The sequence below is a fragment of the Bos mutus genome, chromosome 17 (genome assembly GCF_027580195.1).
Source record: "Bos mutus isolate GX-2022 chromosome 17, NWIPB_WYAK_1.1, whole genome shotgun sequence".
Classification (NCBI taxonomy): Eukaryota; Metazoa; Chordata; class Mammalia; order Artiodactyla; family Bovidae; genus Bos; species Bos mutus.
In genome coordinates, this window is record NC_091633.1 from 54,575,760 (window position 1) to 55,152,475 (window position 576,716).

Sequence of the window (576,716 nt, forward strand, 5' to 3'; positions counted from 1 at the left end):
GATTTTAATTCATATAAATTTGGCTACAGGGAGTAAATGTGCTGGCCAGAGAGATTAAGTTTCTGAGATGTTTGACATACGTATTTTTTGTGTATTAGTAAGTTGACTGGTTTTATTTCCCTTTGTTTTGGCCATGTGGTGTATGTGGGATCTTAGTTCCCTAACCAGGGATCGAACCTGTGCCCTCTGCGTTGGAAGTGCAGAACCTTAACCACTGGACCGCCACGGAAGTCCCTGTTTTGTTTTGTTTTTTTGATTTTATTTTTAGCAATCAGATTCCTTGTCTCAAAAAGTCAATGTTATAAACAAAGGGAGAAGAAATTTTCTCTATTAATAGAGCCTTCAAAAGCATAAAACCCAACTGGTAATGTGGGGTCCTTGATCAAAGCCTAGTTAGGAAAAAAAAAAAGCTATGGGAGACATTTGGCACAATTTGAATAAGGAATAAGAATGCAGTATTAGGGAATTGTGTGTTCAGGGCAATAATGTTGTTGTGGCTAGGGAAGAAAATGCCCTAATTCTTTGGCGTTGTATGCTGGGAGGTTGTGGGGTGAAGTAACCAGCTGTGTATAGCTTTGAAATAGTTCCACAGAATATATATGTGAAGCATATATGGTGAGGCGTTAATAAGCTTCAAATTGAGTTGGTAAGTGTATAGCTCTTTATTGCATTATTCTATTTTTCTGACTGTTGGAAAAGGTTAATAACAGAAAAGTTAAAAAATCTGAAGCAAGGTTAAAAGCTAAAGGAAGGTTCTTTGTAGCTCTGTAGATTTTTTTTTTTATGTTGAGAGCTGTATGCTTGACTTGGGATCAGTGTTAGGAACAGAGCCATAGCATAAGTTGTAGCTCGGCAGCTGTCCTGGACATGGCTCAAGTGTGTGAGTGCTGTGGGCTAAGTCACTTCATTCATGTCTGATTCTGTGGGACCCTGTGGACTGTAGCCTGCCAGGCTCCTCTGTCCATGGGATTCTCCAGGGAATAATACCAGAGTGGGTTGCCATGCTCTCCTCCAGGGGATCTTCCCAACCCAGGGATCAAACCCGTGTCTGTTTCCTGCATTGGCAGGTGGGTTCTTGACCACGAGCACCACCTGGGAAGCCCCAAGAGTGTGAATGATGCCCTAATTACCTCTGCTTGTTATGCAATGAGACACGTGTCTGTGGTACCTTGTCCAGAGGACAGCAGCATGAAATCTAATGTCCTCACAACTTAAAAAGAAGTTAGATAAAGGACTAGTTCCACGAACAAGTAGCCCTGCTCTCTTCCAAGGTATTTTTCCTCCCCTTCTTTTCTTTGCAGGCTTGGTGGAAGATGAGGTGTGGCTAAAATGTCATTATAAGGAAAAACATCAAGTCTTTTGTTTTCTTTAACCCCATTTCTCTAGATATTAATAGAACCTTCCTTGAAAAGATGGATTAAAGGCAGAAATAGCTCCTTTAATGCTTCTGAATGTTCCTTAACTTTCAGCAATAAAATACCTCCTCACGGGGCCAGATGCCCAGTGACTTCTTGGAAAAATGTTTATTCTCTCCCTCCTTCTTTCCCTGTTACCCACTTGCTGTACTGAGATTTTACAAAGGTCAACATGAGTACAAATAAGGAATCATTTTAAAGGAGAAAGGTATTCCATCCATCCAGGGCAGTAAGTAAAAACATGTGGTTTTAACTAATCCAGACCAGGAGAAGTACTCAAGCCTTCTCAGGCTTCATGATTTATTTGGTTGTCAGCCTTCCCATCCCCACCCCCAAATCAGTTGAATTTTGACCTCATGTCACTAAGCCTGTATCACTGGGACGAGGCCCAGTGTCACACTGCTTTTTTCTCCATGCTCTTATTTGTCAGCTGGTCTGGAACCACAGCCCACCACGGGTAGGGTTCAGTCCCTACCCATGGAAGGGACTCTTCTTCCATAGTCAAGTTCATTCTTTCTCTTGGTTTGTATGTATTAAAATGCACCTTTGGTTTGGATCTATTTTTGATGATGATCTTACTCTGTTCTTGTGGCCTCTTCTGCTTCATCCAGACAGTTTTGACACACGATCCTTTACTATGCCTTTTAAAGTCTGATGGAAAACCTTAGGTCAGGTCTTCTAGAAGTGGAGTGGATTCACATGTGAGTGATTTGTTAACGAAGGGCTCCCAGGAGGGGGAAGCTGAGGGAGTTGGGGAGGGGGGGAACAGGGCAGAAAAAGGCAGGAAGCCTAGCAAGGGAGTACCTTCTGGCGAAGTCCCAACCTCTGCCAGCTCCTGCAGGGGAGCTCGGGATAGAAATGCTGTCTCAGGGTTTGTCCAGGCAAGTTAACTGGGTTTTCACGCTCCTGCACCAGCAGGCCATTGGCTCAGTGAGTCTGGAGGGATGTAAATGTCTAAGCACGTTCAACTCTGTGGGTGCTGTTGGCTGAGCCGGGCTCTGGCGGGAGACCGCCCTCCAAAGAGACGCAGCTGGAGGTAAGGCACCCATGGTGTGTGTGTGTGTGTGTGTGCCTGAGTCTGGAGGGATGTAAACATCCAAGCATGTTCAACTCTGTGGGTGCTGTTGGCTGAGCTGGGCTCTGGCGAGAGACCGCCCTCCAAAGAGACACAGCTCTTTGGTAAGGCACCCATGGTGTGTGTGTGTGCATGCGCGTAACTACAGTGTCCATTAAAGTGGGGCGAGGCCTACTGTTACTCTCCCACCTAATATATTCCTTGAGTTTTCTTCCTTCTCAAATGAAACGTGTACTATCAGTTTTCCAAGTTCCCTGAGTGAACCAGGTAGAAGCTGAGCTGTCTTGGTTCTGAATCCCGGATGGATCCAGTATACTCCTTTCATAGATGACTCTCTTACTTTTGCCACATTCCCCCGGAGAGCAAATTTGGAATGTTTTAACAGTGTGGTGGAATTAAAAAGGCTGGGAATGATTGATTGATCTCCACTGTTACTTAAATGTTTAAATAGTGATATCAAAATTTCGAGACAAGAACTACAGTTAATCAATTAAAACCCAGGCATAAAACGTTTATCTGCTTAATTAGGGCTGGAGTGCCTGTGACAGTCCTAAAAGAGACTTTTTTTTTAAAAAGTAATGTTTCTTTTTGTTTTCCTTTGGCCATGCTGTGAGGCTTGTGGGATCTTAGTTCCCCGACCAGGGACCGAACCCTGTGCCTCTTGGCAGTCAAAGTGTGGAGTCCTAACCACTGGACTGCCAGGGAATTCCCTAAAATAAACTAAACTTTGGATTGGTTCAGATAACGATCTTTTATTATTATTTTTTCTTTAAAAGTGGTATGCCAACATCACTTCATTTCTACATTTCTGAGTTCTGTACATTTCTCAAAAGGAAAGAAGCAATGCTCAATGTACAAAGGAAAACCAGAAAACTAGAAAAATCTGAATCAAATGGAGGAAGTTGCCATAGATCATACAGTACAAATTAGTAATTCGATATCGTCTGAAGTGCAATACCACTGCTGGGATGATGAGTTAAGGAATGAAATAAAAATACTCTATTTTAAACAAACAGTATATATATATTTATATGTATATTTTTTTACAGATAGTAGACCCAGTGATATCTGTAGTATTGTAAAAACTTATTTACAAATAACTTTTTTTTTAGACATTACATATACATCAGCACCGTAGTAAAAACAAAAAACAAAACGAAGCCACCTTATTAAAATCTACCTCTCTATGTAGTTGGTCCCAGTATTGAGCATTTGGAGGAAGCGTTTAAGAGAGAACAGAGGCCCCCTCTCCCCCTCCATCAGCCACCTCCAGTTCCTCATCATTGCTTATATATTTATTTCCTGTACCTTTCAGAAAAAGGTAATTATATATTTCTGTGTCTTCTCGTTTCTTCACTTTCCCTTGTTTTTGGTTTTCATCTGCTTCCATTCGAGAGCTCCCCTGGCGGTGGCCCTCCCCATGCAGGGAGTTCATGGTCAGCCTGCCACCACCTCTTCCCCCAGGGACCACAGCCCCGACCTGGGTCCTCACCCACGTGGCCCCCTCTGGTCTCCAGCCTGCACCTTGCCAAGGAGAGCTATGACCTTGGTACTTGGCGAGCAGGCCCCGGGCAGTGCTTGCCTGCCTGCTGCCTCTCTACATCCTCTGTCCCAGCTCTTCATTTTTACCCGCTTCAGTCCCAGGACCTGCCCCCAGTGTGACTCCCCAGGCTGGGCCGGGGCTCTGGTGTGGCAAGTGACATGTGAGTGCACAGAAGCAAGCCTGCCTTTTGGACATGGAGGGAAGGGATGGCAGGAGAAAAGCTTATGCCACGCTCACTCACTCAGGACAAGAGCTATGTCCCGTGGCCTCCGAAACAGGCCAGTGGGAGGGGAGGGGAGGGCAGATGAGACCAGCCCTCCAGCAGCAGAGAGTGTGGATCCCTTCCAACAGACTTCACTTAGGACAGATCTGCGTGAATTACACAAAGAACAACTGTACAGAACTTCAAGAGGATATCGCTTTGCCCAAGGAAAGGAACCATACCTTCCCTCTTTTCATTAGCAAAACGGCTGAAGTGGAGCAATGGGTTTTTCAGTTCCTCAGCTTTCAGGGCTTGAGAGTTGTCTTTCCGGGGAGCAGGGATGAAGGGTCAGGCTGCTTTAAGAGCATCACTCCTGGGATTTTCCCAAAGGGAACCAGAGCCAGTGATGTCCAGGCTGCTCCTCCCTAGTGTCCCAGAAACATCAGATGCAGCTCATGGAAACCCACCACCAAGCAGCAGAACAACCCGCTCGGTTCCAGGAAGAGAAAGAAAAACTCCACTGTGGCCTTTGCATTTCAGGCACTGTCTAAGTTCTTCTTGCTCTTATTTTCCCTCTGCGCAGGCTCCCTAAAGACAAAAGCTTCATTTCTTCTTGGATAGTCTGCAAGGACCAGCACAGGCAGGCTGGGGCGGAGGTGAGGAGGAACGGGGTCAGGGACCAGTTGAGGGGAAGGTGGCCGCACTGACAGACACACAGCGTCCACCCCGGGCCTCCCCATCCTTGGCCTCCTGGAGTAGATGGGACCGGCTGAGATGTATCAGGTCGTACCGGGCCCCCAGGAAGCGCCAGGCCAACTCCCCGGAGTAAAAGCCACCACGGTCATCAGCAGAGGGCTGCCCGCCCAGGACTGCCAGGACCCTTCTCCAAGCTCTGAAATTCCTTCAGGTCATCGTGAGCAGGATACAGGCCTGTAGGGTCTCCTGTCTTCCTGTGACATCTCTCTGCAGCCAGAGTTCAGCACATATCTGACCTGTGCTCTTGGCCTGCACCACCACCCAGCAGCCTCCGTGGGACTCTCAGCCCCAGGCTCTCTCCCCTCTGGGTCTCCAAAGCTGTAGATCCGGGCCAAGGCCAGGAAGCACTGACGGCCACCTCACGTTGGGCAGCAGTCTGTCTTGGCCAGAGTGGCTCTTGTTGGGCCGGGTGATCACAGGGAGGGCCAAGCTGAGGGCTCCGGAATCATCTTCTCTGCCCACCTCTGGTGTGTCCCCCTCTCTTGCAGCAGGATCCGCAGGGCGTCTGTCTCCATTGCTGTGTGAAAATCAGGTGAAACAGGGCCCGGCGGGGCTGTGGATTGGTGCCTGGATCTTCCACAGTCAGCTGGCTGCAGCTTTGCTCAGATCACGTGGGTCAAAAAAACAACACAAAAAAACAAGGATGCAGTGACATCCTGTTTCTTTTTCATGGTTGGAGCTTTAAACCACTGGAGTTGTGGTGGCCTGGGCTGCTCCTGACTAGGGGTTTCCAAACAATTCATCGAGCTCCTGCATCCACTCGTCCCCAGGTCCACCTTTGATGATGGAGTCCACAAGGTCGGCACCGTCCGAGAGGCCGGGGAAGGACGCCCCAGCCGTCTCACCACTGTAATTGTACGACATGTCCTGAGGGGGGTTCCGCTCGTAGCCTTGGCTCTGGCTGCTGGAGGCAAAGCTGGCACTGGGCATTGGCTGCTGTGCTGGGGGCTGGCTGAAGGCTGGCATGCCGGGAACGCCCTGGTTCAGGCCCGACATGACCATGGGCCTGGCCTGGCTGGTGCCTTGCTGCCCCGGGAGCGGTGGCATCATCTGCCGACCCATGGCGGCCGGGTTGAGTGTTCTCACCCCGCCAGTGTTTGCATCCACCACCTGGCTCAGTCCCTGGGGGAAGTGCTGCTTGGTCAGCCTTGGTTGGCCGGCTTGCAGCGGGTAGCTGGCGCCATTGTTGAATGATGCTAACTCTCCACTAGTCCTCCCAGGCATCCCCTGTAAGCCCCTCTGCTGCCAGCTCTGGCTTCCCTGCGGGACCGTTCCCATGATGCTTTGCAGCCTCGGTGGGCCCTGGGGCCTGGGCAAGGACTGGCCTACCTTCATCTGCTGGCGCTGCTGGGTCATGGGCGAGTTCACCAGCATGCTCTGACCAAACCCACTCACTATCCCAACCCCTTGCCCCGAGGTGGGCTGCCTCGGCCCCTGGGCTTGGTTGTGTGTGATACTCATACCGCTTTGGTTTGGGTGCTGCAACACTTGGGTCATTCCTGTGCTCATGTTGTACATTCCCGGTTGGCTGGTAGGTGTGTTGCTGTAAGGGGCCAGTCCCATCTCTGACTGGGTGGCTGCTGTGGCCATTGTCCCTGGGTTCTGGGAGGGTCCCATTCCCATCATGCCTGCGTTCTGTGCCATCAGCCGTGAAGTTCGCATGCTCTGGAGGGCGGCCTGGCTCCTCACAGCTGCTATATCCTGGGGAGACCCTGCAGAGAAAAAAGGACACACCTCTTCACTCATCTCCATAAGCGGTGCACAGTGACACGTAGCTGGACTTTTCTTTGGGAATGACAAAAATGCTTTGATTAATAGATGAAAGGATCTACTCTGATAATAAATCCTTTAAAGAAAGAGAGATGATTATTTTTCTGACTATAACATACACTGATTGTGAAAAATTTGGAAAATAGGGAAAGCACAAAAATGAAAATGAAAGTCACCCAAGTTCCCACCATCCAGAGATGACCACTGCTAACTTACCTTAATATATAAAAATACACATGAAAATTGGGATCACACAGTAGTTGACTTTTCTATTTGATATACCATGATATTATTTTTGCTCCTATTACAGAAGCAATTGTTTCTTTCCCTCCCTCATGGCTCAATCGGTAGAGAACCTGCCTGCAATGTAGGAGACCTGGGTTCCATTCCTGGGTCAGGAAGATCTCCTGGAGAAGGAAATGGCAACCCACTCCAGTATTTTTGCCTGGAGAATCCCATAGACAGAGGAGCCTGGTGAGCTACAGTACATGAGGTTGAAAGAGTCGGACACGACTTAGCGACCAAACCACCACTTCTTCATATGATCTTCAACCAATAAGATAGCATCTTTTTGGAGGTGAGAGGAAATTCACCTCCTGAGCTAAATTAAGAAATGGTGGCTCACTTTGCACATCCTGTTTGTGACATGGAATATGGCTCAGTAGAGAATACTATCAATAAAGACCATTAGACTAATTTCCCTGAAGATTTGAGCTGGATTTGAGAGGTTAAAGGCCTCTGCTTCTGCTAAGAACCCATTTTGGCAGATGGGACATTGTTTGGATCCCCTCTGTAGATTTCCACATGCTCCGGATTCTCTGAATCATAACATGTCAGTGCCAACCTGCCAGCTTCCTGAATTAGAGAAAGAAGACATCCTCCTACTTGCTACCTGGCAATGAACTTGATGCACTGATGCAAAGGCCACACCTTCAAATCAGCAATGACCACTAAGGCAGTTTCAATGGTGCTACTTAAAAGCTGACCAGAGTACCAACGCCCAGTCATTCAACTCTATTTGACGTTTGAGTGAGTACTTCTTTACATGTTTCCAGGAAATTTCTAAACCAGCCAAGAGAGTAAAAATGTCACCCCTAGAATCCCAGTCAACAGTCAAGGGCTAGGAGGTGCACAAAAATGGATTTTTCTGTCTCTCTGCTGCTGATGAAGTTTATGAAAAAAAGAAAAATAGTTTTTTCCTGGACATTTAAAATAGGTGCAGCATGGGAGCCAATCAATATTATAAGCAAATTTGATCATTCCTGGGAGTGGGATGAGAAATCAGATGAGAATAGTACATAACCTTGTTAATCCTGGCACCTTGGCAGATAAGAGAAGTGTGTGTTTGTCTTTCTGATAGGGTTATTGATTTCTGGGCAGCAACCATGTCTCTATACTTTCTTTCAAGAAATAAAAGTATGGGAATTTTGGTTATGACTTAAGTTTTTGTGGCTTGAGGTCAGTATCAGGCTGCATTGAAAAATGAAACGGTTACCGTGAGGAAACCAGAAAGATCCGGGGGAGATCCCTAGAAGCATTTCAATCTTTTGTTTTGAGCTTAATGATAGCTAAGTGGATTTAGATATAATAAAGATATTAAAAAGTTCCTAATTAAACACTGGTCGGTAGTATATCTTGCAGCTGGCGATCTTGTTATGAAGTTTTGTGACCTTAATGACTAAATTTGCATTGACTGCACAGCCAGCCTGATAAACTGGGGTGAAATGGGTGTTTGGGTTGCTTATAAAAAATTCAAGGGAAAAATACTGCTGACTCAGATTGATTGAACAGACCCAAATTACATAAACAGGCTGCTGGAAATGGATGAAAGGACTTTCATATTCTGAATATTTTTGTTGTCTCTTTAGAATTAATATGTTGAAGGATTAGGTTTTGTCTGCAATAATTTTGTGAGTCAGATTACTGCATGTGTTAAACAACAGGCTTTCTTCAAATTTTTGTCTAAAATAGGTGTTACTGTGAGACATTATAGTCAAATTAATTTTCTTGTCTATCGGTTAACATCACAATGTCAAAGAAAAATTTCCATATTCAAAAAGAGACAGTAACATGCAATTTTTCCCCTAAAAGGATCTATGTTCTGTTTTTCACTCATAGGAAGTCTCTAGTTACGAAAAATAAGCACTTCCCCATAGGCATGTAACACTGTCCAGAGGCACAGAACTCAATAAGCGAAAGATCATCTTTAAAACCTTTGAAAAGTAAAGTGGCGGGCGGACCTGTAACTCTCAGACAAGTTAATCCAAACAGAACCTCTGTCCAGGGACAAACTTTCTTATCTATCAATTTGCTATTTTCTCAGGTACATAACATTATGATATCTAGGATGTTAGTCAAATATGTGAAAATACTGAAGAGAGTTAAAAAAAAATTGTATCAATCAGCTCAGGAACCCTCAAATATAACTGGTTGTTCAGCTTAAGTGTATAAAATTTTTAGGTTGACTGCCTGTAATTTGGGGCTTTAGAAAAGTTCAGAGGAGAACTTTTAAATAGGAGCCAAACCATCTAGAATAACTCAGAGAGGAGTTATTAAATTTTGGTGGGTCTTTTTAGTCTAAAAAATAATGAGTTATGAATCTAGAAAACTCAAAGGGCATGGTGCCGGGTTTATCAGATTTAATGGTTTAAATTAGTTCATAATATAAAGCACCAGTTCCCAAAGTGTGGCCCCTGGGTCAGCAGCAGCAGCAGCAGCATCTCTGGGGAACTTGTTACAGATGTAAATACAGATGCAAATACAGATCCAGCTCCAGATCTCCTGAATCAGAGACTGTGGGAATGAGAGCGGGCTGTCTATTTTTTGAACCAGTTCAGCTGGTGACCCGATGCAGGCTCAAGTCTGAGAACCCAGAGGGAGGGTATGGGGAGGGAGGAGGGAGGAGGGTTCAGGATGGGGAGCACGGATATACCTGTGGCGGATTCATTTTGATGTTTGGCAAAACTAATACAATATTGTAAAGTTTAAAAATAAAATAAAATTAAAAAAAAAAAAAAAAGGAGGGCTCGGTGTTTGCAACAAAAACCACACCTGTAACAGTAACTATTTCCCACTCTTCTACACCTATGGCCAAGTGAGAAAGAGAATTCCTCAAAGAATACTGGCACAAATTTACTACACAGCACTTCCACGGACAGCCCAATTCCCTTTGTCCTTCCCTGTATGGGGCCCCAAAGGATCTGAAGTGATATAACTGTCCCACAGATTTAAGGGTGGTAGCTGCTCAAGCTCCAGGGGTCCATAGGCTATCCTCAGGAAGATCTGGCCATGAACACCAACCACTTTCAGACTCTGAACCACAACTCACAGTACACACACACGTGGGCTCAGGACAGAAACAAAAGCTGCTCTAATTATGATACACTCCGATCATTTTTTTCCTATTATTTCATTTTAAAAATGCTGGTTGTGGCCCACTAAATTATCTTCGATGGGCTTTCCTGTTGGCTCAGACAGTAAAGAATCCACCTGCAGTGTGGGAGACCTGGGTTTGATCCCTGGCTTGGGAAGATTCCCTAGAGGAGCACATGACAACCCACTCCAGGATTCTTGCCTGGAGAATCCCCATGGACAGAGAAGCCTGGGTGGGCTACAGTCCACGGGGTCACAATGAGCTGGACACAAACTACTTGGGTGTTGCAACCCGAAGAATGAAAAATGCTACCCCAGATCATAAATTTTTCACCCGCAGTCTATGGAAAAGGGTAACTCTTGTGAAATGATCCATAAAGTTTATATTTATTTATTATATATGCATACTTCTGTGCAAGGGACTTCCTGGATTCTGGCAGATTGTCAAAGTGAGAGGTAACATTTGAGAAGTGAGGATGCATTGATCTAGGTCCTCCAAGAGGATAGAGGACAGGAACTAGGATTTCTGCTGCTTCATGACTCCTGTGGCCCCCCAAAAACTCCTGTGGATGAGATTGAGGAGGGTCCTCAGACTCATCTTCCACCATCATATAAGACCCATAGGGGTTCCCTCTATTGGAGATTGAAGGGATTGATATTTGAGGGGATCAATCTGTGGTGCTGGAGAAGATGCTTAAGAGTCCCTTGGACTGCAAGGAGATCAAATTAGTCCATTCTAAAGGAAATCAACCCTAGATATTCATTGGAAAGACTCATGCTGAAGCTGAAGCTCCGATACTTTCGCCACCTGTTGCGAAGAACTAACAACTCATTAGAAAAGATTCTGATGCTGGGAAAGATTGAAGGCAGGAGGAGAAGGAGGTAACAGAGGATGAGAAGATTACATATTGTCACTGACTCTATGGATATGAGTTTGATCAAACTTCAGTAGAGAGTGAAGGACGGGGAAGCCTGGCATGCTGCAGTCCATGGGGTCGCAAAGAGTCAGACATGACTGAGCGACTGAACAACAACCATCTACAGAGGAATGGCAACCCTGGACAGTGCAGCCGTTCCTCCTGGGGCCATGATTCAGGATTTGTGCAAAGGGCAACAGGATCAAGACAGTCCAATCAAGCTCAAGTCCCTATTTGTCTTCTATGTTCAGCAGAGATTAGTGGTTGCTAAGAGCTAGATTCTTCCACTGCAGTTGCTGAAAGTTAAGGCTTTGGTCAGCAGACCTGCTAGGATTAGTAAGAAAAATGTGACACAGGATTTTCCCCACTGTCATCACTAGGATGTGATCTAGATACCAACAAGGCTGATATTGGGTCAACAGGAACCTGTACGTCTTTGGAAAGTGGGAATGTTTGTCTCTCAGTTGTGTCCAACACTTTGCAACCCCATGGTCTGTAGCCCACCAGGCTCCTCTGTCCATGGGATTCTCCCTGGAGTGGGCTGCCATTTCATACTCCAAGGGATCTTCCCAATCCAGGAATTGAACCTGAGTCTCTTGCATTGCAGGCAGATTCTTTACCATCTGAGCCACCAGGGAAGCCCTGGTTGTTAAAATATTGAAATACTTCTGTACTTTTGGTAAAGAATAGCTGCTCCGGTCCCACCCCCAAAGTCACCATGACCCCACCCTGGGCCCACCAGGACCTCTCTGGGGCCCAGTGGCTGAAAGGTTAATGCCTGGTATTCTGACTGGTTGGTATCATCAGGTCTTAAATATTTTCCCTATTACTTGGACACCAAACACAGCACCCACGGCACTGTCACCGGGTGACATTCACTTTAACTCCCCCCTGGAAGGAATACAATGGCGGAGGTGTGCACCCGCCTCACCTTGAAACTGGGAGACCTGCTGCACTGGGTATGGATTCCGCTGCTGCTGCTGCAGGTGCTGCCGGGGCAAGTGTGGCTGCTGCAGCTGCTGAAACGACAGAGGACAAGGAGGGCCAGGAGGTGAGATGGGAGAGAACGTGCAATTAAATATCCCAGCTGTTCTGAGGAAGGCGGGTTTTACAAACTAAACTTTGTATTGAAGAATAGCACACACATAGGTAAGCACCCAGGCGTGCAGCACCTGTACAGTGTGAGGGATACCCCCAAATGGACACACTTTTGGGAACCAGCCTCTCGATCAAGATGCAGAATGTTGCCAGGAGCCCCTCCTGTCCCTTCCCCATCACTACCCTTTCCCTGACCCCTGGGGAGCACCCCCAACCCAACTACATATTAGTTACGTCAGCTTCTGTACTTCATAGACGTGGGTTTTAGGCATCGTATTTGAGTCTGGCTTTTGTGTCTGTCTTCTTGCACTTGTTGCATTTTTGAGCTTCATCCAGGTCGATGCCTGCAGTGTGGACTGTTCATCCTCACTGCTGAGTAGTATTCCCCCCAAAGAACATACCTCCGTGTCTTTATCTGTGCTGCAAGGGATGGTTATTTAGGGTGTTTCCGGTTTTTGGCCATCAGAGCCACTTCTACCACCCACATCCTTGGTGAACCTCTGTGGCATGTCTGCTGTGTGGTCTTGCTGGCTTAAAAGGGATGTGTAGTCACCCAGGCAGTTTTTTTAAAAAATAATTTTACTTATTTTTGGTGGTGCTTGGTTGTTGTTGCTGCATTGGCTTCTCTCTAGTTTTGGTGAGCGGGCTCCTCATGGCAGCGGTTTCTCTTGTTGCAGAGCACAGGCTCTTGGGCAAGAGGGCTTCAGTAGCTGCAGCACCTGGGCACAGTAGTTGCGGTTCCTGGGCTCTAGGGCACAGGTTCAATAGTTGCAACGCACGGGCTTAGTTGCTCCATGATCAAACCCATGTCTCCTGCATCGGCAGGCAGATTCTTTACCACTGAGCCACCAAGGGAGCCCAGGGAGGCAGTTCTGACCTTGCTTTTTCGGTATCAGCTGCATGACTTTCTCAGCATCGTGGGGACTGAGCTCAAACAGACAAGCAACTAATTTTTAATGACCTAAAATAGATGCTTCGGGTATAGGAAGATGGGATTCTCAGGGACTATTTTAAAAAAAGCCTCATTTTAGTCCCAGGGTGTCACACTGCCTGCAAAATACATCTCCATGAGTCAAAAATACAGCATCTAATGCCTTGAGGGAACTGTGTGGGATTCCGCATACACCAGGAACCATGAGGCCTGTTTTAGTTTTTCTTCTTGCAGTCAGGGGGCTTCTGTACTGCCAGTGCTGTTACCAATATACTGGGGAGGCTACTGTGTATCATTATCATGCTGAATGTGAAAAGGGAGAGAAAATAAGAATGAGGTGGAAAGAGCAAAGAAAGGGGTTTTCGTTCTGGGTCTAATGTCAAGTAGCTGGGTGACCTTCGGGGTGTCATTTAACCTTCTCTGCAGCCGTGGAATATTCATTAAGCACCTTTCATCTGCAAGGGCTAGAAAAACAAACAGCCAGGGCTCTGCTCTTTAGAGTGTTCATTATAAAAATAACACACGTTGACCACTTCTTAACACATGTGTTTATTTCTATTTTTTTTCTCTTGTTTTTGTTCCTGGGCAGCTCTATAATTTTCTTTTTCTTTCTTTTCTTTTTTTCTTTTTGTTGACAAGGCCAGCCAGCACTCTGGCAACTGAAGAAAAGAACGGCCTCTGTTCACCCTGTCCTGTAGTGCCTACCGTGGTGTTGTGCTGTTGAAATGAATTAATTGTGTAGACACAGCATAGACAAGAAACCATGCTAATCTTTTAGGCAGCAATCTAAGAACATTATTGAAAGTCAGCTGAGCATTTAAAAGCTTCTCTGAAGCCAAACTTCCCATATTATGTAAGAATTTTAGTGTCCCATCTACAAATGGGTATAAGCCCTGAAGTAGCCTGGGGTGGTGGGTTGTGGGTCAGGAATCAGGGGACCCAAGGTGCCAGTCCAGTCTCTGACTCTCTCTAGCTCTGCGATCTCTAAAAAAAAAATCATGTAAGCTTCCCCTGCCTCAGTTTTCCTCATGTGTAAAATAAAGAGACTTCATGATTAACATTTCTTTCAGATCTACAATTCCAGGTTCCACTGAACCTTAGTGAACGGATGGCAGCTGACACGCTCTGTGCTCTGAGAAAAATGCATTAAATGTTAACTCACGCCTGGTTTCTACTTGTTCTGTTCTGATTTCTAAGTCCACTGAGAACCATCTGAATGTTCCCAAAGATATGCAAGATCCCCAATCTTTCTGTTTTCCCTCCCATGTCCTTTCGGGGAAACCCATGTGTTCCCAGTATGCTGCTGGCAAAGTTGAAAATGTTAGGATACTTTCTCAGAGAAGGCGATGGCACCCTACTCCAGTACTCCTGCCTGGAAAATCCCATGGACGGAGGAGCCTGGTAGGCTGCAGTCCATGGGGTCGCTAAGAGTCGGACACGACTGAGCGACTTCACTTTCACTTTTCACTTTCATGCATTGGAGAAGGAAATGGCAACCCACTCCAGTGTTCCTGCCTGGAGAATCCCAGGGATGGGGAAGCCTGGTGGGCTGCCATCTATGGGGTCCCACAGAGTCGGACACGACTGAAGTGACTTAGCAGCAGCAGCAGGATACTTTCTCTGCTGCTGTAGGGACCAAGAAAATCAGCTTGGCGTTGATATGGCCTCATCCATCCTCGAGAGTGTAGACCCCCAGGAAGGTGCCTCAATAAGCACTGTCCCCAGGCGCAGGCGGCATGCTCCATCCCTCTGCCTCAGTTCTGGCCAGTCCCACAGGACGGCTGGCTCCTGTGGCTGCAGCTCTTACGTCACATTCCGTGACACCAGAGTCATGTGACAGAGCCCCACCTTGTGCTGTTTCCTAAGGATTTTATACACGTGACTCATGAGAACATCGGGAAGAAGGCTGGGAAATAGGGAAATCTATTTGGCAGATGAGAGAGTGAAGTGGTTTGTTTTGCCAGAATCATACCACAAGCAAAAGATGTGGCCCAGCGTAAATTGTTCTTTTGGTCGCTCTTCAGCTCTTGGTACACACAGTCATTAAGGAATTACACACACACTCTCTCTCTTTTTCTTGCAATTTCTCATTTCCCAGCTTTTCTGAGGAGCCCTGTGTCTGTTTTCTGTATCCTGGGTTCTGAAGGGTCCCGCACTCTCTCGCCCAGTGGTCTGTGGGCACCATCCTCGGTGGCTCTTCTTCCTTCCACCTCCTTCCTCATCCTGGGCTTGGCTGGTCTCACAGAGCAGGGACACCCCTGGCCTGGCACAGCCAAGTTTGGCCTGGTTACCCCGACTCCCCTTTGTGCCATGGTCACAGCACACCCATCAAAGACAGTCACTTAAAGGATCAGGCACATCTGAAATTGCCTAGGCTTGGCTGAGGGGAGGATTTGCAAAGCCCAGCTTCCCCTCGTTCCCCTCGGTAGCCCCATTTATCACTGTCTGAGAGACATGAGTGTGGTTCCTTGTCACACACTTTCCGCAGGGTGAGAGGGACAGAGGTTTGTTTGTACAAGAGCTGCCAGGTGGCTGACTGACCTTGGTAAAAAGGGAGATAATTACACAGCTGTTCAAGAACAAAAGTGAAAAAGGGAAGCTAAGTGAACTGTGCTCAACAGGACAATTTTTCGTTTGGGGGGATGACTGGTTACTTTGAATGCTGCTCTTGGTCACTAAGGACCTCAACGTGCCTCTGGTCCTACACAGCATCTTGTATAGATATGGCGTGGTGGAGATGCTTGATAAATGTCCAAAATTCTGATCCTATTAGGAACATTCTAGAAGGGTAATTGGACCTTGAGCCGTAGACGATAACCTCATGGCTCCTATAATAGAAGGGCAAGATGCATGGGTCAGACCCCCCATTGGAGCCATCCAGGGACGGCCTAGATGGAAGACCTTCGGCCTCTCTCAGGATAACACGAAATAAGGCAAGGGCCTCTTGAAAAACAAAACATACTGAAACTCAGAGGAGCAGCCCACAGCAAGGCTTCCTTTCAAAGCTGGAGGAATTATGTGTCAACGGTGGTCAAAGACGCCTCAGGTAAAGCTTTCTCTGTGTTAGGCCTTTAACTCAAAGATTTCCTGAGCTGTTTTCAAAGCTGCTGGGAATTTTTCTCAAGTTTGCACCCTTTCTGTGACCCGGAGTTCAGGTTTCCAAGTAGTTCTGTGGGCCCTATTATTCTGCAATTGTTCCCGTTCCATTGTTCATGACCAACGCTGTGAGAATTCTTCTCAATCCCCCCTTCTGACTCTTTCCTCCAAGAAACAAAGTTCTCTGAATTAATTTCTTTTTTCTTCCCGCTGGGAATATCAGAATTTACGAAGAATGTAAGCCAGCTCCCTTCTACCCTCTCCACCCCCATGCTGATTCCACAGACCCCGGTACCAGAAGCAAGAAGCAAAAAGCCAGACTTGAAGACAGGTCTCTGGCAAGGGGGTCTTCAAATGCATGGCTGAAGCCTGTCTTTTCAGAACAAACCAATTCATTCTAAGAAAAAAACCTAACTAATGGAAAGGTCTACATTCTGCAGGCTCTTCTGTAGTCTCAGGAAGTGCTGGCCAGTGACTTTCTTGCTGGAGGACGAGACCTGAGACTCGTTCACAGACACCAGGCCCTGAAGAACTGTTTTCGAATCACACGAAGCCCACCATAGGCGTGAGTTACCTGCTCTGTGAGAATCTGCTGCTGCTGTTGCTGTTGCTGCTGCTGCTGCCTCTGCTCCCGCAGGAACTGCTGTTTCTGCTGCTCCATCAGCTGGGCCCGCTGGTCAATGAGCATCTGCTTCATGAGGACTGTCTGGGGCTGGCTGCCCAGGAAGCCTGGCCCCGCGGGCCCCGGTCCAGAGACCATGCCCCCTGAGCCCGGGGGCACAGAGGACTGCATGGGGCCCGTGCTCCGGGGAAGCCCCACTGGGTGCTGCTCCTGGGAGGACAGGGAGAGAAGGGAAGAGAAGAGAGAAGAGAAGTGAATGTGGTGACTTCACATCTGAACGAAAGCACAGGGGATGGGGCATGGGGTATTCCCTCCCTACGGGATCCCTAGTGGCACATATTACATTTCCATAAAGAGAACATAGCAGTCCTCCAATCTTTTAACACAGTGGGGCTGGAGAGGCTAAAGGGGGCCAGTAATGGCTCTGCGGAATCTGAGGCCAGGCCCAGTCTGTTTCTGATGTTGCTGCTTAGTCACTAAGTCGAGTTAACTGTTTACGACCCCAGGGACTGTAGCCACCCAGGCTCTTCTGTCCATGGGATTTTTTTCAGGCAAGAATACTGGAGTGGGTTGCCATTTCCTGCTCCAGGGGGATCTTCCCAACTGGGGAATGGCACCCATGTTTCTTAAATCTCTTCCATTGCAGGCAGATTCTTTACCACTGAGCCACCTGGGAAGCCCCTGTTTCTGATAGGATTGGCTAAAGAATAAGAATTGCATTTTCAGCTAACCATCGGTGTTCCTCCAAAGGAAAGGGAATAAGCCCTCAGGTGGGGCTCATTTTCAGTCTAATAGGAGGCAGCCTGACCACCTCTTCATCCTTACTGCCTGCCTGGCCAAAATGGGCTACTTAGTTAGTAGGAGAGACATTTATAGAATGCTGCTGGAATTGATTAATCAGCAGAACTGCTATTTGATGAAATTCTAATTAATCGTGACATTTGAAAGCTCTGACATATAAAAAAAAAAAAAATCCTGCTAGTGAGAATTGTTGATGGGGAGAATTAGGAATGTGTCACACTGATCAAAGATATGGAATCTCCTAATATCTTTAAAGCAATGGCACCCCACTCCAGTACTCTTGCCTGGAAAATCCCACGGACGGAGGAGCCTGGTAGGCTGCAGTCCATGGGGTCGCTAAGAGTCGGACACGACTGAGCGACTTCACTTTCACTTTTCACTTTCATGCATTGGAGAAGGAAATGGCAACCCACTCCAGTGTTCTTGCCTGGAGAATCCCAGGGACGGGGGAGTCTGGTGGGCTGCCATCTATGGGGTCGCACAGAGTCAGACACGACTGAAGTGACTTAGCCACAGCAGCAACATCTGTAAAAACAGAATTGAGTCTCAGGTGTCTGAGATAATTTAAATGTTGGGGGTTGAACTGGGTCTCTAGATTCAATAATTATGTCAGTCAAAGGATGTCAACTTTTAAGGACCAGTCTTTAAGGAACAGGAGATAGGGAACCCCTCATACACAGCCCAGGTGACTCCTCCGAGACTGTGCTCAAGAGGAAGTAACAACCCAATGGTGTAGACCACGGGGAAAAGACAGCTGATGGGAAAAGTAGGCGTGTGGCCATAAGATGTAGTTTATTGATGCTTCCTTTCCTGTTCATTCTACCAAGCACACCTCGTAATGGCAAAGTATTATCTGATCATTCTGCAGAAAAGTGTGAAGTGAAGTGAAGTCGCTGAATCGTGTCCAAGTATTTGTGACCCCATGGACTGTAGCCTATCAGGCTCCTCCATCCAAGGGATTCTCCAGGCAACAATACTGGAGTGGGTTGCCATTTCAGGGAATCTTCCCAACCCAGGGATCGAACCCCAGTCTCTCGAATTGCAGGCAGACGCTTTACCCTCTGAGCCACCAGGGAAGCCCATTCTGCAGAAAGATTCCCTTTAATTCATTCAAGTTTCAAGTAATTAATCTGAACAAACAGAAGCTGCTGTCTGAGAAGTATACAAATTAAATGGATACACGTATAAGGACAAACACAGTCATTTTGTGAGGGACAGTTATGAGACTTAGATCAGGAGAGACAAATGTGAATAAATCTACATCAAACATTTTTTAGGCAGTTAGACTGGATTTTTAAGAAAGACTTCCTCATTGTAAAATCTAGATACTCAGTTTTTCACGCTGGTTATTAGTCCCAGTTATACGTGGTGAAGGAAATTAAGGTTATAAAGATGTATACACAAAAGTGACTACCTTAAATGGATGCTTAGTAGTTATCAAATTTTATATATTACTTCTATTTGCCATGGTATTTCCATCACTATTAATGCATTCCTTTATTAATGCATTCAACAAGCCTGCTTTGTGAACAACATGAATTTTATCTGCCTCCTATGAGCCATCCTAAATGGAAAACTGCAAACTGGATTTTAATGTTTGTTCTCTTTTCACTTTTCTTCCTCTTCAGTGTCAATAGAGTCAACCCTGAGGGGAGTTTCCTCTCAAAATATAGAATTGTGTTGGATCTTCTTCCCTCCCTCCAGTATCCAAACAAAACAAAACAAGCACCAAGAAGCCAAACAAAAACCTATTCCTCCTCTCACCCAGGTAACAACAGCTCAAGAAGGTTGAGTTAGAAGCGCTAAACTAACAATAGAGTTGCCATAAGATCAAATAGGAAAGGGAGTACGTTAAGGCTGTATATTGTCACCCTGCTTATTTAACTTCTATGCAGAGTACATCATGAGAAACGCTGGACTGGAAGAAGCACAAGCTGGAATCAAGATTGCCGGGAGAAATATCAATAACCTCAGATATGCAGATGACACCACCCTTATGGCAGAAAGTGAAGAGGAACTCAAAAGCCTCTTGATGAAAGTGAAAGTGGAGAGTGAAAAAGTTGGCCTAAAGCTCAACATTCAGAAAACAAAGATCATGGCATCCGGTCCCATCACTTCATGGGAAATAGATGGGGAAACAGTGGAAACAGTGTCAGACTTTATTTTTCTGGGCTCCAAAATCACTAAAGATGGTGACTACAGCCATGAAATTCAAAGATGCTTACTCCTTGGAAGGAAAGTTATGACCAACCTAGATAGCATATTCAAAAGCAGAGACATTACTTTGCCAACTAAGGTCCGTCTAGTCAAGGCTATGGTTTTTCCTGTGGTCATGTATGGATGTGAGAGTGGGACTGTGAAGAAGGCTGAGTGCCGAAGAATTGATGCTTTTGAAGTGTGGTGTTGGAGAAGACTCCTGAGAGTCCCTTGGACTGCAAGGAGATCCAACCAGTCCATTCTGAAGGAGATCAGCCCTGGGATTTCTTTGGAAGAAATGATGCTAAAGCTGAAACTCCAGTACTTTGGCCACCTCATGCGAAGAGTTGACTCATTGGAAAAGACTCTGATGCTGGGAGGGATTGGGGGCAGGAGGAGAAGGGGACGACAGAGGATGAGATGGCTGGATGGCATCACTGAGTCGATGGACGTGAGTCTGAGTGAACTCCGGGGAGTTGGTGATGGACAGGGAGGCCTGGCGTGCTGTGATTCATGGGGTCGAAAAGAGTCGGACACGACTGAGGGACTGAACTGAACTGATGATCAAGCAATCCCACTCCTGGACATATACCCAGATAAAACTGTAATTCGAAAAGATACATGCAACCCTGTGATCATAGCAGCACTATTCACAACCGCCCGGACGTGGAAGCAACCCAAATCTAAACAACCTAAATCTACAGATGAATGGATAAAGATGCGGCACATATATACAATAGAATGCTGCTGCTGCTGCTAAGTCACTTCAGTCATGTCCGACTCTGTGTGACCCCAGAGATGGCAGCCCACCAGGCTCCCCCACCCCTGGGATTCTCCAGACAAGAACACTGGAGTGGGCTGCCATTTCCTTCAGTGACAAAAAGGACTGAAATATTGCCCCTGCAGCAACATGGATGGACCAAGAGATTATCATACTAAGTCAGTCAGGCAGAGAAAGACAAATAACATCACATCACTTATATGTGGGATCTAAAATGTGGCATAAATAAATATATTTATGAAACAAAAACAGATTTACAGATACAGAGAGCAGACTTGTGGTTGCCAAGGGGAGACTGGTTGAGGAGGGAGAGACTGGGAGTTTGGGATTAGCAGATGCAATCTATTATATATAGGATGGATAAGCATATATATACATAAAGTCCTACTGTATAGCACAGGGAACTATGGAAAAAGAATGGAAAAGAATATGAAAAGAATGTGTGTGTGAATATATATATATATATATATATATGAGTCACTTTGCTATATACAGCAGAAATGAAATACAACAATGTAAATCAATTATACTTCTATAAAATTAAAAAAATTTTTTTTTAAAAGCTCTGGTTAGTGTGGTGGCCCAGGCCACACAGTTAGTAAAGGGAAGAATCAGCACTCATAGAACTGAAATATTGATTGAGACTAAATTCAGTATTCTTTTCATAAGTACAGGTTTTTCCTGGATGATGGGTCCATGGTGCCAAGACTGCACCTAAGAATTGCTTGTAAACTAAATATACAGTATCTGTCCCACAAATACACTGTGTTCTAGTTTTCAAACATAAGTGTGATATTGCTGAAGTTAAAACTTATTGTCCTTGTGTATTTTCTCTGTATATAGATAATGAAAAGGTAGAGAGTTATGAAATATTTATGTTAATAAAAATACGGCATATTCAAAATGCCTGAAACTTTAAGCTCCCCAAAAGTTTACTTTAAGACTAATCCCTGCAGAGATCGAGATATTTTACTCTTTTCTTTTCCCCCTAAACTTGCTGCCTGTTTCCCAAACCCTTTCTTCCAGTGGGATAAAGCTGTTTCTTGCCACCTTTGGAGACAAATGGCCAACTGACTTAACACTTTAACAAAGGAATTCACACAACAGACAGTTAAGCAATCAGCGAAAATACAGATATACAGGTGTTTTTTTTTTCTGAGTATTTAAGCATATTTGAAATCTCCAGTTTTGATAAGGAGGAGACAGTGGGAAAAGAAAATGAGACCCAGGGGGAGATCCAGTTTTCTTCAGCTTGATTTTATGAGCGGTCTGGTGTGGGCTGGCCCCATTGTCTTCGTGCACTTTGAGATACTCTTGTCCTATAAGATCAGCCCACAAGTACCTGGTGAGCTTGCCCAGAAGTGGTAAGTAGTGATGAGTTGCTTTCCCAGCCTTCTCTCCACCCAGAAAGAAAGGGAGAGGCGAATGAGGTGGGGACCTAGATTCATCTCAGCACTTCTAGTCCCTGTCTTCCTGGACCAAAAATAAATATAGGTATCACCCACTTTTCAAAAGTTCACTTTATGCCACTTAGCTTTTACAGAAGACCTACACTAGTATCTGGTTTTGCTAACCAGGAGACATCTGAAGAGGATTTTAGAGTTTATAGAAAAAGGTGAAAATCTAAAATATCATCAGAGTTCGTTTTGCGGAGAGTCATTATAGAGACAGCAGGCACCCCCATCTGTGAGAGTGGCGCCACCAAGCTCCTCCCCCAGGAACTACACTCAGCATCTCAGCATCAAGTCGCCACAGCTTTGAACTCTGTGAGCATCTGTGTTTTATCTCTATTTATTCTGCACACTCTTGGCAAGAGGTGTCCTAAGGTGTTTGCTTACTCACTGCAGGCCATTTCGGCTTAGGAAAGATTTCATAGGAATGCTGTACTTTCAGATGGGGCTGGGGGTGGTGCTGTACTTCAAAAGCACAGTGGGAAAAACCCTTCCCAAAGGGAAAGTTTGGTTATTACCTCCCAGGATTATGTATTTCCCCAAATGATTCCCTCTCAAAGATTCTGCCTTCAGGTTTCTCACTGAAGACCTGAAGACCGATTTCCCTGCAGCGACTTGAATGGAACCCCGAGAGGCAGGACGGCTGTGTGCATTTTTAAAGGACTCCCTTCCATTGGAAACATCTGTGAGCCTAGGTGGATACACCTCTCCCAACCAGTTCTGCTGCATTCAACAGTGGGTAAGTGACGCTAGGGCCCCAGCCTTAGGTGTGTAAGCCAAGTGTGAAGCTGTGCCAAGTGACTCACCTTACAAATTGAGCTGGCTGAGGCCATTAGCTGTTTCACATGACATGGTGGCTTTTAACCTCCAGCCTAAGAGTTCTTAATGAGCAATAGTCTGTCGAATTTCAGGATTTCAAGCCACAGCTCTTGTTTCTAAGGAGGACACACACTGTGTGTGCAATTAGAGAAAACCAGGCTGAGCTTTCGTCACCAGAAATGTAATGCCTTGAAGCCAAATGATGCAGTATTTTTAGTTTTAATTACTAGCTTGTTCTCCACTCCATCCCCTGCCCAACGACCTCCCTTGCCTTCCATCCAGAATCTTAATTCCATCTCTTCCTCTCAGAAATCCAATTGACTACATAGATCTTCATTATTTCCCAAAGCTCTCACTCTTCAGTAAAATACAGGAAGGGGGGGTATCAAAACCAATGAATCTATTTTACGTATCTTCTCCTCCAGGAAAAAAAATCTTAGCAATTTTCTATGGGCTGGAGAGAAAGGTAGAAGTTATAAAAAACACCCTACCTCCCCCCCTAAGAGGCCGTTTTCTACTTCAAAAAACAGCTGTGGTAAAAATATCTCTTAAGAGCAGCCAGCTGTTTATTTATAAATCTATGCACAGGGAAGCTTTATGTCTCTGATGTGTTTTCAAGAAATGCATACTGTTCGGGTGAGAAGGGCTGTGGTTGCTGGCAGTGAACGAAAGACTGCCGGCTCCTTGGAAGGGAGGCTGCGGGTGGTGATGGAGACTGGGGTGGGGGGTGCTCAGTGGAGAACTGGCTGGAGGGTGCTCAGGGCTTCAGCCTTTTTTCAGGTGTTCAGGTGGGGCGGGGAGGGGAACAAGGAACAGCTGCTGTTCTGCCTCTGCCCCAGCAGATGGTGGTGTCAGCCCGGTCCTCGCTGCCTGCCAGCCCGCCCGCTCCGCCCGCGCGGCGTGTCCCCCCGCCCCCAGCCTGCAGATGGCTTAATCATGACTCGCCTTTCTCCCCCACCGGTCCCCCCGCCCGGCGCGTCTGGGCTAACGCTGCGAGCGTGGAGCCAGGCAGTCAAGTGTTACTGCGTACAGCAGGTAGCCTGGCAACTGAGAGCATAATACCGAGCAGATGGTGTTCGCACGGCGTGATGGACATCACACACGACAGCCCGAGACAATCCAGGAATTCCCTGGTGACTCGAGGCCCTCTTTACACAAAACGAGTTCTCTCTCCATTGCCGTGTATCTCTGGGGTTATCTCCCCCCTCTATCCGACTGACACTGAATTGGTTTCTTATTACCGACTTTGCTTCCAGCCCGAGGGGAGGGAGATTTCAAGTGGGGGGTGGGGGAGGCTATGCAAGGAAACGGAAGGACCGGGAGCTGGGGGAGGTGATGGGGGCGGTGGCGACCCGAGAGGGTAAGGACAGTGGCGTACCCCAGACCCAGGGGCGGACCATCTGAGAGGGACAGGGTTCCCCCGTAACCCAGTCTGCAAGAAGCCGGCGTGGGGAGGGAAGCGCTGGGGGCGGGCGAGCCTGGGCTTAGTGGCTTCGCCATCGAAAGGCTTACGAAGAACCTAAATGAAATTTAGGATTTTACTTAAGAAGCCCCCTGGGCGTAATTTAGCCTCTCGACTCGAGCCTCTGTGCTTACAAGCCCTTAGGGGACTGAGAAGTCAGGAGTGGAACCCGTGCGCCCCTGAAGGGCCGAAGATGCCTCTCTGCGCAGGCGTTCTTAACAAAGAAACCGACCGGGAGGTCCGGGCGCGGGCAGGGGTAGCGCGGAGGGCAGAGGGGACCGGGAGAGCCGCCCAGGGGCCCCCAGGTCCTCCGCCTGAGAGCCGCTACGCAGCGGTGAGATCGCTACGCGCTCCGGGGCGCATTTCGCCACCCTCTCCTAGCCGAGCGTCATTGGGAAGGAAGTGGGTGCCGGAGGAAATGGGGGGAGACAGGAGGATTGTTCACGGTAGGGAAAAGTAAAATTAATATAGAAACAAAAAGCATGTCTCAGAAAACAAATCTGTGCTTTTCACACACACACTTAAGCGGATCAAGTAATTAAAAAAAAATACAGCCCAAATGGAATTTTGTCTAGATTTTATATGTCACGCCGCTTCTATGTCCAACCTATCACCACTCTCGGGGTGCTTTCTCCTGCAAAGGTACTGGTCAAGTTTTAAGTTTCAGAAAGAGGGAGTCTTTTCAAAGGTCGAAGCTGACGTTTCACGCAGAACACCACACTTGCTGGGAAGGAGTTCAGCAGTTTCGTGTCAGAATCCGACACCCACTGCGGAGCTGGGTGGACTCCCTGGGGCTCAGGGTGGTGAGTTGGCATTCTCAGGCTCAGGAGGCCACCTGACTGCTTGGTCTCTACCCCCACCTCCTCAAATGGAAATCATATCCAGTAGGACTCCTCCCTTGACAAAGGAAACTCTGGGGATGAATGAGCTATAGAGAGAAAATGGCTAAGAAGGTGCTAAAACCTCCTCCACTTTCAGTGTGGGGTGGGCTTTTGGGGAACCATGATGGGCTAAACCAGGGGTTCTCAAAGTGTGGTTCTAGGACCAGCATTATTAGCATAACCTGGGAGCTTGTTAGAAATGCAAATTTTCAGACTCTACTCCAGGTCTCCAGAACAAGAGTCTCTGGGTGCAATTTAACATGCCCCAGGATAACCACAGGGCTTCCCTGGTGGCCCAGATGTTAAAGAATCCACCTGCAATGCAGGAGACCTGAGTTTGATCCCTGGGTCAGGAAGATCCCCTAGAGAAGGGGATGACTACCCACTCCTACATTCTTGCCTAGAGAATCCCATGGACAGAGGAGCCTGGCCAGCTACAGTCCACGGGGTCGCAAAGAGTCAGACACAACTGAGCGACTGACTACACACACCAATCACCACAGTGCCCCATATTTTGAGACTCACTGGGCAAATAATCCTGGTGTAGGAGCACTGACTGCAACCTGGGGTATCAGCACTGTCTATGCCCTGATTAGATGACAAACCCTGCACTTTCCAAAGCAAGTCAGAGTGCCCAGCTACTTAGCTTTCTATTGCAAATTCTTCCGCAGTTGGAACAGATCTAATTTTCAGAGGGCTGTGCAGGCAGTATAGGCTTAAGAATTCTGGAAAAAGCCTATGCTGTGATTCTTCCACAAAGGTCAGTGTTCCTGCAGCTCTGCTGTGAAGGCTGAGGAGCAGCCAAGATCCAGGAATGGGTGAGGCCAGTTCAACTCCTTTGCTCAGGGAGAAAGCATCAAACGCCACTTGGCTTCCTGTCTCCTGGTCTGATATACAGTAGGAAAGCTAAGATTTGAGGAAAGTTCCCTCTTCAGACATGAAAAAGGCCCAAAGCAACAACAGAAGTCAACTAGCATGTATGGGGTACCTTACTGTAGGAGTGTTTTCATCTGTGTAATCAAACTCATTTTGTTGATTAAAACAAAAAATCTGAGTCTCTGAGAGGTTAAGTAACTTGCCTGATGTCCCACAGTCTTTGGGATTCTGACTTTTCCACTGACCAGAATGTGCATCTGGTCTAAATTGAGCAGACCACCCAAGAGGGCTCTGGAGTAAAGAGAAATGGGAAGGAGGTGGGGTGGGGGAAAGGGATGGGAATAGAAGAAAAAGGTAGACACTCTATTGGGATCAAAGGATGAAGCTGAAAGAGCACAAAAATATACATCATGTTTTATATGTTGCCTGATACCCAAAATTAGGATGCCTTTGTGGTATCAACTTTGACATTTAAAGAAAGGGCATAAGATTAGCCCATTCAACCAGAAATGGAAGGAAGAAACAAAATAAAATAAAACCTTAGAATTCTCTTTGAAGTTGATCAAGTGTCAGGGCAGAAACTTGGTTTCAGGATGGTGGCTTCTTTTAAAGACTTTCTTTGTCCTTGTCCAGAATAATTTTTCACTGTGGGTTTGGAGAGTTGCTTGTAATAAATTCATAGCGGTGCCCCAATAGACCCACCCCATATAAACATCTCTGTTTCAGCAGATTACTGAGGAAGTTTGGATAAAAAAGTTTGTTTTGTGATGCGGCTGTGTCACCAAGATGACTGAGTTTTGAGGTAGTTTACCAATTTAGCAAGCTTATCACGCGCAGGACAGTAACTTGGGGGTGCAATGCTAAGTCTGTTTAAGTGGGTGCAGGAAAGTTCTTTGTTCCGCTTTGAAGAAGGAGCAGTGGAGGAACCCAATAGGCTTGGGTAGAAACTCGAGGGTCCAGTGACGGGCATGTCCTGACCACACAACACATAGCTTGTTATCACTATTATTGCTATGACTTCTTGATCATGCAGCTTTAGAAAGTCAGGGTGAAGGAAGTGCTGTGTCTCTGGCTCTAGCTTAATTCCTAGGATAATGAGGTCTAAGACTTTAAACTTGATTTTCTTTCTAGGTTCTCAGTGAGCAGGATGGCATTCCTACTCAGACTTTTGACTCTTTAACAAATATATGTTTTGCAGATTTTCATCCTCCCCACAATCATTGGGAAAATTTAAAAATAATGTCTGCAAGGGGACTTCCCTGGTGGTCCAGTGGCTCAAACTCCATTGTCTCGATGCAGGGGGCCTGGGTTCCATCCCTGGACAGGGAACTAGATCCCACGTGCCACGACTAACAGTTCACGTGCTGCAGCTAAGATCCTGCCTGCTGCAACAAAGAGCTGGTGCAGCCAGAAAAATAAGTATTAAAAAATGTATTGTCTAAAAGTATTTTTAAAAGGCAACTTTCATTTTTAACACTCACAGGCAACCATGTTTTGATGTGTTTCTATGTTTCTTCCCAGCTTCCAGCCCAGTACAATAATATATTTTCCATGCTCACGATCATGGTATATATACATGATTGTACCACTATTTTTTACTAAGTAACTGGTGGAGAGGTAGGAAGTTCCAACTTTCCACATGCTTTGTTGTTGTTGCTAAGTTGTGTCTGACTCTTTGTGACTTCCATGAACAATAGCCTGCCGGGCTCTTCTGTCCACAGGATTTCCCCAGGCAAGAATATTGGAGTGGGTTGCCATTTCCTTCTGCAGGGGATCTTCTCTACCCAGAGATGCAACTCACATATCCTGGGTCTCCTGCACCGGTAGGCAGATTCTGTACTTCGGAATCACTGCTGCTGCTGCTGCTGCTAAGTCGCTTCAGTCGTGTCCGACTCTGTGCGACCCCATAGACGGCAGCCCACCAGGCTCCTCCATCCATGGGATTCTCCAGGCAAGAGTACTGGAGTGAGGTGCCATTGCCTTCTCCGGCTGAACCACTAGGGAAGCCCTTTTAAATGCTTATAAGCGGGAATTTTCTGGTAGGATATTACCTTATGGCAACACTCCTTCAAGGTCTACAGATTTCATTATGGGTCTCCCAGCATTGGGGCTTCCCCGGTGGCTTAGCAGTAAAGAATCTGCTTGCAATGCAGGAGACCAGGATTCAATCTCTGGGTCAGGAAGATCCCCTGAAGGAGGGCATGGCAACCCACTCCAGTATACTTACCTGGAGAATCCCATGGATTAAGGTGCCTGGTGGGCTAAAGTCCATAGGATCACAAAGAGTTGGACATGACTGAAGTGTCTGAGCACGCACGCACACACGTTTCCAGCATCAGCACAGAGCTAGGTCCACAGCTGCAACAGAGTATTTGCTAAACTGATTGTGGTGAGTTGTATGTGATCAAGGTCACATATGACTAGAGAGGAGGGAAAAAGATAACCCTGTCACACACTGCTTCTCCAGGCTACCAGACCTTCCGCTGAAGATGAAAGAAAGGGTTAGAGTTGGCGATCCAGAGCAAAATGGGAGAGTGCCATCAGCCATAAGAAGGTCAGACTTTCAAGGACTTACTTGGAGGTAAAAACAACAAAAATACCGTTTGTCCTTATCGGTACTTTGAACATAGTTACCATAGATTCCTCCAGTGGAAACACAACTTTGAGAGTTATGCTTTTCCTCTGCCTTTGATGTAAATTATAGAGTCCTTTTGATCCCTGTGTTGTAATTAATTCCACCACCAAAGCAACTCTAAATTGGTTAAATGTTCATTAGTGTGCAACAATAGGAGCTTGATTAAATAAATTATGGTACATCCATACCATGAATACTAGGCAGCCAATAAAAATCATGCGTTCTCAGGCTATCTAATCACATAATACAAACTCTTACAATATATACTGAAAAGGGGAAGAAAAAGCAGTTACTAAAACTAGCCACAGAACGATCATGTTATATGGGGATTATAAGTGATTTTTGTTTTTAAACTCTTTCAAATTTTCTATTATGAACATATTGCTTCAAATAAATATTATAAAGCCTCATGCTGTAAAGAAATAAAGTATTTAAATTGACCTAAAAGAGCAAAGAAAAAAAGGGTCTCTTTGCTTGTTTTCAAGCAGTCCACAATTCTGGTGGGGAGGGAGGAGCCCTTAGTTTCTGAGCCACTCATGACATCTTTGAAGAGGAGGTGGCATAAGCCACAATTCTGGGCCTTTCACCAGGGAACACCCGACTGCCTGGGAGGGGACTGAAGACTTCCTGGACGAAGTGATGTCTCGGCAGGCCTCAGCTAGCCAACAGGGGAATGGGTTACAGAGTGGAGGGACAGGGTGATCAAAGACTTGAGTATATCAGATTCATAAATTCCATTTCAAAGGACTCATTTCCTGGAAATATTCATAGCTTTGTGCAAAGATTTATCTTAAATAGCACACATGGTTTTGAGTAGCAAAAAAGAAAAAGGAACAACATAAATGGCCAATATTTAGAGGATTCATTAAACTATACTATACCTTCCTTGCCTCCCCAAAAATAACTAAACCTCATTAAGACTATTTAGGCTATGTTATACTGGAGAAGGCAATGGCAACCCACTCCAGTGTTCTTGCCTGGAGAATCCCAGGGACGGCAGAGTCTGGTGGGCTGCCGTTTATGGGTCGCACAGAGTCGGACATGACTGAAGTGACTTAGCAGCAGGCTATGTTATACAGGGTGAAGGGGCTTCTTCGGTGGCTCAGTGGTAAAAAATCTGTCTGCAATGCAGGAGAGGCAGGAGACACAGGTTCAATCCCTGGGTCGGGAGGATCCCCTGGAGGAGGGCACAGCAACCCACTCCAGTATTCTTGCCTGGAGAATCCCATGGACAGAGGAGCCTGGAGGACTATAGTCCACACTGTTACAAAGAGCTGGATACGACTGAAGCGGCTGAGCATGCATGCACGCATGCACATACAGAGTGAAGTAAGTCAGAAAAAAGCAAATATTGTATATTAACACATACATATGGAATCTAGAAAAATATACTGATGAACCTGTTTACAGGGCAGGAATAGAGACAGATTTATGGACACAACAGAGGAAAGAGAGGGTGGGACGAGTTGAGAGAGTAGCATTGAAATATATACATTACCTACCATGTGTAAAACAGATACTAATGGGAAGTTGCTGAATAGTGCAGGGAGCTCAGCCTGGTGCTCTGTGATGACCCAGAGCGGTGGGACCGGATGGGAGGTGGGAGGGAGGCTTACGAGGGAGGGGACACGTATAGCTGATTCATGTTGATGTATGGCAGAAACCAGTGCAACACTGTAAAGGAGTTATCCTCCAATTAAAAAAAAAAAAAAGATTATTTAGGCTAAACAGACCAGGAGTATAGTGAGTTTGAGAGGGGCTCTAGTGTCTATTTCCACCAGAGCCCACCTCACACTCTGGGGTGTGCAACAGACACTGTTAACGGGCAGGTCTCCTGTCTAGGCCTGGACGCGGCATGAACATGGGCAGACTGGCTTTGGCTACAGGTTCAGCACGTAAGCCAGGTTTTCGTTGCTTCAACAAAGAGCCTTCAAGTCCCAGAGAAGGCTCCAAGGGGACTGACATCTTGCAAGAATTCTCTGATGCACCTGGATAAACTTTCCTTTGGGGCACCACCCTGCTTTCGGGATTTTTTTTTTCCCATTCTAGGCTCAAGACCACAGAGCATGGCCAGAACCAGCCTAGCCTTTAGAATTTAAGAACTCAGAGAGATGAGTGAACGTCACTGTCGACCTCTACAGGCTATCTCCTCCTCGGGGCTGTCAGAAAACCCAGCCCAGGGGCTTGAGACCTGCTCCACAGCAGGGGACACCGCCTGTATCCAAGGGGCTGCATGGACTGCAAGTGGTTTGTCAGTGGCTCCAGGAAGAAGGTTTTTTACCCATTTGTCTGCTGCCTTTGTTTCCTTGATTTAAAAATCGAGAGGGGAGGAAAAAGAAGTCTCCATTGTCTTCAGATGAGCTCCTGGGAAAATTTTCCTCCCAAGCTACTGTTCCCCCATCCTGTACCTTTCTCTTTCATTGCCCCCACCCTCTTCTGATGAAGTCATCAGAGCTCAGATTGCATAACTGCTGCAGAGACCTATCTTGTGTTATACTGGGAGTCAGGCCAGTGTTTCCATTTATAGACAGCAGTACCACCACGCTGCCAAATGGCGCTCTCTGCGGCAGCCACTACAAGACAGGAAGAAGGGAAGGAAGGCTTGGAGCTGGAGGGCTCACCATGCAGAGGAGGCTTGGTCACGTCTCTGTCTTCCCTGTCCTCCCCGCAGTCATGGGAGGGGGCACTTGGGGCTGCTAGATGAGGATGCCTGGGAAGAGCCACTTCTATGAAGCTGTCCCCTGGTCTCTCCCCTCCCCAGGACGGGAGGAAAGGTCTGTGTCAGCCCGCTCTGCTGGGTTTCTCACGGTCCAACCTGTCTCTGGGCAAACCAGGTGTGATCACAGCGAGGCTCTGGGGAGGATGGCCCTTGCCACACTCCTGAGAGCAGAGCCAGGCCAGCTGCCACGGTGGGGTTATGGGAGGCCATGGGAAAGGAGAAGAAAGAGGAGGCACATTAGAAATCTGGGGTTGTTACTTTACACACTTAGAGATTCAGGCTGAGAACCAGGTTCTTAGAAGAAGCAAGTCTAGGAGGGGGCTCATGCAGGGTCAGGGAGGGCAATGGGCAGGTGGGCATGGGGGCCATTGGGCCCTGGGTCTTACATCCACCGTGATCCTTGAGTTTAGAGCCTTAGATATAGTTTTTCTTTTTTTTTTTTCTGGCTACTCTGTGAGGCATGTGGAATGTTGGTTCCCTTACCAGGGATTGAACCTGTGCCCCTGTAGTGGAAGTGTGGAGTCTAAACCACTGAACCACCAGGGGAGTGCCCAAGAGCCTGAGATACAGTCTTCATACAAGGTTTTACAGGGGGGCGCTGAGAAACCCTGATATGATTGAAAGATGCCTCTATTTTATGGCTGAAGTTGTATCCTGTAACTAGATCACACTGCACTAAGTCCATTATGAATTAATAGTCTTCATCAGTCCTGTGTTTATCTTGTGAATGGTATAATTACACTGTCCAGAATTTTAAAACAAACAAACATTAGTTTCTTTTTTAAAAGAAAAAACCTTATTGGTGTTTCTTCAGTTTGTAAATGTAACTGATGACTCCAAAAATTAAAAGTGGTCCAGGTCTTCTGTTCACTTTGAGAAGAGTTGGGGACAGACTGGGATAAAAATAGTCTTGGAAGAAATATGGGCCTCAAAGGGAGTTTCGTCCATCACAGTGAATGCAGCCCCTGACTCGACACACACACACAGACACACACACACAGTAACCTGGATAAAGGAATCTGGAAGCAATTAGAATTCATCCTTTCCACAGTTCTTAAACTTTTACCCATTTCACCAAAACTTCTCCAGGCAGCATGATTCAACAGTTCTCAGCAAAGCAAGTGCTGATAAATTTCTGCCATCATTATCATCAATATGAGTAACAGTGAGGCGCCTATATGTTCAGCTCATATTTTGTTCTTTCTTAATGGTCAGATCAGTTCCCCAGCCTTACAGAGGGAAGAAATCCCTGTTCACAAATGGCTACCTTTCGCTTAGGATAAAAATTAAGTTGACAACTAAATATGGAAGCAGAAACTAGCATGAGGTTGAAGTTTATGTGAAACTTTCATTTTAGTGAGGAGTAAATCCATTTGAATTGGCAACAGCTACAGAAGCCTTCTAAGATGGGGGTCATGGGCTGCACATCCCCTGTAAAAGCCTAAGTAGTTTTGCTTCAACATCTGGTATGTATCACCAGTTTCCTACTCTTTCTCGCGTGTGTGTCTGTTAAGTCGCTTCAGTTATATCCAACTCTTTGCGATCCTATGGACTGTAGCCCACCAGGCTCATCTCATGGCATTGTTCAGGCAAGAATACTGGAGTGGGTTGCCATGCCCTCCTCCAGGGGATCTTTCTGACTCAGGATCAAACCCACGTTTCTTATGTCTCCTGCATTGGCAAGCAGGTTCTTTATCACTAGGGCCACCTGGGAAGCCCTTACTCTTTCCTACCAGAAGCTAAAGTCTGGTCTGAGCCCCTTACCTTACTATCATCCCAATTGCCCATCCCCTTCCCACTTTCCCCCAAAGTGTCTTGTGCTAATTCTTCCTCTAGCTTAGCTGACTCAATATCCCCTTCACCTACCCTTCCCAGATCCGGGTCAGTTCCTTTAAAACATACATGGGATTCTTGCACACACGTCACCTAAACTCGCATGGCTCTTTTAAGAGCTTTCACAACTGCGTCTTCTCTGCAAGTTGTCTGCTTGTAGGAGGTTAAAATCAGAGCAGGAGGATCGGGCTGATGGATGCTCAAGTAGGAGAGGGTGATCTAACCTGCTGCTCAGGGTATTTATCAGCCTGGAAACTAAGAAGCCTATTTCTGGACTTACCTTACCTTTTGATCATTTCTGTAATATACAAGTTTCTTTTACATTGGTCCAACTAATTATTTTACTTTTTCCTCTTTATCCCCTGTCTTCATAAAGAACTTCTCAGACTTCCCTGGTGGTCCAGCGGTTGAGAATCTGCCTTCCAATACAGGGAACATGCGTTCAATCCCTGGTGGGGCAACTAAACCTGAGTGTTCCATCTCCCGAGGCCTGCGTGCCCTAAAGCCAGTGGTCTGCAACAAGAGAAGCTACTGCAATGGGGAGGAGCCTGTGTACCGCCACTAGAGAGGAGCCCCTGCTCGCCGCAACTAGAGAAAGCCCACGTGCAGTAATGGAGGCCCAGCACAGCCAAAAAGAAATACATAATAAAATAAAACCCCACATCTTGGTTCAACATTAAAAAAAAAAAAAAAACCTAACAGTATTTCTCAATCAGAAATGATGAAATCCTTCCCAAGCCAACCAAATGTTTCCTGGAAGCTGAGATGAAGTATGAATGGTTGGAAACCTTTATATATAGTGGGGAGGTAGGGGTGGCAAACCTCTGAATTCAACTTTCCGTCTGTCTGATGTCCCCATTATGTGACACACAGGAAAAGCCAGTAAGACGGAGATTCCCTTATTTGTCTTAGGTTCTTAGGGCTTAATTTTTTTTTTTAACTGAAGATTACTTTTTATGTAAGGCCCAGGGAACACTACCTCTTAATTCATATTTAGAAGCTTGTAAAAAAGGCTGAGGCCAATCTTTCAATCCTTTTTGGATGCAGTTGCAGAAAATTTCCAAGCACAGAAGAAGCCCCTGAGTCCCCATTAGTCAGTCAACATAAGCCCTCAAGAGTAGAAGTCCATGCACCCAGTCATCCCTGGGTATTCGGGGGGTGCCAGGATCCCCTGCGGATACCCAAATCCATGAATGCTCAAGTCCTTACATAAAATGGTGCAGTAGCTGCATATAACCTGTATTTTAAATCCTCCCCTATACTTTAAATCATCTCTAGATGACTTACAATACCGAACACAATGTAAATGCTATGTAAACAGTTGCAAAGACAACGTAAGCACTGTGTCAAAAATTTCCAGGCACAGTAAATTCAGGTTTTGCTTTCTGGAATTTCCTGGATTTTTTTCTCCAAAGATTTCTGATCTGTGGTTGGTTGAGTCTCTGGATTCCGAACCTGTGGATTCAGAGGCCTGACTATAAGGGATGGTGAGAGATACTCACAACATGGGGGTGGGGGATGCCATCCCCTGCCTTTGGGCCCAGCCACATCACCGTGGAAGCATCAGGGGCAGTTGCCAGGTGCCCCTCCCTCTCAGCACATCCCAGAGGCTCGCTGGGGACAGAGTCCGAATATATCCTACAGTTAGACACACACACACACCCTGGGTAGGAAGCAAGAGAGCTCTGGACCGCTCTGATTCACTTTCTGCTAACGGACTCGGATAAGGAAGGGTGATGAGGTCAGTAAGACATATGGCCAAGGCTGCTAACCTAAGGGAAGTTCAAGGATCTGGTTCAAGAACGTGGAGCCTTACGCCTGTCACTAGACAATACCGCACAACCCTGAAGGGCATGTTCAGGTCAATTCCCAGTCTCAGATTTCAGTATTCCTAGAGTATCCAGGTAAAACCAACCAACCAACCAACAGAACAAAAGAGCCAACAACTGACTTCTTAATCAAATACCCCCAATACATGGTATAGGTTGTGTTTACAACTGCGCTTTGATGGTATGCACACTAAGACACTACTGCTCCATGACCAAAATGGAAACCCACTCAGAAAGCAAGCATGTGCCACAGACCCTCCACCCGCAGCCCAAGTGCTAGAACATCATGTGCGGAATGCATAGTTTGCCATTAAAGTTTTCTTTCAATTCAGATATGACATCTCACTTTTAAAATAGCTTTGAATGCTCCAGGAGTCCCCATGGGCCCCAGCTAATGGCAGGTGTTGTGGGTGGAATCTCAGAGAAAGGCAGCCATGGCCTCGCTCCTGGAGTGCTACTAAAGTCCCAGTGGATGGACAAAGCTCCCTTCACTGAAAACCTCCAGGACGATCCCAGCCTGTCGAGGGTGAAACTGTGGCGGGTGCCCTGGTTCTGCAGGATTTCCATAAAGCCCATCTGGCCACACCTGGGATGGTCAGTTACAAGGTAGAAAGGGGCAGGGACAGTGGGCAGGGGATGCATGGGTTTCTCGGGATCGTCTGACTCAGGACAAGTCACTGAACATCTCTGAGCTTCATGTTTTCCTTTATAAAATGAGGGCACCTGCCCAGGTGATCTCCCAGGACCCACCTGCCCTAAAATTCTCGGAGAAGAACTTCATGGATAAAGTGGGGACTTGACTGGGAGCTTCGATGCTGGTGTAGACTTGGATTTGAGGGGCAGAGAAGGAGAAGAAAGGAGCAGTCAGGCACGAGGAGGGAGGTGTGTGTTGGGGCATAAGGGAGAAGAGCCACGTGGGGCAGGGTGGGTCTGACCACCAATGGGTATGACAGCGGCACAGACAGCTGACTCAGTCAACAGCCAGGGAGACACAGGAGGCTCTCAGAAGGACTAAAACGATAGAAGGATTACTCTAATATGATTAAGCTGGTGTCAGGTAGAGTGGAGATCAGAATGGCGATGGATCAGAAGGAGAGAAGTGGGGAGGCAGGGTTGGGGGGAATCCATCCAGGACCTGAAGGGGAGGTGGTGGCCAAGACTCCATTACGGACAGTGGGAATGAGAGTAAAGAGCCAAAGGACTTCCCTGGAGGTCCAGTGGTTAAGGATCTGCCTTGCAATGCAGGGGATGCCGGTCTGATCCCTGAGTGGGGAACTAAGATCCCAAATGTCACGGGGCAACTAAGCCCGGGTGCCGTAGCTACTAAGCCTGCACGCAGCAGGGAGATCCTGTGAGCTGCAACAAAGACCTCACACAGCCAAATGAACACATACATACTTTTAAAAAGAGTAGAGAGTCCAATTTAACAGCAAGGTTCATGTTGCCAAGAATAAGAATGCACACGTTCTTTGCTGTGGGCAGAAGTGTGGGTTACTCCCTGGTCCACTGGTTCCCAGCCCCTCCCGTTCACTCCCAGACCTCTTTCTCCCTTTGCCCTCACATGGCTCTGGAAGTCTGGCAGAGACGTTGATCCCTGCTTAAAATTTGAGTGTAAATCATTCCAGTTTCCTTTGTCCTCCCTACTTTTTAAAAACTGAATTTATTTACATCTGAATTTAGTAGAGGGTATTTTAAACATGCCACCTGTTTAAGCGGGAGGAGGATGGTAGGTGTATAGCTTGAATATTTTTGAAGCTCTGACAATATATCCTGGGGATGAAGATGCCAAACAATAACAGGAAATACGCCCCAAACTACTCTGAGAAGAAGAAACCTTTTCATTTTTGTATTTCCTTCTCTGGTTCCCCCAACTTTATACTTCCTGCTACGTGTTTCATTTAACTTTTTTCAAGCAGATCTGACAAAGAATAAGGAAAGTTAGCGTGCTAAGTCACTTCAGTCGTGTCTGACTCTTGGCAACCCTATGGACTGGTAAGCCGGCAGGGCTCCTCTGTCCATGGGATTCTCCAGGCAGGAATACTGGAGTGGGTTGCCATGTCCTCCTCCAGGGGATCTTCCCAACCCAGGGATGGAACCTGTGTCTCTTATGTCTCCTGCTCTGGCAGGCAGGTTCTTTACCTGGGAAGCCCAAGGAAAGTTAGATGGTAACACAATTAAAGGATTTTAATGACAAGTAGAATTCATAACAAACATGATTAAGCATTTCCACCAAGGCTGTTCGTGGGCTTATGCTCTCTAATGGACTTTTTAAAAAGTCAGAAAAATCATTCTCAGCTTTCGTGCCAAACCTTGTCTACAACAGAAGTGGTGCCACATCGTTTCACAAGATAGTTAATATTACACTTATTCCACCAATCTTTTAAATCTCCACTAGAGACGGCAGTTAAAAAAAATTTTTTTAACCTTTTGTATAAAAAATTAATTTTTTTGGAGTATAGTTGCTTTGCAATGTTGTGTTAGTTTCTCCTGTAAAGCAACGTGAACCAGCTATACATATATCCCCCCTTTTTTGGATATCCTTCCCATTTGGGTCACCAGAGAGCATTTAGTGGGCTTCCCTGGTAGCTCAGCTGGTGAAGAATCTGCCTGCAAGGCAGGAGGCCCCGGATTGATTCCTGGGTTGGGAAGATCCCCTGGAGAAGGGATAGGCTACCCACTCCAGTATTCTTGGGCTTCCTTGCTGGCTCAGAAGGTAAAGAATCCGCCTACAGTGTGGGAGACCTGGGTTTGATCCCTGGGTTGGGAAGATCCCCTGGACGAAGGCATGGCAACCATTTCAGTATTCTTGCCTGGAGAATCCCAGGGACAGAGGAGCCTGGTGGGCTACAGTCCACGGGGCTGCAAAGAGTCGGACACGACTGAGCGATCAAGCACAGCACAGCCCAGAGCATTGAGTAGATTTCCTGCGCTATACAGTGGAATTTCTAAGAAAATAGTTAGTCTCTAAAAAACCAGTCAGGCCTTTGCAAATTCATGATTGAAGAATACGTTGGTGGTCCCAGGTAAAAAACATGCTTTATTTACCAGCAGCTGGGAAATTAGGTGACTCCTTTGAACAAATGAAAAAATCTCCTCTTTGGGAAAAAAATCTTCCTATCCCTTATAGAGACAACGCTGAGGCCCTCTGTCTGGTCTACAGCACTCAGAACTCTCCATGGGGCTTTGGAAAATGACGGCTTCTACCTATTTGTTCTGTCTTCTCATCTGAGGTGGGGGCGCCCATCTCCCCATCTGTCTCCTTTGCTCGCTCGCCCACTGGGCCCCTCGTTGCCATGGTCCTTCCCACAGGGTCTGAAGGAACAAGATTCCTCTGACGTCTGACACTGGATCTCCACAAGCAGCCAATTTGTTTTCCTTTCGAGGGCCCCTGCCCCTCCGCTCTCCCTTTCGAATGCAGGAGATTCTTCCTGTGCACCCACCAAGAGTAATGCGTCAGACTACGATTAGGTTCTCTTTTATTTAAACAAATAGACGAGAGACAGATTGCTTTCCTTCATTTGACCAAATAAAGGTAATCCAAGGCCCAGGGAAAGCAGAGTGGGAGAGGGAGCAGCTGGGGGTCTGCTGTCCTGGGCTAGTCCAGCTCTTGTTGGGGGTTCATCTGAAGGAATTCTGGGTGACTCCCGATTTTACTAAGGGGCCAGAGGTCGGCCACAGCAGTCTCTCATGGTATCTGCATCCTGACAGCTGAGTCTCTGCAGCATGCAGCCCTTTTGGCCTGTGTTCTGGGGGAAGGGAAGGGGATGAAAAGAGAGGGAGGCCCTGCCCTCCAGATGGGCAGGGAAGTCAGCACTTAAATATCATGTCTGTAGAATGGGCTGCTTTTGATGGAAGTTAGGGGACTTCCCCGGTGGTCCAGTGGCTAAGACTCCATGCTCCTAATGCAGGGGCCAGGGTTTCACCACTGGTTGGGCAACTAGATCCCACAACTAAGACCCAGTGTGGACAAATAAATAAATTAATTAATTAAAAAATAATAAAGGAAGTTGGTAGGTGGGGAGAAAAATCCATCGAAACCCTTAAAAAAATCCACTGAAACCCTTAAAAAAATTCATTGAAACCCTTAAAACTTCCTACCAAATCCATACTATCTGCACTGCTAAGAAACAAAATATAAAACCTGGGGACTTTGTATATTGAGGGGAGGGATGCAGAGCATGGGGAAGTTTTGAAACTGAGGGAACAGGATGCAGCTGGAGAAGAATCAGGGTGAGACCCTGGCTGGCAGACACCTCCATCCCTGTTCCCAAAAGCAGGATGAGGTTTGTCTTGGAGGACTTCTTATCCAAAGATGTGCTTTCTGTTGCCTATACCTTTTGGGGGTAAAGCGCTATTGGGGTAATAGTGCTTATTTTTCTTTTACTCCCAGTGGAAGTATCTTTGGAGAGCTGAGCAATTTCAAGTGAGTGCTTCTGAGGCTCTGGATGGTGGAAGGGCAGGAAGAGGAGCAGGAAGGTCCCAGTCTGACCAGACACTCTGCGGGCAGCCATCTGCCAGGCCTGTGTGCCCACCCTTGCTTTGTGTGCCGGCCTCAGACGACAGCCTGTCTTGGGGGCCTCCCTTTGTGCGAGCGACACTCAGAAGATCGTGTGGCACTGGTCAACAGAATGGCCACGGTTTGTGACTGCTGAAGCCCTTGAACCCCAGAGGGCACCTTCTTCTTCCCATCTAGGCCCTCCAGACTGTGAACAAACACAACCCAACAGTTCTAAACAGAGCTCAAAGGGAATAAATAATCTCTTCTTCAGGAAACATTAGGAATTTCTTCATATTGGGGAAAAATAAAGAATGTCTCATAAATGTATAGTTATTGTATTTATAATGATACGCTATGCCCTGATTACATCAAATAAAAGCAAAGTTTATGGTTGACCTGACCCTTTTGCTTTTCTGGTATCTTTGCCTTCATGCCAATTTTTAAGATATGAAACATATATTTGTGCTAAAATACTAAAAATGTTTCCACTAAGAAAAATGGCTACTCAGGAACCATGGGGCCAGGGTATATAACTTTGGTGGCCTTCACATAGATACTTGCATGTATTCCATTCCTAATCTGTTTTTCTCATAGATCTGAGTGAAAATTTGATTTTTGTTTAGGTTTTTTTTTTTTTTTTTTTGAGGCAGAAGCCCAGCTGCAGGAGCAACTCGTAAACCTCACCACAGACATAGTCCTCATGGCAACAGGAGCTGTTTTCTTTGGCTTCTGAGCTCTGGTAACTGTCAAGGGGCGGGGGGACCAATCAGAGAAATCTGGAAAGACACAAGTCTGTCAGAACACGTGAAAGGACTTGACACAGAGGCCACGTTCATGTTGCACAATTTGCATGAACACTTCTGGACAAATTCTGTTTTCACATGCAGTTCACAGGCCCGCAGCGGCAGTGCTAATTGGTGAGGTTGCCACTCAAGTGTGGTACTGAACAGGGGCTCTCGCTACATGGATGAATAATACAGAGTTTTGAGCAACGTGGTAATTATTTTACAGTTATTTTGCATCACCGGCATTCCATTATCTCTTTGTCCCATCACCCCCACCACAGTGGTGGAACTGAATCAGAAAATCCTCACCCATCCCCCACCCCCATCCCCCACCAAAAGTGAGATTCATGTTATTTGAAATACGTTTAAGAATAGGAAAAGACATGGCAAGGAACAGCCATCATTTCATTAATATGGATGGATTATTCATGTCACTAGAGTGACAGTGAATCTGATTTTGCCCTTAAGTGTCAATAGGATGCCAAATGCAGCCGTGAAAAAAACACAAGAAACTCTGGATGGTAGCATGCTTTGGAATTCATCTGCAAGAATCCCAGGTCTCCTAGTTAAGGCACCTCAGGGCCCACGTGGTATGCGTTATTGCTAAGTGGGAACGAAGAGAGAGTTAAGATTCCTTGGGTGCCCCCCATTTCAGAAAGAGAAGGGAAAGTGACAATTCTCTAGCCCCTTCCTAGGTGGCATTAGAAGCTTGAGAAACTTAACCTGAGCCGGGTGCTCTCCTGTGGGCTACTCTCCATCTCCAATGAAATCGATGGATTCAGAGGGAAGGAGAGGCCGTCTGGGTGGAGGGCCACTGGGTTCTGCTTCTGCAGACCATCCAGCATTTGCTGCATCTGCACTAAATACAAGTCAGGCTGCCTCTAGAAATAGCCTTTGGTGCGGCTGTGGGTTTTCTCCCCCTTTGTTCCTTGGAGATACTAAGCCTTAAATCCTCTTTGACTGTGAGTTACCAATGGGGCTGTGTCTGAACCATATCACGTCACGTGGTGAAATCTGACACCCTGGGTCCTCTCCTCCATTGTTCACTCTGTCTGACCTCAGTGCAGACCTACACTGGTGAGGCTGCGAAAAACAGACATTTAAAGAAGGAGTTAGGTTCTCTTTAGGCTCCATTCACTTCTTTTTCTGCTTCACCTAACAATGGTCTGAGACTACTGTGTTTTCAATTTCAAAAGTCAGAGATACATTTTCATCCCAGCATTTCTCATAGAAAAATCTCATTACCCCAGTCATTTTTTTTTTTTAATGGAAGTGAGAGGAGAAGAAGCGTTTTTGTTTTGTTTTGTTTTCACATTTCTGACTTCAGCCTTCAACTTTCACTTGAAAGTGATTATCCATTTATGAGCAGTAGGGGCGGAAGTGTCTTCTGGTTGGGACACCCAGCAGTTGTCTCCTGTGATCCAGTCACTCCTTTTGCCATATTAAAGACTTGTAGACCTGAAAATCAGCCTGAGTCTTCAGGCTTTCACTCTGGATCTGGCAAGCAGTGTAGGCAAAGGATGAGTCTTAAGTGGGGTGGGGTGACCTCAGAGGGGGCAACCCAGAGATCGGGGCTTCCCTGGTAGCTCAGATGGTAAAGAAACTGCCCGCAATACAGGAGACCCAGATTTGATCCCTGGGTTGGGAAGATTCCCTGGAGAAGAGAATGGCAACCCACTCCAGTATCCTTGGCCTGGAGAATCCCATGGACAGAGGAGCCTGGTGGGCTACAGTCCACGGGGTGGCAAAGAGTTGGACACGACTGAAATGTCAGCACCCACGCAGGACCGAGTAGGCCCAGAGTGGTGGCTACTCTTCTGCCCACAAGGGGCGTCCACCCTGGACCCAGCTATGCTCTCTCTGTGCTCATGGCCCCACCTCTGAAAACGGGGTGAGTGAGGACCTCCCACCCCCATCCTCTTCTGGGGAACAATGAGGTGATGGCTGGGGAAAGTGACCACAGGGCACCGGAGCTTTGGAAGCCAGTGTTTCCCTCTCAAGGCTTCATTCAGAGCAAGACCTGGCACAAACACCTTCTGTGTTTTTCTAAATGATAGTTAAAAACAAATCTTTACCACACAGCACTGCAAATATTTCTTCTAAGATAGCATGTGTACAGATAAGACATAGCAGGACCACTCAAATAAACCTGGGGCCAGCACTGAAATAACTTTAGTTTGATTCTAGAAGAGAAAAGGCTAGGAGCAGGCAATAATTTTAAAGGAAAAAAATGAGCCCCTACATTTATAACCATAGTTCTTCCGGCTGCTAATGCTTATGGTCATCAGTGGCTTCCTTGTGGTGACACTGGGAAGAGCTAAGAGGAAGAAAGAAAATGGGGCAGAAAAGGTTTTGCAGGCTGGGGTGATTTTTTTTGGACCTATCTGCCAGGTCAAGATAATAGGATACAATACAAACCTGAGGAATTTATTCTTCCTGTCTTCGAAAAGACTTACTGCAGTCTTGAATCTTATTCGGGAAAGGGCTCAACTAATAAAAAACAGATTTATAGAAGGAGTGGGTGCCACACGACTCAATTTCTATTTTCCTTCCTTCCTTCCCTCTTTTCTTCATCTTTTATTTCCTTCTTTATTAATCATCTTCCTTTCCTTCTTTTATTAATTGTGGTAAAATGTATACAGCATTTATAATCTTAAAATGTGGGCTTGCCTGGTGGCTCAGACAGTAAAGAATTCTCCTGCAATGCAGGTGAGCCAGGTTCGATCCCTGGGTTGGGAAGATCCCCTGGAGAAGGGAATGGTAACCCATTTCAGTAATCTTGCCTGGAGAATCCCATGGACAGAGAAACCTGATGGGCTATGGTCCATCAGTCCATGGGGTTGCAAAGAGTTGGACTCCACAGAGTGACTAACCGTTTCACTCTCACTTTTAAAAATGTACAACTTGGACCACCTTGGTGGTCCAGGGGTGAAGATTCTGCCCTTCCAATGGGGGCGGGGTAGGGGGTGGAGGTGAGTTCGATCCCTGGTCAGGGAACTAAGATCCCCGATGCCTCATGGCCAAACAAACAAACAGGACAATGCAGTGGCCTTAATTACAGTCACAACACTGTGTACTCATCACACTATTGCCAGAATTTGCGCATCACCCCAGGAAGAATCGCTCTACTCATTAAACAGCCTTCTTTGTTCTTTTCTGGTTATTCTGTCTTTTTTGCTACGAGCATTTTAACTGCTGTTATGGGTATCGATACAAATTTGGAAAGGAATGTGACAAAGGCAACACGGGAAAAGTCCTGAACAACAAGTTGAAGATGAGTTTTCGAAGCTGGTAAGAGAACTTTTATAAACAGGCCTGTATAACCCAGGGTCTAAAACTTATTGTGAAAATAAATTACGATTTTATAAAATGACTAAAGGGAAAAATCTGTATTAGGGCAGTTGCAGGCCCTTTAGGCTACTGACCTACACAATTCCCTGAGCCCAGGTCAGAATGAGTAGGTTTGCATGGCTCCTTGAGCCAAACAGATATGACATCATCAAATCCTAAACCTGTTCACTTCTGTCTCTCTGCTGGTCCATCTCTCCCTCATTTCACCTGTCCACCTTTAGTGAGCAGCTTGATGCACACAGGTAGGCTGTGCTAGGCTCCTTGGCTCTGAAGATGCATAGATAATAGCCTGCCCCCAAGTAACTCCTGCATCACGAGGGAGACAAATACAGAAACAAAGAATTATGCAATGAGTAAAACACAGATAAGGGAATGAATAATTCAGTCCTAGGACTGGGGTGGCAATGGCACTCCAGTACTCTTGCCTGGAAATCCCATGGATGGAGGAGCCTGGTAGGCTGCAGTCCATGGGGTCGCTAAGAGTCAGGCACGACTAAGCGACTTCACTTTCACTTTTCACTTTCATGCATTGGAGAAGGAAATGGCAACCCACTCCAGTGTTCTTGCCTGGAGAATCCCAGGGACAGGGGAGCCTAGTGGGCTGCCGTCTATGGGGTTGCACAGAGTCGGACACGACTGAAGTGACTTAGCAGCAGCAGGACTGGGTTGGGGGCAGGAGGTGGGGATGAAAACCCTTTCCACTCACGGGAGACTTAATCTACTTCCTGTGTGATTAGACATTAATATTTTATAATGTCATAAAGTTATGGATTTATATACTATGTATAATATGGAACTATAATGTTAGTTGAAAAGCAGACTATAAAATGACTGCTACTGTGTTAAAACTTTGTGTACATGTGAAAAATAAAAATATGTTGTGCTAGGTTGATGAATTTGCTGTTTTTTAAATTTAGAAATGTAAACATGTGCTTATATTATAATGTTATAGTATATATATTATTAATAATATATATTATTATAGTATATATATATATATGAGTATATACTATTATATAGTATTAATAATGGGCTTCCCTGGTGTCTCAGGGGTAAACAATCTGCCTGCAAGGCAGGAGACCCGGGTTCAATCACTGGGTTGGGAAGATCCCCTGAAGAAGGGAATGGCAACCCACTCCAGTATTCTTGCCTGAAGAATCCCATGGACAGAGGAGCCTGGTGGGCTATGGTCCATCAGATCACAAAAGAGTTGGAAGTGATTTAGCAACTAAACAACAACAACAAATTATAAATAATATATCAATATTATTAATAATATTCTATTATAATAAAACATGTTATTAATAATATATTATACAACAATATGCTATATTATATTAATATATGATATTATAATATTAATTTCTTTAAATTGCTTTTCTTTTTGATTATAAATTTACTTACCACCAAAAAATTAGAAAACACAGAAAAGTATAAAACAAGAAAGCAAAAGCACTGGAAATCATTATAAAAAAATGGTAATTACTTGGTAAATTTCCTTCCAAATTCAAATAAAACAAGGATTATATTATTCCATTGTGTTATCATTTATTTAACCAACTGTCTCTTGTTGGTCATGTGAACCATTTTCAGTTTTTCACCATTTTAATTCATGTTGAAATTAACACTTTTGTCCATAAACGATTATGCATATTTCTGATTATTTTCTTAGGATGACTTCCTAGAAGTACAAGTTCTGTGACAAAGAGCATGAACATTTTTAAGGCTCCTGTTTTGGCACATATTGCCAAATAGCCTTCCAGAAAGATTTAACATACTTGCACACACATCAGGAACACACAAGGGTCTCTCTATATTACACATTATGCTCAGTTTTTAAAAACGACTAACTGGCCCAGTGCAAATATGATTCTGCATGTTTCCTTCCTAAGGAATACAACGGAAGACACTCCAAATAAGACGAATTGATAAGGTAGTCATGTCAGCTTTTCCCTCAGTTCCTCTTCCTCTACCCAAGCCTGGGGAGTAGGCCTGGTGAGGCTGTGCTTTCCTTCACCAGCATGCTGGCAGCTGGTGTCTCCTGCCTCTTCAAGGTGGTAAATACCTGGGTGCCACAAACACTATTCCCTTGGGCCTGTCACCTGAGATTCCTCAGCTCTCTGATCAGAGGCAAGGTCCCCGGGTATTAGTGTGAAAAGGCACGTCTTTATTCCTGGAGTTGGCGTGACCAGCTGGCCAGTACCAATTCTTATGAATGACAGCTGGTTCACTGTTCCATATTTCAACAGCCCTGAGCCAGGATAACACCTGTAGGCTCTGGGAATGGAAAGTGCCTGGAATGACACTGGAGACAGGATGCTTTTGTTATCTGGCTTGGACCTCACGCCACTTTAGCATCTTGGATCCAAGATAACTAAGCCAGGAATGAGGGCAACCAATCAAGTTAGAGTCTACTGCTCGGTTACAACCGCAGTTGACTTGATTCAGGGTTTCAAATGACTTTTTTGGTTCCCCATACGAAGTTTACAACAATCGTGAAAAAAAAAAAAAAAGGAGAGTAAGCTTTTGCATGTTATTATTAGATAAACATCAATGCACATAACAAAGAGACTCTGGGTACCTCTGCTGATGAAACTATTAATACTAGAGGATAGGAGGTTCTACCGAAATTTCTGTTTGTCTGAAGTTTACGCAGTGCATCAGGATATGACAATAATTATAGTAGGAAAAAAAAACCCCTAAAAACTCTAACTCTGTAATTTATCACTCAATATGTCTAATGGGCACTGTGGGGTCCAAAGCTGGTTAAGAACAGTTTTTGCAAATTTGAAATTAAATTTCTACTCTTTAGAACTCATTCTGGGATAACTTCAGTGGTCTGAGAATAAAACTAAGTGTGAGAGAGGGAAATGGAAAGTTGCCTAAAAGTTATTTGAGGGACTTCGCTGGACGTCCAGTGGCTAAGGATCTGTACTTCCACTGCAGGGAGCATGGGTTTGATCCCTGGTTGGGGAACTAAGACCCTGCATGTCACTCAAGGTGTGGCCAAAAAAAAATATCCCCACCAAAAAAAAGTTATTCAGTCATCTACATAATTCATTAGAAAAGCTGCATGTAATAGAAGGGAAGAAAAGCAGCGTTTTGCAGACAGTTGAAGCAAGTGGGTTCTCTGCAGAAGAATGTTCTTTGAATTTCTAATCCCAATGTATTAGCTATTTTAGTATGTTTTAAAAGTAATACTCCTCCGTCATAAAAAAGTTGATGATTTTGAAAACTATGTGTGTTGATAAAGGGTTATTCACCTTAAAGTCTACCATGGTGTTGAATGAAATGATTCTCTAATTTTGATAAGTTTTTTTTTTTTTTAATATCCCTCAATACAAACTTCCCTGGTGGCTCAGATGGTAAAGCATCTGCTTACAATGCGGGAGACCCGGGTTCAATCCCTGGGTCGGGAAGATCTCCTGGAGAAGAAAATGGCAACCCACTCCAGTTTTCTTGCCTGGAAAATCCCATGGACGGAGGAGCCTGGTGGGCTACAAGTCCAAGGGGTCGCAAAGAGTCAGTCACGACTTCACTTTCACTTTCAATACAAACTTAAAGACCCGCCTGCCAATGTAGGAGACATAAGAGATGTGGGTTTGATCCCTGGGTTGGGAAGATCCCTTGGAGAAGGAAATGGCAAACCATTCCAGTATTCTTGCCTGGAGAATCCCATGGACAGAGGAGCCTGATGGGCTATGGTCCATGGGGTTGCAAAGAGTTGGACACGACTGAAGCATCTTAGCACAATACAAACTAAAGCCAGAAGTATGTGAGTTTATGTAACAGAGTCACATTTGGCTGAAGAGAGAAAAATGGCCTTAAAACATCATCCCTCAACATTCTCGTAGAAGAGCCCAAAACCATACCTGGGAGAAAAACACTAGAAGCTGCAAGACCTTAAATGAACCCAGAGGCATCAGGTAACTTTGACCTCATAAGGAAGCTGCCATGAACCCAGAGGCATCAGGTAACTTTGACCTCATAAGGAAGCTGCGTCTGAGAAGGCAGTGTGCAAATTCAGGCTGCTGGTAATAAAATATTCTTGGAAATGGCTTGGATGCATCTTAGCAGTTCGGCTGTGGTAAGGTGGTTTAGGTTCCACCAGCATGGTCCAGCTCTTTGCTCACTGCACACGCCTCCCCTACCTGCCCCCACCCCACCTACAGTTTTCCTCTGGACTCAGTCAGTATCTGACAGCTTGGCACCCGTGAAACAGTTGTGACTAGGAATATCAGCACACAGTATTCTTGAGAATCAAAGTAATTTTGAGAACCAGGTAATTTAGAACTAAATTGTTCCCTAAGGAAACATCTGTTGTTGTTTTTTTTTTCTTTTTTTTGCAAAGCCCAAACCCCCTGCCCTTTTCCCTAAGATATATATTTTTTTTCCCAGGGGTAGGCTCTCCAGGTTTGCAGGACATAATATGAATGTGTGACTAACTCTCCTGCCTATACAGCTCTCCCATCGACAGCTTGGAAGCAAATTCTCACAGTAAACAGATACAGTGGGACCAGAATGAAATCCACCTGATGTTCCCCTGCCCCCTCCACTCCAACCTTAGACTCTGAATATGGTGCTGCCATCTTGCTAGCATGATGTCTAGAATGCCTGAGTCATTCTAGACTCTTCCCTACCCCTCTTGTTCTCTGGGTCTAGTCCATTCTAGAATCTAGCAGCTTCTATCTCCTATTATTTCATTGGTCCAGGTTGTCAGCACTTCCCTTGGGTCAATCTGCTAGTCCTCACTGGTTTCCATTTTCCTCTCTTGTTGCCCTCCAACATCCTCCAGCCACCTAGACATGAGGCTGAGGTCTCTGATGATGTTTCTACTCTTCATCCCAGCCAGGCTCTTAACCACACACAGGGTAGAAATCATATTCCTTAGCCAGCATGCTTCATGTCCAAGCTCTCCAGCCCCATTGGAGTTCCACCCCCGTGATAACTCTGGCCCTACCAAATTACTTCCATTTCATTAAATGTGTCTTGTGCTCCCTATCTATTTTCTCTCCCTCCAACCCCTCTACTTTCATTCTTCACCTGGCAAACTCCATCTACTTATCCTTGAACGCTGAACTCCTATATCACACACAGGAAGCATTCCTTTGTCATCAGCTTGGCTGGTTGCTGAAAAAGCACCCTTTGCTTTTTCTCCACTGGCCTCCTCATTGTCTGGATCCCAGCGATGTGCTTACCCGTCCGTCTCCGCTGTTAGCCTGTGAGTCCCTCACCAGCCAGCCTTCTATCTTTGTACTCATCTGCTTCTTGCAGTACCCGTCACACGGTAGGGACTCAATGAATGAATGAACGACAGAAAATAGGTCCGTGATTAGCTGCTTCATATAACCTTCTAAATTCCTTCATGCCTCCTCCTCAGGTCAACTCATCTTGAGTTTTTCGTCTTGGGAGAGAGCCATCTGCTCTTCCTGAGCTCCTATCTGAACTACAGTTCTTAGTGTGTATGGAAGAGATGGTGTGTTTTCCTACTTGGCAGATGTAGTCTGTGTACATATCACTATATAAAAGAAAAGAAGTGAGGTGGCACTGTAGGGCCTGAATACATCTTCTAATTTTTTTTTCTTTGACAATATTTTAAGATGTGGCTACTACAACTGATGGTTATCCATCTGTGTGTTCAGAAGTGGCCAGAAAGACTGACGTTTGCCCAATTGTTCATTTGATACCAGACACATAATTTGACCTGTGTTTGAAACCTCTATTTGTATGACCTACTGCTGCCTTTTGGGGTGAAGTTCTTGACATAAGGGTTATAGTAATTTTCCTTTATCCTCTCCTGCCACGCAGGGTTGGGTTGGGGTGTTTGCAAACACTTGTTTCGGTCCTCTCTTGTTTTCCCCCTTTATTTCCATCAGCATCTTTCCCAGAACAGGCTTTTCCACATTCTTACCTAGGCCATCTGATGACTAGCTTGTCTCTTCCCCAAACTCCTCCATACGACTCATATTTCCTCGAGGTTTTCCCTAGACTGTACTGAATTTTCATGAAGATCACCAGCCACTGACAAATATACCAAGTGATATCCCTGTTTCCAAAATATCAATCACACATTCAAAGAATCACTGAGCTGGAAGGGACCTCTGGGCAACGCTGCACCTGAACTTCTCATGATGAGAATCTACAAGACATTTTGTTAGATGTTTGTCCATCCATCCATCTGTGAAAAATCACAGTGATTGACTGCGAGATTGGTTCTAAACTGAACCTAATGTATTTGGAGACAGATGTCCAACATGGAACAGTCACCAGAGGGAACCTTCTCGCCTGTACGATTCCTCTTCTAATCTTCTAATCTCAAATGTTCACACTGACATTTGAGGGGAAGAGAGAAACGTGTCCAGATGAAACTCTCAAGCTGTGTCATAGGGAGCACTATAGTTATGACAGAATGAGAAGATCCACAGCCGGAGAGCAGTCAAGTAATTCCTCCGGGAAACAACATCAAGAGGTTTGGGGACGTCCATGTGCTGCCTTGAACATCAGCAGCAACAGAACATGCTTGGCTGCACAGGGAGATGCCCTGGGGCTCACACGATGGGGAGACCCCTGCCTCCCATCACTCCATCATCCGTCTCATTCCACGTGGGGGTCTAGCCTTCCTCCTCACTTTGAACCAGCAGCATGTCTCTCTCACTCATTTTCTTGCAGCTCTGAGGCTATAGTTCCTTCTCTAGACATGGGAAATCAGGCCTAGGTCTTGCCACAAATTATGTTAGCACGTAGGCAAATGGCCTTCTAGATTTTAGAAAGAAGGAGTAGATGTCAGAGTTTATCTCTAAGATTGCTGGACCATATTATTTTGAGTTTTCTTTACCTATATTTATACTGCCCATATTTTCACAAGAAGTATGCATTATTTTATATTTGGGGAAAAGGAAAATGATGAAAGATAAAATGCTTTTTTGCTCTGTGGTGGTAGAAACACTGCTAACGTTGAAATGAATGGATGAATAATGTAAGATGAGAGTGGATAATGAAGCCTACAGTCAAGGCAACAGCTCACTTTCTCACAGGAGGTAAAGGTGAACATGATATTGATTTCTGGCAAAATTTTTATAGTGAAAATATATACAACAAAGGAGACACCTTCTGCATTATTCCTTAGCATGTTAGTTGTTAACTTGCTACAGTGAAGACATGCTTCGTACATAACACGTCTCAAACCAATGTAATCTCTAACAGTCTGTCTCATGATGACTTTTGGACACATGGGGAAAGGGGCAGAGAATTCAAAGGTAGGTTGCTTGAAAGCTGATGGAAATCCTGGGACCTACTGGCCCCAGGTGATGTCAACCCAGAAAGGGTTTTCTGACAGGGAGCCGTGGGCACTGTTGTTGATCTGGAATACTGTAGCAGAGATGACGACAGAAATCTGAAAAGATGATCTCAAAACTCTGTGTGTGTAGTTTCTGAGATGCTGGAAACTTGAGTAGAAACTCAGATCCAACTTAGAGCTAAATCTGGCATTTAGAGGGAGAACAATCAGCTGCACAAGTTTACGATGGGAGGCAGGGCAGTGGGCTTTGGAGTCAGACAGTCTGCTGAGTTCAAATCCCAATATTTTGGGTAAATTACTGAACCTCAGCCTCAGGGCAGATGGGAGAATGCTGGGAGGTAGTAATCGTACAACAGTCGGAATGGTGCCTGGCCCATGGGCACAGGACATGCTCGATAACTGCAGCTGCTATTAACATAATTATTAAATGTGGTCTGAGGAGTTTGTCCCACATAGAACATGAGGTGTTTCACTGCCTACAAGAGCAGTAAGAACTAACAAAGTGACGAGGCTGTAAAACAAAGGCATTTGAAATCGTATCCCTGTAGCCCACATGGACCAGAAGCCCCCTGGAATACACTGTTCAGCTCAGGACACCATGTCTGAAGAGGGACAAGAGGCTGGAGGGTGTCCTGCTGTGTGACACAACAGTGAAAAATAGCGGAAGGCCCTAGGGTTATTTCACAAGGAAAAACCAAATCTAACGTGCCACGCTAACGCTCTTCTGATACCTGAAGTGTTCTTCCACAGAAGAGAGAATTGAGTTACTCTGCTGTTCCAGAGGACAAGGTTCTGAAAGTCTTCAGCAGAATTTGCTCAACGAAAGGGAGAGCTTTTCGACAGATGTGACAGGGGAACGGATTGCTTGATGAAGCAGCAAGTTCTCGGTCACTGCAACTGTTCAGAGAGGGTCTGGGTGGGCATCCCTTAAGGGAGATGGGGAGGGTTTCATCACTGCTCCCCTTCCTTCCCTGCTGACTCCTGCAGTAACCAACTTGACCGCTCCCCTCACCAGGCTCCCTTCTGTCCCATCAATCACCACCAGGTAAATGAAGAGTCTAGGGCTTCCCAGGTAGCTGAGTGGTAAAGAATCCACCTGCAACGCAGGAGATGCGAGTTTGATCCCTGGGTCAGAAAGAGCCCCTGGAGAAGCTAATGGCAACCCACTCCAGTATTTTGCCTGGGAAATCTCAGGGACAGAGGAACCTGGTGGGCTACAGTCCATGGGGTCCCAAAGATTCAGGCAAGACTTAGCAACTAAACAACAACAAAATTAAGAGCCTCCTGACCCCCATCCTTTTCCACTAGGGCAGAGAAGGGACATTCTCATGGACAGGTGCATATGCATCCCACAAGTGTTCATCGGTAGCCATCTACAGGTCAGGACCTGTGCTACTTGACAGAGGCAACAAAGATGGAGCCAGTGTGTGCCCAGGGAGAACCCAGGCTCATTAGAAAACAGACCAGATGTTGGGGAAGATGTTGGGGAAGTGGTGAGGCTAAAGGAAGGGATAATCAGCGCAATGGGCCCAGGAGGCACAAAGGGAGTTCCACTAACCCAGATGGACTGGGGGAGGAGGGTCAAGGAGAATCTTTCGGGGGAGTAGACTCTGGAAGCTGTGTAGAGACTGGCCAAGGAAAGAGACAGAGGCAGCAGGAACATGAGGAGCAAAAACATGGAGATAAGGCACTTTGCAGGTGGTCCAGTGGCTAAGAGTCTGCACTCCCAATGCAGGGAGCCCAGAATTGATTCCTATCCCACATGCTGCAACTAGGAGTTTACATGCCACAGCTAAAGATCCTGCATGCCACATCCTGGCATGGCCAAATAAATAAATATTTAAAAAAGAGAGAGAGAGAGAGATGGAGGTAAGATGCAACATTTCATGTATTGCTGGACTGGGAAGTGCAGAGCATGGTTCAGGAGGAAACTGGGCTGGCGAGCTGAGCCCAGACAGCCCCCTTGTGGGTTTCCAAGGGTTCACAGGCCACATGCACACACTTGCACCATGCAGGACTCTTCCTTAAGCTGCAGGGTCCCAATTGGTCCCTACCCTCTAGAAATTATAGTACAATTATTTGTTTCATTACCATATGTCTGCTCAGCTCCCTGATGGCAGAAACCTTGTTTATCTCCTTCACTGTTACATTCCCAGTGTTTAGCCCAGCACCCCACACACAGTAGGTGCCCAATAAATACTGTACATTTTCACTGAAATATTGGGGAAAGAAAGGATGCAACCTCAGAAGACTGTTGAGTTTCTCTATATTACTATATATATCTTGCTTTGAGCAGCACCTGGCCCTAGTAAGCACTAATAAAGGAGAGTTATTATTATTAATTAGTGTTTCTTGTTCTCCTGTCTGGTTGGTTTTGCAAGCCCACTGCTTTTGTGGCCACCCTTGCTTAATACATTTCGATGAGTAATGGTGTTTGTCAAACAATAACAGCCTGAAAAGAAATCTTCAAAGCACAGAGAGTTATGGAAGTATTCAGCATCATAACCAGAAGATGACATTCGAAGGAGATGGCTGAGAGACTGTTTCCTCTGTGGGAACCTCAAGTCTGTCTCTGCATCTCTTGAAGAGAAGTTGCATGGGTCAGAGACGGCTCCGTTGTCAGACTAATGGCCAAAATGTGTGCCCCCAGTGACCACTGGATAAGAGGCAGATGGGACATTGTGGGAACAGATGGGCACCTGGAGACCCCATGTAACTCTAGCAACCTTTTGAAGGGAGTCTGATCTGGTGGGGTGAGGGCAGGCATCACCCCATAGCCTCCATAAGGAGGGTAGGGGTTGGGGGCGTGTGTGCTTGGTGGTCCAAAGCCCAAATCCAGCCTTCCTCACATTCCTCTGGCTTCTCAGGGTGTAGTGTCTTCCCGGCCTGGGATTGGCTGATCTTGATTACAGGGAAGCTGACCAGGGCTGTTTGACGTATGAAACTGCTTCTGAAGATTCAGAAGAAACGTCACTTTCCCTGAGAATCCAGTCTTAGCCAGGAACAACACTTTAACTTTTTAGGGTCTGATAAAAACGTCAGTGCTGGAGAAGGAAACAGCAATTCTCTCCAGTATTCCTGCCTGGGAAATCCCATGGACAGAGGAGCCTGGCGGGCTACAGTCCACAGAGTCGCAAAGAGTCGGACGCCACTGGGCATACACACAAAAGGTCAGTGCATCCCTTGTGGACAAGAAGTTAACTCCAGAGAGGGGATTTTTCCTACCACAGGGCTCCTGTGAGACCCGGGAGGAATTTAACATCCTTTCTCAAGTCTCAAAGGATACATTCCTTAAAGCAAATCCTGGCATCTCTTTATTCCCCCTGATGACTTAGGCCCCAGGCAAGGTTGTAGAAGAGTCTGGATTCTGTGAGAACCTATATGATGCTGCTGAGTTGGCTGCTGCAGGGCCATCTGTTTAACCAAGTTCTGGGCTAAGAGGTGCACAGAAGTGAAACACAGCTGGGGTAGGTCCCTGTTCGTGGACTTCTGGTCGGATCTTGAATCAGGAGGGAAAATGGGGACTTCCTTGGTGGCCCAGTGGCTAAGACTCCGTGCTCCCAATGCGGGGGGCGCCAGTTCGATCCTGGCTCAGAGAACTAGATTCCACATGCCACAACTAAGAGTTCACATGCCACAGAGAAGATCGAAGAACCAGAGTGCTGCGACTAAGCCCTGGCACAGCCAAATGAATAAATATTTCAAAAAGTCCCTGCCCTAAAAAAAACAGTCCTCGCCCTCTAAAAAAAAGAGAGAGAAAATGAATCTTAGATGTTCAAAGTTCAGGGGTAGGTGAAATGACTTCACTTGCCCAAATCAACGAAATTGCTTAATTGATCTGACTGAAAGAACCTGTTCAGCACTGGATTAAGAAAAGTCCTGTTAATTCAGCCCCTGTTTATCTGGCTGAGTGCTGGGCGGAGAGGTATATTTAGGCTCAGTGTGTTCACAGGACCGCATCTCGCAGCTCAACGGGAAAGTCCAGTCACCGCTCAAGATACCTCTGCATGTTCAGAAATTGACGAGCAGTCGTAACAGAGGGGCTATGGTGGTCAGGGGGCTGGAATAGCCTTCTTTTAAATGAGACAGGCCGCGGAATTAAACACTCTAATATACCAAGTTCATGGTAGGCAGAGTGCACACAACAGGCAAAAAAAAGCCAAAGTGGCAGTGCTTCTGTTGCTAAAATAATACTGAACGGATATTCTTTTCTCCTTTTCTAAGCCTACAGAGAAACAGGTGAAGACACAGACATAAAGAACAGTCTTATGGACACTGTGGGGGTGGGGAGAGGAAGGAGAGGGTGGAATGTATGGAGAGAGTGACATGGAAACATACATTATCATATGTAAAATAGATGGCTAATGGGAATTTGTTGTATGGCTCAGGGAACTCAAACTGGGGCTCTGTGACAACCTAGAGGGGTGAGATGGGGACAGAGAAGGGAGGGAGGTTCAAGAGGGAGGGGACACATGTATACCTATGTCTGATCCATGTTGATGTTTGACAGAAACCAACACAATATTGTAAAGCAGTAAGAAATAAAAAAGAAATGGGTGAGGGGGGAGAGGGTAGGCTCTGAGATTTCCCCCAAAGAGGATGAGAAACCATGCCAAAGTGAACGAGATAATTTCCTACCTTTGCCCCTTTTCAAGAATAAATGGCTTCCCTAAGTAATCGACATGTTATTTTTTGGTAACTGAAGACAGAAATGGTAGCACCAAAAAGACCTGGATCTGTGGTCCTGCTGACAAGCCATCTGGCTGACAAGCAAACCTTTTCCATCTTGGTCAGAAACTGTTTATTTTTAAACATCATTTTGCTGGACTCCCTTTTCAGCAACCCCGTGCCTTTGCTCACTGATGCCCAACTGGAAAGGTCCCTACTTACTTGTGTCACATGCCTGGCAAAGCCACTTGCTTGAGAACAGACAAGGGTGAGTGTATGTGATGGGATGTGGGCAGACAGAGCAGGCTCCCACTCCTTCCAGAATGGTCAGTGGACCCAAGCTCAAGTTCACTTTCATTCTTTGAAGACCTTCATTCCTAGGACACGGCCTCCATCTTCCCAGACCTCAATTTCTTTTCTTTTGCTTTTTCAAAACTGATCTTTATGAGTACGGTTGTTTTACAATGCGTTAGCTTCTGCTGTACAGCAAGGTGAATCAGCTATATGTATACATATCTTCCCTCTCTTTTTGGATTTCCTTCCCTAAAGCACTGAGTAGGGTTCCCTGTGCTACTCCAGTAGGTTCTGGAGTCTCAATTTCCCTTTCCTGGAATGTGGAGCTAATAAAGCGCATCCTGAAGACCTTCTAAGGGTGTCGTGGGGAAAGAACAGGCTAACGTGGGCAAGAGCGTTTTGTGACTCTGGACAGCGGGAGCCTGTGGAGGCTGTTGTGGTCGCTGTTGTGAAAAGGGCGGGGAAGGAATGGCATCTCAGGGGATTAGAAAGCGCTGGGCACATACACCATAGTCTGTGTTCTCTTGTGGGATCAGCAGTATCTCAGGCAGCTAAAAGCCATGTCCACATCCCAGCTCAGAGCAGCAGAGGGTACAGGCCTGTTCTCACTCTCAGCTTGTTTCCTTGTCATAACAGCTGTCTCTACTCTGTTGCAGTAGCCGCTCCTCTTCGGGGAAGCTGGCAAAGCGGGGCTGGGCCTCAAGTCGTTGGGAAGCAGGGACCGAGGCAGAGGTGGGCCTGGCCTTGTGAGTGGAGTCAGGATATCCCCAGGGCCTCCCTTGGGACTGGTCCCCAGGCTGGTGAGCTCCAGCTGGGAGGTGTAGAGACGCCCATCTTCTCTTAGGCAGCCCCTCTAACAGTTGCTGTTTGGCCATCACTTAACTGAGGTGATTATAAACATGCACTTGTGTTGTCTAAATCCAGAAGGGAATATTAAAAAGTGGAATTATCTGTTGTGTGAGGATGGTGGGCTTATGAATGCTTCCCTTGCCTCTTTTCCACACTGGTTTTTTTTTTTTTTTTTGATTGCACCACACAGCACATGGGGTCTTAGATCCTCAACCAGGTATCAAACCCATGCTCTCTGCAGTGGAAGCTGGGAGTCTTAACCACTGAAGCACCGGGGAAGCTCCTTTCCTACAGTATCTTAATGTTGTTAAAAAGTCTTTAAAATAAAGAAGGAAAGGAACTATAATTGGAGTGTAATAATTTATAAAATGGCAGCTGGTTGTCCTGGTTTTGCCTTTACGGGACCTGAAAGTGCAAAGTTGAAGAAATGCCACGGAGATGAAAAAGTATTTCAATGTAATAATTATATTTTCAGCCTCCAAAATATTTTAACAGTGGCCTCCTTCATTTCATGGTATTTTTTGGAGTATGCGTAAATGGCAAAGAGAGTGAGGGGTTTACAAACTGGAAATCATATCATAGCTTTTTAACTAGGAAAATGCTTCAACATCTACAATCTTTCAATTAATGAAGGAGAAAGTATTTCTCGAGCACCTCCTACGGGCTGAACACTGGGCCAAGTGTTGTGTATTTCCTCTTTGTTCCTCTTTTCCCCTATTCTACCATGAAGGGATCATTACTGGTTGTTTTGCAAGGCACTCAGTGGTCATCTTGCTTCATGTGTGATTTTTTTTTTTAACTTGTAGGTGCCAAGATAATGGCAGTGAGGGAGCGTCTTAATAACTTGGGGTTCATTTAATCAACAACCATAAACCATGATAAAATAAGTTCTGGCACCTAGGCAGACCTTAGCTGTTTTTTCAGGGGACAATAGAAAGGGCAACTGCTCAGCCTCTCTGATTTTTCTCCGGATGACTTCAAGCTCACCGTTTCCTCAACCTTGAGTTTGGAAATCATTCACTCTGTTTGACAAGGAGGTGCATGGAGATAAGACGAGGTGAAGGTTCTGGCTTCAGGGCCCCCTGCAGATGAGGAGCAGAATGGAGCAAAGAACCAAGGTTTGCTGTTAGAGACAACCAAGGTTGTCTCCCTGAACCCTGGCTCTGTAACCAATGGAGCTGGTGAGCTTCACAAGATTTTATGTGTGACGTTGAGCTAGTTACTTACGCTCCATATTTCAGTACAGTAAGCCCCCTACATAGAAAACTTCAAGTTGTGAACTTTCAAAGATGTGAATGTGCATTCAGGCACGAGTGAAATTACAGCTTGCCCTCCATCTCCTATTGCGGACAGTCCTTCAGCTCCATCATTTCCCACCTCCTCTCCCTCCTCCAGTCTTGTCTGTTCACTTGATGCCAGCCCCTGTATGCCAGCTGTTGTACTTTACCACTGTACTTTTCAAGACACTGTACTGTAAGTTTTAAGATTGTTTATCGTTTGTGTTTGTCATGTATTATTTGTGTGCAAAATATTATAAACCTATTATGTACAGTACTATGTAGCCTATGGTGAAGAAGGGAGGAACGTGTCCATTACTTCCAGTGTTTCCTGTATGTAAGTCCCCTTCATATGAACAAGTTCTGTTCTGAGACTGTGTTCATAAGTCCAGTTTGTTCGTAAGTCCAACATAGTTAGCCTAGGTATGCAACTAACACAATTGGCTATAGAGTACTGTAATAGGTACAAGAGGCTGCAAGACTTAATAGTATAAGCCCCAGGAAAATTCACATGTGGATACGATGCTTATCAACTAGTGAGAAGATCTGAATGATGAGAAGGCCTTCCATGCCAACGCTCCTTTTTTCAGAATCAGAGACATCCTGCGAAATATTTTCATTCTCTCTGAATATGAATAATGTAAATAATAGCACTGGGAAAAAAAAACCTTTGGACCCTTCTGGCTTAAACAGGCTTAGAGTGGAAGCTCTTAGAGTCTAGCAGTTATTCCCAAGGGTGAGGAAGGGAAAGAGAGCCCTCATTTTAGTGTAGTACAGAACTTCCTAGGGATAATCTGTTTGTGTCCCTGGTAACAAGCCTCTCCCGGGCTCCTAAGGGAGCTGGTAGAGAGGGTGGAGGAGGAGAGGTTGGTCGTGGTTGGGTTGAAGCAGGACAGGATAGGGTCCTGATGTCAGAGGGCCAGGCAGGCACTCAGTTGGAAAATCACTCTTTGTTCCTAAAAATAAAATGTCTGAGCCTCCCTTTTTGGATTCTTCCCTGGGATGAAGACAGCCAACTGCTGGCCCCTTTTTAGGCTTAGCTCAATAGCCCTCAGCCCAAAGGTGAACTCCAAAGACCCTTAAGATATTCTGGCTCCTCCTAAAATGCTCCACAATAAAGTACATGATGTCAGTTTCTCTTGAAAGGATATGGCTGCAGTGTATAGTTGCAAAGCAAAATAGGCTCAGCCAAAAAAAAAAAAGGCTCAGCAGAAAGGGTGAGTGGGCAGGACTAGGAAGAGAAAACTGGGTCGGAAAGGCTGCCCAGAGAGGGTGAAAGAGACTAATGACTGGATGAGCAATGTGCTTTAGAAAATTCTCTATGGGGACTTTCCTGGTGGTGCAGTGGTTAAGACTCTGAACTGTCATTGCAGGGGGCCTTTGATCCCTGGTCGGGGAACTGAGATCCTGCATGAGACATGGGAAAGACAGATTATCCCCCAATAGCACCAAGATTCCGAATGCCACATGGCACGGTCGGAAAAAGAGAGAGATGTCGGGGAAATAGATTACACCAAGTAGAAAATTCTCAAGGAGTGCTGGTGGCAAGGATGCCCCATAAAAAGGCCTCCAATGAAGAATCCATACCACACTTTCCTTCTAGAGAGTTCTCCATTCATGAAGTCTTCACCCAAAGTTAGAGCTTTGATGAATGAAGGACAGTGGTGTATGATGCTGCATATCTAGCAAATAGAAGGACCACAACCCCTCTCCTCTGAAGAAGCTCTATTTGGGGAAGGTTTGGGGCATCCATTGTCTAGACCGACTACACACGGTGATGGGTCCAAGAATTGAAGCCATTTCTCTGAGCTCTTCCAAGATTGAATCTCATGTGATGGGCTGATAGTCCTGTGTACAAAGAGCTTTCCCAGCCCAAAGAGATGGACTTGCCTGGTGGTCCAGTGGTTAAGACCCTGCACTTTCACAGCAGGGGGCACAGCTTTGAGCCCTAGTTTTGTCCCACATATGGCAAGATATGACTGAAAACAAACAAAAAAACAAACCAAAACCCAAAGGGGCCCTTTTTGCAGTGTCTGCCCTAACCATCCCATTGTCAGCCACTTTAAGACTAAATGCATAAATAGAATGTCAGATAGTGAAGAAGACCTTCCCTATCTTCCTCTTTTCTTCTTCCCTGGAAGAGGAAAAAGATTCTGTGAGCATGGGCACTCATGCTCCAGAACATTTTGCCCTTCAGGAAGCACCGGGAAGAAGGGTCACTCAAACCTCAATCATTACTTCCTATATAAGTGGCTGGGGCTATAGGGTGTAAAATAATGAGCAAACCCACTAGTTAATTTACATACTATGCCTCCAGAGTGCAGCTGTTGGAAATAATTTTCTGGTTGAGGAAATAGAAGATGTAAAAGATTTCTCAGGGACTCTTTAGTTCATCAGAGTCCAAATTTTCTAACCTAGGTTAGAGTTTCTTCATTAGGTGGTCCAGAGTGACCACTCATACCTGCATCAGCTATAGGTGCTTCAGAGGTTCCAGGGGCCCATCCCAGACTTGGATCTCAGAAATGGGGCCTGAGAATCTTCGTTTTGAGCAAGCTCACCTGGTGATTCTTTGGCACACTGAAGTTTAGGAGTCACTGCTATGTCTTTAGCCTCCGCCTACTCTTTAAAACAAGCAAACAAAAAAGGACATAACCATTCTTCAGGTATAGTTCTGGCTCACTCAATTCACAGACATTTTAAAGAAGTTATAATAACATTATTGCTGCTGCTGCTGCTAAGTCGCTTCAGTTGTGTCCAACTCTGTGCGACCCCATAGATGGGAACCCCCCAGGACTCCCCCATCCCTGGGATTCTCCAGGCAAGAACACTGGAATGGGTGGCCATTGCCTTCTCCAATGCATGAAAGTGAAAAACTGAAAGTGAAGTTGCTCAGTCATGTCCGACTCTTCACAACCCCATGGACTGCAGCCCACCAGGCTCCTCCGTCCATGGGATTTTCCAGGCAAGAATACTGGAGTGAGTTGCCATTGTCTTCTCCAATAACATTATTGGCCCTCCATTAACTTTTACATGTATTATGGCAAGACTTAAAGAATGAGCTGTCCGATAATGGAATGATTAGTGAATTTTCCATCACTGGAGGTATTCAAATGGAGACTGAAAACCACTTAGCAAGGATACCATAGAAAGGATTCAAGTGTCAGGAGAGGGTCCCAACCCTCTACTAAGGTAGGACATTTCTCCAGTTCTATGATCCTATGATAATATTACAACAAAATCAGCTTTAATATATCAAGTACTACATTTTCAGAAATCTGAGCGTACACTCAGAAATTTTATTATTATTAAAAGCTTGTAAAAGCAGCGAGAAAACCAGTCTATAAATCTGAAGTCCAGAAGCTGAGGACAGACCCAACAATGAACTTGGGGATTCTTAGCTTTAATTCCAGCTCTGAAACTTATTGGCTGGCCGTACGCTCATGGCGACAAGCAGATAAAGGGCAAAGAGTGTGTCGTCTTCACAGTGGCTCCACACCTCAAGCATCCTGCTATCGGATGGCACGGAAATGACTGTTGAGACTTTTTGCCCTTCAGTTTGGTGTTCATCAGATCATAGACCTTAAAATCCCTTCCAGGGCTTTAGGTTCTTCAACCCTGAAGGAGGCTATCACTAAAGGACCAGGGAATCATAGTCCTCAAAAGGATAAATGCCTGCCAGTGCCGGTTGGTGTGGCTGTTTTCTACCACCCTAGAGTTTAGTCTTCACTGGTCAAGAATGTGTGTGTGTGCATGGATCATTACCACTGAAGAAAAGGAATTCCAGCAGAGATGGGAGTAAGGGTAGAATTGCACTTAGCATATTATTAAAAGGCTCAGTGCTAAAAGGAACAGAAGATGGGTTTGTGCCAAACAACAGAAAATGGGGATCCTGTAGTTCCTCAATTATTAAATATCATCAATTCAGATTGAGTGCAGAGTGCATTTGGGGAGCCTGAATTATCTGGTAAAACCGTTTACAAGTATCATATTGATAAAATGATTGCCAAATCACCCACCCTTGGGTTTGTGTTGTATGGATTTGCAAACACCTTGACAGATCTGGACCTCAGACTTGAAAAGAGCACTTTGAGGTGATGGTTGAGAAAAGAAATGTTCAATTTGATGAGAAATGACAATGACTGTTAAGTCACATACGTGGATTCTTTCCAATGGTGTGCTTTACTTCTGAAACAGTTTTCAAGTTTTGGAACCTAAAGCTACACCTAAACCAAGCACATTATGTGATTGGTGCATAATAAGAGTTCAATCCACAGCTGTCAAAAGGATGAAAGAACAAGTGAGTGAATAAATAAGTGAATGAGTGAATGGAGAGATAAGAATAGATTCCCGAAGTATTAGGGCTCAATCCTTTAGTCCACTTTTGCGAATGACAGAATGTTCGAAGAGCCTGGCAGCTTAGATTCACAGATCACTGTAAATTTGTGAGGTATGAATAGGGTTTCAATTCTGCTTTGCTCCATGAATGATCAAGGCAGAGAGACTCCTAAGAAGTGAAAAGAGGTGAGGGAGGGGAGGACAGCAGGAGGAAAATTATGCTTAAGAGCTAATTGATGATTTATACTCATAATTTTTAAATCTCAGACATAAATCATCTAAACCATGATAACTGAATTTAGTGTAAATGGTGGCTGTAGGATGGCTTGAGCGGTTACATGATATTTTATTGAATCTTCACACTGCAAAATTGGTGGAAATTAAGCTGTTTGTAAATGACTTTGGAGGAAAGAGAAATAAATGTGCATGTAGATGTTAATCAGGTCGATGACCTGTCTTTTGGTGCAATTTGATAGCTCCACCTGGGATATGAGCCACCATCTCTTTGGGGGGAAGACTTAATTTTAGAATACTGGCAATCTCTAAATCCATAGTGGTGAATTACACGGGTCTGAAAATAAAATGAAAAGTCACCATGACTAGAATGAAAGGATAATGCAGGGGGACTTAGGCTTCTCCTAGCAGCACGGTAGATGATTCTCTGGCTTTATACTGGTCCTTCCTCAGCCCTGAGAACTCTTAATCCTATTTTCATTGCCCTAGGTAAACTGGGAAATATTTTCTCCTCCTAGACTGCAGTTACTCACACAATAAACAGGTAATAAACATTTTACTGCCCTAAGCAGCCCTCTGCTAGGCAGGCAGCGGGAAGAGAAAAGCCTGTGCAGAGAGTAAGCCCGCACAGGATAAACTGCAGGGGACAAAGGATGTGAGTAACCCTTTTAATGGCCTGCACCCTCTCTGGGCTCGGCCAGCGTGCATTAACTGGCTTTCGTGGTCTGGTTTTCTCTCTGCTTGATGCTAGTAGGGAAGATTTGATTTCACCAAAAGGTAATTTACTTGCCATTTCGAAGCTCTGTCTAGCTAAATTAAGGATGAGGAATGAACTGGAGTTAGCAATCTCCCAGGTGAAACCGTGGGCTGTGAGTCTGGAAAACCAAAGAAGGGACAGTCCATAGCCAACCAAAGTGCTTCCGAGGATACAATGATTCCTATTCAATTTCTGTTTGATTTCCAGTTTGCATGCTATTTTCCAACACATCCTGGTTTCACTGTGACAGTTTACATCCTCCCCTGATATCAAATCAAACAGTTGTTATCATCTGTTGACTCTGTGAAAGGTACAGTGAACATTCTGTTTTCCACTGTACTCAGGGTTCCCTCAAAAGTCCGTTACCTTCAGCTTAGTAGAAAACATTGTTTTATGGTTCCAACTGCTCAGGAAATATTTTGGTTTTCTTTCATGCTGAAGGTACAACTTGCAGCTGTTGGAAGACCTTCCCTCATCTCAGGGAAAGAAGGGCAGAGCCAAAGAGAATATGAGAAGCTCTGTTTCTACCTCTGCCATTTAACTTATTTATGGGAGATGAAAATCTTATATAAATATTTCCCACCAAATAGCATGCCAAATATGAAAGTATTAACCCTGGGCAAAATGATAAATGTATCTGCATAAACAATTTTCCAATTCATCTAGGTTGAAAAAATGATTATTTTATAAATCAACAGTTCTTTGATATCAATTGCAGTTAATTTATGGTATTTTGCTCTCGTTTTTTTATTATTTTGGAATACTAATTTGTGCTGTATTTTGTGGCAGAAGTGTTGCAATTTGTCTTGCAAGAACTAAAACATTCTGACATGTTTAAAGAGATCTACTTGAGGTCTGATCACATCCAAGGCCATATCTGATCACAGATCAAGCCCACTGTCTTGACACAGGACCCTAAAACCCCACACGCTCTTCTGTGTTTTGAACCTTTCTTGAGAGGGCCGAGGAAGTGACAATGCAGATAACACATTAGAAAGCAGTTTGAAGATGGACACTGATAAATGAAAGAAAAATAATGAAGGTATTGGCCGCTATTGGAAAAACACACAAGGTGGAGCCGGGCTACAAGACATTCGGTAGAGATTCTCAAGTAGAGTCTTTCCCTTAACTGTGTTTGGATGACTCCTACAAAAGCAGCATAGAAATATGCCTGAAGCAGCTATCTGCAAAGTGGGCCCTTAAATCCCCAAACAAAAGATACAAACAGTGGATAACAAAGCACAGGCAAAGACTGAAGCGAAGGGGCAGAGTTCACAGGTGGACCAAGGAGCCAAGTCAAGGGATTTGGGAAAACAGGCGTGGGGTGGCTAAAAAAAGTGACTTACAAAGGGCAGGAAAGAATCCTTGTGCTTTACCAGTATTAGACTGATATTCTGTATCCTATACTTTGGCTGTGGTATTTACAAAATGACCACGGAGAAAAGCGGTGGTGACCCAGAGCCCAGCAATGGCCATGATTAAAAGGGTAGAAGAAGGCTCTCAAAGTGAGATGAAAGGAACTGGAGTACAAAAGGTTAAGGGGTGACAGCGACTGTATTCAAATACAGGAAGGGTTTTGGAGGGGCACTGACCAGTTCCTTCATGTGCAGGGAGACCGATGAGAAGAAACAAGAGCCTTAAATAGAAAACTGGAGCAAGTTCAGGTGGCTGAAGGAAGAACTCAGGAGAAGGAAGGACAATAAAAACTATATTCAGGTCAATACGAATCTTGGACTTAATATGTTTAGAACAGAATTTCTGGTTCCTTTTTCCCCTTGACCCTGACATTCATGAAGTCTTCTCTATTTCAGTAAACAATGCCAATATCCACTCTGCTGGCCAAGGAAAAAGTCCCAGGAATCATTCACGTGTCCTTCCTTTCCCTACCCACCCCAATCCTGTCCTTCAGCAGATCTTGTCAGCTCGACCTTCAGAGCGAAGTCTGAACTGGATCACTTTTTAATCTGCACTACCACCTTCCCCATCCAAGCCCATAGCTTCATTGCTTGGATCCGAGCCAGGAGGATACAATCCATTCTCCACAGGGCTGCTTTTTAGAGCGTAAATCAGACCATGTTGCTCCCCTGCTCAACTTCCAAAGACTTTCCATCACAATTAGAATACAATTCACGCTCTTTACCACAGTCTTCAGGGCCCGGCATCATTAGCCTCCTGCCCACTGCTGGGTCCTCCTCACCTTCTCCCTCACTCCCTCTGCTCACTTTAGCCACACTGACTTCCTGGATGTGCCCGAACAGGTCAGCCTTGTTCCATCTTTGGACCTTCTGCCTCCTTGGCCTGGTACGCTCTTGTCTGACCTCTTCATTCGGCTGGCGCCTTCTCCTCAATCGGGCTCTCAGCTCAAGGGTCATCTCTGCAGGCCTCCTCCAGCCACAGGAGGGGACCGTACGTGAACAATCTGAGAGTGGTGACTTTATCTTTTTCCCAATGGTATCCTCAAGCCTCAAACAGGTACCTGATGCACTACAGGTAATGCAATAAATACTGGTTGAATAAAGAATAGGATGACTGTAAAAGAAGGTTGTTATATCCCAAGAGAGCTGGAGATGAGAAAGAGAAACTGCTGTGAATGGACTAGGTGATCCTTTGGGCAGAGATTCACAGGGCTGTGTACTTTTGATGTGGGGAGGGGGTCAAGCTTACTCCATTGAAGTTCTAGAGCACAGTAAAACCCACTGGCGCATCATCCTGGCTAGAGTCAGGGAATTTGGGGAGTGTTTCCTTGAGCAAGCATCTGCCTGCAATGCAGGAGACCTGGGTTCGATCCCTGGGTTGGGAAGATGCCCTGGAGAAGGAAATGGCAACCCACTCCAGTATTCTTGCCTGGAGAATCCCATGGACAGAGGAGCCTGGTGGGCTACAGTCCAGGGGGTCGCAAAGAGTCGGACATGACTGAGTGACTTCACTCTACTTGAGCAAAGGAAAAAGCACTGAGGGCTGTCCTTGGGTTTAGAGGATAGTCACAGTGGAAGAGAGAAGGAAGGAGATATAAGATCCACTACGCTACTCAAAAACCATTGAGCTGAATCATCTGTTAGGATGAACTGAGGTTTCTATTGTCTATTTTATAAAGAGACATGAGAGGCTGGGCTGCTCTCTTACTCTTCCTGAAAGTTGCTCCATAGCTCTGCTTCCAGAACATTTATAAGGCCCTCGTGGTTTTACAGTCCCCTAGGAAAGGTTGAGTCACCCTAAACTTGGGTCACAGTGCCTACTTAAAAAAAATTTTTTATTGGAGTATAGTTGATTTACAGTGTTGTGTTAGTTTCAGGTGTACAGCAAAGTGAGTACATATGCATATCCATACATATACACACATATCCACTTATTGCCATTGCTAAGTCGCTTCAGTCGTGTCCGACTCTGTGTGACCCGATAGACGGCAGCCCACCAGGCTTCCCCGTCCCGGATTCTCCAGGCAAGAACACTGGAGTGGGTTGCCATTTCCTTCTCCAATGCATGAAAGTGAAAAATGAAAGTGAAGTCGCTCAGTCGTGTCCGACCCTCAGCGACCCCATGGGCTGCAGCCTTCCAGGCTCCTCCATCCATGGGATTTTCCAGGCAAGAGTACTGGAGTGGGGTGCCATTGCCTTCTCCGATATCCACTTATATATAGATCCATATATAACTGATATATGTATATGTATCTATCAGTCATATATATACACATACCCACTCTTTTTTAGATTCTTTTTCCATATAGGTCATTACAGAGTATTGAGTACAGTTCCCTGTGCTCTATGGTAGACCCTTCTTATCTGTTGTATATATAGTAGTGGGTGTATGTCAGCCCCAATCTCCCAGTTTATCTTTTCACAGAGTCTACTTTTTAAAACCTTCTATTGGAGTATAGTTGATTTACAATGTCAGTTTCAGGTGTACAGCAAAGCTCATCAGTTATACACATACTTACATCCACTTTTTTTTAGACTCTTTGCCCATATAGGGTAGTACAAAGTATTGAGTAGGGTCTTCTGTGCTATGCGGCAGGTTCTTATCACTTATCTATTTTATATATAGAGGTGTGTATATGTCAATTCCAATTCCTCAATTTATCCCTCTACATCACCTACTTTGATTCAGAATTGGACTAAGGAGGGATGAGAAGGACCATTGGAAGACAAGGCTGCAAGATCCCTATAGGCCTTGTATGCAATGACTTTTCATCACCCCAACCAGTTAGCCAAGGCTTTGAGATCAGGGTCACTAGCTTCTATTTTATTTTTGCCCTTAATTTCCCCAAAGAGCCAAGGGCAGCCTTTGACAGGGTGGGGGGCAAGGGAGTGGAGGCTCCATAAATGTTAATGATTGATTGACTCATAGATTTCACAGAATGCAGACTCTAGCGGGTTTCTTGTAGGCTTTGCTGCCCTTCAGTTCAAAATCTCAAAGTGTTATCGGGTGGCTGATAATAAGTGAAGATAATTGAAATAAATCTAGAAACTTAATTTAAAAAATATTTTATGATTCTCCCCTGCCCCCCGCCAGAAAAAACCCAAGTGGTCACAATTTGAATTTTGTTTTTTAAGGTTTATGGCCCCGATTGGTTATATTAAACATTGTTTCTAAAATGTTTAAGAAAGGCCAGGAAATCTCCTTAAACTTAGAAATACAAGTTAATATCTGCTGTCTATTTCAAGAAGTATTTCTTGGGCTCTGTTTGTATCCCAGGATTTGCCATGATACATATAAGCCCAGGATATGATGACAGACGGGAACATGAGCTGGATCCTTTATAAATCAATAACTAGAGGAGGGACGAGGGACTGTCCGCTTTGGTGATTTCATTTTCAGCCACAGCTGGCCAGATTGCTTATTGGAAAATAAAAGTCATGGCAAATTGAGCTTGACAATAACCAGGCCTGACTACACAGGCCCCTTCTCCACTCTCTGCAATTAGAATGAGTGGAGGAGGGGAGGCTGACAAGGAAAGACATTCCCCCTCCTCTGTCACAGATCAGTCTTAGTTTATTTTGGAGGGCACGAACCATATGTCGCCCGTGTAGAGTGCGTTTTCTGTCACCTGGACTCTGCTGTTCTTGTGCCTCCAGAAGCAGGTGCTGCTGCTTCTGACTTCCAGGCTCCTTAAGATCGGGAGCCTGGCTGTCCAGCGCAGTACCACTATTCACATTTAAATTAAATTAAAAAAAATTCAGTTTCTCAGTGGCACTGGCCACTTTGCAAGTGTTCATAGCCACATGTGGCTAGTGGTGACTGCATGGGTCAGTGCAGATAAATGACATCTTTGACAATCCCAGAAAGATGGATGGGAAGGCCCTCATCCTGAAAACTCACTCGGTGCCAAGAGGCCCTTCCTTCTCTGTTCACAGCTTCTGAGATCATCACACCTTTGTGGGGATGAAGGGAATTGGGTCTCTTAGTATTGGAGAGTCTTCTGGGTGCCGAGCATCCACGTAAAATGTGGGTATCACAAATCTGTGACACAGCTCAAGGAACCTCAAACCTGAGAGAACCTCAGATTTCTCAGTGGAAGCTCACCCTGGGCTTTTATCCTACCAAGCTGCGAAAGGCACGTGGAACGTGCCCCCCTGTACTTGCTGCCTTTACACTGCACCTTACCTGTGTTGCCTGGCAGAGCTGCAGCTCTTCCTTTATGGGACACTGCGTGTGTCTCTCATTTCTGACGACAAAGAATTACAGAGACTCTGAAAATTTATCTTTGCTTCTAGGGCAGTCACTGAAATCATAATTTCAATGCTCGACAATCACTACGACTGATTCAACTAACTTCTTACCCACAGTGCCGTAGTCTCTGGATGCTGCTTGCATTACATACATATTATCAATTCCAAGTTCTTCTTCTTTTCACCCTTATTTTTTCACCATGTCGCTTGGCGTGTGGGATCTCAGTTTCCTGACCCGGGATTGAACTTGTACTCCCTGCAGTCGAAGTGTGGCACCTCAACCACTGAACTGCCAGGGAAGTCTCATGAATCTTAAGTTCTTAATTCATGTACTGCCCTCAAGATAAGTTGTATATCATTAGTGAAGAATAAAATTTCAGGAGGAAACCTAGAAACACACCAAAACATGAAGCAGTATAACCTACCCTTTCCAATGTGGATCAGAACTTATGCTGTACAACTCAGTTGCTGAACTTTTGGGGTGTGAACAAGAAATGGGAAAGCCCTTTATACTTACAAGTGGAAATAAAACTGGAGAGTGCTACGGTTTGAAAGGTTGGGGTGTGGTGATTAAATTTGGTAAACTTTAGGGTCTTGACGTTTGATAAACTTCAAAGTCCCAATTCTACTATTAGGTTGGATTTATGGAAAGAGCTTGATTCTAATGATTTTGAAGCACTCATCCATATAAGCGGTACTGCACATCCATTATGGCTATTTTCTCTGCACTAACCTCATTTGTTTTCCTGCATTAAGCAGGATTAGCTATTATTATTCTAATGTCACAGGTGGGCAAAACAGAGGTAAAGACTAACTATAAACAAGATGAAAAGACAACTTTCAGAATGGGAGAAAATAGTTACAAATGAAGCAATAGACCAATGATTAATCTCTAAAACAAACCAACAGCTCATGGAGCTCAATATATATTAAAAAAAACAACAGTAAGCAATCCAATCAAAAAACGGACAGAAGACCCAAATAGATATCTCTCCAATGAAAACATACAGATGGCCAAGAGGCACATGAAAAGATGCTCAACATCACTAATTATTAGAGAAATGCAAATCAAAGCTACAATGAGATATCACTTCATACTGGCAGAATGGTCATCATCAAAAAATCTACAAATAATAAATGCTGGAGAGAGTGTGGAGAAAAGGGAGCTCTCTTACACTGTTGGTGGGAATGGAAATTGACAAAATGGCACCCCACTCCAGTACTCTTGCCTGGAAAATCCCATGGATGGAGGAACCTGGTAGGCTACAGTCCATGGGGTCACAAAGAGTTGGACACAACTGAGCGACTTCACTTCACTTCACTACTGAGAACAGTATGGAGGTTCCTTAAAAAACTAAACAGAACTACCACATGACCCAGAAATCCCACTACTGGGCCATATGGCTTTGAGAAAGCCATAACTCAAAAAGACACATGTACCCCAATGATCATTGCAGCATTATTTACAAGAGCTAGGACATGGAAGCAACCTAGATGCCCATCAACAGATGAATGGATAAAAAGGATATAGTACATATATACAATGGGATATTACTTAGTCATAAAAAGGAACTAAATTGAGTCAGTTGTAATGATGTGGTGAGCCTAGAGCCTGTCACACAGCTGAAATAAGTCAGAAAGAGGAAACAAACATTGTATATTCATGCATATATATAGAATCTAGAAAAATGGTACCGATAAACCTATTTTCAGGGCAGGAAAATAGGCGGAGATGTAGAGAACAGACTTGTCGACACAGAAGGCGGAGGGATAGGGTGGGATGAATTGAGAGAGCAGCCCTGACATATATAAAACTGACATGTGTAAAATAAATAGCCAGTGGGAAGCTGCTGTATGGCACAGCGAGCTTAGCTTGGTGCTCTGTAATGACCTAGAGAGGTGGGATGGAGAGGGTGGGAGGCAGGCTCAAGAGGGAGGGGATGTAAGTGCACATATATGGCTGATTCATGTTGTTGTACAGCACACACTAACACAACCTTGTCAAGCGATTATATTTCAATTAAAAAAAAGACTAACGCCTCCCATAGGCAGTGAAGTGTGGTTTTACCTCCAGGACCACAGCCAAGCTTATTTCACATCTAGACCACGGGGGCACTGGTTTCGTCACTTAATACTCCATGCATGGTGATACTACTTCTTTTCTACAAAACTTGGGAAAACATCTGGTATCCTAAAGTCAAGCCAACTGAGTAAAATGAATAGCGTAAAATGGTAAGGATGTCAAAAATCCCTTTACAACATTTCCCCCCATGGGCAAGCACCCTGATTATGTCATTTGATTAGATCATACATTTGATTGTCTGTTTGGTCCCTGGGTTTGGAAGATCCCCTGGAGAAGGGAAAGGCTCTCCACTCCAGTATTCTGGCCTAGAGAATTCCATGGACTGTATAGTCCCTGGGGTTGCAAAGAGTTGGACATGACTGAGCAACTTTCACTTCACTTCACTTCACTTGGTCCAACAAAAGATGAATCTGATGGGATGGAGAGGGATACTGGGTACCGGGGAGAACTGCATGAGCATCGAGACAACATGTGGGATGTGGAAGGGAGAGGAAAGGATGATGTTCCAAATTAAGGGAGAGGAAAGGATGATGTTCCAAATTAAGGGAGAGGAAAGGATAATGTTTCAAATTAAGGGAGAGGAAAGGATGATGTTCCAAATTAAGGCTAAATCTATATGCCCAACTCATAAATCATATTTAGTCAAATCGGCTTTAAAAAATCAGCCAAAATATTTTTTAAAGAATTTAAATGACTTGTGGGCCCACCAAGGACAGTGAAACTTAAGAGGACTGTGCCTCATGTGTTCATGTGGACACAGAGACAAATGTTGGCTCGCACACCTCTGTAGAAAGGACTTGGACAGCCCTCCCCGTGTTAACATCTCAGGAAGGACACACACTCAGTGCAGGAGAGCTTCCTTTGCATCTCCTTCTGTCGGTCTATACAGAATGGAAAAGCCCAGCCCTGGAGCATCCGTGGGCTGAAATGGCCGGGAGCCTGGGGTGTGTGTGCTTGGAACCCACAGCATCTGGGGGTGAGGCTTCACTTTAAACAGAGTCTCTGCTGTCAACCCCCAGCTCTGGGTGTCTGGAACATGTATGTGGCTCAATTTTGATTCACTCCTCCCCTAAAAGCAGCCTTCTCCTCCATCTTTCAGATAAGGATTTGCATCATCTCAAGGAGGGCCTTCCAGTTTTATTTGCTGCTCTTTCCTAGGCTCCAAATTTAGCTGTAGGCTGCCTATTTTCAGTGTCTGGGAACCCCCAGAAGGGAGCAACGCATAAAAACCTTCAGCTAATATGAATCTTTTCCCAGGGCTTGGCATTTAGCTGCAGTTCCATCACGCATTTAGAATTGAACAATAAAAAGGCACACGCAGCCTCCCACAGTCCAGGGGCCTTAAAGACAATGTGGTCCTTGCAAGCCCTTTTGTGCTCCATCTAGCTGTGGTACAGGACGATGGATATGGACACGTGTAGCCTGTTGTCCCTATACCAATGCTGCCTTGAGGATGCAGTCTTTACCGGGCAGATGGCTAATTTCTCCGCTCTAACCTCATTTCTCCAGTGTTTCTGTGTTTGTGTGATGTCCTGCCCCTGGAGTCAGATCCTAATGGCTGTCAAATGTTCTGAGAGGGAAGTGGCATCCATGCATCATTCCTGTGAGGGCTGCTACTGGCTGGGAGCTGTGGGGGCGGCTGCAGCGGCTGAGACCCAGGCTGCGTGCGTGGTGGGCAGTACCTGCCAGGGCCCAGCTGCTCAGAGCCTGCTTTTCTGCTTCTAAGTGTCAAGTGGAACACTGCCCTTTGTTAGCGCCTGCAGCCCCTGGGCCCCGGCATGCTCAAAGCCCCGTGTCTTTCTGTTGGGATCAATAGCCACCTCCTAACTGCTCCTTGCTTGCTCATAGTCTCTTGGCATCCTTTTGACCATGCAGATTTGGGCAGGGCCGGGAGAGGGCTCGGCACAGGCTGGGGGGTGGCGGTGTGAAAGCGTGGCCCCTCGGAAGCCGGCTGCTGCAAGCAGACAGGTAAACCTCTGAGCCTGGGACCCTGGCCGTCAGCGACTGGCCGTCTCATTGGATGCACATTCGTCTTCAAATTATGTTGTGTGACAGCCTGGGCTGCTGAACACCGTTTTAACATGCAGATTGACTCCTCTGAGGCTCTTCATTATGCATTTAGCGGTCTGTTTTCAGACTAACCAGCATGTCAGAGAGCCCCGCCATCCTTTTTCCACCTGGGTGGAGGAACTAGCTCACTGACGGTGAGGGAGCTGCCGATATTAAAATGCATATGTTTACTTTCCTGAGCATCCGCTCACAACCGCTTTCCCTGATGCAAGAGCGAGCAGCGAGGGAAGAAGAGACAAGACCTTGGTCCTGCCATTCCTACGAAACGGTCACGCAAAACAAGAAGCCTTTGTTGCAGAAAGCAGCCAGCTAGGCCAGGCCAGTCTGATGCCAGCCTGGCTGCCCACTAGCCCTCCTGGGTGCCTCCACACAAGCCCTTCTCTTATCGACACACAGACCCCCCTCTTTCTCTGTCACACACGCAGTCTGAAGCATTTTAAGCAGCACACTTCTATTTCCTGTTTCTAAAACTGTCCTGCATCTCCAACGGCATTCGACGACCCTGGTGGGTGTCAGGACAAGTTGACCCAGGGTGTGGGAGCACTGGGTCTGGTTAGGTGGCTCTGGGGTTACCCAGGAGGCTCAGGGCCCCCTTGTCACCCCTCCCCTCTACTCTTCCTAGTGCGATTTACTTTCACTTGTTAAGAATGTTTCTCTGTGGCCCTAGGCTGCTACGGCATGAACACTGCTGCTTTCCTGCGTGCACGAGTACGTGCATCTGTGCATTTGTATATATGCAGGTGTGTGTACGCCCTTTTTCAAGGCTCTCTCTCCCTTCCTTAAAAGGAATGTTTGCACTGCTTCTTAAAATCCCACCTGTTCCTATTTAGTCTCTCAGTGTGGTATTTCCTCCATTTTTCTAGGGCCTTCTACCTTCACCCCGGGTATGCCTTGGCCAAGGCAGCAGCGCCCGTCTTTCACCTCCGATCAGTAGGGGCTGCCAAAATCAGGGCTTGAGGGGCTCTCCTGCTTCATTTCTTTGTTGCCACCAGAGAGAGAGATCCTGGACAGGGTAGAAGGCTAGATTGGACACAAATCTCACACACCCAAGACTGACAGCTGCCTTCCTAAACCACAGTCACCCTGCCACACGCCTTCCCGGGGGCCCATTGTCCGAGCACCAGTCTGCCCCCTCAGCTTCTGAGTCTTGCCAGGCATTGCCGCATCCTGATCTCAAGAGCGTGTTTGAAGGTTTGCTGTTTACATGTTTAAAGTATGAACCAGCAGAGTTCATTTTAGTAGGGCTCCGGCCAGAAAATAAAACTGACAGCAGAACTGTATTCCTAATTCCCCTGGAAAGGCTGTGAGTGGGAATAAAATGGTTACTGATGCCTGCGCTGGACCAGAAAGCTCCTGATGAGTGCATTGGGCAGTAAACGCGGCTTTTTATTTTTGTACGGACTATGGTGATTCCCCACTGACAAGAACAGGTTGCATGTGGTTGCTGGGCTGTTGCTCAGCTGGTGTCACTCTGTAGAGCATTGTTTGGAAAGATATCACCCAGCAAGAACAATATGGCTACCCAGCGCCTGAGGCGGTGTGTGGAGAGCTCTGCTGCCTCATTCACATGCTGCCTCACTTTTTTTTTTTTTTTTCCGGGGATAAAACAAATGGATTTCCATATTTTAAAACACTACTGAGGGTTTTGGTCCTGGAACTACTCTGGGTTTTAAGGAAGCTCCTTGAGGGACTTCCTGGTGGTCCAGCGGTTAAGACTTCGTCTTCCAGAGTAGGAGGTGTGGGTTCAATCCCTGGTGGGGAACTAAGATCCCACATGCCTTAGTGACCAAAACAAAAAGCAGAAGCAAAATTGTAACAAACTCAAACATTTGTTACAAAAGAAAAGAAAGCAAGCTCCTTGATTGACAAATGAGCAGGGGCCAACTTGGGGTTTGCAAGCTTCTCAGACCTGTGAAAAGAGGGCTGTGGGTTTCGGTTCCCATAGTTAACTTGCCATATGGGGCAGGGAGTCACTAAATCTTGAATTTTAAGTTGGTGGTGGTAAAATGGGCTGCACTGTGTCCCCCACCACAGTCAGACCACAGAAGTCCTAACCCCTAGGACCTCAGAATGCGACTGTATTTGACATAGGATTTTTTAAAAGAGGTAATTAAGGTTATAGGAGACCATTAGTGTGGGTCCTAATCCAATATGACTGGTATCCTTGTAAGCAAACGAGTTAGGACACACACACAGGGAAGACCTTACGAAGACAGCGGAAGAAGACGGCCGGCTGCGATCCAGGAGAATGCCTCTCAGAAGAAAGGAACTCTGCCAACACCTTGAGCTTGGACTCCCAGCCTCCAGAACCACGAGGAAATAAATCCTGGACCACTCAGTCTGTGGTCCATTGTCACAGCATCCCATACAAATGAACACTTGGAGCCACGAGTACTAAGGTACCTCCAGGAGATGAGAAACAATGCAAGGAGGAAAGGAGAGTTTCAGAGTATTTTGGGGATCTCAAGCATCATTTTAGCTGATCTATTTTAAGAAGACCCTGAGTCTCGACCTAGATGCTAATTTCACAGAGATCAGGTGGAAATCGGGCTGTTTTCCGTCAGCAGGATACCTGCAAGAGAGTGGCTGCATTTTGGCTTCCTGTTCTTAAGGCAGAACTGACATCTTGAACTGAGAAAATGCTGTGAAGGACCTCACCGGCCCTTCAAATAAATCTCGAGATTTCTGTGTGAACCAATCAATCGGTTCTCCAACATGTCAGCTGGTAACAGACATATCTGTCAATACGACAGTCCTGCAGTCCCCGGGCAGGTTGTGTTCCCGGCAGGAAGCACGGCTCAGCAGTTACTTATATTTGGAAAATGGATAACCCAGGATTATGTGTTTCAGGAGGTGAGGTTAAAGTGGGGTCAAGGGCCAGGTTAATGCTAGCACAGTTTCCACTGGAGAAAGAGAACACCATATATTGATTTCAGGGAAATGATATGTGTTCCCAGCCTTGCTTTCAGTCCTGCTTCTCATCCGTCCAGGGCCGTCCTTCAGCAGAGTCTGAACACCCTCTGCCTTCCGGAAGCGTCCCTGCCAATTGTTGCTGCAGGAAGTGCTGAATCATGAGAGCACAGTCAGAGGAAAAATATGTCTTCTATGTCTAAGAGGAACAGGGACATGATTTAATTGGGTTTGGCTGCCAAGTCTCTTAGCTGAGTTTTGTCTCTCAGGCTGAGCCCTCACCATTCTGCAGCCCCACTCTGGCCGGTACCCTGCAGGGAATTTCCTTACACTTCACTTACTCATTCTCAGTCGAACAGACACAAATGTTAATGTAATTCTGTGCCCCTTAATCAAATATAAGTCCCCTCCTGGAACAGGAAGACCTACAGCTTAAAGGAACACTGGTTAAAGAACATCGGATATCTTTGTTTAATATTCTTTTTCGTTGAATTCACTGAGTGTTGCCTTTTCATAAGGTAAGACACCACAACCAAGGAAGAAGCATCATTTCTAAACTGTTCTTCCTCTTCTCTGTATTACACCTCCTCTTCTTTCTTCCAAAATGCCATTCTCCAAGTCAGTAAGCTAATACATACCCCAAGTCACACTACTTTTCTAAACTATTTTCAGGTCCCTTTTCTGGGAGTTAATATCTCCTATGATAACCAAAACTGGGCACAGAATAGCACTAATGTTTTCTATGCTATTTTAAATTCTCTATATTATTTATTTTTCCTTTTACCATCCCCCAAAGCATCCTATTGGCTTTTTAAATTGCTGTTGGATACCAGACAGATATTTTCCCCAAGTTATCAGTCATGACTCTTCAATTATTTTACTATGAGTTCAGAGCCTATCTGAGATTATGAGAAGTTTAGATTATTTTTCCCAAAGTGCATTATGTTACACTTAACCAAATTAAATTTCATCTGCTTTCATGCTACCCAATCCCCTAGTTTGCTTAGCTTTGCCTGAAGTGTCTCCTAGCAATCCTTAATTTTTTAACTGTGCCAATTCAAAGCTTTCTACTTAACTTCCTGCTTTAGAGCTTTTGCCCTCCACTCCCTTCACACTTTGGGAAATCGGTGAATTTTAAGAGGTGAGGCGTGAAGCAGTATTTCAGAAGATGCTATGCTAGGGGATCCAGAAAAGAGCCCAACAAATGAATGACAACACACTTGAAGGCGAGGCTCCAGAGCCAAGTTCAACTCTAAGAAGCACTTTCATTCCTGTGCTGAGAAGAAATGATCCTAAAATGCTCCCCCTTCTCTGGGATATTACATTAGAACTCAGATGGGAATCCAAGCAGGTGGCTGATTTTCCTGTAGAGTTAGCCCCTATATTCTGGCTTTCTTTGTGGGGCAGCAGGGAGCCTGCCAAACTCTTGTCTTCCTGGCCCTCTTCTTCATGGTGGTATTTCTTTCAATTGAATGGAAACAAGGACCAGTGAGTTCACTAGGTGCTCGTCCATGGTTCTTTCTTTTATTAGATATTAAGAGAAAGATGAACATGTTGCATCTTAGCACCAACTTTCTGCTCCAAGTTGTCTCCAATTATTTTCCCCTACACAGGCGGAAGAGGAAATGACAAAGGGAAATTCTCCACCTCTAAAATTACTGTTCAGAATGCTGCTCATACAGTAAAAACCAGAGCGTCCTTCAATGGATAAATGGGTAAAGATGTTGTGGTATATGGAATATGGTTCAACCAAGAGAAGGAAGGAAATTTGGCTATTTGCAGCAATGCAGACGTGCCTGGAGGGCATTATGCTAAGTGAAATAAGTCAGACAGAGAAAGACAAATACTGTATTATCTCACTTATAAGTGAAATCTAAAAAAGCTCAACTTGAACAGAGTAGAAGGGTGGGCAGTGAGGGAATAAGGAATTACTGACCAAAGGATACACACTTCTAGTTATTTAACATAAGATTAATAAGTTCTGTGGATTTAATGGCCAGCTTGGTGATTATAGGTAATAATGTTATATTATATACTTGAAAGTTGCTAAGAGAGTAATCTTCAATGTCCTTACCACAAAAGAGAAATGGTAATTACCTGAGGTGATAGAGGTGTTACCTAATGCTATGGTGATGACTGTTGGGCAGTATATAAATTGATCAAACCAACATGTTGTACATCTTCATCTTACACATGTTCTCTGTCAACATTATCTCAATAAAGCTGGAAAAAGAAGAAAGCAGCTGAGACTATTAATTGCCTATCAAGTTCCCATTTCTCCCATTTTTAACTGGGCCCACTGCTATCCAGCTGAAAGGTTATAACCCCCAACATTTCTTACTGATAAAGGTGGTCAAGAAACTAAGTGATGTAAGTAAGTAGGATATAGGTGGAAGTTTGGGTGTATCTTCTTGGAGATTTCCTTCAAAGAAGGCATGCTTTCTCCTGTTCCTGGAAAGAGTTTCTGCCTGGAACTCTCATGAGATGACTGGGGCTCTGGAAGCAATCATGGACCATGAGGCCCACCACTTAGGAAAGGCAGAGGAGAGAGCTGGAAGAAGGCTGAGTTTTTGAGGACTTTGTGGAGCTGCCACAATAGCCCTGATCTGCATACTCCTGTACTTCCTGTATAAGAAAGAAAAATAAACTATGCTCTTTTTAAAGTCACTATCTTGGGAGTGGGACGGTGAGGGTGGGAGTGGGGAACCTCTGTTTTTGCAACTGTGTCTAATTTTTACCAATTCAGAAAGAGCTGGTTTAGGTTCATTTAACCAAGACCTTTTAACACTAGAGAGTGGCCTTAGAGATCATCAAGTACAATCCTTTTAAATACAGTCCAATTTACTTCATCTGTTGAGTCCACTTAATGTGAAAGTACACTAAACGCCATAGAGGAGGCAAAATGCAGTGAAATACGGCTTTTCCCTTAAGGGAGGGTTGAACACAACTGAAAATAACATAAGGCAGAATATGTCAGACCTCGTAGGGGAGGAACGCCGAGCGTGCCGCCAAAACACCGGGAGGGTTACAAGTGATGAGGGGGCAGCGTGAGGGGCTCTGAACCAGGGATGGCTTCATGAAAGGTGTTTGCACTGTGCCTTCAAGAGGGGTAGGATGTCATAGCGAGGGCAGAGAGAGAAACACAGTCTAGACAGAGGGAGCCTTGTGAGCAAAGAAAGGTGAAGAGCAGGTGAACCCAGTTAGGGTGAGGATCGGTAATCCGGAGTGAGCAGATGCAGTGGAGTGTAAGGATGTAGCCAGGGTAAGGCCTGGATGGGAGCCTGGAATCTGAGTCTTGAATGTCATGTAAGAAGTTTGCTTTCAATATTTATTTAAAAAAATTTTTACTTGTTAATTTGGCTGAACAAGGTCTTAATTAAGGCATTCAGGATTTTTGATATCATGTCTGGGATCTTTTTCAGTTGTAGCATGCGGGATCTAGTTCCCTGATCAGGGATTGAACCCAGAGCCCTGCAATGAGAGTGTGGAGTCTTAATCACTGGACCACCAGGGAATTCCTAAGAAGTTTTTATTTTAATCTGTAAGTACTGGGAAGCCATCAAAGTTTTCTGACCAGAGAAGTGATATATAATCAGTTTTTTAAGGTAGTCTTGGAAACAGGAAAGTACTGGCGATCAGAGACGAGGTTACTCTAGAGATATTTCACAACCTCGGTGAGGGCAATGTTGTTCAAAAAGGAAGAGGGTGATGGAAAGGGCATGGCAGGATCTGGACCTGGGGGTTGAGGCTGACTGAATGTGGGTGACTGAAAGGCTTTGATGCTATTAACTAGACTTTGGAATATTATGAGATTGAGGTGCTGGAATGATATTCTCAGAAGTCCAGCTGACTGTGGGAATAAGGTTAGGCACATGGGACATTCAGACCTTGTTTGGAAGGTCAAGTAATTATTCAGACTCTCTCAGCTAACATCCCTGAGGATGCTGGAGGCTGGCAGGGAGCAGTGAGGGATAAAGGGGCCACCCACCTCATCTGAACGATTAGTTGACTCAACTCTAGTGACCAATAAAGAAGAGAACGTCCAGATCTGGAATGAAGCGGAGAGCTCAGGGGACAGAAGAAACCTGGATGGCACGGTCCCCGAGTGACGACTGAACACATATGTCAGCAGGTGATGGAGCAGCTGAATGGTGGGAAGGAAAGGAAACAGCAGGCAGGCCTTTGGCAAACTCACCATTTCACATATGCTTTAATAAGTAGGTCCAGCAAGAAGAGATCAATGAGGAAGACCAAGAACAAGTGGCTGGAGTGGCAGGAAGAGAATGAGGAACGCGGTGGAAGATGACTTCCCCACGGAAACTGTGCTGGCTGTTAGACAGGGTCCGGACCACGGACTCAGGAGTTTCACCGTTTTGTGCCTGGGTGACCTCAGGAAATTTAAGTGAACTCTGCAGATGTCAGTTTTGCTTTTTTCTTTTAAATCTTTAAAAGTTATTTTATTTTTTATTTATGGCTGTGCTGGGTCTTCGTTGCTATGTGAGGGCTTTCTATGGTTGCGGTGAGCAGGGGACTACTCTGGGTTGCAGTGCATGGGCTTCTCACTGGTGTGGCCTCTCTTGTGGAGCACAGGCTCTGTACACAGGCTTCAGTAGTTGGCCTCTTGGGCTCAGTAGCTGTGGCTCGCTGGCTCAGTGGTTGTGAAGCATGGGCTTAATTGTCCCTCTGCGTGTGGTATCCTCCTGGATCAGGGATCAAACCCGTGTTCCCTGCACTGGCAGGCGGACTCTTAACCACTAACCATCAGGGAAGCCCAAACGAACATTTTTCAAAGGGGGTAATCAATAGTATTTAATATTCTCCTGTATTGTCCTAACTCCATGGATGTAACATCGTCTCAAATTAAGGCTCCTTTACTATCAAAAAAATAACAGTATTTGATTTAATTTCACTTGAATTTAATAGAAGAAAATAACTTTGATTTCATAGAAAACAAAATTGAAGTGGAAAGAACTGCTAAAACTCCAATAACTTTTTTCTTCTCTCAAGAAATATTAGTTCCTAAACAATCTCTTGAAGATTGAGAAGAAAGGGTGGGATGAATTGGGACTGACATATATACACTACTATGTATAAACTAGGTAACCAGTGAGAACCTACTGTGCAGCACAGGGAACTCTCCTCAGTGCTCTGTGGGGACCTAAATGGGGAGGAGATCTAAAAAAGAGGGGATATATGTGTACATATGACAGATTAACTTTGCTGGACAGCAAGAAACGAACATTACATTGTAAAGCCACTATACTCCAATAAAGATTAAAGAAAAAAAAAAGATCGAGAAGAGATTTTGGAAGTCACTAAGCGTATTTAGGTGTTTCAATTTCATTGTGTATAAAATTGTGACTCTATAAATACTAATTTCAGGGTGTGGTGAGAACTGTAAAAAGCTTAGTAGAAGAATTATGGTAACAAGGAATGCAAGTATGGTAACAAAGAAAACAAACTAATCAAATAATGATAACTTCAACAATATATTATTCTCCACTTTTAAAAAAAATTACAATAATAATTTTTCGCTTGATGTGGAGATAAAACCACTTTTCTAAATTGTGAAAAATATACATAACAAAATTCATGATTTGAACCACTTCTAAGTGTACAGATCAGTAGCAATGACATGCATCCATCACCAGTATACATTTCTAGAACCTTTTCATCATCCCAAATAGAAATTTGGTACTCATTAAACTTCTGCTCATTCTCTGTAGTCACTGGGAACCACTATTTGACTTTCTGGCTCATAAATTTGCCTATTCTGGTACCTCATATGCATGGAATTGTACAATACTTGTTCCTTTGTCTCTGACTTATTTCATATAGTACCATGTTTTCAAAGTTTTCATCCATGTGGTAGCATGTACAATAAGGGGAATCATTCCTTCTTAAGGCTGAATAATAACTCCATCATATACCATTTGAATTATCCACGCATCTGCTGATGGACATTTGGGTTGTTACCATCTTTTGGCTGTTTTAAGAGTAATGCTGTACCTGAGTAATCTTACATTAAAATCTCAACCAACCAGCTTTTGACTAAGTCCCCACAGCAACAGGGTGAAACCTGAAAATTTTATAGTGTCCCCTCTTTTTTGTTCTGGAAGTTTACCAGAGGAGATTATGTCATTTTAAATGACCATATTGAAAAACATTAAACAGAATTTTTGAATAGAAAACTAAGCTGATTTCATGATATTAAGTCAGGCTTAAAGACAATCCTGCTAGAAATTTCACTTAAGTTTCTTTTAACTCTTAACATGTACTGAATTTCAAAAGCTTTATAATGGAACCTTATTGTTACAAAAATCTTTAAAGTTTATAAAGCATATTATTCTCCATTATCCTTGAAGATAAAGGTATCTTTTATCCAAACAGACCATGTCATTGACTTACAAAGTTATAGATGAATTTTCTCTGAAGTTTCATAATAAAAGTATTCCCGTCAGTGCATTTACTTATGTTTTAACACTCTTAATTTCAAGATGAGAGCCAAGGCAGCTTGCTCATAGTACTGGGAAACGCACCTCCTGAAGGTTACATGGAGCTGTTTGGCCACAAGGCATATTATTCCAAACTAATAATATTCCCAAACCTTGAGCACATTTTACAGTGTTTCCAGTGCCCTGTACTCTAGCCACATGTTCTGTATTGCTTCCTCACCAACCTAAGGTACTGTTAACAGCCATCTTGCTGGATTGTTATGAAGGTGTTCCTTCCCAAAGCAGCCACTGATGACGGATGGACACAGCGATTCCACAGGCTCTGTCTGCTGGGAAGTGCTGAATACACTGGCATCTCTGAACTCAGAGTTTTGCAGTATTGGGGCCAATGCATTCTGTAGGCTAGAGAAGCCTTAATACAAACAGTGTCACTTTAAACAAATGAATTCAGTTCAGTCATTTATTGAGCACTTGCTAAGTTTCAGGCATGGTGACCAAGGCAATTCTGCTCCTGGAACTAAGTTTTCCAAAGTACTTCCTATTGGAAAAATGCTACCCTTCTCTGCTCCCAGTTCAGTGGCAGAAATATGACTTGGGGGAGCACCTCTGGATTCTATGCTGGAGGAACACATCTCTATTCCACACTAACTGCTGGTACTGCCAACAGCCTTTGCTCCTCTGTGGAGCCGGCCAAGATTATTCCTGTCTTCATGCCGCTTAATAGACCGGGGGTCAGGTGCCAAGAGGTTGCCTGCCCTGAAGGCTTCTTTCCTGCAGGAAGCTAAGACTTGGTGGCAGTGACGTCTGGAAACTCCCAAATAGCTGAGGTTTTAGAGGGAAACAATCATTGCCTCGCCAATAAAGTTATCTCTCTTAAAAAGTGACTGAGACTGAAGGTATTTGGCTTCTTCCCCAGGGCTCAGAAAGGGCTACTCCACAAAGTTAGGCGAGACGGCACCGGGGAAGTGATGGAAGACTGGCATCACACCTGTCACATATGTCAAGAATCCATCCTGAAATTCAGGAAAGCCAGGAAACTGTCTAACTTGAAATTTCGTTAATGGTAGTAATAATAATAAAAAAAAGACTAGCCCCAAACAACCCTAACATTGTGTTGAATTTCATAGACATTTTATTGAGGAGGAAAACAAGCAAGTAAATGGGTATGCCCCTTAAAATGTGGACTTCTGGCTCTCATTTTTTAAAAACAAACAAGGATGTCAATTGCATCTGAATTCAGTGAAACGGGTCATGCTTTGTGTGTCATGCATCTTATACATGAAATGTCTTTGAATGCATTTTAGTAAGTGTTAAGGGTGAAATTAGAAAGGCTTAAAAATCGGAGGCAATTTCCTGTTAAATTGTCAAAGCTAATTTGTCCTAGGAGCTTCTGGGGAGTGTTTAAGTCACCGAAGTTCTTGTGTTCTTTTCTATAAGAAAGTGAAAAAAAGTTGAAGAGAAATTCAGAGTTTCCAGGAAGGAACGGACTCTGTTCTTTTTCTCCATAACACAGACTTCTAGTCATCAGGTTGACAAATCTCCCTACCACAGAGATGCACTGTCTTGAAAGCTGCAGGTCGGGGAAGGAGCTTCTGTCTTTTCAGAGGACCCTCTTGAATGAAGTTTCAAGCTGATTCCACTTATGACTTGTGGTGGTATTTCTGTTGGGATGTAAATACTTTAGGAGGTTCCTGAGTTACTTTAGGAGAGACTGGTCCACTGCATTCCCACGCTTGTATGTGTGCAGAAGTGGCCCCACAAATCCATCTCCCCTTCTGCCTTTCACAGGTAGACACGCCCCCTCTATGCACTTACCTACCTGCTCCTATCAGTATGAGTATTTCCTGGGCATAGGTGTATACAACACTGGCATTTGGTAGGGTAAGTTTTAGGTACCACATGGAAATTTCTTCTCTGAGGTTGGAAACTAGTTTCTGTTGGGCAGGCAGTTTGAGGTAAGAGTTCATCAGACGTTGAAATGTAGGGGCTTTATTTTTTTTTAATTCTAGAAAGCATTTTCTATCATTTTTTTATCAACAAAGGATAAGATCTGTCTCTGACATTCAATCAGATTCGTTACGCATTATAATCCTTGGCTTACAGACATGACGGGCTATTATAAGGCTTTAGGAAGTGCTGATATCTGCTAGGGCTTTAGAGAGAGGAAAAACTTTGAAAAAAGAAGATATTTTACGCTTCATGTGTCTGACAAGGGTGTGTGGGGCCAATTTACAGCAGGGGCTTAATATATTTTTGATGAAAATTGCTGCAATGTGGCACACAGATTAAAGAAAAAACAGCTATTTTGTAATGACAGCAGTAGATTCTGAAATGAAGCCCAGCTGGTACAAAGATCCTACATGGACTTTTAAGGAACACTACCTTCCTCCCAGGGTTTCCCAGTGGCTCAGTGGTAAAGAATCTGCCTGCAATGTAGGAAATGTGGGTTTGAACCCTGGGTTGGGAAGATCTCCTGGAGAAGGAATGGCAACCCTGCCTGGAGAATCCCATGGACAAAGAATCCCATGGCAAAGAATCCCATCTTTGTCATCCACGGGGTGGCAAAGAGTCGAACATGACTCAGTGACTAAACAACAAAACCTTCTTCCCAGGCTTTTCAGAGGCAGTTAAAAGTCCTCCAGGCTAGAGGACTCTATCAGAGTTCTGTGGGTGTGAACTCTGTGGCTCAACGCTCGGCCTCTAGAGGAATTAGTCCATTATGCTGGGAAATCTGGTTATATGACTGTGTTAAAAAACAGACCATCATGGATTTACAAGTCATGGTTTAGCTCACCCTTCCAGAAACTATAGCAAATACTTAATAGAATAATGAGACTTAAGGCAGAGGCTAGTTCTGTAATTCTCTATAGCAATTATAAAAAGGTTACAATGTATATGCTTTAAAGCGATACAAATCAAAAGAGGGGGATAAATTAGGAGCCTGGGATTAACATATACTCACTACTATATATAAAACAGATAAGCAACAAGGACCTACTATATAACACAGGGAACTATATTCAATACCTTATAATAACCTATAATGAAAAATAATCTAAAAAACGTAATCACTTATCTATATACCTGAAACTAACACACTACTATAAATCAACTATATCTCAATAAAAAAGAGATTAAAAGATTAAAAAGAATCAAAAGAGGAAGGATATTAACCAAAGTCAAGCTTAATGCCTGGGGCAGAGTAAGGATGAATGTATAAATCTAAATGAATGACTGAATGAATGGTGATTAGCACAAAGACTCAGGAGTTAGGTTTCCCAGATCTTACTTTACACCTGAGCACTGGACTTGGATTGAAAAAAAACCTTAGGTAGATTATCTAATTTCTCTTACACTCAATTTCCTCATCCGTAATGAGAGGCTGACAATTCACGGGGTTGTTGTGATGCCTCAAAGTGTAAGGTCCAAGGGCCTGGCTCAGTGCAGGCGCTCTAGGCGAGACTGCTTCTGAAACTGCAGCTTTCAATCTGTTCTTGCAAGTGAAGAAAATAATATCTATATCTTGTGAATCTCTACCGTTTTATAGTTTACTCCAACTAAGTTAACATTAAAGTCATAAAAACCACAACAGATACGTGCGCGCACACACACATGCTGATGTTTCTAATTAGAGACCAGTGAAGAGGTGGTCCTGGTCCTCTGACAGACTATCCCTAATCCTAGACACAGTGAAATTCTACATGTACCTCAGTACCCAAAGGTGTTGGACATTCCAGGGATGGGCCAAAAAGTTAGATATTTGTTAACCACCTTCAAGAACTGCTTCTATTATAACTGTATTGCAGTGGTTGGTACTGAAACACATGGGCCCAACCAGACAAATTCTGGAACAAAGCTTCAGAATTTTCCTTAGTTCTGTTATGTGGAAAGTGTGTATCTGCCTCTGTGCACAGAGGCTAAGTTGCTTCAGATGTGTCAGACTCTTTGTGACCGCATGGACTGTAGCCCACCAGGCTCCTCTGTCCATGGGATTCTCCAGGCAAGAATACTGGAGTGGGTTGCCATTCCCTTCTCCAAGGTATCTTCCCCGGCCAGGGATCGAACCAGTGTCTCTTAAGTCTCCTGCATTGGCAGGTGAGTTCTTTACCACCAAGAACCTCCATATCTACCTTAAAATGGGGATAGCAATGCTACTTTGTTCATAAAGTAGTTTAAACCATCAGTTCAGTTCAGTTCAGTCTCTCAGTCGTGTCCGACTCTTTGCGACCCCATGAAGCACAGCACGCCAGGCCTCCCTGTCCATCACCAACTCCCAGAGTTCACCCAGACTCATGTCCATCGAGTCAGTGATGCCATCCAGCCATCTCATCCTCTGTCGTCCCCTTCTCCTCCTGCCCCCAATCCCTCCCAGCATCAGAGTCTTTTCCAATGAGTCAGCTCTTTGCATGAGGTGGCCAAAGTACTAGAGTTTCAGCTTTAGCATCATTCCTTCCAAAGAAATCCCAGGGCTAATCTCCTTCAGAATGGACTGGTTGGATCTCCTTGCAGTCCAAGGGACTCTCAAGAGTCTTCTCCAACACCACAGTTCAAAAGCATCAATTCTTTGGCACTCAGCCTTCTTCACAGTCCAACTCTCATATCCATACATTACCACAGGAAAAACCATAGCCTTGACTAGACGGACCTTAGTTGGCAAAGTAATGTCTCTGCTTTTGAATATACTATCTAGGTTGGTCATAACTTTCCTTCCAAGGAGTAAGCGTCTTTTAATTTCACAGCTGCAGTCACCATCTGCAGTGATTTTGGAGCCCAAAAAAATAAAGTCTGACACTGTTTCCACTGTTTCCCCATCTATTTCCCATGAAGTGATGGGACCGGATGTCATGATCTTCGTTTTCTGAATGTTGAGCTTTAAGCCAACTTTTCACTCTCCTCTTTCACTTTCATCAAGAGGCTCTTTAGTTCCTCTTCACTTTCTGCCATAAGGGTGGTGTCATCTGCATATCTGAGATTATTGATATTTCTCCTGGCAATCTTGATTCCAGCTTGTGTTTCTTCCAGACCAGCGTTTCTCATGATGTACTCTGCATAGAAGTTAAATAAGCAGGGTGACAATATACAGCCTTGACGTACTCCTTTTCCTATCTGGAACCAGTCTGTTGTTCCGTGTCCAAAAGCAATTTTTAACCGACCCTTTTAAAAAATTCACTATGGTTTAAACATGGAACAACAGTTTAAACCATAGTAAATTTTTTAAAAGGGTCGGTTCAAAATCGCTTTTTAAAACCTCTCAGAAATACTAAACACAGGGTATGAAAGATAAATAAAAAGCAAAAATCTCCTAGCCTTTTGTAGCCCACATCTTCCTTATCATAAAGTGTAAGGGAAAGACAAAATCAGCCCAAAACCCATAGCTTTGACCTGCCTTGGCTTTTTATGGTCAAGCCCACTACCCACTGGTCATGAAGAACGTTCCTGATGTTATTTATCCCGGGTATTGCCCTAGTAGCAGTAGCGCATTGCTCATCGTCTATGAGGTAAGACAGATGAGGGCCAGTCCCACCAAAATACTGCTTCGTCCAAGCACAGAAAGTAGAAGCTTCCAGAGACTGACATTCTGCCAATTTCCAAATTCAGTCTAGGTCTCACCTCCAAAATTAAAGAAAATAAACTACTTTGGGTAATGTACTTTAAAATAGGGAAAGCTACCCAGTTTAACTAGGATGTAGAACCATTTACTTTTAAATTCCGATCCTCCAGCTGGCAGGCCCATTTGTAACTTTCATTTATTACATTTTGTGATTTTTAATACCTAATATGTTTATCTCTTTATCAAAACGGGGCATATTAAAAGCAGCTGAATCTCTTGGCCTGTGTGTTAGTGAGTTAGTCGCTCAGTTGTGTTTGACTATGCGATCCCATGGACTGTAGCCCACCAGGCTCCTCTGTCCACGGAATTCTCCAGGCAATAATAGTGGAGGGGTTACCATTCCCTTCTCTAGGGGATCTTCCCGACCCAGGGGTCAAACCCCAGTCTCCTGAATTGCAGGCAGATTCTTTACCGTCTGAACCACCAGGGAAGCCTATAAGTATTGATAATTAGCTTAGGCAGTTAACGTAGCCTAAACTATGGGTAAGGTTTTGAGTTTGTTTTCAGAGCTTTCTTCTCTTTACTATGGCTAATAAGAGCATTCCAACTCCAGCCAGCCTTCTATAATCCCTGCTCCCTTAGGTTTAAAGATCAGGAGAGAACATTCAAAAGCCTGACCTTTACTGTCTGTAGGTGAGTAGGGCCATTTTTGTGTGTGAAGTAACAATTAAATGTCCATCTTCTTCTAAAGTGAATCACCTTCATGAGTGATAACCATTTCTGTGTGTTTGGGATCAACAATTCTTCAAGTGAGTCTTGCAAGGAAACCCCCACAGATGCTACTACATCAAGCTAATGTTACAAATTGTCTAATGATAAAGGTGGCCATTCTACTTTCAAGGTGAAAGCAACCAAACTCAGAGAGTGACTAGACAAATGTTCACAGATAAATGTGTGTGTTTGTGTGTGTGTGTTAAGGAAACAGATGGTTGATTTAAACCCTGGACAGTGGGAGGGAAACTCAAAACTCCAGGAAAGGCACAGAACTAAACTCTTTTTGTCCTCATACGACACGGTACCATTAGGTTCATGTAAAGAAATGAAATGAAGCTTATAAACTAGAAGCAGGATGAGACTGGGGTGGGGGAAGGGAAGGACGACAGGAAGGAGCCTGGGTCTCCTCTTTTTTCCAGGCTGAAGTCATTCATGTCTTCCGTTCTCTAAAGACTGGACTTCTGAATCAGGCCGTCCCCTGCTACATCAAGGGAGGACTGAGCATGCCTACAGCTGATTTCAACTGTGGTACTTTACAATTATTTTTCCAGAGGGAGGGCTCCTGGTAAGTCCCATGACTCATATATAAACAGAAGCAAATGCACTTTAATATTTACCATCTCAAGTTTCAGGAGAAGTAAGGGAAATAGGAGAAAAGGGGGAATATGAGACCAAATATTTATACTATCAAGGAAAAAGTGTAAATCTTTGTACAAAACCTAATTGCACTGTAAAAGGTTGTATTCCTGCTTCCACCATACTAAAGAAACTATATTATTACAGTATGAAATCGATGCCAAACATTATTTTCATTTTGAAAAAGAATAGCCAGGCTATTTCTTTTAGATTCTAACAGCTTGTACTTTTTAAAATGTTACTTGCACCACCCTTGGGCTTCCCTGCTGGCTCAGATGGTAAAGAATCCACCTGCAATGCAGGAGACCTGGGTTTGATCTCTGGGTGGGGAAGATCCCCTGGAGAAGGGAAGGGCAACCCACTCCAGTATTCTTGCCTGGAGAATTCTGTGGACAGAGGAGCCTGGTGGGCTACAGTCCGTGGAGTTGCAGAGTTGGACACAACTGAACGACCAACACTAACTGTACCACCCACATATTCTTCAATGTTTCCCGTGCAAGTTGATGAGCGCAAGGTTTTAGGAGTCATTAGAAATGGAGGATGGAGAAGGCAATGGCACCCCACTCTAGTACTCTTGCCTGGAAAATCCCACGGACAGAGGAGCCTGGTAGGCTGTAGTCCATGGGGTCGCTGGGAGTCAGACACGACTGAGCGACTTCACTTTCACTTTTCACTTTCATGCATTGGAGAAGGAAATGGCAACCCACTCCAGTGTTCTTGCCTGGAGAATCCCGGGGACGGCAGAGCCTGGTGGGCTGCAGTCTATGGGGTCGCACAGAGTCGGACACGACTGAAGCGACTTAGCAGCAGCAGCAGCAGAAATGGAGGAAGGTCTTTCCTCATAGCTCAGTTGGTAAAGAATCCGCCTACAATGCAGGAGACCCTGGTTCAATTCCTGGGTTGGGAAGATCTACTGGAGAAGGGATAGGCTACCCACACCAGTATTCTTGGGCTTTTCTTGTGGCTCAGCTGGTAAAGAATCCTCCTGCGATGCAGGAGACCTGGGTTTGATCCCTGGGTTGGGAAGATCCCCTGGAGAAGAGAAATGGAGGAAGGCCCCTTCTATGCCTTGATTTACTTGATGATAACCTGTGCCATCTTCCTTGGAAAGGCAGAGTCCCAGAGCTCCCAGAAGGAGTCGCACAGAAGCCTGTGTGTGTGTGATCCGGGCAAAAGCAGATTTATAAAGATGGGAACACGTAGGTATTTAGTATTTGATTTGACGATGTAAGAATAAATAAAGATGAAAAAGAATGGGAAATACATAGCTCACTGAAAATTATAAAGCTTCTGTTTGAAACTTTTATGGGTCAGAGCGGGATTTAAAGAAGAGAAAAAAAGAAAGTGCCACACCTCTTTAGCTGGACCTTAGTAACCAAGCAGGCTTCCTTCTCTGATGACTCTGCACACATAAGACAAAACAGAAAGAATCCCACAGGCCTCTAATTTGTTTTCATTTGAAAACTCAAAGTCAGCTTTACTTTTTGAAAGGGATGGGAGATAATGACTCAAAATGTGGCAGACTAGTTTTACAAACAGCCATTTGCCCAAAATGAATAATAATTTTGGATGATGAATTGTAAATAGCACTGATTTCATTTATTTTGCAACCAGTGATGCAGTTGAGGAGAGACAGGGCTGGCAAATTGTGTGAAGTATCTGCAGTGTTTTTGGCCTTTATTTGGAAAGTTAGAGGAAATCCTGGCTCTGAGAAAAATAAAATGACATTTCGATGCTTGTAAAGAGCTGCATCCAGGTGGGAAGGTTTTTTTTTTCAGGGATCTGGTTTGGTGCTTATGGGGCTTCAGATGTGCCTAGGTCTGACCAACAGATCAAGTGGAATCTGCTTAGTTCTTAGAAATAAGCAGGCTTCCAAGGAACCTAGGAGCCCACTATGCCATAGGAGCCCACTGTGTCACAGGCCAGTTTCCATGGCAAAGGCCACCTTTAGTGCAAGGTTCTGTCCATCACCAGGCCTCTCCCTGGGGTGGCACTGAGCACCCTCCTGAGGAGAGTTGCCAGGTCAAATACTGTTGTTTTTCAGTTGCTCAGTCATGTCCGACTCTTTGCACCCCCATGGACTGTAGCCCCCCGGGGTTCCTCTGTCCATGAGATTTCCCAGGTAAGAATACTGGAGTGGGTTGTCATTTCCTTCTCCAGGGGATCTTCTCGACCCAGGGACTGAACCCATGTCTCCTGCTTGGCAGGCGGATTCACTACCGCTGAGCCATCTGTGATGCCCCAACAGTAAGATGTTATTACCTAAATGACAAAAATGTCTTATGCCTCATTGTACTCTATAGCAAGTACTGTTAAATGAATTTATATTACAAAGTTTACAACTACTCCTCTGTGGCTTTTCCAAGATGCCTCACACTATGAACTAGTGAACACTCCATGGAGTTTGAATTTAAAGTGCTACCAGGCAGTTTCCCAAAAAACAGTTTCAAAAACTTTTTTTTAAAGCTGTAATTTACTACCATCCTTTATATATTATACAGCTTACCATCTTTTTTTGGCGGGGGGGTTGGAAATAAAGATTTCATAAAGCAAAACAAAATAAAAACAGGACCCCTATTATGAAGTTCTAAGAGTTATATGTTCTTTTTCCTAGGCATATCATCATAAAGAGAATTTCTGTCAGCAGGTGCTTGGGAGATGTGTTAAGTTAATGATCATGTTTCACTATCAAAGCAGTAGAGAGGGCTAATTAGCACTGAAAGGTCGGCTCTGGTGGAGTCTGAGAGGTTTGGTGCATACAAGGTGGCAGCTGAATATTACCAAAGCTGCCATGAGCCTCCACTGTTCCCACTCCCCCTCACTACAGTTCCCCCAGAACCATGATGAAAATAATAACGAACACTCCCAAGTCCTTTATAGGTTATAGAGTACCTGGATATAGATGTGCACACACACAGCATCCCATTATATCCTCTCTAAGCTCGGTGAGCAGGTCTTATTCCTCACAATTTCATAGAAGAGGAAACAGGCCAGCACAGAACACCTTACTGAACATCCAAGGTCCATCAACTACTTCTGTCTCCTTGGTGCACAATTAGATATGCATTATAGAAAACACGCAAACCTAGGATTCAGATACTGGCTTCCTTTTCTATTTGAAAGTTAATTTTTAAAAAGAGGACACATTATAAGTGAGCAGCTTGAAGAATTCTCAAGGTGAAAGCATAAATGGATACATGAGAAATAGAAGAGAAGCCTCCTATAAGCCCCTTCTGGTGTGTCCAGATCCAAATCTCCATTTGAGGCCTGGACTCCAACTTCCACACTGGTTCCACTGCACGCAGGTCACGTGACATGCGTACAAGCGGTGTGGGGGGATCTGATAGAATCTCCATACGGTGTGAGGAAAGGTGTCGCAGAGAAAGCTGGGGGTCAGGAGGCCTGACTTCCTGCCTTTTTTCACTTATTTTATTGGAAATTTATTCTTCAATATTAAATATTATTTATAAAACATGATTTTTAATTCCTGCATAATTTCCCCTGGAATGACTATACCAAAAATTATTTGAAATTTAATCTCTCTCCAATTGTTGAACATTTTATTTGTTTACCTTTTCTTGTTTACGAATCTTCTTGTAAATAAACCTTCAGTGGCCCAGAAGAGCTGTGTGCCCACGGGTGTGTCGTCTCAAACGTGTGGGTCTTTGCTTTCTCACCTGATGAATGAGAGGCTTAGACTAGAATGAGAGGCTCAGGATCATTGTCAACGGTTTCTGGAGTCTTGGAGAGTTGGTAAGCACATGAGACCCAGCTATAGACTCTTCTTTCAGAAAAATGCACACGCACACACACATCTCATTAACAATTTCAGGAAATTCATGGATCCTAGGAAGAGTAGCTGGCCTTTGGCTAGTTGATTTTTAGGGTCTGTTTGTGCTCTAGAATTCTGTAGCACATCCTCTTTCTACAAACAGTAGTTTAATATATGCACATAGTCTCATCTGTGTGTGAGAACTGAAGTATTACTATACTTACAAGTTTACTTCCATCCTGGAAAAATGCATCCTCTTGGAAATCAAAAGTTTTACTAAGGGAATGCCTGAGATTTGACTTAGGAAGAAGTGTTATTTTAGAAGCAGGGAATAATGGGTCTAGAACATTGCCATTTAGTAAGGACAAACAGCAGACTTCCCAAGTGGCCCTAGTGGTAAAGAACCTGCTTGCCAATGCAACAGACATAAGAGATGGAGATGCGGGTACTATCCCTGGGTTGGGAAGATCCCCTGGAGGAGGGTATGGCAAGCCATTCCAGTATTCTTGCCTGGAGAATCCCATAGACAGAGGAGCCTGGAGGGCTACAGTCCAGGGGGTCAAAAAGAGTTGGACATGACCGAAGGAATTTAGCAGCTGGTGGTTCAGATGGTAAAGAACCCACCTGCAATGCAGGGGACCCAGGTTCAATCCCTGGGTTGGGAAGATCCTCTGGAGAAGGAAATGGCTACCCACTTCAGTATTCTTGCCTGGAAAATTCCCTGACAGAGGAGCCTGGTGGGCTACACCAGTGTCACAAAGAGTCGGACATGATTGAGCAACTAACACACACAATGACAAATAGCAATGTGTTTAAAAATGAATTTATTATAGGTGTGAAGTTCAGTTATTTCTCAATTACCCATTGACTAAGAGTGGTGTGCTATTAGGGATAGTCACTGATGATAATATAAGAATAGTAGTCCGACACTTCTTATCTGAGAAACGATACCTTAAAATGGGTTAATTTAATCCAATTAGTTTTCAGATGAAAATTATTTAATTACTAATGACTTTTAGCTTGTCAAGTTCTGTTGGGTGTTCTTATAGTGTAACCCCAATTTAGCTAATCAGGACCCTCTTTTTAAAAATGTCACTTTGCAGTGATTTCAGAAACAGAAATAATTAAACACTTGAGTTACCTAGGAATAACCTGAATAAGAAATGAATAAAAACTCTATGAAGAAAATTAGAGACTTGTTAAGACTTGAATGAATGGAGATAAATTTCATATTCCTGAATGGAAAGACTGTATATTGTGAAGATGTCAATTCTTCCCAAATTATTCTACAGAATGAATGTAATTCAAATCAACATTCCAGAGGAATTAATTTATGAATCTAATGAAATTTTTTTAATAGTTATTCTGGAAAAACAAACTAGGAGGGAGAGCTAAGGCAGCTAAAGATAAGCAATGTGAGATATTAAAACCTGGTATAAAGCCAGAGTAATTGAGAATTGTGCTATTGAGGTAGGAATGATGGATCAATGGAAGAGAAATGATAGTCCAAAAGCAGATCTTAAGAACTTACATGTTGAAATTTGGGGAAAGAAAGTTTATTAAATAAATAGGTAAGAGTTAACAAAAATTTGAAGCTAGGTCTGGACCTTACAATTACACCAAAATACATTTTCTGGGAAGCATATAATTGACTGTAAAAACTAAACTCCAAAAAATGTCTTAAAAGTCAATATTTAATGATTTTGGCATTAAGTCTAAGTATAAAAATAACTAGAAGTTACAAAAGAAGAGGTTAACAGTTTTCCTCACATAAAAATTTTAAAACTGCACATAGAAAAACCTTAAAAATTAAGACGAAGTAAAAACTGGGATAAAATATTTGCAAAAAATGCAAACTGCAGTATGTACGTTTTTAAAAAGAAATATCTCATTCTAAAAATGAGGAACAGACATGAATAGAAGAGAGTTTATGAATGAAAACTACAATTTAGTCAGTAATTCTTAATAGAGATGTTTAATCTCTGATGCTGGGAAAGACTGAGGGCAAGAGGAGAAGGGAGTGGCCGAGGATAAGATGGTTAGATAGCATCACTGATTTGATGGACAGGAGTTTGAGCAAACTCCGGGAGACAAAAACAGGGAAGCCTAGTGTGCTGCAGTTCACGTGGTGGCAAAGAGCTGGGCGTGACTTAGTGACTGAACAACAAAAACAATGATCATATAAATGCAAACTGAAATATCGAAATATATTTTCACTATTATATTGCCAAAATATTTTTAAATCCCTAATTTGTAAAACAGGAAAGAGTATGAAGAGAGAGCTCACTCAAATGGCTGGTATAAATTGATAATATCTTTCTGAAAACCGATTATGCAGCACATGACAAGATCCTAAAAAGTTGTTAATAACTTCCAACCCAGCAAATCTTCTAGGAATCTATACTATAAATATAATCACAAATCCACTGAAGGTTTATTTACAAGAAGGTTCGTAAACAAGAAAAGGTAAACAAATAAAATGTTCAACAATTGGAGAGAGATTAAATTTTAAATAATTTTTGGTATAGTCATTCCAGGGGAAATTATGCAGGAATTAAAAATCATGTTTTATAAATAATATTTAATATTGAAGAATAAATTTCCAATAAAATAAGTGAAAAAAGTAAGATATAGAACCAAATGCTGCTTGACATAAGGCTGAATATATCAAAGCCTTATATTAGTCTTACATGCATAGAAATGACTAGTATGAATTGCTTCAAATGATGCTGGAGCGACCATCTTGGCTGGTACAATTATGCATGATTTGTAAAACATACCATGTATATTAAAAAAATTCTAAAATAAACATCTTTTTTAGTATTAAAATATGATGTAAAAATAATTTGCTAAAATTTGCCACAATAATTTAGAGAGACAATATATGCTTAATGGCAATGAAAATGTTTTTCATCAGCTGCCTTCCAAACCTGTTTCCGCCATTTATTTGCTCCATGACCCTAAATAAGTTCCTTATCTCTCTTTAAGCTTTGGTTTCTTCAGCTTACAAATAGCTACCAACAAGATCTGCCATAGGGAAAGCTGCCTTGCAAACTATAAACCATTGCACACATAGAGGCTATTATTATTAGTTGGTTGTGTGTGTGTGACTGAATTTAAAGCTCCAATCTAAATGGACCTTGCAGATTAAAACAAAAATGTGCTAGCCTATATCTGAGAAGCCTCCGTTGTGAAAAATCTCAAAGTGAAATGTACATACTTGTTGCCTCATAAACAGGAGTGATCTTTTGTTCCATGTACAAGCTGATTTGTATCTACTGGCTTTGCAGCTGGCAAAGAAATGACTGATCACTTCAAGGGTTATGGGTGGAGAAGATAAGAGAAAGATCCCACCTAGGAAAGGCTGAGCTCAGACTCCACAGGATACATCACCCTAAAACACCCCTCGCCTTCATGACTGAAGTGACTTGGGGTGGAGCACACCTGGTGCTTAGTGTGGAGTCCAGCAGGTGGAATGCAGTTCTCGGCCCACATTTAGTTCTCCTTTCAAAGTGAGAAAGTTAGTATCCAATAAACTGAGAAATAAATACAGAAGGTTGATGATTAGCCTGATGAAGGTGAAATGGACTCTGGGCATAAAGGATGCATTCCAAGTTTGATACTTTTTCTTACCAAATTAAACAATGACGGTGAGTTCTAGCTTAGCAGGTTCCAACATTCATGGTGAGGTTAGACTGCTCTGATTTACAACTTGGGCTAGGGGGCGGACAGGATTGAAGGGCGGCTGGGGGCAAGGTACCCTTCTCCACTCACGTCCAGCAATTCCTTTCCCTCACTTTCTCCTCTGTCCACGGGTGTACGGCTGAGGATCGCTTCAATGTATAGTACATGGCAAGGGACAAGGCCTCCATCTGTCACAGAGGCCCTGCAGTTTTCCTGGCTTTTTAGCTTTTCAAGCTGTTCCTAACAGGACACTGAACTCCACTCATCCATCACTCATTCATCCATCTATCCATTCATTTATTTATTCATTCCATCCATTCATTCTTCAAACAGCTGTGTGTGCCTGCAGCCCCTCCTGCAATCTCTGGTGGCTTCAATAGTTTCAATGAACGTACATCAGGGTACAAAGGAAGGGTGTATATCACCCGCCTGTGGCCAACCGCTGCAGGCACCACACCACTTCTGAGCCCTGTTATTTGATTATCACCATCTTTATTGGCCACAGAGGGGAAGGGATATTATAGCTTTGTGGCTTTTGAGAGTAAGGTCCTTAGTGAACTGCCAAGCCTCAGCAGCAGCTCCCAGATCACACTGTGGGGGATTTTTATGACCACATCTCAGTTCTCACCAGAAAAGGCAGAAAGGAGGAAGCAGATGACACATCACAGAATACACAGCAACGGAGAAGCCCAACAAAGCCAAATCCTAACCATCCCCCTCTTACCTTTGTGTCTGGTCCCTCCCACTTTCCCTGTCAACCCTCCTGAAACCCCCTCCTGAAACCCCCTCCCAAACCATACTCCAGAAGAATTTAAATTGGCTCAAGCTCAAAGAGGAGGAAACATAAAACTGACTATTCATTATATTCTGTGCCATGCTTTTTTTTTTTTTAAATATGGATCGCTGAGCCCACCCTGGTGTGAGCAACTCCTGGACAGAGGGGGCGTCCATCTGGGTGCAAGTGCTTGCGTGGTGGATGAGCCAGAGGCAATGGCACAGTGTGCGTGTGTGCACGTGTGTGTGCGTGCATGTCTGTGCGTGTGTGTGTGTGAGAGAGACAGAGGGAGAGAAATAGAATGTCAGTGTGTGATTTCCCCCCTCTTTCTAACTGCGGAGCCTGAGAGGCACTCCCTTCTCAGAGCAATTACTACAAATGATTTATGTGGCCAGTCAAGAGGGCCTGCCAGGGTTCTTATTTCATCTCCAGAAAAAGGAACTCTGCTGGAATGTTATCAGGGAGCTTGGGATTAAACTGACAGCTGCCTTTTGTTTTCCCCGTGAAAGAGCTTCTCCTTTGGACTGTGATGCTTGGTTTCTACACAGACAGCCGGAGCTCAATGAGGGGGAAGACCAGCTAGGAAAGGGCCTCGAGGGAAGGGAAACGTTTTTCAACAGGAGAGGCTTTGCCCTCCCTTCTGTATTTATCTTGAGAGGATGTGTTTGTCGCTGCTGATTTTAGGAGGCAGTCTGGCTCGTGTGGCTTGGAATATTCTTTCTTTTTTTTCGCTGTATAGAAACACCCACAGCACCAAGCCGCTCTCCGTTTCCGGTGCTCATTTAGCTGGAGCGAGGAAAATAAAGGTCCCTTCCAACGGAGGTTATTAAACGTCACCCCGGTCACTGTCCTCTGCTGGGGCAGAGCATGGTGACAGGGCCTGGGGTGTGACAGGTGATAGATCTGCGGTGTAAAGCAAGCCAGAACGCAAAGCACTCAACGGACAAGGGGGCAGGAAAAATTCCCTGAACGAAAAACGACAGAAGCCGTGTATGTTCTCCCCCTCTGGCTCCCGAACTAACAGACCACTGCAGTTTTCATAAATCCTCAGTTGTGGCTTGGCTGGCCACAGCCCTCCCCTCACATTAACTTCCCCACCTCCTCGACCCAACCTGGTTTATAAGGGCTTCCCACCGCTTTGCTGGGTGAAGGGAGCAAAGGTGTAGTCGGTCATGGGGACGGATAAAGAAACACACAGAGAATGGTGGTCCAATGACTGCGTAATAAAGCTTTGTAGATAAATAAGAGTAAATACAAATTAAGGAACCTCCCAAGAGACCAGCGGAAGAGTATGGTGAAAAGATGGTGATGGGCGGTGGGGAGAGCTGTAAAAGGAAGGGACATAAAGGAAGATTAAGGATTATAACAAAAGACATGGGCTGTAAAATCATCTTTATAGTCTTGTGTTCTCTGTATCTTCTATGCAGACAACCTGTGCTAAAAATATACTTTTTTTTTGACTTGTGACCCCCAAATCTCATTCTTACTAAATGCCCTGCCAACAGGTACTATGTAAGGATCAAAGCAAACAATTTTTATCAAGTAGCATACATCCGTATAGGTCTTGGCAGCATATGCTAACAGTGTGCTGTGTTCAGAGATCAGACTGATACTAGGGATCACAGGGAAGGAACTAACATTTATGAAGGGCAGATTATGTGTCTGGCACGGTGCTCTCTGTGTTCTAAATATTTTCTCCTTTATTTATCCCTGGAACTCTGTGAGGTAAGTATTTTCATTCTCACTTCACAAATAAAGCTATCGATGCCAAGGGAGGTGAAATAACTTGCTCAAGAAGGTACACCCAGTGTGGCAGACACTGTTGGCTGCTCTGCTAATATTCTTTTTACTTTCTTCATTAAAATCCTGATTGTGTTTGAGGGGGACTTCCCAGCTTCCCTTGCAGTTGGGCGTGGTTATGTAATATACTGCTGGCCAATGAGATGCACAGAAAGCATGCTGGGAATTTGTGTTTGGCCCCGCCCCTCTCCTTGTCCCTTTCTTTTTTTCCTCAGCCCTAGAGTACAGGTATTGGAGAAGGAAATGGCGACCTACTCCAGTGGTCTTGCCTGGAGAACCCCAGGGACGGGGGAGCCTGGTGGGCTGCCGTCTATGGGGTCGCACAGAGTCGGACACGATTGAAGCGACTTAGCAGCAGCAGTAGCAGAGTGCAGGTGTCCGGCTGGTGGTGAAGATACCATCCTGTGATGTGAAATACCAACTATGAGGATGAAAGCCACAGACCGGGGTAGAAAAGAGCAACATGCGTGCTTAGTCCTCTTGTGTCCGACTCTTTTCTACCCTTTGGACTATAACCCACCAGGCTCTTCGGTCCATGGGATTTTTTCAGGCAAGAATACTGTAGCAGGTTGCCATTTCCTCCTCCAGAGGATCTTCCCAACCCAGGGATGGAACTTCTGTCTCCTGCAATGCAGGCAGATTCTTTACCCACTGAGCCATCAGGGAACCTCAAAAAGAGTGAAGGAAGTGGGAAGTATCTGACATCTGACATCCTGAATCAGGATTGCATTTCATCTCACCTAGCTTATTACATAAGGAAAATGAAACATCTAGTGCTTCTTGAATACAGACAAATGTGATCCACACCAACACCCTACTAAGGGGCAGGGCTAGAGCTGGAACCCAAATAGAGCCTCCCTAAGGACACTGGTTGTACAACACTAGGACTATGATACACTGCTTCCAGAGTGCTTACTCCCAGGTGGCGCTAGTGGTCAGCAGTCTGCCTGCCAATGCAGGAGATAGACACGGTTTGATCCCTGGATTGGGAAGATACATCGGGGGAAGGCATGGCAACCCATTCCAGTATTCTGGCCTGGAGAATCCCATGGACAGAGGAGCCTGGCAGGCTACAGCCCATGGGGTAGCAAAGAGTCAGACATGACTGAAGCGATTTAGCACACTCGCACAGTTTAGAAAAGCCTGGACAAGGGGATGGCTGAATTTTGTCAGTTCATAAGGGGACTTATAGCTTAGGGGCTTCCAGTTCTTCAGGCTACTCTGCTCTGGAGTATGCTCTAATCTTCTGTGGGAAATCACACTTCTACTACCCTGGAAAGTTCTAGATCTCAGTGCATTTCTTAGGATATTCTGATGCACACTCACATCACTACTGTAGCCTGAAGTGGAAAGAGTCCAGGATGTGGGACTTGCTAAGTGACTCAGACAGTTTTATTTTGATGCATAGGGAAACAGCGTATCCCTTAGAAACAAAGGGTCGACTCATGAATTGCCCTTAAGCATGGCAGACTGAATACACGTTTATCTCCACTCCTTTTCTACCTTGCCTTCTTACACTCCACAAAAATGACAAAAGAGATTGTTTTAAAAGAACAAGACTCTACATAGAGCAGATAGGAAAGGAGCCAAAAGCAGATATGAGATGTCGACATGATTTCAGATACTGGAAAGCAGATGAATGAGTGGTAACCAATTTAGCAGAGCAGAAAAAGCTGAAATCTAAACTTTCACTGGGGGAAAGCTAAAGAGAAGAAAGCCAGTACATGTTAAGCACCTTAAAAAGCTCAGGAATTGGAGGAACCAGATACTTCTGATGATGGGGTGCACACGGGGCTAAACACAGGAGGGATGGTCAAAAATCTGTATAAAGAAGCATTAGGTTCTGAGACCCTTTTCCCACTGTACACGGCCATGCAACTACTTCTTCTCCAGCCTGAAAGGGTTGGTGGTTTCCTCTCTGAAGAAGCAGAAGCAGATGGATCTAGCATGTGGACACAAAGTTTAAGTTGAAAGTGGGGTTGCTGTACTGGAAACAAGGGAAATGAATGGAAATCTCCAAGTCACTGGTGAGACAACCTTACCCAACTCCAAACCTTTCCTCCATTTGCCTTCAAGAACCCTGGCAGCATCATTGAAAAGTCTATAGATAACAAATGCTGGAGAGGGTGGGGGAGAAAAGGGAACCTTCCTACACTGTCGGTGGGAATGTAAAGTGGTACAGCCCATAGTGGAGAACACTATGGAGGTCCCTCAGAAAACTGAAAATAGAATAACCATATGATCCAGCAATCCCACTCCTGGGCATATACCCAGACAAAGCTATCATTCACAAAGACACATGCATCCCTACCTTTGTGGCACCACTATTCACAATAGGCAAAGCATGGAAACCACTTACATGTGCACCAACAGACGCATGGGTAAAGGAGATACAGAAAATGGAATACTCATGCTCATGCTCAACTGCGTCCGACTCTTTGTGACGCCATGGACAGCAGCCTGCCAAGATCCTCTGTCCATGAGATTTCCCAGGCAAGAATACTGGAGTTGGGTGCCATTTCCTTCTCCAAAATGGAATACTATTCAGTCATAAAAAAGAACAAAATAGGGCCATTTGCAGCAACATGGATGCAACTAGAAATTATCATACTAAGTAAGTCAGAAAGAGAAAGTCAAATAGCATGTGATATCACTTACATGCAGAATATAAAACATGACACAAACGAACCTATCTACGTGGCTCACAAAGAACAGACCGGTGGTTGCCAAGGGGGAGGAAGCAGAGGGACGGACTGTGAGTTTGGGCTTGGTCGATAAAAACTATTACATTTGGAATGGATAAACGACAAGGTCCTAATGTCTAGTACAGGGAACTATATTCAATATCCTCTGATAAACCATAATGGAAATGAAGATAAAAAAGAATGTATATATGTATATGAGTCACTTTGCTGTACAGCAGAGATTGGCACAACATTTTAAATCAACTACATGTCAATTAAAAAAATAAATATGATTAAAGAAAAGAACCATGGCAGCCAGTCTTAACATCTTCTAGACAGAAGGTCAGCAGACTCCTCTAGGGAAATTAACCAGACCAAGAGAAATGACTAGCTCCTGGATGCCCCATGGCTGGGTTCCAGGCCCATCACCACCACTTGAAAGTTTTCACATATAAACATTGGACTCCCAGTTAGACTGTTAACTCTTTCTGACAATGAATATACAGACAAGAAAACACACACATTTGAGGAAAGCCCCTAACACAAAATCCAGAGTCCAAATAAACAACTGAAAAAGAGAAAACAGAGGCAAAAAGGAGAATACTTTAAAATTGTTTATATATTCTTGGGAAAAAAATGCACCGAACCCATGAATTAAGAACAGAATAGTGTAAGAATAGACATTTAGAAAATTAAAACAGAATTTTATAAGTTGAAAAATATAGTAGCAGAGATAATATTAAAGTAAAGAGTGGAGAGGTAAAGTTAAGGAATCTTTTGAAAAGTAAAACAAAAGTCAGATGGAAAACAGGAGAAAAAAGATAAGAAAATCGGGGATCCATCTAGAGGGTACAACATCTAAATAAGTCCAGAAGAAAAGAAGAAAACAGAGTGAAGGAAATTATCAATGAAATCATACAAGAAAATTTCTCAGAACTGGACACGTGTTCCATATTAAAAGAGCCTAGAAAATTCCCTGAACAATGAATACAAAGATAGCCATAGTAGGGCACATCACTATGAAATTTAAGAAAGTCAAGAATTTTTAAGAACGCTATAAGTGTCCTAAGATTGGGAAATTAGAATGGTTATGGACATTTTGACAGTGATCTTCGAAGCTAGAAAAAAAATGCATTCAGTGCTTCAGAATTCTTTCTGAGAGTTATTTATAGTCTAGGACCTTATATCCAATCAGATATGAGAGAAGAACAAAGCTGTCTTCATACATACAAGACCTCAAAAATGTATCTCTCATGTAAATTCATGAATCCTTAGGCAGTAATTACAGGATTGTTGTTTTTCAGTCACTAAGTGGTGTCTGACTTTTTGCAGCCCCACGGACTGCAGCACGCCAGGCCTCCCTGTTCCCATCTCCTGGAGTTTGCCCAAGTTCATGTCCATGTCGAGCTGTCTCACTGGAAGAGACCCTGATGCTGGAAAGACTGAAGGCAAAAGAAGAAGAGGGTGGCTGAGAATGAGATGGTTGGATGGCATCCCCAGCTCAGTGGACAAGCAGGGGCCACACTCCAGTAAAATGAAGACAAATCAAGCGAGAGAAGACTTGGGATCCTTGAACCGAGGATCCAACATGGGAGTGAGGTGAAACGCAGGTGAAGGCGAGAGAAGCCAGCTCTGCAGCAGTCTCAGCACCAACTCAGGTGGCGGCAGAAGGGTGCAGAACTCCAGGAGGAGTGACTCCACGAAGTGGACGGACTCCCTGGTGTCTGTAAATGCATCAAAAGGAGATCTACACTGCTGATGAAGATTCTGTGAATGACTTAACGGACAGGAACAGAAAACACTGAGCAAGCAAATAAAGCAACAGAGCCAGTAACTGCAGGAAGAGCAAGAGTGCGTGAGATAAAAATGTGATCAGAGTCCACCATTTGGCCTGGTTGTGAACATTTTTTGAGCCATAATACACACACACACACACACACACACACACAATACTGATTTTACCAAAAGTTGTGACAGAAGGGTAACTGGGAAGAGGGAGAAAAACCAAGCATGTTTAAGAAGTGGAAGGAGAAAGTGCTCTACATTCACATTTTCCATTGGAATGTGTCAACGGGTAAATATCTAAAAAGCGATAGTTAAGAGGTAACTGTAGAGGGACTCCCCTGCTGGTCCAGGGGTTGACCCCACCTTCCAATGCAGGGGATGCTGGTTTGACCCCTGGTCAGGAACTAAGATCCCACATGCCTTGGGACAACTAAGCTCATGCCCGAAACTACAGAAACAAAGACTGAGCACAGCAAAAAAAATTAAAAAAAAAAAGAGAGAGAGAGAGAGAGATAACTGTAGAAATGTGTTATTTAGAAGCAGAGATTCAAACCGGCAAAAACAGCCAGAATATGTTAAAACTTTGGGGAACAGCCATAAGGAAGGGAAGAAGGGTAGGGCATGGGGGGTTATTTGCCATCATATCAGTGGTAGAGAGCTATGTGGCCCCTCAAATTATGAACCCAAATACTGTGATAAAGGTACTATTGAAACACAAAGAACTGACTAGTTATTACTGAGCACTTACACAGATTGAAGATGACTGCTGCTGCTGCTGCTGCTAAGTCGCTTCAGTCATGTCCGACTCTGTGCGACCCTACAGACGCCAGGCTCCCCTGTCCCTGGGATTCTCCAGGCAAGAACACTGGAGTGGGTTGCCATTTCCTTCTCCAATGCATGAAAGTGAAAAGTGAAAGTGAAGTTGCTCAGTCGTGCCCGACTCTTAGCGACCCCATGGACTGCAGCCTACCAGGCTCCTCCATCCATGGGATTTTCCAGGCAAGAGTACTGGAGTGGGCTGCCATTGCCTTCTCGGGGTCATAATCTGTGGCTACTGTGTAGATATGACCTCATTGCAATGAACTCTGCTTCAGATAATTTTTGTTATAGCTCTGAAAGCTGAAAGGTATGTGAGGTAGCCCCCTTAGTGAAAGTGAAAGTTGCTCAGTCATGTTTGACTTTTTGTGACCCCATGGACTATATAGTCCATGGAATTCTCTAGGCCAGAATACTGGAGAGGGTAGCCTTGCCTTTCTCCAGGGGATCTTCCCAACCCAGGGATCAAACCCAGGTCTCCCACATTGCAGGTGGGTTCTTTACCAACTGAGCTATCAGGGAAGCAGTCCCCTTAGATTTGGCAGATTTATATACTGTGCTTGCTGAAAGAGAACTCTTTTAAGAACTCAACCATTTCTCTTAAAAAAGGTAAATATAGCCTGTAGAGTAATAATAGGCAACATTTATTGAGACTTTTTGGGCTTTCCTGGTGGCTCAGTTGGTAAAGAATATGCCTGCAATGTGAGAGACCTTGGTTCAATCCCTGGGTCGGGAAGATCACCTGGAGAAGAAAACGGCTACCCACTCCAGTATTCTGGCCTGAAGAATTCCATGAACTGTACAGTCCATGGGGTCGCAAAGAGTCAGACATGACTGAGCACCTTTCACTTCACATTGAGACTTTATAATGTGCTAGACTCTGTTTTAGGGCTTCCCAGGCGGCAGTAGTGGTAAAGAACCTGCCTGCCAATGCAGGAGACGTAAGAGACGTGGGCTCCATCCCTGGGTTGGGAAGATCCCTTGGAGGAGGGCATGGCAACCCACTCTGGTATTCTTGCCTGGAGAATCCCATGGACAGAGGAGCCTGGCAGGCTATGTACAGTCCATAGGGTCATAAAGTGTTGGACATGACTGAAGCGACTTGGCATGCATGCATGCAAACTCTGTTTTAAATATAGGCGTACTTAATTCTCAAGACTCTTCTGTGAGATGTGTACACGATGTATGTTTGAGAGGTAAAAAGTCCCCATTTTATATGAATAGAAAGGAAAATTAAGATACAAAGGAATTAAATAACTACCACAAGACTACAGGTAGTGAGTGGCAGAGTGGAATTCAAATGGAGATTCCAAAAACCCAGGCTCTTAATTTGTATCAAGTCTATAAATGATAACATTGAATGATAAGTGCATGATAAAACAAATAATAAAATGACAATTAGATGACTAGGTAGGAAAAGAGATTTTGCATTAAGAGTAAATTCTTTACAGGTAATCTTTTTTACAGGTCATATTCTCTTTATGTGTATGGATTCCAGCTCAGGTTTCCAGAATTCAACTGGGATAAAGTAAAAAGTTTCAGTTCAAAACTGAACTTTTCTCTTAAGATGAGTTTCAGAAATCAGATCTGGGCTCTCTCCCTTGTCTACAATTCATCTTAGACCTTCAGAGATAAACAGTAGCTGGAGCAGCAAGATGGCAGCAATAAGTAGGACATAATAAATACTTATAACGTTTGAACCCTTGTGTCACCAGAAGGAAAAAAAAAATCTTATCACGTGGTAGAAATATCACATCTGTGCATATATTCGCCTCAGCCCCAATATAATTCTTCTAAGACTGCCAAGCTCTAAGACCTAGAAATGGTGAGTCAATTCAGAGGGGAGAAAGGGTGAGGGGAGCAAAGATGAAAATAGAGATGTTGACTGCATTGTTACTAATTCCATTTAGCTCCAACAGCCCAGCCTGGTGAGTCAAAGGCAGCGACAAGAAGACTCGAGAAAGAAAGAAGCATGATGCTCTGTGGGGCCGAGCGGACGGGATGCAGGCGGATGCAAGCGGCCACATCAGTTAACTTCACGCCAGGAGGAGACCAACAGCATTGAGGCTGTGGTGTGACTTCAAAAACAAACAAGTGGGAAGTGCCAGGGGATAAAGTGGGCTCAAATCGATGATCAGCAGTGCAGCTGACCCTCTGGTAAAATGCTGCCTTTTGTAAGAAGCCCCTGGTTGTGGGGGATGGGGCCTGCAGACTGGGAGCCTCAGAGGCCAACTGACAGTGCTCAAACAGAGTATTGTTTCCTCTGCGGTGTAAGGCTTACTGTGATTCCAGACATGTCGCCATGGCAGCGGTGGGGAAGGGACAGACGGATGGAGGAACAGATGGGGGTCACCAAGGTCCTAATTCTCATGCAAGGGCCCCATGCTCTCCCCTTTGCCCTTGAGGGGTCCAGTGGGGAGCTGCGTCTTCTCTCACTGCTCCCTGCGGGCCAGTCCAGTTCCATTTAAGAGCTCTTTTTAAGTGCCTACTACCTGTAGGTCTTTCACTTCTGATTAACATTAACTTCCATGAAAAACATCTTACCTCTGCTTGGTTATGGAAAATGGAACCAAGAAAAAGACCTAGTATCCACACTCTCAAAGTTTCTCTTTTCCTATTCCCAAACCTATAATGGAGAGGTAGGTTAAAGATACCTAGTCACATCCATGGAACATAATGAATGAATGTATAAGAATTTGACTGTGGTCCCCAAATGCTAGTTTTATATGTCAATCCAGAAGAGTGAGGCAGTGCTGCAGCACCCTTAGAATTATGTGATGGCTTTCCTCTAGTTTCTTGCCTGTATATAACACTGCTAGGTTCAGCTTCCCCAGACATACCTACCTATGTGATGTAACCCTGCCTACCCTCCATGGTGGCCCAGAACTATTGGCTCAGAATTCAAGATCTGTCCTAGATGGTCCCCATCCTACCTACTAATCTTCCTCTACCTCAAAGGTTTCCATGCTCCTGAAAGGGCATAAGAGGTAGAATGAATAAATAAGTGGATAAATACATATGGGCTGGTATTTCAGTTAGTCTTGGCAATCTGGGTCTTTTAGGACTAGTCTAATTTCCAATATTCTGTCCCAAGGTCACACTGCTTGATATTTTTGGTCCAGAAAACATGGTTGCACATATCTTGATATTCATATACTATTTTGTGTTTGCCTGATTTCAGCAAATATGTATTAAGTGACTACTGTATGAGGTCATCTGGCTTGGCATCCATCAGAGGCATTTACCGATGAGTAACAATCTGATGGAGAAGAGAATCATAAATCACTGGCTAAAATGTAAGGCAGAAGGAAATAAACATGAGATGAAGGCACCTATAAAAGTACACATGTATAGAAAGGAAGGTCAGATCATTTCTGACTGAAGTAGTATCTGATTGGACCTGGAAAGTAGAGAATGATCCTGGTGAGCAATGAAGGAGGGCATTTCAGGCCATTTGGGGCCAAGGGAACATCACTGGCTGAGGGTCCGACTCCTTGAAGTGTGTGGCTCACTCATGGGAAAGAGAAAAGAATACTGTGCCTGCAGAGATGAGAGACATGGTGAGGGGAGAGAAAGCTGGAAAGATATTTGAGGTCAGATTATATATGACATAGTGAAAGTTGCTCAGCCATGTCCGACTCTTTGTGACCCCATGGACTACACAGTCCATGGAGTTCTCCAGGCCAGAATACTGGAGTGGGTAGCCTTTCCCTTCTCCAAGGGATCTTCCCAACCCAGGGATCAAATCCAGGTCTCCCACACTGCAGGCAGATTCCTTACCAACTGAGCTATCAGGAAAGTCCAGATTATATATAATCTTTTTAAAATTTTTATTGAAATATAGCTGATTTACTGTGTTGGATTAATTTCTGCTGTACAGCAAAGTGATTCATATATATATATATATATATACACACACAAACACACACACATACACACACATACTATGCTTAGTCCCTCAGTCATGTCCAACTCTTTGCAACCTCATGGACTGTAGCCCATCAGGCTCCTCTGTCCATGGGGATTCTCCAGGCAAGAATATTGGAGTGGGTTGCCATGCCCTCCTCCAGAGGATCTTCCTAACCCAGGGGTCGAACCCAGGTCTCCCCCATGTTGTAGGCAGACTATTTACCATGTGAGCCACCAGGGAAGCCCAAGAATACTAGAGTGGGTAGCCTATCCCCTCTCCACGGGAACTTCCCAACCCATGAATCGAACTGGGGTCTCCTGCATTACAGGCGGATTCTTTACCAGCTGAATTACCAGGGAAGCCTATATATATATATATACACACACACATATATACATACATACGTACATACATACATATATATACATACATACACATATATACGCATATATATATGTATACACACATATATATGTATACGCACACATATATATGTATACACACATATATATATATTATTTTCATATTCTTTTCCATTATGGCTCATCACAGGATATTGAATATAGTCCCCTGTCACATTATATATAATCTTGCAATCTTGAAAGCAAGGCTAAGGAGCTAGTATTTTGTTCCATGGGTAATATGGTTCCAACTGCCTCCTCTATGCTGCTTTCATGAGATACATTTTTTCTCTGGTTTGGCTTAGGGTAAACAGGTGTGTTGTCTATAGTCCTTTGGATAGATATGCAAGGCTAATCCTCCATTTGCCTTTTGGAGTATTTAGGGTATTTTTTTTTCAGAGAAGGCGATGGCACCCCACTCCAGTACTCTTGCCTGGAAAATCTCATGGATGGAGGAGCCTGGTGGGCTGCAGTCCATGGGGTCACTAAGAGTCGGACACAACTGAGTGACTTCACTTTCACTTTTCACTTTCATGCATTGGAGAAGGAAATGGCAACCCACTCCAGTGTTCTTGCCTGGAGAATCCCAGGGACAGGGGAGCCTGGTGGGCTGCCGTCTATGGGGTCGCACAGAGTCGGACACGACTGAAGCGACTTAGCAGCAGCAGCAGCAGGGTATTTTTTTCCCAATTGGGCTACATTGCCAACAGGTTAGGGATCACAGGTAGTAATCATAACTTTATTTTCTCAACACCTAAGGGTTCTCAGAGATATGATTAATTGTGAAAGCCAGATGAGCCCAAGTATCTAGATATAACTGGGTAGTTTTTTTTACAAATTTTGACTCGGATTTTTCTCCATGCTAACCCTACCAAGATGCAAAGACTTTCTTCACTTAGTTCTGAATGGTTGGTTTACATTTGGTCAAAACTGGGAGATACACAGAGTCCTCCTCTATAGCTGTTTTCTCACGTGTTGAAGAACCTGTTCATTTTCTTCCGCTCTGACACGTCTACTGAGATAGGATTTTGATAACTTGGGCTTTCTCATTTGGTAAGTGGTGCTGTGCTCAGCACTCCAATACTCAAACTTTCTCTCTCTCTTTCACCTCTAGGATAATGGAGAAACTGCCCTCTTTCCACCCAAACGACTGCCACATGAGAAGGCGGCGGGCACGACTCATGCCTCTATGCGTTCGCTGTAGATCTCCACCTGCCATTTTTCAGATCAGGAAACAGTTTGTCAGCCACTTCACCGACTTATCTGAAGAACCTGGCGATGAAGCAACTGTTATACCCATGGCACAGAGATCTCCACTTCTTTGAAAGAGGCTGCTTTTGAAGGAATGCAAAATTGCAAAAAGCATTAGCTTTGATCAAATGTAACTTCATAACATGCTGTCTAGGTTTCTCATAGCTTTTCTTCCAAGGAGCAAGTGTCTTTTAATTTCATGGCTGCAGTCACCATCTGCAGTGATTTTGGAGCCCAATAAAATAGACTCTGTCATTGTTTTCATTGTTTCCCCATCTATTTGCCATGAAGTGATGGGACCGGATGCCATGATCTTAGTTTTCTGAATGTTGAGTGTTAAGCCAGCTTTTAAGCCAGTTTTATATTCTACCTTATTTCATTTATTATATTATGGCCACTTCTTCATGTTATTAAACATTCTTCTAAAACAACAGCTTTGAAATACTCTTTCAGTTGAATGTATCATATTTTTTTAAACTAGTCCTCTACTTTTGGTCATACCATGATTTTCCTCCAATTTTCATCACTATAAATAATGCTGCAGTGAACCTCATTATATATAGAAGTAGAATTGCTGGTTCAGGGGACAGGAGTGCCACTCACTCCAGTATTCTTGCCTGGAGAATTCCATGGATGGAGAAGACTGGTGGGCCACAGTCCATGGGGTCACGACCGAGCGACTAACACTTCACGACATACTGCTAATGGGCTTCCCAGGTGGCACTAGTGGTAAGGAATCCACTTGCCAGTGCAGAAGACCCAAGAGACTCAGGTTCCATCTCTGGGCTGGGATGATCTCCTGGAGTAGAAATGGCACCCCATTCCAGTATTCTTGCCTGGAAAATTCCATGAGCAGAGGAGCCTGGTGGGCTAAGTCCATGGGGTCGCAAAGTCAGACATGACTGAGAGACTGAGCACATACGCACTGCACACTGTGAGAGTGTTCCATGCCCATTTCCCACGTGTCAGATATTTGGTGACACTGCTTGAAGAGTCCAATGAGAAAACCCATGGTCAAACTGCCTGGAAGCAGCACCCTCTGATCTGAGTACATCTACTGTTATCATTATAGGAATGCGTTATTTTGTTTGCTTGCCTGTAGCTGATCACTGAGTTTCAGATTCATTAATTAGATGAACTGTCTGTTGCAAAGGTTTTCAGACACATGTATTAGGCAATAAGATAATCTAAGTAAGCAGGGCCCAGCTGCAGGGCATGTCTTTCTACCACACACCAATCAGGAGAACAGAAGGGTCAGAGAACTTGGCCTTGGCTGTTAGAACCCTTTCTAAGTTAGAACCCACCTTTCTGAGTTCAGAGCCTGACTCTGTACTCGGTAGCTGGATACCTGAGTCAGGCTCATTTTCCTCATCTCTGTAAGGTGGATAACAGTGCCTAAATTCAAAAGCTTCATGACGATTAAACTTAGCCCAGTACCAGCTGAATTGCAAGCATCTAGGAAATACTTATTTTTCAAAATTATTACTTCTGTGTTCACAACTACCTATGCAACTATCTATTTGGAAATAGAACCAGAAATAAACTATCTATCTGGGACCCAAAGTTTCTAAAGTTCACACGGCTTCCTTTCTTTTTTAAAAGTTGTATTTGTCTATTTTTTGGCTGTGTTGGGTCTTTACTGCTGCGCAGGCCTTTCACTAGTTGTGGCAAGCGGGGGCTACTCTGTAGTTGCGGTGCTCCGGCTTCTCATTGTGGGGCTTCTCTTGTTGTGGAGCAGAGCCTCTGGGGCACACAGGCTTCAGTAGTTGCGGTTCCTGGGTTCTAGGGCACAGGCTCAGTAGTTGTGGCATATGGGCTTAGTTGCTCCGCAGCATGTGGGATCTTTCTGGTTCAGGGATCAAATCGTGTCTCCTTCATTGGCAGGTGGATTCTCCACCACTGAGCCACCAGGGAAGGCCCCCACAGCTCTCTTTGTCCTTTGTAAGGCAGTTGAAAGTCAGACCGTCATCATCAGCATCATCATTGAGGAGCCAAAGGGAGTGGGGGCCCTACAGACAGCTGAAAGGGCTGCAGCTGGGCTGTGTCTCCCACTAGGTGCCCACTACTGAGTTTCTAGTGTGAGTTCTGGTCCTCGGGCCTCCTGCCAGCCCCACTCTGCTTCTCTGGGCAACAGGTTTGCTGCAGGAGGAATCAGGCCTCATGCTTTTCAGTCTCAGGAGTCCCATTATGGGCCCTAGACATATGGGCAGGGCATTTCTGCCAGGGTGAGTGTTTTCCCACCCTTAAGCACAGCATCTGCTCCATCAGAGGTGGGGCTTCCTGTGAAACCATTCCTTCCTTGTGTTGGCCCCAAACACAAAAAAGCCAGCCGCGGACAGACATCAGGATGATGGCCAGTGCTGGGGAATGTGGACCCACTTCAGTGACCTGCTCCAATTCTCAGCTAAAGTCAGCCTTCCATCCCAAAGAGAGGGTCTGAACCATTTTGCTTATCTTCTAACTGTACATCGCAAGCCTTAATCAGGCAGGAGGCCAGGAGTCCTAATTTCAGTCCCAGAGAAGGAATGGTAAAGAATAGATCAGAATTCTATCTGCTTTGCTTTTCAACTATCGATGCCATCACGTCATCTTCACAGTGATGCAGGAAGCACAGCACTGACTCTGAAGAACAGAAGAAATGATCATCTATACCTCTCCCTGAAATCAGGCAGGGTGAGGTTTGTGGGCCTATTTGCCTTGACCTTTCCTATTTAGTTGCGAGTAGAGAACACATGCTGAAGCTGAAGCTCCAATACTTTGGCCACCTGATGTGAAGAACTGACTCATTGGAAAAGACCCTGATGCTGGGACAGACTGAAGGCAGGAGGAGAAGGGGACGATAGGGGGTGAGATGGTTGGATGGCCTCACTGACTTGATGGACAGGAGTTTGAGCAAGCTTTGGGAGTTGGTGATAGACAGGGAAGCCTGGCCTGCTGCAGTCCATGGGGTCACAGAGTTGCACACGACTGAGCAACTAGGTTTTCCCAGTGGTCATGTATGGATGTAAGAGTTGGACTGTGAAGAAAGCTGAGCACCAAAGAATTGATGCTTTTGAACTGTGGTGTTGGAGAAGACTTTTGAGAGTCCCTTGGACTGCAAGGTGATCCAACCAGTCCATTCTAAAGGAGATCAGCCCTGGGTGTTCTTTGGAAGGAATGATGCTAAAGCTGAAACTCTAGTACTTTGGCCACCTCATGCGAAGAATTAACTGATTGGAAAAGACTCTGCTGCTGGGAGGGATTGGGGACAGGAGGAGAAGGGGACGGCAGAGGATGAGATGGCTGGATCGCATCACTGACTCGATGGATGTGAGTTTGAGTGAACTCCAGGAGATGGTGATGGACAGGGAGGCCTGGCGTGCTGAGATTCATGGGGTCACAAAGAGTCGGACACAACTGAGCGACTGAACTGAACTGAGCGACTAAACTGACAGAGAACACAAGCAGGGAATGGAAAAAAACCATAGTTTTTAAATGAATAAAATGGACCAAACATAGGGACACTTGGATGTTTTGTAGTTTTGTCTTTGGGTGTTGAGGAACTCAAAATGCTGACTTAGTCCTTCTTAGAACATCAATAAATAACTTCTCATCAGCCAGGTCAGCCACATTTTAGTATTTTTAACCATACACTTGTGATTCTATGAATATGCCCATTGTCAGGAAAAGATAAGTTTTATGCTGCAGGTTATGTGATGAAACACTGACGAAAAGGAACCCAAAACTCTATCTGGGAATCCTGAGCCGAGCCAGGACTGCTACAGCCAGCCTTCCACCCCAACGGGAAAGTCTGGATCACTTCCCTCATCTTCTAACCCTGAACTCTTTCATAGACACCCATGCACAGGGTACCACTGTCAATGGTAGCCCCAGCTCGTGCAACTAAGGTACCCAACTACAGCCGCTGTTGCCTATGTCACGTGGGTCTGAAGATTCATGTGTGTGAGTGTTGGCCTCCCCTGTCCTTGGTGTTTGGTGTGGGCCTGCTCTGGTAGGCTGCCGTCATACAGGGGTGGGATTTATGGCTTCACCAGCTGATATACCCATTGTCCAGGCAGAACCTTCACTCTACCTGTGGTTGAATTAATTATACAAAGAGACCATTAAATTGAGGTGTTCTGATGCTTTAGTAGCCTTTGCAAAGCAACCTGAAACCTAAGCTTGTGATGCCTCAAGGTTAAGAATTCAAAACCTAAGCACAACCAATCACAGCCAACTAGGATTTCCCAAATAAACAAACACGCAGGCTCTAGCCAGTCAAATAATATCCTTGTTTTGCCTCTGCCTTTTCTGTATAAAGGCCTTCCCTGGTGGTTTAGACGGTAAAGAATCCTCCTGCAGTGCAGGAGACCTGGGTTCTGTCCCTGGGTTGGGAAGATGCTCTGGAGATGGGAATGGCTATCTACTACAGTATTCTTGCCTGGAATTCCACGGACAGAAGAGCCTGGTGTGCTACAGTCCATAGGGTCACAAAGAGCCGGACACTGACTGAGCTACGAACACACACACAGAATCGAATTAGAATTCAGATTCTAGTTCAACATTTACTAACTCCACAGTCTAAGACCTGTTTGTTTATATGAAATATTTACCTCTACCCCCCACCCCTCAGGCTCAAAACTACTTCTGGTATCCACAGAGCGGTGAGCTCTGACACCACCAAACAATCTCTGTCACTTGGCAAAACTGAGGAGGAAGTAAAATATTTACTGAAGCATAAAACTTGGTGGGGTGAGGGGGTGGTCAGCAGTCTGGGTTTTCACTTACCTAATGATGCCTATTGACTTCCCACTCCCCAACTTGGTATTTATTTTAGAAGTAAACAAGCCAGTGTAGGATTTTGGTCTGTGATTCAAGAATATTCTAGATTTCTGTTAAATCTGCAAACTGCTTACTTTGCTACTAACTCAAATGAGAAAAGATCCTTGCTAAATGGCTTTCCATCCTCGGAAGGTCTCACGCCTTTGTTTTCAGTAAATGTTTGAGCATGATCTTAAAAGTATGCAACAGAACAGAGAATAAAAAATAAAGATCATACTGAAGCTGGGTATCTTTCAAGTTTTCCCAGTTGCTGAGAGGTATAATTAGGGTAAATAAATAATTTTTTTGCTCAAACCAGGATTGAGTGGCATGACCTGGATTTCTTGGGCAGATTCTACTTATGATTATTTTAGGTATAATTGGCTTCTGTCACTTTAGAAGATGGGAAAGGGTCAGCAAAGATGAGTGCATCTGAAACGTCAAAAGCATAGTGGTTTGCGTCCCAGTCCATTTGAATTCAAGGGTCACAGATGTTGATACAAATATTCATATTGCCAATTCACACTAATTTCACTAGTTTGTAAGTATCAGGCAAGACTGTTCAATAAATGACCTAGCGAATTAATCTCTTTCCCCCCATTAGTTTCTGACTCTTGAGCATGACAATATCAGACACTCTGCTAAAGCACAGGCTGTGTAACAGCGTTTTGATTTCCTCCTCCCAGGCCTGTCTGTCTTACCACCCCTCCAGCATGAAGCCCCCTCCTCTGCTCCACCCAGGCTCCTAGTTCTCAGTTCTTCCAGCACAATCAGAATAAGTGAAAGAGGACCCTGATTTTCCAGAGGGACCAGGCAGTCTGAAAATGTATGTCTTCAACATCATTAGCAGTTCATCTTCTAAAACCTCGGGGCAGCCCCTAGGCAGCCCCTCTACAATCCCCCTCCCCCAGCTCTCTGCCACCCCTTGCTTTTGGTGTCGGCTTATCAAATTAATGAAGCCTATCTAGACGGGAGGAAGTTGGGGTAGAAGACAGTGGCTTCAGAACAATTCAATGCAAGCCCCTCCCTCCCTTAAAAAAAATAATGGGGGGAAAAAATCAGAACATCGTTCTCTTAGGATGGGAAGAGGAAGTGGGAATGGTGTTGGGGGTGGGGCAGGGGGCTGGCCATGACTGTCTCTGAGTTCCCTGAAGCAGGAGATGTCTATTTACTTTCCACGACTGAACATTTGCATGTTAAAAAGGCGCAGTTCCTTTGTGGATTTATCTGGGATGCATTTCCTACTTGACACAGAGCAGGCTGTAGGGTGAGGATGCCCCGTGAAGGATAAAGCGACTTCCCTGGCCCTTTCCTCTCACCTTTTTATAAGACACTCCCCTCTGTCCGGGGAGACCAGGGCAAGACTTCTGCGACCCTGGGCAGAAGGAGGGCAGAGAGCTCAGGCTGCTTGCCGGCGGCTCAGGCGGGCTGGGCCGCCTATGCCTCCGCTGTGCTCAGGCCTGGGGAGGCCTTTTTCAGCTCGAGGTACCAAACACATCAACATCCCTCATCACGTCACTGACCTAAATATAGACAATGACTTCAAGAGGGAAAAAAAAGTTGCACATTCTTTTATACCTGCAAACGCTGCAGAGCTCTTCAAACAAGCACTGGCAATGAAGAACAATAGATAACCAGTCAGATGTGAAGAGAGAAGGGGAGAGAAGGGTGTTCTAGAATGATTGCTGTGATAAGTCCATTACAGTTGCTCAGCTTAACATCAATCCTCATTTGTAACCTGGGGTCTCAGTATCGCTCTGGGACTGGTTTTGTGTCCCTGGTAGCTTTCCCTTCTCCCCCGACCCCCAGCAGCCCTGCCACGGGAAGGGGGCATGTACCATGGGTCTGCCTGGCTAAGCAAGGCTGTTCTTTTCATGTGTAGGGCAGGGCTCTGATTCAAAGAACAGGGCCGTTGGACTGAGAAGCATTTCCTCGCCATCTGAGAAGGGCATGTGGTGTCAGTTTCTTTGTTGTTCTTAAGCACCTTTCCCAGGAAGCCACTTTAAGACCCTCCGATCCCAGCTCTTCACTTGAGTATCCCAAGTCAGTGCCCTCTTTCTTTCTTTCAAAGCCTTTATTGAATCTGTTACAACATTGCTTTCATTTTATGTTTCGTTTCTTCGGCTGCTAGGCATGTGGGATCTTAATTCCACGACTAGGGATTGAACCTGCACCCTCTGCTTTGGAAGGTAGATTTTTAACCACTGGACCACCAAGGAAGTTCCAATGCCCTCTTTCACGTCATTTTTTTTTTTTTAAGTTTATTTATTTATTCTTGGCCACACTTCCCAGCATGTGGAACTTACCCCACCTGGGATGGAACCTCTGCCCTCTCTGCATTGGAAACGCAGAATTCCAACCACTGGACAACTAGGGAAGTCCTTCCACATGATTTTAGGCAAGATTTGTGGGCTAGCTCGCTTGTTTACATCACAAGGGATGTCAGGAAAGGTTACCTTTTCCCTCACAGCAGGAACATCCATTGGGCAGAGTCTTTAAATGCTGTCTTCATAGGAGTGCTTACCTTTTTATTAACTTGGGGATTATTTGACTGCTGGGTGAACAGAAGGGCCATATTAGAAGCTTTTATGAACATGAATCCCATAACTAGGGACCTTGGGAAAGATATCTGAACAAAACATTAAGTATGAATAAAGCAGTGTCCTCAGCAATTAGGACACAGTTGTGGGCAATCAATCGCTAAGCAGAAATCACGTGTTTCTCACATATTTCCACCGCTCTTCCTGTTCCCTCAGACAACTATCTGCATAAGAACAGCCTGCGTGAGGCTCCCCAAGTATAATATAATTGCCTGCTGTTAGGGAACCAGCAAGCTACTTCAGGCTTAAGCCATCCACAACTTCCGTATTTGGGCTGAAACATAAACTCCTGCCCTTGTGTGTTAGCAAAGCATCCATATGTGCAGCCATCAGATTGTTTTTTCAGCGAATGCATCCATGTCTTTGTAGGAATATATTACACCATCACAAAAAGACTCCTATCCCTTGGAAAAATAATAATGGGAAATAAGAAAACACATCTCCTATGAGATAATAAAAGGATGCTAAAGATGCCATCTACAAAATAAAAAGGAAATAAAAACAGTAGAAGAATCCCAATAAGAGCTGAGGACAAAAAAGAAAGCAAAACAGAAGCTCTAACGAAAAACAACAACAGTGAAGAAAAGGTTTTGGCAACAGCAGACCTGTATTTGTCCAAGATTAGTACAGTCGTGGGCTTCCCTGGTGGCTCAGTGGTAAAGAACCTGCCTGCAATGCAGGAGTCTCAAGAGACGCAGGTTTGATCCCTGGGTCGGGAAGATTCCTTGCAGGAGGACATGGCAACCCACTCTACTATTTGTGCCAAGAAAATCCCATGGACAGAGGAGCCTGGTGGGCTACAGTGCATGGGGTCCCAAAGCGTTAGACACAACTGAAGCGACTGAGCGCGCGTGCACAGTACAATTTCTGTGCCTGACAGTGTGGTATCAACATCTCCATGGTTTCCCTAACATGGTGAATCTGCTGATGCTCGCAGCTCTTCTAAAAACTGAGGCTGAATGAGAGCACGGAAAAGAGGGAGTTTCATGTTCTCAGAATAAGAGACACCCGGAGGGTGATGGAAAAAAATGGCTCTGGGTTTCAAAAACCAGTTTAAGGTTACCACAATCAGAACAGAAATCGAGCTGCTCTATGATTTGTAAAAGATTCCCATCAATGCCCTTCAGGAACAAACACTGACTGATGATGGTTTCTAAAAAGGAACTGGGAGTGGAGTTCAGGTGAAGGGACTGAGAGATGCTGACACAGGAACTTCGAAGTCTTCAGAAAATCTGCTTCTGCTGGGTTTTGGCTTCTCTACACAGACCCTTGGAGATATTCTCTCTGGGATAGGTGCATGCAATTAAAAATGACCAAGGACTAGAGGGGAAAAAAAAATAGACAATAATTTGGTCAAGAAGAAATATGCCCAGAGTCATTTTTTTCCAATCCAGTATCTTTCTTAATTAAGCATTTCCCAACCTCTGCTGAGAATACTAATAGTCATCTCATACCATACTACTCATTACTAATAAAACATATTTATGAAATGGAAATATAATGTGCCTATTTCCAAAATGTGGTTATAAATGACTTACTCTAAGCCACAATTTAAAATGGTTTGAGAAATGAGTCTTTAATAAAGAATTGATGAGGATGATGACTGCTGCTAATAATTCTATTTGGTGAGATAACGTGGTTTGCTATGGCAATTTGAGCTGAGGTGATTGCCTCAAAAATTACTGCAAGTAACTAATATAGGGAAATTTAATTGATGATAAATATAGTGGTGGTATGTCAACTCCTGAAAAAGTGAGCATGTAATTGAAGAATCCAGCATCATCTTGTCTGCTGATTACACTGTCATTACAAGTGCTGTCAGAATGTTAGTCGTCTGACATACCTGCACATAGTAGGGATAGAAAAGGTGACAGTGAGTAAGTACCTATAATTATTCCTCAATGTGGGATCCTATATGCAATTATAGTTAATCATAAACCCATTAACATTTAGAAAAAAAACAATTATAGTATGGTTCAGGATAGAGCCATAATGGTGTTTGTAATCATCAGTTAAGTGGATGTTCAGCATGGTGAGAAAGTCTTCACACTGGGGGCAGAGGATCTAGCCTGAGCCTTTTATAAGGAGGGAAGAAAACAAACCACTGAAGCTCACTTCATTAATGATATTACTCCACCAACAGGTCAGAGTGTCTTGATTTGAACAAAGCATTGGATGTAACTTCTTTCACTGTCCTCTGAACAAAGACAGCTAAGTACACCAGCAGACCTGCAGAATATCATATTCACATACAGTCTTATCAAACACCGGGCAGTGCCCGAGGCGGTGGAAAGCCACAGAAAAAACAGAACCCTGTCCATCAAGGGGTAGAAAGTGTAGAGGGGTGAAAACATGAACAGGCAGTTAAATGAAAGATAATCAGTGATACGTGTTGCAGTGATTATGCGAAGCGGGTGCTTCAAGAAGATGAAAGCTGAAAGTGGGCCAGAGAAGGCTTTGCAGAAAAGGCAATTCTCTTTTTTTTTAAAGTTTATTTTAATTGCCGATAAACTGTGGTCTTTATTTATAATGTTGAAGTAAAACAAAACAGAAATAGACACGGGATGCTGGCTTCAAGGTTAGCTTTGGTGTGCCTCCCCTTCAGGATTCTGACTGAGCTTAAGAGGTGATTCTTCTTTCCACCAGAAATACTTTTATTTTTGTTTTTATTCTTAAGTCTGTTTATTTGTGCACACATTTTTTCTTTTCTTTTTTCCTCCAGTTTCATTGAGATATAACTTGTGTACCCACTGTATGGGATTATTACAATATATAGCATAATGATTTAACTTTCATATATTGTGGAAACTACTATTATAAAAAATTTAGTTAATATCTGTCATCTCATATGGACACAAAAAAGAAAACAGTTTTTTTCCTTGTAATGAGAACTCTTGGGATCTATGCTCTTACCTTTCACATTATCATACAGCTATGTTGATTATAGTCTTCATAATAATGCCACATGGATGGACCTAAAGCTTGTGATACCAAGTGAAGTCAGTCAGACCAAGAAAGACAGCTATCACATGATATCGCTTAGAGGTAGAACTTAAAAAAACTGTACAAATCAATCTATTTACAAAACAGAAATAGAGTCGCAGATGTAGAAAAGAAACATGGTTACCGAGGGAGAAAGGAAGGAGGAGGGATAAATTGAGAGACTGGGATTGACATATACACACTGCTATGTATATAAAATAGATAACTAATAAGAACCGACCGTATAGCACAGGAAGCGCTATTCAACAGTCTTTAATGATCTATATGGGAATAGAATCCAAAAGACAGTAGGTATGTGTATAACTGATTCACTTTGCTGTACAGAAGAAATTAACGCAACATTATAAATCAACTCTAATAAAATCAATTTAAGAAATGCAAAGTAAATTAAAAAGTCCTTCTTAAATAAGAAGCATAGCCATCATGTTCTCCATCACATTCCTAGTACTTACATATCTATAATTGGAAGTTTGTACCTTTGACCACCTTCGTGCAATCCCCAGCCCACCCCTGAGATCTCATATCCACCTCTGGTAACCACAAGTCTGGTCTAAGAGGTGATTCTTGAGTTAAGTTTCAAAAGGATGAGTAGAATTTTGTGAGTCAGGGAAAATGCGGCCAAAGCCTTCTAGGCAGAGAAATAGCCTGTGTGAAGACAGGAAGGACAAGTGTGTTTGAGAAACTGCGGCAGTGGGTCCCAGGGAATGTATGATGATGGAGTGGGGAGGAGATGAGGCTGCCAAGGTTGACAGAGGGCAGGTGATGGAGTTGGATGATGTGAGGGGTCTGGATTCTTCTGTGTGGTGATGGACAACCCCTGAAGGAATTTTACTCTCTGTTTACATTAGTGATTTGTATACTGGCCTAGTAGTAAGCAGGAAGAATGATAACGACAAGGAAAAAAGAATACATCTTACCGGACCACAAAAGGTTAGGTATTAATACTTGAAAATACAGATTCACAAACACTAATTTCTCTTGTCCTGCACTAGGATAATCTTGTCTAAATGTGGTTTAAGTGACAAGATTTAAAAGTTAGAATTGATGCAAGCACCTTTAGGCTGCAAACAAGATGTGATGATTTTTATTGATCCCTGTGTTGGTCAAATGACATCTGGGTTTTGTGCACAGATCTGGGAATTTCATTTTTAAAAAGAAAGCATGTCAGAAAGAGGACAGTCTTGGTGACAAAGGGTCAGATCATCATGCTATATAAGGAAGAGTGAAAGGGACTGGGAATATCCAAGTTGGGAAAGAGAATATAGAAAAATATGAAAACTTTTTGTTAGTTTTTTAAAGTTAGTTGTATATGAAAAGAAGCGTAGGTTTAATGGCAGTTTTATGGAGACAGATTTCAGCTGAATGCAAGGAAGGACTTCCAAATCATTCCATATCCAAAAAATGAAAATGATGACAAGCTGGGACTCGACGGTTATCCTGACAAAGAAGGGTTTCAGAGGAGATTCCTGCTCTTGGCCAGAGTCTGAGCTGGATCAATTTGACAGTCCTTTCTCTCCACAGATTCTATAAAACCTGGCAATATATCCTGGCTCTATGATATCTGTAATTTCAAAATAACCAAAGATCCCACACAGTTTACATCTCTGAAAATTAAGTTCGTGTTAAAATAATTACCAACTGTTTCTGTACCAGGAGAATAAAACAATAAGGCATGATCCTATCACCTCTCCTGTCCTCGGGGCACACAGCATGATTCTATGTACAAACAATGACCTTTTATGAAACTGTGGCCTGATCCCAGCTTACCATTAGTCTGGAAGTAGAAATCATTTAGAAATAGTCTTATTAACAATGGCGCTTAATGCACTGTGAGGATATGAAGGGTTCCTTTGAGTCATAAAGTGAAAGTTAGTTGTTTAGTCGTGTCTGACTCTCTGTGGGCCCATGCACTAAAGCCCATCAGGCTCCTCTGTCCATGGGATTTCCCAGCCAAGAATATTGGAGTGTGTAGCCATTTCCTTCTCCGGGGGATCTTGTCCACCCAGGGACTGAACTCGGATCTCCTGCATTGCAGGCAGATTTTTACCACTGAGTTACAAAACTGGAACAATAAAAGTGATATTGAAAGAGTGGATCAGGACTCCACATTCTGGCTGCTATGCTATTAATATAAGGAGATGATCAAACAGTTGAGAAGCTTTCTTTTCCAAATTTGTACCAATGACACAATCGTGATCATCAAAATCCCTCAGAGGATGGGAAGGTTTCAACTTCCATAAGCAAGGGACCATCAGTGAGGTCATGATGAGGAGGTTTCCAATTACTTGTTGCTAAACCAGTAGAAGTATCAATTTCATACACCAGAGATCCATTTCCACCTATTATTTATTATAAACTCCTCAGGGTAAAAATTAACTTTAGATTCTTGTTTTCAATTTTTTAATGATTTTTTTTAAAAGCCCAAATGAAGGTCTTTGATTCTGCTGGGGGAAAAATAATCAACATTTAAAATCTTAAAACGAAAAATCTGAGTTTGCCAAACATTTTAAGATTAATGACACCAAGTTCCAAACCTAAACCTAAGGTCCTGACTAGAGCCTTTAGAATTATTCACTCCCATTTCACTGTGGTCAATTTTCCCATATGATAAATACACCATTCCCTGCTTATTAATTACATAGCATGTTACAGATGGGCTTCCCCAGTGGCTCAGGTGGTAAAGAATGGATGCCTGCAATGCGGGAGACCTGGGTTCGATCCCTGGGTTGGGACGATCCCCTGGAGAAGGGAATGGCAACCCACTCCAGGATTCTTGCCTGGAGAATCCCATGTCCAGAGGAGCCTGGCAGGCTACAGTCCATGGGTTGCAAAGAGCTGGACACGACTGAGTGACTAAGCACATGCTACAGGTATGTTATATAGTAACTTCTATCACCGACCAAGAGGCTGTGGCCTTTCTGATCCCAGGGACCAAGGTGACAGTCAGAAGAGCATTTCTCACCCGACAAAGGTACCAAATACATGTACACACTGGAAAATAGCCTCAGACTCAAGTCCAGGATCACCTTTTCCTGAGGATGGCCAAAGCCAAGATTCTGAGCATGTGTGTGGCCAGGAGACAAAAAAAATCAATCAAACCGAATATGATATTCTGAGGAACAAAGGCCAGCACCATCCCAGGGAGTTGATGTCCCCACATACTTTAATCAGAATTGTTTTTCTCCAAATGTGCAGGAGGTTTGAGGGAGGAGTTGGTGTAGTTACTCTCTGTACCTTTAACCTCCCCATGGAAAGAGAAGAGACAGTAAATACAGCAGGAATTTTGCCTGGCACATTTTTATGAAACTTACAGCCTCAAAAGGAAGGATGTGCAAAAGTTATTACTAAAAAATATGTATTTTTTTTAAAGGAGAAGACCTTCAGATTAAAGTGAAACCCATAGAAAAGCAGAGGCCCATGTGATCAAAGTCTGTGTAAATAAATGGTCTTCGAGGTTACGAGGCAGTAAGCTTAAGTGTCTGATATTTGGATGTATCATCCTTGTGTGACCAGCATGGGTTCTTCCTCTTAAATTTTAAATAATAACCTCAGAAGAGAGGAGACGCATCTCCTTTATTTTTAGTTAAGAAAAAACAACAGGCCAGAGAGTGTAACAGTCATTTATGATTTTGCTGGTGTATTATCATCCAGTAATAAGTGCAACTTGAAACTGCCAATTATCTCATAAGAGGGGTATCACCTTTTCCCTTCTCAATGACTCCATCAATAAATGTAGGTTCAGCGCACTCACTCTTCTTCATGTCACCAGCAGCTTTTCAGCCACAGAAATACGCCAGGACCGCATAGAGGAGAAAACCACCACCAACAACAACAGTTAAGACACAAACAGTCAAGTCTGCCCAGCCTCTGGCTCAGGAAGCCACAGAGGGGCTGGAGGAAGGCAGAGAAGGCCAGGGGGAGGGGAGCCGCGAGGAATCGCCTGGAGCAGTCGGTAGGTCACACACACACACGCGGCGCTCGGCAGCAAACTCAGTTTACAAAGAGACATCTGTTCCATTACTCCAATGCATTGTGGCTAATTACATCCTGGCCCGTCTGTGAAATGACAGCCACTTATTCTCCAGTGAACCGTAAAATCTGTACATGTTCGATTTGGGGAATGGAGAGCAGGGCGTGGAGGCTGGAGTGGGAGGCAAGGGGAGCAGGCAAGGGGAAAGAGAAAAGATGGGAGAAAGCCCAAGGAATAAGGTTTTCTGGCAAGACGATCATGGTGGAAAGACGACGAGGAGAAATAGAGTGTTTTGATGCCACAAGTTTGAGGGAAGAATCTGTTTATGCAGCTGATGCTATTCCTTCCTGTTCAAGAACCACAGTGCCCGGGGCTGGTGGGGACGGTCCTCTGTCACCATCACCTTGGGATGCGGCATGGGGACAAACCGACTTGCCCATTTGCTTGAGTCCCCAGGGGCTTGTAAAGAGGCGCAGCTGGTTGGAAGCAGGGTAAAGCTGTTGATGGAGTGGGGGCTGGGAGTTCTCCTGGAAGCTTTTTAGAAAAGTGAATAGCTGTATCCTTGCTCACTCAGGGACGCCGCCTGAGAGTGCAGCCTCTTTGACAGACTGAGTGTGGGGCGGGTTTCCTGAAGAGTGGGAAGAAAGCTACAGCGAGGATTTTTAAGAGGAAAAAAATCAGTTTAAGAAGCTGGGGGGAAAAAAATAAAAGATGGTCCCTCATGCTTTCGGTTGACATAAAAACTATCCTAGCAAAGATCCAAAATCACTTGGGTAACTTGGTGACAGGCACAGGGAAACAGAAATGGAAAATATAGCACACTACCATTTTGGAATTAGACTTCAACCCACTGTGGGTTTTCATGGGAAACTTACCTTCATTCCCACACAAAAGTTTTCTGTAGAGGATTTACACACTTCTGGGGGAATCTATATTTAGGGCTATCTAGTGTGGTTAAACATCTTCCCTTTGGAAGAAAGATCACCAGCTTGAAAGAGCTGGTAGTTCTCTGCAGGGAGGGTTACCCCATAGCCTCTGCTTGCCGCTACCACTAGAAGTAGCAGCCTTGAAAATCCTAACTGCAACCCCTCTACAAGGCCTGGGGTTTCCTGCGTGCCATCTGTAATTAAAACAGTGCTTTTCAAGCTTGGACGTGCACAGCAGTCACCGAAACTGTGGTAAACTGCAGTTCATTCAGTAGGTCCTGAACTCCTGCATTTCTAACACGGTCCAAAGTGAAGTGGATGTTGCTAGCTTTCTGGAGAGCAGCAGAGCTCTAAAATTACCGACCCCCCCACACCACACCCCCACCCCTACGTCTGTGCAGTAATAGTTGGGCTAGTGTCAGGGAGAAGGCAATGGCACCCCACTCCAGTACTCTTGCCTGGAAAATCCCATGGACGGAGGAGCCTGGTGGGCTGCAGTCCATGGGGTTGCTAGGAATCGGACACGACTGAGCAACTTCACTTTCACTTTTCACTTTCATGCATTGGAGAAGGAAATGGCAACCCACTCCAGTGTTCTTGCCTGGAGAATCCCAGGGACAGGGAAGCCTGGTGGGCTGCTGTCTCTGGGGTCGCACAGAGTCGGACATGACTGAAGTGACTTAGCAGCAGCAGCAGCAGTGTCAGGGAAAGGTAGAATAAAGGAGAATTTCTTGAACATGAAGCACTACATAGAACTGCTCTGGGAATTTTACTAATTTTGAGTCAAAGTAATCTCAACTCTGATTGACTACAGAGATCCTGAAAGGGTGACCACCCCTTCCTGAGGCTAAGGGGAGGGGAGTTAAGACTAGGTAGAGAGTGGGTGCAAAACATGAAACACGCCCTGATTTTATGCGAACCCCAAGAAGTGAATAATGTTCAGTTCTCAAGGGAAAAGTCATCTTAAAGGAGTCCTGGCCTCTTACTCACTTTCCACCAATACGTTTCCCATATGAAGAAGCAATGAAGAAGAAGAAGCAGTGAAGAAGATGAAGAAGCAATCAGCTCTAGCAAAAACCCCAGTTATAGGGACCGGGGATAAGACAAGGGTATCTCCCTTCTGCTACGTGTTCTCACGTAGTGATTTGGATTTACCCAAGTTAAACTAAAGTAAATGTTTTCATAATGAGCGGACGCTAAGGGAGAGGGGTCACCCCTCTGTCCCAGATGACAGATGGCCTGTGTGTCCAGTGTGCACAGCACCCTTGGCTGTGGCCACGGGCGTAGCTCTGTCCTGTGTTGACAGTGAATGAGTTTTGGCTCGTGCCCCAGGACACCTGATACTACGCTGCAAATTCAAAGTGTTTGGTAAACATTGCTGACCACTTAAGATGTGTGAGTTGAACTTTCATTTATCATTTGAGGTGTCCTAACACTGATTTCATTTTAGTTCTTGCCATATTCTTTGCAGGCTCTGAGCCCATAGGTTTTCATGAACCAGAAACCCCGTGGTTGGGTTTATAAGTCCATCCAGCACTGGCTATTAACATATAGATACCCAGAATAATATTATTTAATAAATGTTCACAGACTGGAAAATAGTTTAAAGGCTGAACTGAGGCTAGAAGTGATCTAATTCGACCTCCCCATTTTAGCAGTGGGAACTCTCCCCATTTTCACTCAATGACCTGCAGTCGCTAAGGGAAAATGAGTGACTGAGTCATGTCAGCTCCTGGACTTGAATCCAACCCTCTTAATTCTCAGTGGAAGCTTTGTCTATCACATCTTGATGCCTTTCACCCAAATTTTAAGATATCTTTTCCAAAGAAGTCCTTCATTCCCTTTATACAATAACAGAAGAGTCCAATATTATTTCCACGAAGAGGGATGGAACTTATTGTGATTCAAAAGAAGCAAATCTAGATGCAAAATCAGAAGTGAAATTCCACTTACGTAATAGAAGAGAATAACTTTATAATTCAGGGAACTGATATTCAGGAGTATGTTTTTATGCTCATCCTTAAAGGTAAGGGAGCCACAAGTAAGGGTGTCTGGGGCTGCACCAGAGGGAGCAGATGAACCTTATCAGGGAAGACCGTGAAGGTGCTGACCCATGCGACCCTGGGCTCCCTAGGCCCGAAATGTGTAAGAAGGTGTAAGACTCATCCTTCTGGCTCTGTACTTCCATAGTCATTTCTACACAGAGATTGCGTTATAAAATGCACCAAAATAGTACACATATAAACAGATAAATACAAATAGGAGGAGGAAAGTGTTACAGAGACCAAACATCTACATTTTAGCCACTCAATCAACCTGTCTGCTTTACATACCTACCGTCTGCCAACTCATCAGTACAAGAGAAGAATCTAGAAAGGGCAGTTGAGAAAAATCAAGCAATACAATAAAAATCACAGACCTCTACAGGAGAAGATTCCATGAGCAGGAGTTTGGTTGGTGATAGGAAGTACCCTCAGAGGGCTGTTAGGAGAACTACTTCCAATGCAAAACAACAAGGATGATCAACTTCGTTCAGTTATCAGCTTCTGCTGTCTTACTGCCAGGTTTAGAGGTGGTCAGATTATAAATCAGAAATGGAATACCACAGTTCCTCAGGGGGTTAGCAAAGTGATGGAGCACTCCTTTGATAGCATGGCAAAAGGCCCTTCTCAGCTGTAAAGACTAAGGAATGCCGAAGAACATTGGCGACTGTATTCTTGGCTGAATACGTCATTATTCCCACTTATAAAACAATACCATTTTATTATGATTCAACTATTTTTCCAAGAAGGTATGGCATGCTTACAGACCACCTTTAAGTTGCTAGAGTTACCCACCCCAATACCAACCTCAATACCATCTCTTTTCCCACAAGATCCAGTTCAGGTCTCTCAAATAGGGTAAGAGAAGCTACTTTTCCCACCATTTTTTTATAATAATTATTTTATAGAATAGTTACATATATTATGCTATTGCTGATGCTAAGTCACTTGAGTCGTGTCTGACTCTTTGCAACCCTATGTACCATAGCCCGCCAGGTTCCTCTGTCCAGGGGATTCTCCAGGCAAGAATACTGGAGCGGGTTGCCATGCCCTCCTCCAGGGGATCTTCCCGACCCAGGGACTGAACCTGTCTTTTACGTCTCCTGCATTGGCAGGCAGGTTCTTTACCACTACTGCCACTTGGGAAGCCCCAATATGTATTACATTAATTACATATACTCCAACAATTATTTCATTTCATTGTAAGGATAGTAAAAACTATTCTGACTGAATGAATAAAATCATGCTGTACCGTGTGCATGAGATGAAAAGGATGGAAGATAAGCTGGTGGAGAGATCTGCCATGCTAGATTATACTCCCAGTAAGGGAATGTCTGGATCAGCAGAGACTAGTTGGAATGCATTTTCCTAGGCTGTAATTACTGGGCTCATGCAAGGTGTTGGATGGAGGCTGCCCTATACATGCCATCCTACCCAACTCCCTCTGTTAATAAAGGATATCTTCTTTTGGTTCCAAGGCTACTCTTAACAGTAATATTAGCATGTATATGACTCTTCTATTAATTTTCAACCAGGCACTAGATTTTAAACTTTCTTTTTGGGAATTATTCCTGAAAAAAAAAAAAACAACAACTGCATTTCAGCAATATTTCCTTACCTTACAGATATTTACCTACCCTATAGATACTTCCTCCTGTCTAGTATCATCTGAAGTCTAATTTGGGGGAGGATAGAGTATCATTTAAATATTGTCTAATTTCATCTTTTTCTTCACCCCTGAGCACTCCTGCTTTGTCCACTGAACTAGATTGGGGAAGTCAAGATGTCATTCTTAAAAAAAGGAACTGTAAGCTTAGTAAAATGCATTTTTAAGAAAAGGAAGCTCTGAAAGTATTGCTGTTGAGGTCCCTGAATCAAAATTTTTTACTCTTGGTTCTTTACTCATTTGCTTTTTCCATTCCTTCTCTTGTAAAATGGGTGAATTGTGGAAATTTACTGTAGGAAAATGGTATTACGTTATGCTTAGGATAAGACAAGGTTTTGCACATTCCAGGCTTTTTCACCCTGGAACAGAAAACCCATTATTATTATTATCCACTAACTGCCACTTTTAAAGCATCTTTGTAGAATCAAGACATGGTATGCACTTCTCTTCCTTGGCTGTAATGGTGAGGTTAATGATGGTGCGGGCGCCTGTCTGGCACTCAGCACAGTGTCAGTGACGAAGCTCTCAACAGATTTCTGACGTCTTCGTTCCTGACCCGCGGCTGAGGTCACGTGAAAACACTCACCCGAAAACATTCAGGTGGGATAAGTGCAAGCCTGAGCCACTTTCTCAATAGATTGGAAAAAAGTTTGCAGGGCGCGGATTTCTGGAAGCCAGGTGGCTTGCACATCTGCAAGTCTGGCTTGAGATACCATTTGCCATGAAGAACCTGCTGGCATCGCTCCTCATCAGAGCAACCTGCAATCCCCACACACACCCCTCCCCGCTCCTTCCCGGGGACCTAGGCATCTGATGCTCAGTCGGCATCCAAAGTTCATCGCTGTCCACTGTCACAGAAATCAAGGGGTCAAGGGCTTCAGCACTCCCGGGACACTGGCTTTACTAGGATGGAAACCAAGAATCAATTGCTTTTGACACATTGCCCACATTTTTTCAAATATAAACCAGGATGAACTAGCTCATCTTCTGCTACCTGGTATCCCATCCTGGCCAACAGCTCTTATCCTTTTTTTAAAAAGGAGGGTACTTCTGTTGACATGCCTTTTACACCTCCCTCAAGAGGAACAGCGTTGGGGAGCAGAGATGCAGTGGGTGTGTACACCCAGCATGCGTTTCCTCATTCCCACCCTACATTGTTTGTTGAAATAAATATGGAAATAAGGCTGAGCAAGACAGCCAAGCCAGCCAAACTGAAATAAATTCATCACTCATGGCCTCTCAAGGGAAGGAAACCGTGCATTTTTTTCTAAATGATTATTTCTGAAGCACTGAAGGAATGGCTATATCGCTAATGAGGCCTGTACACCATGACTGCTGATTATAAATGACCCGCAAAGAGACAGGAGACGGTGGAGAGGAAGGGGAGGGGCCGGGGAGCTGCGGGTGGGGGCTGCTGCCCTTGGGGGCAGGGGGTGGACATGGCACCCGAAGTCAACTCCCCCTGCTTTTGTGACCCAACACCAAGTCCCCCAGCAGAGCGCAGGACTTACTCTGAGTCGATACAGGTGAACAGGAAGGTATCAAAAGGCATCTTGTGTAAAAGTTCTTATGCCACCATGAACACCTCTCTCCTCCTGTGCATGCAAGTCCTTGGCAGTATCCCAGGACCTGAGATGCAAATGGTAATGATGTGCAAACCATGCTAAGCCACTAAATGGCGCCCAGACCCCTGGGATCCTGCCTCAGTGACTGTGTACTAGGCATATGGGAAAAGAAGGTGCAGAAATAAATACAGTTCATGGGACGGGATCACTCCCCAGGGCAGCTGGTGAATTCTGAACGGATTGACAATGGACTTGCAGACTGGATATCAGGATGCTTAAACAGAGAAAGCCATGACACATCCTGATACCACCCCTCAGAACCTCAGGACTCAGGGGCATTAGCACATCATATGACACACTTTAGGAAAATGCCCAAATATCTCCTGGCAAGACCTAAGAATCATTCAGACAGAAGAATTCACTGTGCAGTGTTAGCAGCAGCAGCTAGAAGAAAAGACCTGGCAAGGAATATTCTTGACAAATGTGGTGATCCAGCCTCTGAGGGCCAGGGCAGAATGGTAAGGGCAGTTGCTTTTTTAAATGGGTGTATTATTTAACCCCAGGAAATGCATTAATTATCCTTACATCCTTCCGGAAAGGTGGAGGTAGAAAGGCACTTCTGCTGCCTGTCAAACAAAGAAGCTGTGACAGGGCATTAGATCTGTTCGCTCCGTGCAGTAATGCCAGAGGTCCCTGAACTCACAGAGGGCAGTTGCTCTGGTCTGCCTGCCCTTTGCAGGCAGCACGGTTTCACGCAACACTCTGACGGCGCTGCGAAGTGGCGTCTCGTCGGTCACGCGCATCCTCCTGCGCGTGACCTGGATGAGAGTTATGTGGGGCGAGAGCGAAGGCCTGCTCTTCAGCTCGTGATGCAACGGGCACTCTAGCTATTTCAGGTCATCAGCAACTTGTCTGCTCACAGGGATTGCAAAATAAACCAAGGATTCCAGAATACACCTCCCCATTTCCTATATGTTCAAAGGAATAACAAGACTAGGCGCAAAAAAAATTGGTGGCTTCAGGCATTACAAAGGCAGTCTGGTCCCCAAATTTGTCCAGGGGATATTCATAAAACTGAGAGGAAAAAGGAGGGGACAGAGGATGAAGGATAAAGTTCCACTCCATTTACCACCGCTTTTCAGCCTTGTTTGTTGTGGCAAGAAAAACACGTGCATCTTACTCCCTCTCTGCAGTTCTCCTGGGCAACAAAAAGCCACGCGGTTAGCAAAGAGAAAAGCAACACCGGGCAGGTCCCAGCGTCCCTTTCCTTCATCACTGGGGGGTGGATGCCAGTCCCAGACCTTTCTTTCTCTCTCCTCTTCTCCGTGGCTGCTTGGAGAATAAACAGGGGTTCTCGAACAGTCAGAACAAAGAAGGAAAAGCCACCCATTCCAAGACATAGTCTCCAGGCTCTGCTGCTCCCTACGGAGGAGCAAAGATAGTCCTTACTGCACGCTGCCTCCCTGTGGGCGCTGACGCTCGCTAATGAATCTGACCCCCGGCTGCAGCTCTAAAAGGGTGCGGCAGTGTGTCAATGTAAACAGCTAAACCTAGTGTCATGTCAAGTGGTAACAAGGCCACCGCGGGTTTTTTACAAGTGCTGTGCACTTAGCAGATAAAAATGAGCATGCTATCGCCGGCCTCCACAAGTCACACTTATCAACGGTGAGAAGAAACAATGCTTTGTTTGATAGCGGTTGCTTGGTGCCAGGAATAGGAAGTCAAATTTCTTGCGGGGACCCATTAGCATGATGAAAGAGCAAGTAACAGCTGCATTCACAGACTCTTTTTGCATGTGTCCACAGTAAGCAGTCCGGGGCTCCTGATGTTCCCTTCAATAAAGAGAACTAATTACCCTCCACAATGCCACCTGGGCTTGAGACAACCAATGTCAGGAAAGGGCTCTGACAAACACATTTATTTGTCCAGGACTAAGTCCAGGGCCAGCAACCTCCATTCTTCCTGGTATCACAGTGGAGCCAGAGGAACACAAGATCAATAAAAGGTCCTGGGTTCACTGCAGGCTGGGGGCAGTACCTGCAGACAAGGAGTCCCCAGGGAGGCTGGGGGAATTCCAACCTCGGCGGCCAGGATGCACGCATGCTCAGCAGGTGTAGCCCGGCCCGTGTGCTGGGTCCGGATTCGGGGCAAAGTTCTCCTTTAAGAACACATGTACAACCGTGGCGGATGCATGTTGATGTATGGCAAAACCAATACAATATTGTACAGTAAAATAAATAAATAAATAAAAAGAAAGTGCAAAAGCTGAAATGTTAGAAGCTAATCCAAACTTAGTAAAGAGTATGATATTCGCCAAGGCATAGAAAGGATACTCACTCTGTATCTTAAGTTATAATAATAAAGCAAAGACTATTTAAACTCCTTTTGATAAGTTTTGCATTAAAAAAAAAAGAAAGCTGAGAGGTTTGAAAGATGTCAAATACGGAAAGGGAGCTGAAAAGAAGAGAGGGCTCATTTCCCGATGGTAGTGGCTTTACAATAGAAGAGCTGTAAACAGATAAACATATGTTGACATGATCATCCCTCACTTCATATACAAGGAAACTAAAGGACAGATGAGGTCCGAAAAAAGGAAGAGAACTGGCGTTTACTGAGCACCCACTATGTGTCAGTTATTTTCAGATATATTTTCTAGTTGAGTCACTTCCACCATCCTAGGCGGCGGGACTTCGAGACACACTCACACAGGGACATGCAGACACTCCCCCCGCCCGGAGGAAACTGAGGCTGAAGGAGATGAATCAACTTGCTCAAAGTCACTCGCCTAGTCTTGAGAGTCCCTTGGACAGCAAGGAGATCAAAACCAGTCCGTCCTAAAGGAAATCAACCCTGATATTCATTGGAAGGACTGATGCTGAAGTTGAAGCTCCAATATTTTGGCCACCTAATGTGAAGAACCAACTCACTGGAAAAGAACCGGCTACTAGGAAAAGCTGAAGGCAGGAGGAGAAGGGGACGACGGAGGATGAGATGGTTGGATGGCATCACTGACTCAATGGACAAGAGTTTGAGCAGGCTCCAGGAGATGCTGAAGGACAGGGAAGCCTGGTGTGCTGCAGTCCATGGGGTCACCAACAGTCAGACATGACTGAGCGACTGAACAACCAAAAGGGCTGATTCACAATTTGATCCATCCGACTTTGCAGTGAGACGAGTCTCATCTCACTCCAAGCTCCTCAAGGTCATTTTGGCCCCTGAACCCGTGTGCAAGAGGCCAGGTGATCTGATTTGGGGAGTTATTCAAATACTTTTGAAAGCCACAGAGGCCTTTAGGAAGCTTCCTGTGTGTCTGTGGCCCTGTTCCACCAACAAAGCTTTAAGACAGTAACAAGGAAAACAAGCATGGCTCCTTTTGTTAGCTGAAGATGTGTTTTTCAACTCCTTCCCCGTCTAAAGAAAAGGGAAGAGTAAAATTATAACTTATGACATCTGATCTTCCCTGAAACTCTATGTGTATCCATCTGATAATGGGGCTCTGGGAGTTACCTAGTTCCCCCAACCCAACTCCTCAGTCTACTGTAGAACTTAGCATTCAACAGAAAGAACAGGCCTGTCTTTTGCCCAAAGGTGGGTATGTTACTAAGACACATCACCTTTCCAGATCACATGGGTCACATTTAAAACCACACCAGACAATAACTTGATACATTGCAATTTTAGATTTACTACCAGGTTCCCGGTACAGGGAGGTAGGATGTTTCAAACACTAAGAACTAAAATGCCAACTTACTGTCAAGTCTTAATTACCCATGTTTAAAGACAACGCAAAAATAAAAACCTGTTAGTTAACATTCATGATAATTTAATCTAACCCATATTTTTTACCTTCTCAGCTCATCAAGTCTTTTGTTGGAAAGAAATTTATGGACTCCCTATTCATAGACATGAGGAGGGCATGGCAATCTGCTGCAGTATTCTTGCTTGGAGAATCCCCATGGACAGAGGAGCCTCACAGGCTGCAGTCCATGGGGTCACAAAGAGTTGGAAATGACTGAGTGACCAAGTACACATTCATAGATATAAGTAATTATATACAGGCTTCCCAGGTGGCACTAGTGGTAAAGAACCTGCCTGCCAATGCAGGAGACATAAGAGAGGCGGGTTTGATCCCTAGGTCAGGAAGAAGGAGGGCATGGCAACCCATTCCAGTATTCTTGTCTGGAGAATCCCATGGACAGAGGAGGCTGGCAGGCTACAGTCCATGGGGTTGCAAAGAGCTGGACATGCCTGAAGTGACTTAGCATGCATGCACACAATTATATACAGCTTGGGTTTTTCTAGAAGTTACTTCTGAAGTACCTTGATTTATTTGTATTTTCTAATGAAATGGCTACTATACCCAGTTTAAGAGACAGAACTATCCTGCTTGGTCTGGTCCTGTCCTAGTCCTAATCTCAACTGTTCATGGTAGGAATTTCCCCCATTTCTGGAGACCTCATTCAAAGGCCTGATGATGCCTACCCACAGTGGGCAGCATCATGGCAAGGGTGAAAACCCCACCCATCCAGGGAAAAGCTGTACCCACAGGGCCCCTGGGAGGAGCCATTTTCGTCTTCTATTGCACGGCACTGACATTTTTAAATTATAATGTCTCCATATCCCAAATGAGTCCTAAGAACATTCTGAATCAGCTAATTAATAAATCAATTGCTCTTCAGAATGGCATTTATCAAATTCGCAAGTAATATGTGAGGTGGGTTAAGAGTGGGAGTCTGCAGCTGCTATACTGCTGGCTCTAGGAGGAACCACTTACGTAGGACCCAGCTTGTTCCAAAACCTTCTGCTGCTCCCTGACTGTAAGCTAACAACCATCTTCAAGCATCTGTGCGTACCATTTGAATCCATTGGGGCACAATTTCATCAACCGAGACAACAATGTACGGAATAATGAGTGGTTGCTTGAAAGAATGAAGAACAGGCCATCCTTACTCATCAGACATTTAGTGTCCCATATGTGATAGTAATTGAAACATCCTTCCAGTCACACTGTTGAACTAAGATTAAAATCAATTAGTTGCCACCGTTTAGATGTTAGGGGCATTCTGGTGTCTTTATCTTGTTCATTAGGCACAGATATGATGTGGGACACACAATATCAGGCTGGGCACAGCCCTTGGCAAAGAGAGTAGATCATTAGTAAACTCTTCAATCTCTTAAGACTAGCTACTTTTTCTAGCAGGTTTCAGAATCACTGCCAACACATTTGAAATTGGTCGTGACAATTAGGCTATCAGAGCAGCTTCTTGTTGTTTAGTTGCTAAGTCGTGTCCAACTCTTTGCAACCCCAAAGACTGTGGCCTGCCAGGAGCGGGTTGCCATTTCCTTCTTCAGGGGATGTTCCTGACCCAGGTATTGAACCCGCATCTCTTGCAATGGTAGGCAGATTCTTTATCGCTGAGCCACACCCCAGAGCCCAGAGCCTTTGTACTGCTCTTAAGCATCTCCTTGGTGCCTTGTGGAATTGCCATTTCTCCATTATAGACAGTACTCCCCTACCCATCATCCAGCCACTGCTTTGCTTCACATGTTGTTGAGGGGCTGGCATTGGCAGTGTGCGTGTGAAAGAGGAACTATGAGAAAACAGCCCAAGTGTGCAGGACACCAGTAGTGGAATGACATAGAGTCAGGCTAGAAAGCAAGGCGGCACAGACTGGGGACCTGGTGAGCGGAGACGTGGAGAACTGTTCAGAGGTCAAAGCCTATCAGTGGTTTAGGGGGAATTTGGCTCACGCTATTTACCCTCCTTTCCTTTTTTTATAGAGTCAGTGTGGTTTTTGCAAGCTTTTTCTCCTGGAGGGGTCTCTTTTTCTTTTTAAGAAGAGATAATGGGTGTCGATTTTTCAGTCAAATAGTCACTAAATGCCTAATGGCTCTCAGAATTGAATCCTGAGGTCAGATATCAAGGAGAGAGAATGTCGGGAGGAATCAGAAGTGGTACAATGCCCAACGGAGAGGACACACCAAAGAAGAAGATGGAAGGAATATCTTTTTTGACCCACCTCCTAGAATAATGAAAATAAAAACAAAAATAATCAAATGGGACCTAGTTAAACTTAAAAGCTTCTGCACAGCAAAGGAAACCATCACGAAAATGAAAAGACAAGCCACGGGAACGGGAGACAATATTTGCAAATGAAGAAACAGACAAGGGATTAATCTCCAAAATATACAAACAGCTTGTGTAGCTTTAAAAAAAGTTTGTGTTTGTTAAAAAAAAAAACAAACAACCCAATCAAAAAAGTGGGCAGAAAATCTAAGTAGACATTTTCCCAAAGAGGACATATAGATGACCAAAAAGCACACGAAAAGATGTTCAGCACTGATTAGCAGAGGAATGCAAATCAAAACTAAAATGAGGTATCATGTCACACGGATCAGAATGGCCGTCACTAAAAAAATCTACATACAGTAAATGCTGGAGAGGGTGTGGAAAGAAGGGAACTCTTCTCCACTGCTGGTAGAATGTAAACTGGTATAACCACTATAGAGAACAGTATGGAGGTTCCTTTAAAAACTTAAAATAGAACTACAATATGATCCAGCAATCTCAGTCCTGGGCCTACATCTGGAGAAAACCATAATCCAAAAGGATACACGCACCCCAGTGTTCACTGCAGCACTATTTACAATAGCTAAAACATGGAAGCAACCTAAATGTCCACTGACAAAGGCATGGGAAAAGAAGATATGGTGTGTATATATATATGATGGGATACTACTCAGCCATAAAGAAGAATGAAATACTGCCATTTATAGCAGCATAGATGGATCCAGAGATGATCATACTAAGTGAAGTAAGTCAGACAAAGACAAATATCATATGATATCACTTATACGTGGAATATAATTTTTAAAAGATACAAACTTTTACAAAACAGAGACAGACTTACAGATATTGAAAACCAACTTACGGTTACCAAAAGGGAAAGACGGCAGTGGGGGAGAGGGATACATCGGAAGCTTGGGATGAACTTACACACACCACAATATATAAGACATAAAACCAACAAGGACCTGCTGTATAGCACAGGGAATTCTACTCAATATTCTGTGATGACCTATATGAGAAAAGAATTTTAAAAAGTGAATAGACTTATATGTGTAATTGAATCACTTTGCTGTACACTTGAAACTAACACAACACTGTAAATCAGCTATATTCCAATAAAATGAAAAGTAAAAAAGAGAAGATGCGAAGAGAGAAGCAGGGAGGGTGAGAGAAAGTTAGTAGGAATTGTACATATGTCTGTATGAGACAGAGAATGTGGAGAGGGTGTGCCAAAACAGAAATGGGAAAAGACATAAATTAAGAATGAGTGTCTTTTTTTTTGACGTATACTTGATTTACAGTGTTGTGTTAGCTTCACATGTATAGCAGAGTGATTCAGATATATCAGGTTTTTTCCCTTATAGGTTATTATAAAATATTGAGTATAGTTCCCTGTGCTATAGAGTAGGTCTGCACTGTTAATCTATTTTATATGTAGCAGTGTGTCTATGTTAATCTCAAACTCCTAATTTTATCCCTCTCCCCAAGGTTGAATGTCTTTATCCAAGGTCAAGGTGTCTGAATGAGATCAAATTGGCAGAAATACAGAGGTAGGAACTGAAGTTAGAAAAACGAAGTAAGAACAAATAAATCACATTTTTGTTGCATGGCAAGTCCATTTCTGAACACAGAGATGTCAGAAAATTTCAGTTCATGTCCATACCCTCTTCATGACTATGCCAAGAGCTCACACAGTAAGTGATACCAGGAATTAGACTGGCTTGAGACCAAAACAAAGCAGGAAGCTACTTTGAATGTAATTTTACTTAACTCAGTGTGTTTGGATTTGAAACAGATGCTTATCTGAATGAAGGCCTTTGTGATTTCTTATGTTCTCCTTTGTAGGCCCATTTATAAATCTACAGCCAGCAGTATATAATGGTTTCATTGGCACCACCATCTCCTATGCCCACCATTATAATTCTAAAATACAAACTGGATAAATACATAGGTAGGTCATTTTCAAAGTGATTTTTATTTGCTCAACAGATTGAATCTGGGCAGTAGTAAAATTACAGTTGGTTAAGTAAATCTTGAGTCAGAGTAAGGTGTATCAGGGTAATGTTGATCTTTAGTCCTTAGGTCCTAGAATATATTTTTAGGAGTGGGAGGAAATCCTAACATCCATATAAACAGAGAATTCAGAGTGTGAAATGACCCAAGCAGACTTTCTTAAAGTTATTGGTGACAGCTTGACAGGGACAAAAAACATCAGGTGCTAGAATGCTTTCTCCCCAGCTTTGTGGCTCAATTTTTATGCAGTCTTCCTCAGATTATTTTGTGCCTTAATTTCCCTTCTTGCAGACTGCCAGGAGCCTTGTTGACTAAGCTACAGATTATAACCAGCTAGCACTGCACCTTATTTTTATTTGACTCGTCAGATTCCCTCACCAAACTAAGCATTTCTGTCTATGAGGGGAAGAGTTTAAGAAGTAAATGATCTTTGAATAATAGCTTAAGTATTATTTTATATTCCAAGATGTATTTTAAAAGTTACTAGTTGATGACTGTTGGTGGCAGACAGAGCCTTTCTCTATAGAGTCACAGTCCTTAAAGCAGCTCCATTTTTAAACATTTTTGCTTCTCCCCTGTACTTAAAAATACCTTTCGTGTAGCTTTCTCAGGATATCCTATAATTTAGAAAGTCAAGGTGATTCATTTTGATATTTTGCTGAAAAATTGTGTGGTTTCCCTGAGAAGCTACCGATCCATGTCACAGCTCTGGAAAGGCAGTGGGGCAGGAGGACCCAAAACAACATCATGAGACTGGATGGATCTGCTTTTTCTCACATCATTCAATGAGATTTCACAGTTCACACTTAGGATTTTCTGAATCTAGGCAGGCCAGCTAAAGGGTAATGGAACTTCCCTCTCCCTTCCCTTTCTGAGTCTTTCTCCATTATTCAGGTTGTGTAAAATTACAACATTAAAACACACACACACACACACACACACACACACACACACATACTGTCCTTTCCTGCTGGGTTAGTACAGATCACGGTTGGTCTAGGTGAGTGTGTTAAATTGGGGGCTGAGGCCAGCGTGGAAAGAACAAGATCACTCACTGATTCAGTCTATGGAGCAAATCATAAAAACCTTTTTAAGTGGTTGTTGCCAGCGCGCATGCATGCGTGCTCAGTCGTGTCCGACTCTGCGACCTGATGAACTGTAGCCCGCGAGGCTCCTCTGTCCATGGAATTCTCCAGGCAAGAATTCTGGAGTGTGTTGCCATTTCCTTCTCCAGGGTATTTTCCCAACCCAGGGATCTAACCCATGTCTCCTGCACTGGCAAGTGGATTTTTTTTTTTTTTTACCACTGGGCCACCTGGAAGCCCGGTTGGCGCCAGAGTCATCAGGAATTACAGAATGCTTGTTTTAAACGTGTTTCCACGCATCCCTGATCCTGTCATTCTCTCTCAAGGACTTCTGACAGCTCAGGTTATCAGGAAGTGATAGGGAAGCGGGAACATCTTTTCTGTGCCTCTCTACAAAGCCTCCTAAATCTGATTTACAGAGTTGAGAATGATTAAGAAACAAGCAAAAAAAGTGCTGTAGCTAGCGCTAGCAAGTGGAGGATAGTGGCAAACTGTTCAAATTAAGCATAAAACATAGAAGCTTCAAAAATACTTTCCAACCATGCCTCGCTGCTGATCGCCAAGCTCCCAATAATGACAGAGAACAGACTTCACCTGATGACTGCGACGACAGAATACACGGCTGCTTCCGTTGTTGTGAAAGGCTCGCTTGAAAAGGAAAGTTAATCTGGGGCAAATGAATGAGCGGGGTGCCAAACGTAGGTCACCAAACCCAGGGCCCCCGTAAGCAGCAAACTCTGTCTGCTTGGGACCCAGGAAGAAACAGAATTGGGAATATTTGTTTGTTTATTTGGTAGTACGTTTGATTTGGGCAGGACACTGTTTTAGGAATCTCCAATTTCATCCGTTTGATCTAGTTTGCTCCTGAGCATGTGTGCTTAGTGAATTGTACATTGTTAGCGACCCTGGGGTGTGCAATCCCATCTCTTTTAATACACTTTTCCATTCTGACAAGAAGCTTCAGTGGCTTGGAATAATCCCCTTCAGTTGACAAAAGCAGCCCCCAATTTCTAAGTTTTTAAACCATTAGTGGCTGATCAGTTGCAACAAATATGCCGCCACTGCCGCCACTGCTGCACCTAATGATTGAATTTTAAATATTCATGATGGATGGATGTCTGTGTGTGCGCACAGAAATGACACATCGACGGCTGCTTCTCACCAGGGCACTGTTAAAGCTGAGCAGAAGCTGCATATGTCACATATTTTCTGGTTAAATATTCCTGTCATTAAAAAAATTATTCTATAGATTCAGCAGCATTAATGTAGGAGACACACATGTCTGAAAATATACACTGTGGAAACAGGTAGAATGCTTCCCTCAAAAACAGCCCTTTAATCATTTAAAAAAAAAATCCCCATTAAACACACCAGCAATTTTGATAGTGGTGATTTGGGGTCATTTTGATTTTTCAGTGATTTTATTTTTCTTATTTTTGCTTATCTTATTTTTCAAAAACATTTTCTATAATAAATGCAAATTATTTTTGCAATTAGATAAAAGATAACTCAAAAATCCCATGCTAAGAAAAATGACAGTGTTACAATAAAATTTTGATTAATTAAAAAAGTTCCTCATGGAGAACTAAAAGCAGTTATAGGTTATAAAAATACAGACAGAAGAAGAGATGAGAATAAGTTTTGTCTAAGTTTTAACTATGAACTGAGTGGGAAATAGGACCTAATTCTCCTCTATGAATACGGAAAATGCAAGTCAATTTTCAAAGGAAATTCAATAGAAGGGATATAGTGATCTGAAAAGGGATACATTTTTTTTGAGATGAAATTACACCAAATGTATTCTTTGACTACTTTTGTGGCTGAGACTAAGAACAACTAAGAATAATTAGCTGAACTGAAAAATGCCGGTGCTTTCAATCTGCTAGGATGAATCCCTGTTTTTTCCTTAATATCTGTGATCCCTTCTTACTGTTCCTTTCTGGAAATCTTCCTCATACATATAAACACCATTAAATCTCATTGTTCCTTGCACTGTTACATTCAGACCATCTTCTTCCAAATGGACACCTATTTAATAGCATATATGACTACCTGGATCACAGGAAAAGGGAAAAATAATGAACAAACACAGGTATCAGACAGAGAAAGCCAGACACACTTGACCGCTCCATGTGGGCGAGCAAACACTCAGGCTTGTCATTCTGTAATAGGATTCCATTAGTTCTCCAGACCAGTGACTAAGTGGTTAAAAGGAAAACTGTATCAACCGCTTGGCTCTGATTGGTCCCTAGAAACTTCCTGTAGAAAAGAATTAGAGCAAATGCCTTGAAAGCAGGGTCTAGATTCTGTGTCTACAAGAAACACAGGGGGAAAAAAAGAAGAAGAGGTCTGACCTTGTGGCTGATATGCAGGTTAAACTGTACAACTGTGTCTGGCTCCCCGTTAAGAGGTTACACCAGGAGTCTAAGCAGAAGGAGTCTAAGCAGGGATGAAAACCCGTGAAGGCAAAAGCAGCCTCATTGGAAAGAACAGCTTAAAATCTTGAGTCTGAAAATCACTTGCGTCCTGAAAATACTGAGCTTGGTGGCCATAACATCATCACGTACAGATTAGTTACCAATCCAAATGAGACCCACTGTAAGTTAACCATTCGGCTTTTAATGTGTCACGCGTGCTCCATCCTATCAAAATATCCCTTTACAGTTCATTTGCGGTGCAGTTCATTTCTTTGAAATTTTACATAAAATTCTGAAAAGTTCTTTTTCTGTAATTGTTTGCATTTTAAATAGTATTTGTTATTTAGAGAAGTTATAGAGAGAACCATCTTAAAGGAAAACATGGTTAGGATACTGACTAGAAACAAAATGACACAGACATTTTCACTATATTAAAAAACCTCGTGTTCCATGACTTCTATGAGGTTTACAGATGAACAGAACTCCTGGTTTTCTGGACCTTATCTTTTCAGTTCACTTAAAATTCTCGATTGCCTAAAATCCAATTTATTTAGATTCAGTGTTTTTTGTTTGTTTGTTTGTGTTTTTCTTCTAGACCCTGTAGTATATGTAGCTAGTTGATCTTTAGCTTGTATCAGAACAAAAGAAACAAGAAAAGAGCAAGTAGTATTTTATGAAATTTGAGCTTCAAGGTGATTCTGCATAAAAGAAATTAAACATTTAAACAACGGCAAGACAAAATCCTAAAAGATCAAGTCATTATTACTGCCTTAGCCCTCTCTGCTCATTCAATTAACCTCACTAGGCAAAATTATGATGATGATATTTCCTGATCTGCTCAGAACATCTCTGGCTTACAGCATTGTCCTGGTGACCCGTTTGGCTAGTGTCCCATTTCACTTTCAAAAGTGTCCTGGTTTGGATGAAAAATTCGATGGAATTGTCCAAGGTTTTCTACAAGTCCACAGGATAAGCTAAGTTGTGTTGTCAACATCTAGCACTGTGCAAACCTCAAAGTCAAACATTTTCTTTGCTTCCAAAAGGATGTTTGAGAATAAAGCTTTTGCTGTACACAGACACTTATGATTAGAGAGACAGGATTATTTGCAAGATGAAAGGAAGTAAAGAGAACATTTTACCAAATATGTTTAGAATATAGTCAGCCCTAGAAGATTACTCATATTTTAAGAGCCTTTTTCCAGAAAAGTGGGAAATTATAGCAGTTTTAGATGAAATTTCTTTGTTTTTTTAAACATTCACTCTTTGGGTGTCTTACATTCCAGAACTTTGTCTAATTCCATTTCAGATACTGTCCCATAGGTGACTTTTTTATGAAGGTATTAATGGCTCTATAATCTTGCAGACTCCCCTTTGGGGCTCTGACAGCTAACCAGAACCAGAAAGTCAACCTCTTCTCAGATACAGAGAGTCACAGTTATGGCAATCCAGCTTCTTGGGGTGCTGTTTATCTATGGCCTAGGTCTGCTATTGGCTGGCATGTGTATCACAGACTTAATATGCCACTTGGATGCCTTCATTCTTCTCCAGGGTATTCTGAGACTCCTCAAAGGAAGGACAGCTTCCCTTCACACTGAAAATCTGATTTATATTGCCAGTGCCCAAGGCTGTAAATGCTTGAGGAGAAATATGGAAGAAAAAGAGCAAGAAAGGGCAACCAAATTGTTTTTAGAATATATAATGTCTTCAGGATTTTTCTCTTCTCAAATGCTGACAGCCAACATATAAATAGTTCATTATTCCCTTTTTCCATACAGAGGAACCATGTTGATTCTGGGCAATGTGAAGCTGATAGAAACAAGGAGCGAACTAAGCTGAGTGGGCAGACTGGCCTAGGCCCTTATGCAGAAAGCGGATTTGGGGTACATGACTTCAGGACTCCTCTTAAGATTGCAAAAGAAATAGGAAAGTATGGTCAGGTTTGCAGATTGTAATCATGTTGGCTTGTACACAGATGTTCTCATATTAAAACAATGGCTACTTGTGAACGGCTGATCATCCAAGGAGGGTGAAGTGTTGTCTCTGTATGAAACTGACCTTTCGTTCAATGCACGATGCTGGATGCTTGGGGCTGGTGCACTGGGACGACCCAGAGGGATGGTATGGGGAGGGAGGAGGGAGGAGGGTTCAGGATGGGGAACACATGTATACCTGTGGTGGATTCATTTAAAATTAATTAAAAAAAAAAAATAAGAAAAAAAAAAGAAAAAAAGAAACTGACCTTTCAACTCCTTGAGTGGAATGGCTAGGGGTCACTAATAGGGAAGTAGAGAAGCGAAAGCCGCCTTTCTAATTCTGTACCTGGTCTCTAACAAATAAAAGGGTTCTTAAGAGCCTGACGACCTCGGGACTTGAATTTTGAGTTGGGGTTGGCAACATAGCAATCTCCACCCTGGTTCTACCAGCTACGTCACAGGCTATATAACCACTCTAAGAGATTCATAGATTCACCACCTATAGGAATCAGGTTCAAAGGAGGTACAAATTTTGGAATTATTACTTTTTAAATTTTATTTTATTAATTTGTCTGTGCTGGGTCACAGTTGTGGTGTGTGGGCTCTTCGATCTTCCCTGTGGCATGTGGGATCTTTAGCTGGGCGTGCAAACTCTTAGTTGCAGCATCTGGGATCTAGCTCCCTGACCAGGGATCGAATCTGAGCCCCCTGCATTGGGAACAAGGACCCTTAGCCACTGGACCACCAGGGAAGTCCTCAGATTTTGGAATTATTGAAAACACATTTTGGGACACTTGTTCTATACTGCTAAAGATAATTTAATCAAGTGTATCATCCCTATGTCATTGAACAAAGCCTGAAGGAAACTTTGCAAAGCATAATAGTTTTAGGGAGAAGCTTCATATTTTTTAAACTTCTCTGTAAATCAACTTATGTCCATGTCACAGTCACAGGGTAAATCGTAAAAGATCTAGAAATCACCCCAGGTCTATAGATGTGTAAAACCATCATCAATAGCTTAATTTTGTTCCTAGTATTCACAAAGATTCAGACAAGCTGTATATCTTTAGTTAGGGCTTCCTTAGAGAAGGGAATGGCTACCCAGTCCAGTATTCTTGCCTGGAGAATTCCATGGACAGAGGAGCCTGGTGGGCTACAGAAGTCACAAGAGTCAGACACAACTGAGTGACTAACACACACACACACACACACACACATCTTTTGTTGTATGGCACTTTTCCCAATTCTGGACTGGTAGTGATCCATTTCTAGAACTTTACCTTTCTCAAAGTGCATGAGAAGCATTCTGGATCACTGTCTCTGCCTTTCTTATAGACTCAGCATCCGGTCCCATCACTTCATAGCAAATAGATGGGGAAACAATAGAAACAGTGAGAGATTTTTATCTTTTGGGGCTCCAAAATCACTGCAGATGGTGATTGTAGCCATGAAATTAAAAGACACTTAAAAAGCAGAGACATTACTTTGCCGACAAAGTCAAAGCTATGGTTTTTCCAGTAGTCCTGTATGGATGTGACAGTTGGACCATCAAGAAAGCTGAGCTCTGAAGAATTGATGCTTTTGAACTGTGGTGTTGGAGAGGACTCTTCAGAGTCCCATGGACTGCAAGGAGATCCAACCAGTCCATCCTAAAGGAAATCAGTCCTGAATATTGGAAGGACTAGAAGGACTGATGCTGAAGCTGAAACTCCAATACTTTGGCCACCTGATGCAAAGAATGGACTCATTGGAAAAGACCCTGATGCTGGGAAAGATTGAAGGCAGGAGAAGAAGGGGACGACAGAGGATGAGATGATTGGATGGCATCACCAACTTGATGGACATGAGTTTGAGCAAGCCCTGGGAGTTGGTGATGGACAGGGAAGCCTGGCATGCTGCAGTCCATGGGGTCGCAAAGAGTCGGACATGACTGAGTGACTGAACTGAACTGACTGTGAAATAGAGCACGTGACGCTTGCCTCCTGGCTCTGCCCTTTATGAGTTGATGATCTTGGCCAAGTCTCGAACACTCTAAGGGCCTCAGTTTCCTTACTTATGAAATACTTGCCCTTGCAGGTGCTGAGTAAGAGATGTACACATGAACATTTTACAGGCAAAAATAACCTGTAAACGGGGATGCACAGCACACATGCTATCCTGCCCTCTCATGTTACAGATGAAGAATTGACACCAAAAAACTAGGACAACGAACTGACCAGAAGCATGTGGCGAGTCCATCATGAGCCCCACACTCAGCCAGCACCCACACACCCAGGGCACTGCTTCCACCCACACACACAGACGAAGGATGGGCTGCTAATCCACTGAAGTGAAGTGCAAGGCACTCAGTTGTGTCCAACTCTTTGCAACCTCTAGGCCAGAATACTGGAGTGGGTAGCCTTTCCCTTCTCAGGGGATCTCCCCAACCCAGGGATCGAACCCGGGTCTCCTGCATTACAGGCAGATTCTTTACCAGCTGAGCCACAAGGAAAGCCCAAGAGTACTGGACTGGGTAGCCTATCCCTTCTCCAGCAGATCTTCCCGACCCAGGAATCAAACCGGGGTCTCCCGCATTGCAGGCGGATTCTTTATCAACTGAGGAAGCTATCAGGGAAGCCCGCTAATCCACTAATCAGTTTCAAATGGTACCATCGACATAGTTGCTTCTTTCTTTATAATAACAGTGCACTTTGAAAATGATAAAGAACAAGCCCGCTAATCTTGCTGAGGGTACCCATATATTCTAGATCCAGAATATATAGTCTTTGTATTATCAAATACACAGAGTCAAAGAGGAGCAAGCTGGGGGCCTACAGGTATGTTTGCTGAGTGTGATGAGGGAGTGAGGCTGGAAGGATGCTTTGAGGATTATGGATATGTTCTGGGGGTCTCCAGGGGGCAGAGTTTTAAAAGCTGGGTGACAGGAACACAAAAGGCTCTTCAGGAGGTAAATGATGTCTGGAGAGCAGCAGCTAAGCTGGTAATAACCCCTGTTTATTCCCTCACCAATAAAGTCTTTAGACACCCCAGTCAGAAAATCGGAGGATGGAAGAGACCTCAGTATCCCCAAGCTTAAAGGAGCAGGATGCAGTTCAAATACCATCTCTGCCTGTTAGCAGCTGAGACTCTGGGTAAGTTTCTTATCCCTTCTGTGTCCTCACCTGAAAACAAGAGAAAAATAACCTCATAGGTTCTTTGAGAATTAAATCTGATGTCTATGAAACATTCACCTCAGTGCCGGGTATATAGTAGTTCTAGAAACGTCAGCTGTTTTTGCTATGAATTTAGCTTCTTAAGTTCCTTGTGAGAAAACTGAGGGCCAGAGGGTATTGGTGGCTCGCCCAAATCCACAAGGTTCAGATTGATGGCAAAATATGGACTACACACCAAATCTTTCTGCCAACATTCCAGTACATTCTCCTCCACATTCCATGTTGATGCCCATTGTGCCCCAGGGTTGGTCATCTGCTGATGGGCTCTGAGGTCCCTTCTAGGTCTACAGAATCAGTGACGTTAAATGACAGACTAGCGCACACAACCATTTCTCAACGTTCGGTGTGAATGGTAAGGAATACATTCATGAAGGACCCCAGGCTGCAGATGATCCACTCGGGGCTGACGTGGGTTTGGTGGTGACAGCAGAGAGCAAAGCCATGGTTTGCAGTGCAGGGCATCTGTGTCCTGAGGGTGACTAGCTCTCAGAGCTGAGTGCAGTTTAAGGATTAAGGCGGCCCTTTCCCGCAGGGCATGGTGTCAGGCACTCTGGTCATCCAGAGCTGTCTTTAGTAGCATGACAGCCGTTAGGCCACTTTCACTGGAGCCCATGACCTCCTCTGTGACAGTCCCAGCCTGGTTGTAGAATCTGAGCCTTAGATTCCCCTCTTAAGGCTCACTCTGATCCTTCTTAATGCCCCATTCAGCTTCTCTCTACTTTCTTTTTAAAATTTAATTTTATCATTGGACTATAATTGCTTTACAATGTTGCATTAGCTTCTGCTATACAATGAAGTGAACCAGCTATATGTATACCTATGTCTCTTCCCTCTTGAGCCTCCCCCCAATTCTCTTCTAGGTCACCACAAAGCACCGAGCTGAGTTCTCTGGGCTATATGGCAGCTCCCCACTAGCTACCTATTTTACACGTGGTAGCGTACATATGTGGAGAAGGCAATGGCACCCCACTCCAGTACTCTTGCCTGGAAAATCCCATGGATGGAGGAGCCTGGTAGGCTGCAGTCCACGGGGTCGTGAAGAGTCGGACAGGACTGAGCGTCTTCACTTTCACTTTTCACTTTCATGCATTGGAGAAGGAAATGGTACCCTACTCCAGTGTTCTTGCCTGGAGAACCCCAGGGACGGCGGAGCCTGGTGGGCTGCGGTCTATGGGGCTGCACAGAGTCAGACACGACTGAAGCGGCTTGCAGCAGCAGCAGCAGCAGTGTACATGTGTCAGTGTTGCTTTCCCAATTCATCCCGCCCTCCCCTTTTCTCTCGGCATCCACACATCTGTTGTGTATGTCTGTGTCTCTATTCCTGTCCTGCAAATAGGGCCATCAATACCATTTTTCTAGACTTCCATAATTATTGTGTAATTATATGATATGTGTTTTTCTCTTTCTGACTTACTTCAGTCTGTATGACAGACTCTAGGTCCATCCACATCCCTACAAATGACTCAATACCATCCCTCTGTTTTCTAAATCATCTATGTGCTCTCATCCTGGAGAAAGGGAAACCAAGCTTGTTTAATCATCAACCTCTGTCTACTTTCAACTCCTAGTCAACAGACTTGTTCCTAGGGTTGCTCTGTGTCTTAAAATCTGTCTTTTATCCCCAGAGCTGGATCTGTTTGGATGTCTGAGGTTTCTAGAAGACTCACCAGAGGATGAATGGGGTGTCGTAGGAGCAGGTGTCAGATGGTAAGCAATCCTGTTCTCGCCTTATTTGAATGTGAACTTCATCCTCTGCTACATGCTGGTGAATCATAAATCTCGGGGTCTGACACCTTTGGAGGTCTGAGGGAATGAAGCTGCTGCCAGATAAAAAGTGTTTCATGCAAAGAGATGAACCAATGTCAGAATAAAAAGTTTATCAAGGTGTATGTTAGAGGAAAAAAAAAAAACTGTCCAAATCAAACGGCTTTGGGGATGTGCACAGTTAAAGCAATTTTAAAAAGCACCAAGCCTCTCTCGATTCCTGGTTTTCAACACATGTACAAGATTTATCACCCTAGTGGCATATCTATATGCATTGCAGAGTGTTCTTTGCTTCCTAGTTCCAAAGGATTTCCATTCTTCAGATTTAAAATCACCAGGGAACTTAGAAGGAGTGAAAAATATTCCCAAAAGGTGATTTGATAAACCTAAACAGAAAGCCTTACATTGTACAGCTCCCTTTACTTCATGAAATGCTTTTCTGTACGTTTTCTCATCTTTCTCTCGGGCACTGAAGGTTTGATACCATGCAGAGAGCAGGAGACTGGTTCAGGTCTGTATGGGGCTGCTTTACAAACCCCTTCTTTCTAAGTTTTAATTTTCACATGACAACCAAGAGTTTCATGAGTCTACAGGAGAACAAAATAGACGCATGATGAGGAAACCACTAAAGGTTTCCTCATCACAATTCTTCAGGAAAATTGTCCTGTTCCAAATGTTGACTCTGCAAAACGCCCCCTCACCTCGGGAACCGAGGAGGTCTCCCTCCTTTCAGGGCAGCCACTGACCCCCTGGTCTTCCCCTGGATGCGCACTTTTCCTTCAACTCCACATGCTCCCGCCTCTGCTAGTATCCTGGCCCATTCACGCTACACTCCCCTTCTGTGGACCACAGGCTCCCTGACAGCAATGCCAATGTCTTGGTTTTTTAGGTTTTTTTTCAGACATGGATCATTTTTAAAGCCTTTATTGAGTTCGCTACAATATTGTTTTGGTTTTATGTTTTGGCTTTTTGACCACGAGGCATGTGGGATCTTAGCTGCCCAACCAGGGATTGAACCCACACCCCCTGCATGGGAAGGCGAAGTCTTAACCACTGGACCACCAGTCCCCAATATCTTGGTTTTTATCTTTCCTGTTCATACAGGGCGAGGCGCTGCGAGGGATTCAGTATATATGGAATGAAGGGTCAGAAAAGTCCATGGCCAACAGGTACCTTAAAGAGAGTGTGAGCATGAGCTGGTGGAGTCAAAGAATCTTCTGAAGCACTAAGCTGAATACAGCTTTTATCACTTATGAAGTCAAATTCAAATACGACACAGGAGAAGGCTCACAAAAAAGATTCCCCTGTTAGAGAAACGACAATTACAAGGACTTACAGCATAGGGAACCTGGAAGGACACAGCAGTGACTGACGTTAACGCTCCTCTTCTAGCTTCCAGAAGTTGTCAGGATAGAAAGACAATGGGGCAAAGAGAATGAGCCAGCAGTGCTCAGAGTCAAATGCTAAGTCAGCCAGTGTCAGTTGCTCAGTTGTGTCTGACTCTTTGCGACCCCATGGACTGTAGCCCTGCCACACTCCTCTGTCCGTGGGGATTCTCCAGGTAGGAATACTGGAGTGGACTGCCATTCCCTTCTCCCAGTATAGAGAAGCCTTTAAATTTAAACTACCATAGCCCGAGGTTAACTACAGGTATCAGAAAGCAAATGAACGGCTTCCTCCTGATGCCTTATACCCAGGCAGTTAAGGCTAGAGTAAAGCCTCTTGTCTAAATTCCATGAAGTGCTGGAGTCTGAACTAAGGTTACACAGAAGCTGGGAGGAGTTTGTGCTTTTAAGAAAGATGGCCATCTTTCACCTCTCAACTTTGTGATTCCCAGAAGAGTACAGGGGAGCTCTGCTGGCCCAACCCTCTCACCAAAAGAGAGTAAATAAACGATTATAATCTTTGCTATCATTGAAGAGCATTACTTGTAACTCTCAGGAGACAGCAATAAATAAATTGTACCTACACGCTATTTTGTAACATTAACAGATTTTCAAGACAATAATATATATACACCAAGGGGAGGCAAAACTGTGTATGAGTATCCTTATGTGCCTGCTAAGTTGCCTCTGTTGTATTTGACTCTTTGCAACGCTATGAACTATACAGCCCATGAGGTTCCTCTGTCCATGGAATCCTCCAGGCAAGAAAACTAGAGTGGGTTGCCATTCCCTCCTCCTGGGAATCTTCTCGACCCAGGGATTGAACCCAGGTCTCCTGCATTGCAGGCATATTCTTTACCCCTGAGCCACTGGGGAAGCCCATATGAGCATCCATGAGGTTTCAAATTTCAAAATTTAGTAGTGGAAAAATGAAGGAATATCCAAATAAGAAAGAAATGAAAACACAACATAAAAGAAGATAATTAATTAGCATAGGCGTAAGGAAGTTTTGTAATTTTAAACCACAAAGAGAACCCAAAGCAAACAGGAAACACAAATATCAGTGACATTAAACACCAAAAAGCAAGAGGAGTGGGAGTCAGCTTAACCTCTGCAAGGGGTTTACTGCTGGCTGCGGCAGGAAGAGGTTTAAAGGAGATTAAGAAAGATAAACAATAAGCAGTCTGTCGAGCTACTCTTTATTTGGCTGCATGCATCCAGCCAAGTGGAAGGTCTGTGTTTGAGCTAGTGAGCTCACATACAGCCAAGGAAACCAGGAGGACAGAGGATGGGGGAGCACTTGCCTTAGAATGGAAGTTCCAGACCCCACCGCTCCCACCTCACCCCTACCCAGTGAGCATGAAGGAAAACTGCTAACCTCAGACTCCTATCTGATCATTCCTGGATCTTCTTTAGTGCATTAAAAAAAAAAAAAAAAACCCCAACATATCAATAATAATTTTTCTGGCCTATTGTCTTAATTAAAATATCCCTGTTTATTCTCAAAATGACCGAACTTCGGAGGTTGGACGTTAAAGGTCACTGAGTCCACCCATCAAGTGGCCATCTGGTCTATCATCACGTCTAGTGACATGGAACTCATTTCTTCCTGAAGCAGTTGTTACCATCCTTGAGAAGTTCTGATTATCAGCAAATTCTTCCTTAGATGGAGCTAAAATTTGTCTTCCTGAAATATCCACTTTGGTCCCTGGGGAGAGAATAAATCTACGCCGTCTACAATATGAGAACCTTTCAAACATTAGAAAACATTATTATGTACTAGTCCAGTCTTTTCTACTACAGGCTAAATATACTTTGTTCTTTTAACCTTTCATCGTATGATTTTAAGCTTTCTCACTATTGTGGCTACTTTTCTCTGAACTCAGTCCAGTTTGTTTTCTATCTCTCAACATACTCACTGGACATATGTCACATGCTGTGGTTTGGCAAGCACCAGTCACCTTGAACCATCCCCATGTTTTTCGCGATTGTTGTTGTTCATTGTTCAGTGGCTTAGTCGTGTCTGACTCTCTGCGACCCCACGAACTGCAGCACGCCAGGCTTCCCCTGTCCTTCACTGTCTCCCAGAGCTTGCTCAGACTCATGTCCATTGAGTCAGTGATGCCATCCAACCATCTCATCCTCTGTTGCCCTCTTCTCCTTCTGCCTTCAATCTTTCCCAGCATCAGGGTCTTTTCCAAAGAGTCAGCTCTTCACATCAGGTGGCCAAAGTATCGAAGTATCTTGGGATTACTATACGGTTTGATTAGGCAGCTGCAGGCTGGAAGGAGTACTGGTCACATGTACTGAGTGAACATCTATGATGGGGTGGTCACAGGAGCACTTTACATACACTGAGTTAAGGTCTGAGAACTAGCCTGTGTGTCAGGGCTGCCACACTTCCTGTTTCACACCGAAGGGCCCACAGACACAGAGAGGTTAATTAACTTGTTTAAAGTCACAGAGTAACTGGCAAGCCATCCACTGAGTCCTGATACACTATATTTTGATTGACGCTGTCCAACATTCCGAAGTGTGGCGCTCTCTTTAGACCTCCATTCCTTCTTTCAATGTACTGTATTCGTCATTCCTCCCAGCCCCATGCAATGTCCAACTCAATAAATGTGCCCTTTATAACTTCATCCAAGTCATTCATAAAATTTTGACCGGGACAGAACAATGGCTTGGTTGCCTAATGACTCTTGGCTTCTTTTTTTTTTTTTGCAATGACAGTGGAAATTATTCCATTCGACCAAATTATGAGACTTTATTTTAAAAATGAATTCATTGTAAGTTCCTTGAATGCTTGTCACATACTTCTTTGCATCCCACACAGCTAGTTAATACTCGGTAAAAATCGTTGAAAGAAGTACAGTGTTCTGAAATATGAAGCCCGAGGGAGGGCTCAAGGGGGGTGGCTCACACACTGCCTGCAGCTCCAGAGTTAACAGGCCAACAGTTTCTCCACTACTGGCTGTTTGGTCATCCTCCCAGCCTCGCCCTGTGGCTCTTTCGTGCTTTCCACAAGCCATAAGAGCAGTGAAGAGATCTGGGATGCAATGCCTTACGACAGGAGACCTAAAAGGACAGTGAGAATTTTAGAATATGAACCATGTTTACGACTGAATTTATTAAAACTGGCTCGGAAGTCAGGTCATCTGTAATAAAGTCATGATGAGAAGTTATCTGTCCACCACGACAAAACAAAAAATCTAGAAGCTAGAGTAGAAGTAAAGAGACGTTGGAGGCATACCTGTCACCTCTGAGGATGCCATGATGCATTATTCCTACTCCAGTTCTCAGAACATAATAACCCCACAATACCAGAGGGCAGCCCTGGTCTGAGAACCACCATCCATCTCCACATGCTAATGTGGAAGGTCAAAGCCTGTCCCCAGATCTGCAGTCATAGGAGGAACAGCTCTGATTTTATCTTGAAAAATCTTGTCTTTTGACACCAATGTTATCAAAGTCTCTCTTCTAGTTTACATGAAATACCTTGAAGTACACTGGATTAAAGAATTGTGAATATAATGTTAGCTTCAAAAATGATAACAAGCAATGGGTACTTCATAAGGGTGAAGAACAATGTTAACTGACTAACACACATTGTCTCCTTTAATGGTCACAACAACTTTATGAAAAATATACTAAAATTATTCCCAATTTACAGATAAGTAAACGGAGGCAGGGAGAGGTTAATTACCTTCCTTGTAATTAGCAGAACGCTGAAGCTTGACTCCAGCACTGTTGAACACTTACCCTTTTAAATACAGTAGGTGTTAGTCCAGTTCTTCCAAGAAATAGACACCAAGATGGTATTAAAGGTGTCAAGAATTTTTTTAAAGGGAAAACACTTGCCTGGGAGAGGATGGGGAGAGAGGGGTCAGATAGCAATGCCAGGTGCCCCCAGGTGAAGATTAGAGGTCAGTGGGAGGGTCTTAACCTCACCATCTGGGGAGCCCCCGAGTCCTGTCAGCCGTCAGAGGAGTCCTGCGATGGGGGGAGCTGGGGGCGCCGGGGAAGGTCAGTCCATGTTTGGGTGGAAGTGGCCTCTGCAGTAAAGCAATGGTGGAGCCCAAACAGCGGGACCTTGAACTCCAGTTCAAGGTCAGCCAGACACAGGCTCTCATGCTGCCTCCAGGAGGCCTCAGGAGAGAGGCCCTCAGTCTGCTCTTAAGTGTAAAATGGAAGTCTCATCAGAAGGGTTGTCGTTTGTCAGTGAAGACGTCTCAACACCCACAGCCTGAGCGGCTGGAATCATGAACTCTCAGGCCGCGGAAGCAGAGGGACGTGACCCGTGGGAGTCTTCGTGGGACCCTGGGTCCTGGGAAAAGAGGATGGACTTTGTTTCCTCCCAGCATCTGGAACAGACTCCCTACAGGCTAATCTCTCTGCTTCCAAAGTATGTTCTTCTGCAGATGATTTCCCGGATTCTCTGTAAAGCATTTCGGAGAGGGGGTTTCTCATGGCCATATTCTAGAAAGTTCCCAGAGAGGATTTGCTACGCGTGGATATCATGGAAATAAGTGGGAGAGTCCCAGGGATGGCTTCTGGCTGAGCAGACGCTGCTAACACACAGCCCTTTAATTTTCCCTTTCTCATATTTTTCTCTTGTTCCATCAAGCCAACCATTGCTCTCCCACAAAATAGTGTGAAGATCCACTGTCGGCGTTTTGTTGGAACCCGAGGAGAGTCGGGCTCACCTGCTCACTCTGGCCGCTGCCCTGCACCTACCCTGTCAGGCCTGGGTCAGGCACCACTTCCTCCTGCATCTCCTGAGCTCTGGCTCCAGCCCAGCCCGTGTGCACAGGTCACACACACCCAGGGACGCTTCGTTGTCTACCTGCATGTATATATCCCTGAACACACAGAAATGTACACAATATACACATACGCATACAAACCAGCCGGAACTAAAGCTGAAGACTTCCCTTTTCCCTGGCAGACCCGAGGCCATCATGCAAGTCATCTCTCATTTTCCAGCCCTTGATCTCCTGACCTCTCTGTGGTGTTGCTGGCCACCCTTGGACCTCAGGATGTCATTCCTAGCTGTCTTCAGACCCCCTGGAATCCCAGCTTCTTCATTCTCTTTTCCTCTTTACGTGCCTAATCCTTAAATATTGGTGCTCCCAAAGGCTTAACCTTGGCTGGTTCTCCTCTCCGCATGTACTTTCTCACCATGGGATTTCATCCACTCTCCCCACCAGAAACTGCAGGCAGCCTTGGCTCCTCCTTATAGTTTTTCCTCTTGTCCCCTGCGACATTGTCCTACCATCAAAACTCCAACCAACCTATCATAAAGTCGCCTCCCCATCACTATTTCACTGGGTTAAGCTTACTAATACGTGTGAATGTCTGTCCAATGCCACACAATCGGTCAGGTGTTTTATGTATATTATTTCACAAGCCTTACAGCAATCAAGTAAAAAAGATCCTATAAATTCCTATTCAGATAGGGAAACTGAACTCACAGAGATTTAGCTCAGAGCCTAGAATTTAAATTTGGTCAAGAAGGGTCTTTACTTTGAATCGAGGTCTCAAGCTCCAAAGAGAAGGCTCCCCAGCAGCTCACCATTAGCCCCCCCAACCCTGAACCCCACCCCCGAAACACTTGGTTCTTCTGCCCAGCGAGGGCCTCCAGACACTCCCTGCTTGGGGCACCATGGGCATGGACAGAATTACCTTTTCCAGAAATGAGTATGACCATGTCTCTTCTTTTCTAGAAGCCTCTGTTGATTATACTTCACAATTAAGTCCTTACTAGCTGGTTTGGCCAGTGGTTACCAGGCTTGTTTGAACATTGGAATCACCTGGGGAGTTTTGAAAACCACTGATGCCCACTTCCCACCCCCAGAGGATGTGGATTCATTGGTCTGGAAAGTGGCCGGGTTTTGACGTTTGTTTCATAAAATCCCAGGTCATTCTAATGGACAAGCAAGTTCTGAAACCACTGAGTTAGGAACCAATGGCCCTTCTGTTTTGACTCTTTCCTAACTCTTCAGCGACTATGGATGTCCTCAGCTTCAAACCCTGCTGTGGATTTAACCATCCAGCTATCTGTCCTGAGGTCCTTTCTCTCTTTGACCAACTTCTACATCCTTTGACATTCAGCTCAAACGTGCCTTTGAGCGTCTCTGCCCTGACCACCATTCTGCACTTTGCTTCTGTCACCAGCCACGCACACTCCCCTGTAATCTAGTTGTTTACCCAGCAGTTTCCCCAGACGTGTGCAGGCAAGGGTGGATACTCCTTCTCACCTCTTCGTATCTCCTTCCAGAACACAGTGCCCAGGAGGTGCTCTGTGCATGAGCGGATGGATGAGTGAGTCAGTAAATACCTATACAGGATGCGGAAAGGGTCATTTGTAGAGATGTGGACAGACCTAGAGGCTGTCATACAGAGTAAGCCAGAAAGAGAAAAACAAATGTCGTATATTAATGCATATCTGTGGAATCTAGAAAAATGGTACAGATGAACCTATTTGCAAAGTAGAGACAGAGACATAGTCACAGGGAGCACACGTAAGAACACCAAGGGGGATGGGAGGGCGGGATGAATTGGGAGATTGGGATTGACATATATACACTATTGATACTATATGTGAAATAAATAACTAATGAGAGCCTCCTGTAGCACTCAGGGAACCCTACTCAGGAGTCTGTGGTCACCTAAGTGGGAAGAACACCCAAGGAGGAGGGGATATATGCTAAGTACCCAGGTGGCACTAGTGATAAAGAACCCACCTGCCAGTGCAGGAGACGTAAGAGATGCAGGCTCAATCCCAGGGTCGGGAAGATCCCCTGGAGGACAATGTGGCAGCCCACTCCAGTACTCTCGTCTGGAGAATCCCATGGACAGAGGAGTCTGACGGGCTACAGTCCATAGGATCACAAAAAATTGGACACGACTGAGGCGACTTAGCATGCATGCACATAGCTGATTCACTTTGCTGTACAGGGGAAGCTAATACAACATTGTAAGGCAACTATACCCCAATAAAGTTAATTAAAAAAAAAAAAGAAATCATACCTCTGGACTGCATTACTCTGGAGACCAAAATCTAGGTTGCAACATGGAATGAAAAAGCTTGGAGTGTGGAGCAGTATAGACATGAATTTGAACACAGGCTCTAGATACGAACTATGTGATTCTTAGGCTGTTGAAATACATGGAATTTCAGTTTCCTCTAAGGCAAAATGAAAATAATAATAGTTTTACCTTCATTATTGGGAAGGGGAAGGTAGACACTGGTATTTGTGAAATGCTCAGCATAATGTCTCCCCCTCAAGTATTAAAAAATGTTAGCTTTATCATTACCTCACTAACCTTGGTTTGTTCATTTGTGTGCTGTGAGATTTTTGGAATATTACATACTTTTTCTGTGTCTCTTTCTCATCTATGAAATGTGCATGGTAATATTTCTCTCTCAAAAGGAAGGTGAAAGTCTTCACTGAAAGAGTTACAATTGTTTCACAAGTGTACCATGTTCGTATTTACTTCCTAATTTCTGTTCTTTCTTCTACCTTCTGTGATAATACCAGAGAAAGCATTTTTCTTGTACCACAAACTCTTGACATGCAAGGGGAATATATCCAGAAACATCCGTACACCCAAATTTGCAAATACTACCAGAACAGACACGTTTCCCCAGAAAATTCAACCAACTATGACCAAATATTTCATAAGGGTCACACCTTCAGATCCATAATGATTTGACCAAAACAGGGCCAAAGAACTTTTTTACAACTCTTAAAATAATACCTGCCACAAAAATAATTTCCTAACACAGATATCAGTGACATCACTATTATAGTAACATCAGACATGAACTCAACCAGATTTGTAAAAGCTAAACAGTCGTGATGGATCATAACATTCTCATCTCATGAGCATTACTTTGAGGTAGATTACAAACAGGAACACAGAGGTGGAAAGAAGATTCAGACTTGGGCCATTCTGGGCTCATTCACTAACTCTCCTTTGCTTGTTCCTCATAGTGGCTTCAAATTCATACTCCAGGGACTTCCCTGGAGGTCCAGAATGAAGGTGGGTCCTTCATTCTGCATGCCCAATGAAGGGGCCTGGGTTTGATCCTTGGTCAGGGAACTAGATCCTGTATGCTGCAATAAGAGATGGCACAGACAAATAAATTTTCAAAAGACGGTCTAAAAAAATTCATACACCAGCATAATTATTATTAATACTGATACTATAGTTCTTTGGCTTTATTGTGATGAGTAAAAATCCTGAATAATATTCCTAATACTGGAAGTCAACTATGTTCATTCACTCTTGCCCTACAGTGGTCATCAACATGTTTCCAGGCCAAGGGACAATGCTAGGTGGGGCTAAAGGACTCAAGGTCCCTCCAATTCCCTGCTTACTAACTTGATCAGGAATAGAGCTAAGTATGGATAAAAATACTTTAGTATTTTGGACAATAGTAATACAAAGTTGCATCTTAATTTTGTTGGTTTTTTTTTGCTGTAAAGATAACTTATTATTCATTTTCTTCCCTCTTAAATCACTCAAATATTTTATTCAGAAACAGAAAAAGGATTTGTGAAATAGAGACAAATGATAAATATTATTAGCATTTTCTTCAATTCTACAAACTATATTTCTGTGAAATTCAAAATATGTTTTCATCTTTAATTCTGAAAATACAGCAACTGTCCTCTCTTGGTCTAGCTAAATCTTCAATATTTATACTGAATCATCTATGTAAGTTATTTCTCAATATTCAATATTCTAAAAAGTAATTTTTTTCCTTCTTGGGGAATCAGAATTAACCTCTAATTTTATTCTCTTCTGAGGAGCACAATGGACTGCTTCATTCTGCAAGGGTTCAGATGCCAGTATACAGCAGGCAGTTGCCACAAGGTACAGAATTGAGATGCGGCCAGGTGACCTTGAGGAGAAATCATTTCTAGTCCTTGCTTTTAGCTCCAAAACCATCATTCTTTTGCCTTTCATATCTCTTGTCACTGAATTATAGAGCCCTTTGGCTTCTGGAAAAGCAGTTTTTTCCTCAATTCTCTAACTAAACACAATAATAAATTGAGTCCCTATCTTTGTTAGAGGTCTGGCCTTTTCTCATCTTTTCATCAACCCCTCTTGCATCTTTTTGGCTTCTCCCAACACCCCCTTCTGCCAAGTGAAATGAGCAAGATTAATAACAGTGACTTAAACTCACTCCTCCCTGAGTCCACCTCCTCTTCACTTATGCCCTTAGACACACGCATTAGGGGCTCCAGCCATGATTCCCAGCTTTACAGGCCCGCTGGGGTCTTCCTTTGGTCACCCTTACCTACCAGGGCAGGTATTTGGCAGGGCCAAGGTGAGAAGAGCCCATGTCTTCCCTTCCAGACTGTGTTCAGGATAACTGGAACCCTCATCTTCCCTCCCCAGAGAGTCTCAGTCTGCTTTCCCAGGTCTTTGGAAGGTGGACACACACCTGTGTGCACCTTCAGGCCCAAAGAGTGGACAAGCGTGCATGAAGGTGGGGCCGGAAAGTTCCCTAAGTGTGGCAGGCCACTCTGATATAGCACAGAGCCAAGGATGGGGAGAGAAGAGGGTAGTCCAGGGAACCCACATTGCAGAACCAACTGCATTTAAACCTGACTGTCCCAGTCGCTAGGAAATTACAGTTGTCAAAGCCAGAGGATGGACCGTATTTTACTTAACAGCTAGTTAGAACAAATAAATATGAAACATACATTGGAAAATACCCCAATGCTGGGAAAGATTGAGGGCAGAAGGAGAAGGGGGTGACAGAGGATGAGATGGTTGGATGGCATCACCAACTCAATCAATGGACATGAGTTTGAGTAAACTCTGGGAGCTAGTGAAGGACAGGGAGCCTGGCATGCTGCAGTCCATGGGGTCACAAAGAGTCTGATACGACTCAGCAACTGAACAATAATAAACAACAATAATATGGTATGTAGGTCCACCGCTATGCTCTTGTCCTGGGCCCATAAATGTTAGGGGCAGGCCTCTTTCTCCTCACCTAACAGTCCTCCTGCAGATCTCCTGCCAACGCCCGTGCCATCTCTGCTATGATGACTACACAGAGTCTGGAACTTTCATGTTTTTATTTCCTGTCCTGCCAACCAGGCCTCCTTCTTCACACTATGAAAGTGAAAGTGAAGTCGCTCAGTTGTATCTGACTCTTTGCGACCCCATGGACTGTAGCCTACCAGGCTCCTCCATCCATGGAATTTTCCAGGCAAGAGTACTGGACTAGGTTGCCACTTCTTTCTCCAGGGGATCTTCCTGACCCACGGATCGAACCTGGGTCTCTCCCGCTTTGCAGGCAGACACTTTACCGTCTGAAGCCCCTTCACACCATTCCTCTCCCTATTCAGATTCAGTTCCTGACAGAAGGCCCTGGAGTTAATTCATAAACAGGGAAGAGAAGCTGCAGTATGTCCCACTGGGAGGTTTTTGTGACGCCTGGGTCCTCCTGGGTCAGCCCCTTTCCAACCTGGAACCTGTGTGCAGTGATAATCACAGACAGACAGGTGACCCCTTTTTTCTTTATGGATTTTCCTCCCTCCTCACTGTGTTATTTCATTCCCCTCATTTCTAAAATGTGTTTCAGACGCAGAGGGAGCGGCTGTGATGGAAGTCGGCCAAGCAAAGATAGAGGGTGGGGGAGCAGTGGGCAACTCCAGTTTGACGCTAATGATTTGTGTACAATTCAAGGTCAGAGAATGATATGTGAGGCTTGTGCGCCCACCCACACAAGCACACACAATTTAGTGCTTGATTATATCAGCATATAACACTAATACATCTCAGGCTGCCGTGTTCACTTGCCTCTCCAATTAGAAAAGAACTCGGAGGGCAGGGACCACATGTTAAGCTGCCTTTGTTCCCCAGAACACCCACCACCTTATTAGGCACATAACAGGCATTTGATAAATATGTTTTGTTAAAAGAGGCTTGTCTCCATTAATGAAATAAATGTGTTCTTCAAGTGTTCTGAATCAAGTGAGTTTTTGGTAAAGAGAATTCCATTTTAATGCTGCTACATTTGCAATGGGAATACAATGATAAATTCTTTTACAAAGCAGATCATCATTCCATTTGGGTTGTCATATATTTGTAAATTCTTGAGCCTAAACCAGGGAATCTTATACTGGGGGTGGGGGAGGTGAGTGCCTATGAATTCCCTGTAATTGTATCCACATTTGTTTTGGGAATGTGTATTTTTCTGGTGATATTGTTGGAGCTTTCACTGTATTCTCAGAGGGATGTGCTACTTAAAAAGAAAAAAAAAAACGTTAAAATCTGAGCTTGGAAGGTATTAAGGAAGTTGGTCTAAGCTTCTGGGAAAATAATTCAGCAGCTTTGGTATGCAGAAAATACTAACTAGAGCTAACATCTGTTGAGCCTCTGTTCCATACCAAACATTTGATATTCACCATAGTTCATCTTCCTTGCAAGGTAGGCATTATCAGCTCATTTTATAGATGAAGAAACTGAAGAGACCTGTCCAGGCACACAGTTGTTAAACATCCAAAGTGAGATTTGAAACAGGATCTGTTGAATTCCAAAATAGGAAAATTTTCATAAACTGTTTCTGTCTCACTCTGCTGCCCTACCTAAAATATTAATCATGATGATAATAAATACATTAACTTTGGATAGATTACTGTTGTCCCCACTTCACAGATGGGAAATCTGAAGTTAAGAAATACATATGAGAACCGACATGTGGACAAAGAGCGGGAAGGGGAGGGTGGGATGAATTGGGAGAGTAGCACTGACATATAGGGGAAGGCAATGGCATCCAACTCCAGTACTCTTGCCTGGAAAATCCCATGGACGGAGGAGCCTGGTGGGCTGCCGTCTATGGAGTCTCACAGAGTCGGACACGACTGAAGCGACTTAGCAGCAGCAGCAGGAGGCTGCTATATAGCACAGGGAGCTCAGCTTGATAACCTAGAGGGCTGGGATGGGGTCAGAGGGAGGGAGGCCTGAAAGTGAAGAAGTGAAAGTGAAGTCGCTCAGTCGTGTCCGACTCTTTGCCACCCCATGGACTGTAGCCCACCAGGCTCCTCCGTCCATGGGATTTTCCAGGTAAGAATACGGGAGTGGGGTGCCATTTCCTTCTCCAGGGGATCTTCCTGACCCAGGGATCGAACCTGGGTCTCCTGCATTGTAGGCAGATGCTTTACCATCTGCGCCACCAGGGAAGTCTAAAGTGAAGGGTATATGTATATATATAACCGATTCACTTCACTGCACAGTAGAAACTAACGCGATTATACTGCAATAAAAAATCAAATTCAAATTAAAAAATACATATGAAATTCAAATACAGATGATAACTTGCTGATAAGGAAAAGGGGCTAGTGTTCACACTAAGGTCCATCCACGTCCTGGGCCCACTGCTCCTCACTGCCTTTCATAGCCCCCTGTTGGAACAGCCTGGCCTCCTCATGCCTCTTAACACAGAAATCATGTATGAGAGTCCCTGTGACTATCTCATGAAAAAATGGTGCCCAGTTTCAGTATACTGTAATACTTTTTAACTGGAATTCTAGATGCTATTTCTGATATATGACTGTACTTAGGACTGTTTAGGAAAATAGCAACTGGGCCCTCAGATGTAACAGTCCCTCTTCAAATCTCAAGGAATACTACTATACATTTAGCAGGAACTCAGAGACAGTACGAGCAACTTCACTTTCACTTTTCACTTTCATGCACTGGAGAAGGAAATGGCAACCCACTCCAGTGTTCTTGCCTGGAGAATCCTAGGGACGGGGGAGCCTGGTGGGCTGCCGTCTATGGGATCGTGCAGAGTCCGACACGACTGAAGGGACTCACCAGCAGCAGCAGCAGCAGCAACAGAGACAGTACTGTTGATACCGGGTACATATGGAAGGTTGGCCACAGGACCATCCACGATTCATTTGATATTATGAATTCATTCCACTTAGCTACTCAGCTTGATACAATGAAAGCAGATTAATACATGAAAGCACTGTTAGCTCTTTGAGAGAAAATAATATTGAAATTCAGGTTTAATGTGTAACCTGGAAGGCAGTTTTGCACAGTAATCAAAGCCTGGGCCCTGAATTCAGAGAGATCTGAGTTCAAATCTCTACCCTCCCACTGACCAGCTATGTGCCCTCAGGAAAAAAAAAATCTCTTGACCTTTCCAAGCCTCAGCCTTCTCACATATAAAGGGAAATAATTATACAGTATGACAAGCTTTGTGAAGATTAAATGAAGACGTGTAGCTAGGTTACGGAGAACAATGTTTGAAATATTGTATTCACTTTTAAAAGAGGTAGCATTTTGGTTTTTTGACTTCATGTCTAAAGAAATAGGATAAGGAATTTGTAGAATTTCTCCCTCAAAACCAAAACAGGATAAAGGATACAAATAAATTCTTCTCTTCCAGCGATAGCACTGGTATTAAAAAGAAACTCAATCCTGACCAAAAAAAAGTTCACAGGAAAAGATTCTAAAATAAGTCTTTTCCTGTGCATAGGTTTAACCAAATTTCCTTCCTAATTATGTTTATTACTGTTGACATTTTATTACTTAAAATAATCTTGTGTGATCCAGAAAGACCCACAGACGGGTGGGGCACGCTGAAATGTGTTATGGTCTTTCAGTAAAAGTCAACGTTGGAACTAATTACAGTGTATCTGAGGGTTGGTTCCACATTTGCGGATTCAACCAACTGAGGATCAAAAATATTTGAAAAAAAAAAATTCCATAAAGTTCCCCAAAGCAAAAGCATTTGCCTTGCAGCAACTGTTTCCATAGCATATACATTGCAGAGGTATTATAAGGAGTTCCCTGGTGGTGGCTCAGGCAGAAAACAATCTGCCTACAGTGCAGGAGACTCAAGTTTGATCCCTGGGTCAGGAAGATCCCCTGGAGAAGGAAATGGCTACCCCCTCCAGTATTCTTGCCTGGAAAATTCCATGGACAGGGGAGCCTGGCAAGCTACAGCCCATGGGGTTGCAAAGAGTCTGACATGACTTCACAACAGGTATCATAAGTAACGTAGAGTTGATTTAAAATATCAGGGAGGATGTACACAGGTCACAGACAAATACGATGCTATTTTATAGAAGGAACTTGAGTATCCTCGGATTTTGGCATCCATAGGGAACACTGGAAACAGTCCCCTTGGATTCCAAGGGATGACTCTATTTCTATCCCATGCTGGTATGGGAAACAAGGCAAAAGGAATAGAGATTGAAGAGCCTTATTGGGTCTTCCTAATTCTTGTTTGTATAGTAATTCAGTATATGTAAGACAAAAGTTCCTAAAAAACCTAATTTTCAGTCAGAAAAGAAGTGGTGATTACTGGCAGCAGAGTGGAGCTATATGAGTGCACAGAACAGTGGGAACTCTTCTCTTCTGTCCCAGCCGACAGGCAAGCCAATTAGATCCACCGAGTTGGTGATCTATGTTTTCAAGGACCCAAAGAAGGCAGCTTTTTACAAGTGATGCAATTTTTGTTTTTCATATGCCGTGTCCTTCGGTGAAAGTGACAAGGGGTTTGAGGTATCTGTAGACTTCTGGAGATCAGAATTCTTTATCCAGAGATAAAGACGAAGAGACCCAGGGAGCTGGGTGAGAATAATACAAAAAGGTCTGCTTGCACACTGCTGCAGTGTGCTTAAATGATGCTACAAAGTAGGAATTCTCAAGTTATTTTCAGATTCTTGCTCCATGACCCAAAGGCCGGCAGACCAGAAATACAGCAGTTTCACAACCAACCGAACCGAAACCACAACCAACCAAAACCACCTCCCACTCTCAGCTCCAACAAAAGGCACACAGCACTCACACAAAAGAAACACCTCTCTGGAAAACGGGGTGGGGGAGGGGTGGAGGGAAAGAGACACAGGAAAGAGTTTCAATCTGTTTTACCAGTTAGTGCATTCCAGGGGAATAAAAGTGGTTCTAAGCCACTGCTTTGGCAATGGCAGGACAAAATGAGACCAGGCTGTCAGACACGCTCTTCAGATGGCTTTTTTGTTCCCATTTCACTCTGTGAATGTTAATGTGGAGGCCAGACTCCATAACACTTAAGAGCTCAGGTTTGGGTTCATACAGCCTTAATTTTAGTTCCTGGTTCCAATGCCTACTGTGTGAGCTTGAATAGGCTACTTAACTTTACATGTCTGAGTTTTCAGGTCATTTGAAGATGACATGAAATGATTCGTGTGAAGGGCTTAGCACTGTACAGATCTCGGCACACAAGGCATTCCATGGATGGTAGATATATCAACCCTTAGATCAGAGCTTCTCAACCGCAGCATTATTGACATCTTGAACGGGAGAATTCTTCATCGTGGGAGGCTGTTCTGTGCATTATAGGATATTTAACAGCATCCTTGCTCTCCACCTACCAGATGCCAGGAGTAGCCCTCCCCTGCCCTAGTTGTGACAACCAAAAATGTCTCCTGTTATTGCCAACTGTCCACTGGGGGACACGGAAACAAAATTATTCCTAGTTGAGAACCACCGCTTTGGATCAATTCAGGTTCTAGAAGATGAGGATAACTCAGTTCTCCTCCTAAACATGCACATATTTAAGTCCCAGCTTTAAAAAATTCATACTCTTATTTTGAAAGCCAGTCATGAATCACTCAATGATTGCGGGGGGGGGCGGTCTTACTTTTCTCATCCTAAGACCATCATTTCAAGATTCCCTTTTATTCTGACCTTGAAAATTGTATTCCTGTCTTTTTCATTTCACCAAGGACTTAAAAATGAGGAAACTTATGTAAAGAAACTTATATAAGTGCTACATCTTCAACTGGAAAAACCAGGAAATACAGATAAGGGAAAAAGAAAGAAGGGAGGAAAAAAAACAAATACCATTTATAATTCCAGCAGTTAGAACTAACTAGGGTTAACATTAGGATGAATGGGTTTTTACATATTTTTCAACTAAATATATATGTGTGTGTATATACACAAACACACCTGTACATGTACATTCATACAACACACACACATACACACACAGGTATTTCTTACATGCTTGTCATACTTTTCAGTTTCTATTTCTAGCTGTCCATTTCTATAATGTCCAGACCTAGCACCAGACGTTATATATTTCTTCTCCTGTACAACTTCCCTCAAGAAGTGGTTAGTCACTTCATACTTTCAAGTAGCACCTGGATGTAAAGAAATCTAAAACTCACAGCTTTAGTCCTGTACACTTCCACTGAAAGACATCTTTAACTGAATGTCCAACTGACATCTATACTAAATAGTATCAAACTATCCCCGTTGGACGACTCTCTCTCTCAGTAACAGATGGCTCTCCTCTATTTTTTAAGTTAGAGACTTGGATGTGAAATTTGATTTCCGCATTCCTTATTTGTTCCAAGTCATGCCCGTGGTCATTTCCACTCATCTCATACCTTTTCTTTGACTCTGTTCCTTGGGTCTTATCAGTCAGGTCCTAATTATTTTGTTCCAGGTATGCTGTTTCATAGCATCAGTCCTGCCAATCACTTGGATCAAGATAGCACTCTCCTCTTTTCAGAAACCTACAATGACTACCCGTTGCTTCTTGTATCACAGGTTAGATCTTAATAACGGACTCCAAGGGGCTTCATCATTGCCTCGGTCCTTCCCAAGGCCTCATCTTTTCCTGCTTCTCAGCTTACACATTTTACTCCTTATCAAGTCTTCACAGCCCACAGTTCCCTGACTCCCTTTCCTGAGCAACAGTCCATTAAAAGTAAAGTGTATCAAAGCACAGGGCTGATGTCTTTCAAAACAGAAGAAAAACGAGAATGTTAATAAGTCATCCTATGCTTCTATTTCAGTTACCAGTTGTAGGTAATTATTTATTACATTAATAGGTGTATCTTTTTTACAGGTTGTTCATATATGCTTGCTTGCTTTCTTTTAGTTTCAAAAACACATTTCACCAGTTTCGGTGGAATGTATTTATAATCCTAGGAAGTCAACCCATTAAATGATTTTCTTGTAGCGGTATTTCTCATCAAGGCACATGCATTTATTTAATCCAAAAGACAGCTAGTTTTCTCTATTAAAAGGTATGCAAAAGAATAACCTTTGAATTTCATCATTGTAACCTGGACAACATGTCACTCTGTTAAATATAAATAGGAATATGTATGCTGTTATTGAGAGGGCAATGGCACCCCACTCCAGTACTCTTGCCTGGAGGGTCCCATGGACAGAGGAGCCTGGTAGGCTGCAGTCCATGGGGTCGCTAAGAGTCGGACACGACTGAGCGACTTCACTTTCACTTTTCACTTCCATGCATTGGAGAAGGAAATGGCAACCCACTCCAGTGTTCTTGCCTGGAGAATTCCAGGGATGGGGGAGCCTGGTGGGCTGCCGTCTATGGGGTCTCACAGAGTCGGACACAACTGATGCGACTTAGCAGCAGCATGCTGTTATTACTTAAACGTTTTTTAAAAAAATCTAGCTTTTACTAGAGGATGAACTTCTTAAGGGCAGGGACCATGCCTTTTACATCCTTTGTGATGCTCACAGTAATGGAACTACAGCTTCATTCTTTTGCAATTGGTCCTCAGTAAATTTTGTTAGGTGATTCATACTTAAAGGGGAGATGGAAAGAAAAGCCTGAAGGACTTAAAGGATTTGCGTGCATGCATCTTGCTGTGAATAATCAAATGTGGAGACAGATGACTAAGTGGACAGCATGGGGCATAGAGGGTTTCCACCCCTGAAATATGCAATAATAGGAAGTTACAGTGTGACTGATGGCAGCACCCAGATCGTGATAGGGAAGACGAAGGAACCAAAGGATGTGCTGGAGGAAATCTAAGATGCCCTGGAATTGCAGCATCAGTAGGCACTGCCTTTCAGGTGCAAATACTTCAAGGAGGAAACCCAGCACAGGGCACTAAGGGAAGGACAGAAGCCATGGAATAAAAACAATAAACGCTTTCAAGTGAAAAGATGAGGGAAAGAATTTTTAAAGCAGAAGTGACCAAATCACTTAACTAACAAGGTTGGGTTTAGTGTCAATGAGATAACAGCTCAGACTCTAGGTCTTCTAAAATTGTATTTCCTGCTTTAAATAGAAGCAGAGGCTTCTTCGCATGAGACTACAGAATTCTACATTCATTCTCTGTCACTAGGGATATTTGACATTAGATCTGGGACTGCAAAGTAAAAAAGAACAAATTCCTGGTGCGTTGGAGTCTATGATTTCCTGCCTCCTCACTCCCCTCCCCTCCTGACTCTGGCACACCATGCCAATCCACATATCCCCTAGATGAGTCTGCCAGCTCTGTTTCCCCAACCTAAGCATCTCTGTGCCAACGCCACTGAAGCACTTTATGAAATGTCAAAAGCCTTTCATGGTAATTATGGTGCCCACAAATATGCCCAAAATTTGTGACGCTCCACTCAGAGGGTAGAATTCCCTTCCCCTAGGGTGTGACTGGACTTAATGATTTGCCTCAAAGGCACAGCATAATGAAGAGGTGTAGGCGTATGACTTCCATACTGTGTCATAAAAGGTACTGTGACTTCCTCCTTGCTTCTTCCTGAATCACTCACTCTGGGGAAGCCCAGCTGTGAGAACACTCAAGCAGCCCTTTGGAGAGATCTATGTGGTGAGGGGCTGAGGCCTCTAGCCAGCTGCCATGTGAGGGAGTCCTGGGGAGCAGATTCTCTGGCCCTGGTCCAGCCTTCAGATGACCGCAGTCCAGGGCCACAACACGGCTGCAACCTTATGAGAGATCCTGAGTCAGACCCACCTAGCTAAGCGGCTCCTGGATTTCCTCAGAACTGCTTGCTGTTTTAAGCTGCAAAATTTCGGGTGTAATATGTTACACACTGATAGATAAACTCATATTGTAAAATGTCCAATAGTGCTTTTATTTATTTTGGAGTGAAGTTTTAAAAGTTTTACTAAAATGCCTGTTTTAATAACTCCCCAGAGAGAGAGAGAGAGAGAGAGAGAGGCTTTAAAGTAATCATAGCTTTCATTATTTTGGGAATACTTGTTTACTTGCTCCTAAGACACGAGAAGGTTAGCTGTTCTGTGTTTCATTTGAATTAAATCTCAGCTCCTTTTAAGCTTCTGAATTTTACAAAGACAAATGATTTTTCTTATATCCTAAGATTTCAGAAATAATCAGGCCTCAAATAGTCTAAGAGATCTTTTTAAGTTAAGGGATGGGGAAATAGATTTTCTCTTGAGGTGTTTTTGCTCATTTTATAGAAATGAACAAAAAGTATACATATTCATGTGTTAAAATATGACAAGTAATTCTAGTTTTAAACAGGGGTAATTGCAGGAGGAACAATCTTGTCATGGCCAGGATGAAGGAAAATCCTTTTTATCAGCACTTAAAACTTGCTAACAGTGGGCTTTTAAAAGAGAATATTAATCCACTTTTGCCATTTTGTTTGCAGTCTCTGTCCACATAATTTTCATATATATGATAATGTTTCTCCCAGACTCTTTCCATCTTTGTATGCCCAGAACCTAAGTATTTCAGGTATATAATAAATGTCTATTGAATGAAGGAATGAATGAAGTTAGCTTAGAAGAAAACTGAAAGACAGTTATACTCTCCTAGAGGATTAAAAAGGTGTGAATAGCTTATGATATGATTAATATTTTAAATTAAAAAATGCAGATAGTACATACTGTGGATCTGATACTATTCTAATGCTTCACATAAATTAAGACACGGAATCATCATAACAATCCTATTATTACAGTCCCCATTTTCTAGGTGAAAAAACTAGAGCTCAGAGAGAGCTTACGCAACCTGTCCAAGGAGCTCAGAGTTTATGTAACCTGCCCAAGATCCACAGATAACGAAACGATGAAGGCAGGGTCTGAGTATCTGTCCTAGCTCCACAGTCTGCTCTTGACTTCACACCAGTTCACACCAGCCAGTTCTCAAGTCTGGAGAAGGTGGAGGTGGTGGGCCAGGCAACGGTGCCTGCTCTGTGGCGTTTGGGGGAATTGTGTTTATTCACGAGTTTCTCTCCCTAGACCGCTGATTTAACACTCTGCCAACTGTCCAATTATTCACATTCACGTGGCGCTAAGTGGGTTCTTCTCCAGCTGCACACCTTTTTCTCTCAACATAATTAATGAAGCTCATCAAAACCCTAGAAAACAAGCCCAGAGCACCAGCCACTCTCATTGACATGTTAATAAGGGGTCAGGGGCTCCTGACCCGCTGCAGGATGTTTATATGGCCCCAAGGCTGCTGCTCACAAATGTTATACATTGATGATGGGGTTTGGATGAATAAGCGGAAGTCCCCATGTTACACACACACACACACACACACACACACACACACACACACAGCAGGTGAATTCTAATGACGAGGACATAGAGCCTGCTGCGTGTGGATGGCTGGATGGCTGGAGGGCAACAGGGGGCACTAGTCTCTTCTGTCCAGTTTAGGGTCACAGAGCTGTTAAGAGGTGACAAAAAGAATCGGCGTCTCTGAAACAGCCAAAACATATTCCTCCTGCTTCACAGCTTTCATACTGCCAGTCACCTTTCTGATCACTGAGCAGACTTTTGCTGTTGTTATTTTAGACCTGTCCATCCCACACCGTGGCCACTAGGCACGTGTGGCTATAAAGACGTGGCCTGCGCAAATTGAGCTGTGCTGTAAATATAATAGACACATCTGATTTCAAAGACTTGGTCTAAAAAAACAATGTCAAATGTCTCACTAATAATTTTTATATTGATTACACATCAATATAACCTCATATTTTCATATATTGAAAAAATAAGAATGTATTAAATAACATATACTAGTAAATAAAGTTATATTAAAATTATATAATAATATATATGATATGTATTATTTAACTTTATATTTTATGTTGAGTATAGCCAATTAACAATGTTGTGATCGTTTCAGATGCAATATATTTTATATTACATCATAATGTTATATTATAAAACATTAAAATATAAATATATTAAAATTAAAATATTTTATAAAACTATTTTATTAAAAATAAAAAATATATATTTAACTTAATTTTGTTTCTTTGGGCCTTTCATGATGTGATGAATAGGAATTTTAAAATTCCATGGCTTGTATTTGTGATTTGGACACTATTTCAATGGGTGGTGCTGCTCTAGAGTTTGGTACATCCAAACCTGTCACAGCTCTAAGAGACTGATTTTCTCTGGCCTTTTCTGCCACAGCAATCTCAGAAGTGATATTGAAATTAGCTATGAAAATCCAACTATTGAAACGAACTATGAATATCTTAGAGGTGATATTTGAAACTAGCATTATCTGCCATGAAGGCTTCTCTACAGTTGGACATGACCCACCCTGCATCCCAAGGCCTTTGGTCACCCTTCAGCCTGATAGTGTCACACTCCAGGCCCCGCCAGGCCACAGCACAGTCTGGCACTGGGCGACACACAGAACTCTTGATTCTTATTGCACGGGCCTGAGAAGCTGACTCTCTGCTCTGTGCCTCATGGCTTTTCAGGAATGAGAAGGTGTGTCAGAGCCCTCATCTGTGGTTACAGAATTCATTAATAGTGCAACGGCGTCCAGTGGAGTGTGCAAGGGGGCTGCCATCACACCTGGGGTGCCTGGGAGGCTGCAGCTTCAGTCCATCTGCTCAGAGGGACTGACCACTTCCTGACCACTTCCCAGGCACCCCAGAGATGACCTTTTCCTTTGAAACACTGTCTAACTTCAGTTTGGTACTGCAAGCATTGGTGGCCTGACAAGCTCGTTAATGTCCTTTGTATGAACTGGCTGAAGCTCAGTGCAGAAAAAAAGCCCAGATAAACTTTCAAACATCTCAGATGCAAAAGCAATTAGGGAATACAGGTATGTTGGTAAAACCTCTTCTAGAAAATCATAATATTAATAAATGAGAGTTATCAGTTTGGATACTACATGGGGTCGATACTTACTCTTTAGTAAATGAAAATGTGTACGTACGCTGCATAATCTCATGAATCATATTAACTAATCATGACAATGTATTAGCAACGTAATTAACTCATGAAAGGTATTTTGATTCTTTATGCACTGGGTCAGATGCAAACCATTTGGTGTGTAAAAAAGATTAATTCCACAGAAACTTGCTCAGGAACCAAGATATTATAGAATATCTTTGTACAGGAAAAAAGTTTTTTTTTTTTTTTTCCCAAATAAAAGTCCAGAGTTGCCATAACTAGTTAATGAATGATGATGTATTATGTGTGAAAGCTTGGAACTCTGTTCATCTGGTATTCTTGCATAATGACTATTTTATAGAGTACTTTCTTCAAGTCACAGATGTGACCAAGTAAATCCTTATGATAAAAATATTAAGCAAAAGGAACATATGATAGTCTGTTGCTGCTGCTGCTAAGTTGCTTCAGTCATGTCCGACTCTGTGCGACCCCATAGACGGCAGCCCACCAGGCTCCGCCACTCCTGGGATTCTCCAGGCAAGAACACTGGAGTGGGTTGCCATTTCCTTCTCCAATATGATAGTCTAACACTATTCTAAATAATGAAAACAACCATTTTCACAATAATATGAATTTATTGACAATTAAATGCTTGTTAAAACAAAAAAACCCAACTCTAAAACACAGGAGGAGCTATTTGTGGCTCAGTTTAACACAAACTTTTTAAAAGGTGCTATGAGCTTCCTTTACATCTTTTACTGAGTGTGGAACCTGTACCTTAGCAAACAAGAAATACAAGCCAGCAGAATAAGATAAATATTAACAACTGTTTGAGTTGCTTTGTATACAAATAAGTTTTGATGTTTAGATGTATATATAAGAAGTCTGTCATCTTTCAGAAACTATTATACCACCTAATATTTAACTTTATGGTCATAAATATATGATTCATTTCCCTTTCCTCTTATCATATATTCACTCACCAAGTTCTATTATTCCTTTCCTCTAAATGCACTGTTTTTCCTTAAAATTTAAATGCCACATCCTGATGGATATTCTTACTGTCTCCTACTTCAAAGAGTAGAAAGTACCCTAGCTGTTATCCCATACATTTCACCTCACTATTCTCCAACAGCCTGGCCATCATCTGTATCATCTCTTAAGGAAAAATTCCTTACCTGCCCCAGAATGTCTTTCCACCCACCCTCTACCCATCTGACTCCTAACTCAAGCTTACCTCCCCCTTGAAGGCTTCTCCTTTCTACTCCTTGCACTCCTGACCCTTGCCCTCTCTCTGCCTGTAAGCCTTAATGAAGAACCTAGTAAGATGGCACTTAACCAATGAATACATATGCAAAAAATAGAAACAAACTCAGATTTAGGGGTTTCACTGGTGGCTCACTGATAAAGAACCTGCCTGCCAATGCAGGAGATGTGTGTTCGATCCCTGGGTAAGGATGATCGCCTGGAGGAGGAAATGGCAACCCACTTCAGTATTCTTGCCTGGAGAATCCCACGGACAGGAGAGCCTGGCAGGCTAGAGTCCATGGGGTCTCAAAGAAAGAGTCCGACACGACTTAGCAACTACACAGATTGACTTGCATCATAAGCCTTCTCATCTCCCCAACCAGACTACATACTGCCAGACACTGTAGGTGACTTTATTTTGGTATCTCTTCTTCGTCTAAATTTGGAATTCTAAGAATTTCAGAAGTGAATACACTCGGGGAGAGTATGCCTGGTCAGGTTTCACAATTTTATATACTTGTGATAGACCTTCAGGCTAGTAGGCTCCTGTCAGCGTAAAAATAAAGCCAGCTCTACTCTCTTACATGTGAATGCAGTGAACATCACTGGGCTGGGGCTTGCTGCTGCTGTTGCTGTTAAGTCCCTTCAGTCGTGTCCGACTCTGTGCGACCCCATAGACGGCAGCCCACCAGGCTCCACCATCCCTGGGATTCTCCAGGCAAGAACACTGGAGTGGGTTGCCATTTCCTTCTCAATGCACGAAAAGTGAAAAGTGAAAGTGAAGTCACTCAGTCGTGTCCGACTCTTAGCGACTCCATGGACTGCAGCCTACCAGGCTCCTCCGTCCAAGGGATTTTCCAGGCAAGAGTACTGGAGTGGGGTGCCACTGCCTTCTCCAGGGCTGGGGCTTAGGATTCAGTGAATGGTCTTGCAAGGAAGGAAATCTATGACTCTAGTGCTATGCCATGGTTCAGTCATATCTGACTCTTTGCGACACTGTGGACAACAGCTTGCTAGGCTCCTCTGTCCATGGGGTTCTCCATGCAAGAATACTGGAGTGGGTTGCCATTTCCTTCTCCAGAGGATCTTCCCAACCCAGGGATCGAACCTGTGTCTCTTACATCTCCTGCATTAGCAGGCAGGTTCTTTACCACCAGCGCCACCTGGGAAGCTGTGACTCTGGAAGTAGAATGAAATTGAGCATCTGGCTAAGTCAACACCTCTCTCAGAGCCCTGGAACATCTGGGAAAGGTGCTTGGATGCTGTTCTTGATGTAACGATGTCAAAACACAGAACCCCAAATTGCGGTCCTACTGACATGTCTGCCAGCAGTCTTGTCCTGAGGAGGATGTCCCCAAAGAGGTCCTCAGTAAGCCTTGTGTTTCCGCTAATCTGCACACTTTCCATGTCATGGTAGTCTCTCTTCCCACAGATCTTGAAAAATGCTACTTGACACACAAGGCAGGGGCCTCGGTATGCCTATTAATAAAACAGAGGACTGGATAACCAGCCCTCTCTCTGGGAAACAAGGGGAAATTCCACTCTTCACCTTGGTTGGGGGCAGCATGGAGAATGAACTGTTTTGTCTTATTAAGAGAATCAATAGGAGCAGTTCCATAATTTAAAAAAAACATAGCCAGGATCCACAAGATTTCATCTCTTAAAAAAACTCTCTTATCCTATAACTAACGAGAACCTGTTGCATAGCGCAAGGCACTCTGTTCAGTGCTCTGTGGTGACCTAAATGGGAAAGAAATCCAAAACGGAGGGGATATAAGTATACGAATGGCTGATTCACTTTGCTATCCTGCAGAAAATAATACAACATTGTAAAGCAACTGTACTCCAAAAAAAAAGAAATGTTTTAAAAACTTGCTATATCCTAAAAAATAAATCTGGTAAGCAGAGTAGCGTAATTTTTCCATCTTACTTTAAATGATACAAGTCTGAGACCTTGCAGAACTTATAGTTCCACAGACAATAATTTAAGCATATGCAAATATCGGGCAATGAAATAAACACAGTTTGCTTTACTTGCAGTTCAGAGTTATCTTATGCACCACTTCTCCATTAGAAAATGGTGGTGGATGGCTTTAAAATGCACCTTTCCAAGCCTCATCCCAGACCTACTGATTCCGAGTCCTTAGCAGTGGAATCTGATTCCCTATATCTTGAACAATTTCCCTAGGTGATCCTCAGGAGCCCCCCTACCCCACCCCAAATTTCATAACGACTGTTTGACGGGGTATAAGCTCTCTCAGTAAACAAGAATATTCTCATTCCACAAAACCTTTACAGAGTATTCTCATAGGGGGCTAATTAAAACCTTTTTCTTCCACAATACTCTTAGAAAATGAATTCCTTTCCTAAAAGTTCTCTTTTTCGGCTGTTTACTCTTAGCCTCATATTTCTAAGACTCTGACAGAATATCAGTCAGGATTTTCAAAGTATGCCAGTATGTGGATGGAAATGGCCTATCACACCCATCAGTTGGAACGTTTTATTTACTGTACGGAGTTTGGTAGCGCTTCTGCCCGTAGGTTTCCCCTGCGTGGGAGGCCCTGCATTCAATCTGTGACGAGGGTTCTGTCAATATTGTGCCTTGCATCTGACTTGCCAGACTCTGTTGGCTTAGTCAGGGTCATGGAACTTAAATTGTTTTTCTAGTCCTTGAAGCCAGTCGATATTTTTGAGATCCTAAAAGCTACCCAACGGTTATAATCACCAGCTCTTATTCTAAAATAGCATGATGATCATGTGACTCTTCCCTGTCCTTCTGAACGTATGTATTTGACATGTAAATTTCATGTCAAGAGAGTACTTTAGCATTCCTGAAACCAGCACTGTTAAAAGTCCAATATGTTAGAAGTAATAATGTGAAATACGTTGTAACACATACATTTCAATACTGGACAATATTCAATATTTAGAAAGTCACCGAGCAAGCCTCTGGTAAATGGACCATCCTCATTCATCTTGGATTTCTCCAACTCCCTGGCATAGTGACAATAAAGGAATAAAAATGATATAAGCATCCAAAAACAAAAGAGCACGGGAGATGGAAATAGCCATCAAGGGTGTCAACGAAATTTTGGAAGCTGAAAATCAGATGGCTGAGTGGTGATAACTGAGTTCTTTAGAGAAAGCTAACCCTTACTCTTGGTAGCTGCTGCTGCTGCTGCTGGTAGAGGAAGCCAAAAATCAACAAGATGGGTCAGGGTAAGGGATGTTGTAAAGTCTCAGGTGGCAGAAGCACTTCTGAATGCCAGAGCGCACACAAAAGGAACATGGGCTACATTTGTGTTTTGTGAAGCGGTGGACCAGCTACACAACTCCAGAAGAAGGAGTCTGGAGAGGTGAAGCCACAAGACTCCGGAATCCTACGTCCCAGTTCTGGCTGAGAGTGAACTGAGAAGCCGTACAAAACTGGGAGATAAATTGAAAGCCTACAGAAAAGTTAGTGAAATACGCTTTGCCACCACCACCACCTGCCAATTCCCTTCCTCTGCTTAGTTCCAGAAAGCCAGCCTCGAGATTCACAACTCTCTGTGATGAGGTTGAGAGAGTCTTTTCTGACTGGCCACTGCGGTAAAAATCTGCAGACACTGACCCAGTGACATGGCTGGGTTTCTAGCTCAATCCCTCTACAGTGAAGCCCCACATTTGACAAGCCTTGTTGAAGTGCACAGAGCAATGAATTAGCTTTATTGTGCCTCACTCTTTAAATAAACAAAGAGAAAAGCTTCTAACATGAAAGAAAGAAAAATAAAATGAGCATATGGAAAAAGGGTGCTTAGGAGAAACAAAGGCAAAGCAGGGAGTACAAGGAAAATTAATTTTAAATGAGAATTAATATGCTTAGGTTGAAAGGGATAAGTCAGAGAACAAAGAAGAGCTTATGAAAATTTAAAACGGATTCTTTACCAGCTGAGCCACCAGGGAAGCCCAAGAATATTGGAGTGGGTAGCCTATCCCCTTCTCCAGGGGATATTCCCGACCCAGGAATTGAACTGGTGTCTCCTGCATTGCAGGCGGATTCTTTACCAACTGAGCTATCAGGGAAGCACAAAATGTGATAAATAAAATGGTTAATTTTAGAGTTGGAATGTAAAGTTAAGAAAATCTCACAGAACACATTTTGTGAAAAGGCAAAGATATGGAAAACTGAAAACATACAAAAACTAGAGAACAATCAGGAGGTCTGCTACATGATGAATAAACTTCCAGAAAGAAAGAAAGAGAGAAAAGACAAGGAAGAAACAATCAAAGAAATCATATAAGAACATATCTTAAAGACACATTTCCAAAAAAAGAAAAAGGTCACAGTACCAGACATAGTGGATGAAAAATAGCTACATTAAGGCATATTGTCATGAAATTTCAGGGATAAAGTAAGATTTTAAAAGTTCTCAGAGTGAAAAAACAGATTATACACATAGAGTGGGAAATCCAAATGTCACTGGACTTCTCACCAGTATGAAAGCCACAGGACGATGAAAAAATGCCTTTTCAGTTCTGATGGAATATGTTTTCTTCACTATAATTCTACATCTGGCAAACTCTGAATCAAATGTGAGGATAAAGACATTCTCAAAAATCATTTTCATAAAAACAATCTCCCTGAATTGGGAGATGGGATTTGACGTATATACATTACTATGCGTAAAATAGATAACTAATGAGAACCTACTCTATAGCACTCTAGTCAGTGCTCTGTGGTGGCCTAAATGGGAAGGAAATCTTAAAAAGAGGGGATCTATGCATACGTATAACTGAGTCACTTTGCTGTACAGCAGAAACTAATACAACATTGTAAAGCAACTGTACTCCAATAAAAATTAATAAAAATTATCATCAGAGCTACATGGAACAATGAAATAAATCATTGCTTCTCACCTGTAATGAGCTTTAAGAGAACAGTAAGACTAAAAATGAATAAAGAATTTTTGAAATAAAAGCCGATGTCCTGTACACCCTTTCTTAAGCACTGAGAATGTGCTCTACCAATTTGCAGGGCTAAGCCAAGAAAGAAGAGGAGGGATCAAGAAAACAGCGCAGCACAGGAGGGGAGGAAATAGTTCAAGAATGATAGCGAAGGGTGAAGGCCAGCTGCATGACTTCACTTAAGCAGCCGGCCAAGAAACGTGTAGGACAGAAAACTGGAATGAAAGTCTGTAAGTCTTCAGGAGAGACACTGAAGAAGAGAAAGAAACAGAGGGAGACAGAAGGAGAAAGAGATTGAGAGAGAGTGGGAAGTAGGAGGTGGGAGGAGGAGGAGGGAAGGAGAGAAAGAGGGAGAGAGAGAAAAAAATGAAAGAAAATAATAATCAAGATCATTTGAAGTGCTTGATCCTATTAAAACTTTTACAGGGTCAGAAAGGTTGAGGACACATTGAAAGTAGGAGCGGAGACAAAAAAAAAAAAGTGTTGGTCGCTCAGTCGTGTTTGACTCTTTGTGACCACATGGGCTACAGCCCACCAGGCTCCTCCGTCCCTGGAATTCTCCAGACAAGAATACTGGAGTGAGCTGCCATTCCCTTCTCCAGCTGATGTTTCAGACTCAGGGATCAAACCTCTGTCTCCTGCATTGCAGGCAGATTCTTTATCATCTGAGCCACCAGAGAAGCCCAGGGAGCAGAAATAACACCAATTAAAAACAGAGACAGTTATAAATTCCAGGGAAAACAAAAAGTTACATAAGAACGGAAATATAACCATAGCACACTGCATAGCTAAACTCTGAGGCACTATGCAGAAATCAGTCATGTAAATATAGAATAGTTTCAAAGTCATAGTTTGTGATCTATTTAGTTCTACTGAGAGTATGGGAAGAGAAAAAGAGATAGTGTGAGGCGGGGGTTGTTTGTGAGGAGGTCTTGCAACTGAATTAAATCCTTGTATTGAGAGTCGAATAACTGAAATGCTAAGGAACAGCAGTTTATGGAGATAAATAAGAGAAAATAACTGAATGAGTTGAAGCAACCACCTTTGGGAAGCAGAAATTAGAATGGAGGGGTAATACAAGGGACTGTTCTTTCTTATCCTAAGCCTTACAGTATGCTTGACTTTCTGAACTAGGTCATGTATCATTTGGAAAAAATCAATAATATATATATTTACAGAAACTAAACAAAGGGGCACCAAGTTTTTGAAGTTAAGAAAAAATGTGTCTTCAAAGAGACTTCCATGATGTCTGTGAATATCAGAGCTCTGTTCCTTGTCTGCAGATTCGATGGCTACAAAGCTTATAATATTAATGATATACCTCACAAGGGGCCCAATAGATTTCAGTAAAATCACATTGAAAAGGGAAAACATTCTGTAAAATATACTCATATACGGACTCATTAGGATAGACACAAACACACATATGAAGAATACAGTAGCCAAGTGCTCATGATTCATCTAGACCTATAATTGCAACGAGTAAAAATTAACATCCATTTTGGAAATTATTCACTTTCTGCTCTTCCCTGTAAGAATTATTCTGGGGCTCTGGCTATCGCTGTCCCCTCCTTGACCAGCCAAGTAGCCACTGGCTTTTGCTTTTACTTCGGCCATAGCTGCTCTGTTGTTTTTCTGCTTGTCACACACAGAGACAGAGTTTGCTGTCTTAGCAATCTCGTTGTTCCATAGGTTCAAGATAACCACCCTAGCCAAGGATTCTTTTTTGACTTGCCTTTCCAGGTCTTCTGTTGGATCTCAATAGCCGCTCTGTGTTATTTGTGCTAACCCTCTCCCTGTTGGAGCCGATCATCAACTGCAAATATATTTTTGGCCCAAACATTGATCATTGCCATCAAATGACTTATGAAACATCCCTATGTTTAAGACATAGTGTTAGGTGCTATGCAAAAACTAGCAAAAAAAAAAAAAAAAAAAAAAGAGCATGATGAGAGATCCTGTCCTTGAAAAACAAGATCAGGAAAAGATAATTAGACATGACCAAAGTAAGTTCTGGTTATTCCATCACAGAAACGCATATTTTAAAAATTAGAAAGCAAAATAGAAGTTTTGATGAAGAGAAGTTTGGAAAAGGAGAAAAAGGAAGGGAGAGATGATCAAAGAAATAAGTTGTGCAAGAGCACAACTTGGAGAAGAGTTGAAGGATTATACTAGTGGAAATTTTATTAATACTCTCATTGTCACTGTTTTAGCTGATGAATTAAGATTGTAAGGAGTGAAAGGGGATGTGAGGAGAGAAAGGAAAAGAGAGTGAAGGGTGGGGAGAAGGGTTCTGAACTACCTCTATAAGCAGGGATTCACAACTCATATACATAAACGAATAGAAAGTAATAATATCACCTCAGTTCTATTGGCAAATTGGATAAGGAGTCTTTGAATAAGTAAAGTGTAAACTTCTAAAATACAGAATATTTTCTTCCCTTAAAAAAGTTTTTTTTTCCTAATGATAGAATATATACATACATATATACATGTATGATTTTTTAAAACATTTTAAAAAACATTTTAAAAAACCGAGTCAAGTATAAAGAGGAAAACAATAAGTGCTCAAATTTTACCATCAGAAATATCATTCTTTATGTTTTAGTTATTCAGTGTTTTTCTATACATATTAAAAAACACAATTTGGATTGTGACATACAAACTGTAATCTCATCTGCTTATTTCGCTTGTACTATGAGCATTCCCATGTGATCAATCATTCATTAATAGCACGATTTCCAGGTATATTATTTATTTTTCCAAAATGCTTATTATGGTCCTAATTTTCACAATCCCAAGTAATACCAAGAGCATAACCTTTGTATACAAATCGTTGCTCAATTTTTGCATTGCAAGGAATAATATGAAATTCTGAGAACTGGAGCTGTCAGGTAAAACATATTCAAAATTTTGGAATAAATTATTTTTTGTTTTTCTCAATTTTTGGTTCCCTCCTTCTTGAAACCTTCAGGAACAAAGTGGATTTCTATTTGTTCCTAGGAGAAATGGCATTTGCTGCTAATGTCTCAAATAAGTAAACATCTGTACAAGAAAATTATCTCAAAATATATGTTCTAGTGTTCTAGTGTTATTGGCTTTGGTGCTCAAGTTACTCATTAAAACTAAGTGTTCATCGCGGTCCTTGTGGCCAACAAAGAATAAAATGAATTTTCACTAGCAACAGCAGAAAACAAATTTGAACTACACCTATGTATAACTATACTTTATATCTTACCTGTAATTCATGCTCATATTTGTGCAGAGTACTCGCATAGAGTGTAATTAACTACTCTGAGAGCTGTGTCAATACTTCTCCACAATCAGATAAAAGCACGAAATAAATGGTATGTTTGCGGAAAGATATTCCCATGTTTACATATGTATGTTGAAGCTTGTTTCAGTGGTGAGTTGACATTTCATTAAAAAGCATGATTTTGCTTGATGGTTCTTTATGAGGTTAAGAAACGATTATTTTAATGAGGAAGATTCTGTCCATCCTAAAAGTACCTCATGAGATGGAAGGAGGAGAGGAAAGCCCATAGATTTAATCCAGAAAACCATCACTTTTGTTTCTTCATCACTTGACAGAGTCCTTTCTAAACATGACCTCTGTGGTCCAAGGCTTCAGTTACTCACAGCTAGGCAAGCATAAGGACCTGAAATAGCACCTTTAAGATTCACGTTCCAGCAAAGACAGGTGCTTCATCCCAAGCTAGCAAATTTCAAAAGACGTTCAGTGAGGGTGGGGAGGGAGGTTGGCTCATATTGTACCCACACGTGTGCAGAGCTGGAATTAATCACCTTTGGTCTGGCTTGGAGGAAGGAGGAAAAAAAAAAAAAAACAGTGGAGGGGGAAGCACAATTTGTATTTGTCATCAGCAGCGGATGACCATGCTGACAGCCTGCCATCTCAGAAACCTCTGAACTACAGCAAACACCTCTGTGTATCACCTGTATTTCTGCACGCTTCAGAACTTAACACTGAAATGTATCAAATGCTGCATTTTCCAATAGTATAGTTTTAATGAAACCAGGATAAAACAAAAAGTTCCCATTTCAATGATGTTTTTCTACCAGACACTGATGGCAGTTTATGTCAACCAAGCTATATTTTTATTTCTCCAGACAGAATTTCTTTAGAGCTGGTTGGCATGTGCAGACAAGAAACCACTGTGGGGCTTTGGGTTGGAAGTGCTGTGAAGGACAAGCATCAAGCCACAGAGCTCAGGCCTGTCTCTGCAGGCCAGCACCACCCTCAGCCCTGCAGTCTCCATCAAGCTTGGGGAGGTGGGGTGGGGGTGGGGGTGGGATGGGCATACCAGGAGAGGCAGACACAAACAGCACCCAGTGATGCAAGATCTGCCCACCTTAATTCCCGGTGTTTCTAAAGCATCCCACTGTGGATGCGTATCCAAGTGCTAGTTAAGACCTGTTTGCACACGAGGGCCCCTAAAGCAAAGACTTTTCTGCAAAATCTCCAACTGCCATCAAGTGTGGGCATCCAGAGAGGACCACAGAACAGAACTGTGCCTCCACAATTCACATCAACTGGCAATAAAATGATGGCTTATGAAGTCACCCGTGTAGGGGTAAGGTCAGTAGGATGGTGCTTTTCCCCACTTCTTCTCCCCTTTGAGGCAGATAAAGTGTTAAATTAAAGGAGTGTTGGCTGCTGGCCACATTGATCAGGGTGAGGAGACAGTTGATGCTTGTCAGTGAGTATTCATTCACTCCCCAGTGGTTGGCACTCACTCTTACCATGGATCCCTACACCTGATAACCATGATACCATGAAGAAAGACAGCAGGAAAGAGGAGACTTGGACACAGCACTAAGAGACAGTCATCATCAAATTCTCCTGAATTATAGCTGATGAATCAGAGATGGTTTTAGTACACTCTCAAGTCACAAGGTGGAAACAGCTGCTCAGTGCATTTGTATAGCAACAAGTATTGACACGCTGCACGGTCCTACAAAAATCTATCCTCTACTTCACTTTGAAAACACAGAAAATGCTCCCACCTTTGACTATCCGGAATCCAAATTTCCATAACTCATAATACAGGGAAGACAGGCTGAGCATGTTCAGGACCTCATAAGATGGCTGTAGAGATCCCGAAAGGCTCCGACCTTCCCGCCTCCCCAGTCTTGGACCACACACGACCTGGGAGAGAAGCTACAGGAGAAGCAACACGCTGTGTCACATGACCTCTACAGCCTCCCATCGAGTGAGCATCTTACGCCATTTTTGGTTTCTTATCTGCTGTCCAGAATAAAAGAAGTTCGATCCCCAAGCATTCAAACACAGGAAAGTTATACTCTGCCACCTTGTCCCATGTCTTAGAAAGAAGAGAAAAAAACTCTCAACAAACCTAGTAACAACACAAGGATGTGTAGGAAGGATGTCTGAAAGTAATTAACCCCCTTATGGCACAAGCAAGCAGAGCATCGCATGTCGACAGTCTGAAACGCACCCCGAGAGCCTCTCCAAGTGCCTCACTTTCACACTTACCTGACCGTGGGATGGCAGCGCCGGGTAAGCCATGGGCTGACTCATCACTCCTTTCTGCTTGATGAGGAGCACGCGTTTCTGGTCCTCACTCAGGTGTGCCCTGGGGGCCTGGAGCTGAGGTGGGGGCTGCTGCGGGGGCTGCGGCTGTGGGGGCTGCTGCTGGATGTAGGGCGTGAGGGGGGTTTTGTTGGGATTGGCCATCGGGGGCGTCATCCTCTGACTCAAGTCGGCATTAAAGTGGGTCAGAGGCTTAGTGTTGCCATAAGTCAGAATATTGTGCTGTTTGTTTAAGGAGTTTGTACCCATGTTATTTGGCTGCTGATTGATCATATTCAGGTGATTCTGAGGGAGGTAGTTATTCATTGTCGTCTTCTGCAGGTTGTTGGCCATGGGAGGCACTATAGGATTTTGGTTGTTAAAGGCTTGGGGGTACATCATGGGGCTATTTGGTTTTTCCGCCGTGAAAGCTGCTCCGTAGGGACTGGATGGGGGCCCTAAGGGAGACCAACTGGAAGTCTGATTTGAGTGCTGCTGCTGCTGCTGCTTCTGCTGCATGAGTTTGGCCCTTTGCTGCTGCTGCGCGGCCATCTGCTTGAGCTGCTCGGCGGGGGACAGGTCAGAGCCGGGCATGGCCCCAGGGCCCGAGCCCGCAGCAGCCACCGGCACGGATGCAGGATTAAGGAGATAACCATTTCCGGGCCGAGACGGAGCCTGGCCCGGTGTGTGAGAAGGGTTCGGAGTTTGAGGGGATTGGACCGCACAGTTCGCTGGGGAGCTGGCAGGGTTGGGCGCCACGGGAGTGGTGGCCACAGAAGGTAAGTTGGTGGCCGCGGAGACGGTGGAGAAGGGAGGACCCGAAGAAGAAGGCCTGGCCTGGGGGGAGCCCAGAGAGACATGAGCGAAAGGAGAGTGAGACGGGTCGCTCTTCACGCTGGCGCTCTCCTGGGATAGCGGGGTCTCTGTGGCCGGTTGCGAGAATTCCGGCTCCTTCTTCTCTTCAAAGTCTTCATTGAACAGGTCCTGTATGTCGTCTTCAGGAACGGTGTTGGCCAGTTCGTCTATTAACTCCTGCCACTCCTGATCGTTCAGGTTAATGTCTGAGAACAGCTTGTTCTGATTGGAAAGAGAGGTTTCTGATGTGTCTATGCAAGTAGGGTCGTCGAGAGGTTCTTGTTTGAGATCTTTGCTCTGCAAGATGGTGAAGCTGTCCTCCAGGTCACTGCAACCATTCACAGGAAGTTTAAGTTCTGGGAGTCTCCCATTCTTACTCAGGTCTTCCAGAAGCCCAGGAGTGTGAGTCCCGCTATTCTGCAAGGGCAAAGAAGGCTTCAGGTCAAGTTGGTGAAGTGGAGAAGCTGAAGGCAGTGGCATGTTGTTGGGTAAATTGTTGATGGCTTCCATCCCCGTGGGAATGTCCTTTCGTATCCGCTTGCTAGTTGGAGAAAAGCTTCCATCGCAAGCCCCATTCTGCTGGTCTCCATTAAGTGGTGATCGGGCTCCTTCCAACTTCCTTTTCACAGTCTCTTGGAGCTGCAAAAGAAACAGGAAAGAGAATGACTAAATCTCCAAGTCACAGTTGACTCTTCAAGCATGGCAGTATGCATTGCTATGAATGAATTGTTAAATTATTTAGAACATATCAGAAAGATGTTATATATCTAATTTCAAAACTGCCCAGCCTTCGATTCAAATTCTTTGCGAAGAGCTTTTATCCAAAAGCAGAGTCCACAAGACTAAGAGATTGTAAGCAAACCAAAGACTGAAGGGTGGAACAAAAGAAAAGAAACAGTTAAGGCAATCAACGCTTGTCTTACTGGGAAGAATCATCTAGGAGTATTTTTCAAATGAATGCTACATGTGAGACTGGGGCCAAAACGTGCCATACTCAAGAAAGGTGTTGATACCTATCGTAAATTCTTGTCACAGCTTAACTGAGAACATCAAGGAATTAGCAATACTACAAAGCACACTGAAAATCCTTGAAGAATATGGCATTTAACGCCTTTACTGAATAGCACAGAAATGAAGATTAATGGTTAATATAACCCAAAACTTCTTTTTGGTTCTTATTGTACTTGACCTCCCAGCATCTCATAACATAGTAGCCTGCTCTGTTCTAAAAGCAGGCATGCAAGGGTCCCCTGATATCACACTTTCCTGGATTTCCTTCTTTCTTTCCCTTGTTCTCTTTTGTACTCTTTGGTTCTCCTAAATGATGGCATTCTTCGTTGTTTGGGCTTAAGCTTCCTTTTGCCTCCAGGGCGCTGTACCGGTTGTTTTCTTCTCTTGGAAAACACTCCTCCCCTCTCTCGCCCCTTCCCTGGTAATAGCTACCCATCTTCCTGGTTGGATCTTAGATTTCACTTCCTCCAGGAAATCTCTCACATCCCCTCCCCACCCCAACTACAACAGGCACCTCTTTACCCCCACCTGTACTGGGATGGAAATTCTGGAATAAGTTTTTCCAAGCCACCTCTCCTTCCCCATCATAGGTTTTCCTGTACACTGGGACGGTTGCTTAAGTGTCTGTTTAGCAAGCTCCAAGAAGGTCAGGGCTACGGCTGACTTGCTTACTATGCATTTGTGGGGCTGCACATAGTGTTCAGTTCAGGTTCACAGCAGTGGTGAACAGGTGACAGCAAAGATGAGTGATTCTATTTCTAATTCACAGGTGCTGAAGGAGGTGAGTTTGGATCAGAGCAGGAGGCAACCCCACTGACATGAAGGAATGCTTGACTTTGAACTTCTACATTCCTGGTAATGGGATATCTAACCCTGGAGAGTGCTGTGTCTGTTTAACTGGACTTATCTGCAAAGTCCAGTTAAGAAAAGTCTTGCTAACTGTGGATTTAGAAAGTATAAACCTAATTCACCTGTCTGTCCCTTTCCTTTCTGCAAGGGCCAGTTCATAGGGCTCTAGTGAAGGAGGCTGACACAGAGGAGGTTGTGGGGAAACATGTGCTGGATGATGACAAAAGGAAGACTAGGTTGGGTTAGAAGGAGGCTCTAGTAACTTTGCAGAGTTGAAGGCACAAGGCAGAGAGACCTGGGGAGGGAGTGGGAAGCAGAGCAGCCCCGATCTGGGCCCTCTCCAACTCTTGGCAGAGCATCCCAGGATCGAGGCAAGAGAGGGACAGTCTTCCCTCTGGCCCCACATACACACAGGGAGGCACACGTGTAATAAAACCAACCTGGAGGTGACATGAGGGGTTCTAAGAAGTGCCACTTTATTGCTATCATCTCATAAGTAGAGAATTCCATTTTAAAAGGAAACAGAAGAGGTCTTTAAGTAAAAATCCAGTCTAACCTTTGCTCCTACACTTTCCTTTTTGAATCACAACACCAAACATTCTGTAGTTGCTTGGTAGACACTCCTGAATTGCTTGAAATCAGGCCGTAACTAAGACACACTGGAATTTGACTTCAAAGAAGATACTGGCTTCATCTATCGTACAAGGCAGAAACTTTGAGAAAACGAAGCTATTTATTGAACAAACCGGGAAACTGTGGTTCTGATCTTAGGTATGGCAGACACTTAAATGTAGCTCCACAACACAGCGGCAAGGTCAGAAATGACGGGTGCAGAATCTAAAGTAAAACTTGGGGCCTCGGGACGTCTTGAAGGGATGTCAACCTTAAAAAAGGAAGCACTTGTCTTAAGATGAGGGCTTCCCAGGGGGCTCAGTGGTAAAGGAGCTGTCTGCCAATGGAGGAGAGCAGGTTCAATCCCTGGGTTGGGAAGATAACTTGGAGAAAGAAATGGTAACCCACTCCAGTATTCTTGCTTGGAAAATCCCATGGACAGAGGAGCCGGTGGGATAACAGTTCATGGGGTCACAAGGACTTGGACACAACTTAGTGACTGAACAACAACAGCAACTTAAAAATGAACCTGACCTTATTTTTAAAGGTAAAGATCCAGGATTCTGTTCTAGGCCATGAAACGGACAGGGCAGGATGGAGAAATGAAGACAAATGCTTTATTTACTCCTCTGGGAACAGTGGCAACTGAGACCATGGAGACAGACAAGTCTGGCTGGGAACCCCAAGGCTCACCTCTTACCAGCAGAGCAGGCCTGGCGGGGGGTGCGAAGGCGGGGGCGGTGGGTGAGGCAGAACATGGCAAAAACATAGAAATAGCCTTGTTGGCCTTGGAATCAGAATGCCTGGCTTCAACTCTAGAACCCCCTCTAGGAGTTAATACGTATAAATGTTATCTGGTACTCAATAAATACTAGCTATGATTGCCCTCTGAGCATCCCTGGTGGCTCAGATGGTAAAGAATCCACCTGCAATGCAGGAGACTGGGTTCTATCCCTGAGTTGGGAAGATCCCCTGGAAGAGGGCGTGGCCACCCACTCCAGGAGTCTTGCCTGGAAAATCCCCGTGGACAGAGAAGCCTGGCAAGCTACAGTCCGTGGGGTCACAAATATTAGGACACAACCGAGCGACTAAGCACACACAAGATACCCTCCATTGGAAAATGAGTCAGAGGGACTTCCTGGTGGTCCAGTGGTTAAGAATCCACCCACCAATGCAGGGGGCACAGCTGTGATCCCTGGCGGGAAGATCCCACATGCCGAGAGGCAACCAAGTCCATCCACCAAGCTACTGAGCCCGTGCTCTGGAGCTTGCAAGTCACGAGAGAAGCCACTGCGATGAGAAGCCTGTGCGCTGCAAGGAAGAGCAGACCCCACGCACCGCAACTAGAGAAAGCCTGTGCGCGGCAGTGAAGACCCAGTGCAGCCATAAATAAATAATTTAAAAAAAACCCCAAAACAGAGAGTTACATGAAGGCAGGGATTTTTCTGCTTTTTTCCACTACTGGACCCCAGGGGCTCACAGTACATACTCAGTAAATATGTGTCAAATGAATGAATCCTGGAAAACTTAAACTCTCCTAAACTTTGGTTTCTTCATCTGCAAAATGGGTCAATAATATCTAGATCATACAGTTACTGTGAGGATGAACTTAAATGAAATAAAATGGAAAGCACTTAGTTTCATGCCTCGTATCCTGTAAGCACCCACTAAGCCTTAGCTATTATTTATTATCTTAAAAATGTGATTAAAAAGTTTTTTAAAAAATGCAGTGATACCCACTGAAACAATTGCAACTTAGTTTCTGAATCTCTAAATACATATAGGTACGATGATATATTTTTGTTCTCTAGCTTGCAATAACCTAATGTTTTCCAAGCATCCTGTATAACTTTTTAAATATAAACAACAAAAATCAAATTTGCAATTCAAGCCTGAGTCCAAGTGCTAATGCATTCGTGTCCTAGATTGTAGAACAGCGCTGCATGGTTGGGGCTCAAATCAAATACATTTCCAGGATGTGACCCGAATGAAGCTGCTGAGTATTTCCTTTTCCTTGAGGGCCTAGAGTTCCCCACCGCTGGCCCCTTTAAGCCAAATCTTGACATATATTTCCTGTACCAGAATTGGGAATGGAAGAAAGATATTATAGAAGAAACATGTTACATTTTTTCTTTTGTTGTTGTTCAGTCACTCAGTTGTGTCTGACTCTTTGTGACCCCATGGACTACAGATGCCAGGCTTCCCTGTCCTTCACTATCTCCTGGAACTTGCTCAAATGCATGTCCATTGACTTGATGATGCTGTCTAACCACTGGTCCTCTGCTGCCCCCTTCTCCTTTCATCTTCAGTCTTTCCCAGTATCAGGGTTTTAGTTGTGTCCAGAACAGCAGAGCCATCTCAGCATCCCTCCTGTGTCCCATCTTTGCTAGACAGCAGGATGGTCTGAGAGTCTGACTCCCTCCTTATGTCCCTCTTAGGGGATGGAAGGAGAGTGGGCAGGAGGAGACAGGACCTGCAGGCTAAGGAACTCACAAGCAGTAACTCTCACGCTCACAACTGCCTACACATGAAAATGTCCTGGGGACTCCCCACGCCCCAAGGACTCAGGTCAGGGTCTCCTCCCTAATAACTTTATTTCAGGAAATCCCTGGGGAAACCATGGAACAGTGAGAGCCTTTATTTTCTTGGGTTCCAAAATCACTGCAGATGGTGACTGCAGCCATGAAATTAAAAGATGCTTGCTCCTTGGAAGAAAAGCTACGATCAACCTAGACAGCATATTACAAAGCAGAGACATTACTTTGCCGACAAAGATCCGTCTAGTCAAAGCTATGGTTTTTCCAGTAGTCATGTATGGATGTGAGAGTTGGACCATGCGAAAGCTGAGCACTGAAGAATTGATGCTTTTGAACTGCGGTGTTGGAGAAGGCTCTTGAGAGTCCCCTGGACTGCAAGGAGATCAAACCAGTCCATCCTAAAGGAAATATTCATTGAAAGGACTGATGCCTAAGCTGAAGTTCCACTACTTTGGCCACCTGATGTAAAGAACCGACTCATTGGAAAAGACCCCGATACTGGGAAAGACTGAAGGTAGGAGGAGAAGGGGACGACAGAGGATGAGATGGTTGGATGGCATCACTGACTCAATGGACATGAGTGTGAGCAAGTTCCAGGAGTTGGTGATGGACAGGGAAGCCTGGCGTGCTTCAGTCCATGGGGTCGCAAAGAGTTGGACATGACTGAGTGACTGAACTAAACTGAACAGGAAGTCCCTGGCCCTTCTGCTTCCCAAAGATGGAAGCCTCTTAGTATGATTTGTGCCCTTCTGGAAGAATCACAGGAACTCTTCGCCGAGTGTCGGCTTCCTTGTTCCGCTGTTCTCGCTTTATTACATGTGCGCGTTTTCTCCCATTTAGGGACGCTGCGGGGCCCGGAGCTGAAGTCATCCACTGCCTGTGACAGTGGGGGTCTGTCTTGTGTGTCAGTTACTCTGAAGGAAACAAATCCTCCTCCACAGTGGGTTCAGCATAGGTCTCTCGCCTACAGTGTGGCCTGATGGCTGTGTTTCTGTGAAACTCTGTGTGTGTGTGTGTGTGTGTGTGTGTGTGTGTGATAGAGAGAGTTGAAACAGGGAGAGACAGAATGGTTTGGGATCAGTGGTATGACATCCAAACCAGTAGTAATAAGAACAGCGAAGCCTTTGGGGTTATAAAGCACTTTTATGCAGGATCATATATTATCCACATAGCAAACCTCTGGGGAAGGTTACGTGTGTGCTGGTCTGATGGCTCTACAGGAGGTGAAATGGAAAGGGTGGATAATACCCAGAACAAGGAGGAACATGGCTGAGATGACTGGACCTCTATTGACATTTCCAGCAGGTTCTAAACGGTCCATGAGAAAGATATTCTTTCTTCCTGTAGACTTTTAGCAGTGCCAGTATGCTTAAACAAAGCAAAACAAAACAAAACTCAACTCTTATGGACTGTCTCTGACTTTGCATGAAATTGGGGAGGGTCTGGGAGCCTGGAATAAAAATGATGATCCTGCTATTAAGATGATGAAGATTTTAAGATGGAAGACATTGGGGGGTAACCATCAGATTCCTGTCTCCTCCTCCTACAGAGTCTAAAAGGTGGGAAGGATTCACTTGAACCACCTTACAGAGGAGGAGATTAGGCATAGTGAGGTTAGCACTGTGTCCCAGAGCCTGGGGTGGGGGGCAAGGTGGGGCACTCAACCTGGATTCAAATTCAGACTTAGGTGACTGCATAAGCACTTCCCCTCATGCAGGTGGTGAAGCACAGCCATGCCTTCATCAGTGACCCTGGGATCCAATGCTAAGCATGATGAAGTGTTTTCAGACATTTTCAGGACTCATCCTTATTCCACCTTCTCCCCACCACCTAAAGCCAACTGCACCTCAAGGACATCTGTTCTTATCACTGGCGATTTTTATCTTAATAAAAGATTTTCATCTCATCTTCCACTCCCAACGCCACTCCCTTAGTTCAGATCATCAACACTGCTCTCATGATTTCGGCAGCAGCTCCTGACTAGCCTCTCTGCTCCAGTCTTGCCTCTTCTCCACCGATTCTCTCTGTTGTCTCTCTGTTGGGGCTGTGGTTTTTCCTTATAAAATGTGAACCCATTCTCCACTTGCAGCTCCTCTGGAGCTGTCTGCTGTCATCAGCATCATCTAAGCCTCCCACAACAGCCCTCCACAAGTTGATCTTTATCACTGCTCACCTCTCCAGTCTCAGCTATCACCTTGACCCTTCTTCCCCTCCACTGGCCCTCCAACTCCAAGCAAATCTAAACCTTCAGCTCTACTTAATTATTTGCCATTCTCAGGACGCATGGTGTTTGTTCTCTGTCTCTCTGAGTCTCTGCATATGTTATACTCTCACCCAGCTTCTTCACCTGACTAATTCTGTTTGTCCATCACCATACAGTTCAGATTCTATACAGTCTCTCATGACAGCTCCTCTGCACAGGTCCTGATCTTGGAGACCCTTGATGTGCTTCCATAGCACCTAATACACATCATACCTTAACAGCTCGCCTTTTCCTTCATAAGATTGTAGGAATGAATGAAAACTAGAAAGATTTCTCAAATAACCATACTCAGTTTGTGTAACTGATCCCTAAAGCAGGCACTTGAAAATGTTGGTCTGTATGGTGTTTTAATGACAAGTAAGTAAATGTATTTTTGGGGGGCTCCAAAATCACTGCATATGGTGATTGCAGCCATGAAATTAAAAGATACTTGCTCCTTGGAAGGAAAGTTATGACCAACCTAGATAGCATATTCAAAAGCAGAGACATTACTTTGCCAACAAAGGTTCGTCTAGTCAAGGCTATGGTTTTTCCTGTGGTCATGTATGGATGTGAGAGTTGGACTGTGAAGAAAGCTGAGCGCCAAAGAATTGATGCTTTTGAACTGTGGTGTTGGAGAAGACTCTTGAGAGTCCCTTGGACTGCAAGGAAATCCAACCAGTCCATTCTGAAGGAGATCAGCCCTGGGTGTTCTTTGGAAGGAATGATGCTAAAGCTGAAACTCCAGTACTTCGGCCATCTCATGCAAAGAGTTGACACATTGGAAAAGACGGATGCTGGGAGGGATTGGGGGCAGGAGGAAAAGGGGACGACAGAGGATGAGATGGCTGGATGGCATCACTGACTCAATGGACATGAGTTTGGGTGAACTCCAGGAGTTGGCAATTGACAGGGAGACCTGGCGTGCTGCGATTCATGAGGTCGCAAAGAGTCAGACATGACTGAGCAACTGAACTGAAGTAAATGTATGATTTATTTTGGTTATTTTAAAAGTCTGGAAATGGCCCACAGACTGTCCCTTCCTTAAGATGTTGGAGAACTCTATGGGTCCAGGAAACCTATGTTGAGAACAACTTGAGAGCATATGAACAGCATCATGGTGAGGAAGAGTGAATTTGAAACCCAGATACTTTACATAACATTACCAGGTTCATAGGTTTTGACATGTTTGTGAACTCAAAATGCTGGATATTTTCATAGTTGAAAATTTTAAATTTCCTTACACAGGTTTTGAGTGGTTTTCACCCACCAACGTGCCCTTTCCAACCAAAAGTGTGGGTGAACTTCCTTCACCAAATAGTAGAGATATAAGTATACAAGAATTAAAGGTGAATTGCAGGTGCTATAAGTAATTTAGAGGCTCCAAGAGAATATTCTGGTTATTCTAATCTGCTCTGGTCAAACCAGAAGATGATTCACAGAATCAGTTTTCATATGGTTATTTTCTTCTCATTCTATCAGTAGATAATAAGCTATGAACATATGGATAAATCTGACTTGCTTATTTAATATATTTGATGAATGACCCAGAATATTCATGTGTTAGATATATTAATTAGTAGAATACAGATAGAGTAGACAACATTTCCAGAACTGTCTTCTAGATTCAAGTATCCTTAGAAAGGATCTTTTGAGGTTTATTTAGAGGATCAGTTTTCTAGATCAGTGACTTTACAGTGACTTGGGAAGCTATTAAAAATGCAGGTTTCTTGGTCCCACGTCCTCAGTTTGATTTTATCCCCCAAGGTGGGGCCCAGATTGGGACACAGACTGGTGCCACAGGCATCTAAAGAAATGTAATAAAAACCTCCCATTTCTCTGAGTTCGTCCAACATTCCCAGTTTTTAGAAATTCCTATCTATACTAACAATTCTGTCAGAGTCCTGAAATTCTGAAGTTGTCCGTTTGAGTAAAAATGTATACGCACACAAAGCTAATGAATGTCAGTATCAGATGTTCCTGGGAATCCCCTGGTATCCTGTGGTTAGGACTCAGTGCTCTCACTGCTGTGGGCCTGGGTTTGGTCCCTGGTCAGGGAACAAAGATCCCACAAGACACAGAGTGGCAAACAAAACAAAACAAAACAAAACAATAAACAAAAAAACCCCAGTAAAATATCATATGTTCCCGAGTTGACTGGAGATGCTCTGGGACAGCTCATACACAAGATCAAGAAACAAAGCTCTAGATGGAGATATTTCCAAGCGCAGGGGAGCTTGAGTCCTGTAGGAGCTTGCTGAATTTCTAAAAGACTTTACATGAAAATGTTTCTTTTTTACATTTGAGGTTTCTCTGAGTAGGATAATATCCTAGATCATTTTCTCCCTCCATATGATACATACTTACCTTCATTTTCATTCCTCATGAACTGAGGGTGTGTTGTATGCCTGATGGGTGGGTTCATCCCCAGAACAAAGACCACGTCAGAAAGTGAATGTATGTCAGATGTATGTTGAGAAAAGTCAAATATGTTTGTTTTAAGGGAATCTACGTGAAGAGTCGACATGTCCAGATAGCATCACCAATTCAGTGGACATGAACTTGAGCAAACTCCAGGAGACAGTGTAGGATGGGGAAGCAGGGCGTGCTGCAGTCCATGTGGCTGCAAAGAGTCGGACGTGACTTAGCGACTGAACAGCAACAACTTGAAGGGTAGAGCAACCCAGATGAAAAAGATAAATCTTATCATAACATCTGAAATCTGCTTTGTCAGCCTTTACACTCCTAACATTATGTTAGAGAGAAAACAACTTTATTACCTAACAAAATTCATATGAGTTTAAATACAGACACACAGAAAATTTGCCTGAGAGCCAAGAGTTTAAAACCTCTACCTGTGACCATTCCAGGATACAGCTTCTTTGGACCTAATCAAGAGGAAATTTGGGTCTTTGGAGAGGATGTCAGTTAAAAACCTGACATATCCTCTGGTCCCAGTCCAGTTGTTGGGAGTCAGTGCTTTCAATGTTGTGGCCCAGGGTTCAATCCCTGGTCTAGGAACTAAGATCCCACAAGGGCAGCACAGCCAAAAAAGAAAAGAAAAGAAAATCTGTGTTCTGAAATGCTCTGTGAAGAAATGGATCATCTTAAAAGTGGCCTCGCCCTCCCAGAAAGCATCTGAAACCTCAACTACATAGGCCCAAGGGGACGCTGGGGCATTGCTGAGCCCCCAGCCCAAAGGAAGAGGACCAGGTAGAACATTCTGGGAGACTTTGAGTTTAGCTTTAGAAATGACCATGATCTTTTACCTTTTTGCTATTATATATTGTATTGCTCAGTCACCCAGTCATATCCGATTCTTTTTAACCCCATGGACTGTAGCCCACCAGGCTCCTCTGTCCCTGGAATTCTCCAGGCAGGAATACTGGGTGGGCAGCCATTGCCTTCTCCAGGGGATCTAGGTGACCCAGGGATCGAACTCGCATCTCCTGCGTCGGCAGGTGGATTCTTTATCACTAGTGCATTCTGGGAAGCAAACTCTATTCCCAAGGCATCTTAGATATGTACACACAAAAGCGGTGGTGCCTCTTTTCAGTGTCCGGAATGTGGATGTCCGCCCAATTCCAGCTGCAAGCTGCTAAGTTAAGACATTCTTTAAAAGCATTTAAAATCTTTTGTGTGTGGCTGAATTTTTAGGTACCCTTTTATCCTTCAGGTATGCCTAACCTGCACCACCTGAGTCGACAGCAACACATTGAGAATGGATCATAAAACACCAGGAGCAGTGGTGGTCAAGGCCCTTAACCCTGAGAAATGCCATCTCATGATGTCCTCAAATCTCCATATTGCCAAATACATGAATGTTGGTAGAGGCTCTTGGCTTTCTCTCGATTAAACAAATAACATATTTTCATTGCAAGTCAGGTGAATTATGTGTATTCTTTATATCTGAAGTAGTGAAGTTTTTCACAAGCTCCATATATGTAGTTCAAATTGGTATTTCAGTGAATTTATTAACTATGTGTTGAAACGGAGACTATCTCTGCAAATGCCAACTTTCAAATCTCCTCACAGACCTAACTAGTAAGTTTTTATTAGAAAATCTGGTTCACTGAAGATTTTATTGTCATTTAATCTTCTAATTGGCTGAGACCTTGCAATGTACCAGGCATCATGCCACATGCTTTATGTATATTGCTGGTGATGGTGGTTTAGTCGCTAAGTTGTATCTGACTTTTTGTGATCCCATGGACTGTGTAGCCCACCAGGCTCCTCTCTCCATGGAATTCTCCAGGCAAGAATACTGGAGTGGGTTGCCATTTCCTTCTCCAGGGGTCTTCCCCAGCCAGGGATTGAACCTGGGTCTCCTGCATTGCAGACAGATTCTTTTATCAATGGAGCCACCAGGGAAGCCCGATCGTTAATCCTCACAATACCCCTATGAGGATGAGGAGTGGGCTCAGAGACTGTGGTCATTTGTCCCAGGACACACGGCAGAGCCTTACTGAGTTGCATCTGCCTCTCAAATCTACATTTTCACTTACTGCACTGTTCTGCATATGATGACTCCTGTCCTGATCAAACACGAGCAAACCTGGCTCAGAAATTCTGGGAAAATGTTTTCGACACTGGTGTCGTGACGAGCTAAGGAGGATGTGTTCACGTGTTTTGAGTCAGAGCTCCCTGATTCACAGAAAAGCATTGTGCTCCTCTACGAGGAAAGATGTTACTCTGCAAATTTAGCATGTGTTTGAGAAGTGATGATAGCTGTAGCCTTGAAAACTTCAGGAGGGAGCAGATGTGTGCATCCCTTGGCAGCTTCCTTTGCTCAGTAGCTTTCTGTAGGAAAAGCTCCGCTGAGATCTGCAGTTGCCATCAGAATTCTACAGTCTGAACGCCGCACAGCTCTGTCTTTTCAGATACACACACACACGTACACACACACATACACGACACTACATCTAAGGACAAGAAACAATTTCCTTAGGAATATCTCCTCCTAGAACGTCTTGCATACATTAGCTACTCAAACACGCCGGTGTGCATGACCTTGTATTACAATCTGAAATTCCTAACGGGATTTTATTTAGAGCTGTAAAGAAATGACAGCAAAGGAGGTCGGGGAAGAAGAAGGGAAAACCATAGGGAGGAAGAGGGCAAATGGAAAGATCAGATCTTATCTTCGTCCTTCACAGCTGGAGACTTACACCAACAGCACAGACCAAAGAACAGGCATGTTGGAACGAAGCATGAGGTTTCAATCTGTTTATTTTCTGGGAGGAGGGAGGCAGCAGGAGAAATACTTCAGGGAGGCTGAGTACTTTTCTCTCCCTTGGGTAGGAATCAAGAATATTTTTATTTCACTGTTTACTCAACATGTCCCTTCTTTTTAATGAGAAATTCTCCTTTTTGTTTATAGCCCCTTCCAGGAGTGCCTCCATCATACTGACGTCCTGTCCCACAGCTCATGGGATGCAAACAGCCCCCAGCGCCTGGTCCTGACACCGCTTTTGAATAAAAATCCAAGCACGTGTTTATCTCCCTTTGGAAAACAAAAGTATTGAAATAAGATCTCTGAGTCTATTAAAAGCCTCTTGTTTCCCTCAACGAGGTCAGACATTGCTCTTCCTTGTAAGTTGGGAGTTTACAGATAGCAAAGGAAGAGAATTCTTCATTTCTCTTTCTCTTTCTCTCTCTCTCTCTCACACACACACACTGTACACAACACACACACATACACCCCATCTCAGTGAGCACACAGGACGTTATTCTTATTCCTGGATGGCGTCTGACTCTCACACCTCCCTTTCTTAGCAGGTTTTTGCCCCAAAGCTGAAAGCTAAGGGCTCTCCTTCAGTTGCCAGCAAAGAGATCACCATTATTTATATCTTCAGAGTAACTTTGTCCACAAATAGGAGACAAGGCAGAAAGAGGGAAAGGGTTTTTCTCTCCAGGATGAATCTCCCGGGGGTGGCGAGGTCCATGTGTAGACAGGTGCTTTCTCACTTTCAGGCAAACATGGGTATGATTTAACCAGCTCTGAGGATGTTCCAGTGGGCAGAGGCAGGCAGGGCACCACGCACTCAACCCATAAACAGCAGAGCTCCGGAAGCTGTCATCTGTGGGGAGAAGCTGCTCAGCTTCATCCCACCGGCTGAAATTCATTTTTCAAAAGAAATTAGACCAAGGTACTGTTGTTATAGCAACAGTCAGAGTCACTTACACAGCCTCTTTCCCACAACCTCACTCTGACTTCCTGGGCAGCGATTTTAGTTATGCACAGGGAGTGACCACGGCTGAGCCGGGGTGGACCCTTTCTTTGCCCTTTAAGGAGTGCAAGCCTAAATCCTCTATTCCAATCCTCTAAAGCTAAAAGACCAGACCCTCATGTTTCACAGAGCTCTCCCAGTCCTGAGAGTCAACAAACAGGGAAGATCAGAGAAAAGCCTTCGCATCTGATGTTTTCATCTCTTGGGTAGGAACTGGGCACGCGACCACTGAATTTTCTGGGGTTCCCCAAGTACTAGCTGTTTCACAATGAGAATTTCCAGTGAGTCTGGTAACGTTGGCCATCACCACCACATTCTGAACTGCTTTATTACTTTCATCCTCTGGGATTTTATTCTTGGGGGTGTGGAACTCCCAATATGATAGCCTAGTCCTAGCCCCTGGAAACAACCATCAGCTCCAAAATGCCACTTTCTTAATGAAAATGTACATCTCTTACCAAACCTTTATAGCAAGTAGCCTATTCAGGAAGACAGCAACATAAGAGTGGTAAAAATCTATGAAGCCAGTGCTCATGATGACCGTGAACTGTGTCCCTCCCCAAATTCATATGTTGAGGTTCTAACCCACAACAGCTTAGGATGTGAGGGTATCCGGACAGGGCGTCTTTAATGAGGTCCTATGGGCATGCCCTCATCCAGTCTGACTGGTGTCCGACAAGAAGAAAAAATTAGGACACAGATAACTCACAGAAGGAAGACCACATAAAGACACAGGGAGAAGATGGCCAGGGACGAGCCAAGGAGAACGACCTCAGGAAAAAGCAATCCTGCTGACACCTTGAGTTTACACTTCCAGTACCTGTAAGGAATGCATTCCCGAAGTTGGAGTCACCCAGGGTGTGTGCTTTGTTATGGCAGCCCAAGTAGACTAATGTAACCAACAATCTGATTTAGATGTATCTCTGTTCTCTCAGTTAGGCACTCAATAACTATTTTAGAGGAAAATCCTGCAAGACGTGTTCACACGTTGATTCAATGAATGGAAACCCTACAGCGTGCCGAGTTCTAGAGCGGGCACCAGGGACTCCACAGTGAATAAGACTCAGTCTCTGATCTCCAGAGTCTTCAGAGTGGAGGGGAAAGAAGCAATGAACAAGGACAAGATAACTTGATGTAGATGCCTGTGCCGTGGAAGCACAGCGTGCTCCATGCTCGGTTGCTCAGTTGTGTCTGACTCTTTGTGACCCCCTGGACTACAGCCCGCCAGTCCAGCTGAGGTAAAGCTTCCCTGGGGGACTGTAATGTAAGCAGAGATGTGAAGGAATCATAGTGAGGAGAAGACACCAGAGGAGAAGAAAGCATGGCTTCTAAGGGAAACTCAAGTGGGGGCGCCTGGCTTGAGCCAGAGTGTGAGGGGGGTAGCACTGAGAAACGAGGCTGGAGCATGGAGAGCTGTACAGATTGTGGAGGGTTTGTCTGCCATGTTAAGAAGTTTGGACTTTGGAGAAGGCAATGGCACCCCACTCCAGTACTCTTGCCTGGAAAATCCCATGGATGGAGGAGCCTGGTAGGCTGCAGTCATGGGATCACCAAGAGTCTGACATGACTGAGCGACTTCACTTTCACTTTTCACTTTCACGAACTGGAGAAGGAAATGGCAACCCACTCCAGTGTTCTTGCCTGGAGAATCCCAGGAACAGCCGAGCCTGGTGGGCGGCCGTCTATGGGGTCGCACAGAGTCGGACACGACTGAAGTGACTTAGCAGCAACCTAGAAACATATTAGAAACCCTTCCTGGAAAAGGCATGGAATTAGTGTATATCATGCTTGCTAAGTGCTTCCTAGGCTTTGTTTGGTAAGCCGTAAAAGTCACAAATCTCTCATCATTATATCAAAAAATGAATATCTTTCTCTGTACTTTTGATGTGTATTTAATCATGGATCATACCGTGGGTTGTAAAAGGTTTTATTTCAACTATGTGTGAAATCAATACATGGTTATTAATTAAAAAAAAAAAAAGTTTGGACTTTATCCAGAGGCTTTGAGAGGCACTGGAGGAGAAGGGGTCCTTTGGAATGCTAACTTCTGATTCTACAGTGATAAAAATTGGTTGCAAACGTCAGATATTTGAAGTGATTGGTATTGTGAAGTGAAGATGCTATGGCTGCCATAACACAACACCACAGACTGGGAGGCTTAAACAACAGAAATGTATTGTCTCACAGTTCTGGAAGTCCAATGAAGGAACTGGCAGGCTGGGTTTCTCCCAAGGCCTCTCTCCTTGGCTTGCAGGTGGCTACCTTCTACGTCCTCACATGGCCTTTCCTCCTGTTTGTGTGCATCCCTGGTGTCTTTCTGTGTGTCCAGATTTTCTCTTCTTAGAAGGACACCTTCATTAGATTGGATGAAGGTCTATCCTAACAGCCTCATTTGAACTTCAATGGCAGCCCACTCCAGTACTCTCACCTGGAAAATCCCATGGATGGAGGAGCCTGGTAGGCTGCGGTCCATGGGATCACTAAGAGTCAGACACGACTGGGTGACTTGACTTTCACTTTTCACTTTCATGCATTGGAGAAGGAAATGGCGACCCACTCCAGTGTTCTTGCCTGGAGAATCCCAGGGACGGGGGAGCCTGGTGGGCTGCCGTCTATGGGGTCGCACAGAGTCGGACACGACTGAAGTGATTTAGCAGCATAAGGCCCTATCTCCAAATACAGTCCCATCCCAAGGCTTCAACATATGAAGTTTGAGAGAAGACACCATTGCAGCCCATAACAGGATCCAATATTATTCCCTGCATGTCTGACTATGCCAATGGCTAAAGTCACCCTTAACTTACACACCTATAGAGCACACACTTGGTCTTGAAGCAAGAACCTCAACAATTCTATTTGGTACAGAGCTGAACACTCTGTTTTTTCAAAAAGTGTTTGTCTCCCAATTTTAATCTCAAATTCAAAAGAGACTTCATATTAGTCCCTGAACCATTAGCAAAGGAGCATAGTCAGAGATGACTGTGCTGTGCTTAGTCATTCAGTCGTCTCCGACTCTTTGCAACCCCATGGGCTGTAGCCCACCAGGTTCCTCTGTCCATGGGATTCTCCAGGCAAGAATACTGGAGTAGGTTGTCATGCCCCCCTCCAGGGGATCTTCCCAACCCAGGGATTGAACCCAGATCTCCAGTACTGCAGGCATATTCTTTACCATCTGAGCCACCACGGAAGCCCAAGAAAACTGGAGTGGGTAGCCTATTCCTTCTCCAGGGGATCTTCTCGATCCAGGAATCGAACCAGGGTCTTCCTGCATTGCAGGCTGATTTTTTACCAGCTGAGCTACCAAGGAAGCCCTCAGAAATGACTGACTCCAAGCAAAGCCTCGGAAGTAGTCTGTCATGATTTAGAAGCCTCTGAATAATGACCAGCTGTTCCCTGAAGCTTAGTAAATGTTACATTACATTGATAATTTATCTCACTTCATAGAGACATCCGGAGGGAAAATGGAGGCACCAAGAGACAAGGGCCACAACCTATTCAAAGAAAGCACAAGGAATGATAGTCAGAATTCCCGATCCAGCCCTGTGCTATAAATTACTTTGCCTGTAACAAATTCAGAGTTTGTCAACTTTCTGTTCAAATTGTGGTGCGTTGTAAATGTACTGTAACAGTGCACAGTCAAAAGTATGTATTTCAATGGTTTTATCTTTCTTACCTAGCCATCCAGATATTATTGATGCAGTTTTCATTATTGATGCAGTTTCCATGATAATGCCACAGTGAAGTTTGCATAATATTTTCTGTTACCATGTACTTGTGCATGGTTATGGCTCTCTAAAACTCCCCTGGGACAGCATTTTTTTCACCTCAGTTTCAGTTCCAAAGTACATTTTTTTGGTAACGACAGATGATGACTTTGGGGCTATTTTGAAGTTATGTGGATGTAAAAGAAAGGAGAATTTTTTTTTTCCTGCAATGAATATTTTGTTACCTTTTGTCTAATCAAACACCACAAATCAAAAAGAGCTGAACATAAACGGATCAAGCAAGGTGGAGTAATAGATTTCACTGAAGACTGTCCACATTGCCAGATTTCACTAAATGAGATTTGCATTCACATGATTATCAGTATTTTAGAAATACCCTGAGTGCACACAACTGAAAATGTCAGGAAGTTGAAAAGCCAAACTATGCACATGGCGTTTTCCAGATTGCCCTAAAGCACAGCAAATAAACAAACTTAATTATGTGATGAGGCCACAGTGACTTAACCTCTCCGGACCTCCGTTTCCTCAATTATAAAAGGAGAGGGCTGGACTACCTGATCACCAAGGCTTGTCCCAGCTCTGTTTGGACTCTGGATTCAAATCAATGACTCACTTTCAAAATCACCCTGGAGGCTCTGTTAGCTCAGAAGGGTAGCTGTATTTGGCAGGTAGTTACTGAGTAACTAAGAGCTTCATTTTAAGTCAGAGAGCAGGAAGGCACTACACCCTTCCCCAGCTTTAGTAAATCGGAAAGAAAAATTAAACTAAATCCTAATCACCAAGATCTTTTTAAAAAAAAAAAAACTAGAAACCCAAGGGTGTAAATCACATGGGTCATTTAAAAGAATTTCTCACTTTCTGATGGTCTGCTTGGTGTCAGGTGCTGAGCTCTGGGTAGAAGACGGGAAAGGTGCAGAAATTCAGAGCTTGTGCACATTTTCCTTTCGCTCTTAGTATCTAATGGATACTTTGGGAGAGTGTTCCTGTTATGCTTGGTTAGCATCTGTCTGGTGCTAACAACAGTGATGTTTCCATCTGGTGACCATATCCTGGCTAACTTCGCTAATTTATAGAGTGGTGCATAGTTGTCTCTTTATCTCCACCATGAGTGGTTTTGAGTAATGACCTTAAATTACATGAAGCGTCTAAATGTGCCTGCTGGTTAACTGGATACCCCACCAGGTTACAGGTAGGAGCTGTCCAGCTTTGCTGTGTGTGGATCATTGCGTGTGTCACCTAGAAGATGCAGATGGGTGTGAGTCTAATAATCCCAAGGTTAGAGTCACAGGCACTGGGTGCTAGAATTACTTCTCTCATGACCAGGCTGTGTGTTCTATGGAGGTCAGGTATCTATTCTCATCCTCCCTTTTCTCCTGGACAAAATAATCTCCAAATCCGTTGCAGATCCAACAGCCTAGAATTTTAAAATCTCTAGGTCAGGTTGGATATAGTTGAATGATGAACCAACTGGCATTTTAGGTTTCCTCTCAACCTTGTGGTTCTTTTCTAAAATATGCAACTAATTCCTAAATTTGAAAGAATGAAAAAGTCTGCATCAATCACAGTTTCTACACTGTGTAGTAAAACTTGATGAATTTAATTCCTGCTAACTTTGCCTTTACCTGTAAATTGGCTAAGGGCCAACCTGATGTTTATCCTGATGTAAAAAAAAAGCCCACTATGTAAAAAAGTAGGTATAATAATGATTTTAAGGGGAAATGCTTAACTTACTTAAGACAGAAATGGGTTTCACGGAACAGGTGCTATGATTCCTTCCCATATACTAATTAAGGTAGTTCCTGAAGATGTTTATTTATTAACCCGTTGATGGTCTAGTTTGGATTGCAGTTGTTACTTTCAAATATCTCAGGTAGTATATATTTACTGCTATACTTCAATTCAGATTTTTCTCAATTTGGGCAGCAGTTTGCCCAAATTAGTTTAAATTAGGGAGAGTCTATTGTGCCCATCAACGGCTCATCTATAAGGCAGAAATGATGACTATAAAATCTGTCTTAGCTTTGTTGGAACTCTGCAGCTTACCATTTAGTCTGAGCCTCGTAAAGAATGAACATGGAATGATTAATGGCCATTACTGATTTCTTACAGCTGTAACTTATCAGAATATGTATACTCTAATACTGTACCCATGGTAATTATCTCATTACTATGAAGTGTCACAGAAATGCATTATGTGAAGTACACGTTGAATCAAACTTAGCAATTTCTTTTTATGTTCAAAACCCTGAGGCTTAGTGTTCTCTAATAGTTGGAGCTTTGCATGGAAGTTGGGCTTTGCAAAAAGAGTTGGGGGCTTTGCGGGAGAATAGGGGGCTTGGCATGGGAGTCATGCACATGAGCTGCAGTTCCTGGGCAGAGGCATCACCAGCTTTGTGCCTCTGGACTCTCTTTGAAACTCTTCTGCACCTTAATTTCTAATTTGAAAATGGGCATATTCGTGCATGACCCCTGCTATACCTCATAGAAAGGATTAAGCAGATTAGGTCTATAAAACAGTTGGTCACCAGGAGGAAAGGCATTAAGGAAATTACTCAGCACACAACAGTGGTGACTTCTCCAACTTCATGAATATTTAATGACCAGGTACACATAATACTTGACATTTCTATGGAGCTTTTCATGCAAGCATTTTTACATCACTTAAAGAAATGCATGGCAACAATTATCAGAGACCGCAGAAGATTAGCTCACGGGCCAGAGAGGGTAGAGATACAGAAGCTTTGTTTCTAATATCAGGGTGTTCCAGAGGAATTAAACATCCAGATCCAGGTATCCTACAAACCTGAAGATATGGCCTTAGAAATAAGGGGATGTTTATGCGTGAGTCAGCCACCCATACATCTGAGATGGCCTACACGTGAGAGCAAAAATTCCCAAAGGAGGTGAGCACATGATTGGAGACGGGTTCTCTTAATTAGATGACAGAAGCCAGCAAAGAGACAAACAGTATCAGTGAGAGACTAAAATAAAACATCATCATGAAAGTAGGACAACGCAAAGAAGAACAATTTGTGGTCAGATTTGGCATGCCCGTTGCGGCTCTGAAATGAGAAGTAAGAGTCCACTAAAGTAGTTCAGTGGGAATCTAGTTCACTAAAGTAGTTCAGTGGGAATCTAAGAGAGGGTTCCTCTAGGACACCCAACAGCATCAATATCACCAGGGAACTCGGACATGCAAACTCTCAGTCAGGTCTCCAGACTTCTGAACCAGAAACTAGAAAGGTGGGTCCCAGATCTGTGTTATAACCAGTCTGTCCCTCTCCCCGAAACAAGTGATTCTCCTGATTTGAGAATCCGTATTCAAGAACAGTGCTGTCTGGGACCTCCCTGGTGGTCCAGTGGTTAAGACTTAGCCTTCCACTACAGGGGGTGCAGGTTCAATCCCTGGTCGGGGAACTAAGATCCCACATGCCTGGTGATCAAAAAATGAAAACATAAAACAGAACCAATACTGTAACACATTCAATAATGACTTTTAAAAAACTGGTCCACATCAAGAACAGTGCTGTCTGTTCAACAGAACTTACTGAGGTGATGAAGATCTTCTGTATCTACATTTTCCAATACATTAGCCTCGGGCTGTATGTGGCTATTCAGTACTGGAAATGTGGCTAGCCCTACTAAGGAACCAATTTTTACATTTCATTCATTTTAGTTAAATTTAAAATTGCTGCATGCAACTAGAGCAATTCTGTTAGATAGCAAAGTTCTAGAATTCTGCTGTGAATGGATATGAGGTTTTGGGTCAGTAAGAGAAGCAAATGGTGAAGAATGGAGATGCTGGCATGGACTCTTCTATAGATAAAATATCATTTGGAAAAGCAGGAGAGAAAAGACATCATGGCTTCTAGGCCAGGAGGTGAAGTCAAGGTTTTTCAGGAAAAGGAAGGCCTGGATGGTTTCAGAGGTGAAGGAAGTCAGAGAGCAGGAGAGGTGGACATTAAGAGGGAGGGACAACCTGTGGCTGATTCATGTCAACGTACGGCAAAAGCCACCACAACATCACAAAGTAACTAGCCTCCAATTAAAATAAATAGATTAATTTTTTAAAAAAAGATAGGAGGGACACGTGAAAAATTGTGTAGGAAATGTCTAACTGTGGTAAAATATCCATAATAGAAAGTTTACCATTTTAACCATTTTTAAGTGTACAGCTCAGTGGTATTAAGTACGTTCATGTTGTTGTACAATCATCTTCACCATCCATCTCCAGAACTCTTTTCATTCTGCAAAACTGAAACTCGATACCCATTAAACTATAACCTCTTATTATCCCACCTCCTCAGACCCTGGCAAGCACCATTCTTCTTTCTGTCTCCACTAATTTATTCTAAATACCTCACATAAGCAGAATCATAGTGTATTCGGTTTTTTGTGTGTGACTGGACTATTTCATTTAGTATAATACTTTCAAAGTTCATCCACACTATAGCATGTGTCAGAATTTCCTTCCTTTTCAAGCTGAATAATATATATATATATATATATATATATCTCACTCATCTGTCCAAGGGCGTTTGGGTTGCTTCCATCTTTTGGCTACTGTGAATAGTACTGCTATGAAGACGGGTTCATAAATGTATCAAGACCTTACTTTCAGTTCCTTTGGGTAAATACCCAGAAATGGAATTGCTGGATCATACCGTAGTCCTATTTTTAATTTTTTGAGGAACTACCATACTGTTTCACATAGAGCTATACTATTTCACATTCCCATTGAGATATGTGCTTTTGAACCAATGAAGAATGGCACATGAGAGCCACTGAAAGATGATTCTAAAGGCAAATATGGGGAAGAGGTATGTTGAGATGGGTGTGTGTGTGTGTGTGTGTGTGTGTGTATGGGGTGGGGGCAGGTGGACAAGGCTGCTTGAAGAAAAGCCTATATATATATATATACACACACACACACACACACACACACACACTTCTCTGGTGACTCAGTGATAAAGAATCCACCTGCAATGCAGGAGCTGCAGGAGACATGGGTTTGATCCCTGGGTTAGGAAGATCTCCTGGAGGAGGGCATGGCAACCCACTCCAGTATTCTTGCTTGGAGAATCCCATGGACAGAGGAGCCTGGTGGGCCACAGTCCATAGGGTTGCAAAGAATCAGACATGACTGAAGCGACTCAACACACACACACACACACACACACACACACACACATGCAATGGAACACTACTCAGTCATAAAAGAGAATAAAATAACATCATTTGCAGCAACATATGTGGACCTAGAGATTATCATACTAAGTGAAGTAAACCAGACATAAAAAGAAATATCATACAGTATTGTTTATATGTGGAATCTAAGAATCGGTACAAATTACCTGACTTACAAAACAGCAGTAGACTCATAGATGTAGAAAATAAAGTGATGATTATCAAAGGTGAAGGGAGGAAGTAGGGATAAATTAGGATAATTTGGGAGATATACATTATTATATATAAAACAAGGAAGCAACAAAGATGTACTACATTGCAAAGGGAAATATATTCAATATCTTGTGATAACCTATAATGGAAAAGAATCTAAAAAAGAATATATACATAACTCAATAATTTTGCTGTACACCTGAAACTCTGTAAACCAACTATCAGTTGGTTCAGTTCAGTCGCTCAGTCGTGTCCAACTCTTTGCGACCCCATGAATCACAGCATGCCAGGCCTCCCTGTCCATCACCAACTCCCGGAGTTCACTCAGACTCATGTCCATTGAGTCAGTGATGCCATCCAGCCATCTCATCCTCTGGCGTCCCCTTATCCTCCTGCCCTCAATCCCTCCCAGCATCAGAGTCTTTTCCAGTGAGTCAACTCTTTGCATGAGGTGGCCAAAGTACTGGAGTTTCAGCTTCAGCATCATTCCTTCCAAAGAAATCCCAGGGCTGATCTCCTTTAGAATGGACTGGTTGGATCTCCTTGCAGTCCAAGGGACTCTCAAGAGTCTTCTCCAACACCACAGTTCAAAAGCATCAATTCTTCGGCACTCAGCCTTCTTCACAGTCCAACTCTCACATCCATACATGACCAGTGGAAAAACCATAGCCTTGACTAGACGGATCTTTGTTGGCAAAGTAATGTCTCTGCTTTTGAATATGCTATCTAGGTTGGTCATAACTTTCCTTCCAAGGAGTAAGTGTCTTTTAATTTCATGGCTGCAGTCACTATCTGCAGTGATTTTGGAGCCCAAAAAAATAAAGTCTGACACTGTTTCCACTGTTTCCCCATCTATTTCCCATGAAGTGAATGCCAAAGAATGCTCAAACTACCACACAATTGCACTCATCTCACATGCTAGTAAAGTAATGCTCAAAATTCTCCAAGCCAGGCTTCAGCAATACGTGAACCGTGAACTTCCTGATGTTCAAGCTGGTTTTAGAAAAGGCAGAGGAACCAGAGATCAAATTGCCAACATCTGCTGGATCATGGAAAAAGCAAGAGAGTTCCAGAAAAACATCTATTTCTGCTTTATTGACTATGCCAAAGCCTTTGACTGTGTGGATTACAATAAACTGTGGAAAATTCTGAAAGAGACGGGAATACCAGACCACCTGATCTGCCTCTTGAGAACTCTGTATGTAGGTCAGGAAGCAACAGTTAGAACTGGACATGGAACAACAGACTGGTTCCAAATAGGAAAAGGAGTACGTCAAGGCTGTATATTGTCACCCTGGCTATTTAACTTATATGCAGAGTACATCATGAGAAATGCTAGACTGGAAGAAACACAAGCTGGAATCAAGATTGCCGGGAGAAATATCAATCACCTCAGATATGCAGATGACACCACCCTTATGGCAGAAAGTGAAGAGGAACTAAAAAGCCTCTTGATGAAAGTGAAAGTGGAGAGTGAAAAAGTTGGCTTAAAGCTCAACATTCAGAAAACTAAGATCATGGCATCCGGTACCATCACTTCATGGGAAACCAACTATACTTTACTAAAAAATTTAAATAAATAAGAGAAAAACAGGGAACATTCCCAGATCTCTGGGGCAGAAGTACAGCCAGGACTGTTACAGGACATAATTGTGCTTCCCCATAAAAGTGTGCTGAAGTCCTACCCACAGGACCTTAGAATGTGACTCTATTTGGAAAGCGAGTTATAGATATAATTCATTACAATGAAGTCACGCTGGAATAGACTGGGCTCCTAATCCAACATGCGTGGTGTCATTCTTACAAGAAGATGCAGATGTGATGGCATGGAGATGCACAGAGAGAGTGCCAGGTGATGGCAGAGGCAGAGAATGGAGCTATGTAGCTGCAAGTCAGGGAGTGCCGAAGAATGCTAGCAAACCATGACAGGCTAGGACATGGCAAGGCAAGATTCCAAGCAGAGTCTCAGAGGGAGCAGGGCTCTGCTGACACCTGGATTTTGGACTTCCAGCCTCTGGGGGCTGTGAGACAATAAATCTCTGGTGTTTTAAGCCACCTGGTCTGTGGTGCTTCATTATGGCAGCCCTAGGACCTAATAGAGCTGCAGAGTATGAATCTGCAATAGGCCAAGGTCATCCCATGCCAAGGCCAAAATAAGTATTTACAAATTACTGTGCATCCAACATACCAGCAGTATGCTTCCTGATACACTGTGATAAGACAAGTTATCAGTCAATGTAACCTATATTTTGAATCATCGTACTTGCTAAAAGATTTTCTTCCTGTCTGTCTTTCACAAGAACAAATAGCACACACGCATAAACTGCAGGCTTCTAAGAACCAAGGGAGGAAAGAAATCTCAGAGCAGAAGCATGTGGACTAGTGTACAGACAATACTTGTGACTGTCATTACCTGGACATTGTTCTGAGTTTAATTCACTTACATCTGACTCCTGAATTCTTTTCTGGGTTATTAGTCTGAGTCTGGAGCTTGCTTCACCTGTAAAAATCCACTTTCTCAAATTCTTAAGTTTGTCTGCTCTTGCTGACTTTGGACTTCAAGTGTCCATGATTTCAGGGAATGATTTCAGTGATTTTGGGGAACTAGTAATACAGTTATATTCCTACTTTTACACTTGAGTTTTATGGAAAAAGTCAGCATTAAGGTGATGAAAGTCTAGAAATTAAGTCATTTAAGAAAAAGCTGCCTGATATGTATAGGTGGATAAATTCAGACTTTATTTTCTTCGGCTCCAAAATTACTGCAGATGGTGTCTGAAGCCATGAAGTTAAAAGATGCTTGATCCTTGGAAGAAAAGCTATGACCAACTTAGACAGTAGATTAAAAAGCAGATACATTACTTTGCCACCAAAGTTCCATCTAGTCAAAGTTATGATTTTTCCAGTAGTCATGTATGGTTGTGAGAGTTGGACCACAGAGAAAGCTGAACACCAAAGGACTGATGCTTTTGAACAGTGGTGTTGGAGAAGACTCTTGAGAGTCCCTTGGACTGCAAGGAGATCAAACCAGTCGATCCTAAAGGAAATCAGTCTTGAATATTCATTAGAAGGACAGATGCTGAAGCTGAAGCTCCAATTCTTTGGCTACCTAATGCAAAGAACTGACTCACTGGAAAATACCCTGATGCTGGGAAAGACTGAAGGCAGGAGAAGGGGATGACAGAGGACGAGATGGTTGAATGGCATCACTGACTCGATGGACATAAGTTTGAGCAAGCTCTGGGCATTGGTGATGGATGGACAGGGAAGGCTGGCATGCTGCAGTCCATGGGGTTGCAAAGAGTCAGACACGACTGAGTGACTGAACCGACATCCAGGTGGTAAGCAGTAAAGAATCTGCCTGCCAGTGCAAGAGACACAAGAGACATAGTTTGATCCCTGGATTGGGAAGATCCCCTGGAGTAGGAAATGGCAACCCACTCCAGTTTCCTTGCCTGGAAAATTCCATGGACAGAGGAGCCTGTGGGCTACAGTCCATGGGATCAGAAAGAGTCAGACACAACTGAGCACACACATATCCAGACAAAACTATAATTCAAAAAGATACACACACTCCTATGTTCAAAATAGCTAAGACATGGAAACAACCCAAATATCCATGGACAGATCAATGGATAAAGAAGATGTGGTACATATATACACAATGGAATACTACTTGGCCATAAAAAAGAGTGAAATAATGTCATTTGCAGCAACATGGTTGCAACTAGAGATGATCATACTTAGTGAAGTAAGTCAGGAAAAGAAAGACAAATACTATATGATATCACTTATATGTGGAATCTAAAATAAGACACAAATGAATGTACCTACAAAACAGAAACAGACTCATGGACATAAGAGAGCAGACTTTTGGTTGCCAAGGGGGAGGGATGGTGTGGGAGGTTGGGGTTAGCAGATACAGTTCAGTGCAGTCACTCAGTTGTGTCCTCCCCATGGACTGCAGCATGCAAGGCTTCCCTGTCCATCACCAGCCCCAGAGCTTGCTCAAACTCACGTCCATTGAGTCAGTGATGCCATCCAACCATCTCACCCTCTGTCATCTCCTTCTCCTCCTGCCTTCGATCTTTCCCAGCATCAGGGTCTTTTTAAATGAGTCAGTTCTTCACCTCAGGTAGCCAAAATATTGGAGTTTCAGCTTCAGCATCAGCCCTTCCAATGAATTTTCAGGACTGATCTCCTTTAGGACTGACTGGTTTGATTTCATTGCTGTCCAAGGGACTCTCAAGAGTATTCTCCAACACCACAGTTCAAATGCATCAATTCTTTGGTGCTCAGCTTTCCTTATGGTCTAACTCTTACATCCATACATGACTCCTGGAAAAACCACAGCTTTAACTAGATGGACCTTTGTCAGCATAGTAATGTCTCTGCTTTTTAATATGCTGTCTAGGTTGGTCATAACTTTTTTTTCCAAGAAGCAAGTGTTTTTTAATTTCATGGCTGCAGATAACATCTACAGTGATTTCAGAGCCCAAGAAAATACAGCCTGTCACTGTTTCCATTGTTTCCCCATCTTTTTGCCATGACGTGATGGAACCAGATGCCATGACCTTAGTTTTCTGAATGTTGAGTTTTAAGCCAGCTTTTTCACTCTCCTCTTTCACTGTCATCAAGAGGCTCTTTAGATCCTCTTCACTTTCTGCCATAAGGGTGGTGTCATCTGGGTATCTGAGGTTATTGATATTTCTCCCAGCAATCTTGATTCCACCATCAGATACACATACAAACTATTTTATATATGGAAGAGTGAACAACAAGCTCCTACTGTATAGCATAGGGAACTATATTCAGTATCTTATGATAAACCATAATGAAAAAAATATATAAAAAGGGAATATATATGTATATGTATAACTGAATATGAATAACTATAGCAGAAATTAACACAACATCGTAAATCAAGTATATTTCATTTTAAGAAAAAGAAAGGCTGCTTGGTTATGAATCTTGGGTGAGTCTCTGCCGGAGTCGGATGTATAGTGGTTGTGAGAGTTGAGGTGATCACCTCTGCCATTTTCTGCAGAGGTTGTGAGAGTTGAGGCAGATCACCACTGCCATTTTCTGCAGTACAAGACAAGAGTCGAGATCCCTCAAATGTCCTAAGAGAAGAGTTGTGCTGTTGCACCCTGGAAGGGGAGCTCAGCGATGGCTGATGTGGAAGCAATGTGGATTACTTGGTTGAGCTGGATAATCTTGAGTGTTTGCCAAGTCAAGACATAGGTCATAAAAATAAAGTCTTTCCCCTGCTGCCTGCTTGTCCTTTTCCCTTGAAAACATACCTCTCGCTTTTGTTAAAAATTCACTACATCCCAGTAAAAAAGGAAGAAAAGAGCTGCAAACTGTAGTTACAAAGAAAAAAATCCAGAGAGAACTCAGTATTTAAATTTCTTGACAAGCAACGTATCCAGTTAACAAACTCTTTCCCTCCTCTCTCCCTCCCTTCTATGGCCCTTTGCATTAAAAAAAAAAAAAAAAAGGCAATTATATGCTTTGGCTTTTCATGAAAAGCCCACAGTAAAAGTATCACTGTTCCAAAATTCCAAAGCAATTTCACAATCCTAATGAAATGAGGGACGAAATGGTTCTTGTTGAAGTCTTGAAAACAATCACCCCATGTTGCTATACGAAATATCTTTATAAATTGAAAAGGCATTTGCAAAAATTAGTTTGTTCCTTCAACACACACTCACTGAGCATCATTTATGCACTGGGCCCTACATGAGAAGCTGGGGATACAGAGATGAATAGGCCATGATTGGTCTGGAAGAGCTCACAGCACAGAGAGACGGTCATTATTATTCATCACAATGTGGCCAGGCTTCCCATGCCCTGTTCCTACCTCCAGCTCCAGCTTCATGAACCTTGATTTTAATTCACAAAGAACCATATTGTGGGGAGAGGGGAAAAAAAAGAAAATGACCACAGTAAATCCTGTGAAGGTGGCAGGTCTCTCTAGAAATATAGCTACTCTGTGAGCTTAGACCTCCTTTGAACAAAGGGGAGGGAGAGGAAAGAACACAGTTGAAGACCTAGGCAAACTGTACCAGACCCAACCACGACAAGCGCCTGGAACTAAATGAGAGAAATTCAAAAGTAATGGGGAAAGAAAATCATACACAGTGTAAAAATGAGCTAAAAAGGAAAACAAAACAAACTGGCAGAGACTCAAAAGCATCTTTCTCTCCTTGTCCTTTGCAGAATTGCCCCCAGAATTACATCCGAAGAAAGACATTACCTTCAGCTCCACTGGAAGCGTGAGGTTTCACAGACAAATTCACCCAAGTCTGGAATTGATAACCCAGCTTCTACATATTTTGGTTTTAACTCAGATGAGCCCACGTGAACATCCAAACTCAGATTTTTCTCATGTGGCTTTATGCCTGCTTAGATTCAGAGGCTGCAGAGAAAAGTATATACACAATAAATCTAAAATCATTCAATTACCTTAAATCAATTGGGAGGCTTATATTTACTGAGAATAGGCATTTGACTTCCATATTACATAGACAAGCAAATGACTCCCATGTAGCAAAATCATTCTGGATGGTTTATTACTCTGTGCTCAGTTGTTCAAGGAACAAGGAGAAAGGCTTGAGAGCTTGATCAGGAAAATACTACATTTGTCAATTGGAAGCAACAGCATGCCAACACAGCCTCTTGAATTGACTGCTGTATGTGCATCAGCTCTCAGCAAAGGGAAGAATTCAGCCCCCTCTCTGGAAACAGAGTCATGCTGCAAAATTAAGTTAATCTCCTTCAGTTAATTAAATCGGTTTCCTTATTAGCAAAGGGAGATGACCAGTCTAGTCCACATCTAATGACTCACAGAATGATGAGGTTAGCTAGCCCCATCTCTATATGTAAACTTGACTTTTAGACTGAGTCTCCTAGCACTCGTATAGGCAGGATTAGCCCTACCCAGTATTTAGTTCTGCTTTTGTGACTGTGGAACCAAGGATTCTCTCAGAAATGTCCATGTGAACTACCTCTGAGGTCTGCTAACTGCTAAATTCACGTACTGTTTTATCTCTCTGATGTGCGTGTATCTGCACCCAAAGCACCATGACATATACCCTTGTGAGTTTGGGGACTAAGTAGTACTGGGGAATCCTCTGAATCCCCATCACATGTCACCTCTCATGCAGGATAAGCTTATGGTGGATACACTCTGACTTCCTCTTTATCTTAAGCAAAATTTTGGTGATGATGAGGGGTGTGGACAGGGACAGGAATTCTGCTAGAATGGCCCAGGGATCCAGGTCCAAACCAGGATAAACCTGATGGTATTGCTGAGCCAACTGTTACTCAGACAGTCCCAACAACTGAAACTCTCCTTGAAGTTACCAGCAAATAGCCACCGTTCACCATGTATGCCCTCCTATGCCAAGCAAATCCAAAATCTCTTCATTCCCACACCAACTCTGCAAGATGATTCATATCATTTCTACAAATGAGGAAACTAGGGCTCAGGGAGATTAAATAGATTGCCCAAGGTCACACAGCTAATGGGAGGGAGTCGAGGTTTGAATTCTAAAGTCTGTGCTTTTTCATTCCATGTTTCTCCACTTGTGAATGGAATGTGTTTCTCATTTCCAAATTATTCTGCAATGAGAGTGGCTCTGAAAGAGACAGGAAGAGAGGGGAGGCATCTTCGGAACCACTCTCTCTCTGCAGTGGTTGCCTGGCACATAAGGACATACTATCTGAACCAGGATTTCCAAAAAGGGCTGTTTCAGATGTTCTCAGAACAGCTCTTCAGCTGTCTGAGCTGCACAGGTATAAATACATACCAGCCACTAACCCAAAGCTGTCTGATCCTAGAAAAGAATAGTGTCAGCAACGGCTGGCACACCACCCACATGGGTCACAGGAATGGCCAACCACATTGATGACCACTCTCCAGGAACATCACTGCAAAGGCACCAACACAAGAACACGTTTCCCAGGAAACCAAACCCGCTCATCAACCATGGTTCATCACTGGAGCAGTAAAAACTCACACGACACTGGCACTGCCTTCACTTGGATCTCTGTAATTTTCTTTATTTTTCTTTATGACTGTCCTTCCCTTCAGTTTAACTGTCCTCATAAGACAGGGTTAATGTTCTCTAGTTCAGAAGATGACTATATATGCCAAATGAGGCAATGTATTCAACAAGGCCACTTGAAGACTTCTTGTAACTTTCCTCTTCCATTAACGACTTCATAGTAACCTGGTGGGGATTTCCAAGTGGATGTCCCTTAACACCCTGTTAATGCTGTTATTAAGTGTAAGGATAACACAAATATACAGTTTTAGATGACAGAAGCAAGGTTCCACGATATGAATACTGCCAATTTTTAAAACTTGAGGTTTACATCTATGAACAGTATGAAAAGGCAAAAAGATATGACACTAAAAGATGAACTCCCCAGGTCAGTATGTTCCCAATATGCTACTGGAGATCAGGGGAGAAATAATTCCAGAAAGATTGAAGAGACAGAACCAAAGCAAAAATAGCACCCAGTTGTGGATGTGACTGGTGATGGAAGTAAAGTCCGATGCAGTAAAGAACAATATTGCATAGGAACCTGGAATGCTAGGTCCATGAATCAAGGCAAATTGGAAGTGATCAAACAGATGTCAAGAGTGAACATTGACATTCTAGGAATCAGAGAACTAAGATGGACCGGAATGGGTGAATTTAACTCAGATGACCATTATATTTACTACTGTGGGCAGGAATCACTTAGAAGAAATGGAGAAGCCATCATAGTCAATAAGAGAGTCCAAAATGCAGTACTTGGATGCAATCTCAAAAACAACAGAATGATCTCTGTTTGTTTCCAAGGCAAACCATTCAATATCACGGTAATCCAAGCCTACGCCACGACCAGTAACTCTGAAGAAGCTGAAGTTGAACAGTTCTATGAGGACCTACAAGACCTTCTAGAACTAACACCCAAAAAAGATGTCCTTATTATAGGGGACTGGAATGCAAAAGTAGGAAGTCAAGAGATACCTGGAGTAACAGGCATATTTGGCCTTGGAGTAAAAACGAAGCAGAGCAAAGGCTAATAGAATCTTCCCAAGAGAATGCACTGGTCCTAGCAAACACACTCTTCCAACAACAAAAGAGAAGTCTATACATGGACATCATGAGATGGTCAATATCGAAATCAGATTGATTATATTCTTTGCAGCCAAAGATGGAGACGCTCTATACAGTCAGCAAAAACAAGACTGGGAGCTGACTGTGGCTCAGATCATGAACTCCTTATTGCCAAATTCAGACTTAAATTGAAGAAAGTAGGGAAAACCACTAGACCATTTAGGTATGACCTAAATCAAATCCCTTACTTATACAGTGGAAGTGATCAATAGATTCAAGGGATTAGATCTGATAGACAGAGTGCTTGAAGAACTATGGATGGAGGTTCGTGACACTGTACAGGAGGCAGGGATCAAGACCATCCCCAAGAAAAAGAAATGCAAAAAGGCAAAATGGTTGTCTGAGGAGGCCTTACAAATAGCTATGATGAGAAGCAAAAGGCAAAGGACAAAAGGAAAGATACATGCATTTGAATGCAGAGTTCCAAAGAATAGTGAGGAGAAATAAGAAAGCCTTCCTCAGGGATCAATGCAAGAAAATAGAGGAAAACAATAGAATGGGAAAGATTAGAGATCTCTTCAAGAAAATGAGAGATACCAAGGGAACATTTCATGCAAAGATGGGCACAATAAAGGACAGAAATGGTATGCACCTAACAGAAGCAGAAGATATTAAGAAGAGGTGGCAAGAATACACAGAAGACCTGTACAAAAAAGATCTTCACAACCCAGATAATCATATGGTGTGATCACTCACCTAGAGCCAGACATCCTGGAATGCAAAGTCAAGTGGGCCTCAGGAAGCATCACTATGAACAAAGCTAGTGGAGGTGGTAGAATTCCAGTTGAACTATTTCAAACCCTAAAAGATGATGCTGTGAAAGTGCTGCACTCAATATGCCAGCAAATTTGGAAAACTCAGCAGTGGCTGCAGGACTGGGAAAGGTCAGTTTTCATTCCAATCCCAAAGAAAGGCAATGCCAAAGGATGCTCAAACTACTGCACAACTGCACTCATCTCACACGCTAGCAAATAGCAAAGTAATGGTCAAAATTTCCCAAGCCAGGATTTAACAGTACTGAACCGTGGAGCTGGATATAAAAAAGGCAGAGGAACCAGAGATCAAATTGCCAACATCCACTGGATCATCAAAAAAGCAAGAGAGTTCCGGAAAAACATCTGCTTTATTGACTATACCAAAGCCTTTGACTGTGTGGATCACAGCAAACTGTGGAAAATTCTGAAAGAGATGGGAATACCAGACCAGGTAACCTGCCTCCTGAGAAATGAGTTTGCAGGTCAGGAAGCAACAGTTAGAACTGGACATGGAACACTGGATTGGTTCCAAATCGGGAAAGGGGTATGTCAAGGCTACTAATTGTCACTCTGCTTATTTAACTTATATGCAGAGTATATCATGAGAAATGCTGGACTGGATAAAGCACAAGCTGGAATCAATACTGCCAGGAGAAATATCAATAACTTCAGATATGCAGATGACACCACCCTTATGGCAGAAAGTGAAGACGAACTAAAGAGGCTCTTGATGAAAGTGAAAGAGAAGAGTGAAAAAATTGACTTAAAACTCAACATTCAGAAAAATATGATCATGGCATCTGGTCCCATCACTTCATGGCAAGTAGATGGAGAAACAGTGGAAACAGTGTCAGACTTAATTTTTCTGGGCTCCAAAATCACTGCAGATGGTGACTGCAGCCATGAAATTAAATGACACTTGCTCCTTGGAAGAAAAGTTATGACCAACCTAGTCAGCATATTAAAAAGCAGAGACATTACTTTGCCAACAAAGGCCCATCTAGTCAAGGCTACGGTTTTTCCAGTAGTCAGGTATGGATGTGAGAGTTGGACTATAAAGAAAGCTGAGCGCTGAAGAATTGATGCTTTTGAACTGTGGTGTTGGAGAAGACTCTTGAGAGTCCCTTGGACAGCAAGGAGATCCAAGCAGTCAGTCCTAAAGGAAATCAGTCCTGAATATTCATTGGAAGGACTGATGCTGAATCTGAAGCTCCAAAACTTTGGCCACCTGAGGGGAAGAACTGACTCACTGGAAAAGACTCTGATGCTGGGAAGGATTGAAGGCGGGAGGAGAAGGGGATGACAGAAGATGAGACGGTTGGATGGCATCATCAACTCAATGGACATAAGTCTGAGTAAACTCTGGGAGTTAGTGATGGACAGGGAGGCCTGGTGTGTTGCAGTCCATGAGGTTGCAAAGAGTTGGACCTGACTGAGAGACTGAACTGAACTGAACTTACATAAAAGTGCATTTTAGGATTTCTGACAACCCCCCAAAATTATATGCAGAATCCTGTGGTTATATGCCTTTATTTCAGGAGAGAGGATTTAAAACTTTCATTACATTCTCAGTGTGGTTTAAGATCCTCCAAAAGTGTACAGTAACAGATAAGGTCAAGGAGAGCCTGTCTTGTAAGCAACTTCGATTTCTTCAAAGTTCAAACCACGTGCTTTTGCATTTCCAGGTTGCATTAATGAATGCATGTTCTCCAGATCCAGGGAGGCTGTGCTTATTCTACACTCATGGCAGCTGGAAGACTGGGCTTGGTTCTAGAGTCTTCATTCTCATTGGGCAGCAAGAGGACATGACCAGGGCAGAGAAGGTCCCAGAAACCATACCATGTGAGAAACAGATGAAGGAACCAAGTAATTTTTGCCAGAGGAGAACTGGGGAGTAGGAATGCCAGAGCTCCTCTTTAAATAAGTGACCATTGCTATGTAGGAAATGGATTAGTTTAATCTATGTAACTCCAGAATATGGCACTAAGGTCAAGCACTGGAAATTACTGGGAAAAAGAAATCGGCTTCTCTGTAAGGAAGAACTTTTAAAAATGATTAGAGAAATTGAAAATAGAAAGGGCTTCCCTGTGAGGCTACGGAGAAGGCAATGGCACCCCACTCCAGTACTCTTGCTTGGAAAATCCCATGGATGGAGGAGCCTGGTAGGCTGTAGTCCATGGGGTCGCTAAGAGTCGGACACGATTGAGCGACTTTCTTTTCACTTTTCAGTTTCATGCATTGGAGAAGGAAATGGCAACCCACTCCAGTGTTCTTGCCTGGAGAATCCCAGGGGTGGGGGAGCCCGGTGGGCTTCTGTCTATGTGGTCGCACAGAGTTGGACACGACTGAAGCGACTTAGCAGAAGCAGCAGCAGTGAGGCTAAGATCCTCCTGTCCCTTCAGTTTTCATACCACGTTGCATGTTCATCTGCCAGGGATTTGTAAAAGGGATTCTTTATTGGGTGGAAGGTAGGAGAAAATGACCTCTACGAGTCCTTCTAATTCCATGATCTATTAAGATTTTATATCTCTTATTAAAATTTATAGTCAAAGATGCATACACATGTTCCCTTCCTTCATATAACAGATCTTTATGGTGAATCATTTTATAAGGAGGATAATCAGTCTTTTTTAAAACTTTAAATTTCTATGTATTTTGTTGCCTTAAAATGGGGTAAACCTGTGCCCAGAATGCTGTGTCTGTTTTTTCAGCAAAACCTCGCCCATCTACCTCCTTGTCTGAGTCTGCCCTACCCCCCACCAGCCTTCTCCCTGGGACTCTTGGGCTCTCTGCCTAACTGTAACCTTGCTTCCCACCTATGGTCTTTCCAGTGTATTCGCCACGAGTAACTAGAGGAATAGTTTAAAACTACTCATCAGAGGATGTCTTGCTGTCTCAGTTCAGTTCAGTTACTCAGTCGTGTCAGACTCTTTACAACCCCATGAACCGCAGCACACCAGGCCTCCCTGTCCATCACCAACTCCCCAAGTTTACCCAAACTCGTGTCCATCGAGTCAGTGATGCCATCCAACCATCTCATCTCTGTCATCCCCTTCTCCTCCTGCTCCCAATCTGTCCCAGCATCAGGGTCTTTTCCAATGAGTCAGCTCTTCGCATCAGGTGGCCAAAGTACTGGAGTTTCAGCTTCAGTCCTTCCAATGAACACCCAGGACTGATTTCCTTAGGATGGACTGGTTGGATCTCCTTGCAGTCCAAGGGACTCAAGAGTCTTCTCCAACACCACAGTTCAAAAGCATCAATTCTTCGGCACTCAGCTTTCTTTACAGTCCAACTCTCACATCCATACATGACTACTGGAAAAACCATAGTGTTGACTAGACAGATCTTTGTTGACAAAGTAATGTCTCTGCTTTTTAATATGCTGTCTAGGTTGGTCTTGCTGTCTAAAGTCCTTCTATAGATTCCCATTCTCTTAAAGTCACGCTGAGTCATGACCCGGAAGGTGTTAGATGACCTGGTGCCTCCACGCTCATGTTAGGCCAGCCTCCCTTCTCTACCTGAGCTCTGGCCACATGGGCCTCTCTTCCTGCTCTTCTCCTCTGCATCTGTACCTGCTTCCTCTCCACCTTGAAGCTGCTCCTCTCAGATCTTGGTCGTCCTTCAGAGCCCAGCGCAAGTATCAACTCAGAAAGGCTGTCCCTGGCCACGGTGTCTCAGTTAGCCGCAGCCCGCCTACACTTGAGCATACCACTGTTTTACTTCCTTTGTACTTCTTATCACAACTTATCACCATCCTTCTTCTTACTTTTGGCTTGGTATTCTTCCCCCATCTTCGTGTAGCTCACTGAGCATACCCAGTCTCTGTTGTTGACTGATGTGTTTGTGCCCAGTGTCTAGCACAGGGACTGGGCCATGGTTGAGGTCAGTAAGTGCTTTCAGAATCAAAGAATGAATGCACGGGTGAGTGACTGTAGGAACAAGTCTGATCAGTACAGATGGTCGGCTCTGAGGCTGTGTGTGACCTTGTTGTATTAGACTAAAACAAATATGCTTCCTTGTTGTTCATCCTCTTACCTAGGACAGGGTTGTGTAAACAGCAGGTCCTTAAAGAATTTTCCATGCCCCACCCAAGAAGCTCACAAATATAAAGTCAAAGATTAGAAAAAATCACCTTTTTTTTTTTTACTGAAGACAGACATTATCCATGCCATGGAGTGTCCACTGAGGGGTACAATCCTAGAGAGAAACAACCCAAGTCCCTAAACCTAGGATAGCATGTTTTTTCTTCCTCCTTGGGCTCTCAGGAAAAACTATTCTGGCTGAGAGGAGCAAGAAATGCTGGAATGGGTTACTGAGGAGGTGGTAGAATCTCCTTTTCTGGAGATCTTTAAAAATAGAACAGCCATCTGGGATGATTTAGATATGGTCTCTATTGAAGAAGGGGGATGGAAAGGAAAGATCTCTCTAAGTTCCATCTCATCCTTGATTTTCTGATATTTCACTTTAAGCTTTTATTCATGGCAAAAGCCTGAAAGGAGCTAGGAATTCACTTTTTCTTGTTAACAGAAAGTGAAATCCCATTTTCCTTTGAGCTGCAATTCTGCTGTATCATTCTCCTTTTCTCCTCAAATGGGCAATTTGGGTGTCATAATTTTTTGGTTAGGTAGAAAGTTTAGATGACACTTAACTTCCATTCTCTTTCTTCCTGAAAGGGAAGCAAAGGAATCTGAAATAGAGGAGTTCAGATGTTGAGAAATGAGAGTGTGAAGAGCACAGATCCACGTGGGTCTTGCTATCACCAGTGAAAACAATACAGGGGGAGAAGTAGCCCAGATGAAAACAGGCAAGACTGTGGAATGCTTCGCATCCCACAACAGGGACCCGCCATGCTTACCCACAGACGTTAAGTCGAGAAGCCTCATCTGCTGTTCATAACAATTCATTTTTTGTCCTGTTTTATTTTTTTTAATGGAATCAAGTTTGGGGAAGTCAACATGTAAACAGCATAAAACATATTTTTTTCTTACATTTGGCTATGAAATTTATAGCAGTTGAACTGTTTCTGAGCTCTATTCTTATGACTCTTTCTTGGTTTGTCAAAGCTGTGTAGTCGAAAGAATAATAGATTTTAATACACAAGAGTCTGAATTTGACTATTTTTACTACAGAGGCCACACCATAAAAAGCCTTGCTTAATGTTCCTCAGCAACATTTGTAGCCATAACTGTATTTCTAACCTAAATAAACCTGGTTGTGATGATCAAATACATTTATTTTTAAATATTCATTACAGGCACCATAGTACATAACAAACTAATGGCCAACAGGACTGTGGTTTTGTTTTTTCTTTCTTCCAAAAGGAACACAAACAGCTTTCAGTGATGAAATTAACTCTTTCACCTTTAAGTTAGTGGATAATCCATACTTTTATGGAATATTGTGTTAAGCCAGAATGAAGTGCGACCATAAAGGTCTTCCTAAACCATACTTGAAAGCCGGCCCTGTCACTTCACAGGACATCCATCAAGGTCATGTGCTTCTTCATCTGCTCACTGTTTCCAGAATGTCCACGTGGGAGACATCCCTGTGGACCTCTGGGTGTGCCTGTGCCCACTTATACTAGAAACAGAACCTGAATGGCAGATGTTTGCAGAAAGAAACTTCTAAGGTAGAAATAAGAGGAAAGCAAAACAAAAAGGCAGAAATGGGATATTCTCAAAGGACAGGAACATGAATTACTTTGGGCGGCCCCAGTGATACAAAACCCACACATGGTTATTTTGGCCCATTCTGTTGTGTAAGTCTTTGCTAGAGGGGCGGTCACCACCTTTCACTTCTGGACAGAGGACACATATGGGTTCAGGGCTGAGAGAAACACCTGATCCTTTAACAGAATAAGGATTAAATAGATTTAACAGAATAGGAAAGTTGTAGTTTCTGCAGAATGTGGCTCCAACTTGTCCTCCCATGAGGCAGCTGTCTGGCTGCTGGAGCCCCTGGGGTTACTGCAGAGGGGCAGGGTCCAGTTTGGGCCAGGGTTACAGAGCCTAGCATACCAGGATTTAATCCCTGGGTTGAAGCCTGGATGGGTTTAGGCCCAGCGAGGTCAGATCCGAACAAAGAAAGCCTCCCCCCTCCAATCTTCTATCTGCTTTGTCACCTTCTCTTTGCTCCACCCATACCAAAAGGAGCAGATGGCTGCCACTGAGAATGATGGTGGTACTTTAGAGGCTAGGTCTTGTGACCCCATGGACTGCAGCCCACCAGAATCCTCTATCCATGGGATTTCCCAGACAAGAATACTGGAGTGGGTTGTCATTTCTTCCTTCAGCAGCTGAGAATGCAGCCTCCCAAATCCCACAGGCTGAATACCCTGCCCCATTTTCTTCTCTTTATTCCTCCTCTGTCTCCTCTCTCCTGTCTTATGCTGTCCTAGTTGATCCCAGGGAGCACTGGGCACGGGGGGCAAGTGCCACCTTCTCTGGGAGGGTCTCAATCTGGAGCTCGTCTATCTACCATTTCTCACACCTAGGCTCTGGGACAGCTCCTACTGAAGACCCAGGGCTTCCTTTCCAGGCTTCCGGTCAACGCCCCTCCCTTTCCATCACCGGCCCCGCAGCGCCTTGGAAGGCGGGTCACTTTGTTATTTACAAACTATCCAGTTCTCCCTCTCACTTCACTCTACTGCATCATCGTTCTCTATCACCCCTTTGGGGTTTGCTCACAGCCTTCCCTCACAAATTCAACACCACCACTCCCTCAGTGCAAAACAAGCGTGGGAGAGCTTGCTGGGGCTTGCAAAAAAGGCGGAGGTGGGGGGCGGTTAGCTGCTTTCCCAAAGCCCTTCCTCTGGCACTGCACATGTTAACGCCTATCTGCGGGGAGATTGCAATTCTAACATAATGAGATATTAATGAGTTTTGCACATGTCCCCAGCTACAACATTTCTCTCCCCCTCCCCCCACCCCGCACCCCCTCTTCCGCGCAGAATCTGCTGTTTTTCTGACATTGCGATTTGTCCCCCTTCTCCTCTCCCACCCGGACACCCCCGCCACACCGCGCACCTCAAGCTGCCAGCGCTACAGAGCACCAAATGGGTTGGCACCGCCTTGTTTCCTGGCCTAATGGATGCTTGTTTAAACACTGGGGCTGTTTGCATTGCTGCGGCTCACTGCATGTTAAACACAGTCCTCTGAAACCCTATGCCAATCCAATAAAGGTATCAGCAGTTCAGTGCGGGGAGGCAATTAGGAGATGTTCCCAAGTGTGCCTTCGAAGCTCTAGGAAGGAAAATTTGATCGAACAACTAAAAGGAAAATCTGATTCGGCTCAGCATCACGTGGAGGACACAAGGCTTAACGGCAGCCAGGTCTGTGGAGGGCAGAGGGAAATCAATGAGGGGCCGAAGGGAGCACGTGCGCCACGTTAAGGCGCCCTGAGCCAGCTTGTTAGGAACCCCGGCTCCTGCCTCTGCGGAGACACCCGCCTGTCCTGCCACTTTGGCTCCCTTTATCTTCCTTCTTTTCTTTTTTTTTTTATTCCAAGGGGTATACTTATTTATTTTTTAATGACAAACTGCCATCCTTCTTAACACCCTGCACCTCTCGTTCACCTTTAATTCCGTAAGCACTCATATTTTTAAAAAAAGGCTTTTCTTGTGCTAGATCATTACCATATCAAAGGCGATAGAGAGAGAGCACACGCAAAAATCTTAGAGGGATAATATACCAGCAGAGAGAAGGCTGGGCTTCAGAGAGGTTGGTGGGTCCCTAACCTCTGGCTAATGATATCAGTCGATAAGGCAATGGATTGGTTTTCTGCCTTGGCTAAGTCGGAGAGAGTAAGGGAAGGGAACACAAGATGTAAAGCAAAAGTTTTGGAAAGCCCTCTATTAAGTTCTGGACTTCGGTTTCTTTTTACTTTTCTCTGCTTTTCATTTAAAATCTGCCCCGCAATGGCCCTTGTTTCCGGGAGAAGGCAGTAGCGGATGTGCCCTGCAATGCTAAGAAACGCTACACACAGAGCTCACTGGGGTGCCGTCCATTTGCCAGGAGTTTTGCCAAATCCCTGTCTGTTCCCCGAGGTTCCTGGCACAAGGGATACAGCCAAGATGGAGCTGAGCTGCTGTCAGCCTCAGGCAGCAGCAGCCCAATGCAATGCGCGGAAGGATAACGCTGTCCTTTCAAGGCTGATGGGGCCAGAGTGCTAAAGGGAGTCTGTGGTCTAAGTGAGCTCTAATCACCACAGGGTTCCAGACAGGTAATTATGGATAACACAGTGAAAAGTAGTTCATCCACAAGAGTCTTTACGCAGCCTCCAGACCAGCACACACTTAGTTTCCGGAACAACAGAGGCCCCGGCCTTGCACCCCTGACTTGCCTCTTTGTTACCCACTGCACTTGCTATAGAAAAAACTCTAACTGCTACACCCCCGGGCTCCAGGTGGCAGGGAACCAGGTACTAAAGGTCCAGAAGGCCAGCAGCGTGGCTGCCCGGCCCGACTGCAGGGCAGGACGCAGCCCTGAACTCCTCTCTGCCATTGACCGGGAACAGTCATGGCAACTCAGGAAGACAGTAGCCTTCAATGTCCGTAACTGTTGACGCCAGGTCAACTGCTACTGATTTTACATCAGCCACAGCTGGTGTATTTGGTGCTTGCCTTCTCTTTGGCTTTCTGACTTAACATTCACGGAACTGCCGCCTTATCTCAGGCCTGAAAATATGGGTGAGAGCACTATGGTAAAACCCTTCCAAAAATTACAGAAAATGCCTTGCTTATCTTGCACTTCGGGGAATGAAGTGTTCCACTTAAGACACACACACACACACACACACACACACACACATAGACGCTACATCCTTTAATTGCCAAAGTAATTTTTAAAGATTTTAAAACTTTGTGATGAAAAACTTTCTAGAAATATTTAGGTGCTTCCCTAGTTTATTAAAAGGTAGATATTAATAACTTTTAATGGAAAACTGTAATATGTTCTTTTCTATTTTATATTGGTGTATAGTTGATTAACAATGTTGTGTTAGTTTTAAATGTTACAGCAAAGTGATTTAGTTATACATACACACATTCTTTTTCATCTTTTCCATTATGGTTTATCACAGGATACTGAATATAGTTACTTCCCTGTGCTATAAGATAGGTCCTTGTTGGTTATCCATGTTATGCAATACTGTGAACTTCCAGATGTTCAAGCTGGTTTTAGAAAAGGCAGAGGAACCAGAGATCAAACTGCCAACATCTTTTGGATCATCGAAAAAGCAAGAGAGATCCAGAAAAACATTTATTTTTGCTTTATTGACTATGCCAAAGCTTTTGACTGTGTGGATCACAATAAACTGTGGGAAATTCTGAAAGAGATGGGAATATCAGACCAGCTGACCTGCCTCTTGAGAAATCTATATGCAGGTCAGGAAGCAACAGTTAGAAGTGGACATGAACAACAGACTGGTTCCAAATAGGAAAAGGAGTACGTCAAGGCTGTATATTGTCACCCTGCTTATTTAACTTATATGCAAAGTATATCATGAGAAATGCTGAGTTGGATGAAGCACAAGCTGGGATCAAGACTGCCGGTTAGAATATCAATAACCTCAGATATGCAGATGACACCACCCTTATGGCAGAAAGTGAAGAAGAACTAAAGAGCCTCTTGATGAAAGTGAAAGAGAAGAGTGAAAAAGTTGGCTTAAAGCTCAACATTCAGAAAACTAAGATCATGGCATCTGGTCCCATCACTTCATGGCAAACAGATGGAGAAACAGTGGCTGAGTTTATTTTTTGGGGCTCCAAAATCACTGCAGATGGTGATTGCAGCCATGAAATTAAAAGACACTTACTCCTTGGAAGGAAAGTTATGACCAACCTAGTCAGCATATTAAAAAGCAGAGACATTACTTTGCCAACAAAAGTCCATCTAGTTTTTCCAGTAGTCATGTATGGATCTGAGAGTTGGACTGTAAAGAAAGCTGAGTGCTGAAGAATTGATGCTTTTGAACTGTGGTGTTGGAGAAGACTCTTCAGAGTCCCTTGGACTGCAAGGAGATCCAACCAGTCCATCCTAAAGAAGATCAGTCCTGAGTGTTCACTGGAAGGACTGATGTTGAAGCTGAAACTTCAATCCTTTGGCCACCTGATGTGAAGAACTGACTCATTGGAAAAGACCCTGATGCTGGGAATGACTGAAGGTGGAGGAGAAGGGGACAACAGAGGATGAGATGGTTGGATGGCATCACTGACTCAGTGGATTTGGGTAAACTCCGGGAGTTGGTGATGGACAGGGAGGCCTGGTGTGCTGCAGTCCATGGGTTTGCAAAGAGTTGGACATGACTGAGTGACTGAACCGAACAGTGCATATGTCAATCATGAACTCCCTAACTATCTCTCTACCCCTCCTTATCCCCTCCCCAACCATGAGTTTGTTCTCTAGGTCTGTGATTTTGTTTCTTCTTAGTAAATAAATTCATTGAATAGATAATTTTTTTGATAACTCATAGTGTCCTACGTTACCAACCTTGTTATTGGTTATCAGTTGGCTGCTTAATTTCTTTGGTTAGGGAAAAAAAAAGGTAGTTAGTTGATTATCACCGTTTATTAGGAAAGAAGAGAACCTTGCAAAAGATAATAGGCCAATACATTTAGGAGGCTCACTTATGATCTGTCTTGAGATATCACCTTGCTGAATTTCCAGAGTCTAAGGTCTGTAGGAATGCTAGACTTGTTCCTCAACAAGACATGAACTATCCCCATTCAGCAGAAACATTACGTTTTCTTTTTTCTTCTTAGTGTTTGAATATCATCATGAAATTTTTAAAAAGTGATACTGACCCCAAACATTTTCAACCTGCTCTTTTATTCTCTCCCCAGACACAGAAACTCACAAAATCTCTGGGCTCCCGTAGTGTCACTCTCATCCAGAGACAGCAGCTGAAGTGTACTAAAATCACAGAAAGAAAGTCTGCTGCAAAGAAGGAGAAGTATGGTAAAAGAGAACATCCTGTTGGTAGCAACTCTGAGATAATCAAAGTAGAGACAATAGTTATAGGTAGACAGAAGGATTTTCCTCTTCTTTTGATTGCTTCTTTGTGTGTACATCGAGGCTGTTTTAACTTAAATATATAAAGAATAATCTCTGAAATCTCTACCTTTCCTACTATTTACATAACAACATTTTCTCTTTTTTCCTAATTTGTAACACATGAAATTTTCTCTCCATGCAAACATCTTGAATTTTGTTACCCGACCCAAGACATGGTATTCCTTCTCACCACCATGAAATAAAGCTCATATCCTACTGTAAAACTGTTAGACGATTATGAAAACCATTGAAGTCAGTTATCCCAAAGTGTACTTTCATCATCTGGCAGGCTTCACTCCCAAATACTACTTTTCTCAAAGAGGTGTAGCTTTCACCCTTTGATATCATACTTGGATACAGATGTAAAAATCTCTTCTACTCAGGAAAGGAGCATCTTATTTATCTCATTTCAGTATCCATTTATATCATCACTTTCTGATTACCAAAAATTGCCGGAATGCTTTGTTCAGAATAAAACCCAAGATTCTTTTTTTTTTTTAATTTTACAATATTGTATTGGTTTTGCCATATATCAACATGAATCCGCCACAGGTATACACGTGTTCCCCATCCTGAACCCTCCTCCCTCCTCCCTCCCCGTACCATCCCTCTGGGTCGTCCCGAAACCCAAGATTCTTAAACCCGAGTTATTGATGATGGAAAAACTCAGATTAACAACTGGAAGAGCCCTGGTCGCATGACCTTTCATTACCCTTTTTCCTTCAGTGTTTAATAACACAATCAGCAAAACACGATTTTAGTTTCTGTTAGAAGAATTAAACCTTTAGACCAAAAAGTGACTTTGAGATTAGAGTAAAAGCATAAATTAAATTTGGGCCCCTAAGCAAATATCTGGGCTTCCCAGGTGGTGCCAGTGGTAAAGAACCTGCTTGCCAATAGAAGAGACATGAGACGGGGGTTGATACCTCAGTGGGGAAGATACCATGGAGAAGGGCATGGCAACCCACTCTAGTATTTTAGCCTGGAAAATCCCGTGAACAGAGGGGTCTGGTGGGCTATAGTCCATGGGGTCACAAAGAATTGGACATGACTGAAGTGGATGTGAAGAGTTGGACTGTGAAGAAAGCTTAGCGCTGAAGAATTGATGCTTTTGAACTGTGGTGTTGGAGAAGACTCTTGAGAGTCCCTTGGACTGCAAGGAGATCCAACCAGTCCATTCTAAAGATCAGTCCTGGGTGTTCATCGGAAGGACTGATGCTGAAGCTGAAACTCCAATACTTTGGCCACCTCATGCAAAGAGCTGACGCATTGGAAAAGACCCTGATGCTGGGAGGGACTGGGGGCAGGAGGAGAAGGGGATGACAGAGGATGATATGGCTGGATGGCATCACCGACTCAATGGACATGAGTTTGAGTTGGTGATGGACAGGGAGGCCTGGCGTGCTGTGATTCATGGGGTCGCAAAGAGTCGGACACGACTGAGCGACTGAACTGAACTGAACCGAACCGAAGCGACTTAGCACACATGCACGCAAGCAGATAGTTAGAGATCCCTCTTTTATTAGCCTCCACAGAAATGACCTCAATCTTCACTGTGTAAAAAGGTGAGAGAGAGAATTTTTGTGAGTCCCTGCACTGGAGCAGTTGCTCCTACTGTTAAGATAAAGTGGCCAAGATACAAGGCACAGTCTCAAAACCAAGAGTGTAAAAATAAGTATGAACAAAGTGTAAGAACTGGAGCCCGTGCGGTCACCTTCATGCAGAAGAGAGACCATTGATGACACCCTTGGAAACAGTACCTGTCTGGTGAAGAACAAGTTGACAAAGCTTTTATTATATTCTATTTCTTCCCTATGTTTGAATGTATCCAAAATAAAATGTTTTGAAAAAAGTATGTCGATTGGTTCACTGGAAAAGAAGAATGCACAGACGGCAAAGGAAGTGAGTACTGTATCAGTTCCGTCATCTTCGGATGGAGATCTTGAGCTCTCTGCCAAGCCATAATGCAAGAAGAAACAGGAGGATGCAGAAAGTACAGGAGCACAGAGGGCAGCCTCTTTCTTGCTCAGAGAACTCCCCAGGGTGATGGGAAGGTCCAGGCAGTGGAGAAAAGGCTGCTGTTGACATCATGTTGTCAGAAGAGATTTCAGACAGAGCCTCAGTCAACTCAAAAACCCAAGCATCCACATACAGAGATGGCATATGTTCTACAGTGTCTGACCGGAAGCAAATAGCTTTTTGCACAGGCTGCTAGACCTACATATCAAAAAAAAAAAAAAAAGTGGAAACGAGATGTAAGACAAAGCAAAGAATGACAATTAGAAAGGCTACAAAGGATGTTTGACTGCTTAACTTTGATTAAAGGCAGTTTGGATCATCTTTGATTAAAAATTGTTTACAATATTAATTACTAATAGCCACCCTTTAAAAAGTTTCTTTAATTTTAAACTATTTTTGACCTACAGAAATGTGGCAAAAATAGTACAAAGCCCTTCTTATCCTTTACATTGCTTTCCTTAATGTTCATGTCTTACTTAACCATAGTACAATTATCAGGAACAGGAAATTAATATCCATGCTATATTATTAATTAAACTATAGACTTCATTTGAATTTCACCATTTTTTACACTAATATCCTTTTCCTCTTGCAGGATCCCATCCAGAATGATCCCACAATGCAATGACTTGTTATCTTTCCTTAGTCTTCTCCTTCTTCCCATGTCTTTCTTGGCCTTGACACTTTTGAAGAGTACTGAACAGTCATTCTGTTGAAGGTCCCTCATTTTGGGCTTGTCTGACCAACCTAGATAGCATATTCAAAAGCAGAGACATTACTTTGCCAACAAAGGTCCATCTAGTCAAGGCTATGGTTTTTCCTGTGGTCATATATGGATGTTAGAGTTGGACTGTGAAGAAAGCTGAGCACCAAAGAATTGATGCTTTTGAACTGTGGTGTTGGAGAAGACTCTTGAGAGTCCCTTGGACTGCAAGGAGATCCAACCAGTCTATTCTAAAGGAGATCAGTCCTGGGTGTTCTTTGAAAGGAATGATACTGAGGCTGAAACTCCAGTACTTTGGCCACCTCATGAGAAGAGCTGACTCATTGGAAAAGACCCTGATGCTGGGAGGGATTGGGGGCAGAAGGAGAAGGGGACGACAAAGGATGAGATGGCTGGATGGCATCACTGACTTGATGGACATGAGTTTGAGTGAACTCTAGGAGTTGGTGATGGACAGGGAGGCCTGGCGTGCTGAGATTCATGGGGTCGCAAAGAGTCAGACAGGACTGAGCGACTGAACTGAACATTTTTTTCATGACTGGAATGAACTTATGCCTCTTTAGCAAGAATACTACAAAAATGACGTTGTGTAATTCTTGGCGTATCATATCAAGGGGTTCATGATGTCAATATGGCTTATCACTGGTGCTGTTTCCCATGATCACTTGGTTAAAATGGTGTCTTTTTTTTCCAGTGTAAAGTTTCACTGTCTTTCCCTTTATGGTGAAAAAGTGTCTTGAAGGAGATATGCTGCCACTATACAAATCCCATTTCTCCTTAGATGTTACCCACTAATTGTAGCATACATCTGTGGATCTTGGCTTAAACAATCATTACTGTGGTGTTTGCCTAATGGTGATTCTCTTTTCCAGTTTCCTTCCACATTTATTATCTGGAATTCTACTTAAAGAAGAGTTGTCACTTCTCCATGTTTTTTATAGTCAGTATGGAATCCTTGATATTTATTTCATTCTACAGGTTAAAATTCAGTACTATCTTTATCTTTCTGCCCAACTTGTACCAGCTTTGGTCACTAGGAACACGTTTACATCGACTCCTGTGTTCTTTTGACAAGCTCTTTTCTTTTGGAAGGAATGTTTCCTTATTTCTTGGCACTAGAAGATGTTCCAGGTTTGTTTTATGTTTTCCCTGCCTGAGCCCTGAAACACAAGTGCTTCTCCAAGGAGGCCTGGTTCCCTTTATTGGAGAATAGAGTTTAGAAACAAGATATGGATGCTGAGTGAGCTTCTTGCTTCTAGCCTTCTCAGCAGATGGAGCTAGGTATTAGTAATATATGCATGCATACTAACCCATTTATATACAGATATGTATATTTTTGTATCTCTCTGTGTGTGTGGATAGTAGTTTATATTACTACTCTGATCCTAATCCAATAGGGTTCTTTTTAGCCTTCCTGTCTCTGTCTCTTTATTGAGGGGCTTCCCTGGTGGTTCAGTCAGTAAAGAATCTGCCTGCAATGAGGGAGACCAGGGTTTGATCCCTGGGTCAGGAAGATCCCCTGGAGAAGGAAATGGCAACCCTCTCCAGTATTCTTGTCTGGAGAATTCCAGGGACAGAGGAGCCTGGTGGGCTACATACAGTCCATGAGGTCGCAAACAGTCAGACAGAACTGAGTGAATACCACTTTCACTTTTCTCTTTATTGATACCTTTTTCTCCGTCACTGTGATGCCCATAATAGCTTTCTTTTAACTTAAAACCATTAAATTTAATCAACTCCAAAGCCATTCATAGACTGGAAATGGAATTATTAATTTAGCAAATATGAATTGGCAAGTATTGTGTTTGTTTAAGGCCCAAAATAAAGAACTCTGGGTGGAATGGAGATAATCATAGACCCTACCTTCAGGTCATTTATGGGCTACCAGGAAATATATAAAAATAATACAGAAAGTAAGGAGTGTCCAGAGAAACAAATAAATGGTGATGGGCGTGCAGAGGAAGGAGAAATGCATTCCTATTGGAGAAGCAGGGAAGGCTCCTGAAGAAGCTATGGATCTTAAGAGCAGGCAGGATGGGATCTGTGATGATTACGGGAAAGCACTCCAGAGATGACTGGATGGTATCACCGAGTCAATGTACATGAATTTGGGCAAACTCCGGGAGATAGTGAGGGACAGGGAAGCCTGGCCTGCTGCAGTTCATGGGGTCTCGAAGAGTCGGATACGACTTGGTGACTGAACGACAACAGTGGCTTCAGAAAAAGGAAACAGCTCAAACAAAAGCACTGGAAGAAGATTGTGGAGGCAAGGCATGGAAAAAGAGTACCTGTATCTGGCTGGAGTCCAGGGCTATGAAGGGAGCATGGTGGCTGGAGCTGGATCACAGAGCACCATGGACCGGTGGCTATGGTGGAATCTGTGCTCTGTTCATGGGCCATGGAGAGCTCCTGAGGTTTTGTGAGCAAGACAGGACCAGACAGGATGTAGTGGGATTCAGAGTGGAGGGGGAATCTGTGAACCAGGGAAGATTTATGCAGGAGAGAAATCAGTCTAGAAGCTACTGACACAGGTTATGGAAGCAGAGATGGTCTGAACTCCGGCAAGAACAACAGGTATGGCGAGGAGACATTATTTATGAGGAGCAAAGTTGAGCATAGTCAATAACAATTGACAATAGCTTAGATGAGAAAAGTCAGGAAGGAGTCAAAGGTAACTTCTGGATTTTAAGGAGATATATTAAAAAGCTATTAGAGTTAGAAACTAGGATATAAGCAACATAGTGGGAAACTGTCCAACAGCCGTCAAAATGCAGAGCTGAGGTAGATCACTTCCCATGTGATCATCCTGGTGCTTGGTTATGAGTGGACAGGAAAGGAGAGAAAAATCACACATTGTATCAAGCAGTGATGTTACTTCCTAGCAGCAATGCTAAATGTCATATAGTAAAAAAGAAAAAAAAAACCCACACTGAAAAGGAAAATGAAATTTCAAGATGATAATGAAATTTCATTTGCCCATGATGCTGCTTAACTACTAGCATTGATAATCACTACAAAGGAGTATTTTCTTTGAAGTTAGATAGTTAGCACTCTCTAAACTAGAAATTGCCAACATTTTATCCATAATGACTTGGAGACTAGTAAAACAGAGCCATATAACTCCAGTCACCAGGGAGTTTTAGAACACTGAAGTTAGAATGAAACTATAATAGCTCCTCTATTAATGATGTATCACTATTCAAATGTGATGGTTTACCTCAGGGAACAGCTGAAACTCAAATATACTAGCATCTATACAACCATGGCGCTTCCCAGGTGGTGTTAGTAGTAAAGAACCTGTCTTTCAATGAAGGTTTGCTCCCTGAGTTGGGAAGATCCCTTGGAGGAGGGCATGGAAACCCATTTGAGTATTCTTGCCTGGAGAATCCTATGAATAGGAGCCTGGCGGGCTACAGACCATAGGGTCACAAAGAGTTGGACAGGACTGACACGACCTAGCACGGCACAGCACAGACAACCACGAGAGCACTCATTAATCAGTACATAATGAATAGAAATAGGCTGTGTTTGCTGGAGAATATTTGACTTTCAGGTTCGAGAAGCAACTACAAGTCAATTATTGTTATGTCACAGTCTTTGTTGACTGTGTTCTTTTAGAGGAATAAAGGAATGAACTAAGTTTGCTCATTTGTTTTGCAAGATGCTAGACACTTAGTCATGCTATAGGGCAACAGAGAAGACAAGTGGAGGAAAAGAGCACACACTTTCCTTCTGCTAGACTGTGATGAAGAAGGGACTGCAGACCTATTGGCTGTAAGGAAGTCTGGCATGGATGCTCAGCCTAGCCCCAGCCAGGTGACCACGTCTGGATGGGCCAGCACCCACTATCCACAATGGCTTGCTCATCCTCCCCCAGGTCATGGAGATGAAAGGCCTTCAGGTCGAAGGCTTTCACCTTCTTAGACAAGGTGTCTCTGTTACCCTAATGGCTCTCACAGGATGAAGCTGCTAGAATGATTTAGAAAACAGACATTCTTCCAGTAGAAATGGAGAGCCTTCTAATCAAGTGGAACAGAGGCTATTATTCAGTGGAATCAAAGCAGTCACACCAGAGAGAGTCTATGTTATCACCTGTTAAGAAAGCTCTGTGACCACAAGAGTTGTCCATCACCAACCAGCACACACTTCCAGGCAGGGTCTTTGCACCCAGATTCATACCCTGAGTTGACAGGGGGCGTGAGGACAGCCTTGCACTGGACCTTCACTAGTACAAAGATAGGTTGAGGCTTCCCCGGTGGCTCAGATGGTAAAGAATCTGCTTGCAATGCTCGAGACCCCGGTTCAAGCCCTGGGCCAGAAAGATCCCCTGGAGAAAGGAATGCCAACCCACTCCAGTATTCTTGTCTGGAGAATTCCACAGACAGAGGAGCCTAGTGGGCTACATACAGTCCATGAGGTCGCAAGGAGTTGGACAAGGCTGAGAGACTAATACACAGACACACAGGAGGTCAAAGAGGGCATTCCCACCATTAGGGAGACAGCAGCTTTGAAGATATGAAACAACCACTGTAATGGAGATCGAGCTCCCCGCCTTATGAAACTGCCATGTTAAAAGACTTCTTTATCAGGTAAGGCAAGCAAGGTTGGCAGAACTGAATACCTCAGCGAGAAAGAATTAAAGGCAAAAACTGTGAAGTGATGAAGACACCTATCATCGTGCACTGTCCCCCTCCCCGCAATATCCTCTCTCCCCTTCATGCCACTTTCCCTCTTCTCTGTCCTTCCAAGTCCCTTTCTCTGTGTTTAAATATGGAGTAATGGCACACTAGACCTTTAAACTATTTATTGATTAATGACACTTTACTATGTTGGTTGCTTAGGTTATATGTTACTAATTGAATCCATGACTTTTAAAATTTTGGTTTATAATTATGAAATTGAAGGCTTTGTCACTGCTATATGAATTTCAGGCCTTGGCCAGTTGTGGGCTGTATGAATTGAGCACTTGGAAGGGCCATATGATCCCATTTTTAGTTCTCTAAAGAAGTGAGGTGGCAGCATTGGAAGAAATATGGAGTCCGTGTTTCCTTTGTTATCCTGGAACCACTTAGGTTATGGTCCTTGTGTTCCAAGATGCTGTAAAGGGAACACTGCCAGCGAGACTGACTCTACAACTTGTAGGACCCAGTGTGAAATGAAAATGCAGGACTCCTTAATCCAAAATAAACATTCTCAGATGGCGACAGCAGAGCACTAACCCATGCTCAAGTTCCAGAAGCCACAAAATCCTGCTGTTCTGCCTTCAAGCTCCTCTTTTCTGAGCAAGTCTGTCATTCTTGACACTAAAACTCACCAAAATGCTAAGACACTATTTGATCATAACCAGGTTTCATCTGCCATTTCTTCTTTGGACCTTGTACCACCTAGAACTGCAGAAACATATTAAAATGATTTCCCGTTTCCCGGTGGCTCAGTGGTAAAGACTCTGCCTGGCCAATGCAGGAGACATGTGTTCAATCCCTGGTCTGGGAAGATCCCACATACCGCGGAGCAGCTAAGGCCATGAGCCACAACTACTGAGGCTGTGCTCTAGAGCCTGAGAGTCACAGCTACTGAAGCCACGTGCCCTAGAGCCCATCCTCCTCAACGAGAAGCCACTGCAATGAGAAGTCTGCTCACCGCAACTGGAGAAAGACCACGCAGCAGTGAAGACCCAGCACAGCCAAAATTGAATAAATAAATAAAATTATTAAAAAAACATTTTCCACTTTCTATTTTGTTATTTTATTCAATAGTTCATTTTGTATTCACTTTTGAATAACAAGAAAGTTAAAGTCACTCAGTCGTGTCTGACTCTTTGCGACCCCGTGGACAGTGTAGTCCATGGAATTCTCTAGGCCAGAATACCGGAGTGGGTAGCGTTTCCCTTCTCTAGGGGATCTTCCCAACCTAGAGAGCAAACCCAGGTGTCCTGCATTGCAGGCAGATTCTTTACAGTCTGAGCCGCAAGGGAAGCCTAAGAATACTGGAGTGGTAGCCTATCCCTTCTCCAGGGGATCTTCCTGACCCAGGAATTGAACCGGGGCCTCCTGCATTGCAGGCAGATTCTTTACCAACTGAGCTATGAGGGAAGCCCGTTTGAATAACATATTCTGGAGCCTGCCTGCCATGCCTGCTCTAATTTCTTCCTACCAAACTGCAGTTCTGGATGTTTGTATAGGTCAGTGGAAGGCATTCTTCCTGCCATCTAAACATCTTCACAATGTCAGCAACCCTCCTGTATGGTCTTCTTTAGTAATCTCTGTTTTTTGGATCACTTTCTGAAGAGTGAAAAGAACTTAAAAAGTACTTGAGAAATAATATCCTGATTTGCTTTGTTCATTGAATAGTGCTGTTTTGACTGCCTTCCTTTGACCAAACTTTAGAAAAATATGATGTAAATAAAAGGTATTCTCTTATTGTTTCTCATATCAGGGCATTAATTTTCTATTATGCTTGCATTTTTTTGTTTGATCTTCTTTAACAAAGTGTTACAATTTTATTATTATTATTTTTTTTTTTTGGAGCGGTTTAAGGTTCAGAGCAAAATTGAAGGGGAAGGTGCAGAGATTTCCCACAAACTCTCTGTCCCCGTGATGAGATTTTTATTGCTTAATTTATACAGTCATCCTTGATATTCACAGAGGATTGGTTCAGAACACCTGTAGATACCAAAATGCTCAAGTCCCTTAAATAAAATGGTGTAGTATTTGCATAAAACCTATGCACATCCTCCTATATGCATTGTCATCTCTAGATTACTTATAATACTTAATAAGTAAGTGCTACGTAAATACAGTTGACCCTTGAACAATGGATTTGAGCTGCTGAACTACAGGGGTCTGCTTCTGTGTGGATTTTTTTCAGTAAGTGTCACAGGACCCCATGATCCATTGTTGATAAATCTACAGATGCTGAACCACAGAAAATGGAGAAATGTCATTGTGGGGGAAGAATAAATTATAAAATGTTTTAAAGGAGTTTCATTGATCTCAGGATTGTGCAACACCTCAAGCTAACTAAGGGTAACAAAGTGTTGCTTAGTTAACAGTGACGGGTGTCAGTTAAGGGCTTTAATTAGTAGTTAAGGCTTTATTTGTAATTAGCATATTGATTATTTACACATAAACCAGTTGCTTCTAAAGTGCTTGAGGGGATCAACAGAACAGCTTGTGAAGCATTCCAAATCCCCCCTCCCCCCACACATCATTTATTTCAGTACTAATAGACACTATTTTCCAAGCAGGTCTCCGCTAGGCCAAGGAAATATTGGCTAAACCACAAATTCCAAATAAGTACTGTCAACTAATAATCTTCATTTCTAGAAAAATGTTATCTGAAGTCCTTTTAAAGTAGGTTTGCATAGGTGAAAAACCACTGGAAAAGAAATAGTGATGTAGACCTAATCGAGGCTCACACTCGTCCACCAGCAGTGTCGATCTCCTGTGTCTGCATTTTAAGGGAACTGACCAAACTCTACAAGATTTGTTCACGAGGCCATCTGCCTTCGGTCTCAGCTGATGGAGCCAGGGAGGAGCCCCTGATCCAGGGAAAACCGGCTCTCTGTAGACACAGGCTGGCTTGAAAGATGAGATTCCTCCATCAGCTTCTGACTCTGGGAAACGTGTTGGGGAACACAAGAGAAAGAGATGCAGCTAGCGGTGGCCCCAGAACTATGGCAGTCAAGAGAGGAGGCCAGGAGCAGGGGTGAGCCCCGTGCAAAGGCTGAGTTGCCAAAGTTGAGTGGTTTGAGGAAAGAGATGTTGAGGGAGGTAGGGAGGGACGAAGGGAGGGAGGGGGAAGGAAGGAGGAGGGAGAGATGGAGGGAAGGAGGGAGGAAGAGAGGGAGAGACGGAACAGGGAGAGAGGGAACAGGGAGAAAGGAAGGGAAGGAATAAAATGAAAGCCATACACACACAGACAAGACAGGTGACAGATGGACCACGTGACCCTTGAGAGGGCGTGGTTTGCGCCCGGAGATTTCCTCATTGACTTTTCCACTCAGGCCCGGCCCATAAGCATCCTTAGAGTGAACCTCTTTATCTTCTGAAATAAATCGAATGTGTTGCTGTTCCTTATTCTGTAGCTTACTGCCAGAGATGAACTAAAATGCCCCCAAACATGGGAGAAGGCAATGGCACCCCACTCCAGCACTCTTGCCTGGAAAATCCCATGGAGGGAGGAGCCTGGTGGGCTGTGGTCCATGGGGTCGCTAAGAGTCGGGCACGACTGAGCAACTTCACTTTCACTTTTCACTTTCATGCATTGGAGAAGGAAATGGCAACCCACTCCAGTGTTCTTGCCTGGAGAATCCCGGGGACGGCGGAGACTGGTGGGCTGCCGTCTATGGGGTCGCACAGAGTCGGACACGACTGAAGCGACTTAGCAGCAGCAGCAGCAGCCCCCAAACATCTTCGTAATAGGAGCAAAGTCAGGGGCCTGAGGAGGGGTGGTGTATGTGGCTATGGGACAAAACAGACAGACATCCAACACAGAATACATTTTACACTGGAAGCGCCTTCCTTCCTATAGATGTGAATTTTTTAAAATCTTATTTTATATTGGAGCATAGTTAATTAACAGTGTTGGTCTCTTTCAGGTGTATAGCAAAGAGATTCAGCTATAATGTACATGTACCTATCCTCTTTCAAATTCTCTTCCCAGTTAGGTTATTACCCGTACGTATGTCTTCGCAGGTACACAATCACAAAAAGGTCTTTTGCGAGGATGGTTAAGGCCTGGGTCCTGCTTGTAAAAGCCATCAGTGGCCGCTGCTCTGTCAGGCCTGATACCAGGGCGGGTCATGGGGTCTGTCACACTGCTTTGATGTTCCCAGGCAGGACAGCTTCTGCCTGCTAAATATTCATTTAATCCAATTTGGCCAATCAAACTTCAGGTCTAATAAATGATTACAGTAACAGGCAGCTCTTAACCCACAGTCCCTTCTGTCTCCTGGTCAGCCTGGGGTTTTGTTTGAAAAGCAGTATCTAGCAAAGCAGCAAGGGGGAACCCAGAGAGAGAAGGTAAGAGAGAGACTGTGTTGTGAACATGTTGGTGTGTGAGTGCGAGTGTGTATGTGTGTGTGAGTGTTTGTAGAGGGGGCAGGGAGAAGGAAGGGAAGAAATGGAGAGAAAAACAAGCCAAAAAAAAAAAAAAGAAATGGAAGGCTATGTGAAAAGGCACATGGAAATCCTCCTCTCTCAACTGGAAATACAGATTCAAATGTGAATCTGCCTTCCAGGCAGCCCTGATGTCACTCTCCCTTCATCAGAAGGCAGATGCCCCTTGCCTTCATGCTTGCCCATCATTCTCTTGGAAAGGGGTGGGGGAGTTGGCAGGGACTCTTCAGTGCTCCTATTTCTTCTCAAAGACAAATACGAACCACGTGGTTCTCCGCACGCCTCACTTCAGAGCATGCAGAGAGAACGACCTCATCTTCCAAAGGGCTTGGGGCAAACACCCAACTCAACTCGACATGTTCTCTCTGTGTCCGGGAAAACTGGTGAGTTGCCGCTCTTGTTTCTCTAAACATCCTTGGCCTAACACCATGTTGGAACACAGAGACAAGATTCTTTATCTACCGAGAGAAAACAGACCCTGAAGCCTATAGCAATTTTCTGCTTGTTGAATCTTGTGCCTGGTTTGTTTCAACAAAACCCCGTTTCCTTAGCATCACCTGGCTTATTCTATAAAACAGGCACTTAAATGTGGGTGTAACCAGGTTTAGCCAAAGCTCTCCGCTTTGCCAGACATTGTCCTGGGCAATGAACTGCTGCCAATATCCACTCAATTAGCAGGTATTCATCATCCATTTTACCATTCTCCCTACTGCTCACCACCCCCCACCCCCAGCTCAGCAAGACATGGGCCCAGCAGTCTTCAGTTTTCCTGGCAGACGCAGTTACACGGCAACCATGAAGACACTCCTTTTTTTTTTTCCAGACAGATATTCTAAGAATCCTTGCAAGTTTATTGGTTCTGACTCATAACAATCCATCAGCCATAAGTGCAATAAATGATGCTTGTAAATTAATACCCACATTTCTGCAGAGGAGGTTTTACATATTAAATTATCTTTAAAGTTATAAATAAATAATCTACATGAAATAGATTTAAGCAATAAACATATACTCCACAAACAATACTCAGGAAGCTTTCTGTTCATCAAGCACAGGCGATTTTGGCAGTATCTTGTTAATAGACCCCTCCACCCCACCCCAACATTCCCCGTCCTTCCTTTCTGGTAAGACCATAAATCCACTGCACGCAATATTGGGGTCATTCCTTTCTTAGCAAAAACCATGTGCTTCCTTTTTCTAACACTCATTCAATGCTTCAGCTGCCTTGTTGTTTTAAAAGAGTAATTTAGAGATCTTCCAAGATATATTTGCTCCCACTGCCTCCTCTTTACCTGGTCCCCCAACTCCTCCAACAATGCCATTTGAATAGCCTTTCCAAATATTATTTTATTTTTATATAACAGTTTTATTACACATGTATGTTGTTGTTCAGTCGCTAAGTCATGTCTGACTCTTTGCAACCCCACGAACAGCAGTGTGCCAAGCTTCCCTGTCCTTCGCTATCTCCCAGAGTCTGCTCAAACACATTCAGATATATACAAAACACAGTGTTCAGTTTTTTTCTATCCTTTACAAGCAATGTGTTGCAGGTAAGTAATAGCACATCAAATTTTACCCTTACTAAGTAATGAAGATATAGCATTTGTGGTAATGAAGTATTGAGTTATGGAACACAGTTTTATTCAATGAATTGTTTTGTATAAACATTTAGGTTCTTATATTGAACCTTACGTTTTAGATATGATCTGATAAGACTATACCAGAAGGGTCCTTAGGACCTCATTCCCTATCGAAAAGTCTCCTTCAAGAAACTGTTTCAGGATTTAGATTGGGCTTTACCACTGACCTAATGAAGAACACTGACTTGTTCTTCTATCCAAAGAACAGACATACCCTGAACTTGAAAGTATCTTGTCTCTTTATTTATCTATGAAGTTTTGCTTATTTTTTTATAATTTATCAAAGAAGGATAAATGGTCTTTAGGGAGTTTTATTTCCCACTCTATGCTGCTGCTGCTGCTGCTAAGTCGCTTCAGTCATGTCCGACTCTGTGCGACCCCATAGACAGCAGCCCACCAGGCTCCGCCGTCCCTGGGATTCTCCAGGCAAGAACACTGGAGTGGGTTGCCATTTCCTTCTCCAATGCATGAAAGTGAAAAGTGAAAGGGAAGTCGCTCAGTTGTATCTGACTCTAGCGACCCCATGGACTGCAGCCTACCAGGCTCCTCCGTCCATGGGATTTTCTAGGCAAAAGTATTGGAGTGGGGTGCCATTGCCACTCTATACTGTATGCCTAAGATTGAATAACCTAAAAAGTGACCCCTCTAAAGGAAGTTCTGTTGAAATCATGGTTTCAGTTGAGTTTTTCAAGAACCCAAAACATTAGAAACTCATCTTGTTCGTAAAAGCAAAGAGGCTAGTCAGGAGCCAGCAGTCTGTTCTAATATTTGATGAAAATAAGTTGGGGCTTACACGAAAGTGGGGCTTCTCAAGTGGCGCTAGTGATAAAGAGCCATCTGCCAAAGCATGAGACGTAGGGATCTAGGCTAGACTAGACTTTAGGGATCAATCATGGGTTCAATCCCTGGGTTGGGGAGATCGCCTGGAGCAGCACATGGCAACCCACTCCAGTACTGTTGCCTGGAGAATCCCATGGACAGAGGAGCCTGGCGGGCTACATAGTCCATGGGGTTGCAAAGACTTGGATGTGACTGAAGCAACTCAGCACGCACACACACACACAAGGGAAAGTCAAGTTCCTACCAGCTGTCAAACAACTGTATCACAGCGTCTTCTAAAAATAAGTCAGAAACCATTTGTGTATTTTTATTTTTGTTTTTAAACAAGGGGAATGAGAGGGAAAGAGAGGCTAAAATGCTACCCTCCAACTTTTATTTCTAATTAGCTATAATTTCTAAAAATACAATATTGTAAATTAAAAAAAAAAAGAAACACTCAGTAAAATGCTTTGTAGAGATACTTTTCTTTAAGTACTGAATTAAAATCTGCATAATTTCATCAAGTATCGCCCTTCCTGGAAATGTAATGATTACTGCACTCTTGTTTCTTAGAACTAAATACTTTACTCTTAATCTCAGTCATAGATTGAACCTGCTATCACAAACCCTGACAGCATTCATGTCAGTGACAACTTACAGCGAATTAAGGGTTAACAGCAAAAGTCTAGTCTAGACAATGCTATGTCAAGGGACATTTTTATTACTTAACCTCAAAGGCAACAATAACAGAACTCAACTTTATGTCGGCCACTCCTATAGCTTCGTTGGCCCCTTTTTTTCTTTGCTTTTCTGCACACAGATGTGCATTTGGCTGATGAATTTAGGAGAAGTGCCTCCATCAATTATATTACACCTTTCCTGCCTTCACGCAATTTTGCCAGACTTCAAAATTTCAGGAGCCAGACAGATTAAGACACAAAGACTTCAACTTGATATCCCTGCTGGATTCTGAGGCTAGACAGACAAATGCTGATCTTGTGGTTGTCTGCTAGGTAAAAGCACCTCTTTGATGCCACACGCACAGCACTGCCCGTTTTTCCTGTCTCCTGTGCCAGTGTGGACACTCTCATATCCCTCAGAGTCTGACCCCAAGGGCTTTGTGTGGTTTCCAAGGCCAAGAGATTCTTTCTCCAACTTTATTGAGGTATAATTGACAAGTAAAATTGTATATATTTACAGTGTACAATGTAATATTTTGACATATGTATACACTGTGAAATGATTATCACAATAAAGGTAAGTTAGACTCAAAAAGAATGTATATATACCTATATGTATATATATGTGTGTGTTCTAAGTCGCTTCAGTGGTGTCTGACTCTATGTGACCCCATGGACTGTAGCCCGCTAGGCTTCTCTGTTCATGGGTTTCTCCAGGCAAGAACACTGGAGTAGGTTGCCATGCCCTTCTCTAGGGGATCTTCCCAACCCAGGGATCAAACCCATGTCTCTTACACCCCCACGTCTCTTACGTCTGCTGCATTGGCAGGCAGGTTCTTTGCACTAGCACCACCTGGGCCGCCTCTCTCTCTCTCATTCTCACATATATATGTGTGTGTGTAAACTGAATCCCTTTGCTGTACAGCAGAAATTAACACAACATTGTAGATCAATTACACTTTAATAAATGTTTTCAAAAAAGACAAAACTCTAAATCAAAACAAAAATATTTCATTCAAGTCAACAAAGGCTATTTTTTCCTTGATAAAGGTGGCTTAATATATATATATATATATTTTTTTTTTTTTCTGAGTTCCTTCACTTGGAAGCCATTACTTATGTCTCCTCCCATGTATAACACAATGCCAGGCATGTGTCGCCTTTCAGTTTAAGAGCACAGTAGAGCTCAGTCTCCATTTCCGCTGTGTCCCAGTGCACAGACATATAGTACCAGGGAACTGCTGCTCATTAAGATTTACTTACATAGCTTAGGAGTTGGCTCAATTCTCAGACTTCGTTATTAATGATATTGTCCTATAATCTATGTTAAATATAGATCATGAGGGATGCTGATGAATGAGTTGAATGTCACATTTGTGTTAGTTCAATTACAATCATATATTAAAATGTTCTCTACCCCTACTATGTAGATTTGGTGTAGGGTTCCATTATGATGACATAATATTCCTTTCATTTTCATAAAGACATGCTGGCTTTTTTATTTTGCTTTCTATTTCTAGACTGAGCTGTACATTATTGGCAACACATGCTGCCCACATTACAGAATTTGGTAATAACTTACACTATCTTTGAAAATTCTTTTCAGGGTGTAAGATTTTCTAGTCTAAGTTGCTATATGTGTCGAAACTTTGGTTTTCCTACGTATTGTAGATTCTGCAAAATAATCCATGGAGTCATGAATTTATCACTGTAAGTCTGAAACAAAGCCATCAATATACAGAGGTGGGTTGATGAATTAGGTATAAAACTTTCAACTTGTATTCTGTCTGTTAAGAAGTTTTCTCCTCAAGTATCAGGTTGTAGCCTCCTTCTAGTGCATGAAACTAGAGTAATCCTAATTTGCCATTGTTTCTGGTGGTGGTATTGCAGTCTTTTTTTTGTTTGTTTTTTGAGGGTTGCAAAGAATTCTGGAGGCAGAAGGAACAGTAATAATGACCAGACATTAACAAGGCATGTGCATTTATGCGTGATCTGTGTACATATGAGTGTCAGCATGTTGTGTGCATGTGTGCATGTATAAAGAGTTGCTGCTACTGCTAAGTCGCTTCAGTCGTGTCTGACTCTGTGCGACCCCATAGACGGCAGCCCACCAGGCTCCCCTGTCCCCGGGATTCTCCAGGCAAGAACACTGGAGTGGGTTGCCATTTCCTTCTCCAATGCATGAAAGTGAAAAGTGAAAGGGAAGTCGCTCAGTCGTGTCCGACTCTTAGCGACCCCATGGACTGCAGCCCACCAGGCTCCTCCGTCCATGGGATTTTCCAGGCAAGAGGACTGGAGTGGGGTGAGATACATGCTAAACCTCACTAGCGGCAAGACATAGACACATGGTCTGCCCCTGGGCCCTTTGATCTAATATGCCTTCATAGTTCAGTATGAACATACAACTGAGTGAATTACTCAGTCCTCTCTTACTTCCCATTAGAAACTTTTAATACCAAACAAAGAGGCTTAACATCAAGGAGGACACAACCCAGAGGATTTCATTACCTTCTTTAATGGCCAAGCTAAGAGACTCAGGAGTCCATGCCCGCTTAACGGTGGGCTGCTGAGCACAAACAAAGCATTGCAGTTTGCTCTTTCCTTTCCTCTGCCCCACTACAAACATGTTGGAACCGCTGTGCGATTACTGAAGCCAGTTCTCTGCGATCAATCTGGACTCGACACTGACCACAAGAATGCAGTCAGGTATCTCATCTGAGAGACACCACTTTATAATTATGACATGAGGCCCCTGGGTCCCCTCTGTCTTACGTTGTATCTTACTTAAATCACTCAGAAAGATGACTTAAATCAAACTTTAAGAAAGTACGGTTTCATGACTCTTTTTTTTTTCTTACCAAGGTATGCCCCCTGTTGTACATATTGCCACTGTTAATGAGAAAAAAAACCTCAGACTTCTGGTTCTCCTATGTAAAAACAGTATACATTATATATGTAAACTACATAGAAACCATGTTGGAGCAGTTACATTAGAAAACTGAATTGTGATTTGGTTAGTTTATTCCTCAAAGCTAAATAAAGCAGGTTTCTGTGAAGTTACAGTGAGACAAAGCATTTTCTACTTGACAGGTTAATTTGGGCAACATTCTTTTGCTCTGCTGTATTAGAATAACAACCATCATAGCTCAGAAAACTGATATTAAGTTTGTGCCAATGTAAAATGTTTATATAAATGTGTTTGTATTCTAATCTTTTTCCTTAATAAAACATAGTTTTTTTAACAAAAGTGTAAAATCAGAACTTATCTTACTGATACCTGTGAAATGGGGTGCTGGTAAAAATAAAAAAGAATGTTTCACTTTTATTTAAAAGGATTCTTCCAAAATAGAACACTTAAAATAGAGGATTGTTTTGAATAGCATTGTGCCCCTCCAATCATATAACATCAAAAGAAGGGAAAGCTTCTTCTATTAGAGAAAAAAATGTTTATAATCTTTACAGCCTATGGAGGTAAAAGAAGATATTGGAGAAGCCAGGTATGATTGACAGGAAAAGAATAAAGAGGACCCACAATTGAAGGGGCCTGGAGAGGGCTCTAGAGAGGTCAGAAACTGCCAGGGGCTGGGAAAGGAAAGTGTCCCTGCTTTGAAAATAGAGAAAAGAAGTAGGGAAGAAACAAACTGAACCTTAGGGAAGAAGAAAAGGAAGTCAGCGGAACTAGAGCCCTGGGGTGGCAGGTGGGGGTGGAGGAGGGACACAGGAGGATGTCTGGGGGTTATTTAAGGAGATAAGCTCACTGCAGCAAACCTGGAATTCCAGGAAATGACCAGCTCTGGGTCCAAGTACTTATGCAGCATATGAGCTCTGTCGCTCAGTCGTGTCTGACTCTTTGTGACCCCATGGACTGTAGCCCACCAGGCTCCTCTGTCCATGGAGGTTTCCAGGCAAGAATACTGGGAGGGGTTGCCATTTCCTACTCTAGGGGATCTTCCCAACCCAGCAATCGACACGAGTCTCTTGCACCTCCTGCATTGGCAGGTGGATTCTTTACCACTGGTGCTACCTGGGAAGCCCATGCAGCATATTATTTGGGCTAAAATGCAAATAGAAAGAACCAGAACTAAACATGGATGTGGATCAAGGTGTATTTAATACCTACACTGAATGTATGTAATTTACTTGTTTAGAAAATGTTCAGTGGAGGTGTTCTTGCAATAGAATGCAATAGGTTTTATATGCTAAATAGCTCCCTTCTGTTGATTATCTACAATCTGTTGATTATTCACTACAAAAATTTGAAACACAACAGGGTACTAAAGGATAGGTTGCAACCTAAAAGCAAAAGTTTAAAAGACGGAAGATTCCCTCTCCTCAAGCCCTTCTGCTGCTGCTGCTGCGTCGCGTCAGTCGTGTCCGACTCTGTGCAACCCCATAGATGGCAGCCCACCAGGCTCCGCTGTCCGTGAGATTCTCCAGGCAAGAACACTGGAGTGGGTTGCCATTTCCTTCTCCAATGCACGAAAGTGAAAAGTGAAAGTGAAGTCGCTCAGTCGTGTCCGACTCTTAGCGACCCCATGGACTGTAGCCTAGCAGGCTCCTCCATCCGTGGGATTTTCCAGGCAAGAGTACTGGAGTGGGGTGCCATTGCCTTCTCCGCCTCAAGCCCTAGGCAAGGATAAAGGCGATTTCCAAGAAGTTCTGATTTGAGGTCAGCTCTGAGCAGTTCCATTCACTCTCACAGGCTTCCCCTTTTCCTCCTTATTTTCTTGGGCAATTAAGGGGAGCTTTGCTTCTCTGCTAGTTAAATTTTAGTTTCTCAATTAAAACTGAATTATTCCAAGGCAAGTAACTCTTCCTGTAGGGCACAGCATGGCGACTAAAGTTAATAATATTTAACTGCATATCTGAAAGTTGCTATGAGAGTAAATCTTAAAATACTCTCATCCCCAGAAAAAGAAATTCTGTAAGGCATGGTGATGGATGTTAACTAGACTTAACATGGAGATCATTTCACAGCATATACAAATATCGAATATTATGTTGCACATCTGAAATTAATATAATGTATATCAATGATACCTCAATGAAAGCATCTTTAATACTTACATATCAAATCCTGAATTTATCAAAATAATTTTTAAAGTAAAAAATTATTTAATATTAAATTTGAATTTAAAATATCAGTCTAAATCCATGACAGTTTTTCTTTAAACACACACACACATTTCCTAGCTCTGTCAACTGAAAGGCCTAACAAGACAGTCCTGTAACAATGAGTGTCCTTATGGCCCAGTCTGTGGCCTCCAAAAACTACTTTCTGCTAAAATGAAGAAAGGCTCCTGGGAAGAATGGCTGATTCCAGATTTTTTTTTTTTTTAAAAGACTAAACTATTCCAAAACAAAGAACTCTTTCTATTCCTGCAAATTATCTATTTTATTTACTTCTAATTAATTCAGAGGTTTAAACAACTTCCAGCAATACACTGAAGTGACTATTGTCTAAAACCTTGTAAAGAAACATTTTTAAAAAGATGTATCCTTAAGCCCCAAAGTTTCATACCCAGTAGTATGGATTGATTGCTGGATGTTAATTCCTTTTTTTATTCTCAAATATTTATACTTAATATGAAAACTAAACATACGCAAGACAGCATTGTCTACAATACTCTTTTAGACACAATTTAAAGTCAAAGTTTTAACTGCATAGAGCTATTTAAAAGTTAACAAATTATCATTTAACTTTAGCTTCACCAACTTGATTTCATTTAGACAGCCTGATACTAGATAGATATTTCATAAATGTTTGTCCTAGGCAGATTTTTCCCCTACATTTAACAAAACTAAATCAAAGTTTTATTTCAATCGTTAAAATGTTTTAATTTCTCTAGGTCATCAGCACAGGTTCCTCTACCTACCCAGGTACTGCATACCAAAAGTGTTTAATCAGGCAGTGGTTTTTAATAAGCCATTGTATGAAACAAACGAAGAAAGGGGGAAGGTGTTGCCTGGGAACTAACAGCCGTAATAAGGAGCCAGCGGATTGCTTCCTATTAAGTGTATGCACCGCACATCTCCTCTGTCCTGATTAACTACATTCTATTTTAGCACCAGACATCTTCTAATGAGAAAATGCTAAGTTTCCCCAAATGATATGATGGTAGAAACAGAATGGAAAATACCAATAAAATCTTGTGAACACTATACCCCCCAAAATGTGGGCTAGTTTCATCTTGATGTCTTTTGAATTCATCATTCAATATACACAATAGGGAAAACTTACAGTGTGCTAAGTGAGGCAAAATCTTACGTTCAGAAGCTAAAGATAATATATGCATCAGATTCATACTAAAGTCTTTAAAGGCAAAGTGGAATTTATTATTTTTCTAGGTAAACCATCAAGGCTGATTCTTTCAGACTCAGGGAATGTGCATTGGAGCAAATTTTCATGGTTGATATGAAGGACTGGTGGCCAGAATCAAGTACTTTTTAGTCTGGGTAATGAGCCTGTTAATGTGAATAATAATCTCAATGCAGTAAAAAAAATTTTGATGCTAAACACACAGGGGGGAAAGTAATTCTTAGTCAAAAGATAACTAAACCAAACACATAACTGCTAATGTGGGGGATAATATGATAAATAATTAGAGATTTTTTTAATGTAAGTTTTTCATGCTGGAAAAAATTTATTTCCAGTAGAAAAATTAGTACTTAAGTAAAAATCAAATTGAAAGCCTTCCAAACACCCTAAGTTGACACTCTTGGTTTTATTCAAGTAAACAAATATTATTAAGTAGTATAGTAAGAGCCACAACAGAGGAAAAACCATGCTTCCTGCCCTCAGGGAGCTTATCAATTCACTGAGGGTCAAGAAATAGCATATTTCTTAAACTATCATACTTGACTCCTACTGATGCTTCAAAAGGAAAACAAAAATAGCACCTGAACTTCTCGAGACATACATGTGTGCGCGTGTGTGAGCACAGACACACATAGGTGCTTTACAAAGGGAAAGTTGGCAACATGCTATAATTAAGCTCACATCCTGACAATAAAAGGCACAAAGTTTTATTCTAAATTTAGAGGAAGAACTCTTCACATGGCACAACCTCTCTAATGGTTGCTGTAAAACTTGTCATGGATATGTCAGCATCTCTGTTGCAAAAAAGAATCATTCTTTCTGAAAATACACACACAGTAGATGTAAGAGCTGTACCACATTTATTTTTTATTTGCACTGGAGATTTTGTTAACATCTCTGGTAAATTTCTTTCCTTCTTTGCCCCTCTTCTAGCTCTAAACCGCTATTTAAATGGCATTTTCCTTCTCGCTCTCAGAAGGCAGTGAAGGGCTGTTTGCTAACTGGACACGAACACTGGCCAGACTTGGAGAAGGCAAAGGCACCCCACTCCAGTACTCTTGCCTGGAAAATCCATGGACAGAAGAGACAGGTAGGCTGCAGTTCATAGGGTCACTAAGAGTCAAACATGACTGAGCGACTTCACTTTCACTTTTCACTTTCATGCATTGGAGAAGGAAGTGGCAACCCACTCCAGTGTTCTTGCCTGGAGAATCCCAGGGACGGGGGAGCCTGGTGGGCTGCCATCTATGGGGTCGCACAGAGTTGGACACGACTGAAGCGACTTAGCAGCAGCAGCAGCAGCAGCTGGCCAGACTCAAGTCCTAGGTCTCAGTGTTTCATGAACACTGTTTCCAGGTCTCCTCCATAAATGAAACTTGTCCTCAGCGGAGAACCTACACACACAGAGCAGCTGTCAAGCACCCAGGCTAAGCCCTGCTCAGTGAAACACACCGACAATACTGGCATGAAAACACCAACTTCCCAACATACCAGACCGGACTCAGTACTGTCTCATAAAAAGAATTCCAGACACAAGAGCAGTTCAAAGCACACTTTGTAAAATACCTCCAAGCCCCTAGCAGGGGGTAGGGCTGATTTAAGTTGATGAAACTTAAAGAACATTAGAGGGTTGTGGTTAAGTGTTTGGGCTTTCCTATTCTTGCCACTTGGAATTCAGCTACCTCTGATGAACCTGGAGCAAGCTCACCCCCTAAGCCTCGTGTGTGCAAAGTTGCTTCAGTCATGTCCGACTCTTTGGAACCTTATGGACAGTAGCCCACCAGGCTTCTCTGTCTGTGAGATTCTCCAGGCAAGAATACTGGAGTGAGTTGCCATGCCCTTCTCCAGGGGATCTTCCCAAACCAGGAATCAAACCTGCCTCTCCTGCACCTCCTGCATTGGCAGGCAGATTCTTTACCACTGCACGATCTGGGAAGTCCTCAGTTTTTTTCAAATGGAAAACAGTGATAATCATAGTAACTTCATTATATTATTGTGAAGACGATGTATGCTGATACATATAAGACCTTCATGACGGTGCTTGACAACAAAAGGTAACTAGTATTATTTTTCATTAGAATTTGTAGGACAATGAAAGCTACCACTCTACACCAAAAAGTCAAACATGGAAGTATATAAACCAAAAACCTATGTAGAAAACTCTACAATTTACAGAGATACATTAGATGTATAGAAAGGAAACACACTCTGAAGCCCCCCTACTCTGCACTACACTTCATCTCGCTAAGAACAACTGAAAGGCCTTTGGTGGCAAATACTTCAACTTTCAAATATCTTCTTAGAAAAGCACTAAAAGCTATATTTTATTGCCTCTCAGGCAATTATACCATGGTTATTGCCACATCTGCTATTTGCTCATCAGGAAACTGCTTCCAACACATTTAACATTCATAGGTGTATTAGCTCATTATTAATACCCTGGAAGTTCTCCATGACAATATTAACTACAGCACAGAATTGGATACAAGGAGTCTCCATCTTGGTGTCAATTCATCTAACGGGATTACGAACAGAATTCCCTAAAGGACAACACTGGAAAGTAGTCTCAAACATGCACAGAATCAGAGCAAAGTTCTCATGTATAATCTATTTCTAAAACCTTTTCTTCAACCACCTCCATCCTCTACTCATACTTTCTCTCTTCATATTCCCAGGGAGTAATCATAACAGCAAACATTTATGTGGCATTACCTATGTGCAGATGCTTACATATGTTAATACATTTAATTGTCCTAAAACCCTATGGAGACTTCCCTGGTGGCTCAGACGGTAAAGCGTCTGTCTACAATGCGGGAGACCTGGGTTCGATCCCTGGGTCGGGAAGATTCCCTGGAGAAGGAATTGGCAACCCACTCCAGTACTCTTGCCTAGAAAAATCCCATGGACGGAGGAGCCTGGTAGGCTACAGTCCATGGGGTTGCAAAGAGTCGGACAGGACTGAGCGATTTCACTTCGCTTCAAAACCCTATGAGGTAGAAACTAGTGGTATTGTCCTCCTTGTATCTATGAGGAAACTGAGGCTCAGGTGGGTTAAACAACATGGCAGAGCTGGGAGCTGAACCTGGGCAGTTTCATCTCACTGTTCAAACTCTCCCCTCTGGCGATGGAGCCTCTGCACCTTATTGACACACTTCTAAAAATACAGAAGTGGTGTAGAAATTAATTACTCTCAGGTTCTTATTATAGGGGCTTCCCAGGTGGTGCTAGTGGTAAAGAACGAGCCTGCCAATGCAGGAGACCTAAGAGACACGAGTTCGATCCCTGAGTCGGGAAGATCCCCTGAAAGAAGGCACAGAAACCCACTCCAGTATTCTTGCCTGGAGAATCCCATGGACAGAGGAGCCTGGCAGGATAGTCGATGGGGTCGCACAGAGTCAGACACGACTGAAGGAACCAAGCAGGCTCTTATAAGACAGAGGCAGGATCAGGAAATGAACACTGCTCTTTTCAGAGATCTGCACTAGCCCGTGTGCTACTCCTCTGACATGAAGGTAAAAGGAACTATCTCCAATGAATGCCCATTAGATCAGAGATTATACCAAGCACAATCTGTCACAAGAAAACCAGAAAGCATATCACCGAGACAGCCTGGCTCATACCATGTTTTACTCTAAAGAAATTTCTATCATTTGATGTATGGGCATCTGAATAAAATGCTCCACTTTCAGTGTAGAAATTCCCCATGTGATGTTGAATTTTATGTGTCAACTTGACTAGGCCACGGTGCCCAGTTCTTTGGTTAAACTCCAGTCTATACGTGGCTGTGAAGGTTATTTCTTTAGATGTGATTAACATTTAAATCAGTAGACTTTGAGTAAAGCAGATTACCCTTCTTAATGTGAGTGGGTCTCATCCAAACACCGGAAGGCCTTGAAAGCAAAGACGGAGGTTTCTGAATAAGCAATTCTGCCTTTAGACTGCAACACAGAAACCCTGCCTGGGTTTCCAGCCTGCAGATTGAGGACTCAAGACTGTAGCATCAACTCTTACCTGAATCTCCAGGCTGCCAGCCTGCTCTACAGATTGTGGGCTTGCCAGTACCCACAATCACATGAGCCAACTTCTTAAAATAAATCTCTCTCGACATATATACACACACTCATATATACATATTATATATATCACATATATCCTATATATCTCCATATATATTCTGTCTACAATATGTGTATACATATACATTTTACATATATGTTATATAAAATACACATCCCCATATATGTATATATATACACACACACTCACACACACATATTGTAGACATATAGAATATATAAGAGATAATACAGGATATATATGATATATATAATACGCATATATATGTCTGTCTCATATATAAGAGAAATATATATATCCTATTAACATATATATACACACCACACATATATACACATTCACATCTTCTGGCATATATATCCTGTTGGATATATAGATAAATATATCTATATATCATCATATACATACCATGGACTTCCCAGGTGGCTCAGTGGTAGAGAATCCACCTGCCAACGAAGGAGACACAGGAGACGCCGGGTTCAGTCCCTGGGTGGGGAAGATGCCCTGGAGGAGGAAATAGCCCACTCCAGTACTGGTGCCTGGGAAATCCCACAGACAGACGAGCCTGGCGGGCTACAGTGCATGGGGGCAGCAAAGGAGTCAGAGATGACTTAGCCACGAAACAAATAACATACACAGCATAGACATATATATATATATATATATATATATATATATATATATATCCTCCTGGTTCTTTTTCTCTGAAGCATTGACTCGTCCACCCCAGAACCCAGCCTCAATCACTTTTACATAGAAGGCTCTCAACAGAGAGTCATGAATGGTTCTAGGTAAAGCCTCCTTCCTGGTTCCCCATTCTAGTTCTAAGAAGAGAAGATGGAGCTGGCTGTTTTAAGCACAAGAACTCAGACTAACACACTTTCTGGAGCTGGGTCACACACTCTTCCTGGTTGGACCACGAAAGCGTCTGATCCACAAGCCTCTGAGAATGGTTGTGGTTTGACAGGCTACAGGGACACACACCCGGGTCTGTGGAAGTCCCCACACAGGGCCCCAGAGACCCGCTGCCTGCCAGGCTCAGAGTCCAGCCAAGTCCCGCCCTGTGGGAAGGACACCGCCCACTATCGCGGCGCTGGGTGCCCCTCTGGGCCAGCCCCAGAGACCTGAGGAGGCTACTTGGTTTACAACTGTGTTTTGTAACCATTTCCTCCCAAGATCACCGCGAACTCCCTCATGATCCTCATGGCTCCCAGTTTCCATCTGCACGTGGGGTCGGCCGTTATCCTCTCCTGTTGCTACCTGGCAACCCTCCCATTCCAGAGGTCCGAATTCCTCTCCTATGGCAGCTCCCAAAGAAAGGACCAGAAGAAAACCAGTATCTATTTCCTTAAGAAGAGACCTCCAAAGGCCGATGTCCTTCTTTCCCCCGCTTCTTCTTTCTCCCCCATCCCACCCACACCACAGAGCCCTGGACTCGATAAAGGACCACAGCTGGGAGCTGGTCCCACTGAGAACATCCAGAGTTGCCCAGAGCTGTTTTCCTTGTGGCTTCTTCGGGAGCAGGCACGCTGCCTTCAGTGTTTACAGTCAGCAATTTCAAATGTGCTGACATGGAGAACAGTGACCACAGAGTCCGCACAAACCAGCAAGGAAGAGAAACCCCAGGCGGAAGGGCTCAGCAGGACGTGAGGCGTCGCTCCTCCCCAGGATGGCCGAGGTCCGCCCGTGAGGCCCCCGGCTCACAGATGCCGGATGCGTGGTGGGGAGAAAAGGCGCTCACCTCATTCTGCTTTTTCCTTCCATCACAGCTTCATCCCAAGGTTTCTATTCTGGGGGCTGACGCAGGCAGAGCCCTGCAGGAGGGCGCCATCTCATCCCATGAACAGGACAGGGGACGGGGGTCAGGCTGTGAGGTTCCCAGCAGCTTCAGGACTTCTCCCTTTCCAGCACCTAACTTAGAAAAGTTCTTTATATTGCTGATGTGTTTTTGTTCATTTTTTCCCCTCTAGGGGCAAAGAAAATTTTGTAAGCAAAAAGGGTGTCGGAAAATCGCTGTGTAACAAGTCTAGCGTGAGAGGAGGGGGTGGGGAAGGACCGCTAAATTAAAGCTTGGAAAGGACAATTAGAATATTGCTAGAATGTTTTATAGCCACATTGGGAATTCCAGAATCCCTCTATTCTTGGCTCTGTCTGGGTTAGATAAGACAAAAACCATTTACTTTGAGGAGGTCCAACAGAGTGTTCAGGTAGGCAATGGATTTCCCTGTTCACAGACAGATGCCATGGGGGCATTTCTGGAACCCGGGCTCATCTACTAGCAGGGGCAAAAGCTGAACTTGACCTTTGGCCTCCTGGATAAAGCAGTGGTTCCCAAACTCTCACAGGTCACATCTGCGGTATGAAAATCTCTTACCAACTTCCCTACTGTACTCCCACACGCTGAGGGTCAAAAACCCCACTCCCTGTAATTACAAGAAAACCATGTACATTTGGGGATAAAAGCATAGCCAGAAAGAATGACCAGCTGTCCACCAAAGATGTGTGCAGCCCTTGGCCTGTCTGAATCGGATACCGATGATTGGTTGCCCAGTAAAGAACTACATTTCCCAGGTCTCCTCGCAGCTAGATGGGGATATTTGACTTACTTCTTGCCAAAAGATTGTGGGTAGAAATGATGTCGCCATTTCTAGGGATAACCCATAAAAACCTCCAGCAAGATTCTCCATCTTCTAGGCTCTCTTTTTTCCCCACCAGCTGGAAGCAGTAGGTTCTAAATCCCATGGACAAACTTCAAGATGGAAGGAGCTGGTTGCCTGTCCACTGAATTCCCACACTGGACTATTGCACAAGAGAGAAATGAACTTTTTGTTATTGGTAAGCCACTGGGGATTTTAGTGTTCTCTACCACAAAAGCCCTGGTGGCTCAGATGGTAAAGCGTCTACCCGCAATGCAGGAGACTTGGGTTCAATCCCTGGGTCAGGGAGATCCCCTGGAAAAGGCAATAGCAACCCACTCCAGTACTCTTGCCTGGAAAATCCCATGGATGGAGGAGCCTGGTAGGCTACAGTCCATGGGGTCGCAAAGAGTCAGACACGACTGAGCGACTTCACATCACAAAAGCAATGACACAATATCAGTGTGATACCAGAAAAAAAGTATCAATTTAATTAGACACAAGGACATAGATGTTAAACATGGATACCATTTGGGTTAAAAAATAAATATTCGCTCACATACACTTCTATATGCTTGGGTTGTCTGTCACTAGAAGGAAACATAAGAAAATGGTAATGATGGTTGCTTTTAAGAAAAGGAACTGGGCAATGGGAAAAGGGGGGTGGAAAAGAGATTTATCGTCTACCATATACTGTTTTTAACCTTTTGAATTCTGTACTTTGTGCATTTATTACCCAGTCAAATGTTACATTTAAAAATCACAAATTCTGAAAGCATCCTATTTTCCAAGCACCCAGAGAATGCTTATAGACACGGCTATTCGTCCGTAGGGCCTTTTCTGAAAAGCAGTGGTACGAAGTGTTGACATTTAAAAATCCATAAAACTGTACTTTTCTTGGAAACTCCAGGGATGGGCAGACGTAGCTGCTATTCCCACAGTGTACCTGAATTCTGGGGGTTAACTTTCTCATCCTCTCAAAGACTTTCCTTTCCTTGCGGTGGTGACAGGAGGCTGAAATGAGAGAGGAGTTGTCCGTTCTGCTGGATCGGGTTACTGCTAACTGCCCACACAAGTCATTCGTAGTGCTTGGTAAAAAGAAGGATTCCTGGGCCTCTTTCCTGAAAATTCTGAGTCAGTAGTTCTAAGGAGCAACCTGGGATCCACGTTGTTAACAAATGTCAGTGGACTCCCATGCCTGGGAGTCCTGGGAGACCCCACCCTCATCTGTCCAGATGTCCTACTTGCTATCCTGGATAAGCTGCTTCACTTTCACAGTTTATCTCCCTGGAATACAAAGGATAAAATTTATGATCTCTGAAACAAATGTCTGCTGAGATGAAGGTGATGCCCATGAAAACAGCTCAACTCCTCACATCATGAGATTTATATACAAGCCCCAGTGATGACAATTAATGACTGTTAGCATGTGTGCTCTGGATTGCTATTTTATGTTTTAAAATTGACTTTATAAAAACAAAAACAAACCCACTTCATTTTAAAAGGGGAGGGTTGGGGTGAAAAGCAAGTTCTATGTTTCCGTGGAAAGCTTTTCTAAGAATTTCTGCTGTGCTGATGGGTGTTTAGCAGGGAGCTCACACTGAGCTGACCCTCCACCCATGACAAGTATTGCTGCTTCCAGAAAGCAGAGAGCAGGGCAGGAGCCATAGGGAAGCTCCACAGGTGAGTCCACTAGCTAGAGGTGAGGGCAACTTAAACACAAGGATATTCAGGCAGCAACTGGGTCTGTGGCAGATTACCATATGGAACGGGGATGGATGCAAGAGATTCACTTTGCATGAGAACTATCTTATGCAGTCCAGCTGGCTCTGCACCATTTTGTTTTCTGTTCAGCTCACAGGTCCCATCCTGCTCTCTAAATATTCTAAAATCTTTCACACCAAAATGCCAACTACAGCCAAGCCCTCTATGTAACTCAAGAGTCAAACTGCTGCTTGTCCCTGATTGCAATTTTCCTCTATATCCATTATCCAAACACATAGAGTATTTCCCTCTATATCCATAATCAAACAAAGACAGGGCAAACCATGGAGAGGCTTATTTCCTGGGAAATAATCTGAGTAGTTAAGAAAACTTGTTTGAATGATATCACGAGTTTTCTAAAATATCTTAGAAGTAAATCTTGATATTTTCTAAGGAATAATTTGAAGAATTCTTTTAATCTGAAAGTTTCTCTATAAAATAGAGGGGAGTGGAGGGAGACCAATACATTTAGATCACAAGTTTTCTGCTTACTTTCTGGAGAACATTCTAATTTTTAAAATATCAGGCCCCAAAAGGGAAAGCATATTCACCAAAAAGAGAGATGAAAATGTAAAGGGATGGATGTTAATTAACTAGATGAGTGTAATCCTTTCACTATCTATGTCCTGCACTTAGCTCAGTTGTGTCTGACTCTTTTCGACCCCATGGACTATAGCCCACCAGGTTCCTCTGTCCACGGGGATTCTCCAGGCAAGAATATTGGTGTGGGTTGCTATGCCCTCCTCCAGGGCATCTTCCCAACCCAGGGATCGAACCCAGGCCTCCCACATTGCAGGTGGATTCTTAACCGTCTGAGCCATCAGGGAAGCCCAAGAATACTGGAGTGGGTAGACTATCCTTTCTCCAGGGGATCTTCCCAACCCAGGAATCGAACCAGGGTTTCCCACATTGCAGGCAGATTCTTTACCAGCTGAGCTACCAGGAAAGCCCTTCACAATGTATATATATATGTATATCATATCACCACGATATACACTTTAAATACCTTATAATTTTATTTGTTAATTGTACCTCAATAAAGCTAAAATTTAAAACAAAGAGAAATGTTAGCATAACCCTTTGTGACTACAAATTATTTCATTTTTCTTTTTGGCAACTGCCTCATACATCAGATGCTGTCTAAATTTGCCTTATCTCTTTCCATCCTTCTCAAAGAAATGAAATGCCCAGGTTACAGTATTTAGCTTGCCAGGCTCCTTTGGAGAATTCCATTAATTCTCCAGACAAGAATACTGGAGTGGGTTGCCATTTCCTTCTCCAGAGGATCTTCCTGACCCAGGGATCAAACTGGGGTCTTCTGCATTGCAGGCATATTCTTTACCATCTGAGCCACCAGGGAAGATGCATTTATTAGAAAGCATCATTAATTCAAAATGGGGCCCTTGCACTGCACAGTCTTTAAATGGACCGACCACCTAAAAGCCTGTAGTGGAGATTTCTGGGGCTCTGCTGTCTTTCTAAGTGTATGGGAGGATTTCCCGGGCTCCCATGTAGTTAATTTGAGACCATGCAGCTAATCCGACCAATGAGCTACAAGCAGAGAAAAGCTGCTATGAATTCTGCACCTTTTCTTCCCTTGCTGCAGCAAACCTTGAGGTCACATGTGGAGATGGCAGTGTCGGAAGCTGGTGGAGTCTCTGTCAGCCTGGATCCGTGAGTGACCAGGGGAAGCAGAGCCTCTACATGCACACCCGCTCCCACAAACCTCAAGCTGGAAGTGTGGCAGGAGCAACATTTGTTGTGTTAGGCCAGTGGGGCCAACGGGTGATAGGGGGCAGTTACAACCAGATACTGTAAGTTAATCTTGCCTTTTCTGATTCATCAAAGCTACTGGCTGAAAATCTCTGGGTTCTAATCAGGACACTGGACTTCATATTGATGTCATTAGTAGACAAGTCACCTAATCTTTTGAATCTTCTGGCTTTTTGTTTGTTTGGTTTGTTTTGTTTTTTAACTGTAAAATGGGGATAACATATTCTGCCGGCATGTTTACCGGTCAGGGATATTTGAGGATCAGATGAGTTTTTCTGAAAGTCTTCTGAAATCTGTAAATCACAAGCCCAGATGTAAAGTGCCAGCCTTGCTGCTGTGGGTCTGTCTGGACAGCTTAAGAGGCTAAATCTGACTGCTTATTTGGGGGGTCAGCTATTTGTATTCGCAGCTTCGTCATCCTTAAAGAGCCAAGCAATACATTCCACCGATAGATCTGGATCATGAAAAGTCAGATTCTGATACCACTTGGAGAATAATTCATTATCTTAAGAATGTCAGGGTTCGCTGAATGGTTTCAGAAGCCTTCCTTCCAGCGAGCAAACTCAACTAGTTGCCTCTGGCATAAAAAGAAAGGAAAAATAGAGGCCCCAAGTGAAAGGCTTGGCACAAAGCCCTTGATTCCTCGCACAGCCTGTCAGGGGAGGAGCGGGGGAGCACAGGGGAGGAACGCAGAGCTTGGGCATTCCACACTCCACCCCTGCACAGAGACAGGGAGCGCCGTGCACACTCAGGAGGGTAGCACAAACCTGTTCTTGTGTTCCTCTCACAAAGAAGACAGATTTCTCCCCAGAGGAGAGGGGAAACGGAGGAGATGGCCTCCACACAGAGAAGATCTAGAAGCAGGGCCCGTGTCTGTGCGCCCCGCCGTCCCTGACAAAGGGCTGAGGCACCCTGCTTTTAACGCAGGAGAAGGGCTTCCTGACCCTGACAGTGGATGACACCGATCCAAAGACGGATTCGCAGAGGGCTGTTTTCACCCAGCTGCTCAGACTGTCAGATAGTAACAGCTGCCTTTTTGTGAGCACTCACTAAATGCCAAGCGCTGACATTTGAGATACCCAGAAACTCAGGCACAGCAAGGCTAAGTCACTGGTCTGAGGTCACAGAACAGGGATACAGCAGAACTAGGGAGTTCAACCCCGACAGTCTACCTCCAGATGCCGTAGTCTTAACCACTGCATTGCTCAGGGTGGGAGGGCAAACAGGAAGGAAAACAGGGGCAATCCTGTTGCCTCCTACATGCCTCGCAATGGGCTCCAGACACTTTGACTCACTTCATTGTCCTATTTCTTCATTTTTTATATATTGCAGAAAGGGTTCAGAGTTAGGTGTCCTTAACTTCTAAAAATACATATTTATTTTTAATTGAAGGATAATTGCTTTACAATATTATGCTGCTTGGGCTTTCCTGGTGACTCAGATGGTAAAGAATCTGCTTGCAATGGCAAAGACCTAGGTTCTATCCCTGGGGCAGGAAGATCCCCGGGAGAAGGGCATGGCAACCCACTCCAGTATTCTTGCCTAGAGAATCCCATGGACAGAAGAGCCTGGAGGGCTATAGTCCATGGGGTCCCAAAGAGTTGGACATGACTGAGCAACTAACCCTTTCACTTTTCATTGTGCTGGTTTCTGCCGTACATCATCTTATCTTTTCTAACAATTAGTATTCTTACCTCATTTCCAAGTGATGAAACAGAGGCTCAGAGAGGTCAATTAACTCACCTAAAGTTGGAGAAGACTCTTGGGAGTCCTTTGGACTGCAAGGAGATCCAACCAGTCCATACTAAAGGAGATCAGTCCTGGGTGTTCACTGGAAGGACTGATGCTGAAGCTGAAACTCCAATACTTTGGCCACCTCATGCGAAGAGTTGACTCATTGGAAAAGACCCTGATGCTGGGAGGGATTGGGGGCAGGAGGAGAAGGGGACGACAGAGGATGAGATGGCTGGATGGCATCACCGACTCGATGGACGTGAGTCTCAGTGAACTCCAGGGATTGGTGATGGACAGGGAGGCCTGCTGTGATTCGTGGGGTCGCAAAGAGTCGGACACGACTGAGCGACTGAACTGAACTGAACTGAAAGTCACAGAGCCAAAAAGTGAAGTTAGGCACCAAGTCCAACCTGATTCTGTTGGATTAAAGTAGGAAGGTTTGTGGCTGAAAAATATGCCAGAGTTTGGGGGAGAAACCAAATACAATAATAAGGCAGACAAAAGAAACACTACAGAAGGGATGCAGAAGCTGGCACTTCTGGGTCCTGAGAAATAGAGCAGAGCTAAATGTAGGATAACACCTATGGACGGAGTTCCCTTTATCACAGAGGCTTTTTGTCCTCAGAGTAAGAAAGATGGTCAGTTGACCGGACCAAAGAAAGACAGTCCCGCACATCAAGCAAACCTTTTCTTAATTCAGCAAATGGAGAGTTACTATGAAAATAGCCAATATCTTTTTTTGGCTGTCTTTACATCGTCTCATACTAAATTGTTATGATCATATACTTCCACATTCCCTAAACTTACGAATCACTGAGTAATTGTTAGTTGTTTTGTTGCTGTTATTTTGCATCATCTGCTAACCCACAGAGAAAATGTTCTTCCAACCTCAAGCTAGAGAGGAGCAATGTAATTATGACACAGGAGCAAAAGAAGTTCATTAACATACCCATGACTGACATGGAAGATCATTAATTAGGCATTCTGAGCATAAGTATATATGTATAAATTAGCATCTATTCACCATTTAAACTGTAAGAGGTTTTTTTTCATATCTGAATATTAACTATGTTGGAAAATTACTAAGTTTTCCTGAGCAAATTCCACAAACAATACCCAACCCTGATCACAAAAATAACATGAAGAGAAAAGCTTCTGTGAGAAGAACTGGACACAGTGGAAGGAGTCAAATGATGTTACAACCCTTCATCTGTCAGGATCTTCATCTGTGTCTCTCCCCTCGTGTGTGACGAATCCACCTGTTGGGAGCTGTGTGTGTGGACCCTTTTCTGTCAGCAAAGCTTTAGATACGTCGCTACCACAGCTGATTCTAGAGATGCTTTACCTACATGTGTATTCTGTCATTGTTCATCCCTTTATTCTTTCACTACAGGTTTATTGGGTGTGATTTCTGTACTGAAGACAACATGGAGAATATGTACATGCACACGGCAGCATTTCTACTCTCAGGGACTTTACAGTCGAGCATGAAAGATGAGACATAAAATAGACACATAGGGACTTCCCCGGTGGGCCAGTGGTTGGGAGTCTGCCTTCCAGCGCAGGGGACGTGGGTTCAATCCCTGGTTGAGGAACGAGGATCCCACATGCCACAGGGAAGCCAAGACTGTGCACTCTAGAGCCTGCACACCACAAGTAGAGAAGTCCGTGTGTCGCAACTAAGACCTGACCCAGCTTAATAAATAAATACAAAAAAAACTAAGTGTACACATAAAAGTAACATGTTAAGGTAGAGAATTACACTGTCAGAGAGTATCAATCTGACTCAAAAGAAGAGCAGACTCCTTCAGGCAGGGGGAGGATCGGTGAACGCTTCATGGAGACAGTGGCATGTAAGCAGGACGAACGGAAGATGTAGAAGAAGCGGATCTGACAAAGTTTGGTCAAGAGAGTCACTTGATGGCGAAACTAGAGGTGAATCGATGTCTGTCGTCACACTCAGGTCTTGCATCTTGCTAGTTCTGTAGCCGATAGGGCCACTCCTCCGTTTTCCCAATGTGACTAAAGTACTATTGCTTTGGGGCCCTGGAAAACCTCCAGTATCAGGAGCACGATAACAGTAACACTCTGTTGTCCTTCACACAGATGACAATGATCCTAATTACTTCATAGGGCTGGGCTTGCATTGTTTTTCTTGCAGCAGTGCTGGATCCATGCCAGCATATCCATCGTCCTCTATTGACTTCTCTTGGGACCAGTGGCACACTTTTGTAAGATGGCTATCCTGCTCGAGAGCTGGAATTCACAGTTCTTAGACCATTTTCTTCCCCAGGATGGAGCTAACAAGTCTCTGTGAGGACTGAAAGGAAGAGCTTGGCCTTTTGGGGATCAGACTATTACCATCTGAGTACAGCAACCACACATGTATTTCACTGGTGGTCTTTTTCAGCAGAATGAGAGAATTTTAACAACATCACCTATATAAAGAAAGGCGGTCAACTGCGTAACTTGCGAATAAGGTGAAATCTCAGAGTCTCCAGTTTTTGACATCTACCTGTAGAAACCAGGTAGCCCATAGATCGATGCCCAAAGCATGGGCCTTTCATAGCTTTCTTGAGGCTGCGTCCATGGGGATTCAGTTTGTGGGGCTGCCTTCAGGCTGAAATCCTTATTCTGAGGCCTCCATAGCAAAATAGGATTCAAGATATCTCCCTGGGAGGGAGTTTCAAGAGGGAGGGGACATATGTGTACCTATATCTGATTCATGTTGACGTGTGGCAGAAACCAACACAACATTGTAAAACAACCATCCTCCAATTAAATTACGAATCTTTTTTTTAAAAAAACATGAAAAAAAGACATCTCCTTCATATTGGGTACCATTCCATGGCAGAAAGGAAGGCAACCCTCAAGATCAGAGCTCAGGTGTGCTCATAGAATTAGAAAACGAAGTGGCCAGCTGTAGTTTTCATGACTGTCGGAGTCTCTTGGGCCTCAGCCATTGGCAGGTATTGAAGTTTCTGAGGCAGTCTGGGTCCTGAAGGAAATGAACAAGTTACTTGTATTGGACTAATCTGGAAAAACATTGACTGTTATTGGAGAAAAAGTAGGATAATGACTGCTGATTTCTTCCATGTTCCTTGGTAAACAGAAATCTATCTTCTATTTGTAAGGCAGATTTATGTAGAGGAAGTATAAATATTCCATCTTTGTAATGGGAGAACTTTTTAAGGCCATTAGTACCCATGATTAAACTGCTAAGAAAATTCCTGACTCTTATATCATTACAGTGGATAATAATTACTTAATTGAAGCATCATTCACTAAGATTGTGTTATAAATCTCAACCCACTCCTGGTTGGCAGGTATGTGCTCAGTTGGGTCTGACTCTTTGCGGCCCCATGGACTATAGCCCGCCTGGCTCCTTTGTCCATGGGATTTCCCAGGCAAGAGTACTGGAGTGGGTTGCCATTTCCTCCTCCAGGGGGATGAAGCCACATCTCTTATGTCTCCTGCATTGTTAGTGCCACCTGGGAAGCCCCTGGCAGGTAATGGACACATACAAAATGGAAAGAGAGCATCATTTATTTGGAGATAGCTGCAGAGATCCAAGTTATGCTTGTTCTGGAAATTCAGAGGAAAGGAGAGCTCACAGTGGTCCGAGGTCACTCCAAGAGGCCCACATAGGGAAAGGAAGATAAGGAGTTGAGTTCCACAGAAAATGAGAGCTACATAATCTTCATGGGCAAAGTCACAGCTCAAACCTTGGAAGTACTTGTGCAAAGAATCTGGGTCAGATAATCTCAGTAAAAATTTTCTCAAATTTCCTCCTGCCAAAGAAGGAATACAATCATGTTGTTCTGTGGGCATCTGCTGAAATGTGTCTATTTTAAGAGATGACCGGCAGTAGCCAATGGGTGTATTAACCCCTCTTCCCCCACAACCTCCTAGAACTGGACAAAGCTCTTCCCAAGGTGGTCTTCTGACAAAGACTGAATCCTGGCTTTTGATGCTGAAATTCCTCTGCTGTATCAAAGGTAATTTGTTAAACCTTCACTGAAAGAGATGCTCTGAGCCCAACCTACGGAGACATGTTCCAATTTAGGCTGTGGAATGAAAATTACAGGGCAGTCACAGAGGCAAGTTTAAAATTAGGACAGACTTCACTTTGGGCCTCTTCGGCCTCAAAGAGTTAGTAGATGAGGCAAAGGAAAATGGAAAAAAAAAAGTAACAGTAGGAACTTGAAAAGCCAAACCCTCAGACTTTGCCCCTTCCTACGGCCCTCCCTCCCAACACGCCAGGCTCTTTGCACATGTGAGCATGAACCACAAGAAGCTTTCTTAGTCCCTTAGCAGCTTCACACAGGAGCCACAGCCTCTCAGGGCCTGTGAGGAAATGCCAGAGGCAGAGAGATCAGAAGAGCCTAGCTGAGAAAGAAGGAAGAGGAGAAGAAACGGGGGGGATTCCTCCCCAGCCCAAGTCTTTTTACTCAAGTCCTATGGCTCAGTCTACTAGTTACCCAGGAGTCACCCAGCAGACAGGTCTGTTGTAGGCATGCAACCTTCTTAGAGGGCAGTTGTCACTAACGCAAGCCCAGAACCGAGGTTGCAGGGTGACAGAGACTGTCACCGCTCCACTGACCCATCCCCTAACAACAACCACCCTCCTGAAAAAGAATGTCTCTGGGAAAGTGACTGGGTTTGCTTGTTGCCTCTGCAATTTCATCTCTGTTTCTAGAGGTTAAGAAAACACTACCTAGGGACTTCCCTGGTGGTCCAGTGGCTAAGACTCTGCACGTCCAGTGTGTGTGTGTGTGTGTGTGTGTGTGTGTGTGTGCATGCACGTGCACGCGTGCGTGTGTCCTGAGGCGGGGGTTGGGTGGGGTCTGAGTTCCATCCCTGTTTGAGAGCTAGATCCCGCATGCCACAACGAAAGATCCCACACGTGGCAATGAAGATCGAAGACCCTGCATGCTGCAATGAAGACCCCGTACAGCCAAATAAATAAAATAGATTAAAAAAATAAAATAAAATAGATTAAAAAAAAAAAGAAAACACCACCCACCTTTACCTTTTTCTGAGACCATTTTTGGCTGGGTGCTTTTTGGTAAAAAGTTTCAATTCCTCCGAGGAATTCAATTACTAAATAGGAGAGGAATTATTCTTACTATTACACAAAAGGGGTTCTTTTCACTTGAACATCTTATTTTCAGAAAGCTCAAGGGTGCACATATTTAGCCACTAACAGATAACCCTCCACTGGATTATCCTGAAGCAGGTACTAAGTATCTGAACAGGGTAGGGAGGAACCCATCAGATGCGATTGACTCTGCAAGTTCTCCAGATGGACCCAGTCTGGGACTCCCTTTTTCAAAATCATGTGTTAGATTCACTTCCTGGTCTGGCTTCCTGGAAGTAGACTACCTTACAGGAGTCTTAATTTCTGGTTCTACATTTCTAAGAACCAGAAAGTAGAAGTCAATAAAATGTGGAAGAACGGTTACTTTCATGTATGACTCTTACTGATGGTCTGAAGTGTAGTAACCAAGTCTGTTAAAAGAGTTGCCCACTTTTGCTATGTCTTGTTAGAAAATAGTTCTCAATAAATGGGAAATTTCATGAACCTCCAAAGTAAAAATGTTAGTCCCTCAGTCATGTCTGACTCTTTGGAACCTCACAGACTGTAGCTCCTCTGTCCATGGGGTTTCCCTGGCAAGAATACAGAAGTGGGTAGCCATTCCCTTCTCCAAGAGATCTTCCCAACCCAGGGATGGAACCTGGCTCTCCTGCATTGCAGGCAGACTCTTTACCGACTGATCCACCAGGGAAGCCCTCATGAAGTGTAAATACACTCCTGATCGAGTTCATCCTGCAAACTAAGAAGTCAAACGTGCTGGAGAGTTATTGCTCATTTCAGGCAGCCCTCTGAAACCTACAACTTTCTTAATCCAGAGAGTGTTAATAACAGATCATCAGAACGTAGGGCCTCTCCCAACAGCTGTTGCCTTTTAGGCTACAAAGCTCACTTTGTCAGAGCAATTTCTGCTTGAGTTAGAGCACAACTAGTTATACAACTTGATCTCATGGAAATATTTGGTGCCTGCTGATATGTTCAAACAAATTCACCAGATCTTGATTATGTTCTGGCAATTAAAGCTATTAAGTCAGTAGATAGACAGCAGGTTATTTCATTGCTGGTTGAAAAAGCCAGCTTTCTTTTCTCCCCTTTGTATGTGACAGCACTGTAATTAGCCTTAATCAAATACTATTTGTGTTAGGTGCTGTAACTTTGCTTCCTTAGCCAGGAAACTCTGCCAATCAGGGAGAAGCAGAAATACAACTCTGGTCAAAGATCCAGAGAGATGGATGGGCATGAGGTAACTGGGAACTCTGTGCTATCTTTGTAACTTTTCTGTAAATCTGAAACTGTTCCAAAATAAAGACTTTAATTTTAAAAATCAAGAAACAGGGAAGAAGAAGAAATGAGAACGAGAAGTGCTACTTAATGTAAATCTGCCATCTTAGCAGGATAGCAGGTAAAATCAAGCTTTAGAAATTGTCAAATAGTCCAAAAAATATGGTTCCCTCTGGAAATTCCGGGTTATTCTCTCTCTATGCTGGGGTACTGCTGTGCTCTTTTCTTTTTAATCTCTGTGAGTAAGTTTGTGATGCGAGACTAGAACCAGGTGAAGGGAATAAAATTGATCCTTCCACCATTTATCCAAACTTCTAGTTTGTTTCTCTGTGTGTCTTAAATCCACCATGAGTTTCAAAAAGTCTTCAAAGAGCTCTTCAGATAGTGAACAGTGTTCCCTAAATAGGGAGGCAGTGTTCCCTAAACTTTAATGGTCACACAAATCACCTGGGGATCTTGTGAATCACACTCTGACTCGGTAGATCTAGAATGGTCCCCAAGATTCTGTATTTGTAGCAAGCTACTGGTTGGTGCCAAAACTGCTGGTCTACAGATCGTACTCTGAGTAGCAAGGGTATACGGACTAGTGATTGGGAGAGTGATTGCACTTGGCCGAAAGCAAGAACCACAATACCTTGGCTACATGACTGACAACGAGAAGTCTGCAGGAAGCAATTGTCAACAAAACAGATATACATTTTCTATTTTCCTTAGCCAATAATCCCTTGTGTAAAGATTCTGAAATATATTAGTAGAATGGCATTATGCCAGGAATCAGATTGTCCATTAGCTCAAAGAATCCCAATAATAGAAGTAACTATTCTCCTTCAAAGTGCCTCAGCCATGATAGGGGGGCATCAGGGAAAATAGGTAAGTGGTGGTCGGGGTGCATGTGTGTGTGTGTGTGTGTGTGCGTGCGCAGTGATCTAATTTTTATTATTTTGACTCTATATGTCTCCTCATACTTCAAATTCTATATTTATAAAATATTAGCTATTATAACTAGTAATATTTTGAGGTTAGGGAAAAAATGTCATGTAACTGTTAGAGCCTCTTCAGAGGCACCATCTAATATGGAGCTAGATCTTAGCTCCTGTTATAGAATGGAGGTCTCCTGCCCTGTGGCTGATAGTCACTTGATGAAGATATAGTTCATGTAACTCCATCCCAAATGGTAAAACCCACATTTGGGGAGATGTGGCAAGACCTAGAGACTGCAATACAGAGCGAAGTAAATCAGAAAGAGAAATACATAAAATATCATATATTAATGAATATATGTAGCATCTAGAAAATGGCAGTGATGAACCTCTTTCCAAAGTAGAAATAAGAGACACAGATGCAGACAACAAATGTATAGACACCAAGGCAGGGATGCGGGTGGGATGGACTGGGAGATTGGGATTGACATCTATATACTACTGCGTGGGGCTTCCCAGGTGGGGCAGTTGTAAAGAATCCACCTGCCAATGCAGGAGACACAGGTTCAATCCTGGGTTGGGAAGATCCCCTGAAGATCCACTGGAATGGCAACCCATTCCAGGATTCTTGCCTGGGAAATCCCATGGACAGAGGAGCCTCGCAGGCTACAGTCCATGGGGTCACAGAGTCAGACACAACTGAGCGACTGAACACACACTCACACGCACACACACACATAAAAGAAATAATTAAAGAGAACCCGCTGTATAACACGGAATTCTACTCGATGTGCCGTGGTGGCCGAAATAGGAAGGATACCCAGGAAGGAGGGGATATATATACACAAAGAGCCAATTCACTTTGCTGTACAGCAGAAACTAATGTAACATTGTAAAGCAAATATACTCTAATTTTTTTTTTTTAAAAAGAGAAGACCAGGCCATCAGCTACTTTGAATAGCAAAAAAACATATTTCTTACAACTGGTGGAAAGTATTGTGGTAACTGCTCCAAACGCCACATTTCTGGTTCTATTCCACTAAGTTTGTTACCCCTTTAAGACATTTTTTGAATTTCAAACTTTGATTCTGTGATTCTACTGATTTTGGATTTCTTCCATATCTTGACTAATGCAACTCAATTAGGCTTTATATCCAGTGATATGCTGGTAAATATTTAATAACCAGCTCTCCAGGAAAAAAAAAAAGCCCGGGTATGTAGCTTTTGCCAACGTTTATGGTGTAAATACAACCACTATGGCCGATTTCAAGAACCAACCTGACTTTACTGAAGAAAAATACTAGAAAGAAATGTGCGTAATCACAAACCTATGAGTCAGCTTTGGTACACAATAACAAGTGACCCTGAAGACAGAAATCACTGTTGTTTTCATAATTAAATTATAAAAATCTAGGAGGGCTGAAAGTATTCTATCATTCCAAAAAAGCTTGTTTCTTAAAATGTTTTTACAGTTTTACAGAAGAAGGCCATAAGCCCTTGTGTCTTTATACACCAAAAATAACTCCCTGCTAGTTTTTTTTTTTTTTTAATGACAGTCTCGCAATCTGTATAATCACCACAAAATCTTATAAAGCAAGCCATTTGGATTTTAATGACACAAACATGCTGAAAGTTCAGAATTCTTCTATATGACCTTGAGAGTTGAACTCTCCCGTTTTTGGCTCATTCCACGCGCTTCCTTTCATGGACTATAAGACACACAGCTCAGTCGGCCTCTGTGGCCAATGCATCTGCAGAAAAGGCTGAACTCACCATCCTCATGGTTTTGATTGTCCCCTACCACTATTTACTTCTGATTGGCTTCCCCGGTGGCGCTAGAGGCAAAGACGCTGCCTGCCAATGAAGGAGAGATAAGAGATGCAGGTTTGATCCCTGGGGCGGGAAGACCCACTGGAGAAGGAAATGGCAGCCCACTCCAGTATTCTTTCCTGGAGAATCCCATGGACAGAGGAGCCTGATGGGCTACAGTTCTTGGGGTTGCAGAGTTGGACTCAACTGACGCGACTTAGCACAGCACCACTACTTCTGAGACTGACAACAACTTCATGTTTTATTTCCTCCCCTATATCCAAAATTATTTTCTTCAAATTTAAAGACTATTTTAGGGACTTCCCTGGTGGTCCAGTGGTTAAGACTTTGCCTTCCAATGCAGGGCGTGCAGGTTCAATCCCTGGTCAGGGAGCTAAGATTCAACATGTCTTGTAGCCAAAAACTCAAAACATAAAACAGAAGCAATATTATATCAAATTCAATAAAGAGTTAAAAAAAACTATTCTATATTAAAAAGGACACTAGAATGAGAAAACTGCATTTTTAAACAAAAATTTGTAACATAGATGTGTTTTTTGCACATTTAATGTACACAACTCTTTCTAATATATCATTCCTTCCTTCTGCTTTTAGTCCACCTGAGATTCTTTACATAACTGCTTCGTATTTTTACCCACATTCACCTGCTTATTGCCAATGAGCTTCTTATAAGAAAACAAAAGCAGAGAAGGCTACAGCTCACAGGATGAGGGGAGGGAGGAATTGGTGAAAAATATCTAACCAAGTAATGTAATTAACTTGAAGAAAAACATTTGCATCAGGACTACACTCATGTCTTTTTCCATCAGCGGAAGCCAAAACCAAGCAAACAAAAAGCCACCACCACTTGCCCACCACCCTGAGCGCAAATGACTTTGGCAGAGCAGCCAACATGAAAAAATACTGCTTGAAACAAATCAGGGGAAAGACACTGCTTCTAATCGAGTGTTCCTGCTTGCCTCCATCCTGCTCACTTTGTGTCTTTTGAATTGTGTACCCTGGGCACCTATTAAGTCTTCAAAAATATAGGTTGCCAAGCCATCCTAGGTTTGGAACTTTTAAAATTATCTTTTTAGGGAGAACCCCGTTTAGGAGGAACACATTAGGTTATAGCACATGCAGAACGCAGTACAGTATGCCCCCTGCCATTTGCCAGATGTTAGCAACTAGAAACATGCAAGGATTTTTCATGTTAGAAAAATGGTGGAAGTCAGCTCATCAAAGGTAAAACAGCAGAATCTGTCCATGTCTTTCCTTTTCCTAAAATGCATTTAAATGCACCAGGCTCATCTCTAGTTTGACAGGATTATTAATGGGATGGGCTTACCACTCCTGTGGATGAATCTGTTAGCCAGCGAAAGCCTTTTACTATCTTGGATGTTTCTTACCAGTGTCTGATGACTGCCAGCTAAGCTTCGCATTAACTAGAGATTTCTGGCCGATGATCACTGTGTAACAGAGTCAGACGGGCAAACTTAATACCACTAAATTAGACCTAGGTGTTTTGTTTTTTTTTTAACAGAAATTTTTACATTAATCAGAAGACTGGCTAACACACTTTCACAGTGACAAAAATGTTCATCATGAAAGAAAAAGTATTCCCTATATCTGGTATTCTTGAATGATTAGGACAGAGACTTCTCAACTCGCCACTCATCAAGTACAGTAGCCATGCTTCATGAAGACACGAAACAAGAGACGTGAAGAATACAAGTTCTATGGGATGACTATATGCGGAGTGACCATGGACACGGAAATAGATGGGACAGAGATCTATCCGGTAAACGAATGACTGTCCATGCCATTTTAAACAATTGGGAATAAATTCAATTCTGTTTCATTTAAGAGCAAAATCCTTAGATTCTCTGTCGGAGAAAAAAAACCCAAATAGACAAAAATATAGCAGCAATGGCAAAGAACTCCATGAGGGAAGCTTCACTGATATTTGGGGATTCTTCGCTGCTGAGTAAGAGGAGAAGGAGAGGAGATGGAAGGGAGACACTTAGAGACATTCAGTGAAAGGATCACCCCTGTTCAATGTCCAGTTCTTTCCCTGAGGTCACCTATCTGCCTCTGCATTTGTGCCCTTCTGTTGGTAGCATCTGGGAAACACTAGAAGGAAGAGGGATCAAGACGTAAGCTGGCATTAGAATACAGTACAATCTTACTCTACACTCCTGCACAGCCCGGAGCCCATGCCTCTTTAAATGTAATGGACACACACACAATTCTTTATCCCCAGCAGTTTCTCAAATGAAACCTGATGTTCTGAGGCTGCATGCGGAAGGCGATGAGAGAGAGGTTCTCTCTGCCAGGTCTGAAAGGTTCTGGAGGGCATCTAAAAGTGAAAGCTTTTAGCAAAACACCAATGCAAGCAAACTGCAAAATCACAGTGTGTGCGGGACTGGATTCCGGTTGGCAAAGGTGTGGCGATGATTTTTTCAAACACCTGGGCAAAGGGGAATGGAGCCTCCCTGCCTCGTGGCCGGCCTTGAACTGCACTCAGGGTTCATTGCTCTATTTGCTTCCTTGCTATGCTCTCATCTAAATTCAACTGCTCTTTCCCAACAGACACCCCAGCAGACACACCGCTCCCTGAGCTCCCTCTGATTTTAGGTTCACATTAATGTGTCTGTGTTTCCTTAAGAATACACAGAGGCTGGGCAGAGGCCCAAGCTGAGTTTATATGCATTTTAAGTCAGGCGATACAAACTTAATCTGACTTCCATAACCTGGCTACTTTTTCTCAGTGCCTCAGTTTCTCCTCTAGTCAAGAAGGCTGCTGATCCCTCTTAACAAGTTCATTCTAACTAGCATAAACTGAATTCTTGAGCAGCAGGCAAAGCCATTCTTACAGCAACCATAGCTTGATACTTTTATAGAGCTTATCAGACACTCTTATTAGACATTCTTCTAAGTGCTATACCTACATTGACTTGCTTAATCCTCAAAAATTCCCTATGAAGTGGGTTTTATTACCCCCCATTTCACAGATGGAGACATTAAGACTCAAAAAGACCTGCTGAGGTTGGCCTTAACTACTCCCTCATTTTCAAATATTTAGTGGTTGTGGGGATTACAGAAAGCAAACCCCTCCTGCTGAAGAGTGGAGAACAAGGAAGCTGCCCATGCTTTCATCTACTAGCATTTTCCTATTCTGGGAAAGCAAGCCGACCAGTGTGTGGCCCAAGACTTGTCCAGAAGTGTTCAGACATGTGACTCTAAACCAGACCAGACAGCCAACTCGGGCAAGAGAAACAGGTAAAGGATGTTGGGTGGCCCGAGCCCAGGTGAGAAGGAGGTGGAGGGAGAAGGGCCAGCTGGTCAGTAAAAGGGAATCCTCAGGTGAAAGCTCCGTGAACCCACAGCACAGATCATGATAACATGCTAATGACTGGGATCCTTCCCTGACCTGCAGAGTGTAAGGGGGGATGGCTGCAACCCCCTTCCTGCTTCCAGACCCCCCAGTACGATGATGATAATGGACTGACTTGTGCACAGTTCTCATAACACAGTTCAGATAGATAGATGAGAGGTGGATGCAGTCACTCCTGACTTCACCTCTGCTTCCTTTTGCTGCCCTACATTCTTGCATCAGAAAATTATACTTGGAAAAATGAACCACACACACACACACAGTATCTCCTTTCAGCACATTCTTTAGTCAAGGACCTTTATAAGGATGAAGAATTTCCACATTTCATAATTTATAACAAACTTTTCATTTGGGTATGAAAATGTAGACATCTGAAAAGCTCCCTGACACCACTTCTCCCTACAATGGTAACATATTTATGTAAAAGAATTCACAATACAGATTTTATGTTAATATTCCTTAATCTTTACTTCTTGCATTTCAACTTAACTGCCCTCACAGGAAACAGCTTCCAGACTCTCCTTCAAATATTCATAGGGTGTACTGTAGACAGGGAAATTACACTCAACAGAAACACATCCATCCTGACTACCCCGCAACCTGACTGCCCCTGGAAATGTCGGGAGCCATGACAACACAGGCAATTTTGCACCTCGGAGTCACAAAGAAGTTTCTGCAGGATGAAGCCACTGATGGACTGGATATATGCTAGGTAAATGTCTTGGAGTTCCTAAAATCTTGATATAGATCAGAAGAACCAGGTTTTTAGAATGGATCTTCTGCTAACATCTGACTATGGGCAATAGTTAGCAGTGATGGGTGAAGGTTTATTTAACTCTGGGCTCTGAGGTAAATGGATAATGAGGGATGCAATCCCAGCCTAAGTCTTTCAGGGATTTCGAATTTAGGGAAAGAGCTAGAACTATAAACACTAAGCATAATCAAAGCAGAATGCAACTATTGTCACAGGAGCGGTCTGCAAATGGGCACTGTGGAGATGCAAGGAATCAATAACTGAACTGGGAGAATCAGAGCAGGCTTGGGGGACCAGGTAGCATTTGAGCTGAGTTTTGAAGGCATTCATTGATTTTGACAGGTGGAAAGAAACTGGGCAAGAAGGAACATGAGGAAAAGCTGGAAGCAGGAAATGCTGGCCACACGAAGCGAAGGCTGGAGAGAGGGCAGGGTACTGAACCCTAGTTTGTGGAGGAATGCGGCAGGAGGAAAGGAGACAGTGGCTCTGAGATACGGGAGGGACTCTGGACTCACTCTATAGGCAATAAGGTTCCCCTCAGAGTTCAAAGAGGAAAACAGAGCAATGGTTTTAAGAATGGATGAGACAATCAAGAGATTAGGAAGCAGAGGGAGGTTAGGAAGATGCCCAAGGAGTTTAGATGACAGATGACTAGGAAAGTCATTTAATTGCTCAGGGTCTTAGTATCATTTTTTTCTCCAAATGCAGGGAAAAAGGTCTATCATGGTATAGGTAATGTTAAGTATCCTGAGACAGTCTTTTTTTCCCTTTTACTTTAAGTCAGGCTTATTGAGGTATAATTCACACAGAGTAAGTCCTGAATATTCATTGGAAGGACTGATGCCGGAGCTGAAAACTCCAACAATTTGGCTACCTAATGTGAAGAACTGACTCATTGGAAAAGACCCTGATGCTGGGAAAGATCGAAGGCGGGAGGAGAAGGGGATGACAGAGGATGAGATAGTTGGATGGCATCACTGACACAATGGACATGAGTTTGGGTAAGCTCTGGGAGTTGGTGATGGACAGGGAAGTCTGGCGTGCTGCGGTCCATGGGGTTGCAAAGAGTCAGACATGACTGAGTGACTGAACTGAACACTCTCCTTATCTGGAGTTTGATATAGTCATATCCAGCCTTGTTATTCCACCAATAGCAAGATACAGAACATTTCTATCACACCAGAAGGATGTCACAGCTCCAGACAACCACTGATATGGTTTCTATCCCAATAGTTCTGCCTTTTCCAGAACTTCATGGAAAAGGTATCCTTTTGGTTTTAGAGTAACTTGTTCTGTTTATGGAGTAATTTTTTAAAAGTCTGCATACTCTTCACAGAACAGAATAAAAACTGAGACAGTCTTATGGACTGGTTCTCCTGGGTTCTAATTGTGCCTGGTACCTGTCTTCTTTACAGCAACTTGCATGGAATTCTTGCGGTTCAGTTTCATGGCTGTCTTCTCACCATCACAACTGCCTTATGAGCAGAACCTGTGCCTTTTCATTCTCTTTCTAGAGGCCTAGAAGGGGACTACGCGTACAGTAGGCAGTTGAACATCTAAATTACTCTGCAATTTCCAGTTTCCAGATAAAGACATGGAATGTCCCATGATCACTGAGAAAATAAGAATCTCTATCTTGGGTTTATATTAGTCATTAGAAACTGTCATACTGATGCTAAGGCAGCCTTAGAATCTACATCTATGTTTTAAGGACCTTGGGGTTAGTTTGCATCTCTTCAAATCTGTTTTCCTCTCTAGTCCTCAGAAGGACTGCCACTAGCCTCCACTCCCTTTGAATGAACGTTCCCAGTTATGAACACTCCCCACCACACCCTCTGGGTGAATTAAATGGCACTGTAGATCCGACTCGACACCAGCCTACTGGGTCTCTGTTGATCAACTGCCAATCCAATGACTGTATTGATACATTAATCCACCAAAAGTACCCAAAGGACTCTCTTCATCCCTAGGGCAACAGATTATATTTCAAATGTCAACTCACCCCCTATTCTTGGACACACGAGATACAACCATGATAAATGATGCTGATGGGTTGCCCTGGTGGCTCAGTAGTAAAGAACATGCCTGCCAATGTAGAAAGGCTCGGATTCAACCCCTGGACCCAGAAAATCCCCTAGGGAAGGAAACAACAACCCACTTCAGTATTTTTCCCTGGGAAATCCCATGGATGAGAAGCCTGGTAGGCTATAGTCCACGGGGCCACAAAAGAGTCAGACGTGAGTTAGTGACTAAACAACAATGACAATGATGCTGGTATCTAAACTACACAACAGAGCCTACAGAAGTAACACTCAATCTTCACAAATCCCAAAACTCAGAAATACAATAGCATATCATTTGCCTTGTGCTTCACGGTAATATAAACATGACCAAAAACGTAAGGGATCTCTTCAATCCCTATTGAATTGTTTCTCGTTTAAGGAGTTATTTTTTGCATTAGCCCAATTGTTCTCTGAGACTATTAAAATTTTTTTACTTCCATATAATAAATTCATTAATGGCCATCCACGCTTCCATTTTACTGGTCAAGAAAAATTACTTTCTTAGCCCTCTCCATTTCCATGTCCAGTATTCCATTTAACTTTCTTTGGGGAGTCATTTCTCATAAAGACACCCTGTTTCTATCACTCTAGGAAAATTACCTCCTTCAAACTCAGAAGACATCCTTACAATGGTCAGTTTTGCGCAACAGGGGTGATTTGCAGTGGGCTCACTCACGAGGGAACCCACTTACTCTTGTACCCATCCAGCTCAGAGAGTTGAGACTCAAACCTGTGCCTTGCAGAGTTACAAATTTCTTCCTCTCTCAGATCTTTTAGGTTCTTTAAAATACACAATATGTTCAGTCTGTAAATACCAGGGGTCTATTAAGGAACCAAACAAGCGTTATCCTTTATAGCAGCAGCTACACTGGGAGACATCAGCGTTTATGACAAGATAGATGTAATCCATTGCTCAAAATGGTTTTGGAATTCATCTCTGAAGTGACTGTCAGAACCAGTTTACAAGCCTCGTCAGAAAGCAGATGCCATGACGCTATAGTCACATCTTGTTTCTGACTCAAAGTCAAATCACTCCATGTGATCTCCTACCTCTCAGCCACTGGATATAGCTCCTTACACTTTTCAGTTCCTACAAAAGTCTAATCCACTAAAGTAGTGCCACCAAAAAAAAAAAATAATAATAATAATAGTCACAAAGGTACTAAAATGAGAGAACTTCGGGGAAAGATGGAAATGTTCTATATCATCATTGTGGAGGTCGTTACACAAACACATGCATTATCTAAATTCATAGAAATGTACCCTAAAAAGTCATGAATTTTATTTTATGTAAATGATATCTCAATTTAAAAAAGGGAAACAAATATAAACTCTGAAGAAAATTTCCGAAGAGGAATTGTCTATATCCTAAGGATAAAGATAAATGTATGAAGCTTTTGACAATCCTAAAGGAACAACATTCAATTACAGTATTTTTGAGTATAGTTGAGTATAGTATCTCAATAGGGAGAAGGAAATGGCAACCCACTCCAGTTTTCTTGCCTGGAGAATCCCGAGGACAGAGGAGCCTGGTGGGCTGCTGTCCATGGGGTCGCACAGAATCGGACATGACTGAAGCGACCTAGCATGCTTGCATGCGTTGAAGAAGGAAATGGCAACCCACTCCAGTGTTCTTGCCTGGAGAATCCCGTGGACAGAGGAGCCTGGTGGGCTGCTGTCCATGGGGTCGCACAGAATCGGACATGACTGAAGTGACCTAGCATGCTTGCATGCATTAGAGAAGGAAATAGCAACCCACTCCAGTGTTCTTGCCTGGAGAATCCCAGGGACAGGGGAGCCTGGTGGGCTGCCGTCTATGGGGTTGCACAGAGTCAGACACGACTGAAGTGACTTAGCAGCAGCAGCAGAGAACAATAGATACAGATATATAAACATACAGGGCAAGACCACAAAGAATATTTTCCCTAGAATATGCACAAAATGTCAGGAATTTCATTTCATCTCTTATATGAATATATTGAGTTGGCCAAAATGTTTGGATTTTCCATAAGATGTTATGGAAACCCCAAACAAACTTTTTGGCCAACCCAATATATCTGGATTCTCCTCCAGCAAGACTGTGAGACACTTTCCATACTTCTGTCATTTGTTTTTATCATGCCATTTATATTTTATCTTGGATTTTTGACCACTGATATTCATTATTAGATGACTAGTTAAGAGTCTAGCCATAAATCAAGCTACTTGGTTCAATCAAGAATTTCCTCCTTCTTAGCATTACTGTCATCATGATATGGTCAGCTAAGTTAACTGACCGAGTCATAACGTTGGACCATGGGTCACTAATACTAGAATACTAGGCTTTAAAAGAGTTCTCCAAAACCAGAAGGATTTCTCCACAAGTTATTTCAAACCTCAGGAGCTTTGCTTTGGCTGCTGCACATGAATAGCAACTGAATTCACCTTCCATACTTCTGTCTTTTGTTTTGATCATACGTACGTCAAACTCAAAACAGTGCTAAACATATTGGCAAAGGCTGTAACACTGGAAAATCATTATTGATTTGTTTGGGCGGGTGTGTAAGGTTAAGTGTAACCAGTCTATGTTTTGGACAACAGACTCCTGGAAACCACTTCATTTGGTTGTGCACTTATTACTGAAACAGGGTTTAAGCATTGCCCTCACATGGAGGCATATTTTCAAGAAAACTCTGTGCTTCACAAAGACACCTCTGGGTGACAGGATGAACTAGGTCTCCTGAAATTGCCCTAACAGATCAACATCTATACACATTGAAAGTTCATGTCTGCTATCAAAACCAATAATTATCCAAAGAAATAGCTCAGTGGATGGGACTCAGCCATGATTAGTCTTTCCCTTTTGAATAAAGAATGATTTTTTAAAAATTATTTTTAATCTCAATTGCTTTGATAAATCTTATTCAAATATTGAAAATAGCTGTATCATGTAGGGATGATACCATTTCATCAGAATAAATACCTACAAGAAAGGCAACATTTTTCATTCTTTCATCTAACTACATTCACAAGCAAATCCTTAAAATCCACAGCTGAAAATACACAAGTATTTTACATGGCTTTCTGCATCAGAACGTCTGTGAGTTCAAGATGTGGTTGAGGAATTAGGGGGCTATATTGGTCCTTTAAAAACAAAGAAACAAAAAATCAATTTACTTTTATACTGACTTGAACTTAATAAGCATCTGTTATATAAGTACTATATTAGCTACTATTATAGGGAACTTTGGAGAAGTGCATGGCATGGTGTCATTCACTAATGAGTGTATAATGCCATTACAAAAGGCTGTTTCCTACACATTAACCATCAGTTAAGTGAATCTGAGAAATGTCCTAAACTCTGCTGAGCCTCAGTTTCCTCATTTGCAAGATGAAGGGGTCAGAACAGAGGATTCCTAAGGCCCTTCTAGGTCTTCAGTTCCTTAGATCTTTTGGTATAATACCTATGAGACCTGCTTTGAAAATAAGGCAAGACAGTAAACGATCAAGTTCAGACACACACAAATGATCAAGTACCACAGGAAGACAGAGCAGAGAGAGATCAATTTTGGGGTGCAAAGGTTTTCTGGGAAAGCAGAAACTTCAGCTTGGACTTGAAGGATGAGTAGAATTTGAAGAAGGTGGGGATCATTCTTTTTACTGAGAGTGCAGAGGGCTTTTGCAGGATGAGTGGGACAATTTGTGAGTAGGGGCCAAGAGATTGAGGAGTTTGTGGATAATGGGATTATATGCTGTCAAGTGCTGGGTTTAAGCAGGGCAAGTACTGACTTGATGACATGATGCTACTAACCTGTAAGTCAGAGCACACTGTCTCCTGGTCCAGGGGGCACTAGTGGTAAAGAAACTGCCTGCAAATGCAGGAGACGCAAGAGACAGAGTTTGATCCCTGGGTCTGGAGGATCCCCTGGAGGAAGAAATAGCAACAAATGGCAACCCACTCCAGTATTCTTGCCTGGAGAATTCCATGGACAGAAGAGCCTGGCAGGCTACAGTTCACGGGATCGCAAGAGTCGGACACAGCTTGGCACTATCTTTCTTTCTTTCCAGTGTTCTTTCCTGGGAAATCCCATGGACAGAGGGGCCTGGTGGGCTACAGTCCATGGGGTCGCAAAGAGTCAGAGACAACCGAGCGACTAACACACACACACACACAGAGAACACACTATACTTCTCAGATTATCCAGCAACCCGTCTCGCTAGATAAAGGCTGAAGTCCCTGCAGTCCTTGCATCATCTGTTTTTCCCAACACCGTGAACTCTCTCACCATACCTCCTACTTTTCCCCCACACCAGCCTTCTCAGACCTTTCCTCAAACACCTAACATGCTTTGAGCTCTTACACATGCCTTCCTTCTGCCTGGAAAGCTCTTTCCCTGGGTATCTACATGTTGGGCTACCTGTTTGTGTATTTGCCTAAAAGTCATTTTTCTCAGTGAAGCCTTTCCTATCACCTTTTTTTTTAATTTTAATTTTTGAAAGATTTTTTTAATGTGGATCACTTTTAAAGTCTTTACTGAACTTGTGACAACATTGTTTCTGTTTTATGTTTTGGGTTTTTCACCATGAGGCATGTGGGATCTTAGCTCTCCAACCAGGGACTGGACTGCCACCCCCTTCATTGGAAGGCAAAGTCTTAACCACTGGACCACCAGAGAAGTCCCTCACATTTTAAACCAGGCCCATCTTTCCATGCACAGAAACACACACACACTCACTTTCACACATGCACACAGACACACACTCCCTAGTACCCTTCCCACTTTGTTTTCCCATAGCATCTATCATATTCTATCACACGCTATCATTTATTCATTTTATAAATGTCTGTCTCCATATGCAACCCTCCCTGCTTGCCCTGAGTGGAATGTAAACTCCATGAGGGCAGGGATTTTTGTCTGCTTTATTCATGGCTGCATTTCCAGAGTCTAGAACAATGTCTGGCCCCAAATGGGACCTGCATGGATAAATGCACAAATACAAGGGAAAAGTGTGAGGCCAATGAATCTCACAGGTTGAACTGCAAGGTCGGGGCGGGGGGAGTAGGTTTTATGAGGTTATTATCATTGTGGGAGGGTGAAGTTATGAAAATGGGAACTAAAGAAGAGCCATGGGGGACTTTCCTGGTGGTGGAGTAGATAAGAATTCATCTGCTAATGCAAGGGACGCTAGTTCGATCCCTGGTCCGGGAAGATTCCACATGCCATGGAGCAACTAAATCTGAGAGCCACAGCTACTGAAGCCCGCACGCCTGGAGCCTGTGCTTTACAACAGGAGATGCCACCGAAATGAGAAGCCTGTGCCCTGCAACTAGAGAGTAGCCCGTGCAAAGCAACAAACAAGACCCAGTGCAGCCAAAACTAACTAATAAAATAATTACTTCCTTTAAAAAAAAAAGAAGGGCCATGGGAAGAGTGAAAGGGCTGACTTTGAGGGATCAGATCATAACCAAAAGGGACTGTTCATGAATTCAACATCCAGGCATGGATTAAAGGAAAGATATTCACCATGGGAGTTTGGAGAAGGTTCAAGGGCAAAAGAGGAACTGGAAACGCACTGAAAATAAAATGGTGCATAGTTGTACAAACAAATATCAGCTGGATTTGACTTCAGTTGTTTCTCAACATAATTGATGGCAATTTTCTTCCTGCTTACATTCTCTCTTAATTCTGAGAATGACTGAAAGGAAAGTAAAAGAGAAGGAAGGAAGAAATATATACAGCATGCCACGTTTTCCTTTTAAGGTAACTTCAGCCTGAATGACAAGGCAAACCTCACCCCGCATTTCACAATTTCTTCCTCATCAGCTCTCAGGAACACAAAATATAATGCAGGAAAGACGGAGCCGGTTCTTCTGGGGTTTTCCTTTTCTTTTTATTGTGTTTTCTCCTCCCATAAAATAGTAATCGATGCGGATGATAATAAATCTTTCAAACATCGGCTTTGGTGTAATTAAACATACTGGAACTGGCAAAAGCAAGAGGGTTTGTGACATAGCCATTACCAGTTTGTGCAGGTGGGAGGATCTGACTAGACTCACAGCAAGAAAACACTATATATTTGAAGCTGATGTCTTATTCATATCTTCTTTAAGAAATTATTAAACCATGGTATAGTAACATTCAGTCATCTAATATTATTTGGAATCACATGCGATATCTTCAGAAGAGAAAAAAGTTGGATGGTTCTCTTTCTTGAAATGATTTCTCAAGTGCAGTTGAGAAGGTATATCCAGACGGTATATATATGTAGGAAAGGAGCTGTACACGAAAGCCCTACACTTCTGCTAACTCAGATTTTACTAGTACCTCTTTAGAAATTCAGTATTTTTTCCCAGAGGTATTTGCATAATTAAGTTTGTTTCTATATTTATTTTTCTGCCTTTTAAACACACACCACAAATCAGCTCTCAATCAGTGGTTCTCATCTGGGGGTGATTTTGTCTCCCCACGTCCCCCCCTCGCCTGGCCGCATTTGGCAACGTTTAAAGACATGTTAGTTGTTGCAACTGTGGGATGCTGGGGGGAGCTACTTGCATCCAGAAGACAAGAGTCCAAAGACGCTACAAATACACAGGAAAGCCCCCACAGCTAAGAGTTATCTGACCCCCAAATGTCAACAGTGTTGAAGGTGAAAAACTCTGTCCTAAATCTAGGGGCTTCCCGTGTGGCTCAGTGGTAAAGAATCTGCCTGCCAGTGCAGGAAATGCAGGAGATACATCTCTTTGATCCCTGGATTGGGAAGATCCCTTGGAGAAGGAAATGGCAACCCACCTAGTACTCTTGCCTGGAGAATCCCATAGACAGAGGAGCCTGGTGGGCTACAGTCCTTGGGGTCTCAAAGAGTTGGACACAATTTAGCAACTAAACAACAAGAACAACAACAAATCATCTCTGACAGAGATCACCAAATTATGAAAGAGTAATAGCTTTTTTAGTCTAAGTGTATCTTTCACATAAGATTAAGCAGAAAAGCCAAAACCCTCGACTTGCATTATTTAAAAATGCAGTCCAGCTCTGCTTTGGAACATTCAGTTCCTATTGGTAATGCTAATTAGGAACATTTAGATTAAATCTCCAGATAAGCATTAAAAGGATATTCTGTGCTCTCTTCTGTTCTTAAACAGAAATTCAGAGAAATGTATCATCACGGAATCGGGAAACAGACAAAGTGAAGAGCCCTTAGAGTTTATCAAGCGAACTCTCTCATCCTACCCATGCGGGTAGGAGATGGTGACGGGGGCGATGCCCAGTGAAGCTCGGGGCACTTGCTTCCAGGCTCATGGTTTACTGTGGGGACTGGAATTCACCTCATCCCGCAGGTCTGTGCTCCTCCTACTTACCTGAGAAGCAGATGGGAACAGTGTAGCCCCAGGAGGTTACAAGAAAATCCTAGGGCCAAAGTCCACCTCTGACGCCAGCCTCAAAGGCAATGAGCTCCCGCGTGCATGCTAAGTCGCTTCAGTTGTGTCTGACTCTTTGTGACCCTATAGACCATAGCCCACCAGGCTCCTCTGTCCATGGGATTCTCCAGGCAAGAATACCAGAGTGGATTGCCATGTCTTTCTCCAGGGGATCTTCCCAACTCAGGAATCGAACCCACATCTCTTACGTTTCCTGCAGTGGCAGGCGGGTTCTTTACCACTAGTGCCAGCTGGGAAGCCCAAGCCTCAAGGCATGCCAGGCTCTCCACCCCCAGGAGCGGCGAGCCATCCAAGCAGAGGAGGATTGGCATCGCTCTGACTGCGGACCTCTCCCCAGGCCTGGCCAGCATCAGCTAGGACGTCTCGAGGGGGCTTGTTAACTTGAACACAGAAAAAACCCAACAGATGTAAAGGGCAGCCTCTCAAGCACCACTTGTCTCTGAAGGGAAAGTTCTACCAAAACATGAAGGTTTGGGAACACTTTGAAACCCAGCAGCCTAGGATGGTGGGCTCTCTGCTCTGATTCTTCCTGGATCAGGGGCAACTGGCCCTCGCCACCCCCTCTAGATGCTTGCCATGACTGCCCGGACCAGCCACATCCTAAGACAGGAGAGACCACACAAGCACCCTGAGCGCCTGCAACACTCTCGCCCTCCCAGGTCTCCCATCTCGGCCCTGGGGGGGCTGTCTAAGAACCAGGGTCCTCCCTGCCTCTCCACGCCCCCCTCTCCCTGGTGGCTCCGGTGCCTCCACACACGACCTCCCCCCAAGCCCTGGCGGGTCCGCCTGCCCCTCTCCAGCCGCCACCACCTGGCCTTCACCCACAGAGTGGTAGAATAGGAAGCAGGCCAGTGACTTCTCCATCTCCAGATGACACTGAAACAAAGACACATTCCCCTTTCACTTTCCAAGGGCTTCATGACTAGTTACTTTTAGACAAACTGACAGGAACAAAAGCCACGACCCTTCCTGTGTGGTATCAGTCAAACATCACATCGGCCCCTGTTTATCAGGCATCTTGTATGTGTCTGGCCCCATGCTAGAGTTACTCCTATAGCTGCCCCAAACCTTTCAACAACCCTGGAACATGGGTATTTTTACTTTCATTTTAAAGGTGGAGGAATTAAGGATCAGGATGATGGTGAGATCACAGAGCCAGTAAATAAAATCTTAAAACATTTTAGCCTAAGTTGGCTTTCACTTCAATGTGCTATAAATGAGTGTAGCCTTGTCTGGCTCATTAAAGCGTTTTCCTTGTGTTCACTTCCGAGGTGGCGCTAGTGGTAAAGAACCCATCTGCCAATGCAAGAGACATGAAAGTTGCAAGTTCCATCCCTGGGTTGGGAAGATCCCCTGGAGGAGGGCACAGCAACCTACTCCAGTAGTCTTGCTTGGAGAATCCCAAGGACAGAGGAGCCTGGTGGGCTACAGTCCATGGGGTCGCAAAGAGTGTGACACAACTGAGCGACTTAGCACGCACACACGCACTGAGACTCGGCTTCTGACATTTTGTGCCTGAAGGCCGAGCTCAACCATCCTCTGCTCTGTGCAGACCAGCTTCTCCACCATCCCGTCTGCCCCATCTGCTGGGTCCCTTCCACATAACACGCAACGGTCTTCTCCATCTGTTGTCTCAGCTTTGGCCAGGTCCAGCTGCCAACAGCTGGACTAGGCATCATTAACACATGGGGTCTGGAGTACCACCCTTTATACACGGGACCTGAGACTATCCATTCGCACACAGGAGTCTAGGTGGGTGTGGACAGAGTCCCAGGGCCTGACTGAGCCTTGAGCTTGGTTTCCCTGGACCATCCTGCTACCTGCTTGGCTGGCCTGACACAGAGCTTCTGACAGATGGTTCCCCACCCATTCAGTTTCCCTCAGGACCTAGCTTTGGGCTGAGGGCCCTAGTTCCTGCCAGTCTTTTTATGTCAGAAGCCCTCATCTTGAAGGGCTTCTCTGCCTTTCAACACATCTGCACATCGCTGATAAAGAGCAGGCCTGACCTTAGCATTAGATGTCCCCTCCATTCTGCTCCCTTTGAGACTCCCTCTTCCCTGCCCACATACGCACCTCCCTTGGCTGTTACCAGTGCCTTATTTTGACTTGATTTTGTCCCAGTCTCTGAGGGCTGATGAGGGGACTCCGGTCCAGTCAGCATCCCTTGCCCTCCATTCCTTGTTCAGATTCAGGCTGCTTCTCAGACAGGAGAATATATCAAAAGTCAAACACCTTGGGTTTATACTCTGCTCACCTTCTAGACCCCAGAAACTTAGAAAGATGTTTAGAGGTGCTTTTAGTCTAGTTGAAGTGAATCAGTAGTTCTCATCAAGAGTGCCCCCACTCCAGGGGGATTCATTATCCCCTCAACAAATAGTTACTGAGTGTCTACTATGTAGCCAGCACTGGTCCTGGGGTTTCTGTGCAGAGGATTCAACTATGCAAGACACAGCAGAGGTTCCTCTTCTCAAGGCCCTAGTATTCTATTGCAGGAAGACTGGCAATAAATGAATAAACAAATGAGAAAAATAGCCGTTGGTGGTAAGCCCCATGCAAGGAAGTAAAATAGGGTAATGCAATGGTGTGGTCAGAGTAGGCTCCTCTGTGGGTGACCTTGAGCTGAGATCTGAATGAATATGAAAATAATCCAGGCAAAGGGCCTGGGTTGGGAACAGAAAGAATGCCAGTGTCATCTTAAAAGCAGCCTTTTACTTTAGAATAGTGTATTATTAATAGTTTGCTAGGGCTGCTCTTACAGAATACCACAGCCTGGTGGCTTGAACAACAGAAATGTACCTCTTCTCAATTCTAGAGGCTGAAGGTTCAAGATTAAGGTGCCAGCAGTTGGGTTCTTCCAAAGCTCTCTCCTCTGGCAGGCAGGAGGCCACTGTCTTACAGTGATCTTTTCATACAGCCATCATTTTGGGCATGTGTACTGCCGGTGGTTCTTCCTTTTCTTAGAACAGTGGTCCCCAAACTTTTTTGGCACCAGGAACTGGTTTTGTGGAAGATACTTTTTCCATGGACCAGGTCAGGGGTATGGTTTGGGGATGATTTGTGAAATTAAAAGACACCTGCTCCTTGGAAGAAAAGTTATGACAAACCTAGAGAGCGTATTAAAAAAAAGAGACATCATTTTGCCAACAAAGGTCCATCTAGTCAAAGCTTTGGTTTTCCTAGTAGTCATGTACGGATGTGAGAGATGGACCATAAGGAAGGCTAAGTGCCAAAGAACTGTGGTGCTGCAGAAGACTCTTCAGAGTCCCTTGGAGACCAAGGAGATCAAACCAGTCCATCCTAAAGGAAATCAACTCTGAATATTCATTGGAAAGACTGATGCTGAAGGTGAAGCTCCAATACTTCGGTCACCTGATGCGAAGAACTGACTCATTGGAAAAGATCTTGATGCTGGGAAAGATTGAGGGCAGGAGGATAAGGGGGCGACAGAGGATGAGATGGTGGGATGGCATCACAGACTCAATGGACATGAGTTTGAGCAAACTCAGGGAGATAGTGAAGAACAGGGGAGTCTGGTGTGCTGTAGTCTCTGAGGTCACAAGGAGTCGGACACAACTTATTGACTAAACAACAACAAGCAAATTATATTTGTTATGCCACTGCTGATCTGAGTGGAGGTGGAGCTCAGGGGGTAATACTAGTGATGAAGAACGGCTACAAACACAGAAGCAGCTTTGCTTGCTCCCCTCCATTCACCTCCTCCTGTGCAGCCCAGTTCATAACAGGGCATGGACCAGTACCAGTCTATACCCCAGGGCTTGGGGATTCCTACCTTAGAAGGACACCAGTCATACTGGATTAAGGGCCCACTCTAATGGCCTGATTTTCATTCAATCCCTTCTTTAAAGACCTTTGGTCTCCAAATGCGGTTCTACTCTGATGTGCTCAGGGTTTGGGGAGGGACACAATTCATCTCATAAGAAAGAGTTTTAAATCTATAGGAAAGTTGCAAAGATAGTACAGAGAATTCCCATCTGCTTTGTCCTCTATTATTAACATATTAGTATGGTACATTGTCACAACTAGTGAAGCCATATTAATTCATTAGCATTAACTAAACTTCATACTTTTTACAGATTTCCTCAATTTTCATCTAATTTTTGATTCCAGGATGCCATCCAGGATACCACATTCCATTCATCCGTGATGTCGCCTCAGGTTCCTCTCGGCTCTGATTGTTTCTCAGACTTCTTTCGTTTTTTACGACTGGCTTGGAGAGGACTGATCCACTATTTGGGGTTTGCGTGATGCTTTGCTCATGGCTACCCTGGCATAATAGGTCTTCAGGAGGAAGTCCACAGAGGTGAGGTGCCATCTTCATCACATCTCACCGAGAGTGCGTGGTACCAGCCTGACGCATCTCTGCTGACGTGAGTCGGCATCGTCTGGCTGAGGCAGTGTTTGCCAGACTTCCTCACTGTACAGTCGCTCTTTCTTCCCTCTTTCTCCTCAGGGAGAGCTCACTGTGTGACTCGGTGAACACAGCTACAGAGTCAGAGGTTATGTTCCACTTCCTTGTCAGTGGAGTGTTTCCATAAATGATTTGGAATTCCTCTGTGCAGGAGATCTGTCTTTCTCCCCATTTATTTATTTATTCAATCTTTATTTATATCAGTATGAACTCGTGAATGTTTATTTTATACTTTGGGTTACAATCCAATGCTATTTTATTTATTTTGTTGCTCAGATTGTTCCAGCATTGGCCATTTGGAGCTCATTTGGTTGGCTCCTGTGTCCCTCTGGCATATCCCCACTATTGTGGTTATTTTTATTTTTATTTTTTTTAACACTTTCTTACTTCTTGACATTACAACAATTTCCAGGCTCATCTTCTATACTTTCTGCTCCAGCCCTAGAATCAGCCATTTCTTCAAGAAGCCCTGGTTCCTCTGACTGGAGACTGGTATTAGAAACCAAGATCGGAGCACCAGATGTGCTCATTGTTAACTAGGGTGTCATTTCTAGGCCCTGTCAATGGATAGAGCAAAGGACTTTAAGTTAGTATAGTAAGGTGTATATATAGATATATATTTTTTTAAGTCGCTGAGTCATGTCCGACTCTTTGTGACCCCCTGGACTGTCCATGGAATTTTCCAGGCCAGAATACTGGAATGGGTAGCCCTTCCCTTCTCCAGGGGATCTTCCCAACTCAGGGATTGAACCCAGGTCTCCAGCATTGCAGGCGGATTCTTTACCAGCTGAGCCACAAGGGAAGCCCAAGGTGTATATACACACATCTATAAATGTTTCTATTTGTATGCAAATGTATCTATGGTAAGCCCAACATGAATTCATACAAATGTCGATCTCTATTATCATATGGATCATTCTAGCCTTCTCTCACTTCACTATAACCCTCCACTTTAACAGTGAGAACTCTGCCTCCCACAATCCACCATTCACTTACTTAACTGTTCAACGATAGTTGTTTCAGATCGTTAATCTAGGGGAAAACTATCAGAGTACAGTGCTTACATGTAGCGCCTTGAGTGTTGCATTCTTCACTCATTTATAAAGCTACTTGCTCAGCACCTTATCCTCCACTCCCTTCAGTGAAGTTATTTCATATATTTGACACATTCTTTTGCCACAATCTGCATTCTATCCTTGGATCCTGTGACTCCCTAAATACATATATGTGTATATAATTTGTATACATTAAGCTTCACTCTTTGTGCTGAAAAGTTCAATAGGTTGTCACAAATTCAGTGTCAAGTACCCATCATTCCCGCGTCAGAGAAAGAATAGCTCACCACCCTAAAAAATCTCCTATGTCACACCTATTCAATCTCTCTTCCCCTCAAATACTTGGCAACCACTATTCTGTTTTATAGTTTCACTTTTTACAGGCTGTCATAGAATCATGCAGTATGTAACCTTTTCAAACCAGTTCAAACACCAATGCTTTTATAGAGAAGGGCTAGTTAACAGTGTTCATTGCTGCAGAGTGGTAAATAAGTACAGAAGAGTGACAGGTATTAGCAGAGCACAGGCTTGATCTAGAAGTTTCCAGCAATAGAGCTGAAGTTACTGATTGCTATTTTGGTTCTCAATGTCAAATGACTCAAGAGTGAGAAGAAGGACTGTATCACTAGACTCCAGGAAAGGGAAATCTTGTCATGGAACACAGCTCTGGAGAAAGAAAGATCAAGTCTCAAAGATCCTCAAATCATCGACAACCTCACACGTTGGATAATAAGGAGAAGGATGAGCCCATACTTTGCAATGATTCAAGTCTTGCAGCACACACTAAAATGTCAGTGCATTTACATGTGTTTCATCTATTTATTTGAGCTAAAATGAATTGTGATCAACAGTGAAACATGCCTGTCTAACTTGGGAATCACTTAAACCAGCTGGCCATGTCATTCAGCTAAGAGGACCCAAATGAGGAATGAATATGTACCAGGACCAGGATTCCATGCTCTCTGGAAATGACCATGTGTTGGGAGGTGGGTCCTAAAAAACCTCATTCGGGAGCACAGCACACATGCACATATTTGCCCTAGCTTGTGGGGAATCAGCATGACTTCCCCAAGAAGTGTTGAAACAAACAAACAAACAAAAAACACTCCAAAAGGCAACAAATATCTACACGGAGATCCTTACAACACTGTCTGTGAATCTCAGAATGCAAGCTCTTGCAGGGTTGCTATAGAAATAGACTGGATCTCTGTGCTGTCTCGAAGGTGACACTTCATGCTCTTTGCAGTCTCACCTCTGTCGGCTTCCCAAGCTCACTCTTGGACCTAGTAGCACCTGTCATGTCGTTCCTTCCAGCTTGACTGAAAGCAGCATCAGGATGAGCCAGAAGAGCAAACCAACATGCGCTTTCTACCCTCCCTGGCTCTCATTTATTTGCCTAGAGACTGCTGAGTAGAAACTGTGCTTTCTCTGATTTTGGTCACAGGCAGCATTATCACTTGTCATCAGAGTCCTGTCACACATGACAGTCATTTCTTTATTCTTCTCCTCCCAGCTGAACTCCTCCCTCCTATCATTGTCCCCTTGGCTTGAGTATCAAAGTTCCCTAGTATATATCACGAACAGGCATATTTGCCAAGATCCAAGGATAAAGCATCTTGGAAAGAAGCCGAGAAAATGGTGCAGCCACTGAATTCCTACCTCTTTCTATAACTACTTTTCGTCATTATCACTGGATTAAACACAAGCGCACGCACACACGCACAAAACTGATTAGTTCTGGTTGTTATTCATTATTCTCCACTTCTTGTTTCTAAAAAATCTGCATTACAAACAACCCTCCGGGATCTTTCTCTAATCAACCTATCTCCAGTTTTACAATTAATATTCCTAATACAACCACTACGCCATTCGACTCTTTCTTTTTTTTTTTAAAGCAACAAAACCAAGGCCAATGAATCACAAAGCTCCATGGAAAGGAGGCCAAAGAGGTTAACCAGACAGTGAACTTGACACTGCCAAGCGAGAACCACCCCCTGTATTTCCCTGTTCACTAAAGCTCGTGGTTTTGGTTAACACAGGAAACACAGTGAATACAGTCAATTGCACACACAAAGCAGTCTTCGGCAATTTGCCTGGTGGGGTCGAATAGCACGGGGCTGGTAGGTCTCAGGAGATGAGGAACAAACAGCCATGATGGATTAAGTGATTGCTATTGGCTGTGTGCTTGCCCAGCATATTTCACCATGGACAGTAATCAATTACTAGGGACCAGTAATGATACCAATCAAACGCACTTAGCACTTCTGCACTATCAACCCGAGGGCTGCCGACCTGCCAGTTTGAAAAGGCTGAGAAGTGATATGTGAGGCAGACACTGTGGAGTCTTCGGGCGGCGGCGGGGACGGGGGGATAGGCTTCTTTCCCTTCATGTTAAAAGATAAATGGATAAATTAGCCACTTGTCTGCTCTACATTAAGGTTTCTTTTAAAACAAGCACTATTTTCCCTTTCTCTCTCGCTCCCAAGGGGATGGCCGTTCATAAACACGTGGGCATAATTTGAGGTATCCTGGTCAGCAGTTTCATATGAGCCAACGACCTCAAAGAACATGACTGGACGGGAGCTGTGGTCAAGCAGGAAAAACAGTCAGCCTGTTGCCTCTGGATCCCGTCAGTCACCACGGAGCTCTGCTGCTATGATGTCACTCCTGTTTGTTCTGTGATGGAAATGCCACGCATCACCTCTGTATGCCCAGAAGGCTCTTTCTGTTCTTTATGTTGTCCACAAGAAGCTGAAAAAGAAATCAGCCTGTGTTCCCAGCATGTCAAAATTATGAGTCAGTTCCTCTCCTCTCCAGCTTGGGAATCATTTTGCCTCCCTTCATGGTCATCTTCATTTGCAACATGGAAGTTCTCAGGAAGAAACACAGAGTCATAAGTTGATGGAGTCTTCTCCAATCCTCACCGGGCTTCTGGCGCCTTCTCTTCTGTGGGCTCTTGGCTCAAAGGCAGTCTTCCGTGAAATGGTGGGCTGTCCCACAGTTACTACATTGATAAACCTTTTGGCTTGACAAAAATGGCAGCTAATTAAAAGGCCAGTGTGGAGGGTGGGGAGCAGGGAGCCTTCGAAGAGTTGTCCCACACTTAATTCTTAAGGTTTATTTTTGCTGTGTTTTAACAGTTTTTGCCAGACAAGTATAAATTCCCTTTTCATGAGCTGGAGTGAATAGCAAAGTCTGAGTCCATTAAAGGCTTCTATTAAACTGCTGTTTACAAATCACTTCAATTCTTTAGCTGTCCTGGCTTAAACTTACACAAAACAAGGACAGGAAGAGGCAAGAAAGAGCATTTTGAGATAGTGGAAATAGTATATATTGTGGGTAGTGTAAGTGGCTACATGAGTGTATGCATTTGTCAAAGCTCAAACTGGACACTTAAAATTGGTAGATTGCTTGTATGTAATTTTTATCTCAAGAAAACTGAGTTAAGAACTCTTGACTGGCAAGCCATTCCCAACTAAGGAGCCAGATTTTTGGATGGGGAAGTGAGATAAACATGTCCTTGTCTTACCCTCTATTAAACCGAGGGTGATCATTTTCAAAGCCTGTGCCTTCCTTGGAGAACCACCCAGCTCTGCTCTGCTCTCAGCAGTGGTGCTCACTGAGCCTGCTGCTGTGCTGACTGCCTCCTGGATGTGGCTGCTGGGTACAGACTTACTAAGCTGCAAGTCGCCTCCGTCGGCAGAACTGCCTCCTCCCTGGGATTTATGAACTCTGTCCATCCAAGAGCACAGCCCAGAGGAGGGCTCTGGAGGGGAAAGAAACAAGAATCTTGGCCAAGGACACAAATCTCCCAGGACCACCAAAGATGCTGCCCTCCAACAAAAGAACGTTGGGGATGGATTCATTAACGTCCTATTACCAAGATTGTTCCTAATAGTATACACCACCTTCCTATGCACAAGGGTGTTGTGAGAATTAATGAAATAATGAGCCCTCTAGAGTACTTTCCCAGAGAGAATGCGAGGCAAATCGGAACCATCAGCTTCCCTTGAGCCGGCATTTAAGGACAAAATACTTCGATGGCTTTAATTGCAATGACTTTAACTGCCTTTTCCCTGTTCTCCATCCCTATTATGGTAATTCTATTATGCAAACCTGCACGAAGATTCTGTTGAACTTGTCACTGAATGTATATAACTTTTCAGCTGAACTTTCTACAGTTTGGGATGTTATTATATGTCCATGAGTCACGGAGCCCACTGCTGCTAAGTTACTTCAGTCGTGTCAGACTCTGTGCGACCCCATAGATGGCAGCCCACCAGGCTCCCCCATCCCTGGGATTCTCCAGGCAAGAACACTGGAGTGGGTTGCCATTTCCTTCTCCCATGCATAAAAGTGAAAGTGAAGTCGCTCAGTCGTGTCCAACTCTTCACGACCCCATGGACTGCAGCCTACCAGGCTCCTCCATCCATGGGATTTTCCAGGCAAGAGTACTGGAGTGGGGTGCCATTGCCTTTTCCAACAGAGCCCACAGGACCCATTAAGAAACTGAGAGACTCTACCTACTTCCTATCCCACCAGTCTCACTAAGTGATTTGTGCCAAGCTTCCTCCTGCTATTATACAAAGGACATATAATCTGACTGGCTTTCCATCCAGATGCTACAGGCATGCGCAGGTACTCATTTTCTCTGAAAATTAACTGTCCAAGGCCTTTAGGGAGCTAAATCACAGCAGACAACACATGAACATGTTAATGCTATAACTCTGAGTCTGGTATTTTAATAATTTTATCTCACTCCTGCACTCAGCATCACTACTTCCTGCCTACACACACACACAAAGTATTTACTTCAAGGATAATTTAACTGCCCAAAGCAATCTATAAATTCAAAACAAACTATCAAAATTCCAATGGCATCTCTTAGGGATATAGAATCCTAAAACTCCTATGGAACCACAACAGACCCTGAATAGCCATATCAATCTTGAGAAAGAAGAACAAAGCTGGAGGCATCTTACTTCCTCATTTCAAAATATCTTACAAAGCTACAATAATAAAACCAGTATGGTACTGGCATAAGACATACATACAGACCAATGGAATAAAGAGCCTAGAAATAAATTCATACATATACAGTCAACAACTGGTATTCAAGAAGGGTGCCAAGAATACCCAATGGGGGAAGAGATAGTCTATTCCAACAAATGGCATTGAGAAAACTGGACATCCATATGAAAAGAATGATATTGGACCTTTCTCTTATATGCAAAAAAAACAACTCAAAATGGATTAAAGACTTAAATACTTGAAACTATAAACCTTCTAGAAGAAAATATAGGGGAAAATCTTCATGACATTAGTCTTGGTAGTGATTTCATGGATCTGACACTAAACGAACAGGTGACAAAATCAAACATAGACAAGTGGGATGACATGAAATTAAAAAGCTTCCGCACAGCATAAAAAACAATCAAAAGAGTGAAAAGGCAACCTGTGGGATATGAGAATATATCTGCAAACCACATATCAGATAAGGGGTTAATTTGTAAAATATATAGGGAACTCCTACAACTCGACAGAAAAAATACTAATAACTCAGTTTTAAAATGAGCTAAACACATGAATAGACATTTCTCCTTAGAAAACCTGCAAATAGCCAACAGACACCTAAAAAAGACACTCAATATACTCATCTGAACAACACAAATTCAAACCACAGTGAGATATCACCTGACACCTGTGAGGATGCCTCTTATCAAAAAAATAAAAGACAAGTGTTGACAATGATATGGGGAAACTGGAACGTTTTCGCACTGTTGGCGGGATTAAAAATTGTGCAGATGCTATGGAAAACAGTATGGAAGTTCCCCCAGATATAAAAATACACACTTTCATACGATCAGCAATCCCACCTCTGGACATTTATCCAAAAGAACTGAAATTAGGCTTTGGAGATCTATTAGCATTTTCACGTTCATTGCAGTATTTTCACAATAGCCAAGATGTGGAGGCAACCTAAAGGTCCATCAGTGGATAAATGTATAAAGGAAATGTGGTGTATTTCCTTCCATGGAGTATTATTCGGCCTCTAAAAAGAAGGACATTCTGCAACATGTGACATTATGAATAAGCCTGGAGACCCTTAAGCCAAGTGGAATAAGCCAGGCATAAAAGGAAAAATACTTCATAATTTCACTTATATGAGGTATCTAAAAGAGACAGATTTTTAGAATAATGAATGGAATGGTGGTGGTTAGGAACTGGGAGTGGGGAGGAATATAGGGAGTTGCTATTCAAAGAGGGCAAAGCTTCAATTAAACAAGATGAATAAATTCTATAGATCTGGTATACAACAATGTGCTTATGGTTAACAATACTGCATGATACATTAAAAATTTTGTTAAGAGGTGGATGTCATATTAAGCATTCTATTCACAGTAAAATAAAAAAATGTTTTAAAGTTTTGATGGTGGTTATTTTTGGGGGGATGTAGTAAGTACTGGAAAAGGGGCATAAGTAGAACTTCTGGGTTTCCGGTAATACTCTATTTCTGAATCTTGGTGTGGGTGACAATGCTGTGTTCATTACGTGAAAATTCATTAAGTTACAAATTAAGATCATGCACTTTTCTGAATGTATACTTCAATGAAATGTTAAAAAAGAATAATTTAAATATTTTAAATGCTAATATTTTAAGAAAATTGGCAGGTAAAAGAAAAGAAAATCAGGACTGTTAGAAAATAAACAGGACAGAATTAGAAGGTATTAATTATTTTGCTCTCTGTTCAGTTCAGTTCAGTCACTCAGTCATGTCCGACTCTTTGCGACTCCATGAATTGCAGCACGCCAGGCCTCCCTGTCCATCGCCAACTCCTGGAGTTCACTCAAACTCATGTCCATCGAGTCGGTGATGCCATCCAGCCATCTCATCCTCTGTCGTCCCCTTCTCCTCCTGCCCCCAATCCCTCCCAGCATCAGGGTCTTTTCCAATGAGTCAACTCTTTGCGTGAGGTGGCCAAAGTACTGGAGTTTCAGCTTTAGCATCATTCCTTCCAAAGAACACCCAGGACTGATTTTGCTCTAACATGAAGTAATTAAATATTTTTTTCCATTTTGTCTCATACTTTTCACAGTCTGAAGTTCTATTAACTACAACTTTTATAGTTATATAACTAACTAACCCCACAGCCCAGAAATCTTACTATTTACTTACCTGGACAGACCTAAAAATCACATATAATAAATAATAAAATCTGGTCATTTTTAATGATTATGACTCACATGTGCTAAAAGATGTATGTATAGTACGAATGACATTCACTAGCTTTAAATGGTAATATTAATATCAATTACTATATTGACAACATAAATCTTGTCCTTGAAAATAGTATTACTGGAAGTTTGGAATGTAAGAATTTATTTCTGGATTCTCAGTTCTGTTCCATATACCTATTATTACACCAATAACACATCTTCTTGAATATTCTGACTTTATAGTACATTTTGAAATACTGTATGGAATAGAGGAAGTCGTCCAGCTTTGTTCATCTTTTTCAAAACAGTTTTAGCTATCATAGGTCCATTACATTTCCCTATAAATTTGAGAGTCAGCTTGTCAATTTCTACAAAAAAAATCTAGCTGGGATTTTCATATAGGGATTGCACTGAATTTATGGATCAATTTGGGAGAACTGCCATCTTGACAATATTTAGTCTCCTAGTGTATGAACTGGAATGCTCTCCGTTTATGAAGGTCTTTAATTTCTTTCAGTCATATTTTATAGTTTTCAGTGCACAAGTCTTAAACTTCTATTAGCTGTATTTCTAAGACTTTTCATTTTTTATACTATTGGGAATAGTATCAATTTAATTTTAAAACTGTTTGCTGCTTATAAGAGAAATTGAAAGTTTTTTATATATTAATGCTGTACTCTGCAACCTCGTTGAACTCTTTTATAAATTCTAATTTTTTTGTGTGGATTCCATGGATTTTTGTAGATTTTCTACTTACAGGATCAAGTAATCTGCAAATAAATTCTCCATTTTTATGCTTTTATTTTTGCCTTGCTGCATCGCATACAAATACTGAATAATTGTTGATTAGAATATTCAATAATATTGATATTCAATATTCAATACCGAATAGAAGTGGCAAGAGCAAACATCTTTGCCTTGTCTCTATGTTAGTGGGAAAGCATCTCATCTTTCACTCTTCTGTATGAGGTTATTAGCTGCAGGTTTTTTGTGGGTGCTTTTTATCGGGTGAAGAAGTTCTCTTTCATTCCTAGTTTGTTGACAGTCCTTATCATGGCTGGGTCCTGGGTTTTGTCAAATGCGTTTTCTACATGTTCTTGTTGTTCAGTCACTCAGTCGTGTCTGACTCTTTGTGATTCCATGGACTGCAGCACGCCAGGCTTCCTTGTCCTTCACTATCTCCTGGAATTTGCTCAAACTCATGTTCATCGAGTCAGTGATGCCATCCAACCATCTCATCTTCTGTTGCCCCCTTCTCCTTTTGCCCTCAATCTTTCCCAGCATCAGAGTCTTTTCTAATGAGTTGGCTTTTTGCATCAAGTGGCCAAAGTTTTTTGTCTACATTTATTGAGATGAAAATGTTTTATTTTTTTCTATTAATGTAGTATATTACATCAATTAATTTCAACTTTACTATAATTGGGACGCTTTTGATGAACTGCTTTTACTCTTGAGTATAGGTCACACTTTCTTCTTTCTTTGCATTTCCCACAATATTTTGTTGAAAATGAACATCAAAGATGGATTTATTGTAGCAATTCTGGATTGTTATATTTTCCCCCTGAACATTTTTTTGTTTGTTTCTGTTTATTTCTTGTTTAATAATTTTCCTGGATTAATTCTGTGAAATCTACCACCTCTGTAGGGTGAAGTCAATGATGTCTCCTTTCTGTTTTGTTTTCTTTTTTAATTCTTGCTTTTATTTTTAATCTTGACTTCCTAGTTGTTCACCCTTGTGTCTGCACAGCTTAATGACTGGCCAATGATTTGACCGATACTGTGATCAAACAGCCCAACCCAGTAAGACTTCCATTCTCTGATGATGGATCTGTCTGTGGATAGAGGTAGATTGTGGCCTGTCTGTGGACTAGAGTACCCTCAAAGTCCAGGCCATCTTCAAGAGGATCTCAGCTTTGGCTCTCCACCTGCCCCTCACTTCCTCTATGCATGTGCTCAGCCTCAGGATTGGCCAGGAGTGCAGAGTTAGCTTGGCTCTCGGTTGTCTGCTGCATATGTGGGCAGTCTCATCTAGAAATATGCCTATCCCAACCATGACTGCAACCTCAAGAAAACAGAGTCACTGGCCCTCCCCAGTCGCCAGCCACCAGAATCATTATGCCCACCACTGGTCATGAGTGTTGCCCACCATTCCAAATCAAGTGAGTTCTCTTTGACCACAGCAGCATTCTGCCAGTCTTTTATGGATGACAGTCTTCCCACCCCCAGAAGCTCCACGACAACTGGGGCAAGGAATGGGTGCAGAGCCCCAGGCAAGCATTCCACAAACGCCTACTATTCTTAATAGAAGTTCAGCAGTTGTTCTAGTATAAACATTTCTCAGATTGTTTTACGCATTTATTCAATTTCTAGTGCACTGGACATGAAATGATTGTTTTTGTTCATTCTGTTCAATTTTATGCTTGCTTTTTTAAAGACAGGGTTTGCTGACCTCCTTACTTGGCCATAGCCAGAAGTCCTGCCCCAGGATTTATTTTTGAATGCTGTGGATACTACACAAAACTTGGTACTCCAAATTATTTATAACCCATCCATTGTGATTTTTACAATGTCATATGTTACATAGTTCTCCGTAGGTCTGATAAAACATTTATCTTTTCAAGTGAAAAAGGTCTAACTGGAAATTGTGGAATAAAAACACCCACCCTTGATAAATTAAAGATTTAAGTCAAACCATTTCAGGTTCCAATTTTGGATATATAGTAGAAACTCAGTAAATGACCCCTTGGTTCATAGATGTGGATTACCACGTATATTTTGAGGAGAAATGTGCTTATTTCCCCCTATTTTTACAATATTTCTGCCTACAGTGTTTCATCAAGCATTTATAACAAATGCTATACGAAGTATATAATTAAGGATTAAAAATACCTTCCCTAAAAACATCCAAGAATAGCTACATTTTACTTTTTCACATGATCTTCCTGTTGAAAGTCATAGTGGGTTTTTCCATTTAATCTCAAGGAAGCATCTGATTGAGATGTGGTTAAAACAGCAATATCATTTGATTAATACATTGAAACTGTCGGGGTCATCTTCATTTACCTCAATAAAGACTGTTCATTACTTTCAGCGGTGCTTTACTGTTCTGTGTCTGAAATTATGAGACAGAGCCAGAAAAGCAGGAGGAGATTCAGAACCTCTAGTTCCTGTCTCTGAAATAAAACAACAACACAGCACTTCCTATAGTGTGTGTCAACCTGGGAACACAGAGTGTTTTGCCAACATCAACTAAAACTCACCACAGCTAGTGAAGTTCAAATCAATACCAGCCCCTTAAAGGAACATAAATGCATCTGCCTAAGATCATGTAACAAACTGGTACAACAGCCAGAAAAGTAGACCAGAATGCTTGTCCTTTAATCACCACAACCTGGTCTCCCTCTATTTACATCAAAACCAAACTAAAGGCCAGCTACCCAAATCTTTATCCCAGCACCCCTTCTGCTTGAGAGTTTTCCTAAAAATGAAGGATGTGGCCATCAGTCCCTTCAAATGAACTGCAAGTATGATCTCAGAGGCATGCTCAAAGGCATGTTAGTCACTCAGTCGTGTCTGACTCTTTGCAACCCCATGGACTGTAGCCCACCAGGCTCCTCTGTCCTTGAATCTTCCAGGCAAGTACACTGGAGTGGGTAGCCATTCCCTTCTCCAGGGGATCTTCCTGACCCAGGGTTCAAATCCAGGTCTCCCACATTGCAGGCAGATTCTTTATCATCTGAGCCACCAGGGAAGTATGATCACAAAACCGGATCTCAAATAAACTAACAAAGCACAGATTGATTTTGCTGTTTCAGTACAGAATGGAATAGATGTCTGTAACATTTGCAACATCCTTCTCCAATTTTCCCCATGAGCAGTTGCAGTTTTAGCCGCCATCAGTTCTTACCATGTTAAAACACATTTTCAGTGCTTCTTCTCTATAATGAAACCACTTCGAAGGTTCCAAATTGCTTTCTCATGGGGGATGTTACCCTATATATCCTGATAACTGTTCTAATACTCATTTAAGAAAGGTAGGGAGCAGGTATTATAATACCAGCGAAAGGAAAGCCAAGTGCTCAAAGAATGCCCCCAAGAGGTCTCAGAGTTCATAAACAGCAAAGTGACAAGCCAAAGTCACTGAAGCTGGTACAGAGCTGTGTCTAAAAAAGTAAGCTGACCCCTATCCTGAGTCCTCATAGGAAATGAGTCAAAATTACAGGCGAATACAAGAGCTAGATGAATACTCTCACCTGTTTGCACATCCATTCATATGAACACCTTCATTCATGCATCAAAGGTATTATTTTGTGTATTAATTAACCCAACAATGTTTCCCAGTTTATCCAGATGATGTACAAAAAACAGAATGAGCCTTTCCCCATATACTCAAACTTATTTGGATAATGAAATCTATATTTGCCTCATTATTTATTCACAGCCTTGGCTTAACAGATACTATCCATCTACACTGGGAGACATTTTCCTTCTCAAAATACCCCCAACAAAACTAGATTCACACCTGGACTACCATGCCTTTTTGACAGCAACATAGAAAGATGAAAACCAAACCATTCATATGAACACTATTGCTTTTTCTCTACTTGATATCTGTTCTGTTGAACTTCTGATTACATTTAGAATAAATATAAAAATCTGAAAAGATATTCAAGTTGAGGTCTGAAGTGGGAAAACTTACACAGAAGTAGAAGCAGAAAATTCATGATTTTTATGTCACAATACGAAAGAGTAAGATTAGTCAACTCTCTATCAAATTCATTTTCATGATACATTCACAAATATTCAGAAGACAATAATGACTTCAGATTCCATCAGACTGAGGTTCGAAGTACTAGACTTAAAATCAGAATACCCAGGACTTACTGTTACTATCACTAATTACTTAGAGACTTCCCAGGTGGCTCAGTGGTAAAGAATCTGCCTGCCAAACAGGAGATGTGAATTCGATCCCTGGGTCGGGAAGATCCCTGGAGAAGGAAATGGCAACCCGCTCCAGCATTCTTGCCTGGGAAATCCCAGGGTAAGAGGAGCCTGGCGGACTACGGTCCATGAGATTGCAAAGAGTCAGACACGACTTAGCAACTAAACAAGAACAAGCCACAGACCCCTAACACTGTGTCATTACATGGCTTGCCTGTAAGGAGCTTACATTCTGGAACAGAATCAGAACGTTCACACAACACAGAAAAAAAAATTACGTGAACACAGTTACCCCCATTCCTTGATTTGTTTACTGCTGCTGCTGCTGCTGCTAAGTCGCTTCAGTCGTGTCCGACTCTGTGCGACCCCATAGATGGCAGCCCACCAGGCTCCCCCGTCCCTGGGATTCTCCAGGCAAGAACACTGGAGTGGGTTGGAGTGGGTTGTCATTTCCTTCTCCAACGCATGAAAGTGAAAAGTGAAAGTGAAGTCGCTCAGTCGTGTCCGACTCCTAGCGACCCCATGGACTGCAGCCCACCAGGCCCCTCCATCCATGGGATTTTCTAGGCAAGAGTACTGGAGCGGGGTGCCATCGCCTTCTCCGTGATTTGTTTACTAGATATACCCAAACCATCTTGGCAGAAAAGGAGCTTTTTTGCATGAGAATTCTTTTCCAATTACACAGCATCCCTTGTCCTTGTCCTTCACCAGCAGCACCGGTCCCTCTAGTGAGAGCTGGCAGAGCCAAGTGGAGACGTGCCCACGGAGGCAGCAGGAGAACAGTGCTGGGACAAGGCACTCAGCTCCAACCTGGGACTAAAGATCTGGGCTCCAGAAGCCTGAGCTTTTAATAACACAGTTTGACTGGGGTGATGCTTCAGTTGACCAATTCTTTCTCAAAATCCCTCTCTGTAAATGTATTGGGTTGGCCAAACAGTTCGTTTGGGTTTTTTGTAATATGTTAGTGAAAAGCCCAAACGAATTTTTGGCCAACCCAGTATAAGAGGATTTAGAATTCTAGAGCTGGAGGGACCTTTGCAGGGGAGTCCACAGGGAGTTAACACACGTTCCTGAACTGCTGCCAGCCAGGACTTGATCTCCAGCCCCTGAGACTGTCCTGTGTTGACCCTGCTGTGCTAAGCTGGGGCCCATTTGGAAATGATACTAGCATTGCTTCTTGGGGCAGGCCTGGGTTACCTAAGAGGAAATTTCAGGAGGAGCTCTTGGACAGAATTCCAAATATACTGAGAGGGAAACACCAAGTGTAAGAAAAATACAGGACACACGTTGGGTATAAAGAGAAAAGACGCTAACTGGTGTTGAGCGGTAAAGAATACGTCAGGGGGCAGTGCAGGGAAGAGAGGCAGAAACAATAGCTCTGAGATGGCCGGAGTCAAGGGCCTGATGCTTGTTAAGGACAATATGGTTAATTTCAGACAGCTCAGGAAGGTAGAGAGAAACACAGGGTCCGATCGCACTGGCTTTGGCATGGAGGGTTACCACCAGGAAATGCTCTTTCTGTGTCTGGGGATAATGACATTTTCCCAGTGACATCCTTCAAAGAGGACCAAAACATGAGCCTGTGCCCCTGAAAATCTTGAAAGTGCACCAGATTCAAGCCCTGGTGTGGTCCCATACAGGCTCTGTGTCCTAGGAACCGACCTGCAGCATCCTCTAAGCTCAGTTTCTGTGTCTCTAACCATCAGGATCTGACTCTTTGAATTAAGTGTGTCCCAGGTATAAGATTTCTATATGTGGAGTGCTTGAAGTTCCTGCAAGGCAAGTTTTTTTGTCAATTACAAATGGCTTTAAGAGCCTTGTCAACTCCGTCTTTCTCCCATCCCTGTTCTCCTCAGCACAAGCAAAAGCATCACTTAAAAAGCATTGTTAGCTACAGGTAACAGGCAGAAGGGAAGAGAGAGACTGTAAATGAGCTCTTTAGAGTCAAGCCCCACCAAGCCATTATTAATGCCTTACACTAGCCAGAATGGGGAGGCATGTGTTTCCTTCAGAAGCCATTCTGAACATGTACCTGGCCATTTAAATTCAAAAGGCATTTGTTGTCACATTTCGTTCCTTATTAACAATGGCCCAGAAGCCAGGGCATACTGACAGGTCTCTCCATACCCCTAGAATATTGGGTGAGGTGTATTAGCAGCAATGCCCTTTACTTATTATTGTTATGCTACTTAAGGACAAGCCCTACCCTCTCATTCAGCTCCCTCCCTCCTCCTCCCGCCCCCTGTATTTTTCACTAGAAACTATTACATCCAAGAACATGTAACTCTCAACTCCACACAGGCACACTGTCCATTTTAAAGGCATCATATCTTATGTCTTCACTTCTTGGAAGCTCATTAGAAGCTGGATCTTTAGAGCATCTACTTCACTAAAATCTTCTCCAATCACTTGAAGCATAAAACCAGTAGAGGACAGGGCGGGTGGGAGGGTAGGGAGTAGTGGGAAAAGAAAGAAAGAAAATGGGATGAACAGAGGCTGAGAGAGGCTGGCTACGGAGTGGAGTGTGTGACACCGCAGACAAAGAACCCCAGGCGCCGGAAGGGAGACAATGACGGCTCAGAGCAAACGCAGAGTGGGCTGGGGCTGCCAGGGAAGGGGCTCCCCAGATCCGAAATCCAAGCTAGCTTGGTGCCAGCTGACCGGCTCCTAGCAGCTGCTCCACTGCAGAGAGCCTCATACAGTCATTTCCTGGCTGAAAGGATTTTTACTGTTTTAATTACGTCTGCTTTTTTTTTTTTAAGATAAGAAATAACACCTCTTCATCCCCATATTCCCCAGACACAGCTGTATTTTCAACTATCCAAAGAACAAACAACAATTTGGGTTTCTGGAAGGGTTGAGAATTGCTTGTGAAATAAATAATTAAGGGGGGAAAAAGAAGTTCAACAAAGTAGTTCACATCTGTGCTGGTTTGAAAACCACGGGTAGAAAAATTGGGGTCCTAAGTGGAATGGGGTTTGGGAGACCGGGGCTGTTAATGCCAGGAAATGAATCTGATGCTATCAGCGCCCTTTGTCCTGTTCAGCTGTAGACAATGCAGAGGAGTCCAGTTTTTCAAATTTCAACTCTCCTCTTTCCCCAGAAAGATCTAGAACAGGTTAATTCACTCCAGAGCCCTAGTCATCCTTGACAGAAAAAGAATTGGGGATTTCACAAGTAATATGTGTAAAATCTTCCATAACCTAGAAAACATTAGGAAAAAAAAATCAATGCAGAACTGAGATCTAAAACGAAAACCTGGAGGAGAGGAAATCCAACAACTGCAGCTCCTATAGTCTAGGATGCTTAAAAGATGATCACTGCACAGCTCGATCTTTTAAAAACCACTATCTGTTTACAAACAAAGCACTTACTAAATAATACCCCAGGTAGTACATGATGACAGGAATAGGGTTTGCTCTTTTAAATAACAACAGATTGGGAAAAAATATTTCAATACCATCAAACAACAAATTAAGAGGAAACATCTCTTCTAACTGGAAGAATGCAGATCTAGCTGGGAAAATAGACTTACACCCACCCTCCACTCTCCTGAAAGGAGATTAGAAGGAGAAAACAGAAAAACATACGTCCTGGAGATGAATTTTGGTAATGAGCGCTATAAACATTCATAGGAAGACAGGTTCGTATTTCACAGATCTTGGAAAAAAATGTTTTAATATGCACATGTGAGTCAAACACTTCTGTAAAATGCATTTAATGTTTAATTGTTTTTATACACTGCCAGAGGGAGTTAGTCTTGTCACTCACCTGATGAAGCCTGATCTCTCTAAAATCATCTCACCTTACGGTGCTAAAGATGTTACTGCTGTGACATAATTCAACCTCAAGATATCTTGTGGGAAACACAGGTCAGTCTTAAAGCACCAGGTGGGCGAACAGTCCTTATTTAATCGCCTGACCTTGAATTTCAGGGGTTGTATACTCATCTGTTGCTTAGAGGCTGCCACTTGAGATCATGTGCTAGGTACGGGTTTTCCAAATTTAAGTGGGCTTGATAAAATAAGCTGACTCTTCTTTGTCAGAACAAATGAGGCATCAACAGAACAAAGATTCTCCTCTCCTGTCCTTAATTCTAATAAGGGAGAGAGGGAGAAAGAGAATGGAAGCAGAGAGAGACCTTTAGCCCTCCCCTCCTCAACTGGTTTTAGAGTGAACACGTTAGGAAACATTTCAAAACCCCTGATCAAAATGGAGAAAAAGGTGGCTGGCATGTTTTCTCATTCAGCCGAAGTTGTTCTGTTGACCTCTCACGAGTGAACAATTTCTGGGCCAACTTTGCATCCAACCACAGGTGGCGATGGATTGAAATTGATATTCTATATTCTTCTATCAAATTAAAACAGTAAAACAGGTAGTTATACTAATAGCAAATATTGAATATATCTTACCCTATGTCAGACACTGTTCTAAGTACTTGCATGTATTATTAACTCCTTTGAGACTCCCAACAACCCCCGAGCTAGGTACTGTATACACAGGAACATAAACTTGGTTACACATGAGAAACAAAAGAGCTTCACAGTGGTGGTGGTGTAATGAGATAGAGGTGGGTAATAGTTTTCAAAAGGAATCTCTGAATTCCACGCATCCTATAACATAGGACGTTGCCCTGTATACTGCTGGGGCCAAATGTTACACAAAGAAAACACAAAGCAATCTTTCAGCTACATTTCGTTTAAATAGCCTAGCTCAGAAGCTTCCACGGAAGAGAAAACTAATCTCTACTAGAAAAGTAAGATTTTAAAAAGATTAGAAAAAAAAGATATGTAATGAAGGGTGAAAAGACTTCACAGAAGCTACAAATCTGCCATCAACTTGAGGAAAATTGTCTACACTCACTTAAAGGGCCAAAGAAAATCTCCAGAGAAAACTGGGTGGGTCTTCTTAGAAATCATAATCAGCTTCCACTTCCTCAGATGCGTCCTAATGCCAATTCCTAGTAGCTAAAATAAAGATACAGAAAAGGAAGCAAAAGGAGGATAGGAAATGTTTATGAATTCTATTACATTTGGGGGCAGGGCAAGGAAGCCTGGGCGATCTAGAAAGAAAGAAGAAAAATAAATAACAATTGAAAAGGTGTTCCTGTATCAATTACTATTGCCTTCTCAACCGTTTTCAATCCATTTAAAATCTTTGGAACAAAAGATTATGTATAGGTTGTATTCCAAAGTCACTGGCCCAGAAAAGCCTTGGAAGACCAGGCTGATCACTCTCTTCCATCAATAGCTAACTGAGAAAGTTGGGGGGAAATACTAGTCTTGCTGCTGTGTCACTTTAGTCGTGTCCGACTCTGTGCAACCCCATAGATGGCAGCCCACCAGGCTTCCCGTCCCTGGGATTCTCCAGGCAAGAACACTGGAGTGGGTTGCCATTTCCTTCTCCATTGCATTAAAGTGAAAAGTGAAAGTGAAGTTGCTCAGTCGTGTCCACTCTATTGACCCCATGGACTGCAGCCTACCAGGCTCCTCCTTCCATGGGATTTTCTAGGCAAAAGTACTGGAGTGGGTGCCATTGCCTTCTCTGAATACTAGTCTTACCAGATTCCAATTCTTGACCCTCCGCCTTTCCCATCCCACCCTAGAGAAGCCACTGGCTTCCACCCACCAACCAACACTGCTTCTCTGCTCTTTGACTAACATCTCCGCAAAGCCTGCCTCTTTAGGGACATGGTCCTTTCGGCCACATTAATTCAAAAACTCACAGTCATTCATTTGGCCCTACTATCAAAGAGAATTTTTCATCAGTAAGAAATGGCATTGTTGGGTGTTGTTAAGTCAATTTGGACTGCTGAGAAAAGAGATTCCAATGTCTAGGATTAATATTTGTGATATTTACTCTAGAGTTAGAATATTTTTTTAAATGTTTTCACATGGTGTTTACAGGTTCCTGACCTTTTAAAATCATATCACATGGTGAGGACTAAACATTTTCTGACCAAATATTTTCTCAAATAAAGGAGGTTTATTAGAAATAGTTTACCACCTATTATTCCCTTATGGCCATGGAGCCTAAAGGAACTCCAAAGAGAAACTTTGGGCAGACAAGAGATGAAAAGGCAAATGACAAATCTTATTTTTTTTTTCTCACAAGTTAAAAGCCTGCCTTTATATTGATTTTCAGATACTGAATATACGTAGTTCATCTTCCAGATAATCTCAACGTGTCTTACTCTAATAAGCAAATAAAATTTATGAGAATGGAAAAAAGAGATGGATCCATATCTGTAAACAACCTTTACACACACACACACACACACACACACACATGCACACATATGCACACACACACATTCATTAACCTGATTTACAACTGATCTGGCTACAGAACAGATTTTCCTGTCTGCCCCAAACTGTGCCCCCTCTTCACAGGGATATAGACCCACTGTATGCTTCTCCATGCCACAGGCTCCTTACCAGTGGATTTGACAGAAGGGGACACTGAAACTGCTCATAAATTATAATTTGTATATTTATTTGGCTTAAGCTGGAGTTCTCTGAACATCTAAAACATTCAGTTTTCCTTAAAATTGTAATGCCTTCCAAACCTTGACTCGATGGTAGTTCCTCCTGTGAATTTGAGTTCTTAGTATAACATCCTGACTGATACCCAAAACACAGTCTGTGTAACACCACCGTACATCTGTAGGCATCTATCTGCTCAAGTCCAACAACAGCGAATATTGGGCTAGAACATGAGCCTGTGCTTGTTGTTAACATGTGATGAGCGTCTCAGTCCCTAGAATTTGGGTTTACCGACTGGGAATTGCCAGAAGACACAGAGGGGGGTCAAAGTCAGGAATCAACAAGCCCACAGTTGCCAGACTGTCTCACTTTTTTAGAGTAAGATTTCCCACAGCCGTCTCATCACAAATGTTGCCAATCCCGACCAACTTTCCTAGTCTGTGCCACAGTTCAGCTTAGATAATGTGTGTGTGTGTGTGTGTGTGTGTGTGTGTGTGTGTGCATTAGTCGCTCAGTGGTGTCCAACTCTTTGTGATCCCATAAACTGTAACCTGCCAGACTCCTCTTCCCATGGACTTCTTCAGCCAAGAATACTGGAGTGGGTTGACATTCTCTTCTCTAGAGCATCTCCCCACCTCCCAGGGATTGAACCTGGTTCTCCTGCATTGCAGGAGAATTCTTTACCGTCTGAGCCACCAGTGAAGCCAAAATAGAATGTGTTCCCCCAGCAAATTCCTAGGTCTCTTATTCTGGTTAGCAAGACATCTTTTCCTATAAGGTGTTCTGTCCTCAATCAACTATGCTGATCAATGTTTAATGTCTTTACATGAGTGAATTCTCTCACTCAACAGTAACATATTATGCGTGCTGTGTGTGTGCGCATGCTCAGTCACTCAGTCGTGTCCGACTCTTTGGGACCCCATGGACTGTAGCCCACCAGGCTCCTTGCATGGGATTTCCCAGGCAAGATTACTGCAGTAGATTGCCATTTCCTCCTCCAACATGTATAATAATAATATATCTGAAATATCACTTTACTAAAAAGTTCTTAAATCAAAGAAACCAATCTCAGTAATCCAGGCCCAAGAGTTGGTTATTTATTTCACTCAACAAAAATGTCCTGAGTAACAAAGGAAGGTCTAAAATCAAGGAATTTTATCACTTGAAGCTAAACTCATTTGAGACAAAATGTACGTCTCTTTGAGACCCCAGGGACTATACGGTCCATGGAATTCTCCAGGCCAGAATACTGGAGTGGGTAGCCTTTCCCTTCTCAAGGGGATCTTCCTAACCCAGGGACTGAAATCAGGTCTCCCGCATTGCAGGCAGATTCTTTACCAGCTGAGCCATAAGGGAAGCCTTATTAGCATAATACTATTATTTAAACATCCTAAGGCTGGGCTTACCATTTGTTGAGCGGATGGCTGGATGCTATAGACAATGAATGAACTTCTGGCTATTTAGACAAATTGCTTTCAACTAAGATGGTGTGGAAATAGGCCCTGCTTTCATTGGCTTCCTCCACATTCTAAAAATTTTGTTTCCCAGCGAAAAAGGTAGCTTTACCCTCCCATGCATGAAAATGGCACAGAATATGCTAACTAAAGTGAAGAAGCATCAGAAAAACTTCATCCTTTATTTTTCACCATGCCCCACTTAAAAAAAAAAAAAAAGCATTCATGTTAGCTACAAATACTAGGGCCCTGTTTAGAAGTTAGTTCTGCTGCTGCTGCTGCTGCTTCTGCTGCTAAGTCGCTTCAGTCGTGTCCGACTCTGTGCGACCCCATAGACGGCAGCCCACCAGGCCTCGCCGTCCCTGGGATTCTCCAGGCAAGAACACTGGAGTGGGTTGCCATTTCCTCCTTCAATGCATGAAAGTGAAAAGTGAAAGTGAAGTCGCTCAGTCGTGTCTGACTCTTAGCGACCCCATGGATTGCAGCCTACCAGGCTCCTCCATCCATGGGATTTTCCAGGCAAGAGTACTGGAGTGGGTTGCCATTGCCTTCTCCTAGACCTTTCTTAAAAAGGCTCATTTCACTTGATTCCAAACTGCATATATGGCATTCAGCATGAGGAACAAATTTAAATCAGATGTTTTGACTGGGGTGATTGGAAATTTGTACCACTGATAAGTACACCTATATATATACACACACACATCTATGTTTGTGCCATATGGCAGAAGTGTTTTCTAAATGTTAGCATTCATTCAAACTGAATATGTAAATATATACTTATTTGCTAGTAAAGTCATATTTGCTCTTTAATTTATTCTCTTTGTAGGGGGAAGATAAGTCTGCACCATTCAAAAATTAGAATTAGGAATTTTTCATTCAAAGAAATGCTATTTGTTTTCAAGCCCATAACTAACTAGAACTAAATCAATAAAACATAACTATTGCCAAGGGTAGTAAGTCCTTAAGGTACCTCCTTGAATGCATTTTGTTGAGTATATTCACATATCCACAGCAGTTTCTTTAAGATCGACTCATGTTAGAAAAAATCCTTTAGGATCAATCAAAAGGAAGTAAATGTCAAAATATTTTGAACAGGGCCTGTGTGCGTGCTAAGTCGCTTCAGTTCTCTCTGTTTTCGACTCTATGGACCATAGCCTACTAGGCTCCTCTGTCCCTGGGATTCTCAGGCAAGAATACTGGAGTGGGCTGCCATTTCCTTCTCCAGAGGATCTTCCCATCCCAGGGATAGAACCCTCATATCTTACGTCTCCTGCATTGGCAGGCAGGTTCTTTACCACTAGAACCACACAATAAAAAACATGAAGCTATTTCTAATTTGAAATAAGGGAAACTAATGAAGTAATGAGCCAAACAACAATATATGAGGCATACAGGCCCTACATATTATACTTTGATGATTTTGAAAAGTAGAGAAAGGCCATTCATTTAGTTATAATCCGAAGAGGGGTGTTTTTTTTTCCTCTTTTTGGGTCATGTACACTGAGAGTCCTAATGATTTTTCTTAGTGCTTAATGTTTGGCTATATACTTCTAACTTCTCTGTCCATCTGCAGCTTGGCAAGTTTCTATATGTAGAGAAGAGATGCTTTTATTAGCTCTTAATCATTTTCCCAAAGTGCTAGAAACAATTTATTCTCTTATTCAACCCATCTTAAACATTCTATCTCTGAAAAATAAGGGGAAAGGGAAGAAAACCTTTTTCATGGAGAATCACAAGGAAAATTTCTACTTGTCTGAATTATAAAAGTTTCTGAATTAGTAAGTCTAAATTAATTTTACATATATTAGAGAAGTAATATAAACCGCAAAAAAAGGTCTATAGGGGTTTTCACTTACTTATTATGTAATACCTCTTCCATCAGACAAATTTTCTCGTGAGAAAGGAACCTTAAAATGGAAAGTTTTGAGAAACAGAATTTTTGCAAGTTTGGCAACCAAAAAACTTTTACTTTGGAGCTAATTCAATGAGGAAAAGGAGATAAAAGGGATGCTGTTTAGATTCAAAGACGAGTTTTGCTTCTGAAATCTAAGCTTCAGTCCCCCTGATGTACGACAATCTATCACTCTGTATTTGCCAGAGGACATAAATTGTGAGTGTTATAGGCTGTGGTGACAGACATGCCTGGAAGGTCGATGTGACTTAAGGTCTCCACTGTCCCCGCTCACTCCCTCCCCCAGCCTCCTCTCTGTCATCAGCCATCCAGCCCATCCGCTCTTCTTCCATCCTGCCCCAGCTCTCAGTTTCCTTCCAGATGCTGTCCTGCCGTCCAAAGGCAGCATTTATGACCTCAGACCTACATTTCTGAAGTTACCACCAAGGGAGCTTTCCACCTTCAGTCACCGACACCGTTCACCACCAAAAAAAAAATGTTCCTATATTCCATGTGGGCACTTGTTTAGCAGTCTTCCAAGAGACCTCTTGGATTAACAAATAAAATCCCTACCTTTTAAACCAGTGAGTCAAGTTTCCTGAGAATCTGGCTCTAGTCTATCTTTCCAGCTCTGGGTTCTATTTCCATCCTTCATCTTCATTCTCCAATGATGTGGACACCTAATGAGATCCCATAGGGGGCACCGAAACATTACTAATAAATGAGAAATACAGAGCCAGTTAACTCAGGTTTCTACCCTCAAATTCCTTACTCACTAGTGAAATGTAAACCAGACCAACTAACATCAAAGGAAAAAATGTCCCGTGCAAAGAAACCACGTGACTGTATCCTCCAAGATTACCTTTGTCTGTGGTGAGGACAACCAACCGTATCCAGTTGTGAGTGATTAAAGTAGACTGTAGTATGCAATGCAAGTCCAAGTAAGTTACAATATCATGTTGCATTCAGAGCATGTAATAGACATCTTCTTTTGAACATAAAGAAACAAGGAGAAAGGTATGCATGTGTGCTACGTCACTTCAGTTGTGTCTGACTTTTTGTGACCCTATGGACTGTAGCCCACCAAGCTCCTCTGTCCATGGGGCTCTCCAGGCAAGAAACTGGAGTGGCTTGCCATGCCTTCCTCCAGGGGATTTTCCCCAGCCAGGGATCAAACTCATGTCTCCTGCCTTGCAGGTGGAGTCTTTACTGCTGAGCCACAGGAGAAGCCCTGGAGAAAGGTATACTAATCTTATTAATAGAAAATCATTTCCCCCTTACTATCCCACTAGGAAATGTTCAACAAATATTCAGGAGCCAGATGCTTAGCTTGCCAGGGACACCCGCATAGTTGAGTTTATCTCCACCCTTTCACCTGGGCACAGACACACCGTACCATTCTTCCTCTTTCCTGGGCTCATGTCATCTCTTTATCTGGAGCACCTCCCTTACATTTTTTCTCAGCCACCTGCAATTCCAACTGTCTTTTAAGATTCTACATTTTCTGTGGCATCTTCCTTAATCTCACTGACAGTGACAATGAAACTCGCTCAGTCATTCCCGACTCTTTGAGACCCCATGGACTGTAGCCCAGCAGGCTCCTCTGTCCATGGAATTCTCCAGGCCAGAATACAGGAGTGGGTAGCTGTTCGCTTTTCCAGGGGATCTTCCTAACCCAGGGATCGAACCCAGGTCTCCTGTATTGCAGGCGGATTCTTTACCATCTGAGTCACCAAGGAAGCCTGAGAAAACTTGAGTGGGTAGCCTATCCCTTCTCCAGGGGATCTTCCCAACCCAGGAATCAAACTGGGGTCTCCTACATTGCAGGCAGATTCTTTACCAACTGAGTTACCCGGGAAGCCCTTTTAATCTAGCCATAAGCAATCCTTCTGTTGTCTGAAATTCTATATTATCTCTGACACAACGCTGTATTGTCTTCTGTTCCAACTGAGAAAAAATTTATACCCACTTCATGCTAAGTCCTGTTCCAAGACTCTTATATGCATTTTTCTATTTATTTTTCAAAATAACCTTGAATGGTATCTTTATTCTATTTTTCACATGAGTAAACTGAGGTTTGTTGAACTTAGATAACTTTCTCACAGTCATATACCCAGGAATGGGCATGGTTTAAATTAGATTACCTAATTCTGGAGGCTGCGCTCTTATCACAGAACTTCAGTCTGACCTCCCCAGTTTAAGTTACTTGAGGGCAAGCATCATATTTTTGGTATCTCTGTACCTCTCTACAGTCCCCCAAAGAGACCCCTTCTTGACCATCAGGCGTCGTCAATAAATGTATGTCAGCAAATAGTGTTAGGGCTCCTTGCCTCTTCTGAGAGGAATGATGTGTATACTCCACGACATCTTCAACTTTCCAGCATATGAGGGGGCTTCCTTTGTTTGTATAGGCAAAGCCAATCTCTACAGGACCAGCACCACAGAAGCTACACAACTTGGAACCACCTTTCCATCATCTTCTGCTCAATCAGTCTTTTAGCCACAGGTTTTTAATCTTTCCAGGCCAACCTCTTTCTCAGTTCAAGAACTCACCGTTCAACACTGTTCCGACTTCCCAACTGTAGAACAATGAAGTAATGCCATATCCTCATCTGTTAAGCAGCTTGACATGAGTATCCAACCAACCAGAGAGTGGAGACATCAAAATGACCAGACTTTGGATGGATGTCCAAAAGTCTAATGCAGATCTAACTTAATTTGAAATGAGATGGCTCATCAAAGCAGGAGGGAGTACAAAGATTTAGTTTTATATTTATCATTTTCACCCAAATTGGGAACAGCCTAAATGTCCAACATAGAGGAACAGCTTAAATAAACAACGGTGAATCACAGCCATTAGAAATTATTCAGTCATTCAAGAAATACAAACGAGTGCCTCACTGTATGAGATAAACAGGAAAGAAATGACAATATCCCTCGCGGTGCTTAGAGTCTATATGACAATATAGAAGAATACGTAAGGGAAAAATTTTTATGTTGTTGAGTGACTCAGTAGGTTGCAATGGAATATAATTTATACAAGTTAAACATTTTGTATTGCAGTTTTTCATAATTTGAAGATATACTTGTTCTATGTTCATAGCCTGCCTTGAAGAAATAGACCTTTTCATGAGTAGGTCTGGTGATATTTAATGTTATAGGATAAAGTAAAACTGCATATTCTCAACAAAACTTTGAGTGAAAACAAGGCAAGCACAAATCAAATAAAGATTAATTTGACTCTCAACTGAAATTAATTTTAGGATACTTTAAAAAAATATTTTATATGCTCATTATAAATATATATTAAAGTGTAAATTAAAAGGCTTCTATTAGTCAATTATGTTGTAAATGTATCATCTATTGATGTGTTAAAAAAAACAGAAAGAGAAAGGAATCAAAGTCAAATACAAAAAGCAAAAAGAAATGAAATTTTAAATAGCTTATGAAATGGCAATTAAAAAAATCTGCCTCTCTGGGTTGTCTGGTTTTGCATAAGTCTTAAAGGTATATATACCAAGAAGATAAACTCCATAAGTGTATCTTAAGCTAAACAATAATAATCTACATAAGATTTTTAATATTCAAACCTCTTTACTCTTGAAAATTCTTAATTTTCAGGAACAGAGGGAAACTTCTTCAAGTTAATAAAGAGCATCTATCAAATATTATATCCTAAATGCTGAAAGACTGAATACTTTCTCCCTAAAATCAGGAACAAATCAAGAATGTCTGCTCTCACCACTGCTATTCAATAAAGTACAGTATTAGAAGTGTTGGCCAGGGCTATAAGACAGGAAGAGGAAATAGCAGATATAGAGACGAGAAAGGATCTGTTTCTATTTGCAGAGGACATGACTGTCTACGTAGAAAACAGTAAGGAAGCTACAAAAAAGCTCCTCCAACTTTAAGTAAGACCAGCAAGGTAGCCAGATACCAGATTAACATTCAAAATACAGTTATATTTTTATACACCAGCAAATAATGTGGGCACCATAATTAAAACTACAATGCCATTTACGATCACTGAAAAAAGACGTAAGCTAACAAAACATGTAAGGACTTATATGCTGAAAACTAAAAATACTGATAAATGAAATCAATGAAGTTCTAAATAAAATGGAGACACTTGCTGAATTCATGGACTGAAATATTCAACATAGTTTTCAATAAAAATGTCAATTTCCTCAAATTGATATAAAAGTTTAATACAATTTCTATCAAAATCTCAGCAAGTTCTTTTTTTTAAAGACAAGAACATCCCAAACTTTGTATAAAAATATAAAGAAACCAAAACAGCCAAAATTATTTTTTAAAAGAAGAATGACATGAAAGGAATCAATTACCTAATGCCAAGACTTGACAGGAATCAAGACCGCAGTAGTAGTAGAGAAATAAACAGTATTTCAACGGAACTGCTGCTGCTGCTAAGTCACTTCAGTCGTGTCCGACTCTGTGCGACCCCATAGATGGCAGCCCACCAGGCTCCCCCGTCCCTGGGATTCTCCAGGCAAGAACATTGGAGTGGGTTGCCATTTCCTTCTCCAATGCATGAAAGTGAACAGTGAAAGTGAAGTCGCTCAGTCGTGTCCGACCCTTAGCATGGACTGCAGCCTACCAGGCTCCTCCGTCCATGGGATTTTCCAGGCAAGAGTACTGGAGTGGGGTGCCATTGCCTTCTCCGTTCAATGGAATAGATGTATCCAAAATACATCTACACAACATCAGTCAGCCAGTCAGTCAGTCAGTCAGTTCAGTCGCTCAGTCGTGTCCGACTCTTTGCAACCCCATGAATCGCAGCACGCCAGGCCTCCCTGTCCATCACCAACAACCAGAGTTCACTCAAACTCACGTCCATTGAGTCAGTGATGCCATCCAGCCATCTCATAACTTTCCTTCCAAGGAGTAAGCATCTTTTAATTTCATGGCTGCAGTCACCATCTGCAGTGATACATACCATAAATATGTTCAAATGATTTTTCACAAAGGTTCAAAACAATTTCATGTAGGAAGGATAACTTTTTCAACAAATGGGCTGGAGCAACTGAACTTGCATAGGTAAGGGATAAAAAAGAACTTTGACCCAAACCTCACACCTTATATAAAAATTAACTCAAAATGAGTCACAGACTTATATATAAAATGTCAAAGTAAATCTTAGAAAAAAGATTTTTCTTTCTTTCAGGAAAGAGAAAAATCTTTGAGATCTAGAGCTAGGCAAAATATTTGTAAACTTCATACCAGAAGCAGAATAAGTAAAAGAAAAATTAATAAGCTAGACTTCACCAAACTAAAAGCTTCTGCTTTGTGAAAGACTCTTAAAACAGAGGGAAAAAAAGACAAATTATAGGCCGGGAGAAAATAACTGCAAACCACCTATTTGACAAAAGAATTTTATCTAAAATATGTAAAGAATTCTCAAAACATATGCTCCGTTGTGTCTAACTCTCTGTGAGCCTATGACTGTGGCCGCCAGGCTCCTGTGTCCATGGGACTTTCCAGGCAAGAATACTGGAACGGGCTGCCATTTCCTACTCCAGGGGATGTTCGAGACCCAGGGATCGAACAAGCATCTCCTGTGTCTCCTGCATTGGCAGGCAGATTCTTTGCTACTATGCCACCTGGAAAACCCCTCTCAAAACACAGCAGTTAGGAATTCTCAAAACACAGCTAACAAAGATACAGGGAATATAGATCATTCACACATTGCCAGTGGAAAGGTAAAGCAATACAGCTGCCATGGAAAACAGTTTGGCAGTTTCTTTAAAAAAAAAAAAACTAAACATGTGACTATCATATCGTCAAGCAATTGTAATCTTGCCATTTATCCCAGAGAAATGAAAATTATGACCACAGAAAAACCTGTGCATGGCTGTTCACAGTAGCTTTATTCACAGTGTGGAAAGAACTTAAATGTCCTTCAAAAAATGAGTGGTTAAAATTATGTGGTCTATCCATAGCATGGAATACTACAAATTGGACAAATCCTCAGAGATTTTAGCTGAGTGAAAATAGCCAGTCCCCAAAGGCTACAAGGTTACAGAGTATGTAAGTTCAATTATATAACACTCTTGAAATGACAATATTATAGAAATGGAGAATAGACTAATGCTTGCCAGTATTAAAAAAGGTGTGGCTATAAAAAGATATGAGGGGTTCTGATGGTGATGGAAATGTTCCTTCTCTTGACTGTATCGATGTCAATATTTTGGTTATGATATTATAATACAGGGCTAAGAATACATGGGATCCCTCTGTATCATGTCTTACAGCTACATGTGAATCTACAATCATCTTAAAACTTTAATTTGAAAAATCAAAACAGAAATGCAGATCAGAGTTAGAGTCAGCTAACTTCCTACCAAATTTAAGAGGATGTCTACAGACAAGTTCTAGGGTATAGATATCTCAAGTTCAAGTAAAATTTTAATTTAAGAACTAATCCTGATTCTAATTTAAAACCTCTAGCTTTCCCTTTCTCCCATGCAGTCAATGCTGCTGATATATGTACTGAATGCAAACCAAAAAAATCTATCAGTTCAGTTCAGTCGCTCAGTCGTGTCCGACTCTTTGCGACCCCATGAATCGCAGCATGCCAGGCCTCCCTGTCCATCACCATCTCCCGGAGTTCACTCAGACTCACATCCATCGAGTCGGTGATGACATCCAGCCATCTCATCCTCTGTCGTCCCCTTCTCCTCCTGCCCCCAATCCCTCCCAGCATCAGAGTCTTTTCCAATGAGTCAACTCTTCCCATGAGGTGGCCAAAGTACTGGAGTTTCAGCTTTAGCATCATTCCTTCCAAAGAACACCCAGGGCTGATCTCCTTTAGATGGACTGGTTGGATCTCCTTGCAGTCGAAGGGACTCTCAAGAGTCTTCTCCAACACCATAGTTCAAAAGCATCAATAATGTATAAGACACCATAAAAAAATCAAAAGTCTTCATACAAAAGTACTAAAGTGGAAAGTGAGTGAATTCCACATATCTCCTTACGATATATGATAAATAAGTCAAACAAAAGTACACTTCAATATTTTTATAGCAGTGATAAATTTCTAAATGAGGGAAACAATCTTGTTTCTCTTTTTGTGTTTTGTCTTGTTTATCTTTAACTAATTTTTTTCGGCGTATAGAAGTCTTACATTGTTGCGTTAGTTTCTGCTGTATGGCACAGTGAATCAGTTATATGGATACATATATCCCCTCTTTTTTAGATTTCCTTCCAATGTAGGTCGCCCACAGAGCACCGAATAGAGTTCTCTGTGCTATCCAGTAGGTTCTCATTACTTATCTATTTAATTCATAGTAGCATATATATGTCAATCCCAGTCTTCTAATTCATCCCACCCACCCTGTCCCACTGATAACCATAAATTTGTTTTCTGTATCTGTGACTCTATTTCTGCTTTGAAAATAAGTTCATCTTGATCATTTTTCTAGATGCCACATATAGGTGATATTATAGGATATTTATCTTTCTCCTTCTAACTTCTTTCACTCTGTGACGGTCTCTAGGTCCAACTACGCCAGCAAATGGCATCGTTCATTCCTTTCTAAATCTAATTTCACTAAATTATACTAATTTCACATTGGGCATTTATTTGGCCCTAGACTACTAATTTCAACTATGATATTAATCAAAATAGTTTTGTCCAACTTCATGCAATTCATTCTCTGTGGTTAATTTTTTTGTGAAATGAAATATCCGACAGTCTCTGTGGCCACACTTAGTCTTCCCCACCCATCCGTTAATGGGTCCACAAGCATTTTTGATAGTCTGTTATCAAGTGCTGCTTGGTACTGAAGGAGGCAGGAAGATGAATTAGAAATGGTCTCTGCTACTCATGTTTCTTTAAATGTTTATTTATTTGCCTGCAGCGGGCCTTAGCTGCGGCACACAGGATCCTCGTTGCATCACAAGGGATCTTTCATTGCAGCACACAGGGCTCTCTAGTTGTGGCATGCAAGTTCAGTCGTTGCGATGCACAGGCTTAGTTGCTCTGTGGCATGTAAGATCTTAGTTCCCCAACCAGGGATCGAACCCATATCCTCAGCATTACAAGTCAGATTCTTAACCACTGGACCACCAGGGAAGTCCTACTCATGTCTTAATAACTTTAAAAAAATGGGTTGAAAAAACTGAATCATTCCTCAATGCCTTTTTATAATTTTTTTTCATACTGTAAAGTGTGTTTTAGCTTGCTACCAATTAATGTAATTAATCCTTTAATGTTGGGCATCTATATGTTTTCTCAACTTTTATGATTGTAATAAACAAACAGTAGTCATAACTGACAATAAATAAAAAAGTTTAAAAGACCAAAAACTAAAAGATAAAAATTTACTTAAAGAAACATGAAATCTTCACCTCTCAACTTAAATTGTTAATATGAAAAGTTAGTCACTGGAGGGTGACTTTTTTTTCTCTTCTAAATTGTTATTTAAACCTCAACTTCTTAATCAACTCGAGTTCCAAGTGGTTTCTGTTGACTCATTTTAAGTTACCCTTGAACTCTACCCTGCAGCCATGCTGAAATATTTTCAATTCCCCGAATTGCCTATGTTCTTTTCCACGGATCTGGTGTATTTTCTCAGTCTAGAAAACTTCCCCACTCAACATTTTGACCGTGAGTGTGTGCTAAGTCACTTCAGTCGTGTCAAACTCTTCACGACCCTATGGACTGTTGCCTACTAGGCTTCCCTGTCCATGGGATTCTCCAGGCAAGAATACCAGAGTGGATTACCATGCTTCCTCCAGGGGATCTTCCTAACCCAGGGATGGAATCTGAATTTCTTATATTTTCTTCATTGACAGGAGGGTTCTTCCCACTAGCGCCACCTGGGAAGCCCTTTGACTAACTATCTCCTACTAAATCAATGGGTTTCTAAGACATTTTTTTGTGTGAAATCTTCCCAGATCCCTTAGAAGTCTAGGTGAAGCATATCTCATGTGTCTTGTAACTGTTTCACCATACTGTAATTAGCCCTTTACTTGCCTGTCTGCCCAAAGGATCTAAAGCTCTTTGAGGCAGGGATGATATTTTGTTCACTATTTCATTGCCAGCACTAAGGAAAATGGCCTGATCCATAGCAGATGCTCAGGGAATATCCAAGAGTGATGAAGGAATGAGAACAAACGAATGAACAAAAAGATTCTTAAATCTCTCGCATAGGAAGATGGGCAACTCCTTGGTCACCCAGATGATCGGTTCCCGCTTTATGAAGACGATCAACAGGATGAGCAAGCTTCTTGGAGATGCCCTGAATCTATCTTAGAGCTTCATCATTCTACTGCACACAGACTGGACCCTTCCGCATCTTTTCAGAAAACCCAACCTAATCTAACAGGTGTTTCCCATGAGTTACTCTTGGAAGTACCAAAGTCCTTTACGGCAAATATTTCAAGGTCCTCTAAAAGACACATCACATAGCTTCAGCGTGCAATGGGCAGCTAGGAGTGTCCCCAGTGAAGGCGGCATAAAAGGCTGCCTGCAATATAATACTGAGGTAGCTTAATCTGACTGCTTCATTTTCTTGGAGAAATATTAAAAGTCTGTGTACTTTAAAGAGAGGGTTTCCTGGTACTACAGAGTCTGCCGCTAAGTTCCCATCTTTCTCAGTACTGAGAGCTCGGCAGTGCTCCCAGGGACAAAGGCCGTAAGACACAGGATGTATGCCAGCCCCTTGTTTTTTCACGTCTCATTTCAGAAAGTTCTTCCCCCTGCAAAAAAAAAGCAGTGCCATTCTTTTTCCTTCCTGATCTTTGTCAACTGTGTTGCTGTACTGCATTGGGAAGTATTCACAGTGGTCATTACCTGCCCTGTTTATTCAATGTTAAGTATTAACAAGGCCTGTGCTGTCTCAGCTGCTGCCATATTTCTCCAGGAAAGACGTGCCTATGTAAATGCCCTCGTGTAAACAGGAGCCTTATCTTTTGCTAAGTGGGGGTGGGGAGAAGACTTGGAGACAACTGAAAGGATAGAAGGAAATAGGAGCTGTTAAAAACGTCATTTCCAGGTACACATAAAATAACTGCACAATGAAATCTTGTTCGTGGCTGTTTTTTTGTCTGTGTGTTTGGCCACTTAATGTTTTTGCTAAAGTGGAGCTAGTGGTAAAGAAATCACCTGCTAATAATGCAGGAGACATAAGAGACGCAAGTTTGATGCCTGGGTGGGGAAGATCCCCTGGAGGAGGAAATGGCAACGACTCCACTACGCTTGTCTGGAGTATCCCATGGACAGAAGAGCCCGGTGGGCTACAGTCCATGGAGTCGCAAAGAGTCGGACAGGACTGAAGCGACCTAGCTCGCACACAGGGGTTATAAAGCACCTATTTCTGGGTTTGTTTATAATGGCTTCAGTTTTCTATTGAGTAAATGGTGTGTAAATATTTCACAGAATAAAGAGAAAAGAAACAAGCCTTGGCATTGGAGTCTTTGCTTAGGTTTGTGTGTTTGGTTTCCGGTATGGAGCAGCTATGCTGAAGTGGGTAGGGGCCTGTTTCTGAGGCGATGAAGAAAGCTGACCAGATTTTCTCGAGCACAAAGAAGGGCGAAGGCTCTGATTAAAACTCCTACCAGATACTGCTAGTTGGACAGTGAAACTGCAAAACTTGCACAGAGGAGGGCCAAACACCACTCAGAGGAGATCAAATACAAATAAAAAACTGACTGGGGGGACAGACGTTTCACTAGAGTCAGCTTTCCTGTAAAAACTGGCTCACTCTCATTAATTTCCCTAAGTTTAGGCTTGGGTCAGATGACAAGGCAAAATTCCATCCTTGGAGCAATTGCAGGGAACACACTGCCGTGAAACAAACCGAAGCCAGATACACGAGGTTTCCTGGACAAGATGTGATGCACGGAAAGCAAAGGTGTGGGTCACCTTTTCATTTTTTTCAGTACCCAAGCAGTTCCATAGAGATCAAAACAAACAAGGTGAGGAGAACAGAAGTCTGTTTCTTTTCTGTGCCAGGAGTCTTAAGAAATGAAACAGTGATACTGTGTCCATCGGGATTAACAAATTTGTGTGCTGTTTAGAGCAAGGGCTTTAGAGCTACACTTGCAAGCTTTAAATTCCAATTTAACCATTTTGTAGCTGTGCGATCTGGGACAAATGACTTAACTGTTTTTAATTTTCTATTTTTCAAAAGTGACTATGGATTACTGATATAAAAGAGACGAACTAGGGTTGAAAAAAAAACCAAAACAGTGATTTTGCCAGAAGTACCTTACAAGATAACTTTTACATAAGAATAGGTCTTGTAGGTCCCAGGCATGTCAAATACATCATTCTAAACTTTATATAGCTCTGCAAGGTTAACACTATTATTTTCAGTTTATAAAATAAGAAAACTCAAATTTAAAGTAGCTAAGAAATGGCAATCCACTCCAGTACTCTTGCCTGGAAAATCCCATGGACAGAGGAGCCTGGTGGGCTACAGGCCATGGGGTCGCAAAGAGTCAGACCCGACTCAGCGACTTCATTTCACTTCACTTCACGTCAAGGACTTAGACTTGGTCTCAAAACTGAGAAATAGCAAAGTCATTTACCTAAATCATTTTTTAAAAATGACCCATGAATTTCCTTCCCTCTCTAAGTCCTTTTTTCCTAATGCTACTGCAGGTCACAACTACACTGACAGTCTTTCTTCTTTCCCTTTGTTGGCCAATTTAACTCTCCTAACATTACATGCTTACTTTCTGGAACCACTGATCCCAGGACTTTTACCTAATTTAGTTTGGCTGGAGCGCTGTCCTCAACCCCACTGCTCCTATTAGATCCATCTCCACCATCTGCATCACCATCACAATGAGAGGAGACACTTATTTAGCACTTTTCTAAGTACTGGACACCTTGTGAGATAGTTACAATCATTATCCCCATTTTAGAGGTGTGGAAACTGGGTCATTGAAGAGGTAAGTAGCCTACCTACCAGGAGCCCAGAGTAGGGGTCAGAGATGGAGTACCAACCTCAGCAGTCTGGCTCCAAAGTTCTTCATCTAATCCTACACTACCCTGCTTCCATAGCCCTGGGGTAACCCAAAGTGTATCCCTGATTCCATCAAGCAAGTCTGAGCAGGAGAGAGGGGTACCTGTTTAAAACCTGGGTAAATACATTTTATGATGTTTGAAATAAAATTGCTTCCTTTTTGCTACAAAAGTGCATTTAAAAAAATCACTATGGATGGACTTCCCTGGTGGTCCAGCGGTTAAGAATCTGCCTGCTAATGCAGGGGACACGGATTTAATCTCTGGTCTGGGAAGATGTCATATGCTGCAGGGCAACTAAGACTACGAGCCGCCACCACTCGTAGCCGCTCCGAAGCCCAGCACCCTAAAGCCCGTGCTCTGCAACAGGAGAAGCCACCACAGTGAGAAGCCTGCATACAACTAGCGAGTGGCCCCCACTCGCCACAACTAGAACAAGCCCACATCCAATAATGCAGACTCAGTGCAACCAAAAACAAATAATTAAATAATTTAAAAAATCACTATGGATAAAATTATTTTGTAGTGGGCTAGCCTAGGAACATTGTTTTTATGGGAAGAGAAGTACTGAGATTTAAAAAAAAAAAAAAAGCACTATTGGATCAGCCTATTCATAATTGTAGATTTCCTTCATTTCCATTTAGGATAAAATTCCTAGGAAAAGAGGAAAAAGAAGGGAAAGAGGAGAAAGGAGACACTTCAAGTCCCTAGTAGCCACAATTCAGAATGCAATCTGGATAATACATCCCAGCTTTCTAAGTGCACTAAAAATAAACATAAATGGTTTGTTAGAGCTAATCTGGCAGCCAAAAGTGAATATTAATAACACAGAAGATCAATAAGATGCCTAGCAAAAGACAATGGATTAACTTGGTTCTAGAAATAGCAAAATTCATGTAGGCCAGGAAGGAAGCCATGAGACAAGAGGCGCAGTCAGAGGAGAAATTCGTCTCTTCCTTGTATGATTCAAGGAATTGAGAACAGACAATAAAACATGCTCATCTCTTTCTGGCTCTACCTACTAAATAAGCACTTTAATCAATTTCTACCTTTCCCTCCCTGTCTTCATCTGCCACTGCTGGCTCAATAGGAGAATGTATGACCCTAGTTCAAACACAGGTCAGGATGACTAGTATAAATATTCCGAGCTTATGTTATCACCTTCTCCCTCTGTTCTTGTGTGGTATACTCTATTTAAGTAAAGGACTGAACAGGGGAGTTTTTAGCCAAAGCATATTCAATAAAAAAGGAGTTCCATGTTCAAATAAACCTGAGAAATGTTGCGTGATAACCCCCTTTTAAGATATTGAGGGGGACTTCCCCAGTGGTCCAGTGGCTAAGACTCTGAGCTCCCAATGCACAGGGCCCGGGTTCGATCCCTGGTCAGGGAACTAGTTCAGCATCTAAGAGAGAAGATCCTGTTTGCTGCAACCAGGACTCAGTGCAGCCAAATAAATAAATACATTTTAAAAGATATTGAGGGCTCAGAGTCTTTCAGGAAAGACAGCTGCTTCACAGAGGTAACCCAGTGTCTCCCAAGCCCTATGCAATGTCATCCTTTTCTCTTACTCCCTATTAATATGTTGGTGCAGAAGTCTAGACCAGGAGGAGGGTAAACTGAGTTCCCCTCTTTGCTTTCCGTGAGACCTGAGTCACTTAACTTCCCAGGGACTTCAGTCTGTCCAGTCACAAGGTTCTAAGAGTTTCTTCAACGCAGCTTCCTAAGTGGCCTTGCTCAGGAGCATGGCGTCTGGGCTCTGGGGAGGCCGCTATGGACCAGCCAGCTCCTCCAGCTGGGCCCACACCTCTGGGGCCCTCACGTCACCCAGGAGCAGCCTAGACAATGGGCTCTTTTACACACTTCACATTTGGCCCTTTATGCTCAGGCTAACATTGCAAAAGCTGCTTTGGGGGGATAAGTGGGGAGCGGGGGGGTGAAATTTGTAGGGAATTGTTAAAACAAGCTTACAGTTGTTCTTTGAAACATTTGCTGGCATTCAGAAGTGGCTGTTAAAATAGTTTCTTGTGCTTTTTCATTTAAATATGCAAGTTTAATAAACATTATTCATCCAAAAGAGAGAAATGAGGCAAACTCTTACAACTGATTCTTCAGGCCTATGTTCTTAGGCGCTATTCTCAGCTGATTTCACTTGAAATGCTCTTAACCTGACATTTCAACTTCTCTGGGGGAAAAAATGATCAGGATCCAGAGAATGGTTCCTAATACTGAAAATATAACTTTTACATAGTTTCACAAATTATTCGCCTTTTCTTTTTATTTACATGTCTTTCCCCTTTAAAACAGACTAAAGAAAACTAAAGGTTAACTGTCTGCAAGTTGAGGTTTGACTGACTTTCTTGTTTTATGACAAGGCTATACTAATGCTATTGGAGAAGGAAATGGCAACCCACTCCAGTGTTCTTGCCTAGAGAATCCCAGGGACGGGGGAGCCTGATGGGCTACCATCTATGGGGTCGCACAGAGTCAGACATGACTGAAGTGACTTAGCAGCAGCAGCAGCATACTAATGCTATAACAGGAATAACTAATACTTCTGTGAGTGTCCAGTATGTGACAGTCTTCATTCTAAGCAACGTGTGCATGTGGGGCATTAATTTTAGCAACAATCCTATAAGGTAGGTACTATTGTTATCCCAATTTTACAGAAGTGGAAACTGAGGTGTCAAGAGGATAAGTGACTTTCCAAGCTCATGTACTGCTAGGAAGTGGCAGAGATGAGATTTGAATCCAGTAATCTGTGGGTTTTTTCCATTGGAGAATAACTGCTTTGCAATGTCATGTTAGTTTCTGCTGTACAACAAAGTGAATCAGCTATATGTATACGTATATCCCCTCCCTCTTGGCAAATCTGTGTTCTTAATCACTACGCTATAGGACCTCTTGCTTAAATGCATAAAACAATAGAACCACTGCCATAAAATATTTATAAATCACTGGGGGACATAATCTGGGGTTAGCATGGCAACCCATTCCAGTATTCTTGCCTGGAGAATCCCATGGACAGAGGAGCCTGGGGGGCTACAGTCCATAGTGTCACAGAGTCAGACATGCCTGAGCGACTAACAGAACACAACAACATGAACTCCACGATAGCAACTAAAGACCTCCCAGTGCTACTGAAGTCAGACCAAGGGGAAAGGCCTGACCTATATTAGGAAGGGTACTGGTTAGAAATACAAAAACATGCTCTGCCTTCTCAGTGATATGAGACTGGCTTACCTAAGGAGGCTGGGAAACCTCCCTCTCAAGTGCTTAACAATAAAAGTGAGAGAAGCATCTGAAATATTCTGGCAGAATTTTCACAGAAACTGAAACGGGCCCAGTTACTTTAGCACTGGCCAGATGCACATCTAGGTATATACTTCAGGTCTTGTAAGACTAAGGCCACAAATGAGAATGAAAGGGAAGAGCATGGGGTGACTACAGAATAAAGAGACGGGAATAAAGAAGAGTAGCTCCATTGTTTCCGGGAGATTTTAGAGGACTAGCCTGCCAGCTCTAGTTTTACCGGTTCTTCTTAAGACTTTCTCTGGAAATGGGCTTCTCACCCAGTACTATCAATTCAGTTCAGTTCAGTTCAGTCTCTCAGTCGTGTCCAACTCCTTGTGACCCCATGAACTGTAGCACACCAGACTTCCCTGTCCATCACCAACTCTTGGAGCCTACTCAAACTCATGTCCATTGTGTCGGTGATACCATCCAACCATCTCATCCTCTGTTGTCCCCTTCTCCTCCCGCCTTTAATCTTTCCCAGCATCAGGGCCTTTTCAAATGAGTTGGTTCTTCACATCAGATGGCCAAAGTATTGGAGCTTCAGCTTTAACATCAATCCTTCCAATGAATATTCAGCACTAATTTCCCTTAGGATGGACTGGTTGGAGCTCCTTGCAGTCCAAAGGACTCTCAGGAGTCTTCTCCAACACCACAGTTCAAAAGCATCCATTCTTCGGTGCTCAGGTTTCTATGGTCCAACTCTCACATCCATACATGACTACTGGAAAAACCATAGCTCTGACTACATGGACATTTGTTGGTAAAGTAATGTCTGCTTTTTAATATGCTACTTAGAATAATATTGAATAAAATGAGCCTGGTTTCCCTGTTCACCTTGAGTGTCTGGTGTTTATAATCTCATCCACTGACTGGCCCTCAGTTCTTAAGAGTAACTGGCTTAATCATTGAGAGGGTGTGTGTGTATAGTGTGTGTGTGTGTGTGTGTGGTGTGTGTGTGTGTGTGTGTGATGACCTATCCTTTATCATGGTGGTGATAATACACATCCTTGTCTTTCACCCATTGGGTTTCATCTTTATTATGAGATGAAGAGCCATGTCTCCATTTGGCATTCCAGGTGTACTTACTGAACATCCATCTTCAGGAAAGCTAATACCCTCTCAATAACTAGGAAATAGGGCTTTTTTCCCCAAAAGAAAAACCACACAGCTAAAATCACTGTACTGTCCTTAAGTACCTTTACTGGAGGCTCATCAAAACATATTAAAATACAAATAAAAACCTTCAGAGACAGGAATAAACACTCTGAACAAATTAGTTGGTCAGACTCAACAAATACTACATTTTCTAGCATCCTCCTCCCCATCGACAAAGACAAGCACTGATATATTTTGTTTCTAAGGATACACTAGCTTGTTGCTTTTAATTAAACTCAAGGTAAATTTTGCACCCTAGTTTCTCACTTAACATTAAAAGACTAACATTTTTCTGTTCTAACTCTTAAAAATACCCATGAGTGGCTGGAGAATATCCCATCAAGTGAAGATGGGAAACTTAAATTTTTTCCCAACTATGCGACATCAGGGTGTTGCCACTGGTTCAATTTATAAATAATACTCTAATGAACATCTTTATGTGCAATACTTTCTTGCGTAATTATATGTATTTCTATAGAATTGATCCTCAGAGCATAATAAAAAATGAAATTAAGAATAATATCTAGTAATTTCCCTTAACACAAGAAAAAAAAATTAATTTTTAAAAGATCCCACTGAGAGGTGAGTTTGTACTCGACAAGCCCTAATATCCTGACTCCATTAACTGGTAGCCTGTACTGTGTGCTTGGAGAAATATGTCCCTCTGTCCCAGCGGTTCCTTGTTGCTCACTGTGTTAATCTTGCCCGGACACTGGACACTTCCCCCAAATGCCTCTTGCCCCCTTGTTTTTCTTACAACGTAACCACCTGAGTCTGCAGTCCTGGCTGCTCTGTCCAGAGTTTCATCATCCTTCTTGGCTCCCACAGCCGTTTGCTGCGCCTGCAACGCTGCACTTCCTTCATTCTCCCTCACTCTGTAGTCAGTTGCTTGCGTCATCTGTCTGCTGAGTCTTTTAATTCTTTCTGCTGTTTAGTCACTAAATCATGTCTGACTCTTTTGTGACCCAATGGACTGTAGCCCGCCAGGCTCCTCTGCCCATGGAATTCTGGAGTGGGTAGTCAGTCCCTTCTCCAGGGGATCTTACAGACCCAGGGTTCGAACCTAGGTCTCCTGCACTGCAGGCAGATTCTTAACCGCTTGAGCCACCAGGGAAGCTGGGTCATTAGCTGATTTCAAACTGATTATTAGCATCATTATATTCCTGAGCAGGTTGGCTCCCTTTGTATTATCTGCAGCCCTACCCAGTGCTTAAAATGCCTCTCTATTTCCCTTCTTCTATACATTTAATGAATGTGCTGTTTACATCTTTTCCCGGATAATTAATGAAGATGCTCAGTAAGACCTTGCTGAACAGACTCCCCCCCCTCCCCTAGACTCAATGCATTGCCGTTTATCATTATGCTTGCAGTCCTCCAGGCAATTTTCAATCAATTTGACACATTCGAGTCAATTTGAACTCATTTTCCGAACTAGATTTTATGGGACCTGGTATCAATTCTTCCATTCACATCTGGATGTATTTAGAAATAATAATATATCCAGTGCATTCTTTTTCTCCACTTGTTCGCAGATTTTCCCCCAAAATCAATTAAGTTGGTCTAACATAAAAAGCTTGATAAATCTATACTGTTTGTGGCTCATGGCTCTAATATCCCCTAGATGTTCATAGATTTACTCATTCAAATACTCTATTTGTTAGCAACGTGGTTTTCCTAATTCATTTACTTATTCCACAACTGTCTATGGAACACATTGATCATTGAGCAACACAGGCTTGGACTGTATGGGTCCACTTACACAAGGTGGATTTTTTCAATAAATACTACAGAACTATAGGATATGTGGTTGTGGAACTGCAGGTATGAGGGCCAACCATGGGACTGAAGCATCCTCAGATTCTGGTCTCCCTGCTGGGTCCTGGAACTAATACCTCATGGATGCTGAGGGATCACTGTACTTACCATCGGTAGGCACTGTGCCTAGAACAGGTTTAAAACTAACCCTATTTAGAAATCAGAGAAGGCAATGGCACCCCACTCCAGTACTCTTGCCTGGAAAATCCCATGGACGGCGGAGCCTGGAAGGCTGCAGTCCATGGGGTCGCTGAGGGTAGGACACGACTGAGCGACTTCACTTTCACTTTTCACTTTCATGCATTGGAGAAGGAAATGGCAACCCACTCCAGTGTTCTTGCCTGGAGAATCCCAGGGATGGGGGAGCCTGATGGGCTGCCGTCTATGGGGTCGCACAGAGTCAGACACGACTGAAGTGACTTAGTAGTAGTAGTAGTAGTAGCAGCTATTTAGAAATAAATTATTAAGGATCTCTTGTTCTGTGAAACATGTAGGACAACACTCTCTTAAACTGTTATAGATGGGACGGAAAGAAGACAGAAATCTGAGTTTGAAGTCTTATTGGAAGGTATGATAAATAGGTTCCTGGTGTAAGAATTCTGGGGAAAAAAAAAGCTGAAATAAGATATTAGAATGAATCTGTGCTTTATCTATGCTATCTCTGCCAACAATTGGATATACATTCTTGGACACTGAATAATCACGCAGCATTAGCTCCTCTTTTTTTTTTTCTCTCTCTCTGTGTCTCCCTCATTATTCTTCATGATTTCCAAAGGAGAGCATCCATATTTTGATGAATTCATTACTACTTCCATTAACACGGGTTAACACATCCTCCAAGACCTTGCCTATTTATTTGTTTTCTTCTTTTTTTAATGAAACAAGTCTTCATTACTGTTTAATTATCCTTATTTATCTTCTTAAAGGCCAGTTTTAAAAAGCAGTTGAGAAGCTTGGCCATTTTGCCATCAATAGCTCAGTCATTTGAGCATAATCATTAAGCCTATCTCCCTATTCATTTAAATCGAGGCCTCCTTTATCTCTGGCGTGCCTTCCTTTCTCTTCTTTATTATGTTTGTATGATCACCCTTTGCACCACTGATCACCATAAATATTTCTTGGTTGTAACTCGGGAACCTCTCTGATGATTCATGCTCTCCTGTGAGAGTCCTACAGATGAACTTTATCAATTCACAGGTTTCTCTCCCCTCCCACCCCGCCCCATTTTTGCACACACTTGTCATTGTCATTTGGATATTGCTTCTGGTTTTCCCAACGACCTCTGGCCTTTGTGGTGAAACCACTGACCCCAGTTGAAGCCCTTGCCCCAATTTTACAAGGTGACAAGTGCTGCAGAACCACAGGGAGGAGCTCAGGGGTCAGAGATGCTTAGACACACAAGCTCCTGCCCCCAGGGGCCAGATTCCATCTTCTGGGTAAAACCAAACTCTCCCAGCACAGTGGAGCTGATTCAACTGGGGAAAAGGGACACATCTCTATTTGTGAGTGTCCCCGTCAAAACAGCAGACTGAGCCACTTCCAGCCACAGTCCCTTCTCTTCAAAACTGGCGTTGTCACCAGGACAATTTAATTATCTCCCTTATTTATCAATTATGTCTCAAAGACCACAAACCAAGAGAAACACTAAATTATTCTTTCCTTTCTGGATAATATCCATGCTTATATTTGACTTTAGATATTCACTCTCTTTTTTTTATTTCTTATTTGGGTGCTATCGCAATTTGTGGCTATTCATTGCTAGGCTATTTAATTACCATCTCGTTTTCACCTTGTATTATAGCACGAAATATGTTTCTTAAAAAATAGGGAAATTTTAAGAAAAAGATTCATTTTAAAGAGTCTAACAAGAAAGAAATCACAAACTAAAGAAAAAAGAAGGCTTATAACCATATTAGTAAGTATAATTCTATTTGCAAACATTTCCCTTCAATTATATGATTTTTAAAATACTGAAATAAGACACGCATAATTATTATATAAATGCCATTTTTTATATCAACTTAGCAAAGGTGTGCATTTTTGTTTCAAAACCAAAAAAAGTCAAGGTGTCAATCTATGATGTTCTTTAAAATTCACACCAAATTAACCACTCTAAATTTCTGAGTCCCAAATCTGTATGTTTGACTACAGTTATTATGGATAATTTAAAGAGGACTTTTTGCTCAGTTTGGCAAAAGAAGGTGATAGAGACAAAATAAGTTGACTTCTTTCCCTCCTCTATCTGAGCAAGAGCTACTCACATATTTACCCTTTTTTAAATTTGGGCATGGATATAGCATTTCTATAAGAAGAAAAGAAGAAATGCGCAAACTCCGGGAGACAGTGAAGGACAGGGAAGCCTGGTGTGTTGCAGTCCATGGGCTCACAAAGGACATGACTGAGCGATAATAAGAAGAAATGAATAAAGTGAAGCGTGGATCTTTTTTCCCCACCACATCTTTCTCTTTGCCCATCCTGGTTTCTCTGTGTCCTTATGGCCCCCGACTTACAACCCCCACGATTCTTTTTTTCTTGTCAGCGCACTGAACCTGTTCACAGGTCACTCCACCCCTCCCCTCCCAATTTTAGGATAATTGCATTCTGCACCTTTAAATGTCACACCAATCACACAGCAGTAACTTCATGGCAACTTCTTTGGAGATAGCAGGTCAAATTTTCATATTACAACTATTTATTGATAAACTAATGCACAGGACATGACACGACAAAGAGCAGCTATGGCAGGGGCCCATCCGCAGCTGTCCAGATCACACACGAAGGGAAAGACCGCTTTCCAGCGGCCAGACGGGCGCGGTGGAGACTTGACATAGGAAGACAAAATCAGCTTTTACTGGATGGCAATGGCACCCCACTCCAGTACTCTTGCCTGGAAAATCCCATGGATGGAGGAGCCTGTTAGGCTGCAGTCCATGGGGTCGCTAAGAGTCGGACATGACTGAGCAACTTCACTTTGACTTTTCACTTTCCTTCATTGGAGAAGGAAATGGCAACCCAGTCCAGTGTTCTTGCCTGGAGAATCCCAGGGATGGGGGAGCCTGGTGGGCTGCCGTCTATGGGGTTGCACAGAGTCGGAGACGACTGAAGTGACTTAGTAGTAGTAGTAGTAAGGGGTAAGAATCTGCCTGTCAAGCAGGAGACTTGTGTTCGATCTCTGCGTAGGGAAGATCCCCTGGAAAAGGAAATCGCTAACCCACTCCAGTATTCTGGCCTGGGAAAATCCCATGGACAAAGGAGCCTGGTGGGCTGCAGACCCTGGGGTTGCAAAGAGTCAGACATGATTTAGTGACTAGACAACAATAACAACAACAACAAAAACAAGGGCAGGCTTGAAACAGTTCATTCCAAGCTTGTCACCCTTATCCTTTCCACTTCCACCATTTTCTTGTCTCCTAATGGTTTTTTCCTTTCCCATCCTTTTTCGCTTCTCTATTTCCTTAAAGCCACAGGTTCTTTACATTATCGCAGCTTCTTTTCCTCCTAATCTCAGGCATTTAATCCCCACCCCCATCCTTTTCTGGCTCTCCATCCTGGACTCCCAGCTTGATGAGATACAAAGGCGGGCTTCCAATGCTGACAGCTAAGAGCTTAGGGAGGAGAGAGTGCTGAGGTTACCCCCTGCCACCGGGCCAGCCTCATAACAGAGAAGACAGTTTAAACCCCAGGGATGGTAAAAATCATCATCATTATTACCTCTCCAGGCGCTGCAGCATTAGGCAGAGATTAAGGCTGCCACCTTTGATAAAGAGAAACTCAGAAATTACATAGGTTAGTAATACAGCATCAGCATATAATACCATCTGAGTTATAATGCCATATTGAGTTATAATACCATAACTCAAGCTCTGGTTATCTCACGATAACAACGACAGCAGAGATGAAAACCCAACCAGAAACAGCGGCAGAATCTAGCGATACTGAGCTTCTGCACTAAATCAGCCCCTCCTTCAATATTGCCACTAGTTGGGATTATTCTTGCTAGTCTACTACATTAGAAAATTTTTAAATTGGGCATTAAAAAAAAGCATAGAGAATAAATGTATGCATACCAAGGGGGAAAGGGGGTGGGTGGGGTGGGGAGAAGAAAGAAAAAGAAAATGGGCATTTAAAAGACATTGGAGCACAAATAGATGAACAAAAGAGAACAGTTGTCCATTATCCTTCCAACGTTTACTCATTCTATGATTTAAATATTTATTCCTCATATATGGCCAGTGAGTGTCTGAGAGAAATGTCAGAACACCAGATCTTTAACTCTCCTCTGACAGGCAACGCTGAGATTGTGTGTATATAATATTATTATAGAAAGAATAAATATTTAAAAGTGAACTAAGTTATTTTTTTCTTATAGACTCCCACAGAGAACAAAAAGTTTCACACTAGTTCAAACTCTGAGAAAGTCTATAGCTATATGTGAGGGGACTAAAAATTTATTAGGGGATAGACAACAAACCCAACAAGCCTGACACAGTACTTTTGCTGAAATTTTGTGATATTAAATTTTGATTCAAATAAGTAACCCATTGGCAAAGGCTTCGCAATATTGGTTATACAAAGATTTTCAGTGAATGACAGTGTCGAAGTGGAATTTAAATAAATTTTATAATAATCCCGTAGTAGTGGCATGGAAACTTTTCTTCATAAATTTTCATCTTTCATAGGGTTAGTCATCATGATATTTTGGAAATGACAAGTTTCCTCAAAACTGCCTTCCACCATCTTCACTTGCCAAGACACATCTGAAAAGTTTCTTCTTTGACAAAGATTTGCCTTCTCTCCCAATTAGGTGATCTCTCCACCCTCTGAACTGAGCTCAAATTCTCTTCGGGGTCTATTTCCAGCTCTACTTTATCCCCACTCCCATGCCTTTCTGGAAGCAATCGTATCAGCAACTAGAACTAACTTTGCAACCCCTGCTCTGGCTGACTGGCCAAGCGCCTTCTGCAGTGGCAAGTACTAAATAAATAAAAACTGTCCAGTGGAAATGTGGAATTTTGGATCCTAACTCTAGCTCTGTTTCAGATTCGCCTTAGCTTTGAACTAGATCTCACTTCCCCCACCCTACAAACAGTGCTGTCATAACTCCAGGGGTTTCCGTCAATGGAGATCGTTCTAGGTATTTCATTCAACACACTCACTTTCAAAGACAAGACAAGGGAAGCTTGAAGAGGTTAAGTGTTCCTTCTATCAGAGTTGGTGGTAAATTCAGACAAAACTGCAAGGAGCTGCTCTACATTATTTTTGCAGCAGAAGACCTGGTCTTGGAATTGCTTAGACTTCTTCCCAGGTGGCTCCAGTGGTGAAGAACCCACCTGTCAATGCAGGGGACATAAGAGATGCAGGTTTGATCCCAGGGTCAGGAAGATCCCCTGGAGGAGGGCATGGCAACCCACACCAGTATTCTTGCCTAGAGAATCCCATGGACAGAGGAGCTTGGTGGCTACAGTCCACAGGGTTGCAAACAATCAGACACGACTGAAGCGACTTAGCACACATGCACCCTAGCACTGAATGCAGAATGAGTTTAATCTGAATGAAAATTTCAGACATGAAATTATTCTGTTCTCAGGGAGACTGAAATTGTCAACTAGTTACAGTTAGAGCAGAGATTTTAAAATCATACTTCAGGACTTACTTCACGACTTCCCTGGTGGTCTAGCAGTTAAGAATTCACCTTCCAATGCAGCGGACATGAGTTTGACCCCCTGTTGGGGAACTAAGATCCCACATGCCACAGAGCAATTAAACCTGCGCAATGGCAACCAGAGAGCCCATGAGTTCTAGAAACCCGTGCACCACAAGAAGAGAAGCCTGTGTGTCACAACTAGAGAAAGCCCGCATGCTGTAATGATGATCCAGTGAAGCCAAAATCTAAATAAAATAAAATCATCTCACTTCTCCATTCAGTTCCTCACCAAGCCTCAGCAAGCTCAAAGTCTTTTGACTATAAAAGCTGTTAGTCATCTGAGAATAATGTCTATTGCACATTACACAAAAATAAGAGTACTAGACACACACACGGTAAATGGGTATAATCTTACTGAAGCACATTTAGCCAAATTTTATAAAAGACTTTGAACATGTGAATCCTCTTCAACCTGTCAAATTTGCTTCTAAAATTTATTTTAAGGAAAATTCACTAGAGATCTAGAAATATGATCAACTTTTATGCTTCTTTTACACTTGGGGAGATGTTCCAAGATTTCTTACAATGAATTTATGTCATTTCTGTCGTTGGAGAAAAAAAAAAAAACTCTCATAAAGAATGAAGTGATGGAACTGGTTGCTGACCCTCCAAGGTCACTTTTAGCTCTCTCAGGCTGTGCTTGAGGATTTCTTCCTGGTCAAAATGTTATAGAAAGCGAAAAACTGTGTTTTCTGGAAGAGGTCACCAACTTGTAACTGTGAACAGGTGTTTGGAACACTAGTTGGTGTCTGAATTTTTGAAAAGCTACAGAAGAACAAGGATCCAGCTGAAACCCTTCTTCTCACATGGATTTCACACAGTCAATGGACCTAAGAATACTCATTGAACATAACCTATGACCAGCACGGCACTGCGAGCACTGTAGAAACACACCTCATGAGCATTTCCTTGCTCTTCATGACTCTATCTCTGCCTTGAAGCAATGATATGTTGTTAGTTGCTCAGTCGTGTCCAATTCTTTGCGACCCCATGAACTGTAGCCCCCCGGGCTCCTCTGTCCATGGAGTACTACAGACAAGAATATACAGGAGTGGGTTGCCATGCCCTTCTCCAGGGGATCTTCCTGAACCAGGGATTGAACGTGGGTCTCCTGCACAGCAGGCAGATTCTTTGCTGTCTGAGCCACCAGGGAATCCCCAAACAATGACATAAACCCATGAAAAGACCGTGAGTGAGAGGCACAATAAATTTCCAAATGCAAAATGGAGGAATTTAGAAAAGGGAGACAGGCAGGGAACTATCATTTGGATTTTTCCATAAGATGTTATAGAAAACCTAGACAAACTTTTTGGTCAAACCAATACATGATGCAGACAGGCTTTGCAGAACAGGAAGGATTTAAGCCTCGAAAAAGAGATGGAGGCAATGTCTGGGAAAGGGCCGACCTAGGAGGTGCAGTGAAATAAATAAAGGTGTTCAGGAAAGAGACATAAGGACACCAGAGGGGAGAGGGAGGGAAGGAGAAACAAATTAGGAATATGAAATTAACAGATGCGAACTACTATACACAAAATAGACAGGCAACGAGGATTTACCATCTAGCACAGGGAGCGATATTCAATATCTTCTAATACCTATAATGGAATATAGTCTGAAAATACATATATAACCAAATTACTTTGCTGTACACCTGAAACTAACGTGTTAATGTAAATCAATTATACTTAAAATTTCAAAAAGATATACAGCACCTCGAGTTCATGAGACATTTCAGAAGTTTCACCTACAGGATGAAGTTAAAGCCCAGTGGCACAGGGAGCCCTTCCCAATCTCAACCAAACCTCTAGCTTCAGTGCTCCCTGCTGAACTGAATTTCCTTCCAGTTTTGGTTCCTTGTCTTGCCATATGCTGTTCCCTCTGTTTTCCTTATTTCTTTTCCTGTAAATTCCTACATATTTTAAAGTCCAGTCCAAATATCAGCGGCCCCATGAAGCCTTCCCCTCGTTGTTCACACTGTTCGTGACACCATCATGCTTTTATTATTGCTTCTTTCAATAATGACCATAATGACTCTGTTTAGGATTCTGCCACCCACTTTTGACAATGAAGTCCACTGGCACAAGGGACGATGTAGTACTTCATTTCCCAGACTTTGTATTATTAGTCTTGAGGAGAATGTCAAAAGCATTTTTGCCAAAAGAGTAAGTGAAAGAATGAGTAAATATAAGTAACAGTGAAGAGTGGAGGACAGGGTGAAAGAGCTTTTACTGGTTTTGAGGGGTAGACTATGAGTCAGAGGGAAAGGCTGGCTGGGTCCAGCCTGCAGAGTACCTTGAGTCTCTAACGGCATTCGACCATCAGTGAGCAAACACTCACCAGGGGTCTATTTTGTGCAAGATGCTACATGAGGCATGCCGCACACTGCTGAAGAGCGCTGAGGACCCAGACTGAAAGCAGCTCTGATGGCTCCTGGCTCTGTGATCCTGGATAAGTCACTAATCTCTCGAGGTGTCAACTTCCAGGCATGTGAAATGGGTAGGATGAGAGTGCCCCATCGCCCAGGGTCGTGAGGAGGAGTCAATCATTTATGGCTGAGAAGGGGTAAGTGGGGTGCATTGGCCAGGGACTGAGCATAAAATGGAACAGAGTCTGCCTGTGTTACGCAGAGACAGAAGACTTCAAAAACTTTCTTCACTTCTTATTTTTAAACCTTCATGAGATAGATGAAATGATTTACCTACTTTTGAAAACACAGCTGCCTGAATATAAATTGGTTTTTTGATCACTAATCATCTTACAACGGGTCTCTCAGAGTCATCCCTATATACAGTTCTTCCCACAGAGGGTGTGTGTGTGTGTGTGTGTGCGCGTGTACGCTCAGTCAGGATTGTAGCCCACCAGGCTCCTCTGTTCATGGAACTCTCCAGGCAAGAATACTGGAGTGGGTTGCCATTCTCTTCTCCAAGGCATCTTCCTGATCCAGCAATTGAACCTGCATCACGGGCATCGGCAGGTGAATCTTTACCACTGCAACACCTGGAAAGCCCTTCTTCTCACAGTGCAAACAACAACAGCTTTGTATAGCACCCAAATGTTCATGAGATACCTTTCACAAGAATCCTGTGAGGTAAGCCAGCCAAGTGTCATGAAAGAGGTCAGGCTAGGACCCAGAGTTTCCATGTACTTGCCAGGGCTCCTACTGCTTACCCAGTGGCCTCATGGAAGAGAAGGGACTGAATACAACCTGGTCTCAAGCCGCAAACTAGAAGTTCATTCCTTATAAAAGAACATCTGATGTGTGATAATACGGTTGTGATTTGACTTTGACAGAAACTTTTGACCAAAAAAAGTCAACCTTTACAAATTTGTTGAGGTTTTATTGTCCAATGTTCAAACATCTATGAATTCAACTACTCAGTAACTGAACAAAGTTCTGTTTTGCTTTGGATTTAAAGGTCTGTATAGTCAAAGCTATGGTTTTTCCAGCGAGTTGGACCATAAAGAAAGCTGAGCCCCAAAGAATTGATGCTTTTGAATTGTGGTGCTGGAGAAGACTCTTGAAAGGCCCTTGGACAGCAAGGAGATCAAACCAGTCAATCCTAAAGGAAATCAATCCTGAATCACCCTGATTTTAATAATAAAATCAACTGTGAATCAGTCCTGAATTGGAAGGACTGATGCTGAAGCTGAAGCTCCAATACTTTGGCCACCTTATGTGAAGAGAAGATTCACTGGAAAAGACCTTGATGCTGGGAAAGATTGAAGGCGGGAGGAGAAGGGGACAACAGAGGATGAGACAGTTGGATGGCATCACCAATTCAATGGACATGAGTTTGAGCTGGCTCTGGGTGATAGCAAAGGACAAGAAAGCCTGGAGTGCTGCCATCCATGGGGCTTCAAAGAGTGAGACACAACTTAGCGACTGAAGAACAACATTAAAAAAGGGATTGCTATTAATATTATTTGGTTGTAGGTGATGCCCTCCTTGTCTGATTTCAAGAAATTTCACTTAAGGATATACAACCAAATCAAAGCAAGAAATGGTGGGGGTTCTTTATGGGTAGAAGGCAGGGAAGTGTTCACAAACCCCACTGGAAGGAAATGATCAGACACAAGTCAAAATGTGTTTAGCTGTTCAACAATATGAGTCCAGGAAGATATAAAGTTAAAGCCTCAGAGATGAAGGGTCCATGCTCCAAATGACTGAGATCAATACAGTCATTTTCTGAGCTGAAGTTTGAACTCAAGACCAGGTTTTCTTTCCTGTTTTTATCCAACAGCACCACTAATGAAATTATCACTTAATACAATACAGTTTTTAAGAGATAAACTGTGTCTTTACCTCTAGGGAATGTATGAAGTCTTTCCCTTAAAATGCTAATAGAACAATAAAGTGAAAGAGTTAGTCACAAAGTCGTGTGCAACTCTTTGCAATCCCATAGACTGCAGCCCATCCATTCCATGGCTCCTCTGGCCGTAGAATTCTCTAGGCACGAATACTGGAGTGAGTTGCCATTCCCTTCTTCAGCAGATCTTCTCGACCCAGGGATTGAACCCAGGTCTCCTGAATTGTAGACAGATTCTTTACCATCTGAGCCACCAGGGAAGCCCAATAGAACAACAAAGTTTAACACCAAATTGTTCCATTTAAGGTTGAGGGATAAAACTTTAGTTTATTTCTTTTCAGAACTTGCCGTTTACTTTCTTTCCCCTATTCTCACCACCGTTATTTTTTATTTTAATTTTTTAAATTGAAGTGTAGTTGATCCACAATGCTGTGTTTGTTTCAGGTGTACAGCAGAGCGATTCAGATATATGTTTCTGAAAAAATATATATTTTAAATATATATCTGCTATACATGTGCTCTTTTTCAGATTCGTTTTCATTATAGGTTGTCATGGGATCCTGTGCTATACGGTAGGTCCATATTGTGTATCTGTTCATCTCAAACTCCTAATTTATCTCCTCATTCCCCTTTGGTAACTGTAAGTTTGTTTTCTATGCATAGCTGTTCATTTTTTTGCTAGAGGTTTTCCCTACTGTCTTTCTCATTGAGGAGCTCACAGATCTAACAGCAGAGCTGGGAATGGAGGAAGATGAACTCAAACCAGAAACAAAGCATGCCTCCAACAGGAAATGGCAAAGGAAAGTACAGATCAGGACATATTTCTTTTCTAAATGACTTGTTATACCACAGCCTTATGCTGTTCATAGTGTATCTGCTTACATACCCTGCTGGTCAAGGTTTTCATTAAATACCAAGCGTGTATGTTTTTCTAATGCATTTGAGGCCCACTCTGCCACAGCATGTGCTAATGTGAGGCAAGAGGAGAAGATACCAATTGCCCAGGTTCCAGCCTGCAGTAGAGGTGGATATACAGCAAGCAGGGAGCGGGCTGCAGAGACCTCAGCCACCCAACGTGCAGGAATGTGCGTATTAATAGACTGCATCTGCATTGTCAGGGAATACTACATGGAGAATGAAAGAGCTACAGCAATTCCAAACCTGCTGCTGCTGCTGCTAAGTCGCTTCAATCGTGTCTGACTCTTAGCGACCCCATGGACTGCAGCCTACCAGGCTCCTCCGTCCATGGGAGTTTCCAGGCAAGAGTACTGGAGTGGGTTGCCAATGCCCTCTCCGAATTCCAAACCTACCCCTCTTGAAATGGCTATGCTGCTGCTGTGCCACACAATGACCCTTTCAAGTTGGCACCTTGGTCTCAGCCCCTTCCGCTGCTCAGTGCAGACTGCATGGCACACCCCTGATCCCAGGACAGCCACAGTAGCAGGATCTCCTTGGGCAGAAGGAACAGAGATGCTGAGAAGGAATGGGTCCCGTTTCCTGCCTCAAACACACTTTCAGCCCTCCTCTACCCACTCCAAGGGAAATATCCTTCCTTCCTCTCCCTATTTAATAGTCACACAAGGATAATTTACTGAAAAGTTGTTAGGTTACAAAAATAATCATGCTCCCCTCTTTCATTTCTTTTCCTGGCAGTTGGTCCCCTAGAGCTGATCTCGAGAGTCAAACCCTTGGTGTGTATCTTAAAGCATCTAAGAATGGGGAGGGGGATGTGGAAGGGGCTAGTCTAAGGCTACAAAGCTTCAACATGCAAGCTGAATTAATTCTGAAGATGAACTGCACAAGGGGCCTAGAATGAACAATGCTGAATTGCATACCTATTTGCAAGAGGGTAGATCTTATGTCGTGTTCGTACCTTGGAGGGAAAAAAGTTAATCTTTTAAAAAATAAAGGGGGCACGAGGAAAATTTTGGAGGGGATGGGTAAGTCGAAGGTCTTGATTGTGGTGATGATCTCATAGGTGTATTTGTACCTCCAAACTCAGCAAGTTGCATACATTAAATGCGGAAATTTTTTAGGCTGTCAGTCAGACCTCAATAAAGTGGCTTTAAAGGGAAAAAAACAGCAAAGAAGAGCCCTGGAAGGCAACAAGGCTCAAGAGTACAGTATGCCAGTGCTAGTGTTAGACCCTCAGTCGTGTCCAACTCTTTGCAGCCCCATGGACAGTAGCCCGCCAGGCTCCTCCGTCCATGGAATTCTCCAGGCAAGAGTACTGGACTGGGTTGCCATTCCTTTCTCCTGGGCAGCTTCCTGACCTAAGGATTGAACCCAGGTCTCTTGCACTGCGGGGAGATTCTTTATCGTCTGAGCCAGCAGGGAAGCCCGTACAATGTGCTTCACGCTGCAATTACAGCCCTTCTCCTGGGCTCCTCCATCTTCCTTCCCAACATGGACTGACCCTGGCTTTAACCACAAAGCTTTATATCATACCAATATCGGCACAAGTTGGTCCCAAGCAGAAGCTGACATCATAGTGGCCCTACCTGGGGGGAGACCGAAATAGAAGACATTGTATTATTTCACTGGTATCCCTTACTCTGCTGCTGATTGGGTAACACAATTCAGTACATTACCTGGAAAATGAGGCACTAAGAACCCCGATTCTTCTTTCCCTGAAACACCTTAAAAATCAAGGCTGTTTACCATGAAGTACTAGAAATGCTTTCTGACCCTCTTTTTTTTTTTTTTTTTACAAAAAATAAATAGAACTAAGACGTGAGGAAGAAGTTTCCTGACTTAGTTTGCACGTGAACCCTTACCACATGAGAATCACTCCGTTCTGAAACCAGAGTTGGCGCTTTAACCAGAGATTTCGATAAGCTAAAAAGAAATGGCCTCCATTGAAATGACTAAGCAAGTGACCTGAATATTATTTTCTCTCAACAGCCTGAGCAACATAAAAAGAAAACGAATCTGAAAAGGAAATCTGAGTAATGCTGGGTGTCTACAAGACTGTGTCTGAGTAAGCACGCCTCTCCCTGTGGCATGACTCTTGAGAGGCCTGAAGCTTCAGTTCTGAACCGCGGCTCTATTTCCCTCCGCACAAAGCAAAGCAGCAATAGCTTCGTGCTAACCAGACAGCCCAGCTCTCCAGGTTTGAAACACACCCAGAAACTCACCCTTCTTCAGTAAGACAAGGCCCAGGGAGCTTAGGGGTGACCCAAGGCACATGGATTCCAGGGCACGTCAAACTACTTTTCAGAAAACCATTTCATTTAACAAACTCTAGTCAGGCACCCTGACTTGACATCACCTGCAAGGGCCTTTTGTCTCAGGGCGGCGCCGCTCTGCCGGATGGGGCTCTCTTTGAGGGGATAATTGGTTTGGCTGTCCATTCCACCCATCAGGTGATAGAAAACTATCAATCAGGCTAAATGCAATGTGAGAGAAGTCTCTTTAGCCAATTAGTCAGTAATGAGAACATTAGCCGCGGTATCTTCTGCAAAGGGCACCTTAGCCATTCCACTGGAGTCTGAGAAGATGACAGTCTCTGTGTGATTAATAAAGATCACAGGATGCTTCAGAAATTCTATGCGGTGAAGAAGAAAATCAGAGGGCAATGCACGCGGAGGCGCTCGACGTCTTCTGTGCCGCCAGTGCTCTACGTGAAAACACGGGAAACACAGAACCAAAAGACTTCAGAGCTGGAAGCGACCTTGGACATAATTTGATCCAACTCCCTGGTTTTACAGATAAGGCAGGGAACAAAATGACTCATCCAAGGTCACACAGCTGACTGGCAGAGGTGTACCCCTCAGTGCCCTAAATAAAAAATTGAAGGATGTTGAAAACAAGCAAATCAAAGACAACACAACCTACACAAGGCTTACGTTTTTTTTGGTTTTTTTTTTTGTAATTTTAGCCGACCCTCCCCCAGGTCATACAGAGGTGAGGCGGAGGCGAGTCCTCCGCGCTGTCCTCCCATTCTATCTGGTGACCCAGGCAGAGCGCACCTAAGGTAGAGATACACTCACTCCACCACCAACACACATCCTCCCAGAAATGCTAGATGCCCTACCCCTGACAACCCTGCTATTTTGATATCCATCTTTTGTCTCTGCTGGGGGCAAGGATCTTGCATTTTACGTTCTGGACTCCCTAGGGCTAAGCACAGTGACTTCACATGGTATCTTGAGGAAGCATCCTATGTATTCAGAGCAATGACTTCTAAGCCATACTGTCTGAGTCCATTAACACCGGTTCAGCCACCAACTAGATGTGTGGCCTTGGGCAAGCACTGCACACCTTGTACCTCAGTGTCCCCATCTATAAAACGGGGGATAATACTACTACCTACCCTTCAGGATTGTTATCAGGAGTAAAGGAATGAGTCTACACAAAAGACAAAGAACTGATGCGTGCAAGCTCTGCTGTTATTCAGGAAGGTGCTCCTGGGATGACAGCTGCGGTAACCTTTGTGTATACAGGAATAACGTTGTGGTAAATTAGACCAAAGTAAATTCCATAACCTTCTTTAGGATGATGGCTGAGGGCATGATGGGAAGAAGAGTTACATTCCAAAGGCAGAGCCAAGGTGGGGCTGGTGCGATTGAGACAGCTACCTGTCAAAGCATCACTGAAGCTTTGGATGATGATGCCGTAACATGTGACCTGCCTGGGGGGAATGTGTGTATCCACTCACTCCTGCAGCCCACTAGCCAAGGGGCCCTGTTCCAGGCGATCTTTCATGATGAGCTTGACTCTTGAGCACTGAAGAGGTCTGAGAGTCCCACATTGGTCAGAAACATTCCCCTACGTAGAGTCTCCAGGGCCTGACCTTGGAGGTGACGTCACCTCTTCCATGAGGCTTCTTCCTTCACCTGCTCCTCTGACTGGCCCCCTGCCCTGCACTCATCACACTGCACTGTCACTGCGGGCTGACTGTCATGACTTCCCAACTCTTTCGATTTCTGATTTTCCTACTCCCCAGGAGTGCTTCCTGAACTCAAGAACTTGACAAAAGGGGCCCCTTCACTGGATTGGCCCAGTGTCACCGACACCCAGCAACAAGAGCTACTCTGATCTGGAGTGCTAACGCACCGGCAGAAAATTCATCTGAGACTTTTATCTTTTCACAGCAAAGCAACTCTACTATCGCACCTACCAACACTGCCCCCCCCTCAAAAAAAAGACAAAAAAGACACAGGAGAGCAAAGGCAAACTCTTCTGCCACTGCTGGGGTATGGAGAGAAACCACAAACACACCCAGACACTCACAGAAGCTAAACAGGAGAAGTAGGGAGAGGGAGCACACGGAGACACAGGTGGATGCATAAGAGACCACCACGCACGTGTGGACTGAACATTTAGGACAGGAAGGGGAAAGGGAGGGACGCCCCCTGACTTCTGACTCTCTCCCTTTATAGAGTATGAATGTTGTTTAGTTGCCAAGTTGTGTTCGTTTTCTTTTGCAACCCCATGGTCTGTACCCCACCAGGCTCCTCTGTCCATGGGGATTTCCCAGGTAAGAATACTAGAGTGGGTTGCCATTTCCTCCTCCAGGGGATCTTCCTGACCCAGGGATTGAACCGTCATCTCCTGCAATGCAGGTGGATTCTTTACCACTGAGCCACTAGGGAAGCCTATAGAGTATGAATACGAAGTCTCACATGAGAAAAATCAAGGGAGAGGGAGAGGGAGGGAGTGGGGAGGGAGAAATGGCTGCCTTCTCATTCTCATTTCTAGTCCATCATAATGTTGAGGAAGTCTGCAATCATCTGAATGAATGAGCTGACATTTGGATAGGAGTCAAAGAAATGTATCTTGAACTTGGGAGAAATTTCAAAACTCCCAAGAGCAAGGTATGCCTCGTGTGGTTCCCAACCACTACATAGAATTCACAGAAGGAATTCATCTCTAGGCAGAAGAGATGGCACTTCATCTCAGGTGGCCCTTCCACATGAATGTGCACAATTCACGAGCCCCATTCTCTCCCATACAAGGTGAATACAGTTGACATCTACTAATGTGTCCAGCCCTCCTTCCTCTAACCCCTGGGTGCCATATGACATCTAATATGATGATCAACAGGAATTAGAAACTCCAATGCCCACCCCCAAAAAAAAAAAAAAAAAAAACCAACCAACCATACACAGGGTAAAGTGCTTAACAAAAGGACAATATAATTTGGTGAAAAATGCACATGTTAAACTACACACAGAGTAATTGCCATATTTATGTCTTTCATGCTGACCTCATCTCGCCAGAGTATGGGAATCAGTGTCAGGAATGAACCCTTCACTGATTCAAATAGGATTCAAATATATATATTACACATAATAACAGTCTTCTTCCTCTATTACTTAAACATAAAATATTACCCTCCTTCCATTCTGGAGACGTTATGACAATCTGAGCTAATACATTTAATTCAACTCAAGTCCCCGAGAGAACAGAACTACAACTACTATTTGCCAAGTGTTGGATCTGTTCTGCTTGCCTCCGAATACATTCCACGAAACTTTCATGGAATCACTGTTGTATGACACACTGTGAATGTTTTTTAAGCTTTTATACGTCTGATGTTTAAAATTAAGACTTTATTTTCTTTAGGTAGGAGTTATTTAATGTCCAATAATATGCAAGCATTTCTATATAGATGCATATTGAGTTACCTTAATTTTAGAGAGGCAAACTACACTGTTTGGGGAGAAAGTCTTGAAGCACCAACTATGAATGAACGGGGTTATACACCTACTACTTGGAACTACACCTTTAGGTTCCATGGAGTGGGGCAGAGGTAGGAATGATGATAAAAAAGAGGCAGGAAGAAGAACAGAAAAAACAGAAGAGAAGAAGAGGAAGCAAGGTAGGTGCATAACTATTCAAAACTGGAGAAATGGAATTAAATCCATCACTCTTCCCTCAAACAATCAAAGGTGTGATCTCACCTCTAGCACTGTTGAAAATGGGAGAATATTTTAAAACATGATTCAGACAATGAGATAAGTAAAGAAAAACCAAACTAGGATATAAAGGGAATGTTGCAATTCCATCATCCAGGGAGGGTATTTCAGGAGAGACCTCTAACTAGAGGATATCTCAGTGAGACTAGGTGGGTAGACATCTCTCATTCATGAGATAAATGAATACGACAGCTAACCTTGACCAAGGTCTTACTAAGTGAAAGGTGCTGATTGGAGATCATATTAACTCACTGAATCCTCAGAAAGCTCCAGGGAAGTGGAGCTTCCCATTATTATATTAATATAATAATAACTATTATTATTCACATTTTACTAGTAACAAGTAAGGAGCACACCCAAATCACACAGTCAGGAAATGGCAGAGCTGGGATTTGAACCCAGTGGTCTAACTACAGATCCAGCACTATTAACCATTTCGTGAGGGAGGGAGGGAATGAATGAATGAATGCAAAAGTCATGCCAATGGTTCCTAACTTGTGGCTTTAACGGCTGCTGGCAGGGCTTGTTGGTACAACAAACAGTTGCCTTCTAAACATGGGTCACTGAAACCGTGCTTCACACACACCCCCACTGCATACCCATCCCGACCTGGTCCTCCTTTTTCAAAGGGGCAAAGTCGGAAGGAAGGTTGATGTCTCCCTTGTGTGACCCTGTACGTGAGGAACATGCGAGAAGGCAGAGCCTCACTCAAGAGTGACTGGGGGGCTTCCTGTGGGCTCCATGGCACTTCCTGCTGGAGAACAGAGCTGGGTCCTTGTGCTCTGGCAACATCCCAAGCGGGCACACAACTTCACACAAAATCTGAAGTTTCGGTTAGTGGCAGGGTCTCCACTTCCTGTTCCACGCTGTTGAGTAACAATCGTGTGCCTCACGGCCCTGAGGTGTCTCCACTTGCATGGTGAAGACCTTGAGAGGCTCATAAACAGGTCTCCCTCGACATGGGGATGAAGAGATAAAAGCTTCAAATTCTGGACTGTCCCAATCTGCATCAGAACACTAGGCATATGACGATTTGAACACAACACGTGTGTTTTAATGCATTTTTCCCTTTCCCTCTGCTTTTCACCCCTCTTCTCTTTATTTCTCGAGTCTCCATTTATGGAGGCCAACAGGAGACATTTCTAGACTGATTTACCTTTAGCTCTGCTCAACTTTCAGATCCCATGCAGCATTCTTTTCCTTCCTCAGCTTCAACTTCATTTCCTTTGAGAATGTGCTGCTTCAAAAGTCCTGATTTGGGGGACTTCCCTGGTGGCTCAGTGGTAAAGAATCCGCCAGCCAATGCAAAAGACATGGGTTCAATCCCTGTTCCAGGAAGATCTCACCTGCTGCGGAGCAATTAAGCCCACGTGCCACAACTATTGAGCCCACGTGCCACAACGGTGGACGCCCTCGCACCCTAGAGCCTGTATTTCGCTACAAGAGAAGCCACGGCAATAAGCCAGAGTGCCAAAACTAGAGAGTAGCCCCCACTTGCCACAACTAGAGAAAAAGCCTGTGCAATAGTGAAGACCCAGCACAGCCAAAAATAAATAAATAATTTTTTGAAATAGATAAATAAAAGACAGGTTTGAAAAAAGAAAAAAGAAAGTCCTGATTTTTAGCTTATAAGAATGCTGAGGAAGAGGCCCCCAGAAGGCAATACTGTAACATTTTCCAAACAGTCATCTGGGGGATTTGTGACCTTACAAAAATTTCTGGTGGTTTTTGACATCCAACTTCCTTCCTTCTGCGAACTCTCTCCCTCTCCCCACCTTCTGTCACATGTTTGGGGGCAAGTATTTGGATGAGTGAAGAATCAAAAACAGAAAAGTGAAAACATCCAACGGTCACAGCAAATTTTTTTTTCTCTTAAAATTGCGCCAGTGTAGCTGGAACAGCTTCACAGGTATGCATCGTACATTTTAATCATATCAACTGTGCCCACCTAGATTTAGCTCTTGGGAAAATTCTAACAAAGACAAGACTCTCAATCAGTTTAAAATAGTCTATTGTGACAGGAAAGTACCTTGAAAATTGGTGAAGACTCATACATAGAACCAAGTTCCCCTCTAGGGAAAATCAGAGAATATAAATTCATTAGGGTAGTTAATTCCACCATGTAAGCAGTTCCTGACATCACTGTTAATACTTGGAAAAATAAGCAGCCTTTTCTAATGAACACACTGTAGACCCTGAAGTGAATACGGCTGAGTTCTAATTGTGCTCCCTTATAAACTGGGAAGCATAATATATGTTCTTTTTCCAAGGGAATGTCTTAAGGATAAGTAAGACAAAGGGGTGAAAAATACTTTTAGTTCTTCTAGGCAAGGCACTACCTAATCCCAAATCCCAAGATAGTTCTATAAGGATTAAAAAAAAAAAAAGACTGGTGTGTTCTCTGACGTTTCAATGAGGGCTATGGGGCCCAAAATGTTTTAAAAGCAGAAAACCGTTAACACTGGAGATACTGTCAAAATACATTTCCTTCTGGTTAAGAAAAGGAGAGAGGGAGGGCTGAAAGAGTGGAATGGGAAGGAGTTGTCATCAAAGCATTGTTAATATGAACTGAATTATATTACAATGGCAATACTTCAACACGGGGAGTGACAATTGTTCCGTTATTATTGTGGATTGACAATATGACAATCCTTCACTGAGAGCGGATGACAGCTGTAGCATTAGAGCACAGTGAACAACACAAGATGAATGAGTGTTACAAGTGTTCTTCCAGCATGGGTGCCTGTTCCGCGGGAGTTTGTATCAACCCCAAATAAACACATGCCAGTTTTTCACTATCTCAGCAAATTTAGCATCCCTTGACAAAACCATGTGCTACCAGTGGCCTCAAAGTGCCAGTGGCACGTCCCTGCTTAGTGGATTTGCAGCAGCTGTGAAATGTCAAGTCAAAATGCCACGAAAGATCTATATGGCGCCTCGGCAGAAGAAAGGGCAAGAAACGGTAACATGCCGATGCCCGGACAAGTGTGAGCTGACGTCAAGCTGTCTCCTGATCTGCACTGTTTCTGAACCTCCGTCTTGGCACCAGCCTCCTTCCACTGAGGGCTTCTCATTCTGCTGAAAGACCTAACACCATGTATGTCACTTGACATTAACACACGTCAGAGGGCAGAGTTATTTACATTATCTCCTTATATGCTAGAAAAGTCATTCTTGCTTACTTAAAACAAGAAGGCAAGGGAAGACACACAGAAACCACTCAAGAGTATTACCACAAAAAGATGAGCCCTGGTCACACTCACAGCATGGTATTTCTCTTTTCAGGGATAATGCCTTTTAAAAAAGCAGAATCTGCCCTTTGTTCTGTTCTAATGCCTACTTTTTTAAAACTCAGAAATCAATATATTGTGAACATCTTCCCAATCTCATTAAATATTCCTCTAAAATATAATTTGAATGGCGACACATAGTCCATTTTCTACATACACCGTGATTTCACAGAGCTAATCTACTACTGTTGGATATTTAGGCTGCTTCCAACTTTTTACTATGAAGCACAACACAGCTATTATGTAAAATGTGTATACTCTCTAATTTCTTGGAATAGATTTATAAAAACATGTACCGATTCTCCATGATCCTGACTGACAACACTCAACGGGAACCTGGGGGAAGTCCTTGGAAAGGTGTCTAGAGCATAATTTACCCATCATAAGAGCCTCTGAAGCACTGATGAGAGTAGCTGAAGAGGTTTAAACAATGGGCAAGGTGTTCATTTTATACATCGAGACAACAGAACCACTTATCTCTTAATAGCTGTGCCCAAGCCTTCTAGAGTTAAGCAAAGCAATCTGTCTTGGCAGGTGAGGGAAAGAAGACTGTACGTGAAGGGAGAGGAATTATGTGAATATTCTACATGCTTCCAAGCTCAACATTAAATAGAAAGGTCCTTTAAAAAGCCTTTGCTGTGTTCAGTCACTAAGCCGTGTCCAACTCTTTTGCGACCCCATGGACTATAGCCCGCCAGGCTCCTCTGCCCATGGGATTTCCCAGGCAAGAATACTGGAGTGGGTAGCCATCTCCTTCTCCAGGGGATCTTTCCCATCCAGGAATCGAACCCAAGTCTCCTACACCGGCAGGCAGATTCTTTTCCACTGAGCCACAAAAATCTTTGAGTGACTAATAATACAATGTGGAAGTTATTTTACGCTGTTTTCCAAGTATGTCTAACTTGCTATTTTTCAGGCACACAGCAGAACTGCACTTCCTGGCCCTCCTCTGGTTAGATGGGATCATGTGAGTAGTTCTGACCAATAAACTGAGAGCAGAGTGCCAGGTACCATTGCTGCGCTGGAACACTAAATTGCTGATGTTAAACCCTCTGGAAAACTCTCTTTCCTTTGGCACAACCACTGGTGTGAGATAGCAAGTAGTTTCATCAAGTATGAGTCCCTGAATGACGATGATAAACAGAGTCTCTCTTCCCCCACACCCCTCCCCCAATAAAAAAACATGAGCAAGAATTAAAGTTTTGTTGCTTCAAAGCCTAAGATTTGGGGGCCATTTGTTACTACATCACCACCCACCCTCTCTTGATGAATAAATAGAATGACTGTTTTGCCTAATTTCATTGTCTCATGATCTGATTTAAAATAATCACATGAAATTCCATTCTTTTCTACACATATAATTTGAAAACCTGGAGAGTCACAGACCTAATCTCTAAGGTTTCCTAGGCTTTATGATGTGATCATTCAAGGTTGGTATTTCTAGTGCCTTTTGGGTGCCAGGCACTTACGTTACATGCTTTGGGAAAGTTGAAGACACAGCTGCAGCCCTGAGAAGCTTAAAATAAAGAGGGAAGGATACAGTTTCAGAATTTCTATAAAGGAGGAATTTAGGGTTAGCAATTGGGATGCAAAGGGCACTTGGGAGACTAGCTTGAAGCTGTGTTTGCATAGCCAACACAGTCAGTGTGTAATTATATATTTATTTGAAGTGGCTTTGCAGGGAGGCTGAGGAGCAATATTGTAAAGTATCTAATGTCCTTCTCTGAGCTGACCTTGGCACCATCAAGGATACAGCAAGGACAACTCAAAGCAGATTGTAGAGAGCTTCTAAAGAAAGAGACTGTGATGCTCAGAGGACTGGAAGACACAGTCTGAGGGGGAGACACGAGAGAAAACGTTCACTGAGAACACCGTATTTGAGATGAACTTTGGACCCTGGATTTCCACGGGGAGAGACTGGAGGCAGAGAAGCCAGGCAGAAGGAAAGCCTAGCATAAGCAGAGGCACAGGGGAGAGGAAACAGAAGACATATCTAGAAAGTCATCCAGGGCAGAGAGACGTCATAACTAAGGTCTAGGAAGTTCGTTAGATATGTGCAGATTTGGGGAGTAACCACTGAGTGGCTGACCCGCATTTGTGCTCCAACGGCTCAGTCACGGAATTCCGGGCAGGAGGTGGGCGGGGACCCAGGGATGTGAAGAGCAGGATCAAAGAGGAGGGAAGCAGGAAGCGGAAGCGCTGGTCCCTGGCAGGTTGACATGGCTGAAGCATGCCGCCTGTGTCTGAACAATGAAGGCGCTAAAGCCAAGGCGGCTGTAACCCAGAGCGGGAGGCACTGAGATGGACCTGGCAGGTGCTGTGTTTCCAGCTCAAAACTCTCAGCACAGGACTGAACATAAAACAGGCAAGCAGTAACTGAATAGCAGCTAACAATATTAACTCACTGACCGAATGAGGGGCAAGGCAGTTCTACAGGACAGAAGGCCTGTTCCCCCACCCCCTTTTAACACCTCTGGCCACTTTTGAAGCTTTGTCACTGTGTCTCCCTTCCAAAACTGGGCACAAAGACGAAGGTTTCACTCAGATCTGAGCCTTGAGCTACCTGTAAATAGTTCTAATTTAACCTGGTGTGTGTGTTAGTCGCTTAGTCGTGTCCAACTCTTTGTGACCCCATGGGCTGTAGTGTGCCATGGAACTCTCCAGGTAAGAATACCGGAGTGGGTTACCATTTCTTTCTCCAGAGGGATTTTCCCGACGAAGGGATCAAACCCAGGTCTTCTGGATTGCAGGCAGATGCTTTACCTTCTGCGATACTGCTGCTGAGTCACTTCAGTCGTGTCTGATTCTGTGCGACCCCATAGATGGCAGCCCACCAGGGTGCCCGGTCCCTGGGATTCTCCAGGCAAGAATACTGGAGTGGGTTGCCATTTCCATCTCCAATGCATGAAAGTGAAAAGTGAAAAGTGAAGTCGCTCAGTCGTGTCCGACCCTCAGCGACCCCATGGACTGCAGCCTTCCAGACTCCTCCATCCATGGGATTTTCCAGGCAAGAGTACTGGAGTGGGGTGCCATTGCCTTCTCCTGCTACTAGGAAAGCCTGAAGGAGACTGAAAGTGAGTGAAATGATGTCTGCAGATTATCTAGGAATTGTAGCTTTAAATAGGATATGTGGGAATGTATAGACTGTTTTTTTACCTCATGATAATAAGAAAAAGGTGAACTCTTAAAAAGAAAAAAACATTGCAATTACTTGGCATTCATGAAGGTTTTTCACTGATAATTCCCTTTCGGTTAATCTGATCTCCCATGCTGCCCTTTATGAAACCATTTTAGCATTGTTTCAAAGAAAAAAAAAGACACAAAGACAAAAATTAGTAGAAAGGCTGGAAAAAAGCAGGTGGAATGGGAGGATAATGATCACTTTTCTGTATGATACTGAATAAGGAGACTGGATTTCTGGCCCAGAAAGTATTTCAAGTATGAAAGGACCATTTCTTGAGGGAAATGGTCAGTTTTAACCACGAGTATCGTCCTTTTGATATCCCCCTAAAACACAAGCAGATCCAAGAATAGCTTACAGGAAACCACAACACTCTTGACTGAGAAATAAACACAGGTTATTTTTTCCAAAGGCACATGAGCACCCAAATAATAAGCCACCTCCAAAAGGTCGGGAGAAATTAGAACCTATCAGACAAAAGAACCAAAGGAAGTTCCCCCTGTATCTGGACTTCACCTGGTTGCCAAAGCAATGGATGCCTTTGCCATTCTTATCACCAAAGACAGCAAAAATTTCCACGGAGAACTTCACTGGAATCTGTTTGGTTCTGAGGTCAGATCTACACAGCCATAATTACCCAGGTAACTTGGGTCTGATGCTACCCAAAATATCTAGGTAATTATAGGAGAAAGGTCATTTCCTCTCTATACTGGCAACTATACCTCTGGGTGTCTCCACTGGCAGTTATCCAGTGAAGAGCAGCCTTTCATTTCACTTTGTGCTTGCACAGACCTTGCCAAAGACGATGACATTCTTAACGGGGCGGGCGGATTTTCATTTTAATTGCCTTTATAAATATTCCTTCTCTCTTGCTTGTTCCCTAGGACGATCTGATAAAATATCCTCTGCTCACTTGTACATGGAGGGAAAGGCATTCTGGACTGGGAGAATCCTGGGAGACAGGAAATGGAGAGGTGAAGAGGAAGAATAAACAGAGGGTGCCAAGATCTGCAAAACTGTCGGGATTAAAAGATTCACAGTGATACAGAGAGGGGGAGAGACAGAGGAGGAAGCGGGGCAGATACTCAGTTCGACGGACGTCTTATTCAGAGTTTGAGCTTTGACAACACAGGCAGTTTGGGGGCAGAAAGCCGCATAACTGCCCGTCTGTGATTGCTCAAGAGAAGCGCCCGTTCCTTTTCTCCACAAAGAAAAAAATGGCATTTATCTCAAGTACAGCGAGGCATAGGAGGCTTCACCTCCCCCATCCTCTTTCTTCCCTCTTCCTCCTGCCGGCTCGGCTCCCTCACCGCCTCCCCTTCCTGTTGGAAAAGAAAAGGTGGGAGGGGAGTGGGAGGGGGAGGAGGACCCGCCGGCCACCGACAACACGGTGGGAGTCTCTTTTCTTCGGCTTTTACCAGCCTATGGGGGTCAGGATGCTATTGGTTCAGCTTTACGTGTGATCTGGTGCCTCTCACTTAGCAACAGCGAGCAGGGGAGGCAGGAAGCGACGCCACCTGGCTCCTGCGAGCGTGCGGATGGTTTAAAACAAGCCACTAGCTCAGAGGGAGACAGAAAAGGGGGGAGGGGGGTGGAGAGAAAGAGAGCAGTCTGAGCTTAACATATTGCACCATTAGGAACAAGGCTTAATCGGGGTGTTAACTACAACCAACCGGCAGGCACGGGGCGGGGAGAGCTGAGACTGGACAGGAGTTATTTTTAATGAATATCTGGATATAAATCATATACAGAAAGCCTTCATGTATTTTTTTAAAAGGACAAACGACACTGTGCTGCCTGGGTGGTGGGTGGGGAAATAGATGGGGTTCTCTAGGCAAAAAAAAAAAAAAGGAGATAAGAGGAATCTAAAACTGTCCAGTGGGTTTCCTCGGTTTTATTTTGTTTTCACACCAGGGTGCTACTAGAAAAGGAAAAGGAAAATTGGGTGTACTTGAAAAAGCAATTGGCTATGTAATCCCAGGAATTTTTTTTTTTTTAATTAGTCAACAGTAGCTCTTTCTAAATCCTAAATTCCATTTTAGCATTTGAGAATTAACTTTCTGGAGTGGTAAGTGGCAAAAGAGAAGTACATCTCTGCTAGAGAGAGATTTTTTTTTTTTTTTGCTTTGCTTCCTTTGTGGTAAAAGGGAAATTTCTGAGAAGGATGCCGATAGAAGTTCTGAAAGCTCACACTGCCTGGATATAACAGGGCCCAGGGCCAATAACAACAAGGAAATGTATTCCGCTGTCCCTTCTTTCATTTCTCTTAATAGAATTTTCCCTTCCCCTCCATCCCAGGTCCCCCACCAGACTTTAGAAGGATTATCTCACCTCCTTACCCATGTAAACTCAACCCACCCCATCATATCAAACAGCCTCGAAACTACAGATGGGAGAGTGTCTTTCTTTCCTTCTTAGAGAAAAATGGTGCCTTTCAGCATGGACTGGAGCCTTTCACTGGTGTCAACCCAGGCCCCTAGAGACAAGGACACGCAGCCCAGAGGACACAGATGGACCTCTATCCACCCAAATAAACCAGACCCAATTAACCCCTTCAGCTCTGAGCAGTAAAAGCCACTGACTAGAGTGACACCTACTGCTCGGGGTGCAGCTGTACAATCTCCTGTCAACGACCAGGTTCTCAAAATCTGCTCCACTGGCGCCGGCTCCTCTGAACACACCTCTGTCTCCTAATAGCTGCATGAGGACATTTTCAGCTTCTCCTTCTTGGGCTGACCTGAGTGTCTGTAACTCAGGACTCCTCAGGGTCTAGGGATCCTCAGCCCTGGGTTACAAAAGCTCCCAGGTATAAACGGACTCCATTTAGCAGTGATTCTACACACGAGGGAGAGAAAGCATAGTTTGATTAAGAGCCCACAACTCATTCAGAATCACTGCTAAGGTAAAATCGCCTTTATTAACAATCCTCTTTGACACTTGATTACATTATCCCGGGGAAAACGAAACTTTTATCCAGTATCCATGGAATTTTACTCTACACGGGAAAAACCTGACGGTGAAGGACTAGTGTGGTGTGTGTGCTGTGCTTGGTCGTTAAGTTGGGTCTGACTCTTTGTGACTCCATGGACTGCAGCCCGCCAGCTTCTCTATCCATGGGATTTCCCAGGCCAGAACACTGGACTGGCTTGCCATTCCTTTTCCAAGGGATCTTCCCGACTCAGGGATCGAACCTGCATCTCCTGTGTCTCCCACATTGCAGGCAGATTCTTTACTGAGCCACCTGGTATAGAATAGCATTTTACCAATCCACATTTCTTTTACTCTGGGTGTTCAGTCAGATCCCAGAAATTCCCTTTCATTGGGAAAAAAAAAAGTCCATACAATTAATGAAAGTTAAAGTTATACTTTTCTGAAAGCATAGCAAAAATGCTATGTTAATGACGAAAATATCTATGTTATTATCCTTTTCTACAGTAAGGCCAAGAAACAATGTCACTAACAAAATCCATGATTTCTCCCCAAATAGGCACTAAGTTACAAACCATATTAAAGGTGCCAGGATGATTATAAAAGCAATGGGTCAGGAGGTATAGCTTGATTCATTTTAGGCAAAAAATATCTAGTGAGTCTTCACCAAGTCTTCACACATTGAACAGAACACTGCTGCTGTTGCTGCTAAGTCGCTTCAGTCGTGTCCGACTCTGTGTGACCCCATAGACGGCAGCCCACCGGGCTCCACCGCCCCTGGGATTCTCCAGGCAAGAACACTGGAGTGGGTTGCCATTTCCTTCTCCAATGCATGAAAGTGAAAGTGAAGTCGCTCAGTTGTGTCCAACTCTTTGCAACCCCAAGGACTGCAGCCTACCAGGCTCCTCCATCCATGGGATTTTCCAGGCAAGAGTACTGGAGTGGGGTGCCATTGCCTTCTCCAAACAGAACACTAGTAATGCTGAAAATTCAAACACTGCTCATCTTCAAGGATGCTCAAAAGTGTTTTCCAAATAGTCTGCTTTTTATTCCCAAACTACCCACTTGGAATGTTAAATTGTGATATTCTTATTCCAGAACTGGGGAACAGTGGAGTCTCCCAGCTTACACAAGGTCACAGAGCAAGCCAGTGGACGTGATGAAATGAGAACCAGGCTTCCTAATTTCAAGTCCAGGGCTTCCCCATTGGGCCTCTAGAACCAAGCAATTCTCTGAGTAACAGTGAGGTCTCCCTCATATATTTATGGATGCCTCATCCTTGTGTGTTAATTTCTGCTACTGTCTCAGAGTTGAAATGTCATTCTACTGACATTCCTCTTACTTTGTGATCCCTTTATCTGGTGTTTTTCACCAAATGGGTTAAGGGAAAAAATTAGTATTGGGAGGCAGGAGTAAAACCCATCAAAAAAAAAAAAAACCAGAAATGGTTCAAACTTACATCAAATGAAAGCCTAAATATACCCACCTCTAACTTCCTGTCTAGCATTTTGACACAGAAATGAGTATTAGCTGAGGATACTCTGAAAAGTAGTTGTAGGGACTCACCACCAAGATACAATCCACAAGGTGGAGCTGCTATGGGGCATCCGGCTACTACTCTCGTTAGAGCACAGCAGGGAGACTTTGCCTCTTTTCCCAGAAGCTCACACTGACAGAACACACCTGTGTTGTGCGTGGGCACTAAAGCTCTACCCACAACTCTGCCATGAATCACCCTACCCTGTGTGTGAAAATCTCGTCAGTGGGGCAGGGGTGCTAGAAGTGACGTCTACAAGCGTCCCTTGAAAATCTCACACACTTTTTTTTTTTATAATGAGAGGCTCCTTCCCTCAAAATATTCTTAAACCTACAACTATTTCCCCATCATAGAGAAGAAACTGATGATCAATCTGTCCCAATTCTTTTCCAGTCGATGTTTTAACATGAACCCAAATATCCAGGATCAACTTAATGGACATCATCTGTGAGTTGTATACAGACAGCTATACAGAGGCAATTAGAACACCCCTCACTCAAAATGTGAAAGTTTTATCTTACCACATCAATTGTGCAAGACGCAAATGCCCAGTGAGGGAGAACACATGCTTCAGACAGCAACATGGGCTGTCGGCACCAACCGCCAGCGCTCCTGGTTGTTAGAGTCGGATGGAGCGCCCCAAAGTCAGCAAGTCTGACCCTCAGCTTTGCAAAAAGTCCTCTTCAACATCCTTCACATGTTCCACGGCACCAACGTAGAAGTGGGGGCACCTCTGACTGCTCCCCACCTTGCTTCCTTCAGTTGACCTGCCCCCTGGACTGTTCTTCTGGCTCCATCTGGCTTCCATCCCCGACTGAATTCAGGTAGTCCAGGCTGGGAGCACATCACTTTCCCCCTGTATCAATGAAGGGACCACACTCCCGGATCCTTGGGTTCTCCTCTTGGCCGTGTAGCTTCAAGACTCTGTCTGCCATTGGCCCTCACCACCAACAGTGTTTCTTATTTATTTACTTGTTTCATATCTAAGATTTGCCATAAATGGCTCCTGCGAGCCTACTTTTATAAACAAAACAGAGCACCATAAACTACATTTATAAACTTTTTTGAAAGTATAGACCAGGACCAGCAAAAGGGCATTTAGTTAATAGTCTAGGTTTGGGGGACCAAAAAGAAAGAGCAAGGCTCTTCTGTAGAAACTTATACAATGAGAGAGAAAATTTTCCAGAAACTTCTTATTGACAAAATTCAGCACTTTATTTGTGGACACTAACATATGAATTTCAGACAGTTTTCACTTCTCATAAAATACCACTCTTCTTTGGAATTCTTTTCAACCTCTTAAATATGTAAAAATAATTCTTAGCCTTTGTGCCACGCCAAAACAGATGGTGGGGCCATTTTAGCTCATGGTCCATGGTTTGCAAGTCCTGGAATACACACCAAGCAGTGAAAACTGTGGCTAGGTTGAGGGAAAGGGCAGGAGAGTAGAAAGATAAGTCCTTCCCCTCCGCCGCCACCACCATGTTTTAATTAAGACATTTCTGTGTTATTTTCCTTTTCATTACAGGCGTGTTATTGCTTTTATGATTTGAAAAAGTCGTGGAAGATGTGATGTGATTAATTAGAAGTCTAGACTCCTTTAGAGCTTTCAAGAGCTTTTTAGAGCTTTCAAGTTCCACCATAACCTTCTTATTTAACTTAATTTCCATTATTATCCTCTGTATCTCTTTTTTCGTCTAAACTTCTATGCCTCTCTCCTGTTTTCATGCCTTTGCTGCCTGGGAACCTCATACTTGTATTTCAAGGCTTACTTGCTAGTCTTAACTTCTTTCCTTAAGACGTCCATACCCAAGACAGTAAAGGGAAAACTTCAGTTGTCTGATGATCCCTTGTCAGTTACTTTAGTATGTGTTTGTCTTGGGTTCCCCCCAGGCAGGGACCACCTGGGAACCTTCAGGGTCCTTGCAGCACCAACCAGTAAGGGGTATCCACTTAGGTGTTCAACAAATACTTGACAGTTTTTTAGTCAACCCAAGCTAAAATACAACAGTATAATATCAAATAAATATTTTACGATCAGTGGATAGAAGTTAGAAAGATAGAAATGTTGGCTTGATGTGTGAAAACATTATTTTCTAACTTTTAAACCTGTCCAACAATGAAATACACTGCCTCTTAAAATAACACATTTCCTGACACTAAAAAGTATTCAAAACACAAGTGGATGACCATCTGTCAGGGATTCTGTGGAAGGAATTCCTGTATTATTTAGGTCAGACCACATGGGCTCTAAAGTCCCTTCTCACTCAAGAATTTGTTATTGACATTCTGTCCTTACCGCCCCCCCACCCCCCGCCACATACCTCATTTATTCGTTAAAATTAAGTGATTTAAAATAAGAGGGGTGGCACGTTCACAACTCAGATCATCAAAAATGCTGTAATTCGGTGGGTATATTAGGATGATATTAATTGGCTTATTCTAGGCAGGCTTCGGAGAAGGCAGTGGCACCCCACTCCAGTACTCTTGCCTGGAAAATCCCATGGACGGAGGAGTCTGGTAGGCTGCAGTCCATGGGGTCGCTAAGAGTCAGACACGACTGAGCGACTTCCCTTTCACTTTTCACTTTCATGCATTGGAGAAGGAAATGGCAACCCACTCCAGTGTTCTTGCCTGGAGAATCCCAGGGACGGGGGAGCCTGGTGGGCTTCCGTCTATGGGGTCGCACAGAGTTGGACACGACTGAAGCGACTTAGCAGCAGCAGCAGGCAGGCTTAGTATATTTTTGATAAACCATCAATACTAATGTGAGAGATCCCAGAGTCGTGAGAATGTTTGTCTCTTACTTAGATAGCCCCCTGGGGATGGTTTTCTTATTGTTTTGTTTACCCATTTGTTTGTTTATTCTTTTTTTTTAAGGTTGTTGGGTTTTGGTCACTGATCAGCTGTCTGAATGACAACCTGTAAATCAGAACAACACCTATATTTTGCTTATCCTGCATCCCAGCTTTCTAGATCCTTTAGAATTCTGGGAAAATCTCAGATTCAAAAGGAACTTATGACACACATATCCCACCACCTCCTTGGAGGAAAAAAAAAAATTATAACCTCTGAGCCTTCCATGACATGTAAACAAAGTTCCACAATTACATGTCATGGGCTCTTTCATCAAGCTGCTGCTGAACACCCACCCTGGGCCAGGCAGGGCACTAAGTACCAGGGACAAGCCCTAGCCCAAGGCCTTTTACTGTCACCCAGAGGCCCAGTTAGCTGTAGAATAGAAAGAAATCCATTGACTGGCTTCCAGGGTCTATCAGAGACCAACCCTTTTATTGAAAAGCCTAGGAACTGAGAGCTGGTGAAAGAGAGCAGAGGAGACAGGAAAGAGAGCAGAGGAGACAGAAAGGGACAAGGCAGGGAGAAATGGAGAATCAGAATCAGTTGCAGCAGCAGGTCCACGTGGCATTAGAAGTGAGGAGATGATGGAACTTCCATGGTCGTCCAGCGGCCGAGACTCCAAGCTTCCATTGCAGGGGATGCAGGTTCCAGCCCTGGGGGGCGAACTAAAATCCATATACTACTCATCACCACACCCACCCCTCCCAAAAAAAAGTAAGGAGACTCTGACAGAAAAGAAAGGGGACCCAAGACGCTATTTGAAGGGTAATACGGAAACTTCTGGAAATCACTGGGGCATCTACTCCAGGTGTCCACAGCTTCCAGTGCTACATGATGCCTTCACTTCAGCAAACAAACTGTGCTCATAATCAGAGATCACTTCTCTAAACCTGCGTTTCCCAAGAACTCTCTGAGTGTCCTGACCCAAGTCCTAGAAAGCCTGGCACACCCAGTACACCTTCAGCTAATGTTGGTTTTCTTTTCAAAGTCTTCTTGGGTCATTAAGAAAAAATTCAATCATGTTGTGGCCATAGAAACAAACCAGGGAGTAATATTGGTGGTGGTAGTGGTGGTGGTTTAGTGGCTAATTCGTGTCTGACTCTTTGCGACCCCATGGACTGTAGCTCATCAGACTCCTCTGTCCATGGGATTTCTCAGGCAAAAATCCTAGAGTGGGTTTCCACTTCAGAGTACTAGTAAGAGCTTCTGATTATTGCGAGCTGACTATGTGCAGACACTAAAGCTAAGCACTTTGAATGGATTACCGGCTTCCCTAGTGGTTCACTGGCTAAGAGCCTGCACTCCCAATGCAGGAGGCCTGGGCTTGATTCCTGGTCAGGGAACTAGATCCCACGTGCCACAACTAAAGATGCCGCATGCCGCAACTAAGACCTGGCTCGGCCAAATAAATAAATAAACATAAATATTTTAAAAATAAAAAGTTTTTTTAAAAAAATAAATGGATTATCCCAACAGCCCTATTACATAAGGCCTGTTTTTTGGATGTAGAAACTAGCGATTAGAGAAATTAGAAACTTACCCTAGGATCCTAAGGCTAGTAAGTAACAGATCCAGGATTTAAACCCAAGAGATCTGGCTCAAAATTCAGGGCTCTTCAACACAGAGTTAGGATGTGGTAAAATATCTAGAATATCTCCTTGACTTGCTTTTTCAACATCAGCGGCCTTCTCACCTTCAGGCCATGCAGGAGCTATTTAATATTCGAACATCAGAGCATGAGATGGTAAAACTACATGTTAATAAAAGTCCAATTGAAAAGTTCTTCTCTTGAAAAAAGAAATCACAATGAATAAAAACCATGTCCTAGAAAACCAAAACAAAACGTGCCCCCAGAAGACTGATGCAGATTCCAGGGACAATTGCCAGAAGCTTTTTCTCCCTGAAATTATAGGAAGAGGAAAAATCAGTGAATTTATTGGCATTAAGACAAGAAGTCTAAGGAACATCCTCTTGGTCAGCAAAAGAATGTTCTAAGGTAATGGTTAAGATAACACTGTGTGTGTGTGTGTGTGTGTGTGGGTGCGTGCTCAGTTGTATCCGACTCTTTGCAACTCCATGGACTATAACCTGCCAGGCTCCTCTTCCCATGGGATTTTATCTTGCTTTTAAAATATATGGTATCCACATAGTTGAATTATCAGAGAGTGAAGCTGAGTCATTGAAGTAAAAGCTGTTTTGATGGAAATCTTTCTAAAGCATGACATACTTACATTTACATATTCTTAAACAGAAAATATCATTTCCTTGATGTTTCTTTTATAGGATACTCATTATGGCAACCCACTCCAGTATTCTTGCCTGGAGAATCCCAGGGACAGAGGAGCCTAGTGGGCTGCCATCTATGGGGTTGCACAGAGTCGGACACGACTGAAGTGACTTAGCAGCATGAATATTATTAGTAATAAAAGGTTGCTATTCAATTACCTTTGAGGGGAGTATTAAACTCACTTGCGCTCTCTGCCCCTGCATTAGGTGACTCCACAATTAAATGACTTCCCATGAGATGCCTCCAAACTGCCACACCTCCAGGTCCTTTTATATTTCTTCTTTTCCTCCTTTCTGCACTTCCTGCTTTCACGTTGTTTCCAGTTTGCTTTCTTATTTTCCACTTGGTTGGTTTGCTGAGGATCTCAGGGTGGCTTTATACCATCTCCAGGGTTAATTGTAAAGGGTTTCCCCCTACTACTACTCCCTGAGTTTATTTGCAATGTTTATTTTTGTTTTTTTTTAACTCTCTTCCCAGTTCCAGATGGTTGAGGTTGATGGAAGCCTAACCTTCAATTAAAGGTAAAGTTACTCTAATTTTTTTTTTTTAATATCTTTCTTAAAAACCAGAGTATGGATTTCTGGAGAAGCTTTATTTTATTCATCTGAGAAATCAGAACCGTACCTTTTAAAATTAAATATCAACATACAGTGGAAAAGAAAAGGGAAAAAGTATGATTCTTTTAAAAAGTAAAATAGACTTTTGTTTTCCCTAAAACACTTCATGTGTTGGAAGTGATACTTCAACTTTAGGGTATTTTTTTTACTGAGTTAAGTTACTTTGGTAAGAAAAATAATCTAATATTTAATGTAATTCTTTCGTTATTTCTGCTTGATTTTGGTCAATGAATGGGTAGATAGATATTACACATGAAATGGATTATATATAATATATACAAATACATACATACACATACATATGGCATTGTTGATAATATATATATTCACGGAATTTGTATTCTGCCTGTCAATTTTATGTTATTTCATGTTTCCCTGTTTCAGCATAGTACCCAATCTACCATGTCATAGCTTTCTGGAATTCTGTTATTTTAGTTTTTCTATTCCCCTATTATTGAGCATTTTATTTGCTTTACAATTTTGTTGTGGTTTTAAAAAAAAAGACAGTGGATATTTTCATAAAAACGACTTGTTCTTCTAAATTAATCCTTTGTGTTTAAACATGGATCTTCGTGTTATTGACTCAATTAAAAAAAAAATCCAAGTACAGTTAGGAAAGACAAACAGAAGAAAAAATGAGAACAGGTTTGAGAGAAATGAAAGAAGAGTCTGGGGATGTGCTTTGTCTGGAGAAGGCTGCCTCTTGTATGTAAAACGCTGGTTATATCACCCGTTCTACTTCAAATGCTGAACGACACTATGATCCAGGTGAAGATTACTCTCCTCACTGTGATTTGACTTATTGCATAGAAATTCTAACGGGAGAGCAGAATCAGGATTCAGTGCTTTCTAAAACAACTGCCATTATTTCTGTGCGTGCATGGTAAGTTGCTTCAGTCGTGTCCGACTCTTTGTGACCCTATGGCCTATAGCCCACCAGGCTCCTCTGTGCATGGAGCTCTCCAGGCAAGAATACTGGAGTGGTTGCCATTCTCTTCTCCAGGGCATCTTCCTGATCAGCAGTTGTACCTGCATCATCTGCTATGGGGTCCCACAGAGTCGGACACGACTGAAGCAACTTAGCAGCAGCCGCAGCAGCACCTGCATTGGTAGGCAGGTTCTTTATCACTATCGCCACCTGGGAAGCCCACATTTTCATTGTTTAAATTTGTCTAAAAGGAGTTGGACAAGGAGACAGGGATACCTGGGAGTGCTGCAGTCCATGGGGTCGCAAAGAGTTGGATATGACTGAGCAACTGAACGACAAAAAAGGAGTTGGCGACTACAAAGAAATAGTTATCATTATTTTATAAAAAAGCTTTAAGGGTGATTTTAAGCTTGCAAATAAAGAAAAACAACTTTCTGAATTGCTGTAGTACCCCTTGCACATTCACAGGAACATAGTAGGTAGCTGATAAGCACAGTCATGGGAATAGAGTCAGGAACGCAGTCAACACTTTCTGAAGGAATGGTGGGTGGCAGAGTTGTATTCCTCTCCCTGAAGGAAATTACTTTGCCCTACTCCATAGCATGCTTATGGATGGAAAAGTCTTTAAAATCTGATAATGCATAGTTCCAAAACAATGCATAGTTTCTGAGCATTTGCCAACAGGGATGGGATGCAGATCAAAGGAGAAAAGAAATGCCCTGACATTCTCAGGATCTGATTATTAAGGAAATAATATAAATCCGTATTATAAAATAAAAGCATAAAGAACTGGATGAATAATAAATACAGGGAATACTACATCTGAACCAGAAGACCGTCTGATACAGGTTCAATTTTATAAATTTGTATTAGTATATTGCTCACGAAAGGAGTCAACCTTTATAAGGAAGGGTGAAGTAAAAGTGGACCTTGGTGATCTTATATGTGTCTGTAAGAATTAAAGATCTGCTAAAGAGAAAAGAAAAAAAAAGGATTTGTTTGTTTTGCAGAAATTGTCATGGTTTCTGTGGCACTGCAATGGCAAAATCAAATATACACCTCTTCAAACTGAAAGGTAAGAAGCATTTAAAACATAGATAAAAGCGTTTTTCTCCAACAACATATTTACTATATTTAGAACTCAAATTTTTGATACATGATGTGATCTATGAAGCAATATCAATTTTTATGTATATTAAGTCTGGAAGAGTCTAGCTTCGATTTGCAAGGGCTTCAAAGAAAAGGGACAGAAAAGCCATTAGAAGTCACAGACATCATTAGCACAAGACTAAAATCAAAGTAAAAACTGTGAACCAAAATGGGCTAACTTAACACTCAGACCCTGCCTCTGATACAGCTCAGTAACACAGATCCTAGAAAACATTATGAAGATTTCTTTGGGCAGACGTTAGATCAGTGCTGACATGGCCAGTCACAGTAAATGCAAAGAAAGCCATTTCAAAGCCAGATACTAAATTAAAAGGAAAATGAAAGTTTTACTTATTTTATGGATTTCTGCTACAGAGAGGGTCTGATCCTATGTTATGCTATGAAACAATTCTGAATAGCCACTGCCTAACTATCACTGTTACAAATGATATTCTGACATTCTTAAATATATAGAATCTATTTAAATGCAGATACTGAATATTTTGTGCTATTCATAATGGAAGCAAAAGGTCTGACCTATTCCTAATTACAGTATTAATGCAATGATCTGTGTGATCACGTGTAAATAGAAATCTAACTCCACATGGCACTGGATTTCAGCCAGAAGGTTCAGGTTCTAGCTGAAATTCAATGATATCAGCAGAGAATAATCTGCTCAGGTAAACAAGTAAGGAGAATAAGCAACTGTGGTCCCAGAAAATTTTGTCTTTATTCCAAGTTATCATCAAGGAAGATGACAGCTCAGATTTTGTGTCCTCAATAGTAACAATATGGCATGCACATCTGAAGGGGATACCTACGTGGCACTCACATGCAGAGAGAATTTTCAGAGTTCTACTCATCTCCCCCCTCTTTTCCCCCTACTCCTTCAACCATCAGCACCAAACTCTAGAGCTATATTTCATTTCTCAGTGAACACCCTGGGAACAGTCATCACCTTCCCCCAGAACAGGACCCAAAAGAAAACACCGTCCCTAAGTAAGTTAAACAGCTCAGTGCACCAGGGAGATTTATCATAAGAGAGATCTGCCTAATGAGAGTAATCCCCTGACCACGACACGGAAGACTGCATTCTCTCTCTAGTTAAAAAACACACTGCCCCGACATAGGAAGAAGTCAGCACTCAGACACCTCTAAGATCAGCAAGAAAACAAACTGCTGCTCTCAAAGGTCTGCTATGAGAGAATTCCAAACAAGGGCTGTAATCAAAACGTGATCAACGTGCACCACCTCGTAAGAGTTCCAAAATGTCAGTGCAAGGAAAGTAACAAGACTCAGGCACTGAAATGCAACCGTGGCCAGTAATAACCTTTGCCAACAAAGACTTCTCTTCCTCCTATTTAATGAAAAATTTAAAAATCTGATGTTCAGAATGCACATGGGACTCAAGAGAAAGGCGGTTGCCTCTTTCACAGTCACCTTAGTCCACAACTTACTTGTTCCTTAGACTTTATTTGGTGTTGGCAGAAAGTGCCACTAACTGGCAAGAGGAGCTGAAAAGAGCAGGACAATATGGTGCCTGTATATTGCAACTGCCACAGAGCCCAGTGTTTTGACACTGTTACTGAAACACGCTCAACTATTTATGAGAGCTAAGTTGAATCAAACAGTTGGTGTGGCAGAAAAAACATCTGTGAAGTCTTTTTGTCTAGAAAGTCACTAAGAAGAGGAGGAGGAAGCAGAGCAATCACACAAACACAGATACCTCCCCAAAATCATAAATAGCACTGTCAAGTGGGAACAGATACCTTCCCCCACTCCCACTGTAACAACACCAAGCAGGTGGGGCTATCCCAGAGTCTCGGGCAATGCATCACTGTGGACAGCCAGCTCTTCTGGAGAGTTGAATGTCCCCTCTTTACAGACAAAAACGAGTTTTTTTTTTAAATTCATTATTTCGAATATAATATCTTTCTAACTTAGACACTCCTGGGGAAAGGCCAAGCAATCTGTGTTTTAACAGGGTGCGTTGAAACACGCTAGGGTTTAAGGATCACTGCCATCCACTACATAGCTCTGAATTTCTGCGCTCTTAAGAGTTTTCTGCCTGCTTTCAATGGGCTTCCCTTTTACGGAAAGTTACTGAGTCTGCCTAACATGGATCTGCCTCTACTCGTTCTTTTCCCTTCCAGTTTGCTCCTTTCCAGTTTGTATCTAATCTGCCACAGGCTTAGAAATCAGTTGTCACAGTTCTTAAAAATCATGTGTATAGATACATAGGATCAAACAAGACAAGAAGTGCATAAAAACTGGGAAAGCACCCCTGTGAAGGGAATGCATAGTTCTAGGACATAAATTTCTGAGTAGACATTGGTCATTTAGAGGCTTTTTTGCTTACTTCCTCAATTGTACAATATTTACTTGTTTTTATTCCTGATCAGTAGGAGAGGTTGCTAAATAACTTGAGTTCCAGAAAATGAAATGCTTCTGTGGTTTACTAGTGAGTCACTGGAACATTCATCTTAGTATTTTTACCATAACTGTAATAACTGTCATTCATTAAACTTTTGCTATGTGGCAGGCACTGTGCTATCTGCATTTTACATACATTATTTAATTAGATCCTCAGGCCTTGAAGTAGGTATTATTAACCTCATTCTAGATGAGAAAACCGGAGAAGGCAATGGCAACCCACTCCAGTACTCTTGCCTTGGAGAATCCCAGGGACGGCGGAGCCTGGTGGGCTGCCGTCTCTGGGGTCGCACAGAGTCGGGCACAACTGACGAGACTTAGCAGCAGCAGCAGCAGATGAGAAAACAAGAAGCACAGAGGTATTCAGAAACCTGCCTAAGATCACAGGACTATTAAGAAACATAACCGGAATTCAGGTTAGCTGCATTCCAAATCCACCTATTTTCTTTTTCCTCGTCTTCTCCTTCTTTTTTTTATAAAACAACAACAACAACAACAACAATCATTGGGCTATGTAGCACAGAGGCAGCCAGGTGTGAACCCAAAGCTTAGAAAAAGGGGGTGGAGTGGGGTTGGGGATAAAACTCAAAAGCAGGACAGGACTGTGATAAATGGTTCATATTCAGTAAAGGAATAGAAATGCCCTTCCTAGGAAGGAATCAAGGAAGGCAAAAGATTCAAGTCACGCCATCCTATCTGGAAAGTGAAAACCTATCACTGTCTACTGTAAGAAAGTCTTCCGATCTGTTTTCCACAAGGATCCAGATTCCCTTTTATATTCTACTTTGGGGTCCTTACAGTTATTATTTAAGCTTGTTTAAAGCATATATCATCTTTATATTCATAAACATCATGAGGTCAGAATCTTCTGATCCAGGGCCGAGAGACTGTAATTGATAATAACTGACCACCCCACTCCAGTACTTTTGTCTAGAAAATCCCATGGATGGAGGAGCCGGTAGGCTGCAGTCCATGCGGTCGCTAGAGTCAGACACGACTAAGTGACTTCACTTTCACTTTTCACTTTCATGCATTGGAGAAGGAAATGGCAACCCGCTCCAGTGTTCTTGCCTAGAGAATCCCAGGGACGGAGGAGCCTGGTGGGCTGCCGTCTATGGGGTCGCACAGAGTCGGACACGACTGAAGTGACTTAGCAGCAGCAGACCATCCAGAATGATAAAAATCAAAAGGTCCTGTTGACTTCTATGTTTACTTACTCACTTTCCTTAAAAAGTAAAAGGAAAGGGAAAGGAAAAGGAAAATTCTCTTTCTCTTAGCCTACGATTCTGCTAAACATAGAGCAGCACTGTGATCTTTCCAGTGCTCTCTGAAATATTTAATGTGCAAACAGATGCTGTGAGTGGATACCGGTGGAATAAGACACACTGGGCATGTTGAAAGGAGAGCTCATGTAAGAACGTGTGTCATGACCAGTCAGAATGGCCATCATTTAGGGACTTCTCTGGTGGTGCAGCAGGTAAGAATCCGCCTGCCAATGCAGGGGACAGAGGTTCAATCCCTCGTCTGGGAAGATTCCACAAACCAAGGAACAACTAAGGCCACAAGCCACAGCTACTGAAGCCTGAGCACCCCAGAGCTTGCACTCCACAAGAGAAGCACCACAATGGGAAGCCAGAGCAACACAACAAAGAGTAGCCCCTGCTCACCACAACTAGGGAAAGCCTGAGCAAAGCAACACTGACCAGATGCAGCCAAAAAAAAATTTAAAAACTAAACAAAAAAATTTTTTTTAAAGAATGACAATTACTTGAAAATTCACAACAATAAATCCTGGAGAGGGCATGGAGAAAAGGGAAGCTTCTGACACGGTCAATGGGAATGTAAATTGGTACAGTCACTATGGAGAACAGGATGGAGGTTCCTTACAAAACTAAAAACAGAGCGACCATATGATCCAACAACCTCACTCCTGGGCATATATCTGGGCAAAACGATCATTCAAAAGCTACACGCACCCTGGTGTTCACAACAGCACTATTCACAGTAGCCAAGACCTGGAAGCAACCAAAGCAATCAACAGATGAATGGATAAGGAAGACGCGAGGTGTGTGTATATACACACACAACGGAGTATTAGCCATAAAAAGAATGAAATAATGACATTTGCAGCAACGCGGATGCACCTAGAGATGATCATACTAAGGGAAGTAAGTCAGAGAAAGACAAATATATGATATCACTTATATGTGGAATCTAAAACACAACACAAATGAACTTATTTACAAAACAGAAACCAACTCACAGACATAGGAAACAAACTTACGGTTACCAAAGGGGAAAGGTGGGGGTGGGGGGGAAATTAGGAGTTTGGGATTAGCAGATACAAACTACTATTATCAAATAGATAGATAACCAGGTCCTTTCCATCTGCATAGAGGTTGTCTTTATCTTTCATTGACACGTAAAGATTGATAGGTTGGAACTCCTGATCTGTGAAGGCATCACCACCATTAAATGCCAAGACCTCATAAGGAAACAGAAGTAAGACTTGCTTTACAATAGAGGGTTTTACCAGCAAAATCCAAAAGCCATTTTGTGACGGGTACATATACAGAAGTGAAAGTACAAATTGACATTAAATTCTCAGTTGTGTTTGGAACTACGATTTGCTTTGACTTTCCTTTGTTAAAATTTCATTATTTTAGAATCCCATGTCTCTTTTTAATTTTTTTTTCTGATTCACATTGCTAATGTATATTTTACTGAAGCAGAAGGAAAATAATGTAACTGTTCATATCAGTTTGCCCTACTGACTGTACTGTTTCTCATATAAAATGCAGCTGACTCCTTTCTACCTTTGGAAACCAGAAGCTGCCTTTCACCCACAGAGCTGTAACTTTTCAAAATCAATGTCTCTTGGCTTTCCCATCTTCAAGACCTTCTGGATTAAACTCAGTCCAGACAGTCTCTGCTGACCTTCACAAATCATCAGCCTTGAACAGCTTAACAGCGTTTGGTGTTGAGAATTTGGGCCTTGACTCATCCATTTTAAGATTTTTGAAACCTTGGCAGAGCCCTGCCTGAAAGGTCTCTCCTAGACTACACAGCCATTGTAGGTTTCACTCCCTCTTTAAAAAGTAATCTAACCTGTGAAAATCCAAAACGATCGATCAACTGGATCCCTGTGAGATTATTCTCATCATAAAGAGCATTCTTCTGTGCCCAGTTCCCTCGCCACCACATTCTTGGCACTTCCACCAGACAGAATCTCCAGGTGGAAGCATGCCAAAGCTGAGATCCTGGCATGAAGAAGCAGCTCTATCAGTGAATGGCATCCTAACTTCACAGAAGGATTTAATCAAGATCTTCCTCATTGTAAGAGTGTAAAAGTCAGCCCTCTTAGTGCACACTGTTAGCAATGATTGATTTACCCACATTTTTCCAGGACATGCCCATGTGTCTCATGCACCAAGCAGTCCAAAAGGGATCGGCAAAGATACATGTAACAGACATACGAAGCATCCCCGATTAGACCTTTGGTTTTCAAGACTGGAGTGTCAGAATCAGAATCCGGACAAGGCATAGATTTTTACAACTTATTTCTTTATTTGACTGTAGCAGGTGTTAGTTGCAGCGTGTGGGATCTAGTTCCTGGACCAGGGTCGAGCCCCAGCCCCCTTCACTGGGAGCGTGAAATCTCAGCCACTGGACCACCAGGGAAATTCAAGGGCATGGATTTGAGCAGCAAACACACCTGAGCTTGAATCACAACTTTGTTATTGGGCAGGACTGTGACTACTCTAACGGTGGAAGTGGGGCTACTATCCTTTGAAGTTGCTGTGAGGAGTAAATGAACTATGAAGTAGGTAACAATAAAGACATGCAAGAAAGGCCACCTCCTAATATGCACTGGTTCCCTAAGTAATGTCTGCATCTTTGCTTGCTATCCAGAACAGAGGTTTTACAAAGTATCATCCTGACACTTGCAGAGTTCTCTCTCAAATACACACTTCTCAGACCACACAGATCGGTGGTTTGCCCAATTTGACATGTGTGTGGATAGGTGTGTCCTGGGAATTAATCTAAGAGTTAGGAGTTCCACATTAAGGCAGGGTACAAGTATATCCATAAGAATAGGAGAAAGGGGAAAAAATCATATTGCTGAAAATGACCAACGTGAAGTTTGGTGACTCAAAGCTGGATAATTCCAAAATAATAAATGGTGGTAAGTGAATCCCACCATGGAAGATGGAAGATCCCCTGGAAGAGGGCACAGCAACCCACTCCAGTATTCCTGCCTGGAGAATTCCATGGACAGAGGAGCCTGGTGGACTACAGTCCATGGGGTCGCAAACAGTTGGACACGACTGGTGACTTATCACACTAAGTGCTAAGCACAAATCCCATTTGCATTTCCCTCAAGGTCACCAGAGGCAGGGACTATGGATGACACTGGAGGCTTATATAGGAGCTACTATAGAAAGCTACAGCCTGACCTGGTCTGGAATGGCTGAGCACTTGGCCGGCAGGGTCAGAACTGCCCCAGATTCTCCAATCCTCCCAGCTGCCGCTTCCTTTCTGGATGATCCCATCCAATTTAAGTCTTGATTAGTATCACTTTGAACTTAATGTCCTTAGATCAGTATTGAGAGGTGAACCACAAATCTTTTTTATCAATCCATTATTCAGACACGAAAGGGAATTTTATACCAGACAGGTTATCTTTTAATCTCAGAGACATCCAATCTTTTATGTAATTGGGTTAGCACCAACATCCCTTCCATAAGCCACCGCAACAACAATATTCACCTATGAATCCCTGAGTGATGCATTTGGCATGCTTCTTCTCCAATCTCAAGGCTTTCTGGAATATTTTCACTAGTTTGGAAGCTGGGAGAGGGACTTGGGATAGTAATGAAGGAAATCATAGACTATTACAGTCTCAGTGGCTCACGGGAAGTGAGTGCATGGGAGAGACAGAGAGGACAGAATACGAAAAAGGAGAAAATAAGAAGAAAGGGAACAGAGAAAAAGAGACTCAAGTCTCTCAGAAATGGTTCAGTTCCTTCTTCTGGTCAGGTAGATCACTTAAGCCCAGTCATCAAAGTGGCCAAAAGTTTGCAAATCTGTCACACAGATCCTTAGAGATGTGCCAGGGACAGCCACAACGTTGGGGGAGGGAGACAGCATGAGTGGTATTTACCATAAAACTTGCTAATGGTTCCTTCCCGGGTGACTCAGTGGTAAAGAATCCACCGGCCAATGCAGGAGACTGGCATTCAATCAGGAAGATCCCCTGGAGGAGGAAATGGCAACCCACTCCAGTATTCTTGCCTGGAGAATCCCATGGACAGAGGAGCCTGGCAGGCTACACTCCATGGGGTCACAAGAGTTGGAGACGACTGAGTGACTGAGCACACAGCATGCACACACTACCCATATTAACTGTTTAATTACAATGTCCTAGAATATAAAAGTCATTCAAGGAGAGAGGGTGCAGTTCAAAGTATTAAATTCCTAAAACAACACAGTTTTCTGTCTTGTCTCTACTATTCTACTCAGCTGCCAAGACCAGGTGCTATTCTATTTGTAATAATAAATATAATACAATACTGAAGTTTTCATTGTATTTAGTTTTCAAACAGTTAAAATGTACACTTTCGGGTAATATACACATGTCAACGATTTTATCCACTTTTGGTGAACAGGAAAGGAAGAATAAGTTGAAGAATAAAGATCATAAAATAACGGTATGATATTAATACTGTAATAATAATTACAGTCGGAGTGTTCAAAAACATGGCATGTATCTGCCTGTTTAACCAAGGGTCTCTGTAGGTAGAGGCTAACTGGGCCTGTTCTAAAATTTGTAAGGGAATGCAAACAAGCATCTTCAGCAAAAAGAACTCAACCAAGAACTCACTCCATTAGCTCTCAAGTTAGAAAAGTGTGGAGCAGAATATTGACCCTAACATTTACAAACCAGACTTTAAAATGCATGACTTCACCCCCTCTAAAACCTTTCTCTGATTTTTAAACCAATAAGAAAAAATTCTCTCTTATAGTACTGGTGTGAGAATTAAATGTGTAAATCTCTACAGAAGTCCAAGAACAGGACCAGACACATAGTTGGCACTCAATAAATATGTGTGGTTTTTTCAATCATTACTTGTTATTCAAAAATTCTTAGACCACTCCATAGTACATGGCAAGCACTCTATAAATGTTAACTTTTAATATAATGATAACCCCTCTAACCCTCATCTTGTCCAGTTTCTATCCCCACTCTATCTTCCCCCTTATACCCAAACATTTGGGAGAAGTAGACAAAATTCATACTTTGATGGATTAGACTTTCAGAACTTCCTGTCTTCCTCCTTTATGTTCTGAAAAATGTCAGAAAGAACAATGAAATGCCCACAGATGGGTAACTTTAAGAAAGATCAGGCTGATCGTCTTGGATTTGATCTAAGAGAACAATTTTCCCCTTGAATATCACAACTTCAGAATGTTATCATCCTGCAGAAGGCAAAGCATGGAGTCCTTTCCTTTTGACAAGGTTCCACTGTAGCATGGTTGTCTCTTTCTTAGTGGAGGAGAGAGGCTCACGCTCAGTTGTGTCCAACGCTTTGTGACCCCATGGACTGTAGTCCGCCAGGCTCCTCCGTCCATGGGATTCTCCAGGCAAGAATACTGGAGTGAGTTGCCATTTCCTTCTCCAGGGTTATGTCATTTTATGGGGTTTTTTGTTTTGTAAATAAGTTCATTCGATCTTTTTTTTTTTTAGATTCCACGTGTAAGAGATATCACATGACGTTTGTCTTTGTTTGACTTACTTCACTCAGTATGATAATGTCTAAGTCCGTCCATGTTGCTACAAATGGCATTATATAGTTCTTTTTGTGGCCGAATAATATTCCGTTGTATGTACGCACCACATCCTCTTCATCCACTCAACTGCTGAAGGACATTTAAGTTGCTCCCATTGTATGTACGCACCACATCCTCTTCATCCACTCAACTGCTGACGGACATTTAAGTTGCTCCCATGTCTTGGCTATTGCGATAGTGCTGCTAGTTGCTCGTTTTTTCTTTAATACCAAACTAAAGACAAGCCAGGCGCTGAAGTTCTGTGACATCTGTCCAGTTCACTGCTGCATTGCTGAAACTCACTTCAATACCTGGCACGAAGCAAAGGCCTCAGAAGTATTTGCTGAATGAGCTGCACACATTTATATTAATAAAACAAATGCCTGTGAAAGGAGCCCTCTAAATGTTTCAGCTTAGGTAAGTACTTCCACTTTGAGCCTACAGAGCATCTTGTTTTAATCTGCTATAATCTTGGTTTTCCATTATGAAAACGTTTCTCCCTTTTGAAAGGGAGCTTACTTTTTCAGTTCACTGATGAAGATAATCAGAATAAAGTGGAACACAGTGTGGACGGAAGAAAAAGGCAAGCCTCAAAAGTAAAGACCGCACCCCCAAAACAAGCAAACAAACTGCCCAGCAGCTCTTCAGTGGACACCCAAGCATCAAAAGGAAATTGACCTTTGCCTAGCAAAGCCAAGGGCTTCCCTGGTGGCTCAGTTGGTAAAAGAATCTGCCTGTAATATAGGAGACCTGGGTTCAATCTCTGGGGTAGGAAAGATCCCCTGGAGAAGGGAATGGCAACCCACTCCAGTATTCTTGCCAGGAGAATTCAATGGACAGAGGAGCCTGGTGGGCTACTGTCCATGGAATCACAAAGAGTCAGATATAACTGAGCAAGTTACACTAGCAAAGCCTAAAGTAGAATCTTGAAAAACAAATCCTTGAAATAAAAAGGGTACCTCTGCGATGATGAACAATCTTTAAAGCCTCAACACAGAGGGAGCAAAGGCCTTCCACTGAGCCCCTTGGTGGCCGAGGGGGCGGAGGGCACCTCCCAAAGGCAACTTCAGGCTTTGGCTCATAATTATCTGCATTTCAACTCAGCCCTGTTGGTCCACGCAGATGATTCCCCCCCCCTCCCCCCGCATCTGGTCAACATAGTCACCATATAAAAATCACTGGGAGGTAAAAAAGCCCTTCCCTCTCCCTGGGGGAAAGTCCTTCATGCTAATAACCTCACAGCAGAGTCTGGCCTGCCTGCCTCCTGGCCAGCCCAGGGTCCCGGAGAGAACTGCCAAACTTCCCACAACAGACTACAGTGTGCCACAGAAATCGGAGTGTGGCATCCTTCTGCCCCCAGCTCCAGCTTCCGGGATCGCCTGCCTAAGTCTCCTTTCCTGCAGCCTCCTTTGTCTCTCAGTTCCTGGGGATCCGCACCAGGCCTTGTCATTGTTGGGCAGGACAAATACAACCGACAGTCTCTCAACAGCTGTCTGCAAGAGCTGCCGCAGAAGACGCGTGCGCACGGCCGCACGCACACTCCCCTCCCTCCCTTCGGAACACCATCCGCACAGGCTGCAGGCTGCGCTGAAGCCGTTCCATTCAGCTTACCTGCCACCCTTTTCCTGGACGCACATTCCTGAGCCTCCAGGAGACCAGGTGGGAACCAACACTTGTTGGGCTTTCTAAGTTTACAGCTTTTACACGGAGGTGAGACCCCCCCACCCCGACATTCCCATCGCCCCTGTGAACTTTAAATATTAACAACAGAGTGATATGAATGCCCACTTTTTGAACACTGAGAAATTCAAAGTGGCAGAGAATAAATATCAATACACACTAACTCAGGACTTCATAAAAAAAAAATTTGCTTCATTTCTTAGGCCCACAGCTCCACAGTAATCATTTAAAAAAAAATGAAAATGGATTAGCAGACATACTGTTTCAGATCCAATGACAGAAATTTTTACATTTATAGTTTTATAAGAATGGGGATTTAAAAAAAAAAAAAAGACCAGCATCTGCCTTATGGTCTCTGTGACCAGCTGGACAGATGGTCAAGAATATCATTAGTTAAGAAAGCTCTCATTCATTATCTAAAAGTCCCTCGGGCAGGCTGGTGTAAGGGGCAAGAATGTCCCAGAATGTGATATCTGAAGAATGTGTGTGTGTCTGAGATACTAGGCCAGCGCTGGAGACGTGGGGGAGGAAGGGGAGGAACACACGGCCCGTTGTGATCCGAACAGCGACCACGAACACCTCAGTGGCAGTTGGTTACCCAGACACTTCCGGCTTCCATTCCCCGCCACCCGCTCCCCCGACAGTATTAATAGTGAAGAAAACCATTTAGAGGTCCCCGTAGCTGCCAACAATCCCTCCTTCTCTAGACGTAAGTACCTCTCCATCGGAAAAGCATGGAGAGACACAGAGGAAGACGTGCTGGCTGAAACTGTCTCTTCTTTGCCATCTCTTCTGGGTTCATCCGGAAGATGTCAGAAGAAAAAGAGGGTCTGATGTGTTCATCTCGACCACAGGGATTCCAGAGTAAAATATCTCTAAATTTAAGTCACCACTCCGCCTGGGTAACAGAAAGAGAGTGTGTCTGTGTGTGTGTGTGTGTGTGTGTGTGTGTGTGTGTGTGTGTCACTGGAGCAAGGGGAAGCAGAAGATGACAACAAGAGACCAGAAATCAACAGATCTGCGACTGTCTGGCTTTCTGTACCAATTTTTTTTTTTCTGTACTGATTTTTATCTACCATTTCAGCTTTATCTTTTACGAACTTCCGTCAGAGGGACTCTGGTACTGACAGGATAGGGGAGTTCCTTGGCCCTTTGGCTCTGTCTTCCCCCCAGGCATTAACACCTACTGGGGATGAGGTGCTCTGCTAGGAATACACAAGGAGCACAAGAGAAGGGGGGTCCCCAGCCTGCCGTTTTGGGGACTGCCATTTGGAGGGGGGCAGAGTGGACAGCAATCAATATTCATAGCTTCTGAAGCTGAAAAAACTAGTCTTCAAAATCCCTCATATATTTCTTTCTGCCAACGAGTCACACTGGTACTTTGATTGGACAGATCTAGGATATCAGTGAGAAAAACTTGAGGGTCCCAGCCAAACAGAAAGCCAGGTTCAAAGCAGGAAGCAAAGAAGTCAGAAAAAGAAGGATGGGGAGAGGGTCACTATTCACCCCCAGCTGGCCCCTGCTTCTCTCCCTTTTCCTGCTGTCTACCAGCTTTCCTTGGCTCTTAGAAAGCACCTGGGGCAGAATCCTCAGGCGCCACTGCAATGCCCCCTAAGGGGGAGAAAACTAGTAGCAACGACAATAACCGTAACTGTTTCCCACGATGAGTGCTTACTGTAGACTCGGCATCTGTTCAGTGCCTGAGGATCTATCACCACATTTAATGCTCGAAACATCTCTCTGAGGTTGCTATCACTGCCAGTGTACAGATGAGAAAACTGAGGCTTGAAGAGGTTAAATGACTTGCTCAAGGTCACATGACTAGCAGGGGACAGTGGCAGGAACCAGATCCAGGTAGGTTTTGCCTTCTAGTGTCAGAGCTCCTAACCACTTCACTATAAGGTCTTTCCATGTCTTGGCTGAGATTTTTCCAAAATGAAACTTACTGAAGAATTAAGAAAAAAATAAATAAACTATCAATTCAAAGAAAAAATGTTAAAATACAAGTTTCTTTCTTGTGCTCTTAAACGTCAAAATCTAAATGTCTGTCAATGAATAAGTTTGCCAGCCAATTTTCCTTCAAGGGTGTTAGGAAGGACATATAATACATGTGCATAAGTCTGGGTGAACTCCGAGAGTTGGTGATGGACAGGGAGGCCTGGCGTGCTGCGATTCATGGGGTCGCAAAGAGTCGGACATGACTGAGCGACTGAACTGAAGCTTTACATATTTTCAACACAATAGGAAAGCTGCTGCTGCTGCTACGTCACTTCAGTCGTGTCCGACTCTGTGTGACCCCATAGACAGCAGCCCACCAGGCTCCCCCATCCCTGGGATTCTCCAGGCAAGAACACTGGAGTGGGTTGCCATTGCCTTCTCCGATGCATGAAAGTGAAAAATGAAAGTGAAGTCGCTTAGTCGTGTCTGACTCTTCGCAACCCCATGGACTGCAGCCTACCAGGCTCCTCCATCCATGGGATTTTCCAGGCAAGAGTACTGGAGTGGGTTGCCAGCTATTTATTCTCTCAAGGAATACTCTCGCTCTATCCCCCAACCCAAGGTCTCTGTGGATCACATGAGATATTATGACTGAGGATTCCACTTTAGATTGTTTTTTGGTGCAAGTCTAAAGAAAAAGGATATTTAACTTTTAAACTTTGTATCTTCAAAATGAAAATACAGGTCAATTGCTTTTACAAAACAAACAACAGAAATAAGACGAACTCATCTCCTTGGTGGGTGGAGATCTTAGAATGAAGGGCACACATGAAAATGAGATTTGTGGTCAGATACAGAAAAGTCTCCTGTCTCTCGGCCCTGGCTTCGTGGTTCTCTTCTCTGCCTCCTCAAGGCCTCAGGCTCTGTGCTCCGGGCAGTCTTCCTTCACCTGCGCCCCACTTCTCTTGGTGGCCTTCGGCTTCTCTGACTTTGTTGAGGCTTTCTAACCTTTCCCAAAGCTCCTTCTCTTTGTCGTTTATTCTGACCTAGCGTTTCCACACCCGTGGCCTCTGCACTGGGGTCGTCTTGCCCCCAAAGCCTGGCGTTATCTTTTCTGTCCCCCTTCCAACGTCCACTGCAGAGTCTGTTCTTCCTTAAGCTGGGCTGTCCTGACTGGGCCACGACTCCCGCTGTCATGAAGGCAGAGATCACGTCCTCATCCTCAACAACTTGGGCAAGTTCGTTCACTGGAAACACCCCAAAGTGTCTTCTCTTTGTCTCTCCCCGTCTAGAGCGGACACCTCATTGATACATTTTGTAACACAGATGTCTCCACTTCATAGGAACCTTCCCAGGTCAGCACTTCCATGAAAGGCCTTACAGACTCTGCTCCCTCCACACCCAACAAGCTCCAGAGGCCTCATGTCAAAGGCAGCCCTGAAGCACCCCTCCATTGCGGAGGTCACGTTTTTAACCCACCGTATCTTCCCATAACGCTCCTGAGTTGTGGAGTCAGACGGATTTGAATTCGAATTCCAAACCTAATACAAAGCTCTGTGACATCAGGCAGGTCATTAAAATGCTCCAAACCTCAGTGTACGAGTCCTCAAAGTGGGGCTGATGATAACAGCTATCTTATGGTTCCCATGATATTTACAAGGGATGATGCGTATCAGATCCTTGCACAGCGGACTAGCAGTATTTATCACAGTAGCTACTATCTCCTGAGCAAAGCAGAGATAAAAACAAGCCCCATCTTCGGTCCCTGTATACTTTTGCAATTGAATCAGTTGCAATCAACAGTCCTTACTAGAATTCAGGGCTGTCCCTCCCTCCATTCTTTCCAAGAGGCTTGAAAACAACAGGGATAAAGAAGTGAAGCAAAAGACAAGAAGGAACCATAGGCACCACTCCAGCACCAAGGAACAGAAATAAAATATTGGGGTTTTAAAAAATATATATCACCCACTCCCACACCAATCATTTGCAGCTTGATCAGACTGTCAAGCATTAGCCTTACGAACCCTGTTTAGTTTAGAAATGGCAGAAGAACCCTAGAGAAAAGGAGGACTCTTTTAATCATTACCGTTTTTATTACACCGCTGTGCCTCCCACACAGTGAAAACAAGGGCTCAGGGCTGGTAATGGGACACCAGCTCTGCCGAAGGGATGGGGAGGCCACTTGAAACTTTACTTTTAGAAGCAGCCCAGTCCTGATGCCTCCCCAGACTCGATGAGCCATTTGTGTCTTTAGAAGAAAGTTTTAAAGGGGGAAAATGAAAGATTCAAGGAAAGGAGAGAGTCGAGCAAGAAGAGATGAGCAGGGCATAAAAGTGGAAAGGCAGCTAGGGTCGAGTACGTTCAGCTCTGACTCCAGCATCCACTGCCTGATGCCAGGAGCTGCTTCATGCTCAGCGCAAGGGTAGACAATTTCCTAACTCAGGACAGTTCACCAGGGCTGGTCCTGCTGGAGACTATCGCTATCACTGGAAGAAAGACAGGCAGGAGAGAGAAAAGCCTGGGTGGGCGCTGTTACCAAACTATGTCCATGAAAGACCCAGAGGACTCTGCTCATTCGGACATGGAGACTCTGACTTCTGAATCCCATTCTGGGGTCCTGACGAAAACCAGGAAAATAGGGACTAGGAGTTTAGTGCCTTCTCTCTTCTGGGGTTTGCCACTGGCCAGGAAACCCCTACATCACTCTCCAAAGAGGAAGCCAACCTCAGCAAAATGGACTTTTTTTTTTGCCACATTGTGCGGCTTGTGGGATCTTAGTCCCCAGATCAGGGATTGAACTTGGGTCGTTGGCAGTGAGAGCCCCAAGCCCTGCCCTAACTACTGGACCTCCAGGGAACTCCCAGGATAGGCTTTTAAAATGGAAGAAACTGGGGGAAACGGAATTTATGAATGAATGCAGTTCATGTAAGAAGCAAATGATAGATCTATATATCTGTACTTGTACTCTTTTCATTGGGAAACTAAAGAATAAACAACTCCTATCTCCAAAATAAAGTTTCCTCTGAATCCTAAAAAAATGTTTAGTTGAGGTTAAGCCATACATAAAAGTAGCTGAAATTTCCCAGATGTCCCCTCATCAAATCCAGACTCCGCATTACCAATCCCCAGACCCTCTTACTGACCGTCCTGTTTATAGGCATTCAAAGCTAAAAGACAGGAAGTCATCAGAATATTCATTTTTTAATTGTTATGGAAAAGTCTCAGACTGACCCTTAAAATGTCCGGCATTCCAGAAGGTGTAATTCATTCCGAAATCCATGTTTACAAAATACAAGACAGTTGTTTGGATTTATTTCAAAAGTATTAAAAAAAAAAAGATACACAGTACTCCCTTGCACAAAGAAAAGCAGAGCCTGTGGTAGTTGATTTGGGGAAAAAGAAGCGCATGTAATCATGTAACTTTTTTGAAGTAAAGGTTAATCTGCAGGAAGCAGGAAGTTAAGATATGTGTAATTAACCCCAAGGTACACAATGTAAAGAATGGAAAGTAAAAGACTAAGGAAGGAGCCAGAATGAGCCAGCACAGAAGTACAAGCAGAACCGACACATGGCTGAAATACTGCTTCTTCAGCTCGTTTCCTCCTTTAACTGTCACAGACAGGCATTTGCTTGACCATCACCGATCTGCCCTTTGCTTCTTACACGAACACTCTGGTCATGGGTCAGCGTAACCCAAGACAGTGTTATTCAAAGTATAGTCTCCGGACCCAGTGCTAGTCCCCAAACTGATAACGTTCAACGCTCCCAGGATAAGTTCCAGCTTTGCGAGTGCACAGTTAGCAATTTGTAACTGAAGGAACATCCAAACAGGTGATCACTTTCCTAGGGATTCATTTTTACTGTGTTTTGTCAGTGTATTGGTCCACCATGGATTGGAAATGGAAGGAGAAGAAGAAATCGATCTTTCACCAGAGGCAGTTTGCAGAACCTGCTAAAAACCTAAAACCTAAAATTGCAGATGGGAAGCTCTCAACACTGAGTTAAGAAAACACATGAAAATTTTCCATCGTTCAGTTTCTACCTGTGATTTGTTTCCCTGATGCAGAAGGCTGCCGGGTTGGTGCAGATAATGATGACAGAAGTGAGATGCGAAGGCTACTTCAGCTGGAGACACTGATTCCTCTCACACCCAGCCCTGGTTTCCAACTGTTTATCTATTCCACATAAGGCAAAACCCCATATAATCTTTTTGTTTGTCTGTATGCAAAATGGACTTCTGAACTGAACAGTCTACTCCAGAGGAAAAGGAATTAAGAGTTTTAATGATTAAGCAGAGCCAAATATTTATACATCATTAAACACAAAATACATGAACAGATAGGTGGGTTCATTTCTCCCCCACGTCTTACTGTAAAGGAATGTGTTACAGTATCTGGACTGTTTTACATTCCCGACCTCTTCTTTTTGTTTTACCCTCTGTGGTTACAGCAATATCATTTTTATCTTCTAAAAATATTTGAGGTTTCTTCTGCTTAGATATTTTTTCCCCTAGAATCCTGTTTATGAGGAGGTGTGGGCATAAAAGATGTCCCTGTCATAACATTAAACACATCAAAGAAACCATAATATACATACACATTTGTACATGAGCGCGAGTGCAAAACCAGATCTACAACCCACTCCTGAAGTCCCAGCAGCAAAAATCCTTCCTGAGTCACTGTCTCATCACTGAGAAGAAAAACAGTATGTCCAGGGACCTTTATTTATCAACACTAAGGGATTACCGAAAATAAAACTTTTTAGCTATTGCCTCCATGATATTTAGCAAGTCAGGTTCAAGTTCTGTACGTAAACACAAAATGGCACTAAATACACAGGCACTGGTTGACTGAACAAGAGAGGGACCCTGTGACTGGGTGAGTCGAGGGAGAAATAGATGGAGAGGTGGAAACAAGTCAACAGGGACTCAATCTGAGAAGCCCTGTTAGTGAACACTGAAGTCTCCCTGGCATGATCTTACTCATAGCTTTACTGTCCAGCCATTCCTGCGCACAGGGGTCATCTACCAGGAAGGTAAGAAACAGACTTTGTGCCCGACACCACTAAGGATGGGAACGGTGCAGGCCTTCCCCCAGAACTTCATACCCAGGCCCTTTTCCCATCAAAGGCCTTCGCGGAATGGAGCTGGAGTTGTTTATCCTGCTTTCTTTTTCTATGAGGTTTACTTTCCCGAGATTAAACTCCGTCAACTTTACTGCCCAGAAACCTGTCTTCAGAATAGGACTTTCTGCTTTGAAGACTCCTCTTAAGAAATGTCAAGGGGCAGTAAACATAAAATAGGATCCATAGCCCCACCAATGACAACAAAAACAGGGCCCAAGCTGATCAGCCTCCTCCATAAAATACAGGCGCGCTCTCTCTCTCTCTCACACAGTAGCAGCCCAATAAGATCTGTTGAGTGAATGTAAGCAACAGAGTGGGAAGCAGCTGAAGAGAAAGAATTCCTGCTGTGTCCTCCCCTTGTGCCTCCTTCCCAGTCAAAGGGGTTCAAGAAAAGAATGTTTTATGGCATGCTGCTGTTCACCACTCGGAGAGCAAGTTTATTCTGCCCGGGGGCCCAAGTGGGACGAGTCTGGTCATCTCCATATGTTCTGAAAGCAAAATTCTTCCCTTGCTTTCCTTTCATTTTGCAGCCCTGGTCTAATTTAAAACAAACCACACAGAGACAGTACAGGGTAAAGCATTGATGCTCACGCTAAGAAGGAAGGTGGGCCTGCAGGACGGAATCGCCCCAACAGAATATGAAGAAGGGTTTCCTTCCATTTGCATCCCACTGTCCTTCTCCCTCACCTGTAGCCTCCTGGGCCTAGCATGGGGCTCTGCCTACAGTCGGTACGGTTACCATGGCCACTAGCCCACATCAATGCAAGGCCTCAGAGTCCCCTGCATGCGGCATGCAGCCTCACAGGCCAAGTTCGTCTCAGTGATGGATGTCTGGACATGCAAGTTCAAATGCGAAGCACCCACCGGGCTTTCCCCAGATCAGAACTAAACCACTTAGGGATTTTACAAAAGAAACTGAATTGAGGACTTGTTAAAACTACTACAAATATCCCCTAAAGTCAGAGAACAGAGTGAGACTCTTGAGCCCCACTGGGACTCACTTCATACCAATAGCCCTAAAATCCAACAGAATCAGACCCACTACAAGCCATTTCAATATACCTTCCTCCTTCCTGCCCTGGGCCCGATTTAGGGACATCCATGTAGGTGGCTCAGTGGTAAAAAATCTGCCTGCCGATGCAGGAGATACAGATTTGATCCCTGGGTCAGGAAGATCCCCTGGAGGAGGAAATGGCAACCTACTTCAGTATCCCTGCCTGGAAAATTGACAGAGGAGTCCATGAGTAGCAGAAAGTTGGACACAACTAAGCAACTGAGCATGTACATGCACGTGGGTTGCATATGGAATCCTAGCAGAAAAACAAGAGGAAATACAGATGAATATGATCCTTGTCTGCACATACAGGTCATCTGGGCTCCTCAGACCCAACACGTAAGACTTTCCTGAATCAAGTTCTTTTCCTCAAATGCAGATCAGCCTGGAAAAGTTACACCATCCACCTCTGGAATCTCCAGTTATTCTTTAGTTTTACCTCTCAGTTCTACCAGAAGGTTTTGCAAAGTCTTCTCTGTTTTAACTAAGCCAAATGATGTTTTGTTAATGGCAGGGTTTAGGGATTTGGCTTTGTTTTAAAATCAACTTGCCATTCCCTGCCTGTCCCAGGCTGTTAACTGGGCATTTGGTCCCTTCCACGCCTCCTCCAGGCCCAAGTTCTCTCCCACACACTGGCTCCTACAGGCTACAAAGGAGCCCAGTGGCAAAAGAAACACTATATTTTTTAAAAAACCAACCTGCTGATAGTGGAACTCAGCCCCAGGAATGCCAGGTGCAACCATTAACTTTGCTGCCAGCAGAGAACAGCTAAACTGACCTCCCCAATTCTGTAGATATATCACCATCACTCAGCACTCAGTAAGACTGAATGAATGACTACGATTATCCTGTAATATCTGCTTAAGAAAAATTTTTCCAAGCTCTTACTGAAAATATAAATTGCTGGACAAGCTAAGGGTTAATGACCACTCAGATATTTACCCGTTAGTCGTAGACACAACTTTAAAGTCCTGTTTGTCTTGTTACAACCATTTCAATGTTTTACTTGTTTACAAAACTTTTCTCAGCTATTTTTGATAATTTGCTGTCATATGAGCAATACAATATGTCAATATGTGTATATACACCAGTAAAGTGTGTAATGCTGGCACACTCTAGCTCTAAAGATCAGATTCTTCAAAGAAAATTGAAATGTCATTGATTTCATTATACATTTTTACTAGTAGATCAACCATTTTGATGTTTATTTCTTCCTAAATCCTCCAGATTCCTGTTCCTGAGTGTTTATGTCTCAGATTTCCCCCATCACCTCCTTTCCCATCAGTTTATTCCTAATATTCTGCTTTTCACTTCAAGTTATTATGAAGCATGACCCCAAACCAGCATTTATTTCCTGACCTCCAAAATGCAAAAGACTCACAAACAAGAAAAAAAGAGGAAGTTTTTAGCGACTATTTTTGGACCCCATAAACAAGGCTTAGCTTTCCAGAGAGAGAGAATCCTTTAACCTACTTTGAGGACTAAAACATGCCTTGAACACATTAGGTTCAAGGTTTTACCATAAGATGGGGAAAAGACAAAGGTCTAATGTTTAACATGCTATGATTTTTTTTCCCCTACATTAATAACCACCTCGTCCAATAGTAACCTCAGAAAATATTATTTTTAAAAGGACAGGTCACACAGTGTGGTGTTGTGGGACTGCTACTGTTTTGGGGGCTGCAGTTGCTAAGTGACCATTTGGAAATGCTTCCCTTCAAAATCCCTTCTAAAGTTCTCTGCAGCTAAGGAGCTGCTCCCAGGACCACAGTGAAGCTGTCAGCAGGCTGTGAACAACTTCACAAAGTCAAGGATTTTTCATTCCAGCCACAGCATAGAGAAGCCAAAAGATCTAACTAGTGTGGTCTAACCTGTTCCTGCCTCTGCTTATTTCTTCCCAAGCTCTCAACAAACAGGTAATGGGGAATTAAACATTTGGGACGAGTTACTCAGCTTGTTTTGCAGTCACAGGGCTGGTCCTGGCAGAGCAGCCAGTAACTTCAAAGGACACCCCTAGTCTGGATCAGTTTCACAAGGGACAGAGCCCATGCCCGGGAAGGAGGGGGGCTCATAAAACTCAGAACCGTGAGTTTATTCCTTGCCCCTAGCTACCTGAGGCACACGGCACCCAGGCAACAGTTACCACTCCCCGCTCATGAGCCAAAAGGGTTCCCTGCTTGGCCCTGTTAGACTCTCTGGAAAAGGTAAAGAGAAACTGGGTGCCTGCCATGATTCCCCGCCACCACTTCTTACTGTCCTCCGCTCTCTGTGCCTGGACACAGCTATTGATACTTAGAGAAGTCATGTTTTCAGAGCTGTTTGGCCAAAGCAGGCGACACATTGTATCAAGTGAGCAATTCTGAAAATACTTTCGATTTCTTGTCTTGTCTTTTCACACAAAAGTATGCTTAGCCAACAGGTACCTTGCAGTTTTAATTTACAATACAGTTGCAAAACTAAAAATGAGGCTCCCAGGTTGTTTAGAAACACGCAAAATCCTAGTGGCTGGGTAGAGCTGCTACCTTCATTAACAGTCACATTTTCCCAGAAACTCTAGCTCCAGGTGTACTGAAAGCCATCATTTTAGGTTATTTTACATTTGTGGCCATTTGTCTGACAGACGGCTTCTTAGGCCTCTAACATTCTTGTCAAAATTTATGCTTTCTCCTTTAACTACTACCGGTCTAAATTTACTTTACTAAAGGAAATTCTGGCCCTAATGAAACTCATATAAACTTTCCATTTCACCAGGATGCTCTTTGGGGATTCAGCATAAGTCTTTTCTGAATCTAAGTTACGGCAATTAAAGGCCCTCCACACATGTTCGTTTTCCAAAGTAAGAGCATCTTTCTACACATACATAAAACATTAAGAGCTTCATGGAGGTGTCCAAAGTTACTCTAAGCTGAGACTAGCTGATCTTGGCAGAGATTCTAATGTCCCCCACGTGGACTCTGCCTCACCAGGATGGCCCTAAGACCTTTGTCCCCTGCGATTTTTCCTTCTTTAATTCCTCTTTGGTAAACACACATTGTTGGACTCCAACTCTTGCCAGTTCAGCTCCAGTATACATTTCTTTTATCTTACAAAAGAGTTAAACAATATTCTGTCAAAAATGCTTCAAGTGCTTTTACCTGTTTTATTTCAATGGTCGTCTACATCAATGTGAGACAGAGAAGACCAGGAAATTTAAAATATCAAAAACTACGTGACTGGCTCCAGATCGCACAAGTTAGATGGAATCAGAACGAAATCACCAGCTTTCAGACTCTTGCCGACAGGGTTAATTTGTCATAGGCCTCGGTCTTGTGAATATATAGTAAATATAAATGGAATTTAAAACACTTAAAAGAGGGGAAGGGGAGGGAGAGAGAGAGAAAAGGGGGGAGACGAAGTAATGAACAGTAAACTACTTCACTAGAAATCTTCTTCCTGTTTTTGACTATGCCCCATTTAACTCAGAGGGGGAAAAAATGAAAACACAAAATGGACACTTCCACCAATCCCTTCCCTGTATTACAAATTTCCATTTGCTGTGTGACTCTGGATTCTTTTAGCAATCACGTTCTCCGCTTGTCAGCAGAGGGTCCATCTATCATGTACCTCTTGCCACTGAATATTATTTTAGACACTTGTGTCTGTCATAGCAACCCATTCTAAGCCAAATAAAATATCCCGTTAAGCAGTCTCTGCCTCGACATCCTGTTATTTGGAGATCTGTACTGTTCTTACCCCCTCACCATTGTAAATAATGCTGCCACGAGAAACTCCATTCTTTACAAGTACTGGGGGTTTCCTATTAGGCTAGGGAAAGTCACGTTTCAGCTCTTTTTGCTTCATGCCAGATTCTTTGCAGGGATGGTATCCTTTTACAGAAACGTGAACAAAACGTAAGTGGAGATGGTTTCCCACATTTTGATCAACACTAGGTTTAAAACTTTTACTTACGTCTTTAGTCTTCTAGGTATGCAACTGCACTCAAGTTGTCTTGATACATGTTCCTTTAACTCCTGACTAAGGTGTGCCCTTTTCAGAGTAATAAATTATGGTCTCTTTCCACCCTATGTAAACTGTCTCCTTTACTACTCAGGCTGCCTCTTTTTAAGCAATGAATCATGCCATAGGTGGGAAAAGGAGTCAAAAGTCATTGTCTAGTCGTAACTAACCATGCCATCAACTGCTGAGGACAAAAAAGAAACACAGTTCTTAAGGAATTAAGGAAAATGGGAAATATTTAGCCTTCTAGAAACGAGTAACAATCAATCAAAAATATTTAACAGTTCCCACGTATGCAAAAACAGTTCCCGCAAAATTCTGTTCCCACACAATTCATTAGGTCAAAGGGAGAAAGTCTTTCCCCCGCTTCTTACTATTCTCCACCATCCACTTACCACCTGCCCCTTTTCCCAGACATACCCCAACATCTCCATCATGCCAGGACAATGCCTCCAGTCACCCAGGGCACAATCTCGTAATCTGCTTTGACTACTCTTTCTTTCGATCAGTTCTTCTTCCCTCAAAACACCTTTTTCTTTCCATTCTCAGTGCCCCTTTGGTTGGCTTTCCTCACTTTTCCCCAGACCAATGCATTTCCCAGCAAACCTGCTCTCCAGCTCTCAGGCTCTGCTCCTCCATCCATCCTATGTGCTGCTACCAGTGAAACCTCCTATAGCACAGAACTGACTTGTCCATCCCTGATTTCTGGGGGATTTTATGAATCACTAGAATATATCCCAGCTGGTTCCCAGGCAAGACACTACATTTCCAATAGCACTCTCTTTGGAATTTGTTAAATTTCTTGAGAAAAGAGTGTGCATCATCTTTGTATCTTCATGTGTGTGTGTGCATGTGTGTGTGTGTGTGTGTATGCTCAGTCATGTCCAACTCTTTGCAACTCCATGCACTGTAGCCCACCAGGCTCCTCTGTCCATGGAATTTTCCAGGCAAGAATACTGGAGTGGGTTGCCATTTCCTACTCCAAGGGATCTTCCTGACCCAGGGATCAAACCCCTGTCTCCTGCATTTCCTGCACTGGCAGGCAGATTCTTCACCGCTAGCGCCACCTGGGAAGTCCCTCATATCTTCATAGTGCTTCACAAGATTTTCAGTTCAGTTCAGTTCAGTAGCTTAGTCGTGTCTGACTCTTTGCGACCCCATGGACCACAGCATGCCAGGCTTCCCTGTCCATCACCAATTCCCAGAGCTTACTCAAACTCATGTGCATCCAGCAGGTGATGCCATCCAACCATCTCATCCTCTGTCATCCCCTTCTCCTCCCACCTTCAATCCTTCCCAGCATCAGGGTCTTTTCTAATGAGTCAGTTCTTCACATCAGGTGGCCAAAGTATTAGAGCTTCAGCTTCAACATCAGTCCTTCCAATGAATATTCAGGACTGATTTCCTTTGGAATTGACTGGTTTGATCTCCTTGTAGTCCAAGAGACTCTCAAGAGTCTTCTCCAACACCACAGTTCAAAAGCATCAATTCTTTGGTGCTCAGCTTTCTTTACAGTCCAACTCCCACACCCATACATGACTACTGGGAAAACCATAGCTTTGACTAGACGGGCCTTTGTCAGCAAAGTAATGTCTCTGCTTTTTAATATGCTATCTAGGTCTGTCCATCCTAGAGGAAATCAGTCCTAAATATTCATTGGAAGGACTGATGCTGAAGCTCAAACTCCAATACTTTGGCCCCTTCATGAGAAGAACTGACTCACTGGAAAAGACCCTGATGCTGGAAAAGATTGAAGGTGGGAGGAGAAGGAGACGACAGAGGATGAGATGGCTGGATGGCATCACCAACTCGGTGGACATGAGTTTGAGTAAGCTCCGGGAGTTGGTGATGGACAGGGAAGCCTGGCGTGCTGTGGTCCACGGGATCACAAAGAGTCAGATGCGACTGAACTACACTGGGGTTTGTCATAGCTTTTCTTCCAAGAAGCAAGTGTCTTTTAATTTCATGGCTGCAATCACCATCTGCAGTGATTTTGGAGCCCCAGAAAAATAAAGTCTGTCACTGTTTCCATTGTTTCCCCATCCATTTGCGATGAAATGAGGGGACCAGATGCCATGATCTTAGTTTTCTATGTGTTGAGTTTTAAGCCAACTTTTTCACTCTCCTCTTTCACTTTCATCAAGAGACTCTTTAGTTCTTCTTCACTTTCTGCCATGTACACAGAAGACCTAATTTGAATTACAGTTTCTCCTGTAACCCAGTTCTTAGTACCGAGTCAAATGTAAACTTCTTAAAAACAGTGTCTTTTTATCGCCCGTGGTCCAGTGCTTCTCCATAGTAGAATTTACACAAATAATGGTTTAATAAATGAATTAAGGAATTTCTAGCTCTTAATTCCAGAGAAGGCGATGGCACCCCACTCCGGTACTCTTGCCTGGGAAATCCCATGGATGGAGGAGCCTGGTAGGCTGCAGTCTATGGGGTTGCCGAGAGTTGGGCACAACTGAGCGACTTCACTTTCACTTTTCACTTTCATGCACTGGAGAAGGAAATGGCAGCCCACTCCAGTGTTTTTGCCTGGAGAATCCCAGGGACGGGGGTGCCTCGTGGGCTGCCGTCAATGGGGTTGCACAGAGTTGGACACGACTGAAGCAACTTAGCAGCAGCAGCAGCAGCAGCTCTTAATTCCAACCTGGATCCACTAGCTGTGTGCTCTAGAAAAAGCCACCTAGAAATACATTGGTATTTAAGAGGTCCACTGAAAGGAAGATAGTAATATTCAGAATACTCCTGTAAATTAGACATCGAAAAGAACACATTGTAAACATTAAAAAAAATAATAATAATGGGCCTTCAGGCTAAGTTCCATTACCAGATCATAATTAATATATAGATGTGCTATGGAAAGAAACGTGTTACCAAGACTAATACATATACTTTCCAAAGAAATGACACCACTTAGAATGCACTCCTTCCAAAACTGTTAGTTTCATAAGGCTCAGTTTCTTGATCAGATTCTGACCAAAAATAAGAAGAATGGAATTCCCCCTTGACATCAGCTACTTTTCTTAATCCCAGCATGATTTAACAGATGCTGCCTGGACTAATAGTAGAGAATTCCAATTTGTGCTCTTTCTTTAATTAGCTTCATGACCTTGGGCAAGTCACTTCACCCCAGGGGTCTCTGTTTTTTCACCTGGGAAATAAAGACTGTCTGGCTCTGGTCATTAGGATTGCATCCAGCTCTAGAGTTCAATTCAATGATCTGTGAGTTAAAAATAAGCTGTTCACTGATACACACAGCAGCATGAATGAATCTCTAATGCATTGTGCCAAAGGGTTACATATTCTAGGATTACCTTCACATGACATTCTGGAAAAGGCAAAACTAGGAGTCACGAGATCAGTGGCTCCCAGAGATTAAAGGTAAGGGGGAGGGTTTGACTACAAAAGGGTAGTATGAAGAAATTTTCTTTGGATATAAAAGAATTGTTCTGTGTCTTAACTGTCATGGTTATAGGACTCTCTCTGCATTTGCCAAAATTTACAGAACAGTACATCAAAAAGAGAGAATTTTGCTGTACGTGAATCACATAATTTAAGACATGAAAAGAACGCATTTCAGGCTTCCCTGGTGGCTCAGTGGTTAAAGAATCCATCTACTGATGCAGGAGACACAGGTTCAGCCCCTGGATTGGGAACATCCCACATGCTGGGGAGCAACAAAGCCTGTGTGCCGCAACCAGAGCTTGTGCTCTAGAGCCCAGGAACCGCAGCTACTGAGCCACATGCCTCAACTACTGAAACCCAGCCACCCCAGAGCCCACGCTCCGCACTGAGAAGCCCACACATTGCTCTTCTCAACCACAGAAAGCCCACACAGCAACGAAGACTCAGCACAGCCAAAAATATACAAATCAATAAAACTAAAAATATATATATTCCTCTAATCCAATGCAATTTTTGACATTGTGAACAGTTTCCCCTAAGAAGTTAACATGGACTTTCAGTATCTGCTAATAACATTTTGTCCCAAGACTGATGAGCTAAGTCTGTATCCAAATAATCCACTGCTTCTTTCTGTGGCGTTATTGTTGCTTTTAACCTTTAGACAAACAGTCTACCGAATCCTTTCTCATGGAAGAAAAGATTTTTCTTTCATTTTCCAGTGAGCTTTTGACAATGAAAAAGTCAAATGAACCCAAGCAGGAACGATTCTTGGGCTGCCCAGGCCCCACAATGGCGTTCAGAGAATGTCAGAATGTTGTTATTACTCTTGTGATTCATACCAAAGATATGAGGGACAGCACATGCCTAATAATAACAACACAGCAGCAACAACAGCAGCTGACATTTAATGAGCACTTACTATGTTCCAGGCCCTGCTTGCAGTGCTCACACACAGCCTTACTAAGTGCTATAGTAACTCCTCTACTTCTCAGAATCATCCTGAAATAGGTCCAGCAAAACCGAGAGATTCAACAATTTCTCAAGTTCAAATGGCTAGGCCGGTAGCAGAGTCAGAGGTCCAACCTAGACGGCCTAATTCTTACCACCACACTAAGATCCTGTGTAGAAAAGTTTATTTAAAGGAGCAATTCACTCATCTCCTTGCACAGTCTATCAGTTCAGTTTAGTTGCTCAGTCATGTCTGACTCTTTGTGACCCCATGGACTTCAGCACACCAAGCCTCCCTGTCCATCACCAATTACTCAAACTCATGCCCATTGAGTCAGTGATGACATCCAACAATCTCATCCCTTGTCGTCCCCTTCTCTTCCTGCCTTCAATCTTTCCCAGCATCAGGGTCTTTTCAAATGAGTCAGCTCTTCGTATCAGGTGGCCAAAGTATTGGAGCTTCAGCTTCAACTTCAGTCCTTCCAATGAACATTCAGGACTGATTTCCTTTAGGAGTGACTGGTTGGATCGCCTTGCGATCCAAGGGACTCTCAAGAGTCTTCTCCAACACCACACTTCAAAAGCATCAATTCTTCGGCACTCAGCTTTCTTTATAGTCCAACTCTCACATCCATACATGACTACTGGAAAAACCATAGCCTTGACTAGATGGACCTTTGCTGGCAAAGTAATGTCTCTGCTTTTGAATATGCTATCTAGGTTGGTCATAACTGTCCTTCCAAGGAGTAAGCGTCTTTTAATTTCATGGCTGCAGTCACCATCTGCAGTGATTTTGGAGCCCCCAAAAATAAAGACTGACACTGTTTCCCCATCTATTTCCCATGTAGTGATAGGCCCAGATGCCAAGATCTTAGTTTTCTGAATGTTGAGCTTTAAGCCAACTTTTTCACTCTTCTCTTTCATTAAGAGGCTCTTTAGTTCTTCTTCACTTTCTGCCATAAGCGTGGTGTCATCTGCATATCTCAGGTTATTGATATTTCTCCCAGCAATCTTGATTCCAGCTTGTGCTTCATCCAGCCCAGCGTTTCTCATGATGTACTCTGCATATAAGTTAAATAAGCAAGGTAACAATATATAGCCTTGACATACTCCTTTTCCTATTTGGAACCAGTCTGCTTCTACTATACGATTCCACCAATTCTTAACCAGGCTTTCTTCAGAAATTGAACAGAAGGCCTTTTCTAATTAGACAAGTCAATATGTTCGCCTCCACCGGGTGAGTTCACAAAGAAGTGGGCAGAGCAAAAACCCAGCTGCCTCTTTCTAGTCCACCCTCAGGGCCTGCAACAGATTTGGCCTCTGCCGAGAGGCAAGCTTTTCTTGAGACCTTCCAAGACTAGGCAAAAGAAGGTTGTGCTTCTCCCTGCCATTAGACAGGATCTATTTTTCCTTTCATCATTTTGCTGGTTTTTGTAGATTGGGCCTTCATGTAGAAATAATCCCAAAAGCAGACATGTGCCTATTCCTGAAGCAGTTCTCTGTGCAAGGCAAAAGCAGCCTTCAGTCAGAGGGGAGGGCTGGGAAAATTTAGCCCAGGCTGAAGGAAACCAACCCACCCCAAACAAGTCCATTAGACAGTACTTGTAAGGTATTTAGACCCTGAGAATAGAGTAGAAACGCAGATCATACTGAGAAAGGACTCTTAACTAGTTCCTGCGTTTGTTTAGTCTGCTTACTTACAGTCCAAGCCAATCATCCTAATGGTTGTTTATGACCAGAAGAGGGTTAAAATGGCCTTTCAAAGAAAGCAGGGCAGGCCACGCCCAGTCTCCACTAGAAAGAAATTTCCCTTTTCCCCACCCCCTCCCAACTCCTGCAGGACCCCACACTTCTTACTAAGGATCTCCACTCAGAGCAAGTAGAATAGCAGACCATAGTTTTTTTCACAACTTATCCTCTTCAAACAAGACTATAAGCTCCAAAAAGGCTGGGCCTTCTTTGTCTTTCATTGCTATATCTAGCCAATTGATCACTTTTGCAATAAAACTTAAAAAAAAAAAAATCAGAGGGGAAATGGGACTTCTCGGAGGGAAAGAGGGCAATTTGGACGGATTTTAAGGCCCTATTTTCCCACTCCAGTACTCTTGGCTGGAGAATCCCATAGACAGAGGAGCCTGGTGGGCTACAGTCCACGGGGTAGTAAAGAGTCCGACAGGACTGAGCGACACTGACACTTTCCTTGCTGTAGACACCAGAATCTTGTGACGGAGAGAAAACCTGCCCCTCCCAGCAAGTAATCTTCAAATTAAACCAACTATCGGTTTACTGGAATCAACGACATACATTTCCAAAATTCTCATCTGCTAGGAGGTGGGGGCGGGGAGGGGGCAGGTTTGGGAGGGGCAGTCAACACAGCCATCCTTCCCCAGGCCACCTACTACCCCTCCTCCAAAGAGAATCAGAGGAGAACCGGGGTGAGGCCACGGTAACCGGGACGCCCTCCTCCAATTAATGTTATTACTCCTTTAAAACCGAGAACAAACGGGCCGGCCGGCAGCTCGTGATCCCGGAGGCTGCAGTGCGGTAATTGTCACTTAGCTACTTAACTCCCCGCTGCACTGCTCGCTAGCTCGTCCTGGTTTATCTCTCAGCCAATTACTGCTGTCATTTGCGTTTCAATGTGTCTGGGGCCCGGCCCAGGCGCAGGAACAGGAAACCCCGGGACTGGACGCTGGCTTCCCTGTGGGAGCTGCAGAGATGTTCAGCAAAGACGCCCACAAAACCGCTCCAGGGGGACCCCAGTATCCTCCGCCACTCTGGTTTTGTTCTCAGCCTGGTCTACACCGAGGCCACCAGCAAGAGGGATGTCTGATCCTCAAGAATCCAAAGTCAATAACAGCGATGGTGATATTAAACATCACTAGAGCAGTAGCTGTGTGACAGCAGAGAAGCATGGTAAGTATGACTGCAATAGATTATTATGGAATCAAGGCCCGCACAGTCGCCAAACGTGAAGACAGCAAGATCTTAATTCCGTGCTCACTGCTGTTTTTTTGCACTCAGATTTCCACCCAAGGAGGTTATCCGTCTATAACTTGGCCCTAAAGTGTAGGGAACATGAATTCTCTGAGGCAACAGTGAGTTGAAACACCTAAAAATTCTCGTTGTAGCCTACCGTCCTATTATAGGTTTGTGACAGATTTGTACTTTGTCACAAAATTTGATTAAAAAAAAAAAACAAGATTTCTCAAAGGCACAACCAGATGTGAATTTTTATAATTAAATCAGGGAAAAGAAAAAAGGCTTTGCCAGGTGATGTGTCCAGATTTTCAATTTCTGAAAGAAAAAAAAAAAAGTCCTTTCTGGTTGCTCAGTGGGTCCTAACCACAGAAGTAAAGCCTTATCTTTTCAAATATTTATTTACTCAGTCTTCCTGGATCAAATCTACACCACTGTTCACTGCATTAAAGCTTTTATCCCGGAAGGTTTAAACCTCCCGCTTGCAGAGGAAGCATCTTAGCTGAAATGTATTAACCTAGCTTGAGACACCCTTTGGAATGCACTTGATCCACTTACGATATAAAAGCATATGTTTTAAATCTTGACTCCAGGAAGCAAGGGGGACAGGATGAGAGGTTGAGAAACAGCCCAAGTCTTTTACCACTGGCTGCTGCCCGATACACAAAGGATGGTGGCAACGAGGAAGGCAGCCAGCGTGTGCCAATGTGGAGGGCAGCGCACCGGCGAGCTGGGTGGTAACCCATCTCTGGGCTGTCAGCATCTTCCTTCTCCCAGCTGAGTAGCAGTGAGCTTGTCCTGCTCAACCTGCAGTTAGCAGCAAGCCGCCTCTGACATTCCATCTTCTGAAGCCCCAGCAACCACGGGAGGGGAGGAGGGCGGGCAGCTTAGGCTGGAAGAGACCTGCTCTAGCTGGATCCAGGGGGCCCAGTCTCTGGGTCTAAAATAAGACTCTTAACTTCTCCGCCAATGAGCTTCGCGCAGCCTAATGACGTCAGAGGCGCCGGCAGTTCTATTTGCAGGCAAGGTCCGTGTATACCAGGATTTCATCCAGGTAAGGAGGAATTTGGGAGGAGGAAGGGGGGCGGGCGCGGGAGGATGAACCTGTCCTCCTGCTGTGCGTATAGAGAGGGGCTGAAAGGGCTGGTGAGCTGCCAAAGTAATTGTATGTCTCATCTTGGGCTGTGCAAAGAAGAGATGGCCTAGCTCTAGCTAATTGCCATCCTCAGGCTACGTGCTCCCCACTGAATACCAGAGGGAATCTGTTCAGTGCATAACAAAGAAAAATCACAAGTCACAGAAAGCTAACCAGGGAACTCCCTGACCGCCCCCCACCCTCAACAGTGCTGACCATGGCCAGCCACACTGGGGGAGACTCGGATGGCCCTCACTCACCTTCTCTCTGCTCTTCTAATTAGGAAAACCTTAAACAAGGAGCCAATTTGCACCTTTCTTGCTCCTTTTCAGTCATCACCCTGACCCATCTCAGACAAGCGAGAAAGCACTTCAAAAGATAAAGAGCTTGGTTCCTAAGAGAGCTGCCGGCCAGAGTGTGAACTTCCTAATGAAGGATCCGCACAAAAGTAACTTTCTCTTCCTTACAGCTGTATTTCAAGCTGAACAAACTATTCAGATCTATTCCCCCTCTCTCCCTCCCTCTTTCCCCTGTTTCTCTCAGCTGATCCATAGCTTCTCTCTGGGTTATGAAGTATGCAATAAACTGCTCTTTCTTTTTTGGTCTCAAAGCCAGAAGTCACTTTACAGAGAAACAAGTTCCTCTTCTCCGGCCCTACCCTGGTGAGTGGCAGCCCTGGAGACGTATGGAAGCCTCCCACTTATTGCCCAGAACAAAACCCAGACCTATCTCCTGAGCCGGTCTGGAGAGTAACTGCCTGGCCAGAGCCTGGTCTGCTGCCACCCACCATCCCCAGAGCCGCCCCTGGGCTTGGGGAGGTGGGGCTAAGCCAGGAGCCCCGCCTTTCTCAAAGGGTCACAGAGTCCCCTGCAGTTGGGATGCAACATACATACCCTTCTTTTGTCAGGCTTGACTTTGAATGAGAAGAACCTTTGCCCCTACCTTATCTATTCCCAGCAATGGCAGCTGCTGTCTCCAGCTTTCACAGAGCAAATCCGTGGGACGCCCCCCAACTTCCCGCCCCCACCAACCCCAGATTCCCTGAGCTCATAGTGAGACCTCAGCCTGGGCCATCAGTGCTTCCCCGGCCATCTTCACAAAGCTGAATCCATTATCTTCTCCTCCACTGTGACCCTTCCGTTTGTACCGCCGCCTGCCCTCAGGACTAGGGCTCGTGCTTTACTGCACCCTCTCCTCACCGCTGACATCCATCAGCCTGCTTTTTGAATTTTACATTCACAGACATTTCTCAAATCCAACTCCCAGTATCAAGAAATGAGGCCACAGCTCTTGTTCAGGCACAAATCCATCCTGCTCATAACCCCCACCTCCCCGGGAAGGACCTATCCAAAACACCATTGTCTGGTGCTCTTCAGCTCTGTCCACCAAGGGCCCCAGAATGACATGTAGAACCTGGCTTCCACGCTGCTCTCACTGCAGTCACCCTGCAACAGGACCTGCCCCCGCAGGGTGCTTTCTGCCTCCCCTCTTGCCCAGGCTCCCTTGAGAACGGCCCCTTCTCGCTTCACCCAGATAATAACTATGACTTTGCCCAGGCTTCATCTTTCTTTGGCTTCTCCGCCTCCCGAGTAGGTTACATACTGCTCCTCTGGGCCCCCATCACGTTCACGCACATTTCTGTCACTGCATCCAGTTCCTTAGGGGTAGCTTGGGGCGGGGAGGGCGTGTGGAACATTTCTGCTTGTGGTCTCATCATCCAGTTCACACCGTAGACACCTGCTGCACACAGCAGGTCCTCAGCAATTGGTGTTTTCAGATGGCTGGTGAAGGTCATCCATTACCCCAGGGCAATCAATACCTTGGTCCAAATTAGATCCATTTTCGTGTTATCTATTTAAAGAAGACAGACACCGAGACACCAAGGATGGTGTCTATGTAACATGTTTAGTCTGGCAACTTATCTACTGTGGGGACTTAATAATGTGATGGACCTGAAGGTGATGACGATGGCAGTGACGTCAGCCATGGCAGGAAACTGGAGATGATTAGACAGCCTTTTATCCTTGGAGGCCGGGTCGTTGCTTAAAACAGTACACGATGAGTCACAAGATGACAGCTCACTTGTCTTGAAACCTTAACGAACCAGAATACGGGCTGGAACCCCAGTGAGACACACTCTGGAGAAGCCAAAATATCAGAGAGTTCACCCAGCAGAGCTTAAAGAGAGAACTTTCTAGAAGGTGTTTGGTCTGCACTCATGGCCTATTTGTTCCCCATTTAACTTCCCCCTCGAACAATCTGTGGGATCTCATTCCCCAGGCAGGGCTAGTTAGATGCAAAATATGAGGGGGTGTAGGGGTGGAAAGGGGTTCCCAGGGGCTGACATCGTGGTAGGAGTACAACCAGGTCCAAAAGAGAAGACAGACTTTAAAAGAAGACGGAGAGGGACATCCTTGGCAGTCCAGTGGTTGGGGCTGTGCCTTCCAATGCGGGGGATGTGGGTTCAATCCCTGGTCCGGGAGCCAAGATCCCACGTGTCTCATGGCCAAAAATCCAAAACATAAAACGGAAGCAATATGGTAACAAATTTAATAAAGACTTAAAAACAAAAACTGTATTGAAAAAAAATTTTTTGTTTTTTAATTTTAGAAAATGAACAGAGAACAGAGCAGTCTGGGGACATTTCATGTTTAGGGACAATGAGTCCCACTGGTATGAACAGACTCTGATGATACGATCTCACAACACAAAGACAATATTTACCTTCATGATGATGACCAATACAGCAAAAGAGACTCCAATTCTGTCCAGTTTTCTCAACTTTCAGGGAGAAGGAAATGTGAAATATTTTAAGAACGATTTCTGTCAGTGTGTGGTGGGGGCTTTTTTTTGTTTTTGTTTTCTTGTTTCAAGTTTTAGCACTTACTGGGGTCGATTTTATCTGTAAGGTTAACACTGAGATACCCAAGAAGTGAACAATTACTTACCTTCACCTGGTTGGAACTGTTAAGCAGCCACGTCACAGGCCTTGCCCACCCAGAGTATACGACCTAAAACAACTTAGCACCCTAGAGAATTCATCTGCACAGGCAGCTTTATTTTAAAACACAATGAAACAGGAAACCCTATCTGCCAAAAAAACTACCAAATATAGTAGGTCCCACACCTCCCCTTCCATGCAAAACACTCATGGACTAAGATTTAAATTCAGGTCAAGAGCACAAAGATGGAACTATTTCAAGGCAGGTCTCATTTCCGAAACAATTTTCTTTAGGTCACGATAACGCTCTTTTCTCTGTCACTCTCCTCTCTGGTGATCATGGCATGTCCCCCGCAGATAAATCTCTCTCCCTTCCTCTCCTCTCTGCCATGGCCTTTCCCCACCTTTTCTCAGACCTTCAGACATACAGGAGCAGCTCAGATGAGGGAAAAGGTGAAGACTAGGTTCTGTTTGCTTCAGGCCAGTCACATGGTCATCGTTTCTTCAGTTGGTTCAGCTGGTATGACCCAGGTAAATCCACAAAAGGGGAGGGCTTGGGGATACCTGGTTCTTTTTCCACAAAAGACAAGTTTGAAATGGGATTAAAAGAAAAGGCTGTTGGATTAGAAAATATGAAAGGAGGGGCTCTTTCAGAAACAGGATGTTGCAAGAAGGAATGTGTTGAGGGGAAAGAAAGGGTGGAGGGTGACCAGAAGGAGTAATGGGTTAATCCCAAGAACAATATCAAAGAGTTAAGTAAAGAGAATAATGGGAAAGAAGGTGACGTTTGGCCACTCATCTGACCATTCCTGAAAAACCAGAAATTTCACAACTGCATCTCCCAGCTCACTGTTTCTTCCCTTCCGGGTAACAAGAGAGAGGTGATCACTCTTAACAAGGTGGGAGAAATTACTACAATAGTCCCAGTATTGGGTTTCTACCAAATGTTGACAAGGGGGCATAGGAAAGAAGGCATTAACCAGCTATCTCCGATTGGTTTGGCATTTTCTCAAATCCCCTATGTTAGGAAACTTATCTTTAAAATTACATTTTGAAGGCTGAAAACCTTCCAGTCTTCCATATTTTTCTCCACAACAGTAAATGACAAAGTCGTAGACTAGAGAGAAATAAACACTAGTCATGCGTTGGGTCAACATTCATGCAGCAGTTACTGTGTGCTTGATCCAGTGAGTTAGAGTTCTCAAATTTCCAAACTGGGCTGACTTCTACTTTGCTGCATGAAGTGTGTTGACTGACACCCAAACAGTATTCTGATAAAGAATATAATAATACAGGGACTTCCCTGGTGGCCCAATGGTTAAGAATCTGCCTGCCAATCAGGGGATTAGGGTTAGATCCCTGGTCAGGGAATTAAGATCCTACTTGCCTCAGGGCAACTAAGCCTGTGCATCACAACTAGAGAAAAAAAAAAAGCTGTGCTCACTGCAATAAATACACAATGCTGCACTGTCCCCCCCAAAATAGTAAGAATAGAGCATACACAAAAGGCAGAGGTTGAAAGGCTACACAAATGCAGGCTTGAATTCCAGCTCTGTTGCACGCAAGGTGCTTGTCCTTGGCTATGGTAACTTAACTCCTCTAGGCGCCCATCTCTTCATCTGTTTAAAGGAGGGCCAGGTTTCCTTGTTTGGGGGAGATTAAATGAAACATGGGACGTCAAGCACCTAGCAGAACATGGCACCTGGCATTAAGCAGGCATTCATTCAGTGAATATTCATCACTACATGCAGGCTCTGATCCAGCCACTCAGTCCCAGCAACAAAAAAGAGAAGTGAGATCCCTCTTTTCCCCTCACCTTCTACATGTCGTCACCAGGACGTAACAGGACCCTGAAAACCTGTGACCGTGAAACCAAGAGGATGCCATACCAATATTCCAGATGTCATGACTTTCGATGTCCCATTTTGATCTGTGCCAAGAATTGCATTTTTAGGTGAGACTCCACTTGCAGCCCTGAGTCCTGAGCACTCAGACACAAAGGCTCTGTGGTTCCTGGTCCATGTGAGGCCATTCACCGGGGAACCCAACCACAAAGGGCTGGGGTACCCCATCCCTGGCCTTCAGAGTTTAGGCAGAAATGGAACTTCAGAGACAGATTGTTGTCCCCCTTGTTTTAAAATGAGCAAGGTGACTTATGGGGGGCAGCAGGTTTATACAGAGGAAGTTCCCCAATGAACTGCAACATTGTCTCTCACACTCTCTGACTCATTTTTACTTTTCCTTCCCAGCTCTGTCTGTGGCAACAATGTATTCTTTGTGTACAAGATTCTAATATGCAATAAAATCTGTTAATAAGCCCAGAATCATTTAGGCACACACAAAAAAAGAGTATCAGGTAAACTGACATGAATTGTGCACTTTATTTTCTTATTGATAACATTCAAGTCGATAAAACCGATAAAGACACTAGCTGAAAACTTTAAACATTTAAAACTATATTCAAGGACATATGTGCTTGATACAAATACAGGGACATACAGATCTACAACTCAGGGGAAGACATATTTATAAAAGCCTTTAAGGAAATCGGTGTGCTCTATTTTTGTTACTGGCACAACCAATCACCTAGTAAGAAAGTTTCAGTTATTTTCAACGCGTGAGACAATGAGGTTTTGTGGGAAGTCAGAGATAATTGGCTTTGAAACTCAACCCTCCTCATTTCTAGCTATTTCATGTCAAAGAGGTTCTAAAATGTTTCTAAGTTTCAGTGCCCTATCTGAAAAATCGATTTTTGAGAGACATAAATTAGGTAAGGGATATAAGCCAGTAGTCATGTATGGATGTGAGAGTTGGACCATAAAGAAGGCTGAGTGCCAAAGAATCAAGGCTTTCCAACTGTGGTGTTGGAGAAGACGCTTGAGAGTCCCTTGGACTGCGAGGAGATCAAACCAGTAAATCCTAAAGGAAATCAACCCTGAATATGCATTGGAAGGACTGATGTTGAAGCTGAAGCTCTAGTACTCTGGCCACCTGATGTGAAGAGCCAACTCACTAGAAAAGACCCTGATGCTGGGAAAGATTGAAGGCAGGAGAAGGAGGCAAAAGAGGATGAGATGGTTGGATGGCATCACTGACTCATTGGACATGAGTTTGAGCAAACTCTGGAAGATGGTGAAGGACAGGGAAGCCTGGCGTGCTGCAGTCCATGTGGTCAGAAGCCTGGCATGCTGCAGTCCATGGGGTCGCAAAGAGTTCAACACGACAGCGAATGACAACAACAACAAGGGATATAAGTTAAAAAAAAAGTTGTTCTACTACCTTGCTCCCCAACACATCACTCTCAAAACCTGTTTCTTCCATTCCATTGCCCAGTGAATACTCTCCTGGATTACCTGCCCTCTTGCTTCATGGCCTCCTGTCTGCAATTCCTCCAATCCATCCTGAAACTGCTGTTAGAAATAGCATTTAGAATCAGAAATCAGATCATGGCATGCCTCTGCCATAAATCCCTGCATGACCATTACCTGCAGAACAACTCGGCGATCAGAGCCGAGTCCTCATGCCCCCCGCCACATCTGCTCAGCCTCACCCTCCATGCCATCCCACCTCTGCTCGTTCCAGGGTCCCACCATCTGCTCTGTGGGCTGTGCTCCCTGCCCCTCCTCCAAGATGCAATCTCGACTCCACCCCTCCCATCTGTAGAGACCACCACCCTCCACAAGGCTCTGCTCAAATGCCACTTCACTCTGAAACCCTCCCTGATATCCTGGGTGACTTGGCTTTCTTAAGTTTTATGTTCTAAATTTACCCGCATCCATGAGTCCTTCTCCACTAGATTGTTAGTTCTTCTGTGCTAGAGACCATATTTGATACATTTTAAAAAAGAATCCTCAAGTTTTATCATTCCTCACAGGAAGAAGATAGAACCAAAAAATAAAAACGGGGCAAGACATTCCCAAGGTGCTTCAAATTCTGGCAAAAAACAAAAAACCTACAAACCCTGAAATACATTGGAAATGAAGTCTTAGGTGTATTCAGGAAAAAAGAAAACGATTTTTTTAAAACCCCAGCAAACCACAAAGGTGTATGCCATCTTTGCACCCCCCTGGTGGTCCCGTGGCTAAGACTCTGAGCTCCCAGTGCAGGGAGCCTGGGTTTGATCCCAAGTCAGGGAACTAGATCCCACACGATGCAAATAAAGAGGTTTTGCATGCCAAAACTAAGACCTGGCGCAGCCAAATAAATAAATATTCAAAGGGAAAAAAGATGGTCACAAGTTCTTTGCGCCTTCCTCCACCAACAGGTGAGTCTGTTTCCCTGCCATTGAGTAGGAACTGCCTTTAACCCAGTTTGAGCAATATAATGACATTATGACATTTCCAAGTCTAGCATTTCCTGTGACTAATAGCTTTGGCCTTGGTCTCTGGGAACCCTGAGCATCACTTTGAGAAATCTGACTACCCTAAAGGAGAAACTTCATGGAGAGGCCCTGAGTCTATATGGAGAGGTAAGGGATCCAGGGGAGATCAGCCTTCTGGGAACCCTTGCTGTGGTGCCAGGCAGTGAGTGACATCATTTTGGACCCTCCAACCAGACCAACCAGGAACTGAATACCACTGAGTGACCTGTGATACACTTCAGGGAACAGAAGGGTTACCTGGCTGATGCCTGCCAGAATTCATGATCAATAAAATCACAGATCTCATTAAAATGGTGGTTGTTTAAAGCCACCAAGTGTTGATGTGGTTTTCTAGCAGCAAGATGTAGCTGAAACACCATCTTCATCAATTTTGTCTCCAGCATCCCAGCCTAACCATTGGAATACATTTCCTCCAGAGGGAATACTTATATATTAATAAATATAATAGTTGGGGGAAACTGAATGTATCTTTAAGAAATGTGCATTACACATTACATTTGTCTATTATAAGCCCAGCTATCCTCCAAAATTCATTGCAACACTATGTACAACAGCGAAGACGTGGGAACAACATAAATGTCCAACAAGAGATGAATGGACAGAGAAGATGCATATACAATGGAATATTACTCAGCCATAAAAGGGACAAAAGTGGGTCACTTGTAGAGATGTGGATGGGCCTAGAATCTGTCATATGGATTGAAATAGTAAGAAAGAGAAAATACTGTATATTAACGCATGACCAAATACTGTATATTATCACACGTATGTGGAATCTAGATAAATGGTACAAAGAAACCTATTTCCAGGCAGGAATAGACAAGCAGGTGTACAAAACAGATAGGTGGACACAGGGGAGAATGGGAGGGTGGGACAAAGTGAGAGAGCAGCACTAACACACACACACTACCGTGCACAGAGCAGCCAGCCAGCGGGAAGAGGCTGTGTAACACACACACATACACTACCGTGCACAGAGCAGCCAGCCAGCGGGAAGAGGCTGTGTAACACACACACATACACTACCGTGCACAGAGCAGCCAGCCAGCAGGAAGAGGCTGTGTAACACAGAGAGCTCAGCCTGGTGCTCTGTGATGACCTAGAGGGGTGGGATGGCGGGAGGTGCGTGAAGTCAAAGTGAAAAGGGATATATGTATATATAAAGCTGATTCACTTCTTTGTGCAGCAGAAACTAACGCAACACTGTAAAGCAATTATACACCGATAAAAACAAACAAGCCCAACTGTCTTGGAGCTCGTTAGAGCTTTCATCTCTTCAATGAGATAATCAGCAACTCGAGGGCAGCACCCATATCTTACATGACATCTTGATTCCACAGGATGAAGGTACACAGTGTACTAAGTCGCATCGGAGGTGTCCAGCTCTTTGTGACCCTATGGATGCCCACTAGTCTCCTCTATCCATAGGATTCTCCAGGCTAGAATGCTGGAGTGGGTTGCCATGCCCTCCTCCAGGGGATCTTCCCCACCCAGGGATCAAACCCGCATCTCTTACATCTCCTGAATTGGCAAGCTGGTTCTTTACCACTAGTGCCATACTCAGCAGGTATTCAATACTAACTGAATCTGATTTATTGACTGCCAGCTTGGTAAGTCAGTTCAGTTCAGTTCAGTCTCTCAGTCGTGTCCGACTCTTTGCGATCCCATGAATTGCAGCACGCCAGGCCTCCCTGTCCATCACCAACTCCCGGAGTTCACCCAGATTCACATCCATCGAGTCAGTGATGCCATCCAGCCATCTCATCCTCTGTCGTCCCCTTCTCCTCCTGCCCCCAATCCCTCCCAGCATCAGGGTCTTTTCCAATGAGTCAACTCTTCGCATGAGGTGGCCAAAGTACTGGAGTTTCAGCTTTAGCTTGATAAAGAGCATTGTATTAGAAGCCCTGGAGGTACAGCACCTAATCTCTGTACTTTGCTGTGAAAAGGGAAAACACAGACGTGTTCACCCATATTTGAAAAGGTGCAGTTAACAGAGAACTTTAGGAACAACTCAGTGGAACATGGTAGAGGGAGCTAGGAGACACCCCCATCCACTTCTTAACCAGCCCAAGCTCTTATGCTCCTGAGGAAGAAACCTCTGTGCCTTCATCTGTCTAATTATCTGATGGCAGAACCATATCTGATATCTCTCAGATCACTGTAAGTTAGAAATGACCAGGTTCCCATGGTCGGAGGAGCCTGGCAGGCTACAGTCCATGGAGTCACAAAGAGCTGGATACGACTGAGTGACTAACACTACCACCACTACTGCTAAGGACTGAAAACACCTTCAGTTCCTTGACCAAACAATGATGGGTAAACTCAACTTAGTACTATCATCACTCTGCACATACACGTGATTCTGGTATATCAAACAGCCTGAATCAGTAGACACAATTCCATGTGCTGGGTCAGCAGAGCATTTCTTTCACATTTACTAGATTTCCCCTTTATTGTCTTTAAAGTATAGTAAATAAAGCAACATTCAAATGTACAGGGAGGATTCAACTAACTTTTGAAGGAGATACAACATGCGTCGGAAGCAAAAAGAATCATTCGTGCCCTAAGTCTGGGTCTTCTATAAGACATCAGCCAGGCAAACTGTGGCAGGAAACTTCAAACTGACATGAGTAATGATTTGTGTTGTCTGCTGCAATGCTAGGTATTCAAGAAAAAGCCTAGGCCACGAGGAAACGAACACCAGCCTGTTCTTGTGGGCCTCATTCCCTCCGCATATGAGACAGTATCCACGAGGCACTATATGGATTGCACGATATCATTTATTCTCATACCAAAACCCTACAATGTAAGAATGATTTCCAGCTCCATCTCTAATGTAGACGGGGAAATGAAAGCCTAGAGATTTTGTAAGTCCAAATTCGTAGATTCGTTTATATTGCTGCCATAACTAAATACCACAGACTGAGTGGCATAAATGACAAAAATTAATTTTCTCCTAGCTCTGGAGGCTGAGGGTCCAAGATTAAGGGGCCAGCAGGTCTGGTGTCTCCAGAGGCCTCTCTCCTAGGCTTGCAGGCAGCTGCCCTCTCACTACGTCCTCACGTGGCCCTTTCCCTGTATACAGTCACTCCTGGCGTCTAACTGACTCCTTATAAGGACTCCACTCATTCTGAATTAGGGGCCCCACCCTTTAACCTCATTTAACTTTAATTATCTCCCTAAAGGAACTATCTCCAAATACAATCACACTGGAGGTTGGGGCTTCAACCTATGAATCTGGGGGACATAGTGAGTCTATAACATCCCCCACATCACAAAGCCAGTCACTGGTGGAGCTGGGGTGTGCCTCTTGACTCCCTCCCCATGATCCACTCAACTGCTCTCTTTGTCACTTTGCCGTCCACCACCTCCTCATCCTGTGTACACAGAAAATGGCCCATGATACAAAAGCTAAGGACATGAAGGCTAGGGGGAGGCTATAAAGGAGAGAAAGGAAGCTGAAATGCAGAAAATGCAGAGAAAGTGACTCTTTGCAAAACAGGAAAGACAGCTTACGCCCAAACTTATTCTTCCATGGCCAAGAGTCTCCTCCCGCCCCCATGACCCTGGTTTTGCTTTAACAGTAGGAAATTCTCTCATCCTCTCAGATGGTAAGGAAGGTCTTGGGGACCAGTGTTTGCTCTCCTACTAAAAGCCTCTAGACTGAAATGACCCAATAACATGCTCTTTCCAAAATTACATGATAATATATGGTTTAACTTTTTTCATCATATTTTTGTAACCAAAAAAAAACCAACCAAAGACTCTCTTCCAGTGCTATAGAGTTCAGAAATGTAATTAATAAAGATTTTCTGATTAGCTAGAACATGTTAAATCCAAAAAAGCTAAACATGCTTTTCTCCTTCTGTCAGATAATGCAAGGAAGCATCTTATATTCAAAAAAGCACATGCTTTCAACTATATTGGATTTTCCTTTAAAAAAACAATAATTTAAAGTGGCTGCTAGCAGAGAATTCGGTGCATTTAAATGGGTATTTGTGTTCTGAAAATCTTAATTGAAACTTTCATTGCTGTTGTTTATGTATGTGTTTGTTTTGCTTCTGAGGGAAAGCTGAGGTTCTTTTGTGCATTAAGAAGCCTTTCATCTGAAATTCCAGTTTCATACCAAATTAAACCGGCCTATCGGAGATACAGCTTTATACAAAGCATTAAGACATGCTGAAAATATTGTTTTAAAAAGATATGAAGAATCAAAATGGTTTTCCTGTGTGAATCATTCTATAACAAACATGAGACACAGCAAGGCTGATGTAATTTGAAATGAAACGACATCTGTGTTGCCCATTACCTGTCCTCATAAGACCACTTTACTGGGCTTTGCAAGACAACCTAGCCTTACCAGCTTACCCAAGAATGGTTACTAAGGTACAAGTTCCACCTCATCCTCAGTCTCACTGGCTACTAACTAGCACATCAACATCAAATCCGCATTGTCAGCTTCACCATGGCAGAGATCAAATTTTGGTTTAGAGAGCAACCTATCCCATTGGTCCAGGAAATGACTCTAACAATGATATTTCTTCACTATGTCCCCCCCAGGAAATACACGGTATGTACAGTTGCACACATCATATAAGTAACCTCTGTTCTCGAATACAGTTGCTCATTTGGTACTGCTGCTGCTGCTGTTGCTACGTCACTTCAGTCGTATCCGACTCTGTGCAACCCCATAGACGGCAGCCCACCAGGCTCCCTGTCCCCGGGATTCTCCAGGCAGGAACACTGGAGTGGGTTGCCATTTCTTTCTCCAATGCATGAAAGTGAAAAGTGAAAGTGAAGTTGCTCAGTCGCTTCCGACTCCTAGCAACCCCATGGACTGCAGCCTACCAGGCTCCTCCCTCCATGGGATTTTCCAAACAAGAGTACTGGAGTGGGGCGTCATCACTAGAAACCAACAATGCCTATGTACTCAGTCACTCTGTCATGTCCAACTCTGTGAGCCCAAGGACTGTAGCCTGCCAGGCTCCTCTGTTCATGGGACTTTCCAGGCAAGAATATTGGAGCGAGTTGCCATTTCCTTTTGCAGGTGATCCTCCCAACCCAGTAATCAAGCGTGCACCTCCTGCTTTGGCAGGCAGATTCTTTACTACTGAACCAGCTGGGAAGCCCCCAAACCAATAAAACCACATCTTAAATAAAAGAATTAAGGCATCTCTATAAAGGTGAGGGGGGTTGGGAATTAGAGTCTGGAATTAGCAGAGGCAAACTAGTATATATAGGATGGATAAACAAGATCCTACTGTATAGTACTGGGATCTACATTAATATCCTGCAATAAATCATAATGGAAAAAATATGAAAATATATACACATAAATGAATCATTTTGTTGCACACCTGAAACTAACACAACATTATAAATCAACTATACGTCAATAAAAATTTTTTTAAAGAATTAAGGCATCATGATAAAATGCTTTTTACTAGCCAAAAGGATTTTAAATTATATATATATATTTAATGTGTATATTTTAACACTATAATAGCAACATTGTCATCTGAGATATTAATTCAATGCCTCCTCAGCTTTTTCTCTAAACTTTCTGAATGGGTATGGAGGGTCCAGAGTGCTTATGTAAGGAATAAAAGATAATCCTAGCATTTCTACCTGGATCCTCTGCTTAGTAAGATCCTCATGTTGAAGCTCTCCGAGCACAGAAAATCTTCCACTCTCTTCAAAGCCATCACCACAAGCATGGAACTTCCGTATGCCTTGTGTCCTATCACACACACACAAAAAGATGTTGTGTGGGAATTCCCTGGAGGTCCAGTGGCTAAGAATTCTGCTTTCACTGCTGGAGGTCTTGGTTCAAACCATGGTCAGGGAACTAAGATCCTACAAGCCATGCAGCCAAAAAAAAAAAAGATGAGTAAAATAAAGTCCTTTTTTTGGGGTACTTCGCATTTTCAGGTAAAGCATTTTATTCATAACTAGAAAAAAAGCACTTTAAAATGGTGATCAAAATAATCATGAAAGTGAAAGTCACTCAGTCGTGTCCAACTCTTTGCGACCCCATGGACTGTATAGTCCATGGAATTCTCCAGGCCAGAATACTAGAGTAGGTAGCCTTTCTCTTCTCCAGGGGATCTTCCCAACCCAGAGATCAAACCCAGGTCTCCCGCATTGCAGGTGGATTCTTTACCAGCTGAGCCACAAGGGAAGCCCAAGAATACTGGACTGGGTAGACTATCCCTTCTCCAGGGGACCTTCCTGACCCAGGAATCGAACCGGGGTCTCCTGCATTGCAGGCAGATTTTTTACCAACTGAGCTATCAAATAATCATGACACTATGTTTAATGAGGGTGGACCCAGAGGTTTCATATGGAACTAGATTATCATGCTCTTAGCCTGACACTCCTTTTTCAAGTTCTCATCACATCTACATCTCCTGTTCTATTTATTCAGAGCTAACCTAAGTGCAGTTACTTAGTGTCAAGGATCCCTACAGAACCTCTTACTACTTTGTGGAATGAAAAACAGGAATGAAACATGCAAAGACCCAAGAGGTCAGCCCAGCCTCTGTCTCACAAAACAGGATTATTCCCTGTAGTGCCTCTTCAAGTTTGATCACATCCATTTTTCTTATTTACAAAGCAAAGTGTTGATAAAGTATAACAAACAGTTACCTGTTTAAATAGCTGAAATGACAAATTAATAAGTCAGCATGTAACTCTAAGAAGTTGTTTGTGAGGAACATGGAGGGGGAAAAAATGATACCCTCTTCCACAGTCTGGTCAATATATCCATGAATACCAGTAGAGGGATGGGCATACTGAACCACCAGTGATGAAATCCTGAGATCCTGGTGTGCAAACACCCAAAGGAATAACTAGGGAAACATTTCTGTCCTTGAAGAAATTATAACCGAATATGATTCCAAATTCAATAAAGATCTGAAATGAGCTAGCATGGTTTTTCCACCTCAATGCTCCTAATCCCATTTTTAAGACTTTTTACGAATCCCATAACTCTGCAGTATGCTATACCACTAGGGACAGTCATTCTAAAGTGAACGAATAATCTGGCATCAATAGTTCAGGATATTTCTCTGTAAAAACTGACTTTTCTTGGAAAAAAAAGAAGAACCACTCTAGAGACATGTAAAAAGATTGAGGGAGAGGAGGCTTAAATTAATTTACCATTTCCTGTTGTTTCCAAAACTCCCCTCTTTGATTAGACACTCCCTGCTTGGAGCCAAGGGTGGATTGACTAATCCATCTATCCAGCCCTGGGTTTCACAGAAATACTCTTCCCTCCAATTGCTCCCAACTATCAAAAGCCTTGCAAGAATACTGGAGTGGGTTGCCATTTCCTTCTCCAAGGGATCTTTCCGACCCAGGGATCGAACCTGAGTCTCCTACATTGACAGATGGATACTTTACCATTGAGCCACCTAGGAAGCCCATCAAAAGCCTCAGCTCTGGTCAATGGATTTATAGCTCTATGAGTAAATATCCTTACATAATACACTATTAAACTGCTATAGTTTTCAGCATATCAATCCAACAGAAGTAAACATTTGTGTGTGTGCATCCACAGACAAGCAAGCCGTAAAAGTCAAGAAGACTCTTCCTCATGCGACTAAGACCTTAGACTCTGGTTTCTTTGAACAAATCAAATTGATAGTTCCAAATACCTCTAAAATACCAGAATTTGAAATCTTATATTAACAAACTAGTTTAGTGTGGCATGGATACCGATATATACCAGCACTCAAGTTTCATCACTTTTTGTGGCTTAAATATTCATCTTTTTCCTTAATCACTGGTGTCATAATTGTCTGGATGACCTGTAAGTTACTGACAATCAGAACCTGAGAAAAAGTCATTATTTTTCTTCTTTGATCTAAAATAGACAAAGCTTTGTGAATTTCCCTGGTGGTCCAGTGGTTAGGACTCTATGCTTTCACTACCGAGGGCAAGGGGTTCAATTCCTGGCCAGGGAACTAACATCCCACAAGCTACACATATACAAATTTAAAACTTTTTTAAAAAGATGAAAAAAAATTAAAAATAACAACAAAAAAAGACAAGGCTTAACAAAATCCTGAGATTAATTTCAGAATAAAATCTTATTAACCAAGAAGTTAGGTTTAAAAGGAGCAGAAACTTTATGAAAACAAGAAAACAAAAAGCAGAGAACTTATGAACATTACTGAATGGAGAACTAAAATCTCCATTATGCATATAAACTATGTGATGAAAATATATAGGTCAATATTTAGTACAGAGACTAAGTCTGAATTTGGTTTTCAATCAGCTGCTTGGGACTTAAAGCTGAAGAACTATCACCATTGAGTCCTTTGAATGTACAAATTTTCCTCATCTTAATTATTTACATCATTTGTCTGTCTATCCCTTCTGCCTATTGCTGCTGCTGCTAAGTCACTTCAGTCGTGTCCGACTCTGTGCGACCCCATAGACGGCAGCCCACTAGGCTCCTCCATCCCTGGGATTCTCCAGGCAAGAGTACTGGAGTGGGTCACCACTGCCTTCTCCAATGCATGAAAGTGAAAAGTGAAAGTGAAGCCGCTCAATCATGCTGACTCTTAGCGACCCCATGGACTGCAGCCTACTAGCTCCGTCTATTTAGGTTTCTTTAGAGAAAGAAGCCAGAGAAGGCAATGGCACCCCACTCCAGTACTCTTGCCTGGAAAATCCCATGGACGGAGGAGCCTGGTAGGCTGTAGTCCGTGGGGTCGCTAAGAGTCGGACACGACTGAGTGACTTCCTTTTCACTTTTCACTTTCATGCATTGGAGAAGGCAATGGCAACCCACTCCAGTGTTCTTGCCTGGAGAATCCCAGGGGCAGGGGAGCCTGGTGGGCTTCCGTCTATGCAGTCACACAGAGTCGGACACGACTGAAGCGACTTAGCAGCAGCAGCAGAGAAAGAAGCGAACCCTCAACCAGAATGATGGAGGAAAAAGTGGGGTTGGCAAACAATACTCTCAGAAAAGAGAAGGCACAGAGGGAAAAAATAGAAATTAAACAAGCTGGTCTTGTACATCTCTTGAAACCACATGATAGAAATAAATCCATGGAGGCTACAATCAGACTCTTCAGAGTGTTGATTTTACGAAATCAAGAAAACAAAACTCAGAGACTTGATTTTGCCAAGGCTCTTATCTACAAAACGATGATATATCTACTTTTTAAGAACACTGTGAGAAGTAAATAATGTAATTACTTTGCACATAGTAGACCCTCAACAAGTGTTAGCGCTACTTCCTTCTGAAGATCAACACAAGCAAAATAACTATGATTTGCTACCCGTCCAGTACAGGCATGTGGGTTAAACTGAATCTCTGTTACTCTGACTGGTCAGTTATATGCCAATGGCATACAAAGGTCATTTCATCTACTATTGTTAACTTAGATTTCAATACCGAAGAATATACCAAAGAAGATATTCCAAAGAAAAAGTCAGAAGCTGGGGCCACACTGCCTAACTCAGGGGCCCACCAGGAATGACCTGCTGCCCCATCTATTATGCCTGACTCACCAACAAACTGTGCTGGCCAGGAATACTTTTTTTTAAACTTACACAGAACCTCTTTTCCCTCAAATATAACATGGAAATGGAAACAGAGGTGATTTTCTTCTTCCTATTTACCAAGATAAGTATGATTAAATGAGAACTATAAAGCTAGTTTCAACTTCTTAAGTCAAGGCACCACACTTACACACACACACACACACACAATATTCATTGCTGCTTGGCCCTTGAGTATTTCAGTTCAAGACAGTTATAAATATTTAAGGTAAGACAGAAAATACTAAGAAAAGAGGAGACAAGGAGAGAAGAAGAAAGAAAGAGGAAAATAGATGTGGTAACAGCATTTGCCAAAGAGGACTCTCCCCACATTTAAATGTATCCCTCTAGATTCAAACAGACTTAGTCTAATATGCATAACTGTGTCTACCTCTACAGACTACTTAAAGCGCTGTATTAGAATTCTGCAACAATGACTTATTTACTCCTTGTTACTAACAAAAATTCAGTGAGGCTCTCTGGAAAAAGAAACACTCAAGCTCTTGCAACGTGCACAACTGGCTCCCTAGCCCCCCAGCAAAGCTTCTAGACCACACAGTGCCTCCTTGCCTCTTCGGAAGCCACTACATTATCGCATTAGCTCAAGAGGGAAGCAGAAACGCATTGTGCTAATTATGTGTACGCAGACAGCAGTGCAACATCCAGGAAGCAATTTTTTTTCTTTTAATAGTCCGATTTCCTTTTATTAATAAAAAGTAAAAACTCCGATTTCTTCAGAACCATCTAGAGCTTTTAATGGAAATCTTTTCTCAACTAGGCTCGCTTTTCTCCAGCTGATCCTATAAACACTGCTGGCAATTTTTTTCCCCCAATGCCTCTAACATATTTTCACTTAGCACCAGTTTGATGTATAAGATCTGACAGCCCGGCAGTTATAGGCCACCTGCATCACTGTCGCCATGACAACAGTGAAAGACAATCCATGATCCCAGGCCCTGGTCACACGTTTCAATACAGCTTATCTGTCCAAAGCCACTGAGTCTAATGGAAGAGAGTAATTACCATCTTCCACTCATTGTCAAAATTCCCACCATATAATGCTCTTCAAAATTATTTTATTCCTTTCACATGACTGCTTAGCAAAAACTAAAAGAAAACCTTAAGTGGGAAAGGCGGGTGGGTGGGAGAAAGAGACGGCTGTGACTGGTACAAACGGAGCTGACTGTGTGAACTGTCCCTTTACCGCGAAAGAATGCACCAGCCAGCAAGCGGTACACAGAAGCAGGTGAGTTCACCGGATACCAGCTTAAGATTTTTAAAACACGGAGTAAGGAAGTTGGTAAAAATTCCCAATGTTGGCCTGTTCTAAAGGCATTTGATTGCTACCACTGCAGCTGTTAGGCAGGTATGACGATCCCCATACAGTTCATGGGAGTCAGGGTGAACGGAACAGCTCCCAAGGGTGGAGATGAGAAGCAGCAGAGGCCCTCGGTCTGGACGCTTCTGTATAGCCATATTCCCCCGTGCTCTCCAAGCCCTCTCCTTCACACTCCAGGAATAAAAATGAGAGAGTGACTGTCCGATTTCTGGATTCAGTGCTGTACATTCTCAGGGGCGGGTACAACACCATCTTGGAGAAAAGTCTCATTCTTACAGTATTAAAAAGTGAACTCTGACCAGCAAACACTTTTGTGGAAAAATCTTGTGGAGGAAAGCACTTACGGGAAAGTCATTAAATGGAAAGACAAGGTCAAAAGTCACGTGACTTGAAAAGCAAACTACTGAGAACAGAAAATGGACAAAAGGGAACAGAGAAGCCTAACCGTTTGGGGGCAAGGCACTCAGCTCTTGGTAAGACCACGCCACCTTCCTTAACTTCCATCGTTTTCACAGAAATAAAATCATGCCCATCAAGTACTCATTAACTCCTCCCAAAATGGGGAGTGGCGCCCCACCACCATATATGAAGTGATGCCTAGCCTCATGGTCAACAAAAAATACTCCCATTAAGAGATAATAAGCATTTTCAAATGATGGAACAAATACCAATCCACAAAAGAATGAAAGTAATGTGATGTTTATGTATAAAAGAGTTAATTCTGAGGTTAGTATTTGTACACCTGTCAGAATGAACCTGAAATGTTTTATTTAGGCTAAATCCTAAAAACCACAGCCATGAAACATTTAGCCAGCTGTAAAAACATTATAGTTATGAACCAACATAAACTATACTGTGTATTAAACATGGGATTATATACATTTTACAACAAACATGGAAAGCCTGGCTAGCCAAAGGCTTCTGTAATTATAGCCACTGTAATTATTTGGTGGTTGGTAGACAGGCCTTCTAAGCTTCCCTTGAAAACTAATTCCCAAAGAATTTTGGCCACAGGACACTATTCATTATCAGTCCTCATTGAAGACCAAAAAAAGATGGTCTGAGAGAAAACTGAGGCTGAGCCATCTAATGGAAAAATTCAATAGTTTGTATAATTTTCCATAGGACATCATAGATACAGATGCCAGCAAACACTGGGGTTTCCAGTAAATCTCTAATCAAAACAATCAACCCATGACCAGAACACTCCAATCAATTCAGACAACGTGAAACACTTGGATGGAACTTTTTTGAGGGGAGGCAGTGAGATCAAGCCATTTTGTTGAGGAGCTTCTTAGGGCTGGGAGGACCACGAAACCCAACGTCCTTTTCCCAGCTGAAATCTCCCCAGCTTCACCATCGCTGAAAGGATGAAACACTTTTACATAATTGTTTGTGGATTTCACTTAGTCATCCTAGCTTTGTCCCCTCCCCCTTATGGTGGAATTTGGAAAACATCATTTAGATAACAAGAACCATATAAATATAAAGGTCTGGACAGACTAGAGCCTGTAAACTCAAGTTGCCATCAGCAAAAAATTTCCTGTCTGTCACCGCCAACCACACCACCCTTCACTCCCCCCACTCCCCGGCTGTGGGAAGAGATCCAACTTGTAAGAGCCTTCTCTGAAGTCTTTTGTAACCTTCACTTAAAGGATCCTCTCTCCTACACCACCTTATCTGAAGAAGGAACTCTGAAAACTGGTTTGGAAACCTGCTCTTGAGGAAGTCAGAAACTCTCATCACCAACCCAAAGACTGGAAGTGTCTGTCTTCCTCTTTCCAGCCTGTCCATTCCTGTGGTTTCCGCCCTTGCCTAGCCCTCCTCAGCAGTTCTCTGTCTTCTTGATCATGATGTTTCTGAAGATTACAGGCCCATTCATTCCTGTACAGAATGATCCTTAGTGTGGGTATGTCTGATGTTTCCTCATGATTAGATTCGGGCGAGTCTTTCTTTAGAATAACACTGTGTGTTCTCCATGCCTCATACTAGGAAGCACATGATGTTGGTTTGTCTCTCTACTGGCAATATTAACTTAGATCATCTGGTTAGAGGGATATTCCCTAGGTTTCTCAAATATAAAGTTACTATTTGCCTTTGTAATTAACAAGCAATGTGTGGGGAGATACTCTGAGACTACCCAAATTTACAGTTCCCCATCACACTTTCACCAGTTACTGCTTTTACAATACACTGGTGATTTTGCAACTCCATCCGTCCTTTTGTATTTAGTGGTTGGCATTCTAAATTCGAGTTGTGCTTTCCCTTCCCCGACTCATCTGTTTATTGACTCAATTCCTGTATCAGTATGGACTTACGGATTCTCATTTTACTCAGTTAGTTATAACCCACTGCCATGCTTATTTTGATGTTCAGCTTCTCCCAATTTGGCCAGTGGGAGCCCATCAAGCAGATCCTTTGACTCTTGATTATCTGACCATTGGCCCCTTCTTTCTGGCTCAAGGACTTTTTTTGTGTTCTTCACTGCCAGAACATCGGAACTGGCTACACACAGCGGGGCTATGAGAGTCATGGGGCAGCTCTAGGGCAGAGAGGAGAAAAGTGGCAACACAGATCAGAGTTCCAAAGCAATAGTGAAGGACGGTGAAGACAAGGCACGGCATGCCAGCCACTCTGCCCTGCTGCTGCTGCTGCTAAGTCACTTCAGTCGTGTCCGACTCTGTGTGACCCCATAGACGGCAGCCCACCAGGCTCCCCCGTCCCTGGGATTCTCCAGGCAAGAACACTGGAGTGGGTTGGCATTGCCTTCTCCAATGCATGAAAGTGAAAGTGAAAATGAAGTCGCTCAGTCGTGCCCAATTCTTAGTGACCCCTGGGCAGGGCCAAATTCCATGAAGATTCTCTGACGGACCAGGAGCACTTACCCAGGAAACCTACGAGGAGGAGGCTCTTCCTGTTTCCTTAGCACCAAATTACTTATCACATTTCACTCGCTCAGAAAATAGCTTCTGGCTCCATTTTACATACAATAGCTTAGCAATCTCTGACCGATTTGTGAGGGGGAAGATCCTATGATCTGTTCTCTTCAGAAAGGAAAAAATAAAGCAGAGACCCTTTTACCAGATGCTCAGGAACAAGAGCAATTTCAGGTTTGTGGAGCCTGAAGCCTGTAACATTTAACTCTTTAATAGTGAAATTACTAATATCAAATAAAGCATGCCTATATGAAAATTTCTCAGGCCCTTCCCAGAACTCTGAAAAGGGCTGTGCAAGGGAGGGGACCAGATACATAAGTTTCATTTGCTTCATTGTAAAAATTCACCTCTGCTCAAAAGTGATTTCAGCTTCTTGCTTCAGACCCTAAGGTCTAGCAGTAGGAGAATAATTGTGCAGCGTGGCCAGTCAGACAGCCCTCCAATGGTGTGAGAGAGTCAGAGCCTCCAGGCTCTACTCCAGGAGACAGAACCAAGGACAAACCTATGAGATGGGCTTCAAATCCACCAGTATTGTCCAGTGTTAAACAGGAAAGTAAGCAGAAGTCCCATGAAAGCCTGAGAGCCGAATCTTTGGCAGAGGAGTGAAGGGTCTTGTTGGCTGTCTGTTAGCCAACTTCATCTGTCCACAGATGCCAGTCTGTCCCCACCCCCCAAGTAAAGTGACAAACACAGCTAGGCACCTAGAACCCCTCAGTCAAGCTTAGGTGACAAGTCCTACCTAAAGTCATAGGTATAGCTTGAAACTGGACCTGGAAACTCAGCCCAACAGATCTAAGAGAGACTAAGGGATGCAGCTCTTAGGCCGTGGGGAGAACTCACAGTGTGGGTCAGATTTTCCTGCTCTTGTGTCTGCCTCCTCCTCCACCGTGCTCACCCCATTTTATCTGGCACTTCATGTTCCCTGAGCCTATTACCATTGGGTGAATTCATTCTCACAGCTCCCTGCTATTGATTGTGCTGCTTTCTATGCTTGCAAAAGCTTTCCCATCTTCTCTGCCTGGAAAAACCCTGCTCATTCTCCTTAAGGCCCAGATCAGAGGCCAGCTCCTCGCACTGTCTCCCCTGATATGCTTCTTACCTGGTCTCCTTGACCTACAAAAGGCAGAATTAAATCATCCCAACCTTTGTGTTCCTATAATAGTTTTTTTTTTTTTAATAAGTCTATTAGAGCCCTGATCACATTATACTGGGGAATGACATGTAAAATTCTTAACAGCTACATTAGTACAATATCCGTGTTGTTCTTTGAATTTCCAACAATCTCTACTGTACCTAATACAGTGGGGCTTTAAAAAAATGTTTGCTGAATTAAAGACTGTTGCCAAAACTGCAAGTGTTCTTTTATTTTTAAAGGCTGATCTTAACTGAAATAAAACTACAATATTATTGGGCTTTAAAATCATGTAAGCTGTATGTAGTTGTATATAATTGCAACATAATCAAAGCGCTGATATTTTTAGGCATCTCTTTCCCTTGAAACCCTCCTTAGTTACCTTTGACAAAATATCAGTGTATTTCCACCGTATAAGTTCTGTGCATGTATGTGTTTTTTTCCCTTTTAAAAACTTTTATCATCAAAAATTTCAAACATACAAAGGCACTCAGAAGGTCATGAATTCCCAGTGCTTAGCTTCAACCCTTGGCCTGTCCTGTTTCAACTATTCCTCATACCCGATACTCTGGTCTGAATGCTTGTGTTCTTCCCCCTCAAAATTTATATTTTAAAATCCTAACTCCCAGAAGTGATGGTATTAATTACCAGTAGGACCTCTGGGAGATGCTTATGTCACATGGGTGAAGTCCTCATGAATGGGGTCAGTGCCTTATCAAAGAGGATCCAGAGAAATCCCTAGCCCTTTTGACCAGAAGTCAGCAACCAAGGACAAGACCCTCACCAAGACCATGCTGGCACCCTGATTTCAAACTTCCAGGTTCCGAAACTTTGAGCAATAAGTTTCTTATAATAAGCTGCTTATAGGCCACCTGGTCTGTGGCAATTTGCTAAAGCAACTCAAACAGACTACCACACCCACTTTTTCTTCCTATATTTTAAAGCAAATCCAAGCCATCATATATTGGTAAATATTTCAGAATGTACTTTTAAATGTTATTGTCTCTTTTTTACAAAAGCATAGCCATAATACCTTTATCACATCTAAAAAGTACTTAAGAATGATCCCTTAATTTTATCAAACTACTTCCCCAGGTGGCTCAGTAATAAAGAATCCGCCTGCCAATAGAAGACGCAGGTTCAATCCTTGGGTTGGGAAGATCCCCTGGAGAAGGAAATGGCAACCTACTCCATTATTCTTCCCTGGGGAATCCCATAGACAGAGGAGCCTGGCAGGCTACAGTCCATGGGGTCACAAAAGAGTCAGACACGACTTAGTGACAAAATGACAACAAAAATGTTTGAAATTTTTTATTTCATCAATTTCATCAAATATTCAGTTACTGTTAAAATTTCCAATTGTCTCAATCCTTTCTACTAGATTTTTAACAGGGAAAATATGCTGCTACTTCACACAACTCATAAACAAATTGTACTACTGAAATAAAAAAGTCCCAAACTCATGTCCTACAGAGCCATAACACACCACAAGACTCATGAAGCCTCACTTCATTGTAATGTATTAATTATGCTGTGAAATTTTGTTAAACATTTGTCCTATAATAGATACGGAAAATAATTTGTTTTCAGTTCATTACCTTCTTACTCAAAGATTTTATTCCACAAGGATTTCCACTTGAGTTAGCACTACTTTTGAGTTATTTAGGGACCATGACAATACATTTTATTTTTTAAATCTTAAAGCCTAAGTTTTTCCTCTTCCTGAAACTCAAGTATTCGCTCTTAATTAACACACGTGCTTTCACACTAAACTTTCACTTTTAAAATAAAACCATGGTTAAAAAAAAAAAATGCCCTCAAGAACAATTCAAAGGTAAAGAATGCAAACCTATAAACTATCTCATAGAAGTTTCACGTGGGCATGCGCACTAATACAAAATGTTTACATCCACAATAACAAGAAGTCAGTGAGTACGGAAGACCAAGACCAGGAAAAATCTGGGAGGTAATCGGTCTCTTCAGGCAGAACCTAAGACTACAGGGGTATTCAGAAGCAAGCGGAAGATTTAAGAACAGTTCCCTAAATTCATGTCTCGATGACCCTGGACACATAGTGTATATTTCTTGATTTGGGATCGGAAGCTGATGCACGAAAAGCACAAAGTACGTGCACTTAATTTATGCGACTGAAATGAAAGACTGAATGCAAATAACCAACCATTTACCTGCAAACAATCTTGCCGTTAAGTGAATACTAAGGCAGAGACTTCGAGATATTAAGATTCTTTTCTATAATGCAAACATCATCCTTTTTAAATTTAGGTTTTAATACAGGAGGCTTCCCACCAAAACCACAAAGTCACTAGAAATGCAGTTAAACACAGAAAATACTTAGTACTTCACACTAACTGATGATAAGCTGATATGGACTAGCAAAAAGTTAGGAATTATTCTGAAATAGATACAATTTTATAGCCTACAAATATTTGCTAAACACATGTCCTTTTAGATCCTCATTGTGGTGATTTTATTTGTAATTACTGTTTTCCCTGTTTAAAAAAAATAAATGACTCTAAATAAAAGCAGTTTATTTTATTTAACGGGTTAAATATCCTCCCCTATTTCTGTGTTACTCAGTTAACTTGTTTACTGATACTCATTTATATATGGTAAAAAGTCATATTACCATTAATACAAATTCTGAACATCCAGGTTCAAGTTAATCAAGTCATACTGCATTACTATATTCTGAATTTTTCCTTTTTTTCATGTGTAGCGAACCTGATCCTGTATCCAGGGTCCCCAGAGAACGGGCCCTTTTGTACTTTATGATTCAGGGAGCTCCTTACCCATCGCTGGCCCTTAAGTGTTGCTCATGAGTCTCCTGGGGAAGACATTTACACACAGAACATCGCATCGGTGTGTTCAGAGCTATTGCCAGCCGTCAGAAATCAAGAGGGTGTCTATTCTACTTCAGTACAAGGACATGGAGGCTGACAAAGAAACTCAAAAGAAAACACAAGTCACGTGGCACCAACTGCCTTTTGGATGTCCGGAAGGATTCAGTTCCTTCAGAAAGTCACTTAGAAACTGCCACTCTCACTCCAGGGGCCAACCCCCTGCTTCCAAAGTCGCATTCCCTCCACCCTCCGGGGCTTTGGCCATTTCCAGAGCCAACCAAGAGAGCTGCTTAATACCCCACGGGGCAGGAAGGGATCACGCTTTACTCAACTGAAAGTGCAGCAGGTTTTCAGAAGGCTCAACACAGCCAGCCAAATTGAATCAGTGACACTTATCTTGTAAAGCAGTGTCATGGGATTGTTATTGATGACAAAGGATTAGCACTTTGGATTTACATCTCCCCTGGCAGATGAGACTTTAAAAAGCAGGGGCATTTCACCCACACACACAGAGCCCAGCTCCTAAGACCACCTCTTCAGTATCAGCGCTCAGACTGCTTTCGTTAACAACCCAGGCACCTCAGTGATGGAATCTCTACTTGCAGAGCAAGCCTAGTGCCTGTCTGGACCGTCTTGCCTCTTCCTCAGCAGAATAAAAAACTTCTACTTTTTGTTCTCAAAATACAGGTTTATCTGTCTCCTCTTTTTTTAAAAAATTATAGTTGATTTATAAAGCTGATATACAGCAATGTGATACAGTTATATGAATGATTCAATGTGATTCAGACCCGGGTTCGATCCCTAGATTGGGAAGATCCCCTGGAGAAAGGAATGGCAACCCACTCCAGTATTCTTGCCTGGAGAATCCCACCGACAGAGGAGTCTGGCGGGCTACAGTCCCTGGGGTTGCAAAGAGTCGGACATGACTGAGCGACTAACACTTATGTGTAAATACATTCTTTTTCATATTCTTTTCCATTATGATTTATTACAGGATATTGAATCTAGTCCCCTGTGCTAAACAATAGGACCTTGCTGTTGTCTCCTCTTTTATCTTTAGTGTGATTTGTGGTGATTTTTAGAGTCTTAATACAAATAAAATCTTAATTATAGGAAAGGCCATTATCATATCTTTTTCACTATAATCTCAAAGTGAATATTTGGGGCTCCTAATTAGATTGATTCAAATACTTTGCTCATATTTCCTTAACCACATATTCATTATCAAGTAAGACTTTTTAAAAGTGTTTCCAATAAAGGGGACTTCCCTATAGTTCAGATGGTACGGAATCTGCCTGCAATGAAATGAAGAGAATTTCTATATTTACTTTTAACTTAGGGCTAGTGGCCACTTAAAAATCAAATCTCTAAAAATAAAGTTAAATTTGAATGCAACGTTATGTTTTTACGCATATCCTAAACATAAAACTGAAAAGGTATGATTTATAGAATACTTATTTCTTTAAAAAAATATTCAAATGATCCACCAGTGACAAAGCAAGGTATACTGCAAATCAGAAATCCTTTGTAAGATACACAGTTTTTATTTTTTAATCATGAAATACATTAAGAAAATAAGTAGAGAATAGAGACATTAGTCTAATCAGATGCCACCCTCCCAGGTTTCATTAAAATACAAATTAAAAGTTTCTAAATAATGGTTATATTTTTCATAAAGTTACAAAAGCCTGAGATTATCCAAGGAGAAAAACATGTTCTCTAAGAATATCAGACATGGGAGATGTCCACAGCTCAGATTAAAGAGGCTAATTTTGTCTAGTAACTCTCTGGGCATTTTGTGTGTTCATGTTTTGAAGGCTTCTCTGAGATAAACATACCCAGTAATATGCAAATATACAAAAGAAGCCAAACCCTAAAAGAGCACACTAAATTCAATTTTTTAAATGATCTAAAATAAGAATCACGATATCCACAGAAAGTGTTTCTTCAGCGTCTACAGCTAAACATTTGCCACAAAACATTTTCTCTCTGATACCACCTACAAATTAAAGAAGGGTTTTTCCTGTAAGAAAAAAAAAAAATATATATATATATATATATATGTTCAGTTTTTAAAAAATAATAGTCATGAGCACAGACTCTGGGAGCCACCTGCCTGAGTTCACATCACAGCTCTACCCTTAGCTATCTGACCTTGGTTAAGGCACTTAGTCACTTACAGCTTCTTCATCTGTAAATATCCCTACTTCATTGGTTACTCTGAAGATTAAATGAGCTAATAAGTGTAAAATGCTTAGTGTCTGGTCAATAGTTAAGTGCCATACAAGTATTATTAGTTAATAATAATTATATGTATGTGTGTGTGTATAAAATATATTTGTATAAGGAAGCTGAAACTTCACTACTTTGGCCACCTTATGTGAAGAGCCAACTTACTGGAAAAGACCCTGATGCTGGAAAAGATTGAGGGCAGGTGGAGAAGTGGGAGACAGAGGATTGAGACAGTTGGATGGCATCACCGACTCAAAGGACATGCGTTTGAGCAAGCTCCAGAGTTGGTGAAGGACAGGGAAGCCTGGTGTGCTGCAGTCCGTGGGGTTGCAGAGTCAGATCCACTGAGTGACTGAACAGCAAAGGATCTGGTAGTGAAACCACAACCTTAACATTGACTATCTTTGAAGGGCTTCTACACTCAAGTGTAGGGGCGAAAAATGAGTTCCTAAGACAGAAGTATGTAACACTGAAAATATTTTGCACAGCCCTGATTTGTTCATCTGGTCAATACTTGTATCCCAGCCCACTGGAACTGAACAAGCTGTAGCAGGGGAAGAGAGCAGAACACTCCTGCTGCAAAAATAACACACACAAGAGCCACTTCCGACCGACCCGTCCGGGTGGACTAGATTCTCTCCCTCCCGTCCAGGCCTCTGATGGCACAGGGGAAGGGCACGGGGGCCTGCGTTCGAAACGCGGTCATCCAAACCAACCGAATTACTGTTTGACAAGAGATTGGGAAGTGAATGTAGGCCTGTTGCTACAGGCATAGGAGCTAATAGCAGCTCTTATAGGACAGCATGTCCCACAGGATCCAAGACAGAAGTTTGGGGTGGTGTACGGGGGCTTTCAAAATCCACCCTGACCAAAAGGTCAGCCACAAGGTCCTCGGCTCCAATGTCCTACTCCATCCTAGAGACCATTTGAAACGATGTTACTGTAAAATGAACAATGTTTAACAGATATGCTTGAGATGGAATTGTAAACATCTGTCTCCTCATTTCAGATGACATGAAAAGAACCTAGATTCGGCCACTGAAGTCTTATATTACAGTCTACAAAAATCAATTTAACTAATTCGATGGATATGCTTTTCGCACCTTCCTCACGCCCCACAATCCACACTTGGGTATGAACTGGTGGTTCATTTAGGGCATAGCCATTACAGACTTCCTTAACAGTTTTCCCTAAAGGGACTTGGAGAGTATTTACACATTTCAAGACAGGCTCCCTTCTGTGGTCAAACACCTTTTAATCTCACCATTTAGTCCACTACTAGTAGCTATTCCAGAGAAGCAAATTAATAATTATTGTGGGCTTGAAAAAAAACCTTCTAGTCACAATCAAGTTTGCCTTCTAAGGTTAAAAGCTAACCAAAGTGTGACGCCTACCACGTGAATCTAAGCGCCTCTCCTAATGAGTAAGGAGCAGCCGGAAATTACAGGTTACCACCGATACCTTATACAAAAAGCCGCACATCCAAGCTAGATGGTGTCTTACAAAACTAGTTATTAACCGAAGACTAATTAACAAAACCTTTGGCTCAACTGATATTCTTGTTTCTCTATTTGCTTATTGATAACACGGAACTTTGTGACTCTGTCTAATGTAGATTAATATTTTAAAGGTACCTAATCCTTAGGCTTCATGCTTCCACATTAATCTTTTGCATTTTGTTGCATATAATCCTTTTCCCACAGTTCTAATTTTAGATATAGTTAGTCCACTCAAATTAATCTTTTCCCATAGAAAGACTGGTCATAGCTAAGATCTAATAGTTTCTCCTTAATCTTTTTTTTCCCCTGCTCATGGAGAAACATATGGATTATGTTATTAACTGTTTCTTTGACTCTCACTTTTTATTTTGAAATTACCCACTGACATGGAGGGAAAGGTGTCTCTCACCTCTTGTTCCCATATTCAGTTTGCACCTCAACAGCATCCTTAGGAATGGGTCACATTATGATGATCTTTATTACTTAAAAAATAAAGGGGGGGGGTGTAGTTTTAGAGAAAATGTACTTCCTGTATCAAAGCAAATCTTTGGGGCTAAAAACTCTGAATCCAGACTAAGGAACAGACTTAACATTAAGCTTTTAAAGTAGTCTGCATTTTTTCTAAGTTTACAGAAGAGCTATTTTATGGAAAATCCCACCATTGGATACGCTGTGGAGAGAAACATCAAAAGGCAAAGTCATTTTCACTCGGGCACATAAACTGTGATGAGGTCAGACTCAATTTCTTGGCTTCTTAAAGCTTTTGTTTGTTTTATTTTTGCACAGTGGTCTCTGAAGCCAAGAAAGTTGTCTGTTTATAGCTGTGCCAAGGAGGCTCAAATAGTAATGTCTCACTGGGACTTACCAGGGCCCAGGTACAATTTAAAATGTTAAAGACTCCTTATGTTCACAGAAATAATCCGACCTTCGTGCCTTAGAAACCTGTCTTGGCCACTTTACAACGCAACATGTTTTTCCCTTGATTCTAATGGTAAATAAGTTCCAATGCTCTCCTGAAACCAATCAGAAATATTCTTCAGCTGGCAATCATGACTAGTTTGCCACTTTGAAAGGGAATAGGAGGTGACAGGCCACGTAGTCTCTGGAGGTGAAGGGAAAGCCTCTATTTTTATGTATTAGCCCATGATTTACTTGTGTTGATAGAGTCTCAATATGGCAAAGCAAAAAATAGAGTTTTCCAGATAGACTTTATTCAATGAATAGACTTTGTTCCTTCAAGGTGGCATCTAGTCGTTTTAATAAACCAAAACAAAATTTAGAAAATATACCAGAAGTATTTGTACTTAAAAGGTGCCGAGGCAAAAGATGTATCTCAAGAAAAACACTTCAGTGACAGGAATAATCAACCTTGAATCCACTAAGGAAAACCATTTTGTAAAACTGAAAGTATCGTTTCTTAAAACACAGCAACATTTAGCTAACTATCAAGTAAATATCTGCAAAGTGCTTCAAGTGCTTAGAGTTTTGATCGTACTGATAAGGTGTGAACTTTTCTGAAATACTTCTCTTACTGTTTCATCCTTGCACATACTTTCATATTTTCTCAAATATCACTTTTGCTTGATCTCTGTTTCCTGTTTCCTAAATCTGATGGGTTCAGAGGAATCCCCTCTTTGGCCCTGGAAAAAAGAAAAAAAGACACAGCACACGAAGTCCACCCCATGTTTGATGTCTGTTATTACTCCTTACAACTTAGATCTGAGTGAGGTGAAGCATCAAACGAGTAAAAAACATTTAAATTCAATTTTGTGGTGCAACATTGTTAAAGGATGATTGATTTCTTTCTGCGCAGTGAGGTTCTGCATAGACCCTCTGAATAATGAAGATGAGGAGGTGACAGAAAACTCATTTATAAATTTTAAAAGGGGGAAAGGGACAGGGGGGAAATCTTTGTAAGGTCTTTGGGCTACACCAAGGTAAGGTCTTTTTTTAATCAGCTTCAAGACAAGTAAACACTCATTTGTCACTTTTCACTGCAAACCCCGAAGTGAATAGGGTTTGAGATGCAAATCCCTAAGGTTTACTCCAGTTTTTAGGAAAAATCCCATCCGATTTCCCCCCAAAATTTCCAAGTGGTTACCAGTAACCACTTAACTCATTTTCTCTCTTCTTCTAACCTAAGCAGTCAAAATGCTTTTCCTTCCAACAAGCCTCCTTCCACCCCTTTCTCTGAGGTTTTAGACCATCACTTTTTCTGCTTTTTCTCTCCAAAGTTTCTATGAGACTTCCTGTACATCTAATCTTCATCCACCACCTTGCACACTGCCAGGTACATGGCAGCATCTTGACCAGAAGGCTAAAAATGATGACTCATCTGAAACAAGGCCCAAGATCCGACCTTCCTGATCAGCCCCTAAATGCCAAGCCCAAGCCCACGCTGATTTCTTTTTGCAGCTCCTAGCAGGTGCCAAGGACACTGCTCCGTCCCTGGTGTAATGATGCAGTCTCCTTCAACTCTCTTACTAAGTCTGGAGGGAAAGTCTCTAGGAGAGAAAAACACTCAGGCATTTCCAAGTCACTCTTAATTTGGAGAGAAATAAGAATCTTCAGGAAGTGCTCTCTCAAGGGCCTTGGGGACCCTGCACAAGTTATCCCTGAAAAGCACAATAAAATCTAGATGAAACAACAGAAGCTGACAGCCGTGGCCCAGGTTCAATCCTGGTCAGGGAACTGAGATCCTGCAAGCTTCGAGGCATGGCCGAAAAAAAAAAGCAGAATAACCAGGGAAGGTGGATTTAGTTTTTAGACTTTCAAGGCTACCAGGTCTACTTCCAGCTCTTATTAGTCTTGAATTGGACCTTTCTTCACAGTCTTCTAGCTTGTAAACTGCTAAGAGTACAAGAATTACACCATGTCCTTACTACAGACAAGCCCGTGATGCAAGCAACAGAGCCCCAAGCACCTTCAATTCTAGGATTAGAATCATGAACAGAGTAACTTTTGTCCAGCGTCGGAAAATCCCACAAAAGAGGCTGATATCCAGTCTACAAATGCCCTATGTCCAATACAAACAGTCACGTCTATAATGCAGAAGAGGCAAATTCTTCCAAAAGAAATGATTCATAGAAATTAATTGTTCTCTAATGTTCTTTAATTAAAGAAGCTGGACGACGACTTTGGTTTTTTAATTAAGCCCAACTTTTGCTTAATTTTTCAATATCCTGAGGTTTTGACGTTCAATTCGTATAGATTCTATTAAAAGACACTCCAACTCATATCAGAACAGAAATTAGTATTAATGTATATAAACTGATACATACTCAATAAAAGGAACATTTTTCTGCAAAATAAAAGCCATTAAATGTGTATATTTAGAAACAATTAAGAATTCACCACAAAAAAATGTATTGGTAATCACATGGCTTTATTTCCTATTTGTCCTTCACAAGAATCCAATTTATATTATACACATATGCTTACTTATACACAAGGCAAACCCACTGATCATATCACTCCTATGTAGAGGAAAATGTATAGGTTTTACAGAGGCAACACCATAATTCAATTTCATAGACTCTTTAAAAAATAGTAATAATAATTACTATTATTATTAGACCATACTATGAATTGTAAGCAGAAGGAAATGGCAAGCCACTCCAGTATTCTTGCCTGGGAAATCCCATGGACAGAGGAGCCTAGTGGGCCACAGTCCATGGGGTTGCAAACAGTCCGACATAATGACAGCACACTGAGCGCATACATTGTAAGAACAACGATAGCTACTACAGAACTACAAGCACTAAAGAAACCCTAATCTCCACTAGACTTACCAGCTATGTAAAGGGGCCCCTCTCTTGAATGTGAGACCTCCCGGCCACCTTCCTACTTTCCCATGCATGCTGTTTTTTCCTGTCCAGCCAGCCTCTCCTCTTCCACCATCTCACTCACTACCTCTACGCACACCATCCCCCTGTAACAACTCTGACAAAAAGCCAGGGACTTCCAGTTGCCAAATCTCAGGGTACTGTTCAGTCCTTATCTTGCTACATGTGATACTACACTCTCCTTAGTTTACACACCACTCTTCACCAACTGCACTATTTCTTTTTCATCTCCTTTTGAGGATGTCCCCCTCTAAGTGAAAGCTGCTCTGTCATGTCTGACTCTTTGCAACTCCATGGACTATACAGTCCATGGAACTCTCTAGGCCAGAATACTGCAGTGTGTAGCTGTTCTCTTCTCTGGGGGATCTTCCCAACCCAGGGATCGAACCCAGGTCTCTCGCACTGCAGGTGGATTCTTTACCAGCTAAACCACCAGGGAAGCCCTGGAATACTGGAGTGGGTAGGCTGTCCCTCCTCCAGGGGATCTTCCTGACCCAGGAATCGAACCGGGGTCTCCTGCATGGCAGGCGGATTCTTTACCAGCTGAGCTGCCAGGGAAGCCCAAATGAGGGGATGCTGTGGCTGCATGGCCTTCTAAAAATACACTGAATGTTGTTTTCTCAGGTTCCTGACCTCATTCTCTTTTCTTAATGCTGTATACCCTCACCCAATCTCATCCACTCTGATGTTTTAGCCATCTTCAATGTCTCCACCTACATTCAGACCTCTGGGCTCCACTCTAGGGCCTACATTTCCAAATGACTGCTGGACATCCTTGCAGGATGGACCATAGCCTCTTTAAACTTTGCAAATACAAAGATGAACTGATCATCTTCCCTCCAAAACCTAAGGCATCTCCTAAATTGGGTAATGATACCATCAGTCACAGCTTCCCAGGTGGCTCGGTGGTAAAGAATCCGCTTGCCAATACAGGAACCGTGGGTTCAATTCCTGGACTGGGAAGATCCCCTGGAGGAGGAAATGGCAACCCACTCTAGTATTCTTGCCTGGGAAGTCTCACGGACAAAGGAGCCTGGCAGGCTACAATCCATGGGGTCACAAAGAGTCAAACATCCCTTAGTGATTGAACAACAACAACCAGCCAAGCCAGAAATCTAGACGTTATCTCTGATTGTTCTCAATAATCCCTGTCTCTCAATGAATTCTTGCCTGGAGAATCCCCGTGGACAGAGGAACCTGGTGGGCTACAGTCCTTGGGGTCACAAAGAGTGGGACACGACTGAGTGACTAAGCACAGCACAGCACTCAATGAATTACTTCCTCAATATTTTTCAAAAATAGTCTCATGTCTCCATCTTTACCTGCCACTCTCCTACTTCAAGCTCTTCAACATCTCCTGCCAGAATATTCCGTAATCTCCTAACTGACTTCCCTGCCTCCAGCCCTTGTCTCAAACCCGTCCTTCACACAGTGCCCACAATGCTTTATCTAAAGTTGGCTGGTCATATCACTCCCTTGTTTGCAACCCTTTCTCTCCACCTGTATCACTGGATTTAAGCTCTTCACCTATATCACTGGTTTCTCTTCACCTGTGTCATTGGATTTAAGCTCTTGAGCATGGCGTATAATGCCCTCTGCTTCCTCATACCTGCCTAACTTACCAGCCTCTTCTCCCACCATTTTCTACCCTGAAACTTCCATCTCAACAACACTAAGTAACTTGTGATTTTATGCCAATGCCGTTTTTCACACCTCCATCCTTAATCCGCCCCAGTCTTCTTCAAGCTCCTCCAGGGCAGGGGCGGTAGTCCAACTGGGCTGCTGTTTCATTGCTTAACCCAGCATTTGGCTCATTAAAGGTGCCATATGAATGGTCAGGAATAAATAACAGAAGACATAGGAGAGTAGGTCCAAAATGAATGACACCGGTAGAAAGTGTTAAAGGAATTCAAACTCATGTTGAAAGTCATTGCGATGGGGTCTACATGGACTTAATACTTGCCACACAAGAGGTACAAGAGAGCTTGTAGGAGCTCAACTCCTCCTCAACACCCACCTCACACCTGGAGTCATGCTCTAATATTTTTTAGAGAAAACATGTTGGCTACCCACTGAGCCTACCATCACGAGGCACAAGAGTGGGCACCTTGGTGATGTGCCAATAACAACCACTGACAATTATAGAACGTTTATGGTGTTATCTCTAACTTCTCTGAAAATTCTACATGAATTACACCTCTCAGTCTTCACATCAGCACTGTGAAGATGGAACTATTGTTTCCCTGCTTGACAGGTAGGGAAACTGAGGCCTACATGTTAAGTAACTTCACTCACGGCACAGAGGTTGACTATTAAGGCACTCAGGACTAGTCGCTCAGTCGTGTCTGACTCTTGCAACCCCATGGACTGTGGCCCACCAGGCTCCTCTGTTCATGGAATTCTCCAGGCAAGAATACTAGAGTAGGTAGCCATTCCCTTCTCCAGGGGATCTTCCTGACCCAGGTCACCCCCATTGCAGACAGATTTCTCTACCATCGAAGCCACCAGAGAAACCATTAAGGCACTCAAGGCATTTATTCATTGACTGTTCATTAACTATCAATATTGACTATTCTACTGTTGAGTGGAATGCAAGCCAAGCCTCCATATACATTTCACTTAGTTTCCAAAACTACGTGTGTATCAAGAACTGACCCTGAATGAAAGGATGAAAGAATGTGTCATCTACCCTCTGAGCCACTGCTCCCACCAAATAGTCACTTTGCTAATTGACAGAATCATGCCTTCACCCAGAGCCTCACAGACAATGTCATCAGCACATCAAGACCTCAGTGACAAGACAGCTTCCTCTCCTCCAGAGTGAGGCCCCTTCCCCTGTTCCCTGGCTCTCTTTTGCCCCCTCGTCTGTCCATACTCTTCTCTGCTTTGCTCCCAACTTCTCCTCCCACCTTTGATTACTCAGGGGGCTTTAGAACATACAGGAGGCAAGATCTCTCCTTCATAAAATCAGAATGCTCGTCGCCTCAGGAGGTACAGATGCCAAAAATATTCACAAAGAAGGATTTATATAAATTTACAGATGAGAAAACTAGTGGTTTATAAAAAGGGAAGGATGGAACAGGAAGTTTGAAACCCAGAGAGGAATCCTTGGCCCAGGGGACAGCCGAACTTGGCTACGAGATTAAGTCCATAGGTGTGGACGGAGCACTTACTCTGTCCAAAGCACTATTCTGGGCCCAGAAGACAAGGAACACAAGAGACGAAAAGCCCTGCCTTTTCGAGCCTCAAGCTCTGACCACTAGCTGTTTCTGTCAGGTAGACTGGTCTGTGGAGCAGACGCTGCCACCTAACCTTGAGGCTCTTGGAAAACACTCTCTGTGTATACTGTCAAAAAAAGGCACGTTTTAGGGCTTCCCTGATGGCTCATTGGTAAAGAATCTGCCTGCCAATGCAGGAGGCATGGGTTTGATCCCAGATCCAGGAAGATCCCACATGCTGAGGAGCAACTAAGTCTATGCACCACATAACCACTGAGCCTGTGCTCTAGAGCCCGGGAGCCGCGACTACGGAGCCCACAGGGAGCGACGAGAGAAAAGCCCACACAGCAGCGAAGACGCAGCACAGCCAAGAAATTAAAACAAAAAATTAAAGAGGCACATTTTATACCTAATGGTTTAAGCCACAATATTTCAGCAATAATAATTATAATAAGGTGCACACACACACAGGCTCTCATCAGAGAGAGTTCCAAAGGCAGCTATGCGGGTCCTTTAAATTTGTGCCAGAGCCCAAACAAGATTTTTGAGTTTGGCAATCTGGGAGAGAAGCAAGTTAATAAAAGTACACAGTACATTGTGAGAACAGCCATGGTTACCAGGCTAAACACAGGGGCCAAGCAACCCAGAGCAGGCCCCTAGTAACCAGAACCCAGGTCAGGGCAGAGTGGAGAAAGCCAATCAGGGAAAAAATGGTGAAGAACAACTGGGTGTGGACCCTCAAGATTTCCCTTCAACCATGGTCCACAGCACAAGCAACTATTAAGAGCGTTCCACAGTCCTAAACCCATCATTCTCCTCCTAGGACCAACATGGAGAAGTCATTACACACATTCATTAGTCACATATACTCTGGAGCAACATGCTCTGGATTTGAATCCCTGTCCTACCACTCATTAACCTTGGCAAGTAGTCAAAACTTTGGGACTCAGTCACTTCGTCTCTTAAATGGAAACAATAATTACAACAACCTCATAGGATGGTTGTGAACATGAAAAGAGATGATTATATATAATATGTAAAGCATTTAAAAGTGTCTGGCACTCAGGAAATGTGAGCTGTTACTATTATTACTTTTTCCATCAATAGGATCACAGAGACCCCCTTCCAAGCCATGGCAAATCCTGGAAGCCACACAGTTCATGACATAAATGAATAGCTTAGAAGCACGAGCTGTCCCATTCTGAAGTAAAACAAAAATTCAACCAAATTTCTAAACACACACACAAACACACAATTCTTATGCATGCCTTCTTTCTCTAAGATATTTTTTTAAATCAAATTAAGTCAAAACTGATTTTGACTGCAGTACCTGTTTTCAAAAGGTGAAGACCAAACTAAGGGTAGATTTTTTTCCTTCTTTAGTAACTGCCCCTGAAATGGTATAGATAAACTTATTTGCAAAGCAGAAATAGAGTCACAGATGTAGAGAACAAACTTAGAGTTACCAAGGACAGAAGAGGAGATTGGGATGAATTGGGAGATTGGGACTGACAGATATACACTATTAATACTATGCATAAAATAGATAGCTAATGAGAACCTCTGGTACAGCACAGGGAACTCTCCTCAAAGCTCTGTGGTGACCTAAATGGAAAGGAAATCCAAAAACGAGAAGATGTATGTATACATGTCTGGCTGATTCACTTTTCTGTATAGCAAAAAGTAACACAACATTGTAAAGCAACCACACTCCAATAAAAACTAATTGAAAAGAATAATAATTGCCCCTGGCTCTCTGAAGGACAGACGGAAAGTTGAAACAAAAAAGAAAATGGAAACAAGAGGAGTTTCCAAGCTGATGGCCAATCAGTGTTGCTACTAAAAGAGCCAAAGTGTAGGCGGTCATGTACAATCAAAACACTCTATGATTTGTGACTATTCTAATATCTGCAGTGGTGGAAAGGGTCTCAATAAGTCTAAGCAGGTATTAGCTAAAGCAGAGACACAAGAGATAGAGGAGAAAAAGTTAAGTTGAAAAAAAAAGCCTATCTGCAAACTTAAAACCAAGTAGGTACGGTTTTTGGTTTGTTTTACAGATTTTTTGTTTTGCTTGTTTTGTTCTCATTTTCAGTTTAGCCTTTTTTTTTTTTTTTTTTTTGCTATACTGCATATCATGTGGGATCTTAGTTTCCCAACCAGAGATTGAACCTGTACCCGCTGCGTTGGAAGTACAGAGTCTTAACCACTAACCCGCTAGGGAAGCCCATTTGTTTTCTTTCTTTCTTTTCTTTTTTTTTTAATTTTATTTTATTTTTAAACTTTACATAATTGTATTAGTTTTGCCAAATATCAAAATGAATCCGCCACAGGTATACATGTGTTCCCCATCCTGAACCCTACTCCTTCCTCCCTCCCCATACCATCCCTCTGGGTCGTCCCAGTGCACTAGCCCCAAGCATCCAGTATCGTGCATCAAACCTGGACTGGCATCTCGTTTCATACATGCTATTTTACATGTGGCATGGGACAAGAAGTTTATCAGTGCGTCATAGCAACTGAATCACCTGTGTAAATCCCAAGTCTAAAATAAACATTAGACTCAACCAAGTTCATCTCTTGCCCTTTAATCTGATTGGAGTGACTTTTATCTTTCACCTTGGAATGATAAAAGAATACGAGTTGTTAGCAAAACAATCTGAATGTGACTTAATTCTGGGGCCTTCTCCTGTTTTTTCATATGCTTGTCAAAACTATTCAGACAGAAACCAAAGAGAAAATGTGCTTGCCCAAAAGGGAGGATGCAGAGGACAGAAAAATGGCTTTGGACCCAAGAATCTGCCTGATAGTGTGTACTCCACCTGGAAAGTTTTTGTTATTTTTCTTGCTCTATTGAGACCATCCAAGCAGTCTAATTTATGAAATTCTTTACTTATAAAATATGCTGGCAAACCTACTACAAAGCAAACTTCTTTGGAACTGAAGAAACAAGATCTCTGTTTACAGATTGTGTCCTCATTATTTGCACAGATTGTCTCATAAATCGACCCACTGCTCATCCTCCGAATTCATGTTTCTAAAGGAAATTCAGCTAAAATACTGTAAAAATACTGTATTACACTGTTCAAGATAGTCTACCAGTAAGAAATTGAGAGTCTAAAAGAATCGCTCTGAAGGTCAACTATACAAATGTGCTACAAAAGCCTATAAACTGAAATTTTATACACTGATTTTCAGAAACTGACTAAGATCCTCGGGATATTATTTGGGCTTATCAAAAGAAGGTTAAAATCAGTGGTAAAGAATCCACCTGCCAGTGCAGGAGACACAAGAGACACCAGTTCAATCCCTGGGTGAGGAAGATGCCCTGGAGAAGGAAATGGCAACCCACTCCAGTATTCTTGCCTGAAGAATCCCATGGACAGGGGAGCCTGGTGGGCTACAGTCCATGGGGTTGCAAAGAGTTGGACATGACTGAGCATGCACACAATGATTTGTAAATTTACAAATCATTAAGAAGTGGTATAAAAAAGGCACCTTGGTTTCACTATTAGATGGCAGGTGGCTGATTGAAAGAGAAGAGGAACATGGTTTCAACCAACTAGAAAACCAAAGTTGAGTTTTCTAGCCACATTTGAAGATTCCAGCCCTGAAGTTTAGGACCCATGCCATAAATAATAAGGATGGGATGAAATACCTCAGCCAACATCATAGTTCAAGTCCATCCAAGAGATATCTCTGGAGTTCCTCCTCTACATCAGGCCCAATCTCTCTTTTAAAGAGGCTCACCACACAGTCTGGAAGCTACACAAGATAAGGACCACTGATGTATATGGCGCTAGGAGAACATGATGAGAAAAGGAGGGGCCAAGGGTTCTAAACGGAGAGCACCAACAGAATTAGAAAACACTCCTTCACGTTCTGCGGACTTAATAAATTTTACACACCCTATTTCCAAGCAGGGCACATGTCCATGTGCATTAAATCTATAAACTATATTTATGGGCTTCCCTGGTGGCTCAGAGGGTAAAGCGTCTGCCTGCAGGAAGATCCCCTGGAGAAGGAAATGGCACCCCACTCCAGTACTCTTGCCTGGAAAATCCCATGGACAGAGGAGCCTGGTAGGCTACAGTCCATGGGGTCACAAAGAGTCAGACACGACTGAGCAACTTCACTTTACTTACTTATGATCCGTTAGACAAAACCCTCCCATCATTCCAGTGAAGGCTGAGCTCTCTTTTGCTGCTATGGTGGTGGCGGCCTCTCAGTAACCAGAAATAAGGATGCAGATATTCCTAGGATTTAAGTCAGTACCAGCATGGCTACACAAAGTGGACTAAATGCTAGCATCATAGAAATATTTCCTTCCTACCGGGAAGTGTCCTTACAAATCCACTAAATGAAACCATGAGTTTTGTGGTCCTAAGATATTCAGTGATTCACTCAAGGTCACACAATTTGTTGGGGGGAAAGCTTGAACTAGACCAGATTTCCTGGCTCTCAACATAATATTCTTTGAGTTAAACCAAATGCACCCCAATGAAGGGGATGAGAGACAGAGGGTGCTGGGAGCATTTGTTATATTTGATTATCAGGAATTCTGTCTGTATTATACACAGAATAGAGATTTTACAGCCACCCAGAGGAACTTACTGGCTTGGTGCTAACTTAGCCGACAGAATGTGTGTGCTTAGTCACTCAGCTGAGTCTGACTCTTTGCCCGACTTTGTAGCCCACCAGACTCCTCTGTCCAGGGGGATTCTCCAGGCAAGAATACCGAAGTGGGTTGCCATGACCTCCTCCATGGGATCTTCCTGACCCAGGGATCAAATCCAGGTCTCCCACATTGCAGGTGGATTCTTCAGGTCTGAGCCACCAGGGAAGTCCTAGGCCAGGAGAAAAACCCCTAAAAGCAGCAGACATCAGCTGCTGAGGGAGCATTCCCTTGTTCTCAGCACCCAGCACCCACAGAGCACAGGGCAGAGCCCTCATCAGGGGAAGGAGGGGACACCCTGGGTAAGGGGCTAGAGGGAGGAGACCCTTTCAAGAGGTGACCTCACTTGTATCCCCCAAACCACAAGCTGCTCTGCTTGAGGACTCAGAGGCAGAAGGCACCTGGGAATTTGTGTAGATCGAAAACAATGCATCAGTAGGGAACAAGCCAGGAAGGACAGTCAGAACAGGGCTTTCACCAGACGTTCCACGTGTCTCCAAGCACCTGCACAGACTTTCTGTCTATTGCACAAAGCAGCTCTAGGTCACGACGGGTCCGCACCCACACATCTCTAGCGGTCCTTGCCCTCTCTGCCTCATTTCCGCTTCCTTCTTCTCTCCAGCTCTCGTCCCCTGGCCCATTCTCCTTCACGTCCACTGATGGTGACCACAGGCCAGAGCATCTGCAGTCGCCCACTGGCCCAGGGCCAGAGGCTGGAAAGTAGCAAAGGGGAAGTTTCTTTGGATCTCTGCCTCCAGTCTCCTCTTAGGACAAGAACTGCTGGGTGTTCCCCACCCTCCTAAAATCAGGAATACTCTCTCTGATTTCTAGAACATCAGAGATGTCACCAAGTCCATATGCTTCTCTTAATAAGAAAGGACTGGAACTTCCCTGGTGGTCAAGCTTCCACTGCAGGGGACACAGGTTTGATCCCTGGTCGGGGAAGTAAGATACTGCAAGCTGTGCAGTGTGACCAAACAAACAAATCAAGTTTAAAAAAAAAAAAAAAGGACCATCCTTCTAAAGGCACAGTGGTCATGAAATTGATGAGATGGTTTAACGGCTGGGCAAACAGGTTTCGTTTTATTTCCGGTAAGCAGGGGCCACGGGGGTCCTGTACCAGTGTAACCATCAGCTCTGTTCTTGTCCACACTCTTGTCCACACTCTGCAGCGTGTCCCTGATCTCTCAGCGTCATTTATGCGTCACTAATAATAAGCTTAGGAGAGCGAAAAAGAGGAGAGCCACATACTCCATGAATGCCTGTGTTCCCTAGTCCTCTCCCAGAAGAACAGAGTTCTTTCACTGAGCAAGAGACTCAGTTAAAAAAAAAACAAAACTGGAGAAAGAGATAGTCTTATTAATGTATTGACATTCGCCACAAAGTCTGGCCTATCTCAATAAAGCCACTTTCTGTTTGCATCCACCTGCTCCCCTCCTAGGACTTAAAAAAAAAAAAATAGGAAAAACAAAGATGACTTCCAGATAACTATGCTCCTCACAGCTGTGCAGTCAAGAGGAGGAAAAACACCTTTTCTAACTTCCTCTGGCGCTCACTGAGAACTCTGGACTTCAGGGAGGCTATTAGAAAAAGGTTAAATATGAGACTCTATAATGACATACCAAGGGACTCGTGTCAGGGCTGTTTGAACACTACTCAGAAGCAATTGCTGTCGAGAGCTGGCGACCACTTTAAAGAGCTCTGGCGAGGTCTGCACGTAGATGACTCCATGGTGCCCTGGGAGGAGCAGTCTGAAGCCTCCTTATTCTGCACAAACATCCTTGAAAATATTCATGCTCCATTTTTTAATTCCAAGATCACTAGATACTCATATCCAGTAATTCTTTCCTCCACATGGCATATTTTCTTACAGTGTTCTTTGTTTAATTTTCATTTTACAAAGACACAGCTTTATGTACACAACCGTATCCTCTCCTTTCTCTTGCTGCTATAGGGTTTTTGGTCTACATCTTTAGACTCTGTGTTTCATTTACTCGCAACAAAATTGTCAATTGTTTAATATCACCAGCAAGTTTTTACTTCAAAAGTTCTGTTGGTATAACTTAAAAATGAGTATGTAACCCTTTTCTGCCCCTACAGCTAGATCATTCCCCCTATAAAACATGTGGTTATGCCCAGAGCACCTTGCACTATCCACGGCAGGGTTATGAACAACCAGCCACTGGTGCTTTATAATGATAACTAGAAAGTACAGAGTTACACAGTGCCCAGAAGATACTTATAATCGAATCACGGGGCATTCTGTGAATGTTTGGGATGGCGATCAGAGGACCACAAAGTGATACTGTTTCTAACTCTTGCCAGCTAGAATGTAAATGAAGCACCCTGAAATTCAATTATAAGAGTCCTTTAGGTATTAAATAATTATAATACAAATCACATTGCGGGGGGGGGGGCGCAAGTGTTTTTTTAATTGAACTGTCCCCATAGCCCCTGCAGATTTCTATTTCTTAATAGTTCGGAAAAACAACACAGCTGGAATTTCAGATTCACGGTTCTTCATCCAACTGGAAAAGCTGTACCAAACGCAGAATGTCAATAGGCTGTTTCTACTTTTGCTTTGCCTCCTCCTCACTGAGTGACCTGATAAGTGAGCTGAGTCTCACTGTAGCTCTGCTTATCCCATAAATGTGCTGCATAACAGAATGTCTAATATTATTGTGCAAATATAAAACGGCCAAAGAGAATCCACAAGTTTAATTCAGTGGAACCAAGGATCCTTTGTCTATCTAAATATTCACCTACTCTTAATACCCCAAAACGTCTTATTTCTTACCCTCACCTTCTTCCTCTTGTCTCCCGCGTTTCTTTCCAGCTCTTTCTTCCTCCCCTATTCATCCCTTCCAACTTCTCCACTAGCTGTGAGAGTTGTAGTAAAACCTCCCCAGTGGCTGTGGGTGGCTCCACGGTGCTCAGGACAAGGAAGACGAAGAGTTAAGTGTGGGTCTTTTTTAGTCATTTTCTTGCTTCCATCTTTTAAAAGGAGAGAAGGTAAAGATTGTTCCCCTAACTCAGGAAACTCAGGAAAGTAAAAGCTGAAATATCTCTCCCAGAACATGACTTGTGAAAATACACCATTAAGGCAAGGTTGAAAGCATGTTCCCAGCATCAAGGAGCTTCTAGAACCAACCCAGCTAGTACATAGCAAACAGGAACCCCTCAATCTTCAGGATGCTCTCTCATCTGGGGCACAGACACGGATCCTCCCGGCCCCCCAGGGCTACAGCAAGGGCCTCATTACTCACACCAGATTTATAGAAGAGGTCTATTTTCCTTCAAATAGAAACATTTTCTTCAAGTCCAGTGATCACAAATGTAAAACTAAAGGCCTGAAAAAGTATCAGTTCCCGCAGAGTGTTCCAATGTAATCTCTGATTAGTCATTAGTAGAACATCACAGAAATAAATAAATATACATACACATACATATGTATATTTTTTTCCCAGCAGATTTGGCCTTGGAATGACATTTGTTCAGGAGAAAAAGAAATTCACTCATTCCAACACCAAAATGAAAGCTTTATGGGTGTTCTGCCAAAAAAAAAAAAAATATAAGTTCTCTAGACTTCAAGAATGGGCTTCCCAAGCGCCACTAGTGGTAAAGAATCCACCTGCCAATGCAGGAGACAGGAGACCTGGGTTTGATCCCTGGGTCAGGAAGAACCCCTGGAGGAAGACATGGCAACCCACTCCAGTATTCTTGCCTGGAGAATCCCAAGGTCAGAGGGGCCTAGAGAGCTACAGTCCATAAGGTTGCAAAGAGACACGACTGAATTGACTTAGCACGTATGCACAAAGAGATCAAAAATATGGTGACATTTGGTGCTCTTCAATCAGAGTATCAATGCCACCCGTCTTCTCCTTTCAGCTCCTGAAATAAAAATATTCTCCGGCACGCAGCACAATAGCACAGGCTACCGCTCTTCCTCATGGAGTGTGATTCTCTCTGAAACTCGCCTTCTGCTACGTTTGCAGGAACCACTCTCCCAGGACCATGTGGCCTTTCTGAGCCTTTCCTTGCACTCTGGAGTCAAGAAGAAAGGAACCAGAATGAGTGACCCTGACTCCATAGAAGCTGAGGTCGTAAAGGATTCAGAATGCTGGTACAACTCTGGCCGGTGTGGGGCATGGTCACGGCGCAGCCGAGGAGAACCCTCTGAGCAAAGTAGAGTTAATTAGTCTTTTTATGCACACACACATGCCAGCCTCACACATCTAAAAAATACACCCATGCTAAGCAAAGGGCCTATTTTAGCAGTGTCTTGTAAAAACTAGATAGACGGGTATACACGCTCCCTTGGAGCAGGAACCCTGGCCCTAAGACACTAGCTGGCTTTAGCTATCCTAGTCTTAAGAATCAAGAGGGAACATGCAAAGCACATCTGAAAAGTACTAAACACAAAACAAAGCCTTGGTCACTCTGACCAGAAGTGAGCCCCGGTGAATTAATGCGTCTCTAATAACTCACTGGCATTCCTGCAGAAAATTTCCCTTTGGTTATGGAGCCACTGGGCTGCGATGGAAAAAAAAGATCCTAGTTTCTCCTTTTGGAACAAATGATCTGATTAGTGACCAAAGGAAGGAGGCGTGAACGCTGCCCAAGTCTGAGTCAGCCACAGTACAGCCCGGCTGGCCTGGAGCCAAGAGCCCTCCTGCCAAGGAGACTAGAAGTTTCTGAAGAGCCACCACAGGCCCGATGCCTCGAGTCACTCGGACAAAAGCTGGTGACCGAGTCCAGCAACTGGGTTGCCAGGCACCATATGCTTGGCAATATTGTCCTCCTGCAGCACGGGGGCCTGTGCGCCGGGCTCCTGTGTGCTGCACAGCTGTCAGCCCAGGCGCTGTTTTATCATTATTTTCACTGTTTTATTACTTTTCTGGGAATTCAAATCAGTGTAACCGCGCTTGATGCGCCGGGTGAAAAATGGTGTCTCCCTCCCCCCTCCTCCTTCAACCTAATGAATTGCCTTTTTTCATATCAAAGAGTAATGAGCACCAAACCACATAATATTTATTCATGGAACAAAAGACAGAGGGATGGAGGGGGTTGGGGGAAACAGAAGCCGTTCCTGGGTGTGGAGAGGAGAAAAGCTGGACGTTTTAAAGGAGCTCTTCCTGCTGATCTCCAGTGACACGGGGTTCTGTGTGCAGGAAAAGCCAAACCTTTCCAAGCTCCCACCTTCAAGCTAGTCCTAAGTCAATGCTTAGAGACCCTGTGGCTAAGAGCTCACAGTGACTGAAAGTAACTCATGGCATAGAGTTGACAGTGACCTGGATTAACACTTTCTTTCCCAGTGAAACTCCTCTGCACAGCCTTCTCTCCTCTCTTGTGAGCACTAACCAGGTATATCTCAGAACATTCTAGAGAGACCCCTTTTTTTCCGTATCACATGACCTCCACTGTGGATGAGGGCTTGATCCGGCCCAGGGAGGAAAAGCCGTAGGAATAATGGTGACACAGGAACCTTATTTGCTCATTTCTTTTATTAGATGCTGTGAATTTTACCCACCTCCCCTCCCTTTTTGCCCAAGTCAAGCTCACACTCTGTTCCACGTTTTCTTTCCAATCCAAAAGAAAGAAAATAAGTACAATAGTAGGAATAATTTAAGCCAACCCATGGTTAACCTCCTTCCCTATAGACACTGAGACAGGTCTCCTATGCAAAGCATCCCCAAATTGGGAGGGACTGCCAACTCAAGTTAATATGCCAAATGAACCATGTTTCTTAAAGGCCACATCCCCCAATGGGCAAGTCACCAAAGTGAGAGGAACTCTTTCCTTTAATGTAAGAGGGCTATTAAACAAAGGTCTCTCAAAAAACGACACAGGCTCATGCTCAGAGAGAGATTAAGAGGCACTGAGAACATTAGGAATTTTTACCACCAGTGGCCGAGTTGCCGTTTCTTCCTCCCATTTCACTGCTCAGTATCTTGAATCTCTCCACCTAAAAATCCTACATTCTTATACACACTATTATATATAAAACATCTAAACAACAAGGACCTACTAGATAGCACAGGGAACTATATTCAGTATCTTTTGTAATAACCTATAATGGAAAGGTATCTAAAAAGGAATATATATATATATATCTGAATCACTTTACATCTAAAACTAACACAACATGGAAAATTAACTACACTTCAATTAAAAATGGTTTAAAAAAATCTATATTGGGAATAAAAAATATTTTTTAAACTATGAAAAATATTTAAATTCTTAAAAAATCACACCATAATCCACTTCTTCCTATGTCCCGGGCCACCCAGACAGCTGATGAATTTATCTGGATAATTTCACTCAAACCCAGTCATGGAATCCTTTGCTAAAGCAACCTTCTTGCTCCCTCCTCTTACAGTATCAGTTCTGTAAGGCTGTCAAAGCTAATTATCTCTCTTCTCTAATTTATTGCTCTTCAGTGTATCATAAACACATAGATTACAAAAAGTTGAAGAAAACAAGTGAAGTGTGCATTACACTGTGAAGGAAAAGACAGACAAATAATTATTCAGAGTATCCACTCTCTGTTAATAGAGTAATAAAATGGCATTAGGAAGAATGGATGAGAATGCCGAAGCCAGCCAATCCCCCTTCCCTCTTCCATATATGGCTGTCCCCACCCCCATGAGCCAGTACCAGAAACTCCCACACCATCACTTTAGGGTAAAGAGGGAAGCAAAATTCTTAGGTTGGCAGTCCTTTGACATTCCAGACCACAGATCAACACGGAGCCTACCAAACCAGTAACACAGACAACCAGCACCTCAGCAGAGGGAACAGACACACAGCCTGCCCTGCACACACCGTCATTTAGCTCCCTTCCTTAAAGCTACTGTTACATATTTCCAAGTGTTCCAACTCCAATCTCAGACCACAAACTTCAAGTTAAAAGAAAATGCCCCTGAATGATTCATATCAGTTCTTTCAATCTAAGAACAGAATCAAAGGTTGAAAAAAAAAAAAAAAACAGCAAGTCTATTTGAATTTCAATAGCCAAGAAGAGAGCTATCCCAGACCTACAAAGCACCAGTATATGTACTGCTCTGCCACCCTCCCAGTTACCCTGGCATGGGCCAAGTTCATCAGGGTCTCCAGACCTAGTCCATACCTGCCAAAAAATTTTTTTTCCAGTATAGTTATTCAATGTCGTGACAAATAGCTTTTCCCAACAGTCCTTCAACAGGTTCTAAGAAGTAAGCTGCGTGAAATCCAAAATCTAAAGGTGTCGTTTCTGTGCTGCAGTGACGAAAAACGAACGTGTCTTCAAAAAATCCAATAGCAGCTGCAAACCATTTAGGAATTCCCAGGTACACAGAAAAAGACGTTTTCAACCTTTTAGCTGTAACAGCTCCTAAACTGAGAAAGTTGCTTCTTTATATAAACCACCTCTGTTTGCTCAACTTCAGAGGCTCTCCCGGGAAAGGGCTACTGCAGGATGTGAATAGTAAGGGAATGCTACAACCGGAGAGGTGCTGAGCTGCAGACCTCACTGTAAGGAAATACCCGAAGTGATTAAAGACAGATACCACCTGCAGATTCTGTGAAGCGGGCCACTGCTACAGCCACACGTGTTCTCATGGCGGCCAGGAGAAAGGGTGGGCTGAAGTCCCACAGTGGGTTAGAACTGGGGCGAAAGGTACCAAAACAGAATATGCCAGCAGGTACCTGGTGGCTCAGACAGTCAAGAATCTGCCTGTAATTCGGGAGACCAGGGTTCGATCCCCGGGTTGGGAAGATCCCCTGGAGAAGGAAATGGCAGCTCACTCCAGTATTCTTGCCTGGAAAATTCCATGGACAGAAGAGCCTGGCGGGCTACAGTCCACAGGGTCACAAAGAGTTGGACACAACTTAGCGACTAAACAGCATAGGGGATATGTGTTTTACCCCCTAGGGGAACTCTAGAATTATTATCACGTAGCCATTCTGAAGCCAAACCTCAAGGTCAAACCATTAAAACAGTTGTATTTCTTTTACGTACTATCCAGGAAATTTTGTCAAGCTTCGACATATGTCCGATTTCTTTGCATAAATGTTAATGTTAACCTCCAGGTATTCCTCTGCAGGAATTATATCCATAGTAATTTGACTTTCTTAAAAAAAAATGTCTAAAACATACTTTTGATAAGGTATGTTTTTTAAAAAACTCCATAATGAGATAAGACTTGATTCTGAGCATTTCTTATCTATCAAAAATCACCTCTGGACTCTTTCAAAATGAAATAAGAAAATGCTTTTTAAAGGAACTAGAAATTAAAAGTTTATTGCAGCACTGCTATAATATTACCAGCCTTTAGAAAGTAGTTTTTAACCTAACAGCTATAGTCAGATATCTATGAAATAACTAATATTCAAAACAGAGAACCATTTATACTGTCTGCCATCAGTGTAAAGGTTCAATGTTATACTTGGGGCAAAATGCAAGGCAGTTGTCCACCTTTTACATTCATGGAAGTCATCCTTCAAAGAAGACATCTGGGTGCTAGAAATGAAAGAAACAGATCCAGGAAAAATCAGAAACAAACACAGAGAAAGTCAGATGACACTCCTCAGAGGGAGAGTAGACTAGCAAAAACGAAACCCGACTGTTTAAACTTGACGGTCAGCAGAAGAGTCAGAGGTTGAAGTTGGCATTGCATGATCCGACCAGCAACTTGAAGGATGTCTTCGTGGATCGTCCTGGCTGGCCCAGTTTCAGGATCAGGAGCAAGGTCCTTACTTCATGTGCCTAACCAGCTCTTGCTATGTGAGCTACTGGGGCAGAAGATATCTAGCTGTCTTTAGACTGAAGCCCCTCCCCTAAAGTCTGCACTGTGCACACAGCTGCATTAGCTTAGCTGGCCAAAGGGGCTTTTCTCACCAAGATGCTGTGTGGTGCGGCTAAAGGAAATAGAAGCACAGAAAATGGCTGTCACTAGTTAGTATCTAGATCAACAACCGAAGCAGAACATCTGGTTTATTGGAATCACTGGGGAGAGCATGACCTCTAAAGTAGAGGCCAGTCACCTACAGCTCCACCTTTGGTTTACTTCTGTGGTTCAAATCACCGCCACCGACATTCTGTACAAGTCTCCAGGCCCCACTGCCACTGTGACAGAGGTAAAACATGAGTTGGTGGTAAAGGAGATGAGGAGAGAGGGTCACCAAGGCCAGAGGTATGTGGGGCCAGGAGACAGCAAAGAGGAGACAGCAAAGACTTGGCCCTCCGATGAGGGTGCTACCAGGGATTCAATCCCTGGTTGGGGAGCTGAGGTCCCTCATGCCTGAAGGCCAAACACCCAAAACATAAAACAGAAGGAATATGGTAACCAATTCAACGAGTGAGTGCTCAGTTGTGTCCGACTCTTTACAGCCCCATGAACTGCAGCCCACCAGGCTTCCCTGTCCATGGGATTCTCCAGGCAAGAATCCTGGAGTTGCTTGTCATTTCCTATTACAAGGGGATCTCCCCAACCCAGGAATCCAACCCGCATCTCCTGGACCTCCTACATTGGCAGACGGATTCTTTACCACCGAAACTTTTTAAATGGTCCACATCAAAAAAATAAAAATCTTATAAAAATAAAACAGCAGAGCTAACCAAGGACCAACACGTGCAGGGATCTTCATGCTGGGCTCCTGTTCAAACAGATCTGAAAACCTAAAGGCAGGTGAGGACGGCTTCTGCGGAGAGCATGGTTCTTTTGAAAAGGCAGCCGCTCACACCATCTTTTCAAGACAGAACTCTTCAGTCTGGCAAAGGCAGAACAACACTGTAGCCAAGAGTATAGATTTTGGAGCCAAACTGCTCCGGCTCTTATAAAAATACAGACTATAGTTCTGAGAATCTTACTGGAGGGCAGCTGCCATGCCAAAGGTAAATGAAAATGGCAAAGAAGGGTAGTCTTGAGACCACCTCACCTGTATGCTGAAAAGTGATAGGATTTCTCCTGTCTAAACAAACACTGGAGAGCAACTGTCGAGGCAAGTCCATTTTGATGCATTTTCTTCAGTTGGCCAGGTCAGCAGGTTGTTATTACCATGTTACACAGATGACTGGATTAGTCAGGGTAATTGAGCCTGGATGAAGTGGCAACTCACAGACCTGTGATTTTTATGACCACTCAAACCTGCACGCGTGGCCACCCCAGGTACCGTGCCACCCACAGAAAGATATTTTACACATAAAGCCATGCAGGTCTGGAGAACACCAAGCTCAAGAAAGGTACAGAGAACTACAGAAGTTGTTCAAGACAGTGAATGTCCCATGTTCACAGCCTGAACCAGCGCTGGTTAACTAGACTCCTACTCACTTCGCCACTGGGACCAGATGAAAAGAAAGAAAGTCATTTCTGTAAGATGTATGACCAGATATACAGCCTTTAAAAATTAACAGTGTTGACGCAGAGTGCAGTGACACACACCAAGCGCTAGAGCTGATACTTTTTTTTTAAAGCCATATTTTTCAGGAGACACAATTATCACTTGCCCTAAAATGGATTGTAATAAATAAGATCCAGGATCCATGTTAAACAATATTAGATTAAGAGATTTGGCTTCTTCAGAAGAAACAGACTTCTTCTGTTTATACATATTACATATATGGAAGAAAGTCCAAATTTGTGTTACAGAAATCTCACATATGTACAAGGATAAATGGATAAGGATGTCCATTGCAATTAAGTAAGGCTTAATTGGCAAAAAATGAGAAACTATCGGTCTCTCAAAGTATGGGATCACTCAATCAGTTTTGTGATATTTTATTCTGGAATGGGGGGCTTCCCAGGTGCCACAATGCTAAAGAATCCACCTGCCAATACAGAAGATTCTGGAGATGCGAGTTCAATCCCTGGGTCAGGAAGATCCCTTGGAGGAGGATGGCAACCCACTCCAGTATTCTTGCCTGGAGAATCCCATGGACAGAGGAGCCTGCGGGGCCATAGTCCATGGGGTCACGAAGTCAGACACAACTTTTTTTTTTTTTTTGTGGCTGCATCAAGTGGCTTGTGCGATCTTAGCTCCGTGACCTGGGATCAAACCCAGATCGTTGGCAGTGAAAGTATAGAGTTTTAGCCACTGAACCGCCAGGGAATTCCCAGGTAGTTCTTTTTCTATCATGAGGATATGAAGAGGAAGAAAGAGACAAAGGCCCTATCCTCTAATAACTGGTATTTTATTTTCATATTGTTTAATAAAAGTTTTATCATTAAAAAAAGAAGGATGTTGTCATCACCAACATTTCAGCTAACTGAACAACTTCTGCTGGAACATTCTGGCTCATCAACACAGCCCATTTCATCTGTGAACAGTTTCTATTTTCATATAATTGTTTTTTTAATATATTAAACCAAACTTTGCTTCAAATAATCGCCAGCCACTGATCCTAACTTTATCCCCTGGAGGCCACAAAGAGTGCATCTAATCCTTTCTTCACATGACAGCCCTTCAAATATTTTAAGAAAGCAATCATATCATCCCCCAAATCAGACTAAACACCTCCAGGTCTTCCAACTGCTCTTCATGTGACATGGTTTCAAGTCCCTGTGCCTTCCTGCTTGTTCCTTTCCAAATTCTCTCTCTCTAATTTCTTCTAAAAGCTTGACGTCAAGCCGTGGTTATGGTGCCAATGTGTGTGTGTGTGTGCTTAGTCATTCAGTCATGCCTGACTCTTTGCAACCCCAAGGACTGTAGCCCGCCAGGGGCATCTACTCCAAAAAAAAAAAAGAAAGAAAACTGATCTTTCTTGTTTTTAAAGCCTTGTTTTTAACAATCACCCTTTAATCTTATTCTCCACCACACCAACTAATCCTCTCCCCTCCACAAAGTGATTTTATTTGAAAAACAGTGAAATAAATGTTGCTACAGAAAGCAGTGCCAGAAACTATAGAAAACTTGCAAGAGGATACAAAGCATCTAGTATCCTTAGGATTTCCTTAAATGTTAGCTTATGGCCTGTGCATTCTCAGTTGCTCAGTCATGTCTGACTCTTTGCAACTCCACATTCTGTAGCCTGCCAGGCTCCTCTGTCCAGGCAAGAATACTGGAGTGGGTTGCCATTTCCTTTTCCAAGGGATCCTCCTGCCCCAGGGATTGAACCCAGGTCTCCTGCATTGCAAGTGGATTCTTTACCGTCTGAGTCACCAAGGAAGCCCAAGAATATTGGAGTGGGTTGCCATTTCCTCCTCCAGGGGATCTTCCTGACCCAGGGATGGAACCCACATTTCTCAGCAGGCAGATTCTTTACTGCTGAGCCACTTGGGAATCCCTGTTAGCTTGTTAACGATTTCCATTAACATGTTCTCATCAAACCACAAAGCCTATTTTACCCAGCTCATCTGAAACATAAATGATGCTCTGCTGTGAGTCCAATGACAGTAAGGACCTGGGTTCATTACTGAATCCCCCGCACCTAGAAATAGTATCCAATATGTAGCAGTTGTTCAGGACCTTGCCATGACACCTCGGCTTCCCCATGAGTGAAATAAGCCTCAGATCACTCTAAGTCTGCACTTACTGCTACTACTGCTAAGTCACCAGTCGTGTCCGACTCTGTGCGACCCCATAGATGGCAGCCCACCAGGCTCCCCTGTCCCTGGGATTCTCCAGGCAAGGACACTGGAGTGGGTTGCCATTTCCTTCTCCAATGCATGAAAGTGAAAAGTGAAAGTGAAGTTGCTCAGTTGTGTCCGACCCTCAGCGACCCCATGGACTGCAGCCTACCAGGCTCCTCCATCCATGGGATTTTCCAGTCAAGAGTACTGGAGTGGGGTGCCATTGCCTTCAGTAGGAGGCAAAAAGTGATAGGAAAGTAATTCATAAAAACAAGCCCAGCATTTACGTAGCACCATAAAATCTTTGGAAGTCTTACGTATATTAATTCATTTGAGCCAAACAACCGCTCCGGCAGGGAGATGGGAAAATGCTCAGAGATGCTAGGCAACTCATCCAGATAGGAGCCGGCCAGGCACAGGCCAAGGCTTTTTAGTGTTTGTTCTACTTAAGAAATCTTGGCTGTAAAGAAGCTGATGGAGGAAACCAGCATGACCGGGTCAAGGTTCCCTTCTTCCCAGGGACTGGCTGTCTATCTCATGGCAACACCGCTCCCCTCTCCACCCTGCAAGTAGTAAGAGTGTTTTTGAAAAGCTGTAAAGAAAGCCTCACTGTATTTTCAGCATTCTAAGGGAGCTCCTTGTTTAAGGCATGGTTTCTCAGTAGCAGCAACACTGATCCTTTGGACACGGTGATTCTTTGCTGCGGTTGTGTTTAGGAGGTTTAACAGCGTCTCTGGCTTCTACCGACTAGACACCAGTAGCACCCTCCAACTGTGACAACTGAAAATGTCTCCCAACACTGCCAAATGTTCAGGCTGGGGGCAAAATCTCCACTAAAGGAGACTCTCTGATTTCAAAGAATCCTGTGGTAAACCCACTTAAATGGCAGAGGTAGTCATTTAAAGAAGCAGGGAAATATTTCAGGAATTTTTTTTTTTCAGATACAAATGATTTTAACATTAGCTCGGAAAAATATATATTTGAGTTTTAGCAATGTCTGCAGGTTCAGAATAGACTACTAAAATCATATGTTACTGCCATAAACTCCCAAGGCACCAGGATACTCTTTACCCCAAATGAGCAAAACCTCTCTTGCCATCCATTTCAGGAGATGTCTCCAAAATCCTCACCCACCTCTTGCCTCTCTCTCTTACCACTAGAGTTTCTTAAAGTCTTTTACTGGGAACCAGTCCCTTTAGATTCACTCTCAATCATCGAGTTACTTTCAGCATCTAACAAACAATCAAAGAAGGAAAAATAACCCACCACTGTGAGAAGGAAGGGCACTAGCAGAGCTTGTCTTTAGAGCTGTGCAATCCTTTTGAGTCACAGTTACAACCCAGGTTGAATCTGCACAAATAGACTCAACATTTCAGCCTTTTCTTTTGAAGGAAAAGAAGCCCCTGTCCTGACATGTGTTTTCTGGAGGTGGAGAGAGATACTGTTAGAGAGATAGGGTAATGGTTCTAACGTCTTCACAAGCACAAGTGACTGTGTTAAGGATCAGAGAGTCCGTAATATGAAACATTACAAAACTAGATTCTACCCAATAGAATGGGGACTTAAGGAGTTAAGACATTCTGGAGGCTGTTAGTTTAAATATTTCATTCAAGTTGTCTGTGGTTGTTAAGCCACTGCTGAAGGAAGATGAGTGTTAGTTACTCTTACTTTAAAAGATTCTACTTCAGCATCTGATGCAAAGAGCCGACTCATTGGAAAAGACCCTGATGCTGGAAAAGATTGAAGGCAAAAGGAGAAAGCAGCAGCAGAGGATAAAATGTTTAGACAGCATCACTGACTCAATGGACATGAACAGTATCTGGGAGATAGTTAGTAGAGGGGAGAAGGAAACAGCAACCCACTCCAGTATTCTTGCCTGGAGAATCCTGTGGACAGAGGAGCCTGGTGGGCTGCTGTCCATGGGGTTGCACAGAGTCAAACACGACTGAAGCGACTTAGCATGCTTGTGTGCATTGGAGACGGAATTGGCAACCCACTCCAGTATTCTTGCCTGGAGAATCCCAGAGACAGAGGAGCCTGGTGGGCTGCTGTCTATGGGGTGGCAAAAAGTCAGATACTACTTTGTGACTAAACAACTTAAGCATAAAAGTCATTCTAACTAATGGAAGGTCCAAATAATTAAAGAGAGGTGTCTAAATTATTCTTAAGAAATCACCTTCCTTATGTCAGAGGAAGTACTGCAGGTCTTTTGAGATTTTTATTAAATTCCCCCAAGAATAGTAGGCACAGCTTGCCCTTAAAAAAAAACCCTGAACCATAGTAGTAATGGCTTTTTCTATGCACATATGTATCGTGGCCCTAAAGGAACACTGTGCTTCTTTCCCAAATGGAGTTGCTTATCCATAGCTAAAAAGTCCCTCAACTGTTTAACAGATGGAATAGCCAGGTATATTTAAAAACAACAAAACTGTGCATCTTCTCCGATCCACGGGATGGACCACTATGATCTTTAAGTATTCATTATATGGCAGGCCCTCAACTCCATCTTCTGAGTAAGTTTATCCAGTATTATTCCTTTAGTTCTTTAAGCTTTGCTCAGATCAGATCAGTCGCTCAGTCGTGTCCGACTCTTTGCGACCCCATGAATCGCAGCACACCAGGCCTCCCTGTCCATCACCAACTCCCAGAGTTCACTCAGACTCACATCCATCGAGTCAGTGATGCCATCCAGCCAGCTCATCCTCTGTCTTCCCCTTCTCCTCCTGCCCCCAATCCCTCCCAGCATCAGAGTCTTTTCCAATGAGTCAACTCTTCGCATGAGGTGGCCAAAGTACTGGAGTTTCAGCTTCAGCATCATTCCTTCCAAAGAAATCCCAGGGCTGATCTCCTTCAGAATGGACTGGTTGGATCTCCTTGCAGTCCAAGGGACTCTCAAGCGTCTTCTCCAACACCACAGTTCGAAAGCATCAATTCTTTGGCGCTCAGCCTTCTTCACAGTCCAACTCTCACATTCATACATGACCACAGGAAAAACCATAGCCTTGACTAGACAGACCTTTGTTGGCAAAGTAATGTCTCTGCTTTTGAATATGCTATCTAGGTTGGTCATAACTTTCCTTCCAAGGAGTAAGCATCTTTTAATTTCATGGCTGCAGTCACCATCTGCAGTGATTTTGGAGCCCCCAAAAATAAAGTCTGACACTGTTTCCACTGTTGCCCCATCTATTTGCCATGAAGTGATGGGTCGGATGCCATGATCTTCGTTTTCTGAATGTTGAGCTTTAAGCCAACTTTTTCACTCTCCACTTTCACTTTCATCAAGAGGCTTTTGAGTTCCTCTTTACTTTCTGCCATAAGGGTGGTGTCATCTGCATATCTGAGGTTACTGATATATCTCCCAGCAATCTTGATTCCAGTTGTGTTTCTTCCAGTCCAGCATTTCTCATGATGTACTCTGCATATAAGTTAAATAAACAGGGTGACAATATACAGTCTTGACGAACTCCTTTTCCTATTTGGAACCAGTCTGTTGTTCCATGCCCAGTTCTAACTGTTGCTTCCTGACCTGCATACAAATTTCTCAAGAGGCAGATCAGGTGGTCTGGTATTCCCATGTCTTTCAGAATTTTCCACAGTTTATTGTGATCCACACAGTCAAAGGCTTTGGCATAGTCAATAAAGCAGAAATAGATGTTTTTCTGGAACTCTCTTGCTTTTTCCTTGATCCAGCGGATGTTGGCAATTTGATCTCTGGTTCCTCTGCCTTTTACAAAACCAGTTTGAACATCAGGAAGTTCACCGTTCACATATTGCTGAAGCCTGGCTTGGAGAATTTTAAGCATTACTTTACTAGCATGTGAGATGAGTGCAATTGTGTGGTAGTTTGAGCATTCTTTGGCATTGCCTTTCTTTGGGATTGGAATGAAAGCTTTGCTAAACAACAACAAAAAAAAGTGTTTTGTTTTTCTAAGTTTAGGAAAATTAATTAGTCAATTTTCCAAAAGTTCCGTTTCCATCTCACAAACATGAATCAATGAATTTTTGGAATGTGTTTGTCTGAGAAGAATGTGTTTGTATTTTTTAATGAAAATTTAATTTGGGGGATCCAATAACTCCAGCATGGTCATCTGTAAATCAACTTTTTTTGTAGTGTCAAATTAGTTTGAAACAACAGGCAAATAAGCATATTATTTTACTTAAAATGTCATGCAAAAGGGGAATGACAGCCTGAAACTGTTATGAAGTCACTAGCATCAAGGCTAATGGTGACTAAATAACAAAGACCTGTTATTCCCTTAAACCTAGCTTAAATAATACTGAAAATCTACCAAAAAAATACTACATTGTCAAAGTCTTGGATGCAAGAGTGTGATTTAGCATCTTCACTTCTATGAAGCACTATGAACTGGGTACCAGTACCGTAAAATGTATGAATGACATTTAAAAATTCAGTCTATTCTCTATGATTTGCACTAATGAAGAATAAATGGTATACTAAACTAAACCCATAATTAATCCAAAATAATTGATATCTTATCCAATTCATTACTTAGGAGGAAGCACTAAAATCGTCTTCTTCTTGCTTCTTCCCAACCTTTGGTAAAAGTGCGAAAGATCAGTGAAAAGACCAAAAGGTTGGCAGCAGGCGGAGAAAAGAAAAACAAAGCAAACAGCTGGATCCGAAAACTCAGTAATCAGCCTCTGAAAATGCAAAGCTATTTGGGAGAATTAAAACGCAAATATTATGAAAACCTTGGGACTGAGTTTTAAATATGTCCCTTTTTATAAGATTTTGATGTCTGATTGATGTCACAGTTCTCTATGATGGGTAATGTGGAAAGAGATGACAGAAGTTAGCCATCTTAAGCTCAGGAATGTAGCACAGAAGTGTTAATTAACACACAAGGAGCACTGATCACAAGTAAAACTCCATGACATTAAATAAAACATAAGTACTAGAGATGTCTTCAAAAATTACTGTGTAGTGTACAGAATGGTTTATTATACTGGATTCCTTCTCCGGTAGCAGCACTAATGAGAGAGAGAGAAAGAGTCCTGCATTCATATCTCAACCGAATGGGAAAACCCAATCAGGAAACCTTTTTCACAACAGTTGGCTATCAGTCTCAGAGAGATATGTAGGAAACAACTCTGTACAGCTCCATTTCACTGTTTAAACTTCTCATCCTGCTTTCGGAAATGTCAGTACACCATATCCATGGACTGTTTATTTTCTTCGTATCAGGTGGCAGAACACCTCCAAAGATTCTAACGACGCAGGATAGAAAGCATCAAACATGCTATCCCCCTGAAAACTCAGCTTCCCCTGATAAGAAACTCAGCCTGAAGAGCATTTTAGATTATGATAAATGACTAACTATGCTTTCACTTTTCTGATCATTGGCTACCCATTACTAAATAAAATGTACCACAACTAAAGAACATACATAACACAATTAAGTATGTATTGGTGCTTCTTGGCCTTCTTCTTTTTTAATGCTTCTTGAGAATTAAAAGACAAACACTTGTGAAGAGAAATGAAATTTCAAAAAGTTTTTCACAAACTTAAGGCACACCCTGTGTGGGCTATGGCAAGTTTTTCAAGAGATACTGTCAAATCCTACCACCCAGAAGAGCAGTAGAAGGATAAGCCAGAGAAAGGTTCATAAGAAAGATTCAGAAATGGTTTGACATAACAGGCTTGCAAAAACACTTGACTACAAAGCCAACAATTTACCTTCAACAGGATAAGCAAAGGCAAACCAGCTTCATTTATAAAGAGGTTTAGCCCTGGACTAGTATATTGATATTTCCTGTATCTCTTCCAGGAGGTGATGAGAAAGAACACTTTGGATCAGTTCAGTTGCTCAGTCGTGTCCGACTCTTTGCAACCCCATGGACTGCAGCGCTACAGACCTCTCTGTCCATCACCAACTCCCAGAGCTTGCTCAAACTCATGTCTATCGATGCCATACAACCGTATCATCTTCTGTTGTCCCATTCTCCCCCTGCCCTCAATCTTTCCCAGCATCAGGGTCTTTTCCAAAGAAAAGACTAGAAATGCAAACACTTTGGATAGACTGTAGTCTTCTCTAAAACTCAGCATTTAATATGCTTATTATCAAATAAACAACGTGATAAACTCTTAAGAGCAGGAATCACATAGATTTATGCAGTCTCTAAGCTGTGTATAAATTAAGCACACTGTTAAAGTTATGATAGTGCTGATAAGTAGAAAGGTCATGAAAACAGAATATATCCAGGTCAAGTAAACTACCACCATTTGAGATTCTGAAGGCTGCATCCTCATGTAGCATTTGGTATGCCTGAATGAGAATGAACTTGTCAATTGGAATTTATCTTAAAATTTTATCCAGGGGATCAGTTTCAAGTATAGAAAATGAACAACGTCTCATTCTGCTACAACAAGCAAAACTACTTCAGGAAAACCCATCTTTTCAACTGCACTGTTCTTACCAGCAACTCTTGGGGGTGGGGGCGTGGGGGTGAGACCCTTCTGAATAAATAGTGTGTAGAGAAAGTCATTTAACTACATGTCTAGAAACTATCTTTCACCTGAGGGAATGCAGCTTCAAACCCAGGCCTGGGCCATCTACTCTCTAACAGGCTATGATGTGTGTACTCAGTCATGTCCTGCTGTTTGCAACCCCATGGACTGTAGACCGCCAGGCTCCTCTGTCCATGGCATTTCCCAAGCAAGAACACTGGAGTGGGTTGCCATTTCCTTCTCCAGGGGATCTTCCCAACCCAGGGGTCAAACCCACATCTCCTGCCTCTCTTGCAGGTGGATTCTTTACCACTATGCCACCTGGGAAGCCCAGGCTATTATGGACCCATACAAAAACCTAAGCCCTTTCCAGGAGCCTGGAGCCAAGGAAGATTTCTGTCTCCTCACCCACCCTGCTTCTGGATTGCTTGCTTGTTTTTCATGTCTATGCTTGTAAATGTGAAAGGTAAGAAAACAAATCAAAAGAGGTAAGCCTTGATTATTAGACTGCCTTCTGAACCCAAATCAAGCAGAAAGAGAACTAATCGATATTTACTACTTTAGACATATTGGCCCTAAGAAGGTAAACAATAGCAATAAAACAGAAAAAAAAATCCTATTCATCTTTATTTTTATCATCACCATTATTATTATCTGACTCTGGTTGACTGTTGCTTTTCTTTAAGGCCTTCCAAATAGCTCAATCTAAGAACAAAATATAATTGCTCTGTGCCCCCTCTCCCAGAGCCCAACTAAAATCCAGCTGCTAATTCAAGATCAACATTTTCTTTGCAACCTGTTCTCTCAAGATTTTTACCTCTTAAACAGGTCAAGTTGAAATACTCTTTCATTTCAGGGATCTATGTAAAATTTTGAACTAATTATCTTTAAAGCAAAAATAACTTGTAGAGGAGGATGTTAATTTGTTCCCCTTTATTTTATATGGTACATAGAATTTACATGCAACTCGGCTTAAGATTGGAGGCTGTTGATTTTCATTACACTCATCACACAAACTTGTGCCACGTATCAATGGGAGACGCACGTATGAAATACACTTGAAGCTAAAATATACTCCTGTACATCAGTCTCATCAATAAGCTAAATTATTGTCATAAAACTGACAGAAAAATGTTATTTTCAGGCAATCATTTTTCAAGTTTAGTTGTTAACTTGCTGAACTGGGATTCGCCATGAAATGTACAGCTTACGACTCGTCTATTCAAGTAAGCTCTATCTTTTCATTTTCAAAAGCAAGCTCTGGTTTGGGCTTGCTGCGTCCTTCCAGATAACATCAGGACCCTGTACTGTCTCCCACCTGCGGGTGTATCGTAACCCAGGCGCGCGCACCAGGAGTCCCCCTCCTCTCTACCCCTCCCAGGGCCCATATGGCCCCCACGAGGGAACACAACCCAAACGCTAAAACTTTCTGGCTGCAAACTCTACTGCTCTCGCCTGCGATCAAAAGCGACCGGGCACCGGCTTTTGTTCCCGCGTTGCCCAGCTGGCGCGGTAGTCCTCCAATCCCGAAAGGTCGGCAGAGAGGCGGTGGGACTAAGATTTTGGAACCTCCCAAAAGAAGCCCATTCCTACGCAATCCGAGCGCGTGGAGCTTACAAAAAAAAAAAAACAGGAAAAGAGGGCGTGTAGCAGGCAAGGGTGACATTCCCAGTGCCTTTCAAATGCTACTTGAGTCTTAGGTACAAAAGTGAGTCTCCTCGTCCGTGGAAGGGCCTAAAGGGGGCGGGGAGTGACAGACGGCGCGGACCCGGAGAGAAATGGGTACCACCAGGGCACGCGAGATACAGTCGAGATGCAGGTCCGCCCCGCCTCCGGGTACAATCAGAAAAGCTAGGGTGTCAGTGGTTTTCGGCTTCCTGTTTGTAAAGCGAGAACCTCCCTCCTTGACTCTGTGACCGTCGTTCTTCCTCCCCACCGTGTCCGCCTCTTCGCGCACGGGCGCGGGGGGAGTGCGGGTCCCCAGGGGAGGGGCAGGGCCGCCAGGCGCAGCGCCCCTCCCAGCCGGGCGGCCTCCCGAGCCGAGCCCGGCCGCGAAACGGACAAAGCGCCTCCCGCTCCCTCCCCCACGGCCGCGTTCCAGAAGGGAGGGGGAAGGCGGGCTCGAGGAAGGTGGGAGGAGAAAAAGAAGGGGGGGGGGGCGGGGAGGCGAAGGAAAAGGAGGAGGGAAGGTGCTGCCGGCGGGACTGGGCAGGATCGCGCCGAGGAGGGAGGGGAGGGAGGAGGGGCTGGGCGGCCTCGCAGAACCCGGAGGAGGGAAGGATTCTTGAAGCCCAAGATAAACAAATTGTTCCTCTTCACGTGCGGGGTGGGGGGAGGTGGGGAGTGAGCGCAGTGGCCTCTCCTCTTCCCCTCCCCCCAGCCGGCTCTTTGTCACGGAACGCCCGGTGAAAGCCGGCGCCAGCACCCGCACCACCCCGGGCGCCTACGACCCTCAGACCGGGGACGTGCGCTATTGATACGCCGCACACCGACAGGGCCTCCCGCACCGCCGATCGAGGTGCGGTCTGCGGGGTAAACGGGCGAAGGCGGACGGCCCCGCTGCGCTCCTGGGTTCCCACCGCCCGCCCCACCCCGCACCCGCGCGCAACCCAAACCAGGGCGGCGCGGCGGGGGAGGGGGCTGCAGACACCTTTCCCAAACTTCCGGCTCCCAACCCCCCCGCCCCAACCCCGAAAGGAAAGCCAAAGAACCGGAGAGTGGAGATAGGAGAAAGGATTCTACCCTCAGGGTTAGGGGGTGGGAACTGCCCCTTCCTCCCGAGAAGTTAAGCCATTGGCTGCTCCTCCTACCTCGAACCCACCCACCCAGCCATTTAAGCCTCTTTCACCTCCCCACTACCTTCCACTCCTCCAGGCTTATCAGACAGGCCCGGAAAGTTGGTGGGGAACGGGGCGGGAGACAGAAGCGGAGAAAGCTCTGTGCAAGCAAGTTTAAAAGGAGGAAGGGAGAGAATCCCCTGCGAAGTTGCGTGGCGGGGACTCTCGGCGCAAGCCCAGGGAGTCTCTCTCCCCTCCCACCCCGGCGAGCCGCTCCTGCCTCGACCCTCGGGGCCGCTCCACCTGCCGGGCCAGCTGGGGGTCTCGAACCGCGAGGGAGCGCACCCGCGCCCCGCATCCGCGCGCGCCCTCACCGACGCGCGCGCGGGCGCGCGTCCATCCTCGCTTGTTTCTCACCCACTTCAAAGTTCATTCACAAAACTCTTAGACTTTCTCAGCCCAAAGTGGGTGAGCCGGGGAGAGGAGGCGAGAGCATCTCCGTCCCTCCTCCTCCCCACGGGGTTCGAGAGCCTGGTGCCCGCCCAGAATCTGCGACAGCATCAATTCCTCCCTACACCCAGCGGATGTGCTGAGCGGGGTGGGCGAAGGGGGACGGGTCTGGGGAGCCCAGGAGGCGAGGTGAGGGATGGGGTAGGGAGCGGTGAGGAGGAGGAGCGAGGTTTCAACTCGGTACACTCTTTCACATCGGTATCTAAGAAAGGGAGAGGGGGGTAAAACTTTTCCAGTGCCTTACTCCGACGCTCCTCTAGGCTCCCTCCGCCCCTTGCAGTCGTGACTGGCTTCTCCCCCTCTCGCCCCCTCTTCCCCAAATCTGACAACCCTGACAGATTAACAGGTAGCGGCGACGGCAGCTTTTACCTCAAAAAAGTTGACGTTAACCCTTCGGCTTCAGCCCACCTCGCCCGCCGTGCAAATCAGATCCCCGCGCCCCCTTGTTAAGAAGCTCCACGCGCCCCCCCGCCTTCATGCGCGCGCCCCGTGCCCGCTGCCAGCGCGCCCTCACCATGATCAGCGTGTGGTTCCTCTGCTCCGCCGAGGCAGCCTCCGCATCTTGCTGGGGTTTGCTCTGGTGCTGTTGCTTGCCGGTGCCGGCGCCCGATTTCTTGGCCCTCTGTTCCAAGGTCCGCTGGTAGAGGTTCACGGTGTCCCGGCGCTCCAGCTCCAGCTGCTCCACCTGAGCCTGCTGGTACCTGTTCTCGCAGTTGACGTGGTGCCGCCGGCAGCCCTCGATGCGCTGGCGGAGCCGCTCCACCACCGTGCTGTGCTTGGGGACGGCCGCCGATCCGCCGCCCGGGCCCCCGGAGCCGCCGGTGCCGCAGCCGGCAGCCGGGTGATTGCTACACGGAGCAGCGGGAGTACTATTGGGAGTATTATTCACACCGATCCCGGCCCCGCCGAGGCTGCTGTTCAGGCTACTGTTGATGCAAATACTACTGCCATTCGCGGCAGCAGCGGGGGCTGCGAAATCCCCCATCCTGCTCCCCGGGCACACTATTTTGGAAGAACTTTTTTTATCCACCCCCTATCAGCCTCCTCCTTGGGTCCAAGGATTAAAATAGTTTAAGTGGAACGCGGGGGAGACGCAAGCACATGGATGGAAACAGCGATCCCGACCGGGCGAAAAAAAAAAGGGGGGGGGGGAGATTTTGGGGTGGTTTTTTTGTTTCCTTTTTTTAAACTGTAAAGCTCGAGGGGAAAAAAGGGGGGGTGTTATCAGAATACCATCAGACACCTATCAACAAAAAGAATCACAACAAACTGAGCCAGCAGCAAATCGGGTTGCAACTCAAGGGAAGATCCGCTCTTCGCCTGCCTTCTTTTCATAATCCATTATTTTCTAATAAATTCCAAGAGATTTCCGGTGGTTGGCAAGCATTTTCTCCCTACGTACCGAAAAACACAACCCATGTACACACACAAGCATATGCCTCCAGTGCGGACACGCGCGACACACACTCACTCCACACCGCATCGGAAAACGGCAAGCTTGCTTATTGCATTTTCCTTCCACAAAAAAGTTTTGGTGTTTATGCCGCCCCGTGTTCTCAAAGTACTTTGGCTGCTCAGTTGCATTTCACAGGAACCTAGATATCGAATCCTCGGGCTGGGGGAAGTAAACACATGGACAGTCCGAGGCGACTGCAAAAGTAGATCGGTGAAGTCCTTTGCAAAACGCCGCGCGGAGAGCAGCCCCTAACGCTCGGCTGGGCTGCCGCTGCCGCCGCTGCTCCTGCCACCATCACAATGATCAACTGCTCGCCGCCGCCGCCGCCGCCGCCGCCTCCTCCTCCTCCTCTCGCTCCTCCACCTCCTCCTCCTCCTCCATGCCAGCGGAGTGATATCAGGACGCGCGAGCTCAGTAAACACGGCAGCGGCGGCGGCTGGAGGCCGTGAGACAAGCCCGGGGACACGGCGCAAAACCCGGCCCGGACTCTCACCCGGCAGGAGCGGGCGCGGCGCGCACCGGCGCCCGGCACCCAGCTCCCGCCTCCCTCTGCTCTTCCTCCCCGCCCCTCGCACGCCCCTAACTTCACTGCCACCCGGCCTGGGAAGTCGGCGCTGGCAGAAAAGAGAAAAAGATTCTGGGGGATCTCGGGAATTAATCAACTTTTGACCTGTGCGTGTGTGTGTGTGTGTTTCTGTGTGTGGTGCGCGCGCGTGCGCGCGCCTGGGTGTATGTGTGCGTGTGTGCACGCGCGGACGGCCGCGTGGACGCGCCTGGCTGGATTTCCTTATTCTGAGCGAGGTATCAAGCGATCCCAAGTTGTTGATATACATTTATGCATATTTTGCAGAACTGTGCATGACCAGGCAGAAACATTAAAGCTTCGCAGCAGTTGTCTGTCATCCTTATCCATATGGAAAGAAAAAGGCAAATACTGGCTTGTTTTTAAAACCCCAGTAATAAGTCCTCGGTAGTAGTAACCCTACTTATGGACACTTTTTCAAACTCTAGGCCAATCTTAACACAGAAAAGCGGAATTCTGAAGAAAAAGAAATAGGCAACAAAAAACTTGGAATGTTATTTGATTCGCTGTGCATGATTGTTGTTATTAGGGCAATTATTGTTTTACTTACCCTTGGAAAAAAATTGAAATAAAGCAAGCAGGGACTTAGAGGTGAGACTAACAGTACATTTTAACAGACTGTTTTGAACACTAGGTGCTAATGACAGCAGTAATTAAGGGTCCTTCCTAAATGAAGTGGAAAGATTGCAGATTTCATGGACTAAAACTATAGGAAAAACACAGCATTTCACAGTTTGTCATAAAACAAAAACAAGCAAAAATAACAGGCACACTTTATTGCTAGATATATTTCTTTCTGTTCAAATGAACTTACAAAAAAGTACAATTAAAATGGAATAGCACCCACAGAAAGTAACCCGGACTTAACCCGTTGCGTATATACATAATTTTGAAACAATTAAAATTGAGGAACAGTTTCTGTGATCATCAGTAGGACAAGATCTTGATTGTGAGCTGTTTGTAATAAGGCATTTTGTATTATCTCAATAAATCTTATGGAATTAGTTTTTTGGGTAAAAATACACCCCAGTTTTCTAAAATAGCCAGGAATAAAAGAACTTTGGATCTCATGCATTAATCATGAGATCTGATTTAAACCATCTTCATTTCTTGGCATTGCAGATTAGCATAGGATGCTATTTCTAACCTCATAATGTCAGCAATAAGAACCAATATTTTTCTTCAATTAATCAGATCTATATGGTGAACTTTATCTTTACCATCCTTTGGATTATACGGTAAAATGGGCAGCAAGATACTGATTAGCATGTTGTGAGGTTCCCTCTAAGTAGGGAAACCAATGTAAAAGAGTAGCTTTCACTGAAGTTGCCATACTTTTTCAGAGGGCTAGTTATTTAACATATAATCTTCTGTATCATAACTAACTGCCCCTCCTTCACATCTGTTAGGAAATTAAACTTAAGTTCTGTAGCAAAAAAGTCAGTCCTGATTCTAAAAACATAGAAAAAATTGTAAGAAATTGTAAGAAAATGACATCACAAAGTGGCCTTTGTCTATTTTACATGTGCAGTAAATAGTATCTCTATTAATTCAGGAAACATATGGCTTCATTGGGGAGAGGAAGCTATGACTCCGCATTCATTCACTCTGTGCTCTCTGCACGGGTGTCTCATTCTTACCCCTCCTCCTACCCCACCCATACAAGACTACAATTTGATTAACAGAGGCAGTGAGTTTGAGAGTCTTGAGCATTGAGGCTTCTGTCTGGAGACTTGGATTCTAATTCTAGCTTTTTTTCCTATGCCTCGGAATTTAACTTTTCATTGAGAGTTTGTCATTCTGAAAAAAAAAAAAAAAATCCCAACAACAGCAGCAAGATGCATTCCCATCAAGTTGTTCATGTGTCCTGTGATGAAAGGAACCCAAAAAATACACAAGAATTTGCATCCTTCCCTTTGGGGCATCAGCTGGTGGAGGAGGAGCGCTTTGTGGCTTTATCCCAGAGGCCCTCCAAGGCTGGGAGAGCTACTCTTGCACAACCACAGTATAGTCTGTTGCCTGGGTTTAGTGCATGAGTGGACTACAACACAAAAAAATGGCTGGCTGGCTGTTCGCGAGTATATGTACACACACACACACATACACATACTGCACCCATCTTTCTTCTCATCAAGATAGTGGGAGTGGCTGCCAGAAGCTCTAAGACCAATGTGTGGGGAAAGAAGGACTGTGAAACTGTGTGATGGCCAATGTGGGGAGAGCCTTTAAGGAAACTGACATGTGCAGTAAGTCCTCTGCTGTGGCACATGTGAGGTCAGAAACCCCATCCTCACTGCGGGACGATTAGGAGAAAGAAGCAGGAAGTGAACAAGATGTGAGTCTTCAACAACCTAGGCATACCCTGAATTACAGGTGTCCCTCTACTCCAGTGACTTTAGAAGAAGCAAAGCCTTCTTTACCGGCCACCCCGAGGTTTGCATGATATCTTCCTACCAGACTGCCAGCTTTTCTGGTCACCATCCTGAAGATCTGCTCAGAAGTCATAGAGAAGTCCAAGTTCTGGGGAAGTGATTTTAGTCCCTTCCTAAAGGACTACCGCACACTCTGATGGTGTGACCAGATTTATCTATTATGTAAGCCTGCTACATAAAAAAAAGATCTTCACAACCAAGATAATCACGATGGTGTGATCACTGACCTAGAGCCAGACATCCTGGAATGTGAAGTCAAGTGGGCCTTAGAAAGCATCACTACGAACAAAGCTAGTGGAGGTGATGGAATTCCAGTTGAGCTCTTTCAAATCCTGAAAGATGATGCTGTGAAAGTGCTGCACTCAATCTGCCAGCAAATTTGGAAAACTCAGCAGTGGGCACAGGGCTGGAAAAGGTCAGTTTTCATTCCAATCCCAAAGAAAACCAATACAATATTGTAAAGTAAAAAATAAAAAAATAATTAAAAAATTAAAAAAAAAAGAAAGCAATGCCAAAGAATGCTCAAACTACTGCACAATTGCACTCATCTCACATGCTAGTAAAGTAATGCTCAAAATTCTCCAAGCCAGGCTTCAGCAATACGTGAACCGCAAACTTCCAGATGTTCAAGCTGGTTTTAGAAAAGGCAGAGGAACCAGAGATCAAATTGCCAACATCCGCTGGATCATGGGAAAAGCAAGAGAGTTCCAGAAAAACATCTATTTCTGCTTTATTGACTATGCCAAAGCCTTTGACTGTGTGGATCATAATAAACTGTGGAAACTTCTGAAAGACATGGGAATATCAGACCACCTGATCTGCCTCTTGAGAAATTTGTATGCAGGTCAGGAAGCAACGGTTAGAACTGGACATGGAACAACAGACTGGTTCCAAATAGGAAAAGGAGTTCGTCAAGGCTGCTTATTTAACTTCTATGCAGAGTACACCATGAGAAATGCTGGGCTGGAAGAAGCACAAGCTGGAATCAAGATTGCCAGGAGAAATATCAATAACCTCAGATATGCAGATGACAACACCCTTATGGCAGAAAGTGAAGAGGAACTCAAAAGCCTCTTAATGAAAGTGAAAGTGGAGAGTGAAAAAGTTGGCTTAAAGCTCAACATTCAATAAATGAAGATCATGGCATCCGGTCCCATCACTTCATGGCAAATAGATGGGGAAACAGTGGAAACAGTGTCAGACTTTATTTTTGGGGGCTCCAAAATCACTACAGATGGTGACTGCAGCCATGAAATTCAAAGACGCTTACTCCTTGGAAGGAAAGTTATGACCAACCTAGATAGCATATTCAAAAGCAGAGACATTATTTTGCCAACAAAGGTCTGTCTAGTCAAGGCTATGGTTTTTCCTGTGGTCATGTATGGATGTGAGAGTTGGACTGTGAAGAAGGCTGAGCGCCAAAGAATTGATGCTTTTGAACTGTGGTGTTGGAGAAGACTCTTGAGAGTCCCTTGGACTGCAAGGCGATCCAACCAGTCCATTCTGAAGGAGATCAGCCCTGGGATTTCTTTGGAAGGAATGATGCTAAAGCTGAAACTCCAGTATTTTGGCCACCTCATGCGAAGAGTTGACTCATTGGAAAAGTCTCTGATGCTGGGAGAGATTGGGGGCAGGAGGAGAAGGGAATGACAGAGGATGAGCTGGCTGGATGGCATCACTGACTCGATGGACGTGAGTCTGAGTGAACTCTGGGAGTTGGTGATGGACAGGGAGGCCTGGCGTGCTGCGATTCATGGGGTTGCAAAGAGTCGGACACAACTGAGCACTGAACTGAACTGAAGCCTGCTACAAAGCCAAACTTCTGGATGGGAGCTATGGACACATCATCAGTGCTGTTGCTCTAGAATGGCAAAGAAATCTGAGACGTTATAGCAGTGACGAGAAAGAAATTACATGGTATATCCCGATATGTTGGTGCTATTTCCCAGGATGCCAAAGAGAAGAAGGGCTCGATGAAGAAGGACCTGTGCCAGGCTGTCCTGAGGCTATGGCACTGAGCCAAAACTGGCTCTAAGGTGTTGAACCAGATTCCCTTTTCTTTAGGTCATCTCTGCATCATGCTCCCACATCCACCTGATAGGGTTCAGTGTCTCAGAGTCAAGAAAGAGGGCTTTGTGTAGAAACTCCAGTATATGTGCCACTTCTGCATCCCTATTAATGTAGATCAATAGGTCATAATTTATCATAGATCAATAGCTTCATAATTGTCCCCAAGAGAATACTTGGTGACCAGGGTAAAGCAGGGATACTCCACTGCCTACCTATAGGAAAGTCAACCTTTTTATGTGTCCACAGAGTGGGCCCAGGCAGTCCCAAAGTACTAACCACACGGGGTTGCCCTCAACCATCTCACAAGAACTATCACTTCAGTAATTCTACAAATTATGGCCTGCCGTGTGTCAGTCACTGGAGTAGTAGGCCCTGGGAATACAGCATGGACAGTGTATAGAACACAGTCCCTAAGGTCCTGGAGGTCAGTGTAGTAAGGAAAGTAAATCAGACAAAGACAAATATCATATGATACCACGTATATGTGGAACTTAAAAAATAGTACACAAATGAACTTATTTACAAAACAGAAATAGACTCAAGGACAGAAAACAAACTTATGGTAGAAAACAAACATGCTTACCAAAGAGGCAGGAGGGGAAAGGGAAAAACTGGGAGTATGAGATTAACAGATACACACGACCATATATAAAACAAATGAGCAACAGGAACCTACTGTATTGCACAAGACCTATATTCAATACCTTGTAATAAACGATGGTGAAAAGAATAAAACAAAATACAGACACACACACATATAACCGAACCACTTTGCTATACACTTGAAACTTACACAATATTGTAAATCAACTATACCTCAGTAAAGAGAAATAAAAGAACACAGTCCAACTTCAGTGATGGGCAACTAGGAACTTCCCTGGTGAGTAGTTCAATGGCCAACACTCACGGCAGAGGGCTGGGGTTCAATCCCTGGTCAGGGAGCTGGTTCTCACTTGCCACAACTACGAGTGATCCAGCTGAAGACCCCATGTGAGTGCTCAGTCCCTTCAGTCGTGTCTTGCTCTCTGCAATCCCTCGGACTGTATCCTCCAGGCTACATGGGATTCTCCAGGCAAGAATACTGGAGTGGGTTGCCATTCCCTTCTCCAGGGAATCTTCCCAACCCAGTGCTCGAACTCACATCTCTTATGTCTCCTGCATTGGCAGGCACGTTCTTTATCACTAGCGCCACCTGGGAAGCCCCAAAGATGCCACGTGCCACAACAAAAATGGAATGTCCCACATACCAGAACTAACCCAGTGCAGCCAGATAATAGATCAGATCAGATCAGATCAGTCACTCAGTCGTGTCCGACTCTTTGCAACCCCATGAATCGCAGCACGCCAGGCCTCCCTGTCCATCACCAACTCCCAGAGTTCACTCAGACTCACGTCCATCAAGTCAGTGATGCCATCCAGCCAGCTTATCCTCTGTCGTCCCCTTCTCCTCCTGCCCCCAATCCCTCCCAGCATCAGAGTCTTTTCCAATGAGTCAACTCTTCGCATGAGGTGGCCAAAGTACTGGAGTTTCAGCTTTAGCATCATTCCTTCCAAAGAAATCCCAGGGCTGATCTCCTTCAGAATGGACTGGTTGGATCTCCTTGCAGTCCAAGGGACTCTCAAGAGTCTTCTCCAACACCACAGTTCAAAAGCATCAATTCTTTGGCGCTCAGCCTTCTTCACAGTCCAACTCTCACATTCATACATGACCACAGGAAAAACCATAGCCTTGACTAGACAGACCTTTGTTGGCAAAATAATGTCTCTGCTTTTGAATATGCTATCTAGGTTGGTCATAACTTTCCTTCCAAGGAGTAAGCGTCTTTGAATTTCATGGCTGCAGTCACCATCTGCAGTGATTTTGGAGCCCCGAAAAATAAAGTCTGACACTGTTTTCACTGTTTCCCATTCTATTTCCCATGAAGTGATGGGACCAGATGCCATAATCTTCGTTTTCTGAATGTTGAGCTTTAAGCCAACTTTTTCACTCTCCACTTTCACTTTCATCAAGAGGCTTTTGAGTTCCTCTTCACTTTCTGCCATAAGGGTGTTGTCATCTGCATATCTGAGGTTATTGATATTTCTCCTGGCAATCTTGATTCCAGCTTGTGCTTCTTCCAGCCCAGCATTTCTCATGATGTACTCTGCATAGAAGTTAAATAAACAGGGTGACAATATACAGCCTTGACGAACTCCTTTTCCTATTTGGAACCAGTCTGTTGTTCCATGTCCAGTTCTAACCGTTGCTTCCTGACCTGCATACAAATTTCTCAAGAGCCAGATCAGGTGGTCTGGTATTCCCATGTCTTTCAGAATTTTCCACAGTTTATTATGATCCACACAGTCAAAGGCTTTGGCATAGTCAATAAAGCAGAAATAGATGTTTTTCTGGAACTCTCTTGCTTTTCCCATGATCCAGCGGATGTTGGCAATTTGATCTCTGGTTCCTCTGCCTTTTGCAAAACCAGTTTGAACATCAGGAAGTTCATGGTTCACATATTGCTGAAGCCTGGCTTGGAGAATTTTGAGCATTACTTTACTAGTGTGTGAGATGAGTGCAATTGTGCAGTAGTTTGAGCATTCTTTGGCATTGCCTTTCTTTGGGATTGGAATGAAAACTGACCTTTTCCAGTCCTGTGGCCACTGCTGAGTTTTCCAAATTTGCTGGCAGATTGAGTGCAGCACTTTCACAGCATCATCTTTCAGGATTTGGAATAGCTCAACTGGAATTCCATCACCTCCACTAGCTTTGTTCGTAGTGATGCTTTCTAAGGCCCACTTGACTTCACATTCCAGTATGTCTGGCTGTAGGTCAGTGATCACACCATTGTGATTATCTGGGTTGTGAAGATCTTTTTTGTACAGTTCTTCTGTGTATTCTTGCCATCTCTTCTTAATATCTTCTGCTTCTGTTAGGTCCATTCCATTTCTGTCCTTTATTGAGCCCATCTTTGCATGAAATGTTCCTTTGATATCTCTGATTTTCTTGAAGAGATCCCTAGTCTTTCCCATTCTGCTGTTTTCCTCTATTTCTTTGCATTGATCGCTGAAGAAGGCTTTCTTATCTCTTCTTGCTATTCTTTGGAACTCTGCATTCAGATGTTTATATCTTTCCTTTTCTCCTTTGCTTTTCACTTCTCTTCTTTTCACAGCTATTTGTAAGCCTCCCCAGACAGCCATTTTGCTTTTTTGCATTTCTTTTCCATGGGGATGGTCTTGATCCCTGTCCCCTGTCACGAACCTCATTCCATAGTTCATCAGGCACTCTATCTATCAGATCTAGGCCCCTAGACTCAGGACAGTGGATGCAGGGATGGGACTAGCATGAAGTGAGTGTGAGAACGCACAAAAGAGGCCTCAAGTGCATGCTTGGGAGTCTAAGCAGGCTTCTCCAGAACTCACTCTCATAACTGGGCAGAAGTGAGCCGAGCTAAGGCTGGCAGGCAGGTGGTAGGGGGGTGTGTTTTGGGGGTACGAAGTGGGGAACCAGGAGAAAGTGGAGCCAGGCTCTGAGGCCCATTGTTCCAGCAAATCCACAGTCGTTCCCTCTCACAGGAGCATGGACATGAGAGGGCATGATGAGAAAAGAGGCGGAGGTTGAAGGAAAAGCACGAGACAGGTCGTGCAAGGCCATCCAGCAGTCTAGACTATATCCTTGGCATCAGGCTGCCATTAGAAGGATTCAAACTGATTTATACATTTTACTTTGGTGATGCAATGCATGTATTATTATACTGTTTTCTAGAGCGTGTTCTGAAGAACCCGGTCCTATGTTTCAACAGAAAGTCTCCTGAGTCAAGTAAGCTTAGGAGATGATCTGTACTGCATCTCTGTCTAGAAAATTCATCACCATGGTGAAGGCCACAAGAAATCTTGCCACAAAGCATGTTTAACTTTGTTTAACCTACTGTTGCCAAGATCCTGTTATGTTCCACAGACTGAAACACAGTCTAGAAAGCTCTGTGTAGGAGAGAGTACAAATCGAAGGCAGTTGTAAATCTATTTAAGTTCACAATTGCCTGGGCAGGTCGTTTGTGACAAAGACCCTCCTCTTACTATCTGCTTTGTCAGAATCACCGGTACCCAGGGATCAAAATCCTTGCAGATGGTTTAGTCTCTCAGTCGTGTCCGATTCTTTGTGACCCCATGGGCTGTAGCCCGCCAGGCTCCTCTGTTCATGGGGTTTCTCGGGCAAGAATACTGCAGTGGGTTGCCATTTCCTTCTCCAGGGATCTTCCTGACCCAGGGATTGAATTGGGATCTCCTGCATTGCCGGTGGATTCTTTACCGACTGAGCCACCAGGGAAGACCCTCAAAATCCTCCTCTAACTTTAACTGGATATATTGAATTCTGACCTTGAAGCAGTAGGGAGCAGCAATACAAAGGTGAAAATCCCAGAATGCTGAATTTGACTTGCCTTTTTCAGCATTTGTACTTGGAGTATGTCATGTTAATGTCCATCTCTGTATAATGAAACCTCCTTATTAGGGGAAAGGTCAGTCATATTTAACTGAATATCTTAATTATGTAATACCTTTAAAGATTTAGAGTTTCATAACTTCTTAAGCAGGGCTTCCCGAGTGGCGCAAGTAGTAGGGAACCAGCCTGCCAATGCAGGAGACATAAAAGACACATGTTTGATCCCTGGATCAGTAAGATCCCTTGGAGGAGGGCATGGCAACCCACTCCAGTATTCTTGCCTGGAGAAACCCATGGACAGAAGAGCCTGATGGGCTACAGTCCATGGGGTCACAAAGAGTTGGCACGACTGAAGTGACTTAGCACTCACGCACATAACTTCTGAAGCATGTGCTCTGTCTAGTCTAACACTTCCTGGACTCTTGGAGCTATTTAGATGAGCTCCTTCTACCTAGTAAACCAACTATATGTAGGTGACATCCCCATGGACAAGGGGTGTTTCAAAGGTTTGTTTCCGCAAGTATTTAAATATTCCTCGCAAGAGCCTGGGAGAAGGAAATGGCAATCCACTCCAGTATTTTTGCCTAGAGAATCCCGTGGACAGAGGAGCCTGGTGGGCTGCTGTCTATTGGGTAGCACAGAGTTCGACATGACTGAAGCGACTTAGCAGCAGTAGCAAGAGCCTATTTACATGACTTCCACTTTTTATAAGAAGGAGTTAACTTAGCTCTCAACCATGTCATAAATTTTGAGAGGAATATGAATTAATGGGGTTTATTTTCTTATTCATGTATTTTAATAGGTATATAATAGTTTTATGGTTATTAGGAAAAAGGTTATCTAAAGTCCAAGGCAGACAGATTTTTTTTAAAGCCCTTCATTCTGTTTCACATATATCTCCATTCCCAGTGCTAAGTAATTTGAAATAATAAGGCATCTGCCTTGAACAAGGTTGGGCTTCCATGTAAGATGTCGAAGATCTCTGAAATTTGGGGAAGACATTTGTAAAATGTCTTATTCCTTGAGGCCTATCAGCAGCCAAACTCTTAACTTCATAAATAACTATTTAACAAAGAATTGAAGAACTGAAAAACTGTGCTTTCTTTGCTGTAAACATTTACTGGTAATCAGCAATCACCTAGGATTTAATTTTCATGGTCAACGTTCAGGATAAAGTTCCTCTATTCTAGATTCTATTATTAGCCTCCACTTCACTGGTGAAGAAACCAAGGCACAGAAAGTTTAAGTCACTTTCCCAAACCAGAGATGAACAGGCGTTTGAGGGGATCTATAAATTGGCTTGGAGAAGTGCATGGGGTGAAGGAGAGGCAGCTTCTCAGAGCATCAGCTGCCTGTCAGCAAGGGGAAGGACTCACATTTATTGTAGACCCAGGGCCATGGTCAGATTTCAGGCAGGAGTTTTCCCTGTGTTAACCAACTTAATAATGCCAACAACACCAGGAGGTATACAAACCAGAGTTGGCCGAAATGTGCCTTTAACATGAATTCAACTACGTGCTCTCAGCTTTATGTGTGTGTGTGTGTGTGTGTGTGTGTGTGTGTATTCATCTACTTCATCTGTGCTCAAAAATAAACAAGGGAGGGAGCTAAGGGGACTCTTTTGAAGTCGCTCGGAGTCAGTAGAAAGTGAAAGTCTCTCAGTCATGTCTGACTGTTTGCGACCCCATGGACTGTACAGTCCATGGAATTCTCCAGGCCAGAATACTGGAGTGGGTAGCCTTTCCCTTCTCCAGGGGATCCTCCCAACCCAGGGATCAAACCCAGGTTTCCTAAACTGCAGGCGGTTTCTTTACCAGCTAAGCCACAAAGGAAGCAGAGGAAGGTACCACATCATGTAAATTTATTTCACTTCATGGATGATATAAAGGTTTTAAGGTGATTACAACTGTTAATACTACACTCCTGAGAAAGCTGTAACTCCATCATATTATTACTCCCATTTTTCAGATGAGAAAATGAAGATTTAAGAGTTTCCATAACTTGCATCCAAATCAACTCCAAAGCCTCTGCCTTATGCACCTGCCTGGATTCCCCTCTGTGTTTGGTTGTTGTTCTGTTGTCACTGGGGCCTTGGAGCCACTCTGTTGCTGCTATCGTCACCCATTCAGCAAATATTTATTGACTATTGACAAGTCCTGAGTTAGCTGCAAGGGATGCATGCTTGAACAGAAAGAGTTTCCTCCCCAAAGGAGTTTAATAATCTAGTGGGGAGAAGGAAAGATAATAACAGAGGTCTAACAGAAGCGAACTGCAGTCAGCTCTTGAATGACCAGAGTTTGAGGCCGCAGAGGAATGGGTTTGTCACAATTAAAAGCAGTGAGAAAGGGATTGGAAAAAACAATTAACATAAGCTTAGTGAAGGGAAGGTTTACCATTCTATACGTGTCATTCAAAAGGTAAAAAAATAATAAGATAACAATCATTTAAGTAAACAAAACATCGCTCTCATTGTCTGATGAAAAATCGCCCAAAGGTATCTGTTTAATGGTTTGATACTGTCTATTCCTTAGCCGAGCCCTCCCTTTTTAACACTGGAACAAAGCCGAAGCAACATCAGTTTGTCTCTGAGCAAACTGCATTCTTCACTGTTACTCTGTTAGACAGTCTAAGTCAGCGGTTTTCAAGCCACACAGAGCCCTAAAAATTCCCTGGGAGGGGCCTCAGGGGCTGTGCCTGGTGGGGAAAAGGATTGGTTGGGTCTTGGCTGCTCTTCAACTCAACTCATACTGGAGTAAGATTGCCTTTGAAGAAAGGGTTCCACAGCTAAAACGTATTCAAAAATAGTTCTATGTTTCGTCTTGTTTTTCCTGGCAAACTCTCTGCCTCTCCCCCACACAGTCTTCTCCCTCCATCACACATGTATCATTTCATTCTTCTTGATGTCACTAAGCTCTGGTTCACACCGGCTCAGAACTGGGACTTTGGCCCCCGCATTTAGTGATCCACTTGTTAGTATCAGCTTCCTCAGATTTCTCTTCTTTGATCTGGGCAGGTATAAGGATGACCCAACTAAGTATGCGATGAAAAGAAAACCACATTGTCTAGAAATCCGCTGGGGAGGACTGTGCATGTTTAGAAAGTATGCTAGCATCATCTGCCTGGTGTAGTGGTGGGCTAGGGTTTGCAAGACCCTAGAATCATGCAAGGAGAAGGTAATGGCACCCCACTCTAGTACCCTTGCCTGGAAAATCCCATGGATGGAGGAGCCTGGTAGGCTGTAGTCCATGGGGTCGCTAAGAGTTGGACACGACTGAGCGACTTCACTTTCACTTTTCACTTTCATGCACTGGAGAAGAAACTGGCAACCTGCTCCAGTATTCTTGCCTGGAGAATCCCAGGGATGGGGGAGCCTGGTGGGCTGCCATCTATGGGGTCGCACAGAGTCGGACACGACTGAAGTGACTTAGCAGCAGCAGCAGCAGAATCATGCAAAGGTGGAAATTCTGCCTGCTCACAGGGGAATGTCTTGGTACTACAGGGGTTTTGTCTTGCTGGGTGGGACAGGTTTGGGACTATAGACCAGGAACAGCTATTACAGATGGAGCCCCTTCTCCTACCCTCAATTTCTCCTTTGATTAAATGCCAAACAGAGTGATTTCAAGGTCTCCAAACAATAAACGTATCCAGGCATCCACACGCCTTGGTCCAGTCATGCTTCCGTGTTGGTTTTGGGGGCGGCCAGAAAATCATCAGACGTGAAATGCGACCATTTTAGGATCAGTGTATTAGTCAACACCCATAAGATTTAAAATAAAGGCCTCAAGACTTCCCTGGTGGCTCATCGGTAAAGAAACTGCCTGCCAATGCAGGAGACATGGGTTTGATCCCAGACCTGGGAAGATCCCACCTGCCTCAGAGCAACTGAGACTGCGAGCCACAACTATCGAGTCTGTGATCTAGAGCCCAGCTGCCACACTACTGACCCCACGTGCTGCAAATCCTGAAGCCCCCATGCTCTAGAGCCTGCGCTCCGCAACAAGAGAAACTGCCAGACTTGAGAAGCCCTGGAGCTGTAACAAAGAATAGCTTTTGCTCTCTGTAGCTAGAGAAAAGCCCATGCAGCAACAAAGACCCAGCACAGCCAAAAATAAATAAAATAAATGAAACAAAGGTCTCAGTTTTGGCGGCCACACTTTTCATTTCTTCTGCATCCTCTTCTGCCAATTCTCTGTTAAAGAAAACCTTCAGCATGGAAGAAGGAAGAAGTCTGTAATACCTCAGGTGCCATAAACAATAGACCAAGCATAGGGATGAAGTGATGGCTGTCCAGGACAGAGGAGGTTTACTGATCCAATCCTGCTCACCTTCTGTGGATTAGTAACTGAGAGAGATGCTGCAAAAAAGACAAGAAGAAGGGACCTTCCCGGTGGTCCCATGGTTAAGAATCCACCTTGCAATGCAGGGGATACTGGTTCAATCCCTGGTCCAGGAACTAAGATCCCATATGCCACGAGGCAACCAAGCCCCCATGCCATAACTACTGAGCCCATGTGCTCCAGAGCCCATGGTGCACAATAAGAGAAACCTCTGCTATGAGAAGCCCGAACACCACGACTAGAGAGTAGTCCCCACTCGCAGCAACAAAGACCCTGTGTGCCACGACGAAGTCCCAATGCAGCCAAAAAATATAAATAATAGAATAAATCTTTAAAAATTAATACTTAAAAAAAAAGACAAGAAGGAAAAGGCTGATTGGCACAGGGCAGGGATCACCCAACCTGTGCAGAAGCGACATGGCATCTGTTGGTTAAAATGAAGTTCCAGCCATGGACATTATACAGATTTGTAGTCACTGAAAAGTGTTTTTTTTTGGCACAAGCATTGGTGTTTTTTTTTAAAGCTACATTAATCCCCCTTAAGTATTGTTGCTTTTGGCTTTTCGATTACCATGGCCATGTTATACAGTAACAGAACACCTGGACAGCCTTTCAGAACTCTCCTGCGCGCATTCCCAGGCCATGCAGCTTGTAGCAGGGCAGGCACTGAACGTGCCCTGGTTCCAGGGACATGGCACTCACCCAGATCACCTTCCTCTTGACCACGGTAACTGATACAAAGACGGACATGTGACTCAGACAGGTCCAGTTAAAGCTCTCTCTGGGAATTTTGCTGGAAATACCAGAAAAGGAACATCTTCCCCTCCAGGAATCATGGAAGTTAACGACCATAAGAGCCCAAAGCTGCCTGGGGCCAGCTTTGATTTAACAAGGACAAAGCCTGTTTGAAAACAAAGCCAACTCAGAGGAAAACAGCCAAGAAATGGAGACAGTCCTTGTGACACCATTTCTGCTCTGGATCCAGGTGGGCCTAAAGCCAAGATGCCCTAGAAGGCTCAATTATATAAGCCAATAATTCTCCCTTTTCTTACATTTTCCTCTCTCATTCTGTCTCTCCCTACCTCTCTTCCTTCCTTCCATTCTTTCAACCGTGTGTGTGTGTGTGTGTGTGTGTGTGTGTGTGTGTGTACGCTGTGCTTAGTTGCTTAGTCATTCAGTCGTGTCCAACTCTTTGCAACCCCATGGATTGTAGCCCACCAGGGTCTTCTGTCCTTGGGGATTCTCCAGGCAAGAATACTGGGGTGGGTTGCTTTGCCCTCCTCCAGGGGATCTTCCCAACCCAGGGATGGAACCCAGGTCTCCCACATTGCAGGTGGATTCTTTACAGTCTGAGCCATCAGGGAAGCCCATGCGTGTGTGGTTAAATAAATTATATTATATCCAAACAATGAATTATATGCAATTAAAGGACTTGTGTATGAATTATTGACACATGATGACACATGAATTATTGCATTACTTATCATAGCAAAAACAGTGAAAACAACTCAAAACCACTACTAGGGGATGGGAAAAGTATATTATACCCACATATTCAAGTAAGCAACTATTAAAAATGAGTCATATTCAGCTATATTGATTGATGTTAACAGATCTTTATGACATATTATTGATTTTAAAAAGCAGTTTATAAAACAAGTTATAAAAATGCTCTTGTTGTTGATCAGTCACTCAGTCATGTACAACTCTTTGCGACTCCATGGACTGCAGCATGCCAGGCTTCCCTGTCCTGCATTATCTCATGGAGTTTGCTCGAACTCATGTCCATTGAATTGGTGATGCCATCTAACCATCTCATCCTCTGTTGCCCCCTTCTCCTCTTGCCCTCAATCTTTCCCAGCATCAGGATCTTTTCTAATGAGTTGGCTGTTTGCATCAGGTGGCCAGAGTATTGGAGCTTCAGCATCAGTCCTTGCAATGAATATTTAAGGTTGATTTCCTTTAGGATTGACTGGTTTGATCTCCTTGCTCTCCAAGGGACTCTCAAGAATCATGTCCAGCACCATGGTTCATAGGCATAAATTCTTCTGCACTTAGCCTTCTTTATGGTCCAACTCTCACATTCATACATGACTACTGGAAAAACCATAGCTTTGATTATACGGACATTTGTACACAAAGTAATGTCTCTGCTTTTTAATACGCTGTCTAGTTTGATCATAATTTTTCTTCCAAGGAGCAAGCATCTTTAAATTTCATGGCTGTAGTCACTATCCACAGTGAAAGTAAGAGCATTTTATAAAAATGCTCTCATTTTATAAAATTATGTAATTTTGTGTATATAAATCTAGCAAACTCTAGAAAGCTCTTCATTATTATTTGGAGATGTTTGGTAATTTCTTTTCTTTATTGCTTTAATTGTGTGTGTTTATATAATAAGGAGATAACATGAAAACTTTCTATTTTCTAGAAAGAAAGAGAATTAGAGAAAGGAATGGAAGGAGGATCTGAAGAGAAGGAAGAATGGGAATGTCTGTAGCCTGAGGTTTGCCTAAGTGATTTAGGAAAATATTCAAAGCAGAGGTGATACCTTCTCATGAATCTTCAAAAGGTATTTTCCAGATGGAGAGATGAAGAAGAGGACATCAGAAAAGAAGAAACAGCAAAGGTGAAGGAGTTCAGAGAAGTAAGAAGCCACGATACGTTAAGAAATAAATTTTCTGATTCAGCTAAATCAGTATTAGTAAACTAGCATTTAACCCTAAAAACTAGGGCAGGATCAATTAAAGTCAATGTTAATACAAGGAAATTCATGTTGGAATTGCATACGAAAGATACAAGGGATGAGAAAAATACTATATCTCAAGAACACTGGTCTCTGCACCCAGCAGCTTAAGCACATCTCTCCTTTGAGATCTAATAATATCTCCAACAGGGACTTCTCACGTGGCTCAGTTGTAAAAAATCCACCTGCCAAGCAGGAGACACAGGTTCAATCCCTGGGTCAAGAAGATCCCCTGGAGTAGGGAATGGCAACCCATTCCAGTATTCTTGCTTGGAAAACCCAATGGAGAGAGGAGCCTGGCGGGTTACAGTCCACAGGGTCTCAAAGAGTCAGACATGACTTAGCATCTAAGCCATCAACACCATAGATGTGTATATGTATGTATATATACATACATATGTGTGTGTGTGTATACATACATACATGCTATCGGTTCTGTTTCTCTGGAGAGTCTTAGCTAATATTTCTTCCTTTCCAGTGTCCCAGTAACAGAAAAAAAAAAAAAAGGCTAAATCAATCTACCAAGGCCTTGGTGTAAAGACCTTGGGGTCATCCTTGCCTATCCTCTTTCTTCCATACCTAAGATTCAATGCAAAGCAAATCATGTCAGGTCTACATTTCAAGTATATCCAGAACCTGACTGAAACTTATTTTGCCTCTTGCCACCAGCATGGGCTGAACTTCTGTCTCCCCTCACCTGGGCAAATGCAGTGGTGTCTTAACTAGTCTCCCTGCTTCCACCCCTGCTCCTTTATAGCCAACTATCTCCACAGCAACCAGACGATTCCTTCTCAAACGTGTCAGTCAAATATTCTCATTTGGGGTGAAATCCAAAGTCTTCACCGTGGCTTGCCAGTCCCTGCAGGGTCTGGCTGCTCCTTCTTCTTCACTGGCTCTGTCTCCCAGCACTCCTTGTTCACTCTGCTTTCTGGTCTCCTTGCCTTTCTTCTTCTTCTTCATTTTAACAGGCCAGAAATTCCCTCTCTGAAATGTCCTATTCTCAAGTACCCATACCTGCCTGCATGCTAAGTCACTTCTGTTGTGTCCGACTCTTTGCAACCCTATGGGCAGTAACCAGCCAGGCTCCTCTGTCCATGGGGATTCTCCAGGCAAGAATACTGGAATGGGTTGCCATGCCCTCCTCCAGGGGATCTTCGTGACTCAGGGATGGAACTTGCGTGTCTTATGTCTCCTGCATTGTTTACCACTAGCAGCCCCCCGGGAAGCCCCAATTATTCATAGGGTCTTCCTAAATTCCCTCAGGCACGTCCCTCAGAGACTTCCCCTGTGTGAAACAATTCTCCCCCAGCATCTGATCTTTTTTTTGAGCCATATTTCACCACCAGGCATACAGTATGTCTTATTTATCTTCCAAGTCCCCCTCTGGCACGTGAGACCCATGAAAGTAGATTGTTTCCTTGTTTCTCTGAGTTCTGAATGTGGAGCAGAGGTTGGCACCTGGGGGGGCACTCAATACCTGTTTGTTGATGAATGAATGAGGTTTCTTTCTGTACACTGAAGTAAACAAGATACTTCTGATATAATAACAGCTAACATTTATAGAGCACATGGGCTTCCCTGGTGGCTCAGATGGTAGAGAATCTACTTGCAATGCAGGAGACCTGGGTTTGATCCCTGGTCAGGAAGATCCCTGAAGAAGGGAATGGCAACTCACTCCAGTATTCTTGCCTGGGGAATCCCATGGACAGAGGAGCCTGGTGGGCTACAGCCCATGGGTCGCAAACAGCTGGACATGACTACGCACACACAGCACACTCACAGAGCCCAGTCTATGTGGTGCTAGGCCATGTTTCTGATGTGGGGATGCTATAAATGAACTCATTTCATTGCCTCTACCCTAGCATTTTCTGAATGAGTAAACTGAGGCAGAGGTAATTCTGCCAATATCACACAGCTGATAAAGAATGCAGCCTGACTTCCAGCCCAGGCCAATTCCAGTTCCACAATATGTGTGTGTGCTTAGTCCCTCAGTTGGGAGGGGGTAGCCATTTCCTTCTCCAGGGTATCTTCCTAACTCAAGAATCGAACCTGTGTCTCCTGCATCAGCAGGTGGGTTTTTACCACTGAGCCACCAGGGAAGCCATTGAAACATGTAACCTTTCCTCTGTCCATGGTGATTCTCCAGGCAAGAATACTGGAGTGGGTTGCCATGCTCTCTCCTCCAGGGGATCTTCCCAACCCAGGGATCGAACCCAGGTTTCCCACATTGCAGGTGGATTCCTTAACATCTGGGCCACCAGGGAAGCCCAAGAATACTGGAGTGGATAGCCTACCTCTTATCCAGGGTAACTTCCCAACCCAGGAATCAAACAAGGGTCTCCTGCATTGCAGGCAGATTCTTTACCAGCTGAGCTACCTGGGAAGCCCTGTTCCACAATATCTTTCTTATAAATTCATTAAGAGGTACTGAAGAATAGCAAGGATTGAAAAAAGGCTTATTCCCTAAATTTATTTTCCAGGCATAAAAATACTTCCTTCTACATAGTATCTGTACCAGCTTACATACAGCTAAACAGCTCAGCAGAGAGTAAGCAGACAGTGGAAAGCTCCTGGGACTCCCTTGCAGTTTACACCGTGACATCGTTGAAGCAATTTGGCAGAGATTAACAGAGTAACAGGAAAGACTTGTTTGAAACCCTTTCTTGGGTCACACATACCTTGTAGCTTTACAAACCTATATGAAGATGCTGGCAGTCCTCACCCTTGTGAATTGATTCCTTTGTGGATCCAATCAACCCCACTCCAGTACTCTTGCCTGGAAAATCCCATGGATGGAGGAGCCTGGTAGGCTGCAGTGCATGGGGTCGCTAAGAGTCGGACACGACTGAGCGACTTCACTTTCACTTTTCACTTTCACGCATTGGAGAAGGAAATGGCAACCCACTCCAGTGTTCTTGCCTGGAGAATCCCAGGGACGGTGGAGCCTGATGGGCTGCCATCTATGGGGTCGCACAGAATCGGACACGACTGAAGCGACTTAGCAGCAGCAGCAGCATTAGGTGTCAGGCGCAGTTCTAGGCACGGGGTGGGGGTGGTATGGAAATACTTTCTCCCATGAACTCTCATTTCCACGTGTAACAAAACGGAGCTTAGAGTGATTTGGAGCTAAACTCTGCAGTCAGAGAGACTTGGGTACAAATCCTAGCTTTGCTGTTACTGGCTGCATGACTTCTGGCAAGTCAAATAACTTATCTAAATCTCTGTTTCTTTGTTTACAAAATGGAGGCTCTATCTATTCTAAGATCTACCACACCGGCTTACTCAGTGAATTAAATAAAATGGCCTGATACACACTAAGCATTCAGAACTACACTACCTATAAAGACGGTTTCTGTGATTTTGAGTATGGTTCTGCACAAACGATGAACTTAGAGTTTTGGTGGTGTCTCTTCATTTAAGGGACAAGAGTTTGTCGGACTTTTAGTGGCTTGAAAGAATGCAGGTTTGGTGCTTAAACGTGACTCAGTGGTAAAGAATCCAATGCAGGAGACACAGATTCGATCCCTGATTCAGGAAGATCCCACATACCGCAAAACCACTAAGCCCGTGTGCCACAACAATTGGTCTTGTGCTCTAGAGCCCCGGGAGCACAACTCCTGAGCCCGTGTGCCACAACAACTGAAGCGCAAGGGCCCTAGAGCCACGCTCCACAGCAAGAGAAACCACTACAGTGAGAAGCCCACGAACCACAACCAGAGAGCAGCCACCACTCGCTTCAACTAGAGAAAAGTCCAAGTGCAGCAACGAAGACCCAGCACAGCCAACAATGAAACAAATAAAAGTATATGTTAAAAAAAAAAAAAAAACAAAAAGAATTCAGGCTTTCTCCAGATTTTCAACCAGAGTGCTAAACTTTGTTCTTAAGTCATGGGGTCTTACGCCCACAATTAGACAGCCTAATAGATCTATTAAAATAACTCTGATTCACTAATTTGTTCATTCTTTTTTCCTTCTGGGTTTATCTGGGAACACTGCCCATTTGCAGAGAGCTCCTTTGGCCATCTTCCTTTGCGTTTCAAAGCCCTCGAAAAAAGTTCTTAAGTACCTTGTAATGAGTCCAGGAGACTGTTGATTTTGTTTGTAACATGTCAGAAGTGACAATTTTTATACTACTAATAGACTCACTATGAGGTAGAAGGGATATCTCAGGTGGTTTCTGAATGGACCAAAAATTTATATTTATTTATAGACCCTTCTATCTTCCTGGGCATTAGACCAGGAGTCAGGAGCCATAAATGCTAATTCTAGACCTGATACTAGTGACCTGTTTGATCCTGACTTTTCTGGTGCTTTGTTACCTTATGTATCTGTATCAGAAGGTTAATGTCTACATCATCTTCCAAATCTAAAATTCTACAATCATCCTTAAATAAAACTCATCCGCCAGAAATCTATCCTACTTGATACTTGGAACTGCATATGAGAATAGAAGGACTTATAAAGGAACAGAGAAGCTCCTGTTCTCTGCAAGGGCTCTTGCATTTCACATTGTAAACCCCGCTCCAGCCATACGGTAGGATAGTGATAAAAGGCAAAGCAATAATATACATTTTTTTTAAAAAACATAAAGATATGTAATGGTTACATTCACTTCCTTGAAAAAAAATCAAACATTAAAAACTTATTTGAGGGACTTCCCTGAGGTCCAGTGGTTAAGAATCCACCTTCCAATGCAGGGGAAGCAGATTTGATACTTGTTTGGGGAACGAAGATTCCACACGCCAGGAAGCAACTAAACCCGTTCACTACAACTGCTGACCCTGCAAGCTCTGGAGCCTTCGCACCACAACAGAGAAGGTCCCACCTGCCGCAACCAAGACCTGATGCAGCCAAAAAAATTTTTAAACTTATTTGAAAATGCAAATGTTGACACAGCTAATACCATGCATAAAAAGTTGAAAACTAAAACTTTCTTCATCCATCGTGCACTGATCGTAGCCAACTCCATGGAATGTTTTTGTCATTGTTGTTTAGTTGTTAAGTCCCATCCAACTCTTTGAGACCCCCTGTAGCCTGCCAGGCTCCTCTGTCCATGGGGTTTTCCAGGCAAGAATACTGGAGTGGGTTGCCATTTCCTTGTGCAGGGGATCTTCCCGACCCAGGGATTGAACCTGGGTCTCCGTCTCCTGCATAAGTAGGCAGATTCTTTACCACTGAGCCACCTGGGAAACCCTTCTGCATGCTTAGTTACAGTCAGTATTAGATTTGAGATTCAGTCCAGACCAGCTCTTTAGAGGAGGCTGCTCTTCACATTAGGAGTTATTATATAACTTTTCGAGGACTTTAGAGTACTTTCAGATAAAAATACACTTTCAGGCTGAACTTCTAAAGAAACAGAATTAACAAAATGTCCTTACCTTTGGGAAAGGGTAAAGCTCATCCAGGACAACTGGGTGTATTTTGCAGATTGAAAGGGACCATTGAGTAAATGCTTTGGTGGTGCTAACATCCTCTTGGCAAGGAAAATGTTCCTTAACATTCCTCTGATTCTAGTTGGACGTCTTTGCATAGAGGAACGAGTCTTGGGAGACTTTGGGAGGTCACAGACAGGTTTTCAGAATAGTGGCTGAGCTAGTAATGTTCTGAATCCATGGGGCTACTAATTGCTGCCCTCTATGAGCCAGGCAAATTAGCCTTGGCCCATTGCACTGCCTGAGAAGAAATAAGGAAGCAGTTGAAAGCGGGGCGGGGGCAGGGGGGTCATGATACTGTATTTTTACATGCTTGTTACCCTTCAGTTTGATTTTCCTGGCAATATGTGTGCAGTGTGAGTAGTTTTGATGCGTCTAGACACATTTTTGATTCCCTGAACTCGGATGGCACTAGTGGTAAATAGCCCGCCTGCCAATGCAGGAGACGTAAGAGACAGAGGTTCAATCCCTGGGTCAGGAAGATCCCCTGGAGGAGGGCAAGGCAACGCACTCCAGTATTCTTGCCTGGAGAATCCCATGGACAGAGGAGCCTGGCAGGCTATAGTCCATAGGGTCGCAAAGAGGCAGACACAACTGAGGTGACTTAGCATACAAACACAAGTAGAAAATAAGATGTTTTAAGAATCCTTGTCATGGCAGTGGAGTAATTATTACATAAAATCAGCATTTGATTCATGAAAAATTATAACTAAATAATATAGAATGAATTTAAAGCATTCACCCTGCTGAAAATTTAGCTGGTCAAGGTCATGAATTTTCCTTACTTCATTGCATGACTGTGGATATTTCCACAGTTGAGTAGTTATTTATAGAAACTACAACCGCCCACAAAAATGAACATCCTCAAGAACAAGCAGATATGAAAAAGAACTGATTAGGAATTTTGGAGAAAGGCACTCTTTGAAATTAAAAATCTCAATAGATGGAATAAAGTCTAGATTGAAATCAGCCAAAGACAGAGTTGGAAAATAATGCTGAGGAATTCACACAGAACACAGCACCTGAAGACAAAAACTACTTAAGAGAAGTTAAGAGTCATGAATAATAGATGGAGATGCTCCAAAGCAAATATTCAGGAGCTCCGGGGGAAAATAGATGAAAGAGAAAGACAGAGGAACAACATTTGAAAAGAGGAGGCTAAGAAATGTCCAGGATTGAAGACAAGTCCTCCAACTAAAAGTTCACAACATAAACAAAAATATATCCATATTGTAGGCAAACTGCAAAAACATCAAGGGCAAATAGGATTTCCCTGGTGGCTCAGACAGTAAAGAATCTGCATGCAATGCCAGAGACCGGGGTTCGATCCCTGGGTGGGGAAGATCCCCTGGAGAAGGAAATGGCAACCCACTCCAGTACTCTTGCCTGGAAAACTCCATGAACAGAGGAGCCTGGTGGGCTACAGTCCATGGGGCTGCAAAGAGTCAGACACAACTGAGCGACTAATACTTTCATTTTCACTGACAGAAGAGTAACAGTTGGGCTGGCAGCTCACTTCTCATCAGCACTGGTAGATGAAATAATTATCCCGACTGCTGAAGGAAAATAATTTCCCATCTAGCTAGATTCTCCTGCCAAAACTAAACTAGCATTCAAAAAAGAGACAGAATAGAGACATTTCACCCATGAGAAGTTTACCCCTCATAGATCCGTTAAAGGATTGATTTGAATATAAAGAAAAGAGCCTCATAACAATGATAACAATAGCTAACGCTTTACATACCTCAATTACTTTTAATCCTCACAATAATACTATGGGGTAGATACATTTTTTTCTGTGTGCTCACTTGTGTCTGACTCTTTGCAAACCTATGGACTATAGCCTGCCAGGCTCCTCTGTCCATGGGATTCTCCAGGCAAGAATACTGAAGTGGGTTGCCATGCCCTCCTCCAGGGGATCTTTCTGACCCAGGTATGGAACCCACAGCTCCTGTGTTTCCTGCATTGGCCAGGGGATTCTTTACCACTATGCCAACTGGGAAGCCATATTTTAAACCTAATTTTAAAAGGAAGAAACTGAGGAACAGAAATGGTAAGACCTCCCAGCTTCTAAGAATGAGGATTTGAACTAGGTGGTCTGGGAAGATATTGGATGCAAGAAATAGTAATAAGCAAAGAAATTGACAAAATAAGTGGATATATTTTAATTAATTACTGACAGTATTAATTTTTTACTTTAAAAAGGAGGAAAACTAACTCTATGTAATAACACTATCAAATTCCATAAGTGGCTAAATCACGTCAAGACTCTCAGCTTGTTTAGGAGAATGGTAGTAAAGAATAACTTAAAACTGTCAATGAAAATTTATAGTCACATAGTTAAAAATATAGGGGTAACCCCAGCAAGGATAGAAATGTAATTTACAGTTTCAAAATTAGTAGAAGAAAATTTAGCGGAATAAAGGCATTTATCAATTCAGCAGAAAACAAGAAGAAAAATTATAAAAAGGGAAAGGAAGGTAAAAAGAAAATAGACCGTAGTAATGATACATTCAATTATATCACTAATCACAATAAATAATGGTGAAATGAAATTTAATTATTAAAAGAATTTACTGATCTACTGTATTTTTAATTAGCTAAGAAATTTTATTATCTGTGTTTTATATCTGCCTCCTACAGATTAGTATCATTTTAATAGATGATATATTGAGAACATTCAAGAGAAGTATCTTGCATTTCTTATTTAACAACCCATATTTAAAAACTGAGATGTGTATTTATGTAACTATGATGATAAGGGAAATTATAACCCAAACAGATGGATATTTATAAAAACTGGTATTTCAAGAAAGGCCTTGAACTAAGTCCTTTCCAACACCTTTAACTGGAGAACAATTGTTTCAGAACTACATTTTTTCCTAATTGTAATCCAGAGTAAGTCAAAAGGAAAACATTTAGTAATCTTTAATCTTTCACCTCCTAACACTTTAGAAGGATAGCTATCAGAATGATTTTCCAATCAATATTACAGGAAATCTTCTAATTAATAGAAGGCTAAATATCTACATACTTCTTAAAAGTTGAATGATTTTTAATGTATCCAGATGGTCTCTAGCACTTAGCATATTGAACCAGATGGGATAATTTTTATTGTCCATTGTGTGTGTGTGGCTGCTGCTGCTGCTGCTGCTGCTGCTGCTAAGTCACTTCAGTCGTGTCCGACTCTGTGCGACCCCATAGATAGCAGCCCACCAGGCTCCCCCGTCCCTGGGATTCTCCAGGCAAGAACACTGGAGTGGGTTCCCATTTCCTTCTCCAATGCATGAAAGGGAAAAGTGAAAGTGAAGTCGCTCAGTCGTGTCCGACTCTTAGGGACCCCGTGGACCGCAGCCTACCAGGCTCCTCCATCCATGGGATTTTCCAGGCAAGAGTACTGGAGTGGGGTGCCATTGCCTTCTCTGGTGTATATGGCATTAAACTGTTATTCTCCTTGATCAGTACTGTAGATTTCATGTCATGATTAATTCCAAGTAAACTAATTTCTGCATCTTCCATGGAAACTACTTATCAATTGTCACAACATTCTCAAAAAGTTTTCAGGTTACCAGCATCTTTCCTTTTTGATTGCAAAGTGCAAAAGATTCCTGAACTAATAAAGTGCGTATAGAGAGCCTCCTATATGCCTCCGTCACAGTCAAGACAGAAAACTACCATCAGCACAAGGCGCATTCTGCTGCCCCTTTAAAATAGAGCAACCTCCTCTCCCTCCCCAACCTTAACCCCTGGCAATCACTTGTATTTTCTCTATATCTATAATTTTGTTACTTCAAGAGGGTTGTATACAGACAGTCATTCAGTATGTGAGCTTTTTTTTTTCCACTTATCATTATTCCCTCGAGTTTCATCCAAGTTGTTTCATTTATCAATATTTCATTCTTTCTAGTTCTGAGTACTTTCTTTGGCATGGATATACCACAGTTTGCTTATCCATTCACCCATCAAAGGAAAATTGGATAATTTCCAGGTTTTGGCTATTATGAATAGAACTGTTTTGAACATTCAGGTACAAGCTTCTGCATGAACATAAGTTTTCATTTCTCTGTGGTTAATGCTCAGGAGTACAATTGCTGAATCATATGGTAAATACACATTTACTTTTAAAAGCAACTGCCAAACTATTTTCCAGAGTGGCTGTACCATTTAACATTCCTACCAGCATTGTATGAGTGAACCAGTTTTTCTGCATTCTTGCCAGCATTTGCTGTAGTCACTGTTTTTAATTTTAGCCATACTGATAGGTGTAAATGATAACTCAATCGTGGTTTTAATTTCCATTTCCTAGATGGCTAATGAAGTTGAATATTACTTAATGAACTTATTTGCCATTTGTACATTCTCTGTGAGCCTGGGTTCATGTCTTTGGCCCACTTTTCTAATTTGACTGCTTATTTGCTAATTATAGTTTGAAAATTCATTGTATTTTCTAGAAACAAATCATTTGGCCAGTATTCATTTTGCAAATATTTTTCTTCCAAGTTGTACTTTTTCTTTTCATCCTTTTAAAAGAGTCTTCCCCAGAAATAAAGTTTTTACTTGTGATGAAGTCCAATTTATTAGCCTTTCCTTTTAGGGATTTGTGCTTTTGGTATCAAATTTAAGAATTCTGCCTAACCCTAGGTCCCAGAGATTTTTCTCTTATGTTTTTCCCTAAATTTTTATAGTTTTGCATTTTACATTTAAGTCTTTGATTCACTTTGAGTCCATTTAGTTAATTAAAAAAAAAAAAATATATATATGTTTTGGCTGCCATGGGTCTTGGTTGCTTTCCAGGGCTTTCTCTAGTTGCTGCAAGCAGAGCTACACTCGCACAGGTTCTAGGTACGTGAGCTTCAGTGGTTGTGGCTCACAGGCTTAGTAGTTGACTTGCACGGGCTTAGCTGCTCCCAGGCATGTGGATCAAACCCCTGTCCCCTGCATTGGCAGGCGGATTCCTATCCACTGTGCCACCAGGGAAGTCCCCATTTAGTTAATTTTTGTATACAGTGTTAGGTTGGGGTGGGGTTTGCTTTCTGGCTTGCTTTTTGCCTATGGATATGAAAGGCTGTCCTTCCTTCTGTTTTTGTACCTCTGTCAAAAATAAGTTGAGCATATTTGTGTGGGTCCCTCTCCGGGTTCTCTGTCTGTTCCACTGATCTATCAGTCTGTCCTTCAGGGCTATATAGTCTCAATTACTGTAGCTACGTGTCTCGAGATTAGGTACACTGACTCCGCCTATTTTATTCTTTTTCAACACTGCTTTACCTATTCTAGTTTTTTTGCTATTTCACATAAATTTTAGAATAATCTTAACTATGTCTACAAAAAATCTTACAAATATTTTCCTAGGAATTAAACTAAACTTATCAATTAGGAAAATTGACATCTTTATTGAGTCTTCCAATCCATGAACACAGTATGTCTCTTCACTTAATCAGATCACCTTAGATTTCTTTCATCTTGTAGTTTTCATCATATAGATTCTATACATTTTCGTTAGATTTATACTTAAATGCTTAATATTCTTTGGAGCAACTGTAAATGGTATTGCATTTTTTAAAATGTTGTTGTCCACTTGTTTGTTGTTAGTATGTAGAAATGCAATTGATTTTAGCTTTTGATCTTATGTCTGTGAACCTGCTGAACTCACTTGTGATTTCTAGGACAAGTTTTATTGGTGGTATTATTAGAGTCCTTCAAATTTTCTAGTTAAACAATCATGTTACTTGAAAATAGAGAGTTTTATCTTTTTCATTCATCATTTTGTATTTTCAAAAGTTATTTGTTCCTTCAAGATATATAGCTTTAAAAGATACTTAAAATTTTAAAACAAAGAATGGAATAAGATACACCAGGCAAACACACACACACACACACACACACACACACAAAACAGATTGTAAAGACTTAGTAATATCAGAGAGATTAGAATATAAGCCTCAGTAAGATAAAAAATTCTTGCCTGGAGAATCTCAGGGACGGGGGAGCCTGGTGGGCTGCCGTCTATGGGGTCGCACAGTCAGACACGACTGAAGTGACTTAGCAGCAGCAGCAGCAAGATAAAAATGAGACACTGCATAATAAAAGTATCAATCTACCAAGAATACATAATTCTCTATGCAACTAACAACATGGTATTGATATTAGTAAAGCAAAAACTGACAATTATAAAGACAATTTTGCAAAATATGGTGAGTAATTTGACACACATTAAAAACTAATTGATCACCCAGAAAAAAACCATAAGAAAATAAAAATATAAAAAATCAAGTTTGAGTTAGTATTTGTGCATGCACATACATTTTATATCCAACCAGGAGAAATATCAATAACCTCAGATATGCAGATGACACCAACCTTATGGCAGAAAGTGAAGAGGAACTAAAAAGCCTCTTGAAAGTGGAAGTGGAGAGTGAAAAAGTTGGCTTAAAGCTCAACATTCAGAAAACGAAGATCATGGCATCTGGTCCCATCATTTCATGGGAAATAGATGGGGAAACAGTGGAAACAGTGTCAGACTTTATTTTGGGGGGCTCCAAAATCACTGCAGATGGTGACTGCAGCCATGAAATTCAAAGACGCTTACTCCTTGGAAGGAAAGTTATGACCAACCTAGATAGCATATTCAAAAGCAGAGGCATTACTTTGCCAACAAAGGTCCATCTAGTCAAGGCTATGGTTTTTCCAGTGGTCATGTATGGATGTGAGAGTTGGACTGTGAAGAAGGCTGAGCGCCGAAGATGCTTTTGAACTGTGGTGTTGGAGAAGACGCTTGAGAGTCCCTTGGACTGCAAGGAAATCCAACCAGTCCATTCTGAAGGAGATCAGCCCTGGGATTTCTTTGGAAGGAATGATGCTGAAGCTGAAACTCCAGTACTTTGGCCACCTCATTCGAAGAGTTGACTTATTGGAAAAGACTCTGATGCTGGGAGGGATTGGGGGCAGGAGGAGAAGGGGACGACAGAGGATGAGATGGCTGGATGGCATCACTGACTCGATGGATGTGAGTCTGAGTGAACTCCGGGAGTTGGCGATGGACAGGGAGGCCTGGTGTGCTGCGATTCATGGGGTCACAAAGAGTCGGACACAACTGAATGACTGGACTGAACTGAACTGAATATAATATATCCTTTAATTTCAAGTACTAGTGGAAATTGTAAAAAACGAACCATCCAAATGAGGTTACAAATATCAAGATAAAGTTGCCATATAGACCAAATCTTTTATGGTCCATTTAAATTAGAAGCCAACAATAAAAAGGAAAACAAAAAGACACATATATTTGGAATATTAAAGATACACTTAAGTAATCCAATGAGTAAGTAGGAAATCACAACGGAAATAATAAAATATTTAGAAATAAACAGTATGAAATTACTACCTGTCAAAACTGAGATAGGCTAAAATGGTATTTTAAAGATAAATTGTAGCCTTAAATTTGTTTATTGAAAAGACATGAAAACTGAAAATAAGAGAGCTAGAAGAACAGAGTAAACCTGAATAAAGTAAAAGTAGAAAATAATAATAATGATGTAGAAATTGATAAAATAGAAATGAAGAAGGCAAGCAAATCGAAAACCTGCTTTTTAAAACTATTTTAAACCTAATTCTTTGATTAGATAAATCATCCATATGGATCAAAATTTTAAATGTATGACTAGTATGCAATTAAAAGCTTTCTTTATTTTTTTTTAACCTAGCCATCAAATTTTCTTCCCACAGACAACCAGTATTATTTTCTTTCTCATCTTTTCAGTGATAACTTTTATACACGAAGCCAGTGTAATAGATAGCAGACATTTCCTTTTTCTTTTTTTAGCAAATGGTAAAAAAGATCTGGATAAACAGATCTTTAACAAGACTGACATAAGAGACAGGGAGAGAGAGAAGACACAATAATGGGAATTAAAAAAAAGGACATAACTATGGATATGGTAAAGATTTTAAGCATCCTAGTTAAATATTATGCCACTCATTTTTCATATGTATGCCAATAAACTAGAAAACTCAAAGGAGGTAGATAATTTATCAGAAAAATATAAGCTATCTGGGTTAATCAGTGTTCAGTCATGAAAAGAGAGCCTCTCCAGGTAGTCCAATAACAGGGATTTAATGCAAGAGATTGACTTCAAAGGGAAAACTTTAATGTGAAGAAGCAGGTGGTAAGCCAACACTGAAACTTGCACCATCAGGAAGCTGTTACCAGCGCCAGGACTTGGAGGGATCATGGTGGGGAACTGGTATTACTGAGGGGTAAGACCCAGAATCACCAGTGGTACCTGGATTTGTGACAAGGGGCTGAAAGGGAGTTGGAGCAAAGCTTTGTAGTGGGAGCTAGAACCCCAGAAGAGACAGTCACTGCTGGAGTCAGAGGACGGGGGAAAATGGCTTGGCTTCACCCCGACTCCTGCCCCACAGTTCTCTGCTGGTTCTCACCATTGACCAACTGGCTAATTGAACTTTGCAGCAGGAAGGCAGAGAAATCATCTGAGAGCAAATAGAAAAGAAATGGCGTTCTTAAAATAGACTCAAGAAGGAAAAAAAAAAAAAGAACCAACAATGATAAACCTGCAACCATACACAAACAAAATGTTCTCAGTACTCTCCCTAACCTCCTAACCGCCAAAGACCTTGGACCCAGACAGTTTGATTGGAGTTAAAACAGATAATCCTAATATTATATAAATATCTTAGAAAAGTAGAAAAACTACCCAACTTATTTTTTGAGGCTAGTATAAGTTTGCAATTAAAACTAGAAAGAGATAGCATAAGAAAAGGTGTAAAACAATTGTATCTCATTTATGAACATAGGAATATCCTACATAAAAAAGAACAAAAATTGAATATATATATAATATATATAATACACCATATATATATATGTGTGTGTGTGTGTGTGTACATATAATATATATCAGTTCATTTCAGTTCAGTTGCTCAGTCGTGTCCCACTCTTTGCCACCCCATGGTCTGTAACACACCAGGCTTTCCTGTCCATCAACAACTCCCGGAGCTTACTCAAACTCATGTTCATCCTGTCAGTGATGCCATCCAACCATCTCATCCTCTGTCGTCCCCTTCTCCTCCCTTCTTCAATCTTTCCCAGCATCAGGGTCTTTTCCAGTGAGTCGGTTGTTCCCATTAGGTGGCCAAGTATTGGAGTTTCAGCTTCAAATCAGTCCTTCCAATGAATATTCAAGACCAATTTCCTTTAGGATGGACTGGTTGGATCTCCTTACAGTCCAAGGGACCCTCAAGAGTCTTCTCCAATACCACAGTTCAAAAGCATCAATTCTTCACTTTTCAGCTTTCTTTATACTCCAAATCTCACATCCATACATGACTACTGGAGAAACCATAGCTTTGACTAGACGGACCTTTGTTGGCAAACTAATGTCTCTGCTTTTTAATATGCTGTCTAGGTTAGTCATAACTGTTCTTCCAATAAGCAAGTGTCTTTGAATTTCATGGCTGCAGTCACCATCTGCAGTGATTTTGGAGCCCCAAAAAATAAAGTCTGTCACTGTTTCCGTTGTTTCCCTATCTATTTGCCTTGAAGTGATGGGACCGGATGCCATGGTCTTAGTTTTCTGAATGTTGAGCTTTAAGCCAACTTTTTCACTCTCCTCTTTCACTTTCATCAAGAGGCTCTTTAGTTCTTCTTTGCTTTCTTCTATAAGGGTGGTGTCATCTGTGTGTCTGAGGTTATTGATATTTCTCCCAGCAGTCTTGCTTCCAGCTTGTGCTTCATCCAGCCCAGCATTTCGCATGATGTACTCCGCATATAAGTTAAATAAGCAGGGTGACAGTATACAGCCTTGACGTACTCCTTTCCTGATTTGTAACCAGTCTGTTGTTCCCTATCCAGTTTTAACTATTGCTTCTTGATCTGCATACAGATTTCTCAAGAGGCAGGTCAGGTGGTCTGGTATTCCCATCTCTTTAAGAATTTTCCACAGTTTGTTGTGATCCACACAATCAAAAGCTTTGGCATAGTCAATAAAGCAAAAGCAGATGTTTTTCTGGAAGTCTCTTGCTTTTTTGATGATTCAACTGATGTTGGCAATTTGATCTCTGGTTCCTCTGCCTTTTCTAAATCCAGCTTGAACATCTGGAAGTTCATGGTTCACGTACTGTTGAAGCCTGGCTTGGGGAATTTTGAGCATTATTTTACTAGTGTGTGAGATTAGCGCAATTGTGCAGTAGTTTGAACATTCTTTGGCATTGCCTTTCTTTGGGATTGAAAGTGAAAAGTGACCTTTTCCAGTCCTGTGGCCACAGCTGAGTTTTCCAGATTTGCTGGCATATTGAGTGCAGTACTTTCACAGCATCAACTTTTAGGGTTTGAAATAGCTCAACTGGAATTCCATCACCTCCACTAGCTTTGTTCATAGTGATGCTTCCTAAGGCTCACTTGACTTTGCATTCCAGGATATCTGGCTCTAGGTGAGTGATCACACCATCATGATTATCTAGGTCATGAGGATATTTTTTTCTACAGTTCTTCTGTGTATTCTTGCCACCTCTCCTTAATATCTTCTGCTTCTGTTAGGTCCATACCATTTCTGTCTTTTATTGTGCCCATCTTTGCATGAAATGTTCCTTGGTATCTCTAATTTTCTTGAAGACATCTCCAGTCTTTCCCATTCTGTTGTTTCCCTCTATTTCAAATGGGTATATCTTTCCTTTTCTCCTTTGCCTTTCGCTTCTCTTCTTTTCATAGCTATTTGTAAGGCCTCTTCAGACAACCATTTTGCCTTTTTGCATTTCTTTTTCTTGGGGATGGTCTTGATCCCTGCCTCCTGTACAATGTCACGAACCTCTGTTCATAGTTCTTCAGGCACTGTGTCTATCAGATCTATTCCCTTGGATCTGTCACTTCCACTGTATAATTGTAAGGGATTTGATTTAGGTTATACCTTAACGGTCTAGTGGTTTTCTCTACTTTCTCTCAATTTGAGTCTGAATTTGGCAATAGGAGTTCATGATCTGAGCCACAGTCAGCTCCCAGTCTTGTTTTTGCTGACTGTATAGAGTTTCTCCATCTTTGGCTGCAAAGAATATAATCAATCTGATTTCAATATTGACCATCTCATGACGTCCATGCTTAGAGTCTTCTCTTGTGTTGCTGGAAGAGGGTGTTTGCTATGACCAGAGCGTTCTTTTGACAAAACTCTGTTAGCCTTTGAACTACTTCATTTTGTACTCCAAGGCCAAATTTGCTTGTTACTCCAGGTAGCTTTTGACTTTCTACTTTTGCATTCCAGTCCCCTATAATGACTTCCCTGGTGGCTCAGAGGGTAAAGCATCTGCCTACAATGCGGGATACCCGGGTTCATTCCCTAGGTTGGGAAGATCGCCTGGAGATGGAAATGGCAACCCACTCCAGTATTCTTGCCTGGAAAATCCCATGGATGGAGGAACCTAGTAGGCTGTAGTTCATGGGGTCGCCAAGAGTCAGACACGACTGAGCGACTTCACTTTTGCTTTCTTTCTTCACCCTATAACGAAGAGTACATTTTTTCAGGGTGTTTTAGAATTTATATACATCATAATTAAATGGAATTTCCCCATCATGCAAAGATGTTTCAACATCATAAAATATTGGTATATGAATGTAATTAGCATGGTCAGTGAAAGAGAAAAGTCATCCTCAACAGATGCAAAAAACTGTTGGGATAAAATTAAATAGTTAAGATTTTTAAAAATCTTGGTAAATTTTTAATAGAAAAGATTTCCCTTAATCTTATTTCTAGATTCACTGTTTCTACTCTATCACCTAATATTTTCTCCTGAGCCCAACTAAATCAGGCTATAACCATCACCATTTCACTACCAAGTTTAATGGAAAATTATTATTGTGTTCTCTGCAGCTTTTTAAATATTAATTTAGTTTTTGTTGAAGGATAATTGCTTTACAGAATTTTGCTGTTTTCTGTCCAACCTCACCATGAATCAGCCATAGGTATACATATATACTGGAGAAGGCAATGGCACCCCACTCCAGTACTCTTGCCTGGAGAATGCCATGGACGGAGGAGCCTAGTCGGCTGCAGTCCATGGGGTCGCTAAGAGTTGGACACGACTGAGTGACTTCACTTTTACTTCTCACTTTCATGCATTGGAGAAGGAAATGGCAACCCACTCCAGTGTTCTTGCCTGAAGAAGCCCAGGGACGGGGGAGCCTGGTGGGCTGCTATCTATGGGGTCGCACAGAGTCGGACACGACTGAATCGACTTAGCAGCAGCAGCATACATATATACCCTCCCTTTTGAAACTCCCTCCCATCTCCCTCCCCATTCCACCCCTCTAGGTTGAAACAGAGCCCCTGTTTGAGTTTCCTGAGATGTACAGCAAGCAGCTTTTGACACCCCAAGTCTTTCCCTCCTTCTTGCAATACTCTCCTTCCTTGGCTACTGTGACCCTCTGCTCTCCCGATTTCCCTCCTGGATCAATGGTCATCCATTCTCACTCTTATTCACTGGCGCCCCTGTAGCTTTGTAGTATGTAAACACCAAAGTTCTCTGAAGTTCAGCCCTTCACCCTCTTTGTTTTTCCCTCCTCTCTATTAAAAAAATATTTATTTATTTGGCTGCATCAGGTATAGTTGCAGTGAGGGGATTTTTGGTTGGGGCATGTGAATTCTTAGGTGTGGACTGTGGGGTCTAGTTTTCTGGCCAGGGATTGAACCCAGACCCCCTCCACTGGGAGTACAGCATCTTAGCACTGGACCATCAGGGAAGTCCCTACCCTCCTCTGTTTATATTTGCCATCCTAATGATCTTATTCATTCCTGTGACTTTAAATACCAGTGCCCACTGATAACACCCACAGGCATATCTAGCTCCGACCCTCCAGTTGACATTCACTGAATGTAACACAAATGTCTCAAACCTAACTTGTCCAAAGTAAAACTCTTGGCTTCCCTTTTTCTTTTGCCAGCACACAACCTTTTCCCCTCCAGGACCTTCTTAAGTCTGTAAAGGCAATTTCATTTACTGTTGCTCAGGCTGTATACATAGGGTCATCCTTGACTGCTAGCCTTTCATCTACTATATATCGAAGCCACCATTATACCTTGTTGATTTCATCTTCAAATATGTCCTTAATGTGAGCTGATCTTACTTCCTTCACAGCTACCAACACAGTACAAGCCAGCATAACCTCTTACACAGTTGACTGCAGTTACCTCCCAACTGGTCTCTCAGCTCCCACTCTTGTTCCCTACAGGCGATTCTCCCAACAGCAGCTAGAGAGAACTTCTTTTTTTTTTTTTAAAGTTTGTATTTTATATTGGAATATAGCCGATTAACGATGTTGTGATAGCTTTGGGTCTGCAACAAAGGGACTCAGACACACATATATGTGTACCCATTCTCTTCCAAACTACCTTCCCATCTACACTGCCACATAACATTGAGCAGAGTTCTCTGTGCCATACAGTAGATCAGAGAGAATTTCTTAAACTGTGATCCATTCAGATTGTGTCCCTCCTCATGACTCCTCAAAGCCTTCTGTTGGTACTCAGAGTAAATTCCAAGCTTCTTGCCATCACCTACGTGGCCTGACAATGCTACCTCAGTGACTCAGCTCCCACTCCTGTTCTCCCTGTTTGCTTCCTTCTGGTTGCACCTCTCTTCATCTGCTTCTTAGACTTACTAGCTGTTTGTGTGCTGTGCTTAGTCACTCAGTCATGTCCAACCCCTGGTGACCGAATGGATTGTAGCCCACCAGGCTCCTCTGTCCATGGGCATGGGATTCTCCAGGCAAGAACACTGGAGTGGGTTGCCATGCCCCACTCCAGGGGATCTTCCCAACCCAGGGGTCAACCCCAGGTCTTCTGAACTGTGGGCGGATTCTTTATCGTCTGAGTCACCAGGGAGCCCCAAAATACTGGAATGGATAGCCTATCCCTTCTCCAGGGGATCTTCCCCACCCAGGAATAGAACCAGGGTCTCCTGCATTGCAGGCAGAGTCTTTACCTATGAGCTACCAGAGAAGCCCAAGACATCCTAGGCTGACACCTAACTCAGGTACAACTTTCATAGCCCCCTTGCATGGACTGCTTTTCTTCCAGATCTCATATGGCTTCTGATGCTCTACAGATCCCCTTTAACGGTCTCATTGCCTCACCTAGAATCTCAGGGGACAGCCTGAATGGATGGCTTTTTCCACCCTCACTGAAGAAAGCCACCTTGTTCACGGTTATGCTACTTCCTGGGGTAGCTGCATCTAACGTCTGATCCCTGCAAGAGTGTAAAGGTGAAGTTTCCTTGCCGAAGCTCCACGTCCTCCTCTGCCCACACTTCTCACCTCCTTTCTCCTTTCCTAATGCACACCTGCATGCTGAATTCCACCTCAGAGCCTGCAGCACATGACCCACCTCAATTATTCAGTTCTCTGCTACATGTTAATCTCTCAGAGAGGCCTTTTTGTGAAGACAGTATCTACAATAAGCATTCCCCTGTCACTCTTTATTTTTCTTTGTGTGTGTGTTAGTTGCTCATTTGTATGTGACTCTTAGCAACCCTGTGGGTAGCCTACCAGGCCCCTGTGTCCACGAGATTCTCCAAACAGAACTGGAGTGGATTGCCATTTCCTTCTCCAGGGGATCTTCCCAACCCAGGGATCAAACCTCATCTCCTGAGTCTCCTGCATTGCAGGTGGGTTCTTTACCACTAGCGCCACCTGGAAATTCTTTTTTTTTTTCCTTTATATCATGTATCAATTTCTGAATATGTGCGTGTGTTTTCCTTTTTATCTTGTGAGCTCAATGAAGAACTTTTTCATATTCACTACTCTGTCCCCTTAGAAAAGGTCCCGACACAGAGTAAGCTCTGAGTAAAAATGCACTAAGGGAAAGGCTCAATAAACTTGAAGATGGACATCAACTATTAAAAACAATAGACACCATTCTCTCTGTGCAGTTTTAGAACTTTAAGGAGAAGAACAAGGATATCTGATACTATCCCACTGTTCAACAATGTGATAAGATGAAAATAATGATCAGAGGGATAAGAACTGGAAAGGAAGAGACAAGATTATCTGTATATGTAAGCTATAGGATTGTTTCCCCCCCCCCGGAAAAATGTGTTCAGATAATTGGTTAGTAAAATTAAGAAAATTTGGTTTATGCCAAATAAGATGAAAGTTTGGGCTTCCCGGTGGCTCAGATGGTAGAGTCCACCTGCAGTGCAGGAGACCCAGATTTGATCCCTGGGTCAGGAAGATTCCCCTGGAGAAGGGAATAACAACCCACTCCAGTATTCTTTTCTGAAAATTCCATGGACAGAGGAGCCTGCCGGGCTGCAGTCGATGGGGTCTCATAGAGTCAGACACGACTGAGCGACTAACACATGCACACACACCCACATACTCTAGAGCTCTGTAACATCCCTGTGTATCAGTAATAATTAATCTGAAAACATACTAAATGAAAGATAATTTATAAGTGTAATAAAACTATTAAGTACTTAAGAATTAGTCTAACAAAAATTCATAAGAGTTTTTGAAAGTTTTCAAAAACATATTGATGAAGACGACTTGAAAAAATGAAATGTAATGCTATGATCATTGATAAAAAGACTTCATAGATTAAGAAGCCTGTTGACTCCAAATTAATCTTAAAAGTAAATACAACTCCATTGTGTGAAAACCACAATGGAATTTTTCACAGAACTTGACAAAGCTAATCCTAAAATTCATCTTTTGTAAAGGGCAAAAATTAGCCAAAAATTTCTGAAACAGAAAAAACTAATATAGTCCTGACTCTATCACAGGGGAATATTTAAGGCAGTGTGACTTCAGGGAAAGGAGAAACAAACCAATGAGGCAAACACAAAAACTCAGAAACTGGACTATAAACTTAGTATAAGACAGAGGTCACAGCACAAACCAATATCAATATTGATAAGTCATGCTAAAAAAATTTATATGAAAAAGAAATGAGTCATACCTCACATCACACCAAAAAAATTCAGATGGATTACAGAATCAAATGTGAAGAACAAAACTTTTAAAAGAAAATACAATTTTAATCATAACAAATCAGTGTAGGGAAGAATGTATTAGGTAAGATATGAGATCCCAAACCACAAAGAAATGTTGACAAATGTGATGACATCATAATCTTAGAATTCAACATTAAGAATTCAACATTCAACCATATGACAAAAAAAAAAACAAACCCTCAAAGATGTAAAATGACAAGCTACAGACTAGAAGACATTCACTATGTGTTGAACTAACAAAGGATTCGTAAAACGGACAATTAATAGACCAATGAACAAAAAATATGAACAGGCAATTTATAGAAGAAAAATGAATGGTCAGAAAGCATATGTTAAGATGGTCAACCTTACTAACAATCAGGGAAGTAAAAATAAAAATGAGTTGCTATTTCATATCTATTGGATTGTAAATAATAAAAAGCCTGACTTTAGTAAACAGGGACTTTGATGTGCTACCATCGGGGATATAAATTGGTAGAACAAGTTGGGAGGACAATTGAAATAGCAAAATTAAGATCCTTACTTTTACCACCCAGTGATTTCACTTCTAGGAAATAGTCTCTGCTGCTGCTACTGCTGCTGCTAAGTCTCTTCAGTCTTGTCCGACTCTGTGCGAACCCATAGACGGAAGCCCACCAGGCTCCCCCGTCCCTGGGATTCTCCAGGCAAGAACACTGGAATGGCTTGCCATTTCCTTCTCCAATGCATGAAAATGAAAGATGAAAGTGAAGTCACTCAGTCGTGTCTGACTCTTCTCGACCCCATTGACTGAAGCCTACCGGGCTCCTCTGTCCATGGGATTTTCCAGGCAAGAGTACTGGAGTGGGGTGCCATCGCCCTCTCCAAGGAAATAGTCTCTACTCAGGATAAACTCTTACACAAAGAACAATATTCACAGCTGTGTAATTTGTAGTAGCAAAATATTGGAAATGACCTAAATGCACTTCAATATACAGGAATATATTGTCAAATACAGTCATATAGCAAAATACTGTGCAGCTGTGAAAATGAATGACCTAAAGCTACATGTTTGCATGTGGATAAAGCTTAAAAAAATATAATGCTGGAAAAAGTAAGTTGGAGGATATATAGAGTACAACGTGTTTTGTGTGTTTTAGTCAATAAGTCGTGAGATTCTTTTGTGACCACATGGACTGTAGCCCGCCAGACTCCGCTGTCCATGGGATTTCCCAGGCAAGAATACTGGAGTGTGTTGCTGTTCCCTTCTCCAGGGGATCTTCTCAACACAGGGATAGAACCTGGGTCTCCTGCATTGGCAGGTGGATTCTTTACCACTGAGCCACCAGGGAAGCCCTATAGAGTATGATAATATTTATTTAAAGTTTAAGAACAAAAATGCAATGCTATCTGCTGTTTATGGGTATATTATACACTTACAGATATAATCCATATAAAACCATTCATGGAAATGTTATGTAGCAACTTCCCTTTAGGGAAGGAGTGGAGCAGATATGACTGGAAAGGGCTACACAGGAGGCTTTAATGATATGTTGTTTTTTCTTTAAAAAATTTTGATTTAACTATGACAAATTGCTGGGATTTGTTAAAACTCTGCTAGACATAGAAGTGTTTATTATATTATTATTTACATTGCATATATGTTTGAAGCATTTTATCCAAAACATTTAAAATTTAAGATATTTTATTTTAAAATCAAGAAAAAGGAAAATTATCAAAATGTCCAGTTTCTTCAAAATCACCTAAATACCCATGAATAGGGAACTAGTTAATGTTAGTACTTTAGTTAGTACAAACGTTAGTACATAATGAATTACCATGCAAACACTTAAAATGATGCTTTATACAATATGGGACAATATCTAAATATTTTATGGGACGAAAAAAGTTACAAAATATTATGTCCATATTTATATCAGAAATGTTAAATAAAAAATTCTAAATGATTTTTCTCTGGTTATATTTAGATAGTAGATATTCTTTGCTATTTTCTCTATTTCTTAATGATCATGTGTACTTTTATAAACATAATAAAACTACTGATACAGTTCTTCAGAAGTCACCTACCATAGAAATATAAATTAAAATGGAAAAGAATGGCAGGGCAGAGGCAGGATCTAGTTGGGAAAAGATTTGGGAGCCAGCAGACTTAGCTTCTAGGTCCACCTCCCCCCAGAGAAGTTCCTCTTCCTCTCTGGTGTCAGGGGCTCTGTCAATAAACTAAGGAGGCCAAAATGAAAGAGAAACAACAGTTTTCAGTAGTTTAAATTTTCACCTTTTTTTTTTTAAATTTACATTGAGTGCTGGCCAGGCCACAGTTAAGTTCTACCCTTAATCATAGATGTTAGCTGTGTGAATCAGTATCACATTATCTAAAAAGTAATTTGGCAGTATGGAACAAGAGCACACTTATAACAGGTAATTATCCCAAGGAGAGAATCAAACATGCACACAAAAATGTACAGGCAAGGACGTTTTTGTTACAACATTATTCAGAGCATTAGAGAAGTGGAAACAGCCTAGATGTCCCACAACAGGGGATGGCTCAATAGATGAAAGTACATACAAGGAAATATTATGTTGCCAATAAAAAGTATATCTTTGAGGAATACCTAGTAAGATCAAATATGCTCACAAATAAAAGATACACTTCAAATTTTTGTCATATATATATTTTTAAACAACCAGGAAACAACACATCAAAATTTAACACTGATCACCTCTAAGAAGTTAAATGACCAGTGATTTTTACTTTTTAATTGATTTCTGTATTTTCTAAATCATATAGTAAATAGAAATTTTCTGATCTGAAAATAGCCCTCATCTCTTCCCCCTTTATTGTCTCAGTACAGCATCTCCCTCTCCAGTCCAGTTGGTATTAGACTACAAGGCACACAGACCTCCCGGGTTATAATCCACTGCAGGGAATTACGAGCCACCATGATAAATTGCCCCCCTTGTCCAGACTCTGTTTGCAAAAATGAAAACGCCTGTGCAGGTCAACAAACGAGAAAAGTTAGTGAAAGATCAACATTTTATACCCCAATCTTGCCCAAGTATATAAATATTCCTTATTATCCTTTGCTCCTGGGTTAATAGCCATTCCATCGCCCTGAACTTGTTTGTGACATGAATGGATAGCATTTGTTGCCCCAGGGGAATGGTTAAACTATGAGAAAAGGATTAAACAAGGAAGAAAAACTACCTGTATGTCATAAAACACGCATGCTATTTCTAATTTATTCCTGTTCAGTTGGAGCGACATACCTAATGTGTTACTAACATTCCTGGCAATACAGTATCATTGTTCCCTTTAGTAATGTGGAAGTGTCTGTAACTCTGATTTGGACTTGGTGAGTGACTGTTTCATTCAATGAGGGAGAAAAAGATAAACTGTACTTGATTTGTATTTATTAATTTCTATGAATTTGCTATATGACATTTATGAAAGCTTAGGCACGTAATTTTTCTCTTCTTTAATTTACAGCTGGGGAACTGTTTAAATATAATTGTAAATGATACATAAAATGCTTCCTGACATATTTGTTTTCTGAATTTCTAACTTGCATATTTGGCATTTCTATATGATGAACAAATCCTGTCTCAAATTGTGAAGAAAGAAAAATATTACCTGTTTAGAATTCCTTTATTAAATCTGAGCTCTTGTATTTTGAGTTTTCTGGAGGTTGATAAGATGAGTTGCAATTGCGATCTGTTTCGTGCTTAACTCAATTTGATAGGTGAGGCTTTGCAGGTGTAGCAATCATCAATTTGGTGCAAAACCTCAGAACAAAATCTAAAAATAGATATTACTCTGATAGTCTTTTGAGGGGCTAGAAGAAGTTAAGTAATAGACGAAGTACATTCCTTAAAGAAAATTGTTATTTCTCTGATGATTTCCTAAGCATAATATAGCTTTTCCAGCAAAATAGGAATTTTTCTTCATATTTAATTTATTTAAAATGATTCTTGTTTTCCTATTGTGTATTTCGATCATATTAATTTTTCTAAGTTTTCTAAAAACCTATATAGGTATTGTTCATATAGGGTTCACATTTTTGAAATTTCAATTTTTGAATTTTCAAATAAAAGGAAACTTTACACAGTATTTTTTTTCCCTTCAGAATAAGAGTCAAGTATTTATTTGGCCTTATTTTTTAATCAGAACGTACTTGAAAAAAATCACTGACTCCTTTATGAGCAATTAGTGAATACAAAAATGGAAAGGCTTAAAGTACTGCCATTCTACTGACTTCTGTCATTAAAACAGATGTTCTCTATAACCTTGACCAAACCATTCCATCCTCTAATCAGAAAGGAGCAGACTTGTTTGTGGATTTATGATATATGTCTGTGTCAGACCTGGGAAGACTGTCTAGGACTGTGGGCTCTTCACAGACTTGTTTTCATGCTGGAATCTGTCTTGTAATCCTTAACTTTAATTTGTTTTATATATTTTCACCCAAACATGGTTTGCTTTATTTAAAAAAAAAAAAAAGATCTTCTTATTCATCAGATAGTTCAGATGTATTCATTGCAATTATGAGTCGCTATGGCTTTAAATATATGAATGACTTGCTGATGTCAGCAGCTAAAAACTAATGCTGCTGATATCAGCTGACAGGACACTAATTACTAGTTATGGGGCTGTTGCCTGCTCAAGGAGCTATTCAGTGAGTTATGATTTAGAAAAGCTGGAGAGCACAGGGCTGATTTGTGAAGAGATATCTAATAGGAAAATACCACCGAAGTTCTCAGATGGATCCTCACGACAGAGATCCGTCTAATTAGGAAGTGCCTATTTTAATACGAAACCACAGAAAAAGCCCAGCTGGAAAAGAAGAATTTATAGGAAGACACAGAACTGTCACTGGTTTGGCTGACGGCATGTGCAACCTAAGCATGTTTCTCAGCGTTTAATCAATAGTGGCCCTAGGACAATTATTCCCTCACAGACCATCCATCTCGACATCCTGAGAGGGAGGGTCTTTACAGGTGATCAGGATGGACAGCCCCGGTTCAACCCTGCTTGTCTTACCTGCAGAATGGAGGACTGTCCGGAAGCTAGACTCTCACAAAGGATCCCTGAGAAAGTAACAGAACTGACAATGTTCTGTCCTGGGGTGACTGAGCATGTCGCTCCCAGCCCTGAGATCCAGGTGTCCGGGTGAGGCATGACAACAGAGAGAGCGGGGACTTCTAGTTCCATGGAAGGATTAGGTTGGTCAATTCTGCTGTGAGACCCTAATGTTTTTCAGGACAAGAGCTTGTTGCTAAATTTATATTCTGTGTATGCTCAGGAAAGACTGATGGTCTGACTCTAGAGAGATCTTTGAGCAAAAAGAAAAAAAAAACAAACAACTGCAGTTTTCCTCTGAGGCTAAAACATACAACAAAAACAAAATCTGGCCACTTATTTGCCAAATATGAGAAGACACCAAATCTCTCTTTGTGGAGTTATTCAGGCGTTGTCCACACAAAGCCTAGGAACACGTTTGCAGGAATGAAGCCAGGCACAGAGATGTAAAGAGATGGCGTCTTTACACCGCAGCCAGTTTCGTCTTCTCTCAGCTCCGTGGTTGTGTCATCAGTTGTCTGCGAAGAGTATTACAAAGCAGTCCGCCAAGCAGGCTGTTTGTGAGTCACGCCTGCTCCCTGCCTTCACTTTGGCACAGCCTCAGTCTCCACGGAGGGAGACACAGCAGAGGAGGAAAAGGTGTTTTGAAAACACTTGCTTAGGTTGCCACATGTTTTATCGCTGCTAATCTATCCACGGAATAGGTAATAGGATGACAAATCATCAGAGGTTATTCCAGAAAGATCAACAGATTGATTCCATGTATTCTTGAGTCTTTAATCTGGAATATGGAACACTGACCTGGGCCCACAGGGTAGGGTGGAACCAGGATGGCCATGGGGCCAAAGAGAACAGTGAGTGCTCAGCATCCAGCTTATCTGCTGAGCATCGACGTGACCATAAGCAAGTTATACCTCCTCCTGCGCTTCAGATTATCCTCTGTAAGATAACCCCTTATAGCCTATGGCTGTGGAGAGGATGAAATAAGATCATGCCTATAACAATCTTGACATGATGCAGGAAACTGTAGCCGTTCTGTCATCGTTCCTTGCCTTCACCCTTTGTCTTACTTGAGGTTCCCGCCACAGCAGGGGCTTCCTTGGTGGCTCAGACGGTAAAGAATCCACCTGCAATATGGGAGACCTGGGTTTGATCCCTGGGTCAGGAAGATCCCCCTGGCAAAAGGAATGGCAACCCACTCCAATATTCTTCCTGGAGAATTCCATGGACAGAGAAGCCTGGTGGGCTACAGTCCATGGGGTTGCAAGAGTCAGACATGACTGAGTGACTCTCTCTGTCTCACACACACACACACACCCCTCAGCAGACCCTGAGAGAAAGTTTCTGGGGCATGGATGCTCCCAGAGGAGTGGAGAAGTGAGACAGGGATTGGGAAGCAGTCAGTAGGATGTGTTATTTAAGATGCACACCTGTGTGGATGACTGGAACTTAATCCCACAGGTAAACAGTGCAACACAGAACTTCAGCATTATCCCACCTGAGGGAGGAGAGAGCTGGGGTATTTATACACCTCGTCCTAAGACTCATTGGTTGAAGACTACTGGGAGAGGAATAGATTGTGTGCCAGGCAATTTCCGTTTGCTGTGTGCCTTCTGTTGTTCTGGGGGAAAGTTCTCAGCACAGACACACAATTCTGGCAGCTGGAAGTCAGCTGAAGCGATCTGACATATCTTGAGGAAGCAGGCAGGGCAATGACAGACCCAGTAGGGGAATAACTAGACATCTAAATCACGATAGTTTCCATCGTGAAACCACCAATCAAATAAGGAAGATAGGCAGGTCGAAACTTCAAAGGAAAAGGTTTGTGATGCCATGATGTCTGAAGACTCCAGGCGAAATCAGCACCTGGATCTCCCCAGGGCAGTGCTCTGTGCATCCGGGCTCTGGCTCCCAGCCCGGCACCTGATCCATCAGCACCCATGGCGCGGATTCAGAGGAGCTGCCAGACAAAACCAATACAATATTGTAAAGTTAAAAAAAAAAAAGAAAGACCCATAGTGCGTGCTCCGTCACTTCAGTCATGTCCAACCCTGCGATCTCATGGACTGTAACCCTCCAGGCTCCTCTGTCCATGGGATTCTCCAGGCAAGAACACTGGAGTGGGTTGCCATGTCCTCCTCCAGGGAATCTTCGTGACTCAGGGATTGAATCCGTGTCTCCTGCATTTCCTGCATTGCAGGTGGCTTTTTTACCCACTAAGCCACCTGGGGAGCCACAGAGTCTGAGCAAAAAACTCAAATTCCATGTATTGATTTGCATTTTCTCTCTGTAGCCTGAGCTCCAGGAAAGCTTACATTATAATCTTAAAGTGGATTTTAAAATGGAGATTCAGAGATATGGATGCTGTTCGAAATGGCTCCTTAACAGACACAGTTTGAGGACCTCTTACCCACTGAAGGGATGACCTCGTGAGTATGGTTAGAGAGGAGCAGTTTGACTTCAAGTCCCCAGCTGGCTTTGCCAAGAATGGGTGTTAGCTCTCCTATTTGTGACTTCTAAAAATGTACCACGGTTGAGTGAAGACCCCCAGAGTCAGGACCTGATTCTAATCATCCTCCCACTGTACTAGCTGTGCGGCCTTGGCAGCTATTTAATCTCTCTGGGCCTCAGATTTCTCATCCAAACAGAACCTGTTTTATACAGTTGTAAGGTTTAAATGTAATACATCTAATATAATGCACAGAAAGAACCCCGACTAGTTTTGGGTATGGAAGTGTTAGCTATCACGATAGCTGTTGTTCAGGCTGCCCTCCCCACATTTAAACTGTCCCAGTCTTCCTTAGGTATGGCAGTAGCTGTCAAGAAGTTTGACTCTGTTCTTGAAACCAGTTTATCTCATGAAGGTGTCCTTGCTTATTGTCCTAAAAGGTCTGTCATTTGCGTGCGGGGGAGAGGGATGGCCTTATTTTCCTCCCATTGTCCTCACTATCCGTATAAAGACAGGGACAGCTCAGTGGCAGAACAACGTGGGCAGAGCTCAGGAGACTTTCAGAAAGTGCTCGGAGGTTCAGAGGCCAGAGGACTGACTGAGGAATGGACCTGGAGCGATCGCGTGGGACTGGTAACTGAACAAGCAGTGAGTCTAAGGTTTTAGGTCAGGATGGTGTTTTCAAATGTTGCACAATCGAGAACATCTTTAAGTATTTGGCCCTGGAATGCTCTCTGGGGTTCTGCCAAGAGTGTCTCTCTTACAACTTGGGGGCAAAGCTACAAATCAAAGCTGCTGTCAGATTTATCACTGATAAGTGAAGTCATGTTCTTTGATGGAACCAAAGATTCCAAACCCTCCAGGAGGACAGCAGGACTCCTCAAACAGGGAATGAAAGGCCTCAATAAAGAATGCACGCAGGTAAAGTAAGCCAGACAGAGACAAAGAGCATGTGAGATTGCTTATTTGCGGAATCTAAAAAAATGATGCAGATGAACTTATTTATAAAACAGAAATAGATTCATAGACATAGTAAACAAACTCATGGTTACCAAAGGGGATAGCAAGAGTGGTGGGGAGAGATAAATTAAGAGTTTGGGATTAACATATACATACTGCTGCTGCGTCTGCTAAGTCATTTCAGTTGTGTCCGACTGTGTGACCCCATAGATGGCAGCCCGACAGGCTCCCTCATCCCTGGGATTCTCCAGGCAAGAACACTGGCTACTTTGTATAAAATAGATAAACAACAAGGATCTACCGTATAGCACAGGGAACTCTACCCAATATTCTATAATAACCTATATGAAAAAAGTATCTAAAAAAGAAGGAATATATGTGTATGTATAACTGAATCACTTTGCCGTACACCTGAAACTAACACAATATTGTAAATCAACTATAGTATAATAAAATTAAAATATTTTTTAAAAACCTATGATGGAAAAGAATCTGGAATATATATATATATATGCGTGTATAACTGAATCACTTTGCTGTACACCTGAAACGAACACAACATTGTAAATTAATTGTACTTAAATTTTATAAAAGAATGCCCACACTGAAATACTGTTAGAAAACCTATTATCTCCAAGTGTGTTTGGGAAAGATGCTGGACATACAGACCCTGCACAGACCAGGAGAATAAAAGGATTCCTAGCAAAGTAAATTGAAAGCATCACTGCAGAATGTGGACATTGAAAGAACCATAAGGAAGCAGAGAAACAGTAAGTGTGTAGAGAGGATGTTGGACTCTTGACTGAGAAGTTAAGATCCTATTTCAAATGAATCACTAACTGGCCATGAGACTTTGGGAAGGTCATTCAGCCTCTCTGGACTAATGAAGTTTTTGGTTAGGTGTTCTGTAAGACACATTCCAAATCTAACACTATTCTGCGATTCAGATATGGAGATAGAAGAGAGGACGCTCAGTTTCAGCTGGAAAACAAAAAGTACAGGGTTCCCTCAGACTTTCCCCCCATCAACCCACAGTCCCTGGCAAGAACCCCAACTGTACCAAAATGAAACCAATTAACATTCCTTACTACTGCTCGGTCATCAGTCATCGTTAACTCAGAGAAGGCAGGTGGGCGAGTAGCTATAAGACATACTTTTGTCTATTGGTTCCTTCATATCCCACACATTGAATTTCATCAAACCAGAACTCGTCCATTCTTTAGGAGCACTGTGTGCTGTGGACCCTGCAGGCACACACAGAGAGAAAAGGTGCTGAGAGAGCCATCAGATGAGGTCCATGCACTGCCTGATGGAGCTGAGCCATGTGAAGTCCTTGGTGATTTGAGCAGTTTTGGTGGAGTGGTGGTGAAGTCTTGACTGGTGTGGGTTTCAGGGAGAAGAGAGATTGCAAACGGTGGGAACAGACAGTTTGGAAGTTCTGCTGTCAAGAGAAAGGGATAAATGGGATTCAGTGGAGTCAAGAGGGACTTTTTTCTAATGGGAAAATAACAACATGCTTGACGGTCATGAGATTTATCCAATAGAGAAGGAGCACTTGATGATACTGGAGGAGAAAGGGGATACTTGCTGCAGCAACATCCTTGAGTAGGTCAGAGAGGATGGGACCCAAAGGTAGAGTAAATGGGCACAGGGAGGTAGTGGTTGGTTGTGGCTATTGGGAGCATCACTTCTGTTTTCTCAGTGAAATAGGAAGCAACACCATCAGCTGAGAACAAAAATGGTGGAAGAGATGCTGGAGGTTTGAAGAGACAGCAGGCATGATCTGGCTGCCTAGGAACATGGCAAAGTGATGGAATCAGGGTGAATTCCAGGCAATATCCAGGACCACCCGAGGATAGTGACCGTAAATCTAAAGTGAAATCACTCAGCAAGTTTGGGTGTTTGTCTGGCCATGCTCGGAGGGTATGATGTGTGCTGGTCCAGGAGGCAGAGTCGAAATTTCATGAGAGTCTTGGTTTGGTGAAGCCAGTACAAGGGAGAGAGGGGCAAGAGAATCGAGTCTGTATGCAAAGGGATGATTAGTTGTGGAATTTAAATTGGGCAGGAAAGAGACAGTATCAGGGGGTGAAACAAGGAGAAGGTGAGAGGAGCATTGGATTAAAGTCCTGGTACAGAAGAATTGTCCATGTTGAGATACAAGTTTGAAAGATAATAGACAGTGGTAAGAGAGTAGGATATTTGAAATTAAGATTCTAGAAATGTTGAATTTCTTAAGAATGAAAAGCTCAAAGATATGGTCATCAAGTGAGCAGCAGAGAGGATGAGGCCATTGGAAAAAGGAGACGAAAGACTGGAAGACCAGGGCATTGGAAAGAATATCTGGCTATTGAAATTACATGAATAATAATCACACTGATTTTGAAAACAGTGATATTGTATTGGTTGCTAAAAATTTCAAGGAGTGAAGGGTAGTGGCTGAGGGATCAGTTGTTGTTCGGTCACTCAGTCGTGTCCAACTTTTTGGGACCCCGTGGACTGTAGCAGTAGGGATCAGTAGGGAGCTGAAATTGGGGATGGAATCATCTGATGCGTGAGATTCAAAGCAGAGTATTGTTAGGAAGGAGGGAAGGAGGGCAGTCTCAGCACAGTAAAACATGGAAAATACCTGCTCCACCCTGGCTCTGCTGTATGAAGAGGAAATAAGTAGCAGACCATCTGAGAGGGTTACAAAAAGTCATGTCCTCTGAGGGAGCCAGATGTCAGCCAGGGGAAGGTCAAGAAACATTCTTCTTTGAGGAGGCTGAGAATATAGTGCAGGTGTCAGCAAACTACAGCCATGGGTCCCCTGTTTTAATAACAGTCCTGCAGAGAGGTGTGGCGGGCAGCAAGTGAGCAAGGAGGACTCTCCCTTGACTCGTGCTGCTGTTCATGTGCGGGGTGAGGCTAACTCCAGCTATCCACTCTTTCTCTTCATCTGAACTGACAAGTCTCCAGGCCAGCAGAGGGGCCTGATGACCCTGGTTGGAACACATCAATACCCGATGTAACCTTAGCCTTGCATTCATTCTCTTCTTCGATTGGGCTTCGCTTATCAGCTACTTCAACACAAAATGCATTCATTTCAATTTAATATCGATGTGTCCCTAAACCAGAGGACTTTCAGCCTGACCTTCAGAAAGATTAGCTTGATTCTGCTTTATGACAAATGGAACTAAGCACCATTGGTGCGTAATAACATTAAAGATTTGAGTGAGATATTTGAAGCAGATGACTTGGAGTACACTTGGCTTGCTTTTTCGTATTCCTGCCACACACACCAAAACTAGTGATCCAGCTTGGACACTGCACAAGTGATGAGACCAGAGAAGAAACTGTGACACATAGATTTGCTTTCTTTCTTGTTTTTTTTTTTTTTTTTAGTTTTATTTATTTATTTTTGGCTATGCTGGGTCTTTGTTGCTGCGTGCGGGCTTTTCTGAAGCTGCAGTGCGAGGGCTTCTCTTGTTGCGGAGCGCGGGCTCTAGGGTGCTCGGCCTTCGGTAGTTGCAGCACATGGGCTCAGCAGTTGCAGCTCCCAAGCTCTAGGGCACAGGCTCAATAGCTGTGGTGCATGGGTTTACTTGTTCCTTGGCCTTTGAGATCTTCCCAGACCAGGGATTAAACCTGTGTCTCCTGCATTGCCAGGCAGATTCTTCACCACTGAGCCACCAGGGAAACCCCACTTTCTTGTTTTATTGACAAAGAAATAAAAGTTCTAACAGTTGCAAACTGCAATTGAAGTCACATGTCTACAAACTTTTCTCAGTCTGAGTCATGTCTTGATCAAAGGACCTAGACTTGAGAATTTCCATGTTGACCAGGAAGTGCTTTGCCCTGATGGCAGGGGCTAGCTCATTGGTCTGCTTCTCTGTGAATTCCTTCCAATGCAGTCAACACTTTCCAGCTGCCCCCACATCACACCCAGAAGCAGCATAGAACAGAGGGGATCTGTTGGTATGCATTTCCTAACATCACCTGTTTATTTAGACAGTTTCATTTAAGCTGTCTAGAAGGTTTGAAAGTCTCTCAGTCATGTCCAACTCTTTGTGACCACATGGACTGTATAGTCCATGGAATTCTCCAGGTCAGAATACTAGAGTGGGTAGCCTTTCCCTTCTCCAGAGGATCTTCCCAACCCAGGGATTGAACCCAGGTCTCCTGCATTGCAGGCAGATTCTTTATCAACTGAGGTATCAGGGAGCTGGATAATAAATAATTAGTTTTTTCCCCATTTGTTGATATGTCCATTCATTCATGAAACATATATTAAGCAACTACTTTTTATTTTTCAGCATATTGCTCAGCAAAGAAGAAACCAAGGCAAGTTAAGTCATGGTCCCTGTCCTCTTTTTCAAAAGGGATTAGGGCAAGGCGAGAATGGAGACTGGAAGTCAGGAGGCTTACTGACAGTTTCCGACAAAGTTTTGGAAAAGATTATGGAGCAGATGTTTTGTGACCAAAAGGCAGTGATGACTGGGAGTTAGTATGCATCCGCTAGGCATGCGGCACACCTAACATAACTTTCTCTTTCGAGAAGGTTATGAGACTAATGGATCCAGGAGATAATATCAACCAGGTGGCATAAGCAGCGTCTCAGAGTGACTTGCTCCTTGTGGGCTTACAGGAAGATGAATATTAAAACAGTGAGTGGATTTAATTCATTCTTTTATTTACTCACTCATTCAGCAAATGTTTATGGTGCTAAATAAACAATGGGTAAGGTACTTGTTAGGTGAGAAGATATATAGATGATTCTTGCTTTTATGGAACTTATCATCTATGGCAGAAACAGACAATTACCAGGCAGAATACACACACTGAAACAGGTAATCCACAGGGAGAGTCACCAAGAATATTGACTAGTGGATTAGTATAAGCCCAAAAGGAACCTTCTAGTGCTTTGGGCGGCAGACTTTGCTCTGGACTTTCCCAAAGTTTTCTCTGTAAATCAGACGATAAGGCAATATACTATACATAATATACAGTATAGATAATATATGTGTAATATTTGGGAGGAGAATTAATGTAGGTGCATATGTTAAAGAACACACAAAATCATTCTCAAATAAATTAAAAGTGCTATAGAATTCAAAATTACATGAAAGTCTGGTAGAAAATAGACTAAAATGCATGTAGATCTGTAGAGAAATGGCAATATTCTCAGCTCTAAAGAAACATAAACAATATCAACAGAAAAGACTGACAAATGACAGGTTTGAATAAGCAGACTTTTAAGACATCCATACAATGTAGATTACTAATATTAAAAGGAAAAAAATCAGGCTGTCAAAAAGATCTGCATCAATTATGACAGAATAACATCTATAATACTAAAAAAACTGGATTTAAATTTATAAGAAAAAAAGATGATGAATAAAAATAATAATTCACCAAAGAGGAAATACATAACATATTCAAAAGACACATTCACAGGATGAAAGTTCATACTTTGCAGAGCAGTGAGGTCTCAGAGAGTTTCTTGGTATCTCTATCCAACTGAAGGTCTGTCAAATTCTTTATTTTTATTTTTTAGCTGCACTGCTTGGCACGTGGGATTAAACTCATGCAGCCTGCCCTGGAAGCATGAAGTCTTAACCACTGGACCATCAGGGAAGTCTCTGAAGGTCTTTCTTAATAACGGATGCAGGACTCTCAACAGAAAATCCCCACCAACAGAAGAAGGTGAAGTCAGGTGACGTCACTCTCTGACATCCTTGTGCTCCTATGGTTTCCTTTGTGTATTTCTCTAGGCATGCTTGTTACTTTCTGTTCTAAATACCACATGCTCACGTGCTAGATCGCCTCCTCTTGAGTGAAGGAAACATAGCAAGTATCTTTGTATTCCCAGCACCATGATAGTGACCAGTATTTGGTACTTACGAAGTAAGTTAGCATACACATTCCTGACAGAGAGACAATGTGTCATGGAAAGACATGGGGTAACTGAACACAGAAAATTACAGAGTGGGTAACAATATGAACAGGCCCCCGCACCTCCATGCTGTGAGTCTAAGAGCAACCCTTGGATCTCCTGTTTTCAGGAAAACACTGCCCCTCCCCAATATATCCTCATTGTTAGAAAGTTAAGAGATGGCACAAGAACTTTGCCCGCTCCTGGCAAGACCCTCACCCTTCTTTCTAACCACTTCTGAACACTGGTAGCCTCAGTATTTACCTTGAGACAGTCTGGAACAATCCCATCACGGCCTCTATTCCTGTCTGCTTCAGTCATCACAGGATGCTCAGAACACACTTCATCCCCAGCAGTCTTATTCACATGTGCAGTAATGCGCCGCTTTGTCTCCACCTCCCGCCTCCATAAACAGGCTCTTTGACTCTATTGCTTCTGATTGGATTCAATCAATGGATGCCGGGGCAGGATGCCGGGGCAGGAGGAGAGTGAGCTTAGGTGTGTATTCCCCTGATGCCCTCATCATTGAGTTACCATGGATTGCCGCATCCTTCTTCCTAAGGTCCTAGATTCTACCAGGCAGCCCTCTCTATCTATGTATCTATCTCTGAGTTTCTGTAACCACTCTCTTCTTGTCCATTTAGGTGGACATTACTCCTGTTTGTTGCAAGCCCCTAAGCACTCCATCAGCCTTTGTTGGCTTCCTCAACTGCTGCTTATATTTGCAAATAATCCCTTTATTAAACTTTTCAGTTGCCCAGTTTGAGTGTGCCATCTGTTTCCTGCTGGGATTTTGACGAATACACTGCTGAATAATTAGTAGTTGGATGTATGAATGGCTTTGACTCTCTGTAAGAAAACTGAGCTCACCAGGAAGCACTCTTTGCAGCAAAGGTAAGTGTCTGGGCAGATGGTGGGAACTGTCTGCACTTCGGCAGCCTGACCTTGGAGGCACAGAAGGGAGGAGTGGCTATTAGTCAACAAGGCGGAGGACGGAGGAAGAGGGGGCAGTCAGTGGACGGGGAGGAAGGCACGAAGACCCAGGCCCTGAGATGTGGAGCCAGACTGGAAGCAGCCATCAGCCACAGCAAAGGAGATGCTTTTGGTGGGACTCTCCAGGGGTTCCAGGGAAGGGGCAGGTATATCAGGCTGTGGTTTCACAATCCCAGACATGGAGACTGGGCCAGAAAAGTAATGACTCCCCCCTCACTTCTTTCTACTGCCCCACCCACGGCTTCCTTGTGGGTTCAATGAGCACCGGTGGCAGTTATCAAAGACAAGAAAATGAGAAAAACCTGGGTCATATTACCACTGCAGAGTCAGCAGTTTTATTACTGGAGAACCTCATATACTCATGGACTTCAGTAACATTATAAGTCAATGCAACTCTTTCAGAAAGCTCTATGGCAATACGTATTGCATTTTAAATAAATGTATCTTGTGACTCTGTAATTCCATTCCTAAATGTGCACCCTTCAGAAAATTCACAAAGACAAATTGGCAACAGAGCCTTATCCCTAGTGTCGAACAATGTGTAATATACAATATTCAGTAAAAAGAATAAAATGTAAAAGTATATGAGACAAGAATATACAATGGAGAAAGCAGTCTCTTCAGCAAATGGTGTTGGGAAAGTTGGAGTGCCGCATATAAATCAATGAAATTAGAACACACCCTCACACCATACACAAAAGTATACTCAAAACGGCTTAAAGACAAATATAAGACATGACACTATACAGGACTTCCCTGGTGGCCCAGTGATTAAGGCTCTGTGCTACTAAGGTTAGGGAGCCAAGATCCTACATGCTGCGGGCCTGGCCAAAAAAAAAAAAAAAAAGACATGACACCATAAAACTCCTAGAAGAGAACATAAGCAAAACATTCTCTGACATAAATCATACCAATGTTTTCTCAGGTCAGTCTCCCAAGGCAATAGAAATAAAAGCAAAACTAAACAAATGGGATCTAATCAAACTTACAAGCTTTTGTACAACAAAGGAAACCATAAACAAAACAAAAAGACAACCTACAGGCTGGAAGAAAATATTTGCAAATGATGTAACTGGCAAGGGCTTCATTTTGAAAATATACAAACAGCTCATCCAACTCAACAACAAAAAGCAAACAACCCAATAGAAAAATGGGCAGAAGAACTAATAGACGTTTATCCAAAGAAGACATACAGACGGCCAACAGGCACATGAAAAGAGGCTCAACATCACTAATTATTAGAGAAATGCACATCAAAGCTATAAGACACCACTTCACACCAGTCAGAATGGCTATCATTAAAAAGTCTACAAATAATAAATGTTAGAGAGGATGTGGAGAAAAGGGATCTCTCCTATGTGGTTGGTGGGAATGTAAGTTGGTACAGCCACTATGGAAAACAGTATAGAGGTTCCTAAAAAAACTAAAAATAGAGTTGCCATATGATCCAGCAATCTCACTTCTGGGCATATATCTGGACATAACTATAATTTTGAAAGATACACATACCCCTATGTTTATAGCAGCAATATTCACAATAGCAAGGATATGGAAACAACCTAAATGTCTGTGAATAGATGAATGGATACAGAAGGTGTGGCACATATATATAAGGGAATACTGCTCAACCATAAAAAAGAACGAAATAATGCCATGTGCAGTAACCTGGATGGACCTAGAGATTATCATACTAAATGAAGTAAGCCAGAGAAAGACAAATACCATACGATATCACTTATAAAGAAAGAAAGTGAAATCACTCAGTCATGTCCAATTCTTTGTGACCCCATGGACTGTAGACTACCAGACTCCTCTGTCCATGGAATTTTCCAGGCAAAGATACTGGAGTGGGTTGCCATTTCCTTCTCCAGGGGATTTTCCTGACCCAGAGATCGAACCTGCATCTCCCACACTGCAGGCAGCCTCTTTACCATCTGAGCCACCAGGGAAGTCTATATCACTTATACGTGGAATCTAAAATATGACACGAATGAATTTATCTACAAAACAGACTCATAGACAGAGAGAACAGACTTGCGGTTGCAGGAGGAGGTGGATGCGGGAGGGACGGATAGATTGAGAGTTTGGGATTAGCAGATGCAAGCTATTAGACACAGGGTGGATAAATGATAAGGTCCTACTGCATAGCACAGGGAACTCTATTCAGTATCCTGTGATAAACCATAATGGAAAAGAATAAAAAATATATATATATATAAAACGGAATCACTGCTGTACAGCAGAAATAAACATAACATTGTAAATCAGTTATTCTTCAATTTTAAAAAGGTTAGTAAAAGTTAAAAGTAAAAAAATGTATATACATATGAATAGAGATATAAAAATTGGTATACATACAGGCAAAATTTGAAGAAAATAAGGCAGCAATGAAAACAGTATCAATAGAATGAAATCTTAAATTATTTTTTCTAAAATTCTTCCATGTTGCCATAACATTTTTACAGAAAAGAAAATAAAGGTGCTCAGTTGTGTCTGACTCTATAAGACCCATGGACTGTAACCCTCCAGGCTCCTCTGTCCATGGAATTCTCCAAGCAAGCCAAAACTTGGAAACAAACCACTTGCCATCAACAGATGGATGGATACATAAAAAGTGCTATACTGGACTTCCCTGGTGGTCCAGTGGTCAAGAATCTGTCTGCTAATGTAGGGGACACGGGTTCAATCCCAGCTCCAGGAACATTCCACATGCCACAGGATAATTAAGTGCACGCACCACACCTGCTGAGCCCATGCTCTAGAGCCTGTGCTCTGAAATAAGAGAAGCCACCACAACGAGAAGCCTATGTACTGCAACTACAGTAGCCCCTGCTCGCTGCAACTGGAGAAAGCCCATGCACAGCAACAAAGACCCAGTGCAGCCAAAACATTAATTAATTTTTTAAAGTGCTATATACATATGATGGAATATAATTCAACAGTAAAAAGAACAAAATACTGATACATCCAATACCATCTCTGAATCTCAAAATAATTATCCTGAATGAAAGAAGTCAGACCAAAAAATACAAGCATTTCATTCCATCTGTGTAAAATTCTATACGAGGCAAACTGACCTGTGATGACAGAAAGCAAATCAGTGGTTTCCAAGGGATGGGATACACCAAGGGCCATGAATAAACTTTAAGGAATGATGAACATGTTCATTATTTTGATTGTGAACATTTTATAGATTTCTATGCATGCAAAGGCTAATAAAATTTACAACTAAAAATGTGTAATGCATTGTACACTAATTATACCTCAACAGAACCATTTTAAAAAGGAAAGAAATAGAGCATGCAAAGCAAGTTATTTGATAGCGTCATGGTACCCCTCACCTGGAATCCTCACCCACTTCTGCTGGAGATGCCCGTGTGCTGTAGTGTAGACAACAGGAAAGCGGACTCATACGTAGATGACTGAAAATCAGCTAGACTGGGGACTTCCCCGGTGGTCCAGTGGTTAAGACTCCACTTTCCAAAGCAGGGACTGTGGATTCAATCCCTCGTGGGGGAACGAAGATCTCACAGGCCCCAGGGTGCGGCCAAAAGTTTAAAAAATAAATAAGTTTTAAAAAGAAAATCAGCCAGAGTCATTCAAGAGTGATTCCTGCAAAAATGTCAACTAAGTATTTGTTGAATGAATGGATGGATGGATAAATGAAGGTGTTTCTTCACTGAAGCCTATAGGTTTCAAATTTGTGCCTTCAGAAAACAATTGGTCACACAAAACTTCACACAAATGAAACTTCACGTAGATTCTTAAAACTGCAAATTTTAAATTCTCATAGGCCAAGGTCCTATTGCAGTCTATTTTGGGGCCCATAATTTAAGAGGTTGATGTCTTACAAGAGATAAGAAATGGGTGAAAAGTCTAATGTTTAGTGGGTAGACGTTTTAAGAGACCTGAAAATTAAACACATTTTGTAAAAGTAAAACCCCCCAGTTTTAGCTGATGGCTGGAAGATGGATTTTATTTTATTATTGTTATTTTTTGGTCACACCACATAGCTTGGGGCATCTTAATTCCCTGACCAGGGATTGAACCCGGGTCCCTGGCAGTGGAAGCACACAGGCCTAACCAGTGAACTGCCAGGATATTTCCTGGGAGGTGGACTTCAATCTACAGTGAACTCTGAAGCTGGGCGAAGTGCATCTCCTATCCTCCCTTCCACACTTCTGTAACACTGTGTACCTGGGCCGCTTTAACACTCCTACACTCTCTTGTGATTATTTGTTTTAAAAACTGTTTCCCCGGCTAAACTGTGCACTTTTTGGTTTTACATAGCAAGACAAAATATGATAAAGATGTTCAGTTCAGTTCAGTTCAGTCACTCAGTCATGTCCGACCCTTTGCAACCCCATGGACTGCAGCACACTAGGCCTCCCTGTCCATCACCAACTCCCAGAGTTTACTCAGACTCATGTCCATTGTGTCAGTGATGTCATCCCCTTCTCCTCCTGCCTTCAGTCTTTCCCAGCTCAGGGTCTTTTCCAGTGAGTCAGTTCTTCATATCAGGTGGCCAAAGTATTGGAGTTTCAGCTTCAGCATCAGTCCTTCCAAAGAATATTCAGAACTGATTTCCTTTAGGATGGACTGGTTGGATCTCCTTGCAGTCTAAGGGACTCTCAAGAGTCTTCTCCAACACCAGTTCAAAAGCATCAATTCTTCAGCACTCGGCTTTCTTTATAGTCCAACTCTCACATCCATACAAGACTACTGGAAAAACCACAGCTTTGACTAGACAGACCTTTGTTGGCAAACTAATGTCTCTGCTTTTTAATATGCTATCTAGGTTGGTCACAACTTTTCCTCCAAGGAGCTGTAGTCACCATCTGCAGTGATTTTGGAGCTCCCCCCGCAAAATAAAGTCTGTCACTGTTTCCACTGTTTCCCCATCTATTTGCCAGGAAGTGATGGGACCAGATACCATGATCTTAGTTTTCTGAATGTTGAGCTTTAAGCCAACTTTTCACTCTCCTCTTTCACTTTCATCAAGAGGCTCTTTAGTTCTTTGCTTTCTGCCATGAAGGTAGTGTTATCTGCATATTTGAGGTTATTGATATCTCTCCTGGCAATCTTGATTCCACCTTATGTTTCATCCAGCCCAGCATTTCTCATGATGTACTCTTCATATAAGTTAAATAAGCAGGGTGACAATATACAGCCCTGATGTACTCTTTTCCTGATTTGTAACCAGTCTGTTGTTCCCCGTCCAGTTTTAACTGTTACTTCCTGACCTGCATACAGATTTCTCAGGAGGCAGGTCAGGTGGTCTGCTATTCCCATCTCTTGAAGAATTTTCCACAGTTTGTTGTGATCCACACAGTCAAAGACTTCATAGTCAATAAAGCAGAAGTAGACGTTTTTCTGGAACTCTTGCTTTTTCAATGATCCAATGGATATTGGCAATTCAAACTCTGGTTCCTCTTCCTTTTCTAAATCCAGCTTGAACATCTGGAAGTTGACGGTTAACGTACTGTTGAAGCCTGGCTTGGAGAATTTTGAGCGTTACTTTATTAGCGTGTGAGATGAGTACAATTGTGCAGTAGTTTGAGCATTCTTTGGCATTGCCTTTCTTAGGGATTAGAAATGAAAACTGACCTTTTCCAGTCCTGTGGCCACTGCTGAGTTTTCCAAATTTGCTGGCATATTGAGTGCAGCACTTTCACAGCATCATCTTCCAGGATTTGAAATAGCTCCACTGGAATTCCATCACCTCCACCAGCTTTGTTTGTAGTGATGCTTTCTAAGGCCCACTTGACTTCAGATTCCAGAATGTCTGGCTCTAGGTGAGTGATCACACCATCGTGATTATCTGGGTCATGAAGATCTTTTTTGTATAGTTCTTCTGTGTATTCTTGCACCTCTTCTTAATATCTTCTGCTTCTGTTAGGTCCATACCATTTCTGTCCTTTATCAAGCCCATCTTTGCATGAAATATTCCCTTGATATCTCTAATTTTCTTGAAGAGATCTCTAGTCTTTCCCGTTCTATTGTTTTCCTCTATTTCTTTGCATTGATCACTGAGGAAGGCTTTCTTATCTCTCCTCACTATTCTTTGAAATCGGCATATCTTTCCTTTTTCCTTTGCTTTTCTCTTCTCTTCTTTCAACGGCTATTTGTAAGGCCTCCTCAGAGAGCCATTTTGCCTTTTTGCATTTATTTTTCTTGGGGATGGTCTTGATCCCTGCCTCCTGTACAATGTCAAGAACCTCCGTCCATAGTTCCTCAGGCACGCTATCAAATCTAATCCCTTGAATCTATTCATCACTTCCACTGTATAATCATAAGGGATTTGATTTAGGTCATACCTGAATGGTCTATTGGTTTTCTCTACTTTCTTCGATTTAAGTCTGAATTTGGCAATAAGGAGTTCATAGCTGAGCCACAGTCAGCTCCCAGTCTTGTTTTTGCTGACTGTATAGAGCTTCTCCATCTTTAGCTGCAAAGAATATAATCAATCTGATTATGATATTGACCATCTCGTGATGTCCATGTGTAGAGTCTTCTCTTGTGTTGTTGGAAGAGGGTGTTTGCTATGACCAGTGTGTTCTCTTGGCAAAAGTCTGTTAGCCTTTGCCCTGCTTCATTCTGTACTCCAAGGCCAAATTTGCCTGTTACTCCAGGTATCTCTTTATTTCCTACTTTTGCATTCCAGTCCCCTGTAATGAAAAGGATATCTTTTTTGGGTGTTAGTTCTAGAAGGTCTTGTAGATCTTCATAGAACCATTCAACTTCAGCTTCTTTAGCATTACTGGTAAGGGCATAGACTTGGATTACATGGCGTTGAATGGTTTGCCTTGGAAATGAACAGAGATTATTCTTTCATTTTTGAGATTGCATCAAGTACTGCATTTCAGACTCTTTTGTTGACTATGATGGCTACTCCATTTCTTCTAGAGGATTCTTGCCCACAGTAGTAGATATAATGGTCATCTGAGTTAAATTCACCCATTCCAGTCCATTTTAGTTCACTGATTCCTAAAATGTCTATGTTCATTCTTGCCATCTCCTGTCACTTGCCTGGAGAATCCCATGGGCAGGGGAGCCTGGCGAGTTACAGTTTATGGATCACAAAGAGTCAGATATGATTAAGTGACTAATGCACACATGCACACTCCTAGTTACAACTATTCATAGTCCAAGAAATGTTTCAAGAAACATGCAATAAGTCTCTTATCCTTCTCCATCAGAGGGCAGACAGACTGAAAATCACAATCACAGAAAACTAACCAAACTGATCACATGGACCATAGCCTTGTCTATCTCAATGAAACTATGAGCCATGCCATGTAGAGCCACCCAAGATGAACAGGTCATGGTGGAGAGTTCTGACAAAATGGGGTTCACTGGAGAAGGGAATGGTAAATCACTTCAGTATTCTTGCCTTGAGAACCCCATGAACAGTATGAAAAGGCAAAAAGATAGGACACTGAAAGATGAACTCCCCAGGTTGGTAGGTGCCCAGTATGCTACTGGAGATCAGTGAAGAAGTTACGAGAACACCCCAAATTCTTTCACAATAACCTGACCTTAGGTTCAGAGAAAAAGGTTGTTATAATCTGGAAAGCACTAACTGAATCAATTGCATTATGATCTGATGGAAGAAAGAATGTGCTGATGGACCTAAGAGTATGATCTGTATGGAAACTACAAAAGGATATATTAGGAGAAATGAGAGAGGGTTTGATCTGTTGGGAGATACATGCTGATAAAACAACCCTGGGGTTAAATCTTAACTCTCTGGATAGATTTTGCCACATAGCAAGAGTATTACTCAAAGGCAGGAGGAGAAGGGGATGACAGAGGATGAGATGGTTGGTTGGCATCACCGATTCAATGGATGTGAGTTTGAGCAAATTCTGGGAGGTGGTGAAGGACAGGGAAGCTTGGCATGCTGCAGTCCACGGGGTCGCAAAGAGTCAGACATGACTGAGTGACTGAACAACAACAACAAGTTCTACTCCAACTAACCACCACGTTGGCCTTTACATGGATTATCCTCGTGTAGACATCAACCTCTCAAGTTTGGTTTGTGTAAGGATCTTTAATGGTCTGATCTCATCCAGGCAGATAGAAGACAGTTTTTGGATCGAGAAGCTGAGGTCCGGACCCTAGAACCCCAGAACTTTACCATCCCCTGCAAATGAGCTTTTGTGCTCTATCTCTGATGTGAATGAAGGGAAAGCAGTTTTCTGTTTTGGAGAATTAAAACTTCAACATGAATGAATAAGTGGATGGATGAATGAATACATTAGTTCTAGGAGGAGCTGCCATCCAGAACTATAAACTCTGCATCACTGTGTTATTTTCATACATGAGATTGCTCCTCCCTTGTATCTAGCTGACCATCTGATCCAGATGATCAACAGACCCCAGAGCTGATCGGTGTCAACCTCTTCATCTTCTTCTTGCCACCTTCCCTCACCCACTACACTCCAGCCTTCCTGGTCTTCCCCATGCCAGAAACCAAAGCCCCTGGCTCTCTGCCTGGTTCTTGTCTTCTTTTTACTTTACACCCCAACTCAGCAGTCACTTGCTTAGAACCTGAGACCAGTCTCTGCAGAGCCTCTTCCGCTTGCTCTTCGTAGAGTCATCACCTTCCCACCCTCATCACCACCATGTTATTTTCCACCACAGCATTCAGCATTCTGTATATTTTATGGACTATTTTAGTTCTTATCTGCTGAGAAGCAGATGCATAGATGGGATTAAACATGCAAGAGATTTACTGGGAGAATTGGCTGGCATGGATAAAGGGAGGAGGGAGCAAGAGGAAGTGAGGAGAGCCACCAGCTGCAGGTCTGACAGCCCTGAAAGGGAGCGTGAAGGAAGGAGAGTTGGAGAGGAAGAGTCGTGAAGTGCAGCACAGTTCAGGGAAAGTTTTAGCCAGGCCTATGGGAAATCTTCCAACCAAAGTCCCCTACTGGAGGAATCCTAGCTGTTGAAGGCACAGACTTTCATTAGCACCCCTCCCATGCGTGGTTATAGGTTGGGAGCCCACAGGTTTGACCTTGGTGCAAACCCAACGGGAGGTCGAGAAGGGCAGAAGCTGGGAGCACCTGTCACGTTCACTTTCCACAGTTAATCATCTGAGCAGTGCATTTTCATGGTTATCAGATGCAATGAACTGGATATTTGCATCCCTCCCAAGCGTTAGTTGCTCAGTCATGTCCAATTCTTTTGCAACCCCATGGGCTGTAGCCTGCCAGGCTCCTCTGTCCATGGGATTCTGCAGGCAAGACCTGACCCAGGGATTGAACCTGGGTCTCCTGCATTACAGGCAGATTCTTTACCACTGAGCCACCAGAGAAGCCCAAACTCATATGTTAAAGTCCTCACCCCCATTATGATGAAATTCAGAGGTAGGACCCTTGGGGGGATATTAGGTTTAGATGATGTCTTGAGAGTAGAGCTCCATGATGGGATTAACTCATAGACGAAGAGGAAGAGACCAGAGCACTCACTGTCTCCCTCCCTTCTTCCCTCTGTCTCTCCTTCTCTCCATCATGTAAGGATACAGCAAGAAGTTTACCCTCTGGATGCCAAGAAGTGGGCTCTCACAAGACCCTGAACCTCCTGCTATCTTGATATTGGACTTCCCAGCCTCCAGAACTGTGAGCAATAAATGTTTGTTGAAGCCACCCAGGCTCTTCTAGGATAAAAGGGTCCCCATGTGGCTGACATGCCACCAAGTGGACAGACGTTCTCCTCAAGGAATAGTTCCATATTGGGGCTCAGCACTAGCCTCTATTGCTGACAGGTTGGACATTCACAGGCAACAATAACTAGCTTGATCTTTTAAACAGTGAGTCCTCTGGACCCTCCAACCCAACATAATCTTCTGATGAATTTTCTGACTTCACACAATATATCCATCCATTCCGTCATGCCCACTTCCTTCAGTCTTCTTAATCCTTCCTCAACCATCAGCCAGGGTATCTCAGGCACTGCACTTTGCTCTGCATTATCCAGCAATGTCTCCAGGCTTCTAAGAACCACTATGCTTCCCAGGGCCCTTGCTAGGGTTTTAAACCAGTGTCCTGATAAAATACCTCTAAAACAATAAAATCTTATTTATCATTCCTTACATTTGACCCTATTGATCAAGCACCCTCAAAATTTCAATTCCAGGGGTACTTCCCTTGCTTCTGCTGGTACATTTAGGCTAATTCTTATAACACCTTTAGTGAATAATCTCTTTCTTCCCTTGTCAGGCACAGCACATTCCTAGCCAGGTCTACTAGGAAGGTAACCCTAGTTATGAGTTTGTCAACCAGAGAGGAGGCAGGGCAGCTTCTAAGAGTGAGGCTCTAGGACAGATAGAGGGGGATAGAAAGAGATTCTAACCAGGTGAGAAAGAGGATAGAAAATGATGTATTTATTTAATCATTTTTTTCTAGCAAGAATCCATGCCAAGTACTCTGCAAGTACTGAGGACACAATGGTGAACAAGATCAGCAGATTCTTTGCCTTCACAGAGTTACCTTTCTTGTGGCTCTCTTTGGATACAGCACAGCTCATCACTGCTATTTCTCCATGGTTAGGGAAGGGCTGAGTTCATTAGCACTCAGCTGGGTACACAGATCTTTCCCCCAACTGCTGATGCTATCTTTAGAAAAGCAGTGAGTGGGAGTGAGGGTGTGATGAGGAGACCCTGTAACATACAGAAGGCTCAATCATAGGGAGACTAGCAAGAGAAAGGAAGAGAACTACCTTTATGCTGGGATCAGGCCCACTGTGGTGGAAATGGCAAGCTGATCACTGAAATTCACACTTCCCTCTACGCAGAGAAACAGCGGCTCAACCAGAGACTCTAGTTCCCTTTGCATCTAAGCGTGGCCACTGGAATGGTTGCCGCGGGAATAGGAAGACCAGTGATGGATGTTACTTCTAGGCCAGGACTTTTTAAAAAATCATAGACTCAACTTTTATATTTTAACATTCTACATGCTCTTATTTGACGATACCCAGCTATATGACACCGAGTTCATTTTACTATTGTTTATATGGTGATGTAACAAAAATTTCAAATAATTTTCTACTTTTACTATACTAGTAAATTTTACTATGAAATATAGCATATGTGTATATTTAAAAATCACTGCTAATAACTTTCAAAAAGAATGTGTATATACTCATCCCTTGACCAACAAAGATGCATGGGATTCCAATGACAACCATCAAACCATATTTTCCACTGATCACAAATTCACCACAAAATTTACAGATCACACAAAGGCAGCAATCTGCTGTGAAGAGAGACAGCAGGAACATTAAACAGGGACATGAGCTAATGCAACATTCTGAATTAATAAATTAGCTACATTTAAAATTATGAAAGAGATAAGATATGGAATAAAAACTCACAGGGGAAAAAAATCTCTGGGGGAAAAATTACACAAAGAATTTGTGGAAGGGGAGACATTGAGAGAGGAGGGGACAATTTTAGTTAGGAAATTAATTAACTCTAAAAGGTTTATAAATAATGTTATGTACAGATAGAAAAGTGAACAAGATCTAAGAAGACAGGAAGAATCAACAAGGAAAGAGGGTGAAGGGATGAGGAAGATAGGAGGAGAAAACGTAGCACCTAAGTTTCCTAGCAGCAAAGGCAAAGTGAGGAACCCACTGTGCTTATGGCCCCAAAGTCAACGAATATAACCTACAAATGTGAAACGTTTCTAGCCCTGAGCTCTAAGAAAAGTATATTCTGAAAGCATAAAATGAACTGAGTATCATTGTGAACTCTATCCTAAACAATAGATTTACCCAAAATACAGAGATTTCACACATGGCTTTTGATTGGTCAGCCCTTAATAAAAGGGGAGGACACAATTTAAATCATAAAAGAAATTCTCCAGAAAGAGAATGATGATGGTTTAGAATCTGGGGTAACAAAACTTACTAGAAGAAAAAAAAGGAAAACCTAAGCACAATGACATTATGAAATATCATACATACAGGTTTATCATATTCTGGTAATTCTCAACATACTTGAAACTTTTTCATCATTATTATATTTGTTCTGTTGACCTGTGATCAACAATCTTTGATGTTACTACTATGACTCACGGAAGACTTCAACGATGGTTAGCATCTTTTAGCACTAAAGTATTTTTAATTAAGGTATTTTTCACTGTTTGTTTTAGTCACTAAGTAATGTCCAACCCTCCTGCGACCCCATGGACTGTAGCCCACCAGACTCCTCTGTCCATGGGATGTCCCAGGCAAGAATACTGGAGTGGGTTGCCATTTCCTTCTCCAAATTAAGGCAGTGGGTTAGCCAAAAAGTTCATTTGGATTTTTCTGTCATATCTTATGGAAAAACTCAAAAGACCTTTTTGGCCAACCCCATATAAACATTGGGTTTTAGACATAATGCTATTATTGTACACTTAATATACTATAGTATAGCATAAATATAATTTTTATACGCAATGAGAAACCAAAATACTTGTGTCACTCACTTTATTGCGATATTCATTGTATTGTGGTGGTCTGGAACTGAGCCCATAATATCTCTGAGCTATGCCTGAATTATAAAAATGTCATGAAATTTAGAACAAGAGAGAAAATACCACTCTAATCCTAGGTTCTCAACACTGGCACTATTGACATTTTGTACTGGACAGTGATTTGTCATGGAGAGCCACACTAAGCACTATAGGAGGATTAGCAGTATCTCTGACCTCTGCCCAGTAAATGCAGAAGCAACCCCAACCCCAAACCCCGCACACTCCCTCTGGCCAGTTGCAGCAATCAAAAATATCTCTAAATATTGCCAAAGGGGGTTTCCCAGGTGGCTCAGTGGTAAAGGACCCACTTGCCAATGTAGGAGCTGCAGGAGATGCAGGTTCGATTGGTGGGTTGGGAAGATCTCCTGGAGGAGGGAATAGCAACCCATTCCAATATTCTTGCCTGGAGAATTCCATGAACAGCAGAGCCTGGCAGGCTATATAGTTCATGTGGTTGCAAAAGTCAGACACAACTTAGTGACTAAACAACAACAACAAAATATTGCCAAAAGCCCCCAGGGAGCAAGAAGCAACCCTAGCTGGGAACCACTGTTCTAACCATACGAAGTAAATACCATTTCTTTCATATTTGAAACTTTTTCATAGGTCCTATCAAATTGCCAATATCCATTGGATCATCAAAAAAGCAAGAGAATTCCAGAAAAACATCTACTTATGTTTTATTGACTATGCCAAAGCCTTTGACTGTGTGGATCACAACAAACTATGGAAAATTCTTCAAGAGGTGGGAATACCAGACCACCTTACTTGCTTCCTGATAAATCTGTATGCAGGTCAAGAAGCAACAGTTAGAACTGGACATAACAACAGAATTTTCCAAATTGGGAAAGGAGTATGTCAAGGCTGTATATTATCACCCTGTTTATTTAACTTATATGCAGAGTACATAATGCAAAATGCCAGGCTAGACGAAGCACAAGCTGGAATCAAGATTGTCAGGAAAGATATCAATAACCTCAGATATGCAGATGACACCACCCTTAAGGCAGAAAGCGAAGAAGAACAAAAGAGCCTCTTGATGAAAGAGAAAGAGGAGAGTGAAAAAGTTGGCTTAAAACTCAACATTCAGAAAACTAAGATCATGGCATCTGGTTCCATCACTTCATGGGAAATAGATGGGGAAACAATGGAAACAGTGACTTTATTTTTGGGGGCTCCAAAATCACTGCAGATGGTGACTGCAGCCATGAAATTCAAAGATGCTTGCTCCTTGGAAGAAAAGCTATTACCAACCTAGACAGCATATTAAAAAGCAGAGACATTACTTTGCCAACAAAGATCCATCTAGTCAAAGCTATGGTTTTTCCAGTAGTCATGTATGGATGTGAGAGTTGGACTACAGAGAAAGCTGAACACCAAAGAATTGATGCTTTTGAACTGTGGTGTTGGAGAAGACTCTTGAGAGTCCCTTGGACTGCAAGGAGATCCAACCAGTCCATCCTAAAGAAATCAGTCCTGAATATTCATTGGAAGGACTGATGCTGAAGCTGAAACTCCAATACTTTGGCCACCTGATGCAAAGAACTGACTCACTGGAAAAAACCCTGGTGCTGGGAAAGATTGAAAGCAGGAGGAGAAGGAGAAGGGGATGATGGAGGATGAGATTATTGGATGACATCACTGGCTTGATGGACATGAGTTTGAACAGGCTCCGAGAGTTGGTGATAGACGGGGAAGCCTGGAGTGCTGCAGTCCATGGGGTGGCAAAGAGTTGGAGATGACTGAGCGACTGAACAACAACAACATATATGTATACATATGTGGAATGTTTCATTCAAGGAATGTTACAGATGACTAGAGAAGACTCCTGGCATTTAAGAAGGATACCCCAGACCTTTGTATATCCTCAAATTGGCAAATACCACTTTAGCGCATAACTTCTCCCATAATTGAGCTTGAGAATGGAGAGAGAAGAGTGAAGCTGCTCCCAAACTCAGATCACGAGCAGCTGATCACGTTCATTCAGTAGCTAAAGTATCTGGGTGTCCACTCTCCAACCTTGCAGTTCACTTTAATCGAATTTGTCTCACCTCAACTACAAATCAGTACAGGTCAAGGTTCCCCTGGGATTCTCTGGAGTGATTCAAACAGTGAATCTAGGCTCTTTAAATGCCAAGGGACTATGTGGACTGCAGGGCGTGGGTGCAGGTGTGACAGTCCTTGGAGCAGAATGGAGGGCCAGGAGCTATTCCAGGGTTAAAGCCTAATTAGGCATTCATTTATGCAAGATAAGACCATATGTGCCTGTGTGATTGGTCATATGCTACTCTTTTTGTGGCCCACCAGGCTCCTCTTTCCATGAGATTTCCCAGACAAGAATACTGGAGTGGGTTTCTCCAGGGGATCTTCCCAACCCATGGATTGAACCTAAATCTCCTGTGGCTCCCTCATTGGCAGGCAGAATCTTTACCACTGAGCCAACAGGGAAGCCCCAGAAAAGACCATAAGACCTATGTATTTTTAAAGTGGTTTAAAACTAACACAACATTATTAATCAACTATACCCCAATATAAAATAAAAACTTTTTTAAAGTGGTTTGTTTTATAGATAAACATATTTCAGCTAATGGGGTAGAATGGTGTGATTAAAAAAAATACAGTTGCAAATTTAGAGGTTGGTGTGCAAATTACACACCAATACCTGATGCTTCATATCAGCTCCAAGGCTTGGAAAGCTTGTCCTGTGGTGACCCAGCCCTGGACTACAAAACCAGCCTGGAAATCTCACCCTCAGCACAGAAACTATGGCAAATAGTTTCTGCTCAAGGCTGAGCTCAGCGGTCCACTTAGATTCAGGCCCTCAGAGACGCTCTGAAGATGACCCCAGGCAGTGCCACAGCTGAAGGTACTCTTGGGTGTAGACAGAGCACTTGAGAGAAAACTGGATCAGGAGTGACAAGATCTTGCTCCTGATCACTTCATCTCCCTGAACAATCATTCAACTCCTGACAAGCGCAAGTGTGCCTGCGGAACCAATACCATCTGTGAGGGATACTGGGTTATGAGAAATTAATGAAAATAAGCTTTGAAAGCTTTAGAATGCAAGGTATTTGTGGCAAATTTGTCTCATCACTAAATCACTGCAATGTACTTCAAATTTATACACAGTGTTGCTGCTGCTGCTGCTAAGTTGCTCCAGTCGTGTCCGACTCTGTGCGACCCCATGGACTGCAGCCTACCAGGCTCCTCTGTCCATGGGATTTTCCAGGCAAGAACACTGGAGTGGGTTGCCATTTCCTTCTCCAACGCATGAAAGTGAAAAGTGAAAGTGAAGTCGCTCAGTCGTGTCCGACTCCTAGCAACCCCATAGACTGCAGCCTACCAGGCTCCTCTGTCCTTGGGATTTTCCAGGCAAGAGTGTAGAGAGTAGGTATTGAATGTAGCTTTCCTTGAGATCAATACTTGATCAGTGTAGGTTGTGATGTTGCTTTTCTCTAAAATCTTACATGTCTAGAAGCAAGGGTAAGTTTAAGACTTGGGATTCAATCAGAATGGGTTTGTCTTTGACTCACACCCAGAGGTTAAAATGAGATAAACTATTAGGAAAAATTGTTCATGGAGTTTCCCAATCATTCAAGCCTTTAGGATCACCCTGTTCCCAGTTTGGCAGGAACAGAGGCAGGCCTAAAGGCTTGAATGGCCCAGTTTGGCAACGAAGAAGAGAGAGGAAAACACTGGATTTTGTACTTCTCTGCCACCTAAAGGGACACCTCACCAAGTCACCTAATCTCTCTAGACCTCAATTCCCTCACTTGTCAAACTGGAAATTTGGGGCATGCGTACCTCCTACCATTGTGGTAAGGATTAAATGTGACTATATGCTTGCATGGCATAAAGTACAGAGCTTTTTGAAAATATCAGGTAGCATCCAGTAAATATATTGCTCATTATTGGCTTCACTACTTCTTAATGAAGATGGGTGAGGAAGGCCAGAGATAACTAATGAATAAAAAAGAAATCTGAGAATTGCCTATAGATTTGCAAAATGCATACTTCTTTGCCTCTCATCATGAAGTTTAGCTCCAAATTGAAGTTCTCTTCTATTGCCAGGAAAAGGAAATGTTTATACATCAACATAAATGACTCTCAACATGTCTTGTGCAAGAAAGAAAGTCTCAGAAAAATACATAGAATATAATTGCATTTATATAAAATTCAGGGAAATACACACACCAATATGGTGTTTTGTGATATGCACTTATGTGGTAAAATTATAAACAAATGTGAAGGAGAGGGAGTGTGTTGGAGAGGGTAAAAAGTGTGTCTTAGAAGTTACAGAGACATAGGACTTCTCCAGTGGTCCAGTGGATAGGACCCAGTTTCCTGGCTGGAGAACTAAGATCCCACCAGCTGCATGGTATGGCAAAAAAAAAAAAAAACACGTTATAGACAGGCATTCCTTAATCTGGGTGGTGGATACAAATATGATCATTTTATTATTTTCACTTAAACTATAGTTTAATAATCATAGTTTGAGAATAGTTCAATAAGAATATAGTCATCAAAACTGTATGTGTCAGTACTTATATGTATACAGACACCATACAGTATATATACATATCTTATAGACATACATATACTCAGTATATATTATATACATAATAAAATATTATTTAAGATTCAAAGCGTCTGCCTGCAATACAGGAGACCCAGGTTTGATCCCTGGGTTGGGAAGATCCCCTGGAGAAGAAAATGGCAGCCCACTCCAGTATTCTTGCCTGGAGAATCCCATGGACAGAGAAGCCTGGTGGGCTACCGTCCTTGGGGTTGCAAAGAGTTGGACACGACTGAGCGACTTCACTTACTTACTTATGCCTCTAGAATCATGTTCAAATAAAATCTTATTGACTTTATTTTTTTCTTAGTTTTGTTCATGGGTCAGTGTGGACCATTAGTAGCCTTCTCTTACACCAGTTTCCCCTCCCTGTCCGCGTTTCATCCATGATGGACATCATAATTTCTCGTGGTTGCCCTGCACTTCTTGCCTGCCTCAGACACTTTGCACCTGCTGTTCCTCTGCCAAAGGGGCTCCATCCCCAGTCTTTCATCCTTTAGGTCTCTGGTGAAGCATCATTTCTTTCAGGAAGTCTTTCTGTCTCCTCTGAAGAGGTTAGGTTCTTCTGTGACGTGCTTTCTACAGTATCCTGCGTATGTCCTTCCCAATATTCATCACACTTGTAAATACTTAATTTCTATCTCCGCAATAGACAGTAATTCCTAGAAAAGCAACACCATCTGTTTGGCTTACTACTGAATCACTAGTGCCTAGCTTGAGCATCCAGTGAGCATGCCACAGTATGTGTTGAATGAATGGTGAACGAATGGGGACTTCCCTGATGGTCCAGTGGTTAAGAATTCACTGGTCAGTGCAGGGGACGCAAGTTTGATCCCTGGGCCAGGAAGATTCCACATGCCTCTGGGCAACTAAGCCCATATGCCACAACTACTGAGCCTGTGCTTTAGAGCTGGTGGTCTTCAGCAAGAGAAATCTCTGCAGTGAGAGGCCCGCACATCACAATGAACAGTAGCCTTGGCTCGCTGCAATTAGAAAGGCCTGAGTGCAGTAATGCAGATCCAGCACATCCAAAAATAAATAAATAAATAAAATATTTTAAAATAGTGAATGAATGGATGATGAATGGAGGGTCTGATGGATGGATGGATTGATGGATGAATGGACAGATGAAGGAATAAATGGCAAAGCCAGTGGATTCCCTGGCAGATATGAATATGAGATTATAAAATAAATATTATCAGCTACATTTTGGGCATTGCTTCATCTACTCTTTTGTAAGAACTTGATGAACAATTAGCACCAGCTCTAAACAGCTGAAAGAGTTGTCACGGAGATTTACCTTTACTATATTTAATCTAGCACGGCAATTGCTTCTCACTGACTGTAAGGAAGGGGGAATTGGCATGGTGATGTCACTTTAAATGCCTTGACGGGGTCTTTCTTTCACTGCTCTGGGAAAAAAGAGCAGGTTCCTCTCCAAGACAGGCTCGGGATAATGCATTATCTGAGTTATCACTGTTCAATCAAAAAGTGCACGAAGGAGCCACATAATTCATCTAGACAGCAATCACCATGGAGTTATGCAGGTCTCCCATGTAGGTGATGAAATAGCCAAATTCCCTGACAGTGGTGAATTACTCCTTGTGTTACTAATAGTGATGCCAAAAGAGGTGTCAAGGCCACAGGCAGGCGGAATAGGGGGCTCTTCAAAGTGCACGAGGAGAACTTTGATATGTTTTATTGCTTTCTTTTCATCTTGATCATTGAGATTTTAAAATGAAATTACAGGGATGCTAAGCCTGGCCAATGGGCAGAGTGATTCATTTCTACTTTGCAGTGGTGTGAGTATGGCAGCTTCTGTCCGGGCCAGGCCTCCCTGCCCTTCACCTCCCCTGTGGCTCAAGCTGGCACATCAAACCCTAAAGAAGGGTCCATGGCATATGGGATTTTTTTCTTTTTCATCTGTACACAAACATTTCAGCAAATATATATTTCTTTTTTTTTTCTTGTGGTTAAAATATTGACCTGATGTAATAAAATTCTGATTTTTAAAAGCCTTGTAGTATGAGAGACAAGCTAACATATGAATTTGAAATCTGGTGATTAGGAAGTATTTTGAATGGGCTTGAGAACTGCAGGTAAAACATTAAGTTATACTAATATTCTTGTTTAGTGAAACTTTTTAATATTTTTAAAAGCCCTTCATAATATTATGGATAAGTAAATTCTTGGGCCCGATTTCAATTTGAGTCAAATTCCAACAATAATGTGACACCCATAAACCTTCTCCTTAACAGCCCATAACATTAAACTGAAAACAGAATTCTTAAAGCACCCTCTTATGCTGCCTATCCATGGAATAAACATTACAGACCTTCACCAGATGTCTTTAATAGACATTGCTATTGAAAAGAATATTACATAAAATAAATTCAGACTGTTAATCTAGCACTAAGGGAATACTGCTGCCTGTTCAGGTAATCACATCTATACTTAATTTAGGGGGGCAAACCTATGGCCATGATGATCTTTTGGTGATGGCCATGTACTCATTTATCCATCCAGCTCATTATCCCAGATTAGGACTTGTTAATGCCTTCTTCATATCATAAGCCCTGATTTTCAGAACATTAAAAGTTGGTCAGAAAAAAAAAAGAGCTGCAGTTAACAAACATCCGCCTAAGAGCAAATCCCTTATAAAAAAATATTAGGGAAAAAGAAAATTCAGCTCTTTTTCAGTTATGAGTGCCAGAAAAAAAAAAATAAGTTTTCTGGTTGCAGGCACTTTTAAGTTTTATAATTTAAAAATAAGTTAGACTTTAAGCAGGAAAAAGAAAGCTCCAAGTCCATAATATGGATTAATGCCTGTGGTATGTTTTGAAGACAATACAAAGCTAGAAAGAACAACTGAACTATTTGTTGGGAAATATGTTGTGCCTGAATATTTCAAAAAACACCACTGCTCATGTCGACATTGAATTTTGCTGTCTGCCTTTGGGGCTGCAATATAAAAAAATATTATCCACTATTGTCAATTAGGTTATAACTGGCATAACAGCTGACATCTTGCATTCTAGGATATTGGACAAAGTAAGCGAAGAAAGGCCCACTTTTTTGGTCAATGGGGTGTCCTTCTGATGACAGCCCTGATGGCAAGAAATCTGGTGCTAATGGCCATTAAGACAGCCCTGATATTGTCATTTCCTGTTAACAGAGAAAGAATGTGAAGGAGGGTCTTAACCAAGATGACTCAGCAAATCAAAGCTGAAGTTCATGTCTTTCCCAGATGAGGCTATATTTGCATTGTGTTAGACTGTGGTTTCATCCTCTTTATTTAGATACTGTGCATTTGGGCAGGTCTGGGAGAACAAGATGGATTAGCGTTTATTACTGGGGCAGTTGTACCGGGGATATTAGCCTGCACCAAAGAGCAGGGACCAGTGCGGGTTTTGGATCAGACAAATCTCGATTTGAGCCTTGTTCTGTAACTTACTGGTTAAGTGACTTTGGCGAGTTCTCTGAGACTCTGTCTATTCTCTGTAAAATTAGGCTAAAAAAAAAATAAGACACATCTTTTGGGTAGTTTTAGGGCTTGTATAAGGAAGAGAGTTTGGCAAGTACTAATAATAAGTGTCGGAGAAGGCAATGGCACCCCACTCCAGTACTCTTGGCTGGAAAATCCCATGGACGGAGGAGCCTGGTGGGCTGCAGTCCATGGGGTTGCTAATAGTCGGACGTGACTGAGCAACTTCACTTTCACTTTTCACTTTCATGCATTGGAGAAGGAAACGGCAACCCACTCCAGTGTTCTTGCCTGGAGAATCCCAGAGACGGGGGAGCCTCTCCCCTGTCCCAGAGTCGGACACGACTGAAGCAACTTAGCAGCAGCAATAATAAGTGTTAGGCCTTCCCTGGCAACTCCTGCAATGCAGGAGACATGGGTTTGATCCCTGAGGGGGCAAGATACGCTGGAGAAGGAAATGGCAACCCACTCCAGTATTCTTGCCTGGGAAATGCCATGGACAGAGGAGCCTGGCAGGATACAGTCCATGGGGTCACAAAGAGTTGGACACAACTTAGCACCTAAACAACAGCAACAAATGTTAGCTTTAGTATTCTTTTCAAATGCCAAACCTTGCTTCCCAGTTACCAGTAAGTTAAATTTTGTAGGTGTATCTAATCGGATAGATCTTATTTAGATCTTGTCTACTTGACATACATAGGAAATAGCAGGCTATGATCATTTCCTTTTATACATATTTTTGAAATCTGACCATGCAGTTAAAGAAGCAGTAAAGAGGGCTGATGCAGGATTCAGAACACCTGGTTTGTGACCCGGCTCCACAATTCACCTCTTAAGCAAATTACTAAGCCTCTCTGAGCTTCACTTGTTTTGTTTGTTGTTTTTCCAACCTGTAAAACTGAAAGATAAATCTTACCTGGACCTCATCCAGTTCCTGTGAGGGCTGAATAGGAAGATAGATGTGAAAGCATTTTGAAAACTATAAAGCACTTATTTGAAATAAATTAGGATACTTTTTTTTCACTGTTTTTTGTTTTTTTTTTTTAGGTTCCAAGTCACGACGATAAATTTCTTTCTCCATAATTTTTTTTCCTTGAAAGTATATTCTGATTGGGAACAATTGTTATTTATGACTCATTTATTAATAGGCATAAAAATAGTTTTGATGACAGCCTGTTGCTAACAATAAACCAAAAATGGATTCACAGTTTCATAGTGCTGTTCAGCTTTTCTCCTTTTTTGAAGAGTGAAGTCTTCATAATTTGTTGCAGCAAAGAGAAGGGCTGTATTGCTTAATAACTGTTCTTCTAAAGTTCATCAAATTGTACCTGATGTTCTGACATTTATTGCTTACACAGAATGTGAGTTCTCTACCTGGTCTTATTAAGCACATACACACACGCAAAACTTTCTTGGACCAAAGTAGCCCTACTAGTATGGTGAGAATAACCAGAGAAATTCAATTTGTCTAAAACTTCAGGGTTTTAGAGCTAATCTCAAGCAACAGCATTAGTGAGAAATTTTGACCAAGAGAAGAATCTTACCTTAGGAAAAAGGCCGACATTTTGTATAAACACACTTGCTCCGTCCTCTGGCAAGGCTGTGTATGCTTAGTCATCAGCAAAGTTTCAGCTGAACTTTGATCAACATGACTCAGTAATTACTAAGACATTGACTACCTACAGCCTAGAGAGAAACGGGAAACCCTGACCTACTTGTAGCCTGGATACCTGAAAGAATAACTCGAGTTAACAAAATGCTTTATGCCATCCCTTTATTTGACGGTCACACCTCGTAAAGTCTGCCTGATACCGAGTCTGCTCTGCCCAAGGAAGTAGGAACTGTGAAATAGGAGCTCCTGAGGCTTGTTCAACACCACGCAAACTTCCATGTCTTTGGTCCATTTACTGTCTGCTCATCTTTAAGCAAGGAAACACCGCACACTCAAGTGACGACCTCCAGGTTAGGCAGTCTTTGTCCCTCTGCTCCACACCCACCCTTTCATATGCTTAGTCACTCAGTCGTGTCCAGCTCTTCGCGATCCCATGAACTGTAGCCCACCAGGCTTCTCTGTTCATGGGATTCCCCAAGCAAAAATACTGGAGTGGGTTGCCTCCAGATCCCCCCAGGGGATCTTCCCACCCAGGAATCAAACCCAGGTCTCCTGCATTGCAAGCAGATTCTTTCCCATCTGAGCCACCAGGGAAGCCCATGAGTACTGGAGTGAGTAGCCTATCCCTTCTCCAGGGGATCTTCCCGACCCAGGAATTGAACTGGGGTCTCTTCCACTGCAGACGGATTCTTTACCAGGTGAGCCACCAGGGAAGCCCCACCTTTTCACACCTGGCTTTATGAGGCTGGATATGGAGTCTACAAACCATGTTTCTTCTTTGCCTACAGCTCTACATTAGGTTCTGAGAATTGTGGGGATGAGAGGAAGCCTGCAAAACTGGAGGAGGAGAAGGGACTGACTCCTTCCCACGTGCTCCCTACTGGCTTCGGGTCTGTTTGCCATGCCCTGGAGCAGCTCCTCAGTCACCCTTCTCCACTTCGCAGAAGCAGTTCTTTCCCATGGCAGCCAGTACAACCAGCGTTCAGGGGGTCTGACCCTGCAGAACCAGACACGTGTACATCCCTAGCAACCAGCGCCCAGCCAAGCACACCCCATCCTCAGGGGTCTGAGTTTTAGCTCTATATGGCATCTCCAAGCTTCTAGATTTTTATAATTCCATCTTCTTTCCTTTCACCACCCACCCCCCGCAACCCTAGGATCTTAATATCCTCTTTTTACACTTAATTATCTTGTATCTAGTTATAAATTCCTTATATTAAATTCTCTCTGTTAAAATAAGTAGGGGAGTTTCTGTCTCCTGACTGATACACAGCTGGACGCACGTGTTAACACTCCCACAATATCTTCTGTTCTATAGTAGCTTGCAGTCAGCATCTATTGCATTTGTCTGCTCAGAAACCATCTTTTATCTTGGCAAGCCTCCCCAAATTCATTCTCTGTCCCTGTAGTTTAGGGAGGACAATTTCTACCCCTTGCTCCAGGAGAAGGCTGTGACCCAAGTCTAACCAAAGCAAATTTTGGTGCCCCAGCCAGAGTGATGGGCTTAGCAGGTGGACATCGCAGATGGCAGCAGTGGTAAAAAACCTGCCTGCTCATGCAGGAGACAAAGCGACATGGCTGCAATCCCTGGGTCAGGAAAATCCCCTGGCATAGGAAAGGATATGGCAGCCCACTCCAGTGTTCTTGCCTGGAGAATCCATGGACAGAGGAGCCTGACGGGCTATAGTCCATAGTGTCGCAAAGAGTCAGACCCTACTGAAATGACTTAGTATAAACACATGTGCTCCAGATGGACACGGGATCAATGTCACCTTTTTAAATTCCCAGTTTAAAAGGTCCAACCCTTTGCAACCCCATGGGCTGTAGCCCTCCAGGCTCCTCTGTCCATGGGATTTTTCAGCAAGAATACTGGAGTGGGTTGCCATTTCCTCCTCCAAAGGATCTTCCCAACCCAGGGATCGAACCCACGTCTCTTACCTTTCCTGCTTTGGCAGGTCGGTTCTTCACCACCTGGAAGCCACTTAAGTAGAAATTTGGTGGATGTGTGTGGGTGGGTGGCAGATAGTTCTCCATAGTCTTCAAACATAGTCCACAATGGAGTTGGTTGTGACAGGTATGTGTACACCTCACATGGTCCTCCTCCAACAGGAAGCCTCACTGGTACTCTTGTTGCCCACGTCCCCACAGGGCTGACTCCATGTGACCAGGGGTGGTAAGTAGAGAAGAGGCTTAGGGCAATGGCTTAGGGCTGGGCGTCCACAATGTGAGATGAATGTAACTTTTTAGAAGTACATTCTAATTAATGACTTAACTTGATTACCTTACCCAGTGATGGGGACAGGACAGAAATACTTCCTCCTATAATCTTCTAAATATGACTTATCTGATACTGTTGTCTAAGCTAAGATCCAAATAGGAGGAGGACTGGCACTTATCGAATATCCTTTTTGATAGAGATTGGGCTAAGCATTTTCATTTCACAACCAACCTAGGAAATATATCTCATCATCCAGTTTTTAAAGCTGAGAAAAGTGAGACTTGGAAAGGTTAAGCAGCTTGTTCAAGGTCACAAACTAATAGATTCAAATCCAGTTCCCTTTGACATTGAAATCCACTCTCTCTCACCACGTAAGATGATGGCTTCCCTGAGGAAGTCAGCGGATAGTTCAAAGAGAAAAGATGATCACTAAAAACATCTTGTCTCTTACTTTTCTCCTTGGTTTCCACCTCTAAAGCCCCAAAGCAGAAACGTGGCTGGAAATCTGTCCTAAAGGCAGGGATTTATCCTGTGTGTGGGGGGGAAGCAAATTCAGAAGCAATAGTACTTGGAATGTTAGAAAAAGAAAACTCTTTTTTCTTAAATACATACAAATAGAAAATTTTAATGGGTATTCTTTTATGTGTCTACCTATGAAGTCTTTTTTTCCACTTATTTTTTTTTCTGGAGTATAATTGATTTACAATGTTATGTTAGTTCTTGCTGTACAACTAAGTGAATCAGCTATCTGTATACATAGATCTCCTCCCTCTTGAGCCTCCCTCCCTCCCCCTCCCATCCCCCTCCTCTAGGTCATCACAGAGCACCGAGCTGAGCTCCCTATGCTGTACAGCAGCTCCCCACTAGCTATCTATTTCACACATGGTAGTGTGTGTGTGTGTGTGTGTGTGTGTGTGTGTGTGCGTGCGTGTGCACGTGCACGCACTTAGTTGTGTCAGGCTCTTTGCAACCCATCTGGCTCCACGAAATTGTCCAGGCAAGAATACTGGAGTGGGTTGCCGTTTCCTCCTCCAGGGGATCTTCCCGACCCTGGGATCTCACCCGAGTCTCCTGCATCCCCTGCTTTGGCAGGTGGATTCTTTACTACTAGAGCAAACTGGGGAGCCCTTCGTAGTGTATATGTGTCAGTTCTATTCTCCCAATTTGTCCGACCCTCTCCTTCCTCCCCTGTGCCCACATGTCTGTTCTCTATTCCTGCTCTGAAAATAAAAAATCTCTTAGGCTGTTTCTAGTCTAGCCACAAATAAACAGAGGTTTATATGTGTAGAGTGATTTACTATCATTCATTAGTGTATTTTATATTTCGCTAAACTTAGGCAAATTATATAAACACTTTATATATAAGCCCAACATGTCAGATGTCAGGACTCAAAATATGTGTTTAATTAAAAAGATACATCTCTTAAAACCAAAGCCCTAAATACATATTAAATGGTACCGTAATCTGAAGGTAAACGAGACATGCCACCTAACAGATATTGTGACCTACATTCAGTACAGTCTCCATTAAGGAGGCACATGTTAGTGTCAGAAACGTCATTATCCAGTGAGACAATGACACAGACGTCATAAGGACCCATAAAGGAGGACAGAGACGTGGTGATAGTGTAAAACTATTCAGTATGAACCAGAGGAATACAAACAGGTGGCCTGAAAACAAGACTCTGGCAGCTCTAAAACAGAGGCTATAAAGAGGGAGAAGGACCCTCAGGGCCAATCTCTGCTGCTCCAGAGAAGTGGGGGAGAGGTCTGGAGGAAAAACCTGGGGCGGGGGAGGAGGGGAGGAAGCCTGGGTGATAGCAGAAAGGATTCCACTGACTTGGTCACTCCAGCAGTCCCAGATCAGGCCTGGAGGGGCTGGAACTGAGCCTGACCAGACAAGTCTCTGAAAGGACACAGCTATCTACAACAGAGAGACAGCATCCCTGATGCCCCAGGGGCCCCCAAATCCACCAAGGGTAAGCTCATCATTGGGGTTACATGACTGCATTGCATCCATGTCATCCCATTCACCCGCAAGTCCTCTCACAAAGGGACACGTCTGCCATGTTTCCATTAGAATGAAAAGACCAAGTACATTTACCTGGGTTCTATATTAAAACTCTCTTAAAGTGCTGACCAGGACTTCCCAGGTGGTGTAGGGATAAAGAATCCGCCTGCCAATTCAAGATACATGGGTTCGATCCCTGGGTTGGGAAGATACCAGAAGGAAATGGCAACCTACTCCAGGAGCGTTGCCTGGAAAATGGACCGAGGAGCCTGGCGGGCTGCTGTCCATGGGGTGGCAGAGTTGAATACTACTGAGCGACTGAGCATACACGCACCCAAGCGTTGCTCATTGATAAATCAGACAATCAGTCTGATCAGAGCCTTCTCTTTCCTGCCAAAAGCAAGGAAGTGGGGAAGTGGGTTGACACAGAGCAGCAGAAGGGACAGAGAAGCCAGCCAAGGGACTGTGAGACTCAGAGGCTGGGGAACCCCTGCATTTTTGCTGATTTTGTATTTATACCATAAACCATGCAGGACAAACAAGCTCTATTCATCGAGGTATTTTTGTCCTGTGCAGCTGTGTGGCTTAGCAGGAGCTTTGCTGCCGAGCCATATGACTCATGCCAACACTGGTGCATATGATTTATGGAGACCTAAAGAAAAAGAAAACAGCCAGCTTCATTATGAAGGAGCTTCACTTTCAGGGGATTTGTTCATCCAAGATCAAGGCACCATTTCTTGTTCTCTGAGTGACATAGTGGGGCTGCCTCCAGCAGCAAGGAGCTCAAGGACAGCTTCCAGCTCTCCCCTCCCGCCACCCCTGCCCCATCTCCAGCTTAAATGAGGATGTCTGCAGTGTAAGAAGGGCTTCCCTGGTGGCTCAGATGGTAAAGAACCTGACTGCAATGCCGGAGACCTGGGTGTGATCCCTGGGTCAGGAAGATCTCCTGCAGAAAGGAATGGCTACCCCCTCCAGTATTTTTGCCTGAAGAATCCCATGGATAGAGGAGTCTGGCAGGCTTCATGGGGTTGCAAAGAGTTGGACAGAATTGAGCAGTTAACACTTCCACTTTGCACTTTTCTATGTAAGAAGAGGTCAGAGTTGTAGCCCCAAGAACAAGGGTCTTCAGCTGCCACAGGAGGTTCAGTGACTCTGAAAGGGGCCAGAGCATCCTATCAGAGGTGTTACTTAGACCTGGAATTGCTTCTCTCCAGACAATGTCTGCAGCTCAGGACACGCGAGAAGGTTGAAGAGGGACCAAGTTTTATTTGTACCCAGGCTAGTAGCTTCTGTTGGACTGTCTCCCAGCATCCCTGTTCAGGAGAGATATCCTTAACAGAACTCCTTTCCCCAGTCCCATCCATACTCCCCCAACATGGTGGGTCAGAAAAAGAAGGGCTTGTGTGTGTGTTAGTCACTCAGTCATGTCCAACTCTTTGGAATCCTATGGAATGTAGCGATAGGCATTGTAGAGAGTCCATGGGATTCTCCAGGCAAGAATACTGGAGTAGGTAGCCATTCCCTTCTCCAGGGGATCTTTCCGACCCAGGGATCAAACCCAGGTCTCCTGCATTGCAGACAGATTCTTCATTGTCTGAGCCACCAGGGAAGCCACAGGATCTTTTACTCTAAGACATTTCTAACCACTACCCTCTGGAACTTTCCAACTGGAAAGTCGCCGAGCCTTGGCTCTTTTCACTCTCCCTCCCTGATTCAGCTTTCACTTTCGATCAAGGCCATGTCCACATTTACTCCTTGAAAAATGGGAAACATCGGGCCTTTGGTAGCCCAGGTTTGTAACTGTAACAGCTCACAGGTGCTTTGTGACAAAGCAGCTTGGACTCAGAAAGCGACTTTGGTAATATCCTGTTAATCTGCTTCCAGGAATGTGCTTCACCCATCCATACCCTCACCACAATGGAGCAGAAGAAAAGTTCATAAGAATTTGTGAATAATATGGTCAGGAAGCCTGCGCTATGAACGCCTCCATCTTAAATTAAATTGAGAGGGGCTCAGGATAAAGCCTGTATTCATGCTGTCTAACTTGTTCATCAGATGCAAAGGGTGTCCTTTCTATGAAAGATGAGAAGGAAAAGGATTGGGAAATTTTGCAAAAAAGAACTGATAACGGATATTTAGATATTGAAAGGATTTACTAGTTGCCACCAAGGTTCTATTCTAAGGCAGCAAATAAAACAAATAACAGTTGGGGTGGAATTTTTAATTTTCCAGCAAAAGCATTCAATTACATATTCTATCGTTTCCTCTGGCTGTTTTTATTTTGGGGACAGTGCTTCAAGCTGAGCTTTCTTTCGGTTTATTTGTTTACTTTTTGTGTGGTCCAGTCCCTGCCCCCACCAACATACACACAAAGGACCTGAACAATCCTTACAGGTAGTTGCTATAATCTCTCCCCTTAGAGGCTTTGAAGGTGCTTCCAGCTGCATCAAACTGCTTCACTGCCCCCTGCATCTCCCGCCCAACTTCAAAGCCCCACCGCCAGGAACTCGTTCTGTGGTCTACCTTGTAGTTCTAAAGGAGCTATTACTCCCTATTTATTGTGCAAATTTTTATGGAGATGCCCTGGTATCTTTCTTGACTCACAGCTTAGCCTGTAGTAGCTTCTTAGATTGAGGGCAGGAGGACAAGGGGGTGACAGAGGATGAGATGGTTGGACGGCATCACTGACTGAATGGACATGAGTTTGAGCAAGCTCTGGGAGATGGTGAAGGACAGGGAAGCCTGGCGTGCTGCAGTCCATGGGGTCACAAAGAGCTGGACACCACTTAGCGACTAAACAAAAACTATCTTCTCCTACCTAGAATTAGGACTGCCTAGGAAAATTATCTACAGGAATAGGCAAGGGTCAGGACTGCCTGAGACTAATCCTGCTGACCTGAGGTCCTTTCCAGTGTCTACTATGCCACATCCTGCTCAACTATTTGAAAAGGCTCTATCAATCAGTACAGTAGCTGGGGAACTTTCTCTTAGGAACCTAAAGGGAGTTCATTAGTTTTGAGTTAAGTTGTCATTAGTTTTGAGTTAAGTTGTTGTTAAAGAAAAAAAAAGTTTCACTTTGTAAAAATTATTGGTAGAGGACTCTGAAAGGCATAGGAATGCTTAAAATACAAGAGGAAACAGATGCTCTAGGAAAGGTTGTTTGATAGACCTTTCTGCAATGATGGAAGCTTTCCAGGTGGCTAGCCTGGAGAATCCCAGGGACAGCGGGGCCTGGTGGGCTGCCGTCTATGGGGTCGCACAGAGTCGGACACGACTGAAGCGACTTAGCAGCAGCAGCAGCAGAGATAGAGAACCTGCCTGCTAATACAGGAGATGCAGAAGACCTGGTTTCAATCCCTGGGTCCAGAAGATCCTCTGGAGGAGAGCATGGCAACCCACTCCAGTATTCTTGCCTGGAGAATCCCCACGGACAGAGGAGCCTGGCAGGCTGCTGTCCATGGGGTCGCACAGAATCAGACACAACCGAAATGACTTGGCACGCATGCATGTTCTGTAACTCAGTGTTGTCCAATATAGTAGCCTCCAGCCCATGTGGCTGCAGAGCATTCAAAATATTCCTAGAATGACTGAAGAACTAAATTTTCAATTTTCTTTCATTTTAATTAATTTAAATTGTCATCAATGGCTAATGGCTACTGAACTGACTGGCTTGGCTCTAGGAATCAACAGTGTGTGTGTTCACAGAATGTCGAACCTCATGTGAAAGAAAGAGAAGGAAAAGGAAGAAAAAATATGGCTTACTTGGATTCTACTAGAAAAATTCTTCCCACCGTTGCTATACGATCTCCACCCAGGCAATAAGGAGTTCCTAGCAATCAGGCCGAAAGAGAACAGTGTCATCATGAGGTTCCATTAATCACTTGGGAGCAAGGCTGCCATGCCCACACACAGGCTGGCACTGCTCTGCCTTCATGCCTCCTGATTGATAGCACTGCCAGCCATCGTGAGCAAGGCAGTGGACAAGGGGGAAAGGTATCAGAATGCCCTTGTCATTCACCAGCCCAAGCCAATCATGGGTTATTGCGTGGAGCTGTGGCTTTTACACATCAAGGGTGTCCAAGAACAGGTAGGACATCCCCCACCCCTTTTAAAGTGACATAAGTCAGGAGCTGTGAGTGGAGAGGGGTGATCCAGAGGCCACAGGGATCTCAAGTGTGTCTGCTGGTCTGCTGTGGGCCTTGGAGTTGTTCCCTGAGCTGGCAAAAACAGAGGATGCTGAGTAGCCGTGCAGATGATGCGGGCAACCTCCTGACGGGACTCAAGGAAGGAAACACAACAGATATGGATGGGAGTGTCTGCGCGTGGGAGGGCAGATCCCTGCTGGTGGGAGGCTGGGGGCTCCAGACAAAGCACCAGGAAGACAGACCCCCACCCCTGTTTACCACCCTCTCCCCTGTGTTCATTTTCCAGCTACATTTTAATTAGGAAACGCTGAAGAAATCTTGGAAAGTATAAAGAACCAGACATTAATACGTTTCTCATTTCTCTCCATCCGGGGTGGGGGAGAAAACCCTAACTTGTTAATTAACGCACATTTCACTTCTGTAAAGTTCATTTTTTCCTTCCCTCCCAATGTCCACATCTGAACAGCAGTGTGTAGCATGCTATGAAATGTTTAGCTGCTGCTGTGGCTGCCTCGAGTCAGGAGAGAAGTGCCTTTTTCATCAAGAATTCTTTTGTTTTTCTCTGTGGCCAGCTGCTACAAAGATGCAGTCAATTTAGATTAAACAGGCTGAGGAGTGCTATTCGATATGTCAGCCAGGCACACTTCTTGAAATCCGGTGTTCAGCAGGTACAGCTTTTGAAAAAGAAAAGAGAGTCAGGAAGCTGCTCCCAGAGGGGCGCAGACTTGGGTTGTGAGTCTGGGAATGAGAGCCGGGGGTCCTCGGAGTGCAGACCTGGGTTTCTCCGGATTCAGCCCTGGGAGCGGTGGGAACAGCTCCCGCCCTTTCTCTCTGCCCGTCTTCACCCTCGTCCTGCTCCTCCTCCCCTTCCCCTGCTGCCGCGAGTTTCTATCTCCATTGTTCCCTGAAGCCCAGCAGCCAGTGTGCAGCCGGGCCCAGCATTGGATCCGCAGCCAGCAACTTCCTCTGAAGCTGCGATGCATAATTACAACCAGCTGCTCCTGCTCCGGGCGGCTGGCCGGCCGGCTCTGCAAACAAGCGTCCTGATACCTGGAGTTCCCCGGGGGCCACAGCCGGCTCCTGGCAGCAGCAAATCCTCCGAAGGCCGTGCCCACGCCCTCGGAAGACGAGCGAGCAGCCCGCGTCCCTCTCGTGGCTCCCAGAGGCCAGCTGCCTCCTCTCTTCTCCATTGAGTCAGAGAGGGTCGTTTCTACTGCTCAGGGGAAGGTGTCTGCTCCGTCGGTCACCCGCTGCTGCCCTCACCCTACCCGTCTGGTGTCACCTCGAAGCAGGATGGTGTGGGACTGGCTGTCCAGGGGTTAAGACTCCTCCCTACTTCCACTGCAGGCGGTGGGGGTTTGATCCCTGGTGGGGGAACTAAGATTCCACAGGCCACATGTGCCCAAAAAATTTTTATTTTTTTTAATTTTAATAAAGCAGGTGGTGTGTCCTAGGTCTGACTCAGGAAGCAGGAGCACCAGGGATCCCGGCTTTCGGTCAGCATCTCAGCTAAGGCGAACACGGAGAGATGGAGGTGGGAAATTTGCCCTGCTCTCAGGTAGCAGGAGGCAAAGAGACAATTGAGGTTGCTTTAAAAGGATGCCAGTGAAAATCCAAACAAGCCTGACTTAGTCTCTGTAACTAAGGAGAGCAGCAAGTGAGCATGTGAGAGCTGAGGAATCGCCCCGGACCCACCTCAGAGCTGTGGGTTCATTCGGGGACCAGTGATTTTTCAGGCCTGACTACAAGTATGACTCTGATCCAAAATTAGGCTTTGGATGTGTAACGCCAGGCTCCCTGCCCCACCCACCGCCTCTCTCTGCCCTCTGCCGTTTCTTCAGAGCCTGGCTTCCGGCCAGAGCTGGCCCTTCTGGCTCCTGGGGGAAGGGCTGGCCTGGGTGTTCTGTCTTGTTCTGTTTCCAGGCAGGGTTTTAGGATGGGTGAAGGTGCGTGGGCTATTCAGGAAGTAGAAGGGAAATTGATACGCTTGGGAAGGGCATCCAAACCTCAAATCACTCACTTCATCCAGCCAAAGGTGGAGGAGACGGTGCAGGTAGGAGCATGGCGGTGCCACCCTGGACTGCTCATGAGGCTTCTGCCCACTGTGCCTGCCAGCCTGGGCTCCCGCCAGGTCTTCAGCAGTGAGAGCCGAGCCGGGCTGGGCCTGCTGCTCTGTCATGTCCAACGGCAGCCATGGAGGTGGGGAGCAGCTGGGAGTGTGCTGTTGAACAGGAGCTGCTCATTTTACAGGCCGATTTCCCAGGGTTGCTGGCCCTGGCAGGAGTGGTGCAGACGGCTGCATCTTCGAGACCGCTTGTCCTCTCTGACCTTCAGCAGCCAGACCACAGGCAGCAGCGGGGCTGTCGTGTTGGGGTTCACCTTCGCAGCCTTCTTTGTCTCATTGTTTTAAAACCTTAGTAGAACTTTGTTTGCAGAGTGGTACCAGGCAGGGAGTACTTCCTTGGAAGGAATTTTAAAGCAGCCTGGGTTGGCAAAGGGCATGCGAAGAACCAATCACGCTTGAACGTGTGTGCACAGTGGGGTAAGTGCCTCGCCAACTGTGACTTTTCCGTGTGTCTTCAACAGTCTCTGCTAACCTTTGCAATTTAATTCCCCACAGGAAGAAAACAATACCACTTAAAGTGTTCTTTCGATGTTCAACCCAACTTTCCCTTCGGATTCTTGAGCCTGGATACCCTTTAGAAGCACATACAAAGCAAACTCCAGTCTTTGAGAGCATCACGACTCGGCTCTTTCAGCCCGGATGACTGATGCGGCTTGACAGGCTCCTCCACCTAGAGCAGCTGGGAAGTCCCAGGGACTGAGTAATGTGATTTGGGGCAGGTTTTTCTTCGGTGCCTTGCGATGAGGAACCAGCTTAACAAGCAGTCATGTCCGAGTTCTCACTTCACCGCAAACCTTGCTTGAGGACTTCAGAGCTTTAAAGGGCTCTGTTCCCAGAGGAGAAGCAGGAGAAGGCACCTAGAGCCCTGTTCTATCAGTAAGTGGAGAACAAAAGATGTACAAGAACAGGAAGGGAAAATAGTCCTCAGAATGATCAAAGTGAGGTTGAGAGGGACAAGCGCCAGATTTTGAAGACAGGAGACTTATTTTTCTTACTCGGCCCCTAATTATCCATGTGGACTTGACGATCTATTTACTTCTCCTGGCTTAAGTTTTCTCATCTATAAAATGGGGGTGGTGCTACCATCTCACTGCGAATCTATGGTGAGAACAAGCACACTAAGAATGTTAAAAGTAGTGGAAATGCATTTTGTAGTAGTGTGTGTGCTAAGTCGCTTCAGTTGTGTTGGACTCTTTGCAACCCCATAGGCTGTAGCCTGCCAGGTTCCTCTGTCCATGGGATTCTCTGAGCAAAAATACTGGAGTGAGTGTGTTGCCATGCCCTCCTCCAGGGGATCTTCACCCAGGAATCGAACCTATCTCTTATGTCTCCTGCACTGGTAGGCAGGTTCCTTACCACTAGAACCGCCAGTAAACTAGTATAAGTATTAGCAGCCAGGGACTTTCCTGATAGTCCAGTGGTTAAGACTCCACTCTCCCAACGCAGGGGGCCTGAGTTTGATCCCTGGTCAGGCAACTAAATCCTGCATCCCATAACTATCACCCATCATAGTCAAATATATATAAATAAATAAAATTTTAAATTAACAGATTATCTGAACACTGGGAAAAATACTGATAGTATTTGACAGGTATACTGGAATTTATGTAAAAAAGAAAATAAACTCATAAGTTCACAGAAAATTAAAAACATTAGATCTTAGCAGCCATATGTGTATCTTGCATATGCTGAGGCTTATTTGTTTATTATTTAAATGAATATTTAGGTCCTGCCATTGCAGTGGGTTTCATGGGACAACATCCACTGATAAATAAAGAAATACAAGTACTTTTTCAGGTACAAAAACCTCTTTCAATTAAAAAGATATATGGGGTCTGTAACTTTTTGCCCATCCGATGGAGTTTCATTTGACCACATAAAGAGAAGCAGTCTCTCAGGCCCCTTCGAGCATCTCCTGGTACTTTACAAAGATGTTCCTGACACTCTGAGAGCCAGGTATCATGTGTCACTCTTTCCACCAACAGATGGAGAAACTGAAGCATGAAGAGGTAAAGCGAGGTCACCAAGGGAGCAGGTGATGGACTGGCTTCTGGTCTCTTTCTCTAAGCCCTGCTCCACTTTGTCTCTCTCATGAACAGCTATTGATAATTTCATCTCCAGGCCAAACACTGCCAACCAGGACCCACAGTGTGCAAACGGGATCTCCAGCGTCCTGAGCAAAGCCAAGATCTGAGCAGAAAGGGAAGAGAGACAAGGGTTACCACTGGAGGCAGACAGACCACTCACAGTGATGCCCCTGGAACAGGGAAGTGATGGGTGGAAAGCTGCACGTGATCGGCCCATTTGTACTAACAAAGATCATATAAACCTAATGGCAAGACCTCCTAAACATTTATTTAACCACCTATTTTTGACACTATACTTAGAGATTTTTCTTCCTTGGTATCAGAACTGTGCAGAGAAATAGACTAATGACAAAATAATTGAAATTTCATGTGAATGTTCATATGTTGTGATAATGCATGTCATTACATATAAGTCAACCAAATGTTTGACTGAATATTTCTACTTAAGCTTTAAGTTTGTGACCCATTTTCCATTTACATACTGTGTACTCAAATACATACCATATCTCTTTAGGTTTTCTGCCTGGCTCCACCACTCATAAGCTTTGTGACCTTAGGCAAAAGCTCTGAGCCTCAAATTTCTCCTCTGTAAATGGGTAATCAGGCCTATCTCTGATTTTATTTTTTTGCTAATACTAATTGATTTCAGGTTAGTAAAGGTATTGAACACAAGCCCTGGTACAGAAAGAGTGCTTAGTAAATGATATTTCCTTCCTCCCTGTCTTCTAATCTCTTCCTTAAGGTGCTTTAATTGTTGGAAGTACTTTCATGTTTATTCCATACATACAATTCAGTAAGGCAGCTCTGCTGCTGCTGCTGCTAAGTCGCTTCAGTCGTGTCTGACTCTGTGCAACCCCATAGATGGCAGCCCACCAGGCTCCCCCGTCCCTGGGATTCTCCAGGCAAGAACACTGGAGTGGGTTGCCATTTCCTTCTCCAATGCATGAAAGTGAAAAGTGAAAGTGAAGTCACTCAGTCGTGTCCGACTCTAGCGACCCCACGGACTGTAGCCTACCAGGCTCCTCCGTCCATGGGATTTTCCAGGCAAGAGTACTGGAGTGGGGTGCCATTGCCTTCTCAGAAGGCAGCTCAGAGGTATATAATTATCCTTGCCAAATATATGAGAAAACTCTGTCTCAGAGAAGTTAAGTAATGTGCTCAGAGCCACTCAGCAAATTGGCACAAAACTGGAAGCCTGCCACTAGTCCTGTGATTCCTCAGACCTGAGATCTTTCCAGAAGCTTCCATCCATGGCGACCATTGCCTCTACCCAACAGAAGCCCCTCATCTGTCATCTACCCCAAACCAATTTCTATTCTCAGGGGGTAACTTGGCACCCCTTCCCGGGTCTCCCCTGCACTGTAGGCCCCAGCTTCAATCCCATCCTGTCCCTCAGGAATTTCCCTCAGCCTCCACCTGGGGTTGGATATTTAGGGACTCACCCATGCGGCATATAAGTCAGAACGAGTTGGGAGGGAATGTTCTTTTAAATGAAAGAAGTTGCATTTGATACTACCACACACATTATGTTGTTAAATATCTACAGCATGATAAAATCATTCCAAATGTCACCAATCCCTGGGGGACTTATTAATAATTAAGCATTTTTAGTTCACTTAGGAATGCAGATTCCATTTAACAGGAAAATACACACTAAATCTGTCCATTATACTGCAGCTTTCAACAGAATGTGTTCGAGATCTCAGCTGGGTTTCCCCAGGACAGATGACAAAGTTAATGCAGGTCTTTCCTAAAGCAGCACCCTGAATTTGTGTTTATTAGGAGTGTTTATTAGAGTGACTAATAATGGAAGGAAGACGACTTGACAAGTGTTGGGGAGAGCCGAGAGGAGCCTAGAGGAGACTGGATGATCCTGAAGAATGTAGGGCGGAACAGAGACTCAGGGTGTGAGGTAGAGTAAATTATTTGTCCCTGCAGTGATTTTTAAGGTGTTTAAAGGCTGAAATAGGGAAAGAAGGCCTTGTTCTATATGTTTCACTTAATGAGAAGGCCGCTTACATTTTTATTTAGCTAACTCCAAAAAGATATATGGCCCTGGACACACACACACACACACACACACACACACACGCTTTTCTTTTAAAAGCAGTTTTCTTTATTTGCTTTGTTTTGTTCAAAATGATATCTGATGCTCTTTTCTTCATCTCTGTTTCCTGGGCAAAGTCAGAATACTGAATATTTTGAAAGAAAGAAAGGGATGCCAGCAGACAGATTGCCAATCTCCTCCATGTCTTTCAGACATGTACTGTTTTCTTCTAGGCCCACCGAAGAAGATTCCTTTTGAAGATGATCAAGGAGACAAAGGGAGAGAGAGGTGAGCCCTGGGGAAATCCATGATCTTTGGGTCCTGTTATTTAACCTCTCTCTCTGTAGGCCCCCTCTCCTACCAATAGAAGTTTTCATGATCTCAAAATCCCTTCTAGCCATGAGGTACCAGAAATCTAGGCTTGAAGCAGGGAGAAGGTTTCTTCTCAATGGTGGCTGAAGAATTTTGCAAGCTTTTAGCAGAAAATGACCGTGGATAAATTCTTCCACTTCCCTGTTTCCTGAACTGAAACTCTACGCAAATCAGGCCACTTCTTCCCTCCCTCACTTAAAGCACCTGCCAACCTCATAAAAGAGCCATAAATTTGGTCACAAGGGTCCCAACAAAGGCCAAGGATCCTCTCCTAACAAGGGAGGTCAGTGGGACAGGCTATCGCCAGGAAGCAGAAACTGCAGGGAAGACGGTTCTGGTGTCCTGTAATCAGCCTGGATGCAGAGGAGTCTGCAAAGCTGCCAAGCAGCAGGACTTAACGTGGAAAGCGGACTTGGTTGGCTTTATAGTCTCTTCGCTTTCATCCTGATGTTATTAGAGGTCAAGGTCCAGCTAGTACGGCCTCCAGGGGACTTCTGGTCTGAGAAAGTTGTTTGTGTGTGTGGAAGAATCGCTCTGAGTGGCTCTAAAACCAGTACTTGCTGTTGTTAGACACAGGTTCCAGGCAAGTGGACCGGTGGGGCAGAGATTCCCACCCTCCTCTCAGGAAAGAATCGACGTGGCTAGAGAGGAATGTGAGAAGAAATGGGGGGAGGGGAGAGCAACGAAAGCTATTTATCTCGCAGCAGCCTTGGGAGAGGAGTAGAGGAGGAGGGGCCGAGTTTCAAAACAACTTGCGGACTTAAGAGACTATAACAATGGCGGAGGCAAGATGATTTAAAGTCAGATAGATTAATAATAAACTTGATTATCCTGAATGGTTTTCTTTAGCCGCTGGTTTTCCTATTCAGAACTTCAGTGTTTTTTCTTGCTAATAACTAGCTGGTTCCAGCTGACCACTGTGTGTATTCTATATTTCGCCATTTTTAGAAGCAGGGGGTGAGGTTTCTCACTTTCCTTCACACACAGACACACACACACACACACACCATCATCCTGCTCTGAAATGAGTTCTCTCTCTTTTGGCCACATTGTTTTGGTCACACCTCGAGGCATATTGAACTTCCCTGACCAGGGATGGAACTCATGCCCCGCTGTATTGGAAGTACATAATCTTAACCACTAGATGACCAGAGAAGTCCAACCACCATGAGCCCGATACTCTGAGGAATTACTGTGCTCTGTCTCTTTAAAAAAAAAATCTAGAAAATTCTTTGGGAACTGTCAAGGCTCATCAGTCAGAATTATGCTTATAACCAAGTGGGATCCTATCACCTATGGTTCACAAGTAGTTGCTTCAGATAGACACTGAGAAATCATATCCAATAAGGCATGGCCTTGATCTTTAGCAGATTAAAAATTATGTTTCTGTGTGTGTGTGTGTGTGTGTGTGTGTGTTTTGGGGAAGGGGTTGTTTTCTTCTTTAGCTGCTGTTATTTCTTATACTTTGGGCTCCTGGTAAAGAAAAGCATCTTGGAGATTTCTAGGGTTCTAACCGTGATCATAGATTTTCCAACCTTGTAGGAGTAGAGTCCAACCAATTCACTGCACAGATGATTAAACTGTGGACCAGAGAAGTAAACCAGAATAAGTGTGGTCACCCAGCTGGTTAACCACAGAGCCAGAGAAGGAACTTGGGCTTCTAGACTCCTTGTTCCGTGCTCTTTCTACTCAGGTGGATTCTAGGAGATCTGTTTTGCAGAACTTCCTTTCCACTTTGTACTCAGCCGGAGACAAGAAATCATATTATGGGTGTATGTACCCAAAGTCCTTATCAGTCAAACATTCCCCAGCACTTCACTTTCACCCCCACTGTTGGAAGGCATATATCTGCATAAGGATATAGCAGGAACACATACAGGCACACAACAACTGTTCTTTTTTACAACCTTTTTCTTTGCTCCAAGGTTAATTTCTCTTTGTCCTCAATTTCCTTTTTACCCCTGTCTATTCACTTATATGAGTTCGTATGCTAACACTTAAATACACCACCTTTAAATCTGGGAGACACTAAACACAGCTAACTACAATCCGTAGCCCCAAGAAAGTAATCTAAGTTTGTGTGCTATTTCTTACTTTTGCCCCGTGGTGATCATGTGATGGGTGGGAGCTTTAAAGTCATGCCAGTATCAACTCTCCTTCTGAATATGAGCTTAAGTGACTTGCCCAAGAATAGCAGGCAGAGTTGGAAGGGGACTGTCCCCACAGACCCACTGACTGTTCTTTTTTCTATGATGCCACACCACCAACCTGCCGACATTAGGTTTTATATCCTTGTCCAAGCCTGGGAGAGATAGATACTAATGGAAACAAGATGGACATGACATGAGCCCAGACAGGGTATGGAAGGACATGATGAGGACTGAAGAACCCAGCCTGTGCTGCTCAATACACTAGTCACCAGCCTTGTGTGGAATGTTAATGCAAATTAATTACAAGTAAATAGAATTAGAAGTTTAGTTCTTTACGTCTTCACCTTTCAAACAATAGCCACAAGTGGCTTGTGGCTATGACATTGGGCATACTGGGATATGGAGCATTGCTCTCATCATGGAAACCTCTATGGCACAGCTCTGCTCGGCCAGACGCTAGGCATCAGGGTTTAATAGGAGTAACTATCATTTGCTGAGCCCCAGCAGCATACAGGGGCTTCCCTGGTGGCTCAGATGGTAAAGAATCCACCTGCAATGCAGGAGACCTGGGCTCAATCCCTGGGTCGGGAAGATCCCTTGGAGAAGGGAATGGCAAACCACTCCGGTATTCTTGCCTGGAGAATCCCTTGGACAGAGGAGCCTGGGGGGCTATAGCCCAGAGGATTGCAGAGAGTCGGACATGACTGAGCGACTAAGCACACACGCAGCACACCCAGCAGCATACAGACCTTATTGTTGGTGTTTTATGACTATTCTCATTCATCATCATATAACCTAATGAATTAGTATTATTTGCATTTGACAGAGGAAGGAACTGATATTAAAATTTTTAATAATTTGACCTTTAGGTTTACTCGTAAATGGCAGAAACATGAACACAGACTTGTTAATAACAGACTATACTGTGAGCTCTAGTTTCCTGGGAGGAGCCATAAAGATTGATAATAAAACTAACATTTACTAAGCACAGACTATATGCCAGGCACTGTTCTAACAGTTAACACATACAATTTCATTGAATCCTCTATAAGGTAGGCATGCTCATTATTCCCATAAAGAAATGAATTTAGAGAGGTTAGGAAACTGTCCTAATGGCAAGCAGCTAGTAAATGATGAACAGGGAATTTAAACTCAAGAAGTCTGAGTTGAGAAGCTGGGTGCCAAATCACCACACCATACTGATAAGCAAGTGGCTGCTGCTTCTGTGTCATATAGAAGGCAAGGACCAAGCTGCAGCTTACAAGTCCAGTCCTGGTTCACAGGGCTGGTGGCTCTTTCCAGATGGGCTATGATGAAGCCAGCTGTCATCTGCCTCTGCTCAGAAGGCTTGGCTCCCCTTCTTACTTCTGGCCTGCAAGCTTCTATGCCAAGCTGCCACGGCTAGAAGTCATCACGAAAGTCATGCTCAAGCAAGTCTTGAAAACAGGCCTTTGTCCTCCTCCTTGGAGGTGTCCCACCTCAGCTCAATATGGGGCAATTTCAAAAACATCCTGTTGACATTCCTGTTGGACATTTGGTTGGCCCAACTGACATCCTTTCAGTCCTGGCATACTGGCTGAACTTCAGACATGGTGGTGAATCTGTCTTACCCTTTAAATTAAAGTTCTACCAGATGATCTCAATGATCCTCAGGGTTCAGGACATCAACCCTGAATCTGTCTTACCCTTTAAATTAAAGTTCTACCAGATGATCTCGACAATCCTCAGGGTTCAGGACATCAACCCTGAATACTCACTGGAAGGACTAATGCTGAAGCTGAAGCTCCAATACTTTGACCACCTGATGTGAAGAGCCAACTCACTGGAAAAGACCCTGATGCTGGGAAAGATTGAAGGCAAGAGGAGAAGGGGACGACAGAGAATGTGATGCTTGGTTACATCATTGACTCCATGGACATGAGTTTGACCGAACTCTGGGAGATGGCGAAGGACAGGGAAGCCTGGCATTCTGTGGTCCATGGGGTCGCAAAGAGTCAGACACGACTTAGCAGCTGAACAAGAGACGATCCTCATGAGCTGACTCAAGAAGTTGGCTGTGATATTTATGGTACTCGTCTGTAGATTTTTATTTACTCTGGTCTAGAATCAGGAGTATGTACTTGTACATATGAGTACAAGTACAAACTCCATCTACCAGCCTCATCAAGATATCCTAATTGATTTTTGCTTAATTTTCCTATTGCCTTGATACTTTCAGAGCATTACCACTGAGAAGAAAAATTCAATGGAGGGTGTTTCTTTTGTATTTCAGAGGTGAACTTCCTTTGACTACTAACAGGATTCTCATTGCATGGGTTAGCATTCAATCGTGGTCAACTTTTTGACTTCTCACACCCTTAACAGTGTTATAACTTGCAAGATGGTCCAAAATCTTTTGGAGGCTGTTTCAAGTAGCGTGGCTTCAGTCACTCAGTTGCTCAGCTGCATCCAACTCTTTGAGACCCCATGCATTGTAGCCCGCCAGGCTCCTCTGTCCATGGAATTTCCCAGGCAAGAATATTGGAGTGGGTTGCTATTTCCTACTCCAGTGGCTCTTCCCTACCCAGGGATGGAATCCGTATCTCTTGTGTCTCCTGCATTGGCAGGCAGGTTCTTTATCAGTAGAGCTACCAGGGAAGCCCCAGTGTGGCTTAGCAGTCACCAGATGCTGTGCTATGCTTAGTTGCTCAGCCGTATCTGACTCTTTGCAACCCCATGGACTGTAGCCTGCCAGGCTGCTCTGTCCATGGGACTCTCCAGGCAAAAATACTGGAGTGGGTTGCCATGCCCTCCTCCAGGGGATCTTCCCAACCCAGGGATCAAACCCAGGTCTCCCACATTTCGGGTGGATTCTTTACCATCTGTGCCACCAGGGAAACCCAAGAACACTGGGGTGGGTAGCTGATCCCTTCTCCAGGGGAACTTCCTGACCCAGAAATAGAACCAGGGTCTCTTGCATTGCAGGCAGATTCTTTACCAACTGAGCTACCAGGGAAGCCCAGTTACCATATAACAGCTCATAAATGGCTTTAACAGAGAATGGCCTGTGGGTTGTGAAGTTGGAAGTGCCTCCCTGAGACTTTGAAACGTAGGTTTCTTAATGTACTTTGGAACAAATAAATTCTCAAGCCAGTCTCACACTGTCAGTGGTGTGAAGTGGCTGTGGGGAATACCAATATATAAATGGTGGAATCTTCAGGGAATCCCACTGAGATTTTTTAGTCAAGTCAATAACAGATCTTGTGTAAGTCAACTCCTATTATCAAAGACTTTTGTAAAACTGGTGGATACACTGCACTTCCTCTACGTGATATGCCACAAATACCACAGGAAAGTCACTCCCACCTCACGCTGAAGCCCAAACTCATGGTTGTCTTTCAAGAGTACAGCTGACCTTATTGTGCAACCACTGGTTTGCAAGGATATTGACATGAATTGTGCTGCAATAGAAAACTGTTGGAAGTTTGTGAGAGCTGTCTTAACATTCTCATAGATTTTTCTTCTCAAAAAGGGTAATGAACCTAGAGTCCTGCTGTGTGTTCTCGGCACTCTACATAACAAAGATAAGTAAATACAGCTATCTAAGTAACTTCTTCTATTTCTCTTTTTCCCCCCCCCACTAAGATTAGCCCCCAACACAATACCCTTTGTGCTCTCAGGGTCCTGAGCTATCTCTCTGGCTGCACTGGTCTTTAATTTACTGCATGCAGGATCTAGTTCCCTGACTAGGGATCGAACCCTGGTCCCCCGACACTGGAAACACGGAGTCAACCCTTGGACCACCAGGGAAGTCCCACGTCTTCTGTTTCAACCCAAAATTTTCTTCAGGTGCAGACCCATGATCATAATTCATGACTCCAGCTTCCTGGAGCTGGAATCCAGGGAACAAATTCATATTTTTAACCTAATCTGGCATGGATGCTTCAAGAGGTAGAACATTCCTTCTCGTGGGGACACTCAAGCACAGGACGACTGGCTATTGAGACTATTGTGAAGGGGGTTTAAGAACTGGCCCAGTGGCCACACTAAATTACCCAGTCAAACCCAGACAAGTTAGGCTTTAGCATGTTCTCTAATCTACAAAGTTCTGTATTCACAATGTTCCTCTCTTTGAACACATCACACTTTCTTCTTCTTAGGGTCATTGCCCACCTGGTATTTTTTCCCTGGAATGTCAACACATGGCTGTTGACACAAAGTTGACCATTTTCTTTTTTTTATTGTTAACATGTTGATATAAATACTTTCTTCTTAGGCCATTTCTGTAGGTAGACTATGTTATTCTTATTTCTGAATCCATTTAATTTTCTACCCAAATGTATGCAGCATGTGGGCCTATCTACAGTTGTTTGTGGGTTGGTTGTCTGTAGACTGTAAGAGGAAATACACTTCTGGTTTAGTCATTAATGTTACAACTGTACACAGCACATAACAGGCATTTATATAACTGTCGAATGAATGAATGAATAGTAAAAGCAGATTAAAGTCATTTACAGAATCTAAGCTGCAGAACTTTTGAGCTGGAAGACATGTTCAGAGACTATCTATGCCATTGTTTACCACTAAAGTATAAATAGCCTCAATTTCTTGTTTTCTGCAAGGTTGATGCTATGAAAATTCCCAAGCACTCTATAGTTATCTTTGATTGGGTTGCACACTGGAACTTGTGTCCTGTACCATCAGAAATCCAGCAAAAGAAAAAACAAAGTTTTCTGTTTTGCTTGTTTGTTAAACAATACCCTGGGCTTGCATACATCTGGATAGTCTATTGGTTTCTTTACAGATGGTTTGGAATCGCCTGATCATCCTTCACCGTCTTTCTTGTCTCCAGCTAGTCTGAATGCAGAGGGTGTATCCTGGAGGTCTTTCTCTGGCTCCGTGGGTGGACAGTGACCCAGCTGCTCTGATTCGTGGTGTCCATGGCAAACTCTCCAGGTGGGGGTTGGTCACACTAAGTTTAATAGGACCAAGGCACCAATGACCAGATGCATTAGGAACAGAGAGGCAGGGAAGCAGGGTCCTGAAAATAGAAATCACGTCAAAAAACAGATGACGAGTTGATAATGCCTTGAGGCCTTTGTTCAGGAACACTCTGGTACTATAAAGGGAAAGACGACAGTGCCATATTCTTCTGTGAAGTGCGCGTCGGTTTTTCTTCAAGAGTTTTTCCCAAAGAAGGCCTTGTGGGTTGTGGCTAACTCCATTTTCCCTTTTTATCTAGATTTGTGTTTCAACGCAAAATGTTATTCTTCTGCCAAGGATTGCTGTATCATCACATTAACAATAAGATAAACAAACGACAAAAATTCACTGAGAACAATAAGCGGTGGTAATTGCATATTCTTGTCCCAGGTATTTCCTTTTTGTTCTCAATTAAAAAGCAGTCCCAGCAGTTGTGTATGCTGTATCATTTGTTCACCTTAAATAAATACTTTTGAATCTAAAAATATAAGCAGAAATAAAACTTTCTGAAAAAAATAAAAAAGCTGATACTCAGAATCACATCAAAAATGAGAAATGGATTTTTAGGGGATCAGGATGGTTTTCAAGCCGCTGAGGTTTCCTGACAAGCCAGCTCTGTTTACAGTTCTAGATCCATGAAGATCTCAGCCCTAGACATATAGCTGAATGGTGCAGACGCCCAGGAGAATATTTGAGATCTGCTTAGACTTCACAGAACTATGGGTTGACTACACTCATTGGCAGATATTTTAGGAAAGAACAGGATTTGAATTAGCATTCGGTCAGCTCACAACTCTGGTATACTAGTGCATTTTAATTCACCCTGCTTGAATTTAACACATGATTCTCAACTGTGACTAGCAGTGCACACATCTGAGACCCCTACTAGAGGTGGTGCATGTGTGAATTCGCCATGTTTAGGGGCATGGGCTCAGCCACATACTTCTCTCTCTCTCTCTCTACCAATGGAAATGACCAGGGAAACTTCAGGAAGAGGCAAAGTCGCTGACCACTTTAGCTTCCACACCTGATCCATGCAGCAGCTGGGCTCTGAGCCCTTCAGGACAGGGTAACCTGTCTCCTCCCACCTGACCTATGGGCTTTTAAGCAGCCGGCTCTAGCAAGGAGAGAGAAAGCTCTCACACGGCCTCCTTTGCTGTGCTCACACTTCCCACACGACATGCTGAAACCAGCGTGTCAGGACAGACACACTCATAATAAGACCAGAAAGCAGTGACAGTGCCGGCAATTTTATACCTGGGCCAAGTGCCAGAACTGGCTCTGGGGCGGAGGTGGGTGGACGGCAGGAATGCCCTGCTCGCAACCCTTTGCAAAAACAAAGGTTAGGGCTACTATTAACTTAGTGCTGCTGGCAGACTCTGGCTTAAGGTGTTTTTTTTTCCCCCAGTACCTTTGGAGATGGGGCCTCAACTAAGATCAACAAGGGGGCTTTTAGACCCCAGACATGTATACGGACCCAGCACACCCAGCCAGGTGAAGGGGCAGGACCTCATTCCCAGCCCTGCTTTGGCCCATGGAAGCCCCGTCTTTTCAGTGTTGCTAAATTAGTCATCTATGCAGCCTCTGGACACTTAAAACCATCTGAGTTTTTAAAAAATCTGACAGCATTTCTGTGTCTACAGTTCATGGGGTTACAAAGAGTCAGACAAGACTGAAAAGACAGCACGCACGCATTTCTGAGTCAGGAATTTGCGGATGGCTTAAGGGTGTGTTTTGGGTTCAGGGTCTCTCAAGAGGTTAAGACATCAGCCTGGGCTGCAGTCACCTAAAGTTCTGACTGGGGTAAGAGGACCCATTTCATCCAAGATGCTCACTCACATCACTTTCCCTGGGAAGTCAGTGCTGGCTGACAGTAGAAGGCCTCAGTTCCTTGACATGTGGACCATGTCCACTCACATCGTCGCTTGAGTGTTCTCACGACACTGGTGGCCGGCTTTCCCCATGGTGAGTGATACAGGGGACAGCAAAGTGGAAGTCACAATGTCTCTTATGTACTGGCCTTGGAAGTCACACACACGGTTACACAAGTCACCCTGCTTAACAGGGAGGGGACTATACCAGGACATGAGTACTGGGAGGCAGGGGTCCTTGGGGGCCATCTTGGAGGCTGGCTACCTTGGCTGCCTCGTGGCTCTACTGCTGCCCACGGGAAATGATCTTCTCTCAAGAGCTGTACAAATACCAGGGCTGGGACTTCCCTCACAGTCCAGTGGCTAAGATTCTGTGCTCCCAATTCAGGGGTCCAGGTTCAGTTCCCGGTCAGGGGACTAGATCCATCATGCTGCAACTAAGACTTGGTACAGCCAAAAACAAACAAACAAACAAACCCCCAAACAAAACAAATACCTGAGCTCTTCCCAAGAGCCATACAAATCTGATGCTGATGGAAATGTCCAAATGTCTTTCTAGAAAACAGTCAACAGTTCCTGACTTCCTGTCTGCCTCAAGTAGGGGGTGGTTCAGTGTCCCACCCCAGCCACCACATCTCTGCTGTGTAGCAGCAAGTACATTTGTGACAAATGCTGACAGTAACCCAGTCGCTGACTATCCAGCCACACACCAGGGCTTAGATGCAGCTTGAAAGCAAGGCCCACCCCCAGAGAAACTTCTAGATGGAGTATTGCTCTAAAATGCGCCTTTGGTGACCCCAAAGACTGAGTAAGCCTATCTAAGTGTCTGAGTTATGCTTGTGAGGCTCTGGGGAGAAGAGAATGTGGCCTCACTGGATTTCTGCTCTCTTCCTGGAGGGCAAATAAAGCTTGCTGACTCAGAAGGGAGACGAGACGCTCAACGGTAGTAGTTCTGGGGTTCAACTTTGGTGGCTGTCTGCAGAAACTCCAGTGATCTGCAAGATAATCTGACCTAATTTCAACTGTAAACTTAAAAATCGACTGAACAGATAGTATATACCTGGCTGTTTAGAAACATTATCTCCTTTAATCTTCAGAGGAACCCTTAGGTACGAATCATGACCACCATTTCATAAAGCTGCAAACTGAAGCTCAGGGAGGTTAAATGACACACCCAATGTCCCAGCTAGGAGACGTGGGCTCAGAATTTTCCAATCTGAGTGTGTCTGACCCCAGAGCCCTATACACTCTCTGAGACCTTTCCAACTGAGAAGAGAAACATATACCCAGGAAAGAGGAAGGAGAGGACAGGGGCCCCACACTGCCGCAGCCCAGCATCAGGGGCAGGAAGATGGATGGAGGCAGAGGGCTGAAGAGGGACAAACTGATGGCATCTGCTGTTAGGAGTGACCAGTGTAAGGATGTTCTTCGGCTCATCTCTTGGCCCCCTGCTCCTCAGTCTAGGAGACAAAGATGCCAGATGGGTCTCAGGGGGCAACAAATTGTGCATCATCCTCCAGCTCCAAGGAGAGTCCGGTTGTTAATAAATTACTCTAGGCTGGCCTCCTGCTAAGTTAAGCATCACTTTTTAAAAATCCTCACATCATTATTGTAAGGTAAGTATTACTGCCACTTTTATTTTATTTTTTACTGCCACTTTTAATAGTTGGGGAGAAGGAGGATTGGGGGGTTTAGGGACATCCCCAAGATCAAAAGACCCCAGGTGTCAAGGCTCACATTTCAACCCAGGCGTCTGACTTTAGGGCCATCAAGCATGTAACACCATGTTCTACTAGACAGAGGTTGGGGGTCGTGGACGACCGCGTGGCCCTTTCAGCGCGGGCTGACCCGGGAGGGGCAGGGTCGCCAGTCCTCCTGAGGGACGCATGCGGATGGCGCCAGCCGGGCTCAGGCAGCCACATGGGAGCCTGCTACTCCGGGGCCCACCGGACCCTGTTGCTTGGGGGCCGTGCCCGCAGCGGGTCCTGGCCTTGGCCTTGCCCGAGTCGGAAGGCAGCCTCATGCTCGGCTGAACAGCAACTGGGGTGCTCTGGATAGGTGAGCTAGAGAGGGAGGTATCCAGGCTTAGGCGTGCGCCAAGGACCCGGGCTCTAAACCCAGATCACACCCCCCGACCCCTCTCCCCGGCAATCCCCACCCCGCACCACCCGCCTCCCACCACCAGTGGTCTGTCTGCCCGTCTGGCCGGAGCCCCGGCCGGGTGCGGCCGGGCGGTGCTGGGTGATGGGGGGAAGGGAGGGGACGCCCTGCTCCTCGGCCGCCGACCCCGGAGGCTTTGTGTATTCGGAACCGGATTCCCCACCTCCCTCCCCCACCTCCCATTCCCGCTTTCTTTCCCCTTAACCCAAGTCCCAGTAGAGTATTCAGCAATTAGCACTTGAGGAGGGGGTGGAAGGCGGCGGCGGGCGGGCGTGGGGTGGTGAGATTCCCCCGCACCCCACCGCCCCCGCCGGGATGGGTCCCGAGCTCCCGCCTGCGCTGCCTTCGTGCGCCACCTACCGGCTGCTCGCGGCAGCTTCGAGCCCGCCAGCACGGTTCCTAGGCAGATCTTGATCTCCGTGGACAATAGACAATGGGATTTTTTTTAAACAATGATTTATTTTGGGGGGTGGGGATAAGAGGAAAGGAGGGAGGGAGGAAGCAGCAGTGTGTTTGTCATCGCTTTAGAAAAAAAATGTCTGTTCTATCATTGTTTCTGCATATCCATTATATTGAGGACAAAAAAATCCCCTTCTGGAACAACAAAGCCAAGGGAAATGTTTTCTGTGGCTGACATTTAATTGTGTGCTCAAGGTGCTACATTATCACGGGGAGAGACTGTAAGGAAGCTAGGGCACAGCTTAGGTTCAGAAGCCTGATTTTCTGCTTTAAGATGTGGGCTTTCTTACCTGAGCCCCGTTTTACATGGCCTCATGTGTCTCCACTGGTGTTATGCAGAACACACAATTCTGTGTTTCTGTATAGATGCCTAACCCATCACAAGGATTCCTTGTGGATTGTTTTCGCACTGCCTTCAAGGGCCTATTCTTTTACAGCCAACAGGGATAATCATGCTTCATTTTACAACCTCCCTACATTCACTTTACCAAAAAGATACTAATTTTAAGGAGCTGTTAGGAGCCTTGGAGAGCACTTAGACCAAGCCCCTCAGCTGTACACAGGAAGCGGGCAGAATGCCTTGTCCAAAGTCATGAAAATGATTAGAGATGCAGTCGGGACCAGAAAGCTTGTATCCTGAGCCCTGGTTTCTAGTATGATCTGCTGTTTAATGTCCTGATGCCCAGCACCCCCTGACTCTCACCCTGTCCTTTCTGCCTGGACAGCCCCCCAAGGCAGTGAGTTGTGTGCACTCAGGCGGGAGAGGGGTGGGTTAAGTGTAAACTTCCTTGACTGGCGGCAGCCCTTTTATTCTCTTCTCACCCGTTTCCCTCTGTAGAACGAAGGAGGGGTTGAGGGGTGCAATATGGACATTATCTTCATTCCTTAATTTTGTCATTTTTGCTGTGATAAGTTACTATGTAAAACCTATACAATTATCCACAATTCACTAGAAGATGCTTCTTCTGAGATGCAAGGCTTAAGCAGCCCTCCATCCTACCCCCAGTGCTAACCCAGATGCTGGGAACACGGAAGGAGCGTCTTCCATCTTTAGAAATTGTTCTCAGTGGTCTCTTGACAAAGATGGTTTCCCCTTGGGAACTTGACTAAGATTTCCTTCTTAGGCTCATGAAAAATCCCTGGGGAGATGCAGATAGCTGATCATATTGTAACAGAGACATTTTTCTTCTGCCATCTTGCAAAACACGCTACAACAGACAGCACTCCCCTTTCAACTCTTAACTGTGACACGCTAACTGAGACAGGATTGTCGAGTCTCAGGTGAGAAGCTCAGTAAACATCTTTGCACACCCAAAATAAGTCAACCCATCATAGAAGTCTGCTTATTTGAAAGGTTGTTCGATCTGTTTAAAGCAAATAGACTAATCTCACAATCTGTAGACAAATAGGCAACAAGCCAAAGAGGTTTCAAAACAAAAGCCCAGAGCATTCTCTGTGTTCTAAAAGCATAGAGAAGACAAAAACACACTGGGATTGTAAGCAGTTCTTAAACCTTTCTGCTGAGTTGTGGCACTTGAACCACTTTGGTTCATACTGAGGCTGTGTGACATGTTAACAGGGAGTTTAGATTCTCTCCATCTCTTAGTTATCACCTGGTTTTTCTTTTTTTTGTACCCAGTAGCGATTCATCCTGTCTCTACAGAAAGACCCCCAGTTCAACCATATTTTGTTATGACAACCACCCACCTACAAACACCTTGCCTCAAGGATGTTGTGAGAATCAAATGTGATCAAATGAGATGATGCAGGTAAAAGTGCTTTTAAAAGCCTAAAGCACTCTTCCGATGTGAAGACTTATTCCCATGTGTTTGAAGTTTTGAAAGTATCGAAATCATTCATGGGAGCTGTACCATAGCTCTTCTGTAAAGTTGTGACTGGCCCGTTTTTCAGATGGGAGGTTAAGGTTACACATCAGGGGCAAGGTTTAATGTAAATTTTAGAATATGCAAATCTGACCTTAAAGAATTCCCTCACATCATGTTGGTATCTGGTAAATGCTAGAATGCTGGTGACTCACTGCTTCCCTAATATCCTTATTTGGTTGCATACAAATAAAAATGATTATTTTCAGATTTAGGTTTTCTCAAATCGTGGTGTGAGCAGTTATTTTTGCTTTCACTTTAGTCACCGTTCTCTGTAGTAGAGAGTGTATTTAGAGTTGTAAAATCTGTTTTTTTTTTTTTCATTTGCAGCTTAAATTTAGATATGGAATACAGCAACTAAAGTACTGTCTTGGTCAGATATAGAAGTTGTCATATTCAGTCCCATCTCTCTGGCACGTAGTCCTCATTTGTACACACGGAAGGACTCACAAGTACGTGCTTCACAAGACTGTCTACACAGCATGCCTGTTCACATAGCGTCTCTCGTTGGGACATCTCAAGTGACCAGCAGATATTATTTCTAATGAATGTTTGTTTATTTCTGGCTGTGTCAGGTCTCAGTTGTGGCATGCGGGCTTCTCCCTGGTTGCGGCGTGGGCTCAGGAGTTGCTGAGCCGGGGCTGAGTTACCCTGCAGCATGTGGGATCTTAGTTCCCCAGCCAGGGAGCAAACCTGCATCCCCTGCATTGGAACGAAGATTCTCAACCACTGGACCACAAGGAAGTCCAGACTGGCAGATGTTCTGTAACTGTTTCCCTCACTATCTGTATTGGCGTGATAGGGATCCACTGGGATGAGACCCAGTTTGTGGAAAGGGAACCCACATCCCCATTGGTTGGCTTCTGTATGACAGGCCCATGAAGTGCAGAGGTCTCTACTAGGTGCTCAGGAAGAAATGAGTGATGTTACCAAAGAATGAACAAAGTCTCGGAACCCCAATTTCCCCAATAGTTGTTCTAGCTTACTAAGACCAAAACTGCTCTCAAGTTTCTCCAGAGGTCAATGCCTAAAGTTACTTCCTGCCCAGGAGGTTGGCTGCTAGCTCCTCAGACTTTTGAACCCATTACCTGCTGTAACCCCAGGTCTTGATACAGCCTGCATCCTGAACCTGACTCAGCAAACCCAGCCGTGATTAACTTCCTGTGACTGGACCTTCAGATGTGAATGCTGACAAAGTCCCTTCCAGTCTAGACTGGTCAGCTGCAAGAACATTTCCCAAGTGGTTTCAGTTAAACCACACTCCGCCGTCTCGTCCCCTTCTCTTTTAGGAAACTTCTCATGGTTCCCTGGGGCCGAGTTGGTGGCTCTAACATCTTGGAAGCTTCTGTTTATGGAGCTTTGTAGTTATAAGGCAGGCAGATGAGTGTCAGCTGGTTCTCCCTGTATCTCCTTGACTGTCTTGTCCATTCAGGCTCCAGATTTTTTGGTGGATCCGAATCTGACACCAAATCCTGATGAAACATGGGACAGTGTAATGGCCACCAAAGCTGTTGAAAAGCAGGTGGGTGGACCAGGAAATAAAGAGGATTCAGGCAGGTGTGGCGCCTTAGGGGACTGTGTACGCTCTCAATGCCTCAAGCCACCTGCTCCGTAGCTGCCTCAGACCAGGGCTTGGTCACTGTGACGTCTCTCTACCCACCCCCCATCTCTGCCATCTGTACTGCGGACTTCTGTCCCCATAAATTCCTGCAGTGTAGGGAATGCCCAGTGGAAATGCAAAAATAATCATGTCATCCTTCACACGTTTATGGTATTTTGGCAATGTTTCTAATAGCCACTAAGGGACAAGAGTTTATCTTTCTATCTTATATCTCATAAATCTTTTCCTTTTTTTTTTCATCACCAGTGTAAATTGTGCTTAGTCCAATAACAAGGTTAAAATTATAGTGCTCTTCATCATTACAGAGATGCTCTTGTCTCTGATCGGGATGATGCCTACATCGGAAGCTTAGCAAATTTATTCCCCCCCCCTTTGCCCGCATCAGGGAGTCGTCTGGAAGATAAGCAGAGGCATTGTTCAAGGCCTCTGAGTGTAAACATTTACAGGAGAGTGCTGTGGCGGGGACGGTCAGTTAATCTGTGCCTCTGTGGTTCCTCTGAGTTTGCTTTTCAGACAGATAAAGAGAGAGCCGTCTGAGGTCTCTTGCGGTGCTGAGGAACCCAGATTGTGTAAATACAGATGAGTTAATTTGTCTGTGCCTCAGTTTCCTCATTTGGGTGTAATAACAGGGCCCCATCAGTTCACTGGGAGGGTTTAGAGCCACAGAAGGTGTAGAGCACTTAGTACAGCACCTCGCACATAATGTTGTTTAGTCCCTCAGTCGAGTCCATCTCTTTTGTGACCCTATGGACTTTGGTCAGCTGGCTCCTCTGTCCATGGGATTTCCCAGGCAAGAATACTGGAGTGGGTTGCCATTTCCTTCTCCAGGGGATCTTCCCAACCCAGGGATGGAGCCCGAGTCTCCTGCTTCGCAGGGGGATTTTTTGCCACTGAGCCACCTGGGAAGCCCTCCTAGTACACTCAGTATCTGCCTGCATTATCATCCTTCCTATTTCCATCCTCTTTCCAACTGAGAGCCTTCTGCCTGGCAGGTCCCTGGAGCTGCCGGAAGTGGTGCTGGGACTGCCCATATAGCCTGTGCTCCGTGGGCTGCGCACATGCCCAGGCAGAAGTGGTGATAAGCTAAGCGGGGTCCGGGGATCCCACCGCCTCTCCTTTCTACTGCTGCTGCTCCTCTCGCAGGGGTCACGTGGCTCTCGGCTGCCAGACTCGTGCCGTTGAGGGGCTCTCACCCAGGCAGCCTGCAGGAGATGCCTTTTCTCTGCCCTCTGGGGCAATTTCCTCATCTGGGCCTTCCGTGGCTTCTCTCCTGCCTGCACAGCTCTGGAAGGCCCCAGATGTGGAAATTACCCCCATTTTCTGGCTGTGATGTTTATTAAGTTCCCTCCAGTTTTTACTCATATCTGCAGTCTCAACTTCTCACTTTTTCCAGAAGTGCACCCTCACTGACCGCTTTCTGTGGTCTCCCGTGCCCCTCCTTGAGGCCATCATTTGGAAACCTTCTGTTTCCAGACACCTCCACCTGCATCGCCATCAAACCTTTAGTTTTTGATTGAGGGTTAGGTTAGGACAGTGTCTCCCTCTCGCTGGATAAGACAATCCGTATGATCAGACTGTCCTTCCCGGAGGTGTTGGCCTTTCTCTCCGGAATAGCAGGCCAGTGCCACGCACACCTCTCTGTCATTTACTCTCATTATTTTAAGTTCCTTATTTACCGACTGGGTCAGACACTCATTCACTGTAGAAGCGGAAGATCCCCTTTTGATGGTTTGTGAGTTGGAGCCTGGCTCTCCCTCAGGGGATTCAGGGTCTGCTTTCTCTTCTCTTTCTGAGCTGTTGAGTAAGCCCCAAGAATAGCTTGCACTTTCCTCTCTCAGGAAGCAAACACAGTGTGGAAACTAGGTTCAGGTTCAGTGTTCTTGAAATGATGGCACATCATAAGGACTGAGCATTTCCTCCTAATCATAATTCTTGTATCTATCTGTCTATCTCTCTATCTAACATCGTCTATGGTTTTTTTGTTAGTTACTTCCTTTTATCTGACCCACCATACTTTCACTGAACAGCAGATATGCTCAGATATGACTGATCACTGATACAGTGGCCTGGTTTTTGTCAGACTCTCCATTTGCCCTCAACAAGTAGAATTGGTAGCAGCTCACATTAGAATGCAATAGAGAAATGCCTGGAAAGGCACACAGACAGGATTATTACTAAAGCTAATGAAAGTCAATGGAAAAATGCATTGGCAAAGCATTTCCACCTATGGAAACATCTTCAGGTGTGAAAGGTTGACCAGCAATCAATACTCATCCAGTGGGAGCTCCCTGGTGGTCCAGTTAGCTAAGACTCCACACTCCCAGTGCTGGAGGCCTGGGTTCCATCCCTGGCCACAACTAAGACCTGGCACAGCCAAATAATAAATGTTTTAAACAACAACAACTTATCCAGTGACAAAGGCTGCTCAGTTTGTTTCCCCTCTCTCCTCTGCAGCCCCATCTCCCATTGATCACTGAGTTCCGTTATCCTTTCTTACTTCACAATATCTCTTGAAATCATTTTTTTTTTTCATTCCTCCTATACTCTCATCTTGGCTAAAGTCATCTGACCATGTGTCTGGCCCATTATAATAGCATTCTAACTGGTCTATTCTACTTCACATCTTTTCTCTTTAAACATCATCTTCAAGCTGCCATCTGATGAATCTTGTTAAAATACTAGTTGAAAAAAACTGCATGACCCCTTCCCTCCCCTAATTTACCTACAGGAAAATGTCCAAAATTCTGATGAAATGGCTTCAGAAACCCTCCCCACCCCCACACACAAAGCCACTCTCCAAATTACTCATCTATTTCCTATCTTTATTAAACGTCCAGCCATATCAAATAATTTTACCCCTTCTCATCCAATATATGCTCATGTCATTCCAGTTCCTGTATACACCCTTCCCTTTTCCTTCCTGCCTTTCCAAATCTTCTCCCATTTGTAAAGATTGGGCTCAAAAACAGTCCCAGGTTGAAATGATTGCTCGCCTCAGAACCCTCTGGGTGCTATCATTTGTAAGATTAATTTTCCATACTCAACAAGCACTGTCTCATGACCTTCTTCTTGCATTTTGAGTCGCTCCCTAACATTCAAATGCTTACCTCTTCTCTTGTGTCCTGCATTGTGAGTTCCTTACAGATTGTTGATTCATATTCTAAGTTTCTTCTGAAGTATCTTACCCAGACCTTGCACTAAGTAGTCATTGAAGAACACTGGATTGAATTAGCAGACAGAAAAGCAACTGAAAAATAAAACAAACCAGTTGAGCCATTTTCATCCCCAACACAGAATGACAGGTCCAAGTTTTGTTCCTGTGTATGTTAAATTCGGGGCAGGGGGAGGGATGGAGGAAGATAGAGAATGTATTTTTCATAGTGTTACATATCCAGGAAGGATCTTATGTGGCCATCTTTTCCAGTTTCCTAGCTCTAGGGTGTCTAAAACAAAATGAGATCAGTCACATGCTTAAAGAACTCAGAAACAGAGTTCCTTGGATCTTTGGGATAACTGAGTTTGAGCTGCATCAACTTTTCCCCTGACACCCGTGACTGTTCTGTCACTGGTCACTCTAGGCCAATGTACTGAATTTTAACTTACCTTGACAACTCTACAGTGTGTGTTTTTGTTTTCTACTTTTTGGCTGTGCCCTGCAGCATGTGGGATCCTAGTTCGCCAACAAGGCATCAAAGCTGCGCCCCCCGGCTTCAGAAGCTAGGAGTCTTAACCACTGACTTAGCCACCAGGAAGTCTAGTCTCTGCATGTTTCAAATGTAAGTTCCCAGGCTCACCCCAAGAGATTACATTCAGTCATTCTGGGCTGTGGGCACATGAATTGAACTATACATATAATGTATATGTGCAGATATGTACATTTATCACAGGTAATCCTTACGCAAGTTGTCTGGAGAACTCACTGTTAGAGTAAAAACTACTCTGATTTAGTATTTTAAAAAATTCTAATTCAGGCATATAGATTCTAGGGCCATTTTGTGAATATTAACAAAAAGCTGATTAATAATTTTTCTTAGTAATCATGAGCATTTTTAGTGAGCCTTTCTTAGTAAACATGAGCATTTTTCAGTTCAGTTCAGTTCAGTCACTCAGTTGTGTCCGACTTTTTGCAACCCCATGGACTGCAGCACACCAGGCCTCCCTGTCCATCACCAACTCCCGGAGTTGACTCAAACTCATGTCCATTGAGTTGGTAATGCCATTCAACCATCTCATCCTCTGTCATCCCCTTCTCCTCCTGAATTCAATCTTTCCCAGCATCAGGGTCTTTCCCAATGAGTCAGTTCTTCACATCAGGTGGCCAAATCAGGAGTTTCAGCTTCAGCATCAGTCCTTCCAAAGAAATCCCAGGGCTGATCTCCTTCAGAATGGACTGGTGGGATCTTCTTGCAGTCCAAGGGACTCCCAAGAGTCTTCTCCAACACCATAGTTCAAAAGCATCAATTCTTCGGCGCTCAGCTTTCTTTACAATCCAACTCTCACATCCATACATGACTACTGGAAAAACCATAGCTTTGACTAGACGGACTTTTGTTGGCAAAGTAACATCTCTGCTTTTTAATATGCTGTCTAGGTTGGTCATAACTTTTCTTCCAAGAAACAAGTGTCTTTTAATTTCCTGGCTGCTGTCACCATCTGCATTGATTTTGGAGCCCTGAGAAATAAAGTCTGTCACTGTTTCCACATCTATTTCCCATGAAGTGATGGGACCAGATGCCATGATCTGTTTTCTGAATGTGGAGTTTTAAGCCAACTTCTTCACTCTCCTCTTTCACTTTCATCAAGAGGTTCTTTAGTTCTTCACTTTCTGCCATAAAGGTGGTATCATCTACATATCTGAGGTTATTGATATTTCTCCTGGCAATCTTGATTCCAGCTTGTGCTTCATCCAGTCCAGCATTTCTCATAATGTACTCTGTATATAAGTTAAATAAGCCGGGTGACAATATACAGCCTTGATGTACTCCTTTCCTGATTTGGAACCAGTCTGTTTTTCCATGTCCAGTTCTAACTGTTTTAACCCATCCTTAGTAACCCATCTTTATTTTTAACCCATCTTTATTAAGCTCTAAGGACCATTTGGTCTTCCACACATATTTATTGAGCACCAATGTGCCAGGCATCAGCATTATGAAGATTAATGAATTAAATATTAAGGTAGATAGATCCTCATTCTTAGGAACCTCATAGCAGAGCAGGAAAATGAAAAAGTATGATGATGATGGTGTTGACCTATCACCTTTCACTCAACGTCTGTAGACATTACATAAATTTGTGGCAGTCCGGGGTCGGGGGGAGGCAGGGACTTGGGGTCCATGCCTCATGACCCTAGGTAGAAAGTGGGTATAATATGTCCCCTTGCTCTGGCTCCTAACATTGTGCCGCTAGAGATAATAAAAAGAAAATGCATCACCCCACCACTCCAACAGCTTTGCAGAAGACAGGAGCATAGTCACTCAGTCACTAAATCATGCCTTATCAAACATTTGGAATGACTAGGGCTCAGTAAGCAAAGTAGGAAATGACAACCTACCCCAGTATTCTTGCCTGAAAAATTCCATGGACAGAGCAGCCTGGTGGGCTACAGTCCATGGGGCCGCAAAGAGTAAGACACAACTGAGTGACTGAGCATACAAATACACAGGACTCTGTAAGGCATTTGGAGAGACCAATGCCCCCGTCCTCCCTGCCTTAGACTTTCCACAACAGTGTTACAGCCCTTCCCCATTCCTCTGGGTCCCTTTGATTTCACTGCAACCTATGTTAAGTCTGAATACCCTTTTCATGCATGAAATAAATATTTGATAGTTAGTGAGTATTCCAATGTGCAAGGCACTTGCTAAATGATGCGATGAATATAAAGATGAATCAGGTACAGGTTCTACTCTTAAGGAACTAACATCTAGTACAGAGATACATCATAATACCTTGCCACAAAGTCAAATATAAGCAAATATACTATAGGGTGACTTCCAGCCAGGTTTGGGGGCCAGACGGCTGGAAGGATGGGAGCGGTGAGGACTGAGAGGGTTGTGCCTTTGGGAAGGACGTTCAGGTTTGGCGACCGTTCAGGGTCAGCTGTGTCAAGGTGCAGATGTTGAGGGACATTCTGGTGAAGACGGCCAGTGAGCAGTTAGAAAATGTGTGGCCAGAGCTTGTAGGGAGGTAAAGGGAGGATACACCAATGGCATATGAAGCTACAAGACTAGGTTTTATTGCCAAAAGATCTAGCTGGTAGGAAAAGGGAAATTGACACCCGAGGGAGATGACTCTAACATACAAGATTTTCTCTGGCAGCGCTGTAATCACTGGGAGATGGAACTTGTAAAGTCTGAAAGGTGAGTTAAAATATTTTATTTACTAATATAACTAATAAAATACATTTTGTTTATTCCCTTTGCTTTCTTAGGCGATGAGCTTAAATGTTTTCCATGTAGCCTGACCAATGTCTCTGCTAGACCTGTCTCGAGAGAAGGGTTTTAGAATCAGATGACTTCCTCTGTGTTTGTTTTATTCAGGAGGAAGTGGAAGGAGAGACAGAAGAAAAGAAAGAAGAGAGAACAGAATCTCTTTTTTGTAGCACATATATTTGTCGACACTGAGGAGAATACATATTCTGATTGTGACTTGATTGGGATGATATGGTTTTTTTAGAAGGCTGGACTTATTGCTAGGGTCGGTTGAAGACTCTCCTCTCTTTAGCCTTTTGGGTTAAATCCATAATCTCCAAAATTGCCCTACAGGCCTCATGTGCTTTGCTTTCTCTCTCTTCTTATCTTCTTTTTGGTCATATTTTATTTATTTATTTGGCTGTGCCGGATTTTAGCACCAGGGATCAAAACCAGGCCCCCTGCATTGGGAATGCTGAGTCTCAGCCACTGGGTAACCAGGAAAGTCCCTCTTCTTTTTTTATTATGTCTTCCTCTCTCCTTGTTCTGATAGAGAATGCTGCGTTCAATGATTTGGGCTGTTTGCCTAGAAGTGGACAATGGCAGGAAGAAGAAATAGCCATAAGAGAATACAATCAAATGTTGATTTGAAAATCCCCTTAGAGTAACTATTAGAGGCATGCGCAAGTTAAAATCATGGGCATCATCCTGTTCCAGTGTGTGTGTATCTCTTGTAAATATCACACACAGCTGGACGCTGTCCTTGGGGAGGTCCTTCTGGAGATTCTTGCCAGAGTGACTACAGTTGACCCTTGAACATGGGGGTTAGGGGTGCTGATACCTGCACCATCGAAAATCCTTGTATAACTTTTGACTCCCCTAAAATGTAACTAATAATAGCCTACAGTTGACTGGTAGCCTTACTGATAACATAAATAGTTGAGTGACATGTGTTTTGTGTTTATGCATTATATACTGTAAACAAGCTAAAAAAAAGAAAATGTGATTAAGAAAATTATTTAAAAATACATTTATAGTATATATTCTGTATATCTATATCTATCTATCTAATCCACATATACGTGGACCCACACAGTTCAAACTTGTGTTGTTCAAAGATCAAGTGAAATAGATTTTCAAAGACCTGGTGACATGTTTACTTGTGTGTGCATGCTCAGTCACTTCAGCTGTGTCCAACTCTTTGCAAGCCCATGGACTGTAGCCCGCCAGGCTTTCCGTCCATGGGCTTCTCCAGGCAAGACTACTGGAGTGGGTTGCCACGCCCTCCTCCAGGGCAGCTTCCCGACCCAGGGCTGGAACCCTTGTCTCTTATGTCTCCTGTGTTGGCAGACGGGTTCTTTACCACTAGGGCCACCTAGGAAGCCCACTAGGTGTACTTACTCGACACCAAGTTCCCTGGAGAAAGATGAGACCTGGTCTTCCACAACTTAATTTCGGACCATCAGTGTTGCAGAACCTACAAGCCACCTGCACAGGAGGCCGGTGAGAACGTGCTAACGCAGAACTATGGAGGGGAGCAGGCCCTGGCTTCCTAGAGGTGCTCTCAGAAGCTCTCGCTGAGCTGCCCTGGGTGAAAGATGAGCTAATTGCCTCTGAAACACCCCATGTGGGAAGCCGCCTTTGTTTGAGTGTCTTTGGGAGTGAGAGCAGGTTATCACTGCTATACCCAGTGGTCTGACAGAGCAAACAGAAGAGCTCCGTGAGGTAAGGAGAGGTAAGGAGAAAATTAGCGAGGCTCAAAGGGGATCATCGAGAAAGCAGAGGGAAGGCAGGAAATTATGCCTCTTTCACTTGGGTTGGTTTATTAAATTGTCAGAACAGATGAAATGGGTCATGACCCAAGGCTGAAAAGCAAGATCAGATGGGGTCCAGGGGGTGAGCTAGGGACTGAGGCACTTCCAAGGGCCAGCCGAGATGCTGCTACTGGAGGCTCAGGCTTAGAAAGAGAAACAGGAAAGAGTAAATACACACTTCCCTCGGGTGGTCTGGAGGTCTTCCCCATGTTATCAGAGCCTAGACCTCTCAGTAGGGAAGAGGCTGGGGGGAAAAAGTCTCATAACTGGAGATGCAAATCAAGAAAGGAAGTGGTGGGACTTCCCTGGGAGTGATTAAGGCTCCAAGCTGCAGGGGCACAGTTCCATC

The 576,716-nt window shown here is 43.3% G+C and overlaps 1 protein-coding gene across 2 annotated transcripts; it reads right to left on the bottom strand.

Moving 5' to 3' along the window:
• Window positions 1–3,222: 3,222 nt before the first annotated feature.
• Window positions 3,223–462,819, bottom strand: MAML3 (mastermind like transcriptional coactivator 3). Of its 2 annotated transcripts, none has more exons than XM_070386559.1 (5): window positions 461,498–462,819; window positions 184,572–186,101; window positions 16,750–17,007; window positions 11,982–12,066; window positions 3,223–6,703 (listed from the first exon to the last, which is right to left on the bottom strand). In XM_070386559.1, exons 1-5 carry the CDS (start codon window positions 461,966–461,968, stop codon window positions 5,712–5,714), a joined length of 3,336 nt encoding a protein of 1,111 aa, XP_070242660.1. In that variant the 5' UTR covers window positions 461,969–462,819; the 3' UTR covers window positions 3,223–5,711. The 2 variants fall into 2 exon arrangements, with proteins under 2 accessions (XP_070242660.1, XP_070242659.1); XM_070386558.1 differs by having other exon boundaries at window positions 11,982–12,069.
• Between the last annotated feature and the right edge of the window lie 113,897 nt (window positions 462,820–576,716).

What these genes read in the sequence shown, in the direction of transcription:
- MAML3 (XM_070386558.1), bottom strand. Translation starts at nt 461,968, where the DNA reads ATGGGGGATTTCGCAGCCCCCGCTGCTGCCGCGAATGGCAGTAGTATT. An exon ending in AGCAGATTCTCACAGAGCAG is followed by an intron (nt 12,070 to 16,749) that starts GTAACTCACGCC and finishes CTGTCGTTTCAG; the next exon opens with CAGCTGCAGCAGCCACACTT. An exon ending in GCAGGTCTCCCAGTTTCAAG is followed by an intron (nt 6,704 to 11,981) that starts GTGAGGCGGGTG and finishes TTTTCTCTGCAG; the next exon opens with GGTCTCCCCAGGATATAGCA.